General features: G+C 40.0%; 1 protein-coding gene across 15 annotated transcripts; it reads right to left on the reverse strand.

Moving 5' to 3' along the window:
* Window positions 1–35148: 35148 nt before the first annotated feature.
* DTNB (dystrobrevin beta) lies at window positions 35149–451003 on the reverse strand. Of its 15 annotated transcripts, none has more exons than XM_064295128.1 (20): window positions 450872–451003; window positions 383726–383793; window positions 377406–377486; window positions 371711–371924; window positions 333045–333130; window positions 313305–313459; window positions 299933–300038; window positions 296265–296431; window positions 235665–235789; window positions 138825–138902; window positions 114863–114952; window positions 111570–111657; window positions 95067–95152; window positions 94147–94260; window positions 86938–87034; window positions 45899–46058; window positions 44953–45042; window positions 41471–41524; window positions 37618–37651; window positions 35149–35384 (listed from the first exon to the last, which is right to left on the reverse strand). In XM_064295128.1, the coding sequence occupies exons 2-19, from the start codon at window positions 383790–383792 to the stop codon at window positions 37647–37649; spliced, it is 1863 nt and encodes a 620-aa protein (XP_064151198.1). In that variant the 5' UTR covers window position 383793; window positions 450872–451003; the 3' UTR covers window positions 35149–35384; window positions 37618–37646. The 15 variants fall into 15 exon arrangements, 14 of the variants coding, with proteins under 14 accessions (XP_064151198.1, XP_064151192.1, XP_064151193.1 ...); XM_064295122.1 differs by lacking the exon at window positions 450872–451003 and adding an exon at window positions 450434–450454; XM_064295123.1 differs by lacking the exon at window positions 450872–451003 and adding an exon at window positions 450434–450454 and having other exon boundaries at window positions 35149–35452.
* Between the last annotated feature and the right edge of the window lie 125713 nt (window positions 451004–576716).

The following is a 576716-nucleotide window of genomic DNA, read 5'->3' on the forward strand; positions in this document are numbered from 1 at the left end:
CTTCAGTTCCCCCTCCCTCCAGCCTCAAGGTCTGAGACCACACAATTGTCCTGGTATATTTCAGTGTCACCCTCACTCACCCCATGCCACCAATGATAGGCCCTCCTATCCATGGTCTCCACCTAACCCATTTCAGAGATTCTTAATGCGATGTGAGGACAGGGAACAGACACCATGTTTGTCATCGCTGTATCCCAGCACTTGGGACACAGTAGGTTCCCAATAAACCTTAGTTGAATGAATATGTGAAGTTCAGGCTCCTTGCCTCTTTGCTTTCTACATCAAGATGGGCATCTGCAAACACCCCAAATAGTGCTCACAGCTTGGCTAAGGGAAGACCATGTTTAGAAAGATGATTGACATACCTCTACTTTCCTCAAGGGCTTGTATAATACTGCCCCCAAACAGCAGCAACTGTTTACTGTCTACTATGTGCCAAGCACCAGACTTGGCACTTTTCCCTTAGCCCTCACAAACTCTGTGAGGCAGTTTATATTGTCCTCACTCTAAAGATGAGGATACTGACACTTAGTCAAAGCCACACCACAGGGAAGTGACAGACCCAGGATTCAAAACCAGGTCCATCTGACTCTAAAATCATTACACCACTCCTTTAAAACATTACAGTTGCTCTCAAGCTGAAATTGTTGGGGCCAAGATGGGAAAATGTAAACTTCTATTCAACAGAACTACTTATGATGAAATCATTAGGAGCTCTTGATGTGTGTCATGTTGGATGTGTGTGTTGCTGGGGTCAGGAGGTCCAAGATGACCATGTTAAGGGATTTGTGTAAGAAGCAGCCATGTGGCTACAGGGTTAATTCCAGAACTTAGCCCTGATGCCCAGAAGGTCCAGAGAGCAAGCATCTCTCTCAGTGCTGGCTAACCCTCTGGGCCCTCCTCACTCCTGCCATGCTGGGCTCAGCTCAGACTGGTTTAGCTTTTCAGCTCCTACACCCCCTCACTTGGTTTGAGGTCCTGACCTGCTTACTGGGAGGATCTCCCTGGTCCGTTGTCCATGGCTGCACCTGAAGGGCTGAGGGAAGAAGTCCCCTTTGGGGAAGGCCAACTTCCTACTGGCATGGTTACAACTTCTGGAGATTCCTTCAGAGGTTGAGCAGTCACTGGGGCTGAGAATTGCAAGATTGTTTCCATTAAACCTCAGCCAGTTGCCAGTCAGCTCATTTCCTGGGAACCCCGTGGACCAGTAACTAGGTTCCCCTACTCCAAGACCCAGAGCCTCTGGGTGGAGCACTGTGCAAGCCCCCCACAGATATCTGGAGCATTAAAGCAAACAGTGGATGTGAAAGTGCTTTGCAACCTGTAAAATGCTATGCAAATGTTTGCCATTGTCCTCATTCACAGAGCAAATCATAAAGACACAAATTCATTCTGTGGGATTTGATATGTGTCAGTGCACAGTCCTTTTAGTCAATTCTTTTTACCCTCTTAATGGATTTCTCACAGCAGCTGCCATAAACTTTCCCCTACTTCTAGATGCTGGTTCAGCCCCTTCTCCTCAGCAGACGCCTCAGCCTCTGCCTCTCACTCCGCCATGAGCCCTCTCATCCGCCCTCTCCTTTGAACTCCAGCCCTTGGTGTTGTAGCCTTTCTCTCTACCTCCTACACGCCTCCCTACATACCTCCCTACACATCGCCCTCCTTCATTCATTCAACCTTCCCTCCCATCCTGGAGGAGGCCAGATCCTCCTTCCTCCAGCTCAGGTCTTCTCAGCCTATACCCTCCTGCCTTACCTGGACCTTCTCTGTGAGTTGCCCCCTCACTCTTGATTCATTTTCCTTTGTAAAGTCAGAAACTGCTTTGTAGCTCCTTTCCTTCCACCCATCATATTTCAAATGGAGCTGCCTCCCTTTTTTTACTTTCTCCTTGCCTTGTCTCTGTGTGTGTGTGTGTGTGTGTGTGTGTGTGTGTGGTGGAGGACAATGGGAACTTGGTTCCATACAGGGAGATTGATCAAATAAATGAAAATATTGAGAATAATATGAGCAAGTTGTGGAAAAACAGAAAACTAGAAAGAATCACGTGGTGCTGGATTGGAATTGAAAATATTGGTGTGAATTCATAGCTTTCAATGAATACATATATAAAAATATAGATGTCAACATGTGTTAGTGTATATACATGTATGTATGTATATGCATATATTGCCCATCTGTCAGTTTGTCCTACTGTGGTGGCTTGTGTGTTTCTATGATGTTGGAAGCTATGTCATTGGTATTTCAAATACCAGGAAGGTCACCTCTGGTGGACAGGTTTCAGTAGAGCTTCCAGACTAAAACAGACTAGGAAGAAAGGCCTGGATCTATTTCTAAAAATTAGCCAATGAAAACTTTATGGATCACAGTGGAATATTTTCTGACCCACCTGCTTTGGACACATTATCAGGAGGGATTGATTGCTGGAGGAGGCCATCATGTTTGGTGAAGCAGAGGGCCAATGAGGGTGTGGCAGACTCTCAGTGAGATGGATTGGCACAATTGTCACAATGATGGGCTTGAACATGCTGATGACTGTGAGGATGATGTGGGACTGGACAATGTTTTGTTCTGTTGTACATAAGATCACCATGAGTCACAGCTGACTGCAGCTAACAACGTGTACAAAAAAAAATTTTTTTTTTTTTAAAGAATGTGTATACATATATTTAATTCTCTAATTCTCTCCACTGGGAGCACCCAGAAGTAATGGAACCCCAATAACAACGAACACATCTAGTGCCCACATCTTTGTTTCTAAATACCATTCTTTACTATACGGAACGAGAACTTCTTGTTCCTTATAGTAGGTAGAGAAATGGTAGGTTCCAGAGTTGGGTCAAGCAAGAGCAACGAGATGAACCTGGAACATACTGTCTTGTTTAAAAGTGAGAAAGTGCTCAAAGAATGATGGGATACAGAAGGAACTCCCAGTGGCAAAAAATGGAACAATTTGAATGCCAAAATAATGATATAACATATTATACCACTGAATAAGATAGAAATCCATGAGTCCATATTGTTAGAAATAAACAAATGAATAAAAATGGCATGTTAGATGAGCAGTAGATACTTACATAGTCTCAAAGCACCTCACCACAAAATACATTTTAATTACAAAGCGCAAAATTAATTACAAAGAATAACTTTACAATGAAAATGCCTGGCACACAGTAATCAAGTGATCAAAGTTAACATCATCAGTGATGGGCCAAATGGAAACTGTGCATCACCTAATAGGATACAATAAAAAACAACACGACATTCCTTCTGTAAGGAGCCCTGGTGACACAGTGGTTAAGCACTTGGCTGCTAACTGAAAGATCTGTGATTTGAACTCACCAGGTGCACCACGGGAGAAAAAATCTGGTGATCTGCTAGGGCAGTTCTACTCTGTCCTATAGGGTTGCTGTGAGTCAGAATCGACTCGATGACAATGGTTTGGTTGAGTAATGTATCAATGTTCATTTCCTGATTTTGATGTTTGCACTGTGGTTATGAGTGAGAATGTCCTTACTTCTAAGAAATATATACTAAAGCTTTTTGGGGGGCAATAGGGCATCATGTTGACAATTTATTTACAAATTGTTCAGAAAAAAAAATTCTTTGTACTGTATTTGCAACTTTTCTGTAAGTTTGAAACTGTTTTAAAATAAAAAGTTTAAATAATTACTCCCAGAGGTTGTAGCATTTTGCCTTCCTACCAGCTCGTATCTGAGAGAGCCTTGCCAACTGAGAATGTTGTCAAGCTTTTGAGTTGCCCATCTAATTGGTGAGCAGTGAAGTGATCTCTCAGTACACGTTTTGTTTTGCATTTCTCTTATGAGGAGGTTGAACATCTTTTCATGTTTAAGGGCTATTTTTTTTTTTAATAGTACTTTAGATGAAGGTTTACAGAACAAACTAGCTTCTCATTAAACAGTTAGTACATATATGGTTTTATGACATTGGTTAACAACCCCACAACATGCGAACACTCTCCCTTCTCGACCTTAGATTCCGTAATACCATCTTTCCTGTTCCCTCCTGCCTTCTAGTCCTTGCCCCTGGGCTGTTGTGTCCCTTTAGTCTCGCTTTGTTTTATGGGCCTGTCTAATCTTTGGCTGAAGGGTGAATCTCGGGATCGACTTCATTACTGAGCTAAAAGGGTGTCCAGGGGCCATACTTTCGGGGTTTCTCCAGTCTCTGTCAGGCCAGTAAGTCTGGTTTTTTTGTGTGTGTGTGTGTGAGTTAGAGTTTTGTTCTACATTTTTCTCCAGCTCTGTCCAGGACCCCCTATTGTGATCCCTGTCACAGCAGTCAGTAGGGGTAGCCGGGCACCATCTAGTTGTACTGGACTCAGTCTGGTGGAGGCCGTGGTAGTTGTGGTCCATTAGTCCTTTGGACTAGTCTTTTCCTTGTGTCTTTAGTTTTCTTCATTCTCCCTTGCTCCCGAAGGGGTGAGACCAGTGGAGAATTAAGATACAAGTATTAGATGGCCCTTCTCAGGCTTTTAAGACTGCTTAAAGCCTATTTGCATTAATTTTTCTGAGAACTATCAGACTATATCGTCTGACCATTTTTCTGTGAGGTTGTATCTTTTTCTTCTCGATTTTTATGAGTACTCTGTACATTGTAGAGGTTGTCCCTTTGACTGTGATATAAGTCAGCAATTAGTTTTTTTTCTGTGTTCCCTGTGCCAAACATTGTGCCAAGGAGCCTGGAGAGCTGTCTTGGCCTGTGAGGAGTTTGCAGGCAATCCCCATCAACTGTAGCCAGTTCATTGTGAGCTACAATTGTGCGGCTCAAACAAGAAGTTATCTTGGCTGGAGTGAAGGTATCCCTGAAGAAATAGGATTTGAGTTCGGTACGAGGGTGGTCGAGTTTCAGCAGTCACTCCGCCTTTCCTCCTAATCCCTCTCTTCCCATCCTGTTGTTTTTATTAGCCTCCTTTTTATCTCTATGGATTTACCTATTCTGGACATTTCATATAAATGGAATCATACAACATGTGGCCTTTTGTGTCTGGCTTTTTTCACTTAGCATAATTTTTCCAAAGTCCATCCACATTGTAGCATGTATAAGTACCTCATTCTTTTTTGTCTTAGTTATTTAAAAAAAAAAAAAAAAATCCCATCCAGTTGATTCTGACTCATAGTGACCCTATAGGTCATAGTAGAACTGCCCCACAGGGTTTTCAAGCCTGCAGTCTTTACGGAAGCAGATGGCCACATCTTTCTTCCGAGGAACAGCTGATGAGTTCGAACTGCTGACCTTTCGGTTTGTAGCTGAGCTTTTTAACCACTGCATCACCAAGGCTCTTCTTAATTACCTAGTGCGGCTACAACAGAAATACCATAAGTGGGTGGCTTTAACAAACAAATTTATTCTCGCACAGTTTAGGAGGGTTGTTGTTGTTGCTGTTAGGTGCTATCGAGTCAGTTCTGACTCATAGCAATCATATGTACAATAGAAGGAAACACTGCTCGGTCCTGTGCCATCCTTACAATCATTGCTATGTTTGAGCCCATTGTTGCACCCACTGTGTCAATCCATCTCATTGAGGGTCTTCCTCTTTTTCACTAACCCTCTACCTTACCAAGCATGATGTCTTTCTGCAGGGACTGATCCCTCCTGATAATGTCCAAAGTATGTGAGACGAAGTCTCACTTTCCTTGCTTCCAAGGAGACTAGAAGTCTGAATTCAGGGCGCTGGCTCTAGGGGAAAGCTTTCTCTCTCTGTCACCTCTGAAGGAAGGTCCTTGTCTCTTCTGAGCTTCTGCTCATGGGTAGTCTTCATGTGGCTTGGCATCTCTCTTCCCCCATCTCTGCTTCCTTAATCTGCTCCTTTTTATATCTTTTGGAGATTGACTCAAGACACACCCTATATTAATCCTGTCATATTTAACATAACAGAGACAACCCATTCCCAAATGGGATTATAACCACAGGCATAGAGGTTAGGATTTACAACATATATTTTGAGGGGACACAATTCAATCCATAGCATTCTACCCTTTGGCCCCCCAAAATTCATGTCCTTCCCACTGCAAAACACATTCACCTCATCACATCATCCCAAAGTCTTAAATCCACCCCAAGTCCAAAATCTCATCTTCTCCATCATCTAAATCAAATATAGGTGAGATTTTAGGCATATTCCATTCTGGGGAAAAATTCCTCTTTACTTTGAACCTGTGAAATCTAGACTACAAGTTCTCTATTTCCAAAGTACAGTGGTGAAACAGGCTCAAGGTAAACATTTCCATTACAAACTGGAGAAATTGGAGGGAAGGAAGGCATAACTGGCACCAAGCAAGTTCAAAACCCAACAGTATAATTTACATTAACTCTCAAGGCTTGAAACAAATCCTCTGTTCTTTGAGACCATCCAGGTAGTGGCCTTATCCTCCAGACTCTGGGTGTTGGCCATACCCTCTGAATTCTGGGTATGGCTCCCTGGCCCTGGTTTCAGCTGGGCATACTGGATGGCAATTCTGCTCCTTTGGTTTTGGGTGGCCCCATTCTCCTAGTCCATCTGAGTGGCGACCCACCCCCTTGGCCATGCCAGCAAGCCCTGTTCTTCTGCCCCTTGGGCATGGCAGCCCCACCTCCTCAGTTTAGGGCATCAGCCCCATCCCCTTGATACTCCTGAATGACAGCCCCACACTCTGGAACCAAGTTGGTGAAAATCTGACTCTGAAATTTAGGAGGCCATGGTTTCATCTATTGAAACCTGGGAGGCCATGGCTCCACCCTTTGAAACCAAGTCAGCCTGCTTCCCATATTCCTTCAAACACTTTCACAGATCTCCAAACTTCTCTAGGGATGGTCCTTTTCTTCTCTTGGAGTACAACAGATATAGATCCTTTGGCCTATTTCCTGTCTGTAGAATTCCAAGTAGCAGACAGCTGTCTTTCCTTTCAGCCTCTTTCTGTCCCCTTCAGTCTAAGCTGATGGTTTTTCTGCTGTGGTATTTGGTTAGATCTACAAGTCAGAGGCTTAATCTCTTTAACAAAAGAGTGTATAGGCATATCCTTGGTGAACATTCTAGGACACATGCCCTTAGTTTGTGCAACAGAATTTTTCAAATTTTTAAGTTTTATTTTCATTTTGCACAGTTCATTTTTTAAGGCCATCTCTTTCCCCTTGCATTTTACTATAAGCAGCAAGGAGAATACATGCAACCTCTCTAAGATCTTACTTAGAAATCTCCTCAGCCAAATATCCAAGTTCATCACTTACAAGTTCTACCTTCCACCAAACATTTAAATATGATTCAGACAAGTTCTTTGCCATTGCATAAAAAGCATTGCCCTTCCTCCATTGTCCAATCATCTGTTCATCATTTTATTTTGAAGCCTTACCAGAAGCACATTTAACATCCACATTTCTAACAACATTCTGTTATCAGCACCATATGTATTCTCTAAGACGACAGAGACTTTCTTAGATAGCTCTCCTCACTTTCTTCTGAGCCCTTATCAGAATTGCCTTTGACATCCATAATTCTACCAACAGTCTCTTCAAGGCAATCTAGGCTTTTACTATCACTACCTTAAAACTCTTCCAGCCTCTCCCCATTACCCAATTCCAAAACTGCTTCTACATTTTAGGTATCTGTTAGAGTAGTACCCCACTCTTCTGGTACCAAATTCTTAGCTATCTAGTGCTGCAATAACAGAAATACCATAAGTGGGTGACTTTAACAAACAGAAATTTATTTGCTGACAGTTCAGGAGGGTAGAAGTCCAAATTCAGGGCACCAGCTCTAGAGAAGGCTTTCTATGCCAGCGAAGGTCTTTGTCTCTTCTAAGCTTCTGAACCTGTGATCTTCATGTGGCTTGGCATCTCTCTTCCCTTATCTCTGCTCCCTTAATCTGCTCCTTTTTATATCTTGTAAGAGATTGACTCAAGACACCCTACATTAATCCTATCCCATTAACATAATGAAGACAACCCATTCCCAAATGGAGTTATAACCACAGGCATAATGGTTAGAATTTATGACATATTTTTGGGGGATACAATTCTATCCATAACACTTTCCATGGCTGAATATTATTCTGTTGTATAGATATACCCTTATCCATTCATCAGCTGATGGACATTTGTGTTATCTCTACTTTTTCATTATTACGAATAATGCTGCTATGAACATTTGCGTATGCATTTTTGTGTGAACATTTCTTTTCAATTCTCTTAGGTAGACACCTAAAAGTGGAATTGCTGGGTCATATGGTAACTCTATGTTTAACTTTTTGAGGAACTGCCAAATTATTTTCAAAAGCATTCAGCCATTCTTTCTTTCTTTATTGTACTTTAGGTGAAAGTATACAGCTCAAGTTAATCTCTCATACAAAATTTTATACACATATTGTCATGTGACACTAGTTGCAATCCCTACAATGTGACAGCACACTTCCCCTTTCCACCCCAGGTTTCCCATGTCCATCAAACCTGTCCCTTCCTGCCTTCTCATCATGCCTCCAGACAGGAGCCGCCCATTTGGTCTCATGTATCTGCTTGAACTAAGACTCACACTCTTTACGAATATTGTTTTGTTTTATAGCCCAGTCTAATCTTCGTCTGAAGAGTGGTCTTCAAGAATTGTTTTAGTTCTGGGTTAATATAGTGTCCAGGGGCCATGGCTTCAGAGATTCTTCTAGTCTCAGTCAGACCATTAAGTCTGGTCTTTTTCATGTGAATTTGGGTCCTGTTCCACATTTTTACCGTGCTCCCTCAGGGATTCTCTGTTGTGTTCCCTTTCAGGGCAGTCATTGGTGGTGGCCAGGCACCATCTAGTTCTTCTGGTCTCAGGCTGATATGAGTCTTTGGTTTATATGGTCCAGCCATTTTTTCTTTGAATACTTTTTCAGCTCCACCTTCTACCTCCCCTCCTCCTAGGACACTAAAGACAAGAATGTGGGATCTTTTGTTATTGGTCCATAGGTCCCTGAGGCTCTATCTTTGTTTCTTTTTCAGTCTGTTTTCTCTCTATTGTTCAGATCAGATAATTTCTGTTGTTCCTTCTTCCAGTTTGTGAATTCTTTCCTCTGTCCCCTATTGAATCCACCTGTTGAGTTTTTTATTTCAGTTATCGTATTTTTTATTTCAAAAGTTTCCATTTGGTTCTTCTTTATGCTTCCTGTGTCTTTGCTGAGACTTTCTATTTTTTCATTTGTTTCAAGCATAATCACAACTGCTTCTTGAAGCATTTTTATGATTTTATGATAGCTGCTTTAAAATCTCTGTCAGATACTTCTAACATCTCTGTCATCTTGGTGTTGATTTCTATTGATTGTCTTTTTTCATTCAGTTAGAGGTCTTTTTGTTTCTTGGTATGTTGAGTGATTTTAACCTGAAACCTGGACATTTGGGTATTACGTTATTTAAAGCTTTTGTTTTACGTGGTTTTCTCTGACACTACTCCAGCAGGGGAAAGGGGATACCACCTCATTCTGGTCAAATGGGGGTAGAAGCCTAGGTTCCTCCATTGACACCTGAGGGAAGGAGCCTTCTCATTACTGTTGGGCAGGGGTGGAAGTTATGGCTCCCCACTGAGCCCCCACGGATACCTTCCCAGCTGGGAGGGTGGGAGTGCTTCCACTGACACCACAGGCGGTGGCGGGGGTTGGGGGGCTTGTTACTGCCCAATGTGGATACAAGTCCTGGCTCCCTACTTCACCTTCTCTGACACCACCCTGGTGGGGTTTGGGACATCTTGTTTCAGCCTGGCAAGGGCGGAATTCGAGACTTCCATTTGACATTTGTTGGTATGGATGAAACTTGGGCCACGGTTTTTTCTGTGGTGGTTGCTGGAGTAGGGTGGTTGTTATCTAAAAATCTCTGTCTTGCTAGACTGCCCCTCTCCTGGTCCTTTGGTCTGAGAGAGTGGGCTTTTGTTGAGGCTTTTTTTGTCTGTGCCCATTGGTATTCCCAGGTTTCTGGTTTCTTTAGCCCCAAATCTGGGAAATATGGGGCAAAAAGAAAACTCAGAGAACTCACCATTGTGTCTTTCCTTGAGTCCTATGGTCCCTAGCCAGTCTGCCTTCTTCTGGTACCTTTCAGAAACTTCTTATGCTTGCTTCCTACACAATGTCCAGGGTTTTTAGTTGCACTTAGTGGGAGAAAGAGGGAAAAGTACATCTATTCTATCTTCCTGGAAAAGAAGTTATTTAAGATTTTTTTTAAATGACTTTTTTTTTTCTGAATCAGTTCTCTCTCTCCACACACACATACACACACACACACACACACAAAGTTAGAAAATGAAGACCAGGGAAGTGTGCTAATTTGCACCAGGGCACACAGACAAAATGTAATAGAACTGGCATTCAAGCCCTGGTCCATTTGCTAGAGTCATGTGAGGCTAGCAATGGGAAAAAGGTGAGGTAGGTTTAATGGGAAATGTGAAAGTCATTGAAAATCTGATATCTTAAAAATAGTGTTTAAGGAGGGTAGTCTGAATTGGAGGGAAGCAGCTTGGTGTTGAGGAGATTTGTGCTCACCTCCAGTAGGAAGTGTGGAGGAAGCTTTGAACCATCTTTCAAAAAGAGCACCTGTGGCTGAATGAAAACAGGTATGATGAAATGGGATATATTAACTGGTTTGGGTTGTTATAGCAACATTCTGATAATATATTCAGGGGCCAGAGGAGAAATGGAAATGAACTCAGCTGAGCTGATGGAATGAGGGAAACGACTTGAGGAACATCACCACAGACATGATCCTTACTAATTACTGACACCACGAATGGATGAGCTCTCTCAGGGGAGTGTGGAGGCCCGAGATGCTGGAGTAGGCCATGGTTTGGGGATGAGAAGAGATGATGGCAAAGAAGAGAGAGAAGGAAGGGAAGAGGAGAACCAGGTAAGTAAGGCCAAGGAAAAAGGGACTTGGCGTTAATGAGGCCGAGGAGAGAGGAGAGTATTCATTATCTATTGCTGCATAACATTAAACCAGATCTTAGTACCTTTAAACAGCATTTCTTACCTCACAGTTTCTGTGTGTGAGGAACCTGTGCATGACTGAGCTGGGTCCTCTGCTCAGGTTCTCTCACAGGCTGCAATCAAGGTGTCAGCCAGGGCTGCAGTCACCTCAGGGTTGATGGGCAGGGGCCCATTTAAGCTCACTCATGTAAGTGTTGGCAAGATTCAGTTGCTTGTGTACTGTTGGACTGAGGGCTTCAGCTCAGCGCTGGCTGTTGGCTGTAGGGGCCACACTTACTTCCTTGCCACACAGGTCTCTCCATAGGGAAGCTTAGAACATGGCAGTACAGTGAGCAACCAAGAGAGAGCAAGAGAATGTGTGCAGGCAAGGCAGAACACACAGTCTTTTATAATCAAATCTTGGAAGCTTCTGTCCTATTCCTGCTCTTTGGAAACCCTATGGGGCAGTTCCATTCTGTCCTACAGGGATGCTGTGAGTCGGACTTGACTTAACGGTAACGGGTTTCGTTTTTTGGTTTAGGTCCAGCCCACATTCAAGGGAGGGGGTTACACAAGGGCATGAATACTGGGAAGCCATTTTGGAAGCTGCCTACCACACACAGCAAAGACAAGGTAGCTAGATTTGACCTAAGACTACCCCAGGTGGCCTCCAAGAGGGCAGTATCAGGAGAGCACAAGGGCAGAAGGCTGAATGGAGGAAAATCCAGGAGGAAGTGGGTGGGGAGGAAAGAAACCATAGAACAAAAACAAAACCAGGGAGAAGAAACCGTGCCTTCTAGAGGCTTGGCTGGCAAATAAAATGGGTGAGGGGGTTCCCAGAGGTACAGCAGGGATGGAGGAGTTGACTCTCTGAGGATGGAAAGCACTGTGTCTGTTAAGGATGGAGCAAGGAGGAGACCTCAGAGGAAGAAGGGAGTGGATCCAGCACTCACTTGGTGGTTGCTTGGGACAGGAGCAAGGACACAGCTTCCTCTGAGGCTACAGGAACTGGCTGGGGTGAAGTGGAGGGGTGTTGAGGCTTTGAGGCCAGGAAGGTGGGCTGATCCAAGAGTTCAGGAAGGAGGCTATTATGGATTGAATTGTGTCCCCCAAAATACGTGTTGTAAATCCTAATGTGGTTATAATCCCATTTGGGAATGGATTGTCTTTGTTATGTTAATGAGGCAGGATTAGTGTAAGGTGTCTTCAGTCAACCTCTTTTGAGATATAAAAGAGATTAAATGAGCAAGGGAGCAAGCAGAGATGAAGGAAGATAGATGCCAAGCCACATGAAGATAGTCCAAAAGCAGAAGTTCAAAAGAGACAAGGACCTTTTTCCAGAGCCGCCAGAGACAGAAGGTATGAAGTCTACAGTCAACATCCATTTCTGAGGCCCATTAGGTGGGACTTGGGACCTGAGCCACCTGTCATGCAGCAGCCCTGCCCTCGTGGCACTGGTGTTGCATCAGGACACACAAACTGATATTAGCCCAAGCAGGTCTCAGGGGAGGGTTGGGAAAAAGGAAGGAGCAGAAGAGGGCATGGAACCCAGGCCTTTCTTTCCTGACCTCCCCCTTTCAACAGCACAATCTTCAAAGCACTTACCCCTTGACCCTCCTCACACCACAGGGCAGACAGGGGGTTGGGTGGCAGATCCTTGTATCTTTTTCACAGACAGAGACCCAGGCCTGCTCCTGGTCTCAGGCCTAGGCCATGGCAGGCTAGGGACCCTCTAAGGGAAGTCTCCTCATGCCAGGCCCATTGGCCCCTGCTCCAGGCCCTCCCTTGCCCCCATGTGCACTTCTCAGCCCTCCAGCCTATTCTGCAAACAGAAACAGCTTTCCTGGCCCCTTGTGGGCAGCAGCTCCCCTCCCCCCACAGGCCCCTCACAACCCAATGCCCAGATGAGTTGTCCCAGGACAAGCAGCAGGTGTGGGGTGTGATACCCCAATGCATTCAGCAAGGCCGGTTCTCTTGCAAAGGGTAGACTCCCTCCTGAAGGCTCGACAGCCCCAGGGCTGGGCATAAGATCAGAACAGTCCCTGTCTCCCGCAGTGTGCTAGTAAGTATTTAACAACCAGCTCTCTGGATGGGAAAAAAATCCTGATTTGTAGCACTTGCTAACTCCCAAGGTGTAAATACTCCCATCATCACTGGTTTCAAACCACCAACATGACATCACCAAATACTGAGTTGGGAAAGATGTGCATAGTCCATCATGAACTGTTGTAAGCCAGTTTGTGCACACCACTGCCTGTCCCTTCACCTATCTCTCCCATGTACCAGACACTGAGACAAGTGCCTGAATCCCAGCTGTCCCCAACATCCCAGGGAGACATGGACAAGCTCAGGGCCACCTCCCCTCTATGCAGATAGAGCCCCTCAGGAGTTCCCAGTTCATTCCTTTCCCCCCTCCCACCCCACCATGACCAGCAGAACAGAGTCGGGAATAAAGGAACAGTAACAGTCCCAGAAATGCTTTCCATTCCAGCTTTGAATGTGTTAGGCTACATGGCAAAGGGGGAATTAAGGTTGCAGATGGCATTGAGGTTGCCAATCAACTGACCTTGGGATGGGGAGATTATCCTGGATTATCTGGTTGGGCTCAGTGTAATCACAAGGGTCTTTAGAAATGGAAGACAGAGGCCAAAAAGGTCAGAGTGATGCAATGTGAGGACTGGAGCCACCATTGCTGTTTGTTTCAGTTTGAACCTCTGCTGAAAATTTGCATTTCCACGCCAGATATACTGAATCAGGATCTAGCTTTTAACAAGATTCCCAGCTGATTCTTATGTGTAATAAATTTTGAGACCCAGAACTCTAATGGCCAGTGGTTAAGAGCCTGGCTGCTAACCAAAAGGTCAGCAGTTCAAATCCACCAGCCGCTCCTTGGAAACCCTATGGGGCAGTTCTACTCTGTCCTATAGGGTCGCTATGAGTTGGAATCGACTTGAAGGCAATGGGCTTGGTTTTGTTCTACTAGTGGTTTTCAGAATTGGTCCCTAACCAGCAGCATTAGCATCACCTGAGAACTTGTTAGAAATGTGAATTCTCAGCAGGGGTTGGAACTGGAAGGAAGGAGCCCAGAGCCCAGGAATTCGGTAGCCTCTAGAAGCTGGAAAAGACAAGGTAACTGATTTTCCCTGAGAGCCTCTAAAGCCATGTGGCCCTGCCTTTAGTCCAGTGAGATTTCTAACCCATGGAATTATAAAAGAATAAATTCGTATTGTCTTAAGCCACTGATTTGTGGTAATTTGTCACAGCAGCAGAAATATAAACTTGGCTCTTTTGGGTCTCCCTCTCTCCAGAGGCTTCCATCGGCTGGGCATGTAGGGAGGGCAGCCAACCTTGGTGCCAGCTGTGCTAGAAAGTGCTCCCTTCTGGCTCCAGCTGTCCGTGCTTGCAGGTGGCTGCTGACCCCCCCCCCCCCCCGCCCCAAGCCAGACTGAGATCTGCTCAGCTCCTGCTGCTGCCCGCACCATACTAGGCGTGGAACACATGGGGCTGTCACAAGCCTGTCTGTCTAGACAGGTTCCATTCCTACCCGGGGCTTCTCATGACTCCCTGACCGTTGGTTTTACTGGGACAGATGGAAAGGCACAGGTGCCCTCTGCGCTCAGATTCCCAAACTAATATGGGGTGCCTGCTGTGTCCTGGTCAAATCTTGCCCTTGAAAAGTGAACAGAGGACGGGGTACATGGAAACGTGTGTGTATGTGTGTCTATATATGTGCGTGTGCGTGTGTGTCCAGAAGCCCTGGAGTGGGGGTGGGGAGAAGCTGGGTATGTGTGAACCGACCCCTCAGCCTCTTCAGTGACACTTACAAACTCTGTTCTTGTTCTTCCCCCTGCTCCAAGCTGGGGCCTGACCCCAAGGAGCTGGAAGCAGGAGGGGTCTAAGATTTGAGAGACCTGGATTCCAATCCTGGCTCTGACTCTGATTTGCCTTTTTTTTTTTTTTATTGTGGTGAAAATATATACACCCAAACATTTGCCAATTCAATGGTTTCTCATGTAAAAATTCAGTGACATTGATTACATTCTTCATATTGTGCAATCAGCACCGCCACCCTTTTCCGAATCATTCTACTGCCATTAACATAAATTCAATGCCTCCTTAGCAAAACTCCCCCTTCCCCCTCCCTCTGGTAACCGCTAATAATCTTTGGTTTCCATATATTTGCTTACTTCATATAAGTGAGATCATATAGTATTTGTCCTTTTGCAACTGACTGATTTCCCTCAGCATAATGTTTTCCAGGATCATCCACGTTGTGGCACGCATTAGGACTTCATTTCTCTTTATAGCTGAGTAGTGTTCCACTGTATGTATGTACCACATTTTGTTGATCCGTTTGTCTGTTGATGGACATTTCAGTTGTTTTCACCTTCTGGCTATTGTGAAAAGTGCTGCAATGAACACTGGTGCACAGGTTTCTGTTTGCCTTCCTGCTTTCACTTCTTCTGGATATTTACCTAGGATTGGGATTGCTGGGTCATGTCTAACTTTTCTGACTTTTCGAGGAACTGCCAAACTGTTTTCCACATGCCTGTACCATGTTACATTCCCACCAGCAATGGATGAGGGTTCCTGTTTCTCCATAACCGCACCAACACCTGTGGTTTTCTTGATCATTGCCATTCTAATGGGACTGAAGCGATAGCTCACGTGGTCTAACTTGTTTTTTGACTCTGAGAATCATTTTTCCTCACTAGAGCTCAGTTTCCTGGAAATGGGGGTTGCAGGTCCCCTGCCCCCCTCCTAGGCTGAGTCCAGAGCACACTTGGGGAGGATCACAGGCCTAGGCAAGACCCCCAAGGCCAGCCCAGATCCCTCACTCCAGGTCTGATTTCCTTTTGCATTTTTAATCCTTTTCTAACTCAGCATAGAACCAGGGGCCAGAATGATCAAAATGACTCCAAGGAGCTGGCAGGGGGCTCAGAGAGCAAAGCCCCTTTTTAGACAGAAGAGGGCACAGAGGACCAGAGAAGTTAAGTAAGTTTCCTGAGGTCACACAGTGAGCTGGGGCAGAGTACTAAACTCAAGTCAGACTTCTAGCTAAGCCCCCACATCAGGGGTTCTCCTTCAGGGAAACTTCAGCCTTCAGATGATGTTGGGGTGAAGGTCAGGGGCTTTGCATCAGGCAGACATGAAATAGAGTGCCGACCTGGCCATTCACCAGATCCCGTGAGCTTACGAGTGATGGTATTGGGCATGAAGATTGTGCTTGATTCATGGGGTTGGTTGGTGGAGAAATTAAACCAGATAATGTTAAGTGCCTAGTACAGCACCTGGCACATAGTAGGCACTCCACAAACGTCAGCTAACATTGCCACTTTGGATCGTCTCCCCCACTTCTCTCTATCCTTGTCTCACAAAGGGAGAAGGGAATGAGGAAAACTCCTTTAATACAGCATAATGTTTACAACAGGCTTTCAGATAAAATTCTCATTAGATCTTAGTCACAAACCTGCAGGCAGCCAGGCCTGTGATTGTTACACCCATTTTTAAGGATGAGGCCACTGAGGTCCAGAGAGGTCTCTCACTGAGTCAGTGGCAGAGCCGAAACCAGATCTGGGCTCCCTTGCTCTGCTCTTTGCCCACTTTGAATTCTCCAGGGGGAACTAGGGCTCTCCCACATGTGAGGGTGGCTGAGGCTGAGGCAAGCCTGCTGTTGCTGCTGTGTGATGTTGGGCTCACAGCTCTGTCCCTGGGCAGCTGAGCCCCCACCCTCCCCTTGCAGTGACGTCCCCCACAATGTCCCAGGGGCACTTGGAACACCTGCCTGCCCCCAAACATCTTGAAATTGCTTTACTGGAGACTCACCTTTCATTACATAGAACTTGTGGGGATAATTCACACTAAGGGGTAGATGGCTGATTGTATTGGAAAAAGATTCAGTTAACTTTTATTAAGAGCCTTTTGTGTGCCTGGCAGTGGACTCAGTCTTTTCACAAATGCTCCCTCATGCTTCAACAGTCCCACAACAGTCCAGGGAGTTTTGGAATGGGAGCCAGAGTTCATGGGTCTTAGTCCCAGCCCAGTTCAGACTTGCTGTATGACCTTGGGTCTTCTCTCTGGGTCTCAGTTTCCCTATCTGCTCAAGGAGGGAGGTGGCCAAGAGGATCTCTAACCATACAGCTCTAACCTGTAGCCCTGGGCTCTCGGGAGTCAAGAATAGGGCTGGAAGGCAGTGGGGAGGGAAGAAGAGGCCCAAGAGAGAGGAAGGGATGCTGGGTCATGGGGGGCAATTTTCCAGACCAAAACCAGAGCTAGTATGTTCCTGGGACTAAAAGGACAAACTACTTGAAACTGGAACTAGGAGGGGAAATAGAGCCTGGGTGTTTGGCCACACCAGAGCAAGACAAATAAAATAGGCTTCCTTATTTCTCAGGGGCCCCAGCAGTCCCTGACTCAGTTTACCCCTAGCCAGCTATTAGGGTACACACATCTCTTTATAGAGACACACAGGGATCCTGGGGCTGAGGCCTCTCACCCAGGGTGTGGCAGGGAGGGCCTGTCTTGGGCCCTGAGGTGGCCACTGGCTCTGCCAGGGGTCACTTAGTTGCCTGACCACCCATGATCTTAGGCAAAGTGTGTCATCCTCCTCACGCTTCATGCTCCTGGGTGGGAGGGAAGGTCCCTCAAGCCCTGACTCAGCAGATTTCCAGGGTCCAGTGGCTGAGGTAACCCCAAGCAGGGCCCACGGGGTTGCTCTGTCCATACTTTTTCGACCATAACAAATCATCTCTGAGTTTCCAGAGCAAGTTTCTTCAGGAACCTCAGGCGTCTTCCTTCTGAAGTTCTAGTTCTCCCAGTTCCTCTGGTGTTGGTCAGACCAGGATCTCCTCTTGGTTCTCAAATGATTTTGGTGGCATGACCGGTTTTTCACTGCTATACCCACCCACTCCCATTCCCCTCCTTTTGGGCTTGAGACAAGAGAGAAGCAGGGCCAGGTGGGGAACAAAGAGCCTAAAGGGATATTCTCCTTCAAGTAAAATCAGTATATGATATCCAAAGGATACATAAATCTATTTTTCAACCCAGATTTCTGGGGCCTTTGTGAGGAGGCTGTTGTCCTGGTCAGAAATTGAACATTGTGCCTGGCACACAGTACCCACCACTACCCACTGCCATCGAGTTGATTCCAGCTCATAGCGACCTTATAGGTCCGAGTAGAACTGCCCCATAGAGTTTCCAAGGAGCGCCTGGTGGATTCGAACTGCCGACCCTTTGGTTAGCGGCCATAATACTTAACCACTACGCCACCAGGGTTGCTCACTAAAATAACATCTCCTCTTCCCTGCACTCTCCCCTTCCCACACTGCCCCATAGCAGGGAGGGGTGGGGTTCCCAGAGAGCACCTGGACTTCCAAGGGCCTGAGGTCAGGCACAGCAGCAGGCCTGTGAGGAGCAGACACCAGGCTGTCGTCCAGCCATCCCAGACAGTCCAAGAGCCACTTCTGGGCCCCCCCTTCCAGAACAAACCCTCCCTCTCCCCAGGAGAGGTCAAGCAGCACCTGAGGGTTGCTCTACAAGAGCCTTTCCTGAGGGCCTCTCAGAGACACAAGGGGGGAATCCACCTTGAGCCAAGCAGAAGTCTTCAGGGTTGTCAGCCAACCCTCCTCTGACCTCCTTTCAAATTAGGAATCACGTTTATTACAGTTCCGAGAGGGGACTGAAGGGTCCTGTCAGGCCCATTCAGGGAGGGAGGAACTGAAGATGCCTTGGGACCTCAGGGGTCCAGGTGCAGTGCAGAAGTCTGGGTCATCCTGGGGTCTCCAGGCCACTGGCTAGGCCAGCCCCATAGCTCCTGCCAGACTCACTGGGGATAGGGACTAAGGGAAGGGGCACCCCCCACCCATCTATTTTCTTTAAAGGAGATTGTGCCCAAAGGAGATGCTGTTGAAGAATTTAAAACGAAGCATGTAAAAGTGACCATTGTGTCACTTTTCTAAGCCATTTTTCCTAATCAAATCCATTCTTTTCAAGTAGGGATAATTTACCGCACAAACCAGGTGGAAATAGTAGGTCATTTAAGTAAACAGGCCAAAAACTCCTGTTGACAGCTCCTCAGAGACGCCACCTGAATGACCCCACAGAGGCCCTCTATGTGGTCTGAGTGGGTGCCAGGGCGGAGGAGATGAGGCCTGCCAGGTGGGCTCCTGCCTGGGCAGAGGACCCTCCCAGCAGGTGACACATTGGCACTCATCATCCTCCAGGTGGCGCTGGGCTGGGGCTGAATATGATGCTTGTCACTCATGTGAAGGGGGCGGGGTATTGGATATGCTGACTTCTGATTGGTTGAGCTCAGGTTCACCTTTTTCACGCTGATGGGCCTTGGGGTAGGAGGACCCAGTCAAGAGTGTGAGCTCCCAGAGAGGCAATGGGGGCAGGGACACGGACACGTTTTAAGGGCGAGGAACTGAATCACCTGAGAGAACATTTGTGGAGTATCTCCTGGGTGCGTTCACTCCTCCAAAACAACCCTAAAATCACGTTATTTTATTATTTTCAGTAAAGGCAGGTGGTTAAGCCTATCATCAACTGAGTTTCAATTTTTCATATCTTCAAAAGATGCCTGTTATAAATTTACACGTCAGGAAAAATTCTTAGTGGGACCTACTTATGATACATCATTTATTCGTAAGTGAGCTAGGGTCGGCCAGTCAGCCAGACCTTCCTTTTTCATGTCTGCTTAGCCTTGGAATGTTGTTATGTGTACTATCAATATAATTGCATTTGTGGGCGTATTTTGTTTGCACATTTGGCAGCTGTTTGTTAAGCTTTCACTATCTGCCAGGCGTGCTGGCTTTTGGGGATCCTGCCCTCGAGGAGCTCACAGACAAGTGAGAGACAGACATGCATCATGAAATGACACACGTGTAAGATGTTAAAGCTTCGTAGGGACACAAAGGAGAAGTGGCTGGTGCCCTGAGGGCCAAGGGCAGCACTTGAGGAAGTGTTCTACAGAGTGTGGCAACAGGGCAGCCACTTCCCCAAAGAGCACTTCACTGAAGTAAACTTTACTTCATCTCAAAGGAAGACCTGGCACGTTCCCTTGTGAAGGTGTGGAAGCCAGGAGAGGAGCAGAAGGACAGGTGAGGTGGTTTGGGGGACACCCTGGGCTGCCACAGGGGGCTGCCAGGCCCCTGTCCAGCTGGTGTGGAGCAAAGCACCTGGAGAGTATGACTTCCTGAATACCCTTTTCTTGCTCCAGATAGAAAGTCGTGTTCTGAAATGGTGTAAGACACTTGGTCACTAGAGAAAGTGGCCAAAGAAAGGCTGGCAAAAAACAAAACAAAAATGTGTGAAAGACCTGGAGTCCAGAGCACAGGTGTGGAGTAGAGAAGGAAGGAGAAAGAAAACACGGCAGGAAGGCGGTGGTGGGAGTCTGGCTTAGCTGCTTGGAGGGGCTGGCCCAGGTGGGGGGAATGGTGAGGGATGGAGGCATGGCTAGACCAACACCCTGAGGGCAGCACAATAAACTTCTGACACAGAGTTTGTCCTCAACTGGAGGTCTACCAGATGGAGTTCCTGTGAAGAATTGTGTTTTTCCCTTGGTTAGTCTAAAAAGTTTTTTTTTTTTTTTAGTCTAAAAAGTTGCCTGTTACGGCACAGTAGGGCAGAGACAGAACGTAGAGGAGTCAGCACTCCTGCCATCTCTCGCTCACTAAACCCTCACCGTGCTTCACCCCCCACCCCCAGAGCATTTAGCACCTCTTGACATTACACTGGAAACCCTGGTGGCATAGTGGTTAAGTGCTATGACTGCTAACCAAAAGGTCGGCAGTTTGAATCTGCCAGACGCTCCTTGGGAACTCTATGGGGCAGTTCTACATGAGTCGGACGACTCGATGGCAGTGGGTTTGTTTTTTTAGTGGGACATTAAACATGGAAACCCTGGTGGCATAGTGGTTAAGTGCTATAGCTGCTAACCAAAATGTCTGCAGTTCGAATCCACCAGGCGCTCCTTGGAAACTCCATGGGCGGTTCTACTCTGCCCTATAGGGTTGCTGTGAGTCAGAATCCACTAGAGAGCAAAGGGTTTGGCTTTTTTGGTTTTGGATATTAAGGATGTATGTTTATTGTCAGTCTCCTGGGGCACGTGTAAGCTTCCTGAGGCAGGGACCTTGTCTTATTCTTTTCTGTAATCCAAGGGCCAAGAATCTACTGGACACAAGAACACAATAAATATTTGTTAAATGAATGAAAAAAGCAGATTCTTTTTGGTCTATAAAGAAACTCCCCTCAGTGTTAGGTGCAGAGGGCACAGACCCCAGTGTCCTGGGAGAACGAGCCATCTTTTTGAGAGGCCCTACCCTTGGGAGAAATGTGTGAAGAGGACTTGTGTTTCAGAAACTTGAGAAAACCACTCCCCCACCGAGAGAGGAGTTAGTCCTCAGGGAGGGTGTGAGTGTCCTTGGGGTGAGGAGTGGCCTGTGAAGTCACTTGTCCTGTCCTGGCCCTTTCGTGGCACTCCTGAATCAGTTCCCCAGCCCCAAAAGTGGTCTGTCTGGGCGGTCAGGGCAGAGGTTTGGCTTGGCTCTCTGGATACCACCGTCTGGCCCCTGAAGGCATCCCTTCACATGACGGTGCGCCCTGAGTCTGAGCCGCCCTTGTTGCCCCTGGGGACAGACACTCCATTGCTGGGCAACTCTGACCATTGGCCTTGGCTATTGCACTCACGCCCGGGCAGCACCAGGGCTCCAGGTCCCAAATCGCTGCAGCCTCCTGCCTCTCAATCCCGGAAGGGCCTGGCCTATGTGGCTTGAGTGACCTTCCTGAGGGTGGGGGTCTGAAGGAGCAGGCCGCCTGAGGGAGGCACCATTCTCCCTGGGAGACCAGCAGAGGCAAGGGAAGAGCAGATCCCCCCACCTGCAGTGGGAAGTGCATACTGCAGACACCTGGTATCAAAAGAAGGAAGGGAAGTAACATTTATGGTTCGTTTGCTTCGTGCTTCCATGTGTTTCACATATTTTAATATAATCTTCGCAGTCCCTGGGTGGTACAAACAGTTAATGTACTTGGCGCTGCTAACAGAAAGGTTGAAGGTTCGAGTTCACCTAGAAGTGACTCGGGAGAAAGGCCTGGTGATCTACATCTGAAAAATCAGCTATCGAAAGCCCTGTGGAGCACAATTCTACTCTGACACTTTAGGGTCGCCATGAGTTGGAGTTGACTCAACCACATTTGGCTTTTTAAACATAGTTCTTAAAACAACTATGTAGGTTGGAGTTATCTTTATTTTATAGATGCAGGCAATAAGGCTGTGACCTGTCTGAGGTCAGACTCTAGAAAGGTGCAGATCAGGATTCAGACGCAGGTGGGTCTGCCCCCTACCCTGAGCCCATGCTCTTTCCACGGTATCCCTACAGCTGCCCAGGAAGACAGGCACTGGGGTGGGGAGCCTAGAGAAGGTCCCAAAGAGCAGGACCTCAGCCAGGCGTCTGAGAGAGAGGAAAGGAGGGCTGAGCCCTCACTGATGAGGACGCTGGGAGCAAAGACAGGGCAGAGGGGGGCCTGAACGAAGGGCAAGCAGGGTCCAGGCTCACAGCGGAAGGGAAGAGAAGGTTCCAAAGGATAAAGTTTTAACTTCCTAAGATGGGGAGTCACGGAAGGTTTTGACAAAGGAGAGACCAGCGTTTTAGCAATGTGGTCCTGGTGGCAACATCTGAGGGGCAATGGGGTGGCTGAGAGACTGGTAAAGTAGCCATGTAAATAACTGAGGCAGGAGGTGACAGATATGGGCCAGGTCTGGGGAGCCGTAGGGGAGCCTGGGGCAAGCTGAGGTGCACCTGCAGGACCAGATGACTTAGGGACAGTTGAGGGGCAGAGAGCAGGAGCCACACACTCAAATCTCTCCAGGAGCTGGGCAGCCACATGGCTGGATAGGTGAGCTGGAGACAGTGGTGGACAGGCGCCTCCAGGCCAAGGCAAGCAGGAGGCCAGAGGTTGGGAAGCTCAACAGACAGAAAGCTTAAGGCACGGACAACAGGCATTCTGCCTTTTCTAGGCAGCTGGGGTGGGTGGAAAGGCCTTCAGGTGGTAAGCAGGACCCAGGTTCAACAGTTGGCTCCCCTCTTCCTAGCCACGTGAGCCCGACCTTGCAGATGAACAACACCGTGTCACCTTAAACCACACATTCATCAACGTCACCAAAAAGCAGTCTTTTACCCATTTTAGGTAGAAACAGTCCACACAATAATTAGCTTCTGATTTGAGGGTTCACCTCCAAGGCAGGGCACCAGTGGGTCACTCTACGTGAGTCACTGTCACTCAGACATTCACTTGCTCACTCACTCTGTGCCCAGCTCTGTCTTCTAACTCCTTTCTCCATGTTGCCGGTTGATGGGTGTGTCTGGGAAGGTTTATAGCCCTTCCGGGTGTTTCTGAGGTCCCTGGGTGGCACGAGATGTTCGTGATCAGCTGGTAACCTAAAGGTTGGCGGTTTGAACCCATCCAGTGGCTTCATGGCAGGAAGTCCTGGCGATCTGCTTCCGTAAGGATTAGAGCCAAGAAAACCCTGTGGGACAGCTCTACCCTGTCACGTGAAGACCCGTGCTCTTCATGGGCTGCCATGAATTGGAATTGACTCTAGGTGGGGGAATTTTTATCTTTTAATAAAAAGCAATAACGTACTGTTATTATTTGCAAACCTTTTCAGACACCATCCCAGCATTCCATGAGTGTGGGTTAATGTGCAGAAATATAACATCTGTAATATATGTCTATATAAGAGGACACATCATCTGCACTTTAGCTATTTGTCTATAAACACTCAAGTCACAAGGAATCTTGGAGAAGATATATTACGTGTTAGGAGGGCTAAAGAAATGTCACCATCCCTGCCCTCACAGACCAGGCAGACAAGGCAAGCATATATTAAAAAGCTCCAAGTTCAAGGTCGAATGCAACTGAGTGCTGAACGAATGGGGAGACATGAGGTATAAATGCTTCACGGAAGAGGAGAGGCTGGGCTGGGTGGACGGTAACTTCATAACTGCACAACATTGAAAGGTCTTCTCCCCTCATACCCTTCCTCAGGTGCTTGTTTCTCTAAAACTGTCCTCCTTTCTCACTTGCAGCCCAGACAACCCTGGGTTGGCACTATCAGGCCCCCCTATCACTTTGCATGGCCCAAGGTCATGTCTTCCAGGAACACCACCATTTGGACTTACCTATGCAGATTTTAAATTGACCACTGATGAGCAAAACTGTGCAGTTCACATATAGATTGCGGGTGTGGGGCTTTTGCCCCTGGAGTTCCCCAAGCTTTGGGTGACTGAGGCAGAAGGCACAGTGACAGCTGGTATTGGGAGCAGCTGACTGGGACCAAGGGGACTGTGATTCAGCAGCAGGGTAAAGGGGGTGGAATTAGCATGCACTCCCACAAATCGGTGTTCCCAGAAATTTGGTTTCCTTAGCTCTTATTAAATGGGCTTGTTCTTCATTGCAAAGTTAGAGGGAAGCTCCCTGCGGGCTTCTTTCTGCCACTATTGCTGCTTAACAGAAGCTCTCTCCGGCTGAGGCTTCAGAGGATGAAAAAATGCAAAATATGTTTCATGCTCGTGGTTGGCCCCAGAACAGCGGCCCGGGGACATGCAGGCCTGGTCAGGGAGAGAGTTGTTTTGTCTGAGCCTCTTCAGATGATTTTTAGCAGACTTGCCATGGGGGAATTGTGAGACCAGTATAGCCAGATATTCTAACTTTTCCAGAGAAGCTGTAAATCTGGACTTTTCTGTGAAATCTCTTGACATTTCCTCATATGAAACCTGCTTAAATGTTTTAAAAGACACCTCTTGGAGCAGACAAAGTGAGATCTTGGGCCACCCTTGGTTCTACCCTCCAAGTTAGGCTTCAAACAGCAAGCAGAGTCCATGTCCTCGGTCCAAATGTGAACCGCCCAGCCCCTGTGGACATGTGCTGCTCTGAGTGAACCTTTCCCAGAGAGCCAGGCTGGCAAACAAGACAGTTTGACAGGGGCAGGAGGTTTCAGCCTGGAGCGGGGCTGGGAAGTGAACCCTTGTCCTGCTCATCCTCTGCTCATACCTCCTGCAGTGCCAGGCCACCCTGTCTGGCCCGGCATCTGGAGTGGGTGAGGATGAGGCAGGCAAAGGGAGGGGAGGTGGATGCTTTCTCATTAAAAACACCAAATCAGTTGCTGCCGAGTTGACTCCAACTCATGGTGACCCCATGTGTGTCAGAGTAGAACTGTGCTCCACAGGGTTTTCAATGGCTGATTTTTTGGAAGTAGGTTGCCAGGCCTTTATTCTGAGATGCTTCTGGGTAGACTTGAACCTCCAGCCTTTCAGTTAGTAGCTGAGTGAGTTAACCATCTGCACTACGCAGGGGCTCCTTCTCATTAATTAGCCCACCCAATCCTGGGCCCAGGAAGGGGAGGAGGCAGAAATCATCCCAGGACCCTGGTTTGTGCTGCTGTTTCTGCGGCCCCAACTTTGGGGAGGTCCTGTTGGCTAGGTCCCGGGCAGCCCTGTGCACCCTGCTTTGCTCTTGTAACTTTTAAGGTGAATCTATGAAGAAATGTTTTTATTTGCTTCATGTATGTTTTAGCTTGAGTTGATTTTGTTTTGACACATTGGTTCAAAATAAGACTGACCCCCTGGAAAATTCTTGCTAAAGCCATTTACTCAGCTTCAGCTTGAGAGGTTTAACTGAACACAGCTGAGGCACACTGACATCGCCACAGGTTCTAGACTGAGAGAGACCTCGGAGGGGACAGGCAGGCTCGGCAAAGGGTGAGCATGGCTTCACAACAAGCAAGAGCCAGTGAAGGGAAGTCTTATATGAAGAGGAAGGTTCTACTTCAAATATAGTTCTTTTAGTATGTGCTTTTTAAAAACAAAGACATTGAAGGAACTGAACAGGCACGTTTAAGACAAGAGTAGGAAACAGTAAAAGAATTCACTGGCATTCCAGCCTTGGATAGACAGTGTGTGAGCAAGCGAAGGAGTAAGATCATGTAGTAAGAGACAGTGTATTTCTGTTATTTCATATGTTGATGTCACTCTCCTGCTGGGTGAACTCTCCTTCCCTCTCTGACTCCCTTAGCTGTATCTGTGTTGAGTAACTAATATGCATCACTTTGCATTACTGCCTCCTACCTCGGACTGGAGGCTCCTGACAGCAGCAGCAGCATCTTATACACAGTTGGTCTCCAGGACCTGGCGCTCGCTGTGTGGATGACAAATTAAGAACGGTTTCATTCTAATACATAATGCAATATGTACCAATTTACCCCTCTGATTTTGTAGGGAACTTGAAAGAAGCAGAGAGAGGAGGGGCTCCCCTGCGTGGCCAGGGTAGTTCAGGTCACTCAGCGGAAGACACACTTCTAGGCGGCCCTCCCTCTGGGAGGATGAATATCACGAGTGGAGGGGCCTCACCATCCATGACTGGGAAGTCCTGGTAACTGGACAGAAGCATCGCTGTCAGCTAATGGGGATGCCTTGTGAGTGACTTAGGTAGGGAGGGTGGGCAGTTAACTGATTAAATGCTCCACTACTAGCTGAAAGGTTGGCAGTTCGAACTCACCCAGTGGTGCCTTGGAAAACAGGAAGGTCACAACCTTGAAAACCCTATATGGAGCAGTTCCACTCTGCACACGTGGGGTCTCCACGAGTCGGCACTGACTCAACGGCAACTACGACAACAACAGAGTGTTCCGGTACTTTCCTGTGAGGAAGAAGCATTCTTAAATGCCCTGTCCTAAGGCTCAGGGTGATCCTATGCAGTGGAACCAGTTCCCCAGATGCACGTTGACAGAAAGAAGGCTAGAAGGACCTGACAAACCCCTCCAGGAGCTCCGCCACCACCTCCCTGTGTGGGGCTGGATCATTTGCTTTCTTGGCCTCAGTTTCCTGGGTTATCAGGAAGTTCCTACACACTCTAAAGTTCTATGATTCTCTGACTTGCCCTTAACATTAACCCTCAAGTAGCAGTGGGAATGTCACAGACCTCCTTGGGGGAAAGAGTAAGTTCTTGTGGACCCCCGCCCCCCCTCCCCATAGTGCACAGCGGGGATTCTACAGACTGGGGGTATTGGTGGAGCCTGGCAAGTCTCTTTAGCGTGAGGCTTTGGTCAGGGCCAAGCATGACAAGTGAGATGGGTGATCCCTCAGAGGTGCAGGGCCCCCCAAAGACCTTTCAATCCTGCTCTGCAAAATCAAGGTGGAGGCTGAGGAGCCACAGACATGATTATGGGTCCATGTGAGCGGGGCCTCCAAAATGCCGAGCGCGCCTAGTGGAACACCACTGGCTTACCAGGTGGCTGGCAGTCCCTGCCTCTTCCTGTACTGCTTAATGAGATCATATAGATAACAATTTAAGGACAGTGCTGGACACAGAAATGGCACTCAATCAGTGTCCATTAGCCACAGAGGCAGTGCATCCCAGTGGCTAGGAGGGAGGCCCCTGGAGACAGCTTGCCTGGTTTCAAATCACTGCCACTTGCTACTGCTGTCCCTGGGTGAGTTACTTCTCCTGTTTCAGTTGCCTCACCTGTAGACGGGGAATGATGGTGCAATAGTGTTAACAGTACCTTTTAGGGATGTTGGGATTAAGTCGACGTGCTTACAACAGTGCTGGTGTGTGTACATGTCAATGTGTCAGCTAATGCTGTTGTCTCTACTTTCCCTTCTTGCTGGGTTTGGTTTCGTGGTGCCTGTAACTGGGAGAAGACACTCATTGTCTGTGGCAGGTACACGTTGTGTCTGCATGGGCTGGGGAGCATGGGGGTGGGGGGGGAGGTGCCCAGAGGTGGGGGTGGCATTAGGAGTCAGAAACACTATCTTGGTTGTTTTAACATTAAAAGAAAAAAAAAAAATCAGCAAGCCTGGGTGATAATTTCTCCATGGTGGTTTTCCAAGTAGGCAAACCAGGCTCCATGTAAGCCAAGTGACTCAACAGTCCACTTCCCTCCTTGCTCCTACTCCCCAAAATTTGGATTCTTCTTCCCATCTCTTGAAACTATGCTGAAATGCTACCACTTTAGCAGTTTGGACACAGTAGCTCAAGCAGACAGAGGAGGCTCGTCACTTCCTCACTGTGTGATCTCAGGCAAGTTCCCAGCCCTCTCTGGGCCTTGCTCTGTGGACTGATAACACCTACACAGCAGCTGTTGAGGATGACATGAAATGAGATACCATATGTAGCTCACCTCATGCACACAGTAGGCAATGAACAAATGCTTGTTCCCTTCCCTGTAGAGCGAAGCCCTCTTGAAGCAGCCCACCTGATTTGGTTTCCCAGTGATTTCCGCAATCCCTGATGTTCATGGATCCGACGGCACAGCTGCAATTTTACCTTGCTTTTACTCTGTTCTGGTATTTTCCTTACTGCTGGACTTTTCCTTCATTTTCTCTTCCCTCAATGTCTTCAACAGCTCTATTCACTGGCTTCTCAGGGTAGAGTTCCATTGCCTTCATTTGCCCCCTACAGTGCCTGGACCGTGCTCTCTAGGCACAGGGTGCTTGGGTAGACTGTGGCTCCCGAGCTTCAGAGCCCCCCAGGTCACTGTGGGAAGTGCATTCCTGTCCTGGGTGTGCTGAGTAGAAAGGCCTTTTGGAGGGGAGCCGTGTGTGTACAATATAGCTAGAGAATGACCTTGTCCAGGGAGCTCTCTACCCTTGAAAGAATATTCGAGAGAATAAAGACACAATCTACATCATAAAATGGGGGGCAGAGAAAGACCAGTTAGGAGCCAGCCTGAGGTGGGCTGGGGGGCAGGCCAGGGTAGGGGCCTGGGTAAACAGAAATGTTAAACAAGGGCCTCTCCCAGCTCCGCCCTAGCTTTAAACATCACAATTTGCAAAGTTTGGCCCCAGAGGCCTCCCAATGACCCCAATCTAATTCCTCGCAACTCCCCAGTGATGGCTCAAGGCAGGAAGATAAGCTAGACTCCTTGAACCAGACAATCCCCAGGGAAATTCCATCAACCCCCTGTGAGGGTGCAGCTGAGCGATGTAAAAGGGGCTAGGCGTGGGTGAGCTGTGGAGGGAGGGACGGAGGCGGGGGGGGGGGGGGCTGGGGAGATAAGCCCACACCAGTCCACCTTCTGGGTGGAGGAGGTAGCCAGTGGGGCCAGGCCTGCGTCTGGGGCAGTGGCTGTGCTAGAGGTTAGGGACTCCAGGGAAGGCCAAATGCAGCACTGCCCCAGCCCTTGCTAATTGGGACCCTGGGTGGAAAGCCAGTGGGGATGTAATGAGGGTAAACTCCGGAGCTAATGAGCTGTGGCAACAACAGGACAAAGGAAATTAATTACCACAAGCCCAGGGCTCAGGACTGAGGAGAAGCCACCCCAACCTGCCTCCCTCAGCTTTTCACCTCCTTCCTTGTCTTTCCCGGGTCTAGTCCAGTAGACTAGCAGTATCCAAGTGTCAAGTGTTTCCTTCCTCACCTCGAGCTCTGCCTCTCTGCCCCATTCCTTTTCTTTCTCTTCCTCTCCCCAGTTCTTCAGCCCACGTCACTCACTTCACCTGCTGTCCTCTGTATTCCACGTTTCCTTGTTCTCATCCTCTGGGGAGAGTGGGAAGAGGGGGCCTCTGGGATAGGCTGGGTGGCAAAGGGTGAACCCAAGATGGTTGCCTAGGCAATGATGAAAGTGGGGCAAACATCAATCAGCAGTCAACAGAAAAAGAGGAATCTCCAGAGCAGGACACTGGGGTCCCACCCATGCTTAGAGACCTTATTTCCCCACCCCCACCCCGGAATCCTCCGCTGACTCTCCTCCCGAGGAGCTGGTCTAGGAGGAGGCTCAAGTTGTCTCTGCAGATGCTCCCCGACAGGCTTCATCATAGCCAATGTCTGGGCCTGGCTCCTGCCCTGCCACCTGCCTCCCCAGCTCTTTACTTGCTTTCTACAAGGCTCCTTCTCAGAGGCACAGTCCTTCTTCCAAAAGGCCAACCCTATTCGGGTGAGCCCAAAAGAGATAATACCAGGAAGGCCAAGGGGCCAAGGGAGCAGGGCCCATCACCCAGGCACAGTTCTTGGGGCAGTTTATGAGCTGGCAAACAAGACATCACCCCCAGCCCCATTGCTACCCAGTGACTACATTTTTGTGGAGAAGGGAGAGGGAGTCATAGGGCCTGCTTTCAGAGGGAGTATGGAGATTGGGGCCCCTAAGTGACCACCAGACCTGGATTCTGAGGAGCTATGGAAAGGACTTTTGGAGGCTTTGAACAAAGGATCCAGCGTGAATTCTTTCTCAATTAGAGTACGGGTACCTGGTGTGCACAGACGTCCCCTCTGGTGGGGAGGGATAAAGACTAAGTGACTAAGGTCTTGGGAGCAGACCATGGTGGTGGAGGCAGCATGGCCCATGAGCTGGGACCTGAATAAAAAGCCCAGCGTGCACAGGTGCCCACCCAGCCACAAGAGTCATGTTCTGAGTCCAAGGCTTTGCTCTCCCCTGGGGGAGTATATGTTCTCCTTGGGGAATACTGTAGCACCCACGGCCTACACCTCACTGTTGTGTGTGTGCTGAGGTCCCACTATGCTGGTTACCAAGAGTGGGTGGGGTGTGTCTGCTCAGCCAGGTTTCAGGCCTATGAACTCCCAATTAGAAGGTGTGGCAATGGCTATATGTCTACATTCTAACAGATTTTTCTGTTACTTGGTTGGGGACTCTGGCTGGGACAGACTTAAAATCTGGGTATAGCTGACTCAGAATTATAATTAACTCCTCATTAGTTGGCAGAGTGCCTGGATCCCCGGGGGCTATAGTCTCTGTATATTAGCCAGGATCCTTAAACTCACCTCTTGGTTTCTTAGGGCCCCACACTGCCCATCTCCTCTTTCACTCATAAGCCCCAAATCCAATAATTCTGAGTGACCAGAACAGACTCTGGGTAGTGACCAGTTCCTTTTCCTCCCGAGTGGCCTCACTTTGACTTGATCTCATTATCCTGAGTCTGAGGAGGTTCGGAGGGCAGTTCAGCTTCTCCGAACCCATCCCCTCACTCTAGTTATGAACTCAGACTAGGTTATTTCAATCTCAAACTCTAAGGCCCTTCCGTGAGGCCTGAAGATGGAGGAAGGGACCGGGTGCCCTTTCTGAACGAATGACAGCCTCAACTCTAGACTCCATGTCCCTTCTTACTTTCCACCTTTAGCAGTGCTGGGCTCCATTTACTTCAGAAGTATCAGGATGATGAGCTGGTGTCTGCTACTTCAAAGGCCCTCCTCTGCCTCCCTAACAGGTTCTAGTTTTCCTTATGGTCTCCCTTGGGGATTCCAAATTCTCAAAATGAAGCACTAGTAATCATCTCTCTAGTAATCATTTTCTCTCTTAGATGAATAATACCCATGAAGTTGGAGCTTCAGGTAGGCTTCACCAGCGCAGGTAAAGAAATGGAGACTCAAATAGGTCATGGGACTTTCTCAGACTTCCACAGCTGGGCGGGGATGAAGTGCTGGGAGTGGACTTGAATGTCATGAGGAACTCAGCAGACTTCCTCCTAAAGATTCTGAGCCAGAGACAGTGGTTCCAAGAGCTGGGGCCTGAATATTGTTTAGTGTGCAATATGTTTGTATTTTGGGGGAAAACTTCTTGGTCCACAAGCTCCAAACTGTGGGGGCTGGGGGCCTGCAACACTGCCCTTACCCATTACCCTCTCCTGATGCAGGCAGGCCATAGCACCACCCACTCACCACTAGGCATCCATGATGCTTGGTCCTCAGTAAGTTAAAGGCCCTGCATGTGATGCTGACCACCGCCCCCTTCACAGTCTAGGGGAAAGGTGTGTTTTTATTGATTGTTGGGACCAAAAACAAATTCAGTCCAGGGATCCCCAGTCCCAGCACCAGCTTTCAGGGCCCTTGGGCATGAACCGTGTCTTTAGGGGCCCTAGTTTTCTTCCTTTAGAATAGATAACTGACTCTGGCCTTCCTCCACCTGACTGGCGATGGCTTCTTTTCACTGATTTGGTTGATTTTTTCCCTTGTCATAAATGTGTCATACAGTGATTCTCAAAGTGTGGTGTCCAGACTAACAGCATCAGCATCACTTGGGAGCTTGTTAGAAATCCAAGTTCTCCGACCTACGGAATCAGAAACAGAGAGGCGGGACCCAGGAGTCCCTCCAGAGGATTCTGATGCAATGATGAAATATAAGAGCCACTAGTATATTACCACCTAACAGTCCCATGTAGGAAACCTCACTCAGCTTTCTGACCCACAGAGAGAGCCTGCCCATCTGCATATGGTTTGCAGGTACAGAAGATCTTCCCAAGGAAGACAGGCTACCTGCCTCTCACACTTAAGTCATCTGGTCCCTGACAGTGGAGGGGCTGGAGAGGGCTAGCTTTGGAAGCCACTGAATGGCTCTTCATAAGCCCTTCTCTTCCAAAAGGTACAGCAGGAATTTAGATGGCTCTGGGCATTGCCATAGCAACTGTACCTTCCTGAAGCTGTCACAGACTATACAGGAGCAGGGAGTAAGCAATGCAGAAGGAGAGAGATTCTGCTAATGGGTAACACACAACCAGCAGAAGATGGGCTGTGAAAACAGATGGAGCTGCCGGATGGCTGGAATTTACTGACCTGAGCTTGGTGGAGCCAATGCTTCCTCAAGACCCAGGAGTCTTCACTGCCACAAAATGGCACAACTCAGGCTATGGCTCTGCATGGCAGTCTGACTCACCCAGGGGCCCCTGGAATGCTGACAGTATAGGTCTGTCTCTCAAAAGAGTCTCTACCTTGGCTGAAATTAGGCTCCTAAATGATCACACAGCTATTAAGAAGGAAGTGCTAGGCCCAGAGGGTGGTCTATGGCTCTGCTTATAGGGGCTTCCGCAATAAATTCCAGGGGTCCACTCTAGGATGGCTGCCTGTGTTCCAGGTCAGGGTAAAAGAAAGGGAGGCAGCTTCCAACTTCTGATATGGACCTGGGTCCTAAAGCAGGTGCCAATAAGTCACAAGGCATCTCAGAGGCCTCAGGTAGTAGTGGGTAACCTAGCTTTCAAAGTAATCAACTGTCAACAAAAACTTACATACAAATGGAAAACACCATGTGCCATAAAGCTGGCATTATAGTTGACCCAGTGCCCTTTCCACTCCCCTTATCCTTACCCTCCTAATAGCAGTTGTTGTCCAGTTGATTCTGACTCATGGTGATGCCACTTGTGCAGAGTAGAACTGCATTCCATGGGGTTTTCAAGGCTATGACCTTTCAGTTCGTAGCCTAGAGCTTAACCGTTGGTGCCACCCAGGGACTCTTCATTATCCTCCAGGTGTTGGTAGATAGTGAGAAGCCAGGAGTTCTGCACCTCTCCTGGTTGGAGAAGTTAAGGCTTCTCCTTGCAAAGCCAAGTAGAGAGCAAGAGAACCTCATGAAAGGAGGCTAGCTCTGCAAGGTGGGGTGGCCTCCCAGCGTGTGGAGCGGACACCCACAGGGCCTGGGAGACATTGCCGTATGCTCCAAGTGGAGCACCTGACTGCTGTGGGGCCCACTGGTGCTTTTATGTCCTTGGCTGTTTCTGCTCTGCAAGAAGCAAGCTGTTCATGTGAGGAATCGGGAACTGGCTTTGTGCCCTGTCCTCAGGGGACAGAGGAAAGTGTGAGAAGTCAGGGTGGTGGTGGGAAGCACTGTTTCCTGAGTCTGTGTGAACTCCTTTTCACTGATTTTTTCTTTTACCAGAGCACCTGCTGGCTCCCTAGGTCCTTAGCTCATTGCCTGGTCACATATGTGGGCTGGGGGTTTTCTCCTGAGCCTTGGAGGGTAAGCATTCTTTTTTACAACTGAGGGGAAACCAGCTCCTCCTCTCCATTTTCCTTCTTGTCTTCACAGCTGGGGCAACCCAAGCTGCACCTGCCCCTGATACCTAGTACGGTCACGCATTGCTTAACGTCCACAATACACTCTGTGAAATAGGATGTTAGGTGATTTGAATGTTGTGTGAACACCGTTATCATACACAGGCAGTCCTGAGGTTATGAATGTCCGAACAACCGTAGTTATGATCCAACCCCCCCTAGAGCCTATTATACTAAAAATTTGAGATATATACAATGGTTTATAATAACAAATGGACGCTACTTTGCGATGTGCATCAAAACATTATTAGTGTATTATTATGTTAAGATGTTTTAGTGTATCTGGAAGTGTTTCTTAAATGTGTCCCATGTGGGAAGCTGTTGTGTTTGCTACATCTTTACCTCCTGTTCTTCAACTGGGATTTCTAAACTCTATTATAACCTTATGGGACCACAAATGTATATGTGGTTGGATGTTGCCTGAACGGACGTTATGCAGCATATGACTGTACTTATGACACAGAGGCAACACCAGACGTGCTGAGGACCTGGGCCTGACCAGCACAGGTACTTCTACAACACATGCCTGGGCCTTTTAGGAATGGGGAGGAATGGGGGGAAGAGGAGACAAATGGAGGGGGCAAGTTAGAAACAGTTAACACCGGCCCCTTGTGTTCCACCCTTACTGCTCCTTTACTAGGTTTCCTGGGTAGAGCCCACTGGCTCTGCACAGATCTCCTCCAGCAGTAGCCAGGGGTCTGCAGAGTTGGGGAAGGGGGATGCTGAGAGCCAGCTGTGGGGCCTCTCACTTCATTCCAGTCATTGCCCTTTATAAATATTTATAGCAGTTCTTCTACTAAAAATAACATCCTGGAGCCCAGGGAGGAGAAAAAATAAATGAAAATCACAGAGAATTGGAATTCTCACGTGTGCCAGAGGGTAGTGGGACCCTCAGAAGGGAAGAGGATGCTTTGGAAGAGGCCCCCGGGGATCAGTGCTCCCTCTGGCGGTCACGGGCCAGTGCTTCCTGCCTGCCTGCCTGCCGAGCCCCTAGTGTGGCTGTACAGAATCCTCTCACTGCCGCCAGAGGCTCTGACTGGGCGCAGTGCTAAGCTCGCGGCTCCCCCTTCTCTCCGAGGCTGCAGAGCAGCAGCATCAAACAGGGCGGAAGCCCAACTAGTGTGAGAGAAAGGAAGGAGGCTATTTTTAGCACTGTGGCCAGGGTGTGAATGTCTATAGAACTGAGCAAGGCCTGAAGGTTTCTTTGCACGACAGACAGAAGAAAACTTGTTGGTTTTTAAAGGTCAAAGGTAGGGAGGAAACTTGTGCCCCCCCACCCCAGGATCACCCCGCATGCTGGCAGAATGCCAGAAAGAAATCCAAGGAAGACACGAGAGGAGCACTTTTTCTTTTCTTTTCAACCTCCTGGTAAATTCCGTGTTGGAGTGATGAGACCATGCCCTGAGGGGAGTGGATGACGCTAGTACATGCGGGAAGGTGAGAGGGGAAGGCCCACCAGCTGCGGCCTCGGGCAGCCCCTCCCCGCTTCCCACCGGTGTTGGCTCCCCTCTCCCTGGCGGTGGAGTGACGTCTGGCAGCCTGCAAGCCTGGTCCAGGTGTGCAGCAGAAAGATGGATAGGAATGCGCCTCTGGGGGAGACCATGCCTTCGTCATGTCGGAGCCAGCTTGCTCCATGTCCTCTGCCTGTGCAGGACAGACTCACCGTTAGTCACAGGCATGGCCGGGGGTTTCTGAGGAAACGCTGCTAAGATCTGTAGTGGATAAAACAATCTTCAGGGCTGGGCCCGTTGGGGTGCTCCCCAGCTGGAGAGGTTTGGGAGAATGCAAGGTGCTAACAATACTTGGGCCCCTTCTTAGGGAAAGGGGCATTATAATTTCTGGTGATGGGGATTATGGGCCGGGAAGTGTTTCCATGGAACGTGGCGGTTTCCTGGGAAGAGCTGCGGCTGAGAAGGAGACAGGAAGTAGATGTGTCTGTAGACACCGAGTGAAGGGGAAGAACGGCTCGGCCTCATGCTGCAAGCCAGGAGAACTTGAGGGTCCCTGAATTTGAGTCATCCTCAGTTTCTATGCTTCTCATCTGACTCTACTGTTGGGGAGTTTCTCCTAATTCCTGATACGGGTAAAGCGGACGGGGTTGAGAAGCAGGAGCTCGGCCTCTGATTCTAGCTCTGCCACCAAGCTCCTGGGTTGGGCCTTGGTTTCTTTCCTCCTCCGCGCAAAAAGCGGGTAGGCCAGATGGCTCCAACAAGCCTTTCCTTACACAGCAGTTCCTCTCCGCCCCAGGAGAGGGGTTCTGGCAGGCTCCCGAAGGTGAGTCAGTTCCTCATTTCCCTGGCTGGCTGCAGAGGCTTGGCTTGGGAGGGGCGGGGGCAGTGAGGTTGCTGCGGGGAGGGCCTTGCTTGAAGGTGCACAGTAAGTTTTAAGTAACAGCCTCTCCAGGCCCCTGAGGCAGTGAGAGAATTTCTGTTGCCCGGGTACAGCCCAGCCGGCAGGGGCAGATTATCCAATAGGCAAGGTAAGCATGGTGCTCACCTTGCTTACCAGATCACCTGTAGTCAACAATTTCACATTTTTTCCACCACATAAAAGAGTCTGTTTCTAGGTATGGCTGGCATCTGTCTCTCTCCCAACCCCACAGCACCTTCCTACAGAATCAAAATCTCTTCAAATTTAATTCCTGACAGGAACAGATTACAGTCAGCAAGGTAGGCACAGGCCTCCTTGTGCTTACTTCCTGATCTGTAGTGAACAATTTCACGGGTTCTGAAACCCATGTGAAATTGTTCACTACAGATCAGGAAGTAAGCACAAGTACGCCCTTGCTTATGGGTAATCCGCCCTGAGCCAGGCAGGCTGGGGGCTGGGACTGCAGATGAGGCCCCAGGGCTGAGCACTATGGAGCCCTTAGAGGACAGACAAGGGAGGCGGACTGAGGGGCCTGTGGCTGTTCTAGGAGAAGACTGCCTGGGTGGCCCTAAGAAAGCTCATTTCTGGCTCGTGGGGGCTGCGGCCCTGGCTCTTCTGCCCTGACACCTGTAACTGAGGAAATTGCCTGAACTTAAAAAAAAGAAGTAGGAGGTGAGGACAGGGGAGAAAAGGCTAAAAATAAAGAACAATCTCATGGTTGCACCAAAGGAATTTATACTTGAAAAAAAACCCTCTGAACTGATTATCCGATTTCTTTACTTTGTGCCTTCCGTTAGTGAGCATACTTAGAGGCTGCAATACCTGGGGCTGGCATTAGATGAGAGTTAAGATCTCGAGACGGAAAACTGTGGAAGATGAATCCCTAAGAGCAACGGGCATTTGTCTGTGGGGATATCTGCATTTTATTAAATTTTTCCCAGGAAGTGAGAAGGTGCAGCTTGGCCCAGCACCCTGGGGGATGGCACAGTCCATTTGGAGCAGAGGGTGATCCTGTCAGGTACAGCAGCAAGCCACAGCTCTGGGTGACAGAATGCCAGGGCGTACCAGCTGTGGTTGGATGCCCTGGAAGAAACGGACTATGGCCATGGGAAAACAGGAGTGTGGGGGGCAAAGTCAGCCCCAGGAAGCAGGCAGCTCTCACTCTACCTCTGATACCCTTCGTACAGCCTGTGTTTCAGTCAGTAGTGTCTCATCTGCTAGCTCCATCCCGGCCCAGAGGACGTCAGGCCAAGGCTGAGGCCCAGGCTGTGTGCAGCACGCTACAAGACAGGCCGCGACAACAGGTCAAGGCAAGCATGCGGAGGGGCTGGGAGCAACGGGAAAACGTGTGGCTGGGCTCTTTAAAGAAAATCCAACTTGCATTCTGCCTGTTGGGATCACTCTGGCTTGGGAAATGTGACTGAAGAAAGACAGAAGGGAAGTGAAGGCCTTGAATGAGAAGGGAGAGTGGGCCGTGGGGAAGGGCAGAAGCACCGCAGGTACTCACCCATGCTTCCTCTTGCACAGGCTCCTCCGCTAACCTACGGCAGCACAGAAAGAAACAATACACAGGTCACCACCCTGGATCTCCTCCGAGGGTGCTCTTCTGACCAACCCACCCGGGGAGCCTCAGGCTTGCCCTGCCCATTGGCAGTAATGCGATGGTGGGGGCAAATCACAGCATCTACAAACAGCAACTGCAACTAACAGGAAACAGCCATATGGGGACAAATGCTTCCCCGGAGAAGGAAAAAATAATAATGAAAGGGAAACAAAGCCCCCTTAACTCTAGGGGCCAGTTACATCAGGGAGCAAAGCCCATCTGGTTTTGAAAGTGAACAAGGTGGGACCATATTAACCTTCGATGAGGGCAGTATTGCTTTCCTGCAGATGCCTTTGCCTGGGAATGCCAGCTCACGCTCTTGGCTTGATCTGGTATCTCCAACATTGCCTGGATCCTCCAAAGCCTCACCAAAGCCCACTGCTGTCAGTCTATGACACACACCAGGATCCTTTAAAGGTGCAAACTGAATTTACAAGCCCCCAACACTGTGGATGGCAGGTCTGGGAGAGGATGAGGTTCTGAAGGACACAGCAGCATAAAATGAGGCTGTGGAGTAGCTGAGATAATTTGGGGGCAGTCATGTCAGTCGATGCTTTATCTATGTAGTCGTGTTCAGAAGTACTCCCAACTCAAGGCAAGGGGTGAGGGGGTGCAAAGTAGGAAGGGGACCCCAGTGGAGCAGAAGCATTCGCCGGGATGCAGGCCAGGCAGGAAAGCCAGGGTAGAGGAGGGAGAGGCCTGAGGTAGGTATGAGTATGGCTGGAAAGCCCAGCTTGCTCCCGAGTCCTTCAAAAGCACCTGTTTGACTCTCACTATTTTTGCATTAAGGCGCCCTGATGGTGCAGTGGTTAAGTGCTCGGCTGGTAACCAAAAGGTCAGTGGTTCAAATTAATCAGCCACTCTGTGGGAGAAAGATGTGGTAGGTAGTCTGTGTCTGTAAAGATTATAGCCTTGAAGACTCTATGGGGCAGTTCTACTGTGTCCTATAGGGTCACTAAGAGTCGGAATTGACTTGACAGCAATGGATTTGGTTTGGTTTTTGCATTTAATAGATTACATTTGCTGGACAAGGTGATGACTGAGTTGTGTGAATTTTATGTCAGCATGATTTCTTTCTCTCTCTCTAGTTAGTGCTGTGTCAGCCTATAGTAAAATCTCATGCCTAGATCATGGCAGAGAATCAAGAGGTCCATCCATAAAAGCACTTGATCTTATACCTATTCCCACATAACAGTTGCATTTTAGTGGCAGGAACATAGCCTAGGACCTATACAACATTGTGAGTCAAATATTAAAAAAAACCCTACCCATCTCTTACCCCAACTCTTAACACTCTTCCCGTCAGGGATGGCACCTAAAAGCCAGGGAAATAAAAAGCCTGGCATTCTCACAAAAAGACTGCACATACACACAGACCCTGCTATGTGTATTAAAAACAAGATAAGGAGATACCAAGAGCAAGAGGGATAGAAAGACAGAAGAGATGTTGACAGGGCAACACAGGTGCAAAGACAGAGAGCCCCAGAGGCCACAAGGTATTGGGAAGGGAAGCCATACCCAATTCATATATAAGATGAGGCCTATATAAGTCCTGAGCCAGGACTGAGGGCAAGGGTCCATGGTCAGGGCAAGACATATGGGGCTGAGCAGAGTCCTATGTTTGCCTCAGGGGACTAGAGGGAGACTAAGGGGAGGCCATGGGAAAAGCTATTGGGGAAGGGAGGGTATACGGGAAGAGAGGCCAAAGAAGCAGCTGTTATGTCTCTAGCCAAGAACATTCCACATGAATGCCGGGATTTTGTTGGATTGTGTGTGTGTGTGCATGTGTTTGGGGCATGTGTTTACATAAGTGTAAATTTATCTCTCCATATCACCCCTTTTCCTCATCTCTTGCCCTACAATCCTCCTGCCTTCTTCCCAGGCCCCTATCTGCCTGGGGAAGTCAGCCTTCTCTTCACTTTTTTGTAGCATTTCCAGGTGTGTGAAATACTGCTGCTCTCTACTTCTGATCTTTTGAAGTCCATGCCAAATACACCATTCTCATCAGTTCATCACAGCTATTGTCACCTTCTCCCAGGCCTAGCTCTGACTACTCAGTGGTCTTAGCACCTGGGGCATGATCTTCTCTCAGCTTCTTCCTTGGCAATTCCAGTGTTCTTGCTGACAAATTCCTTGCCCTCAAGATTCCAGAGGCCTCCATTTCTTACCCACACTGTCCGCCACCGGCAAGCAGTGCTCTACACCTCATCATCCAACATGCTTCCCCTTTCCCATCACAACTTCCTCTCCTGCATCTTCTTCTCAGTGTCTTCCTACCTTTCCTTCGTTCTTTAAATGTTTACTTTTTTTTTTTTACCTCACTTAGTCTACTAGTTCTGCTCATACTAAAACATGGGCTTGGAGTTGGAGATACCTGGGTTAAAACAAGGCTCTTCCACTTATTTCTGTACAAGTTACTTAACCCTTCAGAGCCGTGTCTATAATTCTTCCATCACGGGGCTGTGAAATTAAATGGGAGGGGTGTGTTATGTGCTTAGCATTCAGTACAGAGAGTCGGTGCTGGCTCCTTCTCAGCTGTATCTTGGCCTCCTTGGGGTGACTACTCCACTTCTCTATACTGACAAAGGACTGTCTATCACATCACATCTATTTCCTTCGACTGGTTAATTTATTGATGCCTTACTATGTGCTTGGCACTGTGGATGTAACAGGAACCAAAGAGACAAAAACTCCTCTCTCATGGAGCTTACATTTCAGGGGAACCGAGCAACAGATATACTAATATATGAAAAAAATAGTTAACTCTCAAATGTCCAAAAAGAAATTTGTTATCTGTTCAGTAGAACGTAGAAGCATGGAGATTAAGAGCATAGAGTCTAGAGTCAGAAAGACCCCAGTTCAAATCTAACCTCTGGCACTTGATAGCTACATGATCGAAATCACTCTGAGGTTATTTTCTCATCAGTAAATGGGAATATTATTATATATCTTACAGGGTTGATAAAGAATAAATGAGATTATATATGAAAATCATTTAGCATAGTGCTTAGCACATAACAAGTTATTAGACAGGCTTTATATATAATAAAATTAGGAAGGCATTGCCGTCCTTTGCAATCTTCCTTTCTTGCTTTTATTCTTCCGTGAAGCCATGAAACCACAAAGCCATTTGGCTATTCTAGCCCACAATAATCTCTTCCTTTTCAGAAACCCTTATTGAATTCATAATCACTCATCCAAAGTCTGACGATTAACTTTTTTTGCCAGTTAGTTGTACTTCTTATTTATTTTGCATAGTTTAGCCTTGCTTTCCTAACTAGATGAAAAATTTCTGGAGGCAAGGGGTGAGTTTTGTGCTTTATTTGTATCCACTTTCTATATCCCAACAATCTATCATAGTATTGGAAACCCTGGTGGCGTAGTGGTTAAGTGCTACGGCTGCTAACCAAAGGGTCGGCAGTTTGAATCCGCCAGGCACTCCTTGGCAACTCTATGAGGCAGTTCTGTTCCATCCTATAGGGTCGCTATGAGTCGGAATCGACTCGACGGCACTGGGTTTTTTATCACAGTATTAGAAAATCAGGAAGCTTTTGTCAATGAGCTGACATGATCACCTCCAGGGTAAAACTTGACTTTCAGTTAGGAAAAGTAGGTAGGAGGAGCTTTGGGGGTCTGAAAGCTTTGGGGAAAGGTGGCAGAGGGAAGGAAAGCAGACACAACAGGAGAGGGTGACTTCATTCATGGGCTATAGCTTTGGCTCCCCATTCAAACTAGGGTCCTGTTGAGCTGCCTTTACCTCTGTCTTTCCCATTCTGCATCTTCTCTTCTTCTTCCTCTGCACCTTCCTCTGCTGTGAAAACAAGTCCAAGGAGGCCAGTGACCCTTCGGCACAGTCAAACATAGGAGGAGGGTGAAGGGAGTCATTTATGAGGCTTGTGATGAAACCCTAGCTGAAGGCTTATGATTGCAGGCCTCCCAGGGTGCCTAAACTCACCTAGTCTGCACTGTATGTAATCCAAGCCCCAGCATTGTTTAACAGGAGCTGCCCATAAGCCCCAAGCCTCTAAGAGACAGAGCAGTCTGATGGCACCCTGCTGCTGGCTCTGCCACTGGCTCCCTGGGTAACCAGGGAAGGGAGGGTGCCTGCCTCTTCTCTACGCCTATTTTCCCTAACATGACAACAACCTCTGTGGATACATCTGATGTCCTGCATTCAGGTTCCAGAAAACAACCATCAGTGCAGAGTGGGGGGTACCTAGACTAACACTGGCTTCTGTCAGGTTTTAGCTGACAAAAACCATAAAGTGACTCAACAGTACAATGTGGCTGTGTACAAAAAAAGCTAATGAACTCTCAGATTGCTCCCACAGGGTTCTGCTCAAGGAAGCCACAGATTTGCTGTGCGTGTGTTTGCAGAGAGAAAATCCCCCGTGATATAGAGAAGCATGCTAGCCCTGGGTGCTTGCTTTGAAGTGGGGCCTTGGAAAACTGGGCCACATCCTGGTGTGGTCAACCAGAATGGCAACATGTCTGAAAATCATGTCACATTAGGAAGGTTGAAGGAATTGGGTATAGTTAACCTAAAGAAGACGACTTAAGAGCAATGTTATCTGTCATCAAATATCTGAAAGGCTAGCATGAAGACGTGGGATTGAACTGATTCTGGACAGCCTGAGAGGGTGGAACGAGGGTCAGCTGGTTACAGAAAGACAGATTTTTGGCTCCCCAATAAGGAAGAACTTTCCAATGATTTGAGCTGGTCACGAATGAGCTCACTGGAAATACTTAAACAGAGGACTTTTATACTAGGTGGCAAGTTGGATTGAATGGCTATGAGTTGAAATCGACTCAATGGCAGTGGGTTTGCTTTGTTAAGGTCATTTCCAATTCTAGGGTTCTATAATTTGTGGATAATTTGTGAAAATTCAAAAAAGGTCAGGAGATCAAGCTATATGTATATAATATCTACACTGTGTAAATATATATAAAGATAATCTGAATATCTAATCTCATCCTAACAAAAACCTATAAAATCACTATCGAGGAGACAGTAAAAATGTGTTGGTGTTGGACAAGGCTCTTGCACTTATTTGGCACCCCTGTGTGTTGAGGGAGTGCATTTCCTCATTTTATAAGACCACTGTGCCACTTGTGGACTTAGTCCACACCTACTCTAGGCCTCAGGGCTGGGGCAGTCATGCATCAGTGAGAGGGGCCCCAGGGACTGCAGATTTGGTACCTTGTTCTGTGTGGGATAAGGACAGTGTGGTGGTAAGAGCACTGGCTTAATGCCCTCAAGACCTAAGTTCTAGGACTAGCTTTGCCCATCTGAGCTACAAGACTTTAGCTAATCAATTCGCTGATATCACTCACTACATTTCTAAAGTAAGGGGACTGGACAATGTGATCTCTAAGGTGCCTTCCAAATTACATTACATAACTTTGTTAAAACCACCCTTTCCACGTATGATAAACTTTTAATTTTTGTGAAGCTATTTGGTCTCTATGTGTTTTACGTTTAGTGACCTCTCATCCTAGGGTGATCAGCTCATGAGCCACTTGTTTTGCATAAAACCTAGTAAGTGGCCACCAGGCACAAGTGTGGTGAATTTCCATGGCTTGGAATTCCGTAAGAAGCACCTTCTAAAGGTGAGATTTCTGGCATCTGTGGGGAGATATACTAGGGACGGGACCTTTTAATCGCCTATGATGTCATCTCCAAAGGCCATCATCACCTCTTTGGTTTATATGTGTGTATATGCAGGAAGGACTGCTTCTGGTGGGGACCAAAAACCCATCCCAGAATGCGGAGAACGCCACGTACAGCTCCAAGAGAATCAGCATCTTATCCTAATGGTGTTCCTAAAAGCACCCTGGGCCACACGCTGATTTTCTTCTAAATGAAAATAGGCAGATTTGAGAACGAAGCTTTGGACCAGACCTTGGTTTGGTCCTATGACAACATGAAGACGTATGCTTTCTTTACTAAGGTCTGAAGAAATACTCAGGGTTTGCTTCCCCTAAGAGTATGGATTGATGACCCAATGTATGTGTTTGAATAAGTACACGTGTTTCAATAATCCATAGAAAACCGCTTTATATTTTTACTTAATAACCCTAAACTACTTCAGTGTATTTAAAAAGCACTATATTAGGTGAACAGAAACAAAAGAGGGCAGTTTGTATGACTGACCTACGGCACTGAGGAAGGGCAGTTTGTATGAGTGACCTACAGCACTGAGGAAGGGCAGTTTGTATGAGTGACCTACAGCACTGAGGAAGGGCAGTTTGTATGACTGACCTACAGCACTGAGGAAGGGCAGTTTGTATGAGTGACCTACAGCACTGAGGAAGGGCAGTTTGTATGAGTGACCTACAGCACTGAGGAAGGGCAGTTTGTATGAGTGACCTACAGCACTGAGGAAGGGCAGTTTGTATGAGTGACCTACAGCACTGAGGAAGGGGGGCCATTTGTTTCATGTATGACACAGAAACCCTACCACTGTAAAAACCTTAACAAATATGCAGCAGCTATGTAACTGGAGGAGTCATGGGGATTCTTGGAGACATGACGAAACGTGAATTGCCTTTTATTTTCTTTCTCTCTCCTGGATCTTATATAAGGAGAAAGCACGTCATGAGGTAGAGGTCTCTGGGAAATCACTGACGTAGCTAAGTGAAGGAGAGACTGAAAAAGAAGCTGTACATCAGACTCAACATGAAGGAGGGAAGGAAGCAGGTGACTTAGGTCATGAACTTTGAGTGAAATCAGAGCCTGGTCATGGACAAAGGAAGGAATAGAGTTTCAAAACCAAATCACATAGAAGAGAGTAGAAAGACAGCTGGCAGAAAGTCCAGAAGCTTTTGTGGCCAATTCGGTTCCAGATATCCAGGAAAGCTTCAGAATGAGACGGTTGGTCAGGCCTAGGAAAGAGCAACTGTGGACAGAGCACGGAAGACAAATTAAGCAAGGAAGGGCCTAACTGTACTTAAAGATCTGAATTTCTTTAAATTCTCAACTGTGTTTGCAATACAATACATATTCTTAAGATAAACCTAAATGTGTAATTATCTCTATATTTTCATGTGTGGGAGAGAGGCTCTCTGAGTGAAGACATCCAGTGTTCCTAGAAGGCAAAAGATTGAATGGCAAAATGAGGTTGGCAAAAGGTGGTAGTGTGTGGACGAGATTAAGCTTTACCAGCACTAGGAGGAAGAGAGGAGCGTGTGGGTGTGAAAGGGGATAACGTGAGGCTGGGCGGGACCTCTGTGTTTCACCTGAATGCAGTTCCTTCACCAGGGATGACATGGTGTTGGTGATAGAGTCAGCAGCCACCAGCAGGTCATTGCGGAGGTTTCTCCTCGTACCTGAGGAGAGGCAGAGCAGATGGCAATGCCAGGGTGGGTGGGTTTGCAGAGGAGACAGCTGAGTAAAAGCCTCAGTTCTGCCAGGCCCCTGGACACAGCTGCTGAATACCTAAGAGAGATGGGGCCATGGCCGCTCTACCTGCTTCTAGGCCATCAGGAGCATGAGGTACCCAAGTCCCCTATTCTCCCTCTCTCTGTCTTCTCTACCTGAAGAGCGGGATTCTGTCATTTCCGTGCTTCTTAGCCACCGTACAATAAGAAAAGTTGGGCTCCATAACAAGCATCACGCCAAGGTATTTCTCAGCCTTAGGCAGGACTGTATGCTCTAATACCACCACCTCCCACCTCCTTGTCTCCAGGCCCAGCAAGACTTTGTTCTTAACTACTTTCCACTCAACTACTTAATATTGCTGGTCACCAGCATCTCAGGTGACTGTAGCAATGCCATGTTTAATGTGCCTTCAGCAAGGTTCTATTTAGAGTACCACTTTTCTTTCTTTTGCTTGCTCCAAAGGCCTTCTAGGCCAGGCACATGACATTGAGAATTATCCCACCCAATTCCTCTGGAGGAGGCAAAGCCAACAGGACACAGCATTTTCCACCATCTGGAAAAAAGAGCACAGGACCCCAGGAGGCCTGTTTTTCACACACATACGTAGCCTGCAGACCTTTCATTTAAGACCAGCCCATCTAATGAGAAGGGGCCAGCACTTGGCTTATTTACACCGTATATGAAAATCTAATCATTTAAACCTAAGAGCACAAAAGAAAAGAAGCTGGAAAGATCTCTCCAGGAATCTCGTCCATGTTTCCAAATCCCTTCAGCTCCCCATTATACTCTGTTGCAGAAACTCACCTTGTGCAAAAGCCTCTTGCACGTCTCCCCCAACCCCGCTCAGGGAGTCCTGGGGGCAGTGGGTGGGGGTGGAGCCAGCGGATGTGGAGCGGACAGGCATGGGCATTGGGCGGCTGCCTCCATGAGTGGGCGATGTGTGTGGTGATCCTGTGGCCTGAGCCTGGGAGAATCAAAGAGATAAAACATGTTATCTCAAGGTGTCTTCCCTCTTTGAAGGAGGGGAAGTCCTTTTTCTCAGTTAATTTGGGCTAGCCAACAGAGCTTCTCAGGGGTACCCAGCACTGCATGGTCACATCTGAAAGGAAAGAACCAGGCTGTCTCCAGGACTGGAGAGAGAGAAGAAAAGGAAAACAGGGGGAGGGGGAGAGGAAAAAGGAAGGGGAAAGAAGGAACAGAGGAGGACAGAATACCAAAAGAATAGACTAAAAATGGGAGCGTAAGGAAAAAACAGCACAGAGAAGGGAAGGGTTTTCAGGTAGACAGACTGAGCAGAGCAGCTAGGCTGTGGGTCTAAGAGAACTTGGCGGGGGCGGGGGGGTCACCCAGTTAGGAAATAATACACATGCATCTTTCATTTGTGTTTGCAATACTCATGTACAGTATCTCCTGTGATCTTCATAATAACCTAAGAGTAAAAAGTGCATATATTTTAATATTCGCTTTGTTGAAGAAAAATAAGGATGCAAAGAGTATGAGCTTTGTGTCAAGTTGCACAGCTTGTCATGGGAGACCTTGGAATAACAGCTTCGTACTTCAAAGGCAGTGGCTCAGTACTCTGCACTACTGCTGCTGCCATACCCCACAGAATATGCTCCTGAGTATTGAGTATGCACGTCAAGATCTCAGCTGCAGGCTGCTTCTCAGGAGCCTGGCTTGTCAGGCTTGCCTCAGTGCACCTGTCACACACACATGATGAGGACTTCCATGTTGAGGATGGACACGTGTTAAGTTGAAACTAAACTTTTCTTGGGAAGGCCCCATACAGCTTAAGAGGAAGCTTGGAGCAATAGGACAAAATAATAAAAAAAGAAAACTCCAGTCAAAGAGAGCGCCTGTTCTCACTGAGATCCGTGCTTTGCTGCCCTTCAAAGTAATAACAGGGCTTCAAACCAGTTCTTCCCAGGTCAGGAAGCGAAACTGGAACAGACCTGAATTTTTTAAAGTTAGGGTGAACCAGAGTGATAACCAGAATGGGAAAAATTACAGGTTGAAGCCCTGCTAGAAACCTAGTCTCCCTCTTAGAAAACAAGGCTAGCATATGTGCTGCATAGCAACCAAATCTCTTGCCCCTTAGATTTTGAGCGGAGTTGAAAACAGTGGTGCCCTGGTCAAAGATGGTGGCTGACTGTGCTGCTATGAATGTGTACTGCTCCCCATACTCCCCAATAATTCAATCTCATGCATCAGGCTCCTGAAAGGGCTCACTATGCCTCTTCCCAGTCTCCCATTCCAGGGCTTGGACCCATAATTTTTCCCACTCCAGTTATTGTACCAGATCATCTAAATTGTAAAAACTTGGGTCTGTTCTGGTTTCGTTTTGTTGGCCCTGAATGAACCGGTTTGAAGCCCTGATTAGAAATGGACTGTGGCACATACATTGGGGTTTTCTGTGGGAGTAAAGTGGGGAAAATACAAGCCAAAGCGTAAGAATGAGTTCAAATGAAGATAAGTAACTTTCTGGGGACACAGCTCTGAAAGGCCTGTGCAAAGAGAATCTGCCCCGAAAGGGCTGTATGCACAGGTCTCACCTGGTCATTAAGAGCATCCCCAGTGCTTCAACCAGAATATGAGCTGAACTAAAGAGAAACGGCCTGGCCTTTAGAGCAGTGGCTTGACTTTGAATCTTATGTATGTTTGTTTTTAACTTGAGAAATGTAAAAAATAAAACTAAAAAAGCATAACTTAATAAACTTCCTTAGACTGATAACTGTTAACATCTATCAAATTTATTTTAACCTAAAAATATTGTTATTTGGAAATGGATAGTGGTGATTATTATACAGCATGGTGAATGTAATATCACTGAATTGTACATGTAAAAATGTTTGAAATGGCAAATCTTTCACCACAATTAAAAAAAAAATGTATGTATAGCTGAGAAACCTGACCCCTTTGAGAACCAATTCTTCCCAATTTCATCTCTTCCTCTTACCTGTCAAAGGCAACCATTGTCAAAGATTTTGGTGTAGAACTATTTACATATGTGCACATATGTACCTATGAATAATATGACATTTCATAATTTTAAATTCTGCAAATACAGTATCATATCACTTTACAATTTGCTTTTTATCACTTAGCATAGTTTTTGAAATGCTTCCATGATACAAATAAATATGAACTTGAATCCTTATCTCACACCATATACACAAATTAACTTTAAGTGGATCATACTAAAATGTAAAACTTCTCAAATAAAATAGGAGAAAATCTTTGTGATCTTGTGCAAAGAATTCTTAGATACGACACCAAAAACATGATGCAAAAAACAAAAAAATGAACTGGCATTCACCAAAATTAAAAACTTCTGCTCTTCAAAAGGTAACATTAAACACTATATGCAAAAATTAACTCAAAATGGATCAAAGACATAAATGTATAATTATTAGAGGTATAACTATTAAACTCTTAGAAGAAAAACCCAGTGCCGTCAAGTCAATTCCGACTCATAAACATAGGTGTAATTCTTCATGATCTTGAATTAGACAATGGCTTTTTAGATATGATATAAAAAAGAAAAAGCTACAAAAGAAATAGATAAATTGTGATTCAAAGAATATCATCAAGAAAGTAAAAAGAAAACCTACAGAATGGCGGAAAATTTTTGTACATCATGAATCAGACTGCTGCTGTTGTTGCACTGAGTCGGCTCCTACTCATAGCGACCTTACGTACAACGGAACGAAACACTGTCTGGTCCTGCGCTATCCTCACAATCGCTGATATGTCTGAACTCACTGTAATAGCCACAGTGCCAATCTATCTCATCGAGGGTCTTCCTCTTTTTTGTTGACCCTCTACTTTACCAAGCATGACGTCCTTCTCCAGCAATTGGTCCCTTCTGATGACGTGTCCAAAGTAAGCAAGACGAAGTCTCATCATCCTCACTTGTAAGGAGCTGTACTTCTTCCAAAACTGATTTGTTTATTCTTCTGGCAGTTGATGGTGTATTCAATATTCTTCATCAACACCACAATTTGAATGTGTTAATTCTTCTTCAATCTTCCTTTTTTATTGTCCAGCTTTCTCATGTGTATGAGATGACTGAAAATACCATGGCTTGGGTCAGATGCACCTTAGTTATCAAACTGACATCTTTGCTTTTTAAGATTTTAAAGAGGTCTTTTGTCATAGATTTGCCTAAAACAATACGCAGTTTGATTTCCTGACTACTGGTTCCACAGGCGTTGATTGTTGATCTAAGTAGAATAAAATCTTTGCTAACTTCAGTTTCTTCACTGTTTATCATGATGTTGTTTATTGGTCTAGTTGTGAGGATTTTCATTTTCTTCACATTTGGGTGTAATCCGTGCCGAAGGCTACTGTTTTTTTACCTTCATCTATAAGTGCTTCAAGTCATCTTCATTTTCAGCAAGCAAGGTTGTATCATTTGCATATTGCAGGGTGTTAGTCTTCCTCCAATCCTGATACTGTGTTCTTCATATAGTCCAGTTTCTTGAATTATTTGCTCAACATATAAAGAAGTAGGATAAAAGGATACAACCCTGCCGTACAATTTTTCCAATTTTAAACCACATGCATCTGACAAGAGACTTGTATCTGGAATACAGAAAGAAGACTTATAACTTAATAATAAAAAGACAAATAACCCACTTAAAAAATGGGCAAAAGATCCATAGACTTTTTTCCGAAGAAGATATACAAACGGCAAATAAGCACATGAAAAGACGCTCAGCATCATTACCTATCAGGGAAATGCAAACCAAAACCACAGTAAAATACCATTTCACACCTACTATGATGGTTAAAATAAAAAAGACAGATAACAGTGTGTGCAAGTATGTAGAGAATCTGGAATGCTCATACACTGCTGGTGGAAACGTCAACAGTGTAGCTGCTTTGGAAAACAGTCTGGCAGCTCCTCAAAAGGAACTCTTTAAACAGAGTTACTATATGACCTAGAAATTCCACTCCTAGATACCACATAACCAAGAGAAGTGAAAACATTATGTCTGCACAAAAACTTGTACATGGATAAATATAATGTGGTATATCCATACAACAGAATATTCTTCGGCAATAAAAAGAAATGAAGCACTGGTACATGCTATAACATGAATGAACTTTGAAAACATTATGCTAAGTGAAAGAAGACACAAAAAGCCACATATTATATGGCTCCATTTATATGAAATGTCCAAAATAAGCAAATCTATAGAGACAGAGAATAGATTAATGATTGCCTAGGCCTGGGAGGGGGGTTGGTGAGCAGTGAGTGCTAGTGGGTATTGGGTTTCTTTCTGGGGTGATGAAAATGTTCTAAAATTGATTGTGGTGGTGGTTGCACAACTCTATGAATATATTAAAAACCACTGAATTATATGTTTTAAATGGGTGAGTTGTATTTCAATAAAGCTGTTACTAAAAAAACACACCACTAAGAAAATAAAAAGATGAGTCAGAGACTGGGAGAAAATATTTGCAAATTATATCTTACAAAGAATTTGTGTCCAGAAAGTATAAAGAACTCTTATGCCTAAATAATAAAACAACCCTATTTAAAAAAAAAAAAATTTGAATAGGTATTTCACCAAAGAAGATATGCAAATAGGTTAATAACTACCTGAAAAAATTCTCAACATCAGTAGTTACTATAGAGAAATGGAAATTAAAAACACAATGAGATACCGCTTCACACCCACTGAAATAAAATAGCTATAATCAAAAATACTGACAAAGACGTGGAAAAACTGAAACCCTTTTATGTTTGCTGATGGCTGTAAAATGGCACAACTACTTTGAAAAACAGTTCGGCAGTTTCTTAGAACACTGAACATAAAATTACCATAAAAATTTCACTCCTGAGTATCTACCTAAGAGAAATGAAAACATAAGTCTACCTGAAACTTCTACATAATGTTCATAGCAATATTTTAATAGCCAAAAAGTAGAAATAATCCAAAAGTCCATCAACTGATGAATGGATCAACAAAATGAGGTATACACATGCAACGGAATATTATTCAGCCATCAAAAGGAATGACCTGATGAATGCTACAATACAGATAAACGTCAAAAACATCACGCTAAGTGGAAAGATGGCAGACACAAGACTACATATTATATGATTCCTTCTATATTAAATTTCCAGGAAAGAGAGGGAAAGGGGAGACAGAAAGTTACCTGGGACTAAGGAAGGAGTGGAGGTTGACTGCAAATGGGTATGTGGGAACTTTTTTGGGCGATGGAAATGTAGAACTAAAATGTGGTGATGGCTGTACAACTCCACACACTAAAAATCCTTGAATTGTACACTGAAAACCAGTGACTTTTTTTTTTTAATAATTTTTATTGTACTTTATGAAAGTTTACAAATCAAGTCAGTCTCTCATATATAAATTTATATACACCTTACCAAAACACACACAAAAAAACTACATACTCCCAATTACTCTCCCCCTAATGAGACAGTCCACTTCCTCCTTCTGGTCTCTATTTTCATGACCATTTTGCCAGCTTCTAATCCCCTCTACCCTCCCATCTCCCCTCCAGACAGGAGATGCAACATAGTCTCAAGTGTCCACCCGATACAAGTAGCTCACTCCTCATCAGCATCTCTCTCCAACCCATTGTCCGGTCCCTTCCATGTCTGACGAGTTGGCTTTGGGAATGGTTCCTGTCCTGGGCCTACAGAAGGTTTGGGGACCATGACCACTGGGGTCCTTCTAGTCTCAGTCAGACCATTAAGTCTGGTCTTTTTATGAGAATTTGGGGTCTGGATCCCACTGTTCCCCTGCTCCCTCAGGGGTTCTCTGTTGTGTTCCCTGCCAGGGCAGTCATAGGTTGTGGCCAGGCACCATCTAATTCTTCAGGTCTCAGGATGATGTAGCCTCTAGTTCATGGAAGCCCTTTCTGTCTCTTGGGCTCGTAATTACCTTGTGTCCTTGGTATTCTTCATTCTCCTTTGATCCAGGTGGGTTGAGACAGAACTAGTGACTTTTATGGTATGCAAGTTACATCTATATAAAGTGATTTAAAAATGCTATAATGAACATTTAAATTCTAGAATGTCACCTTGAGCGTATGTATAAGGGTTTCTCCATGATATAAACCTAGAAATGGAACAGCTTATGGAATCTCTTAAATTGTTTCTTTTGTAATGTTTCAGTAATATATGTTCATTAAAAAAAAAAAAAATCAAACAGTGTCAATGTATACAATGTATACAACTAGATGGCAATGGGTTTTTTTTTTTTTTAGGGTATATATCTTTTCTTCCCAGCTAGTTTATTCTCATGAATCCTGTTGTGGCTAGATAACATTATCACATATTAACCATTGTATTTTTGGGATCTTATTAACTATTGTTTTTGGGATCTACCCCACTTTTACCCTGTAATCACTATCACCCTCTGCTTTTGGGCCATATTTATGGGGGAGGGGCAAATAATAAGGCATAAAATTAATAACTTTTAAAATTTAAAAATGTTCCTTCAGGTGTAAGATAAAGAGATTTAGAAAGTGCACACAAGCATCCAGGCCAAGACTCTGAGCTCCAATTCAGATGTGATAAGGAAGCTGGGGGAGCGAGGTGAGAGAATCTACAATGTAGGCAAGGAAGTCCCCACACAGTGGCTGGACTCAGAGGAAGAAAAGCTCAACAAACCAGCAGCTTGAGATACCGGAGACCACAGAAATGGTGGGTAGTGGCAAAGCCCTGGGCCTTCCCTGGGCCTCTGAGGACTAAGGAGTGCAGAATAAAGGTGATTACATGGGTGGCTTGGGCACCCAGCAGCCAATGAGGAGCAGTCAACGGTTTTCCCATGGGATGACGGGTACAGAGGTGACTGTGAGAGGTGGTAAGCCTAAAGTGGTCTCTTAGTCTGGGAAAGGTCTATAGCTTTGGCGGGATTACATGCGGACCTTGGCAGCTGGGGCCTGTGAATTCAGATGCCTCAATGAAGGAGTGGGGAGAGCTGCCTGAGAACCAGGCCTGCCTATAACCAAAGGTCTTGATGGGACAACCACCTGATGTCCAGGCCTCAGCACAAACTGAGGTGGAGATGTAGATGCTCCTTCCCCACTGACACCACAGTCCCACAGTAGAAGTCCCCAGAGCTAGCACCAGTCTCAGAGAGCAGGACAAGGAATAAGAATCTCTGAAGTGAGTGGCTTCAGAGTTTGCCTGGAAATGCGTAGATTAAGGGTTTAGCTCAGACACAGTGGGAACTTGAGGTGAAAAATTAAGTCTAGTTAAAGAAAAAAAATATTTTTGCCTCTCTGAAATTCAAGCTCACTTCACTGAATGGCAGTTATTTCTTGTCCCATCAGAGGGCCAATCCAGCATTAAGTTCATAGTAAGTACTTGATAAATCTCCCTTGGTGTGACTGGGCCACACTGCTGCTTGAGAAATAAATGTTGGAGCTGCAAGATTCAAGATGAGCAAACAGGCTGCTTTTTAAGAACATGAAACTAAATCTTTGCAAATATTTTCATATGAAAATGATGATGGGAGGTGAGACAAGAGGGGTAGACAGCCACATGTGGCTAAAACTCCAAGATCAGGTCCACCATTAGCTTGAAAACAATCAGACCCTCTTCCTGGGATCACTGCCCAGCACATGCCTCTCTGAGGAAGATGAAAACCAGACTCCAGAAATCATCTGTTCCCAGCAGAGGAAGGAGAAAACCAAGACTCCTGGGAAGACACTGTTTCGCCCCTGAATTTCACAGTCCAGCCAGCCCTCTGCTTTAGGATTATACTGGGTGGAAACAAGGCTGGAACAGAGCTGTCAGGGGGCCCTATGTGAATTCTGGTTCCTACAGAGCAATACCAGTACATGGCATACTGGGGTAGGTCGGTCAATTTCAAAGGTCCTGGGAGAGGAACAAGTTATAGGCAACCCAATATGAACATACTTTAGTCAGGTCAGAGGCTGAGGGTATACTGGATAATCTGCCCCTGTCAGGGATTACAAATTTGAAAAGAGGCTTTGATTCTGTAGGAAGGTGCTGTGCAGTTGGGAGAGAGACAGATGCCAGCCGTATCTAGAATCGGAATCTTTGATGTGGTGAAAAAATGCAAAATTTTTCACTACAGATGATCTGGTAAGCAAGGTAAGCATTGTGCTTACTTTGCCTATTGAATAATTCCCTTCTGCAATCCCCTTCCCCTGAATGTAGGCTGGTCCTGATGACGTGCTGCTAATGAATCAGATAAATGGGATGTCACTTCCGAGATTAGTTTAGGCTATGAAAGACTGTGACTTCGGTCTTGTTTTCACACCCTCTTAGTTATCCGGTGCTGCTATAACAGAAATTCCACAAGTGGATGGCTTATATAAACAGAAACTTATTTTCTCACAGTTTAGGGGGCTAGAAGTCTGAATTCAGGGTGCCGGCTCTAGGAGAAGGCTTTCTCTCTCTGTCAGCTCTGGAGGAAGGTCCTTGTCTCTTTTGAGTTTCTGCTCCTTGGAGATCTCCATGTGGCTTGGCATCTATCTTCCCCATCTCTGCTCTGCTCACTTGTTTAATCTCTTTTAAATCTTAAAAGACATTGACTCAAGATATACCCTAAAGTAATTCAGCCTCATTAACACAGAAAGTCAACCCACTCCCAAATGGGATTATAACTACAGGCACAGAGGTTAGGATTTACAACACGTATCTTTTGGGGGACACAATTCAATCCATAATATTCCACCCTTTCGTCCCCTAAAATGCATGTCCTTGCCACACGCAAAACACATTCACCCCATCATATCACCCCAAAAGTCTTATATCAACTCCAAGTTCAAAATCTCATCTTCTGAATCATCTAAATCAAATATGGGTGAGACTTTAAGTGTATTCCATTTGGGGGCAAAATTCCTCTTCATCTGTAAACCTGTGCAATCTAGAACACAAGTTATCTGTTTCCAAAGCACAATGACAGAACAGGCACAAGGAAGACATTTCCTCACAAATGGGAGAAACTGGAAGGAAAGAAGGGATAACAGGCACTAAGCAAGTCCAAAATGCAGCAAATTACATAAGCTCTTAAGGCTTGAAAATAATCCTCTCTTCTCTGAGACCATCTGGGCAATGGCCCTACCCTCCAGACTCTGGATGTTGGCCATGACCTATGGATTCTGGGTAGAGGCCCCTGGCCCTAGGCTTCAGCTCCACCTCCCAGGGGCGGCAACTCTGCTCCCTTGGCTTTGGGTGGCCCTTATTTTCTTAGTTCATCTGAATGACAGCCCCACCTCCTTTTGCCCTTCAGGAACAGTAGCTCTACCCCCTCATCTTTGGGCAGTGGTCACATGGCCCTGGCATACCTCAATGGCAGCCCCACACTCTGGAACCGTGTTTGCGAAGAGCTGACTCTTTGAAACCTAGGAGGCTGCGGCCCCACCCTTTGAGATCCAAAAGGCCCTGCTTCCCATGTGCCTTCCAGCAGTTCTGCTGATCTGCAAGCTGCTCCAGGGATGGTTCTTTTCTTTTCATGGAGGACAACAGATGTGGCTGCTTTGGCCTGTTGCCTGCCTGTAGAACTCCAAGAGGCAGACAGCATTCTTTCCTTTCTTTCTTTGTCCCCTTCAGTCTAAGCCGATGGTTTTTCTGCTATGGTAGTTGGTTATATCCATCAGTCACAGGCTTAATCTCTTTAGCAAAAGATTGTGTAGCCACATCCTTGGTGAACATTCTAGGATATGCACCCTTAGTCTGTACAACAGAATTTTCCAAATCTCTAAGTTCTGTTTTCATTTTGCACACTTCATTTTTAAGGCCATTCCTTTCCTCTTCCATTTTACTATAAATGGCAGGGAGAAACCATGCGCCCCCTTTAAGATCTTGCTTAGAAATCCCCTCAGCCAGATATCCAAGTACATCACTTACAAGTTCTACCTTCTATCAAACATTTGAACATAACTCAGGTAAGTTCTTTGCCACCGCATAAAAAAATCACTCTTGCTTCACTGTCCCATCATGTGTTCATCATTTTCTTTTAAAGCCTCACCAGAACCACATTTAACATCCACATTTCTAGCAACATTCTGTTGCTGCCACCATATATATTCTCTGAGATGATAGAGGCTTTCTCTATGGCCCTCCTTACTTCCTTCCGAGCTCTCACCTGAATTGCCTTTGATGTCCATAATTCTACCAACAGTCTTTTCAAGGCAATCTAGGCTTTTATTATTAAAAAATTAGGCACCGTAAAAACTCTTCCAGCCTCTACCCATTACCCAATTCTAAAACTACTTTCACACTGTAGGTATGTGTTAGAGCAGCACCCCACTCTCAGTACTAATCTCTGTCTTAGTTATCTAGAGCCGCTGTAACAGAAATACAAGTAGATGGCGTATATAAACAGAAACTTATTTTCTCACCATTTACAAGGCTAGAAGTCTGAAATCAAAGCACTAGCTCAAGGGGAAGGTTTTCTGTCTCTGTTAGCTCTGAAGGAAGGTCCTTGTCTCTTCTGAGTTTCTGCTCCTGGGCGATCTTTGTGTGTCTTGGAACCTATCTTCCCCATCTCTGCCCTGCTCACTTGTTTAATCTCTTTTAAATCTCAAAAGACATTGACTCAGGATACACCCAACACTAATTCTGCCTCATTAACACGACAAAGACAACCCCTTCCCAAACGGGATTATAACCACAGGCACACAGGTTAGGATTTATAACACATATATTTGGGGGACGTAATTCAATCCACAACACCCTCTTTCACTCTTTTCTGCTTGCTTGCTCTGATGAAGCCAGTGGCCATCTTGTGAGTGGCCCAGTGAGGAGGACTCATGGCAAGGAACTGAGAGTGGCCTCCTGCCAACAGCTGGCACTGAACTGAGCTCCTCAGTCCAACAGTGCACAGGGAACTGAGTCCTGCCACCACCCATGTGACTGAGCCTGGGAACAGCCTTCCCCAGTCAAGCCTTGAGATGACTGCAATTGTGGATGACACTTTGATTGCAGCCTTGTAAGAGTCTAAGCTGGAAAACCCAGCACTTCGATTCTCCACCCACAGAAGCTGTGAGGTAATAAATATTTGTTCTTTTAAGTCTCTAAACTTTGGGGTAATTTGCTATGCAGCAATAGGTAATTCATATACTACGGCTGATGTTTCTCTTTACACGTTATTAGATCAATCCCAAGTGGAGTGTATTTGATAAACAATGAAAATGTGGAGGGTGGTTGGGATATGAGAGACCAGGCCCAGAGGGCCTCATTGACAGGCCAAAGGTAAGACCCTAGGAAAGAGGCCATGGATGAGAAGAGAGGCAGGGATATAATCAAGAAAAAATATCCCTCGAGGCGGGGCCAAGATGGCACAGTGGCCAGATGCTTCTGGTGAACCCTCTTACAACACAGACCCAAAAAAACAAGTGAAACAATTACATTTCATCAAAGGCAAAGTTAGAAAATGGACTGAGCCGCAGGGGGAGGGAAAGAAGTGGAGAGGAGATGCTGGACCTGAATCGCTCGGATCCCTCAGACACCATTCCTGGGAGCGGCTGCAGTAGGCTGGTGGTAGCATTTGGCCGCAGCTTCCTCAGGGAGAAGCAGCGAGCCACACAGCCTACTCACACCTCCAGAACCAGAGAAGTACTTGGCAAAAGCTAAGTACTTCTGTATATTTTACTGTACCCCCAACCCCCAAGCCAGCTTCAGTGGCTGTTGATTTCCCTGGGCCTGAGATAGGTCCTGTAGTGTGCCCTGAGCCATTCTCCTGGCCTTGGAGAATGAATAAATTCATAACTGGGGAACAGATAATCTGCCAGCTCCACTAACCTTAGGAGCTTAGGAAAGAAGTGGCTCCTGTCCAGGCATAAACAGTCCACTGATTTTGAATACGTTTCCCCACTGCATGGACCTGTGTGGGCCTATTTCAGGAGAACAGGCCCTTGTTGGCAGGCTGCAACTGTTTCAGCTGTGTGGTGAAGAGATGGGTGTTTGATGTTTGACACTGCTATGCCTGTTAAACAGGGTTCTCACCTACCCACATCAGTGGTCACCCAGCTACCCATGACAGGGGTCAAAAGATAACTGGTACCTCCCAGTCCTTATAACCAAAAGCGTTGGGTGCCCAAGGTCCATCTGTAGAACCCACCCACCTGTGCGCTCTAGGGAACAGGGATGCGCTTTCCTCACAGACACTCAGGGGACGGTTGTCAGCCCCCTGCCTTGTTCAGAGTGTGACCCCCTGCTGCAAGAGATACTGGTACCTAAACCAACCACCCCTGCCTTTCTAAGACTGTAGGACACAGCCTGTACCACACACTTGATGACCAACTACCTGGACACCTGAGCTGAATCCATACAAGAAAAATGAATGAACTCCTAGGCTCATATACCTGATAACAGCTCTAGTCATCTGGAGATAGGATGCTAGAGTTTCAAAGTGAACATAATCAAGGTAGCTCACTCAAGCAACCTATTTGGACATAGCAAAACAAAACAAAGCAAGAAACTAGGATATAGTAAGCAAACATAAAATACACTGATACAATAACTTACAGATGGGTTGGAGACAACAGTCAATATCAAATCACAAAAAGAAGCAGACCATGATCACTTCAGCAAGTTCTCAAAACAATCAAGGGATCTTCTGGATGAAGGTGCGTTCCTGGAATTACCAGATGCAGAATACAAAAGATTAGTATACACAACTCATCAAGACATCAGGAATGAGATCAGGAAATATGCAGAACAAGCCAAGGAACACACAAATAAAGCAGTTGAAGAAATTAAAAGGGTTATTCAAGAACATAATGAAAAATTTAATAAGCTGCAAGAATCCATAGAGAGACAGCAATCAGAAACTCATAAGATTAACAGACAACTCAATAGAAAGTCAGAGGAGCAGAAATGAGCAAGTGGAAGGCAAAATTGGTGAGACTGAAGATAAAGCACTTGGCACCAATATATTTGAAGAAAAATCAGATAAAAGAATTAAAAAAAAAAAAAGATGAAATCCTAAGCATCATGTGGGACTCTATCAAGAGAAATAACCTACAAGTGATTGGAGTACCAGAACAGGGAGGGATGACAGAAAATAGAGAGAATTGTTGAAGATTTGTTGGCAGAAAAACTTCCCTGATATCATGAAAGATGAGAAGCTATCTATTCAAGATGCTCATTGAACTCCACATAAGGCAGATCTTAAAAGAAAGTCACCAAGACATAATCAAACTTGCCAAAACCAAATATAAAGAGAGAATTTTTAGAGCAGCTAGGGAAAAACGAAAAGTCACCTACAAAGGAGAGTCAATAAAAATAAGCTCAGACTACTCGGCAGAAACCATGCAGGTAAGAAGGCAGTGGGATGACTTATATAAAGCATTAAAGGAAAAAAAACTGCCAGCCAAGAATCATATATCCAGCAAAACTGTCTCTCAAATATGAAGGTGAAATTAGGACATTTCCAGATAAACAGAATTTTAGGGAAGTCGTAAAAACCAAACCAAAACTACAAGAGATACTAAAGGATGTTCTCTGGTTAGAAAATCAATAATATCAGATATCAACCCAAAACTAGAACACCGGACAGAGCAATCAGATGTCAGCCCAGATAGGGAAATCACGAAAATAAATCAAGATTAAAAAAATGCTCAAAACAGGGAAAGAGCGATGTTATTATGTAAAAGAAGACAACATTAAAACAATAAAGAGGGACTAATATAGTTATACAAATTTTTGTATGAGAGACTGACTTGATCTGTAAACTTTCACTTAAAGCACAATAAAAATTAATTAAAAAAAAAGAAATGTAGTCATAGATCTTTCACACAGAGAGGAAGACAAGGGGATATAAAGAAATAAAATTTAGGTTTAAACTTAGTAAAATCGGGGTAAATATTAAGGAAACTACAAACGAAATTAACAAACCTACTCATCAAAATAAAATACAAGAAAAAAATAGAGACTCATTAGAAAGAAAATCAACTACAACGAATAAGAGGAAAAGACAATATATAAACTACTCAACACAAAAAATTAAGTGGGAAAAAGAAACTGTTGACAACACACACAAAAAGACATTAAAATCACAGGACTAAATTCATAAAAAGAAAAAAAATTTCTTATCCATAATTACCTGGAATGTAAATGGACTAAATGCATCAATAAAGAGACAGAGAGTGGCAGAATAGATAAAAAACACCATCTGTCTATATGCTGCCTATAAGAGACACACCTTAGACTTAGAGACACAAACAAACTAAAACTCAAAGGATGTGAAAAAATATACCAAGCAACACAATCAAAAAAGAGCAGGAGTGGCAATATTAATTTCTGACAAAATAGACAAAGTTAAATCGACCACAAAGGAGAAGGAAGGACACTATATAATGATTAAAGGGACAACATACCAGGAGGATATAACCATATTAAATGTTTATGCACCCAATGACAGGGCTGCAAGATACATGAAACAAACTCTATCAGCATTGAAAAGTGAGATAGACGGCGCCACAATTATAGTAGGAGACTTCAACACACCACTTTTGGTGAAGGACAGGACATCCAGAAGGAAGCTCAATAAAGACACGGAAGATCTTAATGCCACCATCAACCAACTTGACCTCATAGACATACACAGAACACTCCACCCAACAGCAGCCAAGTATACTTTCTTTCCTAGTGCACACAGGACATTCTCTAGAATAGTCCACATATTAGGTCATAAATCAAGCCTTAGCAGACCAAAACACTGAAATATTACAAAGCATCTTCGACCATAAGGCCATAAAAGTAGAAATCAATAACAGAAAAAGCAGGGAAAAGAAATCAAACACTTGGAAACTGAACAATAGCCTGCTCAAAAATGACTGGGTTATACAAGACATCAAGGATGGAATAAAGAAATTCACAGAATCCAATGGGAATGAAAACATTTCCTATCAGAGCCTCTGGGATACAGCGAAAGCAGTGCTCAGAAGTCAATTTTTATCAAGAAATGCACACATACAAAAAGACAAAAGGGCCAAAATCAAAGAATTTCCCTACAACTTGAACAAACAGAGAGCAACAAAAGAAACCCTCAAGCACCAGAAGAAAGCAAGTAATAAAAATTAGAGCAGAATTAAATGAAATAGAAAACAGAAAAACAATTGAGAATTAACAAGTTCAAAATCTGGTTCTTTGAAAAAATTAACAAAATTGGCCAAACTGACAAAAGAAAAACAGGAGAGCAAGCAAATAACCCAAATAAGAAATGAGATGGGCAATATTACAACAGATGCAGCTAAAATTAAAAGAATCGTATCAGATTACTAGGAAAAACTGTACTCTAACGAATTTGAAAACCTAGAAGAAATGGATGAATTTCGAGAAACACACTACCTACCTAAACTAACACAGAGGTAGAACAACTAAATAAACCCATAACAAAAGAAAAGATTGAAAAGGTAATCAAAAAACTTCCAAGAGAAAAAGCCCTGACCTGGATGGCTTCACTGCAGAATTCTACCAAACTTTCAGAGAAGAGTTAATACCACTACTACCAAAGGTATTTCAGAGCATAGAAAAGGATGCAATACTCCCAAACTCATTCTATGAAGCCAGCATATCCCTGATACCAAAATCAGGTAAGGACACCAAAAAAAAAACAAAAAAAACAAAAAAAAAAAAACAGACCTATATTCCTCATGAACTTAGATATAAAAAATCCTCAACAAAATTCTAGCCAATAGAATTCAACAACATTTCAAAAAAATAATTCACCGTGACCAAGTGGGATTCATACCAGGTATGCAGGGATGGTTCAACATTAGAAAAACAATTAATGTAATCCATCATATAAATAAAACAAGAGACAAGAAACCACATGATCTTATCAAATGATCCAAAAAAGGCATTTGACAAAGTTCAACACCCATTCGAGATAAAAACTCTCAGCAAAACAGGAATAGAAGGAAAATTCCTCAACATAATAAAGAGCATTTATACAAAGCCAACAGCCAACATCATCCTAAATGGAGAGAGTCTGAAAGCATTCCCCTTGAGACTGGGAACCAGACAAGGATGCCCTTTATCACCACTCTTATCTACATTGTGCTGGAGGTCCTAGCCAGAGCAATTAGGCTAGATAAAGAAATAAAGACATCCAGATTGGCAAGGAAGAAGTAGAAGTATCTCTATTGCAGATGACATGATACTATACACAGAAAACCCTAAAGAATCCTCCAGAAAACTACTGAAACTAATGGAAGAGTTCAGCAGAGTATCGGGATACAAAATAAACACACAAAAATCAGTTGGATTCCTCTACACCAACAAAGAAAACATTGAAGAGGAAATCACCAAATTAATACCATTTACAGGAATAAATCTTACCAGAGACGTAAAAGACCTATAGAAAGAAAACTACAAGATACTACTCCAATAAACCAAAAGAGACCTACATAAGTGGAAAAACAGACCTTGCTCATGGACAGGAAGACTTAGCGTTGTAAAAATGTCTATTCTACCAAAAGCCATCTATAGATACAATGCAATTTTTTAATGAGATGGAGAAACAAGTCACCAACTTCATATGGAAGGGAAAGAAGCCCCAGATAAGTAAAGCATTACTGAAAAAGAAGAACAAAGTGGGAGGCCTCACTCTACCTGATTTTAGACGCTATTATACTGCCACAGTAGTCAAAATAGCCTGGTACTGGTACAAAAACAGATACATAGACCAGTGGAACAGAATTGAGAATCCAGACAGAAATCCAATCCACATATGAACAGCTGATATTTGACAAAGGCCCAAAGTCAGTTAAATGGGGAAAAGGCAGTCTCTCTAACAAATGGTGCTGGCATAACTGGATATCCATTTGCAAAAAAATGAAACATGACCCCTACCTCACACCATGCACAAAAACTAACTCAAAATGGATCAAAGACCTAAATATAAAATCTAAAACGATAAAGATTGTGGAAGAAAAAATAGGGACAATGCTAGGAGCCCTAATACAAGGCATAGACAGTATACAAAACATTACTAACAATGTAGAAAAGAAGCTAGATAACTGGGAGCTCCTAAAAATCAAACACCTATGCTCATCCAAAGACTTCACTAAAAGAGTAAAAAAATTACCTATGGACTAGGAAAAAGTTTTTAGCTATGACATTTCTGATCAGTATCTGATCTCTAAAATCTACATGATACTGCAAAAACTTGCTATAAAAAGACGAATAACCCAATTAAAAAATGGGCAAAGGATATGAACACGCACTTTACTGAAGAAGACGTTCAGGCAGTTAACAGATACATGAGGAAATGCTCACGATCATTAGCCATTAGATAGCACACTCTTTCCCTCTACTCTCTATTTTCGTGTCCGTTCGGGCAGCTTCTGACCCCCCCTGTCCTTTCATCTCTTCCCTAGACAGGAGCTACCCACATAGTCTCATGTGTCTACTTGAGCCAAGAAGCTCACTCCTCACCAGTATCATTTTCTATGTCATAGTCCAGTCCAGTTCCTGTCTGAAGAGTTGGCTTTAGGAATGGTTCCTTTATTGGGCTAACGGAAGGTCTGGGGACCATGACCACTGGGGTCCTTCTAGTCTCAGTCAGACCATTAATTCTGGTCTTTTTATGAGAATTTGGGGTTTGCATTCCACTGTTCTCCTGCTTCCTCAGGGGTTCTCTGTTTTGTTCCCTGTCAGGGCAGTCATTGGTTGTAGCCGGGCACCATCTAGTTCTTCTGGTCTCAGGCTGATGTAGTATCTGGTTTCTGTGTCCCTTTCTGTCTCTTGGGCTCATAATTACCTTGTGTCTTTGGTGTTCTTTATTCTCCATTGCTCCAGGTAGGTTGAGACCAACTGACGCATCTTAAATGGCCGCTTGCTGGTGTTTAAGACCCCAGATGCCACTCTCCAAAGTGGGATGCAGAACGTTTTCTTAATAGATTTTATTATGCCAATTGACTTAGATGTCCCCTGAAACCATGGTCCTCAAAAGCCAGCCCCTGCTATGTTGGCCTTCGATGCGTTCAGTTTATACAGGAAACTTCTTTGCTTTCGGTTTAGTTCAGTTGTGCTGACCTCCCCTGCACTGCTCGAATGGACACAAAAATACAGAGTGGAGGGAATGAGTGTGCTGTCTCATCAGAGGAAGAGATAGCAAGGTATATATAAGTTTTTGCATGAGAGACTGACTTGGTTTTTAAAGCACAAGTGAAAAAAAGAAAAAATATTCCTAAATCTAGAATGTGCCTAGGGCCCTGAGTACATTAACCCATCCTGACGTTCAACCTCTTTACTTCGCCAGCAAAGGACCTACAGGCATTTCTCTGGTGTGATTTCAACAGCTCAGAAGAAGAAGGGAAGTCAGTTGTAGGCTCTGACATGTAGTCTTAGCTCTTCTCACCACCCCTCTGAGTGAACATTTAAAGAGGCAGTGTGGTTGGATGGGGAGGACATGGAATCAGAAGTCAGGGGATCCAAGTACTTACTTGGCTTGTGCAGCACGTGCATCTTACATTTTCTAGGGCTCAGTTTTCTCATTTGTAAACTGATGGAATTCAACTAGATGACCCCTGAGGGGTTTTTCAGATGTGAAATTGTGTGATCCTATGATCTTTTTTTTTTTTTTTATGATCTTAGCTAAGTTACTTCATCTCAGAAATGCTAGGTAATGATGGCTTTGTTTCAGTTATGACCACTCTTTAGTGAAGGATGTGCCTCTGAGCATTCTCAGCTATCTGAGGGTTACCACATGGCATGTTCTACTTCTAGCATACCTTTCTCATAAGCATCTCTGATGCCAGAGATGCTGCCCACTTTGGTGTTATGCAAATGAAGCCCACTGAGGAGGTACAGGGAGGAGGCTATTATGCAGAGGATGGAACTGTCTCAAGAAAGACAGATTGTGAAATAAGGTCCTTCTGATTAAAGAATTACAGACTGGAATGTACACAGCACGTACTGTACAAGACAGTGCTTGCAGAGCACAGCAACACTCCTGGCATGCCGATGGTATCAACGTCTATGAACCTAGGGAGGGTTTGTTCATCCCCTGCCCACTTCATAGGCCTGGGCCAGAAGGACACACTGAAAATCAAGCTAGAGCGCTGCGATCTGCCACTGCACCCTATCTCAAAAGCACAGGTGGGTTTTATGCTCAGAGAGCACACTCTCCCCATGGATACTCTACTCAGTGCAAAACAATCTAGAGCAAGGGGCATTATGTAGGAGGCTGGGAGGGGGCATCATGTCTGGGACCTGGAGATTATGGGGGCCCTGAGAACCAAAGAAAAATCTGGAAATACGGAGGAACTAGTCAGGTGACTCCAAGGCGATGGGGATAAGGTGCACAATGGGAGTATAACACAGTCTTATGCCTCTAGGTTTCAGCTGCCAGCTGAGGGGCAACTAGCCTGGGGAAGCAATAGAAACTTTGCAACATGTTCCTCAGCGCTTTAAGATTTCTTGATACAACAGTGGAATCTTGTTGTAATACAACCTATAACAGAGGCTTGAATACAGCACAGGCCATTTGTGAGTCTGAATGCCTTGTAACTCAGGTTAAAGAGGTCTCTTGTGGTTGGAAACACAGAGCTAGGAAAACATTACATTCTGGGAAGCTCTCTCTTCTGCTGGCTCTTCACGTTTTTTAAGTCAGTAAGTACTGTAAAAACCCGAGAAAGCTATATATCATTTTCTAATAAAAGTGCCCAGAAATTATGCTTATCATTTCAGAAGGTTCATGACCCAGGAAAATAGCCTCTGTTTTAGTCCAACATTTATTTTACACTTGAGAAGACTGAGGCCTAGAGAGGTCACAGGGTCACAAACAAATCAGCAGAAAGGCTAAGACTGTTACCTGGGTCTTCTAATTACCTCGAACCACTGGGAGAAACCCAAGCCCATTGGGATCACTGCACAAAGTTCTAGGAGAAGCAGGTTGGGATCACAACACAGTGATTCTGGGGCCTGAAGGAACGTAGATAGGTCAAGACCTCTCACTACTGAAGCTAATCATGACTTTCTATAGGACAGCCAACAGAGAGTGCCAGTGAAGGTGGCCTGAGGACACTGTGCTCCTTCCCCAAGCCTTGCATCTGAGTAATTACAGGGATGGGGACTTACATGCTGGGGCCGAGAGAACCAGCCAGAAGGCCCGCTGCACAGGAAGAAAGGCACCATCTTCAGTAGGAAAATGACTCTGTCTGTGCTGTTCTTGGCCATGTTTAGGTATTCCCAGCATGGCGCTTGGCACATAGTAAACCCTACCCATTGCTGTCGAGTCGATTCCGACTCATAGCGACCCCATAGGACACAGTAGGGCTCCATAAATATGATTTCCTTCTCCTGTTTTTCCTCGTTGAACAGGTATGACCGTTTTATCTCCTGGGTACATATTACAGTCAGGTAATCAAGACCAGAGAGGCTTGTGGTGAAAAGCCTGATTTTGAGGGTTAATATCCTCTATGGAGCACTAATAACTGCATTGCCCTCCGCACATACACACCCAACCAAAACCCTGAGTTAAGCTGTTGTGATGGCAACAGGATGAAAGACACTTCAGTCTCCATTTCTCTCTGACTCATGGACACCTGCCAGGTAGCAGATGGCCTGTGTGGACAATTACCTTCATTTTGATGCAGTGTATTTAATTTAAACAAACTGGTCTCTTTGCCGCCGATTTTCAGAGGCCCTCTCAGAACAACAGAAAAAAAAGCAACACCAGGAGAAAGGAGCTGCAAGTCTGAAACTTAGGCAACAGTGAATGTGTAGAGAAGTGGGATGTATAAAGGATGCACTTTGTACATTTTTTTTCCTTCAAGAAAAGGTAAAACAAAACAAAGCAAAAAACCCCCCACATACTATTTTCAGCTGGGGCTGACAGTGACTCTGCTAGGAAAATGCAGCTGCCTAGAAAATGTGGAAGCAAAAACAGAGAGAAAGAGAGAGAGAGAGAGGACAGGGCTGTCTGATGCTGCATTGTCTGCCATGTTGCAAGACTTGAAAATACTCTCCTAACATGACAAGAGTTAAGACTGCTGGGAGTTAGGACCGGGGATGATAATGAGGAAACAGTGCACAAAGGGGTGGAGATGAGAAAGACAAGCAATGACAGGGAGCAGAGCAGCAGGCAGCGGTTCCCTCTGGCGTGAAGCAGACACAGGTAAGAGAATAAGCCTGGAGATGCTCTTATCTTAGCAAAGGTGCCCACCTGCAATCTTAGAAGTGTAGCATTTTTAAAGATAAACTTGGTTTCCAAATACCCAACGGAGGGGCTGAAGAGCCTATGACATCTTTCTTCTCTTGCCACTGTTAATACACATTTATTGCGTGTGTCTGTTGGTGGAATGAGGCCACCAAAAAGTCTGATATGAGGTCCCTCCACAGAGGGCTGACACCTGTTTGCTCCCACATCACTTCAGAAAACTTAGCACTCACACGTAACCTGTCACTCACTGTGGTGGCTTGTGGAGCGAACGGTTGTGGACAGGAAACAGCTATGCTAGAACTGCTGGATGTTTTGTGATCACAGTGTTGGCAACATGTGAAAGGTTACGGTTCTCAATCTTCAGGATTCTGTCCCTAGTCAAGTAAAACTAAATTATATTCAAGACAAAGCTTACCACAAGGCTTAAGGGGGAGGGGTGGGGGCAGGCAAGGTGTCTAGTTATCTTTCTTAGCGGAAGGAGGAAGGCATATTAAATTCCTGGGACAAAGAACAACCTATTAAAACTCACCGTAAACCCACAGATCAAAAGAAAGTTGAAATTTAAACTTTATATTAGATAGAGAAGCTCATAAATTCCAAGACTAGAATTACCCTCTTTCTGTTTGTTTCTCCTAGTTTGTCCAGCTCTGTTTGAAAATGGTATCCCATGAGTCTTCACTGAAGGATTTCCAGTTCTTAGCAAAATGATCAGGGACCTCACTAAGCGAAAAATCCCTATAAAGGGAATACCAAACACTCGGGCTACATATTAGAAAAAAAAAAACTAGGATAGGTGTCAGGAGGGTGTGGTCCTTATTCAGATAGCTACATCAGTCACTGGCAGGTAGCAGGAACCTATCAGTGATGCTTCAAAATTCCAAGTCAGTAAGTCAAATTTAAGCGTGGTACAGTGGTTAAGAGTTTGGTTGCGAACCAAAAGTTTGGCAGTTCGAATCCAACAGCCACTCCTTGGAAACCCTATGAAACAGCTCTACTGTGTCGTATAGGGTCACTATGAGTTGGAATTGACTCGAGGGCTACCGGTTAGAGTAAGCAAAACTGTGTGGTAAGGTATGGCACCCTTATTCAACAATGTTCCACTCCTTGTTGAGTCCCTGTTAAATATAATGAGGTATTAGAGTCCAGACTTGGCAGTGAAATGGACCTAGTTTAGGCTCCAGCTCTGCCATTTATTAGTCGTGTGATCTTGAGTAACTTACTTAACCTCTCTGCACCTCGGATTCTTCATATGTAAAATAGGGATAATAAAATCTACCTTGCAGGTTGGTGAGGGTGAACATAAAATGCTTCATGCACCTGGTTCAACAGGTTAGCTGTTATTACTCTACTTTGTAAGGTGCTGGGGCGACACACGGATGAGGCAATATCTCCACTCTTGGCAGGCTTACAGTCTCCTGAGGGTATGTAACTAATATGTAAAAGAGAATAAAGTAGGTGCCATAGCAGAGGTACAAAGTAGCAGAAGCAAGAAAGTGAGAGGGTTTCACTCTGACTTTAATGGGCAGGGTAAGGGTTCATAGAAGAGGTGTGTAATTTCTAGCGAGAAGGCTTGGGAAAGACAATCCAGGTGCGAAAAAGCACCTGGGCATGAGGGAGGAGGCTGCATTCTGGGGGATAAGAAGTGACATGGTGAGGCTAGTGCATAGGGAGCGTGGAAGATACGTGGTAGGAAAAGAGTAGTGTGAACTACAATCAGCCAGGGCCTTCAATGGTCACTGAGTTTATTAACCAGGCCACAGATCAGCTAACCTGTTGGCCAAATCCAGTCTGCTACCTGATTTTTTACGGTCTATGAGCTAACAATGGTTTTTACATTTTTAAAATGGTTATTTAAGTACCTACATAATAACAACGAAAAAAATATATCTTCAATTTTTGCTTCTTGGCCCACAAAACCTAAAGTGTTTACTACCTGACCCTTTAGGAAAATGTTTGCTGAGCCCTGCTATAGGCAAGGACAGGAGGAAGCTAGTGAAGGGTTCTGTGGGGGAGGAGTACTGTGGTTGGTCTGACCTGCACTGAGGAATCTTCCTCTGGGGCGATGCGAAAGAGGGGACTGAACCAAGAGACTGCAGACACAGGCCCATAGGGAAGCTTTTGCAACAGACCAAAAACCAAAAACCAAACCCACTGCTTTGTCGAGTCGATTCCGACTCATAGTAACTCTATAGGACAGAGTAGAGCTGCCCCAGCGAGTTTCCAAGGAGCGGCTGGTGGATTTGAACAGCTGACCTTTTGGTTAGCAGCCACAGTACTTAGCCACTGTGCCACCAGAGTTTCTTCCAACAGGCCAGGTGACATGGAGGTGGAATGAAGAATGGTGACAGGAATAGAAAGCAGAAGAGAGACACAGGCAACCTTCTAGAGAAAGAATTGACTGAACTTTGGCAACTGAGATAGAAGTGCAAAAGAAGGCTCTAAGATCTTTAATGTGAGTAGAGGAAGTGCTGGCAATAACATTCACAGAAACAGGAAATACAAGCAGAGGAGTGATTTGTGGGGGTAGCAGACTGGACATGTGGCACCTGAAGCTTGTGGTATACCTGGGATGAAATCTTTTACCATCTATCCCATATGCAAACCTCAGAATGAGGGATTCTGAGAATGCCTTGGGAGCTAAGACTGGTATCATGGAGAAAGGTTCTCTGGGTTCAGGACAGTGTTTCTTAACTGGACAATTTTACCTGCCAGGGAATCTGGAGGTCAGAGATACCACTGGAACTTAATGGGAAGAGGTCAAGGATGCATAGGTCAATCCCACACAAAAAAGAACTATTTGGCCAAAACGTCAATACTGGTGAGGCTGAGAAACCCTGGCTCAGGGTGACTCAGGCATGAGATTCTACAGAGGATCACCTGCTCAGGGCTTCTCTTCACGGTGGAGCTACTGGGGAAATAAGGGCAGGCCACCAATAGCCTCATGTTAGGTTAGAATCTCCCTATCTTGCATGGAACATCAGAACCAGCCTGAGGTTGAGCTAGAGACTGTTCAGTACCATGATTTGAGGAAATGCCTACAGATGCTCTCAAAATGAAGGGTCTTGGGTACAATCCTATGCCAAGAAAAGATGATGGGGTGATGCCTAGCAGAGATACTGAATGACAGTGCTAGGTAATTCTGTTCTATTGGAGGCATGGCCAAGAACCACAGAGATAAGCCAAATGAGAGGGGTATTGTGGAAGCAGCTAATGTCGCTGTTTTCTTTTGTCTAGAAGAGGGGAAGGTAGGAGGTTGGCATGAAAAAGGTCTCAGGGAAGGAGCTGGTTATTGAAAAAAGGCCCAGGCAATGAATTGAGGGCCACAGGATTTCAAAGTCACTTGATGGGATTTCTGTAGACTCTTCTTTGGTTTATAGCCTTTCCTCAATACCAACTGGTGTCTATGACGAAATGATCAAAGACCGTGGAGTTGGAAGTTTATAGATGAGGAAACTGAAGTTCTTAAAGGTTATGTTACATGTTAGATGGAAAAAAAAAATTTTTCCAACAAGGCTCTATTAATCAGAAGAGCAATCCACTAAAAGTGTAATTCAGTAAGGCAGATTTAAGTCCTTCCTTCAGTGAGATGAGATTATTTAACAGGAAAGAGGGGAGAGGAGAGGAGGTTGGACAAAACAAAATCTGTATTTCAGAGCTGTCTACACTCTACTATTCTACTGAAATTATTCTTTCCAAGGTTGCTGGTACCTTCCTTATTATCAAATCCAACGGCTTCCTCGTCTTGTTAACTTTCTCCTTCTTGAAACTTTCTGTTCTGCCATGAGAACCACAATTCTATTCCTGCTATATCCTCTCACTGCCTCTTCTTTCTTCTTTTTCTCTAATGGATTTTCCCTAAGGCTCAGGTTCATGGCTTCAACCCTAATTCTATGTTGTGCACTTCCAAGTCTACATTGTTAGCCCTGTTTTCCTGTTGAAATTCTAGTTGCATTTCCTCAAACATCTACTAGGCCTTTTTGTTTGACGACCTGGCTGTCCTGTGTAACTCGGTATGTCCAAAATTAGATGAAAGTTCCCTCCTAGTCCAGATCATCTCCCTATTTTCACTTTTTCAGTCAATGGTGCCCACCATTTCCCCAGGTTCTCAGATGCAAAACCTAGATGTCAAATTTTACTCATTCTTTCTCTTGATGGTTTGCTGAGATTCAGACTATAGCATTCTAGGGAGTGACAGTGTTCTAGGAACTCAGTATTCTTCCAGTAGAAAAATTTCTCCAGTTTGCTGTGCAGAGAATTTCCCTGGAAATGATGGAGGATGGTCTTCACATGCTGTATGCATTCTGGCCAGCAAGAGGAAAAGACAGAAATGTAGTACAGAAGGAAAATTACGAAGTAGGTGTAGAAATCTCTCAGCTTGTCACTGATAGGAATGATGAAAAATGTTGGGGTGCTGCATAGTCCCAAAAGCTAATTTTCCCTTGTATCTTCAGACCGTAAACTCCTTGTAGGACTCCAAGGAGTTCTGGGGGAGTGAAATACAAACACCTATTTTTAATATTGTGGTGACCTTTCCTTTTTGGAAAAAATCAAATAAAAAATAAAACAAAACTACAGTCCAGGTGAAAAGACTGATGAATGAAGGTGCTCTGTGAACTTTCACCGGGACACGTATGAGCAGCTGGCACTGACAGATCGTCTGTGTATATATGATAGGACCGGGAGCCAGGCCTGAAGGTTGTGGGTAGCCATGTAGTACACCACACTGGTCACTGTTTACCAAAACACATCTGTGTCATCTGTCCACTTAGGAGGGCAGCAGTGGTAGCTAAGGCTCAGACACCACTCACCTGGCTTGCGTTTCTATGTTTAGAGCATAATTCCAACCATGAAATAACTTTCATACTATTCGAGGGTGGGATTTTTGCAGAATTTATCTTTTTATCCTCTAAAAGGCCAAGTTCATTGCCTTGGATATATGTAGTAAAACACTGATGAATAAATAAATGAAAGACATTCTTTTGCTTTTAGGCAAGAAGTAGACTCAGGCTTCTGTTCAGAGTATGCTGGGACCAAGAATATAGGGACCCGAGATCCCAGAAGATTTTAGAGGTGCATGGATATGAATCACTTCCCAATGAGACTGTGTCCAAAAATTAAGCAAACCAGGAAGGGAATGACCCATGAGGGAGATGCTCAAATTAGGGGATTAATCAACAATCTCTTTAATGGACAGAAAGGAGGTTTCTACTTTATTTGTTGTTATAGAGGCTTTTTTTTTTTTGGTGAGAAATGCTTTCTCTTAAACTTACAAAATCAGTATTCATGAGGTTTGCTAGAGCCCTCATGAGTCAATGATGGCTAGCTAAATATTGAGTGCCCTTCCTCTGAGGCATACGTGGTGGAACTGTGGTCAGAGGTGGGGGCTTCTGGGAGTCAGCCCAAACCAAGCTTTCTCTGGTATAGTTGTAGTGCATTATTTGTCTGGGTCCTGGGAATCAGAAAGGGCCTGGGGCAAGATCCCACTTGATATCCCAACTGACTGAAGTAAAAAGAGAGGTCCCAAGTTTGGCTATGTTCTCTTACTGGTGGAATGCCCAAGACACCTCCACTTGCATCAACTTCAGAGTGCCAGCTCCATAACTCTTCAGACCATCACCCACTATTAATCCAGATCAAGGACACTCCTGTGGGAGTCTCCTAGCTTTATATATCACTGTCCAAAGGTACAGACTTTAAGCCTAATGGTGATCTATATAGAAAAGGTAATGATCTAATAGGAGGGATCAGAAAAGTGTTCAAGGAAACAGATCATCCATGAATACTGAACTTCTTGCCTTGGATAGCCCCCTTATTTGGTGTTAAGGATTCAGCAGTAAAATTTTATGGTATACTGAGCCGATGGACAAAGATTTTCCTTTGTTCCTGAGATGTTCCTAGAATGAATCTGTGCATCTGAAATCCCTCCAGACTAGGATTGGGATATTGTTTGGGATATTGTATGAAGCAGCCCATAGCTAAAGTGCACCAAGAGTCATAAATACTATTGCTAGCAGAGACCTGTTACTAGCCTAGGGTACATCTGTATGTAACATGCCAGTGAATCCTATGATCACATTTCTGGCTGCAGGCATTGGGTTTCCATTGAATAATGCTTAAAATATCTTCAAACGATATATATATAACTTACAGATATCCTGCATTTTAAAGGTTATCTGTATTAGAGAGGATAATTTTATTTGCTATAATCAGCATCTGCTCATTAGACAGAAATAATATTAAAGCCAATAATTATTGATACTAATATATTAGTCTGGTGTTCCTATTCTTCTGGCAACACTGAAATTAATTTTTTTCATTCCTTATTTATCAAGGGCATTTCTGGGTAATAATTTAGTCTCCTGAATGGATCTACTATCTACTGTACAGAAATTAGAGCAAAATTTCTGCTATAGGTACTTGAGCCAGTTATGTCCCTTAAAAATAATTACATTTATTAACTCATACTGTCTATAAGTCAGTGGAAAGCCTGGTGGTGTAGTGGTTAAGTTTTATGGCTGCTAACCAAAAGGTTGGCAGTTCGAATCCACCAGGCACTTCCTGGAAACTCTATGGGGCAGTTCTACTCTGTCCTATACGGTTGCTATGAGTTGGAAATCGACTCGACGGCAGTGGGTTTGGGTTATAAGTCAGTATCTTATAAATCTGGTTAATACTTGTTTTCATTCAACAAATATTTATTGAGCATCTACTTTGTGGGAGGCACTAAGCTAAAGGCTGGGGATACAGCAGTAAACAAGGCAGACGAGGCTCTTTAAATGCACTCTGATGATTATCATGGGCCCGGTTAACCCTAACTCAACTGATAAAACTGAATTCCTGAGCCTGTACTGCAGGGTTAAACCACAGGGTTAACCGTCACTCAGTGGAGCCTTCTCTGAAACAGCCAGGCAGTTCTGCCCTTAATTATAACCCTCAGATCTGAGAAAAGAGAAGGGCAGGTGGGAGGGAAAGAGAGAGGTAAGACAGAAGAACTCTCATTTGAGCTACTAATGCCACTGAAAGCGCTGGAAAAGCGGCTGACGCTGAAGGCAGAACCAAAGCACCGAAGCTTTTAAAGCCAGTCATTACCCATTTCCCTCACGTTCCCCATAGGCCAGACTAATCCCTAAGGGGGGAAAGGAGTAAGAAGGTGGACTATATGAAACGGTTCTTTGTAATGGATTTACAGAGCCTGTTTTGGGAGGCATGTCTGGTAAATTCTTCATTCTAAAAGCTTTTACAATTGTTTTATTACCCATTTAGGGTAATAAATTTTGAAAGGGAAGAAATTAAAGTATACCAGCTAAAACTTGGGAGGAAGCAAGGGTTACAAGCTTAACTGTGTGTTAAATACTCATATCTTTTTGCCTCTTACTGAGTAATGATACGGATTAAAGTAGAAGCCGTAAGTTCTAAAAGCTTTAGAATTTTCAGCTGTACCTGTTAAAGATGGTGCTGAACCATGTAAAGTCATTTAATCCACATCTGAGCCTCAGAGCTGAGCCTTAGGTGGGCCCAGTGTAAACCTGTGAAGTGGACAGAAGAATTTTCTACCTAAATCAACAGAGAAGCATCTCTTACCTCATACCATGGTGAGGAGGGCTGAGGAAAAAGCAACTTGTACCAATTCATGCTATGGGTGGTCCAGGACTTTGGCCCTGGAGAATTCACAAGATCTAACATAGGTGGTTCAGCAGGGGCAGACTGAAGAGTCTGGGTCTAGCTTCTCATTTTGCCAACCTTAAGGGCATGATGATCTCACATGGAATCAAAGGTCTCTGAAATGAATGTGTTGTTATTTAATCCCCTGTCTGCTCAACGCTCACTTTACATTGACCTGAGAAATAGCAGAAGACTAGTGGCAGATTTCTGGTTCTTGGATTACATGGTAATTCATAAAACTTTAACAAATGAAAGGTCTACTCGCAGCTCTGCTTTTATCATTAGGATAAACACCTACAATGTCTGCCCTCTACTGTAAAAGAGTTCTCAGGTAAGTGCAGGGTGGTCCCTACTATGTGCTTCACTCTGAGCTGGCACATTCAGAGAGGCATCAGGAGATGCTACCACACACACACAAAACCAAACCAAACCAGTTTCCGTTGAGCAGATTCTGGCTCTCAGCAACTCCATGTGTGTCAGAGTAGAACTATGCTTGATAGGGTTTTCAAGGCTGTGATCTTTTGGAAGCAGATTGTCAGGCCTGTCTTCCAAGGTGCCTTTGGGTGGATGCAAACCACCAACCTTTCAGTTAGTAGTCCAGTGCTTAACTATTTGCGCTACCCAGGGACTCCTTCAGGAGATGCTGGTCTAGGCTGATCGTTGCAAGTAAGTTCCCAGCAAGTGGTTTTAACGTAAAGTGCATGTTTGGGGTATAGAGGAATGAAGAGGGGAATACAAGTGGTTAGCAACAAGTGAAGCGATGCCCTTGATCAGCAGAAGAAGTACATTAAATAGCAAGAGAATGAGACTATAAGGGAAATGAGTGGGAGATGGGAAAAAGAAAGGTAGATGTTCTCTTTCCTTTTCCTCCAACATAATCTCACTCTTCCTCCTACTTGTGGTAGGCACTGCCAGCATCTGCTTCTCTGTTCCTTCAAAGCAAACTGGAGGACTGGACATCCCTGCTCCTTGAAGTTAGTGTTTTGGCCAATGACATGGGTGTGTTGCTTCCTGGTGGAAGTGTTTAATGGCAGGGCTGGACTCTCCACCCTGTTCTTCAGCTTTGCCCATCTGAATTACCTATTGATGCTGACATGCCATAGGATCGAAGCAACAGACTTTGTGTGAATGAGGGGAAAAAACCCAAACCAATCAAAACAAAACAAAACTTCTGCTACATTGAAACCACTGAGATTTCTAGGTTGTTAGCCTATCCTAATACCATACTCTACCTTCTTTTCCCTCTTTCTTCTGACAATCTGTCTCTTCTTTACCCCCTTCTTGTCTCTTCCTCTTACTACCTATCTCTTTCTTTTTCCCCTTTATTTTCATTCCATTGCTCACCTAACTGGAAATAATAAGAAGTATAATTTTTATATTCTGTATTCTTAATCTAATCCTTTAGGAGCCCTAGTGGCACATGGTTAAGGGCTTGGATGCTAATCGAAAGGTTGGCTATTGAAACCCCCCCTCTGCTCCTTGGGAGAAAGACGTGGCAGTCTGCTTCCGTAAAGATTGTTGTTGTTGTTGTTGTTGTTGCATGCCGTGGAGTTGATTCTGACTCATAATGACCCTATAGGACAGAGCAGAACTACCCCATAGTGTTTCCAAGGCTGTAATCTTTCTACTCCGTCCTACAGGGTTGCTCCGACTTGGAATCGAATCAATGGCATGGGCTGGGTTATTCTTAATCTAAAATATGGATAAATTCTTTTTAATGGGTAAATTTTTTCTTAAATTAAATACTTTATATTTCTCTCTTAAAAATCAGCTTTCACTTATGTAAAAAAAGCTACGCTTTGAAAACCTTACTGTGTTATATAAACATATGGTGTTACTGTTGTGTACAGGCCTTCATTTGATTTTCTTGTGTGGTTTAGTGGCCATCAGGAAAAGTGAAAACAAACATAAACCATCCCTGAACACCATACAACGGCCACGCAGCTCAGAAAAACCAGAGCTCTCTCTGGAGCAGGCTCTGAACAGGAAGTCAGCTACAGCATAATTAGTCACTGGGTTTTCATTAGTAACCTTGTTAAAGAAGACCAGCCGAGCTGGAGCATCCAGAAGACTATTCGAGACTACAGGACATTTGAAGTTACCAAAAGAACAACTCATTTTCATGCACACATTCATGACATACTGTTGAGACTTGAGGTCACCCCCACCACCCGGCAAAGTTGTTTCAGGCAATGAAAGTCACTTTAGACACAAAGGAGCAGAGAACGAAGGAACAGGAAAATGCAATTGTAATCATGCAGAGCAAAACACAACAGATGTGTGCTTAAAAAATCAACAAGCTCTGATTTCAAATAAAAACATGGTCTACCAGGTAAACATGGCTTGCACTTTTAAGCCATTTCACAACGCCCATGGAGAGAAGTGCTGAGGGTTTTACACATAACCAAGTCTACAGAGATGATCTGGTGCAGGGAGGAGAGGAAAAATATATCACAGTCACATGAGCAAAAGATGACATGCAAAGGGAGAATGAGCCAATCGGAGAATTCTGAAGGTCACTTACTGCCTGCTTTTGCTCTTCCTCCTAGAGGTGTTGAAGATAACAAAACAAAACAAAACAAAAGGCAAAGGGAGAAAGGAGAGAAATTAATGCCCATAATCACAAACATTTGTCAGAAATGATAGAAGAATTGGGAAAACCAGGCCATGCCCAGTGGTTCAGAGATCAAAGGCCCTACCATCATAAGAGCAAGAGGAGGACAAAGCAAACGGTAGACATCCGCCCATCCAATTAAGTGTTAACTTCTGGAGTTGGAAGGAACCTTAGAAACTATCTAGTCCAACTTCCTCATTTATAGATAAAAGAGGCCTAACCAAAAACCAAACCAAACCCACTGCCGTTGAGTCAATTCTGACTCATAGTGACCGTATAAGACAGAGTAAAACTACCCCATCGAGTTTCCAAGGAGTGCCTGGTGGATTCGAACTGGTGACCTTATGGTTAGAATGCATAGCTCTACACCACCAGGGTTTCTAAAACAGGCCTCCAAAAAAAACCAAACCCGGTGCCGTCGAGTCGATTCCGACTCATAGCGACCCTATAGGACAGAGGAGAACTGTCCATTAGAGTTTCCAAGGAGCGCCTGGTGGATTTGAACTGCCGACCCTTTGGTTAGCAGTGGTAGCACTTAACCACTACGCCACCAGGGTTTCCAAAACAGGTCTAGAGAGCCTGAATTGACCAAGAATGTATAACCTTTCAAGGTAAACTGAAAGAAGCAGCTCAATTGTGATTCAAAATCCCAATAATCATTCTTCAGGTATGCCTCTCTAGGCCAGGGGTCTCAGAGTGTGAGACACAGACCAGCAGCATAAATATCAATTGGAAACTTGTCAGAGATGTAAATTTTTGGATCCCACCCCAGACTCTAGGGGTTGGGCCCACACTCTGTGTTTAACAAGCCTCCCAGGTGATTCTGACGCAGACTAGTTTGAGAACCACTGCTCTCAGAACTTCTGAACCTGCAATTCCATTGATCAGTCTTCCCTGACTTAGTCGCCTCCCCCTACTATACGTGTTGGAACTGCATCACCCTCCACTTGATTTCAGGATGCTTTGCTGTTTTTTTTCAAGGACGCACATGCATGTCCACTTTCCCTGATAAACTGGAAACTGCTCCAGGGCCCTGAGAGATCTTAAAAAAAATTCTCCACCTCAGGTTTTCATTAATTCGCCACAGCTTTATTTAGTACTTCTTACGTATAAGGCACTGGAACCATAAAGATAAATGAGATGTGTCTCTGCTTTCTAGAACCTTAACCTGGGCACTTGCTGACCATCAGCTGACTGGCCAAATCAATGTACCGCGAGGGCATGGGAGAAAGAAGCACCAGGATGATGAGATGAACATTCTGGAGCTACTCTGTCTTTTAATGGGTCTCTCTGCTTCCTCTTTCTGTGCCTCATCATGGGTAACTGTGGTCAGGGTGCCTCAGCTCTTTGCCCCAAATACACAGATCTAAAAACGGTTGCAACGGCCCTACTTAAATTGCACCCATCCGCTCAGGCAATCTTTACTGCTCATGTGTCTAGGAAGTCTCAGGGATAGATAAGTGCTTCTACTTTCACACAGTCTGCTGATCTGGGTGCAATGATGAGAACGACTGCAGCAAAGCAAAGGAATTACAAAAGGGAGAGGGTGAGTAAAAACTTGGAGAAAATGATTTTTATTTCTGAAAGGGAGAGTCCCGGGTGAGAAATTAAATAGGCACCAAGAACTCTCTTGAGCAGACTCCAGCTCAGAGCAGGAAGATGCTCTTCGCAATCAAAACCAGCTGCTAGATACCTGATCACAGGAGCCCAGGCAGAGGGCCCTGGGCATTAGCCAGAGTTGAATCAGAACGGGTTAGAGTACTGTGCTGGGACGGATCTCCCGTCTCAGCTAACTTCCCTGTGGGGCACTGTTCTTCCACTCACAGGCAAGGCCAACAGCCACAGGAGAGTTAGTAACAATCAAAACATGTGTTCTTATTGCTGGCTCTCAGTGTTGAAATGGAGATGAAATGGTGGGGGAGGAATGCAGCAATTCTGACAGGCTGAAATAGCATCTGAGGGCAAAAGACCGGTATATAATTTCTTAGGACTGTTTCTAAGGCACCTTCCCATTTTCGCTGTTCATCCCAGGTTTGGTATTGGAGATAGGATTGTTTTGGTTCACAAAGCAGGGGAGTTTCAGAAAGCAGTATTTCATGTCTGCACAATTGGTGACTCTGCTATATGTTGTCTGTCCAAAGCCATGAAATCATGATAATCTGTAGTGGACATGCGTGTCAGGCTAGGATGGGGATGGTGGACAGAACACCATTAGAGCATTAGAGGCCTCTTGTGTGCACTGGGAATTGGGAGAGGAAGGTGTTCTATAATTGGGATGGTGCTGTATGATTTAAACTCACAAAAGTTATTCATATAAAGCCTTTAAGGCTATGTCAATACAATAAACAGATCATATATAAGGTCTTGGAACCTCTGTGTTATCAGTTAGTCAGTTGGGGTCAATAAACATGGACTGATGACAAGGTACAAGCACAACTTGATTTAAAGGGGGTAATAATACCTTAATTATAACTTGCAAATCTAGAACTGCCTATGCTGCCTAAAAACATGTGAAACTCTTCCACATGGAAGGAGTTTGGTTAGGTGGCTAAAGTAATGGCATAGACACTGTGATCTTAAAAACGTACATTCTAACTAGGCAAACCTTTGCAAATGAGGTTAAAATTCAAATCTGCAGAATTCATCTGGTAAATGTATTTCAAAAGCAATACTGCAAAAATGGGAAATGAGGTAGAAAAATATTGGGAACGTGAATTAGAAACTGAAACACCAAAACCAATACATGACCATATCTAGATGAAATACGTCTGAGGCAGCGGTTATTTAGAGACTCACTGATGAGGAGAAAAGTGTGAGGGGAAGATGCAGAAACACAGGTGCCTCAGTGTCAGTCTGCATTAAAAAACAAACCAAAACAGTAGGAAGGTCCTTGATACTCCTTGATGACAAGGATCGAGTCTTATTCACTATTATATGCCAAATACATAAACATGACACTTAGAAGCTCAATATTTTTTGTTAAATAAACATATGGTAATTTTATCCTGCTGTGTCCTTAAGACTTCTGCTGAATGAATTAATAAACAATGTGACACTTCATAAGCATGTGTCTTTAAATTATTGTTGTTTTCAGATAAATAAAGTACACGATATTTTACTGAAACAGCTGAATGAAAGAACTCCTTGTGAGATGGAAATTTACTGCGTGATGCATTTTAATTTATGAATATCCCAGACCATGTGGTTTGATTGTCCATTTGACTAACTGCTTACAGCTGTTTTATGAGAGCATTAAATGCTAGCAGACCGAACAAACATCAATGAAAGTAGGACCGTCCTTTGAAATTAAAATTAGAATTCTAAAGAGTACTTTTTATTATGGGTTGGCACTTTTTTTAATAGTAGGAAAACATCTCTGAAACTTTAATAGAAGTCAATGGTTCAGCATGTAACTTAGCACACAACTTTCTAGGAATGCACATTAATACAAGTGAAGATTGTGCTGTGCTCCTTTTAGGACGCTAGGCACTGATGGCACGAGATTTTCAACTGTGAATTCTATCTAATGAATAAAACGACAACATTCCTGGGTTTGGTGTTTGCAAATTTTTCCTCCCAGTCTTGAATGGCCTCAGCCTGTCAGATGGATAAATGACAAGGCATTTAAGAACCTGGCAGGGGAGCCTTCAAAATAGCGCTGCTGCAGGGTCCTCTTATTTTCCTGAAATTATAACTATAGGGAAACAGCTGGAAATATCAAGGAACTCAGGGGTTGGGGTCAGAGTTCCAGGCATTAGCTCATCTGCTTAGCTTGTGAACACAAGCATCAGCGGTGGTAGGAGCGCACGTGGGGCTCAGAGCCAGTAACTCTCAGGAATCCAACTGCTTACGCTGCCTAGGACGATCCAGCTGAAGGGAAAGCGAACAGTGTTCCTTTGGGGAAAGGCACTCTGGCTTCCCTTCGGTTTACAGAAACCTTTGCCTTTTACCAAAATTACCTTGGACCACCTTCCCATCTGTGTTTGGGTAATGTTTGAGAGCGTCACTCTGAATGGGAGGTTTGATACAGGGAAGGGCTGGGCGGATCCCCCTATTATCTCCTGTCCAGCAGGTGGACTACTTTCCACAAAAGCAAGCCTTTTAAAGCCTCACATAGCTCCAGATGTTACAAGGGCCAACTATGTTTAAGTGCATCTCTGTGTTTTTGAGTGGGTGGTTGGGTTGCTTAGCTGGATACCTGGCAATTATTACAGGGATTTGGGCCAAATTTTACGCATAAGGTTGTCTTTCAAACAAGACCCATTTAAGACATAAAATATTTCTCAGGAGAAATCCTGCTAACAAGGTTAATGCAGAAACACGTCCATGCAAACCAACCCAAACAGCCAGGACCAAAGCTAGAAAAAACTCAGATGAGGACTAAAAGATGTTAATTGTCTTGAGCAAGTAAAAGTCAGTTTAACACACAAACATTACATTTATCAGGTTGCTAGTACTCACTAGCATCACCATTAAGGCACTGTTTTAGAGTGGAAAAGCTGAACAGTCTACAAGCTGATATTTCCTTGGGCTACCACTCCTTGTCCAGACCCTTGTGGCCTGGGGTAGGATGATTATATTACAACCAAAACCAAACCACTGCCTTCAAGTCAATTCTGACTCACAGCAACTCAATAGGACAGAGCAGAGCTGACCCACAGGGTTTCCAAGGCTGTAATCTTTACGAAAGCAGGAAAAAAAAAAAAAAAAAAACCATTGCTGTCAAGTTGATTCAGACTCATAGTGACCCTATAAGACAGAGTAGAACTGCCCCATAGGGTTCCCAAGGAGCACCTGGTGGATTCGAACTGCTGACCTTTTGGTTAGCAGTCATAGCTCTTAACCACTATGCCACCAGTGTTTCCTATGGAAGCAGACTGCCATATATTTCTCCTGTGGAACAGCTAGTGGGTTCTAACTACCGACTTTTCGGTTAGCAGCTGAACACTTAACCACTGTGCCACCAAGCCTTCATGATTATGTTAGTCTCCTATTATCCTTTAGTTTCTTCCCTTTCTAACCCATTCTGCACAATTCCCTAAACTATTGTTTTCAAAACCTTCAATGACTCTCCTTTATCACAGGATTAAATTCAGCCACCTCAGCCTGGTTTTTGAGGCACTCCACACTTACTCTGTCAAACTACAAAATACAGTGGTTTTAAAGCATAGACAGACAGGACATTAGGAGCTAACAGCATAAGCAAATGTGCTCTGAAAATACAAAGAAACTCAGGGGCTGGGGTTAGAGTTCCAGGCATTAGCTCGTTTTGCTTAGCTCTTGAATACAAATGTCAGCAGTGGTATCACAGCTGAATAAATATTTCTGTTCAGTGCCCAATAAATTGGTCCAGGAGGGAGTATTTAAATGCCAAGTATGCTATTCTACACTCTGGGGTCTGTTGATAGCTGCCACTGAGTTGGCCCCTGGCTCATGGTGACCCCATGCACCAGGGAACAAAATGCTTCCTGGTCCTGCATCATCCCCATGATCAGGTGTGGATCAAACCATCGTGATCCATAGGGTTTTCACTGGCTGATTCTTGGAAGTCGATTGCCAACCTTTCTTTCTAGTCTGTCTTAGTCTGGAAGCTACACTAAAACCTGTTCAGCATCATAAAACAAAACCAAAACCTACTGCTTGTCACGTCGATTCTGACTCATAGCGACCCTACAGGACAGAGTAGAAATGCCCCATATGGTTTTCAAGGCTGTAAATCTTCATGGAAGCAGACTGCCACACCTTTCTCCCACTCTGCCGACCTTTCAGTTAGCAGCCGAGTGCTTAACCACTGTGCCACCAGGGCTCTTCTTCAGCATTACATCATCACGTAAACCACCACTGACAGTTAGATGCGTGGGGGCTGCACATGAGGTACAGTGACGAGCATCGAACCCTAGTCTCCTACATGGAAGGCAAGAATTCTACACTGAGCCACCAAGGCCATCTATTCTGGGTTCTAGGGATTATAATAAAATTTTCAACAAAAAAAAGATACTAAGACATGATTCATTCAGGACCCCAATATAGCAATAATAGTAGGCCATATGAATGAATAAAAATGTTTATTAATAGAGTATTAATTAGGTATGTATAAGTGAATACTATAGAGCCCTAGTGGTGCAGTGGTTAAGAACTACAGCGACTAACCAAAAGGTTGGCAGTTCAAATCCACAAGTCCCTCCTTGGAAACCCTACGGGGCAGTTCTGTTCTGCCCTATAGGGTTGCTATGAGTCTGAATTGACTTAATGGCAATGGGTCTTTGTTTTTTTGGTTGGAGCTAATATGTTATTTTATTTCTAATATAAAGTCATTGATTAGAATTAGTTGAGATGGGGCTTGGTTTGATAAGGCTGGTTTGCCTCTGTACTACTTACTAAAATAGGAGACTTAATATTTGTCAGGAATTTAGGTAGAATATTTGAAAACTTGTCTTAATAAAAACTAAGTAGTTGAGAAATATTATTCACTTATATTTAGCTAATTAATATCCTATCAATAAACATTCTTATTTACTCATACGGTCTACTATGCCAAAAATGACAAATTGAAGGGGAATGGTGTTGCATTCATCATCCAAAAGAACATTTCCAAATCTATCCTGAAGTACAATCCTGTCAGTGATAGGATAATATCCATACGCCTACAAAGAAGACCAGTTAATACGACTACTATTCAAATTTACACATCAATGACAAAGGCCAAAGATGAACAAACTGAAGATTTTTACCAACTTCTGCAGTCTAAAAATGTTCGAACGTGCAATCAGGATGCATTGATAATTACTGGTGATTGGAATGTGAAAGTTGGAAACAAAGAAGGATCAGTAGTTAGAAAATGCGGCCTTGATGATAAAAACAATGCCGGACATTGCGTGATAGAAGTTCGCAAGACCAACCACTTCTTCATTGCAAATACCTTTTTTTCAACAACATAAATGGTGACTATACACGTGGACCTCACCAGATGGAATACACAGGAATCAAATTGACTACATCTGTGGAAAGAGATAATGGAAAAGCTCAATATCATCAGTCAGAACAAGGCCAGGGGCTGACTTCAGAACAGACCATCAATTGCTCATACGCAAGTTCAAGTTGAAGCTGAAGAAAATTAGAACAAGTCCACAAGGGCCAAAGTATGACAGAGAGCCAAAGTATGACCTTGACTTTGAGTATATACCACCTAAATTTAGAGACCATCTCAAGAACAGATTTGATGCACTGAAAACCAATGACCGAAGACCAGATGAGTTGTGAGATGACATCAAGGACATCACACATGAAAAAAACAAGAGGTCATTAAAAAGACAGGAAAGAAAGAAAAGACCAAAATGGATGTCAGAAGAGACTTTGAATGTTGCCCCTGAATGCTGAGTAGCTGCAGTGAAAGGAAGAAATGACGAAGTGAAAGAGCTGAACAGAAGATTTCAACATGAAGCTCAAGAACACAAAGTATTATAATGACATGTGCAAAAAGCTGGAGAAAAACCAAAAGGGTATTTCTCAAGCTGAAAGAAATGAAGAAAAAATTCAAGCCTCAAGTTGCAATAGTGAAAGTTTCTACGGGCAAAGTACTGAATGATGCAGGAAGCATCGAAAGAAATGGAAGGAATACACAGAGTCATTGTACGAAAAAGAAATGGTCAACGTTTAGTCATTTCAAGAGGTGGCATAAGATCAAGAACCGATGATGCTATTAATGAAGAAGTCCAAGCTGCACTGATGACACTGGCTAAAAACACGGCTCCGTGAATCCACAATACCAAATGAGATGTTTCAACAAACGAATGCAGGGCAGGAAGTACTCACTCATCTATGCCAAGAAATTTAGAAGGTAGCTACCTGGCCAACTGACTGGAAGAGATCCATATTTATGCCTAGTCCAAAAAAAGGTGATCCAACCGAATGTGGAAGTTATCGAACAATATCATTAGTATCACATACAAGTAAAATTTTGCCGAAGATCATTCGAGAGCAGTTGCAGCAGTACATCGACAGGGAACTGCCAGAAATTCAAGCCGTATTCAGAAGAGGGTGTGGAACAAGGGATATCACTGTTGATGTCAGATGGATCCGGGATAAAAGCAGAGAGTATCAGAAGGATGTTTACCTGTATTTTATTGACTATGCAAAGGCATTTGACTGTGTGGATCATAACAAATTATGGAAAACATTTTGAAGAATGGGAATTCCAGAACACCTAATTGTGCTCATGAGGAACTTGTATATTGATCAAGAGGAAGTTGTTCGAACAGAACAAGGAGATACTGCATGGTTTAAAGTCAGAAAAGGTGTACGTCAGGGTTGTATCCTTTCACCATACTTATTCAATCTGTATGCTGAGCAAATAACCCGAGAAGATGAACTACATGAAGAAGATTGGGGCATCAGGAATGGAAGAAGATTCATTAACAACCTGCAATATGTAGATGCCACAACCTCGCCTGCTGAAAGTGAAAAGGACTTGACGCACTTACTGATGAAGATCAAAGACCACAGCCTTCGTATGGATTACACCTCAACATAAAGAAAACTAAAATCCTTACAATTGGACCAACAAGCAACATCATGATAAATGGAGAAAAGACTGAAGTCGTCAAGGATTTCATTTTAGTTGGATCCACAATCAACATCCATGGAAGCAGCAGTCAAGAAATCAAACAACGCACTGCATTGGGCAAATCTGCAGCAAAAGACCTCTTTAAATTGTTAAAAAGCAAAGATGTCACTTTAAAGACTAAGGTGCGCCTGACCCAAGCCATGGTTTTCAATCGCCTCATGTGCATGTGAAAGCTGGGGAATGAATAAGGAAGACTGAAGAAGAATTGACACCTTTGAATATGTTGCTGGCCAAGAATACTGACTGTACCATGGACTGCCAAAAGAACCAACAAATCTGTCTTGGAAGAAGTACAGCCAGAATGCTCCTTAGAAGCGAGAATGGCAAAACTTCATCTCACATATTGTGGATGTGTTATCAGGACAGATCAGTCCCTGTAGAAGGATATCATGCTTGGTAGAGGGTCAGCAAAAAGGAGGAAGGCCCTTAATGAGGTGGATTGACACTGTGGCTGCAGCATAACAAATGTCATGAGGATGGTGCAGGACCAGGCAATGTTTTGTTCTGTTGCACATGGGGTCGCTATGAGTCGGAACCTACTCAACGCCACCTAACAGCAACAATTTATTCATGACATCAACTATCTCAGAATATTATCCCATTTCCAGTTACTAATTTTTTATAATCAGGCTTTCCCTTAATTTAGATTAGGCTACATTTATGGAGGTTATCTAGGCAGTGATAGTCAAGGCTTTAGTCTCATCGTGTTTCGACACCCCATGGGAGGCAGAAGTGGAGGTTGCTGTGGAAAATGAGTAAGAAAAGCTGAGAGGGTGGGGGAAGGAGAGCTGAAGGTGGGCACCAGACTTACCTTCAGTAACTTCATTAGCCCTTCTAGCTGAACCATCAGCTCCCGCCTGCTCTCCTGCAGTGCCGACATTCTCTGCTCCAGTTCGTCCTTCCTTTGCCTGTCAGGAAGGGAAGGCCCATCAGAAATGACACGCTGAAAATAAACGGACCCTCAAAGAAGGGTCTAAGGCCAAGTGAAATGGGTTTTAGACCTGGTTTTGCTACTTAGCAGTTCTGAGGTGCAGTCTGGTACCTCATTTCTTTTCGGTACCTCATCTATAAAATGGGGATAACATCTATTTTGCCTATGTTTCTGTCCTGTTGTAAGAATAATACGTAAAAATGCTCTGGAAAGTATACATTGGAATAAAGAAAAATATTGTTAATATTACAATTAAGTGATTTTTTTTTTTCATTATTCCTCTTCAGAAAGTCAAATAGCTCATTTAGAAAGATACATAAAACTTGTTTAAATTTAATAGTGGGAAAAGTATATGAAAACTGCTCAGGAAAGCAGGGTTCAGTGGTCAACACTTCCAGCACCAGACATCAGGTTCAGTGTGAATGACAGGGATCAGGGTGACTCTTTGTCTAAGAGAATTCACGTTTATCCGAAGAAAGATTTTGCGGCATCAATTCTAGCTTAACATGTCCAAAACCAGACGGATTTTCTCCCTCAAATGCTCCTCCCTCCCAATTTGCCAGTCTGTCACTTTTTCTTTAAGTTACCATGGCTGAAAAACTCAGTGCTCTCTGATACTTTCTTCTTCATATCCTGTATTCAATCAGTCACTCAATTCCCATGATTCTTTTTTGAAAATTGATGTCCCTATCTTTCTCTTTTCACTTCTCTCACTTTATCCAGATGCTCCTTATCTCACACGTGGTATAGTGTCTTAGTTTAATTAATCCAGATTTCATCTGCTGTGGTGAGGAAAAACACGGTGGAACATAAATCCACAGACCTGAGGCCTAATCCTGGCCCGATTATTCACTAAGTATGCAGCCTTGGACAAGTGACTTAATATCTTGAGCCTCATTTTTCTCTTTTCTAAAATGGGACTAATAAAACAACAATAGCAATATGTCAAAGGAATATTTTGAGGATCCAATGAGATAACAGACATGAAAGTGTTCTGTGTTCATGTCATCATCCTATGTAATAACCTCAATAGTTCCTAGCATCACTGACTCCTGTCCTGCAGGGCCTAGACTTACACTGTCCAATCAGCAGCCAGTAGCCACACGTGGCCATCAAGCACTTGAAATGTAACTAGTCTGAACTGATATGCGCTGCAAGTGTAAAATACATGTTAGATTTTGAAGCCTTAGAATGAAAGAAGGAATGTAAAATATCTCATTAATAATCTTTAAAGTATCAATTACATGTTGAAATATTTTGTATATATTACGTTAAATAAAATATATTGTTTAAAATTAATGACACCCATTTCTTCTTTTAGTTTTTCAATGTGGCTATTAGAAAAATTTAAATTACATACGGGGCTCACACTGTGTTTCTATTGGAGAATGCTGCTCTAGACTCCACCCATCTTCCTATCCTTAGTGCCTCCTACTGCCTTCCATGTCTGAAACTTCAGTCGATGGTTCACTTTTCCCTAAACAGACTCCATCATTTCACAACTCACAGCTATTCCCACTTCTCTCCAAGATCTTATCCATTCCCTGATGTTCATCCCAAACATCATTCTTTTTAGGAAGCTGCTCCTGATTCCTTCAGTAGGTACCAGGTCCCTCCTAATTAATCACAATAGCATTTTGTGCTTCTCTGGGGCACTTAACTTATTTTACCTTGCATTGCTGTCACTCCTCCTATGATGCAAAATCCTTGAGTTCAGGGGATAAGGCTTATACATCTTTTTATGTAGTGAAGGGTTAAAAGAATACCATTCATTTAGTATGTGCTCAAGTAACATATAGTGAACTTAACGAAATCCTTATCATTTGAAACCCCCCAAGGATTTCTTGGAAACCCTGGTGGTGTAATGGTTCAGTGCTATGGCTGCTAACCAAAAGGTCAGCAGTTCGAATCTGTCAGGTGCTCCTTGGAAACACTATGGCCCAGTTCTACTCTGTCCTATAGGGTCACTATGAGTCAGAATCGACTCAACAGCAGTGGGTTTGGTTTGGTTTTGGAAAGGTTTCCTATGACCTGTCACTTAATGGAAACCCTGGTGGTGTAGTGGTTAAGAGCTACGGCTGCTAACCAAAAGGTCGGCAGTTCAAATCCACCAGGTGCTCCCTGGAAACCCTACGGGGCAGTTCTACTCTGTCCTATAGGGTTGCTATGAGTTGGAACTGACTCGATGGCAATGTGTTTTTATCACTTAATGCTCTCCAGAATCTAGTCTCAATTACCTAACTAACTTTACTTCTTATTACTGGGAATCTAAAGAATAATTCAATGATTGAAAACGAGTTCTTAGTATCAAGTTTCTTTCCCCTCTTTGAAATATACCATACATATTTGGGAAATCATGCTGAGCTCCCAACTCCACTTCCAATCTGAAGTGCTTTGTCCTAAACCCCACCCAAACCATACGTATCATTCATGGCCTGGCTTAATTTCTACCATCTCCATGGGTCTAATTGCTCCCAGCCTATATATATTTCCCTACTCAGATTTCTTATAACATAATACCCATCTTGCTTATTTACCATTATATAGTTTTTTTTTTTTTTAGTATAAGTTAACTATCTACTAAATTATTTTTATGTTTTGTTTCCAAAACTAGATTATAAGGATGGGATCTTTGTCAACACCTTTTCTAGGAACCTTCCTTCCCTGAACCCCTGAGCCTGGATGTGGCACTCTTTCCCTGTGCTGTGTGTGACCATATAATTACAATACAAGGTGAAAATGAATGAGCTACACCTACACACAAAAACAGGGAAGGGCCCTGAAGAGTAATACTGACGGAGGAGGGGAGGGGGTAGGTCCCAGAAGACTACATATAACATATCTATAAATCTCAAAAAATAAAAAAAAGCAAAACTAAGCACTTTATTGTACAGGAACACATCTATCCGTGGCAATACTGCTGAAAAGGCAAGAGGGTGATCAACCAGATTCTGAACAGAGATTAATGCTGTGGAGGAGGCAGATGCAGGGAGATGGCGTAGGGGAGGGACGCTTACATATCTGACATAAGAGTTCTCAAGTTGGGCGTGGGCTTGTGGGTGTTCACTTTATTATTATGCTTCATGTCCTACACACTTGTCACATATATTATTGTAAAAACATACTATTAAAAATAATAATAAAGGGGGAACAGACAACCCTGGTGGGCAGAATTCATAACTACTAGTTGTATAGATGGAACTCAACATCCTGCTTTATAACACTAGCAGTTCCTGGACCCATATACATTGGTCAAACCCAGAAGAAAGTCAAATATGTACAAATGAATCTCATCCTTTACATGTCTTTATTTTTTTATGTTAATAAAATTAAATTTAATGTTTATGAAGGAAGGAGGGAAAAGGGATGGTTATATGGTAATAAAGAGGAATAAATAAATCATTAAAATATAGAGGGTATGAAATAAGGATATAATTTTACTTTTTATTCCTATATAGAAAGCCAATTATTCCAATACAATTAATCCCATTGATTATAAATCTATGTGTATTACATATCAAGGAAACCCTGGTGGCGTAGTGGTTCAGTCTATGGCTGCTTAGCCAAAGGGTCGGTAGTTTGAATCCGCCAGGCGCTCCTTGGAAACTCTATGGGACCTATAGGGTCGCTGTGAGTTGGAATCAACTCGACGGCATTGGGTTTGGTTTTTGGTTTTGGTATTACATATCAAATACAAATATATGCATGTATTTGTTTCTGGGCTCTATTCTGTCCTACTAAACCATTTGTCTGTTGTTCAATAATATACTTTAAACTTTTCTGTAGCTTTAGAATCATTCTTTATGTCTAGTAGGGCGAGTACCCCATACTTTACTCTTCTGCAGAACGGCTTAGATTATTTATGGCTCTTTATAATGCTATATAAAATAATAGTTTGTCAGATTCCACCAAAACCAAGTCCTCTTGGGGTTTTGACTGGAATTGTACCCAATTTATAGATCACTGGAGAACAATGAATGGTTTTAAAATATTGAGTTTTCCATGTGTGTGGGTTAAAGATGAAAGAAATCAAATAGTTTTGGCTGCCTAGGTTTTCTATTTCCTCTTGAGTAAGTCGTCTATCTTTTCTTCTATCTTGTCCATCGATAAAGTTAAATAATTAACTTCATAAAGGCACTGTACATTATTGTTTGATGTATTCTCAGATACCTAATTTTTTTTTTTTTAGTATGAGTGGGATCTTTCTTTTCTTAACTTTAATGTAGGTGAATTTACCAATTTCTTCTTTTATGGTTAGCAACTCTGAAATGTTATTTCTACTCCAAAACTCTAAAAAATTCTCTTACATTTTCTTCTTGAAGTTTTGTCTTTTAAGTTTAATCCATCTGGTGTTGGTGAGGTAGAGAGCCAATATGCTTTTTCCACACACATAGTCAGTTGTTCCAGCAAATTTATTAAATAGTCTCTCCTTTCTTCAGCTGCTTTCGAGATCAAATTCTTTCTGATTTCTCAGGCTTTAGATGCTCCTTGGACTTAAATTCCTGCTTCTTGCTGCCTTATGTGATATCTTAGTCATCTAGTACTGCTATAAGAGAGATACTACAAGTGGATGACTTTAACAAAGAGAAATTTATTTATACACAGTAAAGTAGGCTGAAAGTCCAAATTCAGGGTCTCAGCTTTGTCTCTCAGTCGGCCTTGTCATCAGGGAGGGCTTTCTCTGTTGGCCGGTCTTCCTCCGGACTAGGAGCTTCTCCACGCAGGGATCTCATGGATCCAAAAGATGCACTTTGCTCGGGTATTGCTTTCTTGGTGGTATGAGGTCCCTCTTCTCTGTTAGCTTCCCTTTCCTTTTATCTCTTGAGAGATAAAAGGTGGTACAGGCCACACCCCAGGGAAACTCCCTTTATACAGGATCATGGCTGTGACCTGGGAAGGGTGTTACACTCCTCTAATTCTCTTTAACATAAAATTACAATTGCTAAATGGAGGACAACCACAGAATTCTGGGAATCATGGCCTAACCAAGTTGATACACACATTTCTTGGGGGGCATAATTCAATCCATGACATGTGACATCCTAGATTCAGCCCTTTGCCTTCAAAATCTATGCTATATTTCAGATCCTTCCAGCTTAACTGAGCATTTTTAGCAATTCCAGTTCCAGCAACAGACTCGAGTACGGTAAGTTTTTCGCTTTCCTAGATGTAAAAATAGTCACTTGTGCCTGAGCCAAGGTGAGAAAGAAAACAGGTGTATCTTATGCTAAGAGCCTAGAGGTATATTTTGCCTGAGTCAGCAGCATTTGTTTCCCATCCTTCCTAGCATAACACCAACTGGACTAATATCTCTACTATGTGACAGTGGCCCACAGACCAACCAAACTCTCAGCCCAACTAAGTTTAGAAACGAAAATGAATTTTCAGGGGAATGGGAATCTCTATTCCTCTAATGATTTTCATCTGCACAGTTTAAATTCTTTATGACTTATTTACTGATGATAGAAATCCAAACAGTAGGGACACCTCTGGAAGAACAATAATCTCCATTTCTAGGAAAAGAAATCATAGTTAAGCGGCTAAATGACCTAAGCCAAAGGAAGAGCCAAAACAGGTATTTAGTTGTGGAGAATCCCAGAAGACAGCACACTACACATGATCAACTGTGGAATGTCAAATGCTACAACGTAAGGGAAAAAACTTTCTATTCAGAAATCTAGAGGTCTGGTGAGAATAGGCAACAAGTCACAAAACTTAGTTTCCAAAATGTCTTTACTTACAGAAGAGTACACACACAAGTCTCTAAGACTGATGGAAATTAAGGTCCTAATCACTTTGATTCGATCAGTCTCATGTTACGCTCTTCTGGGAAGAATTCCCCATTCCCTCCAAAACTGCACTGAAATGGGAGCTAAAGTTACTCTGCCTCAATTCCTTTTTGTCCCCACGTTTTTTGAATATTTTAGTGTTTTAAGTTAAAGTTGACACAGCAAATTAGATTCCCATATTCCCATTTAACAATTCATACGCAAATTGTTCTGAGACACTGGTTAGGATCTCCATAATGTGTCAGCACTCTCACCATTTCCACCTCACCTGCCCCACTCCCATCAATCCAGCTTCCCTGCCCCTCCTTCCCTTCTCATCCTTGCTATTGTGTAAATATTGACTGATGATTGTTTAAAGGAACACATTCCTCGTGAGTGTTATTGTTTATTTTATAGGCTGCCTAATCTATTATTTCGTTGAAAGGAGACCTCCAGGAGTGGTTTCAGTTCCAGGTTAAAAGGGTATCTTACGGTGGTAGTCCTAGGGGTTCCTCTAGTCAGGCCACTAAGTCTGGCCTTTTTTAGGAATTTGAGTTTTGTTCTACATTTTTCTCCCATTCTAACCGGGACCTTCTATTGTGTCCCTGGTTAGAACGGTCAGTAGTTGTAGCCAGGTACCATCTAGTTCTTCTGGTCTCAGGCTAGAAGAGGCTGTGGTTCGCATGGGCCATTATTAGTTTTATGGACTAATTTCTTCCTTGAGTCTTTGGTTTCTTTCACACTCCTTTGCTCCAATAGTTGTATCTTAGATTCTCTACCTCAATTCTGATTCTACTTCCTTAGTTCTTCTATCCTTGAGATAGTTTATACTTATGTTGAAGTGGGAAGGTACCATATCCATGGTGCAAGGGAGTCCCACTTGATTTCATGTCTCAGAGGATGTGCATATGAAGAACCCCTTCCCTTCAGCAGAGACTTGCTCTATCAAGTGTCATAGGAAAGAAGAGCACTGTTCCCGCTAAGAGTTTGTAAAGTCAGATTCATTAACAAGGTAAGAAGATGGATTGTAGCACAAGGTCTTCTTAAAGCATTCTCGAAAGTATAAACACTGTACCGCTGGCCATGGAGCTGGGAGACTGGTATTTACCTAGTTCTGTAATGATGGCTGAAGTTCTCAGAGCGGTTAATAATGGAACCCAAACATCTGAAGCTATAACTGAATGTGTAACCCTCTTGTGCTGTCTGTTCTAAAAGGACCAGCTACACTGATGAACAGATTCTATCCCATTAATTTTGTTTCCAGAGAAATTCCTACGGAAGTAGGTAAGTTTGGGGACAATGGTGCAGCATTCCTACTCACCTCAGCAGCCGCAGCTCTGCCAGCAATGTGGGGTTCTGCTGGGCCTTCTCAGGGGTGGGCTGGGAGGCCTGCTCATGCTCCAGACGCAGACGCTGAATCTCCTGCAGGATCTCTCTAGGGAGGGATGGGTGGAAGAAAGATGTGTTCGTTATGCTTCACAGCCCCCCCACCACCACCTTAGAAGCCATTTCTCCAGCAGCACCTCCCCTACCAGTCTTGTTCTGATTGCTTCTAAATAATCAAAAAGTCAAATGGCATCAGTGAAACAATCTTTTGCAACAACAAAAAAATTATACAAAAATACTCTTCTCAAAAACTTGAAAAATCTCCATGGAAGTAACATGGACAACTAGAATACTTTATCCTCTTCCTCTTTAGGGAGAACAGAGGAAAATTCCCTCTATCGTCCTGGTACAGGTCCTGTGCTAACTTCCCCTGTCTCCCTCTGCCTCCCTGACTGATGACGGATGGTTGCCATTTCTATGGTTATCACATTAGGCTCAATCTTTTTGTCCTGGTTCCCACCTTTCAATGTATGATGGTGTGTTGTCCGGTCTCCATCCTTGAAATGGCTTTTTTATGAGAGACCGGGCAGTCACATGTAGCATAATGGGGCAGAACAAGATGACAAGATAGAGCAAATGGCCCCTGGGAACTAGAGTGAAGAAAGAACTGTGAGAAGGGGACACACTGGTGGGTGCGAGAGGGCACATAGCAGGGTTTTGGACTACCAGAAAAACAACATGCAGACATATACAAATTAGTGGCCAGGGCATTTACTGAACTTGTGCTAGCTTATGCTCACTGAGGCGGGATCTTCCTTTGTGGTCAAAGCCAACTAACTAGTTTGCAAGGAAAATGAGAATCAGACATGTGATAATCCTGAACCTTAGAAACTGCCTTGACCTCTGCATTCCTACCTGTTTTTGTTTTCCAGTTCTGCAATAAGCTGTCTCTGTTGTTTGTTGGCGTCAAAGTTAAAGCTCAAGTCAGTGGGAGGACGGGTCTAAAGTAGAAAGAAAAATAGTTTTTTTTTTTTTTCTGTCTGATGCAAGTATATTCATAGTCTTAGACTGTTGATTTTTTTTTAAACCAGATTTTTGAGGTTTACATACCATAAAATTCACCTATTTTAAGTGTACAGTTCAATGAGTCTTAGTAAACCTAAACAGCTGTGCAACCAATCACTATGACCAGTTTTAGAACATTTTCCATCACCACAAGAAATTCCCTCATGCCTATTTGCAGTCAATTGCCACTCCCACCTCCAACGGTAGGTAACCACTAATCTCCTTTACGCCTCTATAGATTTCCCTGCTCTGGACATTTCACATCAGTGGAATCATGTAATATGTAGTCTTTTGTGACTGGCTTCTTTCACTTAGCATAATGTTTTCAAGTTCATCCATGTTGTAGCATGTATCAGTACTTCATTCTTCTTTATAACCAAATAACATTCCATTGTATGGATACTACATTTTGTTTATCCATTCACCAGTGGATTGACAGTAGGGTTGTTTCCCCTTTCTTGACTATTATGAATAATGCTGCTATGAACATCCATGTTCAAGTTTTTGTGTAGACACGTTTTCACTTCTCTTGGGTACACAGGTATCCCCTGCTTTTCAAAAGTTCACTTTACGCCACTTTGCTTTTATGAAAGACTACATCAGTACCTGTTTTCACTAACAGAAAGAAATACAAAGAGGATTTTCAATTTTATGAAAAAAGGCGAAAAGCAGAAATAGCAGTCAGTGTGTCTTGCAGCAAGCTGTTAAAGAGGCAGCATGCACCCCAAAGAGCAAGAGTGGTGTCTCCAAGCTCCTTCCCTGGGAACTATACTCAGCATCTCACCATCACACTACCATAGCTATGAAATGTCTGTAAGCATCTGTGCTTTATCTTGATTTATTTTGGTATGATTTGGTACATTACTTTTTAGGTCTGGAAACACTAAAAATTTTTTCCCATATTAATGAAGGGTAATCGCCTCTTTGTTTTATGCCATTTCAGCTTACGAAAGGTTTCGTAGGAATGCTCTACTTTCAGATAGCAGGGGAAACCTGCATATGTACCTAAAAGTAGAACTGCTGAGTTATATGGTAACTCATTTTTGAGAAACCGCTACTGCCAGAGCCTTTTCCAAAGTGGCTGGACTACTTTACATTCCCATCAGCAGTATATTCAGATTCCAATTTCTCCACACCCTCACCAACACTTGTCATTGTCTTTTTGATCACATGCATTTTAGTGGGTGTAAAGTGGTATCTCATTGTCATTTTTTTCTCTTTTACTGCACTGGAGGTAAAAGTTTACCTACAGTTAATTTCACATTCATAAATTTATACGCATATTGTTTTGTGACACTGGTTATAATCCTCACAACGTGACAGCACGCTCCTCCTGTCCACCCTGGGCTCCCTGTGTCTATTCGTCCAGTTCCTGCCCCTTTCTGCCTTCTCATCCTGCTTTTGGACAAGGGCTGCCCATTTGGTCTTGTACCTTTGATTGAACTAAGAAGCACGTTCCTCACACGTGCTATTTTTGGCTTTACAGGCCTGTCTAATCTTTGTCTGAAAAGTGGGCTTTTGGAATAGTTTCGTTCTGAGTTAGCAGAGCAACTGTGGGCCATAGTTTTGGGGGTTCCTCCAGTCTCTGTCAGACCAGTAAGTCTGGTCTTTGTAAGTGAATTTGAATTCTGTTCTAGATTTTTCTCCTGCTGTGTCTGGCACTCTCTGCTGTGATCCCTGTCAGGACAATCCTTGGTAGTAGCCCAGCACCATCTAGTTCTTCTGGGCTCAGGCTGGTGGAGTTTCTGGTTCATGTGGTCCTTTAGTCCTTTGGCATGGGATCAACAGATGTATCTTAGATGGCCGCTCGCAGGCTTTTAAGACCCCAGATGCTACTCACCAAAGTGGGATGTAGAACATTCTCTTTATAAACTTTGTTATGCCGATTGACCTAGATGTCCCCCCAGACTATGGTCCCCAGGCCCCAGCTACTCAGTCCCTTAAGGTGTTTCAATGTGTCTAGGAAACTTTTTGTCTAGGAAATTTTTATGCCATTGCTTTGGTCCAGTTGTGCTGACTTCCCCTATTTTGTGTGTTGTCCTTCCCTTCCCTTAAGTTGATACTTCTCTACTACTAAGTTAGTCATCTCCCCTCTCCCTCCCTTACCTACCCTCTCACTGTCATTTTTATTTGTATTTCCCTAATGACTAACAGGAGCCTTGGTGGCAAAGTGGTGAAGAGCTAAGCTGCTAACCATAAGTTCAGCAGTTTGAATCCGTCAGTTGCTCCTTGGAAACCCTAAGGGGCAGTCCTACCCTGTCCTATAGGGTTGCTATGAGTCAAAATCAACTCAAAGGCAATGGGTTTGATTTTGGTTTTAATGACTAATGATGTTGGGGATCTTTTTATATGCATACTAGTCATTTGTATAAATTTGGGGAAATCATTGTGGTTTTTATTTGCATTCCCACTGATATTTTAAACCTTTTTACCGCTTCTAAGAATTTATGGTAGCCAAACAATACAAAAAAGGAAGAAAGATAGCTAGGAGATATTTCCCTTTTATCGATTAACCAGAAGAGAAGCTCTTGAAGAAGGCTCTGAAGTGACTATGCCTCACAGTCCTTTTTTTTTTTTAGTGAAAATATGCACAACAAAACATACACCCACTCAACAATTTTTACATTTACAGTTCACTGACACTGATTATACACTTCACATTGTGTCACCATTCTCCCCGTCTGTCCACATTGTTTCTCCACTGTTAACTTAGATTTTCTGCCCTTAAAGTTCTCGTCTGTGTTTTAGAGTTACTGCTGTCCACTTAATCTCATGTAGATAATTCTTTAAAACAGTGCAATACTCAATGCGAACATTCTTTATTAAATGAGCTAAACCGCTGTTGAGTGTAAAGATAACTTCATGGCATAGTTTTGGCCTATGGCTTAAAAGTTGTTTCTAGGCAATAAGTTTGGGGGTTCCATTAAATCTGTATCCATTAAGTCTGATTTCCAATAAGAATTTGAAGTTCTATTCCATATTTTTTCCTTTCTCTCCCTTGTGATCAAGTTCAGTCTACTGGGTTCTTGATCAAAACATTCACTAATGAGAGCCAGGCACCATCCATTTCTTCTGGTCTCATGGCAAAGAAGGTAGTAGTTCACAGAGACAATGAGAGCTGCAATCCATTTGCTTCTCCAAATCCTGGCTCTCCTTCTGCCTCTGTTGCTCCAGGCGAATAGAGACCAATTGTATCTTGGTGGCAGCTCACAAGGGTTTAAGACCCCTGGCATTACTCACTGAATTAGGAGGTATTATAGAAACTCCAAAAACAATATTAGGCCAACTGACTGGAGAATCTGCCTCACATTCTTGGTTCTGCTCAAAATACGATCTAAAATGGAGCAGAAACCTTGCTTCCTGTCTAGAGCTTGAAGATGCAGTAATTCTTTTCACGGGGCATTTCCTAAATATAAAGGGGCAAAGAAGCATAACAAATCTGGGTTGACGGCTTTTTACCAAATTACCAAATATCTTTCTTTAAAAAAAAAAAAAAAGATGATTTTTCTTCCTCTAGAGAAGAGTGGACCAACAGCCAGTTGAGTAAATTTTCTATATTGTATTCAGAGGCTTTTGACAGCCTCAGCTAAGCCTCAGAAAAATGCCTTGCTTGAGGCAGAACTTGCCTATGAATAAAAGGTTTCCAATTCCTGAAAGCTGGAGAAAACTAATGGCTCCTTTTTAGAAAGGAAAAAGGGAAACATTGTAGACGAGGAAGTGGGCTTTAAAAGAAATCTGTTTCACAGGACGACAAAGAAACAAAAACCCTGTGGTAACTGGGTTACCTGTGATAAAGTTTCCCTGAAATTTCTAAGGAATCTTCTCAGTTTTAAACCTGAGGCAGCAGTTTCCCCTGGAGCAACTTGCACCCCTAGCAAGGCTGTGTTCCCGCACCTGAAAATAATAAGGAGAACTCCCCAGTGGTAAGTGTCCAACGGTGGCTTATTTCACCCAACCAAACTTGCAACCAAATTTTAAACATAGTCAAGTGTGCAGTAGATAACAGAGAAACTAAGGTTTTATTTATGCCTTAAACTATCTTAAACATCATTACCCATTAACCCATTGCCATCAACTCGATTCAGACTCATAAATACCACAGTGCTGCTTAAAAGAAAAAAAAAAAAAAAAGCAAACCAAACAACAGTTTTCCCTTACTAAAATCCCTCCAGGACACTGAAGGAACAAAGGCAGAAAAACACAGAAGACTTTGGCCAGAAAAGATCTAGTTTAATTAACTGCTATCAATTTCAACAATAAGCAAGTAACTAACTCATTCATTTAGTCAACAAATGTTTCCTGAGCTCCTACTATGTACCAGGAACTGTTCTAAGGCTTGGGATACATAAGTAAATAAGACACCGTCCTGTCTTCATGGAGTTCACAATACAGATAAATACATAACATCAGTAGCAATAAATGCTACAAAAAATACAGAGTAAGGCAGTAGAATGAGTTGGTATAGAGGACTCTCTTAAATGAGGTGGTTATGGAAGGGCTCTCAGGAGAGAACCTTGGAGCAGAGACTCAACGAAGTGAGGAAGTGAACCCTATGAAGGTCTGAGGGAAGAGGATACCAGGCAGAAAGAAGGGCACGTGCAAAGGCCCTGTGGTTGCTCCGGCTTGGTGTGTTCAGGTCAATATTGCTGGAGCGGAGTGAGGGGATGGCGGGAGATGAACTTGGAGGGGAAGCCTGTTAGCCACGAAGAGTTTCCATTTTATTCGGAGTCCGGTAATGAAGCCACAGTAGAATTTTGAACAGGGAATATGGAACTTCATTTTGTGTTTTAAAAACACTGCTCTCTACTGGTATAAATAAATAAATAAATATGTAAATGAAAAAAAAAATTCCATTTTTTTTTTAAATGGAGAATAGTCAAATCTCCTGTGCAGAAGAACTCCAAATAAAGTATGTAGATATATTCCACTCTCAAGAGGTAGTGCGTAACTCCCAATTCCTTAAGTACATTGTGACTTTCTTCCAAAGGGTCCAGTGTGAAGGGGAAGAAGCAATTTTAAGGTAGAGAAGCCTGACAACACTACCTTAGCCAGGTGAGCAGGGTCAACATCAATAGTGATAAATCATGTTGATAATATATTCTCTTGATACAATGCAATAAAATGACAACTTATCTCTATGGTTGTCCTCCCCAAAACTCATAACCTCAGTATAATCATGAGAAAAACATCAGACAAATCCCAATTGAAGGACATTCCACAAATACCTGACCAGTACTCCTCAAAACTGTCAAGATCATGAAAAACAAGGAAAGTCTGAGAAACTGTCACAGTCAAAGGAGCCTAAGAAGACGTGATGACTAAATGTAACATGGGATCTTAGATGGGGTCCTAGAACAAAAAAGGATATAAGCTGAAAACTAAGGAAATGTGAAGGTAGATTTTAGTTAATAATAATGTATCAATATTCACTACATATAACAAATGTACCATACTAATGGAAGATGTTAATTACCAGGGAAGCTGGGTGCCAGTGCCATCTATATGGGAACTCTGTGCTATCGTTACAATTTTCTGTAAATGTACAACTATTCTAAAATAAAAAGTTTATTAAGAAAACAAAAAGCCAATACTGCTTTGGCTACTAAATGGAGAATTTATGGGAATAAGAATGGCAGTAAGGAGGCTGGTTGAGATCCTAGCTTTGCTACTTATTGGCCATAGGTCTTTGGAGTTATTTTATTTTACTCTATGTCCATTTTCTTGCATGTAAAACGGGAATATTTACTGAAAGAGTTGTAGAGAGGGCTTAATGATACAATGCAGGTGGCAGCATAATGCTCTTTAAGTGCTGGTTATTATTATAACTCAAAATAAAAATTTAATCTAATACTTTTATATACCTTCTAGCTGACCAACTTCTGGTTTAGATAAGAAGGCTTCTACGGCAGTACTCAGTCATTCAACTAGGGCCTGCCTCTCCCCTCTCTACCCTCCAGTCTAGAAGACCTAAAGGCAAGTGAACGGACTCTTGAATCCTGAAAAGTTCCTGGTTCATGTGGAATGGGACCTACAAAGCTTCAAGTCATCGATTATCCTCTCATCCTAAAATGAAACCACCATGTGTGACCAGCCCTATTCTCTAAACATTTCCTGTGGGGATCAGAGCCTGCCTAAACTTTCAGTGAGCATTCTAAGGCAACTCTGTATTAAACTAGGTTCACTGCAAAATTCAGTTGAAACCACTTCCAAGGAGCTCAGAGTAATTCTAAGGATGGACTCATGGGTTACCCTACAATCTGGAAGTGGCAAGTGGCAAAAGTAGTATTACTCATGGGTATCATCTAGATAATTTATTTGCTTCCAGACCCTTGTATGGCTTTAATTCTTTCAATTTTCTTTAACCAAACCCACTGCCATCGAGTTGATTTTGACTCATAGTGACCCTACAGGAGTGAGTAGAACTGCCCCAACGGGTTTCCAAGGAATGGCTGGTGGATTTGAACTGCCAACTTTTTGGTTTGCAGCTGTAGCTCTTAACCACTGCACCACCATAAAAAACACATACTTTACTCATTGCATTTTTCCCATGTCAAATTCCGAATATTCTTCTGTATCAGTGGGTTCATCACTGTTATATAACCTACTTGGTAAAATTATGCTAACAGTCTTAATGAAGCAATACCATGTGATAAATAATTTTTTTCTGGTGACTAATGTGGAAATTAGTAACTTAATGTTATATGTTAGGGGAGTGGAGAATGGGGAAGTCTGGAGTATCGAATGAGTTCCTTCACGTTGGTTTCATGTCATTAAGTTCAATTTGCTCTTTCAAGAACTTTCTTGATCACCTCTGAGGTAACACACAAACAAAAAACTTATTAAGGGCTTAACAACACTTTTACAAAGCTGAAAAGTTGCAAGCCTCAATCGAATTTAAAACCAGGCTTGCTTTTAACCAGAGAATCATGAATCCTAAGGAAGAACCAGGAATGTTTTTTTCTTTAGAGACACTTAAAGATATTACTATACTGTGAAAATGGTAAAATAAGGTTTCCTAGAAAGTTAGGATAGGTCTCTGGGTGGTACAAATGATTTGCTCTTGGCTACAAACCTAAAGGTTGGGGGTTCGAACCCACCCAGGGGCAACTTGGAAAAAAGGCCTGGTGATTTGCCTCTGTAAAGATTACAGCCAAGAAAACTCTACGGAACACAGTTCTACTTGGTAATACATGGGGCCGCCATGAGTCAGAATTGATTTAATGGCAATGGGTTTGTTTGTTTTAGGAAGATGCTGACATGCACTCTGATAGGGTAGAAGGATATGAATTTTGAAGAGCCAAGGCTGGAATGGTAAGGAATGAATTGTGTCCCCCCAAAATATGTGTTGGAATCCTAACCCCTATCCCTGTAGATGTAATCCCATTTGGGAACCATACTAGTGTAGGGTATGTCCTAAACCTAATCACTTCTGAGTTGTTAAGAAGAGCAGGTTAGACACAGAAGCAAGCACAAACTGGGGGGGGCGGGGGAAGAAAGACGCCACATGAAGACTGCCAAGGAGCTGAGGAACACAGAGACTACAGATGCCACATGTAGACTGCCAAGGAACTGAGGAACACAGAGGCTGCAGAAGCTGAAAGAGGCAAGTATCTCCCCCAGAGCTGACAGAGAGAGAACCTTCCCCCATAACCAGTGCCCTGAATTTGGACATCTAGCCTCCTGAACCATGAGAGAATTAATTTCTGTTCTTTGAAGCCACCCGCTTGCGGTATTTGTGTTATAGTAGCAATAGGTAACTAGGACATGCGCCTTGCCAATTTTTCCCTAAACAGATTTTTTTTTTTCAGTCTATTTCAGACCACATCCAGGTTTCAGAAATCAAGGAAACTTCAGGGTTCAGACCTTAGAACCTTTAAATAAACCCAGAGATTTATCTTTTATTTGGAAAGCTTAACTAAAGTCTCAACAACTTTTGGCCTTTTCTAGTTCAAGGTGAGCTAATGAGGGGCCAAATGAGGGAAAAAATGTGGCCTGAAAAAGTAAAGGTGCTTTGCTAAGGGACAGATTAGGGAGAGGAACCTGGTTGGCTAACAGAGGAATTAAAAATTATTGGCTTGAGGTCTACTTTCTTGTGCCCTTTAAAAAAAAAAAAAAATAAATAACACTTTTCAGCTAAGGGTCATGTTTAATGAAAACATTCTGGGGGATTCTGGTATATTCCCAGTTCAGAAACACTGCTCTAAGCCAGTGGTTATTAACCTTAGCCACACATGACAATTGCCTGGAGAGATTTTGAAATCCCAGCTGTATCCAAGAACAATTGTATCAATCACTAGAAGTGGGCTCAGAAAGTGGTAATTCTTAACCCCTCAGGTGATTTCAGTGAGCAGCCAAGGTTTGAAGAACTGCTCTAAGCAGTTCTCAGCAGCCTTTACCTTGCTGAGACACAGACAAAACTGGGGCATCATAGAACATCCCCTGTACATTTAAGAAAAAACAACTTATTTAACAAAAAATATCAAAAACATTGGCTATGCTTAGGTCCAAAACATTGGTTATTTATATCTGACTATAAATATCGAAAGCGGTCTTGGAGGAATACTTAAAACGATACCACACTCATATAACCTTGTATTTGAATCTCAAGTCTAGTTGGGGGACCTGAGGCAAGGTGACCTAACCTTTCTGTGCCTCATTTCCTCATTTGTAAAATCACACTAGGAACGATCCCTGTTTTGCAGAGCTGCTGAGAGGACCAGGGGTAATGTTCCTAAAGCTCTTGGCACATGGTTATAGAAGCAGAAGGCTCTCAAACATGGTAGCTATTATGTCTAATTCTATGATGAGGTCAAAGCAGTTACCAGGCAGGGTAACTTATGGAGGAAAAAGCTCCACAGAAGTGTGAGCTGGACGAGTTTAGGAAAACGAGGTGAAAGATCACTTAAAAGTTACACACTGATCAAGTACCTCGTAATAAGTACAATTGTTAGTTGAGTGGATGGATACCTTAAGGTCAGAGCAAAGAAAGGCAGAAAAAGTTAGGGACCTGAGGACCAGTTATAAGAGTTAAAGCTTTAACATTTGAGAAAGAAGACTCTGAAGAGTGGGGATCCGGAGGTGAGTTTTCCTTTAATCCTAGGAAGGACAAGGTGTCTGAAACCTCCTCTGTAACAACAGCATCCTCTTAGGCTGGGTAGCCTCACAGAGCTCCATCGTCTTTAATGCGATGAAGATGTATCTGAGAAATATAGGGCAAGAAACAAGACTTCTCTGAGTCAAACTGGGCAAACACTATAAAATCAAGGAAAGCTGATACAGTCAGCAGATTTTAATCTAACAGTATCCATATCTGGATCCTCCGAAAGAGAGACTGGGGCTTCCCATCTATATGAACTTGGCAGGATGAGTCCCAAAAAGATGTGCCCAAAAGTCAATTAGACTTTTTTGTAGCCTCGGGGCAGTCTACCCATGATCTCTGCTTCACTTAGTCTCTTACTGGGGGGGGGGGGGGCTGTGGATTGTTAGCCTTGTCTCTGTCTCTCTCAAAACCCACCATGGTTGTTTAGGGCAGTGGTTCTCAAGCTAGGTGCAAACCAGAAGATCTGGGCGTTGTGTTTTGTTTTTTAAACTAAAGATTAATGGGCTCCAAACCCAGAGATTCTGGTTCAGTAGGTCTGAGGCAAAGCCAAGGATCTGTATTTATTTTAACGCTTCATACATGATTATAATGTGTGCAAAACACCACATGGATCCTGTTACATCTTTAGTTCTAAGAAGCCATAGGGATATTTCTGGAATGGTGCATGCCTGGAGCAGGCTGACAAGATGATGGGCTGTGAAGGCTGGGGCTGGGATATCTGAAAAAAAGCTTCTCAAAAATGTTTAAATATTAGGGAGTATGACAACAGGGGATGGTTTCCCCTTCTGTTCACCTTTCTTCCAACTTTTCCATACTGAGTTTTTAATTATGTTTTAAAGAAAAAAAAAATTACTGAAATGTAAAACACCTGCTTATATCCAATGCTGGTGATCTTTGTAGTGAAACTTTAATATAACTTACTAGTATTGCTGCTGTTTCCCACACATCGTAGTTACACGGCAGTTAAATTAAAAAGAAAGAAAGAAAGAAAGAAACTTAGTTTAGGGAAAGAAATGAGCTGTCCTGGATAATAAAGGCTCATCGAAGCAAACTAAAATTTCTTTATTCAAGGGTCAGCCTGAGGGAGCTTCAGCGGCCACACTTGTCATCTAGGGAGAAGGCCGGCTCTGTTGCTGGAGCATTCTAGAGGGTGCGGTGCTGGCTGCTAAAATGATTTAAGAGCCTTTCTTTGTGGAGGAGGGTTTTCGAAAAAATCAATACAAAGCCTATCTGGCAGGCTATAAATGAATTCTTTTGAGTGCTACGCCCACTTTATGCAAAGCACTTGTATCAGGGAAAGATTAAAGGATCAGGAGGCTCCTCTGTTGAACAGAAATCCAGTCAAGAAGAATCCTTCCTGAGAGGTTCAATATTTATAAGGTAACTACACTTTGGAAAATACAGTGAAGATGAAAGAGACCTTATCCGTATCAGTGTTCAATCTAAAGGCCATCCCAACAATTATTTTCACAAGAACTAGAGAATTGCCATCAGAAGCCATCTGGTTTAAACAGACTTATCTTGTTTGCAGTGAAGGAATACAGAGATGTTTTTCAGGGTCAAAGAGCTTTGCAGCTTTTACTTAGGATATTTAAAAACTATATGTAAAGTCAACGAGACAACATAATGACATTGAATATATTTAATTTTAAAAATTCAACCATAACCCTGTTCACCTAAGCAACTCTAAATTATTTCACTTAGAAACTTTAATTTCTGAAATACTTTGAACAGTTGTGGCTGACTGAAGGTATGTATAAGGTTTAACTATAAGGATCCCAGGTGGCACAGTCGTTAAAGCGCTCAGCTAACTGAAGTTTGGCAGTTTGAACCCACCAGCCACTCTGCGGAAGAAAGATGTGGCACTCTGCTTCTGTAAGCATTACAGCCTTGGAAACCCTATGGGGCCGCTATGAGTTTGAACAGACTCGACGGCAGTGGGTTTGGTTTGGTTTTTTATAAGGTTTATTTTAACTAATTAAACCACACTTTTCTCTCTCTTTTTTTTTTTTTCCCTGACTTCTTTTTGTTCTATTCTGTTTCATTCCACTAAACTTTAGAGGTGTAATGCTGGTCACGGTGTGTCCTAATATTAAATTCTCAAAGAAAAGATTCTGAAATCTAAATAAACTCAAAGGGATACGTTACTTTTTTTTTTTTTTTTGAGAAACAATATTGTCCATTTGCAGATTCCACGACTCTATTTCCTTACGAACAAGGAGACATAAATTGGTACATGTTTCTAAAATTAATATACTGTGTGTTATAGGTTGAATCGTGTCCCCCAAAAGGTACGTTCAAGTCCTAACCCCGTACCTGTGAATGTGGTCTTATTTGGAAACATTGTCTTTGCATTTATATGAGTTAAGGAAGTATGAGTTCATCTTGAGTAAGGTGGGCCCTAATCCAGTATAACTTCTCCAGAGATAGAGAAGGAGCCCTGGTGGTGCAGTGGTTAAGCACTTGGCTGCTAACCAAAAGGTCGGCAATTTGAACCCACCAGCAGCTCCGTAGAAGAAAGATGTGGCTGTCTGCTTCCGTAAAGATTACAGCTTTGAGAAGCCTATCGGGCAGTTCTACTCTGTCATATAGGTCATACAGGTCAGCAGTTCAAAATCACCAGCGGCTCTGTGGGAGAAAGATGTGGCAGTTTGCTTCCATAGGGATTTACAGCCGTGGAAACACTATGGGGTCTCTATGAGTTGGAATCAACTCAATGGCAGTGTGTTTTTCAGGGTTTTTAGATGCCTTGAAAGGAGCCCTGGTGGCGCAATAGTTAAAGCACTCAGGTGCTAACTAAAAGGTTGGAGGTATGAGTACATCAACTGCTCCTTGAGAGAAAGATGTGGCAGCTGCTTTTGCAAAGATTATGGCCTTGGAAACACTATGGGGCAGTTCTACCCTGTCCTATAGGGTCACTATGAGTCGGAATTGACTCGATGGCAAGGGGTTTATGCCTGGGGATTAATTTTATGTTAAAATTTCACTTTGGTGTTTCTCAGACTATGAAGTAGTAGAAATACACCAAACTCAAGTTGGGAAGGCCTGAGGTTATGAATTCCCATGGGAGGCCTCTTCTTCCCGCCCCCCAACCCCTCCAACACTGCTCCAACAGAAGATCCATAAGCTTCTTTGTCTTGTCTCTGTGCTGGAAGATGGTCTTCTTCTACACCACACCTTCACCAAGGGTGTAACACTTTGAGAGGCCTAGATTAATGAGAGTCGTATTTCCAATTCTGCACTTTGTACATGCCCAAAGTTTTACTCCTTGCACCTCATGACAATTAAAACCCATGCAGAGTAGCTCTTGGGCTGCTTTGATTTTCAGTTCCTAGGAAATAGAAGTCTCTTCTATTTAAGTTCAGATCTCAACTCAAGTAGTACTTCTAAAGGAGTGTCATGGATTGAATTATGTGCCCCCAAAAATGAATGTATCAACTTGGTTAGGCCATGTGTGGTTGTCCTCCATTTTGTGATTGTAATTTTATGTTGAGAGGATTAGGGTGGGGTTGTAACACTGCCCTTACTCAGGTCACCTCCCTGACCCAAGGTACAGGGAGTTTTCCATTTTCCGGGGGGGGTATGGCCTGCACTACCTTTCATCTCTCCAGAGATAAAAGGAAAGGGAAGCAAGCAGAGAGTTGGGGACCTCATACCACCAAGAAAGCAGCACCGGGAACACTGCACGTCCTTTGGACACGGGGTCCCTGTGCATGAGAAGCTCCTTGACCAGTGGAAGGCTAAAGACAAGGACCTTCCTCCAGAGCTGACAGAAAGAGAAAGCCTTCCCCTGGAGCCGATGGCCTGAATTTGGACTTGTAATCTACTAGACTGTGAGAAAATAAATTTCTCGTTGTTAACGCTATCCACTTCTGGTATTTCTGTTATGGAAGCACTAGGTGACTAAGACAGAGAATAAGTTAACATCCCTTTTTGTTCTTCTTAGGTGCCATTGAGTTGGTTCTGACTCATAGCCACCCTGTGTAGAACAGAATGAAACACTGCCCAGTCCTGTGCTATCTTCACAATTGTTGCTATGTTTGAGCCCACTGTTGCAGCCACTGTATCAATCCATCTTGTTAAGGGTTTTCTCTTTTTCACTGACCCTCTACTTTACCAAGCATGATGTCCTTCTCCAAGGACTGTCCCTCCTGATAACATGCCCAAGGCATGTGAGACAAAGTCTTGCCATCCTCGCTTGTAAGGAGCATTCTGGCTGTACTTCTTCCAAGACAGATTTGTTCTTTCTTCTGGCAGTCCATGGTATATTCAATATTCTTCACCAACACCATAACTCAAAGGCATCAATTCTCCTTCAATCTTCCTTATTCATTGTCCAGCTTTCGCATGCATATGAGGCGACTGAAAATATCATGGGTTGAGTCAGGCACATCTTAGTCCTCAAGGTGACGTCTTTTTTTTTTTTTTTTTTTTTAACATTTTAAAGAGGTCTTTTGCAGCAGATTTGCCCAATGAAGTAACATCCCTTATTTGTCAGAAAAAATCAGGCATCTGTTATACACTCTCATAATCTGTTGCTGACGAGTCATAGCGACCCTATAGGACACAGCAGAACTGCCCCATAGGGTTTCCAAGGAGCAACTGGTGGATTCGAACTGCTGACCTTTTGGTTAGCAGCCTGAGCTCTTAACCACTACGCCACCAGGCTCCTATACACTCTTGTAGCTCTCTGCATTTTTCTTCCACTATATGTTTTTTATACTTATCATAATTTGTAATTACATGTTTAATAGTGTGATTATTTGTTAAATGCTTGTCTCTCCAGCTAGAGTGTTAGTTCCATGAGGGAAGGAATCTTTTGTCCACTGTAGTGTCCAACCTGTGTGTGTGTGTGTGGAGGGTATACTTATCATAATTTGTAATTACATGTTTAATAGTGTGATTATTTGTTAAATGCTTGTCTCTCCAGCTAGAGTGTTAGTTCCATGAGGGAAGGAATCTTTTGTCCACTGTAGTGTCCAACCTGTGTGTGTGTGTGTGGAGGGAGGAGGATGAATAAGAACATGCATGTATCTCCTCAAAAAAGGTTAAGAGCTGAAAACGGAGAAGGAAAAGAGGAAATATTTTATTATGAATTACAGTCATGTGCCGCATAATGTCCTTTTGGGCAATGTCCGACCACAAATGCGTCCATGGTCCCCGAGTTATGAACACTCGACTTCCGTACAACTCATAGTTATAAAACAACCCCGTAAAGCCTATTATATTAAAAATTTGAAGTACATACAATGGTTCATAAAAATAAATGGGCCCTACTTTGTGACATGCATCAAAATGTTACTATTATTACTGTACTATTATGTTAAAGATGTTTTAGTGTATCTGGAAGTGTTTCTTTAATATTTTTTACGCATAGAAAGGTACAGTATATACTATATACTAAGACAAACATTTGACTAACTGACGTTAGATATCAACTATACCTGACTGTTCCAACTTCTCTTGGAACTTAAAGACAGACTTAGGAATGGGACTCGTTTGTAATCCAGGGACTGCCTGTTTACAATATGGAGTTCACACAATGTCCAAATCACATAACGTCCTATTTCACAGAATGTATCGTGGTCGTTAAGTGATGCATGAGTATATTTACAAACTACAGGAAACACATGGTGAGTAGCCACTTCCTATTTCAATCAACTCTTACATTTTTACCATTCTTGGTTCCTTTTTCTTTTAATTGAGCTACAATTTACATACAGTGAAATGCTAAGATCTTAACTGTACCATTTGATCAATTTTGACAAATGCATGTCACCCACACACCTGTTAAGATGCAGAACATCTCCATCAATCCGGAAAGTTTCCTCATCTCCTTTCAATATCCCCACCCTCAGAAACAACGTCAATCTAATTTATATTACCCTCAATTAGTTTTGTCTATTCTAGAATTTCATATAAAGGGAATCAAGCAGTACGTACTTTTTGCGCCTGTCTTCTTTCACTCATCATAATATTTTTGAGATTCATCCATGTTATTGCATGCATCAGTGGTTCATTCTTCTTGTGCTGAGCAGTATTCCATTGTACGAATATACCACATTTTATTTATCTATTTTCATGTTGATAAATATCTGGGCTGTTTCTAGTTTTTCGCTATTATGAACAGAACTGCCATGAACTTTGTTCTTTTTCAAGATCATTTTGGTTATTGTAGGTTATTCTCTGATTTTTTTTTAAATTTTACCTTAAAGTGATAATAGCTGTAGGTTTTTTTATTTGCTTGTTTTTCTAAATCAGATTGAAGGTGTTTCCTTCTACTCCTAGTATGTTCAGAATTTTTAATCATAAATTGGTCGTGTATTTTGTCAAATGCTTTTCCTTCATCTGCTGAACTTATGCTATAAATTTCTCCTTTAATCTGTTAATATGGTGAATCACAATGGTTGGTTTTTACATACTAAATAACTTCGAATTCCTAGGATAGCCTCACTTGATTGTGGAGTATCTTCCTTTTTTACGTGTTGCTAGATTCAATTTGCTAATATTTTATTAAGGATCTATGTTCATGAAAGATATTGGCCAGTAATTTTCTTTTCTTGTAATGCCCTTGGCTGGTTTTGGTATTGGGTCATAGAGGCCTTATAAAATGAGTTGGAAAATGTTCCTTCTTCCTCTATTTTCTGAAAGAGTTCGTTTAGGATTTATATCATTTCTTCCTTCAGTATTTGACAATATTTACCAGTTAAGCCATCTGGGTTTGGAATTTTCTTTGTGAGAAGTTACTTATGAATTTAATTTTTACAACAGATATACGACATTTAGATTTTCTATTTATTATTGTGTTAGTTTTGGTAATTTGTATTTTTCCCAAAAACTTTGTCTATTTCATCTAAGTCATCAAATTTACAGGACCAAGTTATTCATAAATTCTGTTATCATCCTTAAAATGTCTAGAATCTGTAAAGATGTCCCCTTCTTCATGCCTGATATTGGCAATTTGTGTTTTTGCTCTTTTTACTTGATCGGGCTTACTTGGGATATGTGAATTTTACTGATTTCCCAAAGGACCAAGTTCTGGCTTTGCTGATTTTCTCTTCTGGATTCTTTTTTTTTTTTTTTTAAAGACATAGAACATTACAGATAAAATTAAAGGCCCCTGCAATCACCTCCCTAAACCTACTCTCCTCCTTCCCTTCCAAAGGTATCCACTCTCCTGAGTTTCAAGTTTGTCTTTGCTCCACCATTTGGATGTTAAAGTAATGCTAATTTAAGATGCTCTACTTACTCACCACATTTCCTGCCTCTGCGGCCAGCCGGGCAGCGTAGCGAGCAATAAGCCGGTGTTCCTCATCCAGTCGGCTAGGGCTATCCAGGACACTGCCAAGGAGATAAAAATCCAACAGGCATCTATTAAACAACCCAACTCTTGTTGCACTCTTGGAATAGGTGAATGAAAAGACTTTTTTAAAAAGAATGGGAACAAAAGAAATGGAGGTTTGGTTGTAGATACTAGTGGTGACGGGGGCTAGAGAGAGAGAAGGCCAACGTGTCATTCTTCTTCAGCCATCCATCCTTACTACTCCTACGCCAGCAGTGGGGCCTTTCTTTTTGAATGCAAGGGCTGAGAAAAGACAGGATACTCAGAAAGTCTGGGACAGGAATTTCTAACCAAATGTTCTGAAAAATTCATGACTTTTGGACCTAGGTCTAAATTCAAAAAGACCAAGAGAAAACTAAAGCACCATGAAAAATAGACAAGTGAGGAAAAACGCACTTAACATTAGCTGAGCAAAAGTGAAGAACCCTCGCCAGGGCAGGCTTAACATAACGTAAAATTGGAGAAGATTCCATGGTATCAAAATTCTCTTTCGATGTTTCTTTGACAGTGCTCGTTCCACGACTACAGCCCCATCTTAGACTGAATTAGATTACTCTATTACTTTTTAACAAGAGTACCAGCACTCAAAAACTCTTGGTTGGAATTTAGCAGTATAACAAAGTGATATATAAAAATTTAAAGACCTGAGTTTATCATTCACTAAATCTTGCTATAATTAATGGGGGAGAATCTGAGAAGGGCAAGGTTAAATCAATAAAGACCTCTCTGACCTTTTTATGTACAGAAATGTCTGTTTTTTTCCTAGATTTTATTTTCTCAGTGTTTCTATCTATGTGGCTACATCTTTAGGCTTAACTTGGTCTTTTCCTCTGGGTTGGGTTTGTTTTTTTTTTTAAATGTACGTTAAGTCTTCCGCCTATGATTTGTCAACATTTTTTAATTTTAGATGTGCAAATACCAGTCTCTGGCATGTATAATTGTCCTCTTAAAAGATGATCTTGGTAATTAGAACATGCTACCACCAACTGACTTTAATACCTTAGGGTCAAGTCCCCAAGGTCAAGGCTGAACTATATAATATTTGTGCCTTAAGGGTGTTTATCTGAAATAAGAAAATTATTCTTCTAAAAACAACAACAAAATGCAGCTATGTATGGAAACAAAAATAATGCCCAACATTTAACAATACAAGTGGATAATATTATGGAGGGGGGATCGGCAGGCTAAGAAGTGTGTCTTAAAGTGGATGACTTTTGTTATTTGGCCAGGTATACAAAAGAACTTCTTTTTCTCTGCTGAATTCCATCTCCTTGGAAGGGTTAATCTATTTACCCCATTTTAATTGGCTAAGCTTTCTAGACAGAAACTAGAACCTTATGTTGATGAGATAAGGTCAATGAAAATTATTTAAGGGAAACTAGAAAAGTTCTTTATTCTTCTGCTTGAGCTTTCATTTTCAGAATTAGTCTGCCAGGAAATTCTGATGCTTACAGGAAGTATGAAGCTCAGTTCCTCAGACTCCATAAATGAAGAAGAGATGCAGTACTCACCGATGCTTGTGTTCTCCCAGGGCTGCTAGCCACCAGTTCTTGTGCAGGGAGCCTAGTCCTTAAGATTTCCCAGTTTCCATGAGATTTGAAGACCTTGGCTGAACCTACCACAAACCTTCTTTGGCTGCAAGTACCAGGTTGCAGGTCTCTAGCCAACACTGTGCTATTTTTACCATGGAAGATTTTAATCACCCTGGACAACTGCCCTTACCAAATGTAGGTAATATGCCCTGCCAGAGGTGAAACTACTCTATTCAGAGAGACCAAGAGGCTGGGTCAGAGCCATCTGTTGGATTTAGAGATAGTCTCTGTGATAGCACGGCCCTTCTTCCCCTCCCAAAGACAAGCCTATCAAACATATGTGGGAGATAGGAAGAACCCTCCAGTATGAAGTATAATACTAAATATAGCCCTTTTCACATATGCTTTTTCCCATTAGTTATTAATTTATTTTTCTGTTACCATGGGAAATAGGAGTGATGTCAAAGGGCCTTCCCCAAGGACCCCTGGCATCCTCTGGGTAAAATTAAGAAAAAAATTTCAGGCTCCAGCCTCTGTTAAGTATTTAGTTTATTAATTATGGTTTTCTGTCTAAGAATTAGGGTTCTCAAAGCAGAGTTTTACAAGTTGTTTGACAACACGACTGTACTTTGGTGCTATGTAGAGAAGTCAGATGGCTTTAGATTATTAAAATTTTATCATTCTTGAAGAATGTGGTGGGTGTGGGTATGTAGGGGACAAGTGGCTTTGGGTCTGCCTGAATGGAATAGCATTTTGTTTGGTATTAATTCTTTTAAGGGACTAGCTTTGGTATAGTTAGTGGTTATCAAATATTTTTCCATCTCAAACCATTGAGGAATCAGTCATATTCCCATATTAACAGTGAGTCAATACTTCAGTGGTTTTCAGGGATATAGGTATGTGAGGCTATTATAATATATATAATTATTTTAATATTAGGTGGGATGTATAGTTTGAAGCCCTGGTGGCACAGTGGTTAAGATTTCGGCTGCCAACCAAAAGGTTGGCAGTTCAAATCTACCAGCTGCTCCTTGGAAACCCTATGGGGCAGTTTTACTCTGTCCTATAGGGTCCCTATAAGTTGGAATCGACTTGACGGCAAAGGGTTTAGTTTTCTGGTTCATATATAGTTTAGAAAAAGTTCCCCCAGTGATACTGATTCAACACTGTTGAAAATCATTGGTTTAAATAATCAACAGTGACAGATTTCTGGGAACAGATGACGGATGGTACAGATGTAACAGAGGAGTAGTATCAAAGCCTTCAGGTTAGACAAAGTGAGATATCTGTGGGTTGATCAGCATTAAACTTTGAATAGCAACAGAAAAATTTCACTATTTAGGCAAGAATGAACAATAAGAGGTTGCATCAAACACCTCTGTGAATGTTATGTCTTTGGGATTTCAGATCTCTCAGAGGTTTACATACCCTTTAAGTGTAATCTGAAGAAAGTGACCTCAACTTAAAGGAGAAATTCTGCCTGTGTTTAGGTAAGTGTCCAGGCTTGGCAAGGTTCCTTCCCTTTTAGAAGCTAATTCTTTAGCAAGTGCTTAAACTCTGCCAAATTACAGCAGGTAGCTTCTCGAGAAAAACCCCAAATGCAGAACTTTTCCAGCTGGCAACCCCAGATAACCCATGGCTCCCCGCCTACTGCTGCTCCTCTCCCACTAACCGTGCACAATGCTGCAGACGGGCCACATAGGAGGCTATCAGGGCATGCTCATCGGCCAAGTGACTGGGTACATCCTGGCTATACTGTAACCTAGGAACAATGGAGGCAAAGACAGCAAGCGTAAAACACACACACAGAGGGAGAAATGAACATGGATTAAAATGGGCAACCATCAAAGAAAAATAGAAAAAAATAGTAAATCATGATATAGAAAATAAAAAAATCACAATGCATAATGGAACCAGGATTAACGGCGGTTAGTCCACAGGGAATATATCTCACAACTGCTTTGAACAAAGACAGCCCCCCTTAGGGGACTGCTTTGAATGACACTAGAACCCTTGAGAAGAACACCAATAAAGAGTCACCAGCGGAGCCTTGCTCACTAGACTTGTCCAAGCTCTGGGCTCTGTGATGATGTATCTTTTAGGAAATGCCACCTAGTGGAAAATGAAGTTGAGGTAGAGTAGGTCTATTTGGACTTACTATGTGGCCCCCGAATGTTGTGCTTTTTATAACTTGCATCCATGTTTAAGAGTTTTGATAGCTATCTCATATTACCAGTTAAGTATTTTCATTTCTATAAGGATACCTGCCTACAGCTTATTCAATTTTCTCCCAAAAAATTGGTACTCAAACCAAACTTGTTAGAACTATATCTAATTGTAAATCTACCCTATATATATATTCTAAGTGAAGACTTCTCTTAAAGATATATGGAAGGTCTTTAAGCAGATGATCTTTTTCTTTCTTTAAAACTTTTTACTATAACCCATTGCTGTTGAGTGGATTCTGACTCCTGACTCATAGCGACCCTACAGGACAGAGTAGAACTACCTCAAAGGGTTTTCAAGGCTATAAATCTTTATGGAGGCAGGCTGCCACATCTTTCTCCTGAGGAGCAGCCAGCAGGTTGTAACCACCGACCTTTTGGTTAGCACCCAAAGGGCTTTAACCATTGTGCCATCAGGGTTCCACTTTTTACTACAGAAACATTAAAACATACACATTTGAGTAATTTCATGACTACCCCTTATCTACCCATCATCAAACTTCAACAAATCTCCATATTCTGTCAATCTTGTTTAAATGATTCTCCCCATCCCCCAGTTTTTTGTACAGGAGAGGGTGGCCAGAGCAAATCCTAGACGATTTATTATTTCACCTAGGAATAAATACTTCAGTATGTGTATCTATCAGATAGTGAAATTTTTTTTTATATAATCTCAATGCTATTATTATGCCTAACAAAATTTACAAAAATTTATTAATATTTCAGTCATCTGCAAATTTCTTCAAATCTTCAAAAATGTCCTTTTACAGTTAAAATCAAGATCAAAACAAGGTCCACACATTGTATTTGGTCAATATGTTTTTTTTTATGTTTGTATTTGACTGCTATGTTTCTGTTTTTAATCTATAGTAGTTCCTGTTTTCTCCATTTTCTTTCATAACACATACCTGTGAAGAAACCAAGTCTTGTAGAACATCCTACATTCTGGATTTGACTGACTGCTTCCCTGTGGTATCATTTAACTTGTTTCTCTATCCCCTGTGGTTAGATCTAGAGGTCTGATTAGATTCAATTTTGTTGTTGTTGCTTTATTTTTTTGAGAAGAGGCAAGAATACATCATAGGTAGGTAGTATGGCATACTTCTTATAATCACAATATGAGACGCGTAATATAATGTAAATATTGCTAAGTGGATTCAGATGTTATTGGTCACATCACTCCATTATAAAGTTCCCCATCAACTTTTCCTCTAATGGTTTTAGTATTTAGTAAATTTAGTATTTACTGATGATTCTTGCCTAGAATCATCATTTCATAAGGGTTTCAAAATATTTTCCAATTTTATCATTTCATGCATTTATTAATTTCCTTTATTCATTTATCTTGAATATACTGTTCACTTAGGAAATGTAAAACAAATGTTTGATATTTCCTATCATTGAACAAAATTCAGAACAATGAATTAGTGCCCTAGCAACCTCTAATGGTGACCGAGTTTTCTTTTTTTAGTGCCAGTATGAGCTCATAGATTTTTATATATTTTTTAATATGCTTCAATCCATTGCAAACATTATTTTTTTGATGCTTAAATTGCCCTGTCTTTACCCTGTGGGAGGCCTTGTAAATAGGCTTCTGTATTCTCTTGACATGACCATTAAAAAAAAAAAAAAAAAACTTGTTGCCATTAAGTCGATTCCAACCCATAGCAACCTTACAGAATAGAGAACTGCCCCACAGAGTCGCCAAGGAACAGCTGGTGGATTTGAACTGCCAACCTTTTGGTTGGCAGCTGTATCATTTAACTGCTGTATCATTTAGCCACCAGGGCTCTGACATGACCGTTAGACCTTGTTAACTTCTTTGTTTCCTAGCACAGTAAGATATCCTGGGATCATGTTGTATACATCCTGCCCTAGACCTGGAACCAACCATTCTTCCAAGGATTCCTGGTTCCTTTTACTAAGAATAGCATTTAGAGACCACAATCAGGGCACTAGGGTGCTCACTGTTTCTCAGTGGTCACTGCTTCTAGGCCTTTTCAGTGGATAAACTAGAAAATTTGTATAGTTTAGAAAGAAAACAAATAAGTTCTTCTGTACATTCAAGATGTCATTTTATCTTCTTCTGGTTTGATTTGTTTGATGAGAAGTCATTGGTAACTTTTATCTTTGTTCCCTTGTATGTAATAAGGTTTTTTTTTTTTTTCTCCTCTAATTTTTAATATTTTCAAATTAAGTATTTAAATTAAAGGCCAATATCATTGGCTTTCAGCAATTTGATTATGATATGCCTTGGTGTGATTTTCTTTGTGCTTAGAATTTGCTGAGCTTCTTGTATCTGTGGGTTTATAAAAAAAAAAAAGTTTTCACCAAATTTACAAAAAAAATTTATTAAAAAATTTGGAAAAACTATCTCCTAAATATCTTTTTTCTCTTCTCCTTCTATTAGAAACCCTGATGGCACAGGGTTAAGAGCTACAACTGGTAACTAAAAGGTTGGCAATTCGAATCCACCAGGTGCTCCTTGGAAACTCTATGGGGCAGTTCTACTCTGTCCTGTAGGGTCGCTATGAGTTGGATTTGACTCGATGGCAGTGGGTTTGGTTTTGGTTTGGTCTGTTAAGTCTAACTGCTTGACTGTCCCACAAGTCATTTTTTTCTCTGTGCTTCATTTTAGATAGTTTGTACTGCAATGTCTTTAAGCTTAGTGAGCTTTTCTTCTCCTGTTAAGCATATCCATTGAATTCTTCATTTCAGGTATCATCCCATTCAACTCTAGAAGTTTCTTTTTGTATTAAAAATTTTTTTTTATCCAAGTAGAATATGTATGCAGAAAGTTCTAATTATATTTCATTTGGTTCTTTTTTATATCTTCCATTCATTTCCTCGTTACACTCAAATTTTCCTTTATATTCTTGATATTTATCATGACCAGTTTAAGTCTGTGTCTACTAATAACTAATCCTGTCATTTCTGGATCTGTTTCTATTGACCAGTTTTTCTCCTGGTTACAAGTTATACTTTCGTGCTTTTCTTATATCTTCTAGCTTTTTATTGGATGATGGACATTGCAGATATTATTTTGTCGAGTGTCTGGATTTCACTGTGCTTCTCTAAAGAGACTGGTGGTTGGTTAATTTACTTTAGATCAGCTTGGTCTTTTTGAGCCTTGTGTTTAAGCTTCATTTGCACAGACCTAGAATAACCTTCATCTAGGGCTATTTTCACCCAGCCCCTAAGGTGTTGTCTTTCTGGGGTCTTTGCTGAATGCCCCAAGTGTTCAGCAATGCCCCTCCACTCCGGTTGGCTGAAATTTGAACATTTTCCAATTCTGTGTGAGTTGAGGTAGTTGTTCCACTTTCAGCTCTCCAGTGGTTGTTACTGGCAAGGCAGCTGTTATTTGCCTGGTTTGGGGATTCGAGGGACCTTTATGCACATTTATGGAGCTCTTTCTTTGCACGGAGCCTTGGTGGTGCAGTGGTTAAGAGCTCAGGCTGCTAACCAAAAGGCCAGCAGTTTGAATCCACCAGCCACTCTCTAGAAGCCCTATGGTGGTGGTTCTACTCTGACCTATAGGGTCGCTATGAGTTGGAATTCAACGGGCTTGGTTTTTCATTTTTTTTGTTGTTGTTGTTTGTTTTCTTTGTATCCCTTCTTCCTCTATAGTACTTTGCCCTGCTAATTCCAGCCTCCATAAATTCCAATTTCTGTCTCCTTATCACAGCAAGATTGCCTTGCTCTGCTTGGCTCCGGGATTGGAGTTTGCCAGATACCTCCAGGCAAAAAGTCTGGGCAATCTCAGGGCTCATCACATTTGTTTTCCTTCCCTCAGGGATCAGTCATGCACTATATATTGTTTCATTTCTGAAAACAGTTCTTTCATTTATTGGGACCAGTTTTCTAATAGTTTATGGTGAAAGGGCTAATCTGATACCAGTTACTCCATCCTGACTAGAAGTAAAAGTTCTCTCTTTAGAAACTCATTTTTATGTACTTTACAAAAAGAAAACAATAGTGCTTTTTTTTTTTTTTTTAACAGCAAGCAGATTGAGAAGTACTGCTATAGAATGTTGGGGGCCATTATAAGGACTTCTTTATTCTGATATGAGAAGCTGTCAAGAGGGTTTTGAGCAGAGGAGAAATACGATCTGATTGATATTTTAAAAGAATCATTTTGTCTATGAAAAGTAACTGCCAGAGGGCAGAGAAAGCAGCAGCTACTTGGAAGACTATAACAATAATCCAGATGAGAGAAAAGGGTGGTTAGGAAAACGGCAGTAGCAGTATGAGTGGTGAGATATAGCAGGATCTTGGCTAGATTGTGAAGGTGCTCTTGGATAGAGCTGATCTAATTCTGTTAATATCTTAGACAGGTATAAGAAAAACAGAGGAATCACAGGTTTTGACTGAGCACTAGGAGAACAGAATTGCCATTAACCGAGATGGGGTCGACTATAGGATAAACAAGTCTGGTAGGGGAAGACAGAGGACTTAGTTCAGAACATGCTAATTATGAGACATTGTTAAACACCCAGATGAAGGCAGACGAGGTGGACATAGGAGGTTAGAACTCAGAGAAAAGGCCTGGGCCAGAAAAATATGTTTGGAAATCACCAGTTTGCAGATAGTGCCTAAAAGCTATGAGTCTGGATGAGGTCAGCAACACAGTAAGTGCAGACAGAAAAGTGTTCTCTGTGGCACACTAAGAGTTCAAAGAGGTATGGAAAAATTAGCCAAGGAGGCTGAGAAGAAGTAGGAGGAAAACCAGGAGAGCACAATATCCAGAAGCCAAATGCAGAAAGTGTTTCATGTAGGAAGGAGGGAACATCTATGTCAAATGCTACTGCCATCAAGTAAGATAAAAAAAAAAAACAGATAAGTACTGAGAATTGACCCCTGGATTTAGCACTGCGGAAGTCATTTGTCTCCTAGCAGAAATCATTTTGACAGAATAACGGCAGATGAAAGCCTGAGTTGGGGGTGGGGGCAGGGGTTTAAAAAGGAATAGCAGAACACAAGTTGAAGGCATTCAATGTAGATAACTTTCAAGAAGTTTTTCTAAAATGGCAAGGATATGTAGGGGGAACAGGAGAGGAAACTGAGGTCAAGAGAGGATTTTTCCCCCCAAAGGAGAAAAATTAGCAAATTTACAGGTTGATAGGAAAGATGGAGCTGAGATGGGGAAAAAAGATGCAGGAGATAAGAAAGGAGAACTGATTTACCAGAAGTTCTAACTGGTGAGTGAACATGAGACTCAGGGTACACGTGGGGGACCCACATACAAAGAGGGTGGCCGTGTATATGCAACCAACACAGGTGCATGTGTAGGTGAGGCAGGAACTTGTGGAAATCTTTTTTTCCTGGTTACTTATTTTTCCTCAGAGAAAATAGTTCACTAAACTCCATCTTAGGTTTACAGGAAGACTGCTATTCAGAACTAATGTTGTTTGTCAAATAATTAGGGATCTAGACCAAAATGAAAAGCATTACCGGTAGCTGCTTATAGTAGATAGGGAACACACGTCTCCATGAATTTCCTGCTGATTTTGTTTGGGGTGTGGGGTGTTATGCTGTTCTACTCACATTCAAAGTTGTACCTGTTTTCCTAGATTTACTTTTTGAATTTAAACTCTTTCCTTTTTTGATACAATATCTCAAACTTTACACACACACACACACACAATACATAGGCAACATTCAACTTACATTATAGGTTTTGCTTTAGCAAAGTCAATAGTTTGGAATTCAGAATATATTTTCCCATAAAAACAAAAGCATACAAATAATTGTTCTGTTTTTAAGCTGTCAAATGGCAATTCAGTCTACAAAAGTAGGTGATGTTAATCCCTAAACATACAATCGTTCTAATAACAATGCTGACGTGAATTGGGCATTCGAAACAATGTAGCTATGAGGAAACACACAAGAGTTTCAAGGTAATTCATTCAGTGAACTGTGTGGAGCTCCAACTAGGTGCCAGGCACTGTGCCAGAAGCTGGGGCACGCAGCATGCAAGACCCAACCACAGTTGCTGCTCTCCTGGCACTAACAGTCTAATAGGAAAAGAGATAATCAAATAGTCACACAAATAAACATAAAATTGCAAATGTAATAAGTTTTATGACAAGAGGGACATGGTCCTTTGAGAGAATATAATAGCAGAATTTTATTCAATTAGGGAGATGAGCAAATCAAGGGTGAGCAGAATGAATCTTGGAGTTCAAAAGAGGAGTGATAATGAAAAGAACACACTTCTCCCCAGGGCCCCCTCCCCCAGCTCTAACCAATGCAGGATGACCACGGCTGGGGACAAAGGATCCTGATAAGACTGAAGGGTCTACAGCAGCACTTCTAAGAATGTATTTCCCCAGATTACCACCTTCAGAACTCCCAGGTTTCTCCTGAATTAGACCCTCTGGGAACAAGGCCTGGAATCTGCATTTGACACAAGTTCCCAGGTGCCCCAGATGCACACGGAAGTGTGAGAACTGCTCTCGAGAGGGGGGACATTCTTAAGTCTAGGTGATAATGCCTCATGGTTGCTGGGGAATCTCTAGAGGTAGCTGGCAAGAGAAGGAGCCTCTGGCCAAAGTTCAGAGGCATACCTATGGAGTTAGGGAGCAAAGGGGAGGAACGTCAGTAAGGAAAACAGGGATGAAGGGCAAGTGATGGGGGGAAGCAGATAAGCAGGACAAGCGTGCTAGAAGCTAGGTCTGAAGTACAGGGTGGAGCCACCGGTAGCAGACCTTCTTACTAGGTGGGAAGCAGTGGCGCATAGCAATTGAGAGCATGGGCTTTGGAGTCCGGCAGTTTGGGTTTTAATCCATGCTCTGATACTTACTCTACACCTTTGTCCCTTCATCTGTAAGATGAGAATAACATAAAATCTACTGCATTAGTATTTACTTTAGCGCTGGGAAGAGTCACTAAGAGCAGAGTCCCTGTGACCTACCAGGTACTTTTATATATGGTCTCTTGTTTATTCTCAGAACAATCTTATAAGAATGGTATTACTGTAACCCTCACAATTTCACCTCTCCCCTGAGCTCCAGAATCATGTATTTTCAACATCTGGAGTAACTGTGTGGTGCCAATGGTTAATGTGCTTGGCTACTAACCAAAAGGTTGGTGGTTCGAGTCCACCCAGAGGCACCTTGGAAAAAAGTCCTGGTGATATACTTCCAGAAAAATCAGCCACTGAAAACCCTATGGAGCAGAGTTTTACTCTGACCCATGTGGGGTCGCCATGAGTGGGAGTCGACAGGAAGGTTTTTTGTTTTTTAAATTTAGCATTTGCCCTTGATTGCCTAACAGGCACCTTAAACTTAGTAAGTTCAAAACAGAACCTCTTCTCCTGACTTACTGCCTAAGCTACCACTCTTCTGGACTGAACAGCTTAAATGAATAGCATCACCGTCATACAGCACGACACCAAAAACCCAGGAGTTAGCTTCATTTTTATGTTTTCCTCACACTTCACATTCAATTCATTAACAAGTCCTGTTGGCTCTACTTTCAAAACAGACCCTCAAACCAGCCACTTTCACTGCTCTCCACAGTTGCCATAATTTCTCACCTGGAATTTTGCACCAAATTTCACTTAAACTACCCCAATAGCCTCTTAACTAGTCTCTCTTTTTCCACTGTTGTCCCCTATAGTCAATTCTCCACACTGCAGTGAGTAATCTTTTAAAAATAAATCAGTTTGGGGGCGATGGAAATATTCTAAAATTGACTGTGGTAATGGCTGTACAACTCTAACTATACTAAAAACCACCGAATTGTACACTTTGTTAAAAAGTAGGATATTAACAATTCTAAAACTGCTATATATGCATATTGGAACTGAGCTAATTAGTAAGCAGACAGTGGATGATGCGAGCCAGTATACAAGATGAGCCTGGAGCACGCTGTAATGTCAAATAGTACGGAAGTGCTCAAAAATCAAAACAATGAGGACATGGCAAAGGGACACAGGACCCAATCTGAAAGAGCTCCGAATGGCCAAAGCTAGAACATTTTGAGCAACAAACTAAATAATGTAGTATTGGATTATAACTCAAATATAAAATAAATATCCATGAGTCCAGACTGATATATAGAGAGAAATAGGAGAAAAAGAGGTGAATCTTCCCTACAGAAAAACTCCAAATAATTTATGTGGGTACTTTCCCCTCCAGGGTGTAGTGCGTAATCTCCCTCCCTCCTCCTTGATGTGGGCTGGGTTTAGTGACTTACTTCCAAAGAACAGAGTAGGGAAATGTGGAAAAGAGTAACATTACAGTACAGAAACCTCGTAAACAGTACCTCGGCCAAGATTAATATTATCAGTGACAAGTCATGTTGGTAGCATGTACTCCCCTGATGATATGATGACAAGGGCACTTCACCTGTGTGGTATTCTTCTCCAAAACCCATAACCCCAGTCTAATCATGGGAATAACATGAGAGACAGTCTATAAAATACTTGACCAGGGCTCCTCAGAGCTGTCAAGGCCATGAAAACAAAGGACTAAGAAACTGTCACAAGCCAGAAGAGTCATGATGACCTAACGCAGTGTGGTAATCTGGAACAGAAAAGGGACATCAGTGGAAAAACTAATGAAATCCAAATAATGTCTGAAGTGCAGTTAATAGTAATGTATAGATGTTGGTTTCCCGGCTGTGGCAAATGTACCACGGACATGTAAGATGTTGACTTCAGGGGAAAAAGAGTAAGAGGTAAATGGAAACTCAAAGTACTATCTTTGCAACTTTTCTTCAAACATAAAATGATTCTAAAATTAAAAGTTCATTAAAAAATATTTAGAAAAAAAATCAGATCCTGCCACCCTTATATAGTCTGGCTCCTAGCTACTTCTCTGACCTAATTTCCTATAAATCTTCCCACTGCTCACTGTGCTTCCGCCACACTGATCTTTCTGCTTTTCCAAGAAAACACCAAGTTCATTCCCACCACAAGACCTTTGTACTTACTACTCCTTTACTTGGAACATTATTCCCTCGGATCCTGGCATGGCTCTCTTTCTCTCCACATTATTCAATTTCCTAATCAAATGTCGTCTCTTCAGTCCTTCCCTGACCATCCAATCAAAAATCTACGGCCCTCTGCCCTAGTCATTCTCTGTTTCTCCATCAAGCTTTATTTTTCTGGAGAGCATTTATCACTACCCTTTATTATAAAATTATTTTTTTGTGTGTTCTCCATTAGAATGGAAGTTAGATGAATTTAGGCACTTATCTTTACACAGCTAAATCACTACCTCCTCAAAGAGTGCCTTGGCACATAATACATACTCTGCAAATACTTGTTAAATTAGTGAATTGCTTCTATAGATGAACTAATTAAGCATAAAGAGTTCATACAACAGGTAAGTGACAAGGGCAGACCCTGAAACCTATTTGACTGAAAAGCTCTTTCCACTGCACCAAGCTGCCTCCAAAAGGGAAATGGAGTTGACAGCAGTGAAGGACAGGGGTAAGCAATTTGTGTTAGTGGTGGGGAGCTCCCGAAGCTGCTTTTCAGAGAAGGAAGTCCTTGGCTGAGGTAGTTGTGAGTACATAGCAAGATTAGTACTCGATGGCTGCAGCTTGGGAGCTCACCTGTATTTGGGAAATAAACAATTTTGAGTTTAGATTGAATCCTCCTTTCTGTCCTTGAATTGAGTTCTCGGAGTACCTCAATTATTACATTTGTAAAAGAAGTGAAAATACTGAATTTGGGGATTATTATGAAGGGCTGTTATGATTGATTTTAAGATAATAATTCATTTTCAACTCATTCATTTCTACCCAAACAATGAGGGCTGTTCTGGTAACCACTGTTTGGAAGTGTTAAACATTTAAGGGAGTGACCTCTGAAGAAGGGGAAGGGCTCCAAAGGGTTATGTCAAAGTGATCTCTAATGCCCTGGTTGAGCTCGGCCCGCCGGGGAGGTGGTACTTCCCCCAACTGCTAATTACCGACTGCTCTCTGAAAAAGAGTATCGATTATACACTTATATTTCTCTAGAACTCAAACACTGGCCACACTGATCCTTCCCATTACCAAGCCCTCGGGTGTGCTGAAGTGAGATAGGGAAATTCATTTCATCTCCACATTTGATATTCTTAATTTCAGAGAGGCCAAAATTGTACCTCTGATTATTACTACTGCAGTAATCCGAAGGAAGCACTAATAATTAAGTAGATGTAAAGGCCTACAACGCCCGCTATAATCACATTTCATTATCTTTCAGTGTTGAGTCCAATAATGAATCACATCATGCTGAGCTCTAAGGCACCTTTTATTTACTCTGAAATTCTGTGAGTCTAAGTAATGAGAACAGTTTGTCTTTAGAGCTACATCTCATCTTTCTTATATTCTTATTCGAACTCCAAGAAGAGGTACAATGCTTGTTTTTCTCAAAGGGCCAGATAATAAATAGTTTGTTTAGGCTTTGCGGGCCATAGGATCTCCATCACAACTACTCAACTCTGCCACTGTAGGGAAAGCAGCAAGAAACAATATGTCAATAATGGGCTTGCCTGTGTTCCAATAAAGCTTTACTTACAAAAACAGGCTGCCACTTGTAGGCTGTAGTTTGCCAGTCTTTTCCCTAGTGTATGCCATGTGGTGGTTGGTAAAAGTGCTCTTGAACCAGGTACATACCTGTATACCATACCAATATCTGAGAGGAGTTCAGAAGTCTTTGTTTATATTCCTGAATTTAGGTCAATAATAGTCCTATAGCCACATCAATAAGTCTACTTTGATTCCAAACTAGTTCTATAAACTTTCTATGCCTCTGATAACTTTTAGGTAGCCCTAGGGATTCATTCTGATGGAGGTGAAAAACTAATTAAGGCTGTACCCTTCCACGCTGACATAGCAACCTAGAGAAAAGTAGCTCTGAAATTAGCATGTCTTTCCTCCTGGTAAACCTTCTAGCTCAGGATCAACTCTAGGGTTCTCTTAATCTAACAGGACCATTCCAGGATGCAATATGCTTTTCTTGGACTGTCTCCACCAGACTTCTTGTTGTATGGTGACCACGTAAGTCTCAGATGTGCCTCAGTTTGGTCTAGATAGTAGAAACTAGCGTGGTAACATCTTAAGGAGAAAGCCTACAAAACGACTGAGGGCCAAAGCACAAGAACAGAAGTCCAAAAGGAACCATGGCAAGTAACTGGCCTTTGGGGAATGGCCAGAGGTCTAACGAGGTTAATAAAGCCAAGGTTTAAGAAATAAGCTAGGAATAAGAAGCTGAATCAGGGATGAAACGTAAAACAAGGTAGTTACAAGATGTGAACACTGCCTGTAACACTCCGAAATCTATTTTGGAGCAATGCTTTTGCCTTCCTTCTGTCTTTGGAGCTTGTAAAAGTGCTTTTTTGTTTTTGGTCAACGACAGGGTCCCTAACATGTGGCTATTTTAAGAAATAGGTATAAGCTCTACAGGGTTTACCCATGAGGTCTGGAAACAGGATAATAAATCATCCTATAAACTAAAAATGTGTTAATTTCCACGTAGTCATAGTTCGGATTTTGGCTGGGATACAAAACTGAATTGCCTGGTACATAATAACCATTCAACGAATTTTAGCTGTACTGAATTTTCAGTATATTTATTGAGTGTCTACTATGTGCCAATATTATATTGGGGGCTGGGGCCACAGTGATAAATAAGCTAATGTGGCTCCACTCTTGTGAATTCTTGAGGGGAATACAACATTAATCATGTATTTATATGTATAGGGAGTGTTACAAAAGGGTTTTTTGGGAGGCCATAGAAAGAGGATTTAGCCTAGTCTAAATCCTTCATAAAGTGACATCTAAGTTGAAACTTGAATGATGAGTAGGCGTTGGCTAGGTGAGAATGTGGGTGAAGAGGGTTCCAGGCAGAGGGAGCAGTATGTGTGAAGGCCCGAATGACAGAATTTACAGTACACTCTAAGAACTGAAAGAGTTTCAAAGTTGAAGCTGGAGGAGTGGGAAAGAATATCAGAAAATGAGGCTGGAAAGATAGGTAGGGCATTATGAAAGCCCTTACAAACCATGTTAAAAAACTGGATTTTCTCTCAGGGACAATGACATGCTTCTGGGTTTTAGGCAGCGGGGTGCTGTGATCAGACACATGCTTTTGAAAGATAACTGTCTGTAGTGAAAAAAGCTGGCTAGAATAGGCCAAAAGAGAAAGCAGGAAAATCAGTGAACAGTAATCTAGTTGAGGGACAATTCTTGGTGGCCTGGACTAGGGTATGGAAAAAAGTGGTTGGATTTGAGAGAGTATTCGGGAGAAAAAAATCAATACTGACTTATTGGACTGTACACATTTGTCAAAACATATCAAATTATACACTTAATTGGTAAATCTTATTGTGTATATAAATTACGTACATAAATTGTACCCTGATAAAGCTGAAAAGAATAGGGATTTAGTGACTGGCTGGCTGGGGTGAGTGCAAGAGGGTGGGGAGAGAGAGAAAGAGAAGCCAAAAAAGACTCCCAGGTGTCTGCCTTCAGCAAGAGGTGGATGGTGCTGCCATTTACTGAGACGAAACACTGTAGGAGGAACAGGTTTGAGAGGGAAGGCAGTAAGTTCGGGTTTAGATAGGTTTTTTAAGTTGTCTATGAAACACAGGAAACCCTGGTGGTGTAGTGGTTAAGAGCCACATCTGCTAGCCAAAAGGTCGGCAGTTCAAATCCACTAGGTGCTCCTTGGAAACCCTATGGGGCAGTTCTACTTCATTCTTTACGGTTCCTATGAGTCGGAATTGAAGCCATGGCAATGGGTTTGGTTTTTTTGCTTTTTGTGAAACATCTAAATGGAAATGTCAGGTGAGCATTTGGATAACTGGTTCTGGAATTTAGGAGAGTGATTCGGCTTGGAGATTAGATGTGGTATCACTAAAATGGATTTTAGAGAAGGGGGCCCAAGACTGAGTCCAGACCTAGAGAAATTTACAGCAGAGACCGAGGAAGGAAACAAAGCAAGGGAGAGACCAAAAATTAGCCACACGATGGAATTTAGGCTATTCCAAAATATTTAGTCACTTTTTATCTAGAATTTGATCTAACTGGAAGGGAAAAGTCCATTATCACCTTTGACATAGGCTGGCCTCCAGAGCTTCAGACAGGTCTAAACACCTTAAGGAAGATACAACACTGAAGCTCATTTAGAAGTCCTCTGTGAGAAACTCTATGTCCTCCACAATAAACTTGCAAAGCCAGCTGATTCCAACAATAAATTACAAAGCAATTCGCTGCCTCTGGGAAGTCCTGGGGTTTGGAGAAATATTAGTACTTTTGTCACAGTGGGAGAAATCTGCGGTGGGGCCACCAAAGGTGCAGGAAGGCATACGGAAATATTCCAGTTAAAATCCATATACTCAGAACGATCAGTGACTTCAGAAAGAAAACCCTGATGTGAGAGTACAGGAGAGGGCCCAGCAACGAGAGCAGCATGTTTCAGGGCAGAGCTCTCGTAGAAGACCACAGCTTTTGGCCATGCTCCGTCAAGCTGTGTCCTTTAACGTCAACATGTTAATATGTACAAATACATTAATTCATGTGTAGTAAACATATTAACTGGTTTCCAAATGTCTGACTGAGACTCTCAGATCTATAGGGCAGGAAGTTTCATCATTCTTTAACACGTGATTCTGTAGCACACCACAGATAATTCTGAGAGCAAATTAAGTTCCTTTTTTCCTCGGTCACTAAACACAATGCCAAGGCATGAGCATGGAAGAGATTTTTACAGAATGCAAAAATATTCCCCGTCTGGATTATTCTCCTCAAAGGGCTATAACCCACAAAGAGCGAAGACGAGTTGGGGAGGGCATGCTTACAACAGCTCACGGCAGGAGTGTTATACAACCTGCTCTGTTCAGGGGAAATAGATGAGAAAAAATGTTGCTGTCCATGGAGAACCTGTGAGAGACAAATAAGCTTGATGATGTGCAAAGTTCTTTGCAGATTCTCGGGCCCAGGCAGGTTTCGGACAGGGTGAAGGAGTTGGAGTGACACCTGGAGCTTGCTAAGAGTTTTCAACACCATTCATCTTTATTGCTGCTGTCTCAGCAAAGGAGTTTCACCCTGATGAAATGGTGAGCCACGATGTGATTTAAATCTGCCACTGGAAAGCTAAATGTGCCAAATGACTTCTCCCTCCTACTAAATGTATGAAAAAATCTTTTCCAAATAAAAATCTTAATAAAAGAGAAAACATACCTATGTAGTCCTTCCTTTTGTCCTCCATCCTATCTATGTTTCCTTTTGAATAAATAAGCTCAGTGAGGTTAAATATCCACTATCAATTAATGATTGGCCTTAAATTATGTAAAATCCTAGTAATCAGTTAAATTTCCCACTAGCTAGTTACATAAATTCAATCATAACCTTCTTTTTCACCTTTAGTACCTGCCTTGAATGGAATAACCAGGCAATGTTATGTTATTCATTTCAAATAACTGAAGAAGAAAATCCCGTTCCCAGTAGAGAAGTACTGATTAAGAGGCAAGCAGCAGAGAGAAGGTCTGGAGAGAAAGAATTAGTTTCTAGTTTATAGTCTAGAAAGACATTGACAAACAGGCAATGACAATACAATGACATATAGAAGATGCTATGGATCGCAGAAGACTAACATAATCTAGTTTTAGGACATTAGGAAAGGCTGCCTGGAGGAGGTGAAGCTAACTTGAGAAAGAAGAATTAGACGCAGGAAGAGAGGAGAGTAAGAGGAAATAAAATGGGGAGGTACTACAAGAAGAAGCCGCATATGCAAAAACTGCCTTGGGGACCTGTAAACAATTCAAGTAATTCTCAGTGTAGATGTCAAGTAAAGAGAGTGGTATGAGGTGGGGCTGGAGAGGCAGCTGGGGTCAGCTCACAAAAGGTCTTCTAAGGGACCCTGAAGATTTTGGACTTTATCCTGTAGACCTATATTGCTACTAGCCACATGTGGCTGTTTAAATCAAAATTAACTAAAATTAAAAATTCGGTTCTCTGTCACACAAGTCACATTTCAAGTGCTTACCAGCCACCTGTGGCTAAAGGGTACCATACTAAAAAAAAAACAGCACAAAACATTTTCATGCTATTGGGCAGTGCTGCTGTGGCCAAGCACTGCCATTGGAAAGTTCTAATCAGGAGAGTAACATAATCAGACATGCATTTCAGAAGAATCCCTCTGGTTGCAAAGAAAAGAACAGATTGGGGTGAGATGGGGAACAGGCTGGAGGTTTCCTAATAAGGTTCATGAAAAAGGCAAAAACTTCTACCACACCACTGATTTGTTTTAAAAGTTTAGCTAAAACAAACTGAAACATTATAATAGTTTGATATTAAGTGGAATGAAAACTATAAGGTTAAATATTGTAGGTCTAAGCATGATCAACTGCAAGAATTTCAGTATTGCTACAGGAATTTTAGTTATGTGTGTAAGGCTGTGGTGCACAACCAACACGTGGACACAGCGTACCTCAGTGAGACAGTTTATGAGGAGATGAGGTCAAGAGGAACTGAAGTTAAAAGCCTCCACGGGATATGTTTTTTTTTAAAAAAAAAGGTATGTGTGCGTGTGCTTGTATACTAGAGAGAAAGAGGGAATTTGTGTCTCTGTGAGACAGTGTGTGTGTGGTAAGTGGTGGAGGTGGAGGATCTAAGTATGTGTATGCCCTTTGCTAGTGTGAATCTGAGGGAGCTGGAAGAATCTGGATGATAAGAACTCACACTATGGTGTGGTTCCCTGGGGTCCCACAGGTACCTCTAATTCAACATAACCTCATTATCTTCTTGCCCAAATCCTCCTCCTGTGTTTTGATCAAAGGTACTTTAACTCAAGCCAGGAAGAAACCCGAAAAATCGTTCCCCCATTTCCTCAGCCTCCACATCCAAACTCTACAGAGCCTGTCTTCACTTTTAGCATCCTACCGGGATCTCAATCTGAACATGAAAACACTGGTCTTTCTCCCCAAACCTCTTCCTTCTTCCCCACTGCTCTGCTGACAGTCCATGATGGATGTGATTCTTGCTTACCTTCAGGACCTCAAGCCTCAGTCTGATGAGAGGAGGAAACTAGCTAGTAATTACGATGCTTCTGTCAGCTTCAATTTTTCAAACTAAGGTTTTTAAGTATGGACTTGGAAATACTCAAGCTTTCTATTTGTACTAACCTGAATTAGAACTGGCAAAGGCTTTACCTTAAATGCTTGAATGGAAATGAAATTTAATCCCAACCCAGAAGCAGCTGAAAACTGGCTGTCTGCCCAGGCCTTTAGGTGGACTTTGGGAATTTGCCAGCACTGAGGACCCTGCTGTTCTGTAGGATTATGTGTTAATTTTCAATTACTCTGCTTTGCTGTCTTTCAAAAACAGATTGGAAGGAAAAAAAAAAAAATTCCTGTGTTGACTTGGAGAGATCCTTATGAAGAATTCATACAAACTAGTTGTTTCATGACCATGCTGAAAGCCACATTAATTCTCGCTTTTCAAACAAATTCTATTTTTCTCATTTCACAGGAAGGAAGAGAATCAGTGGATTCGGCCCAAGTATAGTTTCTGGCTTGACCAGTTTCATTTGGCCTTCTTTCTCAGTTTCCCCAACATTGCTGTTGTTCTTAGCCTAAAAAAACAGCAGATTGTGATTCTTAACATTCTACTGTGCTCTGTAGATAACAAGATAAACTCTTGATCTCGGCACCCAGTCAGAAAGCCATTTTAATACTATTATAAAGTAGCTTATCTCTTACCTTGGTCATGTTTCCCTGGCTCGGAAATAATATTTATACTGTGGCATCTTCTGGCCTTTAAAAACTGACTTTCCTTCTGTGACATATGTATTAAAGTAAAAAAGTTCAAAGTGATAAAATCTTGCCCTTATTTAAGATTTCTAAAAATCAGTGAATACTCAGAATTGGTGGCTCTAACATTTACCCGTTACCACCAAAAGATGATGTTACACAGTCCATATTTTTAAACTGAATGAAAAAGAATAGAAAGGACTATATATCCCTTGAGAGAAATTAGAAGGTGATGGTAGAGATAAAACAGGTTCTCCTGAAACAAGTCTATGCAAATAAAGGTATGATGTAATATACTTACAAATATACATACTTTTTTTTTTTTTAGGAACCACCTGAAATAGAAGCCTACAGCCGTGTCTTCTCAACACCTCTAACCTCTCTGGGGAACAGCAGGTCCGTTCTTTTTGAGAACTGGCCCCCCTACATTCAACTACGTTATTTTAGGAGAGGCCACCAAACAGAAAACCCATGGGTGGGTGTTACAGATTGAATTGTGTTCCCCCAAAATGTGTATCCACTTTGCTATTGTGTGGCTGTCTACCATTTTGTGATCTGATTAGCCTATGTGTTATAAATCCTAACCTCTATGATGTTAATGAGGCAGGATTAGAGAAAGTTATGTTAATGAGGCAGGACTCAATCTACAGGATTAGGTTGGGTCCTGAGTCAGTCTCTTTTGAGATCTAAAAAAGAACAGTGAGCAGAGAGGAGTGAGACCTCATTACCACCAAGCAATAAGAGCCAGGAGTGGAGCACGTCCTTTGGACCCGGGGTCCCTGTGCTGAGAAACTCCTAGCTGAGAGGAAGACTGATGACAAGGACCTTTCCACAGAATGGACAAAGAGAGAAAGACTTCCCCTGGAGCTGGTGCCCTGAATTCAGACTTCTAGCTTCCTAGACTGTGAGAGAATAAATTTCTGTCTGTTAAACCCATCCACTTGTGGTATTTCTGTTACAGCAGCATTAAATAACTAAGACAGTGGGTAACATGATCCAAGCTGGACCAAACAGAACTTTCATTGGGAGTTTTCAAATTGGAACTAAGAAGGTTAACTCTCTCTAGGGTAGTGACATTATGAAATTCAATGCAAAGGTCATGATCACACCCCCGGCTGTGGGAAAAAGCTGGTTACGTTAGGGGAGAATAAAGCTAAAATGTAGAGAGGGGCAAGTATGAGAGATAGAGAAATAGAGAGAGAAAAAGAGACCCAAATGAGCTTGAGTGTCCTTGCTCTGGTCATCCCTGAGGCTCAGCCATATACAACCCAGCTCTTTTCACTTTGGTTATGAAAATAAAAAATCTTCTTTTTTCCCCCTAAGCTAATTTAAACTGAGTTTCTGCCACTTATAGCCAAGAGTTCTGACTAAAATAGAAACTGATACTAGAAGTGGGATGTAACACTGAAACTAGCTGAGTCAAGCTGAGGTATGGATGGTAGCAAAACTCTCCATCCTAAGGAAGGAACATATCCATCTTTGCTATAGGGTTACAGAGCAAAGCGACTGCTTAAACTATAGCCTCTAGGATCTTAGGATTTGGATCCTGTGCCCCTTATGGCTGGAGTTTCAGGCACCTTTAGCGGAAACCTAAATAGTCAAAACAACGTGTTAGTGATTTTTTGGAAGCCTTCAGCATGATGTTGCAAGGGACAGAGATGGGCTGTCTGAAAGCCAATACAGAACGACAGCTCAGATAGTTTTATTAAGAAAATTCCTTATCCATTTGTCTCAGACCACAAAGAGTGAGATAATTAAGGCAGCTTGGCTTTTATGGGGGTTGTATTGTTCCAGAAACTTGAAATATAAAGCTCGTATCTTTGGCTGGAGTGGAGTAGGGGCAGGTGCCCAGTTATGCAGATCTGGGCTCTCAGTGCTTCTCACACAGACTATCAGCCAACCATTCTGATAACAGCCTTTCTAGCACCTTCACAGTCTCATAGCCTTCTAACTCCTGAGCCTTCCAGGGGCTGCCCTTCTTTTGGGCTTCTCTCACTGCTGGCTTAGGCTTTAGCCTTCTCCAGTCTGTTACATCAGTTACCACTAATCCACCTGCTTTGCTGTTTCCAAAATTTTGTTGCTATCATCTCTTCTTCCCTCTTTGTGGGTTTGCCCCTTGACTGACATTTTAGTGGCATTTCAGAAGGGAGCACAGACAGATGTGGCTTAATACGCCATGTTATCTGCTACTTCCCTTTCCCCCCTTCTCTAAACGGGAGATTTTCCTAATTGCTCTCATCCTATTTTCAGATCTCTACCCTTGTGTACCGGCTGTGTGAAATTTACGATTTGGTCCATAGGTTAATGAATCACAAAAAGACATACCTAGGCTTTATCTGGACAAATGGATTTAAGCCAGACTTCCCGAACCCAGTGCAGACTACAAGAGGGGGTCAGACTCCTGGTAAGGGTGCAAGTGCATGCCCAGCTGTAAATGGGAGAACTACGTGAAAGGGGGAAATTCTGCAAGTGGAAGTACGTACGGCAAAGTACGTATGTACACACGCACACACACACTTCTGCACAGAGCTGTGTGCTGAGTAGCAAAGAGGTAATCTGCCAAGCTCCTCTATCATTTTCTTTCCCCAGGATCTCTCTCTCTCCTTTTCTAGACAGTATAACCCTCCTTTCGGGGAAATGCTTCTCCCTCTGCTCTGATGATACAGGTCTGTGGGGCATGGCGAATCATATACACACAGGGGTGGGCAGTGATACAGTCCAAGACAATAAGACTCCTTCCTTGGATTTTTCTGCTTGAAACCTGGGGAGGAAAGGTGCAACTTCTTGAATGGCAAAGCTGTCTGAAGCCACTGGCAGTATTTAAAGTAGCTGTTCGACATTAGGAGGGAATGATGACGGCGTCCTGAGAGAAGCAGCCAAGAAGTAGAGACAGAACACCATCCTGGTGGCACCTGAGTTGCTTTTGTGATTTATGCACACCTCTGTCCTTCCCTGCCCGCATCTGACTCTGTCTGTGTGAGTTTGTGCCTTTTTAAGTCAGTTTTAATAACTTGAAATTAAAAGAGCTGTAACTAATATACTAATAGAAGGCATAAAGCAAAAAGAGTTTCATATTTAATTTAAGGGTTTTGTTACCGCCATATTTATATGAAATTCCCATAGAATTGTAAAACTATAAGAATTCATAACTAACTAAAGCTAAAGCTTGATAAGACATTAAAAAAATCCAAAATATTAGCCTTCTTCTCCATAAAGGTCTGAATATAAGGTATGACTTAAAATAGCGCAAAGCACAGAGTGTAAAGACACAATTCATATTCTGAACTTTGCATGAGAGACAGAAGTAAGTCTAGGAGGAAATTATACGCAGGAAAGGGGTTTTAAGCCCGTTTTAAAGTTCTGTCATTGTTTTGTGGTTTGTTTTAAAATGTATTGTTCTAATTCTTTTCAAAGAAAACAAATCCCAAGAAAGTATTTAGTCTAAGGCAAGGGCAAAGTTTCTTTTCAAGTACAGAAATATCAATATAGGAATATTAAAAGAATATTATAGAGGGCAAGTTCCTAGAGCAGTACCTTTCAGGAACATAATTTATAGTATCAGAAAATGGTTAGCATCTTTGCCATTCAGAAGTTTTTCTTCTATAAAAAGTAGGGTTCCCTTATGTTTGAGATTATCTTTTATTTGGACAAATGTAATATTCTTTTCACCACGGAGGTTATCATCATTTTCACACGGACTGCCTACTGACAAGGTAGAAACTGGATCTCTTAGTTTTTTCTTGCGTTTTTATTACTGTGCAGGCTCTTATGCCTTATGCTGCTTTCTAAAACAGACCTCCCATTTCTGCAGACAGGATTTCTCCCCCTGGAGGGTTCCCTGCCTCAGGAGAGCAAGGCTTCTGTGGCTGTGATGACATGCCAGCCCCTGGCTTTCATCAGACTCTGGAGACACAGGTCTGAAGACAGTCAGAGGAGGAAAGCAAAACTGATGAGTCCTTGAGGGAATAAACAGAACACTGTCTGGAAATTTACACTACTTGGTTAATTGGGGCCATGATGAGCCTATCAAGAAGTCTATGAACTGTGCAATTAATATCCACATGTTATGTCATAATCTCATACCAAATATAAGTGAAATCTCCTAAAATTCTAAGGTCTATATTGTTAGGGCTGGGGCATCTTGTTCCTCTGTACCCTCTACTCAAGCAACTATTCTTTTTGGTTAGTTGCAGAGCTCAACGTTCCTTTCTGGTCTATTAGGGTGTCTGCTACTTTTGCCCTGCTAGCCAGATTCTAGAGAGTCTGTAATAACCACTTCTAGGATTGGCTAAGTACACCTAGAAAGAGGCATGAGTTGAAATGCTCAACTGAAAACAAAATCTCAACCCAGGCTATACTACATATATGAAGAAGCTTTAAAAAATGGCAGGTATCATTTTTGACTGGCAATTGTAGCTGGCCACTTGTGATTAAGCCTGGGGCTTAATACAACAACAGCAAGCCTGGGAATTAATCCTTTTACAGAGGCGCCTATGGTTATTTTTGCTCTGGAGTCATTTCTCCAGGTTCTCAAGCAGTAAAACACTGTCCGGGAAGACCACTCCCTCTAATAGCCTCTAGCAGCTTCAGCAGTGAGTGATGAAACTAGTAAAGGAAGAGAACAATACAGGTGAAGTGAAATCCTACTTAGTAGATGGGGTTTCTAAAATTAAAAGAAAACCTCTGAGCTAAGCTTCTTTCAGTAATCCACCTTGTGTTCCTTGATTTGAAATGGAAAAATCCCTGACTTGATATTTAAGTTTTTGGGCCTGGGTCTGAATGCTGTATGTGTTTAAACACAAAAAAACTAAGGACTGAGGGCAGCTGGGGTTTCTGAACCACCCAGACAGGTGAGAGAGATTTAACTGCTCGGTATTCTTCCAGAAGATTTCTGTTCCTACTTGAGAGGATACTGTTCTTAAATGATCCTGTCACTTCTTCACCTGCCCTCTCATTCCAGTTTCTTACTTCCTAGATAATAAAAACAATATATGAAATCCTCACATAAACCCCATAAGGTAGATACTACTACTGTCTCTATTTTTTTTTGCAGGGGAGGGTGTTTTTTAAAAAATATTTTAATGTGTTTCTCGTAAAGGTTTACATAACGGTTTAGGTTCCCATTCAATAATTTTTCACACAAATTGTTCAGCGACATTGGTTACACTTTTCTCAATGCATAAGCATTCACATTATTCCATTCTGACCGTTCCATTTGTTGTCCCTATTTTATAGGTAAAAAATTGAAGACGAGAAACTTGCTCAAGTTCAGGGCAGGGCCAGGATTGAAAATCAGACAGTCTGGCTCGAAAGCCTGTATTCTTCCTCTACACTGTACCATACAATTCTGCCCAAAAGAAGCAACTTGGTTGTTTCCCACCCAGAAGTGTCCCAACAAGGTTGCGGGCAATACTCTTACCTGGTCAGGGTCTTGTGTCTCCACGTGGATAACATTGTATTGTCAGGTCAGTCTGGTTTATCGAGTCATTAAATCCTCTATTCCAGGGTAGCCCTACAGTTTACTCCTTAGCTTCCTTCTAAGGTTGTTTCCCAAACCTGCTTAGTAATAAGAATCATCTGGAATACTTGTTAAAAATACAGCTTCTCAAGATCCTCTCCTTGGCAATTCCGATTCCTTGGGTCTGAAATGGTCCTGGAAATCTGTGTTTTTAAGAAGTGACCCAGGTGATTCTTCTCATCGAAAGTTTGCTCTAGGAGTTTTAGCCACTGGGAACAAAAATCGTTGGCCTTAAGCATAACAAATTACATACTAACATATATATGTATATATATAAAGCCAAAGTGCTATTAAGCAGGCAACATTTCTATAGCTGAATGAATCCAAAGCAATCAGTACATATGGCACAAAGCGGACTTCTTTGGAAAGGACTTGGGGGGGTGGGTTGGAATTTCTTTGTTGTTGTTTTTTTTCTTTTTGAGTGATGACTGCTAAAATTCTTTAATGGCTGTGCCCTGGAGGCAGTTTCTGCATTGCTCTGGTCCTGGAACAACTTAATCAAATAGAAAGAAGTCATTTTAGTTCTTTTAAGTCCTGACTAAGAGAATTTTGGAGAAGAGTAAATGATGTAAAAAGGAGAAAGGAATACACAGTTCTAATTCCTTGAAGGACCCTAATAGAAAGTGCTTGCTTAAATAAGAGGGAGACTCAGGCTTTTGAACTTAAATGTTTATCACCATATCCAGAATACTTCAGAATATTTTATAAGGGATTAATTCAACTTTTACAGTCTAATATAGTAAGCAGAAATGATCCTTGACACTGAAAGAACTCAAATGCAAAACCGTTGAAACTCATGATTGTCAAAATATTGTTTAACATTTTTTGGTAAAGGCCTCAAACATGCCTAGTCTGCACTGGCACTATGTTCACGGCTTGTCACGAATGAGTTCCACCTCAGGCACCACTCAAAAGCAGACTCCTTTAAATGCTATATTTTTGAGTCAGTACAAAAAAGGAAGATAGAAAGTAGAAAATAGTATTATAAGACATCAAAAGAGGAGACAGGAAAGCAGTCCTGTCTGCCCTGCGGAATGCTCTGCTCCTAGGGCTTCCTTCCCACAGGGGAACGCTGCAGAGAGGTAGCAGAGCCTGGACCCAACTCTGAGCAGCGAAGAGTGGCAGTGGAAGCACAGACATACATACCTCTTGGTGGGGGTGGGCACTCCGGAGGACATGTGGCTAACCATGGTGTCATTCATATTAGTCAGAGGGCGAGGAGGACTGGAAGAAAAGATATTTACATTACATTAATAATTACCAACATGACTAGGGGAAATAAATGAAAGAGGATAAGGGCAAAAGAGCCAACTATCATTCTGATAAGCACAGAGGGATCGACGGGGAAGCGGGGGTAGAAATCAGTACTTCCCGGCTAAGTAAATTCAACAAGAGAGGGGTGTTCTCTCACTGGGCCACAGGACCACTGCGCCTGTGCTGCACGAGGAGAAACAACGGACTATAAACACATTGCTACATACAGGCTGTAACCTGGTGGCTTTTGCTGTGCCACTTAGTTAATTTCTCCAGACTGCTTGCTGATACAGGATTACGAGCGCTTGGCGTCTGTGGTATAGGACAGACGTCCCAGCATCAAGGTGTGCTTTTCCTGAGATTTGGTTAGAGCTCACTGCCTTCCCTCCAATTTAGTTTGCATACTTTTTACTAAAACAATTAATTCATTAAATACTAAATTCAAAGATAAGACTCTGGAGCAAACTTTTATTAACCTTTATTACTCCTTTACCAAAATCGTAACAATGAACTCACATTTTATGCCCGTACCCTAATTGGAGTGTCTTTTATAATCTAATCCAAATTTAAATTTGAAGTCAAGCATTTTTTGGCAATTTATCTTTAGCTGCTGGTTTTCTGGACTCGATGTCTATTTCTTCCTTTTGTGACAGACCAGAAAGAATGAATCTAAATTTATCAAAAGGAATCCGCGATTTTGCCTTTCAGCCATTCTTCAATCCCTCTTCCTCCCCATGAGGTTCAGCTGTAAAGGGTGTCTATTTTGCATTTGGAACAACAGGACTTTTGCTAAATATTCCCTCTGGGAAACTTCTCACTTTCTTCCTAAATTAAAAAAGGTACTTACTTTTCAGAGGAATTTGTCCACTAAAAAGTAAAATAACGAGCAGAAAAGCCTCTTATATTTAGGTGTTAGAAGCTACCTCCTGGTCTCTCCTTATCTTTAAGAGCTGAGTTAATTATGTAAAATGTTTTTGTACAAGTTATATTTAGCAATTCTTGGTGAACAATAAGGGACCATAGCTTTTACTGTTCTGCGTATTTCATAGTACATTCAAATGAAAGCTCAAGGGGAAATTTTTCCTGGACAGCCAAGGAACCTAGAGGAAAGGTTAAAGAGGAAAGGCTCTATCTGCCCATCATCTCTCTCTAAATACACACGTATACACACACATGTATATGTATATACATATACATAGATATCTATATATATATTTTTAAGCAATTTCATTTCTGGGCAAGGAAATTTTTATAATTGTTTCCCACTTAATAGAGAGGATCAGAGATGGAAAGTCATTTATAAGGAACAGATTTGGGTCTTTTTGATTTTTAAGCCATAGCACTATGCTTATTTCTACATTCCTCCCTTAGTGTGGCAGGTCCCTAAGTAAGACACTCAGAATTGAAATATGCCTTTCTAGGCTAGAATTCAATTCCAAGTTATTTATCTCATTCTCTATCTTCAAGACCCAATTTTGCTTCCAAACTTTTAAGCGTATTAATGCTCATAGCTGTGCTGAGTTATAATTAGTTAATCAGTTGTTTTAGATTGACTAATGATGGAAGTGAACAGAGATTAGTGAACTAAGGTCACTTTTAGTCCTAAATTTACATTTTTGCCTCTGGTCCTGTTTAAATCAATTCACCAACTAGAACAGGTAGGCAACACTCACGAAAGAACCAAACCCAGGGTTATAGCTTTTCATACTTGAGGGCACCAGAAACGTTCCGGACTGTCCTGGAAATAGAAAAGGCTTTGTTTCTTTATTATTATCAGCAACCCATTTCCAAATTAAGATAAGGACACTTTTATGTTGCTTTTAGAACTAATATAGTTACCTAGTTAATTTCAGTATTGAAGATACTACTGCATTCAAGTTACTTTTTGACATTCTCAGGAAAAAATGACACAGAAAAGTAAAAAAAAAAAAAAATTTTAATTCCTTTAACATGGATCCATGTGATAAAATGTCATGATTTGTAGCATTTCGTTTGGTCTGATGCCACAAAAGTCTTTATAATCCTCTCCATCTCTTGGCAGGCATCATGCTCAACTACTGTTTTATAAAAACCCACTGCCGTCGAGTCGATTCCAACTCGTTGTTTTATAGCACACATAAAAGCCTCTTCCCTAATATTCAAAGGCACATATTAAGCCTTACACTACAATCTATCACCATAACTGCCCCAGGCGTCATAGCCTTTCTGAACTTTTAACATGTTTTGCTAGGGAAACATGTAGCTGTTTGCAGTCTAAGATGAAAGAGGCATTTGAAAACATAAAGGGGGTATTTACTATTTTCTACCATGAGAGACACAATTCACCGTGAAAGCTAATAGTTTTGTAGTCTTAGAAGAGGTAATACACCAAAAATGATTTCTGGCCTAAAAAATAATCATGTTTCTTGTAAGACACAGCTAAAAAGAATACTTTCAGGTATGAACTAGATACGAACGGTATCAGTTATAGAAACATGAATGGTTCCAGCTATTGAAATGCCCAAAGCAGTAAATCAGCACAATTCATCAGGTCAGTTTTGTTGATCTTTAATATTTAATGCCAGTTGAATAACTTAAGCATGTCACCAGATACTCTATGTCTTCCTTTAGTGAAGAGCTCAGCGAGGTATCTTTAGACACTAAGGATTTCCATGACACTAAAATGACTGCCAACTATCACTTGGTACAGGGGTTTGGGAGGTCCCTTCTTTGTTAATAAGACATGCTATTTGTTTGATGAGATACAAGCAGATGGACGCTACATGTAAAAGGTAATTTGCTAGTCAGAGGAGGTAGTTAAAAAAGGACTGGAGAGGATGTGTCAGTTTTCAATCAAAGAGAAAGAAGCACTCTTACTGGGTGCCAACTGATACAAAGATAAGAAGGCACTATTCCTTATTTCAATGACCTAACCACATATATAGACAGTTATGTAAACAAATACTGTAATCATAATGCAAAGTAATGAGTGTAGCAATACAAGTATAAACAAAGTATGGAGGAGTCACAGCTGAGGAGCAGTTAATCTTGCCTGGAGGGATGAGGGGGAAGAGTAGTCAGGGAAGACCTTAAAGGTCCCTAGGTGGCGCAAACTCTCTGAACTCGAACAGAAAGGCCTGGTGATCTACTTCTGTAAAGACCACACTCAAGAAAACCCTATGGAGCAGTTCTACTCTATAACACATGGGGTTGCCATGAGTTGGAACTGACTTGATGGCAACGGGTTCGTTTTTTGATTAACATTGAGGAGAAGGAGCAGTGGTGGTACAATGGGTAAGCACTCAGCTACTAGTCAAAAGGTCAGCAGTTTGAACCCACCCAGCACCTCTGTGGGAGAAAAGAGCTGGTGATCTGCTCCCATAAAGATTATAGTCTAGGAAACCCTATGGGACAGTTCTCCTCTATAATATAGGGTGGCTATGAGTTGGAAGCAAGGGTGGCGAGACTATGTCTCACATACTTTGGACACGTTGTCGGGAGGGATCAGTCCTTGGAGAAGGATGTCATGCTTGGTGAAGTGGAGGGTCAGTGAGAAAGAGGAAGACCCTCAGTGAGACGGACTTACACGGTGGCTGCAACGATGGGCTTAAGCATAACAACGATTATCAGGATGGAGCAGGACTGGGCAGTGTTTTGCTCTGTTGTACAAAGGGTTGCTATGAGCCACAGCGGACTTGATGGCACCTAACAACAACACGAGTTGGAATTGACTCGATGGCACACAGTAACAACATCACTGAGGAAAAGAGTTCTCCACATATATAAAAAAGGTTAAGGGCATGCTAGATGAAAGAAATGGCATGAAACAAGGCACAGAGATCCAAAAGTACAGGGCATATTTGGGTCTTAGCTAATTGGCTTGCCTCAAGAGCTTGAAGGGGAGTAGTTGAAAATGTATCTAGAAAGGTAAACTAGACCCAGGATGTGAATGAAGCCGTTCTACCACAAGCTATGAAGTTTGGACATTATATTGTAGGCACTGGGAGAAACACTGAATGTCTTAAAGCAAAAGAATGACGTGATTACATTTGGGTTTTTTACAGATAACTAGAAGCTTGTTGAATAAACAGAGATGTGCACAGGAATCATTCGGGAAGCTTTTTGTAAAACACAATAAAACACAATACTCAAGCCCTACTCTCAATTTAGTGAATCTGAATCTTCTGGAGTGAGGGGATTACAGTGCACAGTACCATTTAAAAATCATTGATGTAGGATGGGTTTAGAAAGAGGAAGAAATGGAAGTTGGGAGATGAGTTTAGTGTTTATGGCAATTCCTTAGATTGAGATTATGAGGATATACAGTGGTAATAAAGATGGGGAACTGATAAAAGGAAAAACACTGTGGAGGTAAAATAAATACGATGTGGCGACTGATTAATGTATGTGGCGTTTGTGAGTGAAGAATAACTGGGAGTTTTACCTTGACAACTGGGTGGACAGTGATATCTCAATATCCAAATTAGGGAACACAAGAGTAGGAAACAGAGTTTGGTGTTGCTCGGTTTATGGTGTGTGAATGGGAAGAGCAGGAAGATAAGGGCGAATCAGTTTTGAAATTATTATGTTCGAAGTACCATTGGTAAGTGTAGGTAAAGCAGCTGAAAACAGGAGTAGGGAGCCCATGTGATACGACAAGTTTGGAAATATTTATTTGAGTGTCGTAATTTAAACAGTAGGAGCCCTGGTGGCTTAGTGGTTAAGAGCTCAGCTGCTAACCAAAAGGGTTGGCAGTTCAAACTCACTAGCCACTGTGCAGAGAAGAAAGATGTGGCAGTCTGTTTCCATAAAGATTACAGCCTTGGAAACCCTATGGGGCAGTTCTATCCTGCCCATAGAGTCGTTATGAGTTGGAATCGACTAGATGGCAATGGGTTTGGTTTTAATTTAAACAGTAGCTGTTCATTTGGGTATTCTGATGACTAGAAAGATGATGCATTTTTATATATTGTTTTTAGGTGGAGTAGGATAGGTTTGGAGAAATAGCCAGTAGGAGGGTAGCCTAGATAACAGGTACAAAAGTTCAAGTTCCTGGACAGATATATCTCCTATCACAAAACAAAATATGAGCTTGCTGATACAAATCATTTCTATGCTAGTTTTCTTATGACCAGACCACTCCAGCTCATTGTGGTGGGTACTCAGGAATACAGCCCAACATGAAATTAAAATCCCTACAAAATATCTCTTAAGGCTTTTTAAAGGTAGGAATAGCTGATGAATAGCTCATGCCTTTAAAAATCTTCCAGGACAAATCATACATAATTGTACATTTCTTTCTTTCACTTATCAAACATTTGTTGAGTCTCTATAATGTGGTAGGCACTGTGCTAGCTGCTGGGAATAAAGGTTAAAAAAGAAAAAGATAAAACCTTATAGTCTTGCAAAGAAGAAAACTCAGAACAAATAATTATAGTATAATGTAGTAAGTACTTAAAGATAGTAAAAAAAAAAAAAAAAACTGCCATGTGCTATGGAGAAATATTAAGATTACCTCACTCCCATACAGAAAAGTATATTCCCAGAGTTTGAGAGAACTAAATGTAAAATATTTAATTATATGAATTAGGAGAAAACGTATGGATCTATAGATAGAGAGGATTTTTGAAGCTTAAAAGCATGAAAAAATTAGGAAAGAAAAAGACCAATTATTTGAATTGTTAAAAAAATCAGAAAAGACGTGGCTGCTACCACCAACCACTCTGACAGGAATCACAATAGAGGGTTCTGGAAAGAGAAGGAGAAAAATATAGAATAAAATTCAAACTCACAAAAAAAAAGACCAGACTTACTGGTCTGACAGAGACTGGAGGAACCCCTAGGACTATGGCCCCTGGACACCCTGCTAACTCAGAACTGAAGCCACTCCTGAAGTCTACCTTTCAGCCAAAGATTAGACAGGCCTATAAAAAAAACTATAAGAAATGTGCTTCTTAGTTTAGTCAAGTATATGAGACTAAATGGGTCACACCTGCCCAAAAGCAAAGATGAGAATGTAGGAAGGGACAGGAAAACTGGGTGAATGGACACGGAGAACCCAGGGTGTAAAAGGAAAGGGGAGAGTGCTGACACATTGTGAGGATGGCAACCAATGTCACAAAAGAATCTGTGTATAAATTTTTGAATGAAAAACTAATTTGCACTGTAAACTTTCACTTAAAACACAATAAAATTAAAAAAAATCAGAAAAAAAAGTGGGAAAATATCCAAACAAATGTGATAGTGCAAGAATTAATAGTCTTAATGTACAAGGGATTCACATGATATTATAAAAAAAATTAAGATCTCAATTAAATAAATGAGCAAAGGGAAAATATACCTGAATGAATAATTTCTTAGATAATTTCTTTTATAAGGATCAACCCAAAGCTGGTTACTATGAGGCAGAGGCTGAAGATGTCCCAAACGTCCAACTTTTCCAAACTGGTGTCCCATTCCATCATATCTAACAGCAACTACTCTTCCTTCCGTCAGTATTCTCCCTCTTGTCTTTAGGTTCTGTAATTTGCTGCAACGTCTCACAGAACTCAGGAACTGTGTCTCAGGAAAATGGCTCATGCAGTTGTGGAGGCTGGCAAGCCCCAAATCCGTGGGTAATGCATCAGGCTGGAGGTTTCTCCTGACCAACACGGGTGCAGGTGCTGATAAACCCAAACCAGCAGGCCAGATGACAGGCTGTTGGCTCACAAGGCTGTGGAAGCTGGCAAATCAGGTAAGATGATAGGCTGCTGGCCCATGGGGCTGCAGAAGCCAGCAAACCCCAGAACTGACAGGCCAGAGAGCAGACCACTGGCTCAAGTCACAAGAATTGCAGGTCAGACAATGAGAAGCTGGATGTAGGATCCAGAGAGAAAGAGTCCCACCAGAGTACCCACATATATATAATGGATGCAGGCTACACCCCAGGGAGAGGCGTGACTTGAATAAGGGTGGGATTTGAGTCACACCCTCTAGTAAAAAGGTGACTTAAGATATATCCCTAATCCCGCCTCATTAACATAACCAAGGCATAGAGGCTAGGATTCACAACACATCACAAAATAGAGGACAACCATACAATACTGGAAATCATGGCCTAGTCAAGTTGACACATAACCCCAACCATCACAGGTTTCGTACATTTTATCTGCACAGTCCCATTCAGTCACTGTGTGTGGGTTACAAAGACTATGGCTTGAAAGGCCATATTAAGTAATTCATTGCAGTGCAGCCTCTTAAAAAAAAAAAAAAAGAAATATAAATAGCTGACAAGCATAAAAATATTCTGCATTATGGTTAAGCAAAGAAATTGGTATAAAAATGAGACCACTTGCTTTCATAAAAATAATAATGATTAAAAAGGAGCAGGGGAGGGGGAATCCCTAAAGCTGGAGAGGGTGTTTGACATAGGCCCTTAATTTATCACTAGTCCAGAGGGAAAACACAAATTCAACCAAAATTTCTAGAAAGCAATTTGGCAACGTGTATATCTAAGACCTTAAAAAATGTTCAAATACTGTGATCCAGTAACTCCCCTTCTAGGAATATATTTCAAAGATTTAATCAGAAGTACAACAATATATTTATGTTAAAAATATTTATAGATGTATTATTTATAAAAGTATAATTCTGGAAGCAAATTAATGTTTAAATACAAGGGAAAGAAAAAGTAACCAGGATACATTCACAATTATAGGATATTATGCTGTCATTGGAGCTCTGGTGGCACAGTGGTTGAGCACTATGGTTGCTAACCAAAAAGGGTCGGCAGCTTGAATCCACTGATAGCTCCTTGGAATTAAAAAATAATGCTTATGAAGACTTTTTAATTACATGGGAACATGCTTAGCATGCAAGAGGTCAAAAAACAAGGGCACGATAACAACTGTAATAATACCTAACCTTTACTGGATGCTAGCTATATCTATTTACCTACCTATTAGACACTTTGTTTAGAGCTTTAAATACACCATTTATTTTATCTTAACAAAACCCTATTACGGAGGCAGGGTTAAGATGGCGGAGTAGTCGGATGCTTCCTGGGGTCCCTCTTACAACAAAGACCCGAAAAAACAAGTGACGCTCAATCACCAAAAGATAAGTACATGCATGTAGCCTACCACGAGGATCAAAAAAAACCCCTCTTTTTGGGAAGGATCTCTCTCCCACTTATCTGCCCCCTCTTCTCTCTGCTCTGGGTCCCAGTCTGGCTTCAGTGATTGCGGCCGCCCCCCCACCCCGGGCTAGGAGTAGTATCCATCTCATACCCTGATCCATTCTCCTGGCTTTGGAGAGGGAACAAATTAACAATCACGAAAAAATAATCTACCAGCTCCCCTAAGCTGGGAATTCAGGGTAGGCACAGCCCCTCTGCTTAGGCACAGGCATAAGGGGCCCACAGACTTTGAATGCCTTTCACCCCATAGCACAGTACAACAGAGTATATCCCTGAATCCTATTCTCATCTGTATGAGCTATAAGGGGGAGTGGCAGATTCATGACATTTGACACCGCTCTCTCATTAAGCAGAGTCCTCACCTACCCATTATCAGGGGCCTGAGGACCTGTAGCTCTGCCCATTACATTGAACTACCCATGACAGGGGACCAAGAATAAATGGTGACTCCCAGTCCTTACAGCCAATAGCATTGGGTGTCCATAGTCCGGCGGCAAAATCCACCTACCTACATGCTCTAGGGAACAGAGACACGCCTTCCAGCCAGAAACTCAGGGGCAGCAGTCAGCCCCCTGTCTTGAACAGTGCGTGATCCCATACTGCAGCTAGATACCTGTGCCTACTCCAATCACTGCTGCCCATCTAGGTGAGAGCCTGCACCACACACTCGGTGACTGACGACCTGGACATCTGAGCTGAATCCACCCAAGAAAAGTAAATGGATTCCTGGGCTCACATACCTAGTAACAGCTCTAGCTACCTGGAGACAGGACATGAAAGTTTCAAAGATGCCAACAATCAAACCAGTTCAAATGACCAGCCTATTTGGGCAGATCAAAACAAAACAAGAAGCTAGGACACAGTAAGCAAACATAAAATAAATAAATACAATAACTTACCGATGGCTCGGAGACAACAGTCAACATCGTATCACATAAAGAAGCAGACCATGATTCCTTCAGCAACCCACCAAAACAAAGAATTAAGAAAACTTCCCTAGGAAGAGAACTTATTGGAATTACTGGAGGTAGAATTCAAAAGATTAATATACAGAATTCTAAAAGATATCAGGAAGGAGATCAGGCAAAATGTGGAACAAGCCCAGAAACACACAGACAAAGCAACAGAGGAACTTAAGGAGGTTATACAAGAGCATAATCACAAATTTTACAGGCTGCCAGAATCCACAGAGAGATAGCAAAAAGAAATCCAAAAGATTAACAATAAAATTTCAGAATTAGACAACTCAATAGAAAGAGTGATAGGAGCAGAATTAAGGCAAGGGAAGTCAGAATTAGTGAAACTGAATATAAAGTACTTGACACCAACTTATTTGAAGAAAAATCAGATAAAAGAATTAAAAAAAAATGAAGAAATCCTAAAAATTACGTGAGACTCTATCAAGAGAAATAACCTATCAGTGACTGGAGTACCAGAACAGGGGGAGATAACAGAACATACAGAGAGAACTGCTACATATTTGTTGGCAGAAAACATCCTTTCTCTTGTGAAAGATGAGAAGATACCTATCCAAGAAGCCCACTGAACCCCACACAGGGTAGATCCCAAAAGAAGGCCACCGAGACATATTATAATCAAACTTGCCAAAACGAAAGACAGAGAATTTTAAGAGCAGCTAGGGATAAACAAAAAGTCATCTACAAAGAACGGTCAATAAGCCTAAGCTCTGACTACTCAGCAGAAACCAAGCAGACAAGAAGGCAATGGGATGACATATGTAAAGCCTTGAAGGAGAAAAACTGCCAGTCAAGAACTGTCTCTCAGATATGATGGTGAAATAAGGGCATTTCCAGATAGACAGAAGTTTAGGGAATTTGTAAAAACCAAATCAAAATTACAAGAAATACTAAAGGGAGTCCTCTGGTTAGAAAATCAATAACATCAGATGACAACTCAAGGCTAGAACACAGGACAGAGCAACCAGATATCAACTCAGACAGAGAAGCTGCAAAAATAAATCAAAGCTAAAACACTAAAAATAGAGAAACAGAGACATCAATATGTAAAAGATGAAAACATTAAAAAAAGAGGGACTAAATAATGTAGTCATACATCTTTCATATGGAGAGGAAATCAAGGCGATATAAAGAAATAAAAGAAAAATTGAGGTAAATATTAAGGTAACCACAAAGGAAACTAACAATCCTACATATCAAAATAAAAAACAAGAAAAACATAAGACTTAGCAAAAACAAAACCAACAACAATGAAAAAGATGAAAAGAAAATAAAGAAAAATGACTCAGCAGAGAAAATTAAGTAGAAAAAGAAACTGTCAACAATGCACACACACACAAAAACATCAAAATGGCAGCACTAAACTCATACCTATCAGTAATTAAGCTGAATGTAAATGGACTACATGCACCAATGAAAAGACAAAGAGTGGCAGAATCGATAAAAAACACGATCCGTCCATATGCTGCCTACAAGAGACAAACCTTAGACTTAAAGACACAAGCTAACTAAAATTCAAAAAATGGAAAAAAATATATCAAGCAAACAACAATCAAAAAAGAGCAGGAGCGGCAATATTAATCTCTGACAAAATAGATTTCAAAGCAAAATCCACCACAAAGGATAAAGAAGGACACTACAAAATGATAAAAGGGTCAGTACACTAGGAGAATATAACCATAATAAGTATGTATGCACCCAACGAAAGGGCTCCAAAAAACACACAAAAAAAACTCTAGCAGCATTGAAAAGAAAGAGAGACAGCTCTACAAGACTAATAGGAGACTTCAGCACACCACTTTCGGTGAAGGACAGAACATCCAGAAAGAAGCTCAATAAAGACACCAAAAAAAAAAGAAAACTAAACCCACTGCCACTGAGTCGATTCCGATTCACAGTGACCCCGTAGGACAGAGTAGAACTGCCTCGTAGAGTTTCCAAGAAGCGCCCGGCGGATTTGAGCAGACCTTTTGGCTAGCAGCCGTAGCTCTTAACCACTACGCCACCATCTAAATGTCATAATCAATCAACTTGGTCTCATACACACATACAGAACACTTCACCCAATATCAGCCAAGTATACTTCCTTTTCCAATGTATATGGCATATTCTCCAGAATACACCACATATTAGGCCACAAAGCAAGCCTTAACAGAATTCAAAGCATTGAAATATTACAAAGCATCCTTTCTGACCATAAAGCCATAAAAGCAGAAATCAATAACAGGAAAAGAAAGGAAAAAAAATTAAACACATGGAATCTGAACCACATCTTGCTTAAAAACTACCGGGTTATGGAAGAAATTAAGGATGGAATAAAATTCACAGAATCAAATGCGAATGACAACACATCATACCAGAACCTTTGGAACACAGTAAAAGCAGTGCTCAGAGGTCGATTTATGGCAGTAAATGCACACATCCAAAAAGAAGAATGCGCCAAAATCAAAACATTAACTCTATAACTTGAACAAACAGAAAGAGGTAGCAAAAGAAGCCCTCGGGCACCAGAAGAAAGCAAATAATGACAATTAGAGCAGAATTAAATGAAATAGAGAATAGAAAAACAATTGAAAGAGTTAACAAGACCAAAAGCTGGTTCTTTGAAAAGATCAAAAAATCGATAAACCACTGGCCAAAGTGACAAAACAAACCAGGAGAAGAACATATAACCCAAATAAGAAATGAGATGGACGATATCACAACAGACCCAACTGAAATTAAGAGAATCATAACAGAATACTATGAAAAATTATATTCTAACAAATTTGAAAACTTAGAGGAAATGGACAAATTTCTAGAAACACACTATCTACCTAAACCAACACAAACAGAGGTAGAACAACTAAATAAACCTATAACAAAAGAAGGGATTGAAAAGGTAATTAAAAAACTAACAAATAAACAAAAAAAGCCCTGGCCCTGATGGCTGTCCTGGAGAATTCTACCAAGCTTTCAGAGAATAGTTAACACCACTACTACTAAAGGTTTTTCAGAGCATAGGAAAGGACGGAATATTCTCAGACTCATTCTATGAAGCCAGCAAAACTCTGATACCAAAACCAGGTAGAGACACCACAAAAAAGAAAATTAAGACCAATATCCTTCATGGCCCTAGATACAAAAATCCTCGACAAAATTCTAGCCAACAGAATTCAACAACTTATCAAAAAAATAATTCACCATGACCAAGTGGGATTCATTCCAGGTATGCAGAGATGGTTCAACATTAGAAAAGCAATCAATGTAATCCATCACGTAAATAAAAGACAAGAACCACGTTATCTTATCAATTGATGCAGAAAAGGCATTTGACAAAGTCTAACACCCATTCACCCCCACGTGTCTGTCAGTTTGTTGTACTGTGGGGGCTTGTGTGTTGCTGTGATGCTGGAAGCTATGCCACTGGTATTCAGATACCAGCAGGGTCACCCATGGAGGACAGGTTTCAGCTGAGCTTCCAGACTAAGACAGACTAGGAAGAAGGACCCAGCAGTCTACTTCTGAAAAGCAATAGCCAGTGAAAACCTTATGAATACCAGCGGAACATTGTCTGATATAGTGCTGGAAGATGAGCCCCCCAGGTTGGAAGGCACTCAAAAGATGACTGGGGAAGAGCTGCCTCCTCAAAGTAGAGTCCACCTTAAAGATATGGATGGAGTAAAGCTTTCGGGACCTTCATTTGCTGATGTGGCATGACTCAAAATGAGAAGAAACAGCTGCAAACATCCATTAATAATTGGAACGTGGAATGTACGAAGTATGAATCTAGGAAAATTGGAAATTGTCAAAAATGAAATAGAACGCATAAACATCGATATCCTAGGCATTAGTGAGCTGAAATGGACTGGTATTGGCCATTTTGAATTGGACAATCATATAGTCTACTATGCTGGGAATGACAACTCAAAGAGGAATGGTGTTGCATTCATTGTCAAAAAGAACGTTTCAAGATCTATCCTGAAGTACAACGCTGTAAGTGATAGGACAATATCCATATGTCTACAAGGAAGACCAGTTAATACGACTATTATTCAAATTTATTCACCAACCACGAGGGCCAAGGATGAAGAAATAGAAGATTTTTATCAGCTGCTGCAGTCTGAAATTGACTGAACATGCAGTCAAGATGCATTGATAATTACTGGCGATTGGAATGCAAAAGTTGGAAACAAAGAAGAAGTATCAATATTTGGAAAATATGGCCTTGGTGATAGAAACAATGCTGGAGATCGAATGATAGAATTTTGCAAGACCAATGACTTCTTCATTGCAAATACCTTCTTTCACCAACATAAACAGCAACTATACACATGGACCTCACCAGATGGAACACACAGAAATCAAATTGACTACATCTGTGGAAAGAGATGATAGAAAAGCTCAATATCATCAGTCAGAACAAGGCCAGGGGCTGACTGTGGAACAGACCATCAATTGCTCATATATGCAAGTTCAAGTTGAAACTGAAGAACATCAGAGCAAGTCCATGAGAGCCAAAATACAACCTTGAGTATATCCCACCTGAATTTAGAGGCCATCTCAAGAATACCTTTGACACACTGAACACTAGTGACCGAAGACCAGACGAGTTGTGGAATGACATCAAGGACATCATCCATGAAGAAGGCAAGACGTCACTGAAAAGACAGGAAAGAAAGAAAGAAAAGACCAAGATGGATGTCAGAGGAGACTCTGAAACTTGCTCTTGAGTGTCGAGCAGCTAAAGCAAAAGGAAGAATTCATGAAGTAAAAGAATTGAACAGAAGATATCAAAGGGCCTCTCAAGAAGACAAAATAAAGTATTATAATGACACGTGCAAAGAGCTGGAGATGGAAAACCAAAAGAGAAGAACATGCTCAGTGTCTCTCAAGCTGAAAGAACTAAAGAAAAAATTCAAGCCTTGAGTTGCAATACTGAAGGATTCCATGGAGAAAATATTAAATGATGCAGGAAGCATCAAAAGAAGATGGAAGGAACACATAGAGTCATTATACCAAAAATAATTAGTCAATATTCAACCATTTCAAGAGGTGGCATATGATCAAGAACCAATGGCACTGAAGGAAGAAGTCCAAGCTGCTCTGAAGGCACTGGCGAAAAACAAGGCTCCAGGAATTGATGGAATATCAACTGAGATGTTTCAACAAAGAGATGCAGCACTGGAGGTGCTCACTCGTCTATGCCAAGAAATATGGAAGGCAGCTTCCTGGCCAGCTGACTGGAAGAGATCCATATTTATGCCTAGTCCCAAGAAAGGTGATCCAATCGAATGTGGAAATTATAGAAATCACACACAAGCAAAATTTTGCTGAAGATCATTCAAAAATGGCTGCAGCAGTATATTGACAGGGAACTGCCAGAAATTCAGGCCGGTTTCAGAAGAGGACATGGAACCAGGGATATCATTGCTAATGTCAGATGGGTCCTGGCTGAAAGCAGAGAATACCAGACGGATTTTTACCTATGTTTTATTGATTATGCAAAGGCATTGAACTCTGTGGATCATTAAGAAACTATGGATAACATCGTGAAGAACGGGAATTCCAGAACACTTGTGTTCATGAGGAACCTTTACATAGATCAAGAGGCAGTTGTTCGGATAGAACAAAGGTATACTGATTGGTTTAAAGTCAGGAAAGGAGTGCGTCAGGATTTTATTCTTGCACCATACCTATTTAATTTGTATGCCGAACAAATAATATGAGAAGCTGGACTATATGAAGAAGAACGGGGCATCTGGATTGGAGGAAGACTCATTAACAACCTGCGTTATGCAGACGACACAACCTTGCTTGCTGAAAATGAAGAGGACTTGAAGCACTAGGGTCGCTACGAGTCGGACTGAAGATCAAAGACCACAGCCTTCAATATGGATTGTGCCTCAATATAAAGAAAACAAAAATCCTCACAACTGGACCAATGAGTAACAGCATGATAAACGGAGAAAAGAAAAGTTGTCAAGGATTTCATTTTACTTGGATCCACAAACAGCCATAGGAGCAGCAGTCAAGAAATGAAAAGATGCATTGCATTGGGCAAATCTGCTGCAAAGGACCTCTTCAAAGCGTTGAAGAGCAGAGAAGTCACCCTGAAGACTAAGGTGTGCCTGACTCAGGCCATGGTATTTTCAATCATATCATATGCATGTGAAAGCTGGACAATGAATAAGGAAGACTGAAGAAGAGTTCACACCTTTGAATTGTGGTGTTGGCGAAGAATATTGAATATACCATGGACTGCCAAAAGAACAAACAGATCTGTCTTGGAAGAAGTGCGGCCAGAATGCTCCTTAGAGGCAAGGATGGCGAGACTGCGTCTTACATACTTTGGACATGTTGTCAGGAGGGATCAGTCCCTGGAGAAGGACATCATGCTTGGCAGAGTACAGGGTCAGCGTAAAAGAGGAAGACCCTCGACGAGGTGGATTGACACAGTGGCTGCAACAATTAGCTGAAGCATAACAGCAATTGTAAGGACGGCGCAGGACTGGGCAGTGTTTCGTTCTGTTGTGCATAAGGTTGCTATGAGTCGGAACCGACTCGATGCACCTAATAACAACAACACCCATTCATGATAAAAGCTCTCAGCAAAATAGGAATAGAAGGGAAATTCTTCAACATAATAAATGGCATTTATACAAAGCCAACAGCCAACATCATCCTAAACGGAAGAGTCTGAAAGCAGTGCCGTTAATAACAGGAACCAGACAAGGATGCCCTTTATCATCACTCTTATTCAACACTGTGCTGGAGGTCCTAGCCAGAGCAATTAGGGTAGAAAAAGAAATAAAGCGCACCCAAAGTGGTAAGGAAGAAATAAAAGTATCCATATTTGCAGACGATATGATCTTATACACAGAAAACCTCACAGAAGCCACAAGAAAACTATTGGAACTAATAGAAGAGTTCAGCAAAGTATCAGGATACAAGATAAACATACAAAAATTACCTGGACTCCTCTACACCAACAAAGAGAACTTTGAAAAGGAAATCACCAAATCAATACCATTTACAATAGCCCCCCAAAAGATAAAATACTTAGGAATAAATCTTACCAGAGACTTAAAAGACCTATAGAAAGAAAACGGCAAGAAACCAAAAGAGACCTACATAAGTGGAAAAACATACCTTGCTCATGGATAGGAAGACTCAACATTGTGAAAACGTCAATTCTACCCAAAGCCATCTACAGATAAAATGCAATCCTGATCCAAATTCCAATGACATTTTTTGATGAGATGGAGAAACAAATCACCAGCTTCATATGGAAAGGGAAGAGGCCCCAGATAAGTAAAGCAGTACTAAAGGAGAACAAAGTGGGAGGACTCATACTACCTAATTTTAGAACCTATTATACAGCCACAGTAGTCGAAACAGCCTGGTACTGGTACAACAAGAGATACACAGACGAATGGAAAAGAATTGAGAATCCAGATGTAAATTCATCCACCCACGAGCAGCTGGTATTTGACAAAGGCCCAAAGTCTGTTAATTGGGGAAAAAACAGTCTCTTTAACAAATGGTCCTGGCATAACTGGATGTTCATCTGCAAAAAAATGAAACAAGACCCATACCTCACACCATGCACAAAAACTAACCTGAAACGGATCAAAGACCTACATACAAAATCTAAAATTATAAAGGTCATGGAAGAAAAAATAGGGACAACACTAGGAGCCCTAATACATGGCAGAAACAGAATACAAAACATAACAATGCACAAATACCAGATGAGAAAGTAGGTAACTGGGAACTCCTAAAAATCAAACACTTATGCTTATCAAAAGTCTTTACCAAAAGAGTAAAAAGAGAACCTACAGTCTAGGAAAAAATTTTTGGCTGTGACATATTTGATCAGGGCCTAATCTCTAAAATCTACAAGATATTGAAAAACTTCAACAACAAAAAGACAAATAACCCAATTAAAAAATGGGCAAAGGATATGAACATGCACTTCACTAAAGACGACACTCAGGCAGCTAACAGGTACATGAGGAAACGCTCATGACAAGTAGCCATTAGAGAAACGCAAATCGAAACTACAATGAGATACCATCTGACCCCAACAAGGCTAGCATTAATCAAAAAACACAAAATAATAAGTGTTGGAGAGGTTACGGAGAGACTGGAACACTTATACTCTGCAGGTGGTAATGTAAAATGGTACAACCACTTCAGAAATTGATTTGGTGCTTCCTTCCAAAGCTAGAAATAGAACTACCATATGATCCCTCAATCTCACTTCTTGGAATACATCCCAGGGAAATAAGAGCCCTCACACGAATAGCTACATACACAACCATGTTCACTGCAGTACTGTTCACAATAGCAAAAAGATGGAAACAGCCTAGCTGCCCATCAACAAACAAATGGATAAACAAATTATGGTATATTCACACAATGGAATACTATGAAACGATAAAGAACAAGAATGAATCTGTGAAACATAACATGGATGAATCTGGAAGGTATTATGCTTAGTGAAATTAGTCAGTCACAAAAGGACAAATATTGTATGAGACCGCTATTACGAGAACTCAAGAAAAGGTTTAAACACAGAAGAAAACATTCTTTGATGGTTACAGGTGTGGGGAGGGAGGGAAAGGGGAGGAGCATCCACTAAATAAATAGTAGACAAGAATTATCTTAGAGGAAGGGAAGAACAACACAGAATATAGGGGAAGTCAGCACAACTGGACTAAACCTAAGAAGTTTCCTGAAGGCAACCAAACACTTTGAGGGTCAGAGTAGCAGGGGCGGGGGTCTGGGGACAATGGTTTCAGGGGATATCTAGGTCAAGTGGCATAACCAAGTTTATTAAGAAAATGTTCTGCATTCCACTTTGGTGAATGGCATCTGGGGTCTTAAAAGCTAGTGAGCTGCCATCTTAGATGCATCAGTTGGTTTCAACACACCTGGAGTAAAGGAGAATGAAGAATTCTAAAGACACAAGAAAAATATTTGCCAAGACACAAAAGGGCCACATAAACCAGAGCCTCCATCAGCCTGTGACCAGAAGAACTAACTAGACGGTGCCCGGCTACCACCAGTGATCACCCTGACAGGGAACACAACAGAGAATCCTAGTCAGAGCAGGAGAAAAGTGTGGTGCAGAACTCAAATTCATGTACAAAGACCAGACTTAATGGCCTGACTGAGAATGGAGGGACCCCAGAAGACATGGCCCCTGGACTCTCTGTTAACCCAGTACTAAAACCATTCCCGAATCCAACTCTTCTGACAAAGATTAGACTGGACTATTATACATAAAATGATATTCATGAGGAATGTGCTTCTTAGTTCAAGTAGATACATGAGACTAGGTGGGCAGCTCCTGTCTAGAGGTGAGGTGAGAAGGCAGGAAGGGATAGGAGCTGGTTTAAAGGACATGGGAAATCCAGGGTAGAATGGAGTATGCTGTTACATTATAGAGATAGCCACTAGGGTCACATAACAACGTGTGTATAAAGTTTTGTATGAAAAACTAACTTGAGCTGTACACTTTCACTGAAAGCACAATAAAAAAATTTAAAAAGACATTTAAAAAACCTTTGAAATTAAATATAAAATTACTTATACACATACACAAACAGCACTGTCTTAACAAAAATAATATAATCAGCACAAAACAAAACATGTGAAGGAAACATGCCAAAATTTTACGTGACATCATCGGTAATTTTTTCCTACTTCTTTATACTTTCTTGTACTTCCCCAAATCTTGGAATTTAATTTTTCCCAAATTGCAGAGAAAAAGGTGCTTAATATAAAAAAAAATTAAAATAGAAAAAAAGAAACCCAGAAAAAATAGCCTATAATCCACTGAGCCAAATTTTCTAAAGTAAGCCTGTGTGATAGGTAAGCAAACTGAGAGGATAAAGAGTCAGAAGAACACAGAGAGGAGAGTAACTCTGGTGCTGAACTTTGAGAGTCTCAGTAGAAGACCTTTTAAAAGGTCTGATTAGATCAGAAGTTCTACAATCTCCCAGTATCCCCACCCCATGCTCCCCTATAAGAAAATAAAACATCTTGGATTAGTCTAGATTATCTCCTCTATTAGACTGTAAAATACCTGTGTGATTTAAAAAAAAAAAAAAAAAAATTATTCTATCCCAGGTACCTGGCATAATATGAGGCATGGAGTAAATATTTGTTGATTATCAGTCAGTACCATGTTGTGGAATATATAGGAGTGCAGAATGTGTAGGGGTTAATATTTCTATTGTATTTAGCTTTTGAGAGACTATTCTCCAAGGATGGAATGATGACACTACTGGCTGTTACATATTTAGTAGGTATGTTTGTAGTATTTGCAGCCATAGCAGGTTTCCCCCCGACACTTTACTGGAAATAGTGGTATGCTGCTCTTTACCTACCTCTATTAAATATCTATTACTTGATCTGTGCCATTTTTTCTTCTGGTTTACCTTTTGTGAATAAGTAATGGAACCAACAGAGTGGAGAGTCTTTTATAACAACACTAGCAATGCTTGGCGCTTACTACGTGTCAGGTAGAGTTTGAACATTTTCTATGAATGCAGTCCTTTGCCTCACAACAACCCAATGAGGTAGATATTCTTAGTATCCTCATTTTACAGTAAGGATATGGCAGGAAAGTACTGTACCGAGGTCACATAGCCAAATCCGTGGTAGTAGGCTCTCTCACACTTGCGTTCTTAATCACTATGTATGGTGTAGCCTCTACTACCTTTGATTGTAACATTTTCAGGAAAACACTTACTTTACCAAAGCAAATAAACCTAATTGTTCCTTTTAAGGCTGTTTATTCTATAAATTAAAAACAACAGCATGATGCTATGTCACAGGTCTCCTGAAATTGTTTCTACAGGGAGGTAAAGCAATAGTCCAAGAGTACAGTTTTTGGGAAATTTATTCTTGTCCTTATCACATTATTACCCTTGACTAGTAACCTAAAGGTTGGCAGTTGAAATCCACCCAGTGGCACCACAGAGAAAGGCCTGGTGATCTGCTTCCATAAAGATTATAGCCAAGAAAACCCTATGAAATAGTTCTATTCGTAACATGTGGGGTCACCATGAGTTTGGTTTTATTATAAATGTCTATCTGAACTCAAATCTTCTGGTTTCAGGGCTCATATCCTTAACCACTGCTAGGCTTCTCCAAGGAAAACTAGGTGAGACTATGATGAATTATTTCCTTGGAGAAATAATTTATTAGGATGACTTAAAATCTAAACTTAATTTCAAAAACTTGTAGACTCCTCAGCTTAGCCTAATATAACACATATATTTAATGAGCAAACGACTTATTCTATCAGTCAGATTGTTGATTTAAAAAAAATTTTAACACTGGGCTCAGGACCAACATTGAGTGTTACTACTTATTTTGGCTTTCTGAGTTGACTAAGATCCAAAGCTCAACACTTCTGGATCAAATTCTCTAACTAAGCATGTTGAAGTATAATACTGATGTTGTTCAGGCAAAATTTCTACTTGTGCATGAACGAAGGGTTAAATGAACAATGTGAACTCTGATGCCCGAGAAGGCAAGTGAAGACCAGAATTCAAAGAGCTGCCAACTCTTCCATGGGCCCTTCGACAGACCTCTTCCGTAGTAACTCACTCAGATATTCAGATACTTATCCTTTCCCTAGGCGCGCTAGAGGCACGGTGGTTAAGTGCTTAGGCGCTAATCGAATGCTCAGCAGTAGGAACCCACCGGCGACTTCATGGGAGAAAGATACGGCAATCTGCTTCTGTAAAGGTTAAAAAAAGCCTTGGAAATACTACTGTGTCCTATAGGCTCACTATGAGTTAGGATCGATGCAATGGGTTTGTTTTTTCATCTCATCCTATACTTTTGAAAGTATTTGCTCAGTAACTTGCTCTTCTCTCCCCTAAAACACTTTTTTAGTCATAGACGTTAGTCACTGTCCTGCAATTCTCTTTTACTTTGACAGCTATCTGCCGATCACGCACTAGGAAACCTTTAGCATATTTTTTGGTCTGTTTATTACTGCTAATATGAATGGGAAATTTTTTTTTTTGCCCTAATGCTTTTATTAATTTTTTTTTTTTGGTACTCTCCACAACAATGCTTTACTATGAGGTACTTAACCATTTTAGTTCGATACATTTAATCTCATATTAATTTTTTTATAGCCAGCTATTTCCCCTTTAATCCTCAATATCTGTTATTCTGAAATTATCTTCCCTACTCACTTTGATCATACTTTTCTCTTTTTTAAGGTTAAGCAGATTTCACCAAACTTTAAAACATATTCAAAATCCTCACTATAGACTACAGCATTGTTTTCTCTATTAAACTATTTAAGTCTTCACAATCTTTCAAGTAAATTGTTCAAAATTTGCTTCTCCTAAACCACGGCTTTCAAAACTTCTCCTAGGTACCCTATCCTGGCAATTCCTTCTTTGTAAACTTGCCAAGATTACACTCCTTTCTCACTTCTTTTATGAGATAAACAGCTCCTGAAATTTCAATGTCTCCATAAAGGCATTCTGATTGCTACAAGCTCCATTTAATTAAACAGTAGGCCTTATTGTTGTGGTGGTGCCATCAAGTTGATTTTGATTCACAGTGACCCTAGACGGTGACACAGCAGAACTGCCCCAAAGGTTTCCTAGGCTGTAATCTTTTATAACTATGTATAAACAAGCAAGAATCCATGGTTTGGTACAACTATTATGGAGAACAGTATGCCACTTCTGCAAAAAACTACATATGGAACTAATTTATGATCTAGTGATCCCACTTCTAGGTATATACCCTAGAGACTATTAGAGACATGAACGGACATATGTACACCTATGTTCAGTGCAGCACTATTTACAATAGCAAAAAGATGGAAACAACCTGAGTACCCATCAACAGATGAATGGATAAACAAAATGTGGTACACATACATACAAGGGAATACTACACAGCCATAAAGAATAAGCATGAGCTCCAGAAACATAACATGGATGAATCTGGAGGACATTATGTTGAGTGAAATAAGTCAATTACTGTTATGGATTGAATTGTGTCGTCCCCCCGCCCCCCGCAAAATGTGTGTCAACTTGGCTAATCCATGATTCCCATTATTGTGTGACTGTCTACCATTTTGTCATCTGATACAATTACCCCTATGATGTTAATGAGATGGGATGAGCAGCAGTTATGTTAATGAGGCAGGATTCAATCTACAAGATTAGGGTGGGTCTGAAGTCAATCTTTTTTGAGATATAAAAGGGAGGAGCAAGCAGAGAGACATGGGGACCTCATTATCACCAAGAAAGAAGTGCCAGGAACAGTGCATCCTTTGGACCTCCAAAACCAGGTGAAGACTGATGACAAGGACCCTCTCCCAGAGCTGACAGAGAAGCATTCCCCTGGAGCTGGCACCCTGAATTCGGACTTCTAGCCTGCTAGGCTGTGGGAGAATAGATGTGTCTGTTAAAGCCAACCACTTGTGGTATTTCTGTTATAACACATGAGATAACTAAGACAATTACAAAAGGACAAATATTGTATGATCTCACTTTTATAAGAAGAATAGGTATAACACACAGAAACCAATGATCATTAGTGGTATTAGGGATGGGTCGGGGAGGAGAGAGGGATCATTCTCTAGATAGTAGACACCTGTCGTATGTATCTGTTGTTGTTAGGTGTTGAGTCGGTGGTGGTGCAGTGGTTAATGCGCTTGGCTGCTAACCGAAAGGTCAGTGGTTTGAACCTACCAGTCACTCCACAGGAGGAAGATGTGGCAATCTGCTTCCATAAAGATTTACAGCCTTAGAAACCCTATGGGGGTAGTTCTACTCTGTCATATAGGGTCGCTATGAATTGGAATCAACTTGACAACAGTGGGTTTGGTCTGGGTTTTGTCAAGTTGGTTCTGACTCAGGGACTTTATGTACAAGAGAACAAAACACCGCCTGGACCTACACCATCCTCTCAATTGTTGCTATGTTTGAGCCCATTGTTGCAGCCACTGTGTCAACCCATCTCATCAAGGATCTTCTTTTTTTGCTGACCCTCTACTTTACTAAGCATGACGTCCACCTCTGGGGACTGGTTCCTCCTCATAACATGTTCAAAGTACGGAAGATGAAGTCTTGTCATCCTTGCTTCTAAGGAATGTTCTGGTTGTACTTCTTCCAAGACAGATTTGTTCATTCTTCTGGCAGTCCATGGTATATTCAATATTCTTTGTCAACACCACAATTCAAAGGCATCAATTCTTCTTCAGTCTTCCTTATTCATTGTCCAGCTTTCACATGCATGTGAAGTGCCTGAAAATACCATTGCTTGGGTCAGGCACAACCTTAGTCCTCAAAATGATATGTCTGCTTTTTAACACTTTAAAGAGATCTTTTGCAGGTGATTTGCCCAATGCAATGCGTCGTTTGATTTCTTGACAGCTGCTTCGGTGGGTGTTGACTGTGGATCCCAGTAAAATTAAATCTTTGACAACTTCAACATATTTGTCCAGTGCAATAAGTTACTGGTATATATATATGTTTGTGTGCAAAATGGGAGAGGTAACACCGAATGTGGGTGAAGAATGCACAGCTTGACCAAGGTAAATGATGTCACTAAGAAGTACAAAAGAGAAAAGGATGTTTTTGATAAAGGAAATTACATATATAAATGTCCCAACAACAAAAACAACCAAAAAATATGTGTGACTATGTATGTATGTATCTACGCATATACGAGTATGGGTGTGTACATATATGTGCACATACAGATGTATCTATGTGTATGTGTATATACACGTATGTGTGTGCATGCATGTATATTGATATACATAATAAACCACACATGAGGCACAGTTACAGATTCTTCTTAGACATAACCAAATACCTCCTGAGATGGGTTTTCTGAGTTTATAAGGCTTAGGACCATAGTCTTGTGGGACAACTTGGTCAACTGGCATAATATAGTTCATAAAGTTTGTTTTACATCCTAGTTTGGTGAATAGTGTCTGGGGTCTTAAAGCTTGAGAGTAGCTGTCTAAGATACAACTGTCAGTCTCTACTCATTTGGAGCAAAAGAGAAGCAAGGAAACCAAACACTCAGAGAAGAAACTAGCCCACAGGACTAACAGTCTACATAAACTACCCTGAGACCAGAAGAACTAGATAATGCCCAGCTACCACTAACGACCCTTCTGATCAGGGCCACAATAGATGGTTCCTGACAGAATGGGAGAAAAACGTGGAACAGACCTCAAATTCTTAAAAAGTCCAGACTTACTGGACCAAAGGAGACTAGAGGATCCCCTGAGACTATTTTTCTCAGATACTCTTTAAATCTTAAACAGAAACTATCCCTTGAAGTCACCTTTTAGCCAAATAACAGATCGGCTCACAAAATAATGAATATTACATATGAGTATTGTGCACCTTTAAAAAAAGATCTGTAGATGTCATTAGGTGCCACTGAGTCTCTTCCAACTCACAGCGGCCCTATATACAACAGAACAAAACACTGTCTGCTCCTGCACCATCCTCACAATCATTGCTATGTTTGAGCCTATTGTTGCAGCCACTGTGTCAATCCATCTCATTGAGTGTCTTTCTCTTTTTTGCTGACCCTGTACTTTACCAAGTATGATGTCCTTCTCCAGGGACTGGTCCCTCCTGACAACATATCCAAAGTACGTGAGACAAAGTCTCGCCATCCTTGCTTCTAAGGAACATTATGGCTGTATGTCTTCCAAGACTGATTGTTATTTTGGTAGTCCATGGTATATTCAATACTCTTCACCAACATCATAATTCAAAGGCATCAGCTCTTCTTCAGTCTTCCTTGTTCACTGTCCAGCTTTTACACGCATATGAGGCAATTGAAAATACCATGGCTTGAGTCAGGCACACTTAGTCCTCAGAGTGACAACTTTGCTTTTCAAAACTTTAAAGACTTCTTCTGTAGCAGATTTTCCCAATGCAATGCGTCATTTGATTTCTTGACTGCTGCTTCCGTGGGTGGTGACTGCAGATCCAAGTAAAATTAAATCTTTGACAACTTCAGTATATTCTGTTTATCATGATGTTGCTTATTGGTCCAGTTGTGACGATTTTTTTTTATGTTGAGGTATAATCCATACTGAAGGCTGTAGTCTTTGATCTTCATCACTAAGTGCTGCAAGTTCTCTTCACTTTCAGTAAGCAAGGTTGTGTCATCTGTATACCACATGTTGCTAATGAGTCTTCCACCAATCCTGATGCCATATTCTTCTACATATAATCCACCTTCTTGGATTATGTGCCGAGCATACAGACTGACTAAGCATTGTGAAAGGATACAGCTCCGATGCACACCTTTCGTGATTTTAAACCACACAGCATCCCCTTGTTCTGTTCAAACGACTGCCTCTTGGTCTATGTACAGGTTCTGCAGGAGCACAATAAAGTGTTCTGGAATTCCCAGTCTTCACAATATTATCCATAATTTGTTAAGATCCACACAGTTGAATGCCTTTGCATACTCAATAAAACACAGGTAAACATCTTTCTGGTATTCTCTGCTCTCAGCCAAGATCTATCTGACATCAGCAATGATATCTTTTGTTCCATGTCCTCTTCCAAATCCAGCTTGAATTTCTGCCAGTTCCTTGTCGATGTACTGCTGTAACCATTTTTGATCTATCTTCAGCAAAATTTTACTTGGGTGTGGTATTAATGACATCGTTCGATAATTTCTGCATTCTGTTGAATCACCTTTCTTTGGAATGGGGCAAATACGGATCTCTTCCAGTTGTTTGGCTAGGTAGCCGTCTTCCAAATTTCTTGGCATAAACTAGTGAGCACCTCCAGTGTTGCATCCATTTATTTAAACATCTCAATTGGTATTTTGTCAATTCCTGAAGCCTTGTTTTTCACCAATGTCTTCAGTGCAGGTTGGACTTCTTCAATACCGTCAGTTCTTGATCATATGCTACCTCCTGAAATAGCTGAAAGTCAACCAATTCTTTTTGGTACAGCGATTCTGTGTATTCCTTCCATCTTCTTTTGATGTTTCCTGTGCTGCTCAATATTTTTCCCATGGAATCCTTCAATATTGCAATCCGAGGTTTGAATTTTTTCTTCAGTTCTTTCAGCTTGAGAAATGCTGAACGTGTTCTTCCCTTTTGGTTTACTAACTCCAGGTCTTTGCACATTTCATTATAGTACTTTATCTTCTCGAGCTGCCCTTTAAATCTTCTGTTCAGCTCTTTTACTTTATCATTTCTTCCTTTTGCTTTAGCTACTCGACATTCAAAGGCAAGTTTCAGAGTCTCCTCTTAGCATCCATTTAGGTTTTTTCTTTGATGTCCTTGATGTCATCCCACAACTCGTCTCGTATTCGGTCATTACTGTTCGACGCGTCAAATCCATTCTTGAAATAGTCTCCAAATTCAGATGAGATATACTCAAGGTCATATTTTGGCTCTTGTGGATTTGCTTTAATTTTCTTCAGCTTCAATTTGAACTTGCATACAATGAACTGGTGGTCTGTTCCGCAGTCGGCCCCTGGCCTTGTTCTGACTGATAATATTGTGTTTTCCATCTTGTGAGGTCCACATGTATAGTCCCTGTTTATGTTGTTGAAAAAAGGTATTTGCAATGAAGAAGTCTCTGGTCTTGCAAAACTCTATCATGCAATCTCTGGGATCGTTTCCCTCATCAAGACTCTGTTTTTCAACTACAGATTCTTCTTTGTTTCCAGCTTTCACATTCCAATCACCAGTAATTATCAATGCATCTTGATTGCATGTTTGATCAATTTCAGACTGCACAAGTTGGTAAAAATCTTCAATTTCTTCACCTTAGGCCTTAGTGGTTGGTGCATGAATTTGAATAATAATTATATTAACTGATCTTCCTTGCAGGCATATGAATATTATCCTATCACTGACAGCATTGCATTTCAAGGTGGATTTTGAATGTTCTTTTTGACGATGAATATGAGACCATTCCTCCTCAATTTGTCATTCCCAGCATAGTAGATCATATGATTGACTGAATAAATATGGCCAATACCAGTCCATTTCAGCTCACTAATGCTTAGGATATTGATCTTTATGCATTCCATTTCAATGTGACAGCTTCTAATTTTCCTAGATTCATACTTCATACATTCCTATGTTCTGGATATTAATGGAAGTTTGCAGCTGTTTCTTCTCATTTTGAGTAGTGCCAAATGAAGGTTCCGAAAGCTATATTCCATCCACATCATTAAAATTGACTCTACTTTGAGGTAGCAGCTCTTCCCCAGTTATATTTTGAGTGCCTTTCAGCCTGAGGGGCTCATCTTCTGGCACTATATCAGACAATGTTCCACTGCTAGTCATAAGGTTTTCAGTGGCCAATTTTTTCTGAAGTAGACTGCCAGGTCCTTCCTAGTCTGTCTTACTCTGGAAGCTCTGCTGAAACCTGTCCACCATGGGTGATATGATGGATAAGGCTGTGTGTCACATGGCTTGGCCATGATTCTCAGCGGTTTGGCAGTTATGATGTAGTTTGGTAGTCATATGATGTTGTGATCGCTTCCAAGATGAGATCTGATATAATGCGCTCACTTCTATGACGGGATCTTCTGTGAGTAGCCAATCAGTTGAAAGGGAGTCTCCTTGGCCATGTGGGCTGTAGTGAATGTAAGTGGACATTCTGGCAAGGCTCAGAGGTTTTGCTTGCTCTGGGTCTGGCAGCTGGCTCCTGTTCAACTGACCTCAGGTTCTTGGGACTTGAGCTAGCAGCTTACTTGCAGTTTTGCCTGCTGATCTTGGGATTCGTCAATCTTCTCAGCCTTTGAGAAAAAGCCCTGCTCTCTGACCTACCGATCTCAGCTTCACCCAGCCCCTGTGGCTAGATGAATCAGAAGAAGCCTCTATCCTGACCCACGGACTTGGGAAGCTTCAGCCTCTACAACTGCATGAGCCATTTCTTTGATATAAATCTCTCTCTCTCTCTCTGTCTATACATTTTACTGGTTTTGCTTCTCTAGAGAACCCAGACTAAGACACTTGTGAACTTGATATAAGTGGAATCATTGTTTGCATTCTTCTAGTCTTATGCTCAAAGAGCCCTGGTAGCACAATCGTTAAGCGCTTGGCTGCTAGCCTAAAGGTCTGTGGTTCCAATCCACCAGCCAGTCCATGGGAGAAAGATGGCAGTTTGCTTCTGTAAGGACTGCAGCCTTTGAAATCCTATGGGGCAGATCTACTCTGTCCTATCGGTCCACTATGAGTTGGGACTGACTTGAAGGCAATGAGTTTGGTTTTGGTTTTATTCTTCTGCTCATATTTATACCACGCACATTAGTAAGGCTGCTCTGGTTGATAAAGCAGCTGAAATATTTCCATATCAACTGGTAAATTGCTGCTTGCCTGAGTCCTTTGAGTGTCTCCATGATACTCCTTCAAGTCTTTCCCTACTTCCTAAAGGCTTTATACCTGGCACTTCAGGAGGGTGTTAAGACCCAGCACCAGGTCTATGACTGGGGTCCCTTCTGAGTGGTCAGTCTCTGTGCCAACATTGTTGTATGTTTCGTGCCTCCATTCATTTATGCCGAATGTAGCTGAGAGTTTTTTCATCTTGCTGAACTGTAATATGCCACTGAGTGAATATATTGCAGTTTATATATCTACTCTATTGCTAATGAACACTTATTTCAAGGTTTTTATTTTTTATTTTTTGCAATTACAAATAGTGCTGCTGTGAACATTCTTGCTCAAGGCTCCTGGTGAGCATGTATATGAGTTTACATGGGCACCTCACACCACCAAGAAACAAGAGCCAGGAGAATAGCACATCCTTTGGACCCAGGGTCTCTGTGCTGAGAAGCTCCTCGACTGGAGAAGGTCGATGACAAGGACCTTCCCCCAGAGCCAACAGAGAAAAAGCCTTACCCTGGAGCTGGCGCCCTGAATTCGGACTTGTAGCCTCCTAGACTGTGACAGAATAAATCTCTGTTTGTTAAAGCCATCCACTTGTGGTATTTCTGTCATAGCAGCATGTCTTAGTCATCTAGTACTGCTATAACAGAAATACCACAAGTGGATAGCTTTAATAAAGTGAAGTTTATTTTCTCACAGTAAAGTAGGCCAGAAGTTCAAATTCAGTGTGTCAGCTCCAGAGGAAGGCTTTCTCTCTCTGTTGGCCTTCTCATCAATCTTTTCCCGGACTAGAAGCTTCTTTGCGCAGGAACCCTGGGTCCAAAGGATGTGCTCTGCTCCTAACACTGCTTTCTTGGTGGTATGAAGTCCCCTCCTCTCTCTGCTTGTTTCTTTCTTTTATATCTCAAGAGATTGCCTCAAGACACAATCCAATCTTTTAGGCTGTGTCCTGCCTCACTAACACAACTGCCACCCATCCTCCTTCATTAACATCATAGAGGCAGGATTTACAACATACAGGAAAAGCACACAATACTGGGAATCATGGCCTAGCCCAAGCGATACACACATTTTTTGTGGGACATAATTCAATCCATGACACTGCACTGGATGACTAAGACAGTGGCCCTGCTGGTATTTGAAAAACCAGTAGCATAGCTTCCAGTATCACAGCAACACACAAACCACCAAAGTATGACAAGCTGACAGATACGTGGTAGAAAGAAAAAAATAATCTATGAGACCAAGGGTCAATAAATTACTCTACAGCAAAGACGGAAGGATATGGGGACAGGAAACTAGATTACTGGAAATGAAACATCCAGATTGGAATTAACGACAATGCTGACACATTATGAAAAACGTAACCAATACAAATGAATAATTTGTGTAGTAACTACTAAATAGGAACCTAATTTGCTGTATAAACTAACCAAAAACATAATAAAATGTTAAAAAAAAGAATTCATGGCATTTGAGTGCCTAGCACTGTTAAGGGCTTTGAGAGAAAAAAAGTTTATGACTGTCTCTGTTCCCCCAAGAAATTTATAATCCAATTAGTCCTTATAATTATTAGTCATCAAAGTGATTATTTGAGCTTTAGCTTAACATATTACAATTTTTAGTGTAAAACCTACTTGACAATTATCATTTACAATCAAAACCGTGCATTAACATCTGTTGAGTATGAGTATTGCAATAGCACTGAGCTAGGCCCTTCACCTACACTATCTTAATTCTCAGTACCACCTATGGTGGCATCCCTATTTTACAATAAAGAAATAACGGTCAAAGAAGATAATTAACTTGCCCAAGGTCACAAAGCTAGTCAGTGGCAGAACCAGTATCCAAACCCACTTTTGTTTGGTTCTAAAGCCACTGAACAGATCGTTCCATAGACTCGCCACCCTATTTCAGGCATCTCTGAACTACCTAAGTGATTTTATAGATTAGGGGTCTCAAAGAACAATAAATTCTCAAATTTGAGAAACATTGCCCTAATTCAGGAGGACTGGCTTCAAGTCTAACCAGAAGCAGCTTAAGGAAAAAAAGGGGAATTTACTGAATATCATAACTACACTTCATGAAGAGTAGGGGTTCAGCTGGCTTCAAGGACACTGGAAAGTCATCAGGGCATTCACTGTTACCTTTGCTGAGATTTCTTTTTGGGGCCAGAGCCTACACAGAGCTCGCAGCTTTTTACACTTAACAAGAAACAGCTTCTGCCTAACATTGTATAGCTTCAACACTGGAGAAGAACAAAACCTCTTCCCTCCAACTTGGAAATTTCCAGAGAACACTAATTATCTTGAGTCACCTGCCTTATCTGGTAGCAGGGCCCAGTATTGTTACCGGTAGTCCTCTTAGAACCGCATGGGTAGAGTTGAGAGAGGACCAATTCTCTGAAGAAGAGCGTGTTGCTCCCAGGAAAAAAAGGAGAGCTGCAGAGTAAATCAATGAAAGATGTTCACTTACTTAGAAATTAACTTTCTTCAAAAGAAAAGTGGCAGACGCAGTCTCCACGATCCGCTCTGGATCTCTGCTGAGGTGACGAGCCCAGATGTACAGTGCCTTAGTGAAGGTGGCATTTCTCTCAGTCACTACCCTTCAAAATTTAGTAGCCTATTGACCTATTCATGGACCCCAAATATATGATCTAGAAAGAAAATCATCTTATCTCTTATTATTCCATTATGATGAAGAAAGAATATGGGATTTACAAAACTGAGATCAAAGCTGGCACCCTGTAGCTCTAATGAAAATACCAAGGAGGGCCGATTCTAAGACCCTTTTCATCTCTGTGATTCTATTACTCTCTCAAAATGCACAGGTATGACAAATACAGATCATTTTTATCCTCCTCGAGTAGTGTGATATATAATAGACCTACTATCTTCTGTCACTCCATAGGTTCTATGGCTATCTGTCCAAGCAAAGAAGTTAAACAAAACCAGCTTTCGGAAAATCACAAGGTTAAAAAAATAAACATACACTGTAAATGTAATATATATATCATGTTACATACTTAAAATGAGGTTTCTCTGACTTCTAGGGAAGTACCTTTTACTTTATTGGTCACTTACAATTAACCAATAGAAAAAAATTAAAATTTTCCAAAAGCAACTACTAATCTAAACACGCTTTAATCAATTTGCTAATGTAAAAACGACGGATCGGCAGACACACATATCTCAATTTACATGTCTACCAGTTCACCATAGCCATATATGGTATAAGACATGGAATATTTCTTAGGAAGAAAAAGTTTCCCACAACCACATTCCTGTACAGTACTTTCACCACTGGACAATATCTAGCAACATCCAGAGGAACACAAGTATCTCCCTCTAGCTCTGGAAAAGGATAGAATTGTGAAGTAAAGCAATAATTAGAAAATTAACTATTTAATAGAATCACTCAGTTTAGTATCATATTGATAGTATATATATAATATCATAATGTATGTTAATACATTATATTTAATATCATTATACTGAAACAGATAACTAAATCAACAGAAATGAACTGTTTTAATTTCAAAACCTACTATTATTTCCTCCTCCCTTGTTCTCCTTGCTCAGTAAAGACCTACAGAGGAAGTTGTCACTACTTTATATAGACTTCAACTCCTATATTTCTAAAATTACGAGAAAAGATGGCGACTTAAATTCTTCAACAAATTGCTGCTAACAAGAGGTCAATAAAATGCCTGATGCAATGTCCTTTCCTGACTTGTTGTAAGTTATTATTAAAATCTGTTTTCAAAAAAGCAAACAAGTACATTGCTATCGAAGATAGCTGCCTCTCATGTATTTTTACAGTTAAGCAGACAGGAATAGATACATTGCGCTGCCCCTTTTACCATAACTCCCTGGGAAGTTCCAGGGGCTCTAGCATCCTGCCCCAAATAAACACAATCATTGTTAGCCCAGCGTCTCAAACAGCAAAAACATAAAGGCAAGAAAAAGCTATCAAACCTTTACGCTCTGTAGCAAATGCTTCTTCTTTCTCTATGGATCTGCATCTAATGCACTACACTGCTGTTGTCTCTAAGGAAACAGAACAATCACATGATGAAGAATCTTCTCTACAAGGTAGTTTATTCCACAGAGCATTTTGGGAAAGAGCAGGTACAGGAGAACAACTCATGGATGGCAAGCACACGTCTGCACTCCGTCAGAGAGTTCATAAAGCAGTCAAGTGCAGCCAAGGACAGGAAGGCAGACACAGCACAGAGAGTAGGTACTGCTCCATAGAAGCTCGAGAATGAATCACTCACATGCACCAGAAGCCAGGCCTTGCTGCAAAGTGGTAACCCAATTAATCCAATCAGCAATTCCATTCTGATGGGGACTTTAAGGAGCTCTCCCTCACCACCTCTCCAAGGGCCTTTCTGTGGTTGTTCACAGCACTGGCTGCTGTTAATTGCCAAACACTTTAGAACAAAGTAGCCTGCAGTAGAGTGTCTGCCAAGCAACCTAAGTAGGTAGCTATTTGGAGGTAGGGAGAGCCAGTAAGGTTTGATTTTTTTGTTTTGTTGAAGAAGAGTTAATGGGAATGAAAGCAGAGTCAAAAAAAAAAAAAAAATAGGACAATTATGTCTACCTACCCCTTTGATACAAAGAGCTCCTTAATTCATAAAGACAGCTCAGCAGAGGGCAGCTGAATCAGAATACAATGTGAGCTGCTGAACAGGCTTTCAGGGACAGCGCTAGCTGGGCATTTACATGACGAGAATGTCCCTGACACTCACAGTCATTCTGTGGCCTCTATTTCATCTATTTAAGAGCTCTTCAATCTCTCTACTCCTGATTTCCACCCTCAACTCCATCAGCAGATTTCAGCCTTCGTTTGGCTATTGTGACCTAAATATTGTAACAGATTTCTATGAGTTTGCTGGTGTCCAGAGAACCTTTCTATTGTTACCTGATTTCCCACGGGTAAACTTAACCCCTTAACCGCGGCTCTCATGGTGTCACCATTCTGCCTCAAATCACTGATTATCTACTAGTCTCCCAAGTTAGGACAAAAACCTTCCTCTGGACAGTCACTACTCAGACACTGTAGTCTCAATCTCCCAGTACATTTTAATTTTCCCTACTTCCTTACACTTCTGAAAGTGTTCTGGCAAATATGGTACTTTGTTCAAACACAGGACCTGAACTTCTCTGCCATTCTTAAACAAAACAGATTTACACTAAAATAGGGAAAGTCAATGAACCCCTGAGTAACCTAAGCGCCTAGGAAAAAATTCTATCTTTTAGATATATGAAGAGATAAGGAAAGCCAACCCAACAAATCCTTGTCTCTATGTTTTTGCTGGGCTAGGGATGATTATGTTTATTTCTGGCAGGATGCTAGAGCCTCTGGAAATTCCCAGGGAGTTATTATAAAAGGGGAGGCCAGATGTATCTATTTCTGCCTAACTAGTTAGAATAAACATTTTGATATCAATAATAAAAGCCTAAAGAATAAAATGGATGTGTGTGTTAGAATGCCTGGCAGAAAATGAGAGTTGATTTAGATATCAGAAATATGATAAAAACAAAACAGCAGTGGGGTAATATCTTTCAAGGCTACAAACTCGAAGGAGGACCAAAGTGGACAAGAGGGAGTAGGGCACAGAATGTGAAGGGCAATGTGGACAATACTGGGTAATGTGACTTTCAGTGGGGAAAAAAAAAAGAACCACAGAATACCCGAGATTAAAGTACCATAACTTTATAATAACAACACAGCAAGAGAGAAGTACAACAGAGAGTAGAAAGAACTCAAGATTGGGATAACTGGGTTCTTGTTTCAATTTTGATACTAAGCAGATGATGGGACCTATATGACCTTGGACAGTGAAGCCCTTTGTGTCTCTGCTATTTGGCCTGTGAAAAGAAGGGGTTGGTTCTAGAGCAGCATTTTTCACATATTGCTCCCTGGGGATCTAAGGATTTCATGAAGATGCTTCAGTAACCTCGGTGGAGAGCAAGGGGAACAGACAAGCGGCGCTGGGCCCCAACCTCTATTTCAGTAAGAGCAGATCCACTTCTATCTGTTTTACAGTTGGGATTCCACATAAAATTTCACATCAACAAAATGATCTACTGCTTTTAAGAAAAGTCTGAAAACTCATTTCCACACTACACAATTCTCTGCTACACTCTCTCACAGTATCCTTTTATCTTATACTACTCATCACAATTTGAAATTACATAGGATTAGTATTTACTTTTTGATCAATCTCACTTATGAGGTTGCTGTAAGCTTTATGAGAGCAGGGACCGCAGGATTTCTTCCACCTCTGTATTCTCTGGTTTTACACCACGTACCCAACACCATGGATGGCACATGGTGGTGCTCAACAAGTATTTGCTCAATAATGAATAAGTCCCTTTCAAATCTGAAATTTTACAGTTCTACTTACCATTCTCATTTACTTCATATAAGATTAGCTGAAACCTAAAAGTGCCAATTGGCGAAGAGCTCACCTGAACTGAATTGTAAATTGAAAAGGTGTCTAGACAGGAAATCCAAAGGACAGCTAACAGACAGGGTGTGTGGATGGCCTGTCTTGAGTGAGAGGAGCAATGATGACCAAATGATGTACCGAGGAGCATCTCTGAACACATGAAAGCAGCAGGGCTACTCACATGTGCTAAATCCACGAGGCCAACTATGCCTGTTAAATCAGTCTTGGCATTTAATTTCTGGGCTGGAAGAATTTAAAAGCCCTAATACATTAGGGAGTTTGCCAGGGGGAAAAAGAACCACAGACCATTTCGTTAAAATGTGTATCAATGTCTCTGCTGAAAAGGCCACACAGAGACCTTTGGAGACAGTGCTATGACAGTGAAACATAAATCCGCTACAGAAGTTGTCTAGGGACTTAAGGTGGTGATTGAGCACATGCTGAGAGCTCACCCTCCTGTACCAAAGAAGAAGGATTTAAAGATACAAAATTGAATTAATTCATGCATAGCTAAATTCAAACCGAAAAAGGAAACTCTCTTTAAGCCTAAAAAAATGGAGATGCAGGCCCCAAAGAAGAAAGCAAATAAGTCACAGTGGTGAGCAAGGGCTGCTACTGAGCTGCCACGAGCCTCGCACAAAGGCTTCAGGCCGCCCTCAAGGAGGCAGGAAGAACTTAAATCCAAGGAAACAGAGAAAACAGAACAACTAAGAAGGTGTTTAAAATGAGTATATTTAATATCCTGAGGCACCTAAAGGATAGACGAACAGCTGTAAAATGTTCTGAAAAAGAACAATTAGAGATTTTAAAAATGAAAATTATAACTATTAAGATTAAAAAAAAAAAAGAACTCCACAGATGAGCTGAATACAAGACTGGATACAGCTAGAGTTAATGGACCATTAAAAAAAAAAAAAAAGTTACAAAACAAGAGAGCTAGATCCCAAAGTTTTAAGCTCTATACATTAGAGTTCCAGAAAGAGACACTGAAGAGAATAGAAGTAATAGCATCTGAAGAGACAGACAATGGCTGAGAATCTTTCAGAACTGATGAAAGCCATTAACCCTCAGGGAGTAAAATTCTCTGAGCATTAAAAAGAATTAAAAATTAAATAAAAACTCCAAACAAAATGCTTACACCCAGATGGATTACAGTAAAACTTCAGATTATCAATGCAATAAAGAAAATCCTAAAAGCTGTTATCAAGAAATGAGAACTTTCACAGAAGGTAAGGAGAATCAAGATTGTCATCAGCAAAAGTGGTTACAAGATAATAATGTATGATTATGGTTATTATCATAGAATGAAGGGAAAACAACTTTTGGCTGGATTCTAAATCCAGCCAAATTACAATTCAAAATTAAGGTACACCACAACAATTAGAAAAAGAAATAAAAGGTATTCAAATTATGAAGGAAGACGTAAAACTATCTCTATTTGAGGATGACATGGTCTTATACATTGAACCTAAAAACCCATAAAAGAAATATTACAGCTAATAAATGAGTTTAGCAAGGCTGCAGGATACCTTATCAATATACAAAAATCAGACCAAAATAAATGGCAAAACCTAAATAAATGAAAAGACATCCTGTGTCCATGGATTGGAAGACGTAATATTGTCACGATGTCAATAATACCCAAAGCAATCCACAGATTTAACATAATCCCTATCAAAATTCCAACAGCCTTTTTTGCAGAAATGGAAAAGCCAATTCTCAAATTCATTTGGAATTGCAAGGGGCCCCAGATAGCCAAAACAATCTTGAAAAAGAAAAACAAAACAGGAGGACTCACACTTCCCAATTTTAAAATGTACTACAAGGCTACAGAAATCAAAACGGTGTGGTACTGGTGTAAGGACAGACATACAGACCAATGGAACAGAATTGAGAGTACAGAAATAAACCCATATATCTACGGGCAACTGATTTTTGAAGTGTGCCAAGGCAATTCAATAGGGAAGGAAAAGCTTCTTCAATAAATGGTGCTGGGACAAGCAGATATCTATGTGCAAACAAGTAAAGTTGGACCCGTACCTCACACCATACACGAAGTTTAAGTCAAAATGAGTCAATGACCTAAATACAAGAGCTAACATCATAAAACTCTTAGAAGAAAACATAGGGTTAAAACTTTAGACCTTGTTTTTGACATTGGATTCTTAGGTATGACTCCAAAAGCATGAGCAATAAACAGTTAATTTGAACTTTATCAAAAACTTTTGTACATCCAGCCAATTACTGTAATTGCTGTCAAGTAGTTGTACACCTGTAAAAAGTTGGCTTGGCAAAATTGTGTGATAGATATATTTACAACAACAACAACAAAAAGCAGCTCCTGAGGCTGCTTATGTACAACCAAACATCTCATAGGATTTGGTTCCTTGGTTTGGAAGTTTAGGGTCACGGCTTCATGTCAGATCCCAGTAAACTGGCCTAATAACGTGTTCAGTGCTACTGTTCTTCCTCCTAGTTTGTTGCATAATGCCTAGGATCTTAAAAGCTTGCAAGTGGCCATCCAAGGAACGACAACTGGTCTTTATTAGCTTGGGGCACTGGAAGAAAAAGGAGAATCAGGAATAGGAGGAGGATATAGAATGCATGGCTAATTGCCTCCTTGAACAACCGCCACCTATGCCATCGGATGAGAACCAGATGGTGCCTAGCTACCATTACTAAACATTTTGATCAAGGACTGTACAGAGGAATTCTGATCAAAAGAGGGAAAAGGCAGAACAGAATTTCAAATTCTCATGGAATCCAGACTTTCTGGAGCCACGAAGGGCAAGTGAACCCCTGTAACTATCGCCCTGAGATAATCTGTAAACCTTAAACCAAAAATATCCATTGAAGCCTTCTTAAAACCAAACAATATTCTAGCTTAACTAGTAAAAAAAAGTCTGCCTTGATTATTATGCTCTTCTAAGAAATATCTCTATGAGATCAATTGACAACAGCAACTCAAAAGATTAGATAGGAAACTTAGGGGGCAATGAGTTCATGTTAATGCGGGAGGAACAACTCAAAAAGGAGAGTGAGAATGGTTGTACAACTTGAGTGTAATTGATATCACTGAACTGGACATGTAGAAATTGTTGAACTGGTGTATGTTTTGCTGTGTATAATATCAAGAACAACAACAAAATAAAATTAAAAAACATCTTTAATGCATCAAAGGACATTTACAAGAAAGTAAAAAGACAGCCTACAGAATAGGAGAAACTATTTGGAAACCATAAATCAGAAAAGGGTTTAATATCCAGAATATATAAAGAACTCCTACAACTCAACGACAAAACCCAATTAAAAAAGGAGGATCTGAATAGACACTTCTCTGAAGAAGATACACAAATGGCCAATAAACACACGAAAAGCTGCTCAATAAAATTAGGCATTAGGGAAATGCAAATCAAATCCATAATGGAATACAACTTCATGCCAAAGATGGCTATTATCAAAAAAAGAAAATGAATGTTGGCAAGGATGTGGAGAAACTGAAATACTTGTGTATTGTTGGTGTGAATGTAAAATGGTACAGCCACTTAGGAAAACAGCCGGCAGCTTCTCAAAATGTTAAACACATACTTGCCATATGACTCAGCAATTCCACTCCTATATATATATACCTAAAAGACTCAAAATCAGAGACTCAAATACTTGGACACCAATGTTCACAGAAGCATTATTCACAATAGCCAAAAGATGGAAACAAACTAAGTGTCTATCAAAAGATTAATGGATAAACAATATGTGGTATATATATATACAATGGAATCTTATTCAGCCATAAAGAGAAATAAAGTTCAGATACATGCTACTATATAGATGAACCTTGGAAATATTATACTAAGTGAAATAAGCCAGACACAAAATGACAAATATTATAAGGTCCCATGAGAATAGGCAAATACACAGGAACAAAAGTAGATTGGTAGTTACTAGGGCTGGAGAGAGAGGAGTAGGGGGAGTTACTGAGTAAAGGAAAAAAAAAAGAAATCCATAATACATACATTAACATGCAAGCCACTAGTTGGAGGATTTAAATGCCTGTCTTAGGTTGAGTTCTCTAGAAAAGCAAAACCCATGAAGTGTACATGTGTCTCTCTGTGTGTGTATATATATATGTACACATAAACAGAGAGAGATTTATCTCAAGGAAAAGTCTCATGCGGTTATAGAGGCTGGCAAGTCCTAAGTCCGTGGGTTAGGCATCAGGCTGGAAGCTTCTCCTGATTTACACAGCTGAAGGAGCGGATGAACCCAAGATCCACAGGTCAGAAGGCAGGCTACTGGCTCATGGTTTGCAGAAGCTGATAAATCCAAGATCAGCAGACAACATGGCAGACTTAAGTCCCAAGAACTGGAAGTCAGATGATGACATGCTACATACAGAATCCAGAGAGAGCAAAAACCAGCAAGCAAAAACCAGCAAGCTTTGCCAGAATGTCCATGTATATTGGATGCAGGCCATAATCCTGAGGAAACTCCTCTTACAACTGATTGGGTAATCGCATCAGGTTGCATCATGGAGGTGATTACATTATATCACAAAATGGAGGATAACTGCAGCATTACATAACTGCCAGATTACATCATTACATAATCGACAAACTACATCATTATGTAACTGCCAACCCACTCAGAATCATGGCTCGGCCAAGTTGACACACAACCTTAACCATCACAAGGCCTATTTCACCTTCTCCCCACAAAAAAGAAAAACAAAGCAACCAAAAAACCAGTTGTATTTCTATACATCAGCAATGAACAGTCTGAAATGAAACTAAAAACAATTTCATCTACAATAGCATCAGAAAGAATAAACTGCTTAGGAATAAATTTAACCAAACAAGTGTAAGACCTGTATATGGAAAACTACAAAACACTACTGAAGGAAATTAAAGAAGATCTAAATAAATGACAGACATTCTGGGCTCATAGACTGCAAGACTTAGTGTTATTAAGATAGCAATATTCCCCAAATTGATCTACAGATTCAATGTGATTCCTATCAAAATCCCAACTGATGTTTTTGCAGAAATGGACAAGCTGATACAAAAATGAAATAGATCCAGAATGGCCAAAACAATTTTGCAAAAGACACAGCAAGGTACAAGACACATACTTCCTGATTTCAAAACACACTACAAAGAGACAGTAATCATGACAGTGTGTTACTGGCAAAGGATAGACATAAAGACCAATAGAATAGAATAAGAGCCCAGAAATAAATCAATACATCTGTCATTAATTAATTTTCAACAAAGATGCCAAGACCATTCAATGGGGGGGAAAAACAGTCTCCTCGAGCTGGAACAATGGATAAATGCAAATGATAAATTTGGACCCCTACTTCACACCATACACAAAAATTAGCTCAAAATGGATCTAAGCTCTAAATGTAAGAGCTATAACTACAAAATTCTTAAAAGGAAACAGGTGTAAATCTGAGTGATCTTGGATCAAGCAATGGTTTCTCGGATATGACACCAAAGGCATAAGCAATCAAAGGAAAAAAGATAAATAGGACTTCATCAAAATTTAAAACTTTTGGACATCAAAAGACACCATCAAAAGAGTGAAAAGACAAGCCATAGAACTTGAAAAAACATTTTCAAATCATATATCTGATAAAGGACTTGTATTTAGAACTCTTTATTCAACAATAAAGGCAAATAACGCAATTAAGAAATGGGCAAAGGATCTGAATAGCTATTTCTCCAAAGAAGATATATAAATGGCTGATAAGTACATAAAGAGATGTTTAATATCATTAATCATTACAGAAATGCAAATCAAACCACAATGAAATATCTCTTCACACCCACTGGGATGGCTATAATTAAAACAAAAACAAACAAACAAATAGACAAAAGCAAGTGTTGGAGAAGATGTGGAGAAACTGGAACCCTCCTACACTACTAGAAGGAATGTAAAATGGTGTGGCTACTTAGGAAAACAGCCTGGAAGTTCCTCACAATGTAAACATATAGTTACCATATGACCCAGCAATTCCACTCCTGGGTACATACCCATGAGAATTGAAAATATGTATCCATACAAAAACTTGTCCACAAATATTTACAGCAGCATTATTCATATCAGCCAAAATGTAGAAAGAACCCAAGTGTCCATCAATTGATGAATGGACATACAAAATCCAGTATAGCTATACAATGGGATATTATTCGGCAATAAGAAGGACTGAAATACTGATACATGCTACAACAGGGATAAACCTCGAAAAAATTAAGCTAAGTGATAAAAGCCAGACACAAACGACCACATATTATAGAATTCCATTTATGTGAAATGTCCAGAATAGGCAAATACTCTACCTAGAGAGAAAGAAAAGCTGGCAATAACACTCTTACTGCCTCTCCACTCAAGGTCTTCACTGTCACTATTTTTCCCTTGCCCTCATATAAAAAAAAAAAATTTTTTTTTTTTTTTTTTGCCCTCATATAAAGACTGACAAATAGATGGGTTCACAGGAAGCTGAAAAACACTGCTGTAGATAGCTGAAAATGACCGCAGTGATGTGTTAGAAGGGGGCCAAGATGTTTTTCATTTTGAAGATATTAAGCTTTTGGATCTACCAATACTTTTTTTCACTGGTAACTTACTCCAGTGTACCCACATCAATAAGACTTCTGACTTGATTCATTTAGAACCCTACAAGTTTATATATTCAAGTTAGGTTCTGGAGATCCTTTCTGGGAAAGATCACCTTATATTTGGGGTTGCTTCTCTACTTACAAAAGAGAAAAAAATATTGAAAGTTGCCACTTATACATCTCCTGTTGTAATCTATTTCTCCTCTTCCTGCCTCTGCTACTTAAAACATTTAAAATCACAAAAACTTAGAAATATAGCTTTGTTTCACTTTTACATTTCATGACTCAATTTCATCTAAACTCTTTAAATGCATGTTTGACATCAGTGCCTTTGTCATGACTAAAGGTTCTATGAGTCATCACACAGTTCTTCTGAGTACATCATCTAATGCTATGTAATGCTATCAACGGAAATTTTACCTCAAGCCTTTCCCATAACATTAGGCTAGATGGTCTTTAAATCTACGATCACTTCATGGATTTTTTTTTAATTAAATTTAATCTTTTTTGAACACATAAGTAGTACGCTTGAACTAATGAGAATATGAGGAACTCTGCATTCAAAAACCTGAGAATCTTTTCAGCAGACAGGAGATATTTAGAAAAATTGTTCAGATACTTGGCCCTAGAGGAAATCGTAAGTCTGCCAAAGAATCAGTATCATACAAAATACTACTTGTCTTAGTTTCTTAATGCTGCGATAATAGAAATATAACACGTGAGTTATATTTAACAAATAAGAATTTATTTTCTCACAGTTAGAAGGCTACAAGTCTGAATTCAGGGCACCAGTTCTAAGGTAAGGCTTCCTCTCTCCCTTGGCTCTGGGGAGGGTCTTTATCTCTTTTCAGCTTCTGTTCCTCAGTTATGGTGTAGCATCTATCTTCCCCCCTCTGTGTTTGTTTGCTTCTATGCCTAACATGTTATTTTATATCTCAAACATGATTGGTGTAAGACACACCCCTACACAGATACGACCTCATTAACATAACAGAGAAAATCTCACTCCCAAATGGGATTATATTCACAGGTACAGAGGTTAGGATTTACAATACATATTTTGGGGGAGATACAATTCAGACAACACCATCTCTGGCCAAAATTCAATAATATCAGAAAGCATCCAAGAATACAAAAAAAAAAAAAGTCCCATGTGTTTGGAAATTTCAAAAACTGCCTTAACTGCACATATCAGAAAAAAAAAATTTTTTCAAGAATCAATGAACTGAATAGTCATCTAAAAAAGTAAGAAACTAGTAGCAAGGTTTGATCCTTTCATATTTTCTCTTCTCTAAACTCCATTTATATGTTGCTGATTCTCACATTTATGTTTCCAAACCACACTTATCATATGAACAACCTCCAGACTCATATAAACTGCCTACTTGATATCTCCATTTGGTTGTAAAAAATAACTAAACATTTCCAAAATGGAATTCCCATTCAATCCAAACCTTTTTTCACTGATAATAATCCTCATCTCCATCCTTCCAGTTCTTCAGACAAAACCGACTTCTCTCTTTCATATTGCACATCCAATGTGTCAGCAAATACTGTTGACCCAAATATATTCAGAATCTTATCACTTCTCATTATCTCTACTGTTTTCCACCTAAGTACATCTCTCAAATGATTTTTTTTCAAACTCTTTTTAACCAGTCGCCTTGCTTCCATCCTTATCCTCCTTCAGTCTGTTCTCTACAGCAGCCAGAAGGATCGCCCTTTTAAAATGGAAGTCAGATTAGTCAAAACCATCCAAATGCCTCCTCGTTTCACTTAGAATAAAAACCAAATTTGATCAAAGATTCTACAGAATAATCCTGACCAAATGGGGAAAAATGTAGAACAGAATTTCAAATTCTCATGGAATCCACACTTTCTGGAGCCATGCAGGTTGGAGGAACCTCTCAAACTATTGCCCTGAGATATTCTTTAAACCTTAAATATCCCCTGAAGTCTTCTTAAAACCAAACAACAAACCTTCGGGACACAGCAAAAGCAGTGCTCAGCGGAGAGTTTATAGCAATAAATGCACACATCAAAAAAGAAAGGGTCAAAATCAATAGCTTAACGTTACAATTCGAACAAATAGAAAAAGAGCAGCAAAAAAAGCTCACAGTCACCAGAGGAAAGGAAATAATAAAGATTAGAACACAAATAGATGAAACAGAAAGACAAATAGAATCAACAAGACTAGAAGTTGGTTCTTTGATAGGATCCATAAAATTGACAAACCACTGGCCAATGCGACAAAGGAAAAGAATGACAAAATGCAAACAACCATAAGAAATGAGATGTGTGACATTACAACAGAAGCAACTGAGACCAAAAGGATCAAACAGAATATTATGAAAAACTGTACTCCAAAAAATATAAAAACCTAGAAGAAATGACAAATTTCTAGAAACACACTACTTACCTAAACTAACGCAAACTGAAGTAGAAAATGTGAACAGATCCATAACAAAGAAGAAATTGAAGAGGTCATAAAAAAAAACTCTCAGTAACAACAAAAACAGCCCGACCAAGACAGCTTCACCGAAGAATTCTACCAAACATTCAGAGAACAGTTGACACAAATTCTACTCAAAGTATTTTGGAACACAGAAAAGGAAGGCATGCTCCCTAATTCATTCTATGAAGCCAGCCAAAGACACCACTAAAAAACAAAATTACAGACCAATATCCCTTATGAACATAGATGCAAAAATTCTCAACAAAATTCTAGCTAATACAATTCAACAGCATATCAAAAAAATAATAATACATCATGATCAAGTGGGATTCATACTAGGGATGCAAGGATGGTTCAACACTAGAAGATCAATCAATGTAATTCACCACATAAATAAAACACAGGAAAAAAAATCACATGATCATTTCAATCGATGCAAAAGAGGCATTTGATGAAATCCAATACCCTTTCCTGATAAAAACTCTCAGCAAAATAAGAATAGAAGGGATTCCACAACATAATTAAGGGCATATATACAATACCAACAGCCAACATTATTCTCAATGGAGAGAGAATATACAAAACCAATAGCCAATATTATTCTCAATGGAGAGAGACTGAAAGCATTTCCCTTGAGAACAGGAATCAGACAAGAATACTCTTTACAACCACTCTAATTCAATATTGTACCGGAATTCCTAGCTACAGCAATAAGGCAAGAAAGGGAAATAAAGGGTATTCAGATTGGCAAGGAAAAAGTATAACTATCTATATTCACAGATGTCATGATCCTATACACAGAAAATCCCAGAGATGCGACAAGAAAATGAGTGGAACTAAAAGAAGGGTTCAACAAAGTGGAAGGGTATAAGACAACATAAAAAATCAGTTGGATTCCTCTGCACTAACAAAGAAAACTCCAAAAAGGGAATCAGGAAAACAATACCATTTACAATAGCCCCCAAAAGGATAAAATATTTAGGAATAGCTCTAACTAGGGACATAAAAGACTTATACAAAGAAAACTACAAAACACTACTGGAAGAAACCAAAACAGATCTACATAAATGGAAAAACATACCATCCTTATGGACAGGAAGACTTAACATTGTGAAAATGTCAATACCACCCAAAGTGATCTAGAGATATAATGCAATTCTGATCCAAATTCCAACAACATTCTTTTACAAAATGGAAAAACTAATCTCCAAATTTATATGGGAAAAAAAAGAGGCCCCACATAGCTAAAGCATTATTGAAGAAAGTAGGAGGCCTCATACTTCCCGATCTCAGAACCTACTATACAGCCACAGTAGTCAAAACAGTCTGGAACTGGCACAATGATAGACACATGGACCAAAGAAAAAGAATTGAGAATCCAGAAATAAATCCATCCAGCTATGGATAGCTGATTTTCGACAAAGGGTCAAAGTCCATTAAATGGGGAAAAGACAGTCTCTTTAACAAAGGGTGCCGGCAAAATTTGATATCCATTTGCAGAAAAATGAAAAGGAACCATCTTTCACACCATACACAAAAACTAACTGAAAATGGATCAAAGACCTAAATGTTAAACCCAGAACTATAAAGTTCAGGGCAGAAAACATAGGGACAAAGCTAGGTGCCCTAATTCATGGCATAAATAAGACTATCAAACATAACTAAAGAAAAAAAAATGCTCAAACAACAGACGATAAACTAAATAACTGGGACCTCCTAAAAATTAAACACTTATGTTCATAAAAGATTTCACTAAAAGACTAAAAAGAGAACCTACAGACTGGGGGAAAAAATTGGCAACAACATATCTGACAAGAGTCTAATCTCTAAAATATATAGAAAATTTCAACACTTCAACAACAGAAAGACAAGTAATCCAACCAAAAAATGGGCAAAGGACATTCACCAAAGAAGACATTCAGGTGGCTAATAAACACATGAAGAGATGCTCACAATCATAATCCATTAAAAACCAAAACCAAACCCACTCCTGTTGAGTTGATTATGACTCATAGTGACCCTATAGACAGAGTTGAACTGCCGCACACAGTTTCCAAGGAGTGCCTTAACAACTAGCCATTACAGAGATGCAAATTGAAACTAAAATGAGACACCATCTCACCCCAGCAATCACGGCTCTAACCAAAAAACAGAAACAACAAACGCTAGTGAGGTTATGGGGAGATTGGAACTCTTCTACACTGCTAACCCACTGCTGTTGAGTTAACTCTAACTCATAGGAACCCTACAGGACAGAGCAGAACTGCCCCATAGGGTTTCCAGGGAGTGGCTGGTAGATGTGAACTACCGACCTTTTGGTTAGAAGCCGGAGTTCTTAGTCACTGCACCACCAGGGCTCCATACACTGCTGGTGGGACTGTAAAATGGTACAACTGCTATGAAAAACAGTATGGTACTTCCTTAAAAAACTAGAAATATCATATGATCCAGCAATTCCACTCCTACTGCCTAGATAAATAAGAGCTGTGATATGAACAGACATATGTACACCCATGCTCATTGTAGCATTATCACATAGCAAAAAGATGGATATCACCTAAATGTCAATCAACGGATGAATGGATAAACAAACTGTGATACATACATACAATGGAATACTATGTACTAATAAAGAATAATCATAAATCCACGAAACATCTCACGACATGGATGGATCTGTAGGACATTATGCTAAGTAAAATAAGTCAATCAAAAAAAAGGACAAATATTGTATGAGAAGACTATTATAAAAAGTCATGAACAGGTTTACACACAGAAAGAAACATCCTTTGTTGGGTACTAGGGATGGGAGGGAGGGGGAAGGGAGAATTATTAAACAGATAGTAACCAAAAGCCAAACCAAACCTGTCATTGAGTTGATTCTGACTCATAGTGACTCTACAGAGCTGTCTCACAGGGTTTCCAAGGAGTGGTGGCTGGTGGATTCAAACTGCCGACCTTTTGGTTAGCAGCCAAATGTTTAACAACTGTGCCACCAGGGCCCCAAAACAGATAGTCAAAAAACCAAACCCACTGCTGTCGAGTTGATTCCTACTCATAGTGACCCTATAGACATATGTTAATTCTGGTTAAGGTAAAGGCAATACACAATATGGGAGAAGTCAACACAATGTGACCAAGGCAAAAGAAGACATTGACAGGTACACAAAAATAAGGGGCAACTACAGTAAATGCTATAACATATATAAGCCTGCAACAACAGTAATAACAAATGATAATTTATGAGTAGATGCATATACAGATATGTATGACAAGTAGGTGTGGGAAGTCATACAGAAGTATACCCACGTGCATATATAGGTATGGTCGTGGATATTTCTACATACATATTTATATGTGCTGCATGTGTATTCATAAACATTTGGCTGTTGTGATGGATTGAATTTTGTCCCCCCAAAATATGCATCAACTTGGTTAGTCCATGTGTGGTTGTCCTCCATTTTGTGATTTTCCTAAGTATTATAAATCATAATCTCTGCCTGCGGTTAAAAAGGATTAGGGTGGGATGTAACAACCTTGCTCAGGCCACATCCCTGATCCAATGTAAAGGGAGTTTCCTTGGGGTGTGGCCTGCACCACCTTTTATTGCTCAAAAGATAAAAGGAAAGGGAAGCAAGCAGAGAGTTGGGGACCTCACACCACCAAGAAAGAAGCACCAGGAGCAGAGCGAGTCCTTTAGACCCGGGGTCCCTGTGCTGAGAAGCTCCTAGACCAGGACTGATGAGAAGGCCGACAGACAGAAAGCCTTCCCCTGGAGCTGACATCCTGAATTTGGACTTCTAGCCTACTTTAGTGTGAGAAAAACTTCTCTTTGTTAAAGCCATCCGCTTGTGGTATTTCTGTTATAGCAGCACTAGATAACTAAGACAGCTGCTAACCGAAAGGCTGGCAGTTTGAATCTACCAGCCGCTCCTCGGAAACTCTATAGGGCAGTTCTACTCTGTCCTATAGGGTGGCTGTGAGTCAGAATGAACTCGACAGCCACAGGTTTTAATATAGCACAGAGGGGACACAGTTATAGAAATTTCTTAGACATATCCAAACACCTAGCAGGACTGAGATACCAGGTTTGAGGGCTAAGGACCATAGTCTCAGGGGATATCTAAATCAACTGGCATAACATAGTTCATAATGTTCTACATCCTAGGCTGCTGAATAACATCTGGGGTCTTAAAAGCTTGTGAGCGGCCATCTGAGATACAACTATTGGTTTCTTCCTGTCTGGAGCAAAGGAGAGTGAAGAAAACCAAAGACTCAAAGAACCAATTAGTCCAAAGGACTAACTGCTCACATGAACCATAGCCTGCTCTAGCCTGAGACCAGAATAACTAGATGGTGCCCAGCTACCACGACCAACTGCTCTGACCAGGACAATAGAAGGTCTCAGATTGGGTGAAAAATATAGAACAAAATTCAAATGCATAAAAAAGACCAGACTTACTGGTCTGATAAGAGACTGGAGGAACTCCCAAGGCTATTGCCCTAAGATACCTTCAAACTTGGAACTGAAGCCACTCCAGAAGACCACCTTTCAGCCAAATAGACTGGCCTATAAAATAAACAATAATACCCACGAGGAATGTGCTGCATAGAGCAATCAACTATATGAGACCAAAAGGGAGACATTTGCCCAAAAGTAAAGGTGAAAAGGCAGGAAGGGCAGAAAAATCAGATGAATGGAAATGGGGAACCCAGGGTGGAAATGAGGAGAGTGCTGACACACTGGGGATTGCAACCAATGTCATGGAAGAACCTGTATATGAATTATTGAAAAGAAAACTATTTTGCTGTGTAAACTTTCATCTAAAGCACAATGAAATGTTAAAAAACAAAACCAAACCACGGTTTAGCTTAACAAGTAAAGGACGTCTGCCTTGAGCACCGTGCTCTTTTAAGATGTATCTAAAAAAAGAAAAAACTATTGATGTCAAGTCGATTCTGACTTATAGCAACCCTATAGGACACAGTAGAACTGCCCCATAGGGTATCCAAGGAGTGGCTGGTGGATGTGAACTGCCAACCTCTTGGTTAGCAGGCGTAGCTTGCTAGAGCTCTTAACCACTGTGCAACCAGGGCTCCAAGATCTATCTAGATGGAATCAAACTGACAACAGCAACTCAAAAGATTAAGTAGGAAACTTAGAGGGCAGTGAGTTTATGTTAATGGGGGAGGAACAACTCGGAAAACAGGTGAGAACAGTTGTACAACTTGAAGAATGTAATCAATGTCACTGAACTGTACATGTAGAAATTGTTGAATTGGTGTATATTCTGCTCTATATATTCTCAACATCATAAATGAAATAAAGTATCTTAAAAAAACCCAACAAACCCACAGTTCTTAAAATGGCCTATAAGACCCCATACCATCTTTGATCTCATCTCCTACCATTATCTCCCTTATTTAATTCCACCTACACAGTTTTCTTGATGTTCCTTGAATGTACCAGGTATGCTTTGGCCACAGGGCCTTTGCATGAGCTGTTTTTTCTGCCAGGAATTCTCCCAGATAGCCAAAGGTGCCACTCCATCATCTACTTCAAGTCTATACTCAAATGGCACCTTTTCATTAGGCCTAAAACGATAACCCTATTCAAAACTGCAATCCTTGTCCCCCCCTTCAGTCTTCCCACCTCTCTCCCTGGGTTTTATTTTTCCCTATAACACCTAGTGCCTTCTAACATACTATATAATTTACACTTCTTATGATTATTATCTGTCTCCTACCAGCAGAAAACAAGATCCATGAGAGCAACGATTATTGTCTATTTGTCTCTAAAAGGTGCCTGGAACACATGAGTATTCAATAAATATTTGCTAAATAACTGAAGGATAAACAGAGAAAATCCCAAGACAATTAGGAAAGAAATAATAAAGACAAAACAAATCAGTAAAATAGAAAGATGTAACACTTGGTTCTTTAAAGAAAGCGGTAATATCAAAAAACCTCTGGCCATATGGATAAAAAAAAATTTTTTTTAAAAGACTGAGAGAGTGAAATGTGTTAGCAGGCCCTCAAAACCTAAGGTACTTGGCACATCTAAAATGGCTAACCCACACCTAAATCAGACCCCATTTTGATTCACTCATTAAGACCTTAGCTTCACTTCTGCTTTTGCATGACTCTTTTAAATCTGTAACTTAGGATAGAAGCGTAGCTTGTTATTTTAAGTAAGAAGAAGGGGCTAGATAGATGGCTCTTATGAACAAATGTTGTCAAAGAATGCTTTGTTCAGAATGTTCCAGGATGTTAACAAGTAGAATTGCAGATGTAAAGACAGACTGTGGTTTAACGACCCCTTTGTGACTTTTCGCCATGCGCCTCCCCCGTCCGTGCCCTTGTGTACTCTACCCTTTGAAAACCTCACTCCCCTCCCACACTTTGGAACACTATTGTACTCTGTATGGGTGCTATGGTGTCTCCTGATTCACGAATCTCTCAATTCCTCAATAAACAATATGCTTTCACTTTTAACAGAGTATAAGACTGGTGCTTCTCATACAACATTTCTGGCATCAGAAGCAGGATGCCAAAGGTGCATTATCTTCTGCCATCCCTGAGACATTGAGGATTTGGGCCAACGGTACTGGGCAGAGCCATTTTGGGCTCTCTGTCTCCTCGGCAGACTCTTGGAAGTTGCTTTATGGTAAATAACCTCTCAGATCTGAGCTTCCACTTCCTTGCATTGAAGCTCTCTGGGTTTTATTGTTGGATTTGTCTTTCCCTTTGAAAGTGAAACTAGGTTCCTTACGATTGCTGCCAAGGTATCTCAGAGTCTCTTAGGCCTCAAAATCTGTGGGTGTGGGACACATAATTAAGCAAAACGCTGTCCAAACCCTGTGCTAAACCCTCTGCTAGGCATTTGTTTGACTCTGAGAAACACAAAGTTCCTATCTTTGTTGTAATTTGCACTGCCTTTTCTGGAAATGGGGAATGACAAATCCAACAGCAGTCCAGAGTTTCCCTCTGGGACCCCCGCTCATTACAGAAACACTCATTTTGGTCCTTTAACCTGTTCATTTTTGTTTGCTTGGTATTAACCGATCCAAGGCAATTTGGAAAATCAGTGATCACTTTGAGGAGTCTCTGATCTGTCTAAGTTAGTTGTCCTGTGCAGAAAATTAGAAAATAAACCAAAACAAACACATTGCCATTGAGTTGAATCCAACTCATGGCAACTCTGTAGGACACAGCAGAAGTGCCCCGCAGTTTCCAAGGAATGGCTGGTGGATTTGAACTGCCAACCTTTTGATTAGCAGCTGAGCTCTCAACCACTGTACCTCCAGGGCTCCGAGAAAATAAAGGCTCCCACATCAAAGAACCTCAATGGGATACGTATTTTGATCGGTACCTTGAGGTCTTTAAGAGAACAAGATAGCAAACTTGCTTCCCTGCAGGAAGGATACTGTTTCAAAATTAACTAAACAAAAGAATTACAGTGTCAGAGCTCGGTAAACACCCATTCTGCACCACCACTGGCTCTAAGTTTTACTTCTCTGTACCCCTCTTTGCCTTCTTATTCTCCTGATAATACTTTGTCTGAACTTTCCTTCTTTCCTTAAGAAACTACTGAAAATCTAAACCCAGTCCTGAAATGCCCTTTAAACTCTGCTTCACAGATTCCAGAATGATCACCAGGCGATTTCCTAATAACTCTGGTACATCCTTTATTCCTTGAACTCACACAAAATTACACAGCACTGTTAAGGATTTTCCAAAATTACACCAGGATCCTTGTAAGTTTGCTAAGGAATTTAAGATTCTTATTGAATTTTATTATCCCAGCTGCCACACCTACATATTAACTGGTTCACATGTTAACTGGTCCTGGAGAGGCCCAATTATGGTTAAAAAAAAAAAATGGTTAGAACATACTAAATGGAAAAATCCTAAAAACAGCCTAGCTTTAAAAAAAAAAAAAAAAGCGAAGATAAAACACTGCTACATTACTTGAGAAGACCCACCCCATGGGCAAAAGACTGCTTGGCTTTTCCTCCAATAACAGATTGGATTAAAATTCACTCCTGTGTACAGAATAAAGATGAGACTGTTTATGATTATCAAACTTGATTTAAAAAAAAAATTTCTGAATATTCAAGACTTTATCCACTGGCTCTGGGGACTAAAAAAAAAAAAAAGGGAGCTTTTAATTCAGTATTTATAACATGTCTTAAACCTGAATTTCAGCTTTGGTAAAAAAGGCACCGTGTAGATTGGGAAGCAGCTCCCAACGCAGAGTTGATCAATTTGGCTCATGAACTTTCTCAAACATTAGAAACCAAACAAGCCTCAAAAGCTAACAAACTGATGGCCCTTCAGCTACAACAATTTCAAGAGCCAAACCAACAACGAAATTCTAAACCCTTCAGTGGGCGTAAAACTGGTCTTTGCCACTATTGTAAAAAAAAAAATCTGACCACTGGAAAAACGAATGTTTTAAATTGAAGAATAGACAGAATGCTTCCTCACTAACCACTCCTCCACTCCCTAATTCAGAATTAATGGGCTCCAGGGACAACTCAAGGACTTTTCCTATGGTGGATCTAAACCCTCAGTGAGAAAAACTATGTACATTAATGGAGAACCTTGGCAGTTTTTAATAGGTACAAGGGTCACCTTGTCTGTTATAACTTCAGTTGTTTACAAAAGCTCCTGCCCTGGAATGTAAAAACCTAAAAAATAGTGGGGTTACTAATAAAGAACAAACATTAGTTCCTTCTCAACCTGTGCCAATACCTCTTGGCCCCACTGAAGATTTTCACCTTTTCTACTTAGTTCTGGAACCCCTGTTAATAGGAAGAGATGTTTTATCTAAATGCAACCATCACCTGCAATCTAATGAAAAGGGGGAAATATTATTAATCTTGCCTGAAAGTGAGAACCTGATAGACACAGATATGGATAACATTCAAAAAGAAGAGGCTCTGTGCCATTTGCAAGCCCTTTCTATGACCCTTCAAAATTCTGCTTGTTCAGGCTCCCTTCCCTGAGATTATTTCTCTGATCCTCAAAACCTTATGGGCTACATCATCTACAGATATTGATCGCATTTTGTCCACCACACCAATTAAAATTCAAGTAAACACCTCTAAGCTTATACCCAAGATTCCTCAATATCCACTTAAATGAGAAGCAAAAGAACCGACTCCTATTATTCAGGATTTTCTTTCCAAAGGTTAATTGTCCCCTGCACTAGTCTTGCAACACTTCTGTCCTTCCAGTTAAGAAGCCACATAAGTAGAGATTGGAGATTTTTCTGGACTTCTATGCAATCTATCACATTGTTATTTCTAGACTCCCAGTTGTCCCTAACCCACATCTGCTACTTTACAATGTCCACCCCAAAGTGACATATTTCACTGTGATAGATCTTTGTGGTGTCCTTTCAGCATCCCTGTAGACCCTGAAAGCCAATATTTGTTTACTTTTACTTGGGACAACCAACAATTTACCTGGACTGATATGCCTCAAGGATTTACTAAATCTTCCACTTACTTTTCTCAGATTTTGTATGCAGATTTGGAAGCTTTGCAATTACCAAGGAAATCTACATTATTACAGTATGCTGATGACCTGCTAGTTCGCACCACCTCTCAACAGACTTGTCTTGAGGACAGTGTAGTTTTAGTAAAACACTTAGTTGTTGGAGGTCATAAAGTTTCTAAAGAAAAATTACAATTAGCCCAGCCTTCTGTCAAATATTTAGGTTATCTGATCTCTGCAGAAAGCACTCCTATCGACCCCAGGAGAAAGAAACTATTACTAGTTTTCCTTTACTTTAAACAAAGAAACAACTCAGGATTTTTAGGGACTTTGTGGTTATTGTTGAGCATGGATTCCTAACTTTTCTTTAATTGCTTAACCTTTATGTAACTATTTGAAAACTTCTGAGCCAGATCCATTCCATTTCACCAAGGAAGACTAAGAGGCTATAGATAAATTGAAAGAGCCCTTAATTACTATGCCCGCTTTAGGGTTCCCTATCATTTGGACTTACGTTTATTTGTACATGAAGTTTCTGGTAATGCATTAGGTGTTCTTATACAGAAACATGGAGGGCAATACAGGCCTGAAGGTTTTTATAGCTTGCAGCTAGATCCTGTAGCAAGAGTTTACCCTTCTTGCCTCAGGGCTGTAGCTGCTACTGCCAAACTTATAGAAACCACTGCAGATACAGTTTTGGGAAACTTTTTAGATATGTGTGTATCCCATGCTGTGTCTGCTTTACTTAATTCTGCTTTAACCCAGTATCTATAAGCTAGTTGACTTATCTCCTATGAGGTTCTTCTTCTGGCAGCCTCAAATATTAGGCTATATACAGTGGCTACTTTAAACCCAGCCACTCTTCTTCCTGTAACCGATGATGATTGTCATTCCCACGATTGTTTAGACCTAACTGAGCAATTTTTGACTCCCTGTGGTGATTTAAAGGAAACTCGTTGGACAAATCCTGATATTATTTTACTTGTGGATGGTTACTATGTGAAATCTACCCCTCTCATCAGGCTGGTTATGCTGTTACAACATCTACTGAACACCTTGAAAGCCAGCCACTTTCTGAAGTTACTTATGCCCAACAAGTTACATTACTCTTACTAGAGCCTGCAAACTTGCTAAAGGAATGTCTGTGATTATTTATATGGATTCTAAATATGATTTTGGAGTGACTCATGATTTGGCAACGTGTGGAAACAAAGAGGGCTTTTAACCTCTTCAGGCGACATTGATTAAGAACGGGACTTTAATAGTGGATCTTTCAGATGCTCTGTTGCTCCCTTCTGAAATTGTTGTAATCAAAATATAAGCACACCAGCTGAAGGGGGTGCCTCAAACTGAAGAAACTAGAGGAAATAATCTTGCTGATGCAGCTGTTAAGTGGCTGCTTTCCAAATCATTGTTGTCCCTATCACAGGAAAGGAATTAAAAAAGGGTCTTTATGAGAACCTATAGAAAATCAGTCTCGTGAAATAAGTAGTATTTTTGTACCCAACAAATAGAAACTCTTGAAACAACAACAACTGTCCCAGTCAGATGAAACTGAAACATGGAAAAAGCCTTGCTGTTATCAAGACACTGACACTGAATTATGGTTAGGGCCCAAGGCTAAATCTGTTATCCCTAAACTTTTTCATGTCCCCATGATGAAGACCCTACAAGAAAACACTCATTTGGGGAGAGAGGAGAAAATGACTGAATTAAAAAAAATACTGGTGGAGAAAGTTTTCTGAGGTTCCTGAGCATTGCTCTATTTGTCCTCATTACAACCCTGGCAAACATCTTATGACTTTACCTGGGCAATACCCTTTGCCTTCTGGACCTATGCTTGAATGGCAATTAGACTTTATTCAACTTCCACTCTCAAATGGTTATAAATATATTTTAATAATGATCTGTAGATTTTCACATTGGGTAGAACCCTTGTTGATATGCTACTGCTTCTTTTGTAGCTAAAAAGCTCCTCAAAAACATAATAGCTACCTGAGGAGCACCAAAGATTCTTTGCAGTGACAGAGGAACCCGCTTTACTGGACAAGTTATTCAAGAATTATGCCGAATCTTCCCAATATATCAGAGATTGCACTGTCCGTATCACACTCCATCTTCTGGGCTTGTAGAAAGAACTAATGGCACAATAAAAACCCAACTTGCTAAATTTTCTGAATCCTTAGGATTGTCTTGCACTAAATTTCTCCCTTTGGTCCTTTTAAATTTGAGAAGTGCTCCTTTTGGACCTCATAAACTTAGTCCTTATGAAGTAATTACTGGAAGGTCTATGATCCTTTCCTACACTGCCTCTACTGCCCCTAACTTAGTACAACTCAAATTGTTGAAATACTGTCAATCTTTAACGCAATACTCTAAAAAGTATTTTTCACAGATTAATATTTGAGGAACAAAAGTCTGACTCTCCTCCTCTACTTAATATTACCCCAGGAGATTACATTTATTGGAAAAGACACCAACTAAAAGATTCTTTAGACTCTCACTGGACAGGATCATATTTCTTTCTTCTAATTCACCCCTGTGCAGTGTAACTAGAAGGAATTAATCTTTGGATTCGTTTATTACAGCTGAAGAAAGCTAAAGGACCTATCTGGACTTGTCAGCCAACAGGAGACTTGAAACTCAGGCTGAAACACCAATGCAGCCAGAAGCAGATGACTTCAGCAGTAGACAACCAAACCCAAGATCATGGACCAAGACCCCATGCAAGCTGCTGAAATTTTCAGACTCTATTTCTTAGCTATTGGTATTTATGGTCTTAGCTGTGTTACACACCTGTGGTGTTATTTCCTAGTGGTTTTTGTAATTATCAAATCTAACGTTATTAAGGAACTCTTTCTCTTATGCCAGGAGTTGAAGTTATTGCACTATGCCTGATACTTAGAGCCTTTGAAACAGCTTTATTTTCATCTTGGGTTCATCTCCTGGCAAATTTACTAGAAGAATAACTTGTTTTATAGCCACTAGTTTATTCTTTATCATATTACTTTTAATTAACCTTTCTCCATTATGAAGTTTTTAGTAAGTATTCTATTTATCATAACCATTGCTTGGATGGTTGAAATGAAAACGCCTTTATCAAATTTACTCAATTGGTAGCTAGTGCCAATTAACTGAATGTTGGGTATGTCACTCATCTTTTCAGTTCACACATGACTATTCTGATCTCACTGTACCTGTTTTGGACTACAGGGTCATTAACTTCACTACTGAATTTAAGAAGCTCTTCAAATGGCCCAGTCACATTAAATTATGGCTACCTCCAGAATTATCCACCTATTAATCAGCACCTTGTTTTAATCTTACTCGTGCCTGAGTGAATCCCAATAAATGTTCCATCCCTCTTGAATCATGCACTCTTTTTATTATTCCTCATTAGTAAGTGAAATGATCAAAATCTGATCAAAATCTCCCAGTTTGTGCCAGACTCTGGAATCACCTATAATTTGGAGAATTATCCTCATTTGCAATGATTCATTGACTGTGGACTGGCTCAAAAAAGCAAATCAATCCATTCCATTCCCTAACAAAGCAGGACAGGTATACTACTTTTCCCATTGGGGTATGTTTTTCTATGTGGAGGAAAGCCTATTTGAGGGAAAAGTATGATGACTTACCATATACTTGGGCCTAACCATGTTTAGATGGTTGGAATATGTGGGGCCAACACACCTGGGGTACCCTTGTAATTTCCTTAAGTATTCATTCATACAATGACAGCTTAAAGTGGCATGAAAAAAAAAAAAAAAAAAAAAAACCCTTCAGAAGAGAGCACTTGTGCTCTCAGGCAATCCCATTGTTGATAGGCCTGGATGGAGATGGTCTTTCCTTCCACATTTGTTCCTACTTATGGTATATTCCAACAGAAAAACCTATTTGGAATCTGTCTGTACCATGGCTCAAATTGCTGATAATGTTGCTGACGGAATGGCAGCTCAGCAGAAATCCTTAGAATCCTTTACTAAAGTTGTCTTAGATAATAGAATAGCTTTTTTTTTTTTCTCTGAACACAAGGAGGAATTTGTGCTATTGACAATACCACTTGCTGTTCATGGATAAAAACCTCCAGAGAAGTAGAAGAAGACATCACTAAACTATACCAAAAGACCTCCTGGTTACATACAACTTCTTCCACGACTGCACCTTCCTTCTTTGATATTTTTAGCTGGTTACCTCAAAGTATTGAATCTGGTTTATGTTTCTTTTTACTAGCTTGTGTACACCTTCTGATCACAGTAATTGGGCTTGTTAAATGTATTATGGACTGCATCTCTCATTGCCACAACCAATGCTCAAAACATCTGGCAATCCAACGAGTTATGTATTTAGACAAAGTTAATTTTATCAAGAAGAATGAATTTTACTCCTGGAATCAGACCCTTTTGAGGAATGCCAAGTTGTTCTTCTAATGTGGCCTTGTTTGCAACATTTACCCTGACAAAAATTCAACTCACCCTGAAGACGTGACCTAGAGCTATGGAAAGGTAAAGAAGAAAATTAGCCTAGTGACCCTAAGGTCTAACACTTTCAACATTTTGGGCCTACAATATACCTATAAGAAGTCCTTGCAAAAGGTAACTCCATTGTGGGTGATATGCTCAGTGATATGTGGCCCTTAGTTGGGCTTGATCAAACGAGGGAAATGTGTAAGCAGACCCTAAAAACCTGAGGCACTTGGCACAACTGAAACGGCTAACCCAGACCTAAATCAGACTCCATTTTGATTCACTCATGAATACTTTAGCTCCACTTCTGCTTTTTTGCATGACTCTCTGTAAATCTGTAACTTAGGATAGAAGCATAGTTTGTTATCTTAAGAGGAAGGGTCCAGATAGATGGTTGTTATGAAAAGTCTAATACAAATGTTCTTGGAAGGATGCTTTGTTCAGAACGTTCCAGGATGTTAACAAATAGAACTGCAGATGTGAAGAAAGATTGTTAAGACTGTGGTTTAACAACATTTTTGTGACTTTTTGCCATGCACCTCCCCCCGCCAATCCCTTCAAGTATCTAGCCCTTGTTTACTTCACCCTTTAAAAGACTCACTCCCTCCTGCATTTTGGAATGCTACTGTACTCTGAGTGTACCATGGTGTCTCCCGATTTCGGGAATATCTCTATTGCTCAATATAGTAGGCCCCACTCATCTGCAGGGGATATGTTCCAAGACCTCCCATGGAGGTCTGAAACTCCAGATAATATCAAATCCTATATATACTATGATTTGTCCTATACATACATACCTACCATGAAGTTTAATTCATAAATTAGGCACAGTAAGAGATTAACAACAATAAAATAGAACAATTATAACAAGATACTGTAATAAAAGTTACGTGAATGACAGAAGGGGACGGTGTGAGATTTCATCATGCTATGTACTCATTTAACATTTTCAAGCTGTGGCTGAAATTGTTAAATGAGTATAACTCATTTAACAATGTGTAACTGAAATTGTGGAAAGCAAAACCGCAAATGGGGGGCTACTGTAAAACTCTTTGCTTTCACTTTTCATGGAGTGTAAGACTGGTGCTTCTATGACAGAAGGAACATATAGACAACATTAAGAATCAAAATGTGGACAGTAAATAATATATCAGATGATAAAAATAAAAACTTTCATACCAATAAAATGAGAACCTACTTACCAGACTAAAAAAAATAGAACTGTCAAGGAAGAGAGATTCTCAGTAAAATTTTTTTCTCAAGCATGAAACAGAAAAAACTTATTTTATGAAGCTAGTGCAATTTGAAATATGAATTAGACAATGACAGAGAATGGAAAATTATTTCCTAATTTTATTCATGAATATCCATGCAAAAATTTCAAATAATCCCAAACCAGCAATTACTAAATAACATATAATAGCATGATCAAATAGAGTCCACCCCAAAGTGTAAGAAAGGCCACTTAAGAAAAGCTACTCACGTAACTCACCACATTAAGTAAAGAAAAAAGACCATATGACCATCTCGATACATGTATATCACAAAATTGATAGTAAATTAGGAAAAAAGTTTTTAAACCTGATAAAGTGCACCCACAAAAAGGCTATATATGAAGCATATATAATGGTGGAACATTAAGAGCATTTCATTTAAAAACAGAAACGTGACAATGACTCCTGGTATCACCCTTATCTATATTGTACTAGAGATTCTAGCTATTAGTCAGTCCATTTGCCAGTTTCCTCATAAATATGTTGGTGGCCTGAGTTCATCTTCTAACATTATCCTCAAAGTAGTTCATATTCTGTCTGATTTAAACTTGTTTCAAAACAGTCTGAAGACTTTATACTTGAAGGACAACTTGGCTGAATATACCCTGAGTATCTTGATGTTGTTCTACCGTCTTCTTGCACTACATATTATAAATTATTTGTAATAAATATATATTAAATAAGACGTCTTTAAACTGAAACACACATAAAACAAGGTTATATATATACTGATTGGTTGATAAAAATGTTGTGATCAGAGGCTCACAGGAACCTCATCCTTTATTTCCCCTCCAGGTAATGGCTTAATATTTACTAATTCAGTATAGAACATGACAGTGAATAACTTCTTTAAATTATGGTGCTTCCTCTGCCTCTCAGTGCCAAATCTGGTTTAGGAGGGATTCTACTGACCATCCTGGGTGTCTCAGTCACATCCCAGGCCTTGGTCACCAAGGGTCCCAGCCCTTGACTTCAGAGGTGATGTACTAACTTTTAGAAGGACTACTTTGCTGGTGGTGTCTGAAATCAGCTACTTTTGGATCCTTCTGGGCATTTCCTGTTGACCCTGCTGAATTTCTGCCTTGTTTACAGAAGTTCCCTTTTAGCAGAGGGCCCTGTCATTCTGGGGCTGAATATTTGCTGAGGTTTGCTGAGATCTGCCACCACTACAACCTTTGGTACTCTATTTTTTGCCCCACTGCCTGATTCTGACTGGCCCATGTAATCTGCAGTTAGAAGCTTTTCTCTGCTTCCAAATTTTATAGAATATGTGGTTTGTTAGTTCCCTTTCCCCCACCCCCCATTCTCCCTGTTGCTCTGTACAGATTCCAGGAGGAAAAGTGGGAAGATTCAGAGCTAAGTTGTTACCTTGTTCCTACTTCAACCTAAAGAGTTGTATCCTTTTCCTTTTCATATTGAGGTACAATTTATATTCAGCAAAATACACAGATATTAAGTGTATAGTCTAAGTTTTTACAATTGAATACAACAGTGTAACCTACACCCCTATCAATATAGAGAATATTTTGATCACCCCAGAGATTCTTTGTGGCCCTTCCCAGTCAATCTTCAGCCTCCACTCCTGCTACAAGAAACCACTATTCTGATTTCTCTTACCATAGATTAGTTTTGCCTGTACTATAATGTCACCTAAATGGAATCTTACTGTATATACTCTTCTGTGCCTGGCTTCTTTCACTCGGCATAATGTTTTTTATGTACATTTCCACAGGTATAGTAATCTACTCCTCTTCATTGCTGAATAGTATGCCAATGTACAGATATATCACAACTTATTTACACGTTTTCCTACTGATGAAGATTTGGGTTATTTCCAGTTTTTTACTTCTTGTTCTTGCACAAGTCTTTTTGTTTTTCTAGGATAAATACTTAAAAGTGGAATTTCTAGGTCACGAGGTAGGTAGGAATATGTTTACCTTCATGAGATCTGCCAGGCCAATTTTAAAGTAGCCAATACCATTTTGCATTCCACTAGCAATATATGAGTCCCACTAGAGTTTCAGATGTTCCAAACCCTGCCAACACTTGGTCTTTTTACTTTTAGACATTCTGGTAGGCATATATTTCCCTAATGACTAATAATAATCTTTTCATGTGCTCACTGGTCATACGGCTGTTCAAGTCTACTACCTCCTTTAAAAAACAAAAAAAACTAGGTTTTTTTTTTTTTTTTAAATTGAGTTATAACACTGTTTGTATCTTCTGAATACAAGCTATTTGTCTGATACAGGTATTGCAAATATTTTCTCCCTGTCTGTGGCTTACCTAATTTTTAACAACGCCTTTTGATAAGCAAAAGCTTTTACATTTTTCAGAATATTTAAAAATTTTTATTAAAATCTTTATTAAATTTTGAAATAATTTCAGACTTACAAATATAATACAAAGAATTCCTGTATATCCCTCATCCATCATTCCCAAATGTTAACATTTCACATAACCAGGATATTAACACTGATAGAATACTATTAACAAATCTACGGAACTTATCTATGGACATGATGTCAAGGATCACACCTTATTCTCTTCCAATCTGAGCAGTTACTTTTTGTTTGTTTCGGTCATTTAAGATCTTGATACTTGGAAGAGTATGAGGCAGTTATTTTGTAGACTGTCTCCAAATTCGAGTTTCGATTACACCTCAACATAAAATAAAAATCCTCACAACTGGACCAAAAAGCAGCATGATAAATGGAGAAAATACTGAAGTTGTCAAGTATTTTACTTGGATTCACAACCATGTCCATGGAAGCAGGAGTCTGGAAATCAAACGATGTATTGCATTGGACAAATCTGCTGCAAAAGTTCTCTTTGAAGTGTTAAAAAGCAAAGATGTCACTTTGAGGAGTAAGGTGCGCCTGACACAGTCATGGTATTTTCAATCACCCCACATGCATGTGAAAGCTGGAGAATGAATGAAGATCAAAGAAGAACTGATGTATTTGAATTATGATGCTGGCAAAGAACACTTGAATATACCATGGACTGCCAGAAGAATGAACAGGTCTGTCTTGGAAGAAATACAGTCAGAATGCTCCTTAGAAGCGAGGATATTGAGACTTCGTCTCACGTACTTTGGACATGTTATCAGGAGGGACAGTCCCTGGAGGAGGACATCATGCTTCGTAAAGTGGAGGGTCAGTAAAAGAGAGGAAGATCCGCAATGAGATGGACTGACACAGTGGCTGCAACAACGCGCTCAACCATAGAAATGATTGTGAGGATGGTACAAGAGCTGGCACTGTTCCGTTCTGTTGTACAAAAGGTTGTTATGAGTTGGAACTGACTTGACAGTACCTAACAACATGTTTAATCATGACTAAATTCAGCTTATGCATTTTTGCCAAGAATACCAAAGAAGTGCTGCTGCCCTGTTCTCAGCGCATTATGTTCTATTACTGGTGATGCTAACTCCTCTTCTGCTGTTACTAGAGTAACGAATGGTGTTGCTACAGCAATTGCTGTTAAATTTAAACAATATACAAGAACAAATATTTTACTAGTATAACAACTGCTGTTGAGTTTTAATTGTGTGTATATGCATGCTTCATATTAGCACATGTAATTATTAATCCTTTAATAAACATTGTATTCTGTATGAAAGTTAATCCAGAAAAGTTGTAGTTAGTTATATAGTCAGCCCCTGAAAACTATTTTGGTAGAGTAAGATTGTAACGGTTGAGGATCACTTCAGGCACAAGTCATGTCTCCAATCCCTGTGGTACTCCATGCTCCTATACTGTACACTAGATTTAATATAAACAAGAACAGAATAGTGATTATAAAGATGAAGAAACAAAACTTGAGTTTATTTCAAATTTGTCATCCTAAGTGACTACTCGGAATTTTTATTTCTGCTAAAATTTAAAACAGTTAAAGAGTGGCAACTCTAAGTACAATATTTTTGTTTTGCTAAGTTCAAATGTTAGTTGATACATAATTGGATGTAAATATGTTTGAAATGGAAAATTATTACTCTTTTAAAGTGTTTTAAAATTAAAGAACAATCAAGAAAATAAAATATAATTTAGTATTTAACCATGCAGTTTAAGAGTTACTAAAATTGTACCCGTTGCAGAGATCTTAGTTTTAGTAAAATTAACTTTTTACTGGGAAATTATTTACATAAAACATTATTATATCAAAATGGTAACTAAAGAATCAAAGTTCAAACTGTTGCTTTGTATCATCCACTTGATTCCAATTCATAGCGACCTCGATAGGACACAGTAGAACTACCCTATATGGTTTCCAAGGCTGTAATTTTTACAGGAGCAGATTGCCAGGTCTTTTCTCTGACAAGCAGCTGATGGTTCAGAGCAGCTGCTGGGTTCAAACCACTGACCTTTTGGTTAGCAGCGGAGCTCTTACCCACTGTGCCACCAGGGGCTCCAACCATTAAAAAAATACAATTACTGATGAAATAGAGCTGCTTCTCCCCCTATTTGTACTGTAATATTTACATTTGCATGACTACATAAAAGTTTTTAGTATCTGCACTTTTGTTTTTTTTTAATTTTTATTGTGCTTTAAGTGAAAGTTTTTATTTATTTATTTATTTTTACAAATCAAGTCAGTCTCTCATACAAAAATTATATACCCCTAATTGCTCTCCCCCTAATGAGACAGCACACCCTCCACTCTCTCTTTTTGTGTCCATTCCGCCAGCTTCTGAGCCCCTCTGCCATTTCATCTCCCCTCCAGATAGGAGATGCCAACATAGTCTCGTGTTGCTACTGGATCCAAGAAGCTAATTCTTTACCAGCATCTTTTTCTATCCCATTGTCCACTCCAATCCCTCTCTGAAGAGTTGCTTTGGGAGTGGTTCCTGTCTTGGGCTAACAGAAGGTCTGGGGACAATGACCACCGGGGTCCTTCTAGTCTCAGTCAGACCATTAAGTCTGGTCTTTTTACAAGAATTTGGGGTCTGTATCCCACTGTACTCCTGTTCCCTCAGGGGTTCTCTGTTGTGGTCCCTGTCAGGGCAGTCATCGGTTGTAGCCAGGCACCATCTATTTAGTTCTTCTGGTCTCATGCTGATGTAGTGTCTGTATGTGGCCCTTTCTGTCTCTTGGACTTGTAATTACCGTGTGCCTTTGGTGTTCTTCATTCTCCTTTGCTCCAGGTGGATGGAGGCCAATTGATGCATCATAGATGGTTGCTTGCTAGCATTTAAGAACTCAGATGCCACTTTCCAAAGTGGGATGCAGAATGTTTTCTTAATAATTTTATTATGCCAATTGATGTAGATGTCCCCTGAGACCATGGTCCCCAAACCCCCGCCCCTGCATTCAGTTTATTCAGGAAACTACTTTGATTTTGGTTTAGTTCAGTTCTGCTAACCTCTCCTGTATTGTGTGTTGTCTTCCCCTTCACCTAAAGTAGTTCTTACCTACTATCTAATTAGTGAATACCCCTCTCCCTCCCGCCCTACTTCCCCCATATCGTAACCATCAAAGAATATATTCTTCTCTGTTTAAACTATTTCTCGAGTTCTTGTAATAGTGGTCTTATACAATATTTGTCCTTTTGCAACTGACTAATTTTACTAAGCATAATGCTTTTCAGATTCCTCCATGTAATGAAATGTTTCACAGATTCACCACAGTTCTTTACAGATGCATAATATTCCATTGTGTGAATACACCATAATTTATTTATCCATTCATCCATCGACGGGCACCATGGTTACTTCCACCTTTTTGCTATTGTAGACAGTGCTGCAATGAACATGGGTGTACATATATCTGATCATGTAAAGGCTCTTATTTCTCTAGGACATATTCCAAGGAGTGGGATTGCTGGATCGTATGGTAGTTCTATTTCTAGTTTTCTAATTAAGTGCCAAATCGATTCGTACCATTTTACATTCCCACCAGTGGTGTACAATAAATGTCTCCAACATTTATTTTGTGTTTTCTGGATTAATGCCAGCCTTGTTGGAGTGAGATGGAATCCCATTGTAGTTTTGATTTGCATTTCTCTAATGGCTAATGATTGTAAACATTTCCTCATGTATCTGTTAGCTAACTGAATATTTCCTTAGTGAAGTGCCTGTTCATATATTTTTCCCATTTTTTACTTGGGTTTTCTTTTTCAGTTGAGTTTTTGCAGTATCATGTAGATTCTGGAGATACGGTGCTGATCAGAAATGTCATAGCTAAAAACTTTTTCCAACTCTGTAGGTAATCTTTTTACTCTTTTGGTGAAGCATTTGAATGAGTATACGTGTTTGATTTTTAGGAGCTCCCCGTTATCTGGTTTCTCTTCTGCATTCTTAGTAATGTTTTGTATACTGTTTATGCCATGTATTAGGGCTCCTAACATTGTCCCTATTTTTTCTCCCATCATCTTTATCATTTTGGATTTTATATTTAGGTCTTTGATCCATTTTGAGTTAGTTTTTGTGCATGGTGTGAGGTATGGGTCTTGTTTCATTTTTTTTTGCAGATGGATATCCAGTTATGCCAGCACCATTTGTTAGAAAGACTGTCTTTTCCCCATTTAACTGACTTTGGGGCCTTTGTCAAATATCAACTGCCCATATGCGGATGGATTTATGTCTGGATTCTGAATTCTGTTCCATTGGTCTACGTATCTGTTGTTGTACCAGTATCAGGCTGTTTTGACTACTGTGGTGGTATAATAGGTTCTAAAGTCAGGTAGAGTGAGGCCTCCCACTTTGTTCTTTCTCGGTAATGCTTTACTTATCCGGGGACTCTTTCCCTTCCATATGAAGTTGGTGATTTGTTTCTCCATCTCATGAAAAACTGTTGATGGAATCTGGATTGGAATTGCATTGTATCTATAGACTTCTTTTGGTAGAATAGACATTTTCACCATATTAAGTCTTCCTAGCCATGAACAAGGTATGTTTTTCTACTTGGTAGGTCTCTTTTGGTTTCTTGCAGAAGTATTTTGTAGTTTTCTTTGTATAAGTCTTTTACAACTCTGGCAAGATTTAGGCCTAAGTATTTAATCTTCTTGGGGGCTACTATAAATGGTATTGATTCAGTGATTTCATCTTCAATGTTTTCTTTTTTGGTATAGAGGAATCCAACTGATTTTTGTATGTTTACCTTGAATCCTGATACTCTGCTGAACTCTTCTATTAGTTTCAGTAGTTTTCTGGAGGATTCCTGAGGGTTTTCTGTATATAAGATCGTATCATCTGCAGACAGAGATACATTTATTTCTTCCTTGCCAATCTGGATGCCCTTTATTTCCTTATCTATCCTAATTGCTCTGGCTAGGACCTCCAGCACAATGTTGAATATGAGTGGTGATAAAGGGCATCCTTGTCTGGTTCCCGATCTCAACAGGAATGCTTTCAAGCTCTCTCCATTTAGGATAATGTTGGCTGTTGGCTTTGTATAAATGCCCTTTATTATGTGGAGTTTTCCTTCTATTCCTATCTTGCTGAGAGTTTTTATCATGAACGGGTGTTGAACTTTGTCAAATGCCTTTTCTGCATCAATTGATAAAATCATGTGATTCTTGTCTTTTGTTTTATTTATATGATGGATTACATTAATTATTTTTCTAATGTTGAACCATCCCTGCATACCTGGTATGAATCGCACTTGGTCATTGTGAATTATTTTTATGATATGTTGTTGAATTCTATTGGCTAGAATTTTGTTGAGGATTTTTTGCATCTAAGTTCATGAGGGATATAGGTCTGTAATTTTCTTTTTTTGTGTGGTGTCTTTACCTGGTTTTGGTATCAGGGATATGGTGGCTTCACAGAATGAGTTTCGCAGTATTCCGTCCTTTTCTATGCTCTGAAATACCTTTAGTAGTAGTGGTGTTAACTCTTCTCTGAAAGTTTGGTAGAACTCTGCAGTGAAGGTGTCCGGGCCGAAGTTTTTTTTTGTTGAGAGTTTTTTGATTTTCATTTCAGTTTCTTCTTTTGTTATGGGTCTATTTAATTGTTCTACCTCTGTTTTAGTCTAGGTAGGTAGTGTGTTTTGAGGAATTCATCCATTTTTTCTAGGTTTTCAAATTTGTTAGAGTACAATTTTTCATAGTAGTCTGATATGAATCTTTTAACTTTAGTTGGGTCCATTTTAATATCACCCATCTCATTTCTTATTTGGGTTATTTGCTTCCTCTCTTGGTTTTCTTTTGTCTAGCCAATGGTTTACCAATTTTGTTAATTTTTTGGTCTTATTAATTCTTTCAACTGTTTTTCTGTTTTCTATTTCATTTAATTCTGCTCTAATTTTTATTATTTGTTTTCTTCTGGTGCCTGAGGATTTCTTTTGTTGCTCTCTATTTGTTCAAGTTGTAGGGATAATTCTTTGATTTTGGCACTGTCTTCTTTTTGTATGTATGAATTTATTGTTACAAATTGACTTCTGAGCACTGCTTTTTCTGTGTCCCAAAGGTTCTGATAGGAAGTGTTTTCATTCTCATTGGATTCTATGAATTTCTTTACTCCATCCTTAATGTCTTCTATAATCCAGTCTTTTTTTAGCACGGTGTTGTTCAGTTTCTAAGTGTTTGATTTCTTTTCCCTGCTTTTTTTGTTATTGATTTCTATTTTCATGGTCTATGGTCAGAGAAGATGCTTTGTAATATTTCAATGTATTGGATTCTGCTAAGGCTTGCTTTATGACCTAATATGTGGTCTATCCTAGAGAACGTTTCATGTGCACTAGAAAAGAAAGTATACTTGGCTGCTGTTGGGTGGAGTGTTCTGTGTATGTCTATAATGTCAAGTTGCTTGATTGTGGCATTTAGATCTTCTGTGTCTTTACTGAGCTTTTTTCTGGATGTCCTGTCCTTCACCGGAAGTGGTGGGTTGAAATCTCCTACTATTATTGTGGAGCTGTCTATCTCACTTTTCAATGCTGATAGAGTTTGTTTTATATATCTTGCAGTCCTGTCACTGGGTGCCTAAATATTTAATATGGTTATACCCTCTTGGTACATCGTCCCTTTAATCATTATATAGGGTCCTTCCTTATCCTTTGTGGTAAATTTAACTTTAAAGTCTGTTTTGTCAGAAATTAATATTGTCACTCCTACTCTTTTTTGATTGTTGTCTGCTTGATGTATTTTTTCCATCCTTTGAGTTTTAGTTTGTTTGTGTCTCTAAGTCTAAGGTGTGTCTCTTGTAGGCAGCATATAGATGGATCGTGGTTTTTAATCCATTCTACCAATCTCTGCCTATTTATTAGTGCACTTAGTCCATTAACATTCAGTGTAATTATGGATAGGTATGAATTTAGTGCTGTAATTTTGATGTCTTTTCTTGTGTGTTGTTGACAGTTTCTTTTTCCCACTTAATTTTTTGTGCTGAGTAGTTTATCTTTATATATTGTCCTTTCCTCATGTTCGCTGTTGCTGATTTTGTTTTTACTAAGTCTCTATTTTTTTCTTGTATTTTATTTTGATGCATAGGATAGTTTGTCTCCTTTGTGGTTACATTAATATTTACCCCTATTTTTCTAAATTTAAACCTAACTTTTATTTCTTTGTATTGCCTTGTCTTTGTCTCCATAAGAAAGATCTATGACTACATTTCTTAGTCCCCTCTTTATTGTTTTAATGTTGTTTTCTTTTACCTAATAACATCATTGTTTCCATTTTGAGTGTTTTTTAATCTTGATTATTTTTGTGATTTCCCTGTTGGGTTGACATCTGATTGCTCTATCCAGTGTTCTAGTCTTGGGTTGACACCTGATATTATTGATTTTCTAAGCAAAGAACTCCCTTTAGTATTTCTTGTAGTTTTGGTTTGGTTTTTAAGAATTCCCTTAACTTCTGTTTATCTGGAAATGTCCTGATTTCACTTTCATATTTGAGAGACAGGTTTGCTGGGTATATGATTCTTGGCTGGCAATTTTTTTTCCCTTCAATACTCTATTATAATTCATCCCATTGCCTTCTTGCCTGCATGGTTTCTGTTGAGTAGTCCGAGTTTATTCTTATTGACTCTCCTTCGTAGGACACCTTTTGTTTATCCCTAGCTGCTCTTAAAATTATCTCTTTATCTTTGGTTTTGGCAAGTTTGATTATAATATGTCTTGATGACTTTAAGATCTACCTTATATGGAGTTTGATGCACACCCTGGATAGATATGTTCTCATCCTTCACAATATCAGAGAAGTTTTCTGCCAACAAATCTTCAACAATTCTCTCTGTATTTTCTGTTATCCTTCCCTGTTCTGGTACTCCAGTCACTTGTAGGTTATTTCTCTTGATAAAGTCCTACATGATTCTTAAGGTTTCTTCATTTTTAAAAATTATTTTATCTGATTTTTCTTCATATATTGGTGCCATGTTCTTTTTCTGCAAGGTCACCAATTCTGCCTTCCAGTTGCTCCATTCTGTTCCTCTTTCTATTGAGCTAATTCTGTAATTTTATCATTAATTTTCTGAATTTCTGATTGCTGTCTCTCTAAGGATTCTTGCAGGTTATTAAATTTTTCATTGTGTTCTTGAATAACCTTTTTAATTTCTTCCACTTCTTTATCTATGTGTTCCTTGGCTTGTTCTGCATATTGCCTGATCTTCCTAATTTCATTCCTGATGTCTTGAAGAGTTCTGTATATTAATCTTTTCGATTCTGCATCTGGTAATTCCAGGAATACACCTTCATCCAGAAGCTTCGTTGATTCTTTGTTTTAAGAGCTTGTTGAGGCGATCATGCTCTGCCTCTTTATGTGACTTGATACTGAGTGTTGTCTCTGCACCATCTATAAGTTATTGTATTAGTTTATTTTATGTTTGCTTACTGTCGTAGCTTCTTGCTTTGTGTTGTTTTGATATGCCCAAATGGGTTGCTTGAGTGAGCTAGCTTGGTAATTTTCGCCTTTGGAGCTCTGATGTCCTGTTTACCAGATAGCTAGAGCTGGTATATCAGGTATATCAGTCTAGGAGTCCATTCAGTTTTCTTGTATGAATTCAGCTCAGCTGTCCAGGTAGCTGATCATCAAGTGTGTGGTACAGGCTCTGTCCTACAGTCTTTGAGGGGCAGGGATGATTGGTGTCGGTACCGGTATCTGGTTGCAGCAGGGGGTCACCTTCTGAACAATGCAGGGGGCTGTGAATCGTCCCCCATATGTCTCTGAGGGAAGCACGTCTCTCTTCCCTAGAGTGTACAGGTGGGTGGGTTCTGCAGACGGACCATGGCCACTCGATGTTTTTGGTTGTAAGGACTGGGAGGTACCGCTTATCCTTGGACCCGTCACGGTTCGCTGGGTGACCTGAGTGGAGCCCCCAGTCCTTGAGCCCCTGATGTGGGTCGGTGAGGACCCTGTTTAATTGGCAAAGCAATGTCAAACTTCAAACACCCACCTCTCCACTGCACAGCTGAAACAGTTGTAGTCTGTTAACAAGGGCCTATTCTCCTGAAATAGGCCCACACATACCCATGTAGGGGCGAAAGGTATTCAGAGTCCATGGACCGTTTATACCTGGACAGGAGCCACTTCTGTCCTGAGCTTCCCAGGCTAGTGCAGCTGGCAAGTTATCTTTTCCCCCAGTTGTGAATTTATTCCTTCTCCAATGCCAGGAGGGTAGCTCTAGGCACTCAACACAGCCTGTCTCAGGCCCAGGGAAATGAGCAGTCACTGAAGCCGGCTAGGGGGCAGGGGTGCAGTAAAACATACGCAAGTACTTAGCTTTTGCCAAGAGTGCCATTCTTCTCTGGTTCTGGAGGTGTGAGTAGGCTGTGTGGCTTGATGCTTCTCCCTGTAGAAACTGCGGCTGAATGCTACTACCAGCCCACCACAGCCGCTCCTGGGAATGGTGCCTGAGGGATTCCGGTGATTCAGGTCTGGCAACCCCTCTCAACTTCTGAACCGTCTTTCCCCCTGCTGCTCAGAACATTTTCTAACTTTGCCTTTGATGTTCAGGGCTCCTAGGTTGTCATAAATATAATTGTTTCACTTGTTTTTTTCGGGTCTTTGTTGTAAGAGGGCTCGCAGGAAGAGTCTGGGTATTCTGCCATCATGGCCCCACCCTTTCTGCATTTCTTTACTGTCTATTATTGTTTCATTTCATGTACTGAAAATAATCTTGACATTTAGAGGAAGGCTTTTAAATATGATCCACTCTGGGTGTCAAATATCCTAGGTAAATCATTGGTCTCCCAACTTATGAACATAGTATGTCTTTTCATTTATTTAGGTCTTCTTGAATTTCTGTTATTTTCAGCAGTGTTTTATAGTTTTTAGTGTACAGGTTTTAATGTATTTTTCACTGTTATATTTCTTTATGCTATTGCGAATGGTGTTGATTTTTAAAATTCCATAGAAACATGATCGTTTCTTTTATACTGACTTGTGTCCTGCAACATTGGTAACTTTATTAGTTTTGGCAATTTATTTTGTAGATTCCTTAGCATTTTCTATGTATACAATCATACTATTTATGAACAAAGACAATTAAATATTTTCTCTCCAATCTGTATTTGTTTTTTGTTACCTTATGGCACCAGCGAGAATCTCAGTAAAATTCTGAATACTAAGTCTTGAGAACAGACATCCTTGCCTTGTTCCCGAGATTAAACGAAAATGTTCAGTCTTTCACCACTAACTATGATAGTAATTATAAGTTTTCAGTGATACGTTTTCTCAGGTTGAGGATGCTTCTACTTCTAGTTTGCTGAGTTTTTTTTTTTTTTTTAAATCATGAATGAGGGTTGAATTTTGTCAAATAATTTTAACGCATCAGTTCAGCTAATTATATTCATTTTCTCCTTTAGTTTGTTAAAGTGGTGAAAGACACTTTTTCAAAAAAAAAAAAAAGCTTCATTCAGAGATAACCCAAATGCCATAAAATTTGCCATTTTAAAGTGTACAATTTCATCTTTTTTAGTATATTCACAGAGTTGTGCAAACACCCTCAACATCTAACACTAAAACAATTTGATCACCCCAAAAAGAAACTCCACAGACTGTAGCAGTCACTCCACATTTCTGCCTCTCCCAGTCCCTTTTGCTACTGGCTTCTCTCACTCAGCATGTTTTCAAGGTTCACGCAAGTTGTAGCATGAATCAGTCCTTCATTCCTTTTTATATAAGGATAATATTACATTGCATGGATACACCATATTTTGCTTATCTATTCAGTTGATAGATATATGTTTTTTTTTAACACTTTTGAATAATGCTGCTATGAACATTTGCATATAGGTTTTTGTATAGACACATATTTTTAATTAATTTGATTATATACCAAGGAATAGAACTGATGAGTTACATGGTAACTCTATGTTTAACATTTTAAGGAACTGCCAAACTGTTTTTCAAAGTGGCTGTACTATTTGACATTGCCATTAGCAATGTATGAGAGTTCCAGTTTCTCCACACCCTTGCCAATACTTGTTATTGTCCATCTTTTTTATTACGGTCATCCTACTAGGTATCACGTGGTATCTCGTTATGGTTTTGATTTGCATTTCCCTAATGACTACTTCAACTGATCATCTTTTAATGTGCTCACCAGCCATCTGTATATCTTTTTTGGAGAAATGTCTACTCAAACCCTTTGCCCGTTTTTTAATTGGAATATTTGTCTTTTGATTTTGAGTTTAAGAGTTCTTTACATATTCTGGATACAGGTCCTTTACCAGATACATGATGGGCAAAAATTTCTTCCGTTCTATGGGTTGTCTTTTCACACTCTTAACGGTATTCTTTGAAATACAAAAGTTTTTAATTTTGATAAAGTCCAGTTTAACTTCTTTCTTTGCATTAAATTTTTGTTTACTCTTTAATTATTACATTTTTAAAGCTATCCCATCAGCTGACTTCTAAGTATTCAAAACTAGTGAGGTCTTTCACATGAAATTTGCCTTCACCGAACAGTACTTTGTGATTCAAAATAAAGTAATTGTGAGTATTTCATGTAATGTAAGACACTTTATAAGGACTTTCTGTATAGGTAAGTTCAGAAAAATAAATGATATTAATACTGCCTTTTTTCCTCTTACTATAACTGCTACCTACGTATCACCCCACCTCTCACCAACATCATTATTCTTTACAGTCCTCCCAAGTGCTAATGATTTCTAATGTTGATTCACCTTATTTCAGAGATGCATTCTGAAGGCTGTATGCAAAATCTACGGAAAGGGCTCTATTTCAGAGATGCATTCTGAAGGCTGTATGCAAAATCTACGGAAAGCCTTTCATTTTATTAATTGTTCAGCTTTTCATAATCCTTCTCTTAATGGTTTTCTCTGATCTATCTTGGCTTCTTTCAGATTGATTATTTTTTATCACCCTATTTAGAAGTTCCACATTCTATCTTTTAAGAGGTTATCCTAGTAATTTTATTATACATATTTAAGATCACAAAAATAATTAATATTTTTAACCTCTTCTCAGGAACACAAACAAGTAGGAATGCTTACTCTTGGCACCCTGTCCTGACTTACGTAATATCCTCTACTAGTTCAGTTCTTTTATTTCGTAATTCTACAACATAAGTAAAAACAATAATCATTATTTGAGTACAGTTTAGGCTTACTCACATTTACTATTTTCTTTGCTCATAATCTCTTTTTGCATTTCAGACCTTTCTTTTTATAATTAATTTTCTTTTTCTTGAAGTATATCCTTTAGAAATACCTCTATCAAGGATCTTTTAGTAGTTGTAGACTGTTTTTATTTATCTATGAATGTTCTTTGTTTTTCCCTCTTTTCTTGAAGGAAATTGATATAAATTGTAGGATTCTAGTTATTTTTTTTTCTCTCGCTAATTTGGAGACAGTAGTCCATATTCTTCTGGCTTCCAACGTTGCTCTTGAGAAGTGAACTCTCTGTAATGTTGTCAATTCTTTGTAAATAATCTTTTTTTTTTATTTTTGTTTTTAATACCTTCTCTCTCTCTGTTTTCCAATAATTTTACAATGGTGTGACTACCTAGATGTGTCATACCTATGGATTTTCTTTTAAAATCTTAATTGAGATGTGTTGACATCTGTCATCAACTTGAGACCAGTTTTCATTATCTTTTTTCTATTATCTCTCCTCTAATATTTTTATTTTGTCCTTCCAGAATTCCAAACTTCTGCATACTACAACTTCTCACTGTATGTCATAATTTTCATCTTTTTATCTCTGTGTACAGTTGGCTGTCTGTATTGCGGGTCCCACATCTGTGGATTTAACTAACCATGGATCATTTGAGCATTGTTTGCCTTGCACCTTGTTTGCTCACTACTTGTGTTGTGTGTACCCTTTTTTCCTTGTCATTATTCCCTAAACGATAAAAAAAAACTCCCTAAACAATATAAAAAATAACAATTATTTACAGAGCATTTATATTGTACTAGGTATTATAAATAATCTAGAGATGATTTAAAGTATATGGGAGGATGTGCATAGGTTATATGCAAATCCTACTCCATTTTATATAAGGGGCCTGAACATCTGCAGATTTTGCTATCTGCAGGGGGTCCTGGAACCAATTCCCAGAAGATACTAAAGGACAACTGTACTATATTCTGAATAATTTGTTTGGATTTATATTTGAGTTCACTAATTCTTTCCTCATTTATGTCTAATATAATCTCTACCTTATCCTATTAATGTTTCCCATTAAGAAAATTTTTTTTTTTTTAATTTTTAGGAGTTTTATTTGATCTTCAAATTTGCTGGTAATTTTTTGTAATCTTTTGTTTCTTCATAATAATTTACATTTTTTAAAAATTTACATTTTTAGCATACTCTTATGATGGTTAAGGTTGGGTATATCAACTTGGCTGGGCCCTGATTCTCAGTGGTTCAGCAGTTATAATGTAGTTTGGCAGCTTTGTAATGATGTAATCACCTCCATAATGAGATCTGATATAATGTAATGACCTCCATGATGAGATGTGCTGTGAGCATTTAAGCAACTGAAAGGAAGTTGCCTTGGGTGTGTAGCCTGCATGCAATATATGTGGGCTTTCTGGCAAAGCTAGCTAGCTGTTGCTTGCTCTGAATCCTGCATCTCATCTCTGGTTCTTGGGACTTGAGCTAGCAGCTTACCTGCCGATCTGGGGATTTGTCAGCCTCTGCAGGCTCTGACCCGGAGGCCTGCTGTCTGACCTGCCAATCTTTGGTTCCCCAGCCCCTACAGCTACGTGAGTCAGGAGAAGCCTCCAGCCTGGCCATGGACTTGAGATTTTTCAGCCTCTACAACCTTGATATAAATCAATCAATCTCTTTCTCTATCTCTCTCTATACATAAATATATAAATAACAATATAAACATATATATGTATGTATACACACACAGACACACAAACACACACATGCTTTGCTGGTTTTACTTCTCTAGAGAACCCAGCCTAAGACACTCTTATTTACAGAAATATACATATACACAAAATAAAACCCCAAAGAAAACCTATTGCTGTCGAGTTGATTCCAACTCAGAATGACCTTATCTGACAAGGTAGAACTGCCCCACTGAGCTTCCAAGGCTATAAATCTTTATGAAAGCAGATTGTCACATCTTTCTCCTGCAGAGTGGATGGTGGGTTTGAACTGCCAACCTTTTGGTTAGAAGCCAATCACTTAACCACTGTGTCACCAGGACTCCTATATACAACCTACTTACTTTATATTTGATAATCCAGAACTTTATGGATCTTCGATTTATTGTTACGGCTAATTCTCAATCTTGACAGCTTGATTTTTTTTTTTTTGCGGGGAGGCAAGGGTGGTGAAGAGCTCAAGTTCCTTGGAACTCTATCAGATTATTTGAGGTTAGGATTTTTAAGTTCCTTCCTCAAAAGGGGATTTATATTTGCTTCAGACAGTTTCCCGGGAGCACCACTCACAAAGAATCTCTTTAAATTTAAATTTTGACTTGGGATTTTGCCCAAAACAATGGTACAAATTCTGGTTCCAAATCCATGTGCAAGTAGGCTTGTGGCTGGATATTTCTCTCTTTTAGGCCCTTGTTCTTCGTAATTAGAAATTACGGCATGCTCTAACCGCTAAATTTCTCAAAAGGTCAGATATAAAAAGTTTGTGTTGTCCCTATTTGACAACTTGGCAAATATGAGAGGAAATCTGAGATGATCCGTTTATAAACCAGAATACCCATATAATCAGATGAACAGTATGTATTAATGTACTAAATCTATTGCAGAAACATGAAACATGTTTAAAATATACTCTTCTGTGCATCATACCATTTATTTGCATTTATTCACTCCGCTAGGATGGCATAGGACCAGGCAGTGTTTCATTCTGTTGTACATAAGGTCGGTATGAGTCGGAACCAACTCAATGGCACCTAACAACAACATTCACTTCACTTACATGGAAAATAAATAAATTAGAATAATGTAAATATAAATTGGTTTTATGCCCCAAGCTGCTGTTGATTCGATTTTTGGGGAACCTTTTTATCCCTCCATATTATCCCAGCTTTAGAATTTAAACTCTTAAAAGGGCTGAGCTCACAGGGGTGGCATCAAGAGCAGTTAAAACAATTTCTCAAAATGAAGATATTAAGCAGTCATTCAAGAAACTCTGGATAAGCTCTTAACAATTTTTGTTTTTGTGATAAATTTGACACATGAAGAATGACTAAGGAGAAAAAAAGTCAGGTAAACTCCAAAAAGAACTCTACTAAGAAAGTGAGAAACCAATCAACAGAGTATTTTCTTAAATTCATGCTGGGAGCCAATGGAATATAAAATGTTTCCAGTTTCACTCTTAAGATGATTCCATTAGCACCATCTAAAAGGGATAAAAATAAGTAAGACAAAAGAGAACTGCCACTTCCCAAAAAGAGAAGATGCCTTCAGGATTATTTTGAATAGTAAAAGAACTTTTCTCCAAATGCACATAAAAAAATATAGATTTTTACAATATGAGTAACCTTTTTTGTTGTTGCCTCTCAAAGCTTCATAAGATTAGCAAAATCATATCAAATAAATAAAGTCTATAATATGACCTCAAAGAGAGGGACCACAAGAAACTTGCCAAATTTAACCTAATTTAACAAAAATTTACAGCTATGCTACATACTTTAGAAATGGAACATGTCAGCAAAGTTTAATTCTACAAACACCTGGAATGTGCCAGGCACTAAGAAGTTGATGGTTCTTACACTCTTCAAGAAGTCCAGGCCCAACTACAAAGGGGCTTGCGATGCCACTGGGAACAAAAAAGATATATACTCAAGAAATCAGTAAAGAGACAACATTTTATTGGGTGCCCAAATGAGTGATACAACAACAGCTAAAGGAATTTAAGGAAAGAAAGAAGAAATCCGTGAGTGAGCTGGTCTTAGGGTTCAAAGAAGGTTTCATGGATGGAACAGAATTTAAGCTGAGCTCATGTACATATAAAATGTCGAAAGTCTGAATGAGGCAAGAAGGACACTTAGGAAAGGGGGTAGCTCGGCTGGGACATTACGACCCCAAATCAGAAGGGCAGGAAGGGATATAAAGTTTTAAAGTGCAGGAAGGAGGCTGGTCTGGCCAAAGTAATGGCTTTGTACAGCATAAATTTAGTAGAAGATAAGATTCAGAAAGTAAGGTGGGTCCTGATTACACAAGGCCTTAAATTCCAACATGAGGAGTGCCTACTTAATTATATAGGCAGTGGGTTTTTGTAGATTTTTAAAATAGGAAAGTAACATGACTCAAGAAGATTAATTTGTTGGAAATATGTAGACAGATGCGAGATTTAAGAAGAATGAAAAAGGGCTGAGTTCAGTAGGTAATAAGCTCAGCCCCAACCAAAAATGGGCAACACAAAGACTTGTAAAGATGCTTAAGAAATATGCAGATTTTTATAAATTGCAACCAGATCACAGTATACACATCCTATTAAGAAATTCCACTCTATGAAATATAATTCTGAGGCTCAATATCTGCAAGAAATTATGCTATAGATATACTTAATGTTTGGCTAGGGAAGAAATACAGCTTAAAGAAAAGCAGATTTAAGAACACTATAATTCGGGAGAATGAAGAAAACCAAAGACACAAGAGAAAGATTAGTTCAAAGAACTAATGGGCCACAACCACCAAAGCCTCCTCTAGACTGAGTCCAGTGCAACTAGATGGTGCCTGGCTACCATCACTGACTGCTTTGACAGGGGTCACAGACAGAACTGGAGAAAAATGTAGAACAAAATTCTAACTCACACACACACACAAAAAAAAACCCAGGCTTACCGGTCTGATAGACTGGAGAAACCCTGAGAGTATGGTCCCCAGACACCCTTTTAGCTCAGTAATAAAGTCTCTCCTGAGGTTCACCCTTCAGCCAAAGATTAAGCAGGCCGATAAAACAGAACAAGACTAAATGGGCAAACCAGTCCAATGGCTAGAACGAGAAGGCAGGAGGGGACAGGAAAGCTGGTAATGGGGAACCCAAGGTTGAAAAGGGGAGAGTGTTGACATGTCATGGGATTGGCAACCAATGTCACAAAACAATATGTGTATTAATTGTTTAATGAGAAACTAATTTGTTCCATAAACCTTCAGCTACAGTACAATAAAAAAAAAATGACTACAATTCAAGGACTTTTTAATAATTATGGGGAATTGGAGAACAATGGCTTCCAATTGAAAATTTGACATTACTAGCTCTAGCACTGTAAAAATAGAGAGAAAGCCTGCCTTATCTTGACATATAGATCATTTTTTAATAACCTGAATGCTTCATAAAGATCACTGCTATTAGTAATGTAAGCACATATGTATATTTAAAAACAAACAAACCAGTTGCCGTCAAGTCACAGGGACCCCATGTGTGTCAGACTAAAACTGTGCTCCATAGGTTTTTCAGTGGCTGATTTTTCAGAAGTAGCTCATCAAGCCTTTCCTCTAAGGCAGTCAAGTGCCTTAACCATTACGTATCACTCAGGGACTTCGAGGCACATATACATACGTTTAAGTATGTATATGCTTATAATGCAGTGGGGGTAGAGATTATAAATGGATACAAAAATGTATAAAATAATGCCATGTAGAGAGGGAGGCTTGGTGGTGCCATGGTTAAGGGCTCAGCTCCTAACCAAAAGGTCAATAATTCGAACTCACTAGCTGCTCTGCAGGAGAAAGATGTGGCAATCTGTTTCCATTAAGATTACACCTTTGGAAACCCAATGGGGCAGTTCTTCCCTGTGCTACTGGATCGCTATGAGTCAGAAAAGACTCGACTGCAATGGGTTGCAATGGGTTTTCAGTGGTAAGTGCCATGAAGAAACCAAAGCAAGGTAAGAGGACATAGAGTGGTTGACGGTGCTATTTTAGGTAAGATAGTTACAGAAAGTCTCTTTGAGGAGCTAACATTTAAGGTGAGATCTGAATGAAGTAAAGGAGCCAGCCATGTGTACATCAGAGTGAGGAGCATTTCGGCAAACGGAACAGCAGATACAAAAGCCCTGAGATGGGAACATACTTGGTAGTTTCATGGAACAGCAAGGAAAAAAAAAACAAAAAACAGTGTAACAGAAGAGTATAGAGACCTAAAGAAGAGTGACAACCAAAATCAGAGAGGCTGCCAGGAGTCACATCTTACGGAGCCCTGCAGACCATTTTTCAGACTTAGGCTTTTAAGTGTGATGAAGTCACTGAAGGGATAAGAATAAAAAACTGACATGAACTGGCTTATGTTATAGAACAGGTATATTACAATGCTAAATTAATTTACTAGGTCCTTTTATAGGGTCACTTTGAGTTTTTATGAGTTGGAATCAACTCGATGGTAGTGGGTTTGGTTTTGGTTTTTGGTAACAGTTCTACATATTCTTTCTATCTGTATCTAACTTCCCTTCAGATAGTTCACGCAAAAAGGAACATTTTCCAAATATCTTAAAAAGGTTTTTCATTAACATTATTATTATTACAGCATGATACAAAGGGTAATTGAACCAAAAGGAGTACATCCATGGTTGTGGCTGCTGCCAAGGATTTGGTAAACATCTAACAAGACTGTGTCCAGGACAGGTTTAGAGACTCAACTGCAAACACAAAAGGAAAAATGAACAAAACAAAACAAAACACCAATCAACAAACAACAAGTAGAAAGAAGAAGCAGAGAGTAGGAGAAGGGAGCAGAGAAAAAGAAAATTGATTTATAGGCTTAAAGGAATCCCTATCAAAATCCCAGCAAGCTTCTTTGTTGTTGTTGTTGTTAAAATTGACAGGTCAATCCTAAAATTTACACAAAAATGCAAGGAACTAGAATAGTCAAAATAATTCTGAAAAATAAGAGAACTTATACCACCCAATTTCAAAACTTATTATTAAGCAACAGTAATCAAGGTTGTGTGGTATAGACATAAGGCTAGACCAACATATATGCCCATGGAACAGAACTGTGAGTCCACAAATAAACCTTTACATTTATAGTAAATGAATCTGTAACAAAAGTGCCAATGAAATTCTATGGGGTCAAGGAAAATCTTTTTCACATAAGATGCTGGGAAAATTGGATATTCACACGCAAAAAAAGCAACTTAGACCCTTACCTCAAGCCATGAACAAAAATTAACTCAAAATCAGCACAAAAATGGGCTATAGACCAAAATAGGCTAAAACTATAAAAGTTCCAGGAGAAAACTTTTGTGACCTTGTGTTAGGCAAAGATTTTTTTGGATATGACATCAAAAGCACGACTATGAAAGAAAATATTGATAAATTAGAGTTCCTCAGAATTAAAAAAAAATTTGCTCTTTAAAAGATCATTAAGAAAATGAAAAGACAAGACAAAGACTTGGCAAAAATGCAAATTACATATCTAATAAAGAACTTATGTCCAGAATATATAAAGAACTCTTAAAACTCAGTAATATGAAAACAAACAACCCAATTAAAAATTGGGCAAAAGGACATGTCATAGCCCAGAGGAGCCTAAGTAGACATAAGGAACAAATGTAATGTGGTAACCTTGATGGCACTCTGGAACAGAAAAAACATTAGGAAATTCCAATGAAGTATGGAATTCAGTTAATAATGATATTGATATTGGTTCATTTGTAAGATGTCAACAATAGAGGAAACTAAGTGCAGGGTAGATGGGAACTCTCTGTACTACTTCGTAACTTTTCTATAAACCTAAAATTTCAGAAATAAAAGTTTATTTAAATATTTTTAATGGGCAAAAGATCTGAGAAGGCATTATACCAAAGAAGATATATGAGTGGCTAATACACGAAAAGGTACTCAGCAGCGTTAGTAATTAGGGAAATGCAAATTAAAACCATAAGATACTACTACTCATTCATTTTGATCAAAATCATGCTAAATGGTGAAAAAATTGATTTCATGCTACTTGGATCAACATCCACGGAAGCAGCAGTCAAGAAGTCAAATCATGGATTGGATTGGACAAATCTGCCGCAAAAGATCTCTTTAAAGTTTTAAAAAGCTAAGATGTCATTTTGATGACCAAGATGCACATGACCCAAGCCAAGGTCTTTTCAATGGCCTCATATGCATACGAAAACTGGACAATGAAAAAGGAAGACAGAAGAATTAGTGTATTCAAATTATGGTGTTGGTGAAGAGTATTCAATATGCTGTGTAATGGCAGAAGAACGAACAAATTAGTCTTAGAAGAAATACAACCAGAAGGCTCCTTAGAAGCAAGAATAAAGACTTCACCAGGAAAGACTAACCCTAGGAAAAAACACCATGTTTGATGTTTGGTAAAGTAAAGGATCAGAAAAATGAGGGAAATCCTCAATGAGATGGAATGATACAATAGCCACAATAATGGACTCAAACATACCAAGGATCATGAAGTTGGCACAGGGCCGGGCAATGTTTTGGTCTGTTATACATTAGGTCACCATGAGTCAGAGCCAACTGGGTGTCAACTGACAGCAACAACTCACTCACTTGGATGGCCATAATACACAGGAATAACAATACACCAAGTGTTGGTGAGAATGTGGAGAAACTGGAACTCTCATGGATTGTTCGTGAGACTGTAACACAGAGAAGTTACTTTAAAAAGCTGTTTGGTAGTTTCCTAAAAAGTTACACACTTTTATCCTACATGACCCAGCAATTCCACTCCTAGGTATTTACCCAAGAGAAATGAAAAGATATGCTCACACAAAGACACAAATGTTTATAGCAGCGTTATTCATTATAGCCCCAAACTGGAAATGTTCCAAATTTCCATCAAATAGTGAACGGATAAACAAAATGCTGCATATTCATGATATGAAATATTTTCAGCATTAAAAAGGAATGAACTACTGATACTTGCTACGATATAGATGAACCTCGAAACTATTATGCTAAATGAAAGAAGCCAGAAACAAAAGATTACATATTATATGGTTCCATTTACATGAAATTTCTAGACAAGACAAAACTGTGGAAATAAGAGGTAGAGCAGTGGTTGCATGGGGTGGGCGGTGGGAGTTGGGAATGGCTGCAAACGGGCATGAGAGAACTTCTCTGGGTGATGGAAATGTTCTAAAACTGAATGGTGGTAATGGCTGCACAACTGTATAAATTTACTAAAAATCACTGAACTGTCACAGTGGGTGAATTTTAAGGTATGTAAATTATAATTCAATAAAGGTGCTAAAAAAAAAAGAAAACCTAGCGATGGTGTTTTGGGCTATGCTATATTTAGAGTTTAAAAGCAGAGTGCTTTAGAGGTAAACAGAGTGACAAAAATCCCAAGGGGAGGGTGATACTCAGCAGACCAGAGTTGCAGCCACCTGTAAATAATTACCTTTTTAGGATTAAACCTTGAGGGTTCTGAGTTTTGTTACATTAAATGATGCTGTTTCCCCTTATTGCACCATAGTCAATCACTGCATTTGTTCATCATGCGACCATTCCTGTGTCACACCTGGAGGTACGACACATATATATACTCACGTGTGTGTGTGAGAGAGAGTGCAAGTCCCCCCCACCCTCCTAAGGTTCAGGCAAAAAATTTCTGCTATTTCTGGGACAATATTAGATGATGCATGACCCTTGGTATTAGTGCTGTCTGTGCTCCATCTTTCTTTTGGAGAGATATAACTTTGGCAGTTCAAATCCACCAGGCACTCCTGGAAACTCTATGTGGCAGTTCTACACTGTCCTATAGGATCGCTATGAGTTGGAATCAACTCGAAAGCAATGGATTTTGGTTTATTTATTTATTTTTTGGTATACTTTCACAGCTACCAAGGAGCTGTAATTTTTGTAATCAAGAAAGTGATTATGTGGGACCTCCAGACTGAAATGGAGCCATAAGGACAACAGCCAGACCAGGACCTAGTGGAGCTCAAGGCTGTAAGAGAACCCTGTATTCCTTGGCTGCTAGGTTTTCAAAAGCATCCCAGCAAATGCAAAACAGAATGTGTATCAGATGAGCTAAGAGTTAAAGTACAATAATTATCTGTCAGATATAGGTCAAGGCTATAATCTTCCAAACATGCTTCGTCTCAACCAGGCTGTTCAAACTCCACCTTTGATTGAAGAATCTTATAATTCGCATGTCCATGCTTCCAAACTCATGCAGGGCACTAAACTAAGTAGTATGGATTTACACAGAATTGGGCGATTTTGCAGGCTTTTTGTCCTTACGTAACTTATTATGTGGAGGAAATAGAAAAATACTTCAAACATAGTACAATTCAGGAACAGGCAACAAAAGATGCAGAAATAATGTACACACTATAATACAGAGAAAAAAACACACAGGTGGCTCTGGATGAATCCAAAATCCTACTAAAGCTGCAGATATTGATTGAACAGATGTAAAACTTAGAACCATAAAAGCCTTCACAGTCAAGGCTATATGTATAGGAGAATAAAAAGCAACTTGCCTTTTTCTAAAGGTCAAATTATATAGGCCCCAAAGTTTAGGTATCTAAAGGCCCACTGGTGAGTGGACTGTCGCCATGCCTAGGTTTTTCAAGATTATTACAGTAAAGTATAAGATATAATCAAATATCAGATAAGCTATGATATATTTATTTACCAGAAAGAGTAAAATTATAATATTTATCTGTCAGAAAGAGATCAAAATTATAATTTGTCCAAATAGGTTCAATCTCAGGAGACCAAGTCACACAGAATAAATCTGATACGCCTTTCAATTGACTAGAGCATCAGATTCACCTGATGGCCTAAGACAAAAGTATCAAGTACTATGCTGTCAGTTTCCTCAAATAAGAAAATATCCTCAGCACCAAGCACAAGTCCCCATTCACAATACACATTCAGTAAGTACTTGTGGAAGACAATGATTTCAACCAGATCAATTTATCAGTATGATAAATTCTATAACATTCCACAATTTGGGGATGCAACAAAGTCAGTAAACCCAAATTTGGCTTTTAAAAAAAACCTGCAAACAAAGGGGTATTCTGTTTGGTACAGGACAAGTAGCCAGAAGCACCTTTGTCACAAAAGCCATTTCCAACTCAAGACTCCATTCATCATTAAAAAAAAAAAAAAAAAAAAGTCACAAAAAACGTGCTTTAATAACTAAAGAAGTTAGACCTGTTCTTTCATAGGGTTACAAACTGACTTACATTATTCCTGGTCTGGTGAACTTCTATTTAACTACTTAAAGCTCTTATGAATAAGAACAAAGCAGGCAGAATTATCACATTATACTAGAAAGCTCACAAACACTGAAAGCACCAGATGTTTAAAAGTGTTGTCTAAAGTTAAAAAAAAAATCTATGAGTTTCGTATAGGATAAAAACAACAAAGAGAACTTTTTTATAGATCAACTCAAAGTAATGTATGCATACATTTTAAGTCAGTATAAACAGAAGGGCAGTAAAAATAGAACAAATAAATAGAACAAGTAAATATTAACCCACCAAAAACCAAACCCATGGCATCGAGTCGATTCCGACTCATAGCGACTCTACAGGACAGAGTAGAACTGTCCCCAATGGGTTTCCAAGGCTGTAATCTTTATTGCCACGTCTTTCTCCCGAGGAGTGGCTGGTGGGTTCAAACTGTCAACCTTTTGGTTAGCAGCCAAGCACTTTAACCACTGTACCACCAGGGCTCCTAAGAGTCATATTAAAGTATTGCTATAATTTAAATAATTTTTTATCATCTAGGATAATTCTGTTTTGATGTACAGTATGGAGAAAACAGGTTGGCTTATCTGGTTCACGTATACTATATATTTATGTACATATACAAGTGGTGAGAAATACAGGCATGTCTGTTAATGAGAAGCCCGTCTGGCTTCTAGGTAACAACTTCATCCAAGTGCTTCAAGAGAAGTCACCAATTAACCTTCACCGTTGGATGGAAAAAAACCTGGACCATCAAGACGAAAGCAGGTGAGAAACGTTTGGAAAGAAGAGTATCAAGCGGCACAAAGTGCCCCAAACTTGCAGTTTTTATCCAACCTTCCTTAAGAGCAGGAGTCAGCAAATTTTCTCTATTAAGTGTCAGACAGTAAATATTTTAGGCTTTGAGGGCCAGTCTTAGTTACAATTACTCAACTCTGCTGTTGTACTCCAAAAACAGCCACAGATATTATAGAAACAAATGTGTGGCTGTTATCCAATAAAACTTTATTCATGGACATTGAAATCTGAATTTCATATAATTTTCACATGTCACAACATACCATTATTCTTTTTAGTTCTTTTCAACCATTTAAAAGTACAAAAGCCATTCGATCATGGGCCATACAAAACGGGTGGCAGGCTGGATTTGGCCAGCGGGCTGTAGTTTGCCAACCCTTTAAGAGAATAGATAAGTCACAGGTGGGACATTCCTCATGCTCTTCCTTATTGGAATTTAGAGGAAGATATATACTAAGCCAACATCAGGAAGTTTCGCTTTCTCTTAGAGATAAACAGAAACAGAAATGTAATGGCAACTAACCACTAATTAAAGAAATTAGGTTTAAGGACTAGGTGGTTAGAGACATCTTAAGTAACAGCAAACTGCTTACATTAGGATAGCAGAAAGGTTTTCAAAGACATCAAAGACTAGAAGTTTTATAAAAATGTTCGGACCAAAAGAAGCAACTAATTTCTCTCACAGACTTAGAAGTAAGAAAAGTTGTTATAATGTTGGTAAGTGCACTGGTTTTGTTTTGAGGACAAGTCTTGAGATTTATTTGAAAAACCCTGTTTACTCAATATTCCCAATTCACCAGAAAAGGGACACAATTAAACCACCAAGGAAATATGACTGACATCTAGTGGAGGCTTTAGAAAACTGCAGGTATATGACCTGTATTATTTTCCGAAGGGGGGAAAAAAGCTGAAACATAAAAAGAGGGAGGCGTAGGTGTCTGTTTATATGACACTCCATTCCATTCATTTATTCATTCAATATTTCTTAAGTGTCAACCATGCACCAGGAATTTTAGGTGCTGGGAATTAAGTAGTGAAGAAGAGTCCCAGCCTTTGTGGAGTTTACATTTTTGTGATACCAGTTACTTTATTCTGAGAAAAGGAGTTGCTAACTGAAAGGCTGGTGGTTCGAGTTCACTCAGAGACACCTTGGAAGAAAGGACTGGTGATCCACTTCTGAAGTCAGACACTGAAAACCCTACGGGGCACAGTTCTACTTTGACACACATGCGGTTGCCATGAGTCAGAATCGACTTGACAGCAGCTGGTTTGTTTTTTTATTATGAGGAAAAGACTTTAAAAGCTCAGATTCCATTTATTTATAGCATCTTAAACTCTTAGAAACATTTTCACATACATTACCCTTAAACAATATCCTGAGATAGGTTAAGATTGGTTTTATTATCCCCATTTTACAGAGAAATAAACTGAGGTGTCTTGATTTTTAATCTAGTTGTCCTATCATATCACACTGCCTCCCTTCTATTCCTCAATAAACCAGATTACAGCTATTCTCTCTTGATTCTGAACCATGGGGTTCAAACCATGCTTCAACTACTGTATGTTTTTACCATAACAACTTCTTAGTATGTCAGCATGTTAAAACACTACAGTGCAATAGAAAGAAGGCTAGGTGTGGAGTCAGGGGCCCTAGACTCTAACGCAACCCTAATCCCACTTTGTAGCTGTGTCGTCTTCACAAAGCCATTCAACTTCCCTAATACTATTTTCTGATTTATTAAGTGGGGAAATGATATTTATAACACAAAGTTTGCTGTGAGGATGAAAGTAAATAACGTACATTGAAGCGGTGAGCAAAGGGCTCAATATGTATCAAGTACACGTGAATCTCGATTTTGTCAGGAATCTTAATCTCTTGTCAACAACAATAAAACTAATTAACACGCAAATATGCTTTATTTCATACTTAGTTTCAATTTCTGTTCCAAACTCTCATTACGGTTTTAATAGTATTTCTGGGCATGCAATGATGGTAAAACCTAAGTTTTTTTTATGTGTTTACAAACCTCTCCATCTCCACTGCTACCATGCTAGTCCAAATTCCCATCATCTCTCACAACTCCTATGAAAAAAAAACCCCTAGCCGCCTCTCCTTTTTCACCCTTACCCCGTTCTGCATTTCCAAACGGGAGGCAGCAATTTTGTTTAATGCAAATTTCAACCTCCCTCTCGCCAACCTAAAATCCTTCAGTTTAGACAACATCCAAAACCCATAGCAGCCCTGAATACCTCTGCAGCACCACCCCTGCTCTCTGTGCTCTGTCCACTGCCCTCCCCTCACGGGGGTGTGCCTCCCACTACCCTTCATGTTGCTAATCTCTACTCAGCTTTTAGGCTTCATGAGGTAAATGTTATTCTTTGTGGAAGCCTTTCTTAAGATAAAAACAGATGATAAGATAAAGACATCTTGTTAGAGAATTACCTGGCATATAGGGAAACTGATTTATATTATTTCTCAGAGCTTCAAAATGAGTTTTGTGATATAATAGTACAATCGTGAAACTAGTCAGAAATCAGGAGACCCATCAAGAAGTTGTCATGAAGTTTAAAGAAACCCTTAATAGTATTTAGACCAAAACAAAGTCAAAGACATACAACTGAGGAACATTGAAGCTCCTGTAGCTATTCTTTCAAGTAAAACTATTTTTTCCTGAATTTTTAAGAAGGCATTTAGCATTGGTCCCAGTTATTTCTTACAAAATAAAGCTTAATTGTGAAGTGACTAATGCCACAATAGGCAAATTACACCGTTTCTAATTTCAAATACACTCCAAGTTATTAACTACAGTTGGAAGTTTCAATAGCACTTTCCTCAATCTGCACGGCGCTTCTGTAGATGGAAAGCACCTGCTATCAGAGGATCTGGAGCACTGCAGATTCCATACAGACGTCCAGACACTTTAAACCCATGGACTAGGCTGTCGTTACCGTTGAAAGAAACAACCACATTCACATAAAAACAGAAAAGCTGCATCTAAAAAGTTGGCGTTAAACAGTGGTGAAGAACACCCACCCTTTTCCAAGGGGAAGACAAGCACCTCTGTGTTTCTCACGGGAAGGGTATGACCCTTGGTGGTTCAAGACTGATAACTACTGACATGTGCAAACTCTGAGGTCCATCACACTTTTTCTAAGAAGTCAGGCTTGATTTGCACAAGCTTGTTACTTCACAGGCTACGTACAAATGGAAATGTTTATGAGCCTTCCAGAAATTCTAAGTATATTAACCTTCAAATTGAAAGGGTCTCAAGAAATGAATTTTTGACAGTGTACACTGTACTATTAAAGATTAAATTAAATACATCTCAGAATTAACTCCAAACCAAATAGTACGTGCAATGTAAGAAAAACACCCCTGGAATACAATGAAAAAAGTTCAGAATACATTCAAGAGACAGTTCCAAACGAGTTAACACAATACCTTTCACAAAGAGAATGGTCAAATTCATTGATGTTCACACTGATTGCTTAAAGGAAGGTAAAATTAAAACTGTAACAAAATCAGCAGGAAAATAACGAAGCAGGGGAAACTAGCTACTCTTTTGAAAAAAATAAATTTATATTTTTATCTCATACTTAACAATAACAACAAAAAAATAAGGAACAAATCCAAAAATAAGAGTCGTTTGATAGAAGCGTTTTTATAATCTTGAGGTGAGAACACTCATTTTAAACATGAAAGAAAGCCAAAAACCATAAAGAAAAGAACAGTAGGCAGTTCCTCAAAAAGTTAAACATAGAATTAACATTTGATCCAGCAATTCTAGTCTTAGGTATATGCCCCCAAAACTTGAAAGCAGTATTTCAAACAGATCCTTGTACACCAGTGTTCACTGCAGAATTACTCAGAATAACCAACAGGTAGAAACAATCCAAGTGTCCATCAACAGATGAATGGATAAACAAAATGTGGTATATACATACAATGGAATATTATTCAGTGATAAGAGAAATGAAGTTCTGATACATGCTACAACACAGATGATCCTTGAAACATTATGCTGAGTGAAATAAGTCAGACACAAAAAAACAAGTATCATATGATCCCACTTACATGAGGTATCCAGAATAGGCAGATACAAAGAGACAGAAGTGAGGTAAGAGGGGTATGGGGAGCTAATGCTTAAAGGGCACTGGGCTTCTGTTTGGAGTGATGAAAAACTTGGAAATGGACGGTGGAGATGGTTGGACAACGTGGTGAATGTAATTAATGTCACTTAACTGTACACTTAAAAATAGTTTAAAATGGCAAATGTTTTGTTATATATATTTTACTACAAGAAAAAAGCTGTGAGCAAATAAGAAATAAGCAAATAAGCAATGACTGTAAAGGATGAGCTGACTTGAAACGTGTTTAATTAGTGGTCTTGGGAAAGGTTCGACTATGCTGGTCATCCGTTTTCTTTGGCTCCATCCCCAACTCCCATTCCCTCCCCTTGGTAGGTGGGATTTATCTGAATCAGGATGACTGACTTTTAGCAAAACAAATATACACAATTTATATGTTTGAAAATAATACCTAGAAAGTGTAGCGGCTGATGAAGTGGATGAAAATTCTCTATTCTCTGTCTAAAATATGATCTTTTAAAATTAGCATTGCGTAACAATAATGATTACAATAATCGTGACCTTACCTAAATGAATATTTTGCTGACTTTAAGCATTCACACCTAGGGCCTACCTTCGTCTCTAAGTGTAAAACATCAACTTCTTTTTCCTGATTGTGAGAAATGTGCAGCAGCCCACTCCTCTCAGTGTTCTCATCTTTTGGGCTATATCTCTAACTACTGCCTAAGGAAGCCAACTGGTAACACTGTACTCTATGAAACTGACTTTTTTACTCCACTCAAACCAGTATGCTTATAAGCAAAGTAATGCATGAATACTGCTTGCAGCTTGCACTGTACCTGGAAGGTCCTCAGTAAGCATTTGCCGAATGAATAACTAAAAATCTCAGCAAGAGTTAAGAATTGTTACTGATACATTTATATTTAGTTGCATTCTACATGCATTTTTAAATGCTTAATTTTGAATTCTTAGCTTTTCATATAGCTAAAACGATTTATGTTCTAATACAGTAGTACCATTAACTAATCAGATCAGTAAGGAACTTTTTAAAAGGTAGATTCCCAGGCCACCCCCAGAATAATAATTCAGTTGGCTTAGAGCAGAAGCAACCTGGTAATCTGTACTTTCTGAAGCTCTCCAAGTGATGTCAGCCAAGATTGGGACCCACTGCTTTGACATGCGGTGAATACAGAAGAAATCTATAAAACAGCTCAAAGATGAACAAACAACAAACAACCCATTGTCATCCAGTCGATTCCAACTCACAGCGACCCTATAGGACAGAGGAGAACTGCCCCACAGGGTTTCCAAGGAGTTCCTGGTGGATTTGAATGCCGGACCTTTTGGTTAGCAGCTGTAGGTCTTAACCACTACACCACCAGGGTTTCCTCAAAGTTGAATGGGACATTAAAAGTTATTTAGCCAATCCAAATAGGATTAATTGCTCAAAATCTCACCAGAATCTAAAAAGGAAGCTATGATTGCTCTTTTTTGGAGGGGATAGCCTACTGACTACAATCTTGGTTTGGGAATAATTTAGATCAATACTTGAACTGCCTAGTTAGAGCAACACTATAGAATATTTGAGCAACATGATTAACAAACTTGACCTAATGGGCATATATATTCATTCATTATGGAACTCTGCTCCCAACAAGAGCAGAATAAACGCCTTTATCAAGCTTACCTGGAACATAATAAAAAAACTAACCATAAAGAGACCATAAAGCATGTCTGAACAAATGTCAAAGGACTGAATAATACAAACCATTTTCAGACCAAAATGAAATCAACCTAGAACTTAATAACAAAAAGAAAAGTAGGAAACCCCCATATGTTTGGAAATTAATAAAATATACTTCTCAAAGAAGAAATCATAATGAAACTTAAGAAATACTTACAACTAAACAATAAGAAAATATTACATAACAAAGCTTGGACAGTACCCAGGTGGTGCTTAGAGAAATTTATAGCCTTAAATGCTTATATTAGGAAGAAAAAAAACTGAAATGAGTGAGCTACCATATCTTTAAAGAAGTTAGAAAAAGAATAACAAAATAAACCACAAGAAACTATGACAAAATAAATAGTAAAGAGCAGAAGTAAATGAAATAGGAAATATACAATACATACAATAAAGGGGATCATCAAAACCAAAAGTTGGTCTTTTGAAAGTCCAATAGATCGGACAGACCTATGGTAAGATTCCTGAAGGAAAAAATGAAAAAATATAAATACATGATATTAAAAATAAAATTGTATCAACTGAGTAATGCCACAGGCATTATAAGACAATAAGATATTGTGAACCTTGTTTCATTAACTTCGAAAATTCAGATAAAGTTCTTAAAAATATAAAATGCTCTAAAATGCCTCAAAAAAATAAAAAGTCTTATAATTGCTTTTAAAAATGGAATTAACAATTAAAATTCTTCCCACAAAGAAAGCTTTAGGTGCAGAGAGATTCATTGGTTAGTCTTACCAAAAATTTGAGGAGGAAATACCTCTAGTCTTAAACAAGCTCTTCTGAAGAATATATTAAAAAGGATGCTTCCTAACTATTTGACACTAGCAAATTGGGCAGTAAAAATAAAACCAAGTAAAGCAAAATTTAAAATGCAGGGGTATTAACAGGCCAGTCTCACTCATGAACATATGCAAGATCTAAACAAAATATTAGCAAATGAAATCCAGCAGTGTATTAAAAAGATGGCCAAGTTAAGTTCATTTTAGGAATGTAAAAGTGGTTTAAACAGACATCTAATGTAATTCACTACATTAACAGAATAAAAGAAAATTATATGATCATTTCAATTAGTACAGAAAAAGTCTTCAATAAAAATTCAACATCCATTCATGACAAAAAGGAAGCCTCTTAGCAAACTAGGAATAAAAGGGAACCTCGTTAGCCTGATAAATCATATCTACAAAACCTACATCAAATAACAAACTAAACAATGAACACTGAGAGCACTCCCTTTGGGATTAGTAATAACACAAGAATGTCTACTAAAGCACTTCTATTCAATTTTGCACTGGAGGTTCTAGCCAACATGGTAAGACAAAAAAGAAAGCATGAATTAATTTTAAAAAGTGTAAGGAGTGGAAGGGGAAAAGCAAAGCTGTCATTATTTGTAGGTGATATAATAACCTATATAGAAAATCAAAAAGAATCTGAGAGCAAATTACTGGAATTGATAGGCATGTTATGCAAGATGACTAGATGGAGGATCAAAATACAAAAACAATTTGCATTTCCATACACCAACAACTAACTGTTAAACACAATTCAAAAAAGATACCATTTGCCTGACTGTATACACTTACCACCAGAAACCCTGGTGGCGCAGTGGTTAAGTGCTACAGCTGCTAACCAAAGGATCAGCAGTTCGTATCCACCAGGCGCTCATTGGAAACTCTATGGGGCAGTTCTACTCTGTTCTATAGGGCTGCTATGAGTCGGAATCAACTCGATAGCACTGGGTTTGGTTTTCTGGTTTTATACACTTACCAAAACTCAGGGAACTATACACTTAAAACAAGGGAATTTTATTTTATGTAAATTATATCCTAAAAAAGCTGAAGGGAAAAAAGGTACCATTTGCAACAGGAACAACAAATGTAAAGTACACGAGAATTAATCTGACATATACAAGACCTTCCAGGGGAAAAATTATAAAACTTCATTGAAAGGCATGGGAGAATTTTTTAATAAATGGAAATCCATAACACATTCATGGACTGGAAGATACAATACACCCACTCCTCACTTACCAACATGGTTAGGCTCCCAAAGACCAGGTTGTTATGTGAAAATTGGCATTATGCAAAAATGAAGGATGACCACATCAGATGACAAAATGGATGATGATTACATCATTACACAACCACCAAATTACATCATTACATAATGGCGAAACCACTGAAAATAACAGCCCAGCCAAGCTGACACATAACCTTAACCGTCACAGCCAGTGTTATTCTTGCCTTGCACCTCAGCATTTGTTACTGCCAGACGTACATCGTTAATGTGCAAAATAGTCAGATAGATTTTTTACTCTTGTCATAAATGTAAAATGTCAGATAACGAGACAGTCGATAAGTGAGGAGCAGATGTATTGTAAAGATGTCAATTCTCTCCAATTTGATCTTTAGATTACATGAAACGCCAATCAAAATCACAGCAAAGTTTTTTGAGTGATTCAATAAGCTGATTCTAAGAGTAAAAGGCAATTAACAGACAAGAGATCCCTGAAGATTACTTAATTGCTTACAGTAATTAAGATAAGGAGCCCTGGTGATACAGTGGTTAAAATGATTGGCTGCTAACTGAAAGGTCAGTGGTTTGAACCCACCAGCCTGTCTGCAGGAGAAACACGTGGCAGTCTGCTTCCATAACAATTTACAGGCTTGGAAACCCTATAAGGCAGTTCTACTCTGTCCTACAGGGTCGCTAGGAGTCGGAATTGACTTGATTTCAATGGGTTAATTACAATAGTGTAATATTGGCACAAGAATAGGCAATTTACCCAAAGGGATGGAATAGAATACAGAAACCAACTCATGCATATTTGGAAGCTTTATTTACGACAATGGTGGCATTGTAGGCTAGTGGAGAAATGATGAATTGTCCAATAAATAGTCCTCAGAGAAGTTGTCATTCAAATGCACAGAAAGAGAGAGAGGGAATGAATTGGATATTCTATATCACACCTGGGTTTTTTTTTATATCACACGACACAAAAAAATCTATTTCAGATGAATTTAGGACATATGTGAAAGAGGCACCTTTAAAACTTGAAAAAAAGAAAAATGGAGAAAATCATTACAATCTTGTGGCAGACAGGATGTTAAAAAAAAAAAAAACACTAACCATAAATGGAAAAGGTTAATAAATTTAACAAAAAATTTTACAAGCAATGGATAAAATGTAATATAGAACACAAAGATAAAAAGCTTATTTTTCCCAACAAGAAAATAATGTGAAACTAACAAAAAAAAAAAAATGCAAAAACTGTATAAGAAAGTAAATTTAGTTATAAATTCAACAGGTGGCATAATTTTGAACAATTAGTGGTATGTAGGGAAGAAGTTCCCGTTTAACTCTGATGACACAATAAATTGCACAGAGCTCATGATACTGAAACTACATAAAAGAATATATAGAATCAGCACACTATTGGACTTTAAAATGAATGATATTTACTGATAAAGTTGCTATTGGTTTCACCGTTTAGATTTAACTCCTTGTATCTCAAAAGACTTAGTTGTGGTTAGAAGAGAATATACCTGCTCTTTACTTACAGACTCTCATTATCTGACATTTCACATTTATGACAGCAGTAAAAAAATCTACTATCCTACTATTTTGTGTATTAACGATGCTATGTCTAGCAGTAATGGACGCCAAGGTGCGAGGCGACAGTAACACTGGCTGTGATGGTTAAAGTTATGTGTTAACTTGGCTGGGCCATGATTCTCAGTGGTTTGGCAGTTATGTAATGATGTAATTTGGCAGTTATGTAGTGATGTAGTCATCCTTCATTTTTGTGATCTGATGTGGTCATCCTCCATCTTTACGTAATGCCAATTTTTGCATAACAACCTGGTCTTTGGAACCTAACCACATCAATAGTGAAAAGTGGGTGTATAAATATTATCAGCTTTCACAATATAAAAGTAATGGCAAGAAGGTACTAATTTCCTCAGGTTATGAACACAGTAGAAGTTACAAGAAATAGAAGTTTAAGAATGTTATTTAAAATTACAAAGGTAACAAACTAAAAAATGGTAATATAACTATGAAAAACAATGGCAGGTTGGTATATGGAGTTATGAATGAGGTTAATTCTTTATACCATAGAAAAAAATTCAATAATGTCTAAAACTGTTAAGTCAAGACACAGTGCTCTAAATGCATTATTTGGAGATAAAATGTAAAACCTAGGAAAAGCAGAATGTGTTGCATTTCATAAGCTCTTCCGTATTATTCAATTTTTAATCCATATCCAACCAAACCAAACCCAGTGCCGTCGAGTCGATTCTGACTCATAGCGACCCTACAGGACAGAGTAGAACTGCCTCATAGAGTTTCCAAGGAGCGCCTGGAGGATGTGAACTGCCTACCCTTTAGTTAGCAGCTGTAGCACTTAACCACTACACCACCAGGGTTTCTTTTAATCCATATGCATGTATTATTTTAATAAATACAAATTTTTTTTAAATAATTGAATTAAAAAAAAAAAGATCAAAAACTTGTCTAGTCAAATTATCTACCATTAGGTAGGTAAAAGGAAAATGGATGTCCACTCAAATGGAAAAACTTCTAAACCTCTGATAAAGACTAATGGTAAAAAAAAAAAAAAAAAAAAAAGCCAAAAAACTACCAACTTTATCTGCACAGCAAACATAATTATTAATTCAGGGTGAAGACACCAGTCAGGGGCGTCATTGTTTCTCTTCCTCCTTAACTTTCATTTTGTCCTTTCCTCTGTTTCTCTTCTTTGTTTTCCTCTAGGTTTCCCTTATTTAGCATGAATATACAACCAAAAATATATAAAACACTATTTTTACTTATTTTCTATTCTTTCAACACAAAAAGAGCAAATTAAGTTGATTTTCATTTCTATTTTGTCTAAACGAATTTTAAAAATCCCTGTGGACATTACTGTTGAAGAGAACAAATCACTTCTACCACTGATTTAAGGGAGGCACACACACACAAAAGGCAGCCCTGTTAAAACCAGCACAATAATCGCTCATCAATGTATTAATGTTTCTATCGGTGACTGCTAAATTACTTAGGCTTCAGGACCAGAAGCTTTGTTTCCACGTAGCTATTTACATGAATTGGAATCAACTTGAGGGCAATGGGTTTGTTTGTTTGTTTGTTTTTCTGTGGGGAGGGAGGTTTAAAGAGCTAAAAGCTTGAAGTCTAAGTTTTCCAAAAGCAAAGAAAAAACCACAAGGTTAAATGTTTGCATTAGGTGGTATTTGGTTTCAATCCAAAGCCTTAGCAAGGTCTCCATTTTAGTATAATCCATATCCAGGTATATACTTACACTATATGAGCAAGGTCAAGTGGTTTCTCTGGTTGCTCAGGAAAAACAGGATGCGGGGGTTCTCTGGTGGGTACACACCCCAAAGATTTACTAATTGCATGGCTCAGCTTCTTTGCAGGAGATTTCTGTATCAAGGTAGAAAATAAGGAAATAAGAAATTAAATCTTCAAAACAACTAAAAAGTGCTTCAAAAGAACTTGCTAGCAAGGGCTGAAGAAAACATCGTTTCAGATACAAATCAAGTTTCATCGTAATCAACATTATTAAGCATTGCAGGAATGAACCCACAGTTGTTCCAAGGTCGTTTGTGGTCCCTTCATTTCTGTGGTTCCTCCCCTATTTTTATGAATTCACACTACTAAGTTAATGTTAACTTTTCTTCTGAACATCTCTACACACCCTTTGCATCAACTTCCTCTTTTGAAGCTTCTAGATCATTTTTGGTAATATATTACAGTTAATTCCCCAAACAGACTCAGAAGTTTCTGTTGGCCTACAATTTAAAAAGGCTAAAATAACGTTGAGAGTATACAGCTTTTGGATGTTAGCAAACTAGGGGACTAAGCCACCTCCCAAAACATGACTATTAAGAGAACATTCCCAAATTAAATGTGAAACAGAACATTTGGTGTTAAGAGGCAGGCTATGTATGCAGATAGAAATAAATACACTCACAACCACAGGCAGGCAGCATCAGACTTATGACTCTAAATTACATTATGCTGAAAGTACAAAAATAAGTTGGCATACCATAACATTTCTCTGGAAGGTAGAGTAATGCTCACCAAATCCAAAGACTATCAAGTCTAAAATTTAATAGTAATGTGCACAAAAGTAAACAATATGCCACGAGTAACTTACATAAAACAGTCACTTCTAAAATTCATATTTAAAGGCCGCTCACCACACACTTTATACACAGATTTTATTATTCACCCAATTTCCTTTCAAAAACACTGTTGTCTGAGGCTTTCTTAGCAGAATATTAACTGCAAAAAAAGTTTAAATATTTCACCCTATGATATCTGCAGTTTTTACCACAAACCCACTACTGTCGAGTAGATTCCAACTCGTGGCAACCCTACAGGACACAGTAAACTGCCCCATAGGGTTTCCAGGGAGCCCCTGGTGGATTTGAACTGCCGACCTTTTGGTTAGCAGCCGAAGCTCTTAACCACTATGCAACCGGGGTTTCCTTTTACCCCAAGTGCCACTTTAATCGGAAAACAGAATTTGTTTGCAGCTGTGTGCCTCAACACATCTCCACGTAACTTTTACGTGCTGCTTGATATAGGATTTTTAACACCAAGAAAACAAAAATTTGTTAACCTTTAAGATTAGATCGACTAAATTAATAGTTTGTTTACAATAATGACTGAACACTACCAATTTCTTCAGAAACTTCAGATACTGGCTCCAAATCACCTACCATTATCTCCTTCAACACATTACGTTCTGGAAAAAGTCTGGACATAACCTGATTTCCTGAAAATCATAGAAAGATAAGGCAGAAATTCAGAACTTCTCCCTACCTGCTGTCCATTTTCCCTTTGCTCAACAACTGGATGTTATTTGACTTTGCTTTTCCCCCCTCTTATCCATCTTCCCAACTGCCCCCAGAAATTATGTCACTCTTCTGCTTAAAATCTTTCAAAGGATAATCATCACGTATAGATAATATCTAAATAAATACCTTTGCATTCCATACAAGAGCTTCCGTATCTGGCTCCCACCTCCACCTCACACTAGATGACAAACCACTCGCAGTTGCCCTGATACGCCAAGCTCTCTTAGGTCTCTGTACCTCGGCATGTGCCTTTCCCAGGTCTGCCTTTCTGTGAATTTTCTGCTCATCTCTCAAGACTGCTTGCAAGTATCACCTCCTCTGTGAAGACGTTCCTCACTGCTCCATATGCCAGTGACCGCCTCTCCCATTTACCTTGCACATATTTCCACTGCTGTATTTACCACATTAAGCTGCAACTTTTAGTTTGCTTATCTCTGTTAGACTGAAACTTCTGGAAGGTAGGCTCTATCTTATTCATCTTTGTATTTCCAGAACCTATCCTAAAACAGGGTATCTTATTTGAACAAATTTCCCTAGATAAATTTTCTAGGTTTCTTTTTCCTGACCAAACCACTAAGTTTTTTGTTTTATTTTTTTGAGAATTATGATACATGTAGAAAGCAATCAGAGGATATTAAAGAGAATACCTTAATTCGGCTTTACAACTAAGCACTGCATCAGTAATCCATGTATTAATTTAATGATTTTTTGCTACATCCGAGAACCACCGGGGCCATCAGTTCATGCAGTTTATGTGGGATGGATCATCAGAGACTGCTTCAGCTTTAACCTCAGCAACAGCCATGCAATCGAAGGTTTCACTTGCATATTTTATAAAAACATTAAAATAACCACACAACTATTAAAATAAAAATGTTTGCTTTAGTACTACCTAATATTCTCTAGCTGTATGCTCCTTATGCTTCTGAAAAGACTGCTTGCCGTAAGTCAAGGGGTAAGATTAGATCAAATTTAAAGGCTTGAAAATATAAAAATATAGATAGGTAAAATTAATACATCAAGGTTAATTCCAAATAAGTAAAGTACATTAAGAGTTGTTTGATATGTGTGGGGAGGGGGAAAAAAAAAAGCTGGGAATAAATATATATAGGAATTAGAATATAATCTAAAAGTCTAGCACCAAACCAAAAAGGATATTACCCTGGAAATTTTAAAGCCATACATTCAGTTAGGTTGTCTGAATACATAAGAGATTTCCTAAAAATAGATTTCAAAGAGTGAATTATGATTTGGACCTAAAGTGAATTTTGATATGGAGTTAGTCTAGGAGTCTTAAGATTAACAAAGCTTCTAAGCATGATTTTGAAAAATGCTATAAGCGCCAAGATAGGGCCATTAGCCCCTTCTGTGTACCCAGCACCTAGGTCAGTGCCCAGGATTTGGTAGCCACTCACTAAATATCTAAGGACCTAAAGAAGCAGGAAGGAAGAAAGCAGTCCAGGTCTAGGAATTAGTGTGTCTTGCATTTCACTTTTGCTACTATGCCAGAGACACTCTTTTAAAAACGACTCTGTAAATCAGCTGCTGTTGAGTCAGTTCCGCCATGTGGCGACCCCGTGTGCTTCAGAGTAGCACTGTGCTCCAGGGGTTTTCAATGCATGACTTTTGGGAGGTAGATCACCATGACTGGTAGATCACCATGACTGGTAGATCACCATGACTTTCTTCCAGGGTGCTCCTGGGTAGATACGAACCTCCAACCTTTTAGTTAGCAGCTGAGCACATTAACTATTTACACTACCCATGTGTATATATGTATATATATGCACACACACAGTGAAATAAGCCAGTGTATCAAATGTATATATACAGTTTAAGAAATAAGAAAACACCATCTACCCACTTTTCTTCTTGAGAAATATAACATCGCAGTTACTTTGAAGCCTCCCTGTGGGCCCTTATGATGGTATCCTTTCCCACCACACCAGCTTCTCTTATGGGAATCACTATCCTGGATTTTATATTAAGCATTTCCTTGGTTTTTATTAATGTACCAATTATGCATAAATAATCTATCATTTTGATATGGGTTTATAACTTATATATACATATACTCTTCTATAACTTCTCTCTTCACTCAAAATTATTACAATCCATCTAGGTTGATGCATGTAACCGTGATTCATTCATTTTCCACTGCTTAATTGTATTTCACTGCTTAATCACATCATGATTTACGAATCCATTCCACTTCCAGTGAACATCTGGGTTGTTCCTATTTTTCCCTACTACTCACAATGCTGCTGCAGTAACTTTCCTGTCCGTGTTTCCTGGTGGACACGTGTCCTCAGAACTGTGGAATTACTGGGTCATATGGTCATGCACATTCCATTTCTCTAGGCACTGCCAACTTGTGTTTACAAAGTGGTTATACTAATTTCCACTCTTATCAGCTGTGTCAGAGTTCTTGCAACTCCACATTCTGGCCAATCCTTGGTGATTTTAACATTTGCCAATCTGATGGGTGATAAATGGCATTTCATTTTGGTTTTAATTTGCAATTCCATGATTACTAAAACAATGGAGCATCTTTTCATACGCTTATAGGCCATTTGTATTTCTTCTGTGAAATGTCTGTTCCTATCTTTGGCATGGTGTTCCATTGTTTGCCTTTTTCTCATTGATCTGCAAAAGTTCTTTATATTTTTTGTATTTTAATCCTATATACGTTATGTCTTGCAAACAACTACTCTGAGGTTTGTTTTTCACTCTGTTTTCGATGAATAGCCACGTGGTGCAAAGAATTACTTAATATGGGCTTTCTAGCCATAGTCTTTGTAATTCCCACCAAATGACTGGGTGGAACCATGCTAATAAAGTCTGTCGGGAACCCTAACAAGTGGATTGGTCAGTTTTGTCATCCCACTAGGATTAAAATGAGCCATCCCAGAGGCAGGAGGAGAGGATCTCATCATCACCAAGAGAGAAGAGTCAGGAGTGGAGCACATCCTTTGGACACAGGATCCCTGTGTTGAGAAGCTCCTGGAACCAGGAGACTGAGACAGAACGTGAGTAAGCTATAACACTGAAGACAGTGAGAAGCAGTGGGAGAGAAAAAGCGGCAGGAGAGAACAGCAAGAGACGGTGCAGTGGGCTTCCTGGCCCACAGAGCAAGAAAGCTGAGCACATTTGGGCAGGATACTTGCTGGCAGAGTACAGTACCTCCGGGCACTTGGAGCTAGGTTTGCCAAACTATGGAGCAAGAGCTGAGCACCTCTGGGCTGAGGCTTATGGGAGGAATGGGGTACCTAAGGGCACTTATCAGCAGAGCTAAAAGAGCTTTGTAACACTTGCTGGAGCAGGGCAGAGGCTGAGGGGCCAGGCAGAAGCTGCCTGCAGGCACCGCTAAGAGGCTGTCCTGATGGAAGAACTGTATCCTGAGCATTCCTAAACCTGAACTGTAACCTGTTACTTCCCTAATAAACCCCATAACGGTGAGAATGGTCTGTGAGTCCTGTGTGGCCATTGCAATGAATTACCGAACTCAGCAGACTAGAGTGCCATGGGGGGGACAGTTGGTGTCAGAATTGGTAAAGATGGCAGAAAGAGGTGGCATGTCTGACCTCTGCCTCATAGGAGTCTGCCTTGGACTGTTGATCTTGATTCTCCTTCTCCCTAGTGAAGTTGCAGGAAGTCAGGCGTCTCCGCCACGCCATTTTAACAAACCATCTTTAAATATAACTGTAGTTCCAGTCTATTAATCTTTTCCTTTATATTTTACATTTTTTATATTTTAAGAAATATTTCTCTCCCTGAGGTCATAAAGATAGTCTCCTATATTGTCTTCTAAAGTTTAATAGTTTCTGCATTTTGTATTTAAGTCTGAATTTACTTGGAACTGATTTTTGGATAGGTTCCGAAAGCATCCAATTTCATTCTATATGGTTAACCAATTATCTCAGCACCATTTAATAAGTAATCCATTCTTTTCCTACTGATCTGCACTGACTGCTGAAGTGGGTTGAACTGTGTCCTCCAAAAAGATTCCCAGTACCTGTGAATGTGACCTTATTTGGAATACGGTCTTTGCAGATATAATTAAGTTAAGGATCTCGAGCTTAGATCATCCTGAATTTAGGGTGGGCCCTAAATCCAATACCTGGTGTCCCTATAAGAGAAAAAACAGGGTAATTTGACACAAAGGCCCTGAGGAAAGTCCATGTGAAGCCAAAGACAGAGACTGGAGGGCAGCCACAAGCCATGGAAAACCAGCAGCTGCCAGGAGCGAGGAGAGGGGCATAAAATGTTTTTCTCCTTTGGGGCCTCCAGAAGGAACCAATCCTGTCAACCAACACACTGATTTCAGACTGCAGGCCTGCAAAACTAAATTTTTGTTGTTTTAAACCACTCAGGTTTGTAAGTGGGAATAGCTTGTAATTTTCCCTTTTCTTACTGTGCATGTAAGGTTTTGGTGCCCAGGTTATTCTAGCCTCCAAAATGAAACTGGGAATGACTAGTCTTTTTTCTGGAATATGGTATAATTTATATAATACTGGAATTATTCTTTCTTTGAATGTTTAACTGAAACTCACGTAAAGCCATTCAGGCCTGGTTGCTCCTTTATGCAAAGACTTTAAGCTTTAATGACTGCACTACTATTTGGGTTTTCTGGGCCATTCTGAATCAGTTTTGATATACGTATTGTTCTAGGATTTGTTCATTACAACTGAGCTTTCAATAATCAAATGTATGAGTTGTTTTTATCTTTTTGTTATTGATTCTTAACTAAAATGTACTAGAGTCAGAGACGATAGTCTATACGATACTAATTCTTTTTCGAAGCTTCCTTTATATGGTTGGTTTTTAAAAACAGGTTCTATGTGTGTTTGAAAAGAATGTACAATCATTAATCGTTGGGTGTATTCAAATTTTCCAAATTTTTTTTGTCTAATTGCTTTAACAACTGTTGAGAAACGTGTTAAGATCACCCATTTCGAGAACATTTTTCAATTTCTTATTGTGCTTTTATTAGTTTTTCATTTACCTATTTTTCAGCTGCATTATTAAAAAGGTGCGTATAATAAAAAAAAAGTTTTTTTTTTGATTAGTATAGAATTGCTAATTTCATTTTTTATCTTTAGTAAACTTTATCTCTGATACAGCTTTTGTCTTGAAACCTATTGTCTGAGATAAACAGTTTCATCAGATTTCTTTTGGTTAGTGTTTTGTCTGGTATATCCTTTTTTATTCTTGAGTTTCGACTTCTCTGTGCCCTTATTTTTTTTGCTCTCTTGTAAAGAGCATAGAAGCACATTTAAAAAAAAAACCATTTGATAACTGTTGCTCTTTATCTAGAAAATTTAATTGACTGTCATGGATTGAATTGTGTCTCAAAAAATGTATATCAAGTTGGCTAGTCCATGATTCCCAGTATTGTGTGATTGTCTACCACTTTGTCACCTGATATGATTTTCCTGTGTGTTGTAAATCCTACCTCTATGATGTTAATGAGGTGGAATTAGTGGCAGTGAAGCAGGGCTCAATCTACAAGATTAAGCTATGTCTTAAATCAATTTCTTTTGAGATATAAAAGAGAGAAGTGAGCAGAGAGATTGGGCGGGGGGGACACCCTCATACCAGAAAGAAACAAGAGCCAGGAGAATAGCATGTCTTTCAGACCCGGGGTCCCTGCACTGAGGAACTCCTCCACTGGGAAAAACTGATGACAAGGACCTTCCTCCAGAGCTGACAGAGAGAGAAAGCCTTCCCCTGGAGCTGGCACTCCGAATTCAGACTTCTAGCCTCCTAGACTGTGAGAGAATAAATTTCTGCTTGTTAGAGCAATCCTCTTGTGCTATTTCTGTTATAGTAGCAGTAGACAACTCAGAGATTCACTGATTATAAATATATATTGATTTATTTCCCACTTGTTTTTTTCTTCTATTTTTGTCCTTTCTTACTTTTTAGGTTTTTTCCCCTCATTTTATTATGTTTCCCTTTTTGGCAATTAGACTCTTTGAGTTGACTCTTCTAGTGATTGCTTTTTTTTTTTTTTTTTAACGGAAGTAACGTTTGTTGAGAAACCGTTTAGTGTCAGGCACTTGATAGATGCTTTATGTACATACATTAGCTCATTCAATCTTCATGAGTCTTATGAATTAGATGTTAACAGTCTCAATTTTCCCACTGCAAAAAATTAAAAAAAGCTCATATTAATTAGGCCTGTCTGCTGCCAAACCTTTACTCTTTTCATGGTACAAAACACCCCCATTGACAGGTAAAATTACTCAGAGAAAAAGCAGACAGGGATGGAGGGAGACAGCCCAGGAGAGTGAGGCATTCTTACAATGAGTCAGACAGGAACTAAGAGACCCATAGCCTGGGGTGGGGACCATTAAGGTGAATTTCAGCACAGTCAGGGGGTAGGGACACAGTGTTTCCAAGTGAGGGGCAGAGTCCATGGAAAGGAGCAAGTGAGGACTGTAGCCACTGCTCTGTGAGTTGCTGCACCAGGACTGAAACTTGTTTTCCTCAGACAACCATGGAGCAGACACTAAGGCACTCTGAAAATTATTTCTGAGCTCAGATCATTGTATTTTCAATCAGCCTCCAGCTAATGCCCTGCACAGCACATCTTCAGCTGAAGGTATATGCTGACAGGCCCTGACACTTGGGAGCGTAATAGCCTACTGGAAAAGCTCAGGATTCGTACCTTTGAGGCCATTCCTGTCAATCCCACTTCAAATTAACCTCTCTGAGTTCATTGTGCTGAGCTCCAAGGCATGCCATCTGAGGGGATCCATATCCCCCAGGGGAAGCCCTTGGTCCAAAGCCTATCAGGAACCTTCTCTATTTTAACAAGAATACTTACCACAATCTTAATCAGCATCTTTAACTTCAAATGCTTTAACTCCAATCACACCCTAGCTCATTTTCATGTCATAGTTTTTAGAATCTTAGCTGCATTTCATTTTAAACCCCAAATCGGTCATTATTATTATTTAACCCTTGATGTTATTTGAATTTTACTTACATTTGCCAGTTCTGCTGTGCACTATTTCTTCTTGCCTTCCATTTCTTTTTTCTTGCTTTAATTTCTTTTTTTTCCCCCCAAAGTATATCCCTTATTAGTTCCTTCAGCAACAGTATGTTGGTAGCAAACTTGCTGAGATGTTTCTGAAAATATATTTCTTCTTTGCTCTTGAATAAATTAGACAGGTATAGAATTCTAGGTTGACTTTTTCATTCTATCCTTCAAATCCTTTAATTGCATTCACATTTTCCATCTCCCTATATCTGTGTTCAGTATTCTGCATCCTGGTTAATTTTTTTCAGAGCTATTTCCATTCCCTAATTTTCACTTAGTTATCTGTTCAACCCCTCCACTGAAATTAATCTAGTATTTTTTATTTCCAGAAGTCTAATTTGGTCCTTTTTCTTATCAACCTGTTCTCTTTTTAATTGTAATTATTCCCAATTTTACTTCTTCAACTTTTTTTAATGTACAACAGTGAAACCTATGAGAGACGGAACTTGACAGGACTGCCATGTTTTTCCAGGTCTCGCATGTTTTCCACCTTTGACGGGGTGCAGTCTAACCACTTTTCTATCACTCATTTTAGTGGAAAATATTTGAGTTCTCCTTCTCTGACAGGTTTCTGCCCTACACACATTCCGGTTTTCACAGGTTTTAACTATATTTTCTAAAGTTCTTGGCATGTTAAACCTACTATTTACTTTGTTTGCTGATTCTCTTTCATAGCAGATTGTTTTGTGATAGGGTTTGCAATTCTGGACGATGACCTCAGCTTCAGCAAGGATTGTTTTCTGTATGAGAGTCCCATTTGACCTGCGTCGTAAAAGTAGTATAGCACTCTAGATGCTGCTCCTATCCTTTAGCAGCAATACTAACCTGTCCTTGTTTTGGACCAAGACCCATCCACTTTCCACGGGGATCGGTCACAGTCTGTGGCCTACCAAGGGGTTCCTCCTTTTGTTTCCTCTAGTGTGTTGGCAGAGCCCTGGTGGCACTATGGTAAAGAGCTCAGTTGCTAACCAAAAGGTTGGCAGTTCAAATCTACCACCCACTCCCTGGAAACCCTCTGGGGCAGTTCTACTCTATCCTACAGGGTCACTATGAGATGGAATCAACTCGACTTCAATGGGTTTGGTTTATGGTTTTTAGTGCATTGGAAGAAGTCCCTGGGTTGTGCACGACTACTAACTGAAAGGTTGGCAGTTTGGATCCACCCAGAGGTGCCTTGGAAGAAAAGCCTGGTGATCTATGTCTAAAATGTCACAATCTTGAAAACCCTATGGAGTGCAGTTCTACTGGGCACACATGGGGTCAACATGAGTCAGAATTGACTCAATGGCGACTGGTTTGGTTTTTGGTTTTAGTGTGCTTGTAGGTCATTTTAAGAATTCTAGTGTATCATTTCTAAGAGTTTGGGGCAAGATGAATTGGCTATGGTATGTCCTCACTCCACCATCTTGAAATGGAATTCCCACTTCTTTTTTTTTTTAAATTATAATAAGTTAATAAAAATATATTTTGAAATTTTTTAACATTTTTTGTGGGGGATTATTTTCTAAAAAGGCTTCAGAATAACTGCTCTAGAAAAGTGAGAAATTAGAATTGCTAGGCTCCAGTTTAACTTAACTGGTAAAGCTATAATTCTGACTGATTCATGTATGAGAGAAATGTAATCTCTGTAATTTTTGTTAATCTTCCAAGACTTAAGCATATTAGTACTTTGACAGTTATGAGAATATGGTTAGGTAGAATAAAATATAATTGGTTCACATACGGTTTCTGAAACATGCTTATAAATTACCAAAAACAAAAACCACTCTTAACCACTTAACCAAAAGAGAAACCAGTGTTATTCGAACTAGCTCAACAATAGCCTAGATCGAAGCTAAGGACAGCAGTATCTTGTATTGAGCAGCAAATAGCTCCAGCTTCTCTTTCAGGAAAAATGAATAAAAGATTTATCTCAAAACAATAGACTGATATTCCTAGGTATGCCATGATAGCCAGTAAAGTGCTCATGGCTCCATGTACACCAACCCCGGGGGTGGGGGGGTGGAGCAGATGAGAGGTATACTCTGAAGTGTGAAAAACTGCTACATTAAATGCTAGTAATTTAAACCTGACAAAATTGTGCATGCTTATAGGCAAAAACAAAGTTGAAGGCAAACTTTGCTCCTAATTGATTTGTCATACCAATCCGGCCTGAGCGGGAAGCATTCTATTTTGTGTGGGTGTCGGCACCCTTCACAGCATGCACAACAGGGGAAAATGCTGCGCTGAGTACTGGATTGCCCTGCAAAACATCAGTTTGAGATCATGGATGGAATTTCCTTTTTCTATAGCTTTAACTGGCAGTTCATCTTCTCATCTTCTTCAAACAATTTGTTCTTAAGAGTTTTGTTGCTTTAAAGATAATTAAAATTATGCATTACTTATACATGAAAAAAAAGGACGTGAATTAATAGTGAAGTTCATACACTATTGGTTGGTTGGAAGGTAAAATTGTAAAGCCACCTTCGCGAGCAATTTCACAATATGCAGTAAAATTGAAGGAACACGTTCCCCTTGGGTTCCCCAGTGACTCCAGTCCTAAATGCATACACCTGAAAAACTCTCCATACTGCTGAAGGAGACCCTGTGCCAGAAAATCCACTAAAGCTTTGTTTAAAAAACTGGGCAACTAGAAACCACCTGAATGTTAAGCAACAGGGGAATAAATAATAAAATGTGGTGTATTCATAAATTCCATAATGCATTGAAAATAACCATATCAACATGAAGATAATTTTAAAAACAACGGTAGGCGAAGAAAGGAAGCTTCAGGGAATACATGCAGTATGAAGTTATTTTGATGAAGTTTAAAAATAAGAGAAACAATACTATAGACTGCTTATGGGCACATGCACATGTGTAATACAAATATAAAAATACAAATGAAAATATTAAACACCAAATTCAAAACAGAGATGCTTTGTGGAGGGAGGAGAATAGGATTGGAGGACATATAGAGGCTTCAAATTTTTTCTGTACTGCTTCTATTTATTTTTTTAAACAAAAAGGTCTGAAGCAAATCTAGCAAAATGTCAAAATTCAATAAACTCTTTTCTATACACTTGAGATATGTCAAAATAAGAAATTACAGATTACCTGCTAGTTGAGAAAACGAAAACTCAAGCATTCCATGGGAAAACAAATGAATACTTACTAAAGAGTATATATTGTTGAAAAAACTCAAATAAAATAGTAATGTAATATTTTAAAAGTGTAATCTGATAAACGGGATTTGTTTTGCATGCCATTCCAGGTACTTTCCTATGCATAAATAAGAAAACTGATAAACCCATGTAACATAAAATATATTCTAATGCAAATGAGATTACACTCTACACACTGGTACACAACTCGCTTTTCTCATTCAATAATATATTACGGACAACCTCTTTCCGTATCTGTCCATACAGATCTGGTTCATCTGTTTTGACTGCTGCACAGAATCCCACAGTATGTCCACCACAACAAAGTTAACCACGTCACTACTGATGGATATTTTGGCCACCTTCACTTCTTATTGTTTTTTTGCTATCACAAATAATACTGATATCCTTATACAAAAATCCTGATATATCATACAAATGGTTTTATGCGAGAATTCCAATATGGAAAATTATTAGGTCAAAGGTTACATGCATCTTAAATTTTGTTTTTCAAATGTTATATCAGCTCACATTCTAATCAAGAATCTTCAAAATCCTCTTCTCCACACCCTTGCATTTTCTGCAAGTCTGGTGGGCATAAATCGAACATCTCTAAGCCCTAAATTAGTTTAAAAACTGGAACAGGTGGGAAATACCAATGCCAACTTTCTTGAAGTCATTTAATAAATATTTAAGGACTGCACCAGGTAATTGGGGTATAAAGGCTAATAATACACTAAGGAGTTATAATCTAATAGAATTTATAGAAAAATGAACAGATGATGACAATAGTGCTTTGAGAGGTACTTAGTGTGCTATAGCAGAGAATGGAGAGATCTACAAATTAGTTTGTGGGAACAGGAAAAGAAGCAACAGCTGAACTAATTCTTAGAAAACACAAAAAGGTTGGCAATAAAAAGTTGGGAAGGTGGGGAGGAGGGGAGATAACAGATTCAAAGCCATAAAGATAATAAAGTACGGTATATCAAACCAAACAAACCAAACCCCCCATTGTTGTCGAGTTGATTCCGACTCATAGCAACCCTATAGGACAGAGTAGAACTGTCCCACAGGGTTTCTAAGGAGTGCCTGATGGATCTGAACAGCCGAGCTCTTGGTTAGTAGCCGAGCTCTTATGGTGTATCAGGCAACTGTAAACAGTCCAATAGAAAGGGAGGCTGGAGTACTAGAGCATGAGGGTTGGAAAACGAAGTGGGCTGCTATGTGTTCTCCTATCCCAGCACTTTCTAGGACCTGGAATATAATGGACATTAAAAATGTTTATTGATTGAATACCAGGGCAGAAAGCCCTTTGTCTGGCTTACATGGCCCAATGTGTAACTACACTTGGGCACACAGCATCTGCACAGCCTGCTTGCTGCAGGTTAGGCAGGAACAGGACAGCAGTCAACGCACGTGATACAGATACACCAAAGTCAGAACAACAGGTTAGCATCACTGTTACTAGCACTGCGCTGAAACAGCATTTCCCAATCTTGCCTGAACACAAACAACAACAACAAATTCCGGGGCGTTTGTTTAAAAAAAACAAAACAAAACATTAAAATGCCCAGGGGTAGAGGCCTGGTACTTGGTATAATTTAATAGGCAGCCCAGAAGACTCCTTTTGGGAAATTTTAGGAAATGCTGCTTTATAAGTTCTTGCCAGTACAAAGAGGTAAAATAATAATAATAATAAAATAAGAGGTATAACTATTGGAAAGTGATTAAGCTATTGTTTTCTATACATGATTTCGATACATGATCTACCTAGGAGTGTAAGCAAATTGACTGAAAAACTATTAGAACCATGTACTGATTAAATAGCCAATGAGACCTCAAAACGGAAATGTCCACAAGACTACTGAATACAGGAGTCTTGACCTAGACAAGAAGCCTGGGCTGGAATTAAGAACTACAGAAAGTGATCAGTGTCAGGGGTGGTGGAGAGGAAGCATCTAAAACTGGCAACTGCATGAGAACTTGCAGAAAGAGGGTACTGCAAAAGAAAAAAGTCTCAAGAGAGAACTCTGGAGAACACAGGATCTGGCTTATTGTAGGCGATCAAAAGATTAATGAATAAATAATACATGAACATAACTGGACATTTTGTAGTCACTAAATGGAGATAAAATGTAATGAATAAACAATACAAGTGCATTAAGTTTATTTACAGAAACAGTTTACCCTAAATCTGTACCTATGGGTCTGAGAAAGCACTAGATACATGGGCAAGAATCACTGATATATTTGAGTTAGTGCACAAACAGACAAGTAATTCACATTACTGGAACCCTCTGATCTGCTTCACACATGGCAGTAGGATATATATTCTTCAGTTCAGCTCTGGTGGCCACCTGTAAGAATCAAAATAGATCTAAAGCTGGAGAAAAGTCTGTGGATAAGTGATGACTGCTAGAGGAAATGGCTCATTTGAAGAACTTTGTGGTTTGGGTTAAGTCACACACTTCTCTGCAATGGAAAACCTTTCTGTCATCTCTTCGCTCTAAGAGACGCAAACAATTTGCTCTAAGAATAATCAGGCTACAGTTGAAAAAAGGCCTTATTATTTCATAAACATGTTGATACTTTCTTTGATGAGCATCTATCTATTTTAACAGCTGGGTCTGTTTCAAATGTTCCGCTTTCACACTCAGAATTTGCAGCTGTAAATGGGTTTAAGAATAAACAGTGCATCCGAATATCACAAGAGAATGAAGCAGTGTTCAGTTCCTGAAAAGAGCAATATTTAAAAGTATGCCAAGCAACTTACTGAAAACAGTGATAAATGCTGTCAGGATATCTCTAGCCTATTCGTTCTATCCCTCAGATGGCAACAGAAAGTCCATAATTCCAGAAGGAGGCCCCTGGTCAATGAAGCAGTCACGTTAGCTCTAGGTCAGCTGTGGTAGGGAGGAGAATTTCAAGCACTCCTCTCGGGCCTCCACACCACAGAAGTGAAGAGAAGAACCCACAGCTCTGTATATTCTTGGCAAGACCCTCTTCCAACTAACCTAGCTGCACCACCATAATCGGCCTCGGAGACTAAAAAGGGGCTAATTCCAGCACAACCTTTATCTAAGGTTATGACTGTTTCATAAGAAATCCAAGAGTCTCACTTGGAGTCTCATACTCATAAGGCTCTTCCCATCCACTCACGTGACCCCATCTCTCACCAATTCCCAACTCTCAAAACCCTTCGACTTATCTTCACAGTCCACCACCAGCAAAATCCCCTGCATCCTCACTCTCTGAATGTTGCACTCACCTTCATGGTCCAGGAGGAAACCTGGCCTTCCCTGAGGGCTCTGCTTCCCCTGCAGCCATTTCAAGTGGCAGATACTTTCTTTCCCAATCCTGAGAACCACTAGGTCGGCGGTGGGAGAAGAGTCCTCCGAGGACCTCACTGCCACTCTCACATCATTTACTCTTTGCCTTAAAATCTCATGTCACCAGACAAAAATGCTAATTTTCTCTCTTTAGTGAAATCATCTAAACTTCTGAGTCACTCACCTTGAACATTTTAACCCACAGCTCACTCACTCCAACACTACTTTTGCCATAATTCTTGTTGATTTCAACATCTACATGGTTGATCTTTCCAATACACTAGTTATAGTGGGTTGAACGATAGCCTCCAAAAAGGTATGTCCACATACCAATCTCCAGAACTTGTGAATATTACCTTATGTGGCAAAAGAGTGACTATGAAAACAGGGTAAGTATATGAAAAGAGTAAATATGTGATTAAGTTAAGGATCTTTAGAGGAGGTACTTATCCTGGATTATCCCAAACCAAAAGAAACGAAACCCAGTGCCGTTGAGTTGATTCCGACTCATAGCAACCCTATAGGACAGAGTAGAACCGCCCCATTGAGTTTCCAAGGAGTGCCTGACAGATTCAAACTGCTGACCCTTTGGTTTGCAGCTGTAGCACTTAACCACTACACCACCAGGTTTCCAGTGGGTCCTAAATGCAGTCACATGTGTCCTTATAAACAGACACAGAGGGGGAGGTAATGTAATCCTGGAGGCAGAGATCACAGTGATGTAGCCACAAGTCAAGGAACGCCAAGAGCCACCACGAGAAGCTGGAAGAGGCAAAGAATAGATTTTCCCTTAGAGTCTCCAGAAGGAGTGTGGCTCTGCCAACACATTTAATTTAGACGTCTGGCCTCCAGAACTGTAAGAGAATAAATTTCTGTTGTTTTAAGTCACCAGGTTTGTGGTAATTTGTTACAGAAGCCTTAGGACACTAATATCCTGGTCTTCCCTGGCCTCCTCTCCTTCAACAACTTTGCCCCTACCCTATGTCAACTACCATTTTCATAGTCATATCCCTGAACATGCTATCGCCAATTACTGTACATCATCTAAAATCTCAGCTTCAAGCACCCAACTCTTACACCAATTTCTATCTTTCTAGTTCACTTCGATTACCCTGACTCCAACAATTCTTCAACCCCAGTGGGACCCTTACCCCACTGAGCCTACCAGCTTCACACAGTCCTTCACCTCTGTCATGGCCTCTTTAACCAATAATGGACTGTTATGGACTGAACCGTATCCCCCCAAAATGTGTGTCAACTTGGTTAGGTCACGATTCCCAGTATTGTGTGGCTGTCGTCCATTTTGTGATCTGATGTGATTGTTCTATGTGCTGTAAATCCTCACCTCTATGATGTTAATGAGGCAGGATTAGAGGCAATTATGTTAATGAGGCAGGACACAATTTATAGGATTAGTTTGTATCTTGAGTCAACTTCTTTTGAAATATAAAAGAGAGAAGTGAGCAGAGAAGGGAAGGACCTCATTACCACCAAGCAAAAAAGAGCCAGAAGTAGAGCACATCCTCTGGAACCGAGGTCACTGTGCTGAAAAGCATCTAGGTCAGGGGAAGACTGACGACAAGGATCATCCCCCAGAGCTGACAGAGAAAGTCTTCCCCGAGAGTCGGTACCCTGAATTCAGACTGTGAGAGAATAAACACTGACAGAATAAATTTGTTTGTTAAAGCCATCCACTCGTGGTATTTGTTATAGCAGCACTAGATAACTAAGACATGGATGTAGAGTCCACGGTCCATTATTATATTCAATTCTTTGTACACCTAACTCCCCTTGCCAACTCCCTTCCTCTATCATATGCTTTTTGCAAAATCCCAACATGATCCACTCTGTGCCTACGCCCACACACTGGCTGTGGCGGGAGAAAAACACCCAACAGACTTTGAATTTATAACCACCAACCTCAAGTTAGTCATTCCAATCTCAGCTTAAATGTCATTCTTCGAAAAAACCTTCCCTGATCATCTAACTTTATTTTTTAATAACAGCTTCACAGAGACATACTTCACATACCACAAAATTCATCCTTTTAAAAAGCATACAATTCACTGTCTTTTAATATATTCACAGAGGTGTGCAACCATTACTATGATCTAATTTCAGAACATATTTATTACATCGGAAAAAAACCCTGTACCCATTAGGAGTCAATTCCCATTCCTCCCTCTTCCCAGCCCCTGGCAACCACTAATCTTGTCTGTCTCTGTGAATTTACCTATTGTCTTAGGCTGGATTCTCTAGAGAAGCAAAACCATTGAAGCACATACATACACACACACATACTTATCAAAAGGAAATGGCTCAGGAGGTTGCAGAGGCTGGCAAATCCCAAGTCTGTGGGTCAAGCTGAAGTTTGAAGGCTTCTCATGACTCACATAGCTGTAGGGGATGACAAACCCCAGGATCAGCAGGTCAGATGGCAGGCCGCTGGCTCATGGGCTGCAGAGGCTGACAAATCCTAGATTGGCAGGTAAGATGGGAGGCTACTGGCTTACAAGCTGCAAAGGCTGACAGATCCCAAGGTTAGCAGGCAAAACAGTAGAATGCTGGCTCAAGTCCCAAGAACCAGAGGTCAGATGATGATGAGATGGATAAAGTATCCGGAGCAACAAGCAAGCTTTGCCAGAATGTCCATACATACACTGAATGCAGGCCACACCCCTCCGAGGAAATGCTCCTTACAACTGATTGGCTGATCACATCAGATCACATCATGGAGGATGATTACATCATTATGAACTGACAAACTACATCATTTCATAACTGCCAAATGACATCATTACAACTGCCAAACCACTGAGAACCACAGCCTGGCGAAGCTGACACACGAACTTAACCATCATAGTTCACCCCAAGTAAACTTGGCACCTGTATACATTTCCTTAAACTATATATAATCTCTAAACAAAGATAATTACAACATCGTATTTGCATCTAACATGATACAACTAACATGCATACAACCAAAAATGCACTAGTCCCATTTACGTCTTATATTTTATAAGTGAAGAAAACAAAAATATTTGATGTAGACATACAAGGAAGAAATACTTATAAAAATTAGAGTCCTCATTTCTGCAACTGGTCACATGGTCATAACTGGTATTTTGAACTACATTCTTCCACCATTCATTCCATATTCCCTTTACCCTCAGCAAGCATCTCAGCTGGTCATGGTTCTCTGCCCGGTGGGGTGACTCAAACCTTCATTCCTGAAGAATCTGGGCTATTGCTAGTCATGTAGAATTAGCCTGCTATAGTTTTCCACTGCCTTTAATCACAGGGCATGGTAGTGCTAAGCAACACTCTAAGGGATCTCCTGTATTCCACACACTCTTCTTTACCTCGATTATGCAACACCAATTTGATTTCCTTTCGGTAGTCAGTATCCATCACGCCAGCCAATACAGTAACTGCCTTCTTCGCCTGTTGATCCAGAGGCATGAGGAGCCCAAAGTGGCCAGGTGACATTCTTAACTTCCAGTTAAATGGAATCCGTGTTGTATTTCTAGGTGGGAGCATTCCTACTGCTGGAATTAAGACCTCTAGACTCACAGATCATAGGGTCACTGGGACAGGAACCAAAAATTTTTGTGAATGGGTCACTAAGGGTAATAATGAGTGGTGCCACTCCCATCTCTACTCCTTAACTCCTGGAACCTTGAATCCTGGCTATGGGAGAAACATCACCATATACTGGACACTAGTTTAGAGCATATACGGCCTCTTGTGGAACACTGCCCCAACCCTGCAAATTACTGCCACCTAGTTGGTGCTGCAACTGTGTCTTTAGAAGGCCATTCCATCATTCTATCAGGCCAGCTGCTTCAGGATGACAGGGAATATGGTAAGACCAGTGAATTCCATGAGCATGGGCCCATTGCTATACTTCATTTGCTGTGAAGTGAGTCCCTTGATTCACGACAATGCTGAGTGGGACAGCATGATGGTGGATAAGGCATTCTATAAGTCCACAGATGGAAGTTTTGGCAAAAGCTCTGCATTCAGGGAAGGCAAATGCATATCCAGAGTAAACGTCATCCCAGTAAGAATAAAACGCTGCCCTTTCCATGATGGAAGCAGTCCATGTAATCAACCTGTTACCAGGGTGCTGGCTGATCACCTTGAGGAATGGTGCCATATCAGGGACTCAGTGTTGGTCTCTGCTGCTAGTAGATTGGTCACTCAGCAGTGGCTTCAGTCAAGTCAGCCTTCGTGAGTGAAAGTCCATGTTGCTGAGCCCATGTATAACCTCCATCCTTGCCACCATAGCCACTTTGTTCATGAGCCCACTGGGCAATGACAGGAGTGGCTGGGGAAACCAGACAACTGGCTTTCATAGGATGCACCATCCTATCCATTTGATTGTTAAAATTCTTCTCTGCTGAGGGCACCCTTTGGTAAGCATTCACATGACACACAGATATCACTTCTTTGGCCCATTCAGAGAGGTCTGTCCACATACTCTTCCTCATACCTCTTTGTCACCAATTTTCCAATGTGTTTCTTCTAAGTCTCTGACCATCCAGTCAAACCACTGGCCACAGCCCATGAATCAGCACACAATCACACATCTAGTCATTTCTCCTTCCAAGCAAATGAACAACCAGGTGCACTGCTCGAAGTCTGTCCACTGGGAGGATTTCTCTTCACCACTGTCCTTCAGGGAGGTCCCAGAAACGGGCTGTAGTGCTGCCACTGTCCATTTTCAAGTGGTACCTCCATATCACACAGAACCATCTGTAAACCAGGCACAAGTTTTCTCTTCCTCAGTCAACTGGTCATAAGAAACTCTCCATGAGGTCACAGGTGTGGACTAGAACATGGCAGGTAATGTGATAGGAGTTGGGCCATTTCCTCATGCAACTTACTTGTGCCTTCAGGTCCTGCTCAGGCCCGATCTTGTATATAGCACTTTCATTTAATGATGGAGTGCTGCTGTGCACATCCAACTTTGTGGGTCTCTGGATCAGACAATAACGAGTTGATAACGGGCAGCTCTGGCCACATGGTGACTTGTTGGCCCATGATTAAGTGTTCAGTCTCTACTAAGGCCCAGTAACAAGCCAAGAGCTGTTTCTCAAAAGGAGGGTAGTTACCTGCAAAAGATGGCAGGGCTTTGCTCCAGAATCCTAAGGTCTGTGCTGTGATTCATGAATAGGGGCTTGCCAAAGACTCCAAACAGCATCTCCATCTGCTACTGACACTTCAAGCACCACTGGATCAGTGGGATCATATGGTCCAAGTGGCAGAGTGGCTTGCACAGCAGTCTGAACCTGTTGTAGAGCCTTCTCTTGGTCTAAGCCCCACCCAAAACCAGCAGGTTTTCAAGTCACTTGATAAAGAGGCTGGAGTAGCACAACCAAATGAGGTATATGTTGCCTCCAAAATCCAAAGAGGCCTACCAGGCATTGTGCCTCCCTTTTAGTTGTAAAAGGAACCAGATGTAACAACTTATACTTTACTTTAGAAGGAATATTTCAACATGCCCCCCACCACTTGACGCCTAGAAATTTCACTGAGGTGGAAGGTGCCTGAATTCTTCTTGGATTAATTTCTCACCATCTAGCATGCAAATGTTTGACCAATAAATCCAGAGTCATTGACACTCCTAACTTACTAGTTCCAATCAGCAGAATGTCATCATGTAATGGGCCAGCGTGACGTCTTGTGGAAGGGAAAGGCGATCAAGGGCCCTGCAGACTAAATTATGACATAGGGTTGGGAGAGTTGCTATACCCCTGAGGTAAGACAGTGAAGGTGTATTCCTGGCCTTGCCAGCTGAAGGCAAACTGCTTCTGGCGTTCCTTCCAAATCAGAATCAAGAAAAAGCTATTGGCTTGATCACAACTGCATACCAGGTACCTGAGATGTATTAATTTGCTTGAGCAATGGAACCACACCTGTAACAGCAGCTGCAACTGAACCTAGTTAAATTTACGATAATCCACTGTCATTCTCCAAGATCCAAATGCTTTTTGCACATGCCAGATAGGGGAGTTGAATGGGGGTGTGGTGGGAAACACCACCCGCGGTGCAATAAATTACTTAATATGGCCCTTCTATCCATAGTCTTTGTGACTGACACACAATGATTGAGTGTGACTATGCAAAAAAGGTATATGGAACCTGTGATGGTTGGGGTTGGCTTGGCTAGCCCATGATTCCCAGTATTATGTGGCCATCCTCCATTTTGTGATCTGATGTAATTATCCTAATTCTCCTCCATTTTATGTTCTGTAAATGCTAACCTCTATATATTAATGAGGCAGCGCTGATAGTGGGGTATATTTTGAGTCACAGCCTTGCAGGTGGTCATGATTCAAGTCTCACCCTTACTCAAGTTATACCCTTTCCTGCGATGTGGCGTGCATCCAATGTATATATGTAGGTGGTCTGGTGTAGCACCCTCTCTCTTTCTCTCTGTATCTGGATCCTGTATCTGGCTCATTGCTGTCTGACCTCCAGTTCTACGTACTTGAGCCTGTAGTCTGTGGTCCTAACCTGCCGATTCTGGGATCCACCAGCTTCCACAGCCTTGTGAGCTAGTAGCCTGTGGCTAGGCCTGCCAATTTGGACTCATCAGCCCGGAGGCCATGTGAGTCAGGAGAATTCTATGCCTGGCCCACGGATTTGGGACTTACCAGCCTCCACAACCCTGTAAGCCATTTCCTTGATACAGTTTTTGAGTTCTGTGAGATGTTGCAGCAGATTATGGAACCCAAAGACCAGCGGGAGAGTGCTGAGGGGAAGAGGAGCAGTTGATGTTAGAGATACAGAGTGGTATAGCAATTTGGAAAAGTTGGACATTCGGGACATCTTTAACCTCTGACAGCTTTGTGCTGATCCTTACAAAAGAAATTATTCATTTAGTTAGTTATCAGAATGGTAGGTTTTGCTGCAATGGCCCGGACTCACTGGAATATGTGGTTTTGCATAAAAAAGGGATAAATGGGAGAATGAGAAACCCCTGGTTTCTGGGATGGATAAAAAACATTCATGGATTGAAGGAGCCATTACGCTGCAATCAGTTACCCAAGGCAAAGGCTATTCCTGGGACTCAGAAGTGGTGAATGTAGCTGCTGAGCAACTGGCTAGTTGGATGCATATGAATTACAAAGTGATAAGAAAAGGGCCAGACATTACAATTCCTTGGTTTCTGTCATCAGTAATAGCAGAGAAAAGAATGTAGGGGTGGATTTTAGCACTGAACCAAGCCCAGATCTGATCCACTTGGAACTACAACTACCTGGAACGGAAAAATCATGTTGGAACAACAGAAGTACTCCTACAACTACTGGTCACCAAGAAGGAATTCCAGAAGCAGAACAGGCAAAACTAAGAAACTACTGAAGCCAGAGGTACAGTGTAAAGAATTTGTTTCAGTTTGTAGATCGGTATCATCAGCTTCATGAGGAACCATTACTAAAATGGATTGTGAGAGAAACTAACTTGGGGCAGTGTCTTTAGTTTTGAATGCTGCAGAATGGAAGAGTACGTTTGAGTTGATCCAAGACCTACAACTCACTATAGAACGGTCACGAATGATGACAGAAGATCCAGCTGTATAGCAGGTTAGCCTGGAGGGGACGGCCAGCCTGGTGAACTGGATAAAATTTTCAGTGAGATTTCTTTACCCTGAGAAGGGAAACTGCCCCTCTCCCTCTCTAAATATCCAATGGAACACTCCAGATGAAGCAGATGATGTGCTGCTTATGCAAGCCACGCTGGAATGGCTTTATGATGATCAGGATATTCATCCGAGTCATGGTAGACATGGTAATCAAGGGAGCCCCGTCTACATGGTCACCCCATGCAACCTTTCTATTGTGAAACAAGCCACCAGTCCAAGAAGCCTTATCAGATCTGTTGTCACAGCTTCTCCACATGAGTCTTACAGATGCAAGAAACATAAGGGTGATTCATAGGAGAATGGGAAGAGGCAATGGGGAAAGAATTTACCCCAGCACGACAGAGATTTTTAGATGTTGTTAGGTGTTGTCGAGTCAGTTCTGACTTATAGTGACCCTATGTACAACAGAACAAAACACCGCCCAGTCTTGCGCCATCCTCATACTCATTGTTATGCTTGAGCCCATTGTTGAAGCCACAGTGTCAATCCATCTCGTTGAGAGTCTTCCTCTTTTTTGCTGACCTTTTACTTTACCAAGTATGATGTCCTTCTCCAGGGACTGGTCCCTCCTGATAACATGTCCAAAGTATGTGGGACAAAGTCTTGCCATCCTTGCTTCTAAGATGCATTCTGGCTGTACTTCTTCCGAGACAGGTTTCTTGGCTCTTAGCAGTCCACAGCATATTCAATATTCTTCACCAACACCATAATTCAAAATGGGATAAATATAGGGGACATTGATGGAGTTGAGACAAAAGTTCTAATGCAGCATTACAGGAGGTTGGGTGGACAAAGAGAAACTCCTGTTGGTCCTCCAACATTAAAGAGGCCTAAAGAAGTCCATTCTCTTCACCCCAGTTGGGAGGAATAATGGGAATTCCCACTTGGGACCATTAGAAGTGGAGGCTCAGCTAGTTGATCAATATAAGGATTAATGACGATGCCAGGGTCTTCTGGTCTAGCCTCCAGCAAGGGACTTGAGGCCATATGCACATGTGTGGGTGAAATGGCCCAGGGATGGGGAAGAGACCTTCTTGGGGCTCCTGGACACAGTAGCCCAATGTACTGTAATTACAAAGCCTGTCAATAAAATTTTGAAGTGGTCTAAGGTTAGACTGGGGATGCAATGGTTGACAGGACTAAGGTGAAAGTTTGGATAAGACCTGGAAGATTTAAACAGATCTTGTATGAAGTAGTTGCATCTCCCGTACCTGAATGTATTATTGGTATGGATATTATGTCTAATTGTGGAACATTCCTTTTACCTGATATTGTCAAACTGAAGATGTGTAAGTCTGTCCTTAGGCCAGTATTGACTGGACACACTAAAGGGGAACCATTAGAATTGCTGGAACCCATTCAGGTTGTTAATTTGAAACAGTATAGGATATCTGGTGGACAAAAGGAGATTACTGCTTTGATTAAAGATATGCTAAAGGCTAGTGCACTGGTGCCAACAAATTCTCTGTGTAACAGCCCTGTATGGCCCGTGAAAAAGGCAGATGGTTCATAGAGGCTAATAGCAGACTACTGAGGCCTAAATAAAGTAGTGTCACTTATGGCTTCAGCTGTTCCGGACATGGTATCACTGGCGCAGAAAATGCAGCAGGCTAAAGGAGATTGGTATTCAGTGACTGATCCTGAAAATTCCTCTTTCTCTATCCCAGTCTCAGAAAAGAGCCAGCCTCAGTTTGCTTTTATGTGGGAAGGATCCCAATATACTTTCACTGCTTGCCACAGGGTTATTTGAATTCACCAGCTTCCTGTCATAGTTTGGTTAGAAAAGACTTGGACTTGGTGCAGATCTCAAGTGTAATGATACAGTACATCGACGATATTCTGTTAATATCAAATACCGAAGAGCAGGCTAGGGCTAATTTTACTATAGTAGTGGCCCACATGACCAACAGAGACTGGTTAATATATCCAGGGCCTTGCCCAAACAGTAGAATTCTTGGGAATAACTAGGGCAGGAGCCACCTGTGACATACTGCAGGCAACTAAGAATAAGTTGTTATTGCTACCTACCTCCAAGGCTAAGCAGAAGGCCCAACGTTTGGTTGGTTTACTTGGATTTTGGAGAATGCTTATTCTACATCTAAGAATATTGCTGGCCCCCATCCATAAAACCACTTGGAAGAAAACTGCTTTCCGAGAGGGCAGAATAAGTGCAGGCCACGTCTGAATTACAGAAAATGGTTTCACTCATCCTGACTTAAGGCTCTTATGATCCACATTCCGATATGATTTTGGAGGTGTCTGCCACACAGGCTTATGCAGGCTGGAGTTTATGGCAAAAACCTGAGAATGGAACCTTATGGCAGCTACTGGGATTCTGGACTAGAAAGTTTACAGATGCTGCAGCACAATACACGCCATTTGAAATGCAAATACTCCCCTGTTGTTGGGTGTTGACTGAGACTGCCCAATGACAGAAGGACATAAAATCATCATGAGACCTGATACACCCATAAAGTCTGGATGATGCCAGAGAAACACTCTACTAAGGAAGGTAGTGCCCAAAATAGTTCCATAATAAAATGGAAATGGTTCATACAAGAACAAGCTACTGGGGGGAATGCAGGGAGGCACCCACCGTATCCATGAACAGGTAGCCTCTTTTCCCATAGGTCCTACCCTGGAACCACCTGAGAAGATGCCAGAGCCCACTGCTACATGGACAGTGTCCTATGAACAACTTTCTGCTGATCAGCAGAAGGCTGCTTGGTTCACAGATGGCAGGTCCAGGGACATGGACAGACAACATGTAATGTGGAAAGCTGCTGCATTAAGACCAGCGGATGCAGAGACTCTGACTGAAGAAGGTAAGAACAGGCCAGCTCAATGGGCTGAACTGCTTGCTGTCTTCTTAGCCATGATGGAAGAACTGCACAATGGTGAAAGCCCATATGTTTGGGTGTTTACCAATCCATGGACAGTAGCCAATGTCCTGGCTATATGCTCTGGCAAATGGGCAGTGGAAAACTGGACTATTAAGGGGACATCTGTGTGGGGCATGAACCTATGAAAAATACTCTGGGAATTTAGAGGGCACATTACAGTAGGACATGTTGATGCCCATCAGAAAACCCCCCTTCCTGGATCGGAAGGTGACTGGAATTAGCAAGTGGACCTGTTGGTTTGCTCATTTCACATGGCCAATTGGGTCGATGAAATGAGTGGATATGAGGGTGCTGCAATGCAGAGATGAGCTGAATCTAGACACATACCTCTCGTACCCTCTGAGGCACAAACTGCCAGTAAGGACCGCTCTGTCTGCCAGCAAGAAAGACAGAAGATGCAAATGGCTAGAAGGCAGACATCCTGGGTGGAAGGCCCCGCACATAGCTGGCCAGTTGATTATATTGGACCAATAACACCAGTGGCACCAGGTGGCTACAAATGGGTCCTCACAGGAATAGATGCTTAATCTGAACTGGGCTTTGCTCACACTCAACTGGAGGGAGACACAGGGAGGATCACCGCTGGACAGATTTCTATGCTTCTTTGGGGGACCCGGAGGAGACAGGATGGGGGAGGACACTGGTGCCACTGTAGAGTTCTGCCGTACATCACCTAAAATTGCCTTTTTCCTGCCAGATGCTGTAGTCCAAGGACCAGGGATGCAGCTACAGATGCCAGAAATGGGTGATCCCTAAATGAGAGACTGTGACTATACCCCTGAACATGTATGCTAGAATTCCCAAGGGTCTGATGGGATGGATTGTACCTTCCCCCCATTTGGCAAAACTGAGTGAATACTGCCGTATTGCCTAGTGGGCGAGATAGCTAGCTAATGTTGTATATATGTAACCCTACCCAACAGGAATGGGAGTGGACTGAGGGGGATGCACTTGCTAGACTGGTCTTGCTACCAGCAATCCGGACTAGCACAGCAGCTGAACCTGATGTCCCTTCCCAAGGTAGAAAAATTTGGGTGAAAATAAGTGCCAAATGGAAGAAAGAAGAAATAATAGCTAAAGGTAAAAGAATGAATAAATGGGTTATGCAGCAAGGGAAATCTAACGTTATGCAGTGAGGGAAATCTAACGTTATGCTGATACCTCGAGAGAGACTCGGAGTAAGGGAATAATCTTCTCTCAGTTAAATTTTATCAGAGGCCAAACAGGTGAACAAGAGGGGGTTTTTTGAGAACCTTATCATATCAGATGGACTTCTGCAGCAGACCTGAATAACCTCACCCTCAGGACTCTTTTGCCCTATTGAAGGACTAATGTTAACGACTGTTTTGGACTGATAAAATGATTAAGAGGGAAAAGTTAATCCTTCAAGTATGTAAGGGCCAATGGCTAGAAGTGCCAGGAGGTGGCCTGTGGCACAATGAATTACTTAATATGGCCCTTCTAGCCACAGTCTTTGTGACTCACATGCAAAGGTTGAGTGAGGCTATGGAAATAAGGTACACGAAACCTATGACAGTTGGGGTTACGTGTCAGCTTGGCTAGCCCGTGATTCCCAGTATTGTGCGGCTGTGATCCATTTTGTTATGTGATGTAATTATCCTCCACTTTAAGCGCTGTGAATTCTTACCTCTATATGTTAATGAGGTAGGATTGCTGTGGGACGTATCTTGAGCACCTTGCAGGATGGCGTGACTCAAGTCCCACCCTTCCGTGGACTGTGGCCTGTATCCAATGTATATAAGTAGGTGCTCTGGTGGCATTCTCTCTCTCTCTCTCTGCATCTGGAAACTCTGTCCAGCTCATCACTGTCTGCCCTTTGGTTCTTGGGACTTGAGCCAGTGGCCTGTTGTCTAACCTGCTGATTCTGGGATTCACCAGCTTCCACAGCTGCGTGGGCCAGGGGTCTGTTGCCTGGCCTGCCAATTTGGGTTTGTTGGCCCAGAAGCCACTTGAGTCAGCAGAAGCCTACACCTGACCTATGGATTTAGGACTTGCCAGCCTCCACAACTGTGTGAGCCACTTCCTTGAAACGGTTTGTGAGTTCTGTGAGACAGTGCAGTGAATTATGGAACCCAAAGATGGGAGGGAGAGTGCTGAGGGAAGGAGAAGTACTTGATGTCAGAAATGATGCAGTGGTATGGCAATTTGGAAAAGTTGGACATTTGGGACATCTTTAACCTCTGACTAATAGGAACCAGCTTTGTGCTGATTCTTATAAAAGAAATTATTCATTTACCATCACTGCCGCCTTCAAGTCGAAGATGGTGGCAGTAATCTCTCCAATCCTTCAAGCAATGTGGTATTGCTTTTGGTTTACTATTTTCCTAGGTAGGGGCAATTTTAATGGCTACCTACATGGCTTTTCCTACCATAATAGCCCTTACTCCAATTGTTAGGGATCCAGTGTGTAGGTTCTGCCAATTGCTGAATATATCTATTCCCCTTACACATTCTGGAACTGGGAAAATCACTACAGGATGGGTTTGGGGACTCAGTGGACACACTGTGAGATGGACCAGAGCTAAGGTTCCATTAAAAACCTGACCTTTATATGCCCCCACTCTGACTGGTGTACCACAGTGACGTTTTGGGTCTCCTGGAATTAGTGTCTGTTTAGAGCCAGTATCCAATAATCCCTCAAAAGTCTGATTATTTCCTTTTCCCCAATGAACAGTCACTCTCATAAAAGGCTGTAGATCCCTTTGGGGAAGGCTGGGAGACAGATTAACAGTATAAATTTTTGGCAGTATAGTGGGATCCTTCCTCAAGTGGACATGGCCTCCACTTCACTCAGGAGGTTGTGGGTCTGTATACTGACTCAACTTTGGGAACTGGTTGAGGGGGCCATGACTCTCTATTTTGGTGATTCAAGTTAGACTGTGGTTCACTTGACCTACAATTCTTCTGTTTGTACAGATCAGGTAGATAGTTAGCAGATTCCCATCTACTTCACTCCTAGGGACACCATGACTAAGGAGCCAACACCATAAATCCATGAGTCAGACTATTCTAATTACTGCTTTGACTCCGCTGTCCATTACGGTAACCATGCCCCCCTTGTCTTTGTCAACTGAGTGCAGCCACTTGGCCTCTACTACCACAGGGTCCTATCAGCCCCATTGTAGTTAGGTGTTTTAATTCAGTTAGGTCAGTTTCCACTGTCAAATCTGACTTACATAAAATGGCAATCACAACGGTCTTCAAGGATGCTGTGGCTCTCTTCACAAATTTGTTCCTCGCTGTTATGGTAAAAGGTGTGTCCTCTAGGCACTCCATGCGTGGGTCTGTGGGTCTAACTTGATAAATTCACTCTAACATGCCAATTTCCCTAAGCCTTTAGATACCTGCCTCTACAGTATACCAAGGCAGATCTCATACTTCAACTTGATTTAGTGTGGGCTACTGTGTAAAAAAAAAAAAAATTTTTTTTTTTCTCCACTGTGTAATCCATGCGTCAGCAAATGAGCAAATTAACTATTAGATCCTTTCCTAACCTCTCAAGCTGAAACACTGAAGAAACTGTGCTTGGTGGACCCATATCAATAAACACAGACTTCTCCAACTTTATGTTCCTTGCACCATTATCTCACACCCCTAATAGCCATTCCCACACATATTCCCCAGGCTTCTGTTTGTATGTATTAGAAAAGTCAAGCAGTTCTTCTGGAGTGTAGCATACCTTCCTGGTTCACACTTTGTATTTCACCTTTTGAGGTTCACTGGGACTTACGTCTAGTTGTCCCAGTCTAGGTCTAGAAGCAAAAATAGGGGTGGGGTGGGTCCTGGAATCATTCAGCAATGCCTTGTAAGGTATCTTCCCCAGGTGATGCCCCAAGGAATGACTGAGACACTGTCCCAGGTGATGACTCAGACAAAGGTTCTTCAGACACAGCTGGGTTAATCTCATCAAACGAGGGTAGAGGGGATAATGATTTTAATGGGAAGGGTGGCTTAGCTGACAAAAATGGAACAGTCACTTCACACTGGAGTAAGAGGGCTTGTTCTGTTGCCAGGAGTGAGTCAATGGAATTTAGAGGCTCAGTGGCCCCACCTTCCTGATTATCTGCCCATATGCCCCCATCCCAAGTTCAGGGTTCCATTTCTTCCCAATCAATGCCCTCACTTTAACTTCTGACACCATGTGAGGTTAGGAATTCAGTTGGTGTTATTCAGCCACTCTTACAAGACTCTGGGTTTGGTGTTCAGCAGTATCAGCTCTGTTATTACAAGAAATAGGGCATTCTTTCAGGGCACAAGTGGCAACTTTAAGGTCTTTTATATGGTGCTTGAGCTGTGACTGTGAAGCCCTGAGCTCATTCCTTTCTTTCACCACATTATCTAGTGAAAGCAGGGCCAACCAATCACCTTCCCCATATTTCTCATTCTGACAAAATTCTAGAAAGTTACCAAGCATGCAATCACCCAGTGCCTTGCTTCTCACCAATACTTTATCTACTGCTGGTAATATTTTGTGTATTAATATTGCCACCAATATTGTGAAACATAGGATATCACTGCCGATACAAGACGAATCTTGGCCGAAAGCAGAGAATACCAGAATTAACCTGTGTTTTATTGACTATGCAAAGGCATTCAACTATGTGGATCATAACAAATTATGGATACCACTGCAAAGAACAGAAATTCCAGAACACTTAATTGTGCTCATGACCTGTACATAGACTAAGAGGCAATCATTCGAACAGAACAAGGGGATGCTGTGTGGTTTAAAATCAGGAAACGTATGCATCAGGGTTGTATTCTTTCACCATACTTACTCAATCTGTATGCTGAGAAAATAATCTGAGAAGCTAGGGTGGCGAGTCCATAATCTGGACATATTATCAGGAGGGACCAGTCCTTAGAGAAGGACATCATGCTTGGTAAAGTAGAGGGTCAGCAAAAATGAGGAAGATCCTGAACAAGATGGACTGACACAGTAGCTGTAACAATGGGCTCGAGCATAACAACGATTGTGAGAATAGTTTAGGACCAGGCAGTGTGTTTCATTCTGTTGCGCCTAGGGTCACTATGAGTCGTAACCAACTTGATGACACCTAACAACAACAACAATATTGCCACCTCACTCTATGCATTAGCAGCGCCCTCTTTACTAGTAGAGGCAGGGTCATCAGCACCTTTAAGACTAATCAGACTTGAGAACCAATTTAGAAAATTCATCCTTACAATTTTGTGTCTCTTGAACCACTCTTGGTATCAAATGTCTTAGGCTGGGTTCTCTAGAGAAGCAAAACCAGTGAAACGTGTGTGTGTATGTGTGTGTGTAGAGAGATTTATCTCAAGGAAATGGCTCACTTGGTTGTAAAGCCTGGCAAGTCCTACGTCTGTGGGTCAGGTGTCATGCTGGAGGTTTCTCTTGACCCACATAGCTGTAGGGGCTGACGAACCCAAAATCGGTAGATCACCTGCTGGGAAGGCCAACACATCACAAGATTGGCAGGCAATACGACAAACCCCTGGCTCAAGTCCCAAGAACCGGACATCAGATGATGATGAGATGGATGCAGGATCCAGAGTAAGTGAGCAAGCTTTTCTAGAATGTCCATATATATACAGTGGATGCAGGCCACATCCCTGAGGAAATGTCCCTTAAAACTGATTGGCTGATCACATCAGATCACATTGTGGAGATGACTACATCATTACCTGTCAAACTACATCATTACGTAACTGGCAAATTACATCATTACGTAACTGCCAAACCACTGGGAATCATGGCCCAGGCAAGCAGAAACACAACCTTAACCATCACACCTATTCTCAACATTTCATATAAACAAAATGATACAATATGTGACCTTTTGTGTATGACTTCTCTCTCTTAGCATAATGTTTTCATCTGTGCTATAATATGTATCGCTATATCATTCCTTTTACATTATGAATAATATTTCATTGTATGGAATTACCATATTTTATTTATCCATTCATCAGCTGATGGGCATGTGAGCTGTTTCTACTTGTTAGCTACTTTGAATAACGCTGCTATGAACATTCACGTACAAATTTTCTGGGGGCATATATTTTCAATCCTCTTAGGTATATGTTAATTCTATATTTAACATTGTAAAGAAATGCCAAACTGTTTTTCAAAGTGGCTGCATCATTTTACATAGCCACTGCAATGATGAAGATTCCAATTTCTTCACATCCTTCACTTACTGGTTTTTTTGTTAAAGTAGTATCTCATCATGATTTTGGAGCCTTGGTGGCATAGTGGTTAAGAGCTCCGGGGCTAACCAAATGGTCAGCAGTTTAAATCCACTAGCTGCTCCTTGGGGCAGTTCTACTCTGTCCTGTAGGGACACTATGGGTCAATCAACTCAATGGCACCTGACGACAACGATGCCTAATAAGGAACCCTGGTGGTGCTGTGGTTACACAATTGGCTGCTAACCAGAAGACTGGTCATTCAAACCTCCTAGCTGCTCAGAGGGAGAAAAGATGCGGCAGTCTGGTTTCATAAAGATTACCCACTGTCACTGAGTCAATTCCGACTCATAGCAACCCAAGAGGACAGAGCAGAACTGTCCCATAGGGTTTCCCAGGCTGTAAATCTTTCTAGAAGCAGACTACCATATCTTTTCCTTGGAAACCCTATGCAGCAGTTCAGCTCTGTCCTATCAGGTCGCTATGAGTTGGAATTGTCTCAATGGCAGTGGGGTTGGGTTTCTGTAATAACGTTGAGAATCTTTTTATATACTTATCGGCCATTTGTGTATCTTCTCCGAGAAATGTCTATTCAGATCCTTTGCCCATTTTTTAATTTGGTTATTTGGCTTTTTATTATTGAATAGTAAGAGTTCTTTATAATTCTAGATACAAGTCCCTTATCAGATACATAACTTGCAAATGTTTTCTCCCATTCCATGGGTTGTCTTTTCATTTTGTTGTTGGTGTCCTTTGAAGCACAAAGTTTTTAATTTTTTTCCTTTTTTTAAAATTTTTTGTGCTTTAAGTGAAAGCTTATAAATCAAGTCAGTCTCTCATACAAAAAGTTATACACACATTGCTATGTACTGCTAGCTGCTCTCCCCCTAATGAGACAGCACATTTCTCCTCTCCATGCTGTATTCCCTGTGTCCATTCAACCAGCTCCTGTCCCCCTCTGCATTCTCATCTCGCCTCCAGACAGGAGCTGCCCACATAGTCTCATGTGTCTACTTTAGCCAAGAAGCTCACTTCTCACCAGTATCATTTTCTGTCTTATAGCCTACTCCAACCCCTATCTGAAGAGTTGGCTTCGGAAATGGTTCCAGTCTTGGGCTAACAAAGGGTCCCTCTGCTGTCAGTCAGACCATTAAGTCTGGTCTTTTTATGAGAATTTGAGATCTGCATCCCACTGTTATCCTGCTCCATCAGGGATTTTCTGTTGTGTCCCCTGTCAGGGCAGTCATAGGTGGTAGCCAGGTACCATCTAGTTCTTCCAGTCTCATGGTGATGCAGTCTCTGGTTTATGTGGCCCTTTGTGTCTCCTGGGCTCATCTTTACCATATGCCTTTGGTGTTCTTCATTCTCTACAAAGTTTTTAATTTTGGTAAAGTCCAATTTATCTATTTGTCCTTTGGCTATTTGTGCTTTTGGTGTCATATAAGAAGGCTTTGTTTAACCAAACATCATGAAGATATACACTTTACGTTTTCTTCTAAAAGTTATGTAGTTTTAGTTTTTATATTTAGGTCTATGATCCTTTTGAGTTAGTTTTTTATATGATGCATGGTAGAGGTCCAAAATCATTCCTGTGCATGTGGGTACCCAGTTGTTCCAGCATCATTTGTTGAAAAGGCTATTCTTTCCCCACTAATTTGTCTTGGTCCCACCGTTGGAAATCAACTACAGCAAACGTTAAGAGTTTATTTCTGGACTCTCAATTTTATCCCATTAATATTTTCCATTCATCTGTCCCACTGCATGGCTTTTGCCAGAGACAGATAGACTAGTTCATGGTTTTGGTTGACTGGTGAATAAAAAAGCTACAGGGCAAGGGAGTTTACAGCACAGGAATGAAAATGGATAAGAACAGAAGGAAGAAGAAGAGAGAGGCTGGTAGACAGAAAGAAAGCTGATAGGTCAATAGACCAAAGCTTGAAAAGGGGTTAAAAGATGATCTTCATGAGCATAGTTGAACAAGCCAACTGGAATGATAACAGACTGTCAAAAAAGTAAGGATGCCTGAATCAGTAATTTTGGAAGTACAGCAGTTACAGATGGTTAAAAAAAAAAAAGTCCAGCATGTAATTGTAGGAGCAGATGGCTGAGGAACAGGGGAGGAGATCCTCAGAGTTGAGCAAGTCAAGGAGCTGTGAAGTCAGGGTACAAAAAGGTTTATCTACATAGACACTGAAATCACCCGCGAGATGACTATGAATCTGGTACCAATCCATCAAGGAGTGAAGGGGCATGAATAGAAAGTCAGTAGATAACTATAATGAGAAAGGAAGGAGGGTAGCAGAGCTAAAATGGTATAAATCTCAAAGCAGTATCTTGCTTGCTTTTTTTGTTTTTAACTAAGAGATTCAGAATATAATGGTCTAAAAGTGGCAAGGCAGAAAGCAAGGAGAAAAATAACAAGGGTGACTGGGATAGACAGAATTCTAAGATGACCCTAACGACCCATATCTTGGTATAATCTCCTTCCCTTTGAGTGTAGGTGGAATGTGTGAATATGATGAGCTAGCATATTCAAGGGGCTCTGGTGGTACAGTGGCTAAGTGTCTGGCTGCCAACTAAAACGTCAGCAGTTTGAATCCACAAGCTGCTCCTTGGAAACCCTGTGGGGCAGTTCTACTCTGTACTCTAGGATTGCTATGATTTGGAATCAACTCGATGGCAACAGGTTAGCATACTCAAATCATTTCTTTGATTATGTTACATCCTACGGCAAAGGGAGATTATCCTTGTGGCCTGATCTAATCAAGGGAACCCTTTTACAGCAGTTTTTTCCTTGGCCAGTAGCAGAAGAGAAAGTCAGAGAGATATGCAGAAAGCCATACTCTGGCTAGGCTGGAAGAAAGCAAACATCCATGTTGTGAACTGTCCATGGGGGCCACGTGACAAGGAATAGCAAAGGGCCTCTGGGAGTGAAAGTCGTCTGCAGCTACCAGGAAAATGGGGACCTCAGTACTACAATTGTAATGAAATGAATTTTGCCAACAACCAATGAGCTGGTGTCTTAGGCTGGGTTCTCTAGAGAGGCAAAAACAGTAAAGCGTATAAATATATACATAGAGAGAGGTGGGGCCGAGATGGCGGAGGAGAAAGATGCTTCCTGTGGTCCCTCTTACAATGAACACCCAAGAAAACAAGTGAATCGATTATATGTGACAATCCAGGAGCCCTGAGCATCGAAGGCAAAATTGAGGAATCAGATTGAGCAGCAGGGGACGGGAGAGATGGGTCAGAAGCAGTGAATAGTTGCCAGATCTGACCCAGCAGGGACAGGTATCCCACAGGTTGGATCCTCTGGTGCGAGGGCAGTGAGGCAAGCAGTGGCACTTAGGACACATTTTCCACGTCAGGAGAGAATGAGAGTCCACTCAGGCCTCCAAAATCAGGGAAAAGTGGCGATCTTGGCATAAGGTAAGTACTTGTGTCTAATCTACTGCACAGACCAAAAAACATCCCTTTGGATAAAATTCTCTCCCGTTTAACTGACCCTTCCCCATTCTGTACCGGGTCCTGAACCAGGTGCAGTGATAGCTGCTTTCCCTGGGCTGGACATAAGACCTACTGTGTGCCCTAAGCCATCCTCTGGGCCTTGAAGAAGAAAAAAATTAACAAATGGGGAAAAAATAATCTGCTGACTCCCCTAAGCTGGGAACTCAGGGGAAAAACCACTCCTTTGCCTAGGCACAGGAATAGGTGATCCACGGACTTCCACCCCTGAATAGACCTGTGTAGGCCCATTTGAACAGCACAGGCCCTCATTAGCAAAGGACAACAAGTATATACCTCAAGTCTAACTTCAACTGTTTCAGTTATATGGTGGAGGGGTAGGTTCATGACGTTTGACACCACACTGCCTATTAAGCAGGGTGCTAACCTACCGACATCAGGATCCTGGGAACTGGTGGCTTCACCCACGCCACCTAGCCATCCTCAACAGGAGTCCAAGGATAAGTGGGGCCTCTCTGTCTTTACAGCCAACATCACTGGGTGCCCACAGTCCGGCTGAAAAACCCACCCACCTATGCACTCAAGGGAACAGGTATATGCTTTCCTCACAGACACTCAAGGGAAGTTGTCAGTCTCCTGCCCTGCTCAGCGCATGACATCCTACTGCAGCCAGATACCTGTGCCTATGCCAATCACCCCTGCTCATCTAAGGCTGTAGGTGAGAGCCTGCACCACACACTTAGTGACCGACTGACTACCTGGACACCTGAGCTGAATCCATACAAGTGAATGGACTCCTGGGCTCATATACCTAGTAACAGTTCTAACCACCTGATGACAGAACGTTAGAGTTTCAAATGCATCAATAACCAAACTACCTCACTAGAGAAGCCTATTTGGGCATATGAAAACAAAACAAGAACCTAGGACACAGTAAGCAAACACAAAATAAATAAATTTGATAACTTATTGATGGCTCAGAGACAACACCAAATGTCAAATCACATAAAGAGGCAGACCACAATGGTTTCAGCAAGCTACAAAAACAAACAATCGAGAAGTGTTCCAGATGAAGATAATTTCCTAGAACTACCAGAAGTAGAATACAAAAGATTAACATACAGAACCTATCCTACAGGGTCGCTATGAGTCGGAATCGACTTGACAGCACTGGGTTCGTGGGCTTAGGTCATGAGATTAGGAAGGAGATCAGGCAAAATGCAGAACAAGCGAAGGAACCCACAGACATGGCATTAGAGGAACTGAAGAAGATTAGAAAAGAGCATAATGAAATTAAATAGGCTGCAAGAATTCATATATAGACAGTAAACAGAAATTCAGCAGATTAACAGTAAAATTTCAGAATTAGACAACTCAATAGAAAGTCATGGGAGCAGAATTCAGGCAACGGAAGTCAGAATTAGTGAGATTAAACGTAAAGCACTTGGTAACAACATATTTGAGGAAAAATCATATAAAAGAACTTTTAAAAAATGAAGAAACCCTAAGGATCATGTGGGTTTCTATCAAGAGAAATAACCTACCAATGATTGGAGTACCAGAACAGGGGAGGATAGCAGAAAATACAGACAGAATTCTTAAAGATTTGTTGGCAAAAAACTTCCCTGATACTGTGAAAGATGAGAAGATATCTATCCAAGATGCCCATTTAACCCCACACAAGGAAGATCCCAAAAGAAAGTCACCAAGACATATTATAATCAAACTTGCCAAAACCAAAGATAGAATTTTAAGAGCAGCTAGGGATAAACAAAAAGTCACCTACAAAGGAAAGTCAATAAGACTAAGCTCGGACTACACAGCAGAAACCATGCAGGCAAGAAGGCAATGGGACGACATACATGAAGTCTTGAAGGAAAAAAACTGCTAACCGAAAATTATATATCTAGCAAAATTGTGTCTCAGATATGAAGGCGAAACTAGGACATTTTCAGATAAACAGAACTTTAGGGAATTTGCAAAAACCAAGCCAAAATTACAAGAAATACTAAAGGGAATCCTCCAGTTAGAAAATCAATAACATCCCATGACTAGAACACAGAACAGAGCAACCAGGTATCAACCCAGATAGGGAAATCACAAAAATAAATCAAAGATAAAACACTCAAAACAGGGAGCGACATCATTATGTAAATGATGATAGCATTAAACCAAAAAAAGAGGGACTAAAAAATGTAGTCATAGATCTTTCATATGGAGAGGAAGTCAAGGCAATATAAAGAAATAAGTTTGGTTTAAACTTAGAAAAATAGGGCTAAATATTAAGATAAACACAAAGGTAACTAACAATCCTCCACATCAAAAAAAAGAACAACTTAAAGACTCAGCAAACACAAAAACGACAACAATGAAAAAGAGGAAAAGACAATATATAAAGAAAAACTACTCAGCACAGAAAACTAAATGGAAAAAAGAAACTGTCAACAACACAAAAAAACACATCAAGATGACAGCATTAAGCTCATACGTATCAATAATTATGCTGAATGTAAATGGACTAAATGCACCAATAAAGAGACAGAGAGTGGCAGAATGGATAAAAAAACATGATCTGTCTATACGCTGCCTACAAGAGATTCACCTTAGACTTAAAGACACAAAAAAACTAAAACTCAAAGAATGGAAAAAAATTTATCAAGCAAACATCAAAAAAAAAAAAAAAAAAAAGGAGTGGCACTACTAATTTCTGACAAAGGCAATTTTAATGTAAAAACAGTCACAAGGATAACGAAGGACACTATACAATGATTAAAGGGTCAATATACCAGGAGGATATAACCATAATAAACCCTTACACACGCAGTGACAGGGCTCCAAAATACATAAAGCATACTCTAATACCATTGAAAAGAGAGGTACACAGCTCCGTAATAATAGTAGGAGACTTCAACATACCACTTTTGGTAAAGGACAGAACATCCAGACAGAAGCTCAATAAAGACAAAGGAGATCTAATGCCACAGTCAATCAACTTGAACTCACAGACAGATACAGAACACTTCATCCGACAGCAGCCAGGTAGACTTTCTTTTCCAATGCACACAGACATTCTCCAGAATAGAGCACATATTAGGTCACAAAACTAGCCTTAACAGCATCTAAGACATTGAAATATTACAAAGCATCTTTTCTGACCATAAAGCCATGAAAGTAGAAATCCATAAGATAAAAATCAAGGAAAAAAGAATCCTGGCGGTCATGGTCCCCAAACCTTCTGTTGGCCCAGGACAGGAACCATTCCCAAAGCCAACTCATCAGACATGGACTGGACTGGATAATGGTTTGGAGAGAGATGCTGATGAGGAGTGAGCTACTCGCATCAGGTGGACTCTTGAGACTATGTTGCCATCTCCTGTCTGGAGGGGAGATGGGAGGGTAGAGGGGCTTAGAAACTGGCAAAACGGTCACGAAAGGAGAGACTGGAATGAGGGAGCAGTCTGTCTCATTAGGGGTAGAGGAAGTGGGAGTATGTAGTAAGGCATATATAAGTTTATATGTGAGAGACTGACTTGATTTGTAAACTTCCACTTAAAGCACAATAAAACTTAAAAAATATCAAGGAAAAAAATGAAACACATGGAAACTGAACAACACCTTGCTCAAAAATTTCTGGGTTAAAGAAGAAATTAAGGACAGAATAAAGAAATTCATAGAATCAAATGAGAATGAAAACACTTCCTACGAGAAGCTTTGGGACAAAGCAAAAGCAGTGCTCAGAGGTCAATTTATAGCAATAAACACACACATCCAAAAAGAAGAAATGGGCAAAATCAAAGAATTATTGCTACAACTCGAACAAATAGAAAGAGAGCAGCAAAAGAAGTCCTCGGGCACCAGTAGAAAGCAAATAATAATAATTAGAGCAGATAAGTTCTGGGAGGCAGCGCCAAGGTAGCGGAATAGGCAGATGTTTCCTGCGAACCCTCTTACAACAAAGACCTGAATAAACAAGTGAAATGGTTATACTTATGACAACTAGGAGCCCTGAACATCAAAGGCAAAGTTAGAAAATGGACTAAGCATCAGAGGGAGAGGCAGTTCAGAAGCAGAATGGAGTTGCTGGACCTGAATCACCGGGATCCCTCAAGCACCATTCCCAGGAGCGGCTGTGGTGGCCTAGTAGTAGTGTTTGGCCGCAGTATCCGCAGGGAGATGCAGCCAGCCGCACGGCCTACTCACACCTCCAGAGCCAGAGAAGAACAGCTCTCTAAGCAAAAGCTAAGTACTTGTGTATATTTTACCATGCCCCCCGCCCCCAAGCTGGCTTCAAAGGTTGTTGATTTCCCTGGACCTGAAATAGACCCTGTTGAGCGCGTGGAGCCATCCTCCCGGCCTTGGAGAAGGAATAAATTCACAATCGGGGGAAAACATAATCTGCCAGCTGAAGACAGAAGCGGCTCCTGTCCAGGCATAAGCAGTCCATGGACTTTGAATATCTTTCCCCACTGCATGGAGCTGAGTAGGCCTATTTCAGGAGAACAGGCCCTTGCTGGCAGACTACAACTGTTTCAGCTGTGCGGTGGAAAGGTGGTGTTTGATGTTTGACACCACTTTGCCTATTAATCAGGGTTCTCATCTACCCACATCACGATCCTAAGGACTGGTGGCTCCACTCAGGTCACCCATTCACCCGTGACAGGGGTCCAAGGATAACTGGCACCTCCCAGTCCTTACAACCAAAAACACTGGGTGCCCATGGTCCGTCTGCAGTACCGACCCACCTGTATGCTCTAGGGAAGAGGGATGCGCTTTCCGCAGAGACACTTGGGGGACAATTCTCAGACCCCTGGCCTTGTTCAGAGGCGACCCCCCGCTGCAACCAGAAACCGCTACCTACACCAATCACCCCTGCCCCGCTAAGACTCTAGTACAGAGCCTGTACCACATACTTAATGATCAGCTACCTGGACACCTGAGCTGAATTCATACAAGAAAGCTGACTGCATTCCTAGACTGATATACCTGGTAGTAGCTCTAGCCATTTGGTGACACGACATCAGAGTTCTAAAGGTGCAAACAATCAAGCTAAATCACTCAAGCAACCCATTTTGGGATATGAAAACAAAACAAAGCAAGAATCTAGGATACAGTAAGCAAACATAAAATAAACTAATACAGTAACTTATAGATGGCTCGGAGACAACAATCAATATTAAGTCACATAAAGAAACAGACCATGATCACCTGCAACAAGCTCTCAAAACAAGGAATGAACGAATCTTCTGGATGAAGATGCCATCCTGGAATTACTGGATGCAGAATTCGAAAGATTAATATACAAAACGCTTCAAGACATCAGGAGCGAAATTAGGAAGATCAGGCAATACACAGAACAAGCCATGGAGCACACAGATAAAGTAGTATGAAGAACTTAAAAAGGTTCTTCAACAATATAATGAAAAATTTAATAAGCTGCAAGAATCCATACAGAGACAGCAATCAGAAATTCAGAAGCTCAACAATAAAATTGCAGAATTAGACAACTCAATAGAAAGTCAGAGAAGCAGAACTGAGCAAGTAGAAGGCAGAATTGGCAAACTTGAAGATAAAGCACTTGGGACCAATATATTTGAAGAAAAATCAGATAAAAGAATTTAAAACAATGAAGAAACTTTAAGAAACATGTGGGACTCTATCAAGAGAAATAACCTACGAGTGATTAGAATACCAGAACAGGGAAGGATAAAAGAAAATGTAAAGAGAATTGCTGAAGATTTGTTGGCAAAAACCTTCCCTGACATCGTGAAAGATGAGAAGATATCTATTCTAGATATTCATTGAACTCCACATAAGGTAGATTTTAAAAGAAAATCACCAAGACATATAATCAAACTTGCCGAAACCAAAGATAGAGAATTTTAAGAGCAACTAGAGATAAACGAAAAGTCACCTACAAAGTAGAGTCAATAAGAATAAGCTCTGACTGCTCGGCAGAAACCATGCAGACAAGAAGGCAATGGGATGACTTACACAAAGTACTGAAGGAATGAAATTGCCAGCCAAGAATCATATATCCAGCAAAACTGTCTCTCAAATGTGAAGGTGAAATTGGGACATTTCTAGACAAAGGGAAGTTTTAAGGAAATTCATAAAAACTGAACCAAAACTACAAGAAACACTAAAGGGAGTTCTTGGTTAGAAAATCAATAGTGTAAGTTATCAACCCAAAACTAGAACACTGGACAGAGCAATCAGACGTCAACCCAACAGGGAATCAAAAAAAATAAATCAAGATAAAAAAATGCTCAAAACAGGGAAACAGCAATGTTATTATATAAAAGAAGACAACATTAAAACAATAAGAGGGACTGAGAAATGCAGTCACAGATCTTTCACATGGAGAGGAAGACAAGGCAATACAAAGAAATAAAAGTTAGGTTCAGATTTAGAAAAATACAGGCAAATATTAAGGTAACCACAAAGGAGACAACTATCCTACACATCAAAATAAAACACAAGAAAAAAATCGAGACATAGGAGAAACAAAATCAATAACAGCAAATATGAGGAAAATACAATATATAAACTACTCAGCACAAAAAATTAAGTTGGAAAAAGAAACTGTCAACAACATACAAAAAAAGACATCAAGATGACAGCACTAAATTCCTACCTATCCATAATTACGCTGGACGCAAATGCACTAAATGCACCAATAAAGACTCAGAGAGTGGGAGAACGGATTAAAAAACGTGATCCGTCCATATGCTGCCTACAAGAAACACACCTAAGACGTAGAGACACAAACAAACTAAAACTCAAAGGATAGAAAAAAATATGTGAAGCAAACAACAGTCAAAAAACAACAGGAGTGACAATATTAATTTCTGACAAAATAGACTTTAAAGTTAAATCCACCACAAAGGATAAGGAAGGACACTATATAATGACAAAGGGACAATATACCAGGAGGATAAAATCATATATTTATGTACCCAATGACAGGGCTGCAAGATACATAAATTCTAACAGTATTGAAAAGTGAGATAGACAGACCCACAATAATAGTAGACTTCAACACACAACCTTCAGCGAAGGACAGGACATCCAGAAAGGAGCTCAATAAAGACACGGAAGATCTAAATGACATAATCAACCAACTTGGCCTTATAGACATATACAGAACACTCCACCCAACAGCAGCCAACTATACTTTCTTTTCTAGTGCACATGAAACATTCTCTAGAATAGACCACATGAAGGTCATAAAGCAAGCCTTGTTGTTGTTGCTGTTGTTGTTGTCAGGTGCCGTGGAGTCAGTTCCAACTCATAGTGACCCTATGCACAACAGAACGAAACACTACCCGGTCCTGCACTATCCTTACAATTGTTGTTATGCTTGAGCTCATTGTTGCTGCCACTGTGTCAATCCACCTTGTTGAGGGTCCTCCTCTTTTCCGCTGACTCTGTACTCTGTCAAGCATGATGTCCTTCTCCAGGGACTGATTCCTCCCAACAACATGTCCAAAGTATGTAAGATGCAGTCTCGCCATCCTTGCCTCTAAGGAGCATTCTGGCTGCACTTTTTCCAAGACAGATTTGTTCATTCTTTTGGCAGTCCACAACTGACAAGGTGCTCACTCGTCTAAGCCAAGAAATATGGAAGACAGCTTCCTGGCCAACTGACTGGAAGAGATCCATATTTATGGCTATTCCCTTGAAAGTTGATCCAACTGAATGTGGAAATTAAAGAATAGTATCATTAATATCACACCCAAGCAAAATTTTGCTGAAGATCATTCAAAAACGGCTGTAGCAGTATATCGACAGGGAACTGCCAGAAATTCAGGCCAACACCACAATTCTTCCCCAACACCACAATTCAAAGGCGTCAACTCCTCTTTGGTCTTCCTTATTCATTGTCCAGCTTTCACATCCATACGATGCAATTGAAAATACCATGGCTTGGGTCAGGTGCACCTTAGTCTTCACGGTGACATCTTTGTTCTTCAATACTTTGAAGAGGTCCTTTGCAGCAGATTTGCCCAATGCAATGTGTCTTTTGATTTCTTCACTGCTGCTTCCATGGGTGTTGATTGTGGATCCAAGTAAAATGAAATACTTGACAACTTCAATCTTTTCTCTGTTTTTCATGATGTTGTTCATTGGTCCAGTTGTGAGGATTTTTGTTTTCTTTGTGTTGAGGTGCAATCCATACTGAAGGCTGTGGTCTTTGATCTTCCTTAGTAAGTGCTTCAAGTCCTCTTCCCTTTCAGCAAGCAAGGTTGTGTCATCTCCATAACACAAGTTGTTCATGAGTCTTCCTCCAATCCTGACGCCCCGTTCTTCTTCATATACTCCAGCTTCTCGGATAATTTCCTCAGCATACAGATTGAATAGGTATAGTGAAAGAATACAACCCTGATGCGCACCTTTCCTGACTTTAAACCAATCAGTATCCCCTTGTTCTGTCCGAACAATTGCCTCTTGATCCACATAAGGGTTCCTCATGAGCACAATTAAGTGTTCTGGAATTCCCATTCTTTGCAGTGTTATCCACAGTTTGTTATGATCCACACAGTCGAATGCCTTTGCATAGTCAATAAAACACAGGTAAACATCCTTCTGGTATTCTCTGCTTTAAGCCAGGATCCATCTGACATCAGCAATGATATCCCTGGTTCCACGTCCTCTTCTGAAACCGGCCTGAATTTCTGGCAGTTCCCTGTCGATATACTGCTGCAGCCGTTTTTGAATGATCTTCAGCAAAATTTTGCTGGCGAAAAACAAGGCTCCAGGAATTGAGATGTTTCAACAAACATCAATTGAGATGTTTCAACAAACGGATGCAGCACTGGAGGTGCTCACTTGTCTATGCCAAGAAATATGGAAGACAGCTTCCTGGCCAACTGACTGGAAGAGATCCATATTTATGCCTATTCCCTTGAAAGTTGATCCAACCGAATGTGGAAATTAAAGAATAATATCATTAATATCACACCTAAGCAATATTTTGCTGAAGATCATTCAAAAACGGCTGTAGCAGTATATCGACAGGGAACTGCCAGAAATTCAGGCCGGTTTCAGAAGAGGACGTGGAACCAGGGATATCATTGCTGATGTCAGATGGATCCTGGCTTAAAGCAGGGAATACCAGAAGGATGTTTACCTGTGTTTTATTGACTATGCAAAGGCATTCGACTGTGTGGATCATAACAAACTGTGGATAACACTGCGAAGAATGGGAATTCCAGAACACTTAATTGTGCTCATGAGGAACCCTTATGTGGATCAAGAGGCAATTGTTCGGACAGAACAAGGGGATACTGATTGGTTTAAAGTCAGGAAAGGTGTGTGCCAAGGTTGTCTTCCTTCACCATCCTTATTTAATCTGTATTCTGAGCAAATAATCTCAGAAGCTGGAGTATATGAAGAACAGGGCATCAGGATTGAAGGAAGACTCATCAACAACCTACGTTATGCAGATGACACAATCTTGCTTGCTGAAAGTGAAGAGGACTTGAAGCACTTACTGATGAAGATCAAAGACCACACCCTTCAGTATGGATTGCACCTCAACACAAAGAAAACAAAAATCCTCACAACTGGACCAATGAACAACATCATGATAAACGGAGAAAAGACTGAAGTTGTCAAGTATTTCATTTTACTTGGATCCACAATCAACACCCATGGAAGCAGCAGTCAAGAAATCAAAAGATGCATTGCATTGGGCAAATCTGCTGCAAAGGACCTCTTTAAAGTGATGAAGAACAAAGGTGTCACCGTGAAGACTAAGGTGCACCTGACCCAAGCCGTAGTATTTTCAATTGCATCATATGCATGTGAAAGCTGGACAATGAATAAGGAAGATCAAAGAAGAGTTGATGCCTTTGAATTGTGGTGTTGGCGAAGGATACTGAATATATCATGGACTGCCAGAAGAACAAATAAATCTGTCCCAGAAGAAGTACAACCAGAATGCTCCTTAGAAGCAAGGATGGTGAGACTGCATCTTACATACCCTGAACAAGTTCTCAGGAGGGATCATTCTCTGGAGAAGGACATCGCGCTTGGCAAAGTACAGGGTCAGCGGAAAAAAAGGAAGACCCTCAACGAGGTGGTTGACACAGTGGCTGCAATAATGGGGTCAGGCATAACAACGATTGTAACGGTGGCGCAGAACCAGGCAGTGTTTTGTTCTGTTGTGCATAGGGTCGCTATGAGTAGGAACTGACTGGACGGCACCTAACAACAACAACAACATATTCACACAATGGAACAGTATGCATCGATAAGAACAGTGACAAATCTGTGAAACATTTCATAACATGGGGGGATCTGTAAGGCATTATAAAAAAAATGCTGAGTAAAATTAGTCAACTGCAAAAGGACAAATATTGTATAAGACCACTATTATAAGAACTTGAGAAATAGTTTAAACAGGGAAGAAAATATTCTTTGATGGTTACGAGATGGGGGAGGGACAGAGGGAGGAAGAGGGGTATTCACTAATTATGTAGTGGACAAGAACTGCTTTAGGTAAAGGGAAAGACAACACACAATACAGGAGAAGTCAGCACAAATGGACTAAAGCAAAAGCAAAGAAGTTTCCTGAATAAACCGCATGCTTCGAAGGCCAGCGTGGCAGAGGTGGGGGTTTGGGGACCATGGTTTCAGGGGACATCTAAGTCAGTGGGCATAATAAAATCTATCAAAAAAACATTCTGCATCCCACTTTGGAGAGTGGCATCTGGGGTCTTAAATGCTAGCAAGCAGCCATCTAAGGTTCATTAATTGGTCTCAAGCCACCTGGATCAAAGGAGAATGAAGAACACCAAAGACACAAGGTAATTATGATCCCAAGAGTCAGAATGGGCCGCATAAATCAGAGACTACATCAGCCTGAGACCAGAAGAACTGGATGGTGCCCAGCTACAAGCGATGACTGCCTCAATAGGGAACACAACAGAGAATCCCTGTGGGAGCGGGAGAGCAGTGGGATGCAGACCTCCAATTCTTGTAAAAATACCAGACTTAAGGGTCTGACTGAGACTGGAAGGACTCTGGTGGTCATGGCTCCCAGACCTTCTGTTAGCCCAAGACAGGAACCATTCCCAAAGGCAACTCTTCAGACAGGGATCAGACTGGACAACAGGACAGAAAATGATGCTGGCGAAGAATGAGATTCTTGGATCACGTAGACATATGAGACTACGTTGTCATCTCCTATCTGGAGGGGAGATGAGAGGGCAGAGGGGGTCAGAAGCTGGAGGAATGGACATGGAAAGAGAGGGTAGAGGGAACAAGCGTGCTGTCTCCTTAGGGGGAAAGCAATTAGGAGTATATACCCACTGTCATAGAGTTGATTCTGATTTATAGCGACCCTGTGGGACAGATTAAAACTGCCCCGCAGAGTTTCCAAGGAGCACCTGGTGGATTCGAACTGTTGATCTCTTGGTTAACAGCCGTAGCACTTAACCACTATGCCACCAGAGTTTCCTAGGAGTATACACCAAGGCGTATATAAATTTTTGTATGAGAGGCTGACTTGATTTGCAAACTTTCACTTAAAGCAGAATAAAAATTAAAAAAAAAAAAAAGGATATATGTTCCACAAAAGTAGAGACTTTGCTTAGTCCAATACTGAATCCCTATTGCCTAGAACAGTACCAGGTACATGGTAGGTACTCTTTAAATATTTGGTGACAAAATAATTGTATTCTCCCAATTAAAAAAAAAAAATTAAAGCAGAATTAAATGAAATAGAGAACAAAAAAAAAAACAATTGAAAGAGTTAACAAGACTAAAAGCTGGTTCTTTGAAAAAATTAACAAAATCGATAAACCATTGTCCAAACTGACAAAAACAGGAGAAGAAGCAAACAACCGGAAAAAGAAATGAGATAGGTGATATCAAACAGACCTTACTGAAATTAAAAGAATCATAACAGAATACTATGAAAAATTGTACTCTGACAAATTTGAAAACCTAGACGAAATGGACAAATTTATAGAAACTCACTACCTACTTAAACTAACACAAACAGAGGTAGAACAACTAAATAAACCTATAACAAAAGAATAGATTGAAAAGGTTAATTTAAAAACTCCCAACAAAAAAAAGCCCTGGCCCACACAGCTTCACTAGAGAATTCTACCAAACCTTCAGAGACGAGGTAATACCACTACTACTAAAGGTATTTCAGAGCATAGGAGAGGATGGAAAACTCCCAAACTCATTCTGTGAAGCCAGCATAACCCTGATACCAAAACCAGGTAAAGACAACGCAAAAAAGAAAAAAAAATTACAGGCCAATATCCCTCATGAACTTAGATGCAAAAATCCTCAACAAAATTCTAGCCAATAGAATTCAACAACAGATCAAAAAAAAAAAAAAAAAAATTCACCATGACCAAATGTGATTCATACTAGGTACACAGGGACAGTTCAACATTAGAAAAAAAATCAATGGAACCCACCACATAAGTAATAGAAAAAACAAGAACCACGTGATCTTATCAATTGATGCAGAAAAGGCATTTGACAATGTTGAATACCCATTCATGATAAAAACTCTCAGCAAAATGACCAAATGTGATTCATACTAGGTACGCAGGGACAGTTCAACATTAGAAAAAAAATCAACGTTTAACTCATCACATAAATAAAAGAAAAAACAAGAACCACATGATCTTACGAATTGATGCAGAAAACGCATTTGACAAAGTTGAATACTCATTCATGATAAAAACTCTCACCAAAATAGGAATAGAAGGAAAATTCCTTAACATAATAAAGGGCATTTACACAATGCCAACAGCCAACATCATCCTAAATGGAGAGAGTCTGAAAGCATTCCCCTTGAGGACAGAAACCAGACAAGGGTGCCCTTTATCACTACTCATATTCAACACTGTGCTAGAAGTCCTAGCCAGAGCAATTAGGCTAGACAAAGAAATAAAGGGCATCCGAATCGATAGAAAGAAGTAAAAGTATGTCTATTTGCAGATGATATGATCTTATACACAGAAAACCCTGAAGAATCCACAAGAAAACTACTGAAACTAATAGAAGAGTTCAGCAGAGTATCATGATACAAGGTAAACATACAAAAATCTGCTGGATTCCTCTATACCAACAAACAGGACTTCAAAGAGGAAACCATCAAATCAATACCATTTACAATAGCTCCCAAGATGATAAAATACTTAGGAATAAATCTAACCAGAGACATAAAAGACCTATACAAAGAAAACTGCAAGACACTTATGGAAGAAACCAAGAGAGACATATATGAGTGGAAAAACATACCTTTGCTCATGGATAGGGAGACTCAACATTATGAAAATGTCTATTCTACCCAAAGCAACGTGCACATAAAATGCAACCCGGATCCAAATTCCAATGGCATTTTTTTAAATGAAATGGAGAAACAAATTACCAACTTCATATGGAAAGGGAAGAGGCCCCAGATAAAGCATTACTAAAGAAGAAAAATAAAGTGGGAGGCCTCACACTACCTGATTTTAGAACCTATTATACCACTACTGTAGTCAAAACAGCCCGGTACTGGTACAAGAACAGATACACAGACCAAGGGGACAGAATCCAGGATCCAGACAAAAATTCATCCACCTAAGAGCAGCTAACATATGACAAAGGTCCAAAGTCTGTTAAATGGGCAAAAGATGGTCTCTTTAACAAGTAGTGCTGGCATAACTGGATACACATCTGCAAAAAATGAAACAAGACCCATACTTCTCACCATGCACAAAAACTAACTCAAAATGGATCAAAGACCTAAATATAAAACCTAAAATGATAAAGATCATGAAAGAAAAAATAGGGACAATGCTAGGAGCCTTAATACACTGCAGAAACAGAATACAAAAACATAATTAATAATGCACAAACACCAGAAGAGAAACTAGATATAACTGGGAGCTCCTAAAAATCAAACAACTTATGCTCATCCAAATACTTAATGAAAAGAGTAAAAAGACAACCTACAGACTGGGAAAAACTTTTGGTTACGAAAATTCCAATTAGTGTCTAATCTGTAAAATCTATAAAATGCTGCAAAACCTCAATGACAAAAAGACAAATAACCCAAATAAAAAATGGGCAAAGGATATGAACAGGCAGTTCACCAAAGACGACATTCAGGTGGCTAACAGGTACATGAGGAAATGTTCACGATCATTAGCCATCAGAGAAATGTAAATCAAAACTACAATGAGATATCATCTCACCCCAACAAGGTTGGCATTAATCCAAAAAACACAAAATAATAAAAGCTGGAAAGGTTGTGGAGAGACTGAACACTTGATACACTGCTGGTGGAAATGAAAAATGGTACAACCACTTTGGAAATTGATTTGGTGCTTTTTTAAAAAAGACAGAAATAGAGCTACCACTCCTTGGAATATATTCTAGAGAAATAAGAGCCCTTAGACAAATACATACGTGCACACCATGTTCACTGCAGCACTGTTCACAGTAGCAAAAAGATGGAAACAACCAAGGTGCCCATCAATGGATGAATGGATAAACAAATTATTGTATATTCACACAATGGAATACTACACAATAATAAAGAAGAACAATGAATTCATGAAACATCTCATAACATGGAGGAACACGGAAGGCATTATGTTGAGTGAAATTAGTCAGTCACAAAAGGACAAATGTTGTAGGAGATCACTATTATAATAACTCAAGAAAAGGTTTAAAGACAGAAGAAAACATTCTTTGATGGTTATGAGGGCGGGGAGGGAGGGAGAGGGGTATTCACTAATTAGATAGTAGACATGAATTATTTTAGGTGAAGGGACTACAGGGGAAGTTAGCACAACTGGACTAAACCAAAAGCTAAGAAGTTTCCTGAATACAATCAAACTCTTCGAGGGACAGAGTAGCAGGAACCGGAGTCTGAGGACCATGGTGTCAGGGGACATCTAGGTCAATTGGCATAACAGAGTTTATTAAGAAAATGTTCTGCATCCCACTCTGATGAGTGGTGCCTGGGGTCTTAAAAGCTCGCAAGCAGCCATCTAAGATGCATCAACTGGTCTCAACCCACCTGGAGCAAAGGAGAATGAAAAACACCAAAGACGCAAGGAAAATATGAGCCCAAGAGACAGAAAGGGACACATAAGCCAGAGACTCTATCAGCCTGAGTCCGGAAGAACTAGATGGTGCCCAGCTACCATCGATGACTGCCCTGACAGGGAACACAACTGAGAATCCCTGATGGGCAGGAGAAAATTGGGACGCAGACCTCAAATTCTAGTAAAAAGACCAGAGTTAATGGTCTGACTGAGACTGGAGGGACCCCAGAGGTCATGGTCCCTGGACCTTCTGTTAGTCCAGAACTAAAACCATTCCCAAAGCCAACTCTTCAGACAAACTTAGACTGGATATAAGATATAAAATGATACTGGTGAGGAATGTGCTTTTTAGCTCAAGTAGACACATGAGACTACGCGGGCAGCTCCTGTCCGGACGTGAGGTCAGAAGGTAGAGAGGGACAGAAGCTGGTTGAATGGACACAGGAAATACAGGTTGGAGAGAAGGAGTGTGCTGTCACGTTGCAGGGAAACCAACTAGGGTCACAAAGCAATGTGCGTGTAAGTTTTTTATGAGAAACTGACTTGAATTGTAAACTTTCAATTAAAGCACTATTAAATAAAACAGAGAGAGACTGAGATTTCTATCAAGAAAAAGGCTCACACAATTGTAGAGGCTGAAGCATCCCAAGTCCACGGAGCAGGATAGAGGCTTCTCTCAATTCACATAGCTGCAGGGGCTGCCGAACCCAAGATTGGCAGGTTGGAAGGCTCCCGCTCTCAGGCTATGAAGACTGACGAATCCCAAGGTCTGCAGATAAGCTGATAGCTCAAATCCCAAGAGCCAGAGGTCAGACGAACAGAAAGTGGCCGCAGGATCCAGAGTGAGCAAAAAAGCCAAAACATCGGCTTATATTCAGATGCAAGCCAAACCCCCAAGGAAACTCCCTTTCAGCTGACTGGCTACTCACAGCAGATTCAGTCATGGGAGTGATCACATACAAACACTGAGAATCATGGCCCAGCCAAGCTGACACACAATTTTAACCATCACAGCTGGCAAGAGGTTTCTGAAGCCCAGATGACACGCTGATTTCAGTCTGATGAAACCTGGAACAGAAAACCAGCCAGGCATTGCCTGGGCTTATCACCTACAGAAACTGAGATAAATCTGTGCTGTTTCAAGCGAGTAAGTTGTAATAATTTGTTCTACAGCCAAAGAAAACAAAACAGTGACCATAAATCCTGGTCAACCCAGGACAATCCCAGCTTAAGCATGGTGTCCCTGCACAGTGAATCTCCTTTCACTCTCACTATCATTTAGATGATAAATTACATGGTCATGCTAACAATAGTATCACCTCACAACCCCTAAATGCACATGAGGATGTGACAGAATAAACAGGTACTACCTGAAAAAGCTGTAGGGGAAGTGGGAGCTCATCGCAGCTAGCCAAATTTCAAATAAGGCAAGAGGTGGAAGAAATGCTTAGAGAATCGGGCAGCTCGCTGATTAAGGGGCAGCATATCTAAAGCCATGTAGAATGCGGGGGACTATTAGTAGGCTGGGTTGGGGCAAGACCATGATGGGAATGATGATGCCATGAAGACAGAGAGGCCAGACAGCTTCCACTTGTGACGCTGACTGATAAAAACAGAGGCAAGAGCCATGATGGACACAGTCTCAGAGGTTTCTTTGAAGAGAGTGGGGCACTGGGCTAAAAGACCCAATTTTGTAGGTTTTGTTGTTAGTTTCTTCATGTGTATATGTCTTATCTCCTACTATAACTTACTTATAAGTGGGGATTCTGTCTTACTCTTTTTAAAATATAATCCTCTTCCCTAATTTTGTACTACGTTCAAAGTAGTTGTATAATTATGACGTGTGGCTACAGGTGGTCTCCAGATTATGACTGAGTTCCACTCCTAAGTCTGTCGTTAAGCCAAATTTGTATGTAAGCCAGAATCGTTAGGTCCAGTTCGTATCTAACGTCAGTCAAATGTTTGTTTTGGCACATAGGATATAGCGTAACTTTCTATTCATAAAAAAACGTTAAGGGAACACTTCCATATCCACTAAAATATCTTTAAGAAAATAACACAGTAATATTAATAATGTTTTGACGTGTGTCACAAAGTGGCACCTGTTTGTATGTACCTTCTCCACAGTTGAAAAGATACTCCAAACTAAAAAATCTATACTGGGCCACATTTCTGTTGGGTTTGAACCCTCCTCAGAAGAGGCAGACGATCATCCCCCCATCACCTCCTCACCAGACCTGTCAACCCCACCACCAACTATGATGCCCCTGCCTTGGGGTACAAGGGAGAAAGTGCCACTCAGGATGTGCTAAGAGTGAGCGCAGGCCTATGGGTTGGGAAGAGGATGCTTAATGAAGCCTAAGTCCACAGTTCTCCACAGATCCCAGAAATCATATGGACATACAGAGGTCAGGAATCTAAGACTGCCCCCCCCCCGCCCTCCTCCCCTCCACTCCCACCTCCAGCCACCAAAAGGCCAAGAATCACTGCAAGAGTGAAATCTCACATGTGTAAGGTGGGAGAAACAGAAATCCAGAGAGGTGCTGGATTGGTCCAGGGCTGCACAGCACAGAGGGCCGGGCAGGATGGGGTAGGGGTGGAGCTGGGTAAGTGGGCGCCGTGGAGACCCAGCCCTGTGCGCAGTACAGAATATTGACGAGGTGTACTAGAAGAATGCATAGAGGCAGTGCCCCTGACCTGGCTACCAGCTGCCACCACCTGCAGAGCCACCATGTGGAGCGGAGTGGCGGTGCTTGGGGTACACAAATGTGGGGCCTGCCATTTCTAAGCTCCAAGGGAGGCAGGTCCATGTGGGCTCTCTGCTGGCTGTTGGGGGCAGTGGCTGGGTGTGCCAAGTCACAGGGGCCCACGCACCACCAACAGCAGCCCAAGAACCCGCTGTGGCACCCACTCAGCAGGAGAAGTGTGGCTCACTGTGGGAGCCTAGTGGCCAAACACCAAGTCAGTTTTTTCCTGATAGGCTTTACTGAGGTCCGTTCATATCTACTATCAAAACCAAACCCACTGCCGTCGAGTTGATTCCGACTCATGGCGACCCTATAGGACAGAGTAGAACTGCCCCATAGAGTTTCCAAGGAGTGCCTGGCGGATTCAAACTGCCGACCTTTTGGTTAGCAGCCGTAGCACTTAACCACTACACCACCAGGGTATCTACTAAAAAAATGTAAATCAGACGTTTGTAGAAGAGGGCAGGATCATGGCCAGGAAGCATACCTTTTTCTCACTGAATGCATGTTAAATTATCTTTTAGAATTCAAAAGAGGTGAGAAGAGGAACTTTAGTTACATGAAAAATAATACTGCTTCTGACAAAGATAAGTCATAATTGCTTCAGGTCTATAACAACAGAATTCACTCTGACTCCTTGAACTAAATGGTTTCCTTTTGCTAGCATTAATTCCCAAACAACTACACTGGACATCTAAGAACTGCCTGCCAACTCTTATTTACAAAAAAAAAAAAAAAAAAAAAGGCAGTATTAGCAGAGATTCAAAATAGTTTTTCATAGTAGATTGTGAAGAATCGGCTAAGTAACTGTGTTTGGTGGTGAAGTCTGCCATCTGCTGGGAATAAAGGTGAAATTTTGGTAACACTAACCAGTTCTGTAAACTACCTCCACTTAGGCACTCTACTAACTGTATCTGTGATACAACTGCATTTTGCATAAACACACACACAAACACACACACATCCTTGTCATGGGTTAGCCAAGTAGGAATCAGTCAGATTTATTACTTGGTAAGGTAAAGATCAAGGAGCCCTGGTTGCACAATGGTTATGTCCTCAGCTGCTAATCAAAAGGTCGGTGGTTTAAACCCACTAGCCCTCCACGGAAGAAAAGACCTGGTGACCAGCTCCCATAAAAATTACAGCCTAGCAAACCCTATGGGGCAGTTCTACCCTGTCCTATAGGATCACTATGAGTTAGAATCGACTCGATGGGACCCAACAACAAAGTGAAGATCAAGGTAAGCAGAAGTCTGAACGTAAGACACCATGGGGAGAGTAAGGAATGGAAGTAGGCTTGAGTGGGTGGCGGGGTTCTAAAAGCGCCACGGATTTGTGGAAAAGTTCCATGGATTTTTCACAAGCCCTCTCATGTATCAAGAAAGGCTTAAAGTGAATCAGAGAAGCACATGTGCCCAGACCAAGGTAACTGAAGGTTAAGGTTAAAAATCATTTTAACAGCTTTACCATGAGACCAGAAGAACTGGATGGTGCCTGGCTACTACTACTGGACATTCTGATCAAAGATTCTATACAAGAATCCTCATCAAAAGAAGGAAAACAAAGAACAGAATTTCAAATTCTCATGGACTCCAGACTTTCTGGAGCCACGGAGGCTGGATGAGCCCCTGAAACTACTGCTCTAGGACCTTAAATCAAATCCTGAAGTCTTCTTAAAACCAAACAATAGTTTAGCTTAACTAGTAAAAAATGTCTGCCTTGTGCATCATGCTCTTTTAAGAATGATCTATATGGGATCAAACTGACAACAGCAACTCAAAAGATTAGATAGGACCCTTAGCGGGCAGTAAGCTCATGTTAATGGGGGAGGAACAACTCAGAAAAGGAGGGTGAGAATGGTTGCACAACTCTAAGAATGTAATCAAAGTCACTGAATTGTACATGCAGAAACTGTTGAATTGGTGAATGTTTTGCTGTGTATATCCTCAGCAACAACAAAATAAAAATATTTTTGAAATTTTAGTGAAAAAAATCATTTTAATGGTGATCAAAACTATTTACATACAAAATATTTTGAAAAATCTTCCTCCAAATCCGAATCATTTAAATATGGTTATAAAATTCCTAGTAAATACTACGCTTAGCGGTTTTAATAAACTGCTCTTTTAGAAAGTATAAATAGTAGAAAAACCTGATAATCTCTATGGCTATAATAACCATTTCTATGAGAAGCCTTGTTCAGGTTTCCAAGCTTTATCCTATGTGTAGCAGATTGTATTTTCCAAACATAACTGCAGCAATATCTCCCATCATACATGCTCCTTTGCAATGTGACCCTACCAGTACCACTACCCCACAGCACCATAAGGTGGAGTCCAATTCTCCTTCCCTTGAATCTGGGCTGGCCTTACAACTCACTTGTAACCAACAGGATATGGCGGAACGGATGCTGTACAGCTTCCACAGCCAGGTCAGGAAAGTTCTGACAGCTTTCCCCTTGCCCTCCTGGAACACTTGCTCCCTAGATGCTTCTCTCAGGATTGTGTCTCTTAAAATCCAGCTGCCAAGCTGTGAAAAGTACAAGCCACATGAAGAGTCCAAATGTAAGTCAAATCATCTGAGGGCAGTCACTAGACACATGAGTAAAGGAGCCTCAGACGGCGCCAGCCTCTAGCCATTCGAGTCACCCTCCGGTATCTCCATCGTCCCAGCTAAGGCCCTAGACATACAGTAGCAGAGAGAAGCCAGCCCTTACTGGCTGTCCAAATTCCTGACATGAAATCTGTGGGTGTAATAAAATTATCGTCATCTTAAGTTACTAAGTTTCGGGGTGATTTGTTACGCAGCAACACTAACTGAAACACCGTGTATACCATAGTCTTGCTGACAGCAAGGGTACTCAAACAATAAGCCAAGTATCTCAGAGAAGAAGCCCAATATAACTGTACACATTTCAGCATAAAAATTGTTACTGAGTTACATTGCCCACTCTCTTATTTCCATGTGGACGGACCGTCTTTGTAAGACTCTACCAGGTCTCCCTCTGTCCTCTCACTCACTCCTCTCCTAATCAGATTGGTTGGTTTTGGAGAAGGAACTGGGTATGCCTAATTCAGCCCCGTCCTCTCCCATCTTCTTGGAATCTGAAAATCGCTCACAGTCTGCTCTGTTCTCCAGAGCCTTAAACCTTCAGACTCTACTCCCTGAGGAAAGGCCAGTAGTAAGTGGGAGTATATTCAATTTAGGGGCTACTAGCAAGTACATTGTTTCCATGCAATTAAAACAACTTTTTCAAACAGACTGCCATCTGCCTAACTCCTGGTTGCAATCTTCGGTAGGGAAAAAAGAATTGGGATTGATTGGGTTCCCCTAAAATCCCAATAAGAACTACTATTAAAAACAATGTTAGAAATAGATACTTATTGAAAGAGCTGTCTGTACTTGCTATCTCAACATCTCTTCTCTTTCTCTCCTGAACCCACTTTAATTTTCATCCCCACCACTCCACAGAAACTGTTCTTGTTAAGATGATCTCCACAATGTCAGTCCTCTTACTTGACTATCAGCAGCATGTGATAACTGTTGATCACTCCCTCCTCCTCAAAACACTTTCTTCACTTGGTTTCCAGAGCACCACTCTCTCCTAGTTTTCATCCTACTTCACTGGATGCAGGCTCTCCCTCTTCTTCCAGATTTCTTCATACTGGAGAACGCCAGGGGTTAGTTTCTAATCCTCTTTTCTTTATTTTCACTAACTCACTAAGTGATATCTCATGGCTTTAAATATCAATTATATGCCGATAACTCCCAAATTTATATTTCTATCTCAGACTTCTCTCTTGAATTCTGTACTTACGATGGCCTACTCGGATTATTTGCTCAGCATACAAATTGGATAAGTATGGTGAAAGGATACAACCTTGATGCACACCTTTCCTTATTTTAAATCATGCAGTATCCCCCTGTTCTATTCAAACAACTGCCTCCTGGTCTATGCACAGGCTTTGGCAATACGATTCCCTCAAAAACTTAGTAGGCCTTTGATCGATTTTTCAGTCAGTTCCATGTGCCAGTAACCACACAAACAAAATTCTTTCCTAGACATAATTCTCAAGCCTGATTTATTTCTTTGCTTCCTTGCCATTCTCTTTAAACTAATGGCAGCCACCTGGAGGCCGCAGGCAACAAGAGGTCAGTGGATCTCAACTTTAGCTGAACAAGAGAGTCACTTGGAAACTTTTTCAAAATCCCTCTGTACCGCAGACCAATTAAATCAGAAGCTCTGCAGGTGGGACCAAGGTGATTCTGATGAGCTGCCATGAACAAGAACCAGTATGTGGACAGGCCATACCCTTAATGTGATCTCTGCCACAGGACTGAGTCACAGTTTTCAGCTGAGAAAGTTTACTAAGGCCCTTGTTGCTCAAAGTTGTTTTCAGCTCTTAGTCTCTTATTCTCTGGAGTTTAGAAGCAGCCTATTTTTCCTTTCACTGGCCCCAAATATTGGAACTTTGTTTTTTTTTTTAAATAAACTAGACAATTCTGTCTTAAGCTCATCTATTTCTTACTGATAATAGTCAACACACACTAATAAACACTCTGATCTTCTTCAACATCTGACCTAAGTTGGCATGAGTGTGCCTTCCAAGTTATCACCGATGACACATTTTCCAAATGGGTTACTACTGCAACATGGGTGTCTGTCTTTCCCACCTCCAATAACAGTCTCCTCATCAGTATGCCACCTAACTGCTAAGACAATGTCACAAATTTTAAGATTTTATTATACCAGAATTCCACGTCCAGTACTAACTGCTGTACCAAAAACCCTAAAACCTCAGTGGCTCAGCCAAAGCTTTTTATCTTGCTGCCATCGCAGTTGAGCAGGCTGCTGGGATATTCTTCTCCACCTCTCATTCAATGATCCAGGTTCCTTTCATTTTATGGTTTCACCCTTCTCTGGGTTCTAGTGGAGGTAGAGAGGGTAGAGAAGGTGTCCTTCTATTAACTATCTTGTTCTAGGAAGACACAGACCACTCTGTCCCCATACTGCTGGTTAAACTAACCACATGGCCCCACTTAGATACAAGAAGGGTTGAGAAATGTAGTCTAGATGTGTGTCCAGCAAGAATAAGAAAGCACTGATACTAGTAAGCACTAGTGGCCTCTTCCACACCCCTCAAAAATTAAGCTCCATAGTGCAAGAGTCTTTGGTTTGTTCACAGATGTATCATGAGTACCTAGAGTACTGACTGGCACATAGCAGGTGCTCAAAAAACCCTTCTGAATACATGAATAAATGTATGGACGAGGTGAATCACAGATACAGTACCATGTGGCATTTCTGTTTTGTAACACAGGCAAACTGAATGGACCTGGGACTAAAAGAATAATGAATTATACTGCATACAGTTACTTAGACAAATCATTAAACAGAAGCTTCTGGGAAAATAAAAATACACTTCTAGGCATGAAACACTACACAAATATACAATGAAAATCCAAATACAAACTGGTTAAACACATAGTAAATTCATCTGTTGTGAATACATAGAAATATTCATTCAAAATATTAGTATAAACACAATGGGCAGTCTTTACAGAAATTATTATTAAACTGATTACACATCCTTTTGTTAGGTAGTAACCTCTTTACCCACGTCGGCCTCAAAAGTTCACCCACACCTTCCTCAAAGAGCAAGGGCATTGCACATACAAAGCTCTGATTTTGAGAAAAGTTACCAACACACATATGTACCGTGAAAAGACCTGATGAGTATGCATGTCCAACACACAAGGTACACATCTGTCACACTTCAGAACCAACACATTTATGATACTAGCTTTAAAATTATGTATGCTGATAATGCTCGATTTTTCTTGAATTTTTAAGTCACTTGTCCAAAAGTAAAGGACTTATTGAAAGACAATAACAAAGCAGAAATAAAAATAACAGGTCAGACCTACTTCACACGCGTGTTGTTCAGTTCAAAGAAGAATATAAGAACGGCCTTGTGATTTGTGTACTCTTCTGTACGTATGTTACAGTTCAGTGAAAAATGTCAGAAGTGTATGTGAAAATCTCCTTTGTCAATCGTAAAGCAGTATTTAAACATCAGTCAGTTATCTTTAAATAAATATTAAAACACCAATTTAAAAAGTGTTATAGATTAGCTAACGGAGCTTGTTCACCAAATTAAGGTGAACAAGAAGTTCCTCATTTGTCTAGTCTCAGCATTTAGAATGAGAATTTTCAGGAAAAAAATTACACCAGCTAATCTGATCACTATGAAAGGTAACAGAGCAAAAAACTACCTCAAGTCCAAAGAGCTAGACTCTAAACAAGAAACCGAGGAATAAATAATAAATCAAAACAGAGTTCGCGTACTTTAAGAAAGGGAAAAGCAACAAATTAAAAATCTACTAAAAGTTATCTTCATTTAACAAAAACGAGAAGAAACTATGGGGCTTCTTTTCTTTTTTTTTGAAGATTTAAAATAATGACTCCTCAAACAAAACCTACTGGAATTTACAAGAAAAGACTCAGGATAGGATGTTCAGTTTAACACACTTTCATGGTTAACTGAAAACCTACCTAAATGAAAAAAAAAATCTAACGCACTGTCAGAGATATATGAAGTTAGCTGTACGCTTAAGTTTTTTTTTTTTTTTAACTAATTTCTGATTTGAGCTTATTTGTTTTTTTCTTGGTTGAGTTTTAAGAAAGAAAGAAGAAGAAGAAAAAAAAAAACCTGGTTATGGAAGCTTTCTAATAGTTGAAATCCAGTAAAATGACCAGGCTTAAGAACCCAGATCACAAATTATACATATGACCCTATATATTCTTCTATTGTGTAGCAAACCAGCCAACAAACAAATCCAAACTAGCGAGAAAGGTTTTAAAACAAAGGCTGTCGCAACTTTTAGGGAAAGAAAAATATGGCATTCTTACACCTCTGGAAATAAACTGAAGGGAAGAAAAATGATGGTGCTAAGTATGCCACAGAAAAATCAGACATCAAACCCACCCAAATATTGTTAATTAATGACTACTTTTGAAGGTCTGGATACATCCCAATATGGCAATGGTTGTAAAATACAATATTTCCCTCAACCTTAAAGAGGCAAAGATTTAACTCCTTTACTTTATGCAGTGTTTTTTCAACATTTAAACTCTATAAACATGAAGAAAATTTGCTTGAAAAAAGAATTAAAGTGAATAAAAACTTACTTTTCACTCTGGACCAGGAGCATTGTAACGTTTAATTTTACTGAATAAAGGGACCACTCCAAACATAATCAATATCTCCACCTCCTGGAATTTTTAAGTTCTACTTTTAAACTCAAGTGATGCCGCAGCATGATATTTTTGCAACTCCCAGTGTAAGTGTTAGTATTAAGATTTTACTGCACCACATCCTTATTTGGTAGGCATCTATCAGGAAACTGGCCCAAGTTCTGTTCCTGATGAAAAAGACGGACAGTCAGGGAACACAGACTGAGACACAAAACAGAGTTACCCAAGAGGAATGCTCCTTCATCTGGTGTTGGTTGCTGTGAGGGCCACTGGCGTGGCCGCGCCAAAAGCAGTTTTGGCAGAGCTGGTAGTTGTGGCACTGCTGGCATCGGTACCGGAAGCCCATCATACTCTCACACCGGCAGTAGGAACACTCCACAGGATGGAAGACTTGTAGGAGGGAGAGGAAGAGGGCGAGCAAGAAGGGCAGGGGAGAAGGGATGAGATGAGAGGAACAAGGAAAGAATTTTCAGAGAATAAAGTCAATACAGAGAAAAACCAAATCTAATATAAAGGCAAGGGTGAAGACGACATGAGAACCAAAGAATCTAAATTGCCCCCTAGCTAGTTAATGCAACCAGCCAACTAGAACAACAACAAAAATGACTCCATATAAAAAAACAAAGCCTTTCAATTTAGAATACCTGTACCGTACCCGTTGTCGCTGAGTCGATTCCAACTCCTAGCAACCCTACAGGACAGAGTAGAACTGCCCCATAGAGTTTCCAAGGAGTACCTGGTGGATTTGAACTTCTGATCTTTTGGTTAGCAGCCACAGTCAATTTAGAATACATTTCAATCCACCTTAGAGAACAACCAATTTCCTTCTTAATGAAACTCATGTTTTTTAAAGCTTAGATAAGCACAGAAGGAGGAGAGAGACACCTTCACTCCAAAATTGTTTTTCCAAACCTATTGTTGTTTTTAGGGATGGTTTATTGTTAAATGTGTACATATTTGCTTCCTTCACTAACTTATAAAATTCTTGAGAGCTAGGACTATGTGATGTGTTTCTGTTACCTGCAAAAATAGTGTTTTACACAGTATACTACACTGAAGGCCTTAAAATGGCGAATTTACCACGTATCTGGACTCAAATGGTAACTGGTAAAAAAAAACTAGGCCAAATATATTTAAGTATTAGTTTTAAGTCAAAGCTTTAAGTAACACCACGAACATTAAAGTACCCTAGACCAATGAAGGGGCCGTGATTTGGAGAAAGGGAACTCGGCGACCTGTACTCTTTTTTCCACCTATCAAGGCTTATGGAAAACTGCCAGGCTGGCAGGAAGGATTCACAGAGATTTCTGGGGTCCTCTCACATTAGGGGCTATTTAGAGATTGTAGTTCAGTAAGTGGGAAGTGGACAGCACTATCATGGGCAATGCACAACTGTATATTATAGATTAATTTTTAATGTTGGTAACAGAATTGTTCCCTCTGGCAATCCACTCTGAACACAAGAAACAGAAGTCAGTAGGAAAGAGGAATATAGTACTCAAATCTTTTGAACGATTCTTTCTAGCACTATATATACAAAGCCAATCTTACCCAATCTCATCTCAATTATAAGGATGTTTAATCTTGCTCCAAAAATGTATATTAACTAGGGAATCAAAACTAAAAAACAAAACAAAAAAGCACTAGGTGAGAAAAACTATGTAACAAGATCATCAAAGACTAGAAGAAAAATAAAATCGGCAATGAGAAATCCAAAGGACATACCGCCTCTAAGAAATTAAAGTTTTTTGTCATCAGGATATTTCTAAAGAATGACAAAAGCGCTAATCAGAGTGTGTACTTTAATTATAACTACACAGTTTGGTATAGCTACTCCAGGGAACATCACGCCAAATCAATCCGGAGTTAACATCAATGCAACCAACACCAGAGCAGCCAATATTCACAATTGTGAATAATAATTTGGGGTTAATATTAAATGATATATGTATATTAATGTTAAATTATCAACTATATTCTGATAATTTTGGGTAAACATGTACGTTTATGTGATTTTCCTCAACTCTCCTCTAAACCAATGAAGAGCCGGGTATGCACACAAGTCAGTGGAATGAGTGACAAGGTGGAAAAGCAGAGAACCAGAACGAGGGAAAGATCAACAAGCACGCTGGGTCAGATTATAAATCAGAAAAAGGCTAACCAAACTCTGGCAAAAGCATTCATTTTGGTGGAGTGCACCACGTGGTAGTTATGTTCATATAAGTACTATACACTTGGATTAGTAAATCAATATAAAAAGTGCAACTGTTGCTGAAGCAAGTAAGCATTTGTCTTTATGAACAGTAACTTCAATTTCATAGGAAGAAACAAAGGGCCCAAACCTAAAAAAAATCTAGGACTACCATAATTTTAAAATTTGTTTCCCATCATAAAAATAAGACATATAGACAAACTTTAGAGTGATAGGTAATGTGTTTTATTTCTAGAATTTCCATGATTTCATAACATTTCTGTCTCTGAGAAAAAATAATACGACTGACCACTTAAGAATGTAATCAATAAATAATACACTATATACAAAGTCACAAAAAAAGTTTATATGGGTAAAAATGACAAATGAAATTCTTTCCACTTGGTTTCCTAGATACAAAATGATTTTATGACAATGAATTGGATATGAAACTACTAAAACACTTCAGGCTATAAAAGCACTGCCCCAAAATGTACCAATAATACTGTAATAATTTCATAATTTAAGTCTCTACCCCGCAATCCTGTTAAAAATTTTAACTGTTTTAATCCATACAAAAGATTACAGTCCTTTAAGTATGTAATCCTGAATCTGAGGTACTTATGAATTAAAGTCATAGTTAGGCAAAAGACTGAAAAGTTAGAAAAAAAGTACAGACAGAAATGGGAGAAAATAAAAAGAATACGGAAGTACAGACTTCATTCTTACAGGGAGGTAAAGAGAAGATTGCTTTTTAATGGCTTCTCAGCTGGTCTTCCCCGCTCTCTTTTGTGGAGTGAGGAGAGGTAGGCAAGAGCCTTGAGAGAAGGAGGGTTGTATAAAAAAACTAAGGCCTCCTCTTTAATAAACTCAAACGACCTAAAAAAAAAGGAGGTAAACTGGTAGCAATACAAGAGAAAATTAAGAAGTTACTAAGAGAAAGGTGGCAGCTCCAGGTGTGTCGGAGTAGAACTGTGCTCCATGGGGTTTTCAATGGTTGATTTTTTTGAAAGTAGAGTACCAGGAGTCTCTTCCGAGGCACCTCTGGGTAGACTCTAATCTCCAATCTTTTGGTTAGCAGCCAAGGGCTCTGCACCATGAGTTGAATCAACTCAATAGCAACTGGGTTTTAAGTTATAATTACCATTTCAATTCAAAGCAAAACAAAGATTTAAGCCAAATCACTGCGAAGAATACCAAAAGTAGATACAAGGTAAAATAATAAATGGAAAAAAATGAAGATATGTGAAACCCAGTGTTAAAATATACTTTAGCTATTTTTCTTTAAATTATTCCAAAATAATTATCATTTTAGTAGTTGATATTGAATATATCCAATCTTTAGAACTAAGATTTTCATAATTAAAAAAAAAAAACAGGTCATGGATAAATTAGGCCCCAATTAGACCTAATAAACAACCATCTGAAAGCTTTAGTTTGAACTAGAGCCTAAAGTTTGAACCACAAAGTTTTATAACCCAACACTACTACTTCTTGGCATCCTGTCTAAATAATAAATACCACCCCCATTTTTTTGAGAAATAAATACTCCTCTTTTGGAAGCTAAAACCACAGAAACATGATGCAGTGCTAGCAGATGTCAATTATAATTTTTCAGTGATAATAGCTGAGGACTTTACAAATATTCAGTTTAAACAGTTCCTATATGTAAGGAAATGAAATATAAAAGTTCCACTTACCGTTCTCAACATGGGCAAGTCTGTGCATGAGAGACAGCCAGACAAGGCACTGGGGAGGGGGATCGGCCATCATTGTGTCTAAAAACATATTCAGCATTATCTTTTTCTGTGAAGAGAAAACATACGTATTTATATTTTTCAAACATCCCTGAACTCCAAAGATTAAGTTAACCTAAGATTCTGCCAACCAAGCTTTAAAAAATTACATGTTGAAATATTATAGCAAAATAAAATACATTACTATAGACACTACTACACATTATACTAGGCACTGCTACTATACTCAAATGCACTTACACAAACATTATTTTATTTGAGTCTTGAAACAACTGCATAAAGGAAACAGGTCGAATATTATTTTCCTCATTTTACAGACTAGAAACTAGAGGACTAGAGAGCGCTTAAGTGACTTGTAAAGGTTCTACCAAATTAGACACAAGACTAGGACTAGAACTCAGGTGTCCTTCACATGACTATTTCTGCTTTCCAGAGACAGAGACAGATATCCCACATCTGATTACAATACTAGTCTCATTGTCTATCATATTTCTAGCATTCAGAACAGTGCCCGGCACATAATAGATGCTTAATAAGTAATTCTAGAAAAAATAAATAAAGTGAAGAGCAAACACCCTAAGACGTCATTTAATGACCTTCTCATTTACAGGGGTGGAAACTGAAGCTCAGAGTAGTTAAGAAATTTGACAAAGTCACAAAGAGAGTTATGACGAGGATGGGATTAGAACCTAAGGATCCAAACATCCCACACAGTACTCACTCCATTATGCCAGCTCCCTACCTAGACTGCCTTTTTCTCAAAGGCAGTTTCTGTTCTATCCTTATTCTTCTCTCTTTTAGATAAATATACAGTAAGTTTTGACTGTATATGAAGCACGAACATAATTCTCTATGTTCCATGTGGACAAAGAGAATTAGATAATAGTCTAAACCATTGCCGTCGAGTCGATTCCAACTCATAGCAACCCTATCAGAAGGACACAGTAGAACTGCCCCATAGGATTTCCAAGGAGCGCCTGGTGGATTCGAACTGGCAACCTTTTGGTTAGCAGCCGTAGCTCTTAACCACTACGCCACCAGGGTTTTCAGATAATAGTCTAGGAAGATAAATTTTAAAAAGTTATATAAAGCAGAAAGACCAGACTGTCAATAATATTTCAAATTAGTGAATGTGAAATTATTCCCTCCAATCCAAAAAACACCTGTCCAGCTCCAGAGAGAAAGGAAAAAGCAGTTTGATACAATCAGACGTAGTGAGAAATCTGCAACCTTTATTACGAAATAAAGGCAGAGACAAAAGGGCAAACACACAGAAGATACGCAGCCCAGTAAGCAGGCCTTTCCGCTCATGGTCCCACCATTCAACAGCAAGAATGGGAGTTGGGGACTAAGTGTGGGGTGCAGTCAAAAGGACTCTGAGAATTTCATCTCTCTCCCGATAACTGTGTTCTCAGCCCCACCATTTTTCCTAAAGTGAAAAACAGGCTACAAAAAATATGAGTGTTTCCCAATAAAACTTTAAGACTTTAATGAATTTCAGGGGAAAAAAAGTAGAAAAGATAAAATTAGTTACACTGACCTAAAGATTTTGCCAACTGATAACAAAATAACTTGGATTTTATCACTATTACATTCGACACAAATTGAAACCAAGGAGGAAAGTCACTGAGTGATTAGTCAGGAGGAGAGAGGACTCCAGGGTTTTCATCCACTCCACTATAATACATTCCTAACCACTGGTTCCCATCAGGCAAAACACCAATCTATACAGACTGACTTCTGTGTATCTCTTTGGGCAACCATGGAGGGAGCACTGTGCATCCAGTATATGTAGACTGGAAGTCATTCTTATTAAGAATAATCTTTAAAAAAGAAGAAACTGGTAAGTGGGGAACAGAAAAGGATGTAAACTAGAAGGCAAAGCAGGACAATAAAAACCTGGTAAAGATGAAGAAAGGTGAGGCCTCACACTGCAGACCAGCACTGAATAGGTGCCAAAGGGAAGGGGGCTGAAATCTATGAGAAGGGTTGACTGAGGGTGATAATATTATGAGATTATCATTCAAAGGCTTTATATATATTGCTGTGCACTGAAGATGAGGTTAGAGAAACACCTGCTCAAATAGGCTAAGGAAAGGCTGTTCTAAGTGTTTTCCATCTCGGGCATTCAAATTACTAATGTGTCTGAGACTACAGTGGAATCTAAGAAGAATGAATGGACAACCTAAGAACAAAATCAGAAAGCCACTGAACATATGAATGGAGAATCTGACGTGGAAAATGCCACTTACTATGGATATGAAATATCCATAGTTAAGCCAAAACAAATATCATAACAGATTGAGTAGAGAAGAGATGTGAGAATTCAGTTATCTTCTACTGATCTAAACATTAAAGAGATGTGCAAAAAATAAACCAATGGCACTCTTCTCATTAATTTCTTTTTGTGTTGGAATAGTTATTTTTCATAAAATATTCTCTACATATTAACATATAATAGGTTTATCACTGTTATTTTTAAATGACTTAAAAAACATATTTTTAATTTCTCTGTTTTAATTCCTAATGTGGAACTATAGATATAACCCACATCAACAAAAGCTTTTTTGGAGTCCTCGATAATCTTTAGAGTGTAAAGAGGTGCTGAGACCGAAAGCTTGAGAAGTGCTGGGAGAGAATTCTTAGCTCAAATATTCTGTAACTTAGCAAATAACTGTGTAAAAGTTGGCGCTTTTTTTCCCTTTGGTTTTGTTTTGTTTTTGATCTTGAGTTGAACACATTCTTTGCATTTCTCTTTTTTTTTTTTTTACAGCAGAGTAATATTTATAAAACTATAATAAAAATGAAGATACACATTCCCACAATTCTCATTTTTCTGTATTTCCCTCCAGATGTATATATACTTCTACGTAACTAACTAGGGTAGATAAAATATGCGATCTGTTTTCTCACTTAGCATTTTATTAGACATTTTATTGTTTTGCTACAAGGCCTTCATCTCTAATCATTTTAACAGCTTCCTGATCCACTGACGAAAACCCATGATTTATTTATACCTTTGTCTAGAAAACACTGAGGCTGTTTCTATCTTTTTATATAGTCTCATATTTTTCTTGGAGACGAGTGTTTCTGCTTTTTGCCTACCTCCCTGCCCCGTCGTTCTAAACAAGAGGCTGGCAATTATTAACTTAGATGCCATTCTCTTACCTCCCTCCACTCTTGCCTCCTTCTCTTTTTTAATAGGGGAGTGAAATAATTCCTTAAACATGAAAAATCCATTAGTGCTAAAGTAACATGTGAAAACAAGCAAAATAACTTAGCAATAGATTATCACAGCTGCAATCTCCAACTTCATCAATTCCATTACAACTCCTATGTGCAAGACACAAATATTTCTTATCCATTGCCCTATCACTTACTTGGTAATCAGTTAAACAATGTATGAAATTTAGTTAACTGTCTTGAAAACAGTATTTTTAAGCCTTTCAGATGAAAACATTTTTATACACACATTTGTACCCATAAAAAAAAACAAAACAAAAACCGTTGCCGCTGATTCCAACTCACAGCGACCCTACAGGACAGAGTAGAACTGCCCCATAGGATTTCCAAGGAGTGGCTGGTAGATTCAAACTGCTGACTTTTGATTAGCAGCTGAGCTCTTAACCACTGTGCCACCAGGGTTCCAACATCTTTGTAGCCATAGAAATATTTTCTCTGACAAGGGCAAGCATACAGTGCTATGGGTCAGCCTTTCAATTATTATTAGACAGTGAACTTAGACATATCATAGATTTATTTTGGACTTTGAAAACACAGAGTAACTTGTAACAAGAATATAATATTGCTATGCTTTTTATTAGTGATGTTGTTGTTGGTAAGTGCCATCGAGTCAGCTCTGACTCATAGCAACCCTACATACAAAGGAAGGAAACACTGTCCAGTCCAGCATCGTCCTCACAATTGCTGTTATGCTTGAGCCATTGTTGCAGCCACTGTGTCAATCCATCTCATCAAGGGTCTTCCTCTTTTTCAATAACCCTCTCTCTACTTTACCAAGCATGATGTCCTTCTCCAGGCACTCATCCCTCCTAATAACATGTCCAAGGTACGTGAGACAAATTCTCACCATCTTTGCTTCTAAGGAACTTTCTGGCTGTACTTCTTCCAAGACAGATTTGTTCGTTCTTTTGGCAGTCCATGGTATATTCAATATTCTTCACCAACACCACAATTCAAAGGTGTCAATTCTTCTTCACTCTTCCTTATTCACTGTCCATCTTTCACATGCGTATGAGGAGACTGAAAACACCATGGTTTGGGTCAGGCGCACCTTAGTCTTCAAAGTGACGTATTTGTTTTTTAATGTCTTAAAGAGGTCTTTTGCAGCAGATCTGCCCAGTGCAATAAGACTTTTGACCTCCTGACTGCTGCTTCCATGGGTGTTGATTACGGAGTCAAGTAAAATGAAATCCTTGACAACTTCAATCTTTTCTCTGTTTATCATGATGTTGCTCATTGGTCCAGTTGTGAAGATCCTTGTTTCGTTTATGTTGGGGTGTAATCCACACTGGAATTTTTTTTTTAACCCATACTGAAGGTCTTTGAGCTTCATCAGTAATTGCTTTAAGTCCTCTTCACTTTCAGCAAGGAAGGTTGTACCATCTGCGTACTTCGGTTATTAATGAGTCTTCCTCCAATTCTGATGCCGTGTTCTTCCTCATATGGCCCAACTTCTCGGCTTTGCTCAGCATACAGATTGAATAAGGATGATAAAAGGATACAATGCTGACGCACACCTTTCCTCACTTTAAACTACGCAGTATCCCCTTGTCCTGTTCAAACAACTGCCTCTTGATCCATGTACAGGTTCCTCATGAGCACAGTTAAGTGCTCTGGAACTCCCATTCTTTGCAATGTTACCCATAATTTGTTACGGCCCACACAGTCAAAATGCCTTTGCATAGTCAATAAAACACAGGTAAACATCTTTATTACAGCTAAAAGAAAGATTTGGGAAATCAAAAATTCAGAAATACTGTAATTTTCTCATTGCAAAGATTTATTACTTGGGAAAATAGTATCAATGAAAACAAGAAGGTTACAACTATTTGCATGAGCTTTAAGATTCCGGTTAAAATTAGAGCAAAAAAAAAAAAAAAAAAACCAATTTTCTAATATAAAATTTAAAATCATTATTCAGTTAACTCAAATAATTTAGTAAGCATCGATTATTTTCAGACACTTAATCACTGGAGATGTAAAGCTGAAGAACAAGTGTCATCCCTTCAGGCATAACTGAGCTATATATAACATGCTGTGGGAGTACAGAAGAGGGAACAATTAATCCTACATTAAAAGATGAAGAGCATCACAGAAGATGTGATATTTTAGCTGGAATTTGAAACATGAGGTTTTTGTTGGTAGAGAGAGAGAAGTTTAACGGTTATTGGCACAGATAAAGATAGTAAGTGTGACTGCTTTTACCCATTCAAAATACGCATTACTCAAAACAAGAGAAAAGCAATTTAAAACTACTGAGATAGCATTTCTCACCTGTCAGACTGGCAAAAATTCAAAAGTGTAACAACAGATGCTGTTGGCAAGGCTATGAAGAAACAGACAATTTCATACGTTGCTAGTGGGAATTGATGATACAGTGGTTAAGAGTTTGGCTTCTAACCAAAAGGTCAGCAGTTCAAATCCACCAGCTACTCCTTGGAAACTCTATCAGGCACTTCTACTCTGTTCTACAGGGTCGCTATAAGTCAGAATTGACTTGACAGCAACGGGTTTTGGTTTATGGCAATATCCAAAAAGAACCCCCATAGCATAGTGAGGGACAAGAGTAGGTCAGAAGATGGGGTGTGTGGGGGTAGGAGCAACAAGAAATGATGGTGTAAAGACAAGATGGGGCTGGACTGACAAGCACCATGACTGCTATGTTAAGAACCTCATTCAATAGACAATATAGAATAATGGGAGTTTTTTAAGCAAGAAGAGGACACCAGCAGAGCTTTGTTTTAAAATGACATTTTAAAATTTATTCGTGATTGAAAGGAATAATAAAACAAAACCAATAGCTGAGCAGGCACAGTCCTCTTACTTAGGCTGCCGTTGGGCCACTAACTGAAGTGACTAGGAGACCGAAGTCCTCAATTTTTTGGTGAGAAATTTTTTTATCTGAAGACTAGCAAACAAGAAGGCACTGGGACAGGAGAGGGGTATCAGAGGTACAGAATGGCTGTGCATGCTAGTCTGTGCCACCAGTGCACACCGGAGAAAGGGCTGAACCAACAGCTCCCAACACTCCCTGCCTAGCAGCTTTCAGCTCTGCCCACAGGCCTTGGGCGAGAAAACATGATCAACCACATCAGGACCTACGTTCAGCTCATGACTCATAACTGAGAGGCGGGGGCCTTTCCTGTAGCAGGTATACAACAAGCATAGCTACCTAACCAAAATGTGTTTTAATAAAAGAAAACCATCTTGGAGCCGCCTGTCATTTCTATCTAAAGAATCAATTAGTAAGATACTCTCTTCCATCGGTCCAACTCGAACAAAACCTCATTTCTAGGTCTCCGCAATATCTATTAATGCCAAGGATATGAGCATTGTTACTATGGACCTGATCCTAAAATCCATTTTGTATTTGCTGTATTTCATCCATGTAAGATACTGTCACTTGCAAGATATACCATCAAATTTTTTTCCCTACCACTAAAAAAAACATTCAGCCAATTAAATTAACTCAGTGACCTGATTAAGAGCAATCCTTCATGACGTGAATTAGTCACACCAGCTTTTTGATGAATTGAAATTTCTTTCATCTATTCAGAGGGATTTGGCAATTTCTTCTGCCTTCAGTGGTACTGCTTCGAGTGACAATAAATTCTTTTGCCCATATCTCAACAGCAAACAAAAATTCAGCTTCATCTATTTCCTTTTTTTTTTTTTTTTGTAAAGGCTTTAAGGTTTTTTTTTTTTTTTTAAGGCTTTTAAGGTTCTGTAAATTACCTGATTGTTGCTTTGTAAGAAAATGTGGCATTCCTCCAAGTACAAACATTTGGTTCACTAATATAAAATTTATTCCCTTCTGTGTTCTTGCTCTTCTATGTATACAACAACTTTCTGTTCAAAGTCAAAGATGGTACACTCTTTCTGAGGCCATTTAAATGACAACACATACGGTACCAAAAGTGGTAACAACTGAAATGATAGCAGTATAAACAGCTATGAGTGGTTTATGCATGTGCAGGAAATAACAGCCACGTCATGACCACTGCCTAACCAACAGCAATGTAAGATGCCATTGACTTATGATGTATCAGAGATTAAGACATTAAAATGTAGGGGAAAAAAACCTGGTAATAAGCTATGCTAGATTATACGGCAATAAAGGGTTGCTTGCTAAAGGAGGCTGTAGGAGTCTCTGGGTGATGCAAACGGTTAATGTGCTCGGCTGCTAACTAAAAGGCTGGAGGGTCGAATCCACCCAGAGGTACCTTGGAAAAAGGCCAAGTGATTTACCTCCGAAAAATCAGCCACTGAAAACCCGATGGAGCACAGTTCTGCCCTGACACACACGTGGCTGCCATGAGTCGGAACTGACTCAATGGCAACTGGCTTTTTAACGGAGACTGTAAAATCTCCATAACTACACTACCTATAAACGCACCCATAGATGTGCGAGGCTATTCTTGCCAAACTTTATTCAATGTTCAGGAAAACAAGGTCAGAATATCCAGACAACATCTCACTCCAAAGATAAAGCCAAAAGAAAAGTAATTTTGGCATATAGCTAAAGAACCTATGTTGGTCAAAGTGTAACCAGAGGACATCTCTAGGCATGAAATATTCTTGCGAGTCTGAAAGTCCATCAGCAATAATGCAGGCACATTACATTATTCCAACTTCCCACTTTCTCTGAATCCGGGAAGAGCAACAGTATCTCCTGGACATGCTGACAGAAAGAATGCTTCTCTTTCCTATCCCATTCTCTTCTCCCCCATCGCTCTCCAGTATCTACCTTTTCTTTTGCTTATTTAAGTTTCCCTTTCATAAAAACACGTATCAAATTTAAAATTCCCTGGGTTGAGTTCTTCAAGTTAAATTCAACATGAAGACTTAGAAAATAAATAATAAAACAAGTAGCAATTATCTTTCTAAGGAGAATATAATACTTCTAAAACCCTGAAAGTTTAGACAAAATACGGGAGAAGTTAGTTATATTCACTGTTAGTTTTGAATAATTTTTAAGCCTCTAAAGTCAGTCTGTTAGTTGATAAATGTAGAACAATATTAATATATCTGGTATACTCACCAAAAGATCATGCTTGGGGAGCTACATTAACACTGTATTTTGTTCAGACAATAATTACAATTACAAATTTACTACTAGGATTAATTTTTCTATTCCTATAATTTTAAAAACTCTACCAAAGTAAAGAGAATAGTACAATATGCTGATTATCAAGCTTCAATAATTCTCAACATATCGCTAATTATTCCCTCTATGCCTTCACTCCTTCCAAAATGAATTATTTTGAAGCAAATTCCAGGCCTGTTAGCTCTTGAAATAACCTTTCCCCAACATTTTATTATGGTAGACACCTCGCTGCTTCCAGTTTGGGGCTATTTTGACTAAGGCTGTTATAGGTATTCTTTTGGAAGTCATTTTGTGGACATAGTTTTCAATTCTCTCAGGTAAATACCTAGGAGTGGAGCAGCTAAGTCATGGGTCGGTTTTGGTTTTACGGAACCACCATGTTTTCCTCCACAAGGTTGTGCCATTTTATACTCCCGCTGATAATGTCTGCGAGCTGTGGTTGTGCCACATCTTCATCCACATTTGGCATTGTGGGTGCCTGAATTTGAGCTATTCTCGTAGACGTATTCTGTCAAATTAATTTACAAATGCTTTCAATTTTTGCTTTGTTCCTAAAACCACTGAATTACAAAAATCTGTATCTCTTATTTTGGGCTAGCTTGTGAAAAGCAGGCAAAAACTGTTCTTTAGAAGAGAATTAAAACTACATTAAAATAAACAAACACAATTCTCTGCATATCATTACAAAAAGCATTTTTGCTATAATGCAACAAATGCATTTCTGGAAAACTACACAATGTGCAAAATTGCAGAATTAACAATAATAAGACATATGAGAAAACCAGGGCAAGAACAAGCCACTAAAAAGTAACAATGTTAATAACAATACCAGCACCACTAAATCTTCACAGGCATTTCCACCAAGAGTCACTATCAGATGACACCTTTCAGTCTTACATTTTGGGGCACTTTTTCCTTTCTTCATGATAAGGGTCCTTGAGGTCATACAACTTCCAAGATTGGTTTCATCAAAACTAAAAATCAGATCCAGCGGAGAGCTTACTTGGATCTTTTTTTTTTAAACACAGTTGTGGAAATGTCTTCACAGCTTTTTCATCCGTACTCACAGTTTTATCATCATAACGTTGTAGAAAGTAAAGCAGTTCATGACTCCTCTAAATCAGTGACTTCTTTCACTAAAGGAATGTTTTCAGTCACACTTCCTCTTTAATTGTGGTCACTTCTTTGTCCAGCCCAAGAGATCTATATGCTGGGGAAAGGTGCGTATGAACCAACCCAATTTCCATGTAACGTCCACATCATTGCCCTCCACCTGACGGTGTGTGAGCTCAGTCACATCAGAGAAATGCATACTGTGGGAAAACACACTACATGGGTAAAGCCCACGTTCATAAAGAAACCCAAACTCATTGTATTTAACGCGTGCTGCATTTTGAAACTATGTCCAAACAGTTTTACTTTTTGGTTACCCGATCAGCACTTTCTATTTCTTCAGAGGTTTTTTTTTATCTTCTTCGTGGACTTCAGAAAACTCAAGTTCCATCTAGACTGGGATAAGGTTCTTTGACTTTCCCAAATCTGGCATAGATCAAGACACAGAGAGATTTTACAGGAGTCTGAAGCAGGAGAAAAGCGACAGGTTGGGAGTTCAAACGCCTCAAGAGTTATGTCATAAAATAACCTACAGAATCCTAGATAAACGAAAAAACCCCATGGCTGTCAAGTCAACTCCAACTCACAGAGACCCTACAGGACAGAGTAGAACTGCCCCTTAGGGTTTCCAAGGAGTGACTGGTGGATTCAAACTGCCAACCTTTTGGTTAGCAGTCAAACTCTTAACCACTGCACCACTAGGGCTTCCGCAGAATTCTAGATAGCATCCTTAGAAATAATAACTAGAAATTTTTTGTATTCTTCAACATTTTAAATAAACAACATTTATTCCAATAGTAGGTTCTCATTAAAGTACTCATATTATAAATAAAAGATTAGGTTTAGCATTCCACATAATTGTGATCCATTTCTAAGTATTATGTGATGTTCTTCACTGAAATTTATTTATATATAATCTATTTCCCATTCTGACACTATTTTACTCAGCAGTAGCATTCCAAAACTCGAATAAATTTTAGCCTGACCTCCAGGTAACACCTTTTGTGAAATGTCACATACAGCATCACATGTAAGACCACCCCAGAGTCTGCGCGGGCAACCATTTGGAATGACGATACCACAAAAGCAGCAGCCGCGGCAGAGATGAGCTCTGAATGGAAAACGCAGGACAGTCACTCATAGTTTCCTCATCATACTCATCCTCTCCTCATCACACTCATCCTCACTTAAATCCCTGAAGGGCATTTCAATACTTGCAGGACATTCTTGTACCAGGATATGTTTAGATAGCCTCATATCATTTGGAAATGCATATTCGGGAGGGAAAAATAGCAAACTATGCTTTTATTAGAATAAATTAAAGCATAGAGATATTTTTAAGATGCTAAAAGCTGAAACTGCCACTTATGCTGAGATAAAAAAAATTAATCGTGTACAGAGCTTAATTTGCACAAAAACAATCCGCCAAAGCAGGTACAAATTTCAAAAGGATGTCGTTTCACAAGTTACTAAAAATAACTCTGGTATTATGGGTGCTACCTTCAATGCTAAAGCTGAGTGACCAAAAACAAACTGTAAAATATTGTTTGGAAGTCTGAATTCAGATAAATATAATTTAACTTTAAATGTAAAAAGAGTTTGTTTTTTTGGTTCTTTTGTGAATCAAAGTATCACAAGCCAAGAGGACTGAGGTCACAATATCCTTTCACCTCTCAAACCTTCGGATTTGCTCCTTTTTTACTTTAATTTTTACATAATTTCAGACTTATAACAATGTTGCATGGTTACAAAAATAGTTCCCGTTTACCCTTAGCCCATATTCTCCAAACATCCACACTGGGGAAGAGATGTTCCTCTACCCTTAAAGACTTAAACAGGTTGGATTTCCTAGAAATGAGGACATCCTCTTATATAATTACTATATAGATATTTTTAAAAATTAATATTCATTAACAGAATACTATCATCTAATCTACAGAACTTATTTGGACTTTTGCAAATGTCCCAGTAATGACCTGTATGATGAAAGGAAATCCTGAGTCATGAGCTCAGTCATTTTTCATGACTAAGACTCCTTTAATCTAGAACACTTTCTTTCATGACATTGATGTTTTTGAAACATTAAAAAAATAAATAAATAAAATAAAATCTGTTGCCATGGAGTCGATTTTGACTCATGGTGACCCCATATTTTACAGAGTAGGATGGTGCTCCATGGGGTTTTCTTGGCTGTAATCTTTTTAATTTTTTTCCCCCAAATTTTATTTATTTCGTTGTTGTTGAAAATATATAGCAAAACATACAGCAATTCAAGTTTCTACATGTACAATTTTGTGACATTGATTACATTCTTTGAGTTGTGCAACCATTCTCACTCTCCTTTTCTGAGTTGTTCCTCCCCATTAACATAAACTCACTGCCCCCTAAGACTCCTATCTTTCCAGTTGCTGTTGTCAATCTGATCCCATACAGACAGTTCTTATAACAGCATAATACTCAAGGCAGGTTTTTCCTAGTTAGGCTAAACTATTGCTTGGTTTTAAGATGATTTCAGGGGATATTTTTGGTTTAAGGTTAAAGACTATCTCAGGGCAACAGTTTCAGGGGTCCATCCACCTCCCACGGCTCCAGAAAGTCTAGAGTCCATGAGAATTTGAACCTGTTCTGCATTTTCCCCCTTTTGATCAAGACTCTTCTACAGAATCTTTGGTAGCCAGGCAGCATCCAGTTCTTCCGGTCTCACAGCAAAGGATCTTCGCTGTAATCACTACTGATGTAGATTACCAGGCCTTCCTCCCAAGGCGCTTCTGGATAGGTTCAAACTACAACCTTCAGGATAGCAGCTGGGTGCAAACTGTTTGTGCTGCCCACAGACCCTTCTGAAGCACACAGATCTGTTATTTTGTAGAAACCTCTTCATTTGGATTTGCGCTTGATGTTTCCTCAAGATTCACTTCTGGTTATACGTTTTTGGCAGGAGCACCAAGAAGTGACACTGTGTACTTCCAGCACATCCTACCAAGAGGCCCATGAAATCAATGTATCCCATTACTGGCGATATGGACTTTGACCATTTGGCTCAGGTGGTATCCAACAGGTCCCTCCACTGTAAAGTTACTATGTTCCCTTTGTAATTAACAAGTGTCTTATATGGAGGTACTCTCAGGTTACATCAATACGCTGTTTCTTATTCGTCTTTTACCCACTGGTTTTATCACAGATTTTTTAAATTCCTTGCTTTCCAGAACTTTCTAAGTTTAGCAGTAAGCCCCTTTTATCTAATCTCTACCTGAACGTATGGATGCTACACCCAGAGTCTGCTCTGCTCCCAACTCTTTGAGACACAGTTAAGATCACGGGAACACACTCATACCAACCTCTAGGTCAAGACCACGAAAAGAAACCCACAAATAGTAACCCAAACCCATTTTGTTTCATAAGAAAATGGCAGTGCACCACTGAGGGATGTTTTGCTGGCAGTTGAGAGCTGTACGGCATTCTCTGTCTTCAGTGCTCAGGAAATACCGATAGTTTAGTATCGAAATCCCTGTATTTCACAGTTTTAAAAATTCACTTGGGAATGTGACATATGCTTAGTAGCAATAATATAACATCTTAAGCATTTTTCTTTAAAATTTCAGTAATTTAAAATATTTCAAATGTTATCATTATTTTCAGTAAAGATCCCTTCCCCCCAAAAAAGAGTTCTTAAGTGAATTTTTTATTAGCCCTCCTCCTTTTTCTGTTCAATTCCCCCCCAATTTAAAGCTCCTTCTCCTCCCCTATTAAGACCTATATTCCTGGACTGGAAGCAATGTGGTGAAATCTAGTAAAAGACGGAGGGACAAATGAGCGCTCCTCTAGCCCTAGATTCTTTAAAACTGTCCTTACCTGCTGTGGAAAACAGGTGCGGACTGAGTGCTCTGTGTAACCAAAAGATGGCCCTTCAAAGACAGCTGTTGGGAGCTTCAGAACTTCCTTCAGAAACTGGTCAAACTTGCTAAATATCATTAAGCCATTGGAATCTGACATCTGGGAGAAAACATCTATGAGAACAAAACCAAAAAGTCAAACTATAAAGAAATACCAATTTTTTTTATAAATGGCTATACGTCATGTTATACCAGTTTAAAAAATCATTAAAAATATTATAAAGGTATTATGATTTTTAATTACTATTAGAACTACTCTTTCTTATTAACATTGCTGTTTATATGCCCAGACAGTTATTCCTCTCTTCTCTTCCACAGTTAGGGCGAAAAGGAAAAACAACCACAAGCTCAAAAACAACTTGGCAAAGCTTTTTTCAAACTGTTGAGCTTCCTGACAAACAAATTTGTGAGCCGAATATGCACAGAGAAATCACTATATTCACTTTGCTGATGAATGGCTTCCTTCCCATCCACTTACTATTCTACCTAAACATCAAATCAAATCACCTTTCATGTACATTTACTTAAGTGCTCTTTTTTGAGTGTGCATAACTGGGTAATATAGAACTTTTTTATTTATTTATACCTCACTTTGTTCCAAGAAGAATTTGTACCAGCATACCCTTCTTTAATTCTTAGCATCTGAATATGCATTTATGTATGACATATGCATGTTTGAGTACATGAAAATATTTGCAAATTACTGGTGGGAGTATGAAAGAAAGGTATTACATATACATATGTAGATTCATATACTCATGATGTGATGTATACCTGTGAAGGAATAAATGTAAAGAGAACATAGAGTATGTTTAAAATACTCCATTTGGTAAGTTCCAAAGTGGAAGTAAAAGAGCCCATATAAACTCTTACATTCCAAGATACTTTGAAAGTAGAAGACCCTATTTTTACATAAAGTCTGGCCCAATCAGCAAGAAAAGACATTTCCAGCACTACTATTATCTCTTTATCTTCTTGGCAAGAGAGAGTTTCCTGTGTCCCGTAAGTTAGTCCTCTCTCATCTACCGTTGGGCAGAAAAAGAAAAATAACCAGGAGCTCAAGAACAATTTGGTGAAGAAATGTGCCCTTAACTTTTTTAAACTATTAAGCTTCCTGACAAACAAGTAAGTTGAACAGAGAAATCATTAATTTCCTGAGGTCTTGTCAAAAACTGCATTTTAAAAAATCTTACTCCCTACATTCTTAGTTAACAGGTGTATTAGACAGCTGTGTGCAATAGACGTATGTAATGTACATATATGTGCGTTACTCTTTTGGTTCAATATAGGAAATTTATCCTGAAGTACTAGATGTAGAAAAACTTAAAAAAAAAAAAATTAATCAAAGAAGGATAAAATGTTAGATTATCAACTCTACAAGGTAATTTTTAAGACAAATACAGTAAACTACCAAAAGAACAAAAATCTTCAATGTACCTTTTCACAACAGCTGCTAGTTAGTAGCTGATGGAGAAGTTTTGAATACACGGCGGGGGGCGGGGGGGAATCCAGTAAGAGGCTGATAGAAGTGTGAATCTAAAATCATTACTTAACAAATTACATACAAAGTTCCTACTATCGATCCAAGTGCCAAGCACTCTGCTAGGTGTTGTGAAGCACAAGAAAGAAGTATGATATATGGTCCTTAACCACACAGCTGGAAAAAGAAGATACATATAAAGCAAAGACGAGTTAAGAGCTAACTCCAAATAAAACACAAAGAACAGAGGCCTACAGAATATTTATTAAACTCCATCAAGTGCCAGGCACCGTAATGGGTAACGATGGCCAAGTGTGCTGACAGCCACCCCAGTATTCATTATCCTCTTCTTTCTAACAGGGCACTGATTTTATTTGGTGCAACACACCCAACTAGGAGATTACAATTTCCAGCCTCCCTTTAGTACGGTATAGCCATATGACTAAGTTCTGGCCAATAAGATTTTAAGCAGAAAAGCTATTAGGGACTTCCAGGAAGGCTTGTTAAAGGAAGCTGATGAAACTGAAAAGCAGGCTCTTTTTTCCTTACTCTATTGCTCCTTTTTTTGTGTGGAATGCAACTACGATAGCTAGAGCTCCAGTCCACCTAGGACCATGTAGTCATCTTGAGGTAGCATTAGCATTAGCATTGGAGAAGGCAAGGACAGAGAAAGCCTGAGTCCCTGATGAACGTGTTGAAGTACTACTAGTCCTGGACTACCTACCTCTACATTTCTTTTATATAAGAGAAGAATAAACTACAACTTTAAGACACTATTATTGTGGGGTTTTGTTTTCATACAACCAAACCTAATACTAAGTGCTACCATGCTTACATAACATTACCTTGTTTTATCTCACAACAGTGTATGTCTGTGTGTAACTATTTAAATTTTGCAAATAAGGAAACTGTAGCTTAGGAAGGTTAATTTGTTTGATGTAAAAAGGCTAGTAAGTGGCCAAATCAAGATTTAAACCCACATTGTCTGACTCCAAAGTAAATCCCATTATACTGTATGCCTTCAAAATATAGTTTAGATATAAAACACACAGGCAGGACTTAAGTTCTAAAAGCTAGGCCTTGAAAGATAAGATTTGGAAGAATGAGGTCAAAACAGGTTTTGATGCAACCACAGAAGAGTAGGATAAACATCTGTAGGACAGGAATTCACACAGTGTATATGTTAGTGGTGGTAAGCAGGCAACAGGTCAGTGAGGAGAACATTTTGACTAGGAAAATTTATATCAGGAAATAAAAACAGAGTAAGAAAATTATCTGTAACAAAAGGAAGCTTTGAAACAGGAAAAAAAAAAAAAAACTGGATTTGGTCTAGAAACCTACTAAAAACTCTCAAGTAGGGAAAAAATATTTAGAAAATGAGGTCCCAAGAAGATCAGACTACTAATGACCTGCAGAATGAATTAAAGAATAATGGAAATGGAGATGCCAGGTAGAAAACCTTACAAACGATGCACAAATGGGGTAGTGAGAATGTGGTTTACTGCATAACAGTAGGGGAAGAGAGGGTCAAATACAGAACATCTCAATCCAAGAGCTATACATACAGTCGATGGCAAACTGGATTGGGAAATAAAGGGTTATTCTAAGGCTGGGAAAATAATGATAACTCTGATCAAAACAAGTAAATTGAAGACAAAGCTACTTAGCTCTGGACATATCTGTATTTGGATGAATCAACAAGTTTATAAGCAGAACCATCCTGCCAGCAATTAGATACAGAACAGCAGATCCCAGTTCAAGGCTGCAGACACAGAGCCTTGAAGATGTTAGCAATGATGATTTTCAAAGGCGGGAAGAGCACAAGTGATTTAATTTTTCAATAGCTGGCTGCTATTCTTATAATAGAGGAGCCCTGGTGGTGCAGTGGTTAAACACGCAGCTGCTAACCAAAAGGTTGGCGGTTTGAACCCATCCGCTGACAGGAGAAAGACGTGGCAGTTCTACTGTGTCCTATAGTGTCGCTAAGACTTGGAATTGACTCGACAGCAGCGGTTTTTGTGGGGGTGGGAAGGGGATTCTTAGAATGAGAAAAATAATCATCCATTAAATCTGAATGAAACAGAGAGTCAACATGGGCAATGGCAGACACTGTAAGGTGCTGACTTTTCACTTTCTAACTGAACCCTGATTGTGTTTAGAACAGCACTGTGCTCAGCTTAAAAAATGACTTCCCATTGCACACTGTAACTCTGGAGTGGATTTCTGGAAAAGCTTTTGCTTTCCTGACAGAGGCACCTCTTTCTTCGTTCTGCCAGGAATGAATACGTGAGGCCTGAGGCAGAGCAGACATCTTATGACCTGGAGGAAGCAAGCCAGATGGCAGAGCAGGAAGACTGGAGCAACTGAAGTCTTGAAAGATTATCCTTAAGTCATGGTACCAGCCTCTGAACTTATTTTTACTTGAGAAAAATAAATTCCAGTGTGTTTAAGTCACATTTCGTCAAGTTTTCTGCTGCCACCCAATGTATTCATAACTGATAATCTAACGAGTTATTAACTTGTGTCTACTAATGGTAGAAAAACCAGAGACTTTAGCTGCCCAAGTGCATAAGTGTGTATGAGCACGAAAACATACACGCACACGGACAAATCTATAACTAATTCGGAGTAAAAAAAGGGTGTGACTGGATAGTGAAATGACTTGTTGTTAGGTGTTGTCGAATCGATTCCATCTCATAGCAACCCCAAGTGACAGAGTAGAACTTATTCCATAGGATCTTCTTGGCTGTAGTCTTTACAGCAGCAGATCGCTGGGTCTTTCTTCCTCGAAGTGGCCGGTTGTGTTCTAACCAACATTTGGTTAACAGCCTAGCAGTTAACCATTGCACCACCAGGACTCCTTAGTGAAATAACTAACCACCCGAAAAAGTTATTATTTTCAGCTATACTTAATTACTAAATATACTTAATTACTAGGACATATAAATAGATTCAAGCAGTAAAATAAACACACATACACACAAAAAGAAACTATAATTTAATAGGATCATAATAGTAAGAGAACAAGCAAAAACATGTTTGTTTTAATAACATGAATACTGCTAAAATAACCCCACCAAACTTCACTTAAGTTTGCCACCAAGTCGATTCTGACTCATAGCGACCCTATAGACAGCACAGAACTTCCCCATAGGGTTTCCAAGGCTGTAATTGGTATGGAAGCAGACTGCCACATCTTTCTCCCGTGGAACAGCTGGTGGGTTCAAACCACTGAGCTTTCAGTTAGCAGCCAAGCTCTTAATCAGTGTGCCATCAGGGCTCCTTAGGAATACTGCTAGACCCAAAAACTGAAGGCATAGTGAAGAAATTCATTATTTCTTGAGCTACTAGTTTAAAATAGTAACTTCTTTTAATTTTTAAATTAGGCTTCTCTTTTATGTTTTTATAACACTAAATATATTATTGTTAATTTTTAACCTTAATTGAAGTAAAACAAATAATGAATGTAAGCTAGTGTGATTTATTATATACATATAAAAATCTTACCAAAGAAGTAAATGAGACAGTAAAATTTAATAAAAATATCAAAAAATTAAACTAGTCCTCTAATTAAAGCCTGAAACCCTCCTGGCATTAGAGAGTAAATTATCTCCCAGATCACAGGTTAATTTCCCCAGTAATTCTCTTTCTATTTATACACCTCTGAAAAAAGGTATGCTAATCCCCATTAGTTGTTTCCAGCCAAAAAAAAAAAAAATGTAGGCTTTCCCCCTTGTGAAAACCCCACAATCAAACCCTTAAATGCACATGTGTATACACTTAAAAAAATATTCTGCCCTTTGTGTAATGGGCAAAATAATGGTACTAATCCACCATCGCTGTATGTTTTGATTTTGTTGTTCTGGTGTTAAGGACCCTGGCTTTACTGGTTGCAGCTGTCCTGCATCCACTACCCTTTCTTTCCCACAGGACCAACCAAACACTTTTGCAAGAAGCTCTCATCACCTGTCATCTTCCTGCAAACTGAGCAATCCAACCCACAAAAGCACAAATACGCATCTGTATGTTTACAAATACTTGTATATTACTTTATCCAAGCGCATGTGGTAGACATTCCTGTACCATTCCTGAAGTCAGGGTGACACCCTGAGTGCTAGTGTTGTTTCAGCCAGGACTACCATAGGCAAGTCTTCAGACCTCCCTTGGTTTTTGTTTGGTTGTTTTTCTTTGTTTCTTATTCATAAAATACAATTTTAGGGCTTATCTCTTAGTTGTTTCTAGTTCTAAAATATTTTGATTATGTGAGAAATGTAAATATGGGCATCACCTATTCAGTATAGTCAATCCATCTAATGGAGAGAAGGGATAGTTAACAGAAACCAAAAAACCAAACGAAACCCACTGCCGTCAAGTCGATTCCGACTCACAGCGACCCTATAGGACAGAGTAGAACTGCCCCATAGAGTTTCCAAGGAGCACCTGGCGGATTCGAACTGCCGACTTCTTGGTTAACAGCTGTAGCACTTAACCACTATGCCACCAGGGTTTCCAACAGAAACCAGGGAGGATAAATACGCAGGGACAGGTTGTTAAAAGACTATAGCAGAGGAGGCTAAGTTTTAAACAGGTGAACCTGATTAACTGTAACTTCAAAAGGGGACTTCTCTATGGTCTGTTAATAAAACATCGAGGAAGCAAACAATTGAATGTTAGTGAGAACAGCCAATCTTGGGCAAAAATACGTAGAAAGAATCTCAGGTCAACTTTTCCCTGACTACTCAGGGTGGTCTATCAAACACACAAATTTGTAAGTATTCTAAATTGTTAATAATATCATCATCAAATCATTGTCCTACAGCCTAGAGAAAATTCCTGCTATCATTTTTCTGTACTTCCTTTCTCTATACTAGAAACCCTGGTGGCATAGTGGTTAAGTGCTATGCCTGCTAATCAAAGGGTCGGCAGTTCGAATCCGCCAGGCGCTCCTTGGAAACTGTATGGGCCAATTCTACTCTGTCCTATAGGGTCGCTATGAGTCAGAATCGACTTGATGGTACTGGGTTTGGTTTGGTTTGGGTTATGTATATACTAAATTTTTGCTTAAATCCGTATTGCATTTATGCATTTTCATCTGAAACATTTTTAAGTGCATTACATTAAATTATGTGAATGTCTCAAACCTTAACTAAGCTTTCACTGTTGAACACTATAAGCTGTTTTAGGTTTTTCATACGTTATTAAAAAGTGTTACAACAAATATACATAAAACTTGGGACATAAGTCTGATTACTTAAGATAAGCTCACGAGGTAAACTGAGTCAGTGGATATGAATATCTTTTACAGTTTTTCTGATACATAATGTGAGAATGCCCTTCAATATGGCAGCACTAATTTTTAAAATAAATTGAAAAATAAATTTTATGAATCATCTGCTCCTATCTTTTAGTAAAAGGCAGCTGAGTACGGATAAGTGGAGATTAAGTTTCTGAGAAAAATCATAGCAGAATTACAAAAAGTAAATAAATCCCAGTAAAATTAATTGACAAATATGGTTTCATAAATAATAGGCTATAAAGTCTGCACATTTTGTTGTCTGAGTTATTTTTAGGTTCCTGACATTACCAAGTTTTGATAATGCTTACCATTAAACTTTGTATTTTGATTAGAAATCCTTGGTATGTTGGACTCTAAAGTAATTATGTTTGAATCTACGATGTATTCCTAACAGCCACAACAGTCAACCATTTTTATAAATAAATGATACCCGGGGACAGAAACTCTATTAACAAATAGTATCTGAAAAATCTAATTAAGAAATGTTTTAAACTAAAAGTACAAGTATTGGTTAAGTTATTTCAAATGTTATCTTGACATAAAATCAAGAAAAAAAGAGGGGAGAAGAGAAAAATAATAGAGAAAAAAAGAAGGCAAAATGTAGAAAAGTCAAAATAAAAGAGAAAAATAGAAAAGCTAGGGTATATTTCATAAATCAGAAAACCCATTTTAATGGGAACTGTAATAGAAGGTAGAAGTAGAGAGTGCATTCAGTAGGAGGAGGTTGGAGGAACTAAGAACTAAGAAACTAAAAAGAACTAATACAATGGAATAAGTACATAGAAGAAAGTAAATAAATGTTTAAACAGCATTTGATGTTAAAATAAAGCGTTATACAACACTTTTGGCTACCCCATTATTCAGCCGCCTCACCTAACTAGAACACAGCTGAGAACTAGAAAGTGAGGGGAAAAAGAGGCTTTTCACAGTAACCAAAACTTGACAATCATATTGTAGTACGATAATCACACTATAAAAGTTCATGTGCTTTTCTCGTAAGAAAGTAATCACTGAGAATCCCTGATGCAGCAGGACAAAAGTGGGATGCAGACCTCAAATTCTCATAAAAAGACCAGACTTAATGGTCTGACTGAGACTAGAGAGACCCCAGACCTTATGTTAGCCCAAAACTGGAACCATTCCTGAAGCCAATTCTTCAGACAGAGATTGGACTGGACGATAAGACAGAAAATGATACTGGTAAGCGGTGAGCTTCTTGGTTCAAGTAGACACATGAGACACATGTGGGCAGCTCCTGTCTAGAGGTGAGATGAGAAGGCAGAGGGGGACAAGAGCTGGTTAAATGGACACAGGGAATACAGGGTGGAAAGGAGGAGCGTGCTATCTCATTAGGGGGAGAGCAGCTAGGAGTACACAGCAAGGTATATGTAAGTTTTTGTATGACAGACTGACTTGATTTGTAAACTTTCACTTAAAGCATGATAAAAAAAAAAATTACCCAAATTCTAAATTCACACACACACACACACACACAAAAGAAAGTAATGACTAGAGGCAGAGCCAACACAGCGGCCCAGACTGACACACCATGCTATCCCGCTGTAGGAAAGACCTGAAAAACTAAGTAAAACAAAGTCAATCCTGGAACCCTATGCAACAAATGAAGGGATAAAGTACTTGATCAAACACTTAATGGAAGAAGGAACTGATGGAAAACAGAACAAGGAGAGAGATGGAGATCCCCTGCCAACTGACACGTCACAGCATGACCATCTTGGAACACAGCCAACAATGACCCTGGACAGGGAGTAAAGGAAAACAACTTCACGGAGCTCCTAACAGGAGAAAGGGCACTTGGCAACCAAAGAAACACACTTTCCCACGTTTCACCATTCTGCCCCAAATGCACCTACCCTATTTCCTGCTGGCCCTCGGGTCCATCCTGCCCTCAACCCGCTGATTACTGTCACCAGTCTCCCCCTTTTTCTTCTGTTTCCTTCTCTCCCTTTTCTTTTCTTTCTCCTCCCCACCTAGCCCCATATGCCACCTCCCTCTCCTTCCCACCAGCCCCTGCCACGTGACTATAGCTATAGCATACCCAGCACTTAGGCCCACCACCTCACTGGGCCTGTACCACCCCCCCAACCCGACACTCGACCAACTGCTGAATGGTGGGAAGAACACCTGTACTACTCCCCATCAAACATCCCTACCCATCTGGCAAGGGGCTGTGAACACTACCACACTGCAGACCAACATCAGGAGCCAGACAGTACATACCCAATCAGCGTCAGCCACTATGCCAAACCAGTGTACAGTGAAGTGGGCTCATTCTGCCTGCTGCTGCCCTGCCCACCTGGATAAGGTGGTGAGAGCTATCATGCCCAAAAATGAACAAGCAGAAAACCACACCCAGCCAATCCATTCTAAAGTATCAAAACAAAAAAGCAGGACAAAACAAGCGAACATATGATCAATAAATAAAGTAATACCATAGTGTCTCAGAGACAGCAGACAATATCAAAATACATAAAAAAGTAGGACAAGATGGCTCCAGTTAAGTGACCAAAATAAAGAATCAGATAACTTTCCAGGAGAAGAAAAGGCAGTGGAACTACATGATATGGAAATCAAAAGACTAATATTTAGGGCTCTCCAAGAGATTAGGAAAGAGTTCACAGAAAACACAGACAAAACCAAGGGAAAAAAAAAAAGACAAAATCATGGAAAACATAGACAAAACTGATGAAACCAAAGTAAAACACGGACAAAGCAATAGAGGAATTCAGGAAAATACTAAGAGAACAAAATGTCAAAATAAATAAACAATTAGAAATCATACATAAACAGTAACTAGAAATCCAAAAGATGAACAATAAAATTTCAAAAACGGACAACTCCAATAGAAGATTTTAGGAGCAAACTTGAAACAATGAAAGACAGAACCAGTGAGATTAAAAACGAATCCATGGACACCAATTACTTTAAGGAAAATCAGAAAAAGAATGAAGGAAACCTAAGAACTATGTGGACACAATCAAGACCAAAACTTTGCATATGATCAGAGTCCCAGAATAGGAAGAGAAAATAGAAAATACAGAGAAAATTGTTCACGGTTTGCTGGGAGAAAACTATCCAAATATCATGAAAGACAAAAAGCTGACAATCAAAGAAGTTCGACAAATTCTACATAGGATAGACCTCAAAAGAAAGTAGCCAAAGCATATCATAATCACACCTGCCACAAAGAAAGAATCCTGAGAGTAGCTAGAGAAAAACAAAAAGTCACATCAAAGGGGAAACAATAAGACTAAGCTCTAATTACTCAGGAGAAATCATGCAGACAAGAAGGCAATAGGATGGCATGTATGGAACCCCGAAAGAAAAAACCACCAACCAAGAATACTATATCATGCAAAACTCTCAAATATGACGGCAAAATTAGGGATATTTCCATATAATCAGAAATTTCAGAGAATTCGTAAAAGCCAAACCAAACCTACAAGAAATATTAAAGGGAGTCCTTCGGTTAGAGAACCAAAAATATCAGACAATAAATGGAGTCTAGGAAACAGGGCAGCATCAGCCAAATAACAACCCAGATAAAGAACTACCAAAAATAAAACAAAGCTAAAAGACTTAAAACAGGGAAAGAGACATCAGTCTGTAAATGACGACAATGCCACAACAATAAAAGAATAAACAGTGGAGGTATAATAAAAAAAAAGAAACCCATTGCCATTGAGTCGATTCTGACTCATAGCGACCCTATAGGACAGAGTAGGACAGCCCCATAGGGTTTCTAAGGAGTGGCTAGTGGGTTTAAACTGCCGACATTTTGGTTAGCAGCCAAGTTCTTAACCACTACGCCACTAGAACTCCCATATAGGTATAAAAATTTTGAATGGATCATGGAAGCTTCATAGACAAATGCAAACTCACCAAGAGACCAAATTATTGGTCTGAGGGCTGGGGCGCATGGTCTCGAGGGAAATCTAGCTAAACTGACATAATTTATAAAGAAATTTTCTACATCCTACTTTTGTGAGAAGCGTCTGGGGTCTTAAAAGCTTGTGAGTGGCCATCTAAGATACTCCACCGATCTCACCTCATCTGGAGCACAGGAGAATGAAGAAAACCAAAGACACAAGGGAAAGATTAGTCTAAAGGACTAATGGGCCACAACTACCACAGTCTCTGCCAGACTGAGTCCAGCACAACCAGACGGTGGCTGGCTACCACCACTGACTGCTCTGCCAAGGATCACAATAGAGGGCCCCAGACAGAACTGGAGAAAAATACAGAACAAAATTCTAACCCACAAAAAAAGGCCAGACTTACTGGTCTAACAGAGACTGGAGAAACTAAGAAAACAGAACAAATCCATGACCAGAGAAGAGAATTTAGAGGCAATTAAAAAAAAACTCCCAACAACAACAAAATGCCTGGCTTGGACAGTTTCACTGGAGAATTCTACCAAGCTTTCAGAGAAGAGCTCACACCAGTACTCCTCAAACTATTTCAGAGCATAGAAAAGGAAGGAATACTCCTGAATTCATTCTAGGAAGCCAGCATAACCTTGATACCAAAGCTATGCAAAGACACTACAAAAAAAGAAATTTACAGACCAATATCTCTCATGACTCCTTGGAAACTCTATGGGCAGTTCTACTCTGTCCTATAGGGTCGCTACGAATACAGGTGCAAAAACTCTCAACAGAATTCTACCCAATAGAATTGAGAATCATATAAAAAAAACATATACATACCACAAAAAAGTGGGATTCATACCAGTATACAAAGATGGTTCAACATTAGAAAACCAATCAACGTAATCCATGACATAAATAGAATAAAACAAAAAAAAAATTTCATGATCATCTCAATCTACGCAGAAGAGGCATTTGATAAAGTCCAATACCATTCCTGATAAAAACCATTTCTTACAGAAGGGAAATTCTTCAGCATAATAAAGGGTATCTATACAAAACCAACAGCCAACATCATTCTAAACTGAGAGAGGTGGAAAGCATTCCCCCATGAGAACAGGAACAAAATAAGGATGCCCTTTATCACCACTCCTACTTAACATTGTGCTGGAAGACCTAGCTAGAGCAGTAAGGCAAAAAACAGAAATAAAGGGCATCCAGATTGGAAACGAAGTAATAAAACTATCACTATTCACAGATGGGAAACCCTGGTGGCGTAGTGGTAGAAAGCTACAGCTGCTAAACAAAACGTCAGCAGTTCGAATCCACCAGGCACTCCTTGGAAACTCTATGGGGGAGTTCTACTCTGTCCTACTGGGTCGCTATGAGTTGGAATCAACTCGACAGCAACAGGTTTGGTTTGATTCACAGATTATATGACCCTATACACACACAGAACCCTGCAGATTCCCCAAGAAAACTACTAGAGCTAATAGAAGATTCAGCAGAGTAACAGGATATGAGATCAACATACAAAAATCAGTTGGATTACTAAACATCAACAAAGATAACTCAAAAAGGAAATCTGGAAAACAATACCATTTATAATAGCCCCTAAAAAGACAAAACACTTGGGAAAAAATCTAACAAGGGATGGAAAAGACCTATACAAAGAAAACTACAAAACACTAATGCAAGAAACCAAGAGACCTACATAAATGGAAAAACATACCATGCTCATGGATAAGAAGACTCAACATTGTGAAAATGTCAATTCTACCCATAGCCATTTACAGATATAATGCAAATCCGATCTAGATACCAACAGCATCCTTTAACAAGATTGAAGAACTAATCACCAACTTCATGTGCAAAGGAAAGAGGTTCTGGATAAGCAAAGCATTATTGAAGAAAAAGAACAAAGTAAGAGGCCTCACACTACCTGATCTGAGAACATACTGCACAGCCATGGTAGTCAGAAGAAACTAGTCCTCGTATAAAGACAGACACATAGACCACTGGAAAAGAAATGAGAACTCAGATATAAATCCATCCACCTATTTGGAAACCCTGGTGGTGTAGTGATTAACTGCTATGGCTGCTAACCGAAAGGTCAGCAGTTCAAATCCACCAGGCGCTCCTTGGAAACTCAATGGGGCAGTTCTACTCTGTCCTACAGGGTCACTATGAGTCGGAATCAACTCAACAGCAACAGGTTTGGTTTTTGGTTTTATGGTCAGCTGATCTTTGACGAAGGAACAAAATCCATTAAATGGGGAAAAGACAAGTCTCTTTAACAAACGGTGCTGGCTAAACTGGATGTCCATCTGAAAAAAAATGAAACAGGACCCATTCCTCACACCATAAACAAAAAATGGATCAAAGACCTAAATATAAAACCTAAAATGATAAAGATCATGGAAGAAAAAATACAGACAACACTATGGGCCCTAACACATTGCATAAATACAATACAGACCATAACTAACAATGCACAAACACCAGAAGAGAAACTAGATAACCGGGTGCTCCTAAAAATAAACACTTGTGCTCATCAAAAGAATCCACCAAAAGAGTAAAAGGAGAACCTACAGGCCGGAGGAAAAAAAAACTTTGGCTATGACATATCCAACAAGGATCTAATAACTAAAATCTATAGAATACTTTAACACCTCAACGACAAAAAGACAAATAATCCAGTTAAAAAATGGGCAAAGGATATGAACAAACACTTCACCAGAGAAGATATTCAGGAAGCTAACAGACACATGGGGAAATGCTCAGGATCATTAGCCATTAGAGAAATGCAGATCAAAACTACAATGAGATACCGTCTTACCCCAACATCACTGGCACTAACTAAAAAAAAAAATAAATGCTGGAGAAGTTGTGGGAAGGCTGGAACTCTTATGCACTGGTGGGAATATAAAATGGTATAACCACTGTGGAAAACAATTTGGCACCTCCTTAAAAAGCTAGAAATACCATATAATCCAGCAGTTCCACTCCTAGGAATATATCCTAGAGAAATTAAGGGCCGTCACACAAATAGATATATGCAAAAGTGTTCACTGCAGCATTATTCACAATAGCAAAAAGATGGAAACACCTAAGTGCCCATCAACAGATGAATAGATAAACAAATTATGGTACATACACACACAATACTATACAATGATAAAGAAAAATGATGAATATTTGAAACATGTCACAACATAGATGAATCTGGAGGGCATTATGCGAAGTGAAATAACTAAATTACAAACGGACAAATATTGAACAGAACGGGGGATACTGGGTGGTTTAAAGTCAGGAAAGGTTTACATTAGGAATGTATTCTTTTACCATATTTATTCAGTTTGTATGCTCAGCAAATAATCCAAGCAGCTGGGCTATATGAAGATGATCAGGGCATCAGGATGGAGAAAGACTCATTAACAATCTTAGGTATGCAGCTAACAACCTTGCTTGCTGAAAGTGAAGAGGGCTTGAAGCACTTACTGAAGAAGATCAAAGACTATGGTTTCCAGTATGGATTGTACCTCAACATAAGGAAAATAAAAATCCTCACAACTGGACCAACAAGCAACATTATGGTAAATGGAAAAAAGACTGAAGTTGTCAAGGATTTCATTTTACTTGAATCCATAATCAACACCCAGGCAAGAAGTAGTCGAGAAATCAAACAACATATTGCACTGGGAAAATCTGCTGCAAAAGACCTCTTTAAAGTGTTAAAAAGAAAAGATGTCACTTTGAAGACTAAAGGGTGTCTGACCCAAGCCATGGCGTTTTCAATCACCTCATACGCATGCAAAAGCTGGACAATGAATAACGAAGATTGAAGAACTGATGCCTTTGAATTATGGTGTTGGTGAAGAACACTGCCAGAAGAATGAAAAAAAAAAATCTGTCTTAGGAGAAGTACAGCCAGATAGCTCCTTAGAAGATTTTAGGCGACTTTGTCTCACGTACTTTGGACATATTATTAGGAGGGACCAGTGCTTGGAGAAGGATGTCACGCTTGGTAAAGTAGAAGGTCAGCGAAAGAGAGGAAGACTGACACAGTGGCTGCAACAGTGGGGTCAAGCGTAACAGCAACTGTGAGAATGGTGCAGGACTGGCAGTGTTTCACTCTGTTGTACATACGAACTGGAGGGCTCCTAACAACAATATAGAACCAACAGTAACACACCTGAGGAATGTGCTTCTTAGTTCAGTCAAATATATGAAACCAAATGGGCAACACCTGCCCAAAAGCAAAGATGAGAAGGCAGGGACAGGAAAACTAGAGGAATGCACACAGGAACCCAGGATAGAAAGGGAAAGGGGGAGAGTGCTAACTATTGCTACTAATAGGGGTGTTGCAACCAATGTTACAAAATGATTTGTGTATAAATTTTTTAATGAGAAACTAATTTGTGCTGTGAACTTTCACCTAAAGCTGCTTACATACTTCCTTTAAACAGAATGCTAATAAGTTTGGGTATCTGTTTTTCAGTAGCGTATTAAAAACAGTAAATCAGGAGCAAGGAGAAATTTCTAGGGTCTGTACACCGATAATACCACCACACTGCCCGTGAGTGATAAAGGGCATACACCCACACCCACACCCAGGGGCGTAGCAAGGGTAATGAGCGCATAGGAGCAGTCTCAGAATTGCGCCCCCTCTCCAATCTGCAGCCCCCGCCCCCATTTCAAAATGAACTGACATCGATAGCAGTGATGAAAAGAAGCCAAGGGCGCCTGCAGCCCTGCCACGAATTTTCCGAGGCACCCACGCCCCGGGAGGCTGGAGGGCTCACAAGTAGGCGTAGGGCGGGGTGGGGCGGGGTGCAGCGGCAGCACGAGCGGCACCTCCAGGCGGGTGAATCTTCCCGGCAGACACCAAGATCTGCAGCAGTGGAGGGCAGTACCGAAACCTTGCTAAAGCAGGCACCGGCTTTCTGGAGCAGCTCAAGTCCTGCATTTTGGTCTTGGACTTTATCTCTGGACCGTGTTGTGTCACCCCCTCGGAGTGTCAACAGTGAGGTCTGCACCCCCTGCGCCTCCCAGTGACACCACTGGCACTCCCTTGGCCTTGTGTCCGGGGGCAAGTGTACCCCTCTGCCCCCCTCGGCCATGTCTCTGCACACACAACCCCTCCCACACACAAACACGCACAAAAAACTGCAACGTCAAGAACTGAAAAAGTCTCAAAGCACGCTGAAAAGAGGCAAGCAACTCTAAGCCTCACAAGTAGCCCTAAAGCATCAGAGAATGACATACCTAAGTGATTTAAATAAAAAAAAAAAGTTTAAATTATGGCACAAGTTCTGTTCAAAATGGAAGGGACAGGCCACATTTTTAAGTAGTTTTCATCCTGAATTACTAAAACTAAAAAGTGGAGGCAGGCTTTAATGCCTAAAAAATTTACTTACTTTGAACATCTCATTCCCTAGCGCAGATAATTACAATGCAATAAAAGTAATGGAACAGAGCTGGCAAAGAAACTGGAAGTCTCAGTACGAAGAAGATAAAGAGACCCTATTTTAAATCCTTCTGAATAATGTAAACATGGTAAGTGGTAACCTAGCATGGCTTGTATCACGTCAGTATGTACTAGTGCAGTGGCTGGCATTCCGAGCACACTGGCAGGTCGTGTCTGTCTTGGCATGTGTAGGTCTGAGCCACTTGAATACTGGTCACTTCTGTTGCTCCAAGTTCAGAAGCCATATCAAAAACACTATCACGGGTGCTCCAAGACCCCTTCCATATTTGACACACTACTAGAATTTGCACTTCTCACAGTTACAACAGAGTACTCAATCAATAATTTATATTTGGGAAAATTCTAAGTGCTTACTTCATGCCAGGTACCAGCTCTATATACATGTAGCTGATTTAAATCATAGAAACTTAAAGACTACAAAGTCGTCCAGGATATGCAGTTGTGGAATCTTTTTTTTTTTTTTTTTTTTGCTATTTTTCAACCAGCTTTCTCAGTACTGGTAAAGATGGTAACATATTTATCTGGTATCACTGTCATTAAACAGAAAAAATTCCAACTTTTTCTTTGTATTTCAACAAAATATAATTCATCTATATATGTATCATTTTCCTCTGAAAAATGCCACACTAGAATTTAAAAAACCACAGAAATTTCTGCCTAAAACAGTAACATTTAAGAAGAATATTTAAATATACCCATAATTTTCACTACCATAAATGTGTTCTACATTGTAACTAATTTTGAAATGAAGATAAATCAGGTAACAGTTGAACAAATACATTATCTAGGTTCTCTCTTTAGAATATCTACACAGAAGGCCCCCGGGTTACAAAATGTCTGCTTTACAGACAACCCACACTTGTCCTTTAATGTTACATAAATTTGCCCTCACTTTGAAACGGCTGAACCAACTCCTACTTGCAACAAATTCTTCATCACAGTCACCTCACTTCCTGCACATGCAGCTTGTAAATCGATGAAAAGACTTCGAGCCTTTTCCTCGGCTAAAACCAAAACCAAAACCCAAACTTGTTGCCTGCAAGTCGATGCTGACTCATAGCGACCCTATAGGACAGAGCAGAACTGCTCCCTAGAGTTTCCAAGGAGTGGCTGGTGGATTCAAACTGTCGACCTTTTTGTCAGCAGCCTGAGCTCTTAGCCACTGTGCCACTAAAGTAAGGCTCGATAAGAACCATATGCACCTGTTCCGACTTACCTACAAATTCGACTTAAGACACAGGAAAGGATCTCGTTCATAACCCAGGGACTGCCTGTATCTAGTTAGCCATCTAGCTTCCCCACTCTCAATTTCATAATAGGTAAGAAAAAGCACATAAGACAAAGCAATCTTGCCCGAAATCTTATGCCGTACTTGAATCTGATCAACTCTACAGATCTAGCTTTCAATTTACAGAGAAAAAAAGGGTACACGGGATGCAGTCACAGAGATGCATCCATCAAAATCCAGTCTACGAAAAATGCTACAAGACAAACAACCTGATTTCTTCAGGAAGTTCACACACTATTTCAACACTGCATTAAAGCCTCCAGTTTCAATCTCACCTCCCTGAAACCTGCTGTACTTTCTCATTCTGTCTACTTGTAGTATTATACTTTGCACACGTGATTGTAATTACATGTGTGCTTCCCATTACAGTACTAGTATAGTGGAGTACAATACAGTAGCTTAGAACAGAGCTCTGAAGTCAGCCTGAGTTAGAATCCCACCTTTGCCGCCCTCAGTTAACTCATCCCTAAAGTGGAGAAAATATCACTTGCTATGCAAAGGAATTTTAAGGACTGAGTCAGAAAATATATGTAAAGCACCTAGCATAATGCTTGGCATATCTTAGGCACTTAGTAATTATCTAATGAGTGAATAAATGCAAATCATACACAGTAAAGTTAAAGAGTTGTGAATTTCATGTCCTTTTACTTCATCTAAGGAGCTGGTGGTGTGGTGGTTAAGCGCTCAGCTGCTAACTGAAAGGTTGGTGGGTTGAATACACCATTTGCTCCACTGGAAAAAGATGTGGCAGTCTGCTCCCATAAAGATTAAACCCGTTGCTGTCCAGTCAATTTCTACTCATAGCAACCCTATAGGACAAAGTAGAACTGCCCCACAGGGTTTCCAAGGAGCGGCTGGTAGAGTCAAACTGCTGACCTTTTGTGTAGCACCCAAGCTCTTAACCGCTGTGCCACCAGGGCTCCACTCCATAAAGATTACAGCCTAGGAAACCCTATGGGGCAGTTCTATTCTGTCCTATAGGTTCTCTGTGAATGAGAATCGACTTGAGGGCAATGGGTTTGGTTTGGTTTTGGGTTTGGATATTTTGTGCAACTGAAGCCGCAGTGGAGGCTTCCCCCACTCCGCTGCGGTTTCCCCACTCCTTGCAGCTCACCAAGTCTCAGTTTCTAACCGTGGCTTGGCCCAACTGTGCTGGGGTCCTAAGCCCAGTTTGAATTTGGCGCCAGAATCCCGCTCATGCATGACTCAGGATCTTGGCACATGTGCAGGACCTGAGGAGCCACGGCCCTGAACTTGACCCTGGACTTGAACATCACTGAGGAAGATATTTTCCAGCACACTGTGGTGCTCAAGCTCATTTGCAAAGTGAAAAGTCCCTTCCTTTGCAGCATGACTCAGCACCTGGATCTCCTAATTTGGGCATGGGAGAGCTTGGGGTTTCGGATTTCCGGCGCCAATCCCTGCCCTTTGGGGACTCAAGGACACAAAAGCTCCCAGCTGCCCTGGGGCAGGGAGCTTGTGGTCTTTTGGGAAACAATAAATTTCCACTTTCTGTTTCCCTTGCAACTGGTGGTATGACGTCCCTCTTATTTCAATCAGCTAATATTAAAAAAAAAAAAAACAATAAAAAAAAAAATTTTTTTATTTTTTATTTTTTTAATAGGTCAGGACAAGAACCTGCATTCGGCTACATAACCACATTCTTGTAATATTCTAGTGAACAGTAAAATGGCTAATGTTGTTGTTTTTAGTTGCCACTGAGTTAACTCTGACTCATGGGGACTGATAGGAAGAAAAAAATAAGCAAAGCTAATTTTTTAAAAAATCAAGCTATCAATTTCTAAGTTTGTCTCTAAGGTACTAAGGAACAGTTTAATCACAGCAAATACCACCTGGTAATTAACAAAAGGGCTAAACTGTCCCAAACATGGTAAAAGTAATCAAATTATTTTCTAACTAAAAACAATCTACATATTCATCTTTAAGCATAATTTTTAATAATACAGAAAACATTTTTTAAAAGAAAATTTTAAATGTCAATATTACGATTCTGAATCTCTTCAGTATTCTTGCTTTTAAAAAAACACTTAAATTAATTCCACTAACTTCCCTTCTGAACGGCAGGTGGCAAACTTACATAGTCTGGGCCAGCTGCTGCAAACTGATGAGGTGGTAGGAAAAACACAGAAAGACTCAACATACCGTCATCGAAAATTATGAAAACATTCTTCAAAAATTGCTTAAATGTCCTAATTAGAAAATACAGTCCTCCAAATAATATGAAGATACTTACATCTCAGTTTGTCCAGCATTTTTCCACCACACATGGTTGCTAACATAGCTTTAACTGAAAATACCGTCAACTTGCCTCGGCCCTCACTGCAAAATAAATTACATTAGAAGTAATTGCTATCTGGAACCATAAAAACAATGAAATGTATCACCAAAAACCAAGCAACTAGTAAACTGATTCCTATCCTTACATGTTACAATTTCACCACATTTAGAAACCCTGGATTTTTTTTTTTCTTTTGTAGAATTAAGGCTTCATTTAATGTTACGTGAAAAATGCTACAAAGTGAACCTGAAGTATCTGGAAATGAGTTTTAGAAACATCCTGTATTTTCTGTTGGCTACGTAGGCAGAAACCCAGTTTACCTTAAGTAAATTTCCAATTAACTAAACCTAATCCAGAGCTGAGATGTTTTTAAAGTCCACAAAACTGAGGTGCCACCTGGTTTGAGCAACAATTCAGAAATGTGGCCCCGTATCAGGATATTGCAACAACAGTTTACCATCATGTACTAAAGTAACAGGTACACAGTGTTATAAAGATTTTATAGCACATGTCGTCTTTGTTTTTACTCTAATAAACTTCATGTTACCATGTGTTTATTCTAAACAGTTCGAACATATCTATCTGTCTCAGACCTTCTCATACTATCACTGTGAGAAAAGTGAAGTAAAAGGGATAACAATATGAATTACTTTTTAGGAACTGGAAAGATGAAAGGTAGAAGAACATTAATGGATTACCCAAAAAAAATGCTTCATACCACCAGTAGGATCAAGACAATATCACTAAGGACCCTTGACCCACCATGTCCTGCTCTACCCATTCAACTATGCCCTAGTTTCATGGCAGATAAAAAACTTCACTGGCAGGTTTTTAAAGTTATCAGCTATAAGTTAAAAATGAGCTTTTGTGTTAATTTTATACAGCTGTGCTCACAAAGTTTCATGGTAACTTAGGGTAAAACACCTTTGCAATAATGAGAACTATATTACCTTGGTTTTGAGAAGCAACTGTCATCCTATTTATATTCACTAATAGTTCTAACAGAGTGTTTCCTATTTTCCAAACTTTCTTTGTATACAGTAAGGTCAACCTGCAAAAGGCAAATGGTCTATCAGACAGAAGGTTCTCAGTGAACACATCATCAGAAAATAGCAATGTTTGTTGCAGTCTGATTTTTAGCTATCACATCTCATTAAATTTATTAATAACACAGGAATCCTTGCAACTAGCTAAAATTAGGATGGGATTTTAAAAATACATAGTTCTTCAGAAATTCAGACAGTGCTGTTCTACATCTATGGCAACAATGCATCTGGAAATGGTATCTAGAGATATTCACTGCATCACTTGGGAAAAGTCAGTAGCTATAAAGATCACCGATTATGTTAAAAGGAATGAATTCCTAAGACTGATACAGAACCTTTACTGTGGACATTTCTGGTCATCAACCATCCAAATTCCAAGTCTACATTTAAGCACGCCCTACCTTATGTTACCCACCACCTGTCTGTCAGTTTGTTGTACTGTGGTGGCTTGTATGTTGCTATGATGCTGGAAGCTATACCACCAGCAGGGTCACCCACAGTTGACAGGTTTCAGCGGAGCTTCCAGACTAAGGTAGACTAGGAACAAAGGCCTGGTGATCTACTTCCAAAAAATCAGCCAATGGAAACCTTATGGATCACAATAGAACACTGTGTGGACTAGCTGGCTTTGGAAACATCATCAGGAAGGATCAACCACCGGAGGAAGACATCACGTTTGGAGGAGGAGAGGGCCAGCAAGGGTGAGGGAGACCCTCGGTGAGATGACTGACACGACAGCTACAACGATGTACTTGAACACGCCAGCAATTGCGGGGATGACGCAGAACCAGGCAACACTTTGTTCTGTTGTACGTAAGTTTGTCACGAGTCAGAGTGACTGCACAGCAGCTAACAACAACCACCTTGTAAGTCCACTTCCCTCTACCAAAGTCTGAAGAGAAAGAAAAAGCTTTCCCATCTTTCTTTGCAGCTAGGACTTGGGGACGTGACTCAAGCTCCACCAATAAGATTCACCCACCCTAGACTTCAAATATAAAATTATTAACTTTTTGAAGCAGGAACTCCAAACAACACACCTGGTAGGATGGCAGCAGTAGGAGCAGTTACATGGAGTTTCCAGAGGCAGAAGAGACTGGTTCTCGTGGCAGCAACCACAGCCCAGCATCACTGGTGCCGCAAACACAAGCAGCCCTGTCTGTGCCCAAGAGAAGCACAGACCGTCCTCATGAGACCAATTCTGTGCCCAAGAGAAGCGCAGACTGTCTTCATGAGACCAATTCTGTGCCCAAGAGAAGCGCAGACTGTCTTCATGAGACCAATTCTGTGCCCGACAGAAGCACAGACTGTCTTCATGAGACCAATTCTGTGACATGACTTTGAGCTTTGTTCTTGGCAGTGTAGCCTTTCGGCCTACTTTCCCAACCTTCTTAGACAGTCTGTGGGTCACCCACCCTTCGAATAAATTAGCCCGAGCTGGCTTCTATTGCTTGCAGCTAAGAACTCTGATGGATACAGCTGATGACCTGAAGTCAGTGGCCCGGAATGATGAAGCAACAAAAGAAAGAAATTCTTGAAGTCCAAAAAGTAAGAGTAGTGGGTATCCCTGACGATCGGCAGAGCGAGAAAGAAGAGGAAGTGTTCCAGAACGGAAGAGTCAAGCCTTGCTGCACAGCTAATGACATTTTTAAAGGTAAACTTGCTCAAAACATTTTTGCAGACACAGATTTCACAATAAAAGAACATCCAGAAAATTGAACAGGAAGAGATCTGCATAAAAATCAGAATACTAATTAGATCTGGTGAAGAGAAAGGGCTGTAATACATAAAGGACATGAGGGGGGATTCTGGAGTGCTGACATTCTATTTCTTAGCCTCCACAGTACTGCTGCGGGCTCTGGTAACGAAGTGGTCATGCGTTCGGCTGCTAACCAAAAGATCGACAGTTCGAATCCACCAGTTGCTTCCTGGAAACCCTATGTGGCAGTTCTACTTTGTCCTGTTGGATCGCTATGAGTCAGAATTGACTCAATGGCAATGTTTTTTTTTTTTTTTTAATAGCACTTATTTATTTTTTTTTTAAAAAAAAGAAAAAAAATTTTTTTTATGTTGGTATTTGCTTTATATGAATTCATTAAACTATACTTTGTTGTATATATTTTTCTGTAGGTATTTTGTATTTCTCAAGAAAAACTGTTAAAAGATGAATTCCATAATTGCCAAAAATTGGGGGAATCTTAAATGTTAAGAAACCAAAGTCAGTCTTAAAAAAGCTGCATACTACATGATTTCAAATACATGACATTCTGGAAAAGGCAAACTATGGAGACATTAAAAAAAAACAGTGGTTTCCAGAGGTTCAGGGGGAAAGAGGGAGGGATGAATGGGTGCGGAACACAGAGCACTTTTAGGGCAGTGAAACTATTCTGCATGATACTGTGAAAGCAGACACGTGACTTTTCAAGTGTTTGCCAGAACCCATAGAACTGTACAACACAGACTGAACCTTAATGTAAATTATGAACTTTAATGAATGTAGCAATATCAGCTCATCATATATAACAATGTACCACAATGCAAGACGCTAATAATAGGGGAAACTATGGCCAGGGTGGTGGAAATGGGTGTTATGGATTAATTATGTCCCCGCAAAAATGTATATCAATTTGGCCGGGCCATGATTTACAGTATTGTGTGGCTGTCCTCCATTTTGTGATTGTAATTTTACGCTAAATAGGATTAGGGTGGGATTGTAACACCCTTAACCCAGTTCACATTCCTGATCCAATACACAGGGAGTTTCCCGGGATGTAGCCTGCACTACCTTTAATCTCTCAAGAGATAAAAAAGAAAGGAAAGCAACCAGAGAGTGGGGGACCTCATACCACCAAGAAAGCAGTGCCGAGAGCAGAGCACGTCCTTTGGATGTGGGGTCCCTGTACAGAGAAGCTCCTAGTCTGGGGAAAGACTGATCAGAAGGCCGACAATGAGAGAAAGCCTTCCCCCAAGCTGACACCCTGAATTTGGACTTCTAGCCTACTTTACTGTGAGAAAATAAACTTCTCTTTGTTAAAGCCATCCACTTGTGGTATTTGTTATAGCAGCACAAGATGACTAAGACAATGGGGATTTGTGAGAGCTCTCTGTATTTTCTGAGTAATATTTCTGTAAACATAAAGCTGCTCTAAAAAAAAAAAATCGTGTTAAAAATATATATTTAAAAAACAACAACAAAATAAAGAGTCCTAGGAAAGTGAGGGTTCTTATGACTGGACAAGGCTAATGATTTAAGAAAAAAATGATGGAGAGGACATCTACAGGCTAAAAGACACCTAAGATACATAAATTGCAATGTATAACATTTTACACAGCAAGAGTTTCTATAATAACATTTAAGAATAAAAACATCAAAAATATCAAGACCCAGGCCCCATCCTTAGAGATTCTGATAATTTGGCCCAGGATGTGGCCTGGGCACTGGTAACTCGTTAAAGCTTCCCAGCTGATTTAAATGAACAGCCAGAATTTAGAACCAACCACTGGTCCAAAACAAATCAACTTAATTAAAAAGAAAACCCAATAGAAAAATGGGGAAAATACACTTGTGCATGAAGGTCCCTGGGTGGCACAAGAGGTTTGCAATTGGCTGCAAACCAAAAGGTTAGCATTTTGAACCCACCCAGAGGTTCTGTGTAAGAAAGGCCTGGTGATCTGCTTCCATAAAGATTACAGTCAAGAAAACCCTATAGAGCACTTCTACTTTCTAACACATGAGATCACCCTGAGTTGGGTCAATTTAACAGCAACAGACTTGGTTTGGTTTAACATTCAAGCACACAAAATAAACAAGGAAGAAATACAAATGACTGTCAAGCACATGGAAAAGCACTGACTTTAATAACAAAAGAAATACAAATTAAAACAATACTGAGATGTTTCTTACAATGTCACAAGTTATTGACTCTGTCTCCATAGGCTAGCCTTAGTCAGTCTAAATACTGTGAAGTCTGACTTAGGCAGAATAGTTAATAGTTTGGCTATATTTTATTTTTTAATTTAATATTTACCATCACTTTTTAAAAATAATTCCTTTTGAAACGATCACTTTAAAGAGGGAGAGCGTGTGTGTGCTAGAACAAAGTACTCAGTCATCTCGTTTTATTAAATGTAAAGCTCGGATATGATGAATAATTATGTCGCTGGTTAATTCTGTACTTTTTTTTAACTTTTCATTGAAGAATAATATACATACAGAAAATTGCATAATTCGTAAATGTACAGCTTGATGAACTTTCACAGAGTGAACACACCCATGTACCCCGCACTCAGATCAAGAACAGAACCTGATGACCAGAACATACCCAGAAACCATGCCTTGCATTCCTTCCTAAAACTGCCTGCCACAGTGGTAATCTCTACCCTGATTTCTAACCTCATAGGTCATATTTGCCTGCTCTTTGACTTCATATAAATGCAAAAGTACAGTATGTACTCTTCTGAGTCTGATTTCTTTCATTCAACGTAACATCTGTGAGTTTTATCATATTGTTAAACACACGCAGTCCCTAACTTATGATGTATCTGAGGTGCTTCTGTTTTTTTTTTAACACCTTATCATTAATAGCATGTACTACATACAATGTTGCAGCATGTAATTTGCTGATGTCATCATATCTGGAAGTTTATATGTAATGTTTCCAACCCACAAAGACAAAGGCTGTTGTTGTTAGCTGCTATCGAGTCACTTCCAACTCGTAGTGACCCCATGTACAACAGAACATAACACTGCCTGGTCCTGCTCCATCATCACAGTCGTTGCTGTGTTTAAGCCATTGTTGCAGCCACTCTGTCAATCCATCTTATTGAGGGTCTTCCTCTTTTTTGCTGACCCTCGACCCTACCAAGCATTATGTCCTTCTCCAGGGACTGGTCCCTCCTGATAATATGTCCAAAGTATGTGAGATGAAGTCTCGCCACTCTTGCTTCCAAGGACCATTCTGGCTATACTTCTTCCAAGACAGACTTGTTCGTTCTTCTGAAGTGTGGCCTGGGCATTGGTAATTCACGGTATATTCCATATTCTTTGCCAACACCATAATTCAAATGCATCAATTCTTCTTCAGTCCTCCTTATTCACTGTCCATCTTTTGCATACATATGAGGCAACTGAAAATATCACGGCTTGGGTCAGGCACACTGTAGTCCTCAAAGTGCCATCTTTGCTTTTTAAAACTTAAAGAGGTCTTTTGCGGCAGACTTGCCCAGTGCTATACATCATTTGATTTCCTGATTGCTGCTTCCACAGGCATCGATTGCAGATACAAGTAATCCGAAATCCTTGACAACATCAATATTTTCTCCATTTATCATGATGCTGCTTATTGTTCCAGCTGCGAGGATTTTTGTTTTATGTTGAGCTGTAATCCATACTAAAGGCTGTAGTCTCTGATCTTTATCAGTAAATGCTTCATGCCTTCTTCACTTTCAGCAAGCAAGGTTGTGTCATCTTCATATCACGGGTTGTTAATGAGTCTTATGCCAATCATGATGCCATGTCCTTCTTCATACAGTCCAGCTTTTCAGGCTATTCAAGACTGAATAAGTATGGTGAAAGGATACAACCCTGACATACACCTTTCCTGATTTGGAACCATGCAGTATCCCCTTGTTCTGTTCAAATGACTGCTTCTTGGTCTATGCACAGGTTCCTCATGAGCACACTTAAGAGTTCTGGAATTCCCATTCTTCACCATGTTATCCATAATTTGCAGTCAAATGCCCTTGCACAGGTTAACATCTTTCTGGTATTCCCTGCTTTCAGTCAAGATCCCTCTGACATCAGCAATGATATCCCTCACTCCACATCCTCTTCTGAATCACCTTGAATTTCCAACAGTTCCTTGGGATAACATCAAGGACATCATACATGAAGAAAGGAAAAGGTCATTAAAAATACAGGAAAGAAAGACTAGACCAAAATGGATGTCAGAAGAGACTGTGAAACTTGCTCTTGAATATAGTTGCTAAAGTGAATGGAAGAAATGATGAAGTAAAAGTTGAATAAAAAATTTCAAAGGGTTCCTCGAGAAGACAAAGTACAGGATTATAATGAAATATGCAAAGACCTAGAGTTAGAAAATCAAACGGGAAGAACACATTCGGCATTTCTCAAGGTGAGAGAACTGAAGAAAAAATTCAAGCCTCCAGTTGCAATACTAAAGCATGAAAAGAAGATGGAAGGAATACACTGAGTCACTGTACCAAAAAGAATTGGTTGACGTCCAACCATTTCCGGAGGTGGCATACGATCAAGAACCGCCAGTACTGAAGGAAGAAGTCCAAGCTGCACTGAAGGTACTGGTGAAAAACAAGGCTCCAGGAATTGGCGGAATACCGATTGAGACATTTCAACAAACAGAGGCAGTGCTGGAGGTGCTTACTCGTCTATGTCAAGAAATTTGGAAGATGGCTACCTGGCCAACTGGCTGGAAGACAGCCATATTTGTGCCATTCCAAAGACAAAGATCAGATTTATAAAGATACTAATAAAAGGCAAAAATAATGAAAACTTAAAAAAAAAAAAAAAGGGGATTCAACTTACTTCAGGATTTACAACAGAGTCTTCAGAATGGAATCCCATCCTAAGTCTGGGACTACCTGTATATCATTATTTCATACTGCCAGGTAGTATTTAGTAGTATGAATATACTACAATTTATCCATTCTTTTACTGAGAGGTATTTTCAAACCCTCTATTTTTAATTATTTCATGAGTACACAAACATCAGTTAAGTACAAATAGGAAACCCTGGTGGCGTAGTGGTTAAGAGCTATGGCCACTAACCAAAAGGTTGGCAGTTCGAATACCCCAGGTACTCCCTGGAAACTGTACGGGGCAGTTCTCTGTCCTGCAGGGTCACTATGACCAGAATAAGTACTTCGTGATTCACTGATATTCTTTCCAAAAACTGAAAGTTACTCATGGGCAAAATTCAAACTAGGTGCATAAGAACTTGATCCTAAGAACAATACAATGGCAACACTAAGAAGTCGGAAAATAGTCTAGAGGGAAAAGCACAAATTCGTTGCTGTTAAGTCAATTCCGACTCATAGTGGCTCTACAGGACAGAGTAGAACTGCCCCATAGGAATTCCAAGGAGCAGCTGGTGAATTTAAACTGTCAACCTTTTTAGTCAGCACCTAGGAAATGGTTTTAGAAAGACTGCCTTCCTTCAGGACCTGTTGAATTCAAAGGTGATTATTATTGTTGGTTCTGATACTGAAGTAAAGAAATTACGAAAATAGGTCTGGGTATGGCTGGAGTTTTTTAGATAGACCCAGCAGAAGAGTTAGTGTAGAAATGCAATTATTTCTTTCTCTCTACACCAACTGGCCCCTTTAACAAAAGACAAGAGACAGCACATTATCTAAACACAGAAAAAGAAGGGAAAAAGAGGAGATAAAATTATTCCATTCTTTTCCTCCAAAATTTGAACACTCAAGAACCCTAAAGTGATTCTTCAAAAGTGTACAAATGTGCATACTCATAATCATTCATTACAGTATTGTTTCTAGTGGGAAAAAACTGGAAATAATCAAAATGTCCATTAATGCAAGACTGATTAAATATGCTATCATAAAAAAGAATGAGAAATAACACATGAGGGATCTAGAATTATATCCAAGACAGGTTACTACGTAAGAAAAGGCAAGGCTAGAACAGATCAATAACTAGAATGCTACCCACTAATTATGCAAAAAAGGAGTAAAAATAATATTCTTATACATTTGTTTGTATAAACATAAAAATAACAACACTGGCTGCCTCCAGGGTAGGAAGTATGTACCCAAAGGAGAGGAATGAAAGAATGGGACACATTTCACTTTATAAATATAAAAATGCTTATACTAGAAGAGGGCTCTTAAACCAATAATATAAGCTTCCAATTTAAGACACTAGAAAAAGAGCAAATTAAACCCAAAACAAGCAGAAGTAAAAAAAAAAAAAAAACATTAAGAGCAGAAATCAATGAAATTGAAAATAGTAAAATCAATCAAACCAAAAGCTGGTTCTTTGAATAGATCAATATTTTGATAAATCTCTAGCCAGAATGACTAGGGGAAAAAAAGAAGGCAAAAATTATGAATATCAGGAATGAATGATGGGACATCAGGACAAGTTGTTTTCTTATTGCCTGACCTGTGGTTCTTGGGACATAAGCCTGCAGAAGTCTCCAGCCTCCCACCTGATCAGCAGATTGTGGATCCGTGAGCCATTCAACCCCGTGTGCCAGCAAAGATATCCAGCCTGGTGCCAGATCCATAGATTTGGGACTTACCAGCCCCTACAAATGTATGAGCAATTTCCTAGAAGTAAATCTCTCTATATATTTATATTTGTTTCACTAGTTTTACTCCTCTAGAGAACCCAAACTAAGACAATTACAAAACAAGTTTAGGTATATAAATTTGACAACTTGGATGAACTACTACTTGACTCAAACTCTAAAACCAAAAATCAAACTTGCTGCCGTCAAGTCAATTCTGACTCATAGAGACCTTACAGGAAAAGCAGAACTGTCCCATAGGGTTTCCAAAACTGTAAGTCTTCACAGAAGTGACTGCTACATCTTTCTCCTGCAGGGCAACTGATGGGTTCCAACCATAGACCTTTTACTTAGCAGCCAAGTGTTTAATCACTGCAACACCAGGGCTCCTTGACACAAACTACTCCTTGAAAAACAAACTAACTCAAGAAAGATAACCTGACAAGCCCATAACCACGACAGAAATTTAAGTCTTATTTTAAAGCCTTATAAAAAAGAAAACTCCTCACCCATAGGGCTGTCCCAGCAAATCCTAAACATTTAAGAAAAAAACAATTACATTCGTATACTAAATCTTAATAACAGAAATAGCAGTAATAGGAAAGGATGGACTACTTCCCAACTCTTTTTATGTGGTCAACATTATTCTGACACCCAAAACAAAGACATTACAACAAAAGAAAGTGCAACATAAACCAGAGACTACATCAGCCTGAGACCAGAAGAACTAGATGGTGCCTGGCTACAACCGATGACTGTCCTGACAGGGAACACAACAGAGAACCCCTGAGAGTGCAGGAGAGCAGTGGGATGCAGACCTCAAATTCTTGCAAAAACACCAGACTTAATGGTCCGACTGAGACCAGAAAGACCCCAGAGGTCATGGTCCCCAGACCTTCTGTTAGCCCAAGACAGGAACCATTCCCAAAGCCAGCTCTTCAGACAGGCACTGGACTGGACTATAGGATAGAAAATGATACTGATGAAGGGTGAGCTCCTTGGATCAAGCAGACACATGAGACTATGTGGGCAGCTACTATCTGGAAGAAGCGATGAGAGGGCAGAGTGGGGCAGAAGCTGGCTGAATGGACATAAAAATAGAGAGTGGAGGGAAGGAGTGTGCTGCCTCATTAGAGGGAGGGCAACTAAGAGTATACAGCAAGGTGTATATAAGCTTTTGAATGAGAGACTGACTTGGTTTGTAAACTTTCACTTGAAGCACAATAAAAATTTAAAAAAAAAAAAAAAGTGCAAGTCCGTATCCATGATGAACACAGACACAAAAATTCTCAACAAAATGTTAGCAAACAAATGTAGCAATGTTTAAAAAGGATAAAAATCATGACCCGGGGGGTTTATCCCAGGATAAGACTGGTTCAACATCTGAAAATCAATCAATACAGTTCACCGTCTCAAACAGACGATCTGAATAGATGCAGATGACAAAATTCAACATCCATTGCTAATAAATACACATAGAAAGCTAGGAAAAGAAGGGAACTACTTCAATCTAATAATGGGCATCTTTAAAGACATACCAAAAACAAAACAAAACAAAACAAAACAAAAAACAGCTAACATCATACTTAATGATAAAAGACTGAGATCTTTTCCCTTAAAACCAGGAACAAGTAAAGGATAGCTGCTCTCACCACTGCCAGTCAACATCACACCTAGCTGATGCAGTAACACAAGAAAAAGAAATAAAAGACATATAGATTGGAAAGGGAGAAATCAAACTGCTTCTTCTCCAGACAATAAGATCATCTATGTACAAAATCTCAAAGAGCCTGCAAAAAAGCTTTAGAACTTGCCAAAAAACTACAATAGCTGAGTTTAGCAAGGGGATAATATAAGATCAACATACAAAAATCAACTTCATTTTTACATACCAGCAAAAAACAATTTAGAATAGCACAAAAATATGAAATACTTGGATATAAGTCTAAAAAGCATATGTTCAAGATCTGAATGCTGAAAAATACAAAGTATTGATTTAAGAAATCAAAGAAGACTTAAATAGATTTGCCATGTTCATGAAATGCGAGCTTGGTATTGTTAAAATTTCAATTCTCCCTAAACTGATCAGAATCCTAATGAGATTCAATGCAATCCCAATCAAAATCATGAGATTTTTTATAGAAAACAAAGTGAACTGATCTCTTGTATATCCTTAGAGTTCTAAATCCATGCAAATCCTTAATAAGGTATGAGAATAGAAAAATACAATTCAGATGTCTAAAGCCCCCCTGTTCTTGCTATGTTTAAAAAGTTCGTCCATGTAGACATCTAGCTCAATTGGCATAATAGAGTTTATAAAGAAAACGTTCTACATCCTACTTTTGGTGAGTAGTATCTGGGGTCTTAAAAGCTTGTGCGCAGCCATCTGAGATAGTCCAATGGTCCCACCCTGTCTGGAGCAAAGGAGAATGAAGAAAACCAAAGACACAAGGGAAAGATTAGTCTAAAGGACTAATGGACCACAAATATCACAGCCCCCACCAGACTGAGTCCAGCACAACTTGATGGTGCCCAACTACCACCATCGACTGCTCTAACAAGGATCACAACAGAAGGTCCCAGACAGAGCTGGGGAAAAATGTAGAACAAAATTCTAACTCACAAAAAAAGACCAGACCTCCTGGTCTGACAGAGACTGGAAAAACCCTGAGAGTATGGCCCCAGACATCCTTTTAACTCAGTACTGAAGTCATTCCTGAAGTTCACCCTTCAGCCAAAGATTAGACAGGCCCATAAAACAAAATGAGACTAAATGGGCACACTGGCTCAGGGGCAAGGACGAGAAGGCATGAGGGGACAGGAAAGGTGGTAACGGTGAGCCCAAGAGTGAGAAGGGGAGAATGTTGACACGTCGTGGGGTTGGCAACTAATGTCACAAAACAATATGCATATTAAATTGTTCAATGAGAAATTAATTTGTTCTGTAAACCTTCATCTAAAGTACAATAAAAAAAAGTCCCCCCATGTTATTTTAACATGCACCCAGAGCTGAGAACTACCAACATAGAATTTTGAACGTGATACTAAGACTTTAGCTTTTATTTTGTAGGCAATGATGAACCAAAGGACATAATAAAAATTAAAGAGAATTAATCATATACTGTTGGTACAAATCTTTCCGGCTCCAAATCTCACTTTCATCCTTCAAAGAGAAAAAACAATACCAATTCCTTGATGCAGAGAAGAAACTGATGCCATCTATGCAAACAAAGAAGAAAGCAGGGCAAGCCCAGCATGCTGGCAAGAGAGCCAGGTTAAAACTTAAACTCGACAGAGAACAAAGATTTAACCCATAAATAAAGTCCATACAACAGGTCTTAATGGGTATGCTGACATCTTCACTTCTAAAAATTATTAGCACTCACAAAACATTTCTTCCTAAATGATTTAGAAACACTAATATATAGAACATTTTGCATCACTTATTCAAAATATTCTTTATCTCAATTTTGTTGCAAACAACAGTCCTGAATTCAGAAAATCTCATATTTAAATAGAGAGTAATGGATATACTTCTCAATTAACCTGAATCAGCCTTAAACACTTGTATACTTTTCCATCCATCAAGATTAATACTATTCTCAATAGCTCGTCTCACACCAAGTAACCTGTTCATTTACAGAATAATCTAAATCAGACTACTAATAAATACCAGTAATCTGTAGTTCCTCAATTATCATCTCTCAGATCCAGCCCCCAACCATTTTTCTGTTCACAGGTGCCACAAAGAATCTCCTATTCAACACACCGTGGCTCTTCTCTCCTCCCTGTAAGCGCTTTTGTGCATGCAAACCTATGTGTCTAACACTACATGCTGTAGTGGGGTGAGGGGTTATGCATCTAAGTATCAACTCAGCTGAACAGGATAAAGGGAACATGTAAGTAAAGTTGAGGATGTTTTAAGCATGGGTAAAGACAGAGGTATCTGAGATTAAGGATCATAATAAAAGCGAGGAGGATGAATTTACAGAAAGGAGAGATTTGGGAATGGTGTTTAGCGAGCCTTTTTGTTTAAGAATGTATTTATATGTGTGTAACTATGCTTCCTGAGAATGGGGGAGGAGGCTCAGGTCTTAATTATAAACTAATCTTATTGTCATTTTGTAACTGTTAGATTTACACCTTCAACAATGAAAGGTTTTATTTACCCTTCAAAAGGAGATATTAAGATAAACAAAAATATAAATGAGATTAATAAATGGAACATTTAAAAATACACTTACTAAAGATACTTATTTAAAAATCTAAGTATAACTTCATATGAGGAAATAATTATACAATAAAATTTGTGACGTGTTCTCACAATCTTTACTTTCTCAAGTTTCATGTTATTCATATTTCTTCCCTTAAACAGGAAAAATTTTTAGCTCCCTTTCTCAACTATTTGCTTTCTAGACCACACTTCAGCTCTGAATGCTTTTCTTGGCTTTGAAATCCCTCAGTGTACTTTAGGCCTTTCTAACTATAACTTCCTATGACTGCTCCCAAACAAAGCAAAGGGAGAGTCTCACTTTTACTTTTCTAATGTTTCATTAGAGCTCTTGTAGTCTTTTTTCTATACTTAAAGAAAAACCGTAGTTATTTAGCAGCCTAATACCCCAGGGTTACGCTCTTTACCTAAACTCATCCGATCTTCTTGGAAGAACTCAATCCTTCCCACCACATATCTGAATTTAATCTGCATACGCTGATCAAGTTACATTTAAAACTGCACGGTTAGCTGCCCCAGCCTTGGTACATGTAACCTCGCAAATGTCCGTGTTTTCAGTAGCTCCAATTTAAAGCCCAAGTTTATACTAAAATCAATTCTCTTCAAACAAGATTTTGGAAGAGACATTTAACCCGGTTTCATCAAAAATAACATGACTCACTTAAAATTTAGCCCATAATAGCTATACAGGTGATTAGTAGGTCAACTATTAAATTGTTAACACAATTAACAGTGAATTGTTGTTGTTAGGTGCCATCAAATTGGTTTCAATTCATAGCGACCCTATGTACAACAGAACAAAACACTGCCCGGTTCTGCGTCATCCTCACAATCGTTATACTTGAGCCCACTGTTGCAACCACTGTGTCAATTGAGGGTCTCCCTCTTTTTCACTGACACTCTACTTTGCCAAGCATGATGTCCTTCTCCAAGGACTGATCCCTCCTGATAACAGGTCCAAAGATTGTGAGACATAGTCTCGTCATCCTTGTTTCTAAGGAGCACTCTGGCTGTACTTCTTCCAAGACATATTTGTTCGCTCTTTTGGCAGTCCATGGTATATTCAATATGCTTCACTGTGGTGGTTAAGATTGTGTGTCGACTTGGCTGGGCCAGGATTCTCAGTGTTTCAGCAGTTGTATAATATTCGGATCACTTCTCTGTTGAGATTTGATATGTGATCACCTCCATGATGTGACCTGCTATTGTACAGTAGAGGCGGGGCCTGTGAGCTCACCATCCCCCTCAGCCTTCATCTCTCTGCCCTTCACCGCCTAGCTCTTCCTGCTTGCCTTGTTGGGGCTTTTGCTTTTTCTAGATCCTGCAGCTGTCTCCTGTTCATATGAGTTCTGGTTCTTCAGACTCGAGCTAGCAGTTTACCTGCAGTCTCACCTGCCGATCTTGAGATTTCTCAATCTTTACAGCCTCCAACAGTCCTGCTCTCCAGCCTGCCGATTTTGGGTTCACCAGCTCCTGCTGCTACAAGAATCAACAGAAGCCTGCAACACCCTGCTGCTTTTCCAGCATGCTGATCTTGGGTTCACCAGACCCTGTGGCTATGTCAATCAGGAGAGTCCTATATCCTGACCCAAGGACTTGGAACGTTACAACCTCTAAAAACCACATGAGCCATTTCCCTAATATAAATCTCTCTCTCTCTGTATATATATATATATGCTTTACCAGTTTTGCTTCCCTAGAAACCCAGCCTAAGACATTCACCAACACTGTAATTCAAAGGCATCAATTCTTCTTTGGTCTTCCTTATTCATTGTCCAGCTTTCACACGCATATGAGGTGATTGAAAAATACCATCGCTTGGGTCAGACGCACCTTACTCTTCAAGGTGAAATCTTTGCTCTTTAACACTTTAAAGAGGTTTTTTTGCAGCAGATTTGGCCAATGCAATACGTTGTTTGATTTCCTGACTGTAGCTTCCACGGGTGTTGACTGTGGATCCAAGTAAAATGATATCCTTGACAACTTCAATATTTTCTGTGTTTATCATGATGTTGCTCATTGGTCCAGTTGTGAAAGTTTTTGTTTTCTTTATGTTGAGGTGTAATCCACACTGAAGGCTGTGATTTGTGATCTTCATCAGTAAGTGCTTCAAATCCCCATCACCTTCAGTGAGCAAGGCTGTGTCATCTGCATAATGCAGGTTGTTAATGGGTCTTCCCCCAAACCTAATGCCCGAATCTTCTTTATATAGTCCAGCTTCTCGAATTATCTGCTCAGCATACAGATTAAATAAGAATGGTAACAGGATACAAACCCTGAAGCACACCTTCCCTAATTTTAAAGCATGCAGTATCCCCTTGTCCTGTTCGAATGGCTACCTCTCGATATACGTCCAAGTTCCTCATGAGCACAATTAAGTGTTCCAGAATTCCCATTCTTCACAATGTTATCCATAAATTGTTATGATCCATATAGTCAAATGCTTTTGCAAAGTCAATAAAACACAGGCAAACATCTTTCTGGTATTCTCTGCTTTCAGCAAGGATCCATTTGACATCAGCAATGATGTCCCTGGTTCCATGTCCTCTTCTCAATCTAGCCTGAATTTCTGGCAGTTCCCTGTTAAAGTACTGCTGCAACCGCTTTTAAATGATCTTCACCAAAATTTTACTTGCGTGTAATATTAATGATATCCTTAGATAATTTCCACATTCCACTGGATTACCTTTCCTTGGTATAGGCATAAACATGGATCTCTTCCAGTTGGTTGGCCAGGTAGCTGTCTTCCAAATTTCTTGGCACAGAAAACTGAGCACTTCCAGTGCTGCATCCATATGTTGAAATATCTCAGTTGGTATTCTGTCAATTCCTGGAGACTGGTTTTTAGCCAATGCCTTCAGTGCAGCTTGGACCTCTTCTTTCAGTACCATCGCTTCCTAACATATGCTACCTCTTGAAATGGCTGAATGTCGACCAATTCTTTCTGGTATAGTGACTCTGTGTATTCTTTCCATCTGGTTTTGATGCTTTCCCCATCATTTCATATTTTCCCCATAGAATCTTTCACTGTTGCAACTCAAGACTTGAATTTTTTCTTCAGTTCTTTCAGCTTGAGAAATGCCTAGCATGTTTCCCCCCCTTTTGATTTTATAACCCTAGGTCTTTCCACATGTCATTACAATACTTTGTCTTCTCAAGCCGCCCTTTAACACCTTCCGTTTGGCTCTTTTACTTCATCATTTCTTCTGTTTGCTTTAGCTACTCGACGTTCAAGAGCAAGTTTCAGAGTCTCTTCTGACATCCGTTTTGGTCTTTTCTTTCCAGTCTGTCTTTTTAACAACCTCTTGCTTTCTTCATGTATGATGTGCCTCCACAGCTCATCTGGTCTTCAGTCAATAGTGTTCAACATGTCAAATCTATCCTAAATTCAGGTGGGATATACGCAAGGTCGTACTTTGGCTCTCATGGACTTGTTTTAATTTTCTTCAACTTGAACTTGTATTTGAGCAATTGATAATCTGTTCCACAGTCAGGCCCTGGCCTCATTCTGACTGATTATATTGAGCTTCTCCATTGTCTCTTTCCACAGACGTAGTAGATTTGATGCCTGTGTATTCCATCTGGCGAGGTCCTTGTGTATAGTTGCCGTTTATGTGGCTTAAAAAAAGTATTTGCACTGAAGAATCACTGGTTTTTGCAAAATTCTATCATGCAATCTCTGGCATCATTTCTATCATTAAGGCCATATTTTCCAACTACCAATCCTTCTTCTTTGTTTCCAACTTCCACATTCCAATCACCAGTAATGATCAATGCACCCTGATTGCATGTTTGATCAATTTCAGACTGCAGAAGTTGGTAAAAATCTTCAATTTCTTCATCTTTGACCTTAGTGATGGGTGCGTAAATCTGAATAACAGTCATATTAACCGTTCTTTTTTGTAGGTCTATGAATATTATCCTATCACTGACAGCACTGAACTTCAGGATAAATCTTGAAATGTTCTTTTTGACTATGAATGCAATGCCACTCCTCTTCAAGTTGTTACTCTAGATCGTATGACAGCCAGTTCAAAGTGGCCAAAACTAGTCCATTTCAGCCCACTATTGCCTAGGATACCAATGTTTATGTGTTCCGTTTCATTTTTGAAGAGTTCCAACTTTCCTAGATTCATACTTCGTACATTCCACGTTCCAATTATTAATGGATGTTAGCAGCTGTTTCTTCTCATTTTGACTCATGCTACATCAGCAAATGAAGGTCCTGGAAGTTAGATTCCATCCACATCATTAAGGTCGACTCTACTTTGAGGCCTTAGTGGCACAGTGGTTAAGAGCTACGGTAAGCTATGGCTGCTAACCAAAAGGCTGCCAGTTCAAATTCACCAGCTGCTCCTTGGAAACTCTGTGGTGCCACAGTACTCCGTTCTGTAGGGTCACTATGAGTCAAAGTCAACTTGACAGCATGCACACAAGCATGTTACTTTGAAGAGGCAGCTCTTCCCCAGTTGTCTTTTGAGTACCTTCCAACCTGAGAGGCTCATCTTCTAACACTATATCAGCCAATGTTCTGCTGCTATTCATAAAGTTTTCACTGGCTAATTCTTTTCAGAAGTAGACTGCCTGGTCCTTCTCCCTAGTGTGTCTCAGTCTGGAAACTCAACTGAAACCTGTCTGTCACGGGTGACCCTGCTGGTATATGAATACTGGTAGCATAGCTCCCAGCATCACAGCAACACGCAAGCTCCCACTGTACAACAAACTGACAGACGTTTGGGGGAACAGTGAATATTAACCCTTATATAAAGATACTGAAATGAAAGGACAAAAAAGCACTATTTGTTAGCATGACAAGAGAGAGAAAACTTGTTATTTTAATTCCTTTCAGATAGAAGCCCTCCAGGGAGCATCCTCCCTCAATAACAGACGTGATGATTCCCTGTCTCAGACTTCTCTGTATGATTCATTTCCATAGACCTAATTTTTTTTTTTTTATCATTTTAGTCTAACAATAAACTATGCACATGACTTTTTTTTCAAAGAGTTCGTCATTATTAGCTCTGTGCCCAGCTAAGCAGACAGTGAGTCACCATGAATAAACACAGTTATGTTTTTACATGCAGGTACCTTCAGAAGCCTCTACAATCCTCACCTGTATCCTTTGGATGGGCATCTGTTCATTTCAAGTTAGTAAAGTCTCCCAAATATGCCTATCTTTTGTTATTTAAACTAACTTAAGCTGGATAACAGAAACCCTGGTGGCGTAGTGGTTAAGTGCCACAGCTGCTTACCAAAAGGTCAGCAGTTCGAATCCACCGGGCGCACCTTGGAAACACTATGGGGCAGTTCTACTCTGTCCTGTGGGGTCACTATGAGTCGGAATTGACTTGACGGCAATGGGTTTGGTTTTTTGTGGCTTGGTAAGCTGGATAACATTTATAGCTTTGCACTATCTAATAAAAGTTTACTACTCAAATTAATAATACTTTTGTAAACAAGGAAACCTTGGTGGTGTACTGGTTAAGTGCTATGGCTGCTAACCAAAGGGTCGGCAGTTCGAATCCGCCAGGCGCTCCTTGGAAACTCTACGGGGCAGTTCTACTCTGTCCTATAGGCTCGCTATGAGTCGGAATCAACTCGACGGCACTGGGTTCTGGGTGGGTTTGTAAACAAGACTGGGGGGGGCATTTTTTAACCAAAGAAAACAAACTGTTTCTACATCTTTAGCAAACAACTGCGGATGCTGCCAACCATAAATTAGCACTTCTCTCATGAAAACAAACTTCTCCTTTAGGAATACTATTAGCAGTCCAATTATCTCATGTAGCTATATGTAATAAGGGCATTTCTCTTTGATTTTCAAAAACTCATATTTTGCCAATTAATCTTAATTTGTGAAACTGTACAGTGAGTGGATTATACAATAATCAACTGCAAGAATTCACTTGGCAAATGCCAAATAGCTTAATTACCACCAAGTAAAATCAACTTACAATACTGTTAAATTTTCATAAAATCAGAACACTTGCTGCTTTTTTCATTTCAACCTCACAAATATTTATTAACCATCCAACATTGTGCTTATTGAGGAATCAAAGAAACATAAGGCACAAGTTCTGCTCTTAAGAACTTTCAATCTTATTTGTATACTTATGAAGCTGTCAGAGCATCATATAATTAAAAGCCAAAATAAGAATCCAGACCAGTACTACAGGTCACCAAAAAGATAAAAATGGGTTGGCAATAACGAGGAAGGTTCTAGAACAGATAAAAACTTGAGTTGAACGCTGAGGAATATAAAAGACTTGGACAGAAGAAAAGGAGACTGGGTGTGGGGGAGGGTAGGAACAGCTGGAATGCTGAGAGAGAAATGAGCATGCTATCATGGAAAAAGAGAGAAGTGTCTCAAGTAGCTCGATTAAAGCCTGGTGTAAGCAGGGAGATAACGATTGATACTGTTAGACTTCATAACCGATGAGTACCAACTTAAAAAACCATCAGGGAGTCTTTGAAGGTTTCTGAGATGGGAAGCTACATGATGGAAATAGTGTTTTAATCATATTAATTCAGAGACGAAGTACCGGACTGGAGAAGCCTCTCTGGACTCATTACTACTTCTCTACTCAGTTTCAGGAAAAACAAAAGCAAGGCAAAACCAACACACTAAGAAAACGTATCCTTCCTGTTCTTTCCTTTAATAATAAAAAAAAAATTTATAGAAAAGTAAACAGTAAAATAAACCCCAAAGAAAATTTATGAAATGTTAGCTAATGGTCAAATATTTTGTATGTCTGCAGAGCCTGGAACTGGGGAGATTCGTCTTTGATAATGAGCACAAATGCGTGACTTCTCTTGGAGAAAAAGAAAAGCTACAAAACAAAGAGTAAATACATCATGGGTACTTCAGGCTCACTCATTCCTGTCCCTGAACAATTCTTCCACAAGTACACAGAGCAGATGGGGGCCCAGTGAACTGGTTCCAATGGCTGGCTCTCGATGTGACATCCACGGCACAGCCACACCACTACCGCATTCAACAGGGGTGGGGAGTGCAGTGCAGGCAGGAGGGTGTCACTCGCTCTCCACCAGTGCAGCTGTTTTCTCTATTCTGCACTGGGTTTTTCCTTAAGATTTCACTATTTTAAAACATTAAAAAAACCTAACTCACCCCCTACCATCCCCTAAAAATGTTCTAAAAGAGCTATGACCAGATCTTTATAATTTAAATGTGCTACTATAAAAAAAAAACTATCAAGGGCAACAAAAATTTCCCACTCACCACTAGCTCTCTCCTAATTTTTACTTGAATGGCCCTTTTTTTTTCCTGCCATCTTGAATTCTTCTACAAACCAGTGGGGATATAAGTAAATACTGTACATAAGTGCACAAAATGTGTTTTTTCTCAGGAAATTATAGTCTTGTTTAAACATCACTAATAAGGAAGACTGTAACATATCTTTTCTCAGCAATGTCCATCCATAATATGCTAGCTAGGCAGAATTTAGGAAACACATTTGCTTCTATTTAAAATGAATTCGTTTGTTTTTGTTTTGTTTTAAGCATTCAGTATTATGAGGAAACTATGAATCTTTTAAATGTATCCAAATTAAAATGCTAAAACAAGATTTTAAAATGGTTGTTAATCATGCTTCCAAACTGCACAGGAATTTTCTCAAATAAATCCATCATAAACTAGATATATGGTTTTCATAGGTGTGTTCCATTCTTAAAGTAGAATTTATCATATCTCTGAACCAACACTTTTGGTGAAGGCCACACACTTACTTATAAAACAGAAGTTGACGGAAAATATTAAAGGAAAAAAATCATATCAGGGTCAGAAATAAAGTAAAAAAAGAATTTCTCAGGAACTCAGTACAAAACAATTTTCTTTCCTACCCATGGGCTGAAAAACATAGGATATAATAATCATCCAAGAAAAATGCTTTGTTAGGATTAAAATATGAAAAGTTTAGCATGACAATTCAAAATGAGAAACAGATTCTAAAAAATAAGTCTTCTGTCAGAAATCACTATGACCCACTCGATAGTTAGCACTAGGCCTACCCTTAACAATAGTGGGATCTGTACAAGATTACAAATGAAGATCCATATACATATGTTGAAATATTTAAAGTTATTTATCAAGTTAGCTAATCATTAATTAAAATATGTTCTATCCTTCTACCTTGACAGACATAACTTCATATCAATCTGGAAGGCCAGTTTCAAGTTTAGAACCCTCAAACTCCTGCATGAAGAAAACCCAGCCCCCTTTTCTTCCCACCTCCCACACCCCCCAAGCTATAAGGCATTATACATGCATAGGAACACTCCAGCCCACATGTCCAAGTTTTGCCCATACCCACTGCAAATAACTACTCCTTGGACATTTGTTGGACCTAGGGGTACGACTACCTAAAAACAAACAAAAAAATGAACCAAGAGACAGTATAAGCCAGTTTTAGAAGCATAAGTATTAAAACAAATAGACCAAGAACTTGCAATAAGCATGATAAACATATTAAAAGAAACATAAGCAGTAAGAAAGAAGAAAAACAAATCATGAAAAATAAGGAAGCAGAAATATTAGATATGGAAAATACAATAAACAAGTAACAGTAGATGGGATAAACAGTAGAAAGGCAGCAAATGAAAAACAAATTAGTGAACAGAAATGCACTTTGATAAACTCTTCCAAAAAGAGACAAAAAACGTTAAAGAAATGGAACATATTTGTAAGAAACATTGAGAGGTAAAGAAAACAGGAGCAGATGTACCAACATTCAGAAAAAAGACAAAAATAAAAACAATATTTGAAGAAACGATGGGCTTTCAATAATGGCAAAGTAGTTACATTAAATCAACTCTTCCTCTGAGTGAAAACACAAAAGTTGGGAAAATTTTGTAAAACATCTCCTTTTTCAACCACCCTGAATAGATGAGTCATTACTCTATATCACTGAGTCTGCCAGTGTGTGGTGCAGATTGTATTTTGTATGTTATTATAAAATAAACAAGTGCTAAGAAGTAAACTACCTGACTAGTAGGAAGCTGGATGCCTGGGGAAGTGAGTCCAATGATTAAAACCATTTTTTCTATGCAAGCAATTTTCTGATTTCAGAGGTGGAATCAAAGAGGCTAGATTATGGAGTAACTCTGACAGCACTGACTGGCTAGAGAAAGATTTAGAATTTGGGTCTGCCAAGGAAGAAGAAGCCCTGGAGAAAATGACCCACCAGTCCCGTTACTTTGTCTTGACAGCCAAAGGCTGCACCTAGGAATAATGGTGTCCAAAAGTAAACAGGTCCTCACAAGGACTGACCATAACCGAACTGAGGAGAACCTGGATTGTTAAGGTCCCCAGGCACCTGGCAGATGAAAACATAAATTCTCTCTAGAGGGAAACATTATCCTCAAATTATTCCTGTAAATTATTTTGCAACATAATGCCTGCCACACAATTTTAAAAATAAAATAACTTTGTAATATAATGTCTGGCAAGGAAAAATAGAAAGACAACATGAATGAAAACCAGAAACAACAATAGGGCAAAAAGAGCCACAGGGAATCAAGATATTAGAATTATAAACACAGATTTTAAAATCACTATGCTTATTACATTTAAGGAATAAAGGGCAAGAGTGAAATATTTGGCAGAGAACTGGAAACCAAACAATTTAAAAATCCACCACATATAAAATCTCAAATTAGGGGAAAAAAGCATTAAAATTAAGAATTCAATGGGATGGGTTTAAAAGGAAATTAGATTCAACACAAGAAAAGCAATAAATGAAATATACTACATGTCTTAGTTATCTAGCGCTGCTATAACAGAAATACCCTAGATGGGTGGCTTTAACAAAGAGAAATTTATTTCCTCACAGTAAAGTAGGCTAAAAGTCGAAATTCAGGGCATTAGCTCCAGAGAAAAGCTTTCTCTCTCTGTCAGCCTTCTTGTCAATGTTCCCCTGGACTAGGAGCTTCTTCACTCAGGGACCCCGAGTCCAAAGGACGCACTCTGCTCCCGGTGCGTCTTTCTTGGTGGTATGAGGTCCCCCTGTCTATCTGCTCGCTTCTATCTTTTGTATCTCAAGAGATTGCCTCAAGACACAAACCGATTCTACAGGCTGAGCCCTGCCTCGCTCCAGCCATCCTCCCTTGTTAACATCACAGAGGCAGGATTTACAACATACAGGAAAATCACACAATACCGGGAATCATGGCCCAGCCTGACTGATAAGTTTTGCGGGGGGAACATAATCAATGAAATACACCACACTGGTAGAATGAAGGAAAAAAAACACATGATCATCTCAATCGATGCAGAGAATGCATTTGAAAAAATCTGATACCCTTTCATGATAAAAACACTGAACAAACTAGGAATAGAAGAGAAATTCCTCAACATGATAAAGGGAAATTTATGAAAAACCCACAGTGAACATACTCAATGAAGTAAGACTGAAAGCTTTCTACCTACAGCCAGGAACAAGACAAGGATGCCCACTTTCACCACTGGTTTTCAACACTGTAGTGGAAATTCTAGCCAGACAATTTAGGCAAGAGAAAGAAATAAGAGGCATTCAAATCAGAAAGGAAGAACTAAAACTATCTGCTTTCACAGATATGACCCTATATATAGGAAAACCCAAAGAAACCACAAGAAAGCTATCAGAGCTAATAAATGAATTCAGCAAAGTCACAGGATACAAGATTACCATGCAAAAGTCAGTAGTGTTTCTACACACCAGGAGCAAACAATCTGAAAGGAAATAAGAAAACAACTCCATTAACAATAGGATCAAAAAGAATAAAACACCTAGGAATATATTTAACTAGGAAAGTGAAAGACTTGTACACTGAAAACTGAAAGACATTGCTGAAAAAAATTAAAGGAAACATAAATAAGTGGAAAGGCATCCTATGTTCATGGATTGGAAGACTTAATATTGTTAAGATGTCAATTCTACCCAAAGCATCTATAGGTTCAATGCAATCTCTAACAAAATTCCATCAGCCTTTTCTGCAGAAATGGGTAAGACAATACTCAAATTCATAAAAAATACTAAAGGAGAGGGAAATTAGTTCAAATGAAACCTCCTTTTGGCATGTGAAGAGAATAAGCCTCCATTATCGGGACAAATCATGGTAGACAACTCCTAATTATTCAGCCATCCTGGATAGAGGAGGCATTACTCTGTATCATTGAGTCTGCCATTTTTGGTGCAGATTATATTTTCTATGTTATTCTAAAATTATAATAAAATTTTTAAAAATAGAAAAGGGCCTTGAATAGTTAAACAATCTTGAAAAAGAAAAACAAAGTAGGAGGTCTCATATTTACTGATTTCAAAATTTACAATAAAGCTACAGTAATCAAAACACAGTGGTACTGGTATCAGGATAAATGTATAGGCCAATGTGATATAACTGAGATTTAAAAACGAACCCAAAAAAATCTATGATTTTTTTAAATAATTTTTATTGTGCTTTAAGTGAAATTTTACAAATCAAGTCAGTCTCTCACATAAAAACTTAGATACACCTTGCTACATACTCCCAATTACTCTCCCCCTCATGAGATAGCCTGCTCTCTCCCTCACTCTCTTTTTGTGTCACTTTCGCCAGCTTCTAAACCCCTCTACCCTCTCATCTCCCCTCCAGAAAGGAGATGCCAACATAGTCTCAAGTGTCCACGTGATCCAAGAAGCTCACTCCTCACAAGCATCCCTCTCCAACCCATTGTCCAGTCCAATCCATGTCTGAAGAGTTGGCTTCGGGAATGGTTCCTGTCCTGGGCCAACAGGTGGTCTGCGTGCCATGACAATTGGGGTCCTTCCAGTCTCAGTCAGACCACTAAGTCTGGTCTTTTTATGAGAATTTGGAGTCTGCATCCCACTGTTCTCCTGCTCCCTCAGGGGTTCTCTGTTGTGTTCCCTGTCAGGGCAGTCATCAGTTGTAGCCGGGCACCATCTAGTTCACCTGGTCTCAGGATGATGTAGTCTCTGGTTCATGTGACCCTTTCTGTCTCTTGGGCTTGTAATTACCTTGTGTCCTTGATGTTCTTCGCTCTCCTTTGATCCAGGTGGGTTGAGACTCCTCGATGCATCTTAGATGGCTGCTTGCTAGCGTTTAAGACCCCAGACACCACTCTTCAAAGTGGGATGCAGAACATTTTCTTAATAGATTTTATTATGCCAGTTGACTTAGATGTCCCCTGAAATCATGGTCCCCAAACCCCTGACCTTGCTACACTGGCCTTCGAAGCATTCAGATTATTCAGGAAACTTCTTTGCTTTTGGTTTAGTACAGTTGTGCTGACCTCTCCTGTATTGTGTGTTGTCTTTCCCTTCACCTAAAACAGTCCTTATCTACCATCTAATTAGTGAATACCCCTCTTCCACCCTCCCTCCCTCCCCCCTGTCATAACCACAAAAGAATGTTTTCTTCTCAGTTTAAACTATTCCTCAAGTTCTTATAATAGTGGTCTTATACAATATTTGTCCTTTTGCTGCTGACTCATTTCACTCAGCATAATGCCTTCTGCATTCCTCCATATTATGTCACGTTTCACAGATTCCTCACAGTTCTTTTTTGATGCATAGTATTCCATTGTGTGACTATACCATAATTTATTTATCCATTCATCTGTTGATGGGCACCTTGGTTGCTTCCATCTTTTTGCTATTGTAAACAGTTCTGCAGTGAACATGGGTGTGCATATATCTGTTTGTGTAAAGGCTCTTATTTCTCTAGGATATATTCCGAGAAATGGGATTGCTGCATTGTATGGTAGTTCTATTTCTAGCTTTTTAAGGAAGCGCCAAATCCATTTCCAAAGTGGTTGTACCATTTTACAGTCCCATCAGCAGAGTAGAAGTGTTCCAGTTTCTCCACAACCTCTCCAACATTTATTATTTTGTGTTTTTTTTTGATTAATGCCTGCCTTGTTGGAGTGAGATGGAATCTCATTGTAGTTTTGATTTCCATTTCTCTAATGGCTAATGATCATGAGCATTTCCTGTATATCTATTAGCTACCTGAATGTCTTCTTTAGTGAAGTGTCTATTCATGTCTTTTGCCCATTTTTTCATAGAGTTATTTGTCTGTTTATAGTTGAGTTTTTGCAGTACCATGTAGATTTTAGAGATCAGATGCTGATCGGAAATGTCATAGCTAAAAACTTTTTCCCAATCTGTAGGTAGTCTTTTTACTCTTTTGGTGAAATCTTTGCATGAGCATAGGTGTTTGAATTTTAGGAGTTCCCAGCTCTCTAGTTTTTCTTCCGCATTCTTAATAATGTCTCGTATACTGTTTATGCCATGTATTAGGGCTCCTAATGTTGTCCCTATTTTTTCTTCAATGATCTTCATCGTTTTAAATTTTATATTTAGGTCTTTGATCCACTATGAGCTCGTTTTTGTGCATGGAGTGAGGTATGGGTCCTGTTTCATTTTTTGCAGATGGATATCCAGTTATATCAGCACCATTTGTTAACATGACTGTCTTTTCCCCATTTAACTGTTTTGGGGACTTTGTCAAATATCAACTGCTTATATGTGGATGGAATTATGTCTACATTCTCAATTCTGTTCCATTGGTCTATATATCTGTTGTTGTACCAGTACCAGGCTGTTTTGATTACTGTGGTGGTATGACAGGTTCTAAAATCAGATAAAGTAAGACCTCCCACTTCGTTCTTCTTTCAGTAATGCCTTATTTATCTGGGGCCTCGCCCACTTCCATATGAAGTTGGTGATTTGTTTCTCCATCTCCTTAAAGAATGTCATCGGGGTTTGGATCGGAATTGCATTCAGTGTATAGATCGCTTTTGGTAGAACAGACATTTTTATAATGTTAAATCTTCCTATCCATGAGCACGGTATGTTTCTCCACTAATCCAAGTCTCTTTTGGTTTCTTGCAGAAGTGTACTGGAGTTTTCTTTGTTTAAGTCTTTTACATCTCTGGTAAGATTTATTCCTAAGTATTTTATCTTCTTGGGGGTGACTGTAAATAGCATTAATTTGGTGATTTCCTCTTCGATGTTCTTTTTGTTGGTGTAGAGGAAGCCAACTGATTTCTGTACGTTTATCTTGTATCCCAATACTCTGCTGAACTCTTCTATTAGTTTCAGTAGTTTTCTGGAGGATTCCTTAGGGTTTTCTGCGTATAAGATCATGTCATCTGCAAACAGAGCTACTTTTACTACTTCCTTGCCGATCTGGATGCCCTTTATTTCTTTATCTAGCCTAATTGCTCTCGCTAGGACTTCCACCACAATGTTGAATAAGAGTGGTGATAAAGGACAATATTTTCTGGTTCCCAATCTCACTGGCAATGTTTTCAGGCTCCCTCCATTTAGGGTGATGTTGGCTATTGGCTTTGTATAAATGCCCTTTATTATGTTGAGGAATTTTCCTTCTATCCTTATTTTGCTGACAGTTTTTATCATGAATGGGTGTTGAACTTTGTGAAATGCCTTTTCTGCATCAATTGATAAAATCATGTGATTCTTGTCTTTTGTTTTATTTACGTGGTGGGTTACTTTAATTGTTTTTCTAATCTTGAACCATCCCTGCATACCTGGTATGAATCCCACTTGGTCATGGTGAGTTATTTTTTTGATATGTTGTTGAATTCTATTGGCTAGAATTTTGTTGAGGATTTTTGCATCTACATTCATGAGGGATATAGGTCTATAATTTTCTTTTCTTGTGGTGTCTTTATCTGGTTTTGGTATCAGGGATATGGTGGTTTCATAGAATGGGTTTGGTAGTATTCCGTCCTTTTCTATGCTCTGAAATACCTTTAGTAGTAGTGGTGTTAACTCTTCTCTGAAAGTTTGGTAGAACTCTGCAGTGAAGCCGTCCCGATCAGGGCTTTTTTTTTGTTGGGAGTTTTTTGATTACCTTTTCTATCTCTTCTTTTGTTCTACCTCTGTTTGTGTTAGTTTAGGTAGGTAGTGTGTTTCTAGGAATTCATCCATTTCTTCTAGGTTTTCAAATTTGTTAGAGTACAATTTTTCAGAGTAATCTGATACAATTTTTTGAATTTCCGTTGGGTCTGTTGTAATATCACCCACCTCATTTCTTATTTGGGTTATTCGCTTTCTCTCCTGTTTGTCTTTTGTCAGTTTGGCCAGTGGTTTATCCATTTTGTTGAATTTTTCCAAAAACCAGCTTTTGGTCTTGTCAATTCTTTCAATTGTTTTCCTGTTTTCTATTTCACTTAGTTCCGCTCTAATTTTTATTATTTGTTTTCTTCTGGTACCTGTGGGTTTCTTTTGTTGCTCTCTATTTGTTCAAGTTGTAGGGATAATTTTTTGATTTTGGCCCTTTATTCTTTTTGTATCTGTGCATTTATTGATATAAATTGGCCTCTGAACACCACTTTTGCTGTGTCCCAAAGGTTTTCATAGGAAGTGCTTTCATTTTCATTGGATTCTATGAATTTCTTTATTCCATCCTTAATGTCTTCTATAATCTAGTCTTTTTTGAGCAGGGTATTGTTCAGTTTCCAAGTGTTTGATTTCTTTTCCCGTTACTGATTTCCACTTTTATGGCCTTATGGTCTGAGAAGATGCTTTATAATATTTCAATGTTTTGGATTCTGCTAAGGCTTGCTTTATGACCTAATATGTGGTCTATTCTAGAGAATGTTCCATGTGCACTAGAAAAGAAAGTATATTTGGTTGCTCTTGGGTGGAGTGTTCTGCATATGTCAACGAGGTCAAATTGGTTGACTGTGGCATTTCGATCTTCCGTGTCTTTATTAAGCTTCTTTCTGGATTTCCTGTCCTTCACCGAAAGTGGTGTGTTGAAGTCTCCTACAATTATTGTGGAGCTATCTCACTTTTCAATGCTGATAGAGTTTTTTTACTGTATCTTGCAGCCCTGTCGTTGGGTGCATAAATATTGAATATGGTTATATCTTCTTGGTGTATGGTGCCTTTAATCATTATATAGTGTCCTTCCTTTTTTTTTTTTTTTTTTTTCCTTAGCCTTTATGATGGATTTAACTTTAAAGTCTATTTGGTCAGAAATTAATATTGCCACTCCTGCTCTTTTTTGATTGTTGCTTGCTTGATATATTTTTTTTCCATCCTCTGAGTTTTAGTTTGTTTGTGTCTCGAAGTCTAAGGTGTGATCCCTGTAGGCAGCATATAGACACATCTTGTTTTTCAATCCATTCTGCCACTCTCTGTCTCTTTATTGGTGCATTAGGTCCATTTACACGCAGGGTAATTATGGATAGGTATGAACTTAGCGCCGTCATTTTGATGTCTTTTTTTGTGTGTTGTTGACAGTTTCTTTTTCCCACTTAATTTTATGTGCTGAATAGATTATCTTCATATATTGTCCTTTCCTCATATTTGTTGTTGTTGATTTTGTTTCTGCTGAGTCTGTATTTTTCCCTTGTTATTTTATTTTGATGAGTAGGATAGTTTGTCTCCTTTGTGGTGACATTATTTACCCCGATTTTTCTAAATTTAAACTAACTTTTATTTCTTTGTATCACCGTATCATCCTCTCCATATGGAAGGTGTATGATTACATTTCTTAGTCCCTCTTTATTATCCTAATGTTGTGCTTTTTTATTTAATATCATCGCTGTTACCCGTTTTCAGCTTTTTTTTGTTGTTTTAATAATCTTGCTTTGTTTTTTTGGATTTCCCTGTCTGGGTTGACTTCTGGTTGCTCTGCCCAGTGTTCTAGTCTTGGGTTGATACCTGATATTATTGATTTTCTAACCAAAGAACTCCCTTTAGTATTTCTTATAGTTTTGGTTTCATTTTTACAAATTCCCTAAACTTGTGTTTATCTGAAAATGTCTTAATTTCAACTTCATATTTAAGAGACAGTTTTCCTGAATATATGATTCTTGGCAGACAATTTTTTTCCTTCAATTTCTTAAATACGTCTTCCATTGCCTTCTTGCCTACATGGTTTCTGCTGAGTAGTCCGAGCTTATTCTTATTGGCTCTCCTTTGTAGGTGACTTTTCGTTTATCCCTCGCTGCTCTTAAAATTCTCTCTTTATCTTTGGTTTTGGCAAGTTTGATTATAATACGTCTTGGTGACTTTCTTTTCAGATCTACCTTATATGGAGTTCGATAAGCATCTTGGATAGCTATCTTCTCATCTTTCACAATATCAGGGAAGTTTTCTGCCAACCAATTGTCAACAATTCTCTCTGTATTTTCTTCATTTTTTTAAATTCTTTTATCTGATTTTTCTTCAAATATATTAGTGGTAAGTGATTTATCTTCGAGTTCAGAAATTCTAGCTTGTACTTGCTCAGTTCTGCTCCTCTGACTTTCTATTAAGTTGTGTACTTCTGTAATTTTATTGTTAATCTTCTGAATTTCTGATTGCTGTCTGTCTATGGATTTTTCCAGCTTATTAAACTTTTTATTATATTCCTGAATAATCTTTCTAATTTCTTCAATAGCTTTATCTGTGTGTTCCTTGGCTTGTTCTCCATATTGCCTCATTTCCTTCCTGATGTTTTGAAGGGTTCTGCATATTAAACATTTGTATTCAGCATCTGGTAATTCCAGGAATGCACTTTCATCTAGAAGATGTCTGGATTCCTTGTTTTGAGAGCCTGTTGAGGTGATCATGGTCTGTTTCTTTACGTGACTTGATATTGACTGTTGTCTCTGAGCCATCTGTAAGTTATTGTATTAGTTTATGCTTGCTTACTGTGTCGTAGCTTCTTGCTTTGTTTTGTTTTGGTATACCCTATGGGTTGCCTGGGTGAGCCAGCTTGATTATTTTCACCTTTGGAGCACTGACGTTGTGTTCCCAGATGGCTAGAGCTGTTATCAGGTGTATCAGTCTAGGAGTCCATTCACTTTTCTTGTATGAATTCAGCTCAGGTTTCCGGGTAGCTGATCATCAAGTGTGTGGTACAGGCTCTGTCCTACAGTCTTAGAGGGGCAGGGGGGATTGGCGTATATACCGGTATCTGATTGCAGCAGGGAGTCACGCTCTGAACAAGGCAGGGGGCTGAGAACCGACCCCTGAGTGTCTCTGAGGAAAATGCACCCCTGTTCCCTAGAGCGTGCAGGTGGGTGGGTTCTGCAGAGGGACCATGGGCGCCCAGAGTTTTTGGTTGTAAGGACTGGGAGGTACCAGTTATCGTTGGACCCCTGTTGCGGGTGGCTGGGTGACCTGAGTGGAGCTACCAGTCCTTAGGTCCCTGATGTGGGTAGGTGAGAACCTTGGGTAGACAAAGCAACATCAAATGTCAAACACCCACCTCCCCACCGCACAGCTGAAATGGTTGGAGTCTGCCAACAAGGGCCTATTCTCCCAAAATAGGCCCACACAGGTCCATGCAGAATGGAAAGGTGCTCTAAGTCCACGGACGGTTTACGCCTGGACAGGAGCTGCTTCTGTCGTGAGCTCCCCTGCTTAGTGGAGCTAGCAAATTATCTTTTCCCCAAAATGCAAATTTTTTCCTTCCCGAAGGGCGGGAGGTTGGCTGTAGGTGCTCGACAGTGCTTGTCTCAGGCTCAGGGAATTCAGCCGTTGAAGCCGGTTTGCGGGTGGGCGGGGCGGGGGGGGGGCGAGTTAAAATATACGCAATTACTTAGCATTTGCCATGAGCGCCACTTTCCTCAGTTTCCAGAGGTGTAAGTAGGCTGTGTGGCTGGCTGCTTCTCCCTGAGGAATCTGCGGCCAAACACTAGTACCAGCCCGCTGCCGCTGCCGCTGCCGCTGCCACTCTGGGAATGGTGCCTGAGGGCTCCTTATGATTCAGGTCCGGGATCTCCTCTCCACTTCTGAACGGTCTTTTCCTCTCCCTGCCCCTCAGTTTGTTTTCTAAGCTTGCCTTTGAAGCTCAGGGCTCCCAACTTGTCACAAATATATTCGTTTCACTTGTTTTTTCAGGTCTTTGTTGTAAAGAGGGCTCGCCAGAAGTATCTGTCTATTCTGCCATCTTGGCTCCGCCTCCCACATCTATGATTTTTGACAAAGGTTTCAAGTCCATTCAATGGGGAAAGAACAGTCTCTTCAATAACTGATGCTGGAACAACTGAATCTCTACATTGAAAAGAATGAAGTAGGACCCATATCTCACACCATATGCAAAAATTAATTGAAATTAGATCAAGGATCTAAACATAAGAACTGAAACCATAAAGCTCTTAGAAGAAAACATAGGGGCTTTTGACAATGGATTCTTAGATATGACACAAAAAACATGAGTACCAAAAGAAAAAAAATAGATAAGATGGACTTCATCAAAATTAAGAACTTTTGTGCACCAAAGGACTTTATCATGAAAGTGAAGAGACAACCTACACAATGGGAGAAAATATTAAGTAATCATATAACTGATAAGGGTTTAATATCCAGAATATGTAAAGAACTTATACCATTCAATGACAAAAAGACAAACAACCCAATTAAAAAGTCAGCAAAGGACTTAGACATTTCTCTAAAGAAGATAGATCAATGTCCCACAAGCACATGAAAAGATGCTCAGCATCATTAGTCATTAGGAAATGCAAATCGAAACCACGATGAGGTACTACTTCACTCCCATCAGGATGCCTATTACCAGAAAAACAAAAAATAACAAGTAATGGGGAGGCATGGATAGAAATTGGAACACTCCTGCATTGGTGATGGGAATATAAAATATAGTCGCTGTAGAAAACATTTGGTGGTTCCTAAAAAAATTAAACGTAGACAGTGCACAAAAAGGCTGCTGCAGCTGGCAAGGTCACCAAATCTGCTCAGAAAGCTCAGAAGGCTAAATGACTGTTACCCATAACACCTGCCACCACAGTCTTAATCAGTGCTGGAAGAATGGTCTCAGAACTGTTGTCTCAATTGGCCATTTAAGTTTAACGGTAAGACTGGTTAATGATAATAATGCATCATAACAGTTTCAGATGGAAAGGAATGAATGGTTTGTGGACCATTTGTTTCTTTTTTCGTGTGGCAGTTTTAAGCTATCTGTTTTTAAAATCAATACTTTTTAAATAGAAACAACTTGACCAAAACTCTGTCACAGAACTTTGAGACCCATTAAAACAAAGTTAAATAAAAAAAAAATTAAATACAGAGCTACCACGTGACACAGCAATTCCACTGCTAGACCTATACCCAAAAGAATTGAAAACCGGGACACAAATAGATATTTGTACACCAATGTTCACTGCAGAGTTATTTACAACAGCCCAAAGTGGAAACAACCCAAATGCTCATTAACGGATGAATGGATAAACAAAATGTGTTGTTATACACATACAATGCAATATTATTCAGCCATAAAGAGAAATTAAGTTCTGATACATGCTACAGTATGGATGAACTTGAAAGCATTATGCCAAGTGAAATAGGTCAGACTCGAAAAGACAAACATTTTACGAGTCAACTTACATGAAATATTTAGGACAGACGAATGCACAGAGACAAAAGTTTATCAGTGGCTACTAAGGGCTGGTGGGGAGAACTATGGAGTTATTCCGTCAGGGGTACTGAGTTTCTGTTTGGGGTGATGAGAAACTTCTGGAAATGCATAGTGATTACACAGCATGGTGAATGTAATTAATGTCATTGAATTGTACACTTAAGAGTGATAGAAACGGCAAAACTTTTTGTGATATATATTTTACCACAATTAAAAAAAAAATTAGACACAGGTAAAGACAGAATGAATAAACTGAAAGACAGTTTAAAAGAAATTATCCAGATTGAAGCCTAGAGAGGGAAACAGATACCAAATTAATAAAAGATGGTAAGAGAAAACATAAACCACCCAGCAAGAAGGTATAATATACATGTACTTGAAACTCCAAAAAAAAGAGGAACAAATAGGGTAGAAACAATATATAAAGGGAAAACTCCTGAGAATTTTAAAAAATGAACGAAGTACATCAAACTACCTATACAAAAAGCTCAATGAAAAAATTCTACAAGTGGGATAAATAAAAATAAGTAGTGAATAAAATTTAAAAAAAAATCTTAGAAGTTGCTGGAGGAAATGGGCATATCACCATCAAAGAAGCAAAAATTAAATCTACAACTGACTTTCAATAGGAAATGACTTAAGATTACCAAACTTAACAGTAACATACTACATTCCTCACCCTTCTTAACTCACTCAACTCATAAATTTCCTAGTTATTTTTAGTGCACCCTTCATTTCTTTTCTACTGGTCTACCTTCATCTATGTTTCTGCCGATTTATTCTTTTTCTTTGTATTTTTATGTATGTGTCTAGGTTTTCTCCGCATGTATCCCTGGATATCTGTGTATCTTCTGCTTCTAAGTTTGTTCTGCCTATTCTCTTTTCTGCTTTCTCGTCAGGGTTCCTTCCTCTCCCTTTCCCTCTCTTCATTAACCATAGAACTGAACTTATTTGATATGATTATGGAATAAATGTTTTGAATCCCTTCTTTTAAATTTTTAGATAGTAAGATGGTTTTATTTTTGACTTTTAGAAAAATTGTTTTTCAGTTGTGTGACTTCTAATTGATTTACTCAGTGGGTCTGTGCCATGGTAAGTGCTGCTTACATAGCAAAGAATAACAATTTTACTAAGGTTTCTGGCTCAAAAGAGACATTCCTTTGACAGTGTAAAATTAACCATGTGGATTCACCAATCTAGACTACTAAAAAATAGCATGAGAATCATGGCACTTATGTCTTAGGTTACTCTTATTTTAAAAATTCAACTTTAGTTAAATAATTTCCTGTTAAACAGATATAATATCTAATTTGATAATATCTTATAAAATGTTGTGAATTTACGGAGTGACTAAGTTGTGACTTGGCTTTGACACCTTCACAATTTTACCACTTATTCACACAATCCTATTATAGAGTATAACTAAAACCATTTTAGAAATGTATGCACTCAGAATAGATCTACAAAGAGAAGATGAAGAAAAGAGAGTTAACCCATCCAAATCAGAAGGTAGATAACATAGCTGGGATCAGAAACTTGAATTCTTGGTTCTTAGACTATAATCATTAACTCTGTGCGTCCACCCTTTATGATGTCTTCTTTGTTTTGTTTTTTGTAATACCAATTTAATTCTTAATGAATACAAATACAGCAAATCTTTTCTGTTTAATTGGAATACAATGAAACAGTCTTGTTTCTATAAAGTCTACTAGATAATGTTCTGCAGTGAAAAAATTTTTTAAAGTTTCCTTATCATAAAGAGAATATAAGATATTACAATCAACGTATTTGATGATACACAGTAAAAAAAAAAAAAAAAAGTTAGCCTTAAAAGTCAGATAAAAGGGCCCATAAACCAAAAAAACCAAACCCACTGCCACTGAGTCAATTCCGACTCATAGTGACCCTATAGGACAGAGCAGAACTGCCCATAGTTTCCAAGGAGCACCTGGTGGATTCAAACTGCCGACCTTTTGGTTAGCAGCCATAGCACTTAACCACTATGCCACCAGGGTTTCCAAAAGGGCCCATAAGGAAACTCAAAAACCAATTCCACTGGATAGACAATAATTATGTTAAGGTTCCTATAACTTTACCGAACAGTGTTTCTCAAGTGTTGTGATTCTCCATGATACAGACATACCTCATTTTATTGTGCTTTGCAAACACAGTGTTTTTTAAAATTGAAGCTCTGTGGCAAGCCTGTGATGAGCAAGTTTATTGGCACCATTTTTCCTACAGCATGTGCTCACTTCATCTCCCTGTCACATCTTGGTAACTCTCGCAGAATTTCCAACTTTTTCATTATTATTATATCTGTTATGATGATCTGTGATCAGTGATCTTTGATGTTACTATTGTAATTGTTTTGCGGTGCCAAGAATCTCACCCACATAAGACAGTGAACTTAACTGATAAATGTTGTGTGTGTTCTGACCGTTCCACCGACCAGCCATTCTCCTGTCTATCCTTCTCCTTGGGCCTCCCACTTCCTTGAGACATGACAATATTGAAATTAGTCCAGTTAATAACCCTACAATGGTCTCTAAGTGTTCAAATGAAAGGAAGAGTTGCACATCTCTCACTTTAAATCGAAAGCTAGAAATGATTAAGTTTAGGGAGGAAGGCATGTGAAAAGCCAAGACAGGCCAAAAGCTAGGCCTCTCGCGCCAAACAGTTAGCCAAGTTTTGAATGCAAAGGAAAAGTTCTTGAAGGAAATTAAAAAGTGCTACTCCAGTGAACACACAATGATAAGAAAGCGAAACAGCCTTATTGCTGATACGAAGAAGTTTTCAGCAGTCTGGATAGAATATCAAACCAGCCACAACATTCCCTTAAGCCAAAACAAATTCATAACTCTCTTCAGTTCCATGAAGGCTGAGAGAGGTGAGGAAGCTGCAGAAGTTTGACGCTAGCAGAGGTTGGTTCATGAGGTTTAAGGAAAGAAGCTGTCTCCATGATATAAAAGTGCAAGGTGAAACAGCAAGTGTCGATATAGCAGCTGCAGCAGGTTATCCAGAAGATACAGTTAACTGATGAAGGTGGCTACACCGAACAACAGATGTTCAATGTAGACGAAACAGCCTTATATTGGAAGAAGGTGCCAACTAGGACTTTCCTAACTAGACAGGAGAGGTCAACGCCTGGCTTCAAAGCTTCAAAGGACAGGCTGACTCTCTTGTTAGGGGCTAATGCAGCTGGTGACTTTAACTTGAAACCAATGCGTATTTACCATTCCAAAAATCCTAGGGCTCTTAAAAATTATGCTAAATCTATTCTGTCTGTACTCTATAAATGGAATTAACAAAGCCTGGATGACAGCACATCTGTTTACAACACGGTTTATTGACTATTTTAAGCCCACTGTTGAGATCTATTGCTCAGAAAAAAATATTCCTTTCAAAATATTATTGCTCATTGACAATGCACCTGATCACCCAAGAGCTCTGATGGAGATGTACAAGCAGATTAATGTTGTTTTCATGTCTGCTCACACTACATGCATTCTGGATCAAGGGGTCATTTTGACTCTCTAGTCTTACTATTTAAGAAATACATTTCATAAGGCTACAGCTGCCATAGATACTGATTCCTCTGACGGATCCAGGCAAAGTAAATTGAAAACCTGGAAAAGATTCACCGTTCTAGATGCCATTAAGGGCATTTGTGATTCATGGGAGGAAGTCAAAAGGAGTTTGGAAGAAGTTGATTCCAACGTCATGGATGACTTCGAAGGGTTCAAGATTTCAGCAGAGGAAGTAACTGCAGATGTGGTGGAAAGAGCAAGAGAGCTAGAATCCGAAGCGGAGCCTGATAATGTGACCGAATTGCTACAATCTCATGATAAAACTTTCACAGAAGAGGAGTTGCTTCTTGTGGATGAGCAAAGAAAGTGATTTTTTGAAATGGAATCTACTACTGGTGAAGATGCTGTGAACACTGTTGAAATGACAACAAAGAATTTAGAATATTACATGAACTTAGTTTATTAAGCAGAGGCAGGGTTTTAGGGGATTGACTCCAGTTTTGAAAGAAGTTCTATTGTGGGTAAAATGCTATCAAATAGCATCACATGCTACAGAGAAATCTGTCATGAAAGGAAGAGTCAATCATTGCGGCAAACTTCACTGTTGTCTTCTTTTAAGAAATTGCCACAGCCACCCCAGCCTTCAGCAACCACCACCCTGATCAGTCAGCAGCCATCAACATCGAGGAAAGACCCTCCACCAGCAAAAAGATTACAACTCGCTGCAGGCTCAAGTGATGGTTAGCATTTTTTAGCAATAAAGTACTTTTTACTTAAAGTACACACATTTTTTTTAGACATAATGTTATTGCATACTTAACAGACTACAGTACAGTGTAAACATAACTTTTGTATGCACTGGGAGACAAAAAAAATCTGTGTGACTTGCTTTACTGTGGTAGTCTGGAACCGAACCCACAATATCTCCAAGGTATGCCCGTATTACAGAGCCTAATATGTGGCATGACCCCAGACAGCAAGTCACTCTGGCATTTAACAAACCTAGAAGGGATTTTACAGTGAATAATTTCTCCTTTACCTGTGATTCTAAGCTTACAACACTTAGCAGGGCAGTTATGAAGAAGAATGATTAAGAGGCAGACTTTATTAAAATGAAGTAAGCATTTAAGGTACTAGCCTGTCATATGCAGCAATCATGAAGTTGAGGAGAAGGCTGATGGACTGTTCCACGCTGATTTGGTGAGTAGAAGGAAGGCGTTTGTTTAGCTGGTAATAGATGGATGAGATGATAGTTTCGAGGCGGGACACGCTGATCTCGGTGTTATGGTCCAGTGTGTTAAGGCCATTATCTCGGAAGGCTTCGATCATGTTCCAGATGTCAACAAGATGAACTGACAACGTGAAGAAAACACACTGTTAACAGTTTTAAAGCATGGAACTTCCTTCACATTCAAACACTTAAATCAATCATCGTATTTTTTCACAAATGTGCTCATGTAAATAACACGCCCACACATATAACATGCAGAAATGACAAAATTAACTAGAACAGTTCTGGCGCAGCACACCCGTGCATATACTGCGCATGTCTTGTGATATCTCCAGAAGTGAATTTTGGCCTCATTCACCCATCCTCCTGTATTGCAGGTAAAGAGTATCATTCTGCTCATTTTCTTTCATCTCCTGCTTACATGTGTAAAAAAGAATAGCTCAAAAATGTTACTTTTGATCATAATTGGATAATAAAGGTATAAGCCACGGCCAAGAAGTCATGGATTGAGTTTAGGAGTACACTGGTAATTGGAAAATAAACAATCAAAATTGTGCATTTGTTTCCATTAAGTTTCACTGATAATTCCAACACATTACCTCAAGAGCTGAATGCAAACAGTTTATCACATTGTCTTAAGTTGAAACCATTAGGTTATGTTAAGGTCTGCTTATTTCATAGTTTAATTACGTCTTAGTGTCAACTGAGGTCAGCAACATGTAAAAAAAAAAAACTGGCCTAGCACGTTTACAAAAATAACATGTGGGGGTTGCACAGTTGGCAAAAAAATTTACAATGTGCACATTATTTGGAAAAATATGGTAGTTTTTAAGTTTAAAGAAAAAAAGAAAACTCTTTATCCAACACAAGAAAGACATTCTGTAGCAGAACAGAAAGAGCTCTGGTCCCTGATGACACACAGGAACCACTGCATAGCCCAGGACTTTCCCCAGATTTCATATTTAAGTAAATATCATTTCAGATTCCGAAAGCGAAGACACACGCGATTCCTAATGACAGGTACTCTGAATAACTGCTAATGGGTGCAGTTTTTTTCTGGGGTAATGAAAATGTTCCAGAACGAGATAGTGATGACGGTTGCACAACTCTGCAAACAGACTAAAAAGGACCAACTTGTATACTTTTAAGGGGTAAATTTTATGATACAGAAATTAGAGCTCAATTTAAAAGTGAGTTTAGAAGTAACACACGTATTTCTAGAGATAGGAGTTCACTGCATGATGATAAAAGTTTTAATTCATCGGAAAGGTATGAGCACTTTATATCTGTTTATACCTAATAGCATAGCCTTAAAATACATAAAACAAAAATTAACAAAACCTTGAAGAAAAATTTAAAAAACTGACACTCTTAATTGCCTATATTAACACACCTCTCTCTGTAATTGATAGAGCAAACATAAAAAAATCAGTATAAACACAGACGATTTAAACTTCACAACTAACAAAGCTGGTATAATTACCACTACATGGGGTACTGCTCCCAGTTACTAGTGATGTGCTTTACTTTGAAGTACACATATATTTTAAGAACATATATAAAAATTGACCATAAAGCAAGTCTAAACAAATTTCAAAGGATTAAAATAGTATCTGATTTCTAACTTATCAGAAATCATTATCAAAAGGATAACTTTTAAAGTAAACTTTACCTTTAGAAATTAAGCAACAGTACTGAGAAACATTCATAATCTGATTAAAGCTGTCCATAAAAAATCTGCAGTAAACATATTACTTAATAGTAAAATGTTGAATGCCTTTGCTCTCATACTCAGAGTAAGATAGGGAATATTCACCACCACCATTTCATTGTACCTGAGGTCCTAACCAGTATAAATATTGAGAATAAAGTAATAACTGCTATAAGTATTAGAAATGAAATATAACTGTCATTATTCAGAGATGAAAGAACTGTGCCCACAGAAAATGTCAAATATTCTACACATAAATTATTAAAAATAATAAATGAGTTCAGAAAGACTGCTACATACAAGCTCAAGATACAAAAATCAATCGTGTTTCTATATGTCAGTAACAGTGAAATTTAAAGGAATTATTTATAATAGTATCATAAATCATCAAGGCCTAAAAATAAGTCAATGAAAGATGTTCAACATCTCTATAAAGAAATCCATAAACATTACTGACAGAAATTAAAGGCCTAAATAAATGGATACACCATGTTTACAGATGAAAAACTGAATATTGTAAATATGCTAATTCTCCCCAACTTCATGAATAAATTCACTGCAGTCCCAATCAAAATCCCAGCAGAACTGTACATTAAAAGGGTGGATTTTACTATATGTAAACTACACCTTAAAAAATAGAAATCAAAACGGAAAAAAATCCCAGCGTGGTCCTCTTTTGTTTGTTTTTAGTAGAAATTAACAAGCATATTCTAAAATTTACATAAAAATAAATATAAAGGTCCAAGAATATCCCAGAAAATCTTAGAAAGAAAAAACAGAAAATGGAAGACTTGCTGTGCTAGATATCAAGACTTATTACAAAGCTATATAATTAAGACAGTGTGGTTACTGGCACAAGGACAGACGAACAGATCCGTGGATTATAAGAGTCCACAAACAGACCTCTCAGCCATGAACAGGACTATGAACATTCTTTTACATTTCTCCTAATGAATATGAGGTGGAGATTCTCCGCCAGTAGAGAAAAAGAATGGCCTTTTTAATAAACAGTATAGTTGTTGTTGTTAGGTGCCATCGAGTTGGTTCTGACTCATAGCGACCCCATGCACAACAGAACGAAACACTGCCCGGTCCTGCGCCATCCTTACAATCGTTGTTATGCTTGAGCTCATTCTTGCAGCCGCTGTGTCAACCCACCTTGTTGAGGGTCTTCCTCTTTTCCACTGACCCTGTACTCTGCCAAGCATGATGTCCTTCTCCAGGGACTGATCCCTCCTGACAACATGTCCAAAGTATGTAAGACGCAGTCTCGCCATCCTTGCTTCTAAGGAGCATTCTGGTTGTACTTCTTCTAAGACAGATTTGTTCGTTCTTTTGGCAGTCCATGGTATATTCAGTATTCTTTGCCAACACCACAATTCAAAGGCATCAACTTTCTCTTCGGTCTTATTCATTGTCCAGCTTTCACACGCTTATGACATGATTGAAAATACCATGGCTTGGGTCAGACGCACCTTAGTCTTCAGGGTGACATCTTCGCTCTTCAACACTTTGAAGAGGTCCTTTGCAGGAGATCTGCCCAATGCAATGCCTCTTTTGATTTCTTGACTGCTGCCTCCATGGCTGTTGATTGTGGATCCAAATAAAATGAAATCCTTGACAACTTCAATCTTTTCTCCGTTTACCACGATGTTGCTCATTGGTCCAGTTGTGAGAATTTTTGTTTTCTTTATGTTGAGGTGTAATCCATACTGAAGGGTGTGGTCTTTGATCTTATTAGTAAGTGCTTCAAGTCCTCTTCACTTTCAGCAAGCAAGATTGTGTCATCTGCATAACGCAGGTTGTTAATGAGTCTTCCTTCAATCCTGACGCCCCCTTCTTCTTCATATAGTCCAACTTCTCGGATTATTTGTTCAGCATACAGATTAAATAGGTATGGTGAAAGACCTTTCCTGACTTTAAACCAATCAGTATACCCTTGTTCTGTCCAAACAACTGCCTCTTGATCTATGTAAAGGTTCCTCATGAGCACAATTAAGTGTTCTGGAATTCCCATTCTTCGCAGTGTTACCCATAGTTTGTTATGATCCACACAGTCAAATGCCTTTGCATAATCAATAAAACACCATAAACAGTATAGGGACAACTGAAAACACATACAAAAAAAAAAAAAAAAATTTGACCTCTGTTTATACTATATACCCACAAAAAATAATTCCAGGCACATTGTTGAATTAAATGTGAATGGTAACACAACAAAACTTTTAGAACAATGTATCTTCTACTTTGTATTACTAATGCCACTATCCTAGTTCAGGCCCTCATCACTCCACACATAGACCACTGTTTACCATGAATAATCACTAAAAGAATTAAAAAGATGATAATCACTCTAGAACAGTAGTTTTCAAAATTTCTGACCACGATGCAGAGAAATATATTCAAATAAATACACAAAACACATACCCTACTAAAAAAAAACAGGTTTCACAAAACACTTTTAGCCTTCTCATTTAACCTCATTCTGATATTTTTCCTTTTTTCTATTTAATTGCTTTAAATTCTGGCTACAGCCCACTAAAATGATTTTATGAACCATTAATGGGTCACATCCTGCAATTTGAAATACAATTGGGAAACCAGACAAGGAAACATGACTTCAGTTTTGGATGGCATGGTAAGACTCTTTGGAGAGGATTTTAAACGAAAAATTGTGAATAAGATTTAAACTAAGGTAGAAGTAATCCGATGTAAAGTGACTTGCCCAAGGTCACCTGTCTTATATATCTAGTACTGCTACAAAAGAAATACCACAAATGGCTGTCTTTAACAAAAAGAAATTTATTTTCTCACAGTTTAGGAGGCTAGAAGTCTAAATTCAGGTTACCGGCTCAAGGGGAAGACTTTCTGTCTCTGCCACCTCTAAAGGAAACCCTTGTCTCTCTGAGCTTGTGCTCCAGGGTCATCCTCAAGTGGCTTAACATCTCTCTTCCCCTATCTCTGCTTCTTTCACTTGTTGTTTAATCTCTTTTATAAGAGGCTGACTCCAGATACACCCTACACTAATCCTGTCTCACTAACAAAACAAAGGCAGCCCGTTCCCAAATGGGATTATAACCACAGGAACAGAGGTTAGGATACAACACATATTTTTAGGGGATGCAATTCAATCCATAACATCACCTGTTTATAACAAATGAGAAAACCAAGATTAAAACCAAGGTGTTTCAATTCTGAGTCTATGTCCTCACCATTATACAAAAGTTTCTAATTTAATATATATATATACACACACACACATACACATCAAAATGGTACAATCCCATTGTGCATGGGGTCACTATGAATCGTGGACCAAACTGACAGCAGCTAACAACAACGTGTGCGTGTTTGTGTGCATATATGTGAAAAATACAATAATTCTGTCCTAAGTCAGTTTATCTTAATGGAAATTAAGAGAAGAAAGATTATATGTTTTATTATCCATGTGGTAGCAATGATTTACAGAAAAGGCTGATTCATAAATGTTATATTATGCTTTTTCAAGAAAATTTTTATGCCTTTATCAAAACATTGTTTTTCTTTTCTTTCAGAAGCTGGTTATATTAATATTGTATAAAACATCTCGTTAATGAAAGTGACAGGGAGAAATTGGTTCTCCCATTAAAAAACTTAGTACTATTGCAGCCTCAAAGCAAGCAACATTATTGAATTCCTACTCCATGTAGTTTGTTAAACATTTTGAAGAGCACAAGGAGAAAAATGACAAGTCCCTTTTCATTAAAATACTTATGATAAATACTTTTACTTATCCTATCCTGATAAATTCTGATGAATACTTAAGACAAAAACAATCCAATTAACACTACAATATAACTAAAAGATATTAAAATCTTTTGTATTACCAAGAGCTGAATAAAAATTACTTACGATTGCATCGTTTTTGCACAAATCGTAATTTGCAAGCTGTTCTGTAGGTTGATAGTCGTATGACATCAAAATTCTGAGCACCTGAAAAAAGGGCAAATGAAAAAAGTTCAGCTGGAATTACTGTGAAATTTCTAAACACTAGGAAATAATCCCATTCCACTACTGTGGCCACATCATATGCCAACAGGCCTTCTGATAAATAAAGGGCAGAGAAAAGTTTGGGAGTACTTTCTGCATGCCCATAACAACATGTCAGGTGCTCTGCCAGTAGCTTTATCCTGTCTGCTAATCTAAGAAAACTCTGAGGGAAGGAACACTCGTAACTTGAGTGAATGAATGATATCAATCAGTAAGGGGAGGGGTATGGTGGGTAAGACCATAGCCTAGAGTCACAAGAGCTAAATTCTAGTCCCAGCCTGACCACTAACCACAGAACATGTTACACACTTCTCAGCCTCAGCGTCCTTACCTGTAAACTGGGAGAACTGGCCCACCTAACGTCTAATGTCCGCGTCCAGGTCTGTGGCAGCCTGTATTTCTCTAAAAATGGCCACAGCAGTATTCCAGATCGGTATTTTATGTGCTTCTAGCACCTGGCCACTCCCCATCAAGAACTGGAGACTGTGTCCCTCCTCCTGAACCACTGCGACTGCCTCAATGAATAGAATCTGACAGGAGTGACACTGCACAACTTCTGAGATAGGTGATAAAAACTGGTACCGACTGCCCCCTGCGCTCACTCCATCAGGATGCTTGCCCTTGAAACCCAGACACCACAAAGTGAGGAAACTGAAAATAGCCGATGTAAAGGGTCCACACAGAGAGGCTCAGATGGAGAGGAAATGAATCCACCAACCAAAGCCAGGATCAAATGCCAAATGTGGAAGTGAGAAAGGGTTCAGGTGATTTTAGACCCCAGCCTTCAAGTCTTCCAAGCAAGACTCAGATATAATGAAACAAAGTCAACCTGTGCACATTGGATGCTGCTCTAACTCCAGACCTACAAAATGTATGACCAAAATAAATGACTGTTTTGATTGTTTAAGATAAGTGATATCCAGCCACAGTAACTAAAACAAGGTCTAAAATTATATGAGTCTATAAATCAAACTGTGTTCTCACTTCATAATTTGCTACAGATGAGGTTTCCTTGAATTTAAAGGTCACTTTATACCTTTGGCCCCCAAGGTGAGTTTTTTAATTCATCTCCACTGCCTTTATAATACCCAGCAACAACTTTTGATTCAACAAAGGGAAAATGAATTGGCACATATTATTTTCTACCAATATTTACAGGCATCTCTCATTTCTGCTCATTCCAAAATGTGGAAAGAAAAAGGATTCTTCCAGGCTTTTGGTGAAAGTAATATTTATTGACCAAAGATGAAGATGGGTTTCTAACAGTCCCAATTAAATCAACCTTTACATTGATGTCATAATTAAAATCTTTCCTCTATCATCTGGTTCTCATGAAATTTCTATCCTTCCTTACACAGGTTATATAGTCCCATTTTTAAAATAATAAAACAGCTTTATTGACATATTACTTCCATGCCATACAAATAACTCATTTACAGTATATTTACACAGTTATGAATCACTACCATCAATTTAGAACATTTTTATCACTCTAAAAGGAAACTTTCACAGTCTTTTTGTCCATTATTTAAATTGGGCTTTTTGTAAGAGTTCTTTATATATTCTAGATAAAAGAACCTTGTCAGATAAATAATTTGCAAAAATTTTCTCCCAGTCTGTAGGCTGTCCTTTCCCTTTCTTGATGATGTCCACTGAAGCACACGTTTTTAAGACTCTGATGAAGTCGAATTTACTTATCTGTTCTTTTGTCACCTGTGCTTTTGATTCATATTTAAAAGGGCTTTGTCTAATTCTTGGACACAAAATATTATACCTATGTTTTCTTCTAAGAGTTTTATAGTTTTAGTGCTTACATAAGGTCATTGATCTGTTTTGAGTTAATTTTTTTACATGGTGTAAGGTAGGGGTTCAACTTCATTTTTTTGCACGTGGCTATCCAGCTGTCCCAGTACCATTTGAAAGACCATTCCTTCCCCATTGGATTGTCTTGGTACCCCCGTCAAACATCAGTTGACCATAAATGTATGGGTTTATTTCTGGACTCTCAATTCTATTCCATTGATCTATATGTCTACGCTACGCTAATGCCACAGAGTCTTGATTACTGTAGTTTTGCAGTTAAGTTTTGAAATCAAGAAGTTTGAGTCTTCCAACTTTGTTCTGCTTTTGCAAAATCGTTTTGGCTATCCTGGGTCCCATCCAGAGGCAGAAACCATTGCCACCAACGCAAGCTTATTTCCCATTAAGAAAAAGGGGAGATTCAAGAAGCCATACTCACCAAACATCTCCCAAACTGTCTGTACTCTTAAGTTTGTTACACAGGAACAGTAACTTATATGAGATTTATGTGTCTGAGTGATAACATTCACTAAGCCTTAAACAAAAAATGCTTATTTATCTTGCTTCCTCTTTCGTCTATCTCCTTTTACTAAAATGTAAGCATCATGAATGAAGTCAGAGGCTAGGTTTCGTTCTTCCCTGCAACCTAACAGAATACTGCCTGGAACATAGTAGATTCTCACTAAATGTGTAAAAAACTAAATAGAAAGATGACCCCTCAGCTGAGTCTTGAAGGACAGGCAGGAGAAGTTAGCCAGATGAAGGAGGCAGCAATAGCATTAGCGAAGGCACAAAGACATGAAATAACACAATCTATCTTGAGGAAAGCCAATTCCGTATTGCTGGGAAATGACACATAAGGCACGAGACAGAAACTGAGAACTTGTAAGACAAGTCAAAAAGAGGCCAGAGGGCCTTGTTTGGCATGCTTAGGAGCTTGGGCTTTATATCATGAAAGTGATGAGGAGCAACTAAAGGGATTTAAACGAAGAAGTAATGGATTTACACAGTCCATTCTGGCAGCATAATAGACCTGAGAGGTTAAGACTGGAACAAGGGAACAGAAACTCATTGCTTTAGTTCAGGAAAGAAACGACAATAAAAAATATTAATAATAATAAACCAGCTAACCATATTAAGTACTTACTATTCTAAGTCCCACACAGTCGAATGCCTTTGCATAGTCAATAAAACACAGGTAAACATCTTTCTGGTATTCTCTGCTTTCAGCCAGGATCCATCTGACATCAGCAATGATATCCCTCATTCCACTTCCTCTTCAGAATCCAGCTTGAATTTCTGGCAGTTCCCTGTCAATGTACTGGTGCAACCGCTTTTGAATTATCTTCAGCAAAATTTTACTTGCATATGATAATAATGGTATTGTTTGATAACTTCCGCATTTGGTTGGATCACCTTTCTTGGTATAGACATAAATACAGATCTCTTCAGTTGGTTGGCCAGGTAGCTGTCTTCCAAATTTCTTGGCACAGACGAGTGAGTGCTTCCAGCGCTGCATCCATTTGCTGCAACATCTCAATTGGTATTCCTTCAATTCCTGCAGTCCTGTTTTTCCCTAATGCCTTCAGCACAGCTTAGACTTCTTCCTTCAGTACCATCAGTTCATGATCATATGCCACCTCCTGAAATGGTTGAACGTCAACCAATTCTTTCTGGTATAGTCACTCTGCGTATTCCTTCCATCTTCTTTTGATGCTTCCTGTTTTATTCACTATGCAAAGGCATTCGACTGTGTGGATCATAACAAATTACACATAACACTGCAAAGAATGGGAATTCCGGAACACCTTAATTGTGCTCATGAGGAACCTGTACGTAGATCAAGAGGCATCTGTTTAAACAGAACAAAGGGGATACTGCACGGTTTAAAGTCAAGAAAGGTTTGCATCAGGGTTGTATCCTTTCACCATACTTACTCGATCTGTATGCTCTGCAAATAAACCGAGAAGCTGGATTATGTGAAGAAGAACACAGCATCAGGACTGGAGGAAGACTAACAACCTGCAATATGCAGATAACACAACCTTGCTTGCTGAAAGTGAAGAGGACTTGAAGCACTTACTGATGCAGATCAGTATAGATTACACCTTAACATAAAGAAAAAAAAAATCCTCACAACTGGACCAATAAGCCACATCGTGATAAATGGAGAAAAGACTGAAGTTGTTAAGGATTTCATTTTACTTGGATCCACCATCAACACTCACGGAAGGAGCAGTCAAGAAATAAAAAGACGCATTGCATTGGGCTAATATGCTGCAAAAGACCTTTAAAGTATTGAAAACCAAAGATGTCACCTTGAAAACAAAGGTGCACCTGACCCAAGCCATGGTGTTTTCAATCATCTCATACGCATGTGAAAGCTGAACAATAAATAAGGAAGACAGAAGAACTGATACCTCTGACTTGTGGTGCTGGCAAAGAACACTGAATATATCATGGACTGCCAAAAGAACAAACAAAATCTGTCTTGGAAGAAGTACAACCAGAATGCTCCTCAGAAGCAAGGATGGCGAGACTACTTCTCACTTACTTTGGACATATTATCAGGAGGGATCAGTCCCTGGAGAAGGACATCATGCTTGGTAAAGGAGAGGGTCAATGAAAAAGAGGAAGACCCTCAACAAGATGGGCGCACAGGACCCGGCAGTGTTTCCTTCAGTTGTACATAGGGTAGCTATGAGTTGGAACCAACTAAACGGCACCTAACAACATTCTGTCTCTCAGGCACTGTACTAAGTACTTTACTCACACTATCTCATTTAATCTTCACAATAATTCTATGATATAGATATTACTCCCATTGTATGGGTGAGGAAACTGAGGTAGCAGGAGATTTAAGTAACTTGTCCAAGGTTACAGTGCCAGTAAATGAGGGAGCCAAGAGCCAAATTCAGGCAGTCTGACTGCAGGACCTGAGTTTAAAGCCAAGTATGAAGAACAGACGTTATGACATAAGGAATAGAGATTCGAGATTTATTTACGAGGTAAACTCAACTGCTCCTTGTGATTTGTTTGGATGTGCAAGGTAAGGTGGAAGCAAGTGGAATGAACTGTCCCCGAAGTTTCTGGCTTGGATGACTACCGATTAGAGACTCACAACTACAAAAGTTCTTAAAGGCAGTCTGGCTGCCTACCCAAAGCCAAAATTTCTTCTCTAGCACCTTTAATAAATAGTTATCTAGCCTATGCTTGACAGGACAAGACAGATTTAGATTTAAAACATGGTGAGATTTGAAAGGATCTTTTGAGGTCTTATACACTGATTTTCATTCTGTGATAGGCAGAATTCTAGAATTCGGCAAGAATTTCTGAGGCTACCTCAGCATGGGTTCCTGCTTCTCCCCTGCTTTAAGCAAGTAGTACCGATTGTATAATATTCATAAACTGAGGGTCATTTTTTTTTATTGTACTTTAGATGAAGGTTTATAGATGTTCCCCAAGACCATAGTCCTCAGAGCTTGAGGGTCATTGTAAGATTTCATTCGAAACAAAAAAAAGACAGTACAATGCTTTTAAAAGATTTCACAATCACTGGTCCAGACGAACCATATTTCATGGCAAAGAATTTGAGGTCCAGCAAGTGTAAGCAAGGTGGTCAAGGTTGGCCAAGGTCACTTAAACAAGTAGTTGCAGAGCAAAACAACCCTTGAAAAACTTAGGACTGCTCCACTTTTGGCCATCTTTTCTCTTTGGGTTTCACGTAAGAATATAATTTTTAACCAAAACCAAAAACCCGCTGCCGTCGAGTCGATTCCGACTCATAGCGACCCTATAGGACAGAGTAGAACTGCCCCGTAGAGTTTCCAAGGAGTGCCTGGCGGATTCGAACTGCTGACCTCTTGATTAGCAGCCATAGCACTTAACCACTACACCACCGGGGTTTCCGTAATTTTTAACAGAAGATTTAAAATTTTATAGAAGTAATATACCAAAGTATTCATTCCTTCTTTTAATTTTTCCTACAGTTCTAAGTGCTCTGCTAACACTTCATCCTCTCTACCTTATAACCTGTATAAAGTGTAAGGTAGTTTATATAATGTATTAATTATTTATTACCACCGGCAAGGTCCTGGTAACAATGGAGTTACAGCAAGAGGTGTAACTTGACCGGCAAGTATTAAATCACAGATATTCTAGGTAACATTTCCACCTTATTATTTATGACTTTGCATAAGAAATCAATTCAACCAAAATATGTGCTCTGGCTTGGGATTCTCCAACTCCACGATTATTTAACTTTTATTCCTCCCTTTCTAAAGCTTAAAACCTAAAATTTCTAACTGATTAAAGCTGTGGCGTGATCATAAAAAAACACTCCGGCATAAACAACAAGGGATCCAGAAGCACTCATGACTCACGCATTTCTATGAACAGCTGCCTCTTCTCTGCCATGGTCTTCCGCTTGTTCCCACTTTCCTCAATCATCCTAGAGACAAGCAAAGGTACAATAAACCACTGTACAACTGGACAATTCATCCAAGTGCTTATCATTCTCCTGTAAACAGATAAAGGAAACCCGCTTGCATATGCATACATTAAGGCAGTATTAGTAATGCAGGGGAAGCAAGATACAGCAAAAGATAAACCACTGTCCCTATATTTGACAGCTTTTAAAACATTAAAAACTCAATATTTAAGTGTTCGAGTTCACATGCTTCCTATGCCAAAAATATAGGGCTTTGTCTTATTTCCAGCTTTGATTATTTTCTCTGCGTAGTCCTGGATTTAGTTGGGACACAGTTTTCCATATCACTACTGTATTACATAGATAAACACGTTACTAAATATAACTTAGAAAATAAATACGATGAAAGACTGCAACAAAGAATATAAGAAAATCAGCTTATACATGAAAGATGTAAATAAAATCTTCTGTATTTACAGTAAACAGTATCAAACAAAAAAGTATTCATTCCCAAATTTGAAGCACTCCTAAATGTAACTTTTGTATTACAGGGTAACTAACAGCAGTTTACATTGACAAACAGTATATACCAGTCACTTTGTTGAACTCTTTAAAAGCATTTTCTCATTTAATCCTCACAACAATCCTATGCGTCGACGTTATTATTATTATTCCCATTTTAAAGATTAGGAAACAGATACCGACAAAAGAACACTAACTTGCTCTTAAGTGGCAAAATGAAAATCTAACCCTTTCATTAAACTTCTTATATAACTGCTGCTTGTAGATGCATATTTTAAAATATGTCTAAGAAACTGCAACAAAACAGCCCATTACATGGACCCTAACTCATAACCATTGCCTTCGAGTCAATTCTGACTTACAGCAACCCTGTAGGACAGGGTAGAACTATTCATGCAAAATTCGTGACAAGGTTAGCTGAAGACTGCCTTTTTCTATGAAGAAAAAACATCTAGACAAACAGCAAAGCAAATAATTCCCTTAAGTAGATTAAACTGTTATAAACCATTCCCTACTAAATTAGAATCACAAATTAAATGATGACTACATGGATTACAAATTCATAAAAGCAAGTTGTCTGGTGAAATCTTAGTCATAATATACCTTAAAAATTTTTTTAATTGAAATATATTCCTTAACATTTCACAATTACCATTTTGATAATTAATACTAGTTCTTTCCTAAATTATTAAAATGTTGCCAAGCACATCAGCATACATGATTCCTGGTTATTTAACCATTTATCCCCAAGAGGAAAGAATTTTAAACAGAAATAAATTAGGCCAAAGAAAAAACAACCAGAAACAGCAAAAAGTAAATAAAACTTAGGTCTTAGGAAAAAAAAACAGGAATTGGCACAAGAAGCCTGTAATTACAAAAAAAAAAAAAAAAAGATATTCGAAAGCTTGCTCCCTTCTCCCCAACTTTGGTCTCTTACTAGGCAATACAAATTTTAAATGTTAGATAAAACACGGAATGCTTTTTGGAATATATCTTACTTATATTTGTTTTCTATTTTTACTATTCCTTTTATTACTTTTTCTAAAGTAGGGTCCAAGAATCCCTGAAGATTCCTAAATTCTTCATGAAAAGTTCTGTTTTCATTTCTAGATTAATCATGAAAAACAATATAAACATATTCTGGATCATCTAGATGACCACCGTATTACAGTACTGCCATGTAATTTCAGCGCCCACATCTGCATGTGTGATTACTTGTGGCATTCGTGGTAAGAGATCACCTAAAGCAGGAGTGTGCAAACTATAGAAAGTGGGCCAGATCTGCTCCCTACCTATTTTTGCAAATAAAGTTTTACTGGAACACAGCCACACCCACTGATTTATGTCTTGTCTATGGCTGCTTTTGCGTTACAATGGCAGAGTTAAGTGATTGTGACAGAGACCATCTGGAGTGCAAAGCCTGAAATATTTACTCTCTGGCCTTTAAGAAAACTTTTGTCAACCAGACCCAAAGCAATCGTAATTAATATCACTGCACAAGTCTGTCTGCAATCAGGTTGCCATGTCCTCATGTCAAAATGACAACTATCCCACATGGCTTTAAGTTCCAGTTCCACGACTAGAAGTCTATCTTTGGGCAAGTGCTTTAATTATGCTAAGATTCATTCCTCATTACTAAAATGGCATTAAAAAAGTACATAACCACTGATTTCACAAATACTTACTGAGCATCTCTTATGTACCAGGCCCAGCTAGAGATACTGAAATTATAGCAATGAATAACAAAGTCCCTATCTTCAGATAGCTTACATTCTCATGAGAGAATGAAATAATTCATTGATATAATTCCTGGCCTAGGAAAGCATAGGACCAATGGTCCCGTTATTACTACTACTACTACTGCACACGTATTCTATAAATCTAGTGGAAAGAATCTTCAGTTTGGTAATTAATGATGCTGTGACAGATGCCGTTTGATTGAATGTATCTTCTTTTAAGTAATTCCTTGGACCTCCTGAAACTAATAAAGTATGAAGTAGACACTTTAGACAAAATAATGGTATCTTTACCTCCTGTGGAGCCCTGATGGTGCAGTGGTTAAGAGCTATGGCTGCTAACCAAAAGGTCAGCAGTTCGAATCCACAAGGTGCTCCTTGGAAACCCTATGGGGCAATTCTACTCTGTCTCACAGGGTCCCTATAAGTCAGAATTGACTTGAGGGCAACAGATCTGGTTTTTGGGTTTTTGGTTACCTCAAGCAGACAATTCTCACAAACCTCAAACAACACATAAACATATACTTTTTATAAAAATGCTTGAGTGACTAATCACACACTCATGAAAGAGAAGTTAAAATATTAAGTGTCACATAGAACTACCATGTGACCCAGCAATCCCAATCCTAGGTATATACCCAGAAGAAGTGAAAGCAGGATGCAAACAGAACCCTGTACGCCAGAGTTCACTGCTGCACTTTTCACAACAGACAAAACGTAGAAACAATAATCAATAGAAGAATGGATAAATAAAATGTGGTATATACATACAATGGAATATTACTCAGTCATAAGGAGAAACGAAGTCTTGATGCATGCCAGTATGTGGATGAACCTTGAAAATACTATGCTAAGCGAAATAAATGCACTGCAAAAGGACAAATACTGAATCGTCTCACTTGTATAAAATAAGCAAATATATAGAACACTAAAATTATTAGTGATTACTAGGGGCACAAGGAAGGGAGAAAGGAGGAATTTTTTGCTTAGGAGGGTAGTAAAATTTATGTTAAGGGTAGTTGGAAAAGAACAGTGAGAATGGCTACACAACTTAATGTAATCACTGTTATTAAATTAAAAAAAAAAAAACACTGCTTTCATTAAATTATACATGTAGAAATTGCTGAGCTGGTGTATGCTTTGTTGTGTTTATTTTCACTACAATAAAAAAATATTAAGTGACAGCAGAGAAACACAGAAGATTTAAAGAGGAATCAAGTGGAAATTTTAGAACTAAAATATACTAAATATACAATAATTGGGATGTGGGGGACTCACTGGTAGACTCAACAGTAGAATGAAGAAGACAGAAGAAAGATTCAGTAAACCTGAAGATAGATCAATAGAATGTATCCAATCTGAACAACAAAGTAAAAAATAAATTAAAAATAAATTAATAGAGCCTCAAGGACTTGGGAACAATAAGAAAATTCTAACATTCATCACGTCATCAGAATTCCAGAAAAAGAAAAAAGTGTGGTGCTAAAACATTATGTGAAGACACAAGGGCTAAAAACTCCAAGTTTAGTGAATGGCATTACACGCAGAAACTCAAGAAACTGGACCCCAAACACGTTAAAGCCAAAGAAATTCATGCTCAGACACATCATAGTCAAATTGTTGAAAACTAAAGACAAACTCTTAAAATAATCCAAAAAAAAGAAAGAAAATATTACCTATAAGGCAGGGATTGGCCAATTTTTTTCCTTAAAGGACCAAATAGTAAACATTTTAGGCATGTAGGCCATATGGTCTCTGTTGCAACTACTTAACACTTCCATTCTGTGAAAGTAGTCACAGGCAATATATAGGCAAATGGGCATGGCTTTGTTCCAATAAAACTTTTAGAACAACAAACAGGTGGTCAGCCTACCGGCCTCAGTTTGCCAACTCATGTTACAGGAGAACAATGATATGAATGACTGTAGGTTTCTCATCAGAACTATGGAGTGTAAAAGACAGTGCAGTAACATTATTAAAGTGCTGAAAGAAAAGACGGTCAACACAGAATTCTATTTCCAGAGTATATATCCTTCAGGAATTAAAAAAAAAAAAAAAGAACTAAGAAAATTTGTAGCCAGCATACATACTCTAAAAAAACTGCTAAAGGAAGACCTTCAGAAAGATGGGAAATTATACCAGAAAGAAACCTAAAACATGAAGGATGAAGGAAGAGTAACAAACGGTATTAGAAGAAATAACACCAATTCTACATATTGTCTACCAGAAAATAGAAGAGAAATGAACACAAGACCAGTAATATCCTGATACTAAAACCAGACAAAGACAATACAAAACAAACAACTAAAAAAAAAATCCTTCATGAACACACACACAAAAATCCCCAACAACAAAGTCCTCAACAAAATATTCGAAATCTTAATCTAGCACTACATAAAAAATCCCAGAATGGTCAGGGTTTATCCCAGGAATGCAAGGCCAATTCAATATGCGAAAACAATGTAATCACTCATTAACAACGTAAATGAAAAAACACACGACTATGGAAACCCTGGTGACATACTGGTTAAGAGCTATGGCTGCTAACCAAAACGTCAGCAGTTCAAATCTAGTAGGCCCTCCTGGGAAACCCTATGGGGCAGTTCTACAATGTCCTATAGGGTCACTGAGAGTCAGAATCTACTCGATAGTAACGTGTTTTTTACATCATAAGCAGAAAAAGCATGTGATAAAATACAACATCCATTCGTGATGATAAGCTCTCAGCATACTGGGAATAAGAAAGAACTTTCTCAACCTGACAAAGGACATTCACAAAACACCTATAGCTAACATTACACTCAATAGTGAAAAACTGTGTGTTTCCCCTCCTCCTCAAGATTGGGATGAGGAAAGAATTTCTACTCTTATCACTCCTACTCAACATTACATGAGAAGTCTTAGCCAATGAAAAAAAGGCAAGAAAAGAAATAAAAAGGCATACATATTGGAAAGGAAGAAATAAAACTACCCCTATTTGCAGACAACATTATTGTCTATGTAGAAAGCCAAAGGAATTTACAAAAAAAAAAAAAAAAAGCTCTAGAACTAAAAAGTGAGTTTAACAAAGTCACAGGACACAAGGTTAACAAATAAAATTCAATCATATTTCTATATCCTAGTACTGTCCAAATGGAAACTGAATTTTTTTTTAATATCATTTACAACATATCTAACAAAAATGAAATACTTAGGTGTACCTCTAACGAAATACGTACAGGATCTGTATATTAAAACTACGAAACATTGATTAAACAAAAAAAAATACAAGAAGACCTAAATAAACAGAAAGACATACCTTCTAATCACAGTCTAAATAAATTAATTTCCAGCATAAAGTTTTATAGGTATTGACACTTTTAAATATTATATGGAAGGACAAAGGTACTAGAATAGCTAAAACAACTTTGAAAAAGAAGAATAAAACTGAAAGGATTATACTACTCAATTTTAAGAATCACTATAAAGCTATAATCAAGACAACATGGTAAATGGCAAACGGACATACACACGAATGAAAGAGAATAGAGTCCATAAACACACAACAAATATAGCCATTTGATCTTTTTTTTAAGATGCAAAAGAAATTTAACAAAGAAAGAATAGTCTTGGCATTGGAACAACTAGGTTACTCACGCCGCCAAAAAAAAAAAGCTTTAACCTACACCACACACATTATCCAAAATTAATTCAAAATGCATCATCAATGTAAATGTAAAGCTTTTAGAAAAAAACAAAGATAATCTTCATGACTTCGGGCATCACACTAAAAGCAAAAGCCATAAAACAGAAAACAATGATAAATTAGACTTCACCAAAATTAAAAACATTTGTCCCATGAAAGACACAGATAAGAAATGGAAAGATGAGCTGCAGACTGGGGGAAAATATTTACAAATCATATATTTGACAAAGGGGACTTGTATACAGAAAATATATATAGTTAACATTTTAAAATTCTCAAAATCCAACAATAAGAAAATGATCCAATTTTTTAAAATTTCAAAATATTTGTTGAACAGGACTTTCACTAAAGCAGATACACAGATGGCAAATGAGCACAAGAGAAAAATGCTGCATGTCACTATTCATTAGAGAAATGCTCACAAGATACCACAACACACTTATTAGCATAGCTAAAAAATTTTTTCAGGAGGCGGAGTCAGTATGGCACTATAGACAGAAGCACCACACCATCCCTCCACAGGAACGACCCAAAATACTAAGTAAAACAGAGACAAACATCAATCCTGGAACCCAAAGAGTCAAATGAAGAGGTAAAGAACTCAACCAAGCACCACATGGAATAAGAAACTGACAGGGAACTGAGAGCACCAAGAGATAAGGAGTGGAGGCCCCATATCAGCTAACGCAGCATGGGTTCACAATCTTGGACTCCTATCAGAGATCGGGGGACAGGGAGTATGGGAAAGCAGCTTCACGGAGCTCCCATCAGGAGACAGAGCACGTAGAAACCAACAATACACACTTCCTATCCTCTACTCTTCTTCGCCCTGCTCGGCCTCTGCCACTTCCCAGAAACGGCTGCTTGACCAGGGAAGCACCAGCTCCATGCCACTTGGATTCAGCCTGCCCACACTGCTTGGCTCCTTCAGTGCCATTTCTTTGTTGCTGTTTTTGCACTAGCGTGAGACCAGAAGAACTAGACAGTGCCCGGCTACAACTGATGACTGCCCTGACAGGGAACACAACAGAGAAACCCTGAGGGAGCAGGAGAGCAGTGGGATGCAGACCCCAAATTCTCATAAAAACACCAGACTTAATGGTCTGACTGAGACTAGTAGAATCCTGGTGGTCATGGCCCCCAGACCTTCTGTCAGCCCAGGACAGGAACCACTCCCAAAGCCAACTCTTCAGACAGGGATTGGACTGGACAATGGGATAGAAAAAGATGCTAGTGAAGAGTGAGCTTCTTAGATCGGGTAGACACTTGAGACTATGTTGGCATCGCCTGTCTGGATGGGGGATGGGAGGGCAGAAGGGGTAGAAGCTGGCAGAATGGACACAAAAAGAGAGTGGAGGGAAGGAGTGGGCTGTCTCATTAGGGGGAGAGCAATCAGGAGTATATAGCAAGGTATATGTGAATTTTTTTATGAGAGACTGACTTGATTTGTAAACTTTCACTTAAAGCACAATAAAAAAATTTTTTTAAAAAGGTGGTTTAAATAAAAAAATATAAGAGATAACTGTTACGTTCAAATAAACGTTACACTTTTTAAAATTCCCCAAAATATGATGAGTTTCTTATTTTTAACAAAAATGCCTTCTTTCTTTACTCAGGCCCAGAGATTTTAATCACTTCCTCAAAAAACAAAACAACAAAAAATCACAAAACTAGAAAGTAGAAGAGTTAGAATTGAAAGTAAGGTTTATAAACCTATTTACGATCCCAGTTCATCTATTTTACCTCTGACGTGTAAATGCAGAAACAATCTAAAAGCCATCCAGTGACAAATATTTAAAAATGAGGAGGAGGTCCAGATGGTCGCATGAGCAGCTGCATGTTCCCATCCCCCTACAAAAACACCCCCCCCCCCCCCGAAAAAAGCAGAAACTGGCAGAACTAACTTTGTCAGAACTCTGGGAATCAGTCGAAAAATTATAGAACTAAGCAAACACTGAATCAAGACAAAGGCAGCACCTAGCAGGAAAGCTAGCTTTGATTTTTTACTCGCCTGTGCCTGACCACTTTCCTGGCTCCTAAAGCAGCAGTAGCCCACATTCTTGGGACAGAGCCTGGTCTCTAGTTCTAGACAGAGTAGAGGAGACTTTACTTGTAAATTATTTTGTGTGTCTGTTCCAACCTATCTGGGGCTGTCTGAGGAACGGAAGCAAGGCACTTGTCTTGGAGCTCCTGCAGAGTTATGGGGCACTGGGCAACACAGAAGGCTACAATTCCTGTAGCCACCTGGGGCTAAAGAATGTGATTAAGGCATACAATAGGTGCCTAAAGGCTAGAAAAAGAAGCCAGGAAGAGTATCTTTAGAAAATTAAGGCTTTCAAAAGCACCATGTATATGGAAATTGAGAAAGCTATACACATGCCCAGAGTAACACAAGTGGTCAGAAATTACCTGAGAAGACCCTAAACTTTCTCCTGGGTCTGATCCCTAGGTTCAGTACAAGGCTGGCTAACTGTTGAAGGAAGGGCCCAGCACAGAGTCAATTTGCAAAGACTGAGAGAGGTGTTTTGTTTTTGTTTTTTTAACTCTGGAATTCAAATAAATCTGTTAAAACACTAGTTGAATACAAGCTAAGAAACAGAGACTTCAGTATGCACGTATACCCAGGAAGGCAGTCACTGCAAAAATAGTTAAGGGCAATCACTAAACAAATAATGACCACAGCCTTTAACAACAACAAAAAAAAAAATTAAAAAAAGAAAAAAACAGCAAACCTTGGGGAAGGGAAAGGATCTGATTTTCAGAGCGACCATATTATAATATTCAAACGTCCTAGTTACTGTCACATACACATACACACACACACACACACACACACACACACACGATCACAAGTTATACAAAGAAATAAGAAGGATGGTCCAGTCGAAACACAGTAAGTGACAGAAATTGTCCTGTGGTAGCCCAGATAATGGAGGACAACGACTCTAAAGCAACAGTATTAAACATGCTGAAAGCACTCAAGGAAAATACAGACAATAAACTGAAGTAAATCAGGAAAAGGCTATATGAACAAATTGAAACTATCAATAAAGAGAAATAAATTATAAAAAGTAACTACACAGAAATACTGGAGCCAAAAAGTATGATAAGTGAGAGAAAACATTCATTGCCAGGGTTAAGCAGCAGATTTGAGCTGTCAGAAGAATCAATGAACAAGAAGAGAAGACAACTGAAATTTTCGTGTCTGAGAAGGAAAAAAACAAAGAATGAAGAAAAGTGAAGAGAGTTGAAGGAACTTGTGGGATACCATCAAGCAAAACAACACACACATTATGGGAGTCCCAGGAGGAGAAGAGAAATAGCAAGGGGCAGAAAGAATATTTGAGGGAGTAATGGCCAAAAGCTTCTCAAATTTGACAAAAGGCACACATCTACACATCCAAGAAATACAATGAACTCCAAGTAGGATAAACCCAAAGAGATTCACACCAAGACAGAATATAATCACACATTCAAAAACTAAAGACAAGTAGAGAATTACGAAACGAGGAAGAGAGAGAGGAACTGTCACATACAAAGGATCCTCAATAAGATTAAGCACTGACTTTGACTTAAAAAATTATAGAGGACAGAAGGCAGTGGGATGACGTGTTTAGAGTGGTAAAAAAAAAAAAAAGGACCGTCAAGCAAGCTGGTATATTCAGCAAAACTCTACCTCAAAAATGAGGGTGAAATTAAGATATTCCCAGATAAACAAACATTGTGGGAGTTTGTAACCACTATATCTGTCCTAGACATACAAGAAATGCCGAAGGGAATTCTTCAGGTTGAAATAAAATGACACTACACAATAATTCAAAGTCACATGATGAAATAAAGATCTTCAGTAAAGGTAACTTCATGGACAAGTCAAGAAACAGTTTTACGGTATTTTTGGTTTATAACTCTACTTGTTATGTCCTATATGATTTAATGCAGCTCTGATGGCACAATAGTTAAGAGCTCTGCTACTAACCGAAAGGTCGGCAGTTCAAATTCACCAGTTGCTCCTTGGAAACCCTATGGTGGCAGTTCTACTCTGTCATATAGGGTAACTATAAGTGAGAATCAACTTGACAGCAAAGGGTTTGGTTTTGGTGTTTGGTTATATGATTTAATACACAAATGCATAAAAATAATTATTTAGGTTATTGGGCACATAATATATAAAGATGTAATTTGTTACAACAACATAAAGGGAGAAGGTGTAGAGAAGGTGTAGAGAAACAGCATTTTTGGCATGTTCTTAAAGTTCAGTTGGTATCAACTTAAACCAAAAAAAAAAAAAAAAATCTGTCACCGCTGAGTCAATTCCGACTCACAGTGACCCAACAGGACAGAGTAGAACTGGCCCATAGGGCTTCCAAAGACCAGCTAGTGAATTAGAAATACCAACCTTTTTGTTAGCTGCCTAGCTCTTAGCAGCTGTACCACCAGGGTTCCGAATTTAAAACAGACTGTTACAAATAAATTTAGGACAATAAATGTATTCCAACAGGGTGGAGTCAAGATGTCAGAATAGACAGATGTTTCCGGCAAGCCCTCTGTGCAACAAAGACCCGAAAAAACAAGTGAAACGAGTATACTTATGACAAGCTACGAGCCCTGAGCATAAAAGGCAAGCTGAGAAAACAAACAGGAGGGGAAGGGGGAGGAAGAGACCATTCAGAAGCAGAGAGGAGTTACCGGACCTGAATCGCAGGGAGCCCTCAGGCACGATTCCAGGAGCAGCAGCGGCGGGCTGGTACCAGTGTCCGGCTGCAGTTCCTTCAGGGAAAAGCAGCCAGCCACACACCATACTCACACCCCTGGAACCTGAGATGGACAGCACTCTCAGCAAAAGCTAAGTACTTGCGTATATTTTACCATGTCCCCCCACCCCCAAGCTGGCTTCAGCAGCTGAATTCCCTGGGCCTAATAAGTCGGAATTGACTCGACGGCACTGAGATTGGTTTTTTGGTTTGGACCTAGGCCCTGCTGAGCACCTACAGCCATCCTCCCAACCCTGAAGAAGGTAAAAATTTGCAATTGGGGGAAAAGATAATTTGCCAGCTTCACTAACCGGGGGAGCTCAGGACAGAAAGGGCTCCTACCAGGCAAAAACTCTCCCTGTACTCTGAGCACCTTTCCCTTCTTCATGGACCTGTGTGGGCCTATTTCAGGAGAATAGGCCCTTGCAGGCAGACTCCAACAGCTTTAGCTGTGCAGTGGAGAGGTGGGTGTTTGATGTTGACATTGCTTTGCCTATTACACAGGGTCCTCACCTACCTACATCAGGGGCCTAAGGACTGGATGCTCCACACAGGTCACCCAGCCACCCGCAACAGGCGTCCAGGGATAACTGGTACCTCCCAGTCCTTACAACTAAAAACACTTGGTACCCATGACCCGTCTGCAGAGCCCATCCACCTGCATGCTCTAGGAGAGACGTGCTTTCCTGAGAGACACTCAGGAGTCGGTTCTTAGCCCCCTACCTTTTCACACCGTGACCCCCTGCTACAATCAGATACCAGTACATATACCAATCACGCCGTCCCTCTAAGACTGTAGGACAGAGCATGTACCACACACTTTATGGTCAGATACCTGGACACCTAAGCTGAATTCATACAAGAAAACTGAATGGACTCCCAGACTGCCAGACCGGATAACACCTCTAGCCATATGGGGACAGAATATCAGAGCTCCAAAAGAGAAAATAATCAAGCTAGCTCGCTCAAGCAACCCATTTGGGTATATCAAAACAAAAAGAAACCAAGAAGCTACAACACAGTAAGCAAGCATAAACTAATACAATAATTTATACATGGCTCAGAGACAAGAGTCAATATTAAGTCACATAAAGAAACAGACCATGATCACCTCAACAGGCTCTCAAAACAAAGAATCCAGGGATCTTCTAGATGACAGTGTATCCCTGGAATTACCAGAGACAGAATACGAAAGATTAATATACAGAATCCTTCAAGATATAAGGAAGGAAATGAGGCAATACGCAGAACAAGCCAAGGAAAACACGGATAAAACAATTGAAAAAATTAGAAAGATTATTCAGGAACATAATGAAGAATTTAATAAGCTGGAAAAATCCATAGACAGACAGCAATCAGTAATTCAGAAGATTAACAATAAAGTTACAGAAGTACGCAACACAATAGAAAGTCAGAGGGGCAAAACAGACCAAGTAGAAGCCAGGATTTCTGAAACTTGAAGATAAATCACTTGGCACTAATATATCTAAAGAAAAATCATATAAAAGAATTTTTAAAAAGGAAGAAACCTTAATCATATGGGACTCTATCAAGAGAAATAACCTATTAGTGATTCGAGTACCAGAACAGGGAGGGATAACAGAATACACAGAGAGAATTATTGAAGATTTCTTGGCAGAAAATTTCCCTGATATAGTGAAGATGAGAAGATATCTATGCAAGATGGGCATTGAACTCCACGTAAGGTACATGTTAAAGCAAACTCACCAAGACATATTATAAAAAAAATTGCCAAAACAAAAGATAAAGAGAGAATTTTAAATGCAGCTAGGGTAAACGTTTCACAGAACAAGGGGATACTGACTGGTTTAAAGTCAGGAAAGGTGTGCGTCAGGGTTGTATTCTTTCACCATACCTCTTTAATCTGTATGCTGAGCAAACACTATGAGAAGTTAGACGATAGGAAGAAGAACGGGGCATCAGGACGGAAGGAATACTCACTAACAACCTGTGTTATGCAGATGACACAACCTTGCTTCCCGAAACTGAAGAGGACTTGAAGCACTTACTAATGAAGATCAAAGACCACACCCTTCAGTATAATTGCACCTCAACATAAAGAAAACAAAACTCCTCACAACTGGACCAATGAGCCACATCATGATAAACGGAAAAAAGATTGAAGTTGTCAAGGATTTCATTTTATTTGGATCCACAATCAACAGCCATGGAAGCAGCAGTCAAGAAATCAAAAGATGCATCGCATTGGGTAAATCTGCTGCAAAGGACCTCTTCAAAGTCTTGAAGAGCAAAGATGTCACCCTGAAGACTAAGGTACGCCTGACCCAAGCCATGGTATTTTCAATCGCATCCATATGCATGTGAAAGCTGGACAATGAATAAGGAAGACCGAAGAACCGTTGACGCCTTTGAATTGTGGTGTTGGAGAAGAATATTGAATATACCATGACTGCCAAAAGAACAAACAAATCTGTCTTGGAAGCAATGCGGCCAGAATGCTCCTTAAAGGCAAGGATGGCAAGACCGTGTCTTACATACTTTGGACGTGTTGTCAGGAGGGATCAGTCCCTGGAGAAGGACATCATGCTTGTCAGAATACAGGGTCAGCGGAAAAGAGGAAGGCCCTCAACAAGGTAGACTGACACAGTGGCTGCAACGATGAGCTCAGGCATAACAACAATTGTGAGTATGGCTCAGGACCGGGTACTGTTTCGTTTTGTTGTACATCGGGTTGCTATGAGTCAGAACCATCTTGATGGCACCTAACAACAACAACAAGGGGTAAACAAAAAGTTCCTACAAAGGAAAGTCAATAAGAATAAGCTCGGACCACTCAGCATAAACCATGCAGGCAAGAAGGTAATGGGATGACTTATTTAAAAAATTGAAGGAAAAAAATTGTCAGCCAAGAATCATATATCCAGCAAAGCTGTCTCTTAAATATGAAGGTGAAATTAGGATATTTCCAGATAAACAGATATTTAGGGAATTCATAAAAACCAAACCAAAGCTACAAGAAACACTAAAGGGAGTTCTTTGGTTAGAAAATCAATAATATCAGTATCAACCCAAGACTAGAACACTGGGCAGAGCAATCTGAAGTCAACCCAGACAGGGAAATCAAAAAAAAAAAAAAAAAAGCAAGATTTTAAAAAAAAAAGCTCGAAACAGGGTAACACTCATGTTATTATACAAAAGAAGACAATATTAAAAGAATAAAGAGGGACTAAGAAATGTAATCACAGATCTTCCATATGCAGAGGAACAAACGGTGACACAAAAAAATAAAACTTAGGATTAAATTTAGAAAAACAGGGGTAACTAATAAGGTAACCACAAAGGAGACAAACTCTCCTACTCATCAAAATAAAATACAAGAAAAAAAATAGAGACTCAGCAGAAACAAAATCAACAACAAAGAATATGAGGAAAGGACAACATATAAAGATAATCTATGCAGCACAAAAATTAAGTGGGAAAAAGAAACAGCCAACAACGCAAAAAAAAAGACATGAAAATGACAGCACTAAATTCACACCTATCCATAATAACGCTGAATGTAAATGCACGAATGCACCAAAAAAAGAGACAGAGAGTGGCAGAATGGATTAAAAATCAAGATCCGTCTATACGCTGCCTACAAGAGACATACCTTAGATTTAGAAACACAAACTAAAACTCAAAGGATGGAAAAGAATATATCAAACAAACATCAATCAAAAAAGAAACGGAGTGGCAATATTAATTTCTGACAAAATAGACTTTAAAGTTAAATCCATCAGAAAGGATAAGGAAGGACACTATATAATGATTAAAAGGACAATATATCCAGAAGATAGAACCATATCAAATATTTATGCACCCAATGACAGGGCTGTAAGATGCATAAAACAAACTCTATTAGCATTCAAAAGTGAGATAGACAGCTCCACAATATTAGTAGGAGACGTCAACACACCACTCTCGGTGAAAGACAGGACATCCACAAAGAAGCTCAGTAAAGACACAGAAGATCTAAATGCTACAATCAACCACCTTGACCTCACAGACATATACAGAACAGTCCCTCCAACAGCAACCAAGTATACTTTCTTTACTAATGCATATGGAACATTCTCAAGAATAGACCACATATTAGGTCATAAAGCAATCCTGAGCAGAATCCAAAACACTGAAATATTCCAAAGCATCTTCTCTGACCATAAGGACAAAAAAGTGGAAATCAGTAACGGATAAAGCAGGGAAAAGAAATCAAACACTCGGAAACTGAACAATACCCTGCTCAAAAAAGACTGGATTATAGAAGACATTAAGGATGGAATAAAGAAATTCATAGAATCCAACGAGAATGAAAACACTTCCTATCAGAACCTTTGGGACACAGAAAAAGCGGTGCTCAGAGGTCAATTTGTACCAATAATTGCGCACATCCAAAAAGAAGAAAGTGCCATAATGACAGGATTATCCCTGCTACTTGAACAAATAGAAAGAGAGCAACAAAAGAAACCCACAGCCACCATAAGTAAACAAATAATAAAAATTAGAGCAGAACTAAATGAAATAGAAAAGAGAAAAACAACTGAAAGAATTCACAAGACCAAAAGCTTGTTCTTTGAAAAAAATCAACAAAATTGATAAACCACTGGCCAAACTGACAAAGAAAAACAGGACAGGAAGCAAATAACCTGAATAAGAAATGAGATGGGCTATATTATGACAGACCCAACAGAAATTAGAAGAATCATATCAGATTATTATAAAAAAATGTACTCTAACAAATCTGAAAACCTAGAAAAAAATGGATGAATTCCTAGAAACACACTACCTACCTAAACTAACACACACAGAGGCAGAACAACTAAATAGACCGATAACAAAAAAACTGATTGAAAATGTAATTAAAAAAACTCCCCACAGAATGTGGGGAGGTGGAGCCAAGATGGCGTAATAGCCAGACGCTTCCTTCATACAACAAAGACCCGAAAAAACAAGTGAAATGAGTATATTTGTGACAAGCTGGGAGCCCTGAGCATCAAAGGCAAGCTTAGACAACAAACTGAGGGGCAGGAGCAGGAAGAGGCCATTCAGAAGTGGAGAGGAGTTACCGGACCTGAATCGCAGGGAGCCCTCAGGCACCATTCCCAGAGCGGCAGCAGCAGCAACAGGCTGGTCCTAGCATTCCGCTCAGTTTCTTCAGGGAGAAGCAGCCAGCCACACAGCCTGCTCAAACCTCTGGAACCTGAGGAGAACGGTGCTCTTGGCAAAAGCTAAGTACTTGCGTGTACTTTACCGCGCCCTCCCCCCCACCCCCGGGCTGGCATCAGCGGCTGAATCCCTGGGCCTAAGATAGACCCTGGTGAGCACCTAGAGCCATTCTCCCGGCCCTGGGGCAGGAACAAATTTGCAACTGGGGGGAAAAGATAATTTGCTAGCTCCATCAACCGGGGGAGCTCAGGACAGAAGCAGCTCCTAGCCAGGCATAAACCGTCTGTGGACCTTGAGCACCTTTCCCTTCTGCATGGACCTGTGTGGGCCTATTTCAGGAGAATAGGCCCTTGTTGGCAGACTCCAACCATTTCAGCTGTGTGGTGGAGAGGTGGGTGTTTGACATTTGACATCTCTTTGCCTATTAAACAAGGTCCTCACCTACCTACATCAGGGACCTAAGGACTGGTAGCTCCACTCAGGTCACCCAGCCACCCACGACAGGCATCCAAAGATAACTGGTACCTCCCAGTCCTCACAACCAAAAACTTTCGGCGTCCACAGTCCCTCTGAAGAACCCACCCACCAGCAGGCTCTAGGGAACAGAGACGCGTTTTCCCCAGAGACACTTGGGGGTCAATTCTCAGCCTCCTGCCTTGTTCAGAGCGTGACCACCTACTGCAATCAGATACCGGTATATATGCCAATTGCCCCTGCCCCTCTAAGACCGTAGGACAGAGTCTGTACCACACACTTCATATCTGCTACCTGAAAACCCGAGCTGAATGTATACAAGGAAACTGAATGGACTCCTACACTGATATACCTGATAACAGCTCCAGCCAGCTGGGGACAGGACACCAGAGCTCCAAAGGCGAAAATAATCAAGCTAGCTCGCTCAAGCAACCCACAGGGGTATACCAAAACAAAAGAAAGCAAGAAGCTACGACACAGTAAGCAAGCACAAACTAATACAATAACTTATAGATGGCTCAGAGACAACAGTCAATATTAAGTCACATAAAGAAACAGACCATGAACACCTCAACAGGCTCTCAAAACAAAGAATCCAGACATCTTCTAGATGAAAGTGCATTCCTGGAATTATCAGATGCAGAATACAAAAGTTGAGTATACAGAACCCTTCAAGACATCAGGAAGGAAATGAGGCAATACGGAGAACAAGCCAAGGAACACACAGATAAAGCAACTGAAGAAGTTAGAAACACTATTCAGGAACATAATGAAAAGTTTAATAAGCTGGAAAAATCCACAGACAGCAATCAGAAATTCAGAAGATTAACAATACAATTACAGAATTATATAACTCGGTAGAAAGTCAGAGGAACAGAATTGAGCAAGCAGAAGCTAGAATTTCTGAACTCGAAGATAAATCACTTGTCACTAATATATTTGAAGAAAAATCTGATAAAAGAATTTTTTTTAAATGAAGAAACCTTAAAAATGATGTGGGAGTCTATCAAGAAAAATAAGCTACGAGTGATTGCAGTACCTGAACAGGGAGGGATAAAAGAAAATACAGAGAAAATTGTTGAAGATTTGTTGGTAGAAAACTTCCCTGATATTGTGAAAGATGAGAAGGTATCTATCCAAGATGCTCATCGAACTCCACGTAAGGTAGATGTGAAAAGAAAGTCACCAAGACATGTTATAATCAAGCTTGTCAAAACCAAAGATAAAGAGAGAATTATAAGAGCAGCGAGGGATAAATGAAAAGTCACCTACAAAGGAGAGCCAATAAGAATAAGCCCGGACTACTCGGCAGAAACCATGTAGGCAAGAAGGCAATGGGAAGACATATTTAAGAAACTGAAGGAAAAAAACTCTCTGCCAAGAACCATATATCGATCAAACCTGTCTCTTAAATATGAAGTTGAAATTAAGACATTTCCAGAAAAACACCAGTTGAGGGAATTCGTAAAAACCAAACCAAAACTAAAAGAAATACTGAAGGGAGTTCTTTGGTTAGAAAATCAATAATATCAGGTATCAACCCAAGACTAGAACACTGGGCAGAGCAACCAGAAGTCAACCCAGACAGGGAAATCCAAAAAAACAAGACTAAAAAAAAAACATCCCAAAACAGGGCAACAGCGATGTTATTATATAAAAGAAGACAACATTAAAATAATAAAGAGGGACTAAGAAATGTAATCATACACCTTCCATATGGAGAGGAAGAAACAGTGATACAAAGAAATAAAAGTTAGGTTTAAATTTAGAAAAAATAATAAGGTAACCACAAAGGAGACAAACTCTCCTACTCATCAAAATAAAATACAAGGGAAAAACACAGACTCAGCAGAAACAAAATCAACAACAACAAATATGAGGAAAGGACAATATATAAAGATAATCTACTCAGCACATAAAATCAAGTGGGAAAAAGAAACTGTCAACAACACACAAAAAAAGACATCAAAATGATAGCACTAAATTCATACTTATCCATAATTACCCTGAATGTAAATGGACTAAATGCATCAATAAAGAGACAGAGAGTGGCAGAATGGATTAAAAAACAAGATCCATCTATATGCTGCCTACAAGAGACACACCTTAGACTTAGAGACACACACAAACTAAAACTCAAAGGATGGAAAAAAATGTATCAAGCAAACAATAATCAAAAAAGAGCAAGAGTGGCAATATTAATTTCTGACAAAATAGACTTTAAAGTTAAATTCATCAGAAAGGATAAGGAAGGACACTATTATAATGATTAAAGGCACAATACACCACGAAGATATAACCATATTAAATATTTATGCACCCAATGACAGGGCTGCAAGATACATTTAAAAAAAAAAAAAAACTATCAGCATTCAAAAGTGAGATAGACAGCTCCATAATAATTGTAGGAGACTTCAACACACTACTTTCGGTGAAGGACAGGACATCCAGTAAGAAGCTCAATAAAGACGGAAGATCTAAATGCCACAATCAACCAACTTGACCTCGTAGACATATACAGAACACCACCCAACAGCAACCAACTATACTTTCTTTTCTAGTGTACATGGAACATTCTCTAGAATAGACCACATATTAGGTCATAAAGCAAGCCTTAGCAGAATCCAAAACATTGAAATATTACAAAGCATCTTCTCTGACTATAAGGCCATAAAAGTGGAAATCAGTAATGGGAAAAGAAATCAAACACTTGGAAACTGAACAATACCCTGCTCATAAAAGACTGGATTATAGAAGACATTAAGGATGGAATAAAGAAATTCATAGAATCCAATGAAAATGAAAACACTTCCTATGAAAACCTTTGGGACACAGCAAAAGTGGTGTTCAGAGGCCAATTTATATCAATAAATGCACAGATACAAAAAGAATAAAGGGCCAAAATCAAAAAATTATCCCTACAACTTGAACAAATAGAGAGCAACAAAAGAAACCCACAGGTACCAGAAGAAAACAAATAATAAAAATTACAGCTGAACTAAATAAAACAGGAAAACAATTGAAAGAATTGACAAGACCAAAAGCTGGTCTTTGGAAAACTCAACAAAATGGATAAACCACTGGCCAAACTGACAAAAGAAAAACAGGAGAGAAAGCGAATAACCCAAATAAGAAATGAGGTGGGCGATATTACAACACACCCAACCGAAATTCAAAGAATCATATCAGATTACTATGAAAAATTGTACTCTAACAAATTTGAAAACCTAGAAGAAACGGATGAATTCCTAGAAACACACTACCTACCTAAACTAACACAAACAGAGGTAGAACCCATAACAAAAGAAGAGATGGAAAAGGTAATCAAAAAACTTCCGACAAAAAAAAAGCCCTGGCCCGGACAGCTTTACTGCAGAGTTCTACCAAACTTTCAGAGAAGAGTTAACACCACTACTACTAAAGGTATTTCGGAGCATAGAAAAGGATGGAATACTACCAAACTCATTCTATGAAGCCACCATATCCCTGATACCAAAACCAGGTAAAGACCCACAAGAAAAGAAAATTATAGACCTATATCCCTCATGAATGTAGATGCAAAAATCGTCAACAAAATTCTAGCCAATAGAATTCAACTACATACCAAAAAAATAATTCACCATGACCAAGTGGGATTCATACCAGGTATGCAGGGATGGTTCAACATTAAACCCAGTTCAACATTAGAAAAACAATGTAATCCACCACATAAATAAAACAAAAGACAAGAATCACATGATTTTTATCAATTGATGCAGAAAAGGCATTTCACAAAGTTCAACACTCATTCATGATAAAAACTCTCAGCAAAATAGGAATAGAAGGAAAATTCCTCAACATAATGAATGGCATTTATACAAAGCCAATAGCCAACATCATCCTAAATGGAGAGAGCCTGAAAACATTCCCACTGAGATCGGGTACCAGACAAGGATGCCCTTTATCACCACTCTTATTCAACATTGTGCTAGAAGTCCTAGCCAGAGTAATTAGGCTAGATAAAGAAATAAAGGGCATCCAGATTAGCAAGGAATAATTAAAAGTATCTCTATTTGCAGATGAATTGATCTTATACACAGAAAACCCTAAGGAATCCTCCAGAAAACTACCGAAGCTAATAGAAGAGTTCAGTAGAGTATCGGGATACAAGATAAATATACAAAAATCAGTTGGATTCCTGTACACCAACAAAAAGAACATCGAAGAGGAAATCACCAAATCAATGCCATTTAGAGTAGCCCCCAAGAAGATAAAATACTTAGGAATAAATCTTACCAGAGATTAAAAGGCTTATACAAAGAAAATTCCAGTACACTTCTGCAAGAAACCAAAAAAGACTTACATAAGTGGAAGAACATACCTTGTTCGTGGATAGGAAAACTTAACATTATAAAAATGTCTATTGTACCAAAAGCAATCTATACATTTAATGCAATTCTGATCCAAATCCCAACGACATTCTTTAATGAGATGGAGAAACAAATCGCCAACTTCATATGGAAGGGAAAGAGGCCCCAGATAAATAAGGCATTACTGAAAAAGAAGTACAAAGCGGGAGGCCTTACTTTACCTGATTTTAGAACCTATCATACCGCCACAGTAGTCAAAACAGCGTAGTACTGGTTCAACAACAGGTGCAGGAGAGGGGTATTCACTAATTAGATAGTAAAAAAAAAATAGTAGATAAGAAGTATTTTAGGTGACGGGAAAGACAACACACAATACAGGTAAGGTCAGCACAACTGGACTAAACCAAAAGAAAAGAAGTTTCTGGAATAAACTGAACGCTTTGAAGGCCAGTGTAGCAGGGGCAGGGGTTTGGGGACCATGGTTTCAGGGGACTTCTAAGTCATTTGGCATAATAAAATCTGTAAGAAAACATTCTGCATCCCACCTTGGAGAGAGGCATCTGGGGTCTTAAAACGCTAGCAAGGGGCCATTTAAGATGCATCAATTGGTCTCAACCCACTTGGATCAAAGGAGAATGAAGAACACCAAGGACACAAGGTAATTACGAGCCCAAGAGACAGAAAAGGCCACATATATCAGAGACTACATCAGTCTAAGACCAGAAGAGCTAAATGGTGCCCGGATTCAACCGATGACTGCCCTGACAGGGAACACAACAGAGAACCCCGAGGGAGCAGGAGAGCAGTTTGATGCAGACCCCAAATTCTTGTAAAAAGACCAGACTTAATGGTCTGACTCAGACTAGAAGGACCCCGGTAGTCATGGCCTGCAGATCTTCTGTTGGCCCAGGACAGGACCCATTCCCAAAGCCAACTCTTCAGACAGGGATTGGACTGGACAATGGGTTGGAGAGGGATGCTGGTGAGGAGTGAGCTTCTTGGATCAGGTGGACACTTGAGACTATGTTGGCATCTCCTGTCTGGAGGGGAGATGAGATGGTAGAGGGGGTTAGAAGCTGGTGAAATGGACATGAAAAGAGAGAGTGCAGGGAGGGAGAGGGCAGTCTCATTAGCGGGAGAGCAATTGGGAGTATGTAGAAAGGTGTATACACGTTTTTGTGTGAGAGCCTGACTTGATTTGTAAACTTTCACTTAAAGCAAAATAAAAATTAAAGAAAAAAAAGTATTCCACATAGTATCTGAAAGATATACACAAAAAGAAATGAAAAAAAATAAAAATGGTTCACACTTTAAAAAAACATATAAACACAAAAATAGAAAGTACTGGGGAAAATGAGGGGCAATAAATGTATGAGACACACAGAAAACAAATACCAAAATAGCACAGTAAGTCCATCCTTATCAGTAATTGCCTGAAATATAAATGGATTAAACTCTCCAAACAAAAGGCAGAGACTGGTAGAATAGATAAAAATTTATGATCCAACTACATTATCTACAGAGACCTACGTTAGATCTAAAGACACAAATATGTGGAAAGAAAAAAAAAGGGAAAAAGTATTTGATGAAAACAGTAAGAAAAGAAAGCTGGATATCTATATTAATATCAGGGAAAAACTGACTTTCAGTGAAAATCTCTTACAAGAGACAAAGAAGGACACTACATAGTAATAAAACAATCAATTCATCAAGAAAATATTACAGTTACAAATATATATGCCAGGAAAATATTGCAATTATAAATATATATGAATCTAACAACAGAGCCCTAAAATATACAAAGCAAATATTGACAGAATTGAAGTGAGAAATATTTCTACAACTAGAGTACATCTGTAGAAAGAGATGATGGAGAAGCTCAATATCGTTAGTCAAAACCAAGAGCTGACTGTAGAACAGATAACTAACTGCTTCTGAAGAAGTCCAAGATGCACTGAAGACACCGGCAAAAAACAAGGATCCAGGAATTGATGGAATACCAGCTGAGATGTTTCAACAAATGAACGAATTGCTGGAGGTGCTCACTTGTCTATGCAAGAGATCTAGAAGACACCTACCTAGCCAAGCAACTGGAAGAGATACATATTTGAGCCCATTATAAAGAAAGGTGATACAACAGAATGCAGAAATTATCAAACAATATCATCAATATCATACACAAGTAAAATTTTGCTGAATATAATTCAAAAGCAGTTGTAGCAGTACATCGACAGGGAACTGCCAGAAATTCAAGCTGGACTCCAAAGAGGACATGGAACAAGGGATATCGCTGCTGATGTTAGACGGATCTTGGCTAAAAGCAGAGAATATCAAAAAGATGTTTACCTGTGTTTTATTGACGCAAAGGCATTCAACTGTGTGAATCACAAGAAATTACGGATAACATTGCAGAGAATGGGCATTTCAGAACACTTAATTGTGCTCATGCAAAACCTGTACATAGACCAAAAGGCAGTTGTTTGAACAGAACAAAGGGATACTGCATGGTTTAAAATCAGGAAAGGTATGCATCACACATGAAGTGCTCCTGATCAATGAGCATGTGCCACCACGTGTGGGGCCATTTTCAACTCAGTGTCACATCCTTCTACCCAGGCTGGGAGAAAAGAAGTCCTACAGTGCAAATGTTGGGGGTGGCCCAGAGCCAACTGCAACCCTCCTCCATGGAGGAGGGAGCACCCAGGGGTCTACTTACCCTGAAAGCACTTTAGCTCGATTAAGTTACTGAGTTTGGAGCAGGATCAAGTATTCAAAACATTTATTTCCTTTCTAAGAACAGTAAACCTTTGGAAGCTCTTCTCATGCCCTGATGAGCAGAAGAATGGCCCCCAAAACATGCAGGTGTGAAGGGGCCCCTGCCACCTATACATGTGACATTCCATGAGGAAGGCAGCATTGGAGTTGTGATGATGTGAAGGGTGCTAAAAGTGGAGAACAGAGGAGGACAAAGGCATTGTGATCTTCGTGCAAACACAGGGGGAAAAGGTGGTGTGATAAGGGATCCTGAGTGGAGGGATAAGGACAGCCTCCGGAAGCTGGCCAAGGCAAGGGGAGGGAGCTTGTCCGTGAGCCCCCTTCTCCTTGAGGAAGGCATGTAGCCCTACGGAGCAGACACCTTCATTTCAGCCGAGGGTAACCCATTTCAGACTGGCGGGCTCCAAGAATGTGGGAGAGTGGATTTGTGTTGCCTGTCATCACTAAATGTGTGGTGGTTTGTTCCAGCAGCCATAGGAAACTGACATTGACCCCAGTCGTGCTGCCTGGGTTTTCAAATCCTCAAATATTCAGCACTAAGACCTGAGTTTTATTCACTATGCAAAGGCACTGGACTGCATGAATCATAAAAAATTATGGGTAACAGTGGGATGAATGAGAATTCCAGAACACTTAATTGTGCTCGTGAGGAACCTGAACATAGGCCAAGAGGCAGTCGTTTGAACAGAACAAGGAGATACTGCATGGTTTAAAATCAGGAAAGGTGTGTATCAGGGTTGTATATTTTCACCATATTTATTCAAACTGTATGCTGAGCAAATAATCCGAGAAGCTGGACTATATGAAAAAGAACATAGCATCAGGATTGATGGAAGACTCATTAACAACTTAACAACCTGGGATATGCAGATGATACAATCTTGCTTGCTGAAAGTGAAGAGAACTTGAAGCACTTACTGATGAAGATCAAAGACTACAGCCTTCAGTATGGATTACACCTCAACCTAAAGAAAACAAAAATCTTCAAAACTGGACCAATAACAATGTCATAACAGAGAAAAGACTGAAGTTGTCAAGAGTTTCATTTTACTATGATCCACAATCAATGCCCATTGAAGCAACAGTCAAGAAATCAAATGACATATTTCATTGGACAAATCTGCTGCAAAAGACCTCTTTAAAGTGTTAAAAAGAAAATATGCCACTTTGAGGACTAAAGTGTCCCTGACCCAAGCCATGGTATTTTCAATAGCCTCATACACATGCACAAGCTGGACAATGAATAAGAAAGACCAAAGAATTAATGTCTTTGAATTATGGTGCTGGTGAAGAATACTGAAAACACTACCGACTGCCAGAAGAACAAACAAATCTGTCTTGGAAGAAGTACAGCCAAAATGCACCTTCGAAGTAAGGATGGCGAGACTTTGTCTCATAGAGCGTGGACATATTATCAGAAGAGACCAGTTTGTGAAGAAAGACATCATGCTTGGTAAAGCAGAGGGTCTGTGAAAAAGGGAAAGATCCTCAACGAGATGGACTGACACAGTGGCTACAACAATGGGATTAAACATAGCAACAACTGTGAGGTTGGCACAGGACTGAGCAGTATTTTGTTCTGTTGTACACAGGGTCACTATGAGTCAGAACCAACTCAATGGCACCTAACAATAACAACATAAACGTACTAGACCTAACAGACATATATAGAATACTCAACCTAAGAACAGTAAAATACACATTCTCTTCCAGTACACATGGATCACTCTCCAGGATAACCTATAAGTCAGGTCACAAAACAAGTCTCAATAAACTTAAAAAGACTGAAATCATATAAAATGTCTTCTCAAACACAATGGAATGAAATTAGATATTGATAACAAAACGAAAACTGGAAAATTTACAAATAAATGGAAATTAAACAATACATTATTAAACAGCAAATGGGTTGAAGAAAAAATACAAGTAAAATCAGAAAATATTTAGAGTGGAATGAAAATGAAAGCACAACATATCAAACTTATGAGATGCAGCAAAGGCAGTGGTCAGAGGGAAATGAATAGCAGTAAATGTCTACATCAAAAAAAGAAACTATCAAATCAATAACCTAACTTTATACCTAGAGGAACTAAAAAAGAAATGCATACCAAGCTCAAAGCTACCATGAGGAAGGAAATAATAAAGACCAAAAGGAGATAAATGAAATAGAGAAAAGAAAAATAATCGATAAAATCAAGAAAAGCAAAAGCTGGTTCTTTGAAAAAATTAATAAATTTGACAAACCTTTAGCTAGACTGACAAAGGGAAAAAAAAAAAGAGAGAGGACACAAATAACTAAAAACAGAAATGAACGTAGGAACACTACTACTGACCCTACATGAATAAAAAGGATTATGAAATAAAAAACCTATTACTAGGTTATATAACTTGTATGCCAATAAATTACATAACCTAGATGAAATGAACAAATTCCTAGAAATACACAAACTACCTAAATTGACTTAAGAAGAAATAGACTATCTCAACAGACCCACAAAAAAAAAAAAAAAAAAAAACAAGCAGTAATCAAAAACTTCCCAACAAAGAAAAGCCTAGGACCAGTTGGCTTCACTGATGAAGTCTACCAAACATTTAAAGAAAAAGTAACAACAATGCTTCTCATATGTTTCCAAAAAACAGAAGAGGAAAAAATGCTCCCTAACTCATTTTATCTCATAGCGACCCTATAGGACACAGCAGAACTGCCCATACAGTTTCCAGTAAGCAGGTGGTAGAGCCAAACTGCTTACCTTTTGGTTAGCTGCTGTAGCTCTTAACCACTGTGTCACTACAGGGTCACTATGAGTTGGCATCGACTCGACAACAACAGGTTAACTCATTTTATTAGGGCAGCATTGCCTTGATAACAAAGCCAGGCAAAAACACCACAAGAAAAGACAACTACAAACCAATTAAAAAAAAACAACCAAACTCACTGCCGTCGAGTCGATTCTGACTCAATAGCAGCCCTATAGGAGAGAGTAGAACTGCCCATATGGTTTCCAAAGAGCACCTGGTGGACTTGAACTGCCAACCTTTTGGTTAGCAGCCGTAGCTCTTAACCACTATGCCACCAGGGTTTCCACAAACCAATATCCCTTATTAATACAAACAGAACTTCCTCAACAAAATATTAGCAAAATGAATGCAACAGCATATTAAAAGGATTGTATACCACGACCATTCCAGGAACGTAAGGATAATTCAACATAAGAAAATCAATCGATGTAATACATATTAATGGAATGAAGAAAAAGAACCAGATGATCACCTCAATTGACACAGAAAAGGCATGTGACAAAAATCTAACACCTTTTCATGATAAAAAAACACTCAACAAACTAGGAACAGAAGGGACATTCCTCAGCATAACAAAGGGCATTTTTGAAAAAATTCACAGCTATCATTAAAAAAAAAAAATTTTTTTTTATCATACTCCATGGTGAAAGCCTGAAAGCTTTCCCACTAAGATCAGGAACAAGCTAAGAAAGCCCACTTTCACCACTGGTAGTCAACACTGGATTAGAAGTTCCAGCCAGAGTAATTTAAAGATATAAAAATAAATGACATCTAAATGAGAAAAGATGTAAAATTAATGCTATTCACAGACAGCATGATTTATATATATTTATATGGTTTTGTGATATATAAACATATGAGACGGCAATGGATTGGGTCTGGTTTATATGACCCAATCCATTGTCATCTCATAACGACCTCATAGGACAGAATAGAATTGTCCCATAGGGTTTCCAAGGAGTGCCCGGTGGATTCGAACTGCTGACCTTTTGGTTAGCAGCCATCACTCTTAACCACTATGCCACCAGGGTTTCCATATCCCAAAGAATCTATAAGAAAGCCACTAGAGCTAATAAATGAATTCAGCAAAGTTTCAGGGCACAATATCAACATGTAAAAATCAGTTGTGCTTCTATATACCACAATGAACAATCTGAAATTAACAGAACAATTTTATTTATAATAGCATCAAAAATAATAAAATACCTTGGGATAAATTTAAGCAGGGAGGTGAAAAACTCACACACTAAAATCTACAAAACATTGCTGAGAGAAATTAAAGAAGACCTAAATAAATGGAAAGACAACCAGTGTTCATAGATTGGAAGAATTACTGTGGTCAAGATGTTAATATCACCCAAAGCAATCTACAGATTCAATGCAATCCCTATCAAAGTTCCAACAGTCTTATTTGCAGAATTGGAAAAACCAATCCTCAAATTTATATGGAATTGCAAGGAGCCCTGAATAGCCACAACAATCTTGAAAATAAAAAACAAAGTAGGAGGATTTTTATTTCCCAATTTCACGGCACACTATAAAGCTACTGTAATTAAAAGAGTGTGGTACTGGCATAAGGATAGACATTGAATCCAATGAAATTGAGTTGAGAGTTCTGAAATAAACCTACACATCCCTGGTCAGCTGATATTCAACAAGGGTGCCAAGTCCACACAAAGGGGAAACACAGTCTCTTCAAACAAATGGGGCTGAGACAACTGGATCTCCACATACAAAAGAATCAAGTTGGACCCATACCTCACACCATATAAGAAAATTAATTCAAAATGGATCAATAACCTAACTAAAAGAATTAAAACATGAAACACTTAAGAGAAAACATAGGGGCAGAGCTTCAAGACCTTGTTTTTGACCGTAGATTCTTAGATATGACACCAAAAGCATTAGCAACAAAAGGGAATATAGGTAAATCGGACTTCATCAAAATTAAAAATTTCTATGCAACAGAGGACTTCATCAAGGTGAAGACACACTGCAAAATTATTCACAATAGCCAAGGGAAACAAACCAAGTGTCCATTAAAAGAGGAACAGATGAATAAAATGTGGTACCTCCATACAATGGAATATAATTCAGTTATAAAAAGAAATGACATTCTGATACTTGCTATGATATAGAACCTTGAAATATTATGCTGAGTAAAAAAAGTCAGACACAAAAAAGCAACTATTGTATAAACCCACTTATATAAAATATCTAGAATAGGCAAATGCATAGAAACCAAGGTTTATCAGTGGTTACCACTTACAGGTGGAAGGAGGAATGAGTTACTGCTTAAGGAAGGGGCACTTTGTTTCTTTTCAGGGTAATGAAAAAAGTTTGCAAATGGATAGTGGTGATGGCTGTACAACATGGTCAGCATAACTAACGTCACTGAACTGTAAATGTAAACATGGCTGAACAGGCAATGTTTTGTTATATACATTTTACCACCAAAAAAAAAAAAGCAAGAAAACCATGAAGAGGAGTGCAGTGAAACATTTAAAGTGTTAATAGAAAAAAATTTACCCGCTTAGCATTCTATATCCAACAAAATTATCATTCAAAAATGAAGAAAAAAATAAGAATTTTCTCAGACAAACTAAAACCAAGGGAGCTGACCCCTAGCAGACCTGCCGTACAAGTTCTTTTAAAAGAAGTTTATATCAGTCATAAACTCAGACCTACAAAAAAAAAGGCGGGGGGGGGAAGAGCATCAGAGAAGGCATAAATGAAAGTAAAATAGATCTTCCTGTGTTTCTTAATCTTATGTGACCTAAAGATAACTGTTCATTTAAAGAAATAACAGTGATAGTATAGTGGAAGACTATGGCATATAGATAAGTGTCATAAAGGATGGGAGGAAGGAATTGGGTACTCTCTGTTATCAGGTACCTGCACTACACATAAAGTAGTATAATGTTACTTAAAGGTAGATGTAGGTTTGTTAAAAATAACATAATGTAAACTCTAGAGAAATTACCAAAAATATTTTTAAAATACAGTTGATATATTAAGAAAAGAGATAAAATGACATCATGTAAAACGTTCAATTAAAACCAGAGAAGGCAGAAAAATGGAGAAAATGAAACAAAGAACAAATGCAACAAACAAAAAACAGTTACAAACATGGTAGATATTAATCCAAGTATATCGGTAATCACTTTAAATGTGAAACAATCTAGTGGATAAAAAACAGAAACTGTCAGAGTATATAAACAAACATGACCCAACTATACCTTGCCTACAAAAAACCAAAACCAAACTCAGTGCCATCGAGTTGATTCCGATTCACAGCAACCCTATAGGACAGAGTAGAACTACCCCATACAGTTTCCAAGGAGTGCCCGGCAGATTTGAACTGCTAACCCTTTGGTTAGCAGCCGTAGCACTTAACCACTATGCCACCAGGGTTCCCCCTTGCCTACAAGAAATCAAAAAAACCAAACCCATTGCCAAAGAGTCCATTTTAATTCATGGTAACCCAATGTGTTACAGAGTAGATAGAACTGGTCCAGGGGGTTTTCTTGGCTATAACCTTTACAGGCGCAGATCACCAGGCCTTTCTTTCATGGTGCGACTGGGTGAGTTCGAACCGTCAACCTTTAGGCTAGTGCACGAGTACACCGACTTTAAATATACTCAGATAAGTTAAAAGTAAAGGATGAAGAAAGATGCACCATGCTAATCAAAAGAAAGCTGCAATTCATGGCACATGAAAAGCCAATATTATACTTAATGGAGAAGGATTGAGAGGTTTACCTTTGAAATTGGGAAAAAGACAAGGATGCCCACTCTCACCACTTTCATTCAATATTGTATTAGAAGTCCCAGCCAGAGCAATAAAAAAAAAAAAAGGTATACAGATTAGAAAAGAAGTAAAATTATCCCTACTCACAGATGATATGATCTTATATATAGAACATCCCAAGGAGTTCACAAGAAAACTTCTAGAGCTAATAGAGAAACTTAGCAAAGATGCAGGATACAAAAATCTGTTGAGTTTCTATATACTGGCAATGAGAAATCTGAAAGGGAATTAGGGAAACAATTCCATTTACAATAGCATCTAACAAAATAACTAGTGATAACTCTAACCACAGACTTACACTATAAAAATTATAAAACACTTCTGAAAGATTAAAGACTTAAGTAGATGGAAAGATGTTCCACGTTCATGGACTGGAAGACTTAATATAAAGTCTTCAATTCTACTCAGAGCGATCTATAGATTCAATGCAATCCTGATCAAAATTCTAACAGCCTTCTTTACAGAAACAGAAAAACCAATCCTTAACTTCATATGGAATGGCGAGAGGCCCCAAATAGTTAAAACAATCTTGAAAGATAAGAACAAAGTAGGACTCATACTTCCTGATTTTAAAACATACTATAACCCAGTGCCATCGAGTCGATTCCGAAAACGTACTATACAGCTACAGTAATCAAAACAGCCTGGTATAACAACAGACATATAGGCCAATGGAATACAACTGACATTCTAGAAGGAAATCCACACATCTCTGATCGACTGATTTTTGACAAGAGTGCTAAGTCCATACAATGGGGAAAGAAGAGTCTCTTCAATAAATGGTGCTGGGAAAATTGAATTTCTACATGCAGAAAAATGAAACAGGATCCACGCCTCACATCATACACAAAAACAAATTCACAATTATTAAGGGCCAAAATGTGCATACTAACACCATAAAATTCTTAGAAAAATAAGCAGGGGCAATGCTGGCAAGCCTCGCTTTCGACAATGGATAATCTAATTAGTAACAAAAGCATAAATAGCAAAACACAAAATAACAGGACATAATTAAAACTTTTGTTCATCTAAAAACTTTACCAAAAAGGTGAAAAGACAAGCTACCAACTGGGAGAATAACTTCAGAAACCATATATCCGACAAGAATCTAATAACCAAAATATATATAAAACATCGACAACTTAACGACAAAGAGAGAACTCAGTCATAAAATGGGCAAAGGACCTGAATAAACATTTCACCAAAGAGGACATTCAAATGGCCACCAGACACACGAAAAGATGCTCAGGATCATTAGCCATCAGAGAGATGCAAATCAAAACTACAATCAGCTACCATTTCACTCCCGTTAGGATGGCTAAGATAAAAACAAAAACAGAAAATAAAAAATGTTGGCGAGAATGTGAGGAAATTGGAATCCCTATTCATTTTTGGTGGCAATGCAAACTGGTACAACCATTGTGGAAAACATTATGGTGGTTCCTCATAAAACTAAAAATAGAACTACCATATGACCCACTCTTAGGTATATACCCAAAAGACTTGAAAGCAGAGATTCAGAAATAGACTTGTACACCAATGGTCACTGCAGCACTATTCACAATAGCCAAAAAGTGGAAACAAGCTAAACGCCCATCAAGAGATTAATGGATACCCCCAGACACCCTTTTAACTCAGTACTAAAGTCACTCCTGGGGTTCACCCTTCAGCCAAGGATTAGGCAGGCCCATAAAACAAACAATAATACACGTATTATTACCATGTATACGACACTAAATGGGTACACCAGCCCAGGAGCAAGGACAAGAAGGCAGGAGGGGACAGGAAAGCTGGATGAATGGAAACTAGGAACCCAAGGTCGAGAAGGGTAGAGTGTTGACACATCGCAAGGTTGGCAACCAATGTCACAAAACAATACATATATTAATTATTTTATGAGAAACTAATTTGCTCTGTAAAGCTTCATCTAAAGCACAATAAAAAAAATTATTTTAAAAAAAGACACAAATGGATAAACAAAATGTAGTATACACATACAATGGAACACCACTCAGTCTGCAGGAGAAATAAAGTCTTCATACATGCTACAGTATGGACGGAGCTCGAAGACGTTACGGTGAACAAAATAAACCAATCATAAAACAGCAAATATTGAATGAACTCACTTATATAAAAAGACAAGAAAACGGAAAGGTATAGAGGACAAAGTTTACTGGTAGTTACCAGGCATGGGGGAAGGGGGAAAGGGGAGTTAATGGTGATGGAAAAATCACATTGATTAAAGGTAATGTTGCACAGCCAACTACTGTAATTTCTGTCAATAAGTTGTACACCTGTAAAAAGGTGAATTAGCAAAAGCTGTGTAACAGATATATTTACAAAAAAGAGAGAGAGAAAGAGGCTGCTTATGTACAACAAAACATCACATGGAATTTGATTTCTGGGTTTGAAAGTTCAGGGTCATAGTTTCATGGGACACCCCAGTTAATTGGCCCAATAATGTGTTTAGTGCATCTGTTCTACCTCCTAGTTCACTGCATAGTGCCTGGCATCTTAAAAGCTTGCAAGTGGCCACCCAAGGCACAATTGATCTCTAGTCACCCAGAGCAACCGAGAAGAAGGAAAGCCAGGAATAGGAGGAGGACAGGGAATGTGGCTAATTGCCTCCATAAACAACTCTCTCTTTTGTCCTGAGACCAGAAGAACTGGATGGTGCCTGGCTACCATTACTGAACATTTTGATCAAAGATTCCACGGAAGAATCCTGATCAAAAGGTAGAAATGCAAAACAGAATTTCCCATTCTTATGGACTCTAGACTCTCTGAGGCCATGGGGGGTGGATGAATCCCTGCAATTATTGCCCTGAGATAATCTTTAAACCTTAAACCAAAAATATCCCCTTAAGTCATCTTAAAGCCAAACAATAGTTTAGCCTAACTACTAAAAAAAAGGTTTGTCTTGAGCACTATGCTCTTTTAAGAACTATATGGGATCAAACTGACACCTGCAGCTGGAAAGATTAGATAGAAACCTTAGGGGGCAGTGAGTTTATGTTAATGAAGGAGGAACAACTCAGATAAGGAAGGTGAGAACAGTTGCACAATCCTAAGAATGTAATCAATGTCACTGAACTGTACACGTAGAAACTGTTGAATTGGTGTATGTTTTGCTGGGTATATTTTCCACAACAAAATAAATAAAATTCAAGGGAAAAAGGCAAGCTGGAATAGGTATATTAATGTCAGAGAAAACAGACTTTAGAGCAAGAAAAATTATCAAGGATAAATAGAGGTATAAAATAATAATAAAGGAGTCAATTTGCCAAAAATATATAATGACCCAAAAATGCACGCACTTAACAACAGGGAGTCAAAATGTATGAGGCTAAAACTGAAAAGAAAAAAGATAAATCTATGCATATATTTGGAAGAATTCAATACCCCTCTTTCAGTAATTGACAGATCAGGCTGGCAGAAACCATTAAGGATACAGTTGACCTTAATAACACTACCAATCAACTTGAACTAACTGACATTCAGGGAACACTCCATCAAACAATACCACAGTACACATTCTTCTCAAGCTCACATTCTGGGCCATAAAATGCATCTTAAAAATTTTAAAAGAACAGAAATCATACCAAGTATTTTCCAGACTATTACAAAAGTAAACTAGAAATCAGTACCAGAATGATAGCTAGAAAATTCTAAAATACTTGGAAATGAAACAACATATGTCAAAGAAGTCTCAAGAGAAAATGAAAAATATTTTTTGAACAAAAGTACAACTGATCAAAATTTGTGGGATGCGGCAAAAACAATGCTCGAGGGAAATTTATCGTGGTAAATGCATACATTAGGAACAAAGAAAGATCTGAAATCAATAACCTAAGTTTCCACTTTAGAATATTAGAGAAAGAAGATCAATTTAAAACTAAAGCAAGCAGAATAAAAGAAATTATAAAAATCAGAGCAGAAATAAATTAAAAGCAGGAAAATAATAGAGAAAAACCAACAAACCCAAAAGCCCATTCTTTGAAAAGATTCATCAAGTTGACAGACCTCTAGCAAGACCGACAAGGAAAAAATTAGAGAAGGCATAAATTACCAACATCACTAATGAAAGAGGGGAGATCATTACAGAACTCACAGACATCAGAAGAAATACTCTGAGAATACTACAAACAATTCTATACACATATATTTGACAACTTAGATAAAACTGACCAATTCCTCAAAAACCAACTACCAAAACAACTCACCCAAGATGAAATTACCAGAATAACCTTGTATCTATTAAAGAAATTGAATTTGTAGTTGAAAAGCCTCTGTAAAAAGAAAAAAAAAAAAAATCTCCATACCCAGATGGTTTCCTCGGTGAGTTCTACCAAACATTTTAAGAAAAAAAATAACAGCAATTCTATAAAACCTCTTCCAGAAAATCGAAGAGGAAGAAACACTTTCCAACTCATTTTCAGACCAGCATCACCCTATACCAAAGCCAAACAAGAAGAGTACAATAAAGAAAACTACCAACTGCTATCCTTCATGAACACAGACACAGAAGTTTTCAACAATATACTAGCGAATCAAAGTCAGCAACATACAAAAACCAGCTACAAAGCTACCGTAATAAAGACTGTGGTTCTGGCACAAGCAGAGGAATCTCGAACTCTCTCCCACTCCTTATGTGTATGTGTGTGCGTGTGCATGCGTGTGCATGCGTGTGTGTGTGTGTGCGTGTACGTGTGTGTATGAAAAGGGGGGAGAGAGAGACCTGGTGGCGCAATGACCAAAAGGTCAGCAGGTCAAACAGTTCAAATCTATAGGTACTCCTTGGAAACCCTATGGGTTTCCAAGAACTCTACTCTGTCTTACAGGGTTGCTATGAGTCAGAATCGACCCAACAGCAATGGGTTTGGTTTTCTGGGTTTGATTTTCTACAAAGACAATCCATAGGAAAGGATCGTCATTTCAACAAATGGTACGGTGATATCTGGGTACGCACGTGCGAAAAAAAAAAAAAAGAACTTAGGCCCTTATCTCACTGTCTTAGGCTGGCTTCTCTAGAGAAGCAAAACCAGTAAAGCATATAAATATACATACAGAGAGATTAAGATCAAGGAAACAGCTCACACGATTGTAGAGGCTGGAATGTCCCAAGTCCATGGATCATGCCCAGCCAAAATGACACACAATCTCAACCATCACACTCACTAATATACACAATGAACTCAAAATGGATCAAAATCCTAAATGTCAGAAATATAAAACTTTCAGAAGAAAACACAGGAGTAAATCTTTGTGCCTTTGCGTTAGGCAAAGAGTTCTTAGATACAACCAAAACATCATCCTTAAAAGAAAACACTGATAAACTGAACACCAGAAAAATTTAAAGCTTTTGCTCTTCAAAAGACACTATTAAGAAAATGAAAAGAGAAGACACAGATTGGGAGAAAATATCTGCAAATCACGAATCTCATAAAGGACGTATATCCAGCCCTGGTGGTGCAGTGGTTAAGAGCCTGGCTGCTAACCAAAAAGTCAGCAGTTCAAATCTACCAGCCACTCCTTGGAAACCCTATGGGGCAGTTCTACTCTGTCCTATAGGGCCACTGAGTCAGAATTAACTCGATGGCAATGGGCTTGGGTTTTTTGGTATCCAGAGCATATAAACCAAAACCAAACCAAACGTGTGGCCACTGGATAGATTTTGACTCACAGCGACCTTATAGGACAGAGTAGAACTGCCCCATAGGGTTTTCAAGGAGCAGCTGGTGGATTTAAACTGATCTTTTGGTTAGCAGCCACAGCTCTTAGCCACTGTACCACCAGGGCTCCCAGAACATATAAAGGACTCTTAAATTTAATAAAAAGATGCCAAACAACCCAATTAAAAAATGGGGAAAAGATTTGAACTGACACTTCTCTAAGAATCCTAATAACACATGAAAAGATGCTCAACATCATTACTTGTTAGGGAAATGCAAATTAGAACTACACTGAGATAACACTGCACATCCACTGTTAGTTGTGTTAGTTGCCGTTGAATAGGATCCGACTCAAGGTGACTTTAAGTAAAACAGAATAAAACATTGCCTGGTCCTGTGCCATCTTTACTGTTATTATGTTTGAGTCTATTGTTGCAGCTATTGTATACCTTCCAACCTAGGGGGCTCATCTTCCAGCATTGTATCAGATAATATTCTCTTGTGATTCACAGGGTTTTCATTGGCTAATTTTCAGAAGTAGATGGCCAGACCTTTCTTCCTAGTCTGTCTTAGTCTGGAAGCTCCACTGAAACCTGTCTACCATGGGTGACCCTGCTAGTATTTGAAATACCGGTGGCATACCTTCCAGCATCACAGCAACACACAAGCCACCACACTATAGCAAACTGACAGACAGATGACAGAAATAACCACTAGAATGACTATAATAAAAAAGACATACAATATCAACTGTTGGAGAGGATAAGGAGGAACTGGAACCACCGCATATTGCTGGTGAAAACGTAAAATGGTGCAGCCATTCTGGAAAACAATTTAGTAGTTTCTTAAAAAGTTAAATATAAACTTACCATGGAACCTAGCAATTCCACTCCTAGAAATCGCCCCAAGACAAATGAAAACGCATGTCCATTCAAAGATATGTACACGAATGTTGACAGCAGCATTAGCCATAGCAGCCAAAAACTGGAGGCAAGCCAAATATACGTTAACTCATAAACAAAATGTGGCATAGCTATATGACGAAATCCTATTCAATGATAAAATGTAACTAAGTATTGATACAAGGAGCCCTGGTGGTACAATGATTAAAGCATTCAGCTGCTAACCAAAAGGACAGGGGTTTGAACCCACCAGCTGCTCCAAGGGAGAAAAGACCTGGCTATCTGCTCCTGTAAAGATTTCGGCCTAGGAAACCCTATGGGGCAGCTCTGCTCTGCCCTATAGGTCGCTATGAGTCAGAATCGACTCAATGGCACACAACAACAACTACTGATACATGCTACAACATAGATGAACCTCATAAATACTACACCAAATGAAAGAAACCAGATGCAAAGGACTATCATTATATTATTCTATTTACACAAAATGTCCAAAAAAGTCAAATTTAGAGAGAGCTATCATATCAATTGTTGCCTGGGCTAGGGATAAAAGAAACCAGCCCAAAGGACCACTATGGCATAATGGAAATGTGGTAAAGCTGGACCATCATGACGGTTCCACAACTCTATGAATTCATTTATAAAATCATAGAATTGTACACTTCCAAATAGTGAATTTTGTGATATGTAAATTGTAACTCAATAAAGCCATCAAGAAAAAAAGACCTAAAACTTATACACTGAAATAGGTATTCTCTTCCCTGCATTCTCTTTGGAAGGTGCATACTTATTCTAACAATGGCAAACACTTCTTTTGAAGCTCCTTTTACAGCACTGCTGAGAGAAAATCTATCTAGTCAATCAGTGTAATTAAACAGAGAACCCACATTGTCTCCCTCGGTGTAGCTCCATCAGTCACAACTGCCTGGCACCACTGCCCCTCCCTTTGCCAGAAGCCACAGAAAAAGTCTTTTTGATACAAGGCTAGATGCCAAAGAAGGCTATATTGGAGCTAATCAAATAATTCTATTAAAACAGAGTTTTTCAACATTGACTCTATTACATTTTGGGCTGGGTAATTGTTGTTGGGGGCTAGTCTGTGCCCTCAAGGGTGTTCAGCAGCATCTCTGATCTCTACCCACTAGGTGCCAGTAGCAACCTCCCCCAATTTGTTACAACCAAAAATGTCTCCAGGCATTGCCAAATGTCCCATGGGGCAAAATCACCCCCCTTTGAGAACTACTGCGTGAGGGTGACAGGAGGGACAAAGTGTCAATCACCAGCTCTGCCATTAGGCAAATCAAAAGGTCTAGGAGCCTCTTTCTTCATCCACAAAAGGGGAATAACACCTCTCTCGCAGGGCACACATAAGAGTTTCTAGTATGATGCTTGGTACGAAATACACATCCAAATATTAGCTGAATCTAAACCTACCACAACAGGAGAGCTATACAGGTTGAGTGAGAGGCAATAAAAAAAAAAAAAAAACCAAACCCACTGCTGTCTAGTCAATTCCGACTCACAGCAACCCTACAGGACAAAGTAGAACTGTCCTACAGGGTTTCCAAGGAGCAGCTGGTGGAACCGAACTACTGACCGTTTGGTTAGCTGGCAAATGCTTAAACCACTGCTCCAAAAATGCCAAAGTCCACTGATCTTTTTTTTTCTTCTGAAATCGCCAAATTTAAGACTACTGTTAGCAGTACACCCTAGACTAGGATCTTAGGATGAAACAGCTACAAGGGTGAGGCAAGTGATGAGGGGACATCCAAGAAGCCTCAGAATGATGATGATGACGGCGACGAACACTTACTGAGTGCTTTGTGCCAACGACCATTCTAAGCACTTCACATATATTAACTACTATAATTCTTACAACAATTCTCTTTTTATAGATGAGGAAACTGAGGCACAGAGATGTTAAACAACTTGCCAGTTGTCACAGAGCTAGTAAGTAGATGAATCGCAATTCAAATCCAGAGTTAAGTACTCAAGTCTACAGAACAAGGCAATTAGGGCTGACACACATACTCCTGACCCACAAGAAACAAAAACCATGCAGCAGGGAGGAGGCGCACCCTCACGGGAGTCCAGAAGCAAGCATGGGTGACAGTCTAGGCAGGAAGATGGCTGCTCTCGGAGAGGGCAGCCTCTAGGGTGCAGGAGTGGAATTCCAGTCTCTAGAACAACTGTCTCCAAACATTTTTTGTTAGGCATTTTTTTTAGGCATCTTTTAGCAGTATAAAACTCTAAGCACACAACAGATGTACATTTATATATTTATGAAGTATAGAGATATTCTATTATAATATGTGATGCATACTTAAAATAATTTTAAGGTGATATAAATATAAAATAAAAACTATTTTGTAAATTTCCATTTTACTTTTTAAAATACCTGAAGGCTTTGTTATGTAAATGCTAAAATATGCTTATTTTCATTATTCACAGTAGTTATGTTCTATAAAGTCACTGTGAACACTGAATTAGCAAACACTGAACTGCAAGCACTGGCATACCGCTCCTAGGGGAAACAAAGGGTTCCCGAATGCCTCTGGTCACATTTTCATCAACTGATCTATACATAACCTTGTATTATGTTTCTATTTAAAGATATCCCATTTAATATATATTGTGGATTCATTAACACTGAACTTACGGCCAACATCACTGTAACTCATGCCTGAACGAAGCTTATCTAACGCATGTACTTTCTCCGTATGGCATCTCACAGCCTTCCTGTGCTTAGGAACAGTGGACAGCACTTCAGCACTATGCTTAGAGGCCATTTTAAACAACAAAATAAAAAAAATTTTTTTATAGCACAAAAAATGCAAAAATGTGACACTAAACAGACCACAAAAAGGACACTTGTTTACAATATGAGACATGGAACAAGAAGGCAGAGGGTTGCCTTGTTCTACCTCAGCTGGGAACGTGCACTTAACTCAAATTTTTCACTACTCTGCACATGTCCACGGGTAACTGCAAAAGTGCTACAAGTATTAATTTGGGGGCAACATGTAAATGTAGTTCATATATATATACATGAATTCAAACAAAAAGTGGATCCCACGATGCCGCTGTTGTTGTCAGGTGCCTTTGAGTCAGTTCTGACTCATAGCAACCCTATGTACAACAGAATGAAACACTGCCCGGTCCCACGCTATCCTCATAATCATTGTTATACTTGAGCCCATCGTTGCAGCCACTGTGTCAATCCATCTCATTCACGGTCTTCCCCTTTTTCACTGACCATCTACTTTCCAAGCATGATGTCCTCCAGGGACTGGTCCCTCCTGATGACATGTCCAAAGTATGTGAGACAAAGTCTTGCCATCCTTGCTTCTAAGGAGCGTTCTGGCTATACTTCTTCCAAGACGGATTTGTTTGCTCTTTCGGCAGTCCATGGTATAAGCTTTCTAAATAATGTTTTCAATCCTATCCCTCATTTATGAAAGGTTCTGATGAAAATTTGGCTTGTAAATTCCCTTCTTTCCTGACTTAAATCAGTCATTCTTACAAACAAATCAGTGTTACATTTTTACTGAATCGATGTGTTCAAAACTGAAAATCTTCTTTAGAAAGATATTTTTAACTGTTAGAAATAAAAGTTTTCAAATTATTTAACTGGCCAGTTGTGCAAGTTTTTAGGTGAGACATCATTTTGCAGAACAAAGAATCACATGAAAAAAAAAACATCATTCCAAACACCCATTTCAAAACACTCTCTCCACTATCCAAGTTTCTCTAAAGAACATTTTCTTTCTAACTTACTGTTAAAACTTCAGTCTGGAAAAGGCAGATTAAGTGTACTTTCTGCCCCCAAAATAAGCTACGTAGAATACTGACAGCCACTTATCATTAAATAAAAGGTTAGCAAACTTGGAACACTTGCCTTTTGGTCAAAGAAAAATGTTTAACCTACCTTTAAGTTAGACAAACCTTTTCTAAAACTTCATCATGATTAATTTAAAATGTTCATGTTCAATCTTCATTTCAAAGTCTGTAAAGATTCTACTGTATTTTAAAGGTCTTATTCTATCTATTAAGCACATCAATATTTACATACTTGGCACACTTTGACTTCGACTTGTCTATGAAATTTGCAGCGATTGAATTTTACAAATGGCACTATCTTTTTAACTTCACCTTAAAAAAAAAATCCTTTTTTGAAATCCAATTAAAGATGGTTTTTCTCTATGAAAAAAGAAAGGCTGCTGATTTCACTGGACCTCAGGTAATACCCAAGAATTAATCACATTCCTTAGTTCATAACACATTGTCTTCACTGGTCCATATACAACTCACTCTAGTTTAGTTAACCTGTAATTTTAATAATTTGATTATCTACAAACCCACCACATAAATAAAAGCTAAGATCTTGAAAACATCTGCATTTAGCCATAAGGCCTCCTCGCCCTGTCCATCAGCCTCCTCCCCACCCTGTCCATCAGCCTCCTCCCCACCCAAAGTAACAATGATCTGGAGTTCATTAGTCAGGATTCTTTTGCATTCCTTTCATCAAATTTAATTACCTTTATACGTATTCCTAAAACCATCTTTTTCATTCTAATTTATATTAACTTTATAAAAAGGGTATCAATAGTCAAAAGGTAGAAGCAACCCAAATCTCCATCAATTGATAAAATGTGGCATATCCATACAACGGAATATTATTCAGCCATAAAAAGAAATGAAGTACAGATACACGGTACAGCATAGATGAACCTTGAAAATATACTGAGTGAAATAAGTCGGACACAAAAACCACATATGGTGTGATTCCATTCATATGAGATGTCTAGAATAGTTAAAATCCACAGATATAGAAAGTAGATTAGCGGTTGCAAGGGGCTGGAGAGTGGGAGGATGGGGAGAGACTGCTTAATGGGTATGGGGGTTTCTTTTTTGGGGTGATGAAAATGATCTGGAATTAGACAGTGGTGATGGTTGCATGATTCTGTGAATTTACTAAAAACCACTGAGTTACAGGGTGAATTTTATGGTATGTCACTTACATATCCAAAAAATTCATATTATGTATAGGTTCTTTGGAATTGTTTTCACCAAATATTATACTGCTAAGATTCACCGTATTGTTTGCATGCTACTGTTGTTCATTCATTCTGACTGCTGTATAAGTTCACAAACCACATTTTAATCGTCTACTCTCCTGCTGATAGGAATCTGGGTCGTTTCCAATTTTTTTTTTCCCCTAATGTGAACATTGCTACTGCAAATATTCCTGTACCTGCCTCTTGTTGCACAAGGGCAAGAGTTTATTCTGGGAATACATCTAGAAGAGGGACTATTGAACTGTTTATCAGAGTACACAAAAGTACATTCCCACCAGTAATATTATCAGAGATCTTGTGCATTCACAGCCTCTCCAGCATCTGGCCCTATCAGGCTTTTCAAATCCTGCCCACAGCATGGACATATAACACCATCCAGGTGAGGTCTTGATTTGCATTTCCTTGATCACTAACGTTCTCCATCTCTTCATGTTTATCGGCCATCTGTAGTTCCTCTTCTGTGAAATGCCTGTTTACATCTTTTGCAATAAGGTTTTATTACGGTAGTTATTTAAAATATCTTTTTATCTCAAAGTAGGGAAGGATCTTATAAGCGTGAAAACTAAAGTACAAAGAAAGAAAATATTGATAAATTAGTCTACATTTTTAAACATCTACACAAATACAATGAATCTGTGCATCAAAACACCCCATTAGAAAGCTGAAAAGACAAATCACAGACTGGGAAAAGATATCTGCAATCCATATAACCAAAGGTCTGGTATCCAGAATATGCAAAGAACATGTACAAACCATTGAGGAAAATAAAAATTGGGATAAGGTATGAGCAGGCAATTCAAAAATGGAAAACAAATATATGAAAAAATGTCAGACTCACCAGGAATCACAGAAATATAAGTGCAAAACATAATAATTCAAGAATAAACTAAAATATCTAAGAATCCATAGTTGGGGGATAAGACCATAAAGAAATGCAAGGAAGTGGTGGCTACTATGTAAGTCGGGACAGTGGTTACTTTTGGAGGGAAGAAAGGGCCTGTCATTGGGACAGAGCACATGGAGGGGCTCCTGGAATGGCTGGTAAAATTCTATTTCTTGACCTGCATGCTGATTACAAGGTGTTTGCTTCATAATAATTCACTAATAATAATAATAATTCACATTTTCTTTGGTATCTGTGTTATTCTACATAAAAGGGTTGTTGTTGTTAGGTGCCGTCGAGTCAGTTCTGACTCATAGCGACCCCATGCATAACAGAACGAAAAGGGTTACAAAAACATAATAGTGCACCCATCCCATCTATCAGATGGGGAAAAATTAAGCTTTGACAATTACCATTTATTCCCAAAAACATGAAACAGAACACTCACACGCAGCTGGTCAAAGTGTAAACAGGAGAGACATATCTAGTAAATGTTAAAAATGTATACAGCCCATTACTCAGAAATACAGCTTCTAGAAACATGTCCTCAAGAAACACTCATATAAAGAGACATATGTTAGAGTGCTCACAACAGTATCCTTTGTAAATGCGATATCAGAAACAACCTAAATGTCCGTCGGCAGAAGAACAGAAAATGAAATTATAGTATAGTCAAACAACAGAATACCACACAGCAGAGCTACATGTATCGAGATGGGTAAATCTCACAAATAATGTTAAGTGAAAAAGGATGCAAAAGAATACGGACAAAATTATACTTTTTATATAAAGTTTAAAACATGCAAATGCTTAGTTTTTAAACATCTCAGTGATAACATTAGCCTCATACTGTCACTGACTCATATTTTAATGCAAAATATAAATTAGGGTAAGGTTCAGTGTTTTATTATCAATAAAGTATATGAATCCATATTTCAAATGGTATTTTTAATCATTTTAAGGTTTGCTCTCACTGACTGCTTGTCAATCTTATTAGATAATCAATGTTTTTTACTTTGCATTTTGATTGACAAAAAGGTCATGTGTGCTTGCATTATTAGTTCAGTCTTTGGCTGAATCTGAAACTTCAATGTGCAGTTTCTTTGCATGAATCTTTTTAAGCTATTTGTCTACTCAGCAAGGTTTGTTTAGTTCAAATGAGGTAATATAATTAAAAAAAAAAACAAAACACTAAACCTGGCACAGGTGAACTGCGGTATGTCCTAAAGACAAAGTAAGCAAGCAACAGGGAGGATCACACTGTCAAACGCCCAGGTTGGGGTGCTCTCACTAGTCTCTCCACTTACCTAGCTTATCACAGCCAAAGTATCTCCATCAGACACACAAATGGACTAAAGTATCGGCCTATGGATTAAATATTACTAAAACTTAATCACTCGTCCTTTCTTGTATACCCTGCCTAGAGGATCATTTTGCCTGTTTCCCACTTTGAAGACTACTGCTCTAAAAAAACAACGAGGGTAAGAAGATGGAACTGCACTAGGCTTGAGGAGCAAATCAGGAATATGGGTGCTAGAATTAAATGAGGAAATTGAGAGCCAGAATGGTTGGGTAACTTGACCTAAAGTTATAAAGCTAGTAATCTGTGCAATCAGACAATGACGTGACTCAAATCCACTCCTTTTTCGTTGTGACACATCGCTCCCTCCAAGGCAAACACTTGACCTCAAGGAAAAAGACAATAACCAAAAGCCAAGCTCATTACCATGGAGTAGACTGCAACTCATGACAACCCCATATGTTATAGAGCAGAGCTGCTCCATAGGGTTTTCTTGGCTGTAATCTTTATGGAAGCAGATCACCAGACCTTCCTTTTTGGCAGTGCTGCTGGGACATTCAAACCGCCAACCTTTAGGTTACAAGTCAAGGACAAACCATTTGCACCACTCAGCAACCTTAAGGCAAAAATACAGGTCCCAAAATTGTAGTAGTAGATTAGACCTTAAATTATACTGGTGTTTGAAAGACAGTGCAACAAAAAGTCTGGTCCTATCTAGGAAACAGTGTTTCGGAGTTGGATTAAATCTGCAGGTGTAAATTAAGTTAACTCCCACGTAAAGACCAAAGGAAAAGGGAGAGAAGATTCTTGGAAATGTTTCCAGAATGTCTCTGTACTGCAGCTAAGTGCTAAATATCCTTCATTTCCCTTGAATTTTTTTCTTAGTGTCTTAACCTTTCCAGCTCTTGGTTTCTTCAAAGTATCCAGGTATCGAAGTTTCTTGGGCAAGTCCACTATCTCCCAGCAAAGCTCCTGGGAGCTTCCTTTTTTCTCTAGATGCCCATTTGATTAAGAAGTCACTGATGGCCAAGACTGTCACTAGTAAGTACGTACTTATAACTAAGAAAGATAACTGCCTTCCTTCTACCAGTAAATTCTTAAAATATCCTTCCTCTAACACTTCTTCTCTCTTTCAAATTTAAACAAACAAAAAAAAAACCAGGGAAAGCAAATGTTTGTAAAATTCTAGAGATCATCTTTTACAAATCTGACTGACTTCTCTGATTAAGGAGCCCTGGTGGCACAGTGGCTAAGTGCTCTGCTGCCAACCAAAAGGTTGGTGGTTTGAACCCACCAGCTGCTCCACGGGAGAAATGTGTGGCAGTCTGCTCCTCTAAAGATTTACAGCCTTGGAAACCCTGTGGGGCAATTCCACTCTGTCCTATAGGGTCACTATGAGTCAGTATCAACTCAACAGCAGTGGGCATGGTTCAGTGATTTCACTCCACTACTACACAGAGCTCTGAATAGCTAAATATAACCTCAGAGGGCCACAGCAGTTATTAAAATAATTTTGTAAAGCACTTAGCACAATGTTGTTATGTGTGGTCAAGTCGATTCCAGCTCATAGCAAGCCTACAGAACAGAACAGAACTGCCCCACAGGGTTTCTCAGGCTGAAATCTTCATGGGAGCAGTTCGCCAGGTCTTTTCTCCTACAGAGCTTCTAGTGGATTTTAACCACCGACCTTATGATTAACAGCCGAGTGCTTAACCACTGTACCACCAGGGCTCCTTTTTAGCACAATGCCAGGCACAAGATAAGAATTTAATAAATGTTAGCTATTATTATTAATATTATACACCTACCCTCTTGGACGATGTCTAGTTTAGAATTCTATAGGCAAGCATCCCCTCCTCTTTTTTTTTTTACTGCTCTTCTGATTTATCTAAAAGCATAAAAATATAGACTTGGGAAAAGGATAAATACTCTAAGTTAACATTTACAACATTTTTTATGTGGAATACTGAAACGGTGTCTAATAAAAGTGAAAGGGTATAAAGAAATGGAAATGCAAAGTGCCCAAGAAACCAAGAGACTAGAATGTAAGAAAACGGGAAGAAAGGAAGTCACAAAAGGAGGGGCAGGTGCCTCTAGTCTGCTGACGTTTTTCCTAAGACCTGCCACGGGCTACCTAGTTCATCAGATGAGAGAAAATTCTAGTTCTAAACAAAGGTATAAAACTATTTGGATAATAAAGAAATATAAACACGTATGAACAGTAAAGAAAAAGGCACACTCTTGCAATCACACACAAAGCTCTAGTTTTCAGTTATACTTCAAGAAAGTACCTTGCTTAGTTATCTCTATAGTTAAGCTTAGCCAAAGAGAGATTTTTTTTTAAAGATGTATAAGAATAACTTCTTCAAGTGACTGTGGAGTTACTGAGAAGAAAATAAGGCCAATCAAATGTGCTCCAATCTAAGTCAAATTATTTCTATTTCTTTTTTTACCACAATAGTAGTATTCAGGCTTCATATTCAAAATGATGGATATTAACAACAATTTACTTTCTATTTCTGAGTTCTCATTATCTTTAATTTTGGTTAACGTATTGATCACACTGATTATGAGCTACAAAAACCACAAGCAAAGCAACAGAAAGCGAGAAAGTGAGGGCTTAGAAATAACCTAGCCCAGGCCCAATGTTTTGCACACAAAAATAAGTAAAATATCCCAAATCATAGCTCTACTTCATAATAAAGAGATGGAACTAGAAACCCAGACCTCCTAATTTCTTATCCATTATACCATCTTTCCATATACAAAGACAAGGTAATTTTTCTGATTCTGTGGTCTATAATACAGCCAGAAACGTCTAAACATCAAAACTCAACACCAAAAAAAAATCAACACTCTACTTGCAAAACATTCCTCAGTATAAACAAGTCTTCCATGTAGATGGTCTATGAATAAGCAGAATAAGTCTTATTTTATACCACTTTTACTATTTTTAAAGAAAGAAAAATCAAAGCTTAAAAACTTCTTACCAAAACATCGACAACTGATATAGATATAGCAGATAGTGAAAAGTCAGGACTTCCACTTAAATTAACTCATTTTTCTTATGCAACACAAGCTTACCAAACCCTCACAGTAATCATAAAACATAAGTAGCCATTTTTTTTATCAATAATGATTTACTAAGCATTTGCAAGGTACTTCAATAACAAGTGTTCATATTTTATTGCATTTAACTTCTGAACAATCTTAGAGGTAAGTTACCTCATAGGGTTGTGGTTAACACTAAACAAAATAATTATGTAAAGCACTTACAACAATGCCTGGCACAAAATAAGAACCTAATAAATGTTAGAGAGGAAGACCCTCAACAAGATGGATCAACACAGTGGCTTTAACAATGAGTTCAGGCATAACATAGGTTGTGAGGATGGCGCAGGACTGGGCAGTGTTTCATTCTGTTGTACACAGCGTCACTATGAGTTGGAATCAACTCGACGGTACCTAACAACAACAACGATAAATGTTAACTATTATTAATAATAGTAACAATATTTTGCAGATAGGAACAGAAAAACAGGTACAGTGGTTAAGGTTATGTCTCAACTTGGCTGGACCATGATTCTCACTGGCTTGGCAGTTATGTTGTAGTTTGGCTGTTGTATAATGATGTAATCACTTCCATGATGAGATCTAATATCCATGATTGGATCTGCTGTGAGCAGCCAATCAGTTGAAAGGGAGCTTCCTTGGGGGTGTGGCCTGCATCCAATATAGGTAGACTCTCTGGCAAGGCTCATGAGCTTTTGCTCACTCTGGATCCTGCAGCTGGCTCCTGTTCACCTAACCTCTGGTTCTTGGGACTTGAGCTAGCAGCTTACCTGCCATCTTGCCTGCGGATCTTGGGATTTGCAGCCAATTAGCCAGAGGCATGCTGTCTGGCCTGCCGATCTTGGGTTTGCCAGACCCTGCAGCTACAAGAGTCAGGAGAAGCATCCAGCATGACCCACAGACTCGGGACTTTCCAATCTCTACAAGCACGTGAGCCACTTCCTTGATATACATCTCTCTCTGTATATATGCTTTACTGGTTTTGCTTCTCTAGAGAATCCAGCCTAAGACATTTGGTATGGAGATTGGTTCTAGAAAAATAATATTGTAAGGGTGAGTTTTTTAAATTGGTTTTCAAGTTTGGTTAGTATTAAAGATGTTGATGATTCTGCTTCTAGTCATAAGGAGAGCACTGCTAAGCCACAGTGTGATGTGGCAGTAAAAATACGCAAACTACCACCACCAACTGATCAGGTATTGGTGAGAGGCAAGGTTTTGGGTGATCTCATGTTTGAGACCTTTCTACAATATTCTCATAATAAGAAGTATAAAGAAGCTGGTTAGTTGGTCCTATTTTCTCCAGACCAAATGGTGAAAGAAAGGGATGAGCTCAGGGCTTCAGAGTCAAAGCTCAAGCGCTACGTAAATGACCTCAGAGTTTCCACTTGTGCCTTGAAAAAATGCCTTACTTCTTGTAGTAACAGAGCTGATATTGCCGAAAACCAAACCTAGAATCTTCTCTATACAGCGGCTGAATTGCACCACAACTGAATTCTCAGTCTCAAATGGTGTGTGAAGTTAAAGGGAGAGCACTGGTTGGAAGAAATGGGATTCAGAAACTTGGGGTCGGGGCATACAGGAAGATAATCAGGAATCTGGGAACAGTGAGCCCTTAAATTCCACTGAATCACTCCTTGCAACAGAACCAGCCCTCTCATTCTCATCTGAAAAGATCACTCCATCTTTGTCTGCTAAGCCACCCTCCCCACTAAAACCATTAGCCCCTCCACATCCATCTGATGAGATTAATCCAGTTGTGTCCCTAAAGCCTTTGTCTGAGTCATTGCCTGGGGCATCGCCTGAGGCAGACACCTTACAAGTCAATGCTGAATGTTCTCAAAACTCATCCCCACCACCCATACTGCCTTCTAGACCTATAACTAGACTTAAGTCCCAGTGAGCCCCAAAAGGTGAAGCACAAAGTGTGACCCAGGTGGAGGAATGTTACATTCCAAAAGAACCGCGTGACTTCTCTCACAGTCTAGTAGGCTACAAGTCCAAATTCACAGCACCAGCTCCAGGGGAAGGCTTTCTCTCTGTTGGTTCTGGAGGAAGGTCCTTGTCCTCAATCTTTCCCTGGTCAAGAAGCTTCTCAGGTGCAGGGAACCCGGTCCAAAGGATATGCTCTGCTCCCAGTGCTGCTTTCTTGGTGGCACGAGGTTCCCCCACACTCTGCTCACTTCCCTTTCCTTTTATCTCTTGTAAGGGAAATAGTGGTCCAGGCCACACCCCAGGGAAACTCCCTTTACATTGGATCAGGGATGTAACCTTAGCAAGGGTGTTACAACATTTTAGCTTGAGAGTTTAGGAAAGGATCTAAGAGTTTGTTTGGTTGGGTCCCTGAAGCATGGATTAGGCAGTAGCCTACACTAAATCAAGCTAAAGTACCAGACGGGCCTTGGTATACTGTAGAAGAAGGTATGCAAAGGTTTAGGGAAATTGGCATGTTAGAGTGGATTTATCAGGTTAGAACCACAGACCCACACATGCAGCTCCCAGAGGACACATCTTTTACCACAACGGTGAGGAACAAATTTATGAAGGGAGCCCCAGCAACCCTGAAGACTGCTGTAATCGTTATAGTCAGATCTGACAGTGGGAATTGCACTAACTGAATTAAGACAACTAACTAACATGGGGCTAACAGGGCCTCGTGGTAGTAGAGGCCAAGCAGCAGCATGCAATCAACAAAGACAAGGTGGACATGGTTACTAACGGACAATGGGGTCAAAACAGTAATCAGAGTAGTCTGACACATACGGGCTTCTGGCACTGAATACTTAGTCACGGTGTCCCTAAGAGTGAAACAGATAGGATATCTACTAAATATTAACTTGATCCGTACAAGCAAAAGAATTCTAGGCCAAGGGAACAGCACTCTAATTCGAATCTCCAGGACAGTCACGGCCACTCAATCAGTTCCCAAATTTGAGCGAGTTTACAGACCCACGACCCCATGAATGAAGGGGACGCCAGGTCCCCTTGAGGAAGGGCCCCAATTCACTGCCAGAAACTTAGCACTGCTGTTATTCTTTCTCCCAGCCTTCCCCAAAGGGATCTACGGCCTTTTAAGAGAGTGACTGTTCATTGGGGAAAAGGAAATAATCAGACTTTTGAGGGACTACTGGATACTGGCTCTAAACTGACACTAATTCCAGGAGACCCAAAATGTCACTGTGGCCCACCAGTCAGAGTCTGGACATACAGAGGTCAGGTTATTAACGGAGTCTTAGCTCATGTCCATTTCACAATAGGTCCAGTGGGTCACCAAACCCATCCTATAGTGACTTCCCCAGTTCTAGAGTGCATAATTGGAATAGATATACTCAGGAACTGGCAGAGCCCCTACATTTGTTCCCTGACAAGCAGAGTAAGGGCTATTATGGTAGGAAAAACCAAGTGGAAGTTATTGTAGGTATAAGTTATACAGATATAATGCAATCCCAATCCAAACTCCAACAGCATTTCTTAACAAGATGGAAAAATAAAACACCAGCTTTACACGGAAAGGAAAAAGGCCCCAAATAAGTAAAGTACTACTGAAGAAGAACAAAGTAGGAGGCCTTCCTGTACAGGATGTCAGAACCTACTATACAGCCACAGTAGTCAAAAACAGCCTGGTACCGGTGTGACAAAAGACATACAGACCAATTGAGAACCCAGACATAAATCTATTCATCTAGGCACAGTTGACCTTTGACAAATGGCCAAAGTCTATTCAATGGGGGAAAAAAAGTCTCTCTAACAAATGGTGCTGCCAAAATTAAATGTCCGTTTGTAAAAAATGAAACAGGACCTATACTTCATACCATACACAAAAAATAAAATGGATCAAAGACCTAAACATAAAACCTAAAACTATATAGAGATCATAAAAGAAAAAAAATAGGGACAATGTTATAGGCCCTAATATATAGCATAAATAAAATACCAAACATAACTAAAAATGCACAAATACCAGAAGATGAATTAGATAAATGGGACCTCCTGAAAATTAAACACTTATGATTATCAAAAGACATGTCCAAAAGAGTAAGAAGAGAACCTACAGACTGGGAAAAATTTGGGGCTATAACACATCTGACAAGTGTCTAATCTCTAAAATTTATAGAAAGCTTCAACACCTCAACAACAAAAAGACAATCCAAATAAAAAATGGACAAAGGATATGAACAGATACTTTATCAATGGATACATTCAGGCAACTAAAAGTGGTTTAACGTCAGGAAAGGTAATGTGTCAGGGGTGTATCCTTTCATTATACTTATTCAATCTGCATGCTGAGCAAACAATCCAAGAAGCCAGACTATAGCAGCATCGGGATTGGAGGAAGACTCATTAACCTGCATTATGCAGATGACAAAACCTTGCTTGCTCAAAGTGAAGAGGTCTTGAAGCACTTCCTGATGAAGATCAAAAGATCACAGCATTCAGTATGGATTACACCTCAACATAAAGAAAAATAAAATCCTCACAACTGGACCAATAAGCAACATCATGATAAAAAGAGAAGAGACTGAAGTTGTCAAGGATTTCATTTCACTTGGATCCACACTCAACAACCATGGAAGCAACAGTCAAGAAATCAAAAGACGCATTGCATTGGGCAAATCTGCTGCAAAAGACCTCTTTGAACTGTTGAAAGGCAAAGATGTCACCTTGAAGACAAACATGCACCTGACCCAAGGCATGGTGTTTTTAGTCACCTCATATGCATGTGAAAGCTGGACAATGAATAAAGAAGACCTAAGAAGAACTGACGCCTTTGAATTGTGGTGCTGGTGAAAAATATTGGCTATACCATGAACTGCCAAAAGAAGGAACAAACCTATCTTGGAAGAAGTACGAACAGAATGCTCTTTAGAAGCAAGGATGGCGAGACTACGTCTCACGCACTTTGGACATGTTATCAGGAGGGATCAGTCTCTGGAGAAGGACATCATGCTAGAGGGTCAGAAAAAAAGAGGAAGGCCCTCAACAAGAAGGACTGACACAGTGGCTGCAACAATGGGCTCAAGGATAACAAGGACTGTGAGGATGGCACGGGACCAAGTAGTGTTTTGTTCTGTTATACACAGGGTCACTATGAGTTGGAACCAACTTGAAGGCACCTAACAACAACAACAATTAAAAAACAGAAAATAAAAAATACTGGAGAAGTTGTGAGGAGACTGGAACTCTTATACACTGCTGGTGGGAATGTAAAATATTACAACCACCATGGAAAATGGTATGGTACTTCCTTAAAAAGCTAAAAACAGAAATACCATACTTCCCAGTAACCCCACTCCTAGATATATATCCTAAAGAAATAAGAGCCATGACATAAATAGACATATGCACACCCATATTCACTGCAGCATTATTCACAATAGCAAAAAGATGGAAACAAACTAAGTGTCCATCAACAGATGAATGGATTAACAAACGGTGGTACATACCATGCAACGGTAAAGAAAATGACGAATCTGCGAAACATCTCACAACATGAATCTGGAGGACATTATGCTGAATGAAATAATCACAAAAGTACAAATATTGTATGAGAGCACTATTATAAAGAAATAAGAAAAAGGTTTACACACAGAAAAAAAAAATTATTTGATGGTTACCAGGGTTTGGAGAGGGAAAGAGGGAAAGTTACCAAATAGATAGAAGATATGTGTTAATATTGGTGAAGGAAGAGGCAATATACAACATGCGGGAAGTCAGCAAAACATGACCAAGGCATGGGAGGACACTGAGAAGAAAGCAAGAACAAAGGGCCACAACAGTAATTACTATAGCATAGATAATCCTGCAACAATAATATTAACAAACACTAACTTACGTATGGATACACAGGTAGATAGGTATGCCAAGATGTGTAGGAGGGTGTAAAGAAACACAGATACAGGGTTTTTTGGTGCAGCCCTGGTGGTACAGTGGTTAAGCACTAAGCTGCTAACCAAAAGGTTGGTGGTTTGAACGCATCAGAGGCTATACAGGAAAAAGATGTGGCAGTCTGCTTCTGCAAAGATTACAGCCTTGGAAATCATATGGGGTAGTTCTACTCTGCCCTATAGGATCGCTATGAGTCAGAATCAACTCAACAGCAATGTGTTTGGGTTTTTGGTGTGGCTATTTCTACATAGATAACTGTAGGTGCTGCTTATATATTAACATAGACAATATAGCACTCAAGGGCCACAGTCAGGGCAACTTCTTAGATATAACCAAAGACTTTGCAGGATGAAGTTCCCAGGCTTGAGGGTGAAGTACGATATAGACATCTATGTCAATTGGGACAACATGGTTCATAAGGACAAGGATCTGCAGCCTACTTTGGTGAGTAGCGTCTAGTGTCTTAAGAGCTTGCGAGTGGTCACCTAAGATACAAACACTGGTCTCCTCTCAATCAGAGCAGAGTAAAGAAAACTAAAGGCTCATGGGAGCAATTAGTCTAAAGGACTAATGGACCACATGAACCACAGCCCATAAGAACCACAGCCTACATGAGCCCGAGACCAAAAGAACTAGATGGTGCCCAGTTACCACTGCCAACAGCTCTGACTAGGATCACAACAGATGGTCCCAAACAAAGCAGGAAAAAAATTATAGAACAAAAACTCGAATTCACAAACAAGACCACACTTACTGGTATGACAGAGACTGGAAGAACCCCCAAGACTATGGCCGTTAAGACACCCTTCTGAACTGGAACTGAAGCCATTCCCGGAGACCATCTTGTAGCCAAGCCATAGACAGGTTCATAAAATATACAGTAACACTCAAGAAGAACATACTCCTTAGAACAATCAACTATATGAGATCAAAAGGGCAACACGTGCCCAAAAGCAAAGATGAGAAGGCAGGAAGGGGTAGAAAATGAGGACAAAAGGAAATGGGGACCCTAGGACAGAAATGGGGAGGGTGCTGACAGGCTGTGGGGAATAAAGCCAATGTCATGAAATACTTTAGGTACAAACTATTTAATGAGAAACTAATTTGCTCTGTAAACTTTCATCGAATGCACAATAAAAAATTTTAGAAAATAATAATAAAATAACAAATAACCTAAGTGTAAAAAGAAACAGCCTAAATATATGAAAATATGACTTTAGCTAATTACAGTGTTTTGCATAATTTTAAAAAGTGTTATCTTCAACAGTATTATTTTTATTTTAAAAAATTCATTAACGAGTAAATCTATCTGTGTATCAGTTATCCACACCTCAGAAAGGTCTGTCCCACTCTTCGCATACTAAAAAGAAAAAAGTTATTTCAACAGATGTCCAAAACGGCCCTCAATAAAATTCAACACCCAATAAAATACAAACCAAGAACAGAAGAAAACATCCTGAATTGTCAGAGGACATAAACCAGAAACCTCCAGCAAGCATCATACCTAACAGCAAAACACTGGAAGCATTCCTATTCAGGAAAAAGACTAAAATGCCCACTATTATCGCTGCTGTTCAACTTATGCGCTGGAAGGCCTAGGCCGTGCAAAAACAAAGTGGTACAAAGTCTAGAAAGGAGCCTGGTCAATTACATCTTCGAGTCAAAGCAGAGCAGTAAGTAGACAATTCGATACATCCCCTCTGCTACAAACACAGTTATAGATAAAAATACCAAGAAGAAAATTTTTTGTGTTTTTTTTTAAAGATATAAGAGGGCTCAAAACAAGATCAGTCTCCCTTTGTGTCAGAAACAGAACAGATCCACAAAGTTTTGAGCAGGACGGAAGCTACAGCCTTGCAGGACTAGAAGTACAGAATCAGGTGTATGACTTCTGAAGGGCAACAGGAACACCGAGCAAAGGGGGTGGAGAAACAAGAGACATCTGAGCGGGACTCACTGCTTAAAGCCAGGAAGCAGACTGGTGCTGAAAGATGGTGCTGCCGATCCCTGCTTAGAACTATAGTAACTAATTCATACAGTGCTCCGGCCTTAAAAGGGGGTGAGGGGGAGGGAGGAACAGCCTCATGCCCAGGAACCGGACCAAGGCATTCACATACTCTGTGAGTGGATCTAAAATAAACCAAATTGCCCCAAAGGGCAGGACCCAGGAACCACCACTGCCATATCTGATTCTAGACTGGGTTCCGGTAGGCCAGCAGAAGCAACTACAGTATTACCATACCGAGAAGGTTAAGTACAACGACAACCCAGCCAGATGCAATGATAAGAGAAGAAAAACTAAATCAAAACAAAAGCTCAAAATGAGCTTGTAAATCAAAGCTTCAAAACACATGGAGAAATATAATGCTAAAAAAGACTGCCAACAAAAGCAACACTTGGAATATGAAGTCATTCCAGATGAAGTTAAATTTACAGAACAATTTGAGAAAAACTTATAAGTACATTTAAGGTGCCTGGACATAAATTTTACAAATTATTGGGGAGGTAAAGTGGTAGTCACTTTGGAAGAAGATCTGGCAGTTTCTTACAGAGTTAAACACAGACCTACCATACAATCCAGCAAGCATGCTTCTAGGTTATTTACCCATGTAAGCTGAAAACTTATGTCCACACAGAAACTTCCACACGAATGTTTATAGCAGCTTTATTCATAATTGCCAACAACTAGAGGCAATCAAGATGTCTGTCCTTCAACTGATGAATGAATAAACAAACTGTGGTATATCCATGTGACGGTCTATCCATACAGTTCAGCCATAAAAAGAAATGAGCAATTAAGCCATGAAAAACCATGGAGAACTTTAAATGCATGTTCCTTAGTGAAAGCCAGTTTTAAAAGGTTACATACTATATGATTCCAAATACATGATATTCTGAAAAGGCAAACTATAGAGACAATAAAAAAGATCAGCGGTTGCTAAGAGTTCAAGGGAAGCAGGCAGGGACAAATAAGAAGAGCACAGGGCATTTTTAGGGCAGTGAAACTATTCTGTATGCCACTGCAGTGGTGGACAACATGACAATATGCATTTGTCAAAACCCATGTAGGACTGTACAGTCCAAAGAGTAAACCCTAGTATAAACTATGGACTTCAGCTAATGATAACGTACCAATGTTGATTCATCAATTATAACAAATGTATCACAGGAATGCAAGATGTTAACAGGAGAAACACTGCAGGGAGGAGGGGAGCGTATGGGAAGTCTGTACTTTCTGCACAGTTTTTCTGTAAACCTAACACTGCTCCATAAATAAAGCCTATTTAAAAAAATTACAACCCCCCAAAAAAGTCTCGAATCAAAAACAGGCTGAAATAAAACAAAAGCAGGTGAAAGTAGAAAAGAAACAGAGGTTTGGGAAATGAAGACCTCACTCGCTGAAGTAAAAACTAAATGAGATACCACCTCAACTCCATTAGGATGGCAATGATCAAAAACAAGGGAAGTCACAGGGGTTGACAAGGTTGTAGAGAAAATGGAATCCTCATCCATAACTGGTGGGAATATAAAATAGTACAATCACTATAGAAAGGTTTGGCAATTACTCAAAAACTTAAACACAGAACTAACGTATGACCCAGCAATCACAATCCTTAGTATACACCAAGAAGTAAAAGCAGGAACACAAACAAAACCTGTACAACAATGTTCACTGCCACACTATTCAAAAAAGCCAAGTCAGTTCCAACTCACAGCGACCCTATGTGCAACAGAATGAAACACTGCACCATCCTCACAATCGTGGATATGTTTTAATCCATTCTTGCAGCCACTGTATGAATCCATCTCCTTGAGGGTCTTCCACTTTTTCACTGACCCTCCACTTTAGCATGTATGATGTCCTTCTCCAGGGACTGATCCCTCCTGATAACATGTCCAAAGTACATGAGACAAAGTCTCACCATTGTCACTTCTAAGCAGCATTCTGGCTGAACTTCTTCCAAGACAGATTTATTCATTCTTCTGGCAGTCCATGGTATCTTCAATATTCTTCACCAACCCATTAATTCAAAGACATCAATTCTTTTTCGGTCTTCCTTATTCACTGTCCAGCTTTCACATGCATATGAGGTGACTAAAAATTCAATGGCTTGGGTCAGGTGCAGCTTGGTCCCCAAAGTGACATCTTTTCTTTTTAACACTTTAAAGAGGTCTTTTGCAGCAGATTAACCCAATGCAATACGCCATTTGATTTCTTAACTGCTGCTTCCATAAGCGTTGATTATGGATCCAAGTAAAATGAAATCCTTGACAACTTCAATATTTTCTCTGTTTATCATGACATTGGAAACCCTGGTGGTGTAGTGGTTAAGTGCTACAGCTGCTAACCAAAGGGCTGGCAGTTCGAATCTGCCAGGCGCTCCTTGGAAACTCTATGGGGCAGTTCTACTCTGTCCTATAGGGTCGCTATGAGTTGGACTCGACTCGATGGCACTGGCTTATCATGACATTGGTTATTGGTCCAGTAGTGAGGTTTTTTGTTTTCTTTATGTTATGATGTAATCCATATTGAAGGCTGTAGTCTTTGATCTTCATCAATAAGTATTTCAAATCCCCTTCGCTTTCGGCAAGCAAGGTTGTATCATCTGCATATCACAGGTTGTTAACGAGTCTTCCTCCAATCCTGACGCACATTTTTCTTCATGTAGTCCGGCTTCTTGGATTATCTGCTCAGCATACTGATTGAATAATTATGGTGAAAAGACACAACCCTGATGCACACTTTTCTGATTTTAAACCACTCAGTTCAGATTTTGAACCACTTGTTCTGTTCAAATGACCGCCTTTTGATTTATGTACAGGTTCTGCATGAGCACAATTAAGTGTTCTGGAATTCCCATTCTTCACAATGTTATCCATAATTTTTGAAGGTGGGGCCAAGATGGTGGAGTAGTCAGATGCCTCCTGTGGTCCTTCTTACAACAAAGGCCCGAAAAAACAGGCAAATCAATTGTATATGACAACCTAGGAGTCTTAAACATCAAAGACAAAGTTGAGGAGTTGGACTGAGCAGGAGGGGGAGGGAGAGACAGTTCAGAGGCAGCGAGGATTTACAGACCTGACCTGGCCGGCACCAGCACCCTGCAGACTGGACCAGCTGGTGCATGTAGGCTGAGGCAAGCAGCAGCGCTCAGGATGTGTTTTCCACATTGGGAAAAACCAAGTGGCAGGGAATATGCTCAAGCCTCCGAACCAGGGAGAAGTGGCACTCAATCAGTGAGAATGTAAGTACAAGCATCTAACGTACTGTGTGGATCAGAAAAACCCTTCCCCCATTTGGGAAGTAACTCTCTCCCATTTACCTGACCCTTCCCTGCTCAGCTCTGGCTCCTGGACTGGCTTCAGTGATTGCTGTGCACCCTGGTCCAGAAGTAGGACCCACTGTGTGCCCTGAGCCATTCTCCTGGCTTTGGAGAGAGAACAAATTAACAATCAGGAAAAAATAATCTGCCAGCTCCTCTAGCCAGGAACTCAGGACAGGCACAGCCCCTTTGTCTAGGCACAGGCACAAGGAGTCCACAGACTCTGAATGCCTTTCACCCCTGCCTAGACCTATGTGGGCCTATTTCAACAGCATAGGCCCTCATTAGCACAGTACAACAGGTTATATACCTGAAGCCTATCTTCGAATGCATCAACTATAAGGGAGGGTGGCAGATTCGTGACATTTGACGCCACCCTGCCCATAAGCAGGGTCCTTACCTACCCACATCAGGGGCCTGAGGACTGGTGGCTCCACCCACTCCACCTAACCACCCACAACAAGAGTCTAAGAATAAGCAATGCCTCCCAGTCCTTACAGCCAACAGCACTGGGTACCCATAGTCTGGCTGCAAAACCCACCCACCTACACACTCTAGGGAACAGGGACATGCCTTCCACCCAGACAAGCAGGGGTAGACAGTAGCCCACTGCCTTCCTCAGCACATGACCCCCTACTGCAGCTAGATACCTGTGCCTACTCCAATCACCCCGCCCGTCTAGGACTGTACATAAAAGCCTGCACACACACTCAGTGACCGATGACCTGGACACCTGAGCTGAATCCACACAAGAAAAATAAACGGACTCTTGGGCTCACATACCTAGTAACAGCTCTAGCCACCTGGAGACAGGACATGAGAGCTTCAAAGACACAAACGATCAAGCTAGCTCACATGACCAGCCTATTTGCGTATATCAAAACAAAATAAGAAGCTAGGACACAGTATGCAAACATAAAATAAATAAATATAATAACTTATTAATGGCTGGAGAAAAGCCAATATCACATAAAGAGGCAGACCACAATGGCAAGCAAGCTCCCAAAACAAAGAACCAAGAAATCTTTCAGAGGAAGATAAATTCAAAAGATTAACCTACAGAGCTCTTCAAGAGATCTGGAAAGAGATCAGGCAAAATGCTGACCAAGCCAAGGAACATACAGACAAAGCAACAGAGGAACTTAAGAAAGTTATACAAGAGCGTAATGATAAATTTAACAAGCTGCAAGAATCTATAGAGAGACAGCAAACAGAAATCTAATAATTAACAATAAAATTTCAAAATGAGACAACTCATAATTTTTTATGATCCACACAGTTGAACGCCTTTGCATAGTCAATAAAACATAGGTAAATATCTTTCTGATATTCTCTGCTTTCAGCCAAGATCCATCTGACATCAGCAATGATATCCCTCATTCCACATCCTTTTCTGAATCCAGCTTGAATTTCTGGCAGTTCCCTGGTGATGTACTGCTTCAGCCGCTTTTGAATGATCTTCAGCAAAATTTTACTTGTATATGATATTAATGATATTGTTAGATAATTTCTGTATTCTGTTGGATCACCTTTCTTTGGAATGGCACAAATCTGGACCTCTTCCAGTCAGTTGGCCAGGTAGCTGTCTTCCAAATTTCTTGGCATAGACGAATGAGTGCCTCCAACATTGCATCCACTTGTTGAAACACCTCAATTAGTATTCTGTCAGTTCCTGGAGCCTTGTGTTTTGCTAATGCCGTCAGTACAGCTTGGGCTTCTTCTTTCAGTACCATCAGTTCTTGATCATATGCTACCTCCTGAAATGGCTGAATGTAGATCAATCCTTTTTGGTACAGTGACTCTGTGTATTCCTTCCATCTTCGTTTGCTGCTTCCTGCATCATTCCATATTTTGTCCATAGAATCCTTCAGTATTGCAACTTGAGGCCTGAATTTCTTCCACAGTTCTTTCAGCTTGAGAAATGCCGGGCATGTTCTTTCCTTTTGGTTTTCCAACTCCAGGTCTCTAAATGTCTCATTATCATACTTTATCTTCTTGTGGTACCCTTTGAAATCTACTCAGCTCTTCTACATGGTCACTTCTTCTGCTCACTTTAGCTACTCTATGTTCAAGAGCAAGTTTCAGAGGCTCTTCTGACACCCATTTTGGTCTTTTCTTTTCTTCCTGTCTTTCGAATGACCTTCTGCTTTTTTCATGTATGATGTCTTTGATGTCATCCCAAGACGCATCTGGTCTTCAGTAATTAGTGTTCAATGTGTCACATCTATTCTTGAGATAGTCTCTAAATTCAGGTGAGATATACTCAAGGTCATATTTTGGTTTTTGTGTATTTGTTTTAATTTTCTTCAGCTTCACCTGAACTTGCATATGAGCAACTGATGGTCTATTCCACAGTTCAAGCAAAATAAATAAATCCATACCTAAACATATCACAGTAAAACTATAAAACATCACTAATAAAATTTAGAAACTACCAGAGACAAAAGACTGGCTACCTACAAATAAATAACAAGTAGACCAATAGCAGACTTTTCTCAATAACAACAGCAACAAAAAAGCCAGAAGATCATAAAATAGTGCTGAAGGAAAATAATTTCAAACTAGAATTTTATAAATATCAACATTGACATCAAACAACATAAATCTTAAGGGAAAAGGCATTATGAGGACAAGGAAAGACACTACACAATTATAAAGCAATCCACCAAGAAGGTACAACAATCATAAACTTACGTGAGCCTAGCAACATAACTAGAAATATATAAAGACAAACTAAGAGAATTACAAGGAGAAACTGATAATTCTACAACCACAGTAAGTGGTTTTAATATAGTTATATACAAAACGGATAAATTAAAAAGGCAAAAAATTAGGTGGGATATAGAAAAATCACAAAAAACTAATATGCTTATCGAACAGTAATATGGAACCCTGCACCCAACAAATAGACAATATTCATTATTTCTAAATACATGTCAAAACATTTATAAAAATCGAGTAAGTCACAAAGGAAATCACACTAGATTACAAATAATCATTTCCATAAGGCCACTTTCTCTACCACAGTGCAATTAAAATAAAACCCAACAATTAAAAAAAAATTAGTTTAAAAAAAAGTTTGGAAATTAGAAGATATTTTCCTAAATGACTCAGGGTTAAAGTGGAAATCATAAAGGAAATCATCACATATTTAGAATCAAACAATGCAAAGAGAGTATACAATCAAAACTTGATACAGGAGAAAAGTAGTACTCAGCAGAAACTTTGTATCCTTAAGTGCACTTATTAAAATATAAGAACATTTTTTTAATTAATGCATTGATTCAACTTATAAAATTAGAAAAAGAACAGCAAACATAATCTGTTTTCACTAGATTATGTTAAGGGAAAAACAATCCCAAAATCTCAGCAGTTTACAGTAACAAAAGGTTATTTCTTCTTACGATACATGCAGGCTGAAGCAGCTACAGGTCTCTCTGGCTCTGCTCCACACGCCTTCATGCCAGGGTAAGGCTGAAGGAGCAGCCCCTGTTTGGAACACGACATTCTCGTGCCAGAGGGAAAAGTACAAGAGAGCTGGCAGAAGCATGCAATGGCTCTCAAAGCTCCCCTCTCAGAACCAGAATTAGCATCTTTCACTTCCATTCAAATTTCATTGGCCAAAGCAAGTCACGTGGCCAAACCTAACAATGAGGCCAGGAAATACATGCCTCCCACAGGTAAGCTCTTCACGTGAGCAAGTAACTGGCAGCAGTAATATAATTTACCATAGTATCCTTGGAACCTATTTTTATATCAATCAACTTTCTTTAGGTTAAAACTAGTAACAGCCAAAAATCTTAGTGGCTTAAACAAATACTTATTATTTCTCATTTGTGTTACATGTTGGCTACAGGTCAGCTGTGGCTGTCTTCCATGTAACACCTTCATTTAAATTTCAGACTGAAGGAACATACACTATTTGGGATGTACCATTCTCAAGGCAGAGGGAAAACAGAAAGAAAACTGGTGGCTACATGCAATATCACCTCCATTCATTTTTCATTAGCCAAAGCAACTCAAATGGCTAAGTATGATATCGACACAATAGAGGTATCTTCCTTCCCCAGAAGATACTGGCAATCTCATGGCAAGGGCAGGGGTGTTTGTCTGTCTTACAGGAAAGGAGGGCACAAACAGATACAACCTATCTCTTACATTTTACCATAAGAAAATTTTAAAAATCTAAAGCCTACCTCTAAGTTGAAAGAAGGGAAGAATATAAGAAAGATAAAAGAAGAAATCAATTAAATAGAAAATTAAGAAATAGACTAAATCTGTTCTTTGAAGGAAAAAACTAATTACAAATAAAATTCAAGTCGAATGGATCAAGCATAAAGAAAAAGAGCTAATCAACACGGGGGGAATAAAAGAATTACAGATATGGCAAAGATTTTTTAAAATCATAAAAGTATGTTACATATATAATTAAATAACATAAATGTCAATATATTTCAGAATTTAAAGCAGATAATTGTTTTAGAAAAGGATGACCAAAATTGACTAAAGAAAAAAATATAAGTAAACCAATAAGCATCAAAAAAACGAAATCTGTAGCCAAGATGTCCCAACTACCAAAAAGATAACAGGCTCAGGGAGTTTGACTTATGATAGAGGTGGCTGTCAAATCAGCAGGGGAAGGGATATCCTCAATTAAAGAGTGCTGAAAAACTAGTTACGAAATTGAAAAAAATCCTCTCTCTTTGTTACAGCACACACAGAAACAAATTCCACGTGAAAAGCAAAATTTTTAGAAGAAAATACCAAAACCAAACCAAACCCTGTACGGTCCAGTCGATTCCAACTCATAGCGACCCTATAGGACAGAGCAGAACTGCCCCATAGAGTTTCCAAGGAGCGCCCGGCGGATTTGAACTGCTGACCCTTTGGTTAGCAGCCGTAGCACTTAACCACTACACCGCCAGGGTTTCCAGAAGAAAATACAGGACTATATAATTCCTACTCTGTGATAGAGAAAACTTTCCTAAACCAGACATGAAAATTGAAAACTTGTACACAACAAAGGGCATCTTTAACAAGGGGAAGGACAAGACTCAGACTGGCAGGATGCATTTCCAAAACCCATATCCATCAAAGAGTTAGTATCCAAAGTAGCCTAATTGACCCTCACCGAGTAAAAGGGAACATAAACTGTGATGAAGTCTACAGGTGAATACTCTCTGCAGTCAAAAATAAGCGAACCAGATCCAAAAGTAGCAACATGGTTAAATCTCCACCAATTAAAATTTAAAATCTGCGCCACCCCTTTGACCCAGTAATTCTACTTCTTATTCACTGCAGCAATGCGTGAAAAAACAAAAGACTATAAACAGCTTAAATGCCCACTAGTGAAAAGAGGATTAAATAATCTACAGTGATACAGAAACCCTGGTGGCATAGTGGTTAAGAGCTACAGCTGGTAACCAAAAGGTCGGCAGTTTGAATCCACCAGGCGCTCCATGGAAACTCTATGGGGCAGTTCTACTCTGTCCTATAGGGTCACTGTGAGTCGGTAACTGACTAGATGACAGTGAGCTCGGTTTTGAGTTAGAGTGCATACATGCTACTTGAGAGATTAATAGTTAAGAAGAATTAGGTAGATCCCTCTGCTCCAACATGGAAAGACCTCAAAGACAGTCTATTAGTTTAAAAAAAGTTGCAGAACGATTGGTATGGTATGATGTCATTAACATAGGTGGGGATCCCTGGTCTTTTCTGTATTACCTATAAACCAAAAAAACCAAACCACTGCTGCTGAGTTGATCTGACTCATAGCAACCCTATAGGACAGAGGAGAACTGCCCCATAAGGTTTCCAAGGCTGTAACCTTTATGGAAGCAGACTGCCACATCTTTCTCCCATGGGGCAGTGGGTGGGTTCAAACTGCCAACCTTTCAGTTAGCAGCTGAGCACTTAACCACTGTACACAGCAGGGCTCCTGTATTACCTATGGGCACATGAAAAGGCAAAAAAAGGTCTGGAGGGAGCACAACAAACTGATAACTGTACTTTCTGTGGAGAAGGGCGTGGCTCAAGGAGGGTTTTGTTTGTACAATTTGAGTGTTTCACAAGCAAGTGTGTATTCATGAGCCCCTAGAAGTGTTGCAGCACAGAGCCACACATATTGTGCACTACACAACTCCAGGAGCGACTCTGATGAAAATGAAAAACAATTCATTGCCATCGAGTTAATTCCAACTCATAGCGACCCTACAGGACAGAGTAGAACTGCCCCATAGGATGTCCAAGGAGCAGCTGGTGGATCTGAACTGCCAGGCACTCGCTAAAGCTGGGCTGTATACAACCTGCACAACTAGATGCCACAGTCCTGATACTCGTGTAGTTACAAATACATGAAACGTGGGGCTAGGTCGACTTTTTTGGATGATGGCAATGTTCTACATCTTGACTGAGCTAGTAGTTACAAAGTATAAACATTTGTTAAAACTCATCCAACTGTCCATAGGAAATCTGTGCATTTTATCATATACAAATCGTACATCAATAAAGTCGCTTTAAAAATAAATGTAAATAACATAAATAAATATCATACCATTAGGGAAGCCTGGAACAAGACACCCAAAATTGCAGGACCGAGGCACCCAAAAACAAGAACTAGTAGTTACCCTGAAGTGCAGCCCTAGAACTAAAGAGAAAGTATCTCTTCATGACTTTCTCACCCACTCCAAATCTTAGTGACCCTATAGGACACAGGAGAGCTGCCCCATAGGGTTTCCAAGGTTATAAATCTTTAAAAATGTAACTGTGAAGCAGACTGCCACATACGTCACCCGCAGAAGGGCTGATGCAGTGGGGCTGGTGGGTTCGAACAGCCTGCCTTTCGGTTAGCAGCGAAGCACTTAACCACTGTACCACCAGGGCTCCTCAATGCCAAATTTGGATTAATATTACATGAGGAAACTAAGGTATTGAGAGATATATATTAAAGATAGAAAATAAGCAAATAGTAGGTTGAAATTCTACTGGTTCTAAGTCTAGTTTTCTAGACTGAGTAGAAATTTCGTCTCTCGGGCATAGTGGTCACTCAAAGACCTTGTCAGCGCTACCTTGACTGCACAACCCCCTGCAAAGGCAGTACCACTCACGTATGATAAAAATCCACACCCAAGCTAAAATCCACTGCCATCGAGTCAATTCCAACTCATAGTGAACCTGTAGGACAAAGCAGAACTGGTCCAAAGGGTTTTGAAGGCTGTAGTCTTTATGGAAGCAGACTACCACATCTTTCTCCCTCGGAAAGGCTGGTGAGTTCAAACCGCCAACTTTTGGCTAGCAGCCGAACGCTTTAACCACCGTGCCACCAGGGCTCCTCAAAATCCTAAGAGAGCTCATAAAAGGTCAAGTTTTATTTTGGCAGACAAAGTAACCCAACAGGCATTGCAACCCAGGAAACGGAAACAGCAGCCCTGAGCTCAAGAGTCCAAAAATCCAACCAAGACAGAAGACAGGTAGAATTGACCCTCAAGAATAGCAGATCTAAGATCTGTAGATCTTACTGCAGATCTAAGACCCAAGAACCAAGATAAAAATGAAAAAGTGTTTTCCAAACAAAAATGTTTTTCTTCTTCCTCAAGTGATAGAAAAAGGAGAGAAGAGCCACAATAAAAAAAATCTCAAGCCCAAGAAGCAAGCTGCTCACAGCCAATATGCAATAAGCATGTGAAAGCAGGAGAATGGCCACAAGAAATCACGACTCCACCACTGCTTTAACATGCCCTGATCTAAGAACCTGGGTGATCTCATATGGCAAAAAAAAAAAAAAAGGAACTTGAGGGACCATCAGTCTTCCTAACTGGAGAGTGATCAATACTGCTCAGACTAAATGTGTATCTTCATTCACTGCACAACTCTTGTGGACCAGGCACCGTCCTGGTCAGCTTCCTTTCTGCTGTCAAATTTATTTTTCCCCTATGCCCCTTTAAATGTTAAGCAAAAGAGCTTGCGAAACTCAAATTTCTCCCATAAACTTTTTTGACCCTTCTGCTTTATCCCCAAAACCAAGCAACTCATGCCTCCAATGACCCCATAGTAGGATGAAATAAAACAGACCTAAAGTAAAAGGTATGAGACATAAATTTCAATGCTGCTGTGTATTTTATACGGATACCCTCACAATCAAATTGTCAGCACCTAAATAGCAAATCCTGGTCGTGTTTAATACTGTTTTGTAGCCCCAGTGCTGACAATGGCTCTCTATCCACAGTAGCTAATCAATAAACGTTTGCTAAGCGTGCAAGGTCTTCTTTCTTAATCCCAACGTCTGGCACAGAAATTTAACAGCAAGCATTCGCTAGCTGCATCCTCCCTCTATCTCAGGACACTTTCCTTTTAAGGGTGACCTCGGTGAACAGGTTTACTATTAGGCGCCTCGGGAAACAGTGCTTTGGGGTGATCTGAAATAAATTCCCTTCCCTCTGCCAGGGCCTGCCTGCCTTACCTGCCCTCTGCCAGGACCTGCCTCTTTCGCCCCCTTCGGCACCTAACGCAGAGCCTCTTCCTCGCGAGCCCGGGCTCAAGCAGCATCTGCCCGGCGGCCGCAGCCCCGGCTCCGCGCCGGGTGGCCACAGCGAGCTCGGGACGCCGGAGACCCCTCCCCTGCCGGGCTCAGGGTCCGGCTGCGCTGGCTCCGCTCCATCCCCTCCCCTGGCCCTCCAGGGCCGAGCGCCACGCGCCGTCTCCCTTCCCAGCCGCGCGCGGTGCAGCGGCCCCGGCTCCCGCGCGCCGTCTCCGCCTCTCCCGGCCCTGCGCCCCCAAGGCTCCGGAGGTCCAGGCGCCGCGCTGCTCTCTTCCCGCTCCCCCGGGGCGCGAGGCTCGAGCAGGCGCTTCCCTCGCCCGCAGGCTCCGGCCGCCGCCGCGGACTCCCCACCATACTCACTTCCCGGCCAGAGATGGGAGCGACCGGACGGTCTCCGACAGCCGCAGCCTCCTCCGCCTCCTCCCGGCCCTGCCCCCGCGACGGAGGCTGCTGCGACCGCTCAGGCCCCGGAGCCGCCCCCGCGGCGAACGTTCTCAGGCGCCCGGCGCGCGTCGCTTCTCCGCCCGGCACGCGCAGCGAGCCCGCCCCCGGCGCGAGGACGCGAGGGTAGAGGCGCGGGCGCGCGCCGCCTGCGCGAGCGCGCGGCCTGGGAGCGGGGCTTCCGTCGCGTCGGGAAGGGGGCGGGGAGGTGGGCAGGGTTCCCCTCGAGCCCCGCCCCTGCGGCCTGTCGGACCCGCCCCTCAGCTGGCCAGCTGGGATCTGAGCAAGCCCAGGGAAACTTGCCCCTCAGGGCTTCCCAGGCAGCTAGCGGCCGGCGGTGGCGGTGTGTTTCAATTGCACAGGTATTTGCCGGTCCAGATAGATGCTTGGCCAGACGTGACTACAAGGTAAAGAATGCAAACAGACACCCTATGACTCATTCATCTGCGCCTCGAAGAGGAGATCCTGCCCTCAGTGATTTTTCCAAGTTCAAGTCAGCAAGCACCGACTCTGTTCCTAGCGCTGTACCAGGTGCCCTGTGACACAGTCACGGTCCCTGGTCTCGAGGAGTGCATAACTTAGTAGGAAAGCAGCCGGGTAAACAGCCAGGCCTGGTGACCCATGCAAAGGCAAGCCACAGTGAAACGAGGAGGATGAGACTGCTTCGGTTTGGCCGATGCAGAGGGGTTTCTGGAAGAGGTGACACGTGTGTGCTGTCTCCAAGGAAGAAAAAGAAAGACTCCTAGGAAAAAGCGCGGAGGGCATCAAGGCTAGAACAGCTTGGGCAAAGGAACAGAGGGTGACCAAGGTTCACCAACTCCGCATCTGCTTTTTTTTTTTTTAATAGTATCCGTTTTTGATAAAATCCTTTCCAAACTGTGCCACATGTAGGAGATGGTGCCAAATTAGGAACAGCTAAGCCTTTTTTTTTTTTAATGGCTTGAAATCCGTTGCCCTCGAGTCGATTCCAACTCAAAGCGACCGTATAGGACAGAGTAGAACTGCCCCATAGGTTTTCCAAGGAGCAGCTGGTGGATTCGAACCACAGACCTTTTGGTTAGCAGCCATAGCTTGAGGAATCATTTTTCTCAACAACATTTAAGACCCAAAACAGCAGTGCTCTTCAAGTGCTACTAGTATGTGAATCAGGGCTATATGTTCCTAAACTGTGATGTAGGTCACTGTGCCTGAGTCGTTTTTACTGATTTTGGGTGCCTCCCTTTTGGTAAGGCAGACTGTGCCATCTCCTCTTGCTGTCTGTCTACCTGCCTGCCTGCCTTCCTTTAGAACGCCCTGTTCCTCCTCCTCCTCCTCCTCGCGTCTTCCTATTTTTAAACTGCTAAGATGTCCTATGGGGTCGCTATGAGTCGGAATCGACTGGACGGCACTGGGTTAAGGTGAAGAAAATGCTACTGCCCAACTTTGTTAAGTGAGATAAACAGGTTCCTCAAAAAAAGGCCTCACCTTTCACATGTGAATTTTGTAACTATTTTGCCTGCTTGAGACTTTTTCACTCAGATGCAGACTTGAGTGTGTTCTGACAATGTTAAAGATACTCAAACGTCTAGTTTATTCATTCACCATTTATTGAACACCCGTTACATGGGAAGTATTGAAAGAGTAAAACATTGATCCTGTCCTTCGGAGAGAAAATATGTAAATGAAGTAGAATAAATATGTAAATATTGCATGGTGTATCTTCCCTCTGGAGTCCCTGGGTGGCACAAACATTAAGTGCTCATCTACTAGCTGCAAGTTTGGCAATTCAAACCCACCCAGAGGAGTATGGGAAGACAGGCCTGGTGATCTGCTTCTGAAAGTTCACAACCTTGAAAACCCTATGGAGCAGTTCTGCTTTCACATGGGGTCACCGTGAGTCAGACTTGACATGACTGCAACTAACAACAACATATATGCCCTACTGATTGAAGCCAAGGCAATTTCAAAATGTGGGTTAGACTATCATAAGCGATTGTGAAAATTACAGATATTAAGTACACATGTATTAACATCGTTCCAACTCTGTTCTGTACCGCATCACCTTTTATATACTCAGGAGACTTCTTTCAAACGTCTTTTAATCATTCTCCCCATCTCACTTCCAAAATTATCAACTTCTCTTACCTACTTGTTCTTTCCTTCAGTATCCACACATGGTCAAGCTTTTCCTGTCCTAAAGAAAAAGAAAGAAACCCCTCTGTCACTCTAGATTCTGCTCTGGAAACTACTCCCTCTATTTTCCTTCACAGTCAAAAGTCTTCAAAGTAGTCTACGCTCATTTCTACTTCCTTAGCATCTTCTGGAAACCCTGGTGGCCTAACGGTTAAGTGCTATGGCTGCTAACCAAAAGGTCAGCAGTTCGAATCTGCCAGGCGCTCCTTGGAAATTCTACGGGGCAGTTCTACTCCATCCTATAGGGTCGCTAAGAGTCGGAATCGACTCGATGGCAGTGGGTTTGGTTTTGGTTTTTTTCACCATCTTCTTACTTCTCAGCCCATGGCTATGTAGCTTCTGTCCTCATCACCTCACTGCACTGTCCTCATCACTAATGCCAACAGATCTTAAATCCCAAAGACCATTTTTAAGTCCTTATATTACCAGACCCCCACGTGTCTGTCAGTTTGTCGTACTGTGGGGGCTTGTGTGTTGCTGTGATGCTGGAAGCTATGCCAGCAGTATTCAGATACCAGCAGAGTCACCCGTGGAAGACAGGTTTCAGCTGAGCTTCTAGACTAACTAAGACAGACTAGGAAGAAGGACCCGGCAATCTACTTCTGAAAAGCATTAGCCAGTGAAAACCTTATGAATAGCAGCAGAACATTGTCTGATATAGTGCTGGAAGATGAGCCCCCCAGGTTGGAAGGCACGCAAAAGATGACTGGGGAAGAGCTGCCTCCTCAAAGTAGAGTCGACCTTAAAGACGTGGATGGAGTAAAGCTTTTGGAACCTTCATTTGCTGATGTGGCATGACTCAAAATAAGAGAAACAGCTGCAAACATCCATTAATAATCGGAACCTGAAATGTATGAAGTATGAATCTAGGAAAATTGGAAATCATCAAAAATGAAATGGAATGCATAAACATTGATATCCTAGGCGTTGGTGAGCTGAAATGGACTGGTATTGGCCATTTTGAATCAGACAATCATATAGTCTATTATGCTGGGAATGACAACTTGAAGAGGAATGGTGTTGCATTCATCATCAAAAAGAACATTTCAAGGTGTACCCTAAAGTACAATGCTGTTAGTGATAGGATAATATCCACACGCCTACAAGGAAGACCAGTTAATACGACTATTATTCAAATTTGCGCACCAACCACTAGGACCAAAGAGGAAGAAATAGAAGATTTTTATCAGCTGCTGCAGTCTGAAATTGATCGAACATGCAATCAAGATGCATTGATAATTACTGGGGATTGGAATGCAAAATTCGGAAACAAAGAAGAAGGATCAGTAGTTGGAAAATATGGCCTTGGTGATAGAAACAATGTCGGAGATAGAATGATAGAATTTTGCAAGACCAACAACTTCTTCATTGCAAATACCTTCTTTCACCAACATAAACGGCGACTATACACATAGACCTCACCAGATGGAACACACAGAAATCAAATTGACTACATCTGTGGAAAGAGACGATGGAAAAGCTCAATATCATCAGTCAGAACAAGGTCAAGGGCCAACTGTGGAACAGACCATCAATTGCTCATATGCAAGTTCAAGCTGAAACTGAAGAAAATCAGAGCAAGTCCACAAGAGCCAAAATATGACCTTGAGTATATCCCACCTGAATTTAAAGACCATGTCAAGAATGATTTGACGCATTGAACACTAGTGACCAAAGACCAGATGAGTTGTGGAATGACATCGAGGATATCATCCATGAAGGAAGCAAGAGGTCACTGAAAAGACAGGAAAGAAAGAAAAGACTAAGATGGATGTCAGAGGAGACTCTGAAACTTGCTCTTGAGTGTCGAGCAGCTAAAGCAAAAGGAAGAATTGATGAAGTAAAAGAACTGAACAGAAGATTTCAAAGGGCCTCTCGAGAAGACAAAGTAAAGTATTATAATGACATGTGCAAAGAGCTGGAGATGGAAAACCAAAAGGGAAGAACATACTCAGCGTTTCTCAAGCTGAAAGAACTAAAGAAAAAATTCAAGCCTCGAGATGCAATAGTGAAGGATTCCATGGGGAAAATATTAAACGACACAGGAAGCATCAAAAGAAGATGGAAGAAATACACAGAGTCATTACACCAAAAAGAATTAGTCGATATGCAACCATTTCAAGAGGTGGCATATGATCAGGAACCAATGGTACTGAAGGAAGAAGTCCAAGCTGCTCTGAAGCCATTGGCAAAAAACAGGGCTCCAGGAATTGATGGAATATCAATCAAGATGTTTCAACAAAGGGATGCAGTGCTGGAGGTGCCCACTCATCTATGCCAAGAAATATGGAAGACAGCTTCCTGGCCAACTAACTGGAAGAGATCCATATTTATGACTATTCCCAAGAAAGGTGATCCAACCGAATGTGGAAATTATAGAACAATATCATTAATATCACACATAAGCAAAATTTTGCTGAAGATCATTCAAAAACAGCTGCAGCAGTATATCAACAGATATACTGCCAGAAATTCAGGTCGGTTTCAGAAGAAGACATGGAACCAGGGATATGATTGCTGATGTCAGATGGATCCTGGCTGAAAGCAGAGATTACCAGAAGGATGTTTACCTGTGTTTTATTGACTATGCAGAGGCATTCGACTGTGTGGATCATAACAAACTATGGATAACACTGCAAAGAATGGGAATTCCAGAACACTTAAATGTGTTCATGAGGAACCTTTACTTAGATCAAGAGGCAGTTGTTCGGGCAGAATGAGGGGGATACTGATTGGTTTAAAGTCAGGAAAGGTGTGCATCAGGGTTGTATTCTTTCACCATACCTATTTAATCTGTATGCTGAGCAAATAATACAAGAAGCTGGAGTATATGAAGAAGAACGGGGCATCAGGATTGGAGGAAGACTCATTAACAACCTGCATTATGCAGATAACACAACGTTGCTTGCTGAAAGTGAAGAGGACTTGAAGCACTTACTAATGAAGATCAAAGACCACAGCCTTCAGTATGGATTACACCTCAACATAAAGAAAATAAAAATCCTCACAACTGGACCAATGAGCAAAATCATGATAAACGGAGAAAAGATTGAAGTTGTCAAGGATTTCATTTTACTTGGATCCACAACCAACAGCCATGGAAGCAGCAGTCAAGAAATCAAAAGACGCATCGCATTGGGTAAATCTGCTGCAAAGGACCTCTTTAAAGTGATGAAGAGCAAAGGTGTCACCCTGAAGACTAAGGTGCGCCCGACCCAAGCCATGGCATTCTCAATCACATCATATGCATGTGAAAGCTGGACAATGAATAAGGAAGACCGAAGAACAGTTGACGCCTTTGAATTGTGGTATTGGTGAAGAATACTGAATATACCATGGAGTGCCAAAAGAATAAACAAATCTGTTTTGGAAGAAGTGCTGCCAGAATGCTCCTTAGAGGCAAGGATGGAAAGACTGCATCTTACATACTTTGGACGTGTTGTCAGGAGGGATCAGTCCCTGGAGAAGGACATCATGCTTGGTGGAGTACAGGGTCAGCAGAAAAGAGGAAGACCCTCAGTGAGGTGGATTGACACAGTGGCTGCAACAATGAGCTCAAGCACAGCAACGATTGTAAGGATGGCGCAGGACCAGGCGGTGTTTCGTTCTGTTGTGCATATAGGGTCGCTATGAGTCGGAACTGATTTGACGGCACCTAACAACCATATTACTGGAAGTCTCTGGCATTTGACAACAGAACACTACACTCTTTGAAATGCCCTTTGACTTTGTGACATGACTAACTCCTCTAACCACTCCTCAGTCTCCAGAGTTCTATCTCAGCTGTCAGTTCACCACATACTTTCTCACTGGGCCATTTCATCCACTCCCTCTCTACATCTACCACACATTTCAACAACTTCCAAATGCATTATCTCTAGCTCAGACAACTCTTCTGTGTTCCATATACACAGACGCCTATTAGCCTTCTTTTCCTGGATGTCCTAGAGACACTTCTCTGCATGTCTAAAATTGTTTAGCACCACTGTCCACCCAGTTGTCCAATTCAGAAACCTGGGAACCATCTTTGCTTCCTCTCTCTCCACGCCACAATCACTAAATCCTGTTGACTCTACCCCATGAATAACTCTAGAATCTGTCCCTCTTAGCCCCTGTCACCTAGAATAATGCAATAGCCTTCTAACTGATCTCTTGCCTTACTCTTGTTCCTTCCAACCTGTCTTTCACACTGCAGGTCAGGAGAAAACTTTCAAAATTTTATAGCTATGGTGTCACTCCCTTACATTGACAGCCCAGTACATTCAGGATCAAATTACAACTCCCTGTGTACAAGACTTTCTGTTAATCTAGTTCTTGTCTAGCTCTCCAGTCCCATTTCATGTTGCTTCCTACACACACACTCACACACACACACACATTACCATCCAAACTTCCAGAAAATTCCTACTTTCTCTTGCCTCCATACCTTTGTTCTTGTTTCTTTCTCTGTTTGGAATGTCGTTTGAATCCAAGCAATGAATATTCAACATGTGTGTAACTGAAGGTCCTGAAGAAGAAAAACAAAACAATGGATCAATACCAATATTTAAAGCTATAATCCAAGAAACTTTCTGGAAATAAGAAAACATAAACCTACGTAATGAAAGGCCCACAAAGTAGCTCGGAAAACTTCCATATAATCATCAGCTCTGAGAGCTATCCTATTAGACTTAAAAAATAATAGTAGTAACAATAATAACCGTCAAGGCCTCAAGGCAAAAATTTCAAATTGCTTAAAAGGGTAAGAAAATTAGGCTGTGGCGGATTAAAAATGACTGCAAATTCTTTATCACTGCTGTTAATCCTGGGTGGCCTTAGTTAATTGCTTGACCAATAGAATGTGTGACGTTCTAGGACTTCCAGGGCTAGGTCGTAAGTAGTCTTGAAGTGACCCCTTGGGTCTTTGGGAACACTTATTCTTGGAATCTTGAACCACTCTATAAAATGTTCTAACTGGCTGTGGAGATGCCCTGAGACTACATGGAGAAGGAGAGGGGCCAGGCTGACCCAGCATTTCAGGCACTCCCACCAGTACCCCAGGCATGTGAGTGAGGTCGTTGTGAGCCCTCCAGATCAGTCCAATTATTGGCCAGACGCCATTGAGCGAGCCCGTTTGAAGCCATGTGGAGCAGAAGAATTATGCAGCCAAGTCCTACCCTAATTCCTGCCTCTAAAAAAATTGTGACATTATAATCAAAATGCTTTTTTATTTAAACCAATATGTTTTAGAGTAGGTAGTTATAATATAAAATATAAATTTAGGGTCGCTATGAGTCAGGACCGACTCGACAGCACCTAACAACAACAACAGCAGCAGTTTTTTATGAAATCTGCTAACCAAAATAGCTATTATCGGACTTCTCAAGAGCAACACATGAAGCAAGGCAATAGTGGTACAGCATTTTCTAGAAATTCAAGGAAAGAAGATACAAGTTAAGGATTTTCTATCCATCCACCCATGCTGTTTTTCAAGCATCGAGGCTATAGGAAAACTTTTTTTAAATAAAAGAATTCAAGGAATACTGCACACATAAGCCCACCCTAAGTATTTACTAAAGCCGAGTCAGTAATTTTTTTCTAAAGGACAAGATAGCAAATATTGTAGTTTTGCAGGCCTCACTGCTCAAATCTGCCTTTGCACCACAAAAGCAACCATAAACAATATATAAGCGAATAGGTGTGGCTGTGTCCAAATAAAATTATATTTACAAAAATAGATAGCAGGCTGGATTTGGCCATGGGCCTTAGTTTGCCACCTTTATACTAAAACTAGAGGAAAGGAAATGGAAAAAGTTATCAAGAAACTACCTCACTAAAAAGCATGATGCCCATATGATTTAAAAAAATAATGTAGTATGACCAAGTGGAGTTTATACGGAATGTAAGGGTGTAATATTATTAACTCTATTAATATAATTCACTAAACTAATAGGTTTAAGAAGAAAAATCATACGATTATCTCCATAAAAAAAAAAATTTTTTATAGGTCCTGAAAAAGCCTTTGACAAAGTTTAACCCTTATTATAATTAAAACTCTCAAGAAAATAAGATTAGATGGTTGTTCCCTTAACATGATAAATATGTATAACTCAATCCTAAGGCCAAATCTTACTTTATGGGGAAACACTAAAGGCATTCCCACTAAGTTAGTACTATGGATTGAATTATGTTGCCCCAAAACATGTATTGTAAATCCTAAGCTCTGTGCCTGTGTTTTTGTTGTTGTTGTTATTTTTTTATATGACTCCTTTCATATGAAATTTCTGGAAAAGACAAGACTCTAAAAATAGAGGGCAGATGAGTGGTTGCCTGGGGCTGGGGCTGGGAGCAAACTGCAAATGGACACAAGGGAATTTTTAGGGATGATGACCATGCTAAAACACTGGATTATGGCGATGGTCACACAACTACACAAATGTGCTAAAAAGATGCAGTTCTTTACTTACAATTAGGTAATTGTGTGATATATAATTTTTATTTCAATAAAACTATATTTAAAAGTCTATCAGGAAAATTGCAGAACTCTTGTAACATTTATAAGTCTGGAGTACTGTTTGGTACTGTTGTCGTTAGTTGCCGTTGAGCCAACTCCAATTCCTGGTGACCCCATGTGTGCAGAATAGAACTGTTCCATAGGGTTTTCAAGTCTGACTTTTTGGAAGTACATCACCAGGCCTGTCTTCTGAAGGCCTTCTGAGTGGGTTTGAATTGCCAACCTTTCAGCTAGCAGTGGAGCGCTTAACAGTTTGCAGCACCCAAAGACCTAAGTACTGGAGATATGACTTGGTCTTTGAACTTGAAAATCCCACTTGGCTTTAATTTTTAGGCAAGTACTCTGGCTTTCTGCTATTGTTTCTGAGTATCTGTGAGTCTTCACAATCTTTTATGAGTCCTCTTAAATAACTTGTCCAAGGCTATTCAGTTCCTGGAGAAGGACATTATGCTTGGTAAAGTAGAGGGTCAGTGAAAAAGAGGAAGACCCTCAATGAAATGGATTAACATAGTGGCTGCAATGGATGGGCTCAAACATAGCAATGATTATGAGGTTGGCACAGCACTGGGCAGTGTTTTGTTCTGTTGTGACAATGAGTCGGAAGTGACTTGATGGCACCTAGCAATAACAACGTGCCTGTGATTATAATCCCATTTAGGAATAGGTTGTCTTTGTTATGTTAACGAGGCAGGATTAGTGTAGGGCTTGAGTCAATCTCTTTTGAGATATAAAAGAGATTAAACAACCAATCAGAGCTGAGATGGGGTAAGATAGATACCAAGACACATAGAGATCTCCAAGGAACCAAGAAGCAGAAGCTGAAGAGACAAGGACCTTCTTCCAGAGCTGACAGAGACAGAAAGCCTTCCCCTAGAGCTGGCACTCTGAATCCAGACTTCTAGCCTTCTAAACTGTGAGAAAATAAATTTCTGTTTGCTAAAGCCATCCACTTCTGGTATTTCTGTTATAGCAGCACTAGATAACTAAGTCAGTTAGGAACAAGGCAGGGATGCCGTTGCTATTTATTATTGTACTGGAGAAATTAGTCAATGCAATTAGTCAGGAGAAAACAAAAGCATAGGGATGGGAAAGAAGACTCTAAGCCATCTCCGTATGCAGATGACATCCTATTTGTAACACCCTGGAGAATCAATGATAAAACTAATTGAAACAAATGAAATAATAATAATAATTCAGTAACATACCAGAACACAAAATTAAATTTTAAAAAATCTTTAAAAATACTTAAGAATAAAATTTAGCCAAGGACATGAAAGACTTGTACAGTGAAAATTACAAAACATTGTGAAACAAAGAAAATCTAAATTAACGGGAAGATATCCAATGTTCATGGATTAGAAGACAATATTGTTAAGATAGCAATAGTCCCCAAAGTAATCTACAGATGCAGTGCAATCCCTCTCAAATCCCAACAGACTTCTTTGCAGAAATGGGAAAGCCAATACTAAAATTCATATGAAGTTACAAAGAACCCAAAATAGACAAAAAATTTTGAAAAAAAATGAAGTTGGAGGACTCACACTTCCCGATTTCAAAATGTACTACATAGCTAAAACAATAATCAAAATAGTGTAGTACTGGCATAAGGATGGACATATAGATCAGTGGAATATATTTAAACCCACTGCCATGGAGTCAATTCCAACTCATAGCAACCCTATAGGACAGAGTAGAACTGCCCCATAGAGTTTCCAAGGAGCCCCTGGCAGATTCGAACTGCCGACCTTTTGGTTAGCAGCCATAACACTTAACTACTACACCACCAGGATTTCCAATATTATGATAAACCCAACCCCACTGCCGTCGAGTCAATTCCAACTCATAGCGACCCTATAGGACAGAGTAGAACTGCTCCGTAGAGTTTCCAAGGAGCGCCTGGTGGATTCGAACTGCCAACCTTTTGGTTAGCAGCCATACCACTTAACCACTACACCCATACATCGGTGGTCAGCTGATTTCAACAAGGGTGCCAAGACTGTTCAATGGGGGGAAAATAGTCTTGCCAAGAAACGGTGCTAAGACAGTTAGATATCCACATGTAAAAGAATGAAGTTGGACCCTTACCTCACACTGTATACAAATATAACTCAAAATAGATCAATGACCTAAATATAAGAGCTAAAACCACAAAACTTTTGGAAGTAAATATAAGGGCAAATCTTCATTAACACTGGTTAGGCAAAGCCTTCTTAGATACAACACCAAAAGCATAAGTGACAAGTCGATAATTTGGACGTCATCAAAATTCAAAACTTTTGTGCATCAAAAGACATTGCTATGGGTTGAATTGTGTCCCCCCGAAAATATTATGTTGATGCCCTAACCCTTAGTGCCTGTAAATACGACCCTGTTTGGAAATAGGGGTTTTCTTTTGTTTTGTTAATGAGGTCATAGCAGAGTAGGGTGTGTCCTAAACTTGATCCCTTCTAAGTAGTTTCTTACAAAAAGAGCAAAATACACACACACACACACACACACACACACGGGAAAAACAAGTGACAGAGGAAGATGCATTTGTAAGCCCAGGAGTGCCAAGGATTGCTGGCAGCTACTAGAAGCAGAAAGAGACAAAGAAAGACCTTCTCCTAGAATCAAGGCCCTGCATTTGGACATCTAGCTTATTTAACTATAAATAAATTTCTGTTTTTTAAAGGCTGTAGCATCTTTTGTTATGATAGCACTAAGGTAACTAAGGTAGACATTATCAAGAAAGTGAAAAGACAAACTGGTAGGATGAGAAAATATTTGCAAATCACAAATCAAATAATGGTTTAATATCCAGAGTATACAAAGAATTCCTACAACTCAATAACAAAAAGATAAGCAACACAAAAAGACAAACAAACCCCCAAAAGGTGCAAAGGACATGAACGGGCATTTCTCCAAATGTTTAGCAATGTGGTTGTTGTTGTTAGGTGCCATCGAGTCGGTTCCGACTCATAGCGGCCCCATGCACAACAGAACGAAACGCTGCCAGGTCCTGCGCCATCCTTACTATCGTTATGTTGAGCTCACTGTTGCAGCCACTGTGTCAATCCACCTCGTTGAGGGTCTTCCTCTTTTCCGCTGACCCTGTACTCTGCCAAGCATGATGTCCTTCTCCAGGGACTGATCCCTCCTGACAACACATCCAAAGTATGTAAGACGCAATCTCGCCATCCTTGCTTCTAAGGAGCATTTTGGCCGCACTTCTTCCAGGACAGATTTGTTCGTTCTTTTGGCACTCCATAGTATATTCAATATTCTTCACCAACCCCACAATTCAAAGGCGTCAACTCCTCTTCAGTCTTCCTTATTCGTTGTCCAGCTTTCACATGCATATGATGCGATTGAAAATACCATGGCCGGGATCAGGCGCACCTTAGTCTTCAGGGTGACGTCTTTGCTCTTCATCACTTTAAAGAGGTCCTTTGCAGCAGATTTACCCAATGCGATGGTCTTTTGATTTCTTGACTGCTGCTTCCATGGCTGTTGGTTGTGGATCCAAGTAAAATGAAATCCTTGACAACTTCAATCTTTTCTCCGTTTATCATGATTTTGCTCATTGGTCCAGTTGTGAGGATTTTTATTTTCTTTATGTTGAGGTGTAATCCATACTGAAGGCTGTGGTCTTTGATCTTCATTAGTAAGTGCTTCAAGTCCTCTTCACTTTCAGCAAGCAAGGTTGTGTCATCAGCATAACGTAGGTTGTTAATGAGTCTTCCTCCAATCCTGATGCCCTGTTCTTCTTCACATACTCCAGCTTCTTGTATTATTTGCTCAGCATACAGATTAAATAGGTATGGTGAAAGAATACAACCCTGATGCACACCTTTCCTAACTTTAAACCAATCAGTATCCCCCTCGTTCTGCCCAAACAACTGCCTCTTGATCTAAGTAAAGGTTCCTCATGAACACATTTAAGTGTTCTGGAATTCCCATTCTTTGCAGTGTTATCCATAGTTTGTTATGATCCACACAGTCGAACGCCTCTGCATAGTCAATAAAACACAGGTAAACATCCTTCTGGTAATCTCTGCTTTCAGCCAGGGTCCATCTGACATCAGCAATGATATCCCTGGTTCACGTCTTCTTCTGAAACCGGCCTGAATTTCTGGAAGTTCCCTGTCGATATACTGCTGCAGCTGTTTTTGAATGATCTTCAGCAAAATTTTGCTTATGTGTGATATTAATGATATAGTTCTATAATTTCCACATTTGGTTGGATCACCTTTCTTGGGAATAGTCATAAATATGGATCTCTTCCAGTCAGTTGGCCAGGAAGCTGTCTTCCGTATTTCTCATTATAGACAAGTGAGCACCTCCAGCGCCACATCTGTTTTTTGAAACATCTCAATTGATATTCCAACAATTCCTGGTGTCTGTCAGTTTGTCGTACTGTGGGGGCTTGTGTGTTGCTGTAATGCTGGAAGCTATGCCACCGGTATTCAGATACCAGCAGGGTCACCCATGGAGGACAGGTTTCAGCTGAGCTTCCAGACTAAGACAGACTAGGAAGAAGGACTCGGCAGTCTACTTCTGAAAAGCATTAGCCAGTGAAAATCTACTTAGCAATAGGACAAATAAATTGCAGTATGTTTCCACAGTGGAAATATTAAATAGCAGGAAAACTGAAAGAACTGCATCTACATAACAAAATAAATCCCAAATTCAGAATAATCATTATCTTATGAGAGAAAACGGGAGGATATGGGGAGGATTTAGGTAAAGGACAATTATTGCTAATTAACTGTAATTTTTTAAAATTATTATTATTGTATTTTAGATGAAGGTTTATAGAGCAAATTAGTTCTTACTAAACAATTAATACACACATTGTTTTGTGACTTTGGTTTCTACCCTCACAACATGTCAACACTCTCCCCTTCTTGATCTACGGTTCCCCATTACCAGCTTTCCTGCCCCCACCTGCCTTTTTGACCTTGCACCTAGGCTGATGTGCCCCCTTAGTCTCATTTAGTTTTATGGGCTTGTCTAATCTTTGGCTGAAGGGTGACCCTCAGGAGTAACTTCAGTATAGAGTTAAAATGCTGTCCGGGCCATACTCTTGAGTTTTCTCCAGTCTCTGATTAGTTGTAATGTTTTGCTTCTTGGCGCTTGTGTGTGTTTCTGTTGTTCCCTGAATAAAAGGCTGAAAGAATGTAAATCAAAATATTAGCAGAGGTTATCTCTGCTGGGGAGGATTACGAGTTATTTTAATGTTCTTTGTATTTTCAAAATTGTCTTAAATTAACGTGTATTTTTTTGGAAGTAGAAGGAAATTAATACACATTTTTTAAAAACCCATGCTAGAGCCCGTCCCATCTTCTTTCTGCAGTGTGAACATCTAAGTCTCAGCTAACACAGTTACAAAAGATCTGCAGGAAGAGGCATACTGCAGAATCTCCAAGGTCACCTATGACACCAAGCTTTCCCAGGCGGTGAGCTGCCCATGGTGGGAATAAAGCTGCATAAGGATGTTCCATAGCTGCAGAGGAGGGCAGACACCCAACAGCTGAGGTTCAGTGCGAGCAAGAGTAAGGTAATAATTTAATGACATTTTACTCACTTATGACCCAGGAATAGAATCCGGGAACCCGAAAACCATTCCTTGAAGTCGTTGCTCCACTGCCTCCTGTGTCCCCTCCTCCCCTAGGAAAAGCCAATATCATGTAGATGAGAACACTGGAAACACAACATCACTCTCCCATCCTGTATCAAATTATAGTAAATCGACACCACAATGTGTGTCATTCTGTCCTCTGCCACTTACAGGTGGCATAACAGGGTTGGAAAGGGTCCAGCAGAGAGCAATTAAAATGACAAGCTGAAAAAGTGTGCTTTACATGATGGCAAAAACAAACTCTGTCCTTCAGAGGAAGGTTAAAAGCCTAGGCGTGATAGGACACAGGTGTGCACATTTGGAACCCAGATGTAGTCACAAATCTTTTAACATGAGCTCTTGGGGGTTGAAAGAGACAGATTTGGAAGAAATAAAAAGGAACTGCTATTGTGCACAGTATCTAATGATTCAGAAATCATAGGCTCTTTAGTTCTCAGTCTTGTCCAAACGTAGCATGAAAGGGGAACAGAAGACATACTGGGAGGCTTCTGGATGGGGAAGAGATGGCCAAGAAGAGAGGCAGTGCTGGGACAGTGGTATTACTCCTCAGTCTCTGCAATATCCTGTGGACTCTGAGAGCCTGTGACAAATTTCGTGGAAAATTGTTATAAACTAGAAATTGTATGGGGCCATTGTACCATTTTCCACTACCTATCTGTGAAGTTTGTTTTACTGTGGTGGCTTGCATGTTGATATAATGCTGGAAGCTATGCCATTAGTATTTCAAATATTAGCAGGATCAACCATGGTAGACAGGTTTTAGCAGAGCTTCTAGACAAAGACAGACTAGGAAGAAAAGCCTGGTGATCTACTTCTGAAATGAAATGAAAACTCTAAGGATCACAGTAGAATATTATTCAATGTAGTGCTGAAAGATGAGCCCCCTAGGTTGGAAAGCACTTAAAATACACAGTACCATCAACACTGGACTCAAGCATACCAACGATTAAGAAATGGCACAGGATTAGCCAGCATTTCGTTCTTTTGTACATGGGGTTGTCATGAGTTAGAATTGAATCAGTGGCAGCTAACAACATCATACCATTAACTTTCTGAGATTTGCTTCGTGGACAGCAATCACATTCCTCAACAAAACTATTCTTGGATGTCACGCTGAAGATTGCAGTGGATTGGATGGGCAGCTACACAACCCACCATGGTATTTTTTATGTGCTTATGATCATAGGAGCAGCTACCATTCTGCCACACAGGGCAAAGCACAGGAGGCCAGAGGCTAAATGGGACCCCAAAAGACCCTCAAGAATTACCCCCGGAAAGCAACCCAGAGGCCACAGTATTCAAGGAAGGATATACTCACAGGTTTTGTGATTTTATCAAAGATAATTTACCTATGTGTTATTATCAGAGACAACAAATTCTATGTCGACTAAACTTTCTAAACTGACTCAAAATTTGCAGTTCTACCTATTATCAATCTGCTTGCACATCACTTGGTGTGCTCTTGAAAATAATACCTGTATCTGAGTCCCACCCTAGATGAATTGAATTTTTTTAAGCACCTGCAAGCAATCTACTATGTAGTCAGAGTGGAGAATCACTGAGCTACTCCATTTGTTGAAAGTTAATTATTCCAAGAGGTCTGGTGGTAAGGAAAGTGCAAAGGGCAATGGAGAACAAGGTAAGATGGAAACAATTCAGAAGATACTCCTTTCACTAACTGGTGTCTGCATTTGCTTTAATACCACCCAAGCCGCCCCTGCATGGATGATGGGGATAGGGAGTAAAAGGGAAGTTTCAGCTGCTTTAAATTACAGAATGTCAGGTGGACACTTGAGACTGTGTTGGCATCTCCTGTCTGGAGGGGAGATAGGAGGGTAGAGAGGGTTAGAAACTGACAAAATTGTCACGAAAGGAGAGACTGGAAGGGCTGACTCATTAGGGGGAGAGTAAGTGGGAGTATGGAGTAAGGTGTATATAAGCTTATATGTGACAGACTGACTTGATTTGTAAACGTTCACTTAAAGTTCAATAAAAATTATTAAAAAAAAAATTACAGAATGTTACCAGATAAGCTTGAATACTGGGAATATAAGTTGCTAAGGTCCCTGTCATCTTTTGTGAGGAAAGAAAGAGAAGAAAGATATGCACTCCTCTTCAAAGCTCAGTGATCTACTTCTGAAAGGTCACAGCCATTGAAAACCCGATAGAGCATAGTTCTACTCTGACACACGTGGGGTTGCCATGAGTCAGAATTGACGCAACAGCAACTGGTTTGGTTTCGTTTTCTCTTCTAGGCTCCCGCTTCCTTTCTAGAACTTGAGAGAAGGATGCAAGAGGCCAGCAGGCCCCAGGAATAGGAAAGTGCTGACACTGTACTGTTCCATCTCTTCCTCTTTTTGTCTTTTTTGCTTCTCAACATTTATTAATTTCTTTGTGTTGGGGCTCCCCACCTCTGCTCTGTGTCTTAGCACATTTGTGCTCCTTGTCTCAGCATCTCAGAGCTCAGCTTGTGCCAACCCAGCACTGTTTTCTGTTCCCCATACCTATTCTTTTAGGGCCTGGGTCACCACTTTTTTAGTTGAGCTCTTCTTGAAGCCAGTTTCTAGGGGAAGGTGCACTTCTCTGGGCTTGCTCTGGGGCCTTTGTGCCTTCATTTAATGTCATTATTTAAGGTGCCTCCAATCTAGATTAGAACCCCTGTTTGCCTAGAAGAGTTCCACTTCTTTCTCATATTGAGATGTTTCCATCTTTGACAAAGATGCAGAAGCAAGGAACCCAAATTGCAAAAAGGAAAAAAGCCACCAGTTATTATCTAGATTCTCAGTTGGAACTGGAGGGGCCACCACAGCTACAGCAAAACCATGTGATATGCAGCAAAGGCTAAGTCCCAGCTCTCCCTGCTGGTACTTTCTAATACTCTACAAGGTACCCTGGCTTTCCTGCAAAGATTTTGCCTTCTATTTCTCCCTTATGCCCTTTCTCCATATCAGTTATGTGTATGACACTAGCTTTTCAATTGTTTAGAATATAAAACCATTTCACTGTAGGGTGAAGAAATCTCCAGAAACAAACTTCTTCCAAAGAGGCAGTTAGGTACCCAGATGATCCACTGGGTACAGTTTGATTTGATTTTATGAGGCTTTTCAAGGTATATCTGTCACCTTACTTAAGTCTCCATGATCTGCTTATACTCTTCTGCACATCAAAAGTGAACTTTCCACCTCATTTAACTTCATGCATACTATTACCATCTAGATCATCTTTTGTTGCCTCCTTCAATATATGTCCATAGCCTGTTTCAAGACCCAACTCAAACTTCACCTTCAGAAGACTGCTTTCTTAGCGTTAACCTCACTCTATTCTGATTGCTTCTTCATGGTTAGACCTAGTTGTGGTGTACTGATTTTTGCATTTGTTGACATGTTCCTTAAAAAGTAGTTTGGGTTAGTTCATAAGTGCCTATTCTGCTTCCTTAACTAGACTGCAAGTTCCTCCAAACCAGGGATCCTGGTCAGATCACAAAAACTGAGCTGTGGCAGTGAACAGTGAGAGGCAGGCCTGGGGGTTTCTCACTGGGCCTCAGAGGATCTGCACCTGACTGTGGTGCAGGTATTGTGTAATTACAACGGACAAGACTTTTTTCTATATGTAGACTACCCAAAAACCAAACCAAACCCAGTGCCATCGAGTCGATTCCGACTCATAGCGACCCTATAGGACAGAGTAGAACTGTCCCGTAGAGTTTCCAAGGAGCACCTGGTGGATTCCAACTGCTGACACTTTGGTTAGCAGCCCTAGCACTTAACCACTACACCACCAGGGTTTCCTATGTAGACTAACAGAACTTAAAAACCACACTTCCACTAGCCAGAATCCTTTCTCGACTTTTCAGAAACCTGGAAATTCATAGACCTAAGGAGATTCAGAACCTGTGTAGTACCTTGGGTATCTGGTAAGAAAAAACAAGGAGGAACCCTTCCGAGCCCTGTACAAACTACAATGCTCTACATTGTGCTGTTAGAACTCTTTCACTAACAGCTAATATTTAATGAATACCTACTATATACTGACGGCAGTGGTTTTTAGTGGTTACTAGAAGGTGGGATAGAAAATAGACCTGAAAATTTCTGCTTATAGAAGCTTATAGGTGGTGAGGCAGTTATATAGAACCAACTGATTTTCAGGAGAGACTGTGTTAATTGCATCGTAATAGAGGTTCAAAGTGCTACCAACCAACCAGTTGCCATGCAGCCCATTCCGACTCATGGTGACCCCATGTGTGTCAGAGTAGAACTGTGCTCCATAGGGTTTTCAATGGGTGATTTTTTTAGAGGTAGATCACTAGGCATTTCTTCTGAGGCACCTCTCAGTAGACTCGAACCTACATTTCAGTTAGCAGCCAAGTGCATTGATTGTTTGCCCCACTCAGGGACTCCTCAAAATGCTAAGGGAGCCCAAAGGAAGAAAAAGTACATTTGGTCTGGAGATATGGTCTGGTAGATTATAACAGTAATGGCTGTTTTGCCAGTGAGTCGTGCCTTGCGGTATACATGTGTGTTCCCTTCCAACATTGGCCATGTGTCTTGCTTTGGCCATAGGGTCATCAGCGCCTGTGACACAAGTAAAGATTTGATAAATGCTTGCCATCTTGGAACACTGGCTTGAGTCCACCATGTAAGGAAGGCTTTCTAGCCTAATGAAGAATAAGAGGCCTTGTGGAGGAAAACTGAGGCGCCCTAACTATTAGTCAGTACCAACTGTCAGACATGGGAGTGAGGCCATCTTGAACATTGCAGACCAGTTGATCTTACACCTAAGTGCATCCAGTTGAGTGAGCCTGGTGAAACCAGCATAGGAGCCTCCCAGCTTGACCCACAGAATTATGAGAAATAATAAATTTATGTCATTTTAAATCTCAAAGTTTTGTGGTGATCTGTTGCACGATAGACAACATATAGAAATTGATGCCTGGATGGAGGTAGTGCTGTAACAAAAATACAAAACATGTCACATTGGATTTGGACTGCATGGCAGATGGAGTCTGTTAGTAGAGGCTAGAGGACTCATGAGGAAACTGCTATTGGAGTTTGGAAAGATAGCGACCTGTCCTTTATAGTAATGAACCAAGTGGCCAAACTGTCACCTACAGTAACATGGAAGATAGAAAGCATACCTAATGAACTTATTAGTCTGGCTAAGGAAATTTCCAGGAAGAATTGAAAGTGTAAATTGGTTTTTGCCTCCCCTCCAGCACACAATAAAGTAAGGGAAAAAGAAATTGTTCAGTTTGCAAGCAAAATTTAGAAGAAACATGAAGGGTCCAGGATATGCTAGGGCACAAAATAAAATGTTTCACATTTCCAGTCTTTCCAACCCATAGAAGAGTCTCAAAGTAAGAAATGGCTTCAGGGTAAAGATCAAATTAAGCTGTCAGGTTCTTTGTTAAGACTTTAGAAAGATAGAAGGTTTTGCCTAGTAGACACTTCTGTGTAGAACAAAGGGTTTCTAAGAATCTTAAGGGCACTGCCCTGTCACAGGTCTTTGATATGCTGCCCAAAGTAGAGGGAGGACCATCTTTAGAATAATTTTGCTCACGGCTTTTATCTGATCAAGTGGACTATATTCTGATACATAAAGATCCCAGAAAGTTTTTTTTCTTTTTCTTTTCTTTTTTGTTGTTGTTGTTAAGAATATACACAGAAGAACATAACACCAATTCAATAATTTCTACATGTAAGGATCCCACAACATTGTACGGGGCAGAGAGGCTTAGAAGTGAAAAAACGCCTCTGTGTCCTAAAATTTCTAAGGACAGAAAAGTAGGTTAAGAAAGCTACTCAGACACATACACAGGGCAATTAGTATTGAAAAGAAAATGTATCTCAAAAAGCGGAGCCAAAAGGCCAGAGGTCGAACGTCAGAGCCAAAGAGAACAATGGATTAAGAAATCTCTCCCGGGCTGGAAATCCCAGTGCCATCGAGTCGATTCCGACTCATAGTGACCCTATAGGACAGAGTAGAGCTGTCCCATAGAGTTTCCAAGGAGTGCCTGGTGGATTTGAACTGCTGACCATTTGGTTAGCAGCCGTAGCACTTAACCAGTACACCACCAGGGTTTCCCCAGGCTGCTAAATGGGGTCTAAATGCAGAAGCACTCCCTGCCTCCTGAGTAGAGGGTCTTGACAAGAGTCCTGCTGGCTTTCAGAACTGCTCTGTATCTCCCATGCCTCCCTTTTCTGAATGTTATGTATTTACTAGGTAGTGCAGTCTTACTGTTGTATGTTGAGTATTGGGGATGGGTGTGGGGGGTGGGAGGGAAGAGCACGCACAGATAATTTATCTTCTCAGTCCACCAGTCCTTGGATTGAGAGCAGCCATGGACATTGTACCTGGGGAACCTCATCCACATCAGGACCTGATACAGATTGCAAGTCCCTGAACTTTGAGCCAGGTGCAGTGTGTGGATGAGACTTTGAGGGACCTGGGAAGCATGAATGTATTCTGCATGTGGCAGGGATATGAACCATTTGTGACAGAGAGAGAACTGTAGTAGACAGTCACAGTAATGGTTCAGTGAACCATGCCTCCCAGTATATGCGCCCATGTGTATTTCCTGCTCCCATGGACTCTGAATTTGGCCCTGTGATTTGCTTTGGCCAATGGGTTATTAGGACACATGACATAGGAACTTGATAAGCACTTCCCAGTGGCTTGCCCTCTAGGAATATTGCCCTGAGACCCCAAGTAAAGAAGCCCACCTGGCCCACTGGAGGAGGAGAGGCCACATGAAGGAGATCTGAGGTGCCCCAGCTGTTCCAGCAACAACTGAAAAGTTTTAGACCATCTCACCCAACTTAACCCTACAAAAAAATGTGTGTTTTCAGGAAAGATCAACAGCAGAACCACCCAGCCAACCCACAGAATAAAGGTAAACGATAAGTCATTGTTAGTTCAAGTAAAAGGTTTTGGGGTGGTTTTGTTCAGTAACAATAAATAACTAATAAACAGGAAAATTTTAAAAAGCCTTCTTGGAGGAGCTAGTACTTGAAGATCAGAGAGGATCAGCACAGGGAGAGTCTAGGAAAGGGTCTTCCTGGCATTGCAAGAGCAGGTAAGACCGTAAACAAAGGCATGGAGGGGGAATGGCAGGGCATTGTAGACCACATCATGCTTAATATGCCACAGCCTTTGCCGGAACTACTCCAGGAAGGAGTATATTTGTTGTTAGTTGCCATCAAGTCGGCTCCAATGCTTGGCAGCCTTACTTATAACAGAAGGAAATAAAGCCCAGTTTTGGGTCATCCTCTCACAGTCACCGGTATGCTTTAGCCCATGTTTGCAGCCACTGTGTCAGTCCATTTCATGAAAGTTTCCCTCATTTTTTGTTGACCTCCCCCCGCCCCCCTTTATCAAACATGATGTCCTTTTCTAATGATTGGTCTATCCTGGTGAGTGTCCAAAGTGAGCAAGACAAAGTCTCGCCATTCTCACTTCTAAGGAGCATTCTGGATGTACTTCCTCCAAAACTGATTTGTTGGTTCTTCTGGCGGCCCACAGAATATTCAATATTCTTTGCCAATGCCACAGTTCAATTCTTCTTTGATTTTCCTTATTCATTGTCCAGCTTCCACATGCATATGAGGCAATTGAAAGGACAACAATGGCTTGGGTCAGGCACACCTCAGTCATGAAAGAAAGCATAAAGCAGCACCGGTAAGCCTATCGTTATTTAACAGAGGTCTGGGCTTAGCTGTGGGGTTTTAAAGGTCCAGAGCTTTTCCACCTCTACTGCCCAAACATATGCAAGGAAGGGGCTCTCAGGGTAGTGCTAGCCTTTCTCAGCTGTGCATTTAACAGAAAATTAGCAAACACCCAAAATGTACCAGCTGGACCTGGTAAAAAGTACAGAGGACTCAAGGTCAAGAGATTTAGGTTCGGCACTTGGTTGCTGACTGAAAGGTCAGCAGTTCAAACCCACCAGCCAGTCCACCAGAGAAAGATGGGGCAGTCTGCTTCTGTAAAGATTACAGCCTTGGAAACCGTATCTGGCAGTTCTATTGTGTCCCATAATGTCGCTATGAATCAGAATTGACTTGATGGCACATGACAACAACAACATATGAGCTATTGTTTTCAAACTAAACGACCATGAACAATGTACATAACTTCTCTGGGTCTCATTTCGTCACTTGTGAAATGAGCAGATGTTCCCCAACTCTAAAAGTCTAAGGTTCTAGGAGATTTTAATGAATAAATAAACATGGCTGTACCTCCCACATAATAGGCAACCAAGTATTTGTTCAATCTGAGTGAGCATTAGCAATAAAAAGGACTGTGGTAGAATTGAAATGCTATTACCTACAAATTGGTACAACCCTTTTGGAGTAGAAGAATATGAATCAAGAGTCATAAAAATGTTCATGTTCTTTGACTTTGTAATGCCATTCTTGGGAATTTATCTCAAGGATATAATTAAACATAAGATAAAAACCATGTGCATCACCTCTAATGTAAAAACAAAATCAAAAACAATAAAAATGCCTAACAATAAGGATAAATAAATTATCGCATGTACAATATAATACAACTGTTACAAGGATTATTATAAAAGCTATAGAATCATGGGAAACTGTTCATGATTTCATAATTAGTAAAAAAAAGCAAAATACAATGTAAAAATGGACTATGCATATGGGCAAAGGCTAGAAATATGAAAATAGTTAAATAAAAGAGATGAAAGATTATGGTAAAAGTTTTTCTTATTTCCTCCCCATTATTTTCCTTAAGGGCATTATTAAAAAAAAAAAAAAAAACAAACCCGTTGCTGTCAAGTTGATTCTGACTCATAGCTACTGTATAGGACAGAGTAGAACTGCCCCACAGAGGTTCCAAGGAGTGCCTGGTGTATTCGAACTGCCAACCTTTTGGTTAACAGCCATAGCTCTTAACCACTACAGCACCAGGGTTTCCAGGCTCTTATAGGGCTGTCCTTATAATAAAGTTTTTTAGAACTCTATTATCTCCCTAAGCCCTTCACTCTAGTGATTAACAAGGAGAACAGGGAAGTCCACCACGCTGGGTCTGGGGTAGCCTGGAGCCCTCCAGGCTCACTGGCAGGAGCCCTAACACAGGCCTGCACACCTCCTGGCAGCACCCAGCAAACCCACCAGTATGCTATGGTTGGTTGAACTGTATCCCCCAAAATGATATGCTGAAGTTCTAACCCCCAGTACCTGTGAATGTGATCTTATTTAGAAACAAGAGTCTTTGCAGATACAATCAGCTAAAGTTAACACGAAGTCATACTAGAGTACAGTGAGCTCTGATCTAATATGACTGGTGTCCTTATGAAAAGAGAAGAGAAAGGTACAGAGAGATGCCTAGAGCACAAGGTCATGGAAAGACAGGCACAAAGATAGAGCTATGCTGGAGCTGCAAGCCAAGGAAAGCCTGGGGCTACCAAAGCTAAGACACGGAAGGGTCTTCCTCTAGAGCCTTCAAAGAGAGCACAGCCCTGCCGACACTCTGAATTCAGACATCCAGCCTCCAGAACAGTGAGAGAATAAACTACTGTTGCTTTAAGCCACCCAGTTTGTGATTCAGGGTGTACACATTGGAGTGTGTTTGTAGGTGAGAAGAAGGTGGATAAAGGGACAATGTGACCCTTGAGAAGAAGGGTTGGAGCATTAGCAGAATCAGCTTTATTGGTCCACCCAGTTAAAGATTTTTAAATGTTTTGGTTTTTTAAACAACAGAAACTTTGTCTCAGGCAAGCCTTATTCAGAACCCCAATATATAAAATCATCAATGCTGAGTTGAAGTAGGGAATGCAGACAGTCCTGGAAGGCCCCAGTCATCCTAGGGCATCAGCTCCAAGGCAAAAAAAAAAAAAAAAAAAAAACGGCAGACAGGAACCCAAGATGGTTAAGAACTTAAAAAAGTTAGTGAAGTAGAAAGGGAGAGATGTTGCTGTGGGCATGATGAGGAATTTGAAACCAAAAGCTTGAAAAAAGCAGAAAGAGTTTGGGAGAGTTACCGTGAAAAATGAACTATTGACTCAACTTGAGCTGGAAAAAATGGGATTTTGAAGCAACACAGAGGACCCTGTTGACTCAGAGAGCAGGAGTCAGTAGTGGAGCCAACTGGCACGCTGCTTTTCGCCAGCAGTGTTGGTAGCCTCAAGCAGAAGAAGCACATGACAGTGACTGCCCAGGTGAGAGACTGACACACAACCCTAATGGAAGGTTGGGGCCTGAGAGATTTTCAGAAGCTTTGAAAGGCATGTTAGAGAGCCAATATTTTCTGGGGTTCCCTATTGGCTGAGCAAGACAGAAGAGCTTTTATTTGTGCCCAGGGATACCCTCCTTTGGCTGCGACCAGTGGGCAGACAAGGCTGCTGTAAAGGAAAAGACACTAATAGCTTTGAATTGAGATTTTCAGGGACATATTTTTATGACAATATACATAACTGAATAAAAATAGATGAATGCCACTGAACTGTACATGTGAAGATTATAGAAATGGCAAATGTTGCTACCTTCGTATTTACCACAATAAAAACAAAAAAATGAATGCAACTTTGACCAAAATGAAAGGTACTAAAAGTGTGAACGCTCAATACAAGGAAAGCCTAGCAATGTTGCCCCTCCCCGGGCAGGGCTGAGGGCATGGCAACCGCTCACACTCGTATCCCGAGCCCTAGGCTGGGATGTCTGATCAATCTTTCAGGATTCAAGGCTCCACCTTAGAAGGACACTTGGCTATTTCAGTTTGGGAAAAGAAAGGAGCCATGCTAGGCTTCAGAAGCACCATTTCTGTAGGCAAACAAATGTGTGACACACAACTGTGTGAAGCATGAAGTACACACACAGCAGTGTTTTAGGCACAGGTTGTAAGAGCAGAGCTGGTCTTTGGTAAAAATAAAGCCACATTTTAATGAGGCACCCCTAACCTTTCTTTCTGGTGTGTCAGAACTCAGGGTTTGGAGTTAGCTCTCTGTTAAAATCTTTGCTCTACTACATCTTAACTGTGTTACCTTGGACAAGTCATTCTACCTCCCTGCTTCTCAGTTTCTTCATTTGTAAACTGGGTAGTTAAAAGAATTAAATGAGTTGTGTTTGTGTAAGTACTTAACACAGAATCTAGCACACAGCTTAGGACAGAGGTCCCTAGGCTCCAGAAAATTCCACTGCTTCAAGCAGATTGCTTTGCATACCCCATGCTTTACATTAACATACTGGCTCCCCTTTCCTTAACTGCTACCCAGAACTAGAGGAAATAGGCGGAAACCAATTTAGGCACCATGTTGACATTCTGGATAATCTTTTAGCTCATTAAGTACCTCATACATAGTAACTTTCTTGCCTCTGGGTGGAGTTTAATCGCTATTTTCTGAAAATGCGGTGTGTGAAGTTATATGTGAACCTCACTGTGCCTGTGTAATATGATTAAGAATGTTGCTGATGTAACTTGTACAAACTTCCTGCTGGTAAACCCTATAAAAGTAACGTTCCCTCTCACCCTCGAGGAACAGTCTTGACAGCAGCAGCCCTGACTGTTCCTTTCCTTGCACAATGAAATAAAAGAGCCTTTCTGATTTCTCACCCTGGTCTCTTGTTTATTGGCTGAGAAAAGTAGTGCCTAGCAAAACCTGGGGTTTCCACCCAGGAATAAGTAGACTATCAGTAAATGTCAGTTTCCTTTTTTTCCCATCTCAGTGGCTTCCTTCACCACTACTCCCAGGTATATACCCAAAAGGCTTGAAAGCAGGGACTTAAACAGATACTTGCACACCAATGTTCATTGTAACACTATTCACAATAGCCAATAGATGGTAACAACCCAAGTGTCCATCAACAGATAAATGGATAAACTGTATGTACACACACAATGGAATATTATTCAGCCATGAAGAGAAATGAAGTTTTTTAAAATTAATTTTAATTGTGCTTTAAGTGAAAGTTTACAAATCAAGTCAGACTCTCATACAAAAATTTATACACACCTTGCTATACACTCCTAATTGCTCTCCCCCTGAGACAGCACACTTCTTCCCTCCTCTCTCTCTGCTCATGTCCATTCGGATAGCTTCTGGCCCCCTCTGCCCTTTCATATCCCCTCCAGGCAGGAGATGCCAACACAGTCTCGTGTGTCTACTTGATCCAAGAAGCCCATTCTTCACCAGTATCATTTTCCATCCCATATTCCAGGACAATCCCTGTCTGAAGAGTTGGCCCCTGGAATCGTTCCTGTCTTGGGCTAACAGAAGGTCTGGGGACCATGATCTCCAGGGTCCTTCTGGTCCCAGTCTGACCATTAATTCTGGTCTTTTAATGAGAATTTGGGGTCTGCATCCTGCTGCTCTCCTGCTCCCTTAGGGGTTCTCTGTTGTGTTCCCTATCAGGGTAGTAGAAATGAAGTTTTCATACAAGCTACTACATAAATGAACCTTGAAACATTATTTTGAGTGAAATAAGTCAGACAGAAAAGGACAAATACTGTATTATTCCACTGATATAAAATTTGTAGACTAGGTAAATGCATAGCAACAAAAGTAGTGGTTATCAGGGACAATGGGCAGGGAGAAATGGGGAGTTATTGCTTAATGGGTACTCAATTTCTATTTGAGGTGATGAAAAACTTTTAGAAATACATAGTGGTAATGATTATACAACACTGTAAAAGTAATGACACTGATTTATACACTTAAAAATGGTTAAAATGGAGAATTGTATGTTATATATATTCCACTACAATACAATTCTTTTAACTTGCTGAAGAGTTAGATGTCAGCCACCAGCCCTTCTGGTTGATGCAGCCCCTCTGTGAGCAGTTAGAAGAGAAAAACAAGAGTGAATCAAAACATCACACAGACTTCACATTCTTGAAATGGGAAGACTTTGAAATTTCCAAATAATTCTTATTTATTAAAAAACGAACTACGGGAGGCAGAGCCAAGATGGCTGACTAGGTACAAGCTACCTCGGATCCCTCTTGCAACAAAGACTCAGAAAAACAAGTGAATCGATCACATACATGACAATCTACGAACCCTGACCATCAAACACAGATCTAAAGAGTTGACCTGAGTGACAGAGACAGAACGAACAACCACGGGGAAGCAGCGACGGTTTTCAGAGCCTGGAGCCAGCGTCCCAGTCAGGAAACCTTGGTGCCGGGCTTTGGACTGGGCGCAGGGGAGCTGAGCACGGCATCCTGAGACAGTACAAACACGGGACGCGGCCCTACCCCCGAGAAGTGACCTCAGGGGAAGCCCAGCCAGTGCACGCAGATAGCGCAGTGACACAGCTGACAGGAGGAGAAGTCACCAGGAGGCAGCAACTGGTTTTGGAGCTGGGAGTGTGGCGTCCCAGCCGGGGAACCTTGGCGCTGGGCTTTGGACTGGGAGCAGAGGAACTAACCACGGCTTCTGAGACAGTGCAAGCACGGGACGCAGGCCTGACCCTCGGGGGCAATCTCTACCCAGCCAGCGCACACAGTCAATGCGCCCCTCGGGAATCTAAGATAGAACAGTCATCCCAAGCAAGATAAGTAACTTTGTCTATATTCTGGAGTGCTACTCTCTCCTATTTATCTGAACCCTCCCCTCCCCTTCCCAGGCAGCTTCATTAACATTGGAATTTCCTGAGCCAGAGAGTGAACTGCACTGCGATTTTTCTTTCTTTCTTTCTTATTTATTTATTTTTTTTGGTCTTTTCCTAATCCATTCTCCTGGCCTGAGAGAAACAGCTACTAAAAACCCAGGGACCAAAAATCCTTCCCTAATTGGGCTAAAAACACAGAACCAGCTCCAGCCAAGCGTATGTGATCCACAGTCTTGGGCTTTCATCCCCACAGGGAACAAGGTGGCTATTATAATGCAAAGGCAATTCTGATAGGGATCTGACAGTAATTGTTTTAGCGGATTACTGGAAAGACAAGTTTCCCAGGTCCGATATCTCTGCGTATTCAACAGAGCCCTCACTGACCCACAACAGGGAACTGAGGGCTGAAGCTCCCCCCAGACCACCTAGCCTCCTGCCTTAGGGGTCTAAGGAGGGTGACATCTACCAATCTGTAGAGGTACTTGCATTGGGGGCCTAAGGTACAGCTGCAGAGCCCACCCACCAAAGTGCTTTAGGAATAGAGACACACCTACCTCACTGGCACTTGGGGGAAGCCTGTCAGCATCCTGCCCCCCCTGGAGTGTGAACCCCTGCTGCTACTAGAATCTGGTGCACACAACTATCACCACTACTTCTCTAGGTGGATAGGTGACAGTCTGCACCACACACTTGATGACCCAAAGTCAGATTCTACTCGAGAATAGTGAATGGACTCTTAGGCTTATATATCTGGTAACAGCCCAAACCAGCTGGTAATAGGACATAAGTGAGTCAAGGGCTACAACAATCAAGACAGCACAATCTAGTAGCCCATCTACGTACATTGAAAGAAAACAAAACAAGATAAGACTCAGTGAGCAAATATAGAATAAATCACTACAATATCTTAGTGATGGCTCGGAGACAGCAGTCGATATCAAACCACATAAAGAAGCAGACCATGATTGCTCCTACAACTCCCCAAACTAAAGAATCGAAATCTTTCCCAAATGAAGATACAATCCTGGAATTGCCAGATGCAGAATATAAAAAACTAATTTACAGAATGCTTCAAGACATCAGGGATGACCTCAGAAATGAAACAAGGCAATCTACAGAAAAAGCCAAGAAACACACTGATAAAGCAGTTGGAGAACTCAAAAAGATTATTCAAGAACACAGTGGAAAAATGAATAAGTTGCAAGAATCCATAGAGAGACAGCATTCAGAAATCCAAAAGATTAACAATAAAATTACAGAAAAGACAACGCAATAGGAAGTCAGAGGAGCAGACTCGAGCAATTGGAATGCAGGATGGGAGATCTGGAAGACCAGGGAATTGACACCAATATAGCCGAAAAAAAAATCAGATAAAAGAATTAAAAAAATGAAGAAACCCTAAGAATCATGTGGGACTCTATCAAGAAGAATAACTTGTGTGTGATTGGAGTCCCAGAACAGGGAGGGATAACAGAAAACACAGAGAGAATAGTTGAAGATCTGTTGGCAGAAAACTTCCCTGACATCATGAAAGACGAAAGGATACCTATCCAAGATGCTCATTGAACCCCATTTAAGATTGATCCAAAAAGAAAAATACCAAGACATATTATCATCAAACTTGCCAAAACCAAACATTAAGAGAAAATTTTAAAAGCAGCCAGGGATAAAAGAAAGGTCTCGTACAAAGGAGAATCAATAAGAATAAGTTCAGACTACTCAGCAGAAACCATGCAGTCAAGAAGGCAATGAGACGACATATATAGAACACTGAAGGAGAAAAACTGCCAGCCAAGGATCATATATCCAGCAAAACTCTCTCTAAAATATGAAGGCGAAATTAAAACATTTACAGATAAACACAAGCTTAGAGAATCTGCAAAAACCAAACCAAAGCTACAAGAAATACTAAAGGAAATTGTTTGGTCAAAAAACTGATAATATCAGATACCAGCACAACACTAGGTCACAGAACAGAGCATCCTGATATCAACTCAATTAGGGAAATCACAAAAACAAATTAACATTAACTTTAAAAAGAAAAAAAGAAAAAGAAAAAAACGCTCAAAACAGGGAATCATTGAAGTCAATATGTAAAACATCACAATAATCAAAAAGAGGGACTAAATACAGGTGGCACAGAACTGCCATATGGAGAGGGATACAAGGCGATACAGGACAATACAAGTTAGGTTTTTACTTAGAAAAATAGGGGTAAATATTAAGGTAACCATAAAGAGGTATAACAACTCCATAACTCAAAATAAAAACCAAGAAAAACATAACAACTCAGCAAACATAAAGTCAAATTCTATGAAAATGAACACGCAATTTACAAAGAAAAACGTCTCAGCACAAAAAAGTAAGTGGAAAAATGAAATTGTCAACAACACACATAAAAAGGCATCAAAATGACAGCACTAAACACACATCTATAATTACGCTGAATGTAAATGGACTAAATGCATCAATAAAGAGACAGAGAGTCTCAGACTGGATAAAGAAACACGATCTGTCTATATGCTGCCTACAAGAGACACACCTTAGACTTAGAGACACAAACAAACTAAAAGTCAAAGGATGGAAAAAAATATATCAAGCAAACAATAAGCAAAAAAGAGAAGGAGTAGCAATATTAATTTCTGACAAAATAGACTTTAAAGTTAAATCCACCACAAAGGATAAAGAAGGACACTACATAATGATTAAAGGGACAATTGACCAGGAAGATATAACCATATTAAATATTTATGCACCCAATGACAGGGCTGCAAGATACATAAAACAAACTTTAACAGAACTGAGAAGTGAGATAGACACCTCCACAATTATAGTAGGAGACTTCAACACACCACTTTCGGAGAAGGACAGGACATCCACTAAGAAGCTCAATAGAGACAAGGAAGACCTAATTGCTACAATCAACCAACTTGACCTCATTGACTTATACAGAACACTCCACCCAACTGCTGCAAAGTATATATTTTTTTCTAGCACACATGGAACATTCTCTAGAATAGACCACATATTAGGTCATAAAACAAACCTTTGCAGAATCCAAAACATTGAAATATTACAAAGCACCTTCTCAGACCTTAAGGCCATAAAAGTGGAAATCAATAACAGAAAAATTAGGGAAAAGAAATCAAATACTTGGAAACTGAACAATACACTGCTGAAAAAAGACTGGGTTATAGAAGACATTAAGAAGGGAATAAAGAAGTTCATAAAAGGCAACAAGAATGAAAACAGTTCCTATCAAAACCTTTGGGACACAGCAAAAGCAGTGCTCAGAGGTCAATTTATATCGATAAATGCACACATACAAAAAGAAGAAAGAGCCAAAATCAGAGAACTGTCCCTACAACTTGAACAAATAGAGAGCAACAAAAGAAACCCACAGGTACCAGAAGAAAACAAATAATAAAAATTAGAGCTGAACTAAATGAATTAGAGAACAGAAAAACAATTGAAAGAATTAACAAAGCCAAAAGCTGGTTCTTTGAAAAAATTAACGAAATTGATAAACCATTGGCCAGACTGACTAAAGAAATACAGGAAAGGAAACAAATATCCGAATAAGAAACGATATGGGCCACATCACAACAGACCCAACTGAAATTAAAAGAATCATATCAGATTATTAAGAAAAATGGTACTCTAACAAATTTGCAAACCTAGAAGAAATGGATAAATTCCTAGAAAAACACTACCTACCTATACTAACACAATCAGAAGTACAACAACTAAATAGACCCGTAACAAAAAAATAGATTGAAACGGTAATCAAAAAACTCCCAACAAAAAAAGCCCTGGCCCGGACAGCTTTACTGCAGAGTTCTACCAAACTTTCAGAGAAGAGTTAACACCACTACTACTGAAGGTATTTCAAAGCATAGAAAATGATGGAATACTACCTAACTCATTCTGTGAAGCCACCATATCCCTGATACCAAAACCAAGTAAAGACATCACAAAAAAAGAAAATTACAGACCTATATCCCTCATGAACATAGATGCAAAAATCCTCAACAAAATTCTAGCCAATAGAATTCAACAACATATCAAAAAAATAATCCACCACAACCAAGTGGGATTTATACCAGGTATGCATTTTTTTTTCATGCAAGGCTTTTTTAATATTAGAAAAACCATTAATGTAATCCACCATATAAATAAAACAAAAGACAGAAACCACGTTATCTTATCGATTGATGCAGAAAAGGCATTTGACAAAGTCCAACACCCATTTATGATAAAAACTCTCACCAAAATAGGAATTGAAGGAAAATTCCTCAACCTAATAAAGGGCATCTATACAAAGCCAACAGCCAACATCACTCTAAATGGAGAGAGCCTGAAAGCATTTCCCTTGAGAACGGGAACCAGACAAGGATGCCCTTTATCACCACTCTTATTCAACATTGTGCTAGAGGTCCTAGCCAGAGCAATTAGGCTAGACAAAGAAATAAAGGGCACCTGGACTGGCAAGGAGGAAGTAAAATTATCTCTATTTGCAGATGACATGATCTTATACAGAGAAAAACCTAAGGAATCCTCCAGAAAACTACTGAAACTAATAGAAGAGTTTGGCAGAGTCTCAGGTTATAAGATAAACATACAAAAATCTCTTGGATTCCTCTACATCAACAAAAGGAACATCGAAGAGGAAATCACCAAATCAATACCATTCACAGTAGCCCCGAAGAAGATAAAATACTTAGGAATAAATCTTACCAAAGATGTAAAAGACCTATACAAAGAAAACTACCAAGCTCTACTACAAGAAATTCAAAAGGACATACTTAAGTGGAAAAACATACCTTGCTCATGGATAGGAAGACTTAACACAGTAAAAATGTCTATTCTACCAAAAGCCATCTATACATACAATGCACTTCCGATCCAAATTCCAACGACATTTTTTAATGTGATGGAGAAACAAATCACCAACTTCATGTGGAAGGGAAAGAAGCCTTGGATAAGTAAAGCATTACTGAGAAAGAAGAAGAAAGTGGGAGGCCTCATTCTACCTGATTTTAGAACCTATTATACAGCCACAGTAGTCAAAACAGCCTGGTACTGGTACAACAACAGGCACATAGACCAAAGGAACAGAATTGAGAACCCAGATATAAATCCATCCACAAATGAGCACCTGATATTTGACAAAGGCCCAGTGTCAGTTAATTGGGGAAAAGACAGTCTTTTTAACAAATGGTGCTGGCATAACTGGATATCCACTTGCAAAAAAATGAAACAGGACGCATACCTCACACCATGCACAAAAACTAACTCCAAGTGGATCAAAGACCTAAACATAAAGACTAAAACGATAAAGATCATTTTAGAAGAAAAAATAGGGACAACGTTAGGAGCCCTAATACAAGGCATAAACAGAATACAAAACATTACCAAAAATGACGAAGAGAAACCAGATAACTGGGAGCTCCTGAAAATCAAACACCTATGCTTATCTAAAGACTTCACCAAAAGAGTAAAAAGACCACCTACAGATTGGGAAAGAATTTTCAGCTATGACATCTCTGACCAGCGCCTTAGTTCTAAAATCTATATGATTCTGTTAAAACTCAACCACAAAAAGACAAACAACCCAATCAAGAAGTGGGCAAAGGATATGAACACACACTTCACTAAAGAAGATATTCAGGAAGCTAACAGATACATGAGAAAATGCTCTCGATCATTAGCCATTAGAGAAATGCAAATTAAAACTACGATGAGATTCCATCTCCAACAAGGCTGGCATTAATTCAAAAAACACAAAATAATAAATGTTGGAGAGGCTGCGGAGAGACTGGAACTCTTATACACTGCTGGTGAGAATATAAAATGGTAAAACCACTTTGGAAATCTATCTGGCTTTTTCTTAAAAAGTTAGAAATAGAACTACCATACAACCCAGAAATCCCACTCCTCGGAATATACCCTAGAGAAATAAGAGCCTTCACATGAACAGATATATGCACACCCATGTTTATTGCAGCTCTGTTTACAATGGCAAAAAGCTGGAAGCAACCAAGGTGTCCATCAACAGATGAATGGTTAAATAAATTGTGGTATATTCACACAATGGAATACTACGCATCGATAAAGAACAGTGATGAATCTCTGAAACATTTCATAACGTGGAGGAACCTGGAAGGCATTATGCTGAGTGAAATTAGTCAGAGGCAAAAGGACAAATATTGTATAAGACCGCTATTATAAGTTCTTGAGAAATAGTATAAATTGAGAAGAACACATACTTTTGTGGTTGGGCGGGAGGGAGGGTGGGAGAGGGTTATTTACTGATTAGTTAGTAGATAAGAACTACTTTAGGTGAAGGGAAGGACAATACTCAATACACAGAAGGTCAGCTCAACTGGACTGGACCAAAAGCAAAGACGTTTCCGGGATAAACTGAATGCTTCAAAGGTCAGCGGAGCAAGGGCAGGGGTTCGGGGACTATGGCTTAAGGGGACTTCTAAGTCAATTGGCAAAATAATTCTATTATGAAAACATTCTGCATCCCACTTTGAAATGTGGCTTCTGGGGTCCTAAATGCTAACAAGCGGCCATCTAAGATGCATCAATTGGTCTCAACCCACCTGGATCAAAGGAGAATGAAGAACATCAAGGTCACACGATAACTAAGAGCCCAAGAGACAGAAAGGGCCACATGAACCAGAGACTTACATCATCCTGAGACCAGAAGAACTAGATGGTGCCCGGCCACAACCAATGACTGCCCTGACAGGGAGCACAAGAGAGAACCCCTGAGGGAGCAGGGGATCAGTGGGATGCAGACCCCAAATTCTCATAAAAAGACCAGACTTAATGGTCTGATTGAGACTAGAGGAATCCCAGCAGTCATGGTCCTCAAACCTTCTGTTGGCCCAGGACAGGAACTATTCCCGAAGACAACTCATCAGACATGGAAGGAACTGGACAATGGTTTGGAGAGAGATGCTGATGAAGAGTGAGCTACTTGTATCAGGTGGACACTGGAGACTGTGTTGGCATCTCCTGTCTGGAGGGGAGATAGGAGGGTAGAGAGGGTTGGAAGCTGCCAAAATTGTCACGAAAAGAGAGACTGGAAGAGCTGACTCATTAGGGGGAGAGTAAGTGGGAGTATGGAGTAAGGTGTATGTAAGTTTATATGTGACAGACTGACTTGATTTGTAAATGTTCACTTAAAGGTCGATAAAAATTATTAAAAAAAAAAAAAAAACGAACTATGAAGTGAGTTGAAACCCTATGCAGGGTCTTTAATAACCCCTCTGGATTACGTCTCCCCAAAATGTGTGTCAACTTGGCTGGTCCATGATTCCCAGTGTTGTATGATTGTCCACCATTTTGTCATCTGATGTGATTTTCCTATGTGTTATAAATTCTACCTCTATGATGTTAATGAGGCAGGATTAGCAGCAGTTATGTTAATGAGGCAGGACTCAATCTATAAGATTAGGCTGTGTCTTAAGTCAATCTCTTTTGAGATATAAAAGAGAGAAACAGGCAGGCAGACAAGAGGAACTCATACCACCAAGAAACAAGAGCCAGGACAGTAGTGTGTCCTTTGGACCTGAGGTCCCTGCATTAAGAAGCTCCTTGACTGGGGGAGATTGATGATAAGGACCTTTCCCCCGACCTGACAGAGACAGAAAGCCTTCCCCTGGAGCTGGCACCCTGTATTCAGACTTCTAGGCTCCTAGACTGTGAGAGAATAAATTTCTTATTGTTAAAGCCTTCCACTTGTGATATTTCTATTATAGCAGGGCTAGATAACTAAGACAACCTCTCACAGCCTTCCCCACACACATTCAATGACAACCAGTAACAGAACAAAGATGGCTCTGAGAGTCGAAGACTTCTCTGATTGTTGTAGGCTGGATTAGATCTCTAAGGCCACAGCATATAAAGTGTATTTAGGAGAAAGAGGATCAGAGGCCAGCGTAAATCCTTCCCAACCAGTGACTCAGAATGGTTAGAGGTGTGGAAAGTCGCTTATCTCCTTAGGTCTTGCAGCAGCCAGGAAGGGCCTAACATAGCCAGAGCCGTAGCTCACCCCCTCTGGCCTACAGAGCCTTGCCCATATCTCCAGGTTTATATGATATGATCATTGACTTTGTAGGTCAATATATGAGGACATTTGGGAGGTACAGTTTTTCTTGCCCCCTCCTCCATCTCCACTGAGGTCTGACCCAGTTGCCAGACACCAAGGAGGTTCTGTGCAGAACGCTCACCTCCAGGCTCTGTCATCTGTTTTGGCAACAGAGTCTTGGCAATGTGAGTGACTCAGCAATGGCCTCAAGAGTCAAGGAGTGTGTGCTGATGGCCTTAATGCTCTGCACGATGCTGATCATCAAAGTCCTGGGCCAGGTGGAGGCAGCACTGCCAAGGGGCCTTACACCAGGCCCTGGGCCCCAAGGCATGCTGTTGGAGATGGTGATTTTTATAGTTCTAGTGGGATTTTTTATTGTTAAATCTTTTTATTACTACGCAAGGAGAGACAAAAACTGGTCACTGAAATTTCTGCCCTTTTGGACAAAAGACATCAAATTGTTTGTTTTGCCACATTGAAGGGATATTTGGAGATCTTAAATCAACTACACTAGAAGCCAAACTTGAGAATGAGCTATCAGAAACAGTAAACATGGAGACCATGAATAAGGAACTGGAAAACTACAAGTTTTACTTGGACTCAATATAAATACTTATAGAAAAGTGTGGAAAGAAGAGAAAACTAACTTTATGACAAATTAGGCTCATGGGTAGCATTACAAGCCACACTAAATCCTTAGAAGATGCATCAAGCAAATCTAACATCAAGGAGCTACAACGAAAATATCATTGAGAACCCACCAGAGGAATGGAGAACACCTTCAGACAGCACTAAGAGAAGGTTTGAAGGAAAATTCCAACCTTTAGAGAAGCATAAAGCTGTTCTCACAAGGATCTAAAAATGGAAGGAAAAAGTGGCCAAATTTATTAAAGAGAAAAAAGTATCTCAGAAAACACTAAACTGCTTATGGAGTAAGTTCTTAATAAAAAAGAGAATAAGATTAAGCCTCTAGGTGAACGATTTCAAAAATGAGTGGTTGGGCTGTTGCTCTTAGGGAAGACAATATGGATCAACGCAATGTGGGCCTGGATGTATCAAAGACATCAGAAAATGGAGGGAGCATGATTCCAAAAGAGTGTTGATTTGTTCAGCTGAGTTAACATCTATTTACAAATTCTCAAAGATAAAAAACGAATGCGCGTTCTGCATCCCACTTTGAAATGTGGCTTCTGGGGTCCTAAATGCTAACAAGCGGCCATCTAAGATGCATCAATTGGTCTCAACCCACCTGGATCAAAGGAGAATGAAGAACATCAAGGTCACACAATAACTATGAGCCCAAGAGGCAGAAAGGGCCACATGAACCAGAGACTTACATCATCCTGAGACCAGAAGAACTAGATGGTGCCCGGCCACAACCAATGACTGCCCTGACAGGGAGCACAAGAGAGAACCCCTGAGGGAGCAGGAGATCAGTGGAATGCAGACCCCAAATTCTCATAAAAAGACCAGACTTAATGGTCTGATTGAGACTAGAGGAATCCCGGCAGTCATGGTCCCCAAACCTTCTGTTGGCCCAGGACAGGAACCATTCCCAAAGACAACTCATCAGACATGGAAGGGACTGGACAATGGTTTGGAGAGAGATGCTGATGAAGAGTGAGCTACTCGTATCAGGTGGACACTTGAGACTGTGTTGGCATCTCCTGTCTAGAGGGGAGATGGGAGGGTAGAGAGGGTTAGAAACTGCCAAAATTGTCACGAAAAGAGAGACTGGAAGAGCTGACTCATTAGGGGGAGAGTAAGTGGGAGTATGGAGTAAGGTGTATATAAGCTTATATGTGACAGACTGACTTGATTTGTAAATGTTCACCTAAAGCTCAAAAAATTATTATAAAAAAAAAGTACAAGAAATTAATCAAAGAAGCTAAAATAATACTACACTTAAAAATCACATCAAAAATCTTCAAACTGAGAAAGCTTTCCTCCAATCAGAAAATGCCCAGTTAGAAACTCAGGAGCAAAAAAGCTCCAGCAGAAACCTGAAGTATTTCCTGAACTGGAACGAGAAAGACAAAAAATTTCTATTTAAAAACAAAATTTTTTAATTCAATATGCAATTTAGAGAGAATATACCCTGTAAAGATAGAGGAGAAACTTCTCAAAGCAGATAAAAACATCACTAATGCTTGTAAAGAGTTGCATGCTTATAAAATTGAAGCAGAAATTATTTCAGAAAAATCAACAACAAAAAACCTGAATATTACCAAAGGCTTCTTGAAGACCAAGACAGAAGACAGTGTGATGTTTGGATAAGAGCTCTGTCAACTGAAAGAAACCTCGACAACTTAACAAAAGCAAATGTACACATGCCACAAAAATTGGTGAAGAAAAGGCAATTTCAAAATGGTAGGAATGCCTTGGTTTTCTATGTGCCCCATGCCCTACCTGGCTTGTTATGGCAGCCCACATTCCCAGAAAGGATCTTGGTCTCTGCCTCCAGGGGGAGCAGAGCCCGTTGCCTTTGAGCTGATTCTGACTCATAGCAACCCTACAGAACAGAGTAGAACTGCCCAACAGGGTTTCCCAGGCTGTAATCTTTATGTAAACAGACTGCCACATCTTTCTCCTGGTGGGTTGGTGGGTTCAAACTGCTAATCTTTTGGTTAGCAGCCAAGTGCTTAACCACTGTAACACCAGGGCTCCTCAGAGGGAGCAGAACAGACTTTATTTACAAATTATGTGTCTGTTCTAATCTGTCTGGGGCTACCTGAAGGACTGAAGCAAGTCGATTGTCTCTGTTTGGCCTATCTCAGAGTTCACATGGGGCAGAAAAGCAGCTGGCAATGCTCCAAAACTCTAACCATCTGTATCTGCCTGGGTCTGAGCACAGAATAGGAGCCTAAGGACTGGGGAGGAGAAGCCTGGGAGAGATTTTCTTCGGGAAATTAGGACATTCAAAAGCACTGTGTATGAAGGAGGATTGACAGTGCCACATACAGGTCCAGGGCAAGACCTATACTCAGAAAATATCTGAGAATAAGTTTTCACCTTGGGCTGATCCTTAGACTTAGAGTAAGCTTGGATAAGTGCTGAAGAAGTGCACCAGTGCAACATAGCCAATCTGCAAAGCCCGGGAGAGGTGTTCCCCCCGCCAACTGAAGTTTAAGGAAATCTCTGTCAAAACAGTAGCTGAACACAAGCTAAGTGTTATGGATTGAATTGTGTCCCCCAAAATTTATGTGTTGTAAATCCTAACCTCTATACTGTGGATGTAATTCCATTTGGAAATAGGATTTTCTTTATGTTAATAAGGCCATATCCGAGTAGCGTGTGTCTTAAGCCAATCACTTTTTAGATATAAAAGAGCAGAACAGACACAGAAGCAAGCAAGGAAAAATAGAGGAAGATTGATGCTATGTGGAAATCACCAAGGAACCAAGGAACAGAAATTGAAAAGAGACAAGGACTTTCCCCAAGAGCCAACAGAGAAATAAAGACTTCCTTTAGAGCCAGTGCCCCAAATTCAAAATCCTAGACTCCTAACTGTGAGAAAATAAATTTCTGTTTTTCAAAACCATCCATTTGTGGCATTTCTACTATAGAAGCACTAAAAAACTAAGACACTGCAGAATGGAGACATCAGTTTCCAAATATGAACAGGAAGGCAGTCTGTGAAAAAACAGATAAAGGAAGTCACCTAACAAATGAACTACTACGGCCTTCAACAAACAAACAAAAAACAGCAAACTCTGGGAAAGGGAGAGATTCTGATTTCAAAGTTATCATATTATAATACTAAAACGTCCAGTTTTCCATAAAAAATAGCAAAGCATACAGAGAAAGAGTAAGGATGGCTCATTCAAAAGAATACAATAAAGTGACAGAAACCATCCCTGTGGAACAACAGATAATGGACTCACTAGACAAAGACTTGAAGAAAATTGTATTAAATATGTTCAAAGAGCTAGAGGAAAACACAGAAAAAGAACTTAAGAAAATCAGGAAAACCAATAAAGAGAGAGAAATTACAAAAAAGGAACCAAACAGAAAAATGGAGCTGAAAAGTACAGTAACTAAAAGGAAAAATTCACTGGAGGAATCAACAACAGATTTGAGGAGTCTGAAGAAAGCACTAGTAAATTTGAAGATAGGACAATTGAAATTTTTGAGTCTGAGGAGAAAAGAGAAAAAGAATGTAGAAAACTTAACAGAACCTAACTACTGCTCCACCAGGGCTCTGTTGTTATGTCCTACATTATTTAAAAGATAAATGCATGAAAATAATTATAAATTTTTGTTATTGGGCACAAAACGAATTTGTGACAACAGCAACATAAAAGGGGAGCAGCATGTCATAGGATAGGGTTTTTGTATGCTATTATAGCTAAAACCAAACCAAACCCATTGCCATTGAGTTGATTCTGACTCACAGCAACCCTACAGGACACAGTAGTACTGCTCCATAGGGTTTCCAAGGAGACTAGGTGGATTTGAACTGCTGACATTTTGGACAACAGCCATAGCTCTTAACCACTGCATCACCAGGGCTCATCAATTCAAAACACATTGTTATAAATTTAGTATGTCAAATGTAATTCCCACGTAACCACAAAGAAAACATCAAAAATATACACAAAAGGAAATGACAAAAAAAAACAAAATGATTCACTACAAAAAATCACCTAAACACAAAAGTAGACAATTTTGGAAGAAATGAGGAGCAAGAAAGATATAAGACACACAGAAAACAAACAGCAAAATGGCAAAAGGAATTCTGTACTTATTGGTAATTACTTTAAATGTAAACTGATTAAATTCTCCAATCAAAAAGTCTGAGATTGGTAGAATGGATAAGAAATCATTACCCAACTATATGCTGTTTACAAGAGACTCACTTTATATCCAAAGACACCATTGTGTTGAAAGTAAAAGGATGGAAAAAAGGATTCCATGCAAATACTAACCAATAGGCAGCTGGGGGCTCAATTAATAGAAGAAAAAGTAGACTTTAAATGACAATCTGTTACGAGACAAAGAAAGACACTACGTAATGACAAAAAAAACAATCAATCAAGAAGATATTACAATCATATACTTGTGCCTACAATCAGAGTCACAAGTATATGATGAAAATATTGATAGAATTAAAGGGCAAAATAGACAGCTCTGTAATAATAGTTGAAGTCTTCCATATACCACTTTCAGTAAGGAACTAAAAAAAAATTGAAGTCTTCCATATACCACTTTCAGTAAGGAACCAGAGGGCTCAAAAAACATTATAAACCAACTAGACCTAACGTAAACCACACATCTGTCACTTTGCTGTACTATGGTGGCTTGCATGTTGCTAGGATGCCACCAGTATTTCAAATACCAACAGGGTCACCCAAGGTGGACAGGTTTCAGCAGAGCTTCCAGACTAGGACAGGCTAGGAAGAAGGACTTGGCAGTCTACTTCTGAGAAAACTGGCCAGTGTAAACCTTATGAATAGCAGCAGAACATCGTCTGATATAGTACCAGAAGATAAGCCCCTCTGCTTAGAAGGCATTCAAAATACTACTGGGGAATAGCTGCCTCCTCAAAGTAGGGTTGACCTTAATGACGTGGATGGAGTCAAGCTTTTGGAACTTGCATTTGCTGATGTGGCATGACTCAAAATGTGAAGAAACAGCTGCAAGCATCCATTAATAACTGGAACATGAATGTATCTAGGAAAATTGGAAGTCATCAAAAATGAAAAGAAGTGCATAAAGATTGATATCCTAGATATTAGTGAGCTGAAATGGACTGGTATTGGCCATTTTGAACTGGACAATCATATGTTCTACCATGCCAGAAATGACAAATTGAAGATAAATCATGTCATAAAACATTCATTGTAAAAATAAAAACTCAAGATCTATCCTGAAGTACAGTGCTGTCAGTGATAGCATAATATCCTTACACCTACGAGGGAGACCAGTTAATAGACTATTATTCAAATTTACGCACCAAGCACAAATAACAAAAACGAGGAAATTGAAGATATTTACCAACTTCTACAGTCTGATATTGATCAAACATGCAATCAAGGTGCATTGATAATTACTGGTGATTAGAATATGAAAACAGGAAACGAAGAAGTGTCTGGTTGCTTTAGTCCAGTTGTGCTGACTTCCCCTGTATTTTGTGCTGTCCTTCCCTTTACCTAAGATTAAATGATAGAATTCTGCAAGACCAACAACTTATTCGTTGCTAATACCTTTTTTTGACAACATAAATGGCAACTATGCTGAGCAAATAATTGAAGAAGCTGGACTATATGAAAAATGTGGCATCAGCATTGGTGGAAGACTCATTAACAACCTGCTATATGCAGATGACACAATCATGTTTGCTGAAAGTGAAAAAGACTTGAAGCACTTACTGACGAAGATCAAAGGCTACAGCCTTCAATATGGATTACACCTCAACATAAAGAAAACAAAAATCCTCACAAATGGACCAATAAGCAACATCACAGTAAATGGAGAAAGGATTGAAGTTGTCAAGGATTTCATTGCACTTGGATCCACAATCAACGCCCATGGAAGCAGCAGGTTCTCAACACAGGGACCCTGGGTCCAAAAGACATGCTCTGCTCTCATCTCTTCTTTCTGGTGGTACTGAGGTCCCCCTTTCCCACCTCTGGGATGGGTCATTTTAAGCCTAGCAGCATGGCAAAACCGACCAATCCCCTTGTTAGAGTTACATACACTTTGTTCTTATTTGTATGGTTCTGCACCCACAAGGGTTCCATTCACCTTATTTGCACACTTAGCAGGTTGCCTGCGGGCTGATGGATGGCTTTTGTGTGGTCTGCCTTGCCGTAGTCTTGTAACTCTCAGTCAAGTGATTGAGTGGGACTGTGTAGGTAGGGTAATTGTGGCCCACCGAGGGGATCTGTCAGTTTTGCCATCCTGCTGGGCTTGAAATGGGCTATCCCAGAGGTGGGAAAGAGAAGATTCCACTACCACCAAGGAAGAACAGCCAGGGAGATGTATGCCCATGAGCATGGCTAGGAAGAAGTTGTCTTGATGGAAGAACTGTATCCTGAGTGTTCCTGAACATGAACTGTAATGTGTTACTTCCCTAATAAACCCCATAAGGGTGAGTATTGTCTGTGAGTTCTGTGTGGCCATTGCAATGAATTATCAAACCCAGCAGAGAAGTAGAGTGAAGTGGGAAGGACGGTTGGTGTCAGAATTGGTAAAGTTGGTGGACAGAGGAGGCATACGTGAGCTCTGCCTCATAAGAATCAGCCTTGGGCAATAGATCCTTTTTTTTTTTTTTTTTTGGTAATTTAGGTGAAAGTTTACAGCTCAAGTTAATTTCTCATACAAAAATTTATACACATATTGTTATGTGACACTAGTTGCAATCCCTATAATGTGACAGTACACTCCCCTTTCCACACCGGGTTTCCTGTGTCCCTCCAACCAGATCCTGTCTCTTCCTGCTTTCTCACCCTGCCTCTGCACAGGAGCCATCCATTTGGTATCATTATCTGCTTGAACCAAGAAGCACGCTCTTCACGAGTATTACTTTATGTTTTATAGTCCAGTCTAATCTTTACCTGAAGAGTGGGTTTCAGGAATGGTTTTAGTTCTGGGTTAACAGAGAGTCCGGGGGCCATGGCTTCAGGGATTCCTCCAGTCTCAGTCAGAGCATGTAGTCTTTTCACATGAATTTGAGTTCTGCTCGACACTTTTCTCCTGCTCCATGAGACTCTCTGTTGTGTTCCCTGTCAGGGCAGTCATTGGTGGTAGCTGGGCACCAACTAGTGTTTCTGGTCTCAGGCTGTTGGAATCTCTGGTTTATGTGGCCCTTTTGTCTCTTGGGCTAATATCTTCCTTGCACCTTTGGTGTTCTTCATCTTCCTTTGTTCCAAGTGACTTGGGACCAGTTGATGCATCTTAGATGGCCACTTGCAAGCTTTTAAGACCCCACATGCCACTTGCCAAAGTGGGATGTAGAACGTTTTCTTAAACTTTGTTATGCTAGTTGACCCAGATGTCCCCTGAAACCCTAGTCCTCAGATCCCAGCACCAGCTACTCTGTCCCTCAAAGAGTTTGGTTGTATTCAGGAAACTTCTTAGCTTTTGCCTTAGTCCAGTTGTGCTGACTTCCCCTGTATTGTGTGCTGTCCTTCCCTTCACCTAAGATGATTCTTGTGTACTATCTAGTTAGTGAATACCCCTCTCCCTCCCTCCTCACCTTCATAACCATCAAATAATTTTTTCCTTCTGTGCTTAAACATTTTCTTGGGTTCTTATCATAGTGGTCTCTCGAAATATTTGTCCTTTTGCAACTGACTCACTCAGCATAATGCCTTCCAGATTCATCTACGTTGTAAGATATTTCGTGGATTCACCATTGTTCTTTATTATTCTGTAGCATTCCAGTGTGTGTATGTTGTTGTTGTTGTTAGGTGACGACGAGTCAGTTCCGACTCATAGTGACCCTAGGTACCACAGAACGAAACACTGCCCAGTCCTGTGCCACGCTCACAATTGTTGTTGTGCTTGAGCCCATTGTTGCAACCACTGAGTCAATCCATCTCATTCGGGGTCTTCCTCTTTTCTGCTGACTCTGTACTTTACCAAGCATGATGTCCTTCTCTGGGGACTGATCCCTCCTGACAATGTGTCCAAAATATGTAAGACTGAGTCTGGCCATCCTTGCTTCTAAGGAGCATTCTAGTTGTACTTCTTCAAAGACAGATTTGTTTTTTCTTTTGGCGGTATATTCAATATTCTTTGCCAACACCACAACTCAAAGGCGTCAATTCTTCTTCCACCTTCCTTATTCAGTGTCCAGCTTTTGCATGCATATAATGTGATTGAAAGTACCATGGCTTGGGTCAGGCGCACCTTAGTCTTCAAGGTGACATCTTTGCTTTCCAACACTTTAAAGAAGTCCTTTGCAGCATATCTGCCCAATGCAATGCATCTTTTGATTCTTGACTGCTGCTTCCATAGCTGTTGATTGTGGATCCAAGTAAAATGAAATCCTTGGCAACTTCAATCTTTTCTTTGTTTATCATGATGTTGTTTATTGGTCCAGTTGTGAGGATTTTTGTTTTCTTTATGTTGAAGTACAACCCATACTGAAGGCTCTGGTCTTTGATCTTCGTAAGTGCGTGCTTCAAGTTCTCTTTGCTTTTAGCAAGCAAGGTTGTGTCATCTGCATAATGCAGGTTGTTCATGAGTCTTCCTCCAATCCTGATGCCCCGTTCTTCTTCATATAGTCCAGCTTCTTGGGTTATTTGCTCAGCATACAGATTGAATAGGTATGGTGAAAGGATACGTCCCTGATATACACCTTTCCTGGCTTTAAATCACACGGTATCCCCTTATTCTGTCCGAACAACTGCCTCTTGATCTATGTGCAGGTTCCTCACAAGCAGAATTAAGTATTCTGGAATTCCCATTCTTCACAGTGTTGTCTATAATTTGTTATGATCCACACAATTGAATGCCTTTGCATAGGCAATAAAACACAGGTAAACATCCTTCTGGTATTCTCTGCTTTCAGCCAGGATCCATCTGACATCAGCAATGATATCCCTGGTTCCATGTCCTCTTCTGAATCTGCCTGAATTTCTGGCAGTTCCCTGTCGATATATGGCTGCAGCTGCTTTTGAATGATCTTCAGCAAAATTTTGCTTGTATGTGACATTAATGATATTGTTTGATAATTTCTGCATTCAGTCGGATCACCTTTCTTGGCAATAGGCATAAATATGGATCTCTTCCAGTCGGTTGGCCAGGTAGCTCTCTTCCGAATTTCTTGGCATAGACTAGTGAGCACCTCCAGCACTGATACTCCTCCAATTCCTGGAGTCTTCTTTTTTGCCAATGCCTTCAGAGCAGCTTGGCATTCTTTCTTCAGCACCATCGGCTCCTGATCATATGCTACCTCCTGAAGTGGTTGAACGTCGACCAATTCTTTTCGGTATAATGGCTCTGTGTATTCTTTCCCTCTCCTTTTGATGCTTCCTGCATTGTTCAATATTTTACCCATAGAACTCTTCACTATTGCAACTTGAGGCTTGAATTTTTCTTCAGTTCTTTTGGCTTGAGAAATGCCAATCATGTTCTTCCCTTTTGGTTTTCTACCTCCAGCTCTTTGCACATGGCTTTATAATACTTTGTCTTCTTGAGGCACCCTTTGAAATTTTTTGTTCAGTTCTTTTACTTCATCATTTCTTACTTTTGCTTTAGCTGCTCAACATTCAAGAGCAAGTTTCAGAGTCTCTTCTGACATCTGTTTTGGTCTTTTCTTTCTTTTCTGTCTTTTTAATGACCTCTTGCTTTCTTCATGTATGATGTCCTTGATGTCATTCCACAGCTCGTCTGGTCTTCGGTCATTAGTGTTCAACGCATCAAATCTATTCTCGAGATGGTCTCTAAGTTCAGGTGGGATATACTCATGGTTTTACTTTGGCTCTCGTCAACTTGTTCTAATTTTTTTCAGTTTCAACTTGAACTTGCATATGAGCAATTGATGGTCTGTTCCATGGCCGGATGCTGGCCTTCTTCTGACTGATGGTATTGAGCTTTTCCATCGTCTCTTTCCACAGATGTAGTCGATTTGATTCCCGTGTATTCCATCTGGCAAGGTCCATGTGTGTAGTCACCGTTTATGTTGGTGAAAAAAGGTATTTGCAATGAGGAAGTTGTTGGTCTTGCAAAATTCTATCATTCTATCTCCAGCATCATTTTTATCACCAAGGCCATATTTTCCAACTACTGATCCTTCTTTACTTTCATCTTTTGCATTCTAGTCACCAGTAATTATCAATGCATTCTGATTACATGTTCAATCAGTTTCAGACTGTAGAAGCTGGTAAAAATCTTCTATTTCTTCATCTTTGGCCTTAGTGATTGGTGTGTAAATTTGAATAATAGTCGTATTAACTGGTATTCCTTGTAGGTGTATGGATATTATCCCATCACTGACAACGTTGTACTTCAGGATAGATCTTGAAATGTTCTTTTTGACAGTGAATACAATGCCATTCCTCTTCAAGTTGTTCTTGGCATAGTAGACCATATGACTGTCTGATTCAAAATGACAAATACCAGTCTATTTCAGCTCACTAATGCCTCGGATATTGATGTTTAGGTGTTCCATTCCATTTTTGACAATTTCTAATTTTCCTAGATTCATACTTTGTACATTCCAGGTTCCGATTATTAATGGATGTTTGTCGCTGTTTCTTCTCATTTTGAGTCATGTCACATCAGCAAATGAAAGTCCCGAAAGCTTGACTCCATCCACATCATTAAGGTCAACTCTACTTTGAGGAGGCAGCTCCTTCCCAGTGGTTTTTTGAGCGCCTTCCAACCTGGGGGGTTCAGCTTCTGGCACTATATCAGACAATGTTATGCTGCTATTCTTAAGGTTTTCACGGGCAGAAGTAGACTGCTGGGTCCTCCTTTCTAGTCTGTCTTAGTCTGGAAGCTCAAATGAAGCCTGTCCGCCATGGGTGACCCTGCTGGTATCTGAATACTGGAGGCATAACTTTCAGCATCACAGCAACAGTCAAGCCCCCATAGTATGACAAATTGACAGGCACATGGGGGTTGTGTGTACGTACCATAATTTGTTTATCCATTCATCTGTTGAAATGTCCTTTTTGGCAATGAATTTCAGACTGCAGGTTGTTTCTGTCTTTTTGCTATTGTGAACAGTGCTGCAATGAACATGGGTGTGCATATATCTATTCATGTGATGGCTCTTATTTCTCTAGGATATATTCCAAGGAGTGGGATTGCAGGATCATATGGTACTTCTATTTTTAGCTTTTCAAAGAAGCACCAAATGGGTTTCCAAAGCGGTTGTACCATTTTACATCCCCACCAGCAGTGCACAAGTGTTCCAGTCTCTCTACAACCCCTTCAACATTTATTATTTTGTGTTTCTTGGATTAGTGCCAGCCTTGTTGGGGTGAGATGGCAGTTTTGGGTGAGTTTGTAGTTTTGATTTGCATTTCTCTAATGGCTAATGATGAAACCCTGGTGGCATAGTGGTTAAGAGCCACGGCTACTAACTACAAGTCAGCAGTTCGAATTCACCAGGCGCTCCTTGGAAATTCTATGGGGCAGTTCTACTATGTCCTATAAGGTCGCTATGAGTCAGAATCTACTGGATGGCAATGGATTTGGTTTTGGTTTTAACGTTAATTTCACACTCAAGTAAATTTTTGCTAAAGATCATTCAAAAGGAGTAACAGAAATACATTGACAGGGAACGGTCAGAAATTCAAGCCAGATTCAGAAGAAGACATGGAACGATGGATATCATTTCCATTAGTGGCTACTAGCCAATGGATTCTAACAGAATATTAAGAGTATTATACATCATGGTCAAGTGGGATTTATCCCAGGAATGAGAGGTTGATTCAACATAAGAAACTCGATCAATGTAATATACCACATTATTTTAATAGAACAAAAGAAAAAAAAATCATCTCAATTGATGCAGAGGAGGCATTTGACAAAATCCAACACCACTTTATGATAAAAATATTCAGAAAACTAGGAATAGAAGGGAAATTACTCAAGAAGATAAAGGGCATTTATGAAAAACCTGCAGGTAACATCATAGTGGTGAAAGACTAAAAGCTTTTTCCCTAAGATCAGGAACTAAACAAGGATGCCCACTTTCACCACTACCATTCAAATGGCACTTCTAGTCAGAACACTTAGTCAAGAAAAAGAAGTAAAATTTATCCAAATTAGAAAAGAAGTAAAACTACCTCTACATACAGAAGACATGATCCTATACATAGAATATCCAAAGTATCCACAGGAAAGCTACTACAACTAATAAACAAGTTTAGCAAAATTTCAGGGTAGAAGACCAACACATAAAAGTAAGTTGTATTTTTAGACAGCAGCAGTGAACCATCTGAAAAGGAAATTAAGAAAACAAATACATTTACAATAGTATGTAAGGGTAAAATACCTAGGAATAAATTTAACCAAGAAGGTCAAAGACTTGTACACTGAAAATTATAAAACATTGCTGAAATAAATCAAAGAAGATATAAATAAATGGAAAGATAACCCATGTTAATACTGGAAGGTGAAAGACTTGTACACTGAAAACTATAAAACATTTCTGTAATAAAGAAGATATGGAAAGATAGTTTATGTCAATACTGGAAGACTTAATACTGTTAAGATGTCAGTTCTACCAAAGTGACCTACAGATTTAACACAATATCTATCAAAATGCAACAGCCTTCTTTGTAAAAACTGAAATAGCCAATTCTCAGATTTATATGGAATGACAAGGGTCCCTGAAGAGCCAAAGCAATTTTGAAGAAGAACAAAGTAGGACTTATGTTTCCTGATTTAAAAACTTACTACAAGCTAGAGTAATCAAAACAGTGTACTACTATTGTAAGGAGAGACATATAGATCAATGGAATAGAACTGAGGGTCCAGAAATAAACCCAGATGTCTACGGCCAATTGAATTTCAACAAAGGTGCCAAGTACATTCAATGGGGAAAGAATAGTGTCTTTAATAAATGGTGCTGGGACTACTGCATCTCCACATGCAAAAGAATAAATTTGAACTCATACCTCACTCCATATATGAAAATTAACCCCAAATGGATCAATGACCTAAAAATAAGAGATAACACCATAGAATTCTTAGAAGAAAACACAGGAGTGAAGCTTCAGGACCTTGTACTTGGTAATGGATTCTTTGATATGACACCAAAAGCACAAGCAACAAAAGACAAAGTGTATAAATCAAACTTCTTCAAAATTAAAAACTTTCATGCATCAAAGATACGACCAAGAAAGTGGAAAAACCATCAACAGAATGAGAGAGAATATTTGACAACCACATATATAATAAGGGCTTAATATCCAGAATATAAAATTTTTACAACTCAACAACAAAAAGGCAAACTGATTTAAAAATGAGCAATTACTTGAATAGACATTTCTCCAAGGAAGATATACAAATGGCCAATGAGCACACGAAAAGATGCTCAACATTATTGGTTATTAGGAAAATGCAAGTCAAAACCACAATGAGATACAACTTCACACCCACTTCATTGTTGTTAGGTGCGGTCCAGTCAGTTCTGACTCACAGCGACCCTATATGTACAACAGAACAAAACACCGCCTGGTCCTGTGTCATCCTCACAACATTGCTGTGTTTGAACCCATTGTTGCGGCCACTGTGTCCATCCATCTCATTGGGGTCTTTCGCTGGCCCTCTATTTTACCAAGCTCTCTATCTCTAGGGACTGGTCCCTCCTGATAATATGTCCAAGGTAAGAGAAGTCTTGCCATCTTGGCTTCTAAGGAACATTCTGGCTGTACTTCTTCCAAGACAGCTTTGTTCATTCTTCTGGCAGTCCGTGGTATATTCAATATTGTTCACAAACGCCATAATTCAAAGGCATCAATTCTTCCTCGGATCTACCATATTCATTGTCCAGTTTTTGCATGCATATGAGGTGATTGAAAATAACAGGGCTTGGATCAGGGACACCTTAATCCTCAAAGTGGTATCTTTCTTCTTGATACTTTAACAAGGTCTTTTGCAGCAGATTTTCCCAATGCAATAATATATCATTTGATTTCTTGACTGTTGCTTCCATGGACGTTGATTGTGGATCTAAGTAAAATGAAATCCTTGACAACTTTAATGTTTTCTCCATTTATCGTGTGTTGCTTATTGGTCCAGTTTTGAGGATTTTTGTTTTCTTTATGTTAAGGTGTAATCCATACTGAAGGCTATGGTCTTTAATGTTCATCAGTAAGTGCTTCAAGTCTCCTTCGCTTTCAGCAAGCAAGGCTGTGTCATCTGCATATCGCAGGTTGTTAATGAGTCTTCCACCAATCCTGATGCCACTTTCTTTTTCTTCATATAGTCCAGCTTCTTTGATTATTTGTTCAGCAAACAGACTGAATAAGTAAGGTTAAAGGATGTCCTGATGCACACCTTTCCTGATTTTAAACCAGGCACTATGGCTATTATTAAAAAACAAAACAAAAAAAATGGAAAATAACAAGTGCTGGTGAAGATGTGGAGAAATTGGAACCCTATGCTCTCTGTCATCTTCCCTGGAGGCTGAGCCTTAAGTTATTCAGAAAAAGGAAAGGCAAAAACACTGCACATTTGCTTTCTTGTGGTGCAACAAGCCCACTGCAGGTGCATACATTAAATTATTAGTTCTACTTTATTGGTTTATGAATCAGAGGTCAGGCCTAACTTATTGGTTTATGAATCAGAGGTCAGGTCTATATTTACAAATACATATCTGAGTCATCAGAAATTCATCACTGCAAATAGAGCTTACTGTTTCTATTCATGATTAAATACCATATAGTAGAATAATAAGAAAGCATCATTAAATATATCATTCATTTTGTTTGATGGACTATAACACTAACTCTGTATATTTAGCCTTTATAGTTTGTTGTTCATGTTCATCTGCTTATAAATGTTAAAGAACTTACAAGTGAGAAAATCAAGAGGCCACTGGGTGGTATAGTTTGGGTTTCTTAAGCCCCAAGACGTTATAACATCCTAGACAGGAGGAGTAAAAAAAAAAAATGTCATTCTGAAGCTGATCCATGAAGATCCAAATGACCGAGGGTGAGACAGCAATGTCATTTTTCAGAAAGGCTGACAAAATAGGAGCTGAGTATATTCAGTAGCTGCCAATCATGACACTCATTATGGCTTCACGTATGTCTTTTTAAGGTTCTGATTGGAGACCAATTCTTTCAGAGTCAGGATGGGGCCAGTCGAGACAAACTGGGAACCAGAGATAAGACATGTGGGCAATGGGGTGGAGGAAGCACAGGGAATGGGCAAGCAGCAGGTGAAAGGGGAAGGCCCAGTACAGTATTCAGTGTGTATTTGTGTGTGTGAGTGTGTGGGGGGGGGAGTGCATATAAAGTAAGAGAGGATGCAGATAGATCAGTGTCAATTCAAGCAATTACCTGGTGAGTATTCTGACAGCCAGGCAGTGCAATGATGGTTGTAAGGCAAAGGTTGCGAACCACATTCCAGCAGCTGCTATCGTGGAGGTCTGGGAATTGGTAGTTGGGTCCAGTTGGGTTTGGGGAACGTAGAGGGAGCCAAGTGGAAGCCCCATTTCCTGAAACTAGGCAGAGTACACTGGGAGGAATCCAAGTAAAAGTTCCAGCCTGAAAACAGTCTTGATACAAGTCCCTGAGCTATGTCCTAAGGAAGTGTGTCTTACATCTGGTTGACCACTGTATCAGGATAATTGGTGTACTTGCCAAAAATGCTAATTCCTAAGCCCATACATGACCTACCATTCTGGGTGTGAGGAGTGAGAGTCTATACTTTCAGCACCCTCTCTTCAAGGTGACTCTATTACATTGAAGTTTGAGAATCATGGACCAAGGTGAATTCACTCTCCTCTGACAGGTGTAGGATGATCCTAAGTGACTGGAGTTGCCAACCAGCTATAGCTGCGGGATAAAGAACTGGGGGGACAGGGAGTTCTTTCACTACCCAAAGCGCTCCTCAGCACTGATGACTTCACAACCCTAAGCAGAAATGTTCCCAACAGCTGTGCCAGTCCTGGGTCTCAACAGAAGCTTTGTCATTTTGTGACCAGTGGGCCCTGACAGGGCACCATTTGATCCATCCAGTGCTATGGATGACACCTGTCTCAAAATTGAGTTTCCAAAAAAAAAGAAAGTATGATAATGAGTTGATATACATATATCAGGGTTAAAAAAAGCCAGTTGCCTTCCAGTTGATTCTGACTCATGGCAACCCCATGTATGTCAGAGTTGATTTAGGAGATAATATTGGAGCCATTGTTCCTTGTCCTAGAATGTGACTTAGCTGGAGCTGGACCCACAATGACTCAAGAACACATCAACTGGACCCTGAGTTATAGAGACTATAGCTAGAACAATCTTGGAAAACATCTTTTAGGGAAACTTTCACATAAACAAATTATAAACAGAGCACAAAAGACCCACATGCTTACCATTCTTGTCTTTTTTTATTAGCCTTTAGTTAATAGTAAGATTTGTTGGACCAGTGAAGACCCTCCTGACTGTCGTTACTGAAACCTATACTAATGATTGTTAAGAAAGATTATTCAAAATGTAGGATCAGTGACTTAATAGTTTTCAGCCAGTTTGTGAAAAGGTGACGCTTTCAATGGTTTTGCCCGGTTGTAATGTTAATATATACTGATGATTCTGCAGTGTTCCTCTGACTTGAGCAGACATGGCTCTGGTAGGTCCATATTCCCACTTTTGCTTATTCTGTAATATTCCTTGGACTTGGAGAAATGTAGCTCTGGTAGCATGCTTGTCTGTTTCCTATTTTGCTACTTTGAACACACACCACATAAAACCTTTCTTTTCGCTTAACTAAACTTAGTGATGTTTTTACCCTGCAACAGAGTACAACTTTGCTCCATAGAGTTTTCAATGGCTAATTTTCCAGCCTTAGAATTTCCTTCTGAGGTGCCTCTGGGTTGACTCGAGCCTCTGCTCTTTCAGTTAACTGAAGTTTGGTAACTGCTTGTACCACCCAGGAACTCCAAAATAGGTCTAGTCTCTGGTTAACCAGGCGAGTGGTTTGCTTGTTTTTGGCATCCTGTTACAATCTCCATCCCCAAGACACCCATGGCCCTCATATGGCAGTGGTGCCAGAACCCTTCACTGCAGCACTACACCCTCTTCCCCTCCTTGAGGAGCACTGCATTCTCTGGCACTTTCCTCAACTAAACAACTTCTCCTGAAAAAGCCTAAATCCTCAACAAGTAAGGAAATGGCACATCATCTGTGGTACACATCAACTCAATGTGGTATGCAGCCATTAACATTTTTTCAAAGATTGTGGAGAAGCTTAGGGAAATATTTATAATATATTGTTAAGTAACATATTATTAAGCATAGAAAATGTTTACATCATAGTTATAGCTGCAGAAAAATATGGAAAACAAACCAACATGAGAAAAATAAAACAGATAATCTTTGTTCTTTAAAATCTTTTTAAAACGTGAAAAAAAAATAGAATTAGCTATTTAAAACTACCTTTCTACCTTTTCTTCTCTGAATTACAAGATGATAAATCATATTCAAGACTGAAGTCTACACTAAGAGGACAGTATATAGCTGCTAAGTATTCACTCACCTTGAAAGGGAGAGGAACATCTCCAGTGATGGGTACAGTAGATAAGCTGGCTGTCAGCTCTGCACCCAGCTTGCTCTCAGCAACCAGAGCCTGAGCTACTTGCTCAAGCAGCTTGTTAATTGCCTAACACAGATGCAAGAGAAGATGAACAGCCCCTGAGCAGCTGTTTAAGCAGCAGGCTGGGAGACTTTCTACTGACAGCACGAGAGACATGAAGCTTGGGCTAAGTGGTATGAATAGCTCAAAATCTGATGTTTTATATGGCAATTTCTGGTTGAGCTATACTTTGCATCCATTCATGCGTTGTCCCATACTGTACTCCCAAATGACAGATTTCCAGCCTCTGCCTGTAAGTGGATGAAGGGAGAAGTACATCTGAAAGGTGCCCAACTTCCCTTCACAGCCTGTGAGGTAAGGGGAACTGTGAGAAGTCTATAAATACTCCAGGGTAGAAATGCCAGGGGCTGGCCACTCCAGGGTGGAATTGCATAAACAAGTAATGTTGCTATGCAAGGAAATACAGTCAGAGGAATATTAGCCCAAAAGTCGAGTCTTCCTATGGTGAATTCAGTGAGACAGCAAAAGAGCAGTAGAAGAGAGTGCCAGCTCCTGAGGCATAGGAGAAATTGGGAGGACTGTGTTGGCAAGAGGAAGCCAAGATGGGAAATGTAGGGGAGAATGCTTGTGTTCAGGAAGAAGGTTAGTACATCAGCGATATTGGGTAAGTGGGAAAAAGAGCTAGAAGAAGGTGAAGAAAAGCCTTTTTATCAGAGGAAAACAATAGTAGGTACCGTCTCATTCTGATTCTTTCCTTTGCAGCCTTTGATTCTTCCAATCCCTTGTAACCCCAAGGTCATAAATACTTTATCACTGAGTTTATCCTTTCCATGCATCTTGAAAATGGTTCTGTAAGGTGTTGGTGACTAACTAAACAAGGTTCTGACTTACAGATAAGACTTGAAACAGTGATGCACTAAAATTGAAAGTACAAAATTTACATCGTAGTTTTAAGGTTATAAGGTCTATTAAAACTGTTTCCTCCTAGGCACAGTATCAGTAATTTGGGTAACAGGAAGTGTGCAACGGGGTTAGGCTTTGGCCCTGTTAGTACAATGTTAAGACATAATGTAGGCATGAATAACTAGAAGAGGGAAAAAAAAAAAAAAAAGAAAGAAAATTTAATACATGATCTCTATATAAAAACTGTAATTTTTATTGCATGGCTACTATTTTATAAAACTATTCAATAAATTGCCTTCACTCCTTGGAGATAAGGACAATATTTTATACATTTTTATCTTTAAATTACACGAGTCTTCATATTTGTTGATTTCAGCTGGTAACACCTAAAGTCCCAATTCACCGAGCTAGTTCTAAAGGAAGGCTTTCTTTATCTATCAGTTCTGCAGGAAGGTCTTTGTCTCTTTTCAGCTTGTTTCCCAGTTACTCAGTGATCTTCATGTGGCTTGGCATCTATCTTCCCCCATCTGTGCTTGCTTGCTTCCTTGCTTCATATGTTCTTCATAAACCTCAAATGAGTTTGATTTAAGACACAACTTACACTAATTTGGCCTCATTAACGTAAAGAATCAGTGAACTTGAAGAGAAGACAATTGAAATTATCCAGTCTGGGGAACAGAAAGAAAAAAATGAAGAAAAATGAACACAGCCTGATGGACCTCTAGAACACCATCAAGATCACCGATGTACACATTATAGGAGTCTCAGAGCAAGGAGGGGGAGCGGGAGCAGAAAAAATATTTGAAGAAATTATGGCCCCAAATTTTCCAAATCTGATAAAAGACATGAGCATACGCATCCATAAAACTCAACAAACTCCAAGCAGGATAAACTTAAAGAGACCCAAAAAGCATTATAGTTGAGCTATCAAAACCAAAAGACAAAGAATTTTGAAAGCAGCAAGAAAGAAGTAACTCATTATATACAAGGTATCTTCAATAAAATTATCAGCTTATTTCTCAGAAACCATGGAGGCCAGAAGGCAGTGGGATGACGTATGTAGTCCTGAAAGAAAAAAAACAAAAACAAAAAAACTGTCAGCAAAAAATTCTATTATCCAGAAAACTATCCTTCAAGAATGAATAAGAAACTAAGACATTTCCAGGTAAACAAAAGCTTAGGGATTTCATCAGCAGTAGACCTGGTCTACACGAAATACTAAACGTAACCCTTCAGGCTGAAATGAAAGGACATTTGTCTTAGCAGTGCTGCTATAACAGAAATACCACAAGTGGATGGCTTTAACTAACATTTATTTTCTTACAGTTTAGGAGGCTAGAAATCCGAATTCAAGGCACCGACTCTAGAGGCAGGCTTTCTCTCTCTGTCAGCTCTGGGGAAAGGTCCTTGTCTCTTCAGGTTCTGTTCCCCGGTTCCTTGGAGATCTACATGTGGCTTGGCATCAGTCTTCCCCCAACTCTGCTTGCTAGTTTGCTTGTTTAATTTCTTTTATATCTCAAAAAAGATTGATTTAAGGAGGTGGGACCATGACGGCTGACTAGGTAGAAGCTTCCGTTTATCCCTCTTGCAACAAAGACTCAAAAAAACAAGTGAATCGATTACATACAGGACAGCCTATGAACGCTGACCATCAAACACAGAACTAAGGACCTGACCTGAGTGACAGGGGAGTGAAAAGCCATGCACTGAAGCAGCGACTGCTTCTGGAGCCAGTGTGCCATGCCACGGCCTTGAGCCCTCACAGTTCCCTGGTGCCAGAGTGGTGGGCTGATTGTGGCTTACTGAGGCAGGGCAAGCACAGATGCAGGTCTAACTCTCAGGACCAACTTCAGAGGGGACCCAACCAGCATACACAGGCTGCACACTGATGCGGCTGGCAGGCAAATGAAAAACCACGGGGAAGCAGCAACTGGTTTTGGAGCCTGGAGTGCAGTGTTCCAGACAGGAAACCTTGGCATTGGGCTTTGGACTAAGTGTGGAGGAGCTGATTGTGGCTTCCTGAAATGGTACAAGCATGGGACGCAGCCCTAAACCTCTGGGGCAGTCTAGGGGGGATCCAGCCAGCACACACAAGCTACACACCCCTCTGGAATCTCAGAAAAAAATAATCCTCACCAAACAAGATAAGTAACTTTGTCTATCTTGCCAGCTACTCTCTCCTATCTATCTGATCCCTCCCCTCCCTGCCCCACCTGGCTTCATTAACATTGGAATTCCCTGGGCCAGAGAGTGAAGTGCACTGCCATTTTTTTTTTTCCTCCTTCTTCTTTCTTTTCTAACCCATCCTCCTAGTCTGAGAAAAGCAGCATTTAACAATCAAAGGAAAAATCCTTCCCTGACTTCCCTAAACTGGAACAACAATACAGAACCAGCTCAATGCAGGCATATGAGACCCACAGCCTTTGGCTTTCATCCCTACAGGGAACCAGGTGGCTATTATAATGCAAAGGCAATTCAGATAGAGATCTGATTGTAATCGTTTTAGCTGAGCAGTGGAAAGGCAAGTTTTGGAAGTCAGATACCTTTCTACCTATCAAACAGATCCCTCGCTGATCCACACCAGGGAACTGAGGGCTGAGGCTCCACCCACACCACCTAGCCACCTGCTAAAGGGGTCTGAGGATAGTGACGCCTACCAATCTATGGAGGTAAAAACATTGAGTGCCTAAGGTACACCTGCAGAGCTCACCCCCCAGAGCGCTCTAGAGAATACAGCTGCCCCTACCTCACTGTCACTTGGGGGAAGGCTGTCAGTATCCTGCCTTCCTCAGACTGTGATCCCTTGCTGCTCCTAGAAACGTGCATACAACCATCACCACTACTCCTCTAAGTTAATAGGTGAGAGCCTACACCACACACTAGGTGACCCATTGTCAGGACACCTGAGCTGATTCTATTCAAGAATAGTGAATGGATTCATAGGCTTATATACCTGGTAACAGCTCAGACCAGCTGGTAACAGGACATAAGTGATTCAAAAACTACAGCAATCAAGATAGCACAATCTAGTAGCCCATCTGAGTGTATTGTAACAAAACAAAACAAGAAGATAAGACTCGGTGAGCAAATATAAAAGAAAACATTCCAATATCTTATAGAAGCCTCGAAGACAGCAGTCTATATCAAATCACATAAAGAAGCAGACCATGATTGCTTCTACAAACCCCCAAATCAAAGAATCAAAATCATTCCCAGATGTAGATACATTCCTGGAATTGCCAGATGTAGAATATAAAATACTAATATACAGAATGCTTCAAGACATCAAGGATGACCTCAGAAATGAAATAAGGCAATCTACAGAAAAAGCCAAGGAACACACAGATAAAGCAGTTGAAGAAATCAAAAAGATTATTCAAGAACATAGTGAAAAATTTAATAAGCTGCAAGAATCCACAGAGAGACAGCATTCAGAAATTCAAAAGATTAACAATAAAATCACAGAATTAGACAAATTTGGAGTAGCAGATTTGAGGAACTGGAATGCAGAGTGGGGGAGATGGAGGATAAGGCAAATGATACCAATATATTTGAAGAAAAATCAGATAAAAGAATTAAAAAAAATGAAGAAACCTTAAGAATCATGTGGGACTCTATCAAGAAGAATAACTTGTGTGTGATTGGAGTTCGAGAACAGGGAGGGATAACAAAAAATGCAGGGAGAGTAGCTGAAGATCTGTTGGCAGAAAACTTCCCTGGCATCGTGAAAGATGAAAGGATATCTATCCAAGATGCTCCTTGAACCCCATACAAGATAGATCCCAAAAGAAAGTCACCAAGACATATTATCATCAAATTTGCCAAAACCAAAGATAAAGAGAAAATTTTAAAAGCAGCCAAGGATAAACGAAAAGTCACCTAAGAAGGAGAATCAATAAGAATAAGTTCAGACTACGCAGCAGAAACCATGCAGGCAAGAAGGCAATGGGATGACAAATATAGAGCACTGAAAGAGAAAAACTGCCAGCCAAGAATCATATACCCAGCAAAACTCTCTCTCAAATATGAAGGTGAAATTAAGACATTTACAGATAAATCCAAGCTTAGGGAATTTGCAAAAACCAAACCAAAACTACAAGAATTACTAAAGTAAATTTTTCGGTCAGACAATCAATAATATCAGATACCAAAACAACACAAGGTCACAGAACAAAACATCCTGATATCAACTCAGATAGGGAAATCACAAAGACAAAATAAGATTAACTTTTAAAAAATTGCTCAAAACAGGGAATCATTGATGTCATTATGTAAAAGATTACAATAATCAAAAAAGAGGGACTAAATACAGGAGGCATAGATCTTACATATGGAGAGGAAACCAAGTCGAAATAGGGCGATACAAGTTAGGTTTTTACTTAGTCAAATAGGTGTAAATATTAAGGTAACCACAAAGAGGTCTAACAATTCCATACTTCAAAAAAAACCCAAAATAAACATAATGACTCAGCAAAAAGAAATTCAACTACTATGAAAAGGAGGAACACACAATTTACAAAGAAAAACTTCTCAGCACAAAAAAGTAAGTGGAAAAATGAAATTGTCAACATCACACAAAAAAGGCATCAAAATGACAGCAGTAAACTCATACTTATCTATAATTACGCTGAATGTAAATGGACTAAATGCACCAATAAAGAGACAGAGAGTGGCAGAATGGATTAAAAAAACACTATCCATCTATATGCTGCCTACATGAGACACACCTTAGACTTAGAGACACAAATAAACTAAAAGTGAAAGGATGGGAAAAAAATATATCAAGCAAACAACAGTCCAAAAAAGAGCAGGAGTGGCAATATTAATTTCTGACAAAATAGGCTTTAAAGTTAGATCCACCACAAAGGATAAAGAAGGACACTACATAATGATTAAAGGGACAATTTACCAAGAACCAGTAACCATATTAAATATTTATGCACCCAATGATAGGGCTCCAAGATACATAAAACAAACTTTAACAGAATTGAAAAGTGAGATAGACACCTGCACAATTGTAGTAGGAGATTTCAACACACCACTTTCAGTAAAGGATAGAACATCCAATAAGAAGCTCAATAGAGACATGGAAGATCTAATTGCTACAATCAACCAACTTGATCTCATAGACTTACACAGAACACTCCACCCAACAGCTGCAAAGTATACTTTCTTTTCTAGTGCACATGGAACATTCTCTAGAATAGATCACATATTAGGTCATAAAACAAGCCTTTGGAGAATCCAAAACATCGAAAAATTACAAAGCATCTTCTCAGAGCATAAGGCCATAAAAGTAGATATCAATAACAGAAAAACCAGGGAAAAGAAATCAAATAGTTGGAAACTGAACAATACCCTGCTCAAAAAAGACTGGATTATGGAAGACATTAAGGAAGGAATAAAGAAATTCATAGAATTCAATGAGACTGAAAACACTTCCTATCAAAACCTTTGGGAAACAGTGAAAGCAGTGCTCAGAGATCAATTTATAACAACAAATGCACACATACATAAAGAGGAAAGAGCCAAAATCAAAGAATTGTCTCTACAACTTGAACAAATAGAAAGAGAGCAACAAAAGAAACTGTCAGGCCCCAGAAGAAACAAATAATAAAAATTAGAGCAGAGTTAAATGAATTAGAGAGCATAAAAACAATTGAAAGAGTTAACAAGGCCAAAAGCTGGTTCTTTGAAAAAATTAACCAAATTGATAAATCATTGGCCAGACTGACTAAAGAAATACAGGTACAGAAACAAATAACCCAAATAAGAAATGAGATGGGCCATATCACAACAGATCCAACTGTTAAAAGAATCATATCAGATTACTATGAAAAATTGTACTCTAACAAATTTGAAAACCTAGAAGAAATGGATGAATCCCTAGCAACATACTACCTACCTAAACTAACACAAACAGCAGTAGAACAACTAAATAGACCCATAACAAAAGAAGAGATTGAAAAGGTAATCAAAAAACTCCCAACAAAAAAAAGCCCTGGCTCGGACGGCTTCACTGCAGAGTTCTGCCACACTTTCAGAGAAAAGTTAACACCACTACTCCTGAAGGCATTTCAAAGCATAGAAAAGGATGGAATACTACCTAACTCATTCTATGAAGCCACCGTAACCCTGATACCAAAGACAGCTAAAGACAGCACAAAAAAGAAAATTACAGACCTATATCCCTCATGAACATAGATGCAAAAATCCTCAATAAAGTTCTAGCCAATAGAACTCAACAACGTATGAAAAAAATAATCCACCATGACCAAGTGGGATTTATACCAGGTATGCAAGGGTGGTTCAATACTAGAAAAACAATTAATGTAATGCACCACATAAATAAAACAAAAGACAAGAACCACATGATTTTATCAATTGATGCAGAAAAGGCATTTGACAAAGTTTGACACCCATTCATGATAAAAACTCTCAGCAAAATAGGAATAGAAGGAAAACTCCTCAACATAATAAAGGGCGTTTATACAAAGCCAACAGCCAACATCATCCTAAATAGAGAGAGCCTGAAAGCATTTCCGTTGAGAACGGGAGCCAGACAAGGATGCCCTTTATCATCGCTCTTATTCAACATTGTGCTGGAGGTCCTAGCCAGAGCAATTAGGCTAAACAAAGAAATAAAGGGCATCTAGATTGGCGAGGAAGAATTAAAATTATCTCTATTTGCAGATGACATGATCTTATACAAGGAAAACCCTAAGGAATCCTCCAGAAAACTACTGAAACTAATAGAAGAGTTCAGCAGAGTATCAGGTTACAAGATAAACATACAAAAACCACTTGGATTCCTCTACATCAACAAAAAGAACATTGAAGAGGAAATCACCAAATCAATACCATTCACAGTAGCCCCCAAGAAGATAAAATACTTAGGAATAAATCTTACCAAAGATGTAAAAGACCTATACAAAGAAAACTACAAAGTACTACTGCAAGAAACCAAAAGGGACCTACCTAAATGGAAAAACATACCTTGCTCATGTATAGGAAGATCTAACATTGTAAAAATGTCTATTCTACCAAAAGCCATCTATATATATAATACACTTCCAATCCACATTCCAAAGACATTTTTTAATGTGATGATGTGATGGAGAAACAAATCACCAACTTCATATGGAAGGGAAAGAAGCCCTGGATAAGTAAAGCATTACTGAAAAAGAAGAACAAAGTGGAAAGACTCACTCTACCTGATTTTAGAACCTATTATACCACCATAGTAGTCAAAACAGCCTGGTACTGGTACAACAGACACATAGACCAATGGAACAGAATTGAGAATCCAGATATAAATCCATGTACATACGAGCAGCTGATATTTGACAAAGGCCCAGTGTCAGTTAATTGGGGAAAAGACAGTCTTTTTAATAAATGGTGCTGACATAACAATAGCCATCTGCAAAAAAATGAAACAAGACCCATACCTCACACCATGCACAAAAACTAACTCCAAATGGATCAAAGACCTAAACATAAAATCTAAAATGATAAATCATGGAAGAAAAAATAGGGACAACTTTAGGAGCCCTAATACATGCCATAAACAGAATAGAAAACATTACTAAAAATGCTGAAGAAACCAGACAACTGAGAGCTCCTAAAAATCAAACACCTATGCTCATCTAAAGACTTTGCCAAAAGAGTAAAAAGATCACCTACAGATCAGCTACGACATCTCTGACCAGTGCCTGATCTCTAAAGTCTACATGACTCTGCTAAAAATCAACCACAAAAAGACAAACAACCCAATTAAAAAATGGGCAAAGGATATGAACAGGCACTTCACTAAAGAAGACATTCAGGTAGCTAACAGATACATGAGGAAATGTTCTCGATCATTAGCCATTAGAGAAATGCAAATCAAAACTGCAATGAGATTCCATCTCACTCCAACAAGGCTGGCATTAATCCAAAAAACACAAAATAATAAATGTTGGAGAGGCTGTGGAGAGATTGGAACACTTGTACTCTGCTGGTGGGAACGTAAAATGGTACAACCACTTTGGAGATCAATTTAGCGCTTCCTTAAAAAGCAATCCTACTCCTCAGAATATCCTAGAGAAATAAGAGCCTTCACACAACAGATATATGCACACCCATGTTTATTACAGCACTGTTTACAATAGCAAAAAGATGGAACCAACCAATGTGCCCATCAACGGATAAATGGATAAATAAATTATGGTATATTCACACAATGAAATACTATGCATCGATAAAGAAGAGTGAGGAATCTGTGAAACATTTCATAGCATGGAGAAACCTGGAAGGCATTATGCTGAGTGAAATTAGTTGCAAAAGGACAAATATTGTATAAGACCACTATTATAAGATCTTGAGAAATAGTTTAAACTGAGAAGAACACACTCTTTTGTGGCTATGAGAGAGGGGAGGGAGAGGGGTATTTACTAAATAGGTAGTAAACAAGAACTACTTTAGGTGAAGGGAAGGACAACACTCAATACAGTGGAGGTCAGCACAACTGGACTAAACCAAAGCAAAGAAGTTTCCTGAATAAATTGAATGCTTCAAAGGTCAGCAAAGCAGGGGCAGGGGTTTGGGAACCATGGTTTCAGAGGACATCTAAGTCAATTGGCATAATAAAATCTATTAAGAAAACATTCTGCATCCCACTTTGAAGAGTGGCGTCTGGGGTCTTAAATGCTAGCAAGCAGCCATCCAAGATGCATCAATGAGTCTCAACCCACCTGGATCAAAGGAGAATGAAGAACACCAAGAACACAAGATAATAATGAGCCTAAGAGACAGAAAGGGCTACATAAACCAGAGACTACATCATCCTGAGACCAGAAGAACGAGATGGTGCCCAGCCACAACCAAAGGCTGCCCTGACAGGGAACACAACAGAGAACCCCTGAGGGAGCAGGAGAACAGTGGGATGCAGACCCCAGATTTCTCATAAAAAGACCAGACTTAATGGTCTGACTGAGACTAGAAGGACCCCGGAGATCATGGCCCCCAGACCTTTTGTTGGCCCATGACAGGTACCATTCCCGAATCCAACTCTTCAGACATGGATTGGACTGGACAATGGTTGGAGAGGGATGCTGGTGAGGCACAAGCTACTTGGTTCAGGTGGACACTTGAGACTATGTTAGCATCTCCTGCCTGGAGGGGAGATGAGAGGGTAGAGGGGCTTGGAAGCTGGCAAAATGGTTACGAAAAGAGAGAGTGGAAGGAGGGAGCAGGCTGTCTCATGGGGGCAGAGAGTAATTGGGAATATGTAGCAAGGTGTATATAAGTTTTTATGTGAGAGGTTGACTTGATTTGTAAACTTTCACTTAAAGCACAATAAAAATTATTTAAAAAAAATAATAAAATAAATGTATTTGATTACTGGAAAAAAAAAAAAGATTGATTTAAGACACACCCTACACTAATAAGGCCTCATCAACAAAGCAAAGGTAACCCATCGCCAAATGGGATTAAGGACAGATATAAACCAAAACCAAACCCACTGCTGTTAAGTTGATTCCAACTCACAGCAACTCTATAGGACAGAGTGGAACTGCCCCATAGAGTTTCCAAGGAGCACCTGGCAGATTTGAACTGTCGACCTCTTGGTTAACCACTGTAGCACTTAACCACTACGCCACCAGGGTTTCCAAGGGTTAGTATTTACAACACATATTTTGCGGGGATGCAATTCAATCCATAACAGATAAGATGGACAAATTTCTAGAAAGACACAAACTATTCAAACTGATTTAAGAAGAAATAGACTATGGCCCTAAGACACCCTTCTGACCTAGAAAAGAAGTCATTCCCGGAGACCACTTCCCAGCCAAACAATAGACAAACACATAAGATAAACAATAACACCCGAGAGGAGCATACTCCTCAGAGCAATCAATTCTAAGATAAGAAGGCAAGTAGGGGTAGATAACCAGGGCGAAATAAAATGGGGGCAATCAGGACAGAAATGGGGAGAGTGCTGACACGTTGTACAGAATGAAACCAAAGTCATGAAACATTTTATGTACAAACTATCAAATGGGAAATCAATTTGCTCTATAAACTTTCATCTAAAGCACAATAAAATAAAGAAATAGAACATACAAATAGACTAATAGCAAGTAAGAGATTGAATTAGTCATCAAAAGATTTCTTACAAAGAAAAGCCCAGAATCACAGTGAATATAAATGTTCTAAATGCTCCAATCAAAAGACATAAAGTGGCAGAATGGATTTTAAAAGAAAAAAAAAAAAACATGATCCAGCTATATGCTGTTTACAAGAGACACACCTTAAACCCAAGACACAAATAAATTGACAGTAAAAGAATGGAAAAAAATATTTCATGCAAATAATAATCAAAAGAGAGCTGGGGTAACAATCTTAATATTAGACAAAGTAGATTTGAAGAAAAACTGTTAGAAGAGATAAAGATGGGCATTATATAGCAATAAAAGGGCCAAGTAATCAAGAAGATTTAACAAACATAAATATATATGCACCCAACATGGGGGCACCTAAATATATAGAGCAAACACTGACGGAATTGAAGGAAGAAGTAGATACTACTACAATAATGTTTAGAGACTTCAATACACCACTTTCAATACTGGACAGAATATCTAGACAGAAGATCAATAAGGAAGCAGAGGACTTGAATGACACTATAAATGAATTAGACTTAACAGACATGCACAGAACACTCCACCCAAAAACAGTTCAATGTACTTTCTACCCCACTGCACATGGGTCAATCTCCTGGATAGACCACATGTTTGGTCACAAAGCCAGTCTTGATAAATTTAAAAAGATAGAGATCATACAAAGTTGTTTCTCTGATCACAACAGAGTGAAGCTAGAAATCAAAAACAAAAAAACTTGGAAATACACAAACATATGGAAATTAAACAACACACTATTAAACTACCAATGGATCAAATAAGAAAATCACAAATTTCCTAGAGTCAAACAAAGATGAAATCATAACATACCATAACTTATGGGATTCAGCGAAAATAGTACTCAGAGGGAAATTTATAGCAATAAATGTCTACATGAAGTAAGAAGAAAGATCTCAAATCAACAGCCTAACTCAACAACTCCAAGAACTAGAAAGAGAAGAGCAAACTAAGTCTAAACCTACCAGAAGAAAGAAAATAACAAAGATCAGAGCAGAAATAAATAAAACTGAAAACGGAGAAAAGGTAGAGAGAATGAGTAAAATCAGAAGTTGGTTCTATGAAAAGATCAATAAAATTGACAAACCTTTAGTTAGACTGACAAAGAAAAGATACAAATAATCCAAATAAAAAATGAAAGAGGAGACATTACAACTGACTCGATAAAATAAAGAGAATTATGACAGAATATTATGAACAACTGTTAACTGGATAACTATGAGGAAACAGACAAATTCTTAGAAGCACACAACCTACCCAAACTGACTCAGGAGGAAATAGAAAGTCTCAACAGACTCATTACAAGTGAAGAGATTGAATCAGTGATCAAAAACCTCCCAACAACAAGAAAGCCCTTGCTCAGGCGGCTTCCCTGGGGAGTTCTACGAAACATTCAGAGAAGAATTGACATCAATACTGTTTAAATGCTTCCAAGAGATAGAAAAGGAAAGAATACTCTCTCATTCACTCTGACTCATAGCGACCGTATGTACAACTGCCTGGTTCTGCGCCATCCTTACAATAGTTTTTATGCTTGAGCCCATCGTTGCAGCCATTGTGTCAATCCATCTCATTGAGGATCTTCCTCGTATTTGCTGACCCTCTACTTTACCAAGCATGATGTCTTTCTCCAGGGGCTGGTTCCTCCTGATAAACATGTTCAAAGTGTGTAAGATAAAGTCTTGCCATCCTTGCTTTTAAGAAGCATTCTGGCTGTACTTCTTTCAAGACAGATTTGTTCGTTCTTCTGGCAGTCCATGGTATATTCAATATTCTTCACCAACACCATAATGCAAAGGCATCAATTCTTTGATCTTCCTTTTTCATGAATACTAATTTTTCACAAATTCTTCCAAAAAATACAAGAGGTAGGAACACTTCCCACCTCATTCTATGTGACTAGCATTACCCTAATAATACTAAAATAGAACAAAATCATCACAAGAAAAGAAAACTACAGACCAATATATCTTATAAATACGGACAAAAACATTCTCAACAAAATGCAAGCAAACTGAATCCACTATCATTTTAAAAGGATTATACAACAGGACCATGTGGAGTTTATTTTAGGAACGCAAGATTGGTTTAACATCCAAAAATCAATTAATGTAATACACTATATCAGTAGAATGAAGGACAAAAACCATCTGATCATCTCAACAGATGTAAAAAAAAAAAAAAAAAGCATTGAGCAAAATTCTGAATGATAAAAACACTTGACAAACTAGCAATAGAGGGAAAGTTCATCAACCTGATAAATGGCATCTATTAAAAAAAAAACAAAACCCACAGCTAACATCATACTTAATGGTGAAAACTGGATGTTTCCCCCTTAAGATCAGTAACAAGACAAGGATGTTCGCTGTCACTGCTTCTATTTAAACATTGTACTGGAGGTTCTAGTAAGGCAATCAGGCAATGGGCGGGGGTGGGGGGAAGCATCCAGGTTGGAAAGGAGTAAAGAAAATTTGGGTTGCAATTTATATTCCAAATATAAACAAATACCTTCTTCCATTATCATGAAATGTGAAATGAAGTAACCCCAAGAAAGGTAAGAATTTTCCAGCAGGCAGAAAGACATCCAAGTTAACTATCACATCCCTGCTCCTGCTTTAGTCAGGTGCAGACCTCTGCTTCTTTATATACGGACAACACCTATGGGCCCAGGGCCACCTATACTAAGCAACTTGGAAAAGAAATTGAAAACTTTCTTGACTCTGTGATCTCCCATTCTGTGACTGGCTCTAAGTATTTACCTAATATGAATCCTCCATTTCTTCCTCAAAAAAAGAGCTCCAGTTTTGTTCATGGGTCTGCTAGTCAGAGAAGATGGCCCTATCCCCAGCTCAGGGATAATCCTGACAAGTCTAAATTAGTCCTGGTAATCCCATTCCTCTTGCCAATGACTGGTGTAGGGATGGGCATGTGACCCAGTTCTGACCAGTAATAAGTGAGGGGAATTCTGTTGAGATTCTGGAAGTGGTTTCATAGCCTTGATAAGAGATGTCCTCTTCTTCCACTGCATGTTGTTATGTCCTGCCATGAAGTTGGACCTAGAGCAGGCTTCTCATGATCAGGAGGAGAGCCAATGGCAAAGCTGAAATGTTGAGAATGGCAGAGCAGAAAGGTGGAAGGAACCTGGATATGTGATGATATAATTTAGGCACAAAAATGACCCTAAACCTTCTAAATATAGGACTCCTTTTTAACATCAGAAGTCTTGTAATTTTTTGCAGAAGGAAACACAGGAAGGACAAACTGGAAAGTAATAAAATTGGTTACCTCCAGAAGGTGGATAGGGATGAGGTGGAAGGGAGAGGGTAGAGATGACATTTCTCTTAAGTTTATCTTTTTGCATAGCTTTGACTTTTGGAACAATGTTAATGTTTTACATATTCAAAAAATAGAATTAAACAAACGAGGACAAGATAAAAAAAATATGATATATAAACAGAAACAAACCTAATTTATATAAAATGAGTAACAATCACACAGAAAAAGGAATAATTCAAGAAATTTTTGAATACAGTATTTGGGTTATATACCTCAGTCTAATGACAACGAGAACTGCGAAGACCTCCTGTAGCTTGATTGGTGGTGATATGGGTGTAGCAGTTCTGAAACTATTTTGTGTATATTGGAGGACTAGGCAAAAAAATAAGCATATTGTTGATGTTGGGAGCCAGGATTCTGTGGAGAAAGGGAGGGAGGCAAAGAAAAACACTGAGGCATAGAACTGGAATGAGAGATTGCAGTATGAACGGATTGGCTTAAACATGCGTAATTGCCTTTTTTTTCCGTCAGCTCTGGCCACTGACAGGGCCTAAAAGCAGTGACATCCCTGAAACAATGAGCACACTTTGCATCCAGATTTTGGTTTCTAAACACTATTTCCCAAGAAAAAGACCTAGGGCTCCCTAGAGAAATTGTTTTTTCTAGGGCTAGAACAAGAAACGTAAAAGTTAAGCCCGGAATGTCTTTTTGTGCAAGAAAGTAAGGAAGTGTTAAAAAAAAAAAAGGAAGACATGTCAAAAGGACAGAGAAGCCACCTCGAAGGGGTTCTCACTGGCCAAAATGAACATCAAAATTACTTACAGTAACAGTGTCATGGATTGAATTGCATCCCCCCAAAAATATGTGTCAATTTGGTTAGGCCATGATTCCCAGTATTGTGTGGTTGTCCTCCATTTTGTGATTGTAATTTTATGTTGAGAGAATTAGGGTGGGATTGCAACACCAGCCTCACTCAGGTCACCACCCTGATCCAAGGTAAAGGGAGTTTCCCTGGGGTGCTGCCTGCACCACCTTTTATCTCTCAAGAGGTAAAAGGAAAGGGAAGCAAGCAGAGAATTGGGGACCTCATACCACCAAGAAAGCAGCACCAGGAGCAGAGCATGTCCTTTGGGCCTGGGGTCCCTGTGTCTGAGAAGCTCCTCGACCATGGGAAGATTGAGGACAAGGACCTTCCTTCAGAGCAGATGGAGAAAGCCTTCCCCTGGAGCTGACACCTTGAATTTGGACTTTTAACCTACTAGACTGTGAGAAAATAAATTTCTCTTTGTTAAAGCCATCCACTTGTGGTATTTCTGTTACGGCAGCACTAGATGACTAAAACAAATGGCTTATATAAAATACTGAATAAAACAAAGTAATCTATGAGCTCATGCTAATATCAAAGAATAGAAGCAAATGCACACATACATAAGAGTAAGGGGCAAGGAAAGCTCTACTTTACAGCTAACTAATGTGTAGAAGGAATAATAGAGTTAGAATTAGAAAAATTGCTCATTTTGTAGCCATCCCAGAAAAACCAAACCAAACCCGTTGCTGTCGAGTCTATTCCGACTCACAGCGACCCTACAGGATAGAGTAGAAGTGCCTCACAGGGTTTCCAAGGAGCGCCTGGTGGATTTGAACTGCCGGCTTTTTGGTTAGCAGCCATAGCTCTTAACCACTATGCCACCAGGGTTTCCATCACGGTAATAATTTATTCAGGAAAAGTATCATCAGTAAATGCTAAAACTATCAGTTGAAATTTTTTTGAGAAACAGGATATTTACACAGTCTCAAGGTACTTCTCCCACATTATTTAATCATTACAGTAGAAAAAAGTGAAGACATCTGGCAGACACCACCTTAACCAAGTATTAAGGTTAACATTACCAATAAAGGGACAAATTGATGTCGGAAACCTCCTGAGTTGACACACTGAGGAGCATGCGGCATCATTTCTGTGGTATACCTGCCGAAATGAATAACCTGAATTGAATCCTGGGGAAACAATTAGAAACTCAACTTGACAGGTATTCTATGAAACAACTGGCCTTAAAAAATATGAATGTCAAGCAAGACAAAGAAACATTAAGGAACTGTACCATATTATAGGAGACTAAAGAAACCTGACAACTAAACAACCCTGCCTAATCCTGGATTGGAAAAATAATGGCTGTGAAATAGAGAGTTGGAAAGATTGGCAAATTTGAGCAAAAAAAAAGTATTGTCTCAATGTCAGATTTCTGGAATTTGATAATTATAGTATGATTTCGTAAAAAAAACTTTCCTAGTTCTTAGGAGATACCAGCTCAAATCTTTAGAGATGAAAGGATATGATGTTTGTAACTTACTCTCAAATGTTTCAACAATAAAATAAATAAATAAACAAAACCTATATGTGGATACCTAACGTACATCTGTGTGTATATTGTAACATATGTGTATGCATGTATATATATATTGTGTGTATATTTACAGAGAGAGAGATAGAGAATGAGGGAGACGGAGCAGGTAGCAAACGTGGCAAAATGTTAACAGTTGCTGAATCTAGGTTACACAGGAGTTCACTGTACTATTCTTGCAACTTTTCTCTAGGTTTGAACTTTTTTCAAAAAAAAAATGGTAAGTTTTGTAAGACCCTTCCTTATAAGATAGTACTTGTAGTTTGGGTATCTGTCAATTGAAAAAATACATAATGGAAGAAAGCTACTGTAAAACACAGTTACATTTTAAAATAAAATTGTATTTTATCCAGGGCTTCGAACTGATTCAAACTGGCTCAGTCATGGCCCCCAAAGCGAAACCAGAACAGACTCAGATTTTTATAGTCTGGGTGGTCTGGAACAATAATCAGAACGGGAAAAACTGGGAGTCGAAGCCCTGAAATAGGAGAGTCTGAAGAGGTGTAGTGATGCCCTTTGGAGCCTGGTGTGTGAAATTGAAATATTGGCAAGACTGTGGAGAGCCACAGACGTTCAAAGTGGTGTTTGGGCATCATCTTCAAGCGGAGCACCGCTGTTGCCGGCTTTGCTTAAAATCCAGGGGCAAGAGATTTGGTTGCTATGAAATGCGTAAGCTGCCCTTGTTTTCTAAGAGGGAGATTAGGTTTCTAGCAGGGCTTCAACCCATAATTTTTCCCATTCCAGTTATCATTCCAGTTCACTCAGATTTTAAAAATTCAGGTCTGTTCTGGTTTCGCTTCCTCGGCCACAACTGAACTGGGAAGAAACGGTTTGAAGCCCTGGTTTTATCAACCATACAACACGTACATCCTGTGAAGAATACATATATGAGACATTATTTATTCAGTCTACAAACTGAGGGCTTGATGTGCTTTTAGAATTTCGACTCTTTGCAGTAAGTTCAGGACCCCAAGGTTGAGAATTACTTTTCTATCAGTCAATTGTTTTATCTTCTTCCCAGAAATAGAAAGGAGTAAACATATAGCTTTTTTCTTGGGAAAAGTCCTAGAACTATCTTTTCCAACCAGGGAAAATACCCCTCAGCAACGACATTACTCACTCCACTAACTAACCTCACCTCTCAACTTTGAAGCTTGGGCTTTCTATATAAGTTAGCTCCTTAAAACATTATAGTAGGCTACCAAAAATGCACACACACACACACCCTTGCCCCACTGATTTCTGAATTTTCTTTTCTTTGAGTATTTAAAAACACCTGTCAAAGAATTACTAAGTGAAGTTCATCAAAGAACTGTATCAAAAGAGTGAAGAGACAACTTACAGACTGGGAAAAAATCTTCAGGAACCATATATCCTATAAGGATTTAATATACAAAAATATATAATACTTCTACAACTTAACAACAAAAAGACAAATAATCCAGTAAAAAAAAATGGGCAAAGGCTAATAACACATTTAGTGCTTCTGTTCTACCCCCTAGTTCATTGCTTAGTGCCTGGGGTCTTAAAAGCTTGCAAGCTGCTATCCAAGGTACAACAACTGGTCTCTATTCATCTGGAGCAACAGAGGAAGAAGGAGAGTCAGGAATAGGAGGAGGATATGGAATATGTGGCTAACTGCCTCCCATAAACAACTACCTCTTTTTGCCGTGCTACAAGAAGAACTGAATGGTGCCCAATTGCCATTACTGAACATTTTGATCAAAGATTCCATAAAAGGATCTTGATCAAAAAGGGAAAATGCTGAACAGAATTTCAAAGTCTCATGGACTCTAGACTTTCTGGAGCCATGGAGGGTGGATGAACCCCTGAAACTATTGCCTTGAGATAATCTTTAAACCTTAAACCAAAAATATCCTCTGAAATAATCTTAAAACCAAACAATATTTTAGCTTAACTAGTAAAGGTCTACCTTGAGCATTGTGCTATTTTAAGAGCTATCTATAGGGGATCAAACTGACAACAGTGACTCAAAAGATTAGATAGGAAACTTAGGAAGTAATGAGTTTATGTCAATGGAGGAAGAACAACTCAAAAAAGAAGGGTGAGAATGGTTCCACAACTTGAAGAATGCAATCAATATCACTGAATTGTACATGTAGAAACTGTTGAACTGGTGTATGTCTTGCTGTATATATTCTCAACGCAACAAAAAAAATAAATAAAATTTATGGAAAAAAGAAAAAAAATGGGCAAAGGACATGAACAGACACTTCATCAAAGAAGATATTAAAGCAGCCAACAAACACATGAAAAGCTGCTCACAATGATTAGCCGTTGTTGTTGTTGTTGCTGTTGTGTGCCTGCAAGTCCATTCTGACTGATAGAAACCCTATAGGACAGAGTAAAACTGCCCTATAGGGTTTCCTAAGCTGTAATCTTTACAGAAATAGATTGCCAGGTCTTTTCTCCTGCAGAGCCGACAGTGGGTTTAAACTGCCAACCTTTCAGTTAGAAGTGAGCACTTAACACCACCAGGGCTTCTTTCATAATTCACTAAACTCATTGCCATCAAGTCAATTCTGAGTCATAGAGACCCTATAGGGCAGGGTAGAACTGCTTCATAGTGTTTCCAAGGTTGTAAACTTCTGTGGAAGCAGATTGGCACGTGTCTCTCCCATGGAGTGGCTGGTGAGTTCAACAGATTAGGAGAAAATTTGGGAGAACTATATATCCAATAGAAGGAGCCTCAGTGGCACAGTGGCTAAGTGCTCAGCTGCTAACCAAAAGGTCAGTGGCTCAAACCCACCAGCGGCTCCATGGGAGAAAGTCGTGGTAGCCTACTTCCATAAAGATTACAGCCTTGGAAACCCTATGCAGCAGTTCTGTTCTGTCCTATAGGGTCACTATGAGTCAGAATTGACTCAATGGCAACAGATTTGGGGTTTTGGGCGTTTTATATATCCAATAAGGGTCTAATATCCCTTTTTTAAAAATTTTTTTATCCAAAGTATATAAAGTAGTCCTACAACTTAACAACAAAAAGACAAACAGTGCAATCAAAAAATGGGCAAAGAACTTGGACAGTTCACCAAAGAGGATATTCAAATGATCAATAAGGACAAGAAAAGGTGCTCAACGGCTATCAGGGAAATGCAAATCAGAACCACAATGAGATACAACCTCATTTCCATTAGAGTGACAATGATCAAAATATGGAAAACAATAGGTGTTGATGAGGTCATAGAGAAACAGGAAATTTCATCCGTTGCTGGTGGGAATGTAAAATGGTACGGCTGCTGTGTAAAACAGTTTGTTGGTCCTCAAAAACTTGAACGTGGAATTACCTATGATCCATCTATTCCACTCTTATGTACATACCCAAGAGTCTAGAAAGAGGCAACACAAACAAACACATGTAGGCCAATGTTCACTGCAGCACTATTCACAATAGCCAAAAGGTGGGAACAGCCTATCTATCCATCAATGGATGAATGGATAAACAAAAAGTAGTATATACACACAATGGAATATCCCTCAGCCATAAAATGAAATGAAGCCCTGATAAATGCCACAACATGGGTGAACCTTAAAAACATTATTCTGAGCAAAATTAATCAGTTGCAGAAGGACAAATACTGTATGATCTCATGTATATGAAATAAGCAAACATATTGAAACCTAAAATTATTAGTGGTTACCAAGGGTGAAAGAGGGGGCAGGTTTTCCTTAGAGGGCATTGAGTTTATGTTAATGGTGGTGGAATAATCTGGAAAAGGATAGCAAGAATGGTTGCACAATTTAAAGAATGTAATCGATGTCACTGAATTACACATGCAGAAATTGTTGTGCTGGTATATATTTTGTCATGTATATTCTTACCACGAGAAAAAATAAAATAAATCATCCATCCAGAAAAAAAATACTAAGTGAATTTAATGTATGGCAAACATAAATAATATAACAATGGGGGAAGAAAATGCTAGCTTATGAATGTGTTGGGACCAGTTGATAACAGCTTTAAGAAAAATGAACTTGTATGCATATAGTATTCCACATATCCTAAAGTGTTCATGGCTAAATCATATATTAAAAAATAAAAAATTGGTACAGCCTCTCTGGAAAACAGTTTTTCAGTTTCTTACAAAACTAAACATGGGCTTACTATAGAACCCAGCAATTCAGCATTTATCCCAGGGAAGTGAAAACTTAGGTCCACAGAAATGTTCGTAGCAGCTTTATTTGTAATAGTCAAAAAGTGGAAATAACCCAAACATCCTCCGATGGATGAAAGGTTAAAGAACCTGTGGCACATTCAGACCGTGGACTACTACTCAGTGATAAAAAGGAGCAAACTATTGATACACGCAACAACTTGGATGGATCTCAAGGGAATTATGCTCAGTGAAAAAAGCCAGTCTCAAAAGGTTACATGCTGTATGATTCCACTTATATAACATTCTCGAAACAACAAAATTATAGAGAACAGATCAGTGGTTCCCCGGGGTTAGGGTTGTGGGAGGAAGAAATGGTTATGGCTATAAAGGAATAGGCCCTTACAGAGCACCGACTATGTGTCAAGGGTGGTTCTAGCGTCTGGGATACAGGGATGAGCAAAACAGATAAAAATCTTGGCTCCCGGTTAGTGGGAGGAGACAGATAAACAAATGAGGGCGATGAGTGCAATGGAGGAAAAGAAGGCAGGGAAAGGGGAGAGGGAATGAGAGAAGAGGGAGGGATTGTGATTTTAAATAGTCAGGATGGGCCTAATTACAAAGATGACTCCTCAGCAAAAAATAGTGGAGGAGGTGAGGGAGCGTAAGGAAAGAGTGTTCAGGGCAATGGGAATGACAAATGCAAAAGTCCTGAAGCCAGAGCTTGCCTGACTTAGGGAAAAACAGCAAGAAGGCTGGTGTGGAGACAGCAGAGTCAGCGCAGGGAGGAGAGCAGGAAGCAACGCTGAGGAGGAAAGGTGGAGGGTCGGATTGTGAAGACCATTTTCAGTGCTTTGGCTTTTAGGCAGAAGTGAGATTGGAAGCCATTAACAATTTTGAATGGAGGAGTGACATGATCTAAACTATGTTTAAAGGATCGCTGCTGTTGACAATAGACTGGGGAGAAGAGAGACAAGCGTAGAAGGCTTTGCAGTGAGAAGGTTTTGCAGTAATCCAGGTGAGAGATGATGGTGTCTTGGGCCAGGGTGGTGTTGGTGGACATGGTGAGAAGTTACTAGATTCTGGGTATATTTTGAAGATAGTGCCAAAAGGATTTGGAGGCTGGTTGTGGAGCGTGAGAGAAATGAGTCAAGAAGACTTAAAGGTTTTAGGCCTGAACAACTGGAAGGGTGGTGTTGCTGCCCACAGAGACGAGAAAGACAATGGCAGGAGCAACTTTTGTGGAGAGCAGGAGTTCAGTTTTGGACAAGTTTGAAATGCCACATCCAAGTGGAGATGTTGACTAGGCAGTTAAATATGTTTGAAGTTCAGGAGGGAAGTCCATCCCGAATATACAAGCACATCTCACTTTACTGTGCTTCGTAGATATTGCTTTTTTAAAAAAAATTGAAGGTTTATGGCAACCCTGTGTCGAACAAGTCTATCGGTGCCATTTTTCCAACATCGTATGCTCATTCATGTCTCTGTGTCACATTTTGGTAATTCTTGCAGTGTTTCAAACTTTTTCATGATTATTATGTTATGATGATCTGTGATCAGTAATCTTTGTTTTGGGGTGCCACAAATTGTGCTCATATTACACAGCGAACTTAACCGATAAATGTTGTGAGTATTCTGACTGCTCCACCAACCAGCCATTGCCCTGTCTTTCTCCCTCTTCTTGGGCCTCCCTATTCTCTGAGATACAACAATATTGAAATTAGGCCAATTAATAACCCTACAATGGCCTCTAAGTGTTCAAGTGAAAGGAAGAGTCATTTCTAGCTTAAATCAAAAGCTAGAAATGATTAAGCTTAGTGAGGAAGGCATGTCAAAAGCCGAGATAGGCCAAAAGCTAGGCCTCTTGTGCCAAACAGCCAAGTTGTGAATGCAAAGGAAAAATTCTTGAAGGAAATTAAAACGTTGCTAATCCAGTGAACAGAAACAATGGTGCTGTAATGGTTAAGAGCTGCGGCGCTCCTTGGAAACCGTATAGGGCAGTTCTACTCTGTCCTAAAGGGTAGATATGAGTCAGAATCAACTCAATGGCAAAGGGGTTTTGTTTGGTTTTTAATCCAGTGAACATGCAATGGTAAGAAAGCGAAACAGCCTTATTGCTGATATGATGAAAGTTCTATTGGTCTGAATAGAAGATCAAACCAGCTATAACACTCCCTTAAGCCAAAGCCTAATTCAGAGCAAGACCCTATCTCTCTTCAGTTCTATGAAGGCTGAGAGAGGTGAAGAAGCTGCAGAAGAAAGTTTGAAGCCAGCAGATGTTAGTTCATGAGGTTTAAGGAAAGAAGCTGTCTCTGTAACATAAAAGTCAAGGTGAAGCGGCAAGCGCTGATGTGTTAGCTGCTGCAAGTTATCCGGAAGACCTAGCTGAGATAATTGATGAAGGCGGCTACCCTAAGCAACAGATTTTCAATGTAGATGAAACAGACTTATATTGGAAGAAGATGCCATCTAGGACTTTCACAGCTAGAGTAGAAAAGTCAATACCTGGCTTCAAAGCTTCAAAGGACAGGCTGACTCTCTTGTTAGGGGCTAATGCAGCTGGTGACTTTAAGATGAGACCAATGCTCATTTACCATTCTGAAAATCTAGGACACTTAAGAATTATGATAAATTTACTCTGCCTATGCTCTATAAATGGAATAACAAAGCCTGCATGACAGCACATCTGTTTACAACATGGTTTACTGAATATTTTAAGCTCACTGTTGAAATCTATTGCTGAGAAAAACCGTTGAGTCGACTCCGACTCATAGCGACCCTATAGGACAGAGTATAACTGCCCCATAGAGTTTCCAAGGAGCGCCTGGTGGATTTGAACTGCCGACCTTTAGGTTAGCAGCCGTAGCACTTAACCACTATACCACCAGGGTTTCCTTCAAAATATTACTGGTCATTGACAAGGTACTTGGTTACCCAAGAGCTCTGATGGAGATGTACAAGGAGATTGATGTTGCTTTCATGCCTGCTAACACAACATTCATTCTTCAGCCCATGAATCAAGGATTAATTTTGACTTTCAAGTCTTATTATTTTAGAAATATATTTCATAAGGCTATAGCTGCCATAGATAGTGATTCCTCTGATGGATTTGGGCAAAGTAAATTGAAAACCTTCTAGAAAGGATTTACCATTCTAGATGCCATTAAGAACATTCGTGATTCATGGGAGGAGGTCAAAATGTCAGCATTAATAAGAGTTTGGAAGAAGTTGATTCCAATCGTCATGGATAACTTTGAAAGGCTCAAGATGTCAGTGGAGGAAGTAAATGCAGATGTGATGGAAATAGCAAGAGAACTAGGATTAGGTGTGGAAACTGAAGATGTGACTGAATTACTGCAATCTCATGATAAGACTTTAACAGATGAGTAGTTACCTCTTGCGGATGAGTGAAGAAAGTGGTTTCTTGAGATGGAATCTACTCCTGGTGAAGTTATTGTGAACATTGTTGAAATGATAACAAAGGATTTAGAAAAATACATAAATTTAGTTGATAAGGCAGTGGCAAGGTTTGAAAGGATTGACTTCAATTTTGAAAGAAGTCCTACTGTGGGTAAAATGCTATCAAAGAGCATCGCATGCTACAGAAAAATCTTTTATGAGAGAAGAGTTAATCAATGTGCCAAAATTCATTGTTGTCTTATTTTAAGAAATTGCCACAGCCACCCCAACCTTCAGTAGCCACCATCCTGATCAGTCAGTAGCCATCGACATCGAGGCAAGACCCTCCATCAGCAAAAAGATTACAACTCACTGAAGGCTCAGATGATGATTAACATTTTTTAACAATTAATTAAGATATGTACATTGTTTTTTTAGACATAATGCTATTGCATACTAAATAGACTACAGTGTAGTGTAAACATAACTTTTATATGCACTGGGAAACCAAAAAATTTGTGTGACTCACTTTATTGTGATATTCGTTTTATTGTAATGATCTGGAGCTGAACCTGCAATATCTCTGAGAATTGTCTGTACAAATTTGAGAGTTGTCAGCAGACATGAGACTAAATGAAATTGCTGAGAAAGTGGGTATAGAAAAGAGATCTGAGGACTGAGCCCTGAGGCAGCAAACAAGACTAAAATGGAACTACATCGTGGATAAAGGAGAAACAATTCCTCAACACAAATATGTATGAAAAAACACTGTATGAGGTCAGTGTTCAATTTTTTACACAATAACTGTTAAGGGTAACAATAATAATGGTTATAGCTTATTATGCACTAGGCCCTATGCTAAGGTCTTTGGACATGGTAACTAATTTAATCCCCAAAAAACCTCACTAGCATTTTAAAAATATCAATTAAACAAGTCTAAGATACCATTACACACATTAAAATAAGTTAAAAACAAAAAACAACAACAAAACAATTCATGTGGGGGTGAATGTGGCTTCCCTGGGGTTGTGCACACAGTTAATTGCTCCACTACTAATTGAAAGGTTGGCAGTTGGAATCTACCCAGAAGTGCCTGGTAAGCAAGGCCTGGTGATCTACTTCTGAAAAACCATTGAAAACCCTATGTAGCACAGGTCTGTTCTGACACACATGGAGTCACCGTGGGTTGAGTGTGGCAAATAGATGCCCTCCAACATGGCTGGTGGCACTTTACTAGAGAAGAACTTGGTAATAAATGTAACAGGTGCTCTAAACTCCCCACATTTTATTTTTTTCTTGTAAAAATATATATAACTCAACATTTGCCAAGTCAACATTTTTCAGGTGTACAATTTAATGATATCAATTACATAATCAGGTTGTATAACCACCACCCATGATTGTTGCCAAATTTCCCATCACCATAAACATACACTCACTGGTTCCTAAACAGTGGTTCCCTCTTCCCGCTTCCTTACACCCCTAGTAACCACTAATAAACTTTGGGTTCTATACATTTGCCTATTATTGTTATTTCATATAAGTGAGATCATACAATATTTATTCTTTTGTGCTTGACTTATTTCACTGAGGATAATGTTTTCATTATGCTCTTGAATGCTGAGTAGCTAAAGCAAAAGGAAAAAATGATGAAATAAAAGAGCTGAACAGAAGATTTCAAAGGGCAGCTTGAGAAGACAAATTATTACAATGACATGTGCAAAGACCTGGAGATAGAAAACCAAAAGGGAAGAACACACTCAGCAATTCTCAAGCTGAAAGAACTGAAGAAAAAATTCAATATTGAAGGATTCTATGGGGAAAATATTAAATGACACAAGAAGTATCAACAGAAGTGTGGAAGAAATACACATAGTCACTGTACCAAAAAGAATTGGTTGACATTCAACCATTTCAGGAGGTAGCATATGATCAGGAAGCAATTGTAATGAAGGAAGAAGTCCAAGCTGCACTGAAGGCATTGGCTAAAAACAAGGCTCCAGGAATCGATGGAATACTAACTGAGATGTTTCAATAAATGGATTCAGTCCTGGAAGTGCTCACTTGTCTATACCAAGAAATTTGAAAGATAGCTACCTGGTCAACTGATTGGAAAAGATACATATTTATGCCTATCCCCATGAAAGGTGATCCAATCAAATGTGGAAATTATCAAAAAATATCATTAATATCACACACAAGTAAAGCTTTGCTGAAGATCGTTCAAAAGCAGCTGCAGCAGAATATTGACAGGGAACTGCCAGAAATTCAAGCTGGATTCAGAAGAGGATGTAGAATGAGGAATATCACTGCTGATGTCAGATGGATCCTGGCTGAAAGCAGAGAATACCAGAAAGATGTTTACCGGTGTTTTATTGACTATGTAAAGGCATTCAACTGTATGGATCATAACAAATTATGAATAACATTGTGAAAAATGAGAATTCCAGGACACTTAATTGTGCTCTTGAGGAATCTGTACATAAATCAAGAGGCAGTCATTCAAACAGAACAAGGAGATACTGTGTGGTTTAAAGTCAGGAGAGGTGTGCGTCAGTGTTGTATGATTCCACCATATCTATTCAATCTGTATACTGAGCAAATAATCTGAGAAGCTGGACTATATGAAGAACGAGGCATCATGATTGGAGGAAGACTCTTTAACAACCTGCATTATGCAGATGATACAACCTCGGTTGCTGAAAGTGAAGAGGACTTGAAGCACTTACTGATGAAGATCAAAGACCACAGCCTTCAGTATGGATTACACCTCGACATAAAGAAAAGAAAAATCCTCACAACTGGACCAATAAGCAACATCATGATGAACAGAGAAAAGATTGCAGCTGTCAAGGATTTTATTTTACTTGGACCCACAATCGACACCCACGGAAACAGCAGTGAAGAAATCAAATTATGCAATGCATTGGGCAAATCTGCTGCAAAAGAACTCTTTAAACTGTTGAAAAGCAAAGATGTCACCTTGAAGACTAAGGTAGGCCTTACCTAAGCCATGGTGTTTTCAGTCACCTCGTATGCATGCAAAAGCTGGATGATGGATAAGGAAGACTGAAGAAGAACTGATGCCTTTGAATCGTGGTGTTGAATATACCATGGAGTGCCAAAAGAATGAACAAATCTATCTTGGAAGAAGTACAACCAGAATGCTTCTTAGAAGCAAGGATGGTGAGAGTGCATCTTAAATACTTTGGACATGTTATCAGGAGGGTCATTCCCTGGAGAAGGACATCATGCTTGGTAAAGTAGAGGGTCAACGAAAAAGAGGAAGACTCTCAAGGAGATGAATTGACACAGTGGCTGCAACAATGGGCTTAAGCATAACAATGCCTGTGAAGGTAGCACGGGACAGGCCAGTGTTTTGTCGTGTTGTACTTACAGTCGCTAAGAGTTGAAACCGGCTTGACAGCACCAAACAACAACAACGTTTTCAAGGTGCATCCATGTTGTAGCATGTATTGGGACTTCATTTCTCTTTATGGCTGTGTAATATTCCATCCTATGTATATATTACATTTTGCCTTTCCATTCATCTATTGATGGATACTTGAGTTGTTTCTATATTTTGGCTATTGTGAATAGAATGACAGTGAATGCTGGTGTACATGTGCCTTTTTGAGTAGTTGCTTTCAAGTCTGTTGGGTATATACCAAGGACTGGAATTGCTGGATTATATGGTAGTTCTATGTTTAACTTTTTGAGGACCCACCAAACTGTTTTCCACAGCATTTTGCATCCCTACCAGCAGTGAATAAGAGTTCCAATTTGTCCACATCCTTGCCAACATTTATTGTTTTCTTTTTCTTTTTTAATATGTGTGTGAAAATTTTAGAATCTGAGGTGCTAGCATATCTAAATAACTTCAGACCTAAACTAAAGAAAGAAAACAAAAAACTCCATTCTGAATTAAATTAAGATTTTCATTTCTATTGTGGAATCTGAAGAGGCTACCTGACACATACAATCCCTCACCATGCCTCTTCACTGCTCTTCTAAAGAAATCATTCAGCCTTTTGCCAAAGTTTAGTGCTTGAAAAACAAAAGCCAGGACTTCTGATCTAAGGAAAGATTTGCCCAGCACCTGTTCAGAATATTTACATTTCAAAAGACTTCACTTCCACTTGCCGTCTTAACTGCTCTCAAGCCCCAACTGACTCTTAGCCAGATAAGCAATGTTTACATTTCAAAAACTTCAGATTTAGGATTGATTCTATCCTAACCAAATGGTTGTTTTTACATTTCAAGAATTTCAATTGAGTTTGACTAGGTCTGCAATTCATCACTGACTTCCACATCAAAAATGTTCATACAGCTAACTTTAGAAATATTGCTTAGTCAAGTTGTATCAGGAAATAAGAAATTAATTTTAAGATAGAAGTTCATGTGAGGAAAGTTTATAGCTTGTTTATATAACTTGACGATCCCTTGTAAATCTTTGCTATACATTTCCTGCACTTGTGAGCACAATCTTTTGTTTGCCTCACCTAATGAAAATCCCCCTTGCTCCTTGCAAGCTGAAACACTTTACCATTCTGCTTGCCTGAATGTCTGTGTGATTCCCCATTTCATGAAATATTATTTTATCCTTCAATTAAAAATTCTTTATTTTCTTCTTAGCAGTTTGTAAGTTTAATATTTCACCATAACAAATCTTAGCTGTCCCAGTGGGACCGAAGTGGTATCTCATTGTGGCTGTGATTTGCATCTCCTTAATGGCTAATGACATTGAGCATCTTTTCCCGTGTTTGTTGGTCATTTGCATATCTTTTTTAGAAAAATGTCTGTTCAAGTCATTTGACCATTTTTTCATTGAGTTGTCTTTTTGTTGTCATGTTATAGGAGTTCTTTAGATATTCTGGATATTAAACCCTTATCTGATAAATGATCCCCCCAAAATTTCTCCCATTCCGTAGGTTGTCTCTTCACTTTGTTGTTAAAGCCCTTTGTTGAACAGAAGTTTTTAATTTTGCTGGAGCCCAATATATCTATTTTGTCTTTTGTTACTAGTCCTTCTGGAATCAGAGCTAGGAAATCATTGTTAAAAACTAGCTCCTGAAGCCATGCTCCTATGTTTTATTCTAGGAATTTAGTGGTTTTATGTCTTACATTTAGCTCTTTGAACCATTTTGAGTTCATTTTCGTGCATGCTGTGAGGTATGTGGCTAACTTTATTCTTTTGCATGTGGAGACCCAGCTGACCCAGCACCATTTATTAAAGAGACTAAACCCTGGTGGCATAGTGGTTAAGAGTTCGGCTGCTAACCAAAAAGTCAGCAGTTCAAATCTACCAGACACTTCTTGGATACCCTATGGGGCAGTTCTACTCTGTCCTAGAGGGTATAAAGTTGGAATTGACTTGACAGCAGTGGGTTTGGTTTGGTTTTATTCTTTCCCCATCACATGAACTTAGCATGCTTGTCAAAAATCATTTGACTAAATACCCTGATGTTACTGGAATCAATTATAAACAACAGAAAATAACAAATGTTGGAGAGGCTGCAGGGAGATTGGAACTCTTATGCACTGCTGGTGGGAATGCAAAGTGGCACTATCATTTTGGAAAACTATATGATGCTTCCTTAAAAAGCTAGAAATAGAAATAGTATATGATCCAGAAATCCCACTCCTAGGAATATATCCTACAGAAATAAGAGCTATCACATGAATAGACATGTGCACACCCATGTTCATTGCAGCATTATCTGCAATAGCAAAAAGGTGGAAACAACCTAAGTGCCTGTCAAAAGACAAATGAATAAACAAACCTTGGTATGCAACACAATGGAATAATGTGCAACAATAAAGAACAGTGATGAATCTGTGAAATATCTCACAACATGGATGGATCTGGAAGGCATTATGCTGAATGAAATAAGTCAATCACAAAAGAACAAATGCTGTATGAGACCACTATTATAAAAACTCATGAAAAGGTTTTCGCACAGAAAGAAACAATCTTTGATGGCTACAAGGGAGGGGAGGGGTGAGGGAAAGATACTAACTAGATAATAGGTAAGTTGTAACTTCGGTGAAGTGTAATACAGTATACAGTATTGGGTAAGTCAGCTCAACGTGACCAAAGCAAAGTCGTGGAAGCTTGATAGACACATCCAAGCTCCCTGAGGGACTGAGTTTCTGGGCTGAGGGCTGGAGACCATAGTGTCAGGGACATCTAGCTCAACTGGCATAATATAGTTTATAAAGAAAATGTTCTACACCCTACTTGGGAGAGCAGCGTCTGGGATCTTAAATGCTTGTGAGCCACCTAAGATATAGCTACTGGTCCCACCCTATGTGGAGCAAAGGAGACTGAAGAAAACCAAAGACACAAAGGAAAGATTAGTTCAAATGACTAATGGACTACAACTACCACACACCTCCACCAGACTGAGTCCAGAACAACTAGATGGTGCCTGGCTACCACCACCGAGGGCTCTGACAGGGATCACAAAAGACAGTCCCAGACAAAGAGGGAGAAAAACATAGAACAAAATTCTAACTCACAGAAAAAAGGTCAGACTTACTGGTTGAACAGAGACTGGAGAAACCTTGAGAGTATGGCCCTCAGGCATCCTTTAACTCCGTGCTGGAGTCACTCCTGAGGTTCACCCTTCAGCCAAAGATTAGACAAGCCTATAAAACAAACAATAACACATGTAGTTCAACCATGTATAAGAGATTAAATGGGCATACCAGCCCAAAAGCAAAAATGAGAAGGCAGGAAGGGAGGGAATGTCACAAAACAATTTGTGTATCACTTTTTTAAAGAGAAACTAACTTGTTCTGTAAACTTTCACTTAAAGCACACACAACACACACAAAATCATTTGACTGTAGATGTATGGGTTTATTTCTGGACTGCCAATTCTATTTCATTGGTCTATGTGTTTATTATTATACCAGTACCAGACTGTTTTGGTTACTGTAGCTGTATAGAATGTCTTGGAATCAGGAAATGTGAGTCCTCCTACTTTGTTCTTCCTCTTCAAAATTGCTTTGGCTATTCAAGGCCTCTTTCAGCACATCTTCTGGCCTTGCACAAGGAGGAAAAAGCAACTACCACATATGTTCACTGTAGCCTTACCAATTAGCATGAAAACTGGCCATGACCCAAATATTGCAAAACAACCTATGATACATTAATATGAAGGAACAGCCACTTAACCATTAAAACAGTAAGTATATGGACTATGTTAGTACAGGTAATGTGATTTGTCTTGGTTAGGGATTCCTTGCTTTTGAGGATCCAGCCAGTTAGCTTAAGTAAAGGAAAATTTATCTCGAGGGTACAGAGGTATCTTCTGCCTCCCAAGAGCAATGAATAAACCCAAGTCTTTAGAGAGACTGAGACACGAACCTGGAAAGTCAACAGGGATGAGGCAACACACCTGAGTGGGAGTCGTCTTTTTCTAGCCACGCTGTGCCTCATTTGCTTCTCTCTGCATGTCTGTTTCTTTATCCTCTTTTTCATCTGGTGCTCGTCAGTGCTCCAGGCCCCAAATGGCTAATCATAACCCTCAGGCTACATGAACTTACTGTGTTAAAGACTTTTCCTGAAGGGAGGATTTGATCCAGAGGGAGGGCTGGGTCATGTGTCAACATGATAGCAGATGCACACTATTTTAGCTGGAAATAAGAGGAATACCAGGCGATGATGGGTGGGGGAGCAGGGGTGCTGTTTTGTAGAACAGGAAGGACTTAGTTTGGGAAGACTTTTCAAAACACGTCGACCACAATTTTAAGAAAGCAGGAAACAGATAACATGTTTGCACCAATTTCAACTTTGTAAAATGCACATTGGCAGAAGCCAGAAAAGTTGAAATGATATATATAAGATAGACATTTATCAAATTCTTTTTTCCTGTAAAATTGCTGTGCATGTAGATTTTAAAACACATTTCTGAGCAGTTATATAGTGGTTTCACATAGTTAAAAGGGAGGAATGTTCAAGCATCGTTGGGTTGTATCATTAACAGGGAATAAGAATCAAATGGTGAGTTTGGGAATAGCCAGCAGAACTAAATGAATGCTGAGTGGCTGGTAATTTGGGGTCAATAATTTTTATGTTTAAGAGGAAGCTGTCCCTTACCATACATTATTAGCAATTTCTGGTTTCCACAGTATTTTGTACATGACTCTTACACCACACTCTTTCTCCATGAAGCTTGATGTTATTTTTTTTAACAGAGCGACACAAGAGGCAGAGGCATTGGTAAGGTAAAGAAGAGAGATGGGTGATGAGGGACTGAAGGCTACTCAACAATGCAATTTCATGTCTTTACTTCTCTGCCTGGAACATACGGCAAGATTTTGGCTTGCTTACTTTGGACAGGTCATCAGGAGAAACCAATTGCTAGAAAAGGATGTCATGATTGATAAAGTAGAGGGACAACAAAAAGGAGGCAAACGTTCAGTGAGATGGCTTGATACAATAAGTGCAACAATGAACTCAAACATACCAACAATCGTGAATATGGCAACACTTTTTCCTGTTATACATAAGGTCACCATGAGCGGGAGCAGACTCTGCAACAACTTCTTGCAAAATTCCCATTGATCTTTCAAGCCCAGATTAGATGATTTTTCCTGTATGGAGCCTCTTCTGATGTGCTAATCCCTGCCCTGTTCCTATGGCATTTTTGATCCTTCATTTATGGAATTTTGTATATTGTTTTATAATTAATTGTGTACATCTCTTTCTTCAAGGTACTTAGTATATCTGGCTGAGTACATTGTTTGCATCACCCAAGGACTCCAGTATCAGTACACCCACAACCCATTGTCGTCGAGTTTATTCTGATTCAAAGCAACCCTATGGGACAAAGTAGGCTGCCTTATAGGGTGTCCAAGACTGTAAATCTTTGCAGAAGCAGACTGCTACATCCTTCTCCTTCAGAGCTGCTGGTGGGTTTGAATCACTGACCTTTTGGTTCACAGCCGAGAGCTTAACCACTGTGCCAACTGGGCTCCATAGTATGAATACAGAGCCTGGCAAGTAAAAGGAGCGCAAAAAATGTTTGATGTCTGATTGAATTTCTTGTCTATTCATTCGTTCATTAATTCCTTACAGATTTCTTAACTGACTGGTAGGGAATAAATGTCAGGACTAATTCAGTCTGGTCTTCCCAAATTAGTTTGACCTTTCCAGTTCAAGGCAGTGCTTTTTGATTGGGAACATAGAGAAATCTGTGCTTCCTGAGAAGAGATTTAAAAATAAGACCAGAGGCAGAGGATATAATGTTGGCAGCTGGCTAAAAAGGAAACTAGAATTCCTGCTCTTACATGACCTGTGTTCTCTAGACAACCGCATCTTCTTTCTGGCTCCCTAAATTGGGACCTGCTTTGCAGCCATGTAGATGACGTGGAATCAGAAAGAGAAGAAGAGGTCATTCATTTTTTTGTGGGGTCTAGGTGGAAACACACTTGTATTAGTACATTGCTGCTGAAACAACTAACCACACGCCTAATGGCTTAAAACAACACAAATTATTCTCTTACAGTTCCAGAGGTCAGAAGTCCAAAATAAGTTTTACCAAGCTAAGACCAAGGTGTCCACTGGGCTAGTTCCTTCTGGAGTCTGTGGGGGAGAATCCACTGCCTTTTCCATCTTCTGAAGGCTGACCTCTTTCCTTGGCTCACGGTCCCGTATCACATGGCCTTTTCTCCCTCTGCTTCTGTTATCATTCTGCCTTATACCCACTCTCATATCCTGCCTTTCTCTTACAAGGGCCCAAGTGATTACACTGGGCCCACCAAGATAATCCGGAATAATTTCCCTATCTCAAAATCCTTAACTTAATCATATCTGCAAAGTCCCATTTGACATATAAGGTAGCATTCACGGGTTCTGGGGATTAGGACATGGACATCTTGGGGGCAGTGGGGCGGGGGCCTATCCTAAAAGCTCTTATCTGGCATTTCTAGCCTCTTAAGAACTGAAGCAAATCAATGACACAGAACTCACTAGTCATGGATATAATTTGATATTGCTGGGAAAAACATGGTCATGACTAAATAGGTTAAGAGCTAACTGCCAGCACTGAAAAGAGAAATGCATGCATTTAGGCTCATACTCTAACAAGGACACAGAGGAATAGGGAGAGCATCATGTATAACGAGCTTCCCGATATGACATAGAACAAGAAGGGGAGTCATTTAGAAATCGTATTGTGTTAGTTGATATAGAGATATGTTTATCCTCACCTGAGATTATCTTATTAGTTTACATATATGTTTTTTTGAATGTCAGTGCCATGGAAGCAGAAACCTTATGTCCCCAGGGCCTTGAATAAAGCTGTAATATAGTAGGCGCTCAATAAATATTTGGATACGTTTTTAAATATATATATACTGCTATTTTTTTTTTTTTTATCTTTTTATGTAGGAAAAAAAGAAACGAGAATGAAGGACCTAGCATTTGAGGTCCTCTGCACTGAGAGAATTTGACGATTCATGAGTAACAGGAAATAGTTTAATACATAATATACTACCTGAATTCACATTATGAAGGGGGGATACAATCAGTACAATCGTTCATATATTGCTGTCCCTGCAGAATTAAGAACATAGTTTGATGTGAAGGTTACAAGTACATAGACTGACATTCTGTCAGGCCTGTGTGTCTCCTTGTCTTAAACAATGGCTCCATCTTTGTGGAGGGGTGAGGTGAAGCCCATCCCATTTCCTTGCCCCATCTGCTAACCGTGAACGTTGCCCAGAAAGAACCCACACACCTCGGCCTACCTCTTGGGAGGCTGACACCACCCACTCATGTGGACTTTGTTTCTGTTCTGTTTTCTTTGGTTCAGTGTATTGTGTGTCTTCCAGGGAAGACCTGGCTTCCTCCTAGTGGTGGCATTCCCAGTTAAGGGAGATGGAGTTCCATCCCCTGTGCCTCCTCCCTGAAATAACACATCTTGATTTCAACCATCACTGCTAGAAATGGTTGTGTGCTCAGTTTCTCTATCAAGCTGGGCTCTTGACCTGTCCTGTCTGGCACCTGTCACTCACTGAATAATGCCAGTCACCAGGTGGTGCCCACACAACTGTCCATAGCATAACATTTTTTTAAATAATTTATTTTATCTTTGTTGTTGAGAATATCCACAGCTGAACTTACACCAATGCAACAGTTTCTACACATACAACTCAGTGACATTGATTACGTTCTTCAAGTTGTGCAGCCATTCTCATTCTCCTTTTCTGAGCTGTTCCCCCCCATTAACATAAACTTATTGTCCCCTAAGTTTTCTACCTAACTTTGGAGTTACTGTTGTCAATTCAATCCCATGTAGATAGATCTTAAAAGGCACAATGTAGCATAGTATTTTTAAAAGCATTAAAAATCCTAAAAAAATAAAAAAGGACATGTGTAAATACCAGCATACTCCTGCACTCACTAACTTGCTTCCCAACAAACATGTGTATGTGTGTGTAATTTAAAATGTGTGCTCCCCAAGTGGGCTGTCTCATGGGGGGGTGGAGAGTAAATGGGAATATGTAGCAAGGTGTAAATGGGTTTTTATGTGAGAGACTGAGTTGATTTGTAAACTTTCACTTAAAGCACAATAAAAATTATTAAAAAAAAGTGTGTGCCCCCCAACACCCCACCTTTCCCTGGCTGGGTCTTAGCCTGTCTTGAACCTTGCAGTCTGACCCCCTGGCTCATCTGGTGCCATGCATCCTGCTCAGGCCTCTCTAGGAGATGGCGATCCACTCGGTGGTCCTGTCTACAGCCAGCACGGTGAGTACCTGCCTGAACCTGGGCTCTGCCTCATCTTGTTCAAACCTGTCAGAGGCGCTGCATTTTTTGCCTCTGCCTGTTCTTATCAGGCCGGTCCAGTCCTGCCTGCTGTTCGCCCTGGTATTCCTGCCGCACACCAGCTCGGCATAGCCTAGAGGCTGTTGGCTCCAAACAAGGTCCTGTTGGTCTGCACCTCCCAAACCACCCAGTAGAGAACATGAGCCCCCACTGAAAGCCTGGTTCTGCACTCCCATTCAGGCAATTGGAACCCAGGAGCATGGGAATGGCAGCCTTCTCCTCTGGAAGAATATCTGTGGAGCCAGCCCAACCTTGCTTGGTTCAAATCTTGGGTTACTATAGAACAGCTTTGTGATTCGGACAAGTCACACAACCTTTTAGGGCCTCAGTTTCCTCATCTGTAACATGGAGACGATACAGTAAAATTCCACGATAAAGTGATGAGTGAGGCAAAAGAGGGCAATCTCAGAAAATACAGGGCCAGATAATTGTGAAGTTAATTAAATGACCTGGATGGTCCTGTGCAGTTAGCCGGCTAGCCACCTGGGATTTCCAGGGGTCTGGCTCTATGAACCAAATCCTTTCCATCTGGGTGGTTTGGTGCCACCTGGGCATTGTTTGTTATTAGTTGCCATTGAGTTGGCTCCAATTCATGGCAACTTTATGAGTAACAGAATGAAATGCTGTCCAGTCTGCACCATCTCCCAGCATTATATCAGACAATATTCTGTTGCGATCCATAAGATTTTCATTAGCTATTTTTTTTTTAATTTTGGGGAGCAGATTGCCAGATCTTTCTTCCTAGTCTTAGTCTGGAAGCTACTATAACCTGTTCATTTGGGTGACACTGCTGGTATTCGAAATACCAGTGGCATATCTTTCAGCATCACGGCAACACACAAGCCACTATAGTACAACAAAATGACAGATGAGTGGTAGGGACATTGTTTATTCTGGTTCAAACATTGATCAGAACAAGCATGGGTCCTGTGGCTGGCTAAAGTTTGTAAGAAAGCAGCAATAATTCCAGGAATCTCTGACTTATCTGGTATCCATTGTGTCTTTTGGATCCAGGGAAATTTGGCTGGGAGAATACTAAGAACACAGGTACCCACCCTCTGCCTCCCCTCTTTCCCAGAGGGCGTTGATGTCTTCCCACCCCGACATGGTAAGAACTTTAGCTCCCTTGATTGGAGACAGAGGCTGGGGGAAGGACAGGAACTGGGAGCCAAATAACAATTATGTGATACTCAAATCTGCTTCCTTGAGAAGTTTTACTTTAATGTCTATCCTATCATTGTTGTGAGGATTATACAAATTATAATCCTCGTATAATCTGAATTCAAATAATAATATACGAATGTGTCACAGTGCTTGGCATGTAGTATTTGCTTATTAAATGGTGAATCAACTCCATAAGTGTTTGCTAAGCATTTACTATGTTCTGGGTAATACACTAGGGCCTATGACTAAAGGAATAAATCAGGAACATATTGTTCCTGCCCTTCTGAAGCTTATGTTGTTGTTAGTTGCCATCAAGTCAGCTCCATCTGTAAGCCTGTGTGTTCCTTGCTTACTGGTGAATCTGCCCCTCAGGGCGGCCAAACTTCCAGAGTGACTGGTTTTTTGATCTGCTGGTTTTCTCAGGAATCAGATTTTCGACAAAGCAGAGGATGAGGAAGAGTGAGGCAAAATAAAATGAAGTCAGAAGGGGCGATTAAGATTGAGCAAGAGAACCAAAGGAAGGGGAGAAAGAATGAAAACAGCCAAGCTCATCTTCTGAGTCTCAAGAGCCCTGGTTCTCCACCTGGACCAGCTAATAATTACCTTTCTACATGTGACTCACTTCTCCGCTTTCTACACTGCTTTCCAGAAGATTGCATAGCCTTCTGGCCTACTTGCCTCTCTCCCAGCTTCTGAATAGAGATGGGAGCTTCAGTCTCTCAGCTGGGTTCTGAAGCAGGGTGCTGTTTTGAAGCAACGCACAACTGAGAAGGGAAGGAATGACGTGTATGTGAAATTCCAGACTGCTTCAACATGCCCATTCACCTTATCCTGGTGGATTATCAGTAAATATGTACTGTTGTTGGTGGCGATGAAGCTTGAATATCTGCTAGTTAGTACCAGACACAGGATGTATGAGTCATGTCCGCATTCATATTGATCGGATGACGATACTAACTATGACGTGAACACTTTGAACGCTGTATTTCATGCCCCATTAGCTGAGCAAGCTACATACTTTTTCTTAGAAATGAGACTTGACTTTAATATCTGCAACCTCTGATCTGAAATGTGCAAAATGTTTTTTCTGATATAGTATTTTACTTGGAACATTTTGCAGATGTTAAATGTGCTAGTACAGACTCTTTGATGTAACTTAGTCTGAGCCCACCCACAGGTGTTATTGTGCCTGTATTATAACATCGTCCAGAACAGAAAGTGTCAAGTTAACCAGCATCATTTGTAACACTTGTGGTTAATAGAATTTTATCTGTGTTCTTTTAAGCATCATTCTTCTTTTTAAAATTTTTGTTACATGCTGATGTCAAGTGTTCTTTGACACTTCCCTAAAACGAACAAGAATTTGATAAAAGCTTCCTAAGACAATATTTCTTTGCTTAAGCTTGCCCCTGGCCAATTGGGCTTCAATAATAAAACTCTTCTTTACCCCAAACCTTAATGGCATAAGCACATGTCCTGATCAAAGTGCCTTTCTGTCTTTCGAATTTCTCTTAACTTTTTAAGTTCTGCTTTTAAATTCAACTCCTAGGCATTCAGTAAGAGTTTCCTCTGGCTTCCTTACAGCCTATTTAATCAACTGTCTACATGCCTTGCACATAGTAGGCACTCAGTAAGAGTCTGTTAGATGGAAGAGCCAGGAGGGCTTTGCAAAATATCATGCAACTGACTGTCATGTTGAGTGGTTCACTGATGGCCTTGTTCTCTCTCCCTCATCTGGAAGTTTCCAGGACTGAGGGATCTCTCACCAGGCCAGCTTCCCTCCATTTCTAACCAGAGTCGTCGTGTTGGAGATTGAAGCAGTACCGCCATCATCATGGCCCTCCTCAGCAGCCCAGACGTTTCTCAGTGAGCCAGCAGGCCGCTGTGAGGTCAGGCACAGAAGCCTAGTATAATGAGAGGAATGGAAATGAGCCCTGAAATTTCTTCACTCTTTGTTCTTCTGATGGGTGACAGGATAATTAGTCCAAATGAGTGCAGCCTCTCCCAGACTATATTTGGTCTAATTGCAGAGCTTTGTTTCCCCTGGAGGCGCCTTGATTCCTCCCTGGTAGATGGTAGTGCCAGAACGGGGAGCAAAACCAAGTAGGCCAGCCATTGCTGCAGCAGGGAGTGCTTTCTTTCCCCTTCTCAGACAGGACACAGTGGTGGTGCAGCTGAAAGAGTGGGTCCAGGAAACAGGAAATGGGGTTCAACCCAAATATGCCACTTTATTCCCACTGAGCCTCAGCTTTTTATGTTAAACATGATATTCTCCACATCACAGGGGAGTGATGATGGTGAAATGTGATCACTTTTGTAAAAAAAAGTGTGCTATTAATTTTAGATGCATGATACAAATGCAGGTATATTCTGTAAATAATAAAAGTGCCCAGGTTTCCCCCTTTGAAAAGGGCCAGTGTCCACTTAACCTTGGATATGAAGCTCTGTCATAGTTATGAGGTAAGTTTGTCTTCATCTTTTCTCCCTTCCTCCTCACTAGGACCACTGGTTCCTCATCCTCAAGTACATGGTTAATGCTAGAAAAAAAAATATGTATATATATATAATTGTGCCTTGAGTGAAAGTTTACAAATCAAGCTGGTCTCTCATACAAAAGCTTATATACACCTTGCTATGTACTCCTAGCTGCTTTCCCTCTAATGAGACAGCACACTCCTTCTGTCCACCCTGTATTCCCCATGTCCACTCAACCAGCTCCTGTCCTCCTCTGCCTTCTCATTTCCCCTCTGGGCAGGAGCTGCCCACATAGTCTTATCTGTCTACTTGAGTTAAGAAGCTCACTCCTCACCAGTATCATTTTCTGTCTTATACTCCAGTCCAATCCCTGTCTGAAGAGTTAGCTTTGGGAATGGTTCCAGTCTTGGGCTAACCGAAGATCTGGGGACCATGACCTCTGGGGTCTCTCTAGTCTCAGTCACACCATTAAGCCTGGCCTTTTTATGAGAATTTGAGGTTTGCATCCCACCGTTCTCCTGCTCCATCAGGGATTCTCTGTTGTGTTCCCTGTCAGGGCAGTTGTAGGTTGTAGCCAGGCACAGATTCATCATTGTTCTTAATTGTTGCATAGTATTCCATCATGTGCCTATACCCTAATTTATTTATCCATTCATCAGTTGATGGGCACCTTGGTTGCTTCTGTCATGTTGCTATTGTAAACAGTGCTGCGATGAACACGAGTGTGCATAAATATGGTCCTGTGAAGGCTCTTATTTCTCTAGGATATATTCCAGGGAGTGGGATTGCTGGATTGTATGGTAGTTCCATTTCTAGTTTTTTAAGGAAGCACCAAATTGACTTCCAAAACGGTTGTACCATTTTACATTCCCACCAGCAGTGTGTAAGTGTTCCAGTTTCTCTACAACCTCTCCAACATTTATTATTTTGTGTTTTTTGGATTTATGCCAGCCTTGTTGGAGTGAAATGGTATCTCACTGCAGTTTTGATTTGCATTTCTCTAATAGCTAATGATCATGAGCATTTCCTCATGTATTGGTTAGCTGCCAGAATGTCTTCTTTGGTGAAATGCCTGTTCTTAGCCATTGCCCATCTTTTAATTGGGTTATTTGTCTTTTTGTTGTTGAGTTTTTGCCATATCATGGAGATTTTAGAGATCAGACGACACTGATCGGATTTGTTGAAGCCAAAAATTTTTTCTCAGTCAGTAGGTGATCTTTTTACTCTTTTGGGGAAGTCTTTGGATGAGCATAAATGTTTGATTTTTAGGAGCTCCCAGTTACCTAGTTTCTCTTCTGGCATTTGTGCATTGTTAATAATGTTTTGTATACTGCTTTTTTATGCCACGTACTAGGGCTCCTAACATTGTCCCTATTTTTTTTTTCCATGATCTTTATCAGTTTAAATTTCATATTTATGTCTTTGATCCATTTCGTTTTTGTGCACGGTGTGAGGTATGGGTCTTGTTTCATTTTTTTTTGCACATGGATATCCAGTTATATCAGCACCATTTAGCTGACTTTGGGCCTTTGTCAAATATCAGCTGCTCATAAATAGGTGGATTTATGTCTTAATTCTCAATTCTGTCCCATTGGTCTATGTATATGTTGTTGTACCAGTACCAGGCTGTTTTGACTACTGTGGCAGTATAATGCGCTCTAAAATCAGGTAGCGTGAGGCCTCCCACTTTTTTTTTCCTTTTCAGTAATGTTTTACTTATCCGGGGCCTTTTTCCCTTCCATATTCAATTGGTGATTTCTTTCTTGATTTCATTAAAAAATGTCATTGGAATTTGGATCAGAATTGCATTGTATCTATAGATAGCTTTGGGTAGAATAGACACTTTTACAATGTTGAGTCTCCCTATCCAGGAGCAAGGTATGTTTTTTGACTTCTGTAGGTATCTTTTGGTTTCTTACACTAGTGTCTTGTGGTTTTCTTTGTATAGGTCTTTTATATTTCTGGTTGGTTTTATTCCTAAGTATTTTATTTCCTTGGAGGCTACTGTAAATGGTATTGATTTGGTAATTTCCTCTTCAATGTTTTCTTTGTTGTTGTAGAGGAATTTCTGCATGTTTATCTTGTATCCTGATACTCTGCTGAAATCTTCTATTAGTTTCAGTAGTTTTCTTGAGGATTCCTCATGGTTTTCTGTGTATAAGATCATGTAATCTGCAAATAGAGATACTTTTACTTCTTCCTTGCCAATCTGGATACCCTTTCTTTCTTTTTTTTTTTTTAATTTTTATTGTGCTTTAAGTGAAAGTTTACAAATCAAATCAGTCTCTCACACAAAAACTTACATACACCTTGCTACATACTCCCAATTGCTCTCCCCTCTAATGCGGCAGCCCACTTCCTCCCTCCACTCTCTCTTTTAATGTCCATTTCGCCAGCTTCTAACCCCCTCTACCGTCTCATCTCCCCTCCAGACAGGAGATGCCAACATAGTCTCAAGTGTCCATCTGATCCAAGAAGCTCATTCTTCACCAGCATCGCTCTCCATCCCATTGTCCAGTCCAATCCCTGTCTGAAGAGTTGGCTTTGGGAATGGTTCTTGTCCTGGGCCAACAGAAGATCTGGGGGCCATGACCTGTGGAGTCTTTCTAGTCTGAGTCAGACCATTAAGTCTGGTCTTTTTATGAGAATTTGGGGTCTACATCCAGCTGCTCTCCTGCTCCCTCAGGGGTTCTCTGTTGTGTTCCCTGTCAGGGCAGTGACTGATTATAGCTGGGCACCATCTAATTCTTCTGGTCTCAGGCTGATGTAGTCTCTTGTTTATGTGGCCTTTTCTGTATCTTGGGCTCTTAATTACCTTGTGTCCTTGGTGTTCTTCATTCTCCTTTGGTCCAGGTGGGTTGAGACAAATTGATGCATCTTAGATGGCTGCTTGCCAGCATTTAAGACCCCACATGCCACTCTTCAAAGTGGAATGCCCAATGTTTTCTTAATAGATTTTATTACGCCAATTGACTTAGATGTCCCCTGAAACCATGGTCCCCAAGCCCCTGACCCTGCTGCACTGGCCTTCGAAGCATTCGGTTTATTCCAGAAACTTCTTTGTTTTTGGTTTAATCCAGTTGTGCTGACCTCGCCTGTATTGTGTGTTGTCTTTCCCGTCACATAAAGTAGTTCTTATCTACTATCTAATTGGTGAATACCCCATTCCCACCCTTCCCCCCACCCCCGCTCTCGTAACCATCAAAGAATATTTTCGTCTCAGTTTGAACTATTTCTCAAGTTCTTATAATAGTGGTCTTACATAATATTTGTGCTTTTGCAACTGACTAATTTCACTCAGCATAATGCCTTCCAGATTCCTCCAGGTTGTGAAATGTTTCACAGATTCGTCACTGTTCTTTATTGACGCGTAGTATTCCATCGTGTGGATATACCATAGTTATTTATCCAGTTATCCGTTGATGGGAACCTTGGTTGCTTCCATCTTTTTGCTATTGTAAACAGTGCTGCAATTAACATGGGTATGCACATACCTGTTCGTGTGAAGGCTCTTATTTCTCTAAGATGTATTCCAAGGAGTGAGGTTGCTGGATTGTACGGTAATTCTGTTTCTAGCTTTTTAAGGAAGCACCAAATCGACTTCCAAAGTGGTTGTACCATTTTACATTCCCACCAGCATTGTGTAAGTGTTCCAATCTCTCCACAACCTCGCCAACATTTATTATTTTGTGTTTTTTGGATTAATGCCAGCCTTGTTGGAGTGAGATGGAATCTCATTGTAGTTTTGATTTGCATTTCTCTAATGGCTAATGATCGTGAGAATTTCCTCATGTATCTGTTAGCTCCCTGAATGTCATCTTTAATGAAGTGTCTGTTCATATCTTTTGCCCATTTTTTAATTGGGTTATTTATCTTTTTGTTGTTGAGTTTTTGCAGTATCATGTAGATTTTAGAGATCAGGCACTGATCAGAAATGTCATAGCTAAATACTTTTTCCCAGTCCATAGGTAACCTTTTTACTCTTTTGGTGAAGTCTTTGGATGAGCACAAGTGTTTGATTTTTAGGAGCTCCCAGTCATCTAGGTTTTCTTCTGCATTGTTAGTAATGTTTTGTATACTGTTTATGCCATATATTAGGGCTCCTGATGTTGTCCCTATTTTTTCTTCCATGATCTTTATTGTTTTAGATTTTATATTTAGGTCTTTGATCCATTTTGAGTTAGTTTTTGTGCATGGTGTGAGGTATGGGTCTTGTTTCATTTTTTTGCAGATGGATATCCAGCTAGGCCAGCACTATTTGTTAAAAAGACTGTCTTTTCCCCATTTAACTGATTTGGGGCCTTTGTCAAATATCAACTGCTCATATATGGATGGATTTATGTCTGGATTCTCAATTCTGTCCCATTGGTCTATGTATCTGTTGTACCAGTACCAGACTGTTTTGACTACTGTGGCAGTATAATAGGTTCTAAAACCAGGTAGAGTGAGACCTCCCACTTTGTTCTTTTCAGTATGCTTTACGTATCTGTGGCCTCTTTCCCTTCCATATGAAGTTGGTGATTTGTTTCTCCAACTCATTAAAAAATGTTATTGGAGTTTGGATAGGAATTGCATTAAATCTATAGATTGCTTTTGGTAGAATAGACATTTTTATAATGTTAAGTCTTCCTATCCATGAGCAAGGTATGTTTTTCCACTTATGTAGGTCTCTTTTGGTTTCGTGCAGAAGTGTTTTGTAGTTTTCTTTGTATAAGTCCTTTACATCTCTGGTAAGATTTGTTCCACAAGTATTTTACCTTCTTGGGGGCTACTGTAAATGGTATTGATTTAGTGGTTTCCTCTTCATTGTTCTTTTTGTTGGTGTAGAGGAACCCAACTGATTTTTGTATGTTTATATTATATCCCGATACTCTGCTGAACTCTTCTATTAGTTTCAGTAGTTTTCTGGAGGATTCCTTAGGGTTTTCCTTGTATAAGATCATGTCATCTGCAAATAGAGATAATTTTACTTTTTCCTTACCAATCTGGATGTCCTTTATTTCTTTATCTAGCCTAATTTCCCCAGCTAGGACCTCCAGCACAATGTTGAATAAGAGTGGTGATAAAGGGCGTCCTTGTCTGGTTCCCAGTCTCATGGGGAATGCTTTCAGGCTCTCTCCATTTAGGATGATGTTGGCTACTGGCTTTGTATAAATGCCCTTTATTATGTTGAGGAATTTTCCTTCAATCCTTATTTTGCTGACAGTTTTTATCATGAATCGGTGTTGAAATTCATCGAATGCCTTTTCTGCATCAATTGATAAGATCATGTGATTCTTGTCTTTTGTTTTATTTATGTAATGGAATACATTAATTGTTTTTCTAATGTTGAACCATCCCTGCATACCTGGTATGAATCCCACTTGATCATGGTGAATTTTTTTTTTTTGATATGTTGTTGAATTATGTTGGCTAGAATTTTGTTGAGGATTTTTGCATCTACATTCATGAGGGATATAGGTCTGTAATTTACTTTTTTTATGGTGTCTTTACCTGGTTTTGGTATCAGGGATATACTGGCTTCATAGAATGAGTTTGGGAGTATTCCATCCTTTTCTATGCTCTGAAATACCTTTAGTAGTAATGGTGTTAACTCTTCTGTGAAAGTTTGGTAAAGCTCTGTGGTGAAGCCGTCCGGGCCAGGACTTTTTTTTGTTGGGAATTTTTTTGATTACCTTTTCAATCTCTTCTTTTATTATGGGTCTATTTAATTGTTCTACCTCTGTTTGTATTAGTTTATGTAGATGGTGTATGTCTAGGAATTCATCCATTTCTTCCAGGTTTTCAAATTTGTTAGAGTACAATTTTTCGGAGTAATCTGACATGATTCTTTTAATATCAGTTGGGTCTGTTGTGATATTGCCCATCTCATTTCTTATTCAGGTTATTTGATTCCTCTCCTGTTTTTCTTTTGTCAGTTTGGCCAGTGGTTTATCAATTTTGTTGATTTTTTCAAAGAACCAGCTTTTGGTCTTGTTAACTCTTTCAATTGTTTTTGTTTTCTATTTCATTTAGTTCAGCTCTAATTTTTATTATTTGTTTTCTTCTGGTGCCTGTGGGTTTCTTTTGTTGCTCTCTATTTGTTCAAGTTGTAGGGATAATTCTATGATTTTGGCCCTTTCTTCTTTTTGTATGTGTGCATCTATTGATATAAATTGACCGCTGAGCCCTGCTTTCGCTGTGTCCCAAAGGTTCTGATAGGAAGTGTTTTCATTCTCATTGGATTCTATGAATTTCTTTATTCCATCCTTAACATCGTCTATAATCCAGTCTTTTTTGAGCAGGGTATTGTTCAGTTTCTGCATGTTTGATTTGTTTTTCCTACTTTTCCTGGTATTGATTTCCACTTTTATGGCCTTATGGTCAGAGAAGATGCTTTGTAATATTTCAGTGTTTTGGATTCTGCTAAGGCTTGCTTTATGACCTAATATGTGGTCTATTCTAGAGAATGTTCCATGTGCACTAGGAAAGAAAGTATACTTGGCTGCTGTTGGGTGGAGTGTTCTGTATATGTCTATGAGGTCAAGTTGGTTGATTGTGGTATTTAGATCTTCCATGTCTTTACTGAGCTTCTTTCTGGATGTCTTGTCCTTCACCAAAAGTGGTGTGTTGATGACTCCATTATTGTGGAGCTATCTATCTCACTTTTCAATGCTGATAGAATTTGTTTTATGTATCTCGAAGCCCTGTCATTGGGTGCATAAATATTTAATATGGTTGTATCTTCTTGGTATACTGTTCTTTAATCATTATATAGTGTCCTTCGTTGTCCTTTAAAGTCTATTTTGTCAGAAATTAATATTGCCACTCCTGCTCTTTTTTGATTGTTGTTTGCTTGATATATTTTTTTCCATCCTTTGAGTTTTAGTTTGTTTGTGTCTCTAATTCTAAGGTGTGTCTCTTATAGGCAGCATATAGACAGATCGTGTTTTTTAATCTATTCTGCTACTCTCTGTCTCTTTATTGGTGCATTTAGTCCATTTATATAAGCCTAATTATGGAGGGGTATGAGTTTAGTGCTGTCATTTTGATGTCTTTTTTTGTGTGTTGTTGACAATTTCTTTTTCCCACTTAATTTTTTGCACTGAGTAGTTTATCTCTATGTATTGTCTTGGTTTTATTTCTGCTGAGTCTCTATTTTTTTCTTGTATGTTATTTTGATGAGCAGGATTGTTAATCTCTTTTGTGGGTACCTTAATATTTACCCCCATTTTCCTTAAGTTTAAACCTAACTTTTATTTCTTTATATTGCCTTGTCTTCCTCTCCATACAAAAGTTCTATGGCTACACTTCTTAGTCCCTGTTTATTGTTTTAATGTTATCTTTTTTTACATAATGACATTGCTGTTTCCATGTTTTGAGCATTTTTTAATCTTGATTTATTTTTGTGATTTCCCTATCTCGGTTGACATCTGGTTGCTCTGTCCTATGTTCTAATCTTGGGTTGATATCTGATATTACTGATTTTCTAACAAGAGAACTTCCTTTAATATTTTTTGTAGTTTTGGTTTGGTTTTTACGAATGCCCTAAACTTCTGTTTATCTGGAAATGTCCTAATTTCGCCTTTATATTTGAGAGACAGCTTTGCTGGATATATGGTCTTAGCTGGCAATTTTTTTCCTTCAATGCTTTATATAAGTCATCCCATTGCCTTCTTGCCTGCATGGTTACTTCCACGTAGCCCGAGCTTGTTCCTATTGACTCTCCTTTGTAGGTGACTTTTCATTTATCCCTAACTGCTCTTAAAATTCTCTCTTTATCTTTGGTTTTGGCAGGTTTGATTATAATGTGTCTTGGTGACTTTCTCTTGGGATCTACCTTATGTGGGGTTCAGTGAGCATCTTGGGTAGATGTCCTCTCATCTTTCACGATATCAGGGAAATTTTCTGTCAACAAATCTGCAACAATTCTCTCTATATTTTCTGTTCTCCCTTCCTGTTCTGGTACTCCAATCACTCATAGGTTATTTCTCTTGACAGAGGCCCACATGATTCTTAGGGTTTCTTCATTTAAAAAAATTCTTTTATCTGATTTTTGTTCAAATATATTGGTGCAAAGTGTTTTATCTTCAGTGTCACTAATTCTTCTATTTCCTCAATTCTGCTCCAATGACTTTCTATTGAGTTGTCTAATTCTGAAATTTTATTGTTAATCTTCTGAGTTTCTGATTATTGTTTTTGCATGGATTCTTGCAGCATATTAAATTTTTCATTATGCTCTTGAATAAGGTTCTTAATTTCCTCAACTGCTTTATCTGTGTGTTCCTTGGCTTGTAATGCGTTTTGCCTGATCTCCTTCCTGATCTCTTGAAGAGTTCCGTCTATTAATCTTTTGTATTCCACCTCTGGTAATTCCAGAAATATCTCTTTGTCCAGAAGATTCCTTGATTCTCTGTTTTGGGAGCTTCTTGAAGCGATCATGGTCTGCTTCTTTATGTGATTTGATATTGCCTGTTGTCTCCAAGCCATTTTTAAATTATTGTATTAATTTATTTTATGTTTGCTTACTGAATCCTAGCTTCTTGCTTTGTTTTGTTTTGATATGCCTAAATAGGCTGCTTGAGTGAGCCAGCATGATTATGTGTGCCTTTGAGTCTCTAATGCCCTCTTACCAGATGGCTAGAGCTATTACCAGGTATAGAAACCTAAGAGTCCATTCAGTTTTCTTGTATGGATTTAGGTCAGGTGTCCAGGTAGTCGGTCACCAAGTGTGTGGTGGAGGATCTCTGCTACACCCTTAGAGGAGCAGGGGTGATTGGTGTAGGCACATGTATCTGGTTGCAGCAGAAGGTCACACTCTGAACAAGGCAGGGGGTTGACAACCATTCCCTGAGTGTCTGTGTGGAAAGCACATCCCTGTTTCCTAGAGCACACAGGTGAGTGGGTTCTGCAGCTGGACCATGGGAACTCAGTGCTTTTGGCTGCAAGGACTGGGAGGCACCACTTATCTTTGGACCTCTGTCTCAGGTGGCTAGGTGGTGTGGGTGGAGCCACCAGTTCTCAGGCCCCTGATATGGGTAGATGAGGACTCTGCTTAATAGGCAGAGCAGTGTCAAATGTCAAAAACCCACCTCCCCATTGCACAGCTGAAACAATTGAAGTCAGATCTGTCACATACACTGTTGTAATCTGCCATCAAGAGTCTAAACTGCTGAAATGGGCCCACACAGGTCCATGCAGGGGTGAAAGGCATTCAAAGTCTGTGGAACATTTGTGCCATTTGTATCAGGTCCAGCAACTCCTCACCACTTCTGAACCATCTCTCCCTCCCCCGCCACTCAGTCTAGTTTCCTAACTCTGCCGTTGGTATTCAGGGCTCCTAGCTTGTCATATATATAATTGATTCACTTGTTTTTTCGGGTCTTTGTTGTAAAAGGATTGCGGGAAGTATCTGACTACTCTGTCATCTTGCCCCTGCCTCCTCAAAAAATATTTGATTGCTATTACTACTATTTGCAATCAAAACAGAGGACTATTGTTTCAGCACATAGAAGAGGTACACTGTATATTTAATTGTCTAAATATACATATTTCCAAATAAACTGAGTGATGATGTTTAGAAGAACATTTTTATATTTCCAACCAAACCAAAAAACCAAACCCATTGCCTTTGCATTGATTCCAACTCATAGTGACCCTATAGGACACAGTAGAACTGCCCCATAGGGCTTCCAAGAAGCAGCCAGTAGATTTGAACTGCCAACCTTTTGGTTAGCAGCCAATCTCTTAACCACTGCGCACAGGGATCCCTAAAAGAACATGTAATATTGACAGACCCTTGTTTATTCCTTCAGCTGTAAATTTTTTTATTTAATAATTTTAATATAATTTGATATTAAAGTATTTAATTAACTCTTCCCTCTCTGTGATAAGACTTTTTAAAAAAAGCTCCCCCTTCTTGTTTTCTTTTTTGACCTGTTTCCTCACCTCTCAAATGTAAAAGTAAAGAATATCAAAATTGCAAATGAATAATTGTATTTACTTTAACATATACGTATACTGCAGTACTATATAGAACTGAAAAAAACCTAAATGTACGGAATTTTCTTCCCCAACCCAACTCCTATCATAAGATTCCACTTACAACATACACACAGACTTGCCATTTGACAATCCGGCTCCCAGTGTTTTTAACTTTCCCCTCACCCTCATTAACAGTTTTCATCTACATAGTTATGGGATAAAATGCACTTTCCCTTGTCAGTAATTCAGCCTCTACCACATTTCCACCCCAGCCTTTCTACCAAATAATAAGGTGGAATCTTACTGCCACAGGAAAAAGAAGGATTGATATTGGCTAAAACAAGTTTTTGCCCAGCTTTGTGATTCAAACCAGATTTTTTACAGTCCTTAGAGAGACAGTGGTCTTGAAAGCCACGCTTTTTTTCAGAAAGAAAAGCAGAATTATCAGAAATCCTAAAGTTAGGTTTTTTACATCCAAAGAAATAAGGATTTTTTTAGGGGACTGAACATAGGAGCCTGGCGGCACAGTGGTTAAAAGCTTGGCTGCTAACAAAAAGGTCAGCAGTTTGCATTCACCAGCCACTCCTTGGAAACCCTATGGGGCAGTTCTACTCTGTCCTGTAGGGTCGCTATGATTCAGAATCAACTCAACAGCAATGGGCTCTTTGTTTTTTGGATGAAAAAAGGATAAACCACAGAGAGCAGAAAGAGTAGATGCCTGCCACACAGGAAAGAGAAAACCCTTCACCAGAGTAAGGAAGAGCTGTGGGGGCAAGAAGAGAAGGAGAGGGCATTAGAAGCAGGTCTCTTGGCCACAGTGCTGAAATACTCAGATAAGCACGTGGGATATCTAGGAATATCAAGGTTGGTGTCCTGATTCCCCAGACTGAGCATTGGGATACTGTTTACAAGTCTGTCAGGAAAACTTTGGTATTGAATTGGTAGACTAGTGATGGTTGAGGAAGCCTATGGAGGTGAGCCTGGCATCAGGCCCATAAGATACCACATAATCCCAGATGGTATTAATGGGGTTCTCAAACTTTTTGGTCTCAAGAAGGCAGATCAACTACCTACTGAGCCTGTTTCTCTAGAACAGTGGTTTTCAAAGCCTTTGGTCTCAAGACCTCTTTACAGTCTTACAAATTATTGAGGACCCCAAAGAGCTTTTGTTTATGTGGGGTTATAACTATAAATATTTACTGTATTTGAAATTAAAACTGAGAAATTTAAATATATTAATTCATTAAAATAAAATAATCTCCTTGCATGCTAACATAAATAACATATTTTATGAAAAATAACTATTTCTCGGGCATCTAAAAGAATAAAATACGTAGGAATAAACTTAATCCAGGGATATAAAAGACTTATACAATGGAAATTATAAAGCACTGCTGAAAAAAATAAAAGAAGACTTAAATAAATAGAAACACACCTAATGTTCATGTATTGAGAGGCTCAATGGAGCTAAGATGTCAATAGTACCAAAGTGATCTACAGATACAACACAATCCTGATCAAAATTCCAATAGCCTTCTTTACAGAAATAGAAAAACAAATCCTCAGTCTTACATGGAAAAGCAAGAGGCTCCAAATGGCAAAAACAATTTTGAAGAAGAATAAAGTAGGAGAACTCACACTTCCTGATTTCAAAACATACTACACAGCTATAGAAATTAAAATAGCCTGGCTCTGGTATAACAATAGACACATAGACTAATGGAATAGAACTGAGAGTCCAGAAATGAACCCATGCATCTATGGTCAGCTGATTTTCAACAAGGGTACTAAGTCCATTCAATGGGGAAGCAAGAGTTTCTTTAATAAACGGTGCTGGGAAAATTAGATTTCCACATGTAGAAGAATGAATCATGCCACAAACTGTGCACAAAAACCAATTTGAAATGGATCAAGCACCTAACTATAAAAATCAAAGCCATAAAATTCTTAGAAGAAAACGTAGGGGTAGTAACTGTGGGGCCTAGTTTTTGTCAGATATTATATAGAATCCTGGTGGCACAAATGGTTAAGTGTTTGGCTAATAGAAAAGTTGACGGTTTGAACTCACCCAAGAGCTCCAAGGGAGAAAGACCTGAAGACTGCTTCTATAAAGATTATAGCCAAGAAAACCCTATGGAACAGTTCTACTCTGTCACATGGGGTCACTGTGAGTTGAATCAATTTCACCTTAAAACAACAACAGCATCATATAACACAAGAACAAGCAGCAAAAGACAATAGATAAATGAGACTTCATAAAAATTACATACTTTTTTTTCATCAAAGAACTTTATCAAAGAAGTGAAGAGACAACCTACAGACTGGGAGAAAATCTTGGGGAATCATGTATCCAACAAGGGTCTAATATCCAAAATACATATGAAACTTCTACAACTTAATAATAAGAATATAAACAACCCAATCATAAAATGGGGAAAAGACTTGAACAGACATTTCACCAAAGAGAATATTCAGATGGCCAACAAGCACAGGAAAAAATACTCAATATCATCAGCCATCAGAGAGATGAAAATCAAAACCTCAATGAGATACAATTTCATTCTCACCAGGATGGCTAAGATTAAAAAAAGGAAAGTAACAAATGTTGGTGAGGATGTAGAGAAATTGGAACCCTTATCTGTTGCTGATGGGAATGAAAAATGGTGCAGTTGCTGTGGAAAACAGTTTGGAAGGTCCTCAAAAAGTTAAACATAGATCTAACATGTGGTCTAGCAATTCCACTCCTAGGTATATACCCAAACCTGAAAGTGGCAATGCAAACAGACACATGTACACCAATGTTCATTGCAGCACTATTCACGATAGCTAAAAGGTGGAAACAACCCAAATATCCATCAACAGACGAATGGATAAACAAAATGTGGAACACACACACAGTGGAATACCACTCAGCCATAAAGAGACATAAAGACCTGATTCATGCTGCAACATGGATGAACCTCGAAAACCTTATGCTCAGTGAAATAAGTCAATCACAAAAGGACAGATATTGTATTATCTCACTTACATGAAATAATAAGAATTGGCAAATGTATAGAGCCCAAAGTTTATTAGTGGTTACCAGGGGCCAGATGGAGGGGGTAGGGGAAGCCATTGTTTACGAAGCAGTGAGTATTTATGGTGATGGAAAATTTGGCAATGATCATGGGTGGTGGTTGCACTAATATAATTGATATCACTAAATTGTATGCTTGAAAAAATGTTGAACAAATAACCTCCAAAATTTTAAAACCTAATGAGAAGAATGGCATTTTTGCAAATCTTTTTAATGGGAGCCTGAATAGAAAGAGGATCCTCATGTTTATTTTGCATTAAACCTGTTGTGAAATGTAGTGGTTGAAGAACGTGAAGAAAATCCAGCCTCACACAGACACGTAGTTGGAAAAGGGAGGAGTGTTTTAATAGACTTCAGATGGCTATAGATATCCTTCTTTTAACTACATCAAAATTCAAAAAGTGTAGCATCTTTTATATATAATTTTATTTTGTTGTTGTTGAGAATATACACAGCAAAACATACACCAATTCAACATTTTCTACATGTACTATTTAGGGACATTGATTACATTCTTCGAGCCGTGCAACCATTCTCACCCTGCTTTTCTGAGCTGTTTCTCCCACATTAACATAAACTCACTCCCTACTAAGGTTCCTATCTAATCTTTTGAGTTGCTATTGTCAATTTGATCCCATACAGATAGTTCTTAAAAGAGCACAACACTCAAGGCAGACCTTTATTACTAGTTAAGCTAAACTATTGTTTGGTTTTAAGAAGACCTCAGGGGATATTTTTGGTTTAAGGTTTAAAGACTATCTCAGGGCAATAGTTTCAGGGTCCATCCAACCTTCATGGCTCCAGAAGTCTGATTCCATAAAAGTTTTAGATTCTGTTCTGTATTTTCCCCCTTTTGATCAGGATTCTTCTATGGAATCTTTGATCAAAGTGTTTAGTGGTGGTAGCCAGGCACCATCCAGTTTTTCAGGTATCATGGCGAAAGAGGCATTGTTCAATGAGCCACAAATTCCATACCTCCCCATATTCCTGACTCTCCTTCTTCCTCTTTTGTTCCAGGCAAACAGATACCAATTGTTGTGCTTTGGATGGCTGCTTGAAAGATTTTAAGACCCCAAGTACTATGCATCAAACTAGGAGGTAGAACAGAGGTATTGAACATGTTATTAGGTCAATTAACTAGAATGTCCCATGAAACCATGACCCTAAACTTCCAAACCAAGAAACCAAATCCCATGAGGTTTTTGGTTGTACATAATCAGCCTCAAGAGCTAGTCTTTCTTTTTTGTTGTTGTTGTAAATATATCTATCACACAACTTTTGCTAATTCAACTGTTTATAGTTGTACAAGTTATTGACACCAATTACAACACTAGAAGCACTCACTCGTCTATGTGAAGAAATTTGGCCAACCTACTGGAAGAGATCCATATGTGTGCCACATTTCAAATAAAGGTGATTCAACGAAGTGTGGAAATTATTGAAAAGTAACGTTAATATCACACGCAAGTAAAATTTTCTCGAAGATAATTCAAAAATGGTTGCAGCAGTACATCAGTAGGAAACTGGCAGAAACTCAAGCCAGATTCAGAAGAGGATGTGAAAAACCAGGGTGTCAGATGGAACTTGGCTGAAAGCAGGAATAACAGAAAGATGTTTACCTATGTTTTATTGACTACAGAAAGGCATTGAACTGTGTGGATCAGAGCAAATTATGGATAACGTTGCCAAGAATGGGAATTCCAGAACACTTAACTGTGCTCATGAGGAACCTGTACATAGACCAAGAGGCAGTTGTTCAAACAGAACAAGGTGATACTGTGTGGTTTAAAATCAGGAAAGGTGTATGTCAGGGTTGTATCCTTTCAGCATACTTATTCAATCTGTATGTTGAGCAAACAATCTGAGAAGCTGGACTAGATGAAGAAGAACAAGGCATCAGGATTGGAGGAAGACTCAATAATAACCTGCAATATGCGGATGACACAACCTTGCTTGCTGAAAGTGAAGAGCACTTACTGATGAAGATCAAAGACCAGAGCTTTCAATATGGATTACTCCTCAACATAATAATAAAAAAAAAAAGCCTCATAACTGGACCAATAAGCAACATTGTGATAAATGGAGAAAAGATTGAAGTTGTCAAGGATTTCATTTTACTTGGATCCACAGTCAACACCCAAAGAAGCAGCAGTCAAGAAATCAAATGACTTATTACATTGGGCATATCTGCTGCAAAAGACCTCTTTAAAGTGTTAAAAAGCAACGATATCACCTTGAGGACTAAGGTGCACCTGACCCAAGCAATGGTATTTTCAATCATCTCATATGCATGTGAAAGCTGGACAATGAATGAAGGAGACGAAAGAAGAATTGATACCTTTGAATTATGGTATTGGTGAAGAATATTGAATATACCGCAGACTGCCAAAAGGACAAACAAATCTGTCTTGGAGGAAGTACAGCCAATATGCTCCTTAGAAGAAAGGATAGCGAGACTTTGTCTCATGTGCTTTGGACATGTTATCAGGAGGAACCAGTCTCTGGAGAAGGACATCACGCTTGGTAAAGTAGAGGGTCCACAAACAAGAGGAAGACCCTCCATGAGACAGACTGATTACAGTGGCTGCAACAATGAGCTCAAACACAGCAATGATTGTGGGGATGGCGCAGGACCGGGCAGTGTTTCGTTCTGTTGTAGTAGGGTCACCAGGACCTGGAACCGACTCCACGGCATCCAACAACAATAATCTGCTGTGCAACCCTACCCTTAATCAATGGGATATTTCTGTCATTGTTAACCTCCCCCGCTTCCGTTTCCCACCTGCCTCTGGTAACCACTAACAAACTTTGTTCTCTATACATTTGACTTTTATTGTCTTTTTATATAAGTCAGTTCATACAAAGTGTAGTATTTTAAAGGTTAGTTAAAATGGGGAATCGGAAACCACATTATCAAAAAACTTTTTGTTGTCTGTTACATTAAAATCCATTGATGTATCTCATACTTTGAAAGGATCTTTACCCATTCATGATTTTGTAACATCACTGCCATTGGAAAAATAGAAATTCACTGAGTTATGCAGTTGTTCTACATGTGGACACATTTCATCATACAATATAAAAACATATTTCTTAGTATCACCACTGACTTCTCAGAAGTCTTCATGTATTGGGAAGCTGTCAAGCTCATGGTGACAGATGTATGTTTTCCAAAATTCATTAACCTGAAAACTCAAATTTTATCATGGGCAACAAATATTGTCAATTGTTTTCCTTAAGTGGTCGGCTCACTTTGTTCATTTCCAAGAAAAAGCCCAAATCTGAATAACCATATGTTATGGATTGAATAGTGTCCCCCCGCCACCCCAAAGTATGTTTACATTGTAGCCCCTGTACCTCTGAACATGACCTGTTTGGGAATAGGACTTGTCTTTTGTTATGTTAATGAGGTCATACTAGAGTAGGGTGGGTGCTAAACCTAATCCCTTCTGAGTGGCATAAAAAGAGCAGAGTAGACACAGACACACAGAGGGAACAGATGCCATGAGAAGATACATCTACAAGCAGTCAAGGAATGCCCAGAAACACCTGGGGCTATAGATGTTGACAGAGACAAGGATCTTCCCCTAGAGCCAACAGAGAGACTAGCCCTTCTGACACCCTGAATTAGAGCTCATAGCCTCCAAAACTGTAAGACAATAAACTCCTGTTCCTTAAAGTCACCCACTTGTGGTATTTTTTGTTACGGCAGCACTAGGTAACTAAGACACCATAGTTTGTATGTCCATTGTTCTTGCAAGTAAAAATGGTGTTACACACACACACGCAAAAGGAGCTCATGACTCAAATAAGCACACAAATAATTTTCCTTAAAAGAACTAGTGTACGTCAGTACTCAGCAGTGTTTTATACATAAACTTCCCATTTTGTCACATAGATAGATACCAAGACAAGAAGTACTCAAGGGTGGAGAATTAATGAAATTAATAATTTTTATTGCTTCATCAAGGACATTCTTAAGTGACGTTGGCATTATTTTTACTCAAGTGTGTGGAGATAAAGAATATAATGACTACCAGTAAATTTGGTGCCACTGCTTTGATTTCTAGTAAGGTGCCAGAAGTTTTACCCATAATTGCTTTCAAATCATTAAGGCAAATGTCAACACAGGTGTTCCAGCATAAATTATGAGATTCAAGAAAAGGTATTCAATAGTTGGAATATTTTAATACCACTTGCGTTTGCTGCGAAGTATTCACATAAAAGATCTTTGATATTGGAGAGCGAGTCCAGTTATATCCATAGGTTCATCCTTTCTTTACTATTGTACTTTAGATGAAGGTTTACAGAACAAACGAGTTTCTCATTAAATAATCAGTACACATATGGTTTTGTGACATTGGTTACCAGCCCCATAACATGTCAACACTCTCCCTTCTCGACCTTGGGTTCCCTATTACTGGGTTTCCTGTCCCCTCCTGTCTTCTAGTCCTTTCCCCTGGGCTGGTGTATCCCTTTAGTCTCATTTTGTTTTATGAGTCTGTCCAATCTGTGGCTGAAGGGAGAACATCAGGGGTGACTTCATTACTGAGTAAAAAGAGTGTCCTGGGGTCAAATTCTTGGGGTTTCTCTAGTCTCTGTCAGGCTGGTAAGTCTTGTCTTTTTTCTTTTTTTTGGTGAGTTAGAATCTTGTTCTACATTTTTCTCCATCTCTCTCTAGGACCCTCTATTGTGATCCCTGTCAGAGTAGTTGGTGGCAGTAGCCGGGCACCATCCACTTGTTCTGGACTTAGTCTGGTGGAGGTTATGGTAGTTGTGGTCCATTAGTACTTTTGACTAATCTTTTCCTTGTGTCTTTGGTTTTCTTCATTCTCCCTTGCTCCAGATGGGGTGAGATCAGTGGAGTATCTTAGATGTCTGCTCCCAAGCTTTTAAGACCCCAGACACTACTCACCAAAGTAGAATGTAGAACATCTTCTTTATAAACTATTATGCCAATTGAGCTATATGTTCCTGAGACCATGGTCCCCACAGTCCTCAGCCCAGTAATTTGGTCCCTCAGGGAGTTTGGATATTTCTATGGAGTTCCCATGACCGTGCCTTGGACAAGTCATGCTGGCTTCCCCAGTATTATGTACTATCTTACTCTTTGCCAAAGTTACCACTTACCTTGTTGTCTATTTAGTGTTTTTCCATCCCCACCCTTCCCTGCCCAGGTTCATTCATTTTTAAAGGCAAAAGTATGTATTAACTCAGTCTTCATGCTTACAGTTGAATGTTTAACTCTACAAATTGCTGTAGTGTAAAAAAAGTGAAAATGCTGTGATTCATTTTATTGACTATCAACCCTGGAGACATTCAGCAATACAATTTGTAAAAGGTTTTACTGTCACTTAGATATGTGTATGCTTCTCCTGGCAAAGCACTTTGATAACTTACCAGTGAAGATGCTGCATTGGCTTTCTCAGTTCTAAGTTGCAAAGCTATAAGAAGCAATCTTTGGCTTTTAAGCCAACTAAAGAACTCATAATCTCTATGTTTATAACATCAAATTCTTTCTTTTTTTATACTCTGAATGATTGTTCTCCAAATAGTGCTGTAACTTAACAGTTTGAAAACATTTATTGCATGAAAAGAAATTGTTAACATCTATAAAATCACCAGAAAATTAATTTTTATCATATTTTTGCTCCTTATTTATAGTTTTGCCCAGTTTATTTGGAATAGATTCTTCCTTTCTATGAATCAGAAAAGGGAGTTTTACTGTGATTTCAGTTTTACCTTTTCACCATTATTAGACATTAATAGGGAAGATATGCATTGTGAAAATAAATTCTCCTAATCTCCCCCAAACCAATACTTAAAAAATAAGAAAACAGTATTACATACAAATGTTCTTTTATTTTAGAATGAAGTGTTATTAGATTCCAAAAGAACAAGTTTTAGATAAAATTTTATTATTCAGGTAAGTTTTCAAAAAATTTTTAAATCATTTTAAATAAGACAATAAAGTATACTTGCTTCTCATTGTTTTCCTACATAGGGACAAGGAAAACTTCAGAATTTCAAAATAATGATGTGTTGGATGATAACAGGGTGACAGAGATTATAGTAGGTATAACTGAAAATATTAATAGCTAGTAAAACACTGAGAAGTACTGAGGACAAACTGAGTTAATAAATGAAAGTGTACATATTTATACCCTAAGTCCATTACCTTAGAAAAATTCTAGAAATTACGAGAATATAGAAGCACACATTCCATTAGCCATCACACATTCCAATTAAAACATCTTACTTTTTATGTATTCTCTAGAAAATTCCACTGTACACATGTAAGAGAATAAGCATGAAAAAGGCAAATAACATCCTACTATTATTTTTACAATAGTTTTTAATTTTTAGAACCACACTAAAAGAAGTGCTATAAGAAGTCCTAAAAGAAAAATGTTAACATGGAGTTTTATACCCAGGAAAAATATCTTTCAAAAAATGAAGGGGAATATTTTTTTACAACAATTAAAAAGAAGGGGTGGGGGGACAGTGAGAATGAAGGGGAAATAAAGACTTTCTAAGACATCACAGGTAGACTTACACCATAAAAATGTTAAATTATGTCCTTTGTGCAGAAGGAAAATGTTATCAGATGAAAATATGGATCTACACAAAGGAATGAAGAACACCGAAAATGGTAACTATGTGGGTAAACATATAAGCTTTTTTCTTGTTTCTTTAAAATAGTTTACTACTTTTAAAAAATAACAACACAGTGTGAAATTTATAACATAGGTATAAACATATGTATGACAAAATAGCACAAAGGCAAAAAAAAAAAAAAAAAAAAAACCCCAAAAACCAAGCCCATTGTTGTCAAGTCAATTCCAACTCATAGTGATCCTATAGAACAGAGTAGAACTGCCCTATAGGGTTTCCAAGGAGTGGGTGGTGGATTTGAACTGTTGACCTTTTGGTTAGCAGCCATAGCTCTTAACCACTGCACCAACAGGGCCCCTAACAAGAGGGGAGAAATGGAAGTATACTACTGTAAGGCTTCTATTACTATACGTGAAGTAATATAATATCACTAGAAGATAGACTGTGATAAATTAAAAATATTAAGGATGTATGCTATAAGTCCTAAAGAAATCTCTAATTATTATAGCTCATAACATAGCAGCTACAACAAAGTAACAGCTAAAAAACCGGTAAAAATATAAGCCAATAATAAAAAGAAATCAATTATTCCAAAAGGCAGCAGAAAAGAAAGCAAAGAACAGTTAAGCCAAATAGTAAGATGGTAGACTTAAACCTAACCATATTGATGATCACATTAAATGTAAATGGTTTAAACACTTGAATTAAAAAGTAGAGATTGCTAGGTTGCATAAAAAGCAAGATCAAACTATACATTGCCTACAAGAAACACACTTTAAGTATAAAGACACAAATAGCTTAAAAGTAAAAGGGTGAAAGAAGATATACTATGCTAACAAAAACTTAAAAAAAAACCTGGAATGGCTATACTTACATCAAAGTAGTCTTGAGAGCAAAGAATGTTAGCAGGATAACAAAGGTCATTTCAAAAAAACAAAGGAGTAAATTAATCAAGAAAACATAATAATCCTAAACATTTATGCACCTAATAACAGAGATTCAAAATACATGAATAAAAAAACGATAAAACTGCAAACAGAAAAAGACAACTCTACCATTGTAGTTGGAGATTTCAATACTCCTCTCTCAATAATTGATAGAACAAGTAGACAGAAAAATCAATAAAAATATAGAAGACTTGAGCAATTTTATAAACCAACTTGACCTAGTTGACATTTACAGTACACTCCCCCACCACCAACAGCAGCAGAATACACTTTTTTTTTTTTTTTTTTTTACAAAAACACACTTACCATTGACTAAAATAGATCATATTCTGGGCCATAAAACGATTTCTAATAAGTTTATGAGGATTCAGTGACAGAAAGTATGTTCTTTGGCTACAAGGTAATTAAAATAGAAATCAACAAGAGACAAATATCTGAAAAATCTCCAAATATTTGGAAACTAGGTAAAACCCATCCCAACCAGTTGCTGTGGAGTTGATTCCAACTTATGGTGACTGCATGTGTGTGAGAATAGAACTGTGCTCCAGAGGGTTTTCAATGAGTGATTTTTTGGAAGTAGACTGCCAGGCCTTTCTTCCAAGGAGCATCTAGGTGGACTTGAACCACCAACCTTTTGGTCAGCAGCCAAGAGCTTAACCATTTGCACCACCCGCTGAAGAAAAAGGAAATGAGAACATATCACAATTGTTGGGATGTGGCTAAAGCAGTACTTAAGGGGAAATTTATAGTATTAAACACCTACATTAAAAAAGGAGATAGGTCTCAAAGTAATGGCCTCTGCTTCCATATTAAGATTTTAGAGAAAGGAGAGTAAATTAAAATAATAAGTAACATAATGTAAATAAATAAAATAGAAAACAGAAAATCAATAGAGAAAAATCACTGAATCCAAAAGCTGGTTCCTTAAGATCAGTAAAATTGGCACCTCTAGCTAGACTGAAAAGGAAAAAAAATAAAGAAGACACAAACAGTTACCAGGAATGAGAGAGGTAACATCACTATAGATTGTACATATCTTAGAAAGATAAGAAGGGAAAAATTATTAATAACTTACATCCCTGGGTTGTGGGAACAGTTGCAGGTAACCAAAAGATTGGTGGTTTGAACCCACCTAGTAACACTGAGGAAGAAAATGCCTGATGATCTGCTTTCGTAAAGATTACAGCCAAGAAAACCCTATGAAGCAGTTCTACTTTGTAACACATGGGGTCGACATGATTTGGAGTCTACTCGAAGGCAGAAGACAACAATGAAAACTACGTGAACAAACTTTATGTCAATAAATTAGACAACTTAGAAAAAATGGACAAATTCCTTGAAAGAAACTACCAAAACTCACTCGAGAAAAAAAAAAATGTAACAACATGAATATTCTTTTATCTCATAAAGAATTTGAAATTGTAGTTAAAAATCTTCACGCACACACACACTCACATTCAAACCCCTCCTGGCTCAGCTGCTTTGACTGGTGAGTTCTACAAACTATTTGAGGAAGAAATAATACCAATTCCATACAAACTCTTCTGGAAAACTGGAAAGAAGGAAATAATTTCCAACTCATTATATAAGGCCAGCATTACCTTGACACCAAAATGATACAAAGATATCTCGAGAAAATAAAAAAATATACAAACTATAGTCCGATATCCCTCAGGAATATGGGTGCAAAAATTCTCAACAAATGTACCTAACAATATCTAAAAAGCATAATATATCACGACCAAGTGAAGTTTATACCAGTGTAATGGATCGAATTGTGTCCCCCCAAAATATGTGTCAATTTAGCTAGGCCATGATTCCCAGTATTGTGCGATTGTCTACCATTTTGTCATCTGATGTGATTTTCCTGTGTGTTGTAAATCCTACCTCTATGATGTTAATGAGGCAGGGTTAGAGGCAGTGATGTTAATGAGGCAGGATTCAGTCTACAAGATTAGGTTCTGTCTGAAATCAATCTCTTTTGAAATACAGAAGAGAGAAGCAAGCAGAGAGACAGGGGGACCTCATGCCACCAAGAATGCAGAACCAGGATGGGCATGCATCCTTTCGACCCAAGTTCCCTGCCCTGAGAAGCTCCTAGGACAGGGGAAGATTGATGACAAGCAGTTTCCCCTGGAGCCAACAGAGAGAGAAAGTCTTCCCCTGGAGGTGGTGCCCTGAATTTGGACTTCTAGCCTATTAGACTGTGAGAGAATAAATTTCCAGTTATTAAAGCCATCCACTTGTGGTACTTCTGTTATAGCAGCACTGGATAACTAAGACAACCAGGAATACAAGATTGATATAATATTTGAAAAATCAATGTATTTCACCATATTAATGAACTAAAAAAGAGAAACCGTGTGATCATCTTGATACAGAAGAAGCATTTGACAAAATCCAAGATTCACTCCTGATAGAAACTCTTGAAAAACTATGAATAGAAGGGAACTTCCTCAACTTGATAGAGGACTTTCATGAAAAACTATAGCTTACTTAATGATAAAAGATCAAATCCTTTTCCATTAGGATTAAAGACAAAGCAAGGATGACTGCTCTCATCACTTTTGTTCAGTATTGTACTGGAGGTTCTAGCCAGTGCAATAAGGAAAGAAAAAGAAATAAAAATTGTCAAAATTGGAAAGGAAGAAGTTAAACTGTTTTTATTCACAGACCATATGATCGTCTATGTAGAAAATTCAATGAAATACACAGGAAGATACTAGAACTAACAGGCAAGTTTTCAGGATATAAGATTAACATGCAGAAAAGCTGGAAAAAATAACAGTATTAGATTATAACCCAAAGTATAAAATAAATAATAAAGCTGATAAAAATTGTTCCTATTCTGTCATGATTTTTAAAAAATCTTGCTGCAACTACAACACTTCTCTAGTTTGCTTGTTCTGGCTAGAGGTTTGTGTATTTTATTTGTGTTCTCAAATAACCAGATTTGATTTTATTACTTTTTGTTAGTATTATATTAGTTCTGTATTCATCTCTATTAATTCTATCCTTTATTTTTTTAGCTTTATAGTGTTTTTCTTTATGACCTCTGTTCATACACAAAGCTTGTATAGGTTGGCGATCTTTCCTAAAAGCTAGACTGCATACCTGCCCCAAGGAAAGGTAAGTAACATCTGTACATTCTTTGCTTGAGGTCTCTTTATGTGAAAATCCTGCAAGCTTGTCTGTTCTTTTTGATATTTATGTCTCAACAAATTATGGAAATATTTGTCCTTCTATATCACAAGTACAGCAAAAGGAAATGGCAACTGGATTGCATCTTCAGCCTTTAGTTTCTGCCTTAGGAAAATCGTAAAAGGGACCATAACCACTTCACCTTGCCAAAAATGTAGCCCAGTAGTTCCCATAGCAGCTTGGCTGTAGTCAAGACCATTTTGTGGTATAACTCTAGGCAATAAGTGAACACCACCACTAAGTCTCATGACCAACCAGACAACAAAAAAGACTACTGTCAGGCAGAGAGTGGAGATAGGATGGGTAATTAATATTGGATACACTGCTTGACATTGCATTTGACAGAGAATAAACGGCATGGCAAACACTCTGACTGGTCTCCGACTCTTGGCGTCTCACTGTGGTAAGAAGAACCAAAGTACGGTCTAGCCTCACAAGGGGAGATATGAAGACTCTACAACTACTGAATCAGGGGCAGATTATCCCATAGGCAAGGTGAGCACAGTACTTACCTTGCTTACCAGATCACCTGTAGTGAACAATTTCACATTTTTTTCCACCACATCTAAGATTCTGCTTCTAGGTAAGGCTAGCATCTCTCTTTCCCAGCCCCACAGCACCTTCTTAGAGAATCAAAGCCTCTTTTCAAATGTACAATCCCCGACGGGGCAGAAGATCCAGAGAGAAAGTTAAGCACATATTTAATGAAGGATGTGTGAAACCCATGTGAAAGTGTGCATTACAGACGATCTGGTAAGCAAGGAAAGCACCGTGATTATCTTCCCTATTGGATTATCTGCCTCTACGTTGAATATTCAGTGCTTGTATCTATCCTCTCTAATCAATTTTGTGTGTTCCTGTACCTCCCTCCCCTTAATTTGGGTGGTTTTATTTTTGCCACTCTCTTCAGGTTTTTCTGCTACATTTTTTCAGCTACTGATGCTTCTAATGTGACTTAAAGGAGGCCTGGTGTTACAGTGGTTAAGCGCTCAGCTGCTAACTGAAAGGTTGGCCGTTCAAACGTAATGGGAGAAAGATGCGGCAGTCTGCTTCTGTAAAGATTACAGCCTTCGAAGCTGTGTGAGGAAGTTCTACTCTATCCAGATTTGTTCGTTTGAGGTAATATTAGTGCAGGGTATGTCTTAAATCAATCTCTCTTGAGATACAAAAAAGCAGCTTAAACAAGCAAGCAAGCACCAGTGGAGTTCACATGATCACCAAGGAGCCTTGGAATAGAAGCTGAAAAGAGACAAGGACCTTCCCCCAGGGACAGAGCCTTTTCTTAGAGCCAGCACCCTGAATTCAGACTTTCAGCCTCCTAAACTGTGAGAAAATGAGTTTGGGTTTGTTAAAGCCACCCCCTTGTGCTTTTTCTGTTATAGCAGCACTGGATAAAGACGACACTCCCTCCCAATTTCTTTCTTTTGCTCTGCTAGCTGACTATTCACCTTTTCTTGCCTTACCTATTCTTTGATCACAGAACCTCTCTTTTTTACTATCTTGGAGTGTATACAGACATCTGCTTATTAAAAAAAAAAAAAAAGAAGTATTTCCCTCCCATCACCCCCACCCAAAAATGTTCCTGTGATGTCTTTATCTACCATTGGTTTCTATTCTTTTTCTTTGTGGGCAGGGGGTAATATCTAGGCACTAGTACTGCGTTGTCTGTTCTTCTATTTCTCTTTGAGAGAGAACCATTCCATCTGTGCCTGTTAATTGTCCAAGAAATGTGTGCATGAGTCTCTTTGATAATCTGCTCTACTTAAAATGAAAACTACACCCTTATAACCTGAAATGGGGGGCTGGTACTGATGTTTGTCATCTGTGTTCAACCCTTTAGCTGCTTGGTGGGAGGGAGGATGTGTACTAATCTGGAGCAACATGTAGCTTCAATTTAAATATATCGTCTTTGGGCACTCTCTCATCAATCTTATGACTCCTAACCCAGTGCCATCGAGTCCTACTGACAGTGAAATGGGGCTTCATCCGTTGGATTTCAAATAATTGTCCTTTTATTTGGGTGAAGCAGCTGCACCTGTTGAATTCTAACCCCCACCGTTCCCAATTTAGAAGCGGCCTCAGAGAAATAAAATGGCTTTGCCTTTGGTGACCTCTTCAATCCCAGTCGATACCTGATATGGAAATAGGGCTCAACTGGGGTGCTTCTCGCTTCTCTCATGTCCATGTCTCTCCCATTTTAAAGTTGTTAAGGCTCTTGAAAGCCTTTCCCTTTAAAAAATTCACTTTGTTCAAATCAGAGGGTGTAGTCTCTGGGTCCTTCCTCCATGTGACATAAATTTTCTTCTCAGACAGATGATCTTTGAAGTCTGTGCTAAAGGTTGTGGCTGCTATAGAAGTTCATTTTGGGTTGTGTTTTCCATGTCTATTTTGGCTCTTTTTGTTCATTTAAGAGAGATTTAGGGGAGTTTTGTAAGCATGCATTCATACCATCTGCATTCCTAGATGTAATTCTATTTTGATCTGTATCTAGCAAAAACATCTACAGTATGAATGCTTAAGTACAGCTGTGATGAAAACACAAATTCATTGAAAAGTATCATAGAATATTAGTTCCTTTTTGTCAGTACCTACTCTCAATCACCACACAAAAGCGTGGGGCAGGCTTGTATCTTTTTGCCTTACTTATTCAATATTTGCTGAACAAATAATCCAAGAAGCTGGACTATATATAAAGAACATGGCATCAGGATTGCAGAAAGACTCATTAATCTGCACTATGCTGATGACATAATCTTACTTGCCAAAAATGAAGATGACTTGAAGCACTTACTCATGAAGGTCAAAGACTACAGCCTTCAGTACGGATTACACCTGCGAATGAAAATTCTCACAACTGGACTGATAAAAAACATGATAAATGAAGAAACAGAAGTTGTTAACGATTTCACCCTACTTGGATCAACAATCAATTGTCCACTGAAGTAGCAGTCAAGAAATCAAATGACATATTAGGCAAGTCTGTTGCAAAAGACCTAAAATTTAAAAAAGCAGAAGTGTCACTTTGATGATTAGGGTGCACCTGAATTTTTTTTTTTTTGACCAAGCCATGGTCTTTTCAGTCACCTCAAATGCATGTGAAAGCTGGACTGTGAACAAGGAAGACAGAGGAATTGATGCATACAAAGTGTGGTGCTGGTGAAGAATATTGACTGTACCACGGACTGCCAGAAGAATGAACAAATCAGTCTTAGAGAGCTCTTTAGAAGTGAGGATGGCAAAGACTTTGGTTTGCTTACTTTGGATACATCATTAGGAAAGACTGAGTGCTTGAAAAGGGCATCATGTTTAGTAGAGGGTCAGGGGAAACACCCAATGAGATGGATTGACCCAGTAGCTGCAACAATGGATTCAAACATACCGACGATCGTGAAGAGGGTGCAAGACTGGATGTTTTGTTCCATTATACATAAGGTCACCATGAGTCAGAGCCAACCTGATGGCAATTACCAACAACAGGTTGTTTTGTAGCTGGTCTTTCCCTCCAGGATGTAAAGAAGCACTTGGCAACTAACAACTCTTAATCCATGACTACTGGAAGTTAAACTTCTATTACATGTTACCCCATTGCCGTCGAGTTGATTCCGACTCATAATGACCCTATAGGACAGAGTAGAACTGCCCCACAGAGTTTCCAAGGAGCGCCTGATGGATTTGAACTGCTGACCTTTTGGTTAGCAGGCATAGCACTTAACCGCTATGCCACCAGGATTTCCATTATATGGTAGATGGTGACATTTTTGGCAGCAAGTAGGAAGTCTCATTAGGTGGCTAACTAGTTGGGGAAAAAAATGAGGTGGATCTTTATCTCATTCGTTACACACCCAGAAAAATTTTCAAGTTTTATAAAAGAATTAGATACAAAAATTAAGCCATTGAACTGGAAAAACAAAACCAACCAACCAAAAACAGGGTTTAAATGTTTTTTATAATCAGTGTGTGGCTAAAGGGCTTTTTAAATATATCATGAAAATAAAAATCTTAAATAAAAATGATGAGCTACAGAAAAACTAAGTTTCTGAATAGCAAAACAAACAAGAATTGGGTACCTGACAAACTAGGGAAAATATATATGACATATACTCCAATAGAAAAATGGGCAAAGTCCTGACCAGGTAATTAAAAAAAAAAACCAAATAGTTAATATAGAAAAATGTTCAACTTCTCTATTTCTTAAATGCAAGAAAAACAAGGTATCTTTTTACCTCTCTGATCAGCAAAGATGCCCACTACAAGAACTCACCTTATGGAATCTCTCCTCTTCAAGGGAATCATTTCATCTTTGATGATAGTTAATACTTTCGCTTATTTTTAAAAGGTGCTTGCTTTTTGTTGCCATCAATTCCTACAATATCCTGGTAATCTTCAGCACGGATCCTACATTCCAGGTTTCTGGCTGTACTAGGATGCTGAATAGATTCCATTCTCAGCTGTCCCTTCTCAGATCCAATGACACTTTTCCTAGTCATTGCAGAGTGGTCTCAGAACTGTTTCCTTCAAAGATACATGGTTTCTTCTAACATCGCTACTAGTTTTTCTAGCTACAGGGTTGTTCTTAAACTCTACTGGTGGACCCTGGGTTTTTTATTTCCTTAAAAAACTTGCTTTTTATCTTCTCAGGTTGCTCAGAGAAGAAAACGCACATAAGTTCTATTCTCTATCTACTTGGGGTTTCCTTTTTTCTTTTGATACACAACCTCCTTCTGGCTCATGCTGAGTTCGTAAACTCCCTTGAGTGTTGTCTGGAAAGATTAACACACTCTGGAGTACCTAACTTTAACCAGGGTCCAAGCACAGCTGTGCAACTAAGCACAAAGGAAGGGGCGACAAGTAGGCATAAGTCATCCAGTATGGTGTTTGGTTTCACTGGAAAAGAAAAGGCACAGTCGCTAGAGTAAAACTGTATGCCTTTATTCAACATAAAGTGTGTCATTAAGATAAAATACAGTTTATCCATGTGCAGAAACATTATTATACATTCAATTCTGAAGAAGGTAGTTTTACAAGAACAATAAAAGGGACAGTCTAAAAGTGAGAACAGAGGATAGTGAGAAGGAGCTAAAAGGCAGAGTCTTATCTTTCAAAGTGCTAAGGCCCACGTGCACAAAGATTTTAAAGTAAGCCAGACCAACACGTGGTCATTTCTCCATTCTGATTTCTCCTGGTGCTGGTGGAAGTCTTAAGGTGCGATGCAGAGTCACAGAATTAAGAGGGGTTTTTAAAAAACAGGTCAAAGCACTTATGGCTAACTATTTTTTGTTCCGAAGGTTTCATTTGTCATATATTCTAGATCTTTCATGAATTCTAGACATTTTTTGATCCTTGAAAGACAAATCTGCTCTTCAATCAGTACCTTAATCAGAGACCCAATTGTCAGGTCCTTCCCAGTACAGAATTTATCTCTTTATCTAATAAAAAGGAACCAAATCTGAGACTCTGGAACAGTGTGTTTAAAGCTTGTGCAAAATGATTACATATATATGTTCAGCTGTGGTCATACTGAAGTAGCGGCTCTTGCCTGAAGACTTAAATGAAAAGAATTGCAGACTAAGGGTCAAAGTCCAACTTCATCATTTACAAGCACTGGGTAGTTGAAAACATTAAACTCTGCTTTTTTAAAGGATTCAAGATATGTAAAAGTTTATGTACTACAATTTCAAGAGGAAAATAGGCTGTAAAGCAGTTCTAAAATATTTTCAGACATTTTGATAATATTTAATAAGTTGCTATCTTATTTTACTGGTTATTAGATAGGCTAATCTGAATCTTAAGTACTTAAAAAGAGGGTCCCTGATTAAACCTAGGAAAAATTAAGTGTTGACTCATGTTGGCTTAATACAGTGTTTATGGAGCCAAGTTCCATTTCATTGCACAGACGCAAGATAAAACCCAAAAAACCAAACCTATTGCTGTCGAGTCGATTCCAACTCACGGCGGCCCTATAGGACAGAATAGAACTGCCCCATAGGGTTCCCAAGGAGTGGCTGGTGGATTAGAACTGCTGACCTTTTGGTTAGCAGCCATAGCTCCCAACCACTGCACCACCAGGGATCCTAGATGCAGGGTACACAACCCTAAATCCTGGGCAGCTGCAAAGCTGCCACTAGATGCTTTAATAGAAAACCGCTTATTTGCCCACAAAATGTCTCAAATCATATCCCACGTTCCACTAATAGCATTTTAGCATTATCTTGGTATGCGAACCCAAAGTGTTTAAAAAAATATTCTGAAAAAAGAATATACTATCTAAACTCAAAATTTACTTAAATCTATTTTAAATCCACAAATCTTCCATTTATCTTCTTTCCTCCCAGACATCCTCTACATTTTATAGTTTAGATGAAAATCAAGATATACTTTTTTTTCCTTTTAGCGTCAAAAAATGAACAAAACCAACTTTGAAGTTGTTCTTCAGGAGAACCCATTATCTAACGACAGCCTATCTCCACAACTGATCATCTCTGGCTCTCTCCCAGGTTCCATTTGTCCTTCAAGGGATTCTCTTCCTGTACCTTCAAGGGTTCCTTTTTTTTAGGTTAAGGCTGAAAGCTACACGGAGGTACGGAAGTATTCCTCAGTCTATATAGTAGTCTCTTTGAAAGAGACTCAATCATATGTTTAAGGTCACCAAGTATTAAGAAAATATAAAATCACCCATCCTCCTTGTTCCTGGACAGAGTTGAGACTATATTACAGTGGAATACCTAATACATCTTTGACTGAAAGGTGAATATTGATATTTTGGCATACAGAATTGAATTGCGAATCCAATAATGCAGGTTAAAGACAAGTGGTAAGGAAAACTCAAGAATAAGCACCAACAAAACACAATGATTCATCCTTTTAAAGCCTTTCTATTACAGTCCTTAAAGCAAGAATTAGGATTTTGGCCACTAAAATGAAAAAGGGTAGGGACCTGCTGAAGCCCTTTTAATTCAAATTCTATGATTTAGAGAGAAAAGCGACCAATTCCATAATGCTGGAATACAAAAGAACACTAAAGTAACTATTGTGGAGAAAAAAAAACAGGGACACATCTCTTTAATAATTTGAAATGAACGAACACATTCCTTCTCACCAGTCTTTTAACTGTGACAAAAAAGCTGTTGTTGGGTGCTGTAGAGTTGATTTCCACTCATAGCGGCCCCATGTGACGGAGCAGAATTGCCCCACGGGGTTTTCTAGACTGTGATCTTTACAGGAGCAGATCATCAGGTCTTTCTCCTGTAGATCCACTGGATGGGTTCAAACTGCCAACCTTTCAGTTAGCAGCCGAGTGCCCGGGTTAGCCGAACATGAGATTAAGCATCTCGTGTTAATTCAGGCACACTGACCTGAATTAACCAAAAGGGATTTGCTTTTAGCCAGATTCTCTCTCTTCAGTTTACATGTCACTCAGAAGATTTCTTGAAATTTCTATTAATTCTAAAAAAAAACCAAAAAACCAAACCCAGTGCTGTTGAGTGGATTCCGACTCACAGCGACCCTATAGGATAGAGTAGAACTGCCCTATAGAGTTTCCAAGGAGCACCTGGTGGATTCTAACTGCCGACCCTTTGGTTAGCAGCTGTAGCAGCTAACCACTACGCCACCAGGGTTTCCTGTTAACTCTACAGCTCTCTACAACTCTACAACGCTCTACAATTCTCAGAACAGGTACATTTTATTAACATGGCTACTCATGGTTAGTCACCTTCATATTGCCTGTTGTTTCATCTGGAGGCAAAGCCTTCTTCGCTGACTTCACGTTTTGCTAGTGTTTCACCCAGTACTTCAAATATTTCTATTTCTTTATCTGTAATAACTCATTTATATTAATAACTTTCAACATGCCCTGGGAGGTATGTAGCATTCTACATTACTCCTTGAGCCCTGAACTAGACACCTGCTGTATGGATACTACCTAACGAAGATCTTTTAAGTTTGACTGTTTTGCTTATTCATATATACCCAGCACTTCAGCGTAGTGCTTAGCACACAGTTGGTGCTCAGTAACTATCTGAATCAGTAACATGAT

This window comes from Loxodonta africana, chromosome 12 (genome assembly GCF_030014295.1).
Source record: "Loxodonta africana isolate mLoxAfr1 chromosome 12, mLoxAfr1.hap2, whole genome shotgun sequence".
Classification (NCBI taxonomy): Eukaryota; Metazoa; Chordata; class Mammalia; order Proboscidea; family Elephantidae; genus Loxodonta; species Loxodonta africana.

Coding starts and splice junctions, on each gene's coding strand:
- DTNB (XM_064295128.1), bottom strand. CDS start 383,792: ATGATTGAGGAAAGTGGGAACAAGCGGAAGACCATGGCAGAGAAGAGG. Junction 377,487..383,725: donor GCAGCTGTTCATAGAAATGC/GTGAGTCATGAG, acceptor CCCTTTTTTCAG/GTGCTCAGAATTTTGATGTC. Junction 41,525..44,952: donor GGTGAAGGAACTGCATTCAG/GTGAAACACAGA, acceptor TTGTTTTCACAG/CAGAGGAAGGTGCAGAGGAA.